The following is a 576,716-nucleotide window of genomic DNA, read 5'->3' on the forward strand; positions in this document are numbered from 1 at the left end:
CTGTGCCGATTCTCCCTCCTCTCACACTCACTCTGCCTATTCTCCCTGCACTCTCACTCACTCTGCCTATTCTCCCTCCTCTCTCGTTCACTCCGCCGATTCACCCTCCTCTCTCACTCACTCTGCCTAATCACCCTCCTCTCTCACTCACTCTGCCGATTTTCCCTCCTCTCTCACTCACTCTGCCTATTCTCCTCTCTCACTCACTCTGCCTATTCTCCCTCTTCTCTCACTCACTCTGCCTATTCACCTTCCTCTCTCACTCACTCTGCCAATTCTTCCTCTTCGCTCCAACTCACTCTGCCGATTCTCCCTCCTCTATCTCACCAACTCTGCCGATTCTCCCTCCTGTCTCACTCACTCTGCCTATTCTCCCTCCTCTGTCACTCACTCACTCCACCTATTCACCCTCCTCTCTCACTCACTCTGCCGATATTACATCCTCTCTCACCACTCTGCCGATTCTCCCTCCTTCCTCTCTCACTCTGCCGATTGTCCCTCTTCTATCTCACTCACTCCGCCTATTCACTCTCCTCTCTCACTCACTCTGCCGATTCTCCCTCCTGTCTCATTCAATCACAAAGCCTATTCACCCTCCTCTCTCACTCACTCTGCCAATTCTCCCTCCTCTCTCACTCACTCTGCCTATTCTCCCTCCTCTATCACTCACTCTGCCGATATTCACTCCTTTCTCACTCACTCTGCCTGTTCTCCCTCCTCCTCACTCACTATGCCTATTCTCTGTCCTCTCTCACTCACTCTGCCGATACTCCCTCCTTTCTCACTCACTCACTCTGCCTGTTGACCCTCCTCTCTCACTCACTGTGCCGATTCTCCCTCCTCTCACACTCACTCTGCCTATTCTCCCTGCACTCTCACTCACTCTGCCTATTCTCCCTCCTCTCTCGTTCACTCCGCCGATTCACCCTGCTTACTCACTCACTCTGCCTAATCACCCTCCTCTCTCACTCACTCTGCCGATTTTCCCTCCTCTCTCACTCACTCTGCCTATTCTCCTCTCTCACTCACTCTGCCTATTCTCCCTCCTCTCTCACTCACTCTGCCATTTCTCCCTCCTCCCTCATTCACTAAGGCTGCCTATTCTCCCTCCTCTCTCACTCACTCTGCCGATTCTCCCTCCTCTCTCTCTCACTCTGCCGATTGTCCCTCTTCTATCTCACTCACTCCGCCTATTCACTCTCCTCTCTCACTCACTCTGCCGATTCTCCCTCCTGTCTCACTCAATCACAAAGCCTATTCACCCTCCTCTCTCACTCACTCTGGCAATTCTCCCTCCTCTCTCACTCACTCTGCCTATTCTCCCTCCTCTATCACTCACTCTGCCGATATTCCCTCCTTTCTCACCAACTCTGCCGATTCTCCCTCCTGTCTCACTCAGTCTGCCTATTCTCCCTCCTCTGTCACTCACTCTGCCAATTCCCCCTCCTCTCTCACTCACTCTGCCTATTCTCCCTCCTCTCTCACTCAGTCTGCATGTTTACCTTCCTCTCTCCCTCACTCTGCCAAATCTCCCTCCTCTCTCACTCACTGTCGATTCTCCCTCCTCTCTCACTCACTCACTCCACCTATTCACCCTCCTCTCTCACTCACTCTGCCGATATTACATCCTCTCTCACCACTCTGCCGATTCTCCCTCCTTTCTCTCTCACTCTGCCGATTGTCCCTCTTCTATCTCACTCACTCCGCCTATTCACTCTCCTCTCTCACTCACTCTGCCGATTCTCCCTCCTGTCTCATTCAATCACAAAGCCTATTCACCCTCCTCTCTCACTCACTCTGCCAATTCTCCCTCCTCTCTCACTCACTCTGCCTATTCTCCCTCCTCTATCACTCACTCTGCCGATATTCCCTCCTTTCTCACTCACTCTGCCTATTCTCCCTCCTCCTCACTCACTATGCCTATTCTCTGTCCTCTCTCACTCACTCTGCCGATACTCCCTCCTTTCTCACTCACTCACTCTGCCTGTTGACCCTCCTCTCTCACTCACTGTGCCGATTCTCCCTCCTCTCACACTCACTCTGCCTATTCTCCCTGCACTCTCACTCACTCTGCCTATTTTCCCTCCTCTCTCACTCACTCTGCCTATTCTCCTCTCTCACTCAGTCTGCCTATTCTCCCTCCTCTCTCACTCACTCAGCCGATTCTCCCTCCTCTCTCTCTCACTCTACCTATTCTCCCTCCTCTCTCACTCAGTCTGCCTATTCTCCCTCCACTCTCGCTCACTCACTCCACCTATTCTCCCTCCTCTCTCTTTCACTCCGCCGATTCACCCTCCTTACTCACTCACTCTGCCTAATCACCCTCCTCTCTCACTCACTCTGCCGATTTTCCCTCCTCTCTCACTCACTCTGCCTATTCTCCTCTCTCACTCACTCTGCCTATTCTCCCTCTTCTCTCACTCACTCTGCCTATTCACCTTCCTCTCTCACTCACTCTGCCAATTCTTCCTCTTCGCTCCAACTCACTCTGCCGATTCTCCCTCCTCTATCTCACCAACTCTGCCGATTCTCCCTCCTGTCTCACTCACTCTGCCTATTCTCCCTCCTCTGTCACTCACTCACTCCACCTATTCACCCTCCTCTCTCACTCACTCTGCCGATATTACATCCTCTCTCACCACTCTGCCGATTCTCCCTCCTTTCTCTCTCACTCTGCCGATTGTCCCTCTTCTATCTCACTCACTCCGCCTATTCACTCTCCTCTCTCACTCACTCTGCCGATTCTCCCTCCTGTCTCATTCAATCACAAAGCCTATTCACCCTCCTCTCTCACTCACTCTGCCAATTCTCCCTCCTCTCTCACTCACTCTGCCTATTCTCCCTCCTCTATCACTCACTCTGCCGATATTCCCTCCTTTGTCACTCACTCTGCCTGTTCTCCCTCCTCCTCACTCACTATGCCTATTCTCTGTCCTCTCTCACTCACTCTGCTGATACTCCCTCCTTTCTCACTCACTCACTCTGCCTGTTGACCCTCCTCTCTCACTCACTGTGCCGATTCTCCCTCCTCTCACACTCACTCTGCCTATTCTCCCTGCACTCTCACTCACTCTGCCTATTCTCCCTCCTCTCTCGTTCACTCCGCCGATTCACCCTCCTTACTCACTCACTCTGCCTAATCACCCTCCTCTCTCACTCACTCTGCCGATTTTCCCTCCTCTCTCACTCACTCTGCCTATTCTCCTCTCTCACTCACTCTGCCTATTCTCCCTCCTCTCTCACTCACTCTGCCATTTCTCCCTCCTCCCTCATTCACTAAGGCTGCCTATTCTCCCTCCTCTCTCACTCACTCTGCCGATTCTCCCTCCTCTCTCTCTCACTCTACCTATTCTACCTCCTCTCTCACTCACTCTGCCGATAGTACATCCTCTCTCACCACTCTGCCTATTCTCCCTCCTTTCTCTCTCACTCTGCCGATTGTCCCTCTTCTATCTCACTCACTCCGCCTATTCACTCTCCTCTCTCACTCACTCTGCCGATTCTCCCTCCTGTCTCACTCAATCACAAAGCCTATTCACCCTCCTCTCTCACTCACTCTGCCAATTCTCCCTCCTCTCTCACTCACTCTGCCTATTCTCCCTCCTCTATCACTCACTCTGCCGATATTCCCTCCTTTCTCACTCACTCTGCCTATTCTCCCTCCGCCTCACTCACTATGCCTATTCTCTGTCCTCTCTCACTCACTCTGCCGATACTCTCTCCTTTCTCACTCACTCACTCTGCCTATTCTCCCTCCACCTCACTCACTATGCCTATTCTCTGTCCTCTCTCACTCACTCTGCCGATACTCTCTCCTTTCTCACTCACTCACTCTGCCTGTTGACCCTCCTCTCTCACTCACTCTGCCGATTCTCCCTGCACTCTCACTCACTCTGCCTATTCTCCCTCCTGTCTCACTCACTCTGCCTGTTCACCTTCCTCTCTCACTGAATCTGCCGATTCTCCCTCCTCTCTCAAGCACTCTGCCTATTCTCCCTCTTCTCTCACTCACTCTGCCTATTCACCTTCCTCTCTCACTCACTCTGCCAATTCTTCCTCTTCGCTCCAACTCACTCTGCCGATTCTCCCTCCTCTATCTCACCAACTCTGCCAATTCCCCCTCCTCTCTCACTCACTCTGCCTATTCTCCCTCCTCTCTCACTCACTGTCGATTCTCCCTCCTCTCTCACTCACTCACTCCACCTATTCACCCTCCTCTCTCACTCACTCTGCCGATATTACATCCTCTCTCACCACTGCCGATTCTCCCTCCTTTCTCTCTCACTCTGCCGATTCTCCCTCTTCTATCTCACTCACTCCGCCTATTCTCTGTCCTCTCTCACTCACTCTGCCGATACTCCCTCCTTTCTCACTCACTCACTCTGCCTGTTGACCCTCCTCTCTCACTCACTGTGCCGATTCTCCCTCCTCTCACACTCACTCTGCCTATTCTCCCTGCACTCTCACTCACTCTGCCTATTCTCCCTCCTCTCTCGTTCACTCCGCCGATTCACCCTCCTTACTCACTCACTCTGCCTAATCACCCTCCTCTCTCACTCACTCTGCCGATTTTCCCTCCTCTCTCACTCACTCTGCCTATTCTCCTCTCTCACTCACTCTGCCTATTCTCCCTCCTCTCTCACTCACTCTGCCATTTCTCCCTCCTCCCTCATTCACTAAGGCTGCCTATTCTCCCTCCTCTGTCACTCACTCTGCCGATTCTCCCTCCTCTCTCTCTCACTCTACCTATTCTCCCTCCTCTCTCACTCACTCTGCCGATAGTACATCCTCTCTCACCACTCTGCCTATTCTCCCTCCTTTCTCTCTCACTCTGCCGATTGTCCCTCTGCTATCTCACTCACTCCGCCTATTCACTCTCCTCTCTCACTCACTCTGCCGATTCTCCCTCCTGTCTCACTCAATCACAAAGCCTATTCACCCTCCTCTCTCACTCACTCTGCCTATTCTCCCTCCTCTATCACTCACTCTGCCGATATTCCCTCCTTTCTCACTCACTCTGCCTATTCTCCCTCCTCCTCACTCACTATGCCTATTCTCTGTCCTCTCTCACTCACTCTGCCGATACTCCCTCCTTTCTCACTCACTCACTCTGCCTGTTGACCCTCCTCTCTCACTCACTGTGCCGATTCTCCCTCCTCTCACACTCACTCTGCCTATTCTCCCTGCACTCTCACTCACTCTGCCTATTCTCCCTCCTCTCTCGTTCACTCCGCCGATTCACCCTCCTCTCTCACTCACTCTGCCTAATCACCCTCCTCTCTCACTCACTCTGCCGATTTTCCCTCCTCTCTCACTCACTCTGCCTATTCTCCTCTCACTCACTCTGCCTATTCTCCCTCTTCTCTCACTCACTCTGCCTATTCACCTTCCTCTCTCACTCACTCTGCCAATTCTTCCTCTTCGCTCCAACTCACTCTGCCGATTCTCCCTCCTCTATCTCACCAACTCTGCCGATTCTCCCTCCTGTCTCACTCACTCTGCCTATTCTCCCTCCTCTGTCACTCACTCACTCCACCTATTCACCCTCCTCTCTCACTCACTCTGCCGATATTACATCCTCTCTCACCACTCTGCCGATTCTCCCTCCTTTCTCTCTCACTCTGCCGATTGTCCCTCTTCTATCTCACTCACTCCGCCTATTCACTCTCCTCTCTCACTCACTCTGCCGATTCTCCCTCCTGTCTCATTCAATCACAAAGCCTATTCACCCTCCTCTCTCACTCACTCTGCCAATTCTCCCTCCTCTCTCACTCACTCTGCCTATTCTCCCTCCTCTATCACTCACTCTGCCGATATTCACTCCTTTCTCACTCACTCTGCCTGTTCTCCCTCCTCCTCACTCACTATGCCTATTCTCTGTCCTCTCTCACTCACTCTGCCGATACTCCCTCCTTTCTCACTCACTCACTCTGCCTGTTGACCCTCCTCTCTCACTCACTGTGCCGATTCTCCCTCCTCTCACACTCACTCTGCCTATTCTCCCTGCACTCTCACTCACTCTGCCTATTCTCCCTCCTCTCTCGTTCACTCCGCCGATTCACCCTCCTTACTCACTCACTCTGCCTAATCACCCTCCTCTCTCACTCACTCTGCCGATTTTCCCTCCTCTCTCACTCACTCTGCCTATTCTCCTCTCTCACTCACTCTGCCTATTCTCCCTCCTCTCTCACTCACTCTGCCATTTCTCCATCCTCCCTCATTCACTAAGGCTGCCTATTCTCCCTCCTCTCTCACTCACTCTGCCGATTCTCACTCCTCTCTCTCTCACTCTGCCGATTGTCCCTCTTCTATCTCACTCACTCCGCCTATTCACTCTCCTCTCTCACTCACTCTGCCGATTCTCCCTCCTGTCTCACTCAATCACAAAGCCTATTCACCCTCCTCTCTCACTCACTCTGGCAATTCTCCCTCCTCTCTCACTCACTCTGCCTATTCTCCCTCCTCTATCACTCACTCTGCCGATATTCCCTCCTTTCTCACTCACTCTGCCTATTCTCCCTCCGCCTCACTCACTATGCCTATTCTCTGTCCTCTCTCACTCACTCTGCCGATACTCTCTCCTTTCTCACTCACTCACTCTGCCTATTCTCCCTCCGCCTCACTCACTATGCCTATTCTCTGTCCTCTCTCACTCACTCTGCCGATACTCTCACCTTTCTCACTCACTCACTCTGCCTGTTGACCCTCCTCTCTCACTCACTCTGCCGATTCTCCCTGCTCTCTCACTCACTCTGCCTATTCTCCCTCCTGTCTCACTCACTCTGCCTGTTCACCTTCCTCTCTCACTGAATCTGCCGATTCTCCCTCCTCTCTCAAACACTCTGCCTATTCTCCCTCTTCTCTCACTCACTCTGCCTATTCACCTTCCTCTCTCACTCACTCTGCCAATTCTTCCTCTTCGCTCCAACTCACTCTGCCGATTCTCCCTCCTCTATCTCACCAACTCTGCCTATTCTCCCTCCTCTGTCACTCACTCTGCCAATTCCCCCTCCTCTCTCACTCACTCTGCCTATTCTCCCTCCTCTCTCACTCACTGTCGATTCTCCCTCCTCTCTCTCACTCACTCCACCTATTCACCCTCCTCTCTCACTCACTCTGCCGATATTACATCCTCTCTCACCACTGCCGATTCTCCCTCCTTTCTCTCTCACTCTGCCGATTCTCCCTCTTCTATCTCACTCACTCCGCCTATTCTCTGTCCTCTCTCACTCACTCTGCCGATACTCCCTCCTTTCTCACTCACTCACTCTGCCTGTTGACCCTCCTCTCTCACTCACTGTGCCGATTCTCCCTCCTCTCACACTCACTCTGCCTATTCTCCCTGCACTCTCACTCACTCTGCCTATTTTCCCTCCTCTCTCACTCACTCTGCCTATTCTCCTCTCTCACTCACTCTGCCTATTCTCCCTCCTCTCTCACTCACTCAGCCGATTCTCCCTCCTCTCTCTCTCACTCTACCTATTCTCCCTCCTCTCTCACTCAGTCTGCCTATTCTCCCTCCACTCTCGCTCACTCACTCCACCTATTCTCCCTCCTCTCTCGTTCACTCCGCCGATTCACCCTCCTTACTCACTCACTCTGCCTAATCACCCTCCTCTCTCACTCACTCTGCCGATTTTCCCTCCTCTCTCACTCACTCTGCCTATTCTCCTCTCTCACTCACTCTGCCTATTCTCCCTCTTCTCTCACTCACTCTGCCTATTCACCTTCCTCTCTCACTCACTCTGCCAATTCTTCCTCTTCGCTCCAACTCACTCTGCCGATTCTCCCTCCTCTATCTCACCAACTCTGCCGATTCTCCCTCCTGTCTCACTCACTCTGCCTATTCTCCCTCCTCTGTCACTCACTCACTCCACCTATTCACCCTCCTCTCTCACTCACTCTGCCGATATTACATCCTCTCTCACCACTCTGCCGATTCTCCCTCCTTTCTCTCTCACTCTGCCGATTGTCCCTCTTCTATCTCACTCACTCCGCCTATTCACTCTCCTCTCTCACTCACTCTGCCGATTCTCCCTCCTGTCTCATTCAATCACAAAGCCTATTCACCCTCCTCTCTCACTCACTCTGCCAATTCTCCCTCCTCTCTCACTCACTCTGCCTATTCTCCCTCCTCTATCACTCACTCTGCCGATATTCCCTCCTTTCTCACTCACTCTGCCTGTTCTCCCTCCTCCTCACTCACTATGCCTATTCTCTGTCCTCTCTCACTCACTCTGCCGATACTCCCTCCTTTCTCACTCACTCACTCTGCCTGTTGACCCTCCTCTCTCACTCACTGTGCCGATTCTCCCTCCTCTCACACTCACTCTGCCTATTCTCCCTGCACTCTCACTCACTCTGCCTATTCTCCCTCCTCTCTCGTTCACTCCGCCGATTCACCCTCCTTACTCACTCACTCTGCCTAATCACCCTCCTCTCTCACTCACTCTGCCGATTTTCCCTCCTCTCTCACTCACTCTGCCTATTCTCCTCTCTCACTCACTCTGCCTATTCTCCCTCCTCTCTCACTCACTCTGCCATTTCTCCCTCCTCCCTCATTCACTAAGGCTGCCTATTCTCCCTCCTCTCTCACTCACTCTGCCGATTCTCCCTCCTCTCTCTCTCACTCTACCTATTCTACCTCCTCTCTCACTCACTCTGCCGATAGTACATCCTCTCTCACCACTCTGCCTATTCTCCCTCCTTTCTCTCTCACTCTGCCGATTGTCCCTCTTCTATCTCACTCACTCCGCCTATTCACTCTCCTCTCTCACTCACTCTGCCGATTCTCCCTCCTGTCTCACTCAGTCACAAAGCCTATTCACCCTCCTCTCTCACTCACTCTGCCAATTCTCCCTCCTCTCACTCACTCTGCCTATTCTCCCTCCTCTATCACTCACTCTGCCGATATTCCCTCCTTTCTCACTCACTCTGCCTATTCTCCCTCCGCCTCACTCACTATGCCTATTCTCTGTCCTCTCTCACTCACTCTGCCGATACTCTCTCCTTTCTCACTCACTCACTCTGCCTGTTGACCCTCCTCTCTCACTCACTCTGCCGATTCTCCCTGCACTCTCACTCACTCTGCCTATTCTCCCTCCTGTCTCACTCACTCTGCCTGTTCACCTTCCTCTCTCACTGAATCTGCCGATTCACCCTCCTCTCTCAAACACTCTGCCTATTCTCCCTCTTCTCTCACTCACTCTGCCTATTCACCTTCCTCTCTCACTCACTCTGCCAATTCTTCCTCTTCGCTCCAACTCACTCTGCCGATTCTCCCTCCTCTATCTCACCAACTCTGCCAATTCCCCCTCCTCTCTCACTCACTCTGCCTATTCTCCCTCCTCTCTCACTCACTGTCGATTCTCCCTCCTCTCTCACTCACTCACTCCACCTATTCACCCTCCTCTCTCACTCACTCTGCCGATATTACATCCTCTCTCACCACTGCTGATTCTCCCTCCTTTCTCTCTCACTCTGCCGATTCTCCCTCTTCTATCTCACTCACTCCGCCTATTCTCTGTCCTCTCTCACTCACTCTGCCGATACTCCCTCCTTTCTCACTCACTCACTCTGCCTGTTGACCCTCCTCTCTCACTCACTGTGCCGATTCTCCCTCCTCTCACACTCACTCTGCCTATTCTCCCTGCACTCTCACTCACTCTGCCTATTCTCCCTCCTCTCTCGTTCACTCCGCCGATTCACCCTCCTTACTCACTCACCTCTGCCTAATCACCCTCCTCTCTCACTCACTCTGCCGATTTTCCCTCCTCTCTCACTCACTCTGCCTATTCTCCTCTCTCACTCACTCTGCCTATTCTCCCTCCTCTCTCACTCACTCTGCCATTTCTCCCTCCTCCTTCATTCACTAAGGCTGCCTATTCTCCCTCCTCTGTCACTCACTCTGCCGATTCTCCCTCCTCTCTCTCTCACTCTACCTATTCTCCCTCCTCTCTCACTCACTCTGCCGATAGTACATCCTCTCTCACCACTCTGCCTATTCTCCCTCCTTTCTCTCTCACTCTGCCGATTGTCCCTCTGCTATCTCACTCACTCCGCCTATTCACTCTCCTCTCTCACTCACTCTGCCGATTCTCCCTCCTGTCTCACTCAATCACAAAGCCTATTCACCCTCCTCTCTCACTCACTCTGCCTATTCTCCCTCCTCTATCACTCACTCTGCCGATATTCCCTCCTTTCTCACTCACTCTGCCTATTCTCCCTCCTCCTCACTCACTATGCCTATTCTCTGTCCTCTCTCACTCACTCTGCCGATACTCCCTCCTTTCTCACTCACTCACTCTGCCTGTTGACCCTCCTCTCTCACTCACTGTGCCGATTCTCCCTCCTCTCACACTCACTCTGCCTATTCTCCCTGCACTCTCACTCACTCTGCATATTCTCCCTCCTCTCTCGTTCACTCCGCCGATTCACCCTCCTTACTCACTCACTCTGCCTAATCACCCTCCTCTCTCACTCACTCTGCCGATTTTCCCTCCTCTCTCACTCACTCTGCCTATTCTCCTCTCTCACTCACTCTGCCTATTCTCCCTCTTCTCTCACTCACTCTGCCTATTCACCTTCCTCTCTCACTCACTCTGCCAATTCTTCCTCTTCGCTCCAACTCACTCTGCCTATTCTCCCTCCTCTGTCAGTCACTCACTCCACCTATTCACCCTCCTCTCTCACTCACTCTGCCGATATTACATCCTCTCTCACCACTCTGCCGATTCTCCCTCCTTTCTCTCTCACTCTGCCGATTGTCCCTCTTCTATCTCACTCACTCCGCCTATTCACTCTCCTCTCTCACTCACTCTGCCGATTCTCCCTCCTGTCTCATTCAATCACAAAGCCTATTCACCCTCCTCTCTCACTCACTCTGCCAATTCTCCCTCCTCTCTCACTCACTCTGCCTATTCTCCCTCCTCTATCACTCACTCTGCCGATATTCCCTCCTTTCTCACTCACTCTGCCTGTTCTCCCTCCTCCTCACTCACTATGCCTATTCTCTGTCCTCTCTCACTCACTCTGCCGATACTCCCTCCTTTCTCACTCACTCACTCTGCCTGTTGACCCTCCTCTCTCACTCACTGTGCCGATTCTCCCTCCTCTCACACTCACTCTGCCCATTCTCCCTGCACTCTCACTCACTCTGCCTATTCTCCCTCCTCTCTCGTTCACTCCGCCGATTCACCCTCCTTACTCACTCACTCTGCCTAATCACCCTCCTCTCTCACTCACTCTGCCGATTTTCCCTCCTCTCTCACTCACTCTGCCTATTCTCCTCTCTCACTCACTCTGCCTATTCTCCCTCCTCTCTCACTCACTCTGCCATTTCTCCCTCCTCCCTCATTCACTAAGGCTGCCTATTCTCCCTCCTCTCTCACTCACTCTGCCGATTCTCCCTCCTCTCTCTCTCACTCTGCCGATTGTCCCTCTTCTATCTCACTCACTCCGCCTATTCACTCTCCTCTCTCACTCACTCTGCCGATTCTCCCTCCTGTCTCACTCAATCACAAAGCCTATTCTCCCTCCTCTCTCACTCACTCTGCCTATTCTCCCTCCTCTATCACTCACTCTGCCGATATTCCCTCCTTTCTCACTCACTCTGCCTATTCTCCCTCCGCCTCACTCACTATGCCTATTCTCTGTCCTCTCTCACTCACTCTGCCGATACTCTCTCCTTTCTCACTCACTCACTCTGCCTATTCTCCCTCCGCCTCACTCACTATGCCTATTCTCTGTCCTCTCTCACTCACTCTGCCGATACTCTCTCCTTTCTCACTCATTCACTCTGCCTGTTGACCCTCCTCTCTCACTCACTCTGCCGATTCTCCCTGCTCTCTCACTCACTCTGCCTATTCTCCCTCCTGTCTCACTCACTCTGCCTGTTCACCTTCCTCTCTCACTGAATCTGCCGATTCTCCCTCCTCTCTCAAACACTCTGCCTATTCTCCCTCTTCTCTCACTCACTCTGCCTATTCACCTTCCTCTCTCACTCACTCTGCCAATTCTTCCTCTTCGCTCCAACTCACTCTGCCGATTCTCCCTCCTCTATCTCACCAACTCTGCCGATTCTCCCTCCTGTCTCACTCACTCTGCCTATTCTCCCTCCTCTGTCACTCACTCTGCCAATTCCCCCTCCTCTCTCACTCACTCTGCCTATTCTCCCTCCTCTCTCACTCACTGTCGATTCTCCCTCCTCTCTCTCACTCACTCCACCTATTCACCCTCCTCTCTCACTCACTCTGCCGATATTACATCCTCTCTCACCACTGCCGATTCTCCCTCCTTTCTCTCTCACTCTGCCGATTCTCCCTCTTCTATCTCACTCACTCCGCCTATTCTCTGTCCTCTCTCACTCACTCTGCCGATACTCCCTCCTTTCTCACTCACTCACTCTGCCTGTTGACCCTCCTCTCTCACTCACTGTGCTGATTCTCCCTCCTCTCACACTCACTCTGCCTATTCTCCCTGCACTCTCACTCACTCTGCCTATTCTCCCTCCTCTCTCGTTCACTCTGCCGATTCACCCTCCTTACTCACTCACTCTGCCTAATCACCCTCCTCTCTCACTCACTCTGCCGATTTTCCCTCCTCTCTCACTCACTCTGCCTATTCTCCTCTCTCACTCACTCTGCCTATTCTCCCTCCTCTCTCACTCACTCTGCCATTTCTCCCTCCTCCCTCATTCACTAAGGCTGCCTATTCTCCCTCCTCTCTCACTCACTCTGCCGATTCTCCCTCCTCTCTCTCTCACTCTACCTATTCTCCCTCCTCTCTCACTCACTCTGCCGATAGTACATCATCTCTCACCACTCTGCCTATTCTCCCTCCTTTCTCTCTCACTCTGCCGATTGTCCCTCATCTATCTCACTCACTCCGCCTATTCACTCTCCTCTCTCACTCACTCTGCCGATTCTCCCTCCTGTCTCACTCACTCTGCCTATTCTTCCTCCTCTATCACTCACTCTGCCGATATTCCCTCCTTTCTCACTCACTCTGCCTATTCTCCCTCCGCCTCACTCACTATGCCTATTCTCTGTCCTCTCTCACTCACTCTGCCGATACTCTCTCCTTTCTCACTCACTCACTCTGCCTATTCTCCCTCCGCCTCACTCACTATGCCTATTCTCTGTCCTCTCTCACTCACTCTGCCGATACTCTCTCCTTTCTCACTCACTCACTCTGCCTGTTGACCCTCCTCTCTCACTCACTGTGCTGATTCTCCCTCCTCTCACACTCACTCTGCCTATTCTCCCTGCACTCTCACTCACTCTGCCTATTCTCCCTCCTCTCTCGTTCACTCTGCCGATTCACCCTCCTTACTCACTCACTCTGCCTAATCACCCTCCTCTCTCACTCACTCTGCCGATTTTCCCTCCTCTCTCACTCACTCTGCCTATTCTCCTCTCTCACTCACTCTGCCTATTCTCCCTCTTCTCTCACTCACTCTGCCTATTCACCTTCCTCTCTCACTCACTCTGCCAATTCTTCCTCTTCGCTCCAACTCACTCTGCCTATTCTCCCTCCTCTGTCAGTCACTCACTCCACCTATTCACCCTCCTCTCTCACTCACTCTGCCGATATTACATCCTCTCTCACCACTCTGCCGATTCTCCCTCCTTTCTCTCTCACTCTGCCGATTGTCCCTCTTCTATCTCACTCACTCCGCCTATTCACTCTCCTCTCTCACTCACTCTGCCGATTCTCCCTCCTGTCTCATTCAATCACAAAGCCTATTCTCCCTCCTCTATCACTCACTCTGCCGATATTCCCTCCTTTCTCACTCACTCTGCCTGTTCTCCCTCCTCCTCACTCACTATGCCTATTCTCTGTCCTCTCTCACTCACTCTGCCGATACTCCCTCCTTTCTCACTCACTCACTCTGCCTGTTGACCCTCCTCTCTCACTCACTGTGCCGATTCTCCCTCCTCTCACACTCACTCTGCCCATTCTCCCTGCACTCTCACTCACTCTGCCTATTCTCCCTCCTCTCTCGTTCACTCCGCCGATTCACCCTCCTTACTCACTCACTCTGCCTAATCACCCTCCTCTCTCACTCACTCTGCCGATTTTCCCTCCTCTCTCACTCACTCTGCCTATTCTCCTCTCTCACTCACTCTGCCTATTCTCCCTCCTCTCTCACTCACTCTGCCATTTCTCCCTCCTCCCTCATTCACTAAGGCTGCCTATTCTCCCTCCTCTCTCACTCACTCTGCCGATTCTCCCTCCTCTCTCTCTCACTCTGCCGATTGTCCCTCTTCTATCTCACTCACTCCGCCTATTCACTCTCCTCTCTCACTCACTCTGCCGATTCTCCCTCCTGTCTCACTCAATCACAAAGCCTATTCTCCCTCCTCTCTCACTCACTCTGCCTATTCTCTGTCCTCTCTCACTCACTCTGCCGATACTCTCTCCTTTCTCACTCACTCACTCTGCCTATTCTCCCTCCGCCTCACTCACTATGCCTATTCTCTGTCCTCTCTCACTCACTCTGCCGATACTCTCTCCTTTCTCACTCATTCACTCTGCCTGTTGACCCTCCTCTCTCACTCACTCTGCCGATTCTCCCTGCTCTCTCACTCACTCTGCCTATTCTCCCTCCTGTCTCACTCACTCTGCCTGTTCACCTTCCTCTCTCACTGAATCTGCCGATTCTCCCTCCTCTCTCAAACACTCTGCCTATTCTCCCTCTTCTCTCACTCACTCTGCCTATTCACCTTCCTCTCTCACTCACTCTGCCAATTCTTCCTCTTCGCTCCAACTCACTCTGCCGATTCTCCCTCCTCTATCTCACCAACTCTGCCGATTCTCCCTCCTGTCTCACTCACTCTGCCTATTCTCCCTCCTCTGTCACTCACTCTGCCAATTCCCCCTCCTCTCTCACTCACTCTGCCTATTCTCCCTCCTCTCTCACTCACTGTCGATTCTCCCTCCTCTCTCTCACTCACTCCACCTATTCACCCTCCTCTCTCACTCACTCTGCCGATATTACATCCTCTCTCACCACTGCCGATTCTCCCTCCTTTCTCTCTCACTCTGCCGATTCTCCCTCTTCTATCTCACTCACTCCGCCTATTCTCTGTCCTCTCTCACTCACTCTGCCGATACTCCCTCCTTTCTCACTCACTCACTCTGCCTGTTGACCCTCCTCTCTCACTCACTGTGCTGATTCTCCCTCCTCTCACACTCACTCTGCCTATTCTCCCTGCACTCTCACTCACTCTGCCTATTCTCCCTCCTCTCTCGTTCACTCTGCCGATTCACCCTCCTTACTCACTCACTCTGCCTAATCACCCTCCTCTCTCACTCACTCTGCCGATTTTCCCTCCTCTCTCACTCACTCTGCCTATTCTCCTCTCTCACTCACTCTGCCTATTCTCCCTCCTCTCTCACTCACTCTGCCATTTCTCCCTCCTCCCTCATTCACTAAGGCTGCCTATTCTCCCTCCTCTCTCACTCACTCTGCCGATTCTCCCTCCTCTCTCTCTCACTCTACCTATTCTCCCTCCTCTCTCACTCACTCTGCCGATAGTACATCATCTCTCACCACTCTGCCTATTCTCCCTCCTTTCTCTCTCACTCTGCCGATTGTCCCTCTTCTATCTCACTCACTCCGCCTATTCACTCTCCTCTCTCACTCACTCTGCCGATTCTCCCTCCTGTCTCACTCACTCTGCCTATTCTTCCTCCTCTATCACTCACTCTGCCGATATTCCCTCCTTTCTCACTCACTCTGCCTATTCTCCCTCCGCCTCACTCACTATGCCTATTCTCTGTCCTCTCTCACTCACTCTGCCGATACTCTCTCCTTTCTCACTCACTCACTCTGCCTATTCTCCCTCCGCCTCACTCACTATGCCTATTCTCTGTCCTCTCTCACTCACTCTGCCGATACTCTCTCCTTTCTCACTCACTCACTCTGCCTGTTGACCCTCCTCTCTCACTCACTCTGCCGATTCTCCCTGCTCTCTCACTCACTCTGCCTATTCTCCCTCCTGTCTCACTCACTCTGCCTGTTCACCTTCCTCTCTCACTGAATCTGCCGATTCTCCCTCCTCTCTCAAACACTCTGCCTATTCTCCCTCTTCTCTCACTCACTCTGCCTATTCACCTTCCTCTCTCACTCACTCTGCCAATTCTTCCTCTTCGCTCCAACTCACTCTGCTGATTCTCCCTCCTCTATCTCACCAACTCTGCCGATTCTCCCTCCTGTCTCACTCACTCTGCCTATTCTCCCTCCTCTGTCACTCACTCTGCCAATTCCCCCTCCTCTCTCACTCACTCTGCCTATTCTCCCTCCTCTCTCACTCAGTCTGCATGTTTACCTTCCTCTCTCCCTCACTCTGCCGAATCTCCCTCCTCTCTCACTCACTGTCGATTCTCCCTCCTCTCTCACTCACTCACTCCACCTATTCACCCTCCTCTCTCACTCACTCTGCCGATATTACATCCTCTCTCACCACTCTGCCGATTCTCCCTCCTTTCTCTCTCACTCTGCCGATTGTCCCTCTTCTATCTCACTCACTCCGCCTATTCACTTTCCTCTCTCACTCACTCTGCCGATTCTCCCTCCTGTCTCATTCAATCACAAAGCCTATTCACCCTCCTCTCTCACTCACTCTGCCAATTCTCCCTCCTCTCTCACTCACTCTGCCTATTCTCCCTCCTCTATCACTCACTCTGCCGATATTCCCTCCTTTCTCACTCACTCTGCCTATTCTCCCTCCTCCTCACTCACTATGCCTATTCTCTGTCCTCTCTCACTCACTCTGCCGATACTCCCTCCTTTCTCACTCACTCACTCTGCCTGTTGACCCTCCTCTCTCACTCACTGTGCCGATTCTCCCTCCTCTCACACTCACTCTGCCTATTCTCCCTGCACTCTCACTCACTCTGCCTATTTTCCCTCCTCTCTCACTCACTCTGCCTATTCTCCTCTCTCACTCACTCTGCCTATTCTCCCTCCTCTCTCACTCACTCAGCCGATTCTCCCTCCTCTCTCTCTCAGTCTACCTATTCTCCCTCCTCTCTCACTCAGTCTGCCTATTCTCCCTCCACTCTCGCTCACTCACTCCACCTATTCACCCTCCTCTCTCACTCACTCTGCCGATAGTACATCCTCTCTCACCACTCTGCCTATTCTCCCTCCTTTCTCTCTCACTCTGCCGATTGTCCGTCTTCTATCTCACTCACTCCGCCTATTCACTCTCCTCTCTCACTCACTCTGCCGATTCTCCCACCTGTCTCACTCAATCACAAAGCCTATTCACCCTCCTCTCTCACTCACTCTGCCGATTCTCCCTCCTCTCTCACTCTGCCTATTCTCCCTCCTCTATCACTCACTCTGCCGATATTCCCTCCGTTCTCACTCACTCTGCCTATTCTCCCTCCGCCTCACTCACTATGCCTATTCTCTGTCCTCTCTCACTCACTCTGCCGATACTCTCTCCTTTCTCACTCACTCACTCTGCCTGTTGACCCTCCTCTCTCACTCACTGTGCCGATTCTCCCTCCTCTCACATTCACTCTGCCTAATCACCCTCCTCTCTCACTCACTCTGCCTATTCTCCCTCCACTCTCTCTCACTCACTCTGCTGATTCCCGCTCCTGTCTCAAACTCACCCTGCCGTTTCTCCCTCCTCGCTCACTCACTCTGCCTGTTCAACTTCCCGTCTCACTCACTCTGCCGATTCTCCCTCCTTTCTCACTCACTCATTCCGCCTGTTCACCCTCCTCTCTCAGTCACTCTGCCTATTCTCCCTCCTCTCACTCACTCTGCCTTCCTCCTCCCTCACTCACTAACTCTGCTTATTCTCCCTCCTCTCTCACTCACTCTGTCGATGCTCCCTCCTCTCTCTCTCACTCTGATGATTCCCTCTCCTCTCTAAAACTCTCTCTGCCGATTCTCCCTCCTCCTCACTTAGTCTGCCTATTCTCCCTTCTCTCTCACCCACTCTGCCGATTCTCCCTCCTCTCTCACTCACTCTGCCGATTCTCCCTGCTCTCTCACTCACTCTGCCTATTCTCCCTCCTGTCTCACTCACTCTGCCTGTTCACCTTCCTCTCTCACTGAATCTGCCGATTCTCCCTCCTCTCTCAAACACTCTGCCTATTCTCCCTCTTCTCTCACTCACTCTGCCTATTCACCTTCCTCTCTCACTCACTCTGCCAATTCTTCCTCTTCGCTCCAACTCACTCTGCCGATTCTCCCTCCTCTATCTCACCAACTCTGCCGATTCTCCCTCCTGTCTCACTCACTCTGCCTATTCTCCCTCCTCTGTCACTCACTCTGCCAATTCCCCCTCCTCTCTCACTCACTCTGCCTATTCTCCCTCCTCTCTCACTCACTGTCGATTCTCCCTCCTCTCTCACTCACTCACTCCACCTATTCACCCTCCTCTCTCACTCACTCTGCCGATATTACATCCTCTCTCACCACTGCCGATTCTCCCTCCTTTCTCTCTCACTCTGCCGATTCTCCCTCTTCTATCTCACTCACTCCGCCTATTCTCTGTCCTCTCTCACTCACCCTGCCGATACTCCCTCCTTTCTCACTCACTCACTCTGCCTGTTGACCCTCCTCTCTCACTCACTGTGCCGATTCTCCCTCCTCTCACACTCACTCTGCCTATTCTCCCTGCACTCTCACTCACTCTGCCTATTCTCCCTCCTCTCACACTCACTCTGCCTATTCTCCCTGCACTCTCACTCACTCTGCTTATTCTCCCTCCTCTCTCGTTCACTCCGCCGATTCGCCCTCCTTACTCACTCACTCTGCCTAATCACCCTCCTCTCTCACTCACTCTGCCTATTCTCCTCTCTCACTCACTCTGCCTATTCTCCCTCCTCTCTCACTCACTCTGCCATTTCTCCCTCCTCCCTCATTCACTAAGGCTGCCTATTCTCCCTCCTCTCTCACTCACTCTGCCGATTCTCCCTCCTCTCTCTCTCACTCTACCTATTCTCCCTCCTCTCTCACTCACTCTGCCGATAGTACATCCTTTCTCACCACTCTGCCTATTCTCCCTCCTTTCTCTCTCACTCTGCCGATTGTCCCTCTTCTATCTCACTCACTCCGCCTATTCACTCTCCTCTCTCACTCACTCTGCCGATTCTCCCTCCTGTCTCACTCACTCTGCCTATTCTCCCTCCTCTATCACTCACTCTGCCGATATTCCCTCCTTTCTCACTCACTCTGCCTATTCTCCCTCCGCCTCACTCACTATGCCTATTCTCTGTCCTCTCTCACTCACTCTGCCGATACTCTCTCCTTTCTCACTCACTCACTCTGCCTATTCTCCCTCCGCCTCACTCACTATGCCTATTCTCTGTCCTCTCTCACTCACTCTGCCGATACTCTCTCCTTTCTCACTCACTCACTCTGCCTGTTGACCCTCCTCTCTCACTCACTCTGCCGATTCTCCCTGCTCTCTCACTCACTCTGCCTATTCTCCCTCCTGTGACACTCACTCTGCCTGTTCACCTTCCTCTCTCACTGAATCTGCCGATTCTCCCTCCTCTCTCAAACACTCTGCCTATTCTCCCTCTTCTCTCACTCACTCTGCCTATTCACCTTCCTCTCTCACTCACTCTGCCAATTCTTCCTCTTCGCTCCAACTCACTCTGCCGATTCTCCCTCCTCTATCTCACCAACTCTGCCGATTCTCCCTCCTGTCTCACTCACTCTGCCTATTCTCCCTCCTCTGTCACTCACTCTGCCAATTCCCCCTCCTCTCTCACTCACTCTGCCTATTCTCCCTCCTCTCTCACTCAGTCTGCATGTTTACCTTCCTCTCTCACTCACTCTGCCGAATCTCCCTCCTCTCTCACTCACTGTCGATTCTCCCTCCTCTCTCACTCACTCACTCCACCTATTCACCCTCCTCTCTCACTCACTCTGCCGATATTACATCCTCTCTCACCACTCTGCCGATTCTCCCTCCTTTCTCTCTCACTCTGCCGATTGTCCCTCTTCTATCTCACTCACTCCGCCTATTCACTCTCCTCTCTCACTCACTCTGCCGATTCTCCCTCCTCTCACACTCACTCTGCCTATTCTCCCTGCACTCTCACTCACTCTGCCTATTTTCCCTCCTCTCTCACTCACTCTGCCTATTCTCCTCTCTCACTCACTCTGCCTATTCTCCCTCCTCTCTCACTCACTCTGCCATTTCTCCCTCCTCCCTCATTCACTAAGGCTGCCTATTCTCCCTCCTCTCTCACTCACTCAGCCGATTCTCCCTCCTCTCTCTCTCACTCTACCTATTCTCCCTCCTCTCTCACTCAGTCTGCCTATTCTCCCTCCACTCTCGCTCACTCACTCCACCTATTCACCCTTCTCTCTCACTCACTCTGCCGATAGTACATCCTCTCTCACCACTCTGCCTATTCTCCCTCCTTTCTCTCTCACTCTGCCGATTGTCCCTCTTCTATCTCACTCACTCCGCCTATTCACTCTCCTCTCTCACTCACTCTGCCGATTCTCCCACCTGTCTCACTCAATCACAAAGCCTATTCACCCTCCTCTCTCACTCACTCTGCCGATTCTCCCTCCTCTCTCACTCTGCCTATTCTCCCTCCTCTATCACTCACTCTGCCGATATTCCCTCCGTTCTCACTCACTCTGCCTATTCTCCCTCCGCCTCTCTCACTATGCCTATTCTCTGTCCTCTCTCACTCACTCTGCCGATACTCTCTCCTTTCTCACTCACTCACTCTGCCTATTGACCCTCCTCTCTCACTCACTGTGCCGATTCTCCCTCCTCTCACATTCACTCTGCCTAATCACCCTCCTCGCTCACTCACTCTGCCTGTTCAACTTCCCGTCTCACTCACTCTGCCGATTCTCCCTCCTTTCTCACTCACTCATTCCGCCTGTTCACCCTCCTCTCTCAGTCACTCTGCCAATTCTCCCTCCTCTCACTCACTCTGCCTTCCTCCTCCCTCACTCACTAACTCTGCTTATTCTCCCTCCTCTCTCACTCACTCTGTCGATTCTCCCTCCTCTCTCTCTCACTCTGATGATTCCCTCTCCTCACTAAAACTCTCTCTGCCGATTCTCCCTCCTCCTCACTTAGTCTGCCTATTCTCCCTTCTCTCTCACCCACTCTGCCGATTCTCCCTCCTCTCTCACTCACTCTGCCGATTCTCTCTCCTTTCTCACTCACTCTGCCGATTCTCTCTCCTTTCTCACTCACTCTGCCTATTCAACCTCCTCCTCACTCACTCTGCCGATTCTCCCTCCTCTCTCACTCACTCTGCCTATTCTCCCTCCACTCTCTCTCACTCACTCTGCCTATTCTCCCTCCTCTCTCACTCACTCTGTCGATTCTCCCTTCTCTCTCACTCACTCTGCCGATTCTCCCTCCTCTCTCACTCACTCTGCCTATTCTCATCTCTCACTCACTCTGCCTATTCTCCCACCTCTCTCTCACTCACTCTGCCATTTCTCCCTCCTCCCTCTCTCACTAACTCTGCTTATTCTCCCTCCTCTCTCACTCACTCTGCTGATTCTCCCTCCTCTCTTACACACTCTGCCTAGTCTCCCTCCTCTCACTCACTCTGCCTGTTCACCTTCCTCTCTCACTCACTCTGTCGATTCTCCCTCCTTTCCAATTCACTCACTCTGCCTTTTAACCCTCCTCTCTCACTGACTCCGCCTATTCTCCCTCCTTTCTCGTTCACTCTGCCGATTCTCCCTGCTTTCTCCCTCACTCACTCCGCCTATTCACCTCTCTCACTCACTCTGCCGATTCTCCCTTCTCTCTCACTCACTCTGCCTACTCTCCCTATTCTCTCACTCACTCTGCCTGTTCACCTTCCTCTCTCTCACTCTGCCGATTCACCCTCCTTACTCACTCATTCTGCCTAATCACCCTCCTCTCTCACTCATTCTGCCGATTCTCCCTCCTCTCTCACTCACTCTGCCTATTCTCCCTCCTCTCTCACTCACTCTGCCTATTCTCCCTCCTCTCTCACTCACTCTGCCTATTCTCCCTCCTCACTCACTCTGCCATTTCTCCCTCCTCCCTCATTCACTAAGGCTGCCTATTCTCCTTCCTCTCTCACTCACCCAGCCGATTCTCCCTCCTCTCTCTCTCACTCTACCTATTCTCCCTCCTTTCTCACTCAGTCTGCCTATTCTTTCTCCACTCTCTCTCACTCACTCTGCCTGTTCAACTTCCCGTCTCACTCACTCTGCCGATTCTCCCTCCTTTCACAGTCACTGACTCCGCTTATTCACCCCACTCTGTCTCATTCTGCCGATTCTCCCTCTCCTCTCTCACTCATTCTGCCGATTCTCCCTCCTTTCTCACTCACTCACTCTGCCGATTCTCCCTCCTCTCTCACTCACTCTGCCGATTCTCCCTCCTCTCTCACTCACTCTGCCGATTCTCCCTCCTCTCTCACTCACTCTGCCGATTCTCCCTCCTCTCTCACTCACTCTGCCGATTCTCCCTCCTCTCTCACTCACTCTGCCGATTCTCCCTCCTCTCTCACTCACTCTGCCGATTCTCCCTCCTCTCTCACTCACTCTGCCGATTCTCCCTCCTCTCTTACTCACTCTGCCTTTTCTCCCTTCTCTCTCACTCACTCTGCCTATTCTCCCTCATCTCTCACTCACTCAGCCGATTCTCCCTCCTCTCTCCCTCACTCTGCCTGTTCACCCTCCTATCTCACTCACTCTGCCGTTTCTCTCTCCATTCTCACTCACTCCGCCTACTCACCCTCTTCTCTCACTCACTCTGTCTATTCTCCTCTCTCACACACTCTGTCTATTCTCCTCTCTCACTCACTGTGCCTATTCTCCCTGCTCACTCACTCAGCTTATTCTCCCTACTCTCTCAATCACTCTGCCTATTCTTCCTCCTCACTCACTCACTCTGCCTATTGTCCCTCTTCTCTATCTCACTCTACCTATTCTCCCTCCTCTATCTCACCATCTCTGCCTATTCTCTCTCCTTTCTCATTCACTCACTCTGACTGTTCACCCTCCTCTCACTCACTCTGCCTATTCTCCCTTGTCTATCTCACTCACTCTGCCTATTCAACCTCCTCTCTCTCTCACTCTGCCTATTCCTCTCTCTCACTCATTCTGCCGATTCTCCCTCCTCTCTCACTCACTCTGCCGATTCTCCCTCCTCTCTCACTCACTCTGCCTATTCTCCCTCCTCTCTCACTCACTCTGCCTATTCTCCCTCCTCTCTTACTCACTCTGCCTATTCTCCCTCCTCTCTTACTCACTCTGCCTTTTCTCCCTTCTCTCTCACTCACTCTGCCTATTCTCCCTCGTCTCTCACTCACTCAGCCGATTCTCCCTCCTCTCTCCCTCACTCTGCCTGTTCACCCTCCTATCTCACTCACTCTGCCGATTCTCCCTCTTCTCTCTCACTCTGCCTGTTCACCTTCCTCTCTCACTCACTCTGCCGTTTCTCTCTCCATTCTCTCACTCCGCCTACTCACCCTCTTCTCTCACTCACTCTGTCTATTCTCCTCTCTCACTCACTGTGCCTATTCTCCCTGCTCACTCACTCAGCTTATTCTCCCTACTCTCTCAATCACTCTGCCTATTCTTCCTCCTCACTCACTCACTCTGCCTATTGTCCCTCTTCTCTATCTCACTCTACCTATTCTCCCTCCTCTATCTCACCATCTCTGCCTATTCTCTCTCCTTTCTCATTCACTCACTCTGACTGTTCACCCTCCTCTCACTCACTCTGCCTATTCTCCCTTGTCTATCTCACTCACTCTGCCTATTCAACCTCCTCTCTCTCTCACTCTGCCTATTCCTCTCTCTCACTCATTCTGCCTATTGTCCCTCCTCTCTCTCTCACTCTGCCTATTCTCCCTCCTCTCACTCACTCTGCCATTTCTTCCTCCTCCCTCACTCACTAACTCTGCTTCTTCTCCCTCCTCTCTCACTCACTCTGCCTATTCTCCCTCCACTCTCTCTCACTCACTCTGCCTGTTCACCTTCCTCTCTCACTCACTCTGCCTATTCTCCCTCCTCTCTCACTCATTCTGCTGATTCTCCCTCCTCTCTCACTCACTCTGCCTATTCTCCCTCCTCTCTCACTCACTCTGCCATTTCTCCCTCCTCCCTCATTCACTAAGGCTGCCTATTCTCCTTCCTCTCTCACTCACTCAGCCGATTCTCCCTTCTCTCTCTCTCACTCTACCTATTCTCCCTCCTTTCTCACTCAGTCTGCCTATTCTCTCTCCACTCTCTCTCACTCACTCTGCCTGTTCAACTTCCCGTCTCACTCACTCTGCCGATTCTCCCTCTTCGCTCTCACTTACTCTGCTGATTCTCCCTCCTCACTCACTCACTCTGCCCATTCTCCCTCCTCTCTCACTCACTCTGCTTATTCTCCCTCCTCTCTCACTCACTATGCCGTTTCTCCCTCCTCTCTCAATCACTCTGCCTATTCTCGCTCCTTTCTCACTCACTCACTCTGCCGATTCTCCCTCCTCACTCACTCACTCTGCCGATTCTCCCTCCTTTCACAGTCACTGACTCCGCCTATTCACCCCACTCTGTCTCACTCTGCCGATTCTCCCTCTTCTCTCTCACTCATTCTGCTGATTCTCCCTCTCCTCTCTCACTCATTCTGCCGATTCTCCCTCTCCTCTCTCACTCATTCTGCCGATTCTCCCTCTCCTCTCTCACTCACTCTGCCGATTCTCCCTCCTCTCTCACTCACTCTGCCGATTCTCCCTCCTCTCTCACTCACTCTGCCGATTCTCCCTCCTCTCTCACTCACTCTGCCGATTCTCCCTCCTCTCTCACTCACTCTGCCGATTCTCCCTCCTCTCTCACTCACTCTGCCTATTCTCCCTCATCTCTCACTCACTCTGCCTATTCTCCTCTCTCACGCACTCTGTCTATTCTCCTCTCTCACTCACTGTGCCTATTCTCCCTGCTCACTCACTCAGCTTATTCTCCCTACTCTCTCAGTCTGCCTATTCTTCCTCCTCACTCACTCACTCTGCCTATTGTCCCTCTTCTCTATCTCACTCTACCTATTCTCCCTCCTCTATCTCACCATCTCTGCCTATTCTCTCTCCTTTCTCATTCACTCACTCTGACTGTTCACCCTCCTCTCACTCACTCTGCCTATTCTCCCTTGTCTATCTCACTCACTCTGCCTATTCACCGTCATCTCTCACTCACTCTGCCGATTCTCCCTCTTCTCACACTCACTCTGCCTATTCTCCCTCCTATCTCACTCACTCTGCTGATTCTCACTCCACTCTCACTCACTCTGCCTATTCTCCCTCCTCTCTCACTCACTCTGCCGATTCTACCTCCTCTCTCACTCACTCTGTCTATTCTCCTCTCTCACTCTCTCTGCCTGTTCTCCCACCTCTCTCAGTCACTCTGCCTATTCTCTCTCACTCACTCTGCCTGTTCACTCCCCTCTCTCACTCATTCACTCTGCCTATTCTCCCTCCTCTCTCACTCACTCTGTCGATTCTCCCTCCTCTCTCTCTCACTCTGCCTATTTTCCCTCCTCTCTCACTCACTCTGCCTGTTCACCCTCTTCTCTCAATGACTCTGCTGATTCTCGCTCCTCTTTCTCACTCTGCCTAATCTCCCTCCTCGCTCACTCACTCTGCCTATTCTCCTTTCACACTCACTCTGCCTATTCTCCTCTCTCACTGACTCTGCCTATTATCCCTCCTCACTCACTCAGTCTGCCTATTCTCCCTCCTCTCTCACTCACTCTGCTGATTCTCCCACCTTTCACTCACTCTGCCTGTTGTCCCTCCTCTCACTCACTCTGCCTATTCTACTCTCTCATTCACTCTGACTATTCTCCTGTCTCACTCACTCTGCCTATTCTCCCTCCTCTCTCACTCACTCTGCCGATTCTCCCTCCTCTCTCTCACTCACTCACTCTGCAATTTGTCCCTGCTCCCTCACTCACTAACTGTGCCTATTCTCCCTCCTCTCTTACTCACTCTGCCTATTCTCCATCCTCTCTCACTCACTCTGCCTATTCTTCCTCCTCTCTCACTTACTGCCTATTCTCCCTCCACTCTCTCTCACTCACTCTGCTGATTCCCACTCCTCTATCACTCACTCTGCCGATACTCCCTCTTTTCTCACTCACTCACTCTGCTTGTTCACCCTCCTCTCTCACTCACTGTGCCGATTCTCCCTCCTCTCTCACTCATTCTGCCTATTCTCCCTGCACTCACACTCACTCTGCCTATTCTCCCTCCTCTCTCACTCACTCTGCCTATTCTCCCTCCTCTCTCACTCACTCTGCCGATTCTCCCTCCTCTCTCACTCACTCTGTCGATTCTCCCTCCTCTCTCACTCACTCTGCCTATTTTCCCTCCTCTCTCACTCACTCTGCCTGTTCACCCTCTTCTCTCAATGACTCTGCCGATTCTCGCTCCTCTTTCTCACTCTGCCTAATCTCCCTCCTCGCTCACTCACTCTGCCTATTCTCCTTTCACACTCACTCTGCCTATTCTCCTCTCTCACTGACTCTGCCTATTATCCCTCCTCACTCACTCAGTCTGCCTATTCTCCCTCCTCTCTCACTCACTCTGCTGATTCTCCCACCTTTCATCACTCTGCCTGTTGTCCCTCCTCTCACTCACTCTGCCTATTCTACTCTCTCATTCACTCTGACTATTCTCCTGTCTCACTCACTCTGCCTATTCTCCCTCCTCTCTCACTCACTCTGCCGATTCTCCCTCCTCTCTCTCACTCACTCACTCTGCAATTTGTCCCTCCTCCCTCACTCACTAACTGTGCCTATTCTCCCTCCTCTCTTACTCACTCTGCCTATTCTCCATCCTCTCTCACTTACTGCCTATTCTCCCTCCACTCTCTCTCACTCACTCTGCTGATTCCCACTCCTCTATCACTCACTCTGCCGATACTCCCTCTTTTCTCACTCACTCACTCTGCTTGTTCACCCTCCTCTCTCACTCACTGTGCCGATTCTCCCTCCTCTCTCACTCACTCTGCGTATTCTCCTCTCTCATTCACTCTGCCTGTTCTCCCTCGTCTCTCATTCACTCTGCCTATACTCCCTCCTCTCTCAGTCACTCTGCCGATTCTCCTCTTTTCTCTAACTCACTCTGCCGATTCTCCCTCTTCTATCTCACTCACTCTGCCGATTCTCCCTCCTGTCTCACTCACTCTGCCTATTCTCCCTCCTGTCTCACTCGCACTGCCTATTCTCCCTCCTGTCTCACTCACTCTGCCGATTCGCCCTCCTCTCTCACTCAACGTATTCTCACTCCTCTCTCACTCAACGTATTCTCACTCCTCTCTCACTCAACGTATTCTCACTCCTCTCTCACTCACTCTGCCTTTTCTCCCTCCTAACTCGCTCTGCCTATTCACCCTTCTCACTCACACACTCTGTCGATTCTCCCTCCTTTATCACTCACTCTGCCTATTCTCCCTCCTTCTCACTCACTCTGCCTATTCTCCCTCCTCTCTCACTCTGCCGATTCTCCCTCCTTTCTCACTCACTCACTCTGCCTGTTCACCTCTCTCTCTCACTCACTCTGCTATTCTCCCTCCTCACTCACTCTGCCTATTCTCCCTCCTCTCTCAGTCACTCTGCCTGTTCTTCTTTCACTCACTCTGCCTATTCTCCCTCCTCTCACTCACTCTGCCTATTCTCTCTCATCTCTCACTCGCTCTGGCTATTCTCCCTTCACTCTCATACCCTCTGCCTGTTCACCCTCCTCTCTCATTCACTCTGCCTATTCTCCTTCCTCTCTCACTTACTCTGTCTATTCTCCCTCCACTCTCTCTGACTCACTCTGCTGATTCCCCCTCCTCTCTCAAACTCACTCTGCTGATTCTCCCTCCTCTCTCACTCACTCTGCCTATTCTCCCTCTTCTCTCACTCACTCTGCCGATACTCCCTCCTCTCTCACTCACTCTGCCTATACTCCCTCCTCTCTCACTCACTCTGCCTATTCTCCCTCCTCTCTCACTCACTGCCTATTCTCCCTCCTCTCTCACTTACTCTGCCTATTCTCCCTCCACTCTGACTCACTCTGCTGATTCCCCCTCCTCTCTCAAACTCACTCTGCCGTTTCTCCCACCTCTCTCACTCCCTCTGCCTGTTCACCTTCCTCTCTCACTCACTCTGCTGATTCTCCCTCCTTTCTCACTCACTCAACATATTCACCCTCCTCTCTTTCACTCTGCCTATTCTCCCTCCTCTCTCACTCATTCTGCCGATTCTCCCTCCTCTCTCACTCACTCTGAAGATTCTCACTCCACTCTCACTCACTCTGCCGATTCTCCCTCTTCTCTCTCGCTGACTCTGCCGATTCTCCCTCCTTTCTCATTCACTCACTCTGCCTGTTCACCCTCCTCTCTCACTCACTCTGCCGATTCTCCCTCCTCTCTTACTTTCACTCTGCCTATTCTCCCTCATCTCTCATTCACTCTGCCTATACTCCTTCCTCTGTCGCTCACTCTGCCGCTTCTCCCTCATCTCTCACTCATTCTGCCTATTCTCCTATCTCACTCACTCTGCTTGTTCTCCCTCCTCTCAGTCACTCTGCCTATTCTTCTCTCTCATTCACTCTGCCTGTTCACCCTCCTCTCTCACTCACTCACACTGCTGATTCCCCCTCCTCTCTCACTCACTGTGCCTATTCTCCCTCCTCTCTGTCACTCTGCCTATTCTCCTTCCACTCTCACTCACTCTGCCTGTTCACCCTCTTCTCTCACTGCCTCTGCCGATTCTCGCTCCTCTCTCTCACTCACTCTGCTTAATCTCCCTCCTCTCTCACTCACTCTGCCTATTCTCCTCCCACACTCACTCTGCCTATTCTCCTCTCTCACTCACTCTGCCTATTCTCCCTCCTCTCTCACTGACTCTGCCTATTCTCCTCTCACTCACTCAGCCTATTCTCCTCTCTCACTCACTCTGCCGATTCTCCTTCCTCTCTCTCACTCACTCTGCCATTTGTCCCTCCTCCCTCACTCACTAACTCTGCCTATTCTCCCTCCTCTCTCACTCACTCTGCCTATTCTCCCTCCTCTCTCACTCACTCTGCCTATTCTCCCTCCACTCTCTCTCTCTCACTCTGCTGATTCCCCCTCCTCTATCACTCACTCTGCCGTTATTCCCTCCTTTCTCACTCACTCTGCCTATTCTCCCTCCTCCTCACTCACTATGCCTATTCTCCATCCCCTCTCACTCACTCTGCCGATACTCCCTCCTTTCTCAGTCACTCACTCTGCCTGTTCACCCTCCTCTCTCACTCACTGTGCCGATTCTCACTCCACTCTCACTCACTCTGCCTATTCTCCCTCCTCTCTCATTCACTCTGCCTATACTCCCTCCTCTCTCACTCACTCTGCTGATTCTCCCTCTTCTCTCACTCACTCTGCCTATTCTCCCTCCTCTCTCACTCACTCTGCCGGTTCTCCCTCTTCTCTCGAACTCACTCTGCCAATTCTCCCTCCTCTATCTCACTCACTCTGCTGATTCTCCCTCCTGTGTCACTCACTCTGCCTATTCTCCCTCCTCTGTCACTCACTCTGCCGATACTCCCTCCTCTCTCACTCACTCTGCCTATTCTCCTTCCTCTCTCACTTACTCTGCCTATTCTCCCTTCACTCTCTCTGACTCACTCTGCTGATTCCCCCTCCTCTCTCAAACTCACTCTGCCGTTTCTCCCTCCTCTCTCACTCCCTCTGCCTGTTCACCTTCCTCTCTCACTCACTCTGCTGATTCCCCCTCCTCTCTCAAACTCACTCTGCCGTTTCTCCCTCCTCTCTCACTCCCTCTGCCTGTTCACCTTCCTCTCTCACTCACTCTGCTGATTCTCCCTCCTTTCTCACTCACTCAGCCTATTCACCCTCCTCTCTTTTTCACTCTGCCTATTCTCCCTCCTCTCTCACTCACTCTGCCGATTCTCCCTCCTCTCTCACTCACTCTGCCGATTCTCCCTCCTCTCTCACTCACTCTGCCTATTCTCCCTCCTCTCTCACTCACTCTGCCAATTCTCCCTCATCTCTCACTCACTCTGCCTATTCTCCTCTCACGCACTCTGTCTATTCTCCTCTCTCACTCACTGTGCCTATTCTCCCTGCTCACTCACTCAGCTTATTCTCCCTACTCTCTCAGTCTGCCTATTCTTCCTCCTCACTCACTCACTCTGCCTATTGTCCCACTTCTCTATCTCACTCTACCTATTCTCCCTCCTCTATCTCACCATCTGTGCCTATTCTCTCTCCTTTCTCATTCACTCACTCTGACTGTTCACCCTCCTCTCACTCACTCTGCCTATTCTCCCTTGTCTATCTCACTCACTCTGCCTATTCACCGTCATCTCTCACTCACTCTGCCGATTCTCCCTCTTCTCACACTCACTCTGCCTATTCTCCCTCCTATCTCACTCACTCTGCTGATTCTCACTCCACTCTCACTCACTCTGCCTATTCTCCCTCCTCTCTCACTCACTCTGCCGATTCTACCTCCTCTCTCACTCACTCTGTCTATTCTCCTCTCTCACTCTCTCTGCCTGTTCTCCCACTCTCTCAGTCACTCTGCCTATTCTCTCTCACTCACTCTGCCTGTTCACTCCCCTCTCTCACTCATTCACTCTGCCTATTCTCCCTCCTCTCTCACTCACTCTGTCGATTCTCCCTCCTCTCTCTCTCACTCTGCCTATTTTCCCTCCTCTCTCACTCACTCTGCCTGTTCACCCTCTTCTCTCAATGACTCTGCCGATTCTCGCTCCTCTTTCTCACTCTGCCTAATCTCCCTCCTCGCTCACTCACTCTGCCTATTCTCCTTTCACACTCACTCTGCCTATTCTCCTCTCTCACTGACTCTGCCTATTATCCCTCCTCACTCACTCAGTCTGCCTATTCTCCCTCCTCTCTCACTCACTCTGCTGATTCTCCCACCTTTCACTCACTCTGCCTGTTGTCCCTCCTCTCACTCACTCTGCCTATTCTACTCTCTCATTCACTCTGACTATTCTCCTGTCTCACTCACTCTGCCTATTCTCCCTCCTCTCTCACTCACTCTGCCGATTCTCCCTCCTCTCTCTCACTCACTCACTCTGCAATTTGTCCCTGCTCCCTCACTCACTAACTGTGCCTATTCTCCCTCCTCTCTTACTCACTCTGCCTATTCTCCATCCTCTCTCACTCACTCTGCCTATTCTTCCTCCTCTCTCACTTACTGCCTATTCTCCCTCCACTCTCTCTCACTCACTCTGCTGATTCCCACTCCTCTATCACTCACTCTGCCGATACTCCCTCTTTTCTCACTCACTCACTCTGCTTGTTCACCCTCCTCTCTCACTCACTGTGCCGATTCTCCCTCCTCTCTCACTCATTCTGCCTATTCTCCCTGCACTCACACTCACTCTGCCTATTCTCCCTCCTCTCTCACTCACTCTGCCTATTCTCCCTCCTCTCTCACTCACTCTGCCGATTCTCCCTCCTCTCTCACTCACTCTGTCGATTCTCCCTCCTCTCTCACTCACTCTGCCTATTTTCCCTCCTCTCTCACTCACTCTGCCTGTTCACCCTCTTCTCTCAATGACTCTGCCGATTCTCGCTCCTCTTTCTCACTCTGCCTAATCTCCCTCCTCGCTCACTCACTCTGCCTATTCTCCTTTCACACTCACTCTGCCTATTTTCCTCTCTCACTGACTTTGCCTATTATCCCTCCTCACTCACTCAGTCTGCCTATTCTCCCTCCTCTCTCACTCATTCTGCTGATTCTCCCACCTTTCACTCACTCTGCCTGTTGTCCCTCCTCTCACTCACTCTGCCTATTCTACTCTCTCATTCACTCTGACTATTCTCCTGTCTCACTCACTCTGCCTATTCTCCCTCCTCTCTCACTCACTCTGCCGATTCTCCCTCCTCTCTCTCACTCACTCACTCTGCAATTTGTCCCTCCTCCCTCACTCACTAACTGTGCCTATTCTCCCTCCTCTCTTACTCACTCTGCCTATTCTCCATCCTCTCTCACTTACTGCCTATTCTCCCTCCACTCTCTCTCACTCACTCTGCTGATTCCCACTCCTCTATCACTCACTCTGCCGATACTCCCTCTTTTCTCACTCACTCACTCTGCTTGTTCACCCTCCTCTCTCACTCACTGTGCCGATTCTCCCTCCTCTCTCACTCACTCTGCGTATTCTCCTCTCTCATTCACTCTGCCTGTTCTCCCTCGTCTCTCATTCACTCTGCCTATACTCCCTCCTCTCTCAGTCACTCTGCCGATTCTCCTCTTTTCTCTAACTCACTCTGCCGATTCTCCCTCTTCTATCTCACTCACTCTGCCGATTCTCCCTCCTGTCTCACTCACTCTGCCGATACTCCCTCCTCTCTCACTCACTCTGCCTATACTCCCTCCTCTCTCACTCACTCTGCCTATTCTCCCTCCTCTCTCACTCACTGCCTATTCTCCCTCCTCTCTCACTTACTCTGCCTATTCTCCCTCCACTCTGACTCACTCTGTTGATTCCCCCTCCTCTCTCAAACTCACTCTGCCGTTTCTCCCACCTCTCTCACTCCCTCTGCCTGTTCACCTTCCTCTCTCACTCACTCTGCTGATTCTCCCTCCTTTCTCACTCACTCAACATATTCACCCTCCTCTCTTTCACTCTGCCTATTCTCCCTCCTCTCTCACTCATTCTGCCGATTCTCCCTCCTCTCTCACTCACTCTGAAGATTCTCACTCCACTCTCACTCACTCTGCCGATTCTCCCTCTTCTCTCTCGCTGACTCTGCCGATTCTCCCTCCTTTCTCATTCACTCACTCTGCCTGTTCACCCTCCTCTCTCACTCACTCTGCCGATTCTCCCTCCTCTCTTACTTTCACTCTGCCTATTCTCCCTCATCTCTCATTCACTCTGCCTATACTCCTTCCTCTGTCGCTCACTCTGCCGCTTCTCCCTCATCTCTCACTCATTCTGCCTATACTCCTATCTCACTCACTCTGCTTGTTCTCCCTCCTCTCAGTCACTCTGCCTATTCTTCTCTCTCACTCACTCTGCCTGTTCACCCTCCTCTCTCACTCACTCACACTGCTGATTACCCCTCCTCTCTCACTCACTGTGCCTATTCTCCCTCCTCTCTGTCACTCTGCCTATTCTCCTTCCACTCTCACTCACTCTGCCTGTTCACCCTCTTCTCTCACTGCCTCTGCCGATTCTCGCTCCTCTCTCTCACTCACTCTGCTTAATCTCCCTCCTCTCTCACTCACTCTGCCTATTCTCCTCCCACACTCACTCTGCCTATTCTCCTCTCTCACTCACTCTGCCTATTCTCCCTCCTCTCTCACTGACTCTGCCTATTCTCCTCTCACTCACTCAGCCTATTCTCCTCTCTCACTCACTCTGCCGATTCTCCCTCCTCTCTCTCACTCACTCTGCCATTTGTCCCTCCTCCCTCACTCACTAATTCTGCCTATTCTCCCTCCTCTCTCACTCACTCTGCCTATTCTCCCTCCACTCTCTCTCTCTCACTCTGCTGATTCCCCCTCCTCTATCACTCACTCTGCTGTTATTCCCTCCTTTCTCACTCACTCTGCCTATTCTCCCTCCTCCTCACTCACTATGCCTATTCTCCATCCCCTCTCACTCACTCTGCCGATACTCCCTCCTTTCTCAGTCACTCACTCTGCCTGTTCACCCTCCTCTCTCACTCACTGTGCCGATTCTCACTCCACTCTCACTCACTCTGCCTATTCTCCCTCCTCTCTCATTCACTCTGCCTATACTCCCTCCTCTCTCACTCACTCTGCTGATTCTCCCTCTTCTCTCACTCACTCTGCCTATTCTCCCTCCTCTCTCACTCACTCTGCCGGTTCTCCCTCTTCTCTCGAACTCACTCTGCCAATTCTCCCTCCTCTATCTCACTCACTCTGCTGATTCTCCCTCCTGTCTCACTCACTCTGCCTATTCTCCCTCCTCTGTCACTCACTCTGCCGATACTCCCTCCTCTCTCACTCACTCTGCCTATTCTCCTTCCTCTCTCACTTACTCTGCCTATTCTCCCTTCACTCTCTCTGACTCACTCTGCTGATTCCCCCTCCTGTCTCAAACTCACTCTGCCGTTTCTCCCTCCTCTCTCACTCCCTCTGCCTGTTCACCTTCCTCTCTCACTCACTCTGCTGATTCCCCCTCCTCTCTCAAACTCACTCTGCCGTTTCTCCCTCCTCTCTCACTCCCTCTGCCTGTTCACTTTCCTCTCTCACTCACTCTGCTGATTCTCCCTCCGTTCTCACTCACTCAGCCTATTCACCCTCCTCTCTTTTTCACTCTGCCTATTCTCCCTCCTCTCTCACTCACTCTGCCGATTCTCTCTCCTCTCTCTCTCACTCACTCTGCATATTCTCCTCTCTGACTCACTCTGCCTGTTCTCCCTCATCTCTCATTCACTCTGCCTATACTCCCTTCTCTCTCTCACTCACTCTGCCTATTCTCCCTCCTCTCTCACTCACTGCCTATTCTCCCTCCTCTCTCACTCACTCTGCCTATTCTCCCTCTTTTCTCACTCACTCCGCCGATTCTCCCTCCTCTCTCACTCACTCTGCCGATTCTCCCTCTTCTTTCACTCACTCACTCTGCCTATTCTTCCTCCTCTCTCACTCACTCTGCCGGTTCTCCCTCCTCTATCTCACTCACTCTGCCGATTCTCCCTCCTGTCTCATTCACTCTGCCTATTCTCCCTCCTCTGTCACTCACTCTGCCGATACTCCCTCCTCTCTCACTCACTCTGCCTATTCTCCCTCCACTCTCTCTGACTCACCCTTCTGATTCCCCCTACTCTCTCAAACTCACTCTGCCGTTTCTCCCTCCTCTCTCACTCCCTCTGCCTATTCTCCTTCCTCTCTCACTTACTCTGCCTATTCTCCCTCCACTCTCTCTGACTCACTCTGCTGATTCCCCCTCCTCTCTCAAACTCACTCTGCCGTTTCTCCCTCCTCTCTCACTCCCTCTGCCTGTTCACCTTCCTCTCTCACTCACTCTGCTGATTCTCCCTCCTTTCTCACTCACTCAACATATTCACCCTCCTCTCTCTTTCACTCTGCCTATTCTCCCTCCTCTCTCTCATTCTGCCGATTCTCCCTCCTCTATCTCACTCACTCTGCCGATTCTCCCTCCTGTCTCATTCACTCTGCCTATTCTCCCTCCTCTGTCACTCACTCTGCCTATTCTCCCTCCTCTCTCACTCACTCTGCCTATTCTCCTTCCTCTCTCACTTACTCTGCCTATTCTCCCTCCACTCTCTCTGACTCACCCTTCTGATTCCCCCTACTCTCTCAAACTCACTCTGCCGTTTCTCCCTCCTCTCTCACTCCCTCTGCCTGTTCACCTTCCTCTCTCACTCACTCTGCTGATTCTCCCTCCTTACTCACTCTCTCAGCCTATTCACCCTCCTCTCTCTTTCACTCTGCTGATTCTCCCTCCTCTCTCACTCACTCTCCTCCCTCATCTCTCATTCACTGTGCCTATACTCTCTCCTCTCTCACTCACTCTGTCTATTCTCCTCTCTGACTCACTCTGCCTGTTCTCCCTCATCTCTCATTCACTCTGCCTATACTCCCTCCTCTCTCACTCACTCTGCCGATTCTCCCTCTTCTCTCACTCTGCCGGTTCTCCCTCTTTTCTCGAACTCACTCTGCCGATTCTCCCTCCTCTATCTCACTCACTCTGCCGATTGTCCCTCCTGTCTCACTCACTCTGCCTATCCTCTCTCACGCATTCTACCTATTCTCACTCCTCTTTCACTCACTCTGCCTATTCTCTCTCCTCTCTCACTCACTCTGCCTATTCTCCCTCCTCACTCACTCTGCCTATTCTTCCTCCTTTCTCACTGACTCACTCTGCCTGTTCACCCTCCTCTCTCACTCACTCTGCCTATTCTCCCTCTTCTCTCACTCACTGCCTATTCTCCCTCCTCTCTCACTCACTCTGCCTATTGTCCTTCCTCTCTCACTTACTCTGCCTATTCTCCCTCCACTCTCTCTGACTGACTCTGCTGATTCCCTCTCCTCTCTCACTCCCTCTGCCTGTTCACCTTCCTCTCTCACTCACTCAGCCTATTCACCCTCCTCTCTCTTTCGCTCTGCCTATTCTCCCTCCTCTCTCACTCACTCTGCCTGTTCTCCCTTATCTCTCATTCACTCTGCCTATACTCCCTCCTCTCTCACTCACTCTGCCGATTCTCCCTCTTCTCTCACTCACTCTGCCTATTCTCCCTCCTCTCTCACTCACTCTGCCGGTTCTCCCTCTTCTCTCTAACTCACTCTGCCGATTCTCCCTCCTCTATCTCACTCACTCTGCCGATTCTCCCTCCTGTCTCACTCACTCTGCCTATTCTCCCTCCTCTGTCACTCACTCTGCCGATACTCCCTCCTCTTTAACGCACTCTACCTATTCTCACTCCTCTCTCACTCTGCCTATTCTCTCTCCTCTCTCACTCACTCTGCCGATTCCCCCTCCTTTCTCACTCACTCTGCCTATTCTCCCTCCTCTCTCAGTTACTCACTCTGGCTGTTCACCCTTCTCTGTATTTCACTCAGTCTGCCTGTTCACCCTCCTCTCTATCTCACTCATTCTGCCTGTTCACCCTCCTCTCTCACTGACTCTGTGTATTCTCGCTCCTCTTTCTCACTCACTCTGTCTATTTTCCCGCCTCTGTCACTCATTCTGCCTATTCTCCCTCCAGTCTCACTCACTCTGACGATACTCCCTCCTCTCTGTCACACACTCTGCCGATTCTCCCTCCTTTCTCACTCACTCTGCCTACTCTCACTCCTCTCTCACTTACTCACTCTGGCTGTTCACCCTTCTCTCTATCTCACTCACTCTGCCTGTTCACCCTGCTCTCTCACTCACTCTGCCTACTCTCGCTTCTCTTTCTCAGTCACTCTGCCTATTCTCCCTCTTCCTTTCGGTTGCCTTGTCTATATTGTGTTGTTCTTCGCTTGCCCGGCGTGACACGACCCATTCCCAGTCTGAACACAAAGATGTTCCGCAGATGCTGGATAATCTTCAGCAATACGCTCAAAATGCTGGAGATACACAGTTGAGTTCAGCAGCATCTCCGGAGGGACAGAAGTCCGGATGGAGGAAGGGTCTCTGCCCGAAATGTCAATTGTTTATTTCTCCCCATAGACGCTGTCTAACTTGCTGTACTCTTCCAGCATTTTGTGCGCGTTGTTCAGTCCCAATAGTTGATGGACATAGTTGACCAAAATCTGACGTGTAATCAGGGCATGGAGAGGGTCATTCACGTGGTGATAAAATATCCTTTCCCTGATATAGTTATTTGTACGCCTTGAGAATACAGTACTAAAATATTATTTGAAAGCAACAAACAATCTGCTGGATGAATTTAGCGGATTGAGCAGAGTCTGTGGGGGAGGGGGAAAGAATGTCGACGTTTCGGGCGAAACCCTGCCATCAGGATTGGCGCAAAATTCCAGCCCCTGCTGTCTCTTGTGACTCTATATTATAGGAAAATTAAAAAAAAATCCCCATTCTCTCTGAACCACTCATTTCAGACAACACATAAAATGTGCACGCACGTTTGTCCGTGTATTAATATGGGCAAAGAGAAAGCTCACTTCTAGGTATTACTTTCACAGAAGCAGCGCAGGTAAAGTGGGCGTAATGTTCTGAACAACTTCTCGGATTTCCAGCCGGGTACAGAAACCCGAGAAGAGGATTTATTCGTCAGATACGACGGGAATGCGTATTCTCAGATTCCTCAGAATTCGTATGTACTTTATTTATTAAGGTATACATGTGTGTGTCGTCTATTAATATAGGCACTCAATTTGGACAATATAGAACAAACGTTTGTCTGCATACTAAGGAAAGTACAGGAGAGGAAACGTAGTCACTAATGGTCTTGCAGAGAAGCAGCACGGGTAGAGTAGGGGGAATAGCCTCCCGTACAGATTCCGCTGCGTGTCTGTATATATGGAAAAAAAAACAGAATTCATATGCATGCTTAAGATGCGTGCATAGTCCACTAGCCACTGACATGTACGAGTTGGCCCGGAACGCTGTGCTACTTGGCAGCGGAACACCGAGCCCAGACGCCGCCCTGCTCCGGCGGGAGGGGCGGTACGGGGCGGGGCGGGGCGCGCATGCGCGGTGGCCATGTTTCATGGCAGTGGGCGAGTGTGATTTGTGAGGTGGGGAGCCTGTGACCGGGCTGGTGGGGCTGTGGGCACTGTCGTCGTTGCCGCTGCTGCCGTTTACCCTGCCCGGGTGGGGTAGGGCCGCCGGGCCTGATCGCCGCCAGCGGGTGGTGCTCCTCTCCGTCGTTACGCGGGCTCCATGTGAGGCAGGCTGGAATGAGCGAGAGGCGCTTCCAGCGGCCGCAGGAAGGCGTCGCCGAAGCCCCGCACTTGTTCTAGTTGTTTCGGGCCCCCGGGCCTCGGGGGGCGCGAACGGGAGGAGGCGGCGGCCGCGGCTCCATGATGACTTCCCATGGCAGCTTCGACCTGTCCCGGAGGAACCCGCAGGAGGACTTCGAGCTGATCCAGAGGATCGGCAGCGGCACCTATGGCGATGTTTACAAGGTCAGTGTGCGCTGGGGACTCGAGCCCCAGGCTGCAGTAGGCCCGGGGAAGGGTGATTCGGGGCTGGCCTTCGTGTCCCCCGAGTGGTGTGGGCCGGACCACAAGCTGGCAAATCGGCACTTCCCCGCCCCTCTTGTTCCGGAGCTTGTCTTGTCTTGTTTATCTCGCCCTCGGTGGGAGAGACGTTTCGACACCGGATTAGTGTCCGAACACCGTGTGCAGTCGCCGCGACTGCGCCGATTGCTGGTATAAAGTACGCAGCAGGCGCTGGCGCATCTCCACAGTAGCCCAAGGAAATCCCTGATCCTCCTCGCTTCCCCACGCAACATTCACAATATACTGGGCAAGTGATCCAGATACTAACAACCCAGGTCTCATCGGGGGGTGTGGGGGGCATTTGAAGGTTAATCCGGCGTTGTTTTCAGTCTGGGAACGAAAGGTTGAAGTTATTGTCTACTTGTGTACTGGTCTCTCTTTAGGAAAATAAGCTTGCAGTCCATATTTGGATCTGCCTTCCCATTCCTGAAGCAGTACTGAATCTTCAGTCTGGATACTGTGTCAAAGTTACTCGGAATAGGCAATGAATTCACTTAAGCCAGTGATGACACTGCTCCTGAGATTTTATATGGGTGAATATAACATTGTGGTGGATGTTTTGTGCTGTGGAAGAATATTTGATTGGATTTGTGTTGCTGCACTAAACCTTTAGAAGAAAAAGAAGTTGAATAGTTGTTTTCCTCAACCTTTTAAAACTTGATAGCTAGGTCAGGTATTTTGAATTAGTAACCTTATGCCAGCTGCTTGCATCTTGCAAAACAGTTGTTAGGAGTTTGAACCAGTCAGGGATTCATTTTAGTGGGTTGCTCAAGGGTAATATTTCTTATTAATTTACCCTAGGGATTTCATGGAATCTTAAACCTCTAGTTAAGTAGCTTGAAATGCTTTGACCATTAGACAGTTTCTTGTTTGCCATATTTTGTATTACTTAGCTTGTTCGAAGGCAGTAAGATTGTAGCTTATGAGTCTGTCATATTTATGCAATGATTTCAGAATGGCTGGCCAGGCATGATCCAGATGCACTTGGTAATGTTCTGCAGCCTGTCCGTGTGGGCCCAGTTTCATTGGATTTGTCATCCTTTGGCTTTGCTGCATTCAATCTTGCACTTTTGTTCTTTGCAACCAGTTTTGTTTTTATTTCCCGCAGCAAATAGAGTTACAGAACACTACAGCACTGAAAAAGACCTTTTGGCCCATCTAGTTCATGCCAAACTGTTAACCTGCCTAATCTCATTGACCTGTAACTGGACCATAGCCCTCCATACTCCTCCCATTTGTGTACTTACCAACTAAATGTTGAAATTGAATCCCAGTCCACCACTTCCACTGGTGCACTCTCACCACCCTCTGAGTGAAGAAGACCTCCCTTGTGTTCCCCTTAAACATTGTACCTTTCAATCTTAACCCATGACCTAGTTCTAGTCTCAGCCAACCTCGATGGAAAAAGCCTGCTTGGATTACCCTATCTATACCCTTCATAATTTTGTATACCTTTATCAAATCTCCCCTCATTCTTCTCCGTTCCAGGGAATGAAAGCATACCTTATTCATCCTTTCCCTGTACTTTTTCGATCTTAATGATACGTACAAAATGTGCACAAAGTTTTCTAAATTTATTCCAAACTTTTGTTGTTATTGCAGCAAATTCAGGACAATCATTGGAGGTAAAATATTAAAATAGGCACAGATTAATTAAAATGGGATCTGAGAAAATCTTTGAAGTTTTCTTAATGTCTATGCTTTGTTTTCTATCAGCTTAAAAACTTGACCCATTACAAGTTTGAACACCTCCCACACTTGCAGTTTGCCGACCTGCTGCGAAGTATTGCCAACTAGCTCAGTCTTCATCAGCAAGGCCTTGTACAATGTAATGCTTGGGTTGAGTATGGTACTGTCGAACAATGCTCACTGTTGAAGCAGTTGAGAAAAACCCGTGGCAAGTCTTCAGCTTAACTGGAAAAAGTCAAAAGTCTTGGATGACTCTGATGACTTAAAAAAAAGTAAACAATTAAAATACCAATTTTTATCAGATTATTTTATAAGCATTTTAATATCATTAGGTAAATTCAGGTATGTGAATTTACATTTTCAATTATTCTCGATTGGGAAAGGTGTGCCTCATCCAACCTGATGCAAAGAGCAGATTTCTTTCCATGAACACTTAAGCCTCAGGTTTGTGCTGTGTTGCCAGCATCAGGAATCCTGTGGTTTAGTATGTGAAAAGACAGTGAATCCTGGGTTTTAGTATTTGCGCAGGATCTCTGAACTTTGTGGCACTTTTGCAGGGAAATGTTGACATTTCCTGGTCAAATCTATCCATTTGGAGAAAAGAAATTATGGTTTGCCTGGTTAGGGTTTTTTTTAAATTGCTGATTTGTTTATGGCCGGGGTATTTATCAAGATATTTCTATGTCCATTATGAAGGGATCTTGCTTTACTGGCCCATGCCATGTTGGTTTTGAATCCATGAAAGGCATTTGAAAAGTTCTTACTTTTTCAGCTGTCTATAATCCTTAGTCCCTCTCTTCTTGCTACTGCCATTGGGTGGGAGATGCAGGAATTTTGGGTCCCATGCCACTAGGTTCAGGAACAGTTGTTGCTCTACAACCTGCAACCATCAGATTCCTGGATTGGTGTGGGTGGTTTCGCTCACCTCAGTGCTGAACTGACTACTCAGTTTGTAGACTCACTTTCAGGGACCTTTGTTATGTATGGTTTTTCATGAATGCTATTGTACTTTATTCACCTGTGGCTGCTTGCAAGAAAATGAATCCCAAGGTTGTATATGGAAGACATAGTTTAATAACAAATTTATCTTAAACTTTGAGAAGTCACTTACTAGGTATAACTAAATGAAAATGATAGACATGTTGCACATGATGTTAAAAGCAGAACAGATTTTGGATTATACTTGTAGATATTGCTTAGAATATTGCATCTTAAAGATGCTTCTTGTTAGTTGTCACCTAGTGTTTCAAATTATATGATCCTGATATTGGGAATTAAATGGGTTTGTGTCTGATTTACCTTTTACAAATTGCTGCATTTAATTGTGTTTTAGACACGATTATTGAATGGAAATTTAAAACCTTACAGCATTTCTTGGATGTTCACAGCATCACTTTTATTCCCATCTGCAAACTTGCTATTATTATCTCCTAAATTCACATCCAGAATTTTTCTGATAAATAAAATGATACGGGTCCCTCCACTAATCATTATAGTACACCTCTGGTCATAGACATCTCATCAGAAAAGCATCCTTCTACCATTACCCCCTGCCTCAATTCAGCAGCCTGTTTTTTGGATCCAAGTAGCCTTTGGCTTCCATGTGCCTTGGCCTTCCGGATCAGCCAAGCATTCAGGATTTGTGAAATGCATTATTATGGTCATTTAAGAAATTTTTAGATAGGCACATGGACGATAGAAAAAAATGGAGGGTTATGTAGGAGTGAAAAATCTAGGACATTGTACCTTTGTAGATCCATAATCTTAATTTTGTTTGTAAGGATATTACTAGAAACAGCAACAGACTGGACAGTTGATTGGGGGAAGTGGCACTGATTCTTGAATGTATTTAATAATCAAGATACATCACAGAACAGGCCCTTTCGGTGTTTTGATCTGTGCTGCCCAGCAACCCCTGATTTAACCCTTGCCTAATCACAGGACAATTTACAGTGACCAATTAACCTAACTGGTATGTCTTTGGACAGCGGTAGGAAATCAGAGCGCCCAAAGGGAACTCATGCGGTCACGGGAGAATATACAAACACCATATAGTCAGCGGTGGGGAATGAACTGGATCACCTGTAATGTAAAGCGTTGTGCTAACCACTATGTTACCATGCAGCTCGGAATGTGGGAGAAAACTGCAGATGGTGGAATTCTGAAATCAAGGGAAATGCTGGAAATACTTAAACAAGTCAGGCAGCAATCTATGAAAACAAAAATGGAATTAACATTTCACATCCCAAAACCCTCCATCAGAACTGGAAAGTAAGAAAACACGGTGTTTTAAGTTGCATGGGGATGGATAAAGAGTGAGCTGAGTTTAATGAAAGAAAAACAGAAGCAATGTGTTTATTAAAAACACAGCTTAAAAATGTTGGTGTAGCAAAGTATATTACACAGTAATTAGTGAAGTCTGATTGGAGAGCGGGGAAATGGAAGCTACTACAATCTGTATGAATAAAATTAGAACAATTTCTGTACAAGAATTCAGTGAGTAGAAGATAAATATTTTTAAATTGTATGTGTGGGTATAATGGTTCCTGACAGATGGTTGCTTGATTGAAAAATGATGGCCAATTGTCTTTATTTAGGTTAGACACAGTTGTAGCGGCATCTCGAGTAAACCAGTGTTGCTGCTGGTGCCCTAACACAGAGTTATCTTGTCTAATGCACTCTCCAATCAACCCAATAATAATGTTCCAAAAAGTCAAAGAAATGTATTCGATCCTTTCTTAGCAGCTAGCAAAACAATCTGGAAGTGATGCAATTAAGGGAAGTTAACAAAAGTAATTACATTGTTGGTCCACAGCTCTAAAACTGACCGGAATAAAGTATGAGAATGTAACTTATTCCCTTCTCTTTGACCGCACCCCCCCACATGACTAGTTACCGCAGTAAACATAATAAACATGCAACACAAAATCACTTCATTTTCCTGCGTTTGTTCTTACTTCAGATTTCCAGCATTCACTATATTTTGCTTTTGCATCATATCTAATTAAACTTGAATTTAGAGGTGGTAGGTGAAATCATAGATAAGTGAGTCTATGGATGTTAATTACCTGGACCTCCACAGATCTACTGAAAAAAATAGCCAACTCTGTTCATGTAACAGTGCGTGGAAATGGAGACTGTGTTTTGGCTTGAAGGAGAATTGGCAGAGGCCGGGAGACAATGTAGACATGGTGAATCATAGATACTGCTCCTTTTGGCATGTCATATCCTGCATTGATTTACTTCAGAAATGTCGTTATTTGCTATTTTAATGAATGATAGGAGACAGCAATCGAGGTGCTGCTGAAGATACTTTTTCTATGCCAGAATGAAAAGTTTCAAGTGAGAGGAAGAGAGATTTTGTAGATTCAGAAACCCTGCTGTTGCCCCCCCCCCCCACTCACAGACCCGCTCTCACCCTGCACTGGTTACTTATCATCTTCTATTGCTGCTGTTTCACATATTTAGACAACTGTTTGTTTTATTATAATAGTGCCGGTAACATTACATAAACATGCACCTCACACTTTGTCAACCTGTCAATCTCCAGGCTACGCCACTCAGGGACGTGCTAATATTATTTTGTGACTGTATGGGTTGGATTGGATTGTAATTATATTTGCTGTGTGTAACTCTGTGTACTGTGTTTTGCATGTTCGTCCCTGAGGAATGATATTTCATTTAGCTGTATCGATGTGCATGTCTGAATGACAGTAAACTTGAAATTGAACTTGAATGCAGTCTTCAGATGGAATCTAACCCAATCTCTGTAAGACAAATGACCTCCACCCCCTTGTAGAAGTAGCTAGTGGACAAGAACAAACAATAATTTAGTGGCATGTTTAATGCCAGTTTGAAAACAATACAGAGAGGTGGATGTCAGTTGTCTTGCAGAGGTTTGGTTTCATCTGAAGAACTGCATTCATTTCTCACCAGTATCTCATGGAAGATGTGTAGGTTATGGAGAAGAAACAAGGATTAAAAAAAAAATTAGCATATCCCTTTCCTCTACCTCCTTATTTTGGCTTCTGCCTCCTTCCTCTCTAGTCCTGATGAAAAGTTTTGGCCTGAATTGTGACTGTTAATTCCTTTCCATAGATGCTGCCTGACCTACTGAATTTTTCCAGCATTTTATGCATGATCTTAAAATCAAAACTAAGGTGGCTCAACGATGATGTCAGAAGTATTTTTCAGTTCTTTATGGACTAAAGTTTAATTTATGAGACTGTCCTCAAAAGTGAGGAATTTAGAAAATTTCTAAATTGAGTGTATCTCAAACAAGGGCATTTCACATTGTCATTTCACGGCAGCAGGTACATGAAATTAAAGTATCATCCATAAGTTGGCGGAATGAATGGAATGTTTTTGTTAAGTACTTGGATTGCCCTACCAATTAGACCGCCAGGATCATAGTTTCACATGATAATGGAGAGGGGTGGGAGGAGCGGTTTTAACCTTTCACTATGTTGTCATTTGGCAGCCAAATGTGTATGAATCCAGCGGGGGTCATTGGACAATCATGAATCCAGTTCTTGGTGTATGTGCCAGTAATTTGACTAGGTTGATTCAAATTAGTTCAGATCAGAATCCAAGTTGGCAGAGATTTTTACCTCTAAGTCAGTGCTTAAGAATGGGTAAGTGGTTGTGGAGTGAAGTGTAATGTACGTTTGATGCAACTCTGGGGTGAGCGGGAAGGTGAACGGGCCTGTATATTGTTTCATCATCCTTGCACGGTGAAATGAAATGGAAAGTATGTTATATTTTGTTCGAAGACAATAAACTCTGAGTACTTTTAGTTATTTACTTTATCAAAGAAAGCTATTTTTATAGGTAGTGTGCCACCAAAGGAATAAAATGTCAGCCCATTAGACTATTCTGTAACGAGGGGCAATCAGAACTGAGACAGTCTCACCCTTATGACTTCCATGCATAAAAAGCTCCATCTGAAAATTTAAAACATTTTTGACTCTGTTAATAGTCCAAACCTGTCCCAGAGTAGGTATGTGGATGTGTTTACATCTGAGAACAGAGCTAATTGAACAGGTTACTTTGCTTCATTTGAATTATTATGTACCATTTAAAATATTTTTGTTCAAAATTCTTTCTTCCCTGAAATTTCATTTTAAGGTATTTTGTTGTTTGGATTTAGCGCTGTTAGGTTCTTTCATTGATAGTCCTTGAGTTCCCTGAAGTGGTGATGAGTCTTCCAGATATACTGATGGTTAAGCCACAGGTAACTTGACTAGGAATTTTCCAGATCCAGGTCTGATAAAGGAATAGTGATATACAGCCATTCTGAAGTGATATACAGCCATTATGAAGTGATATGCAGCGGTCCTGGGAGCTCTGGCATTGCTATTCTTGGCTTTTTCAGTTGGAAAGTGGTGATGTGATATCATGCAGGGATTGTTATTTATTTTTATTTATTGAGACACAGTGTGGAATAGACCCCAGCAACCCCTGATTTAACCATAACCTAATCATGGGACTGTTTACAATGACCAGTTAATCTGCTAACCAGTATGTCTTTGGACTTTGGGAGGAAACCAGAGCACTTGGGAGGAAACCCACTCATTCATGGGGCAAACAGACAAACTCCTTACACGCAGTGGCGGGAATTGAAGCCTGGATGCCTTTTACTGTAAAGAGTTGTGCTAACCATTGCACTATTGTGTTGTAATAATACTTTGCATTGTCAGGATTGTGAACTGTAATCGCAGCAAAATGCTGGAGGAAGGTTGGAATATTAAGTGCGGTAGCAGGGATATCACTCAAGCAAATTGGACTGTCCTGACTTACTGTATGTCAAGTTCCTTGAATATTTTTTGGCAGTGATTTGTGTATTGGAGGATCCTGTTTTACCTGTGCTGTTTTAATCAAGATGTTGAGATGCTCAGGGATTTTTCTGGGGGGAGCTTGGGGATGATATGACTTCTATCTTGGGACAGTCATTGGTTTACATTCATGTAGCCAGGATATTTCCCATCACTAGATATATTAAGCTTGAAAATCAGTCCTGCTGAAGGGTCATGGCCTGAAACATCAACTCTACTTTTTTTCCATAGATGCTGCCAGGCCTGCTGAGTTCCTCAAGCATTTTGTGTGTATTGAAAATCATCCATTTACTTTTGTAGATACCATTATTGGAAAAGGAGTTGAATTCTGAATTATCAGAAGCAGCGATGCTCTGTGATGGAGGGAAGATAGTTATTCAGTATGTCTTTAAAACATTGCAATTATAACTGCTTCTGGCAACTCGTTCCATATGTATGTAAAAGCTTGCCAGCCAGATCTTCTGTATATTTTTCCCCTTTCATCTCAAGTTTGTCTTTTCCTGGGAAGAAAATACAGTGACTATCCAACTTATCTATGCCCCTAATGATTTTATAACATAAAGGTATAGATTATTTTCCATTGACAAAAAAGATCATTGAAGAAATCCCTGTATGAAAATTGATGGTTAATGAAAGAATGAAATACATTTTTTGCAAGAAACAAAATGCTGGAGGAACTCAGCAGGCCAGGCAGCTTCTATGGAAAAGATTAAACAGTCAATGTTTTGGGCCAAGACCCTTCATCAGGACTCTGGTATATATTTTTTCTCAGAGTTGTGATTTGTGAGTTGCACTACCCCTTCTGAAAGTATGGCGGAAACAGATTTGGTAGTGACCTAGAACATAGAACAGCACAGATGGAATAGATCCTTCAGCCCACAATGTCTGTACCAGGCCTAATTCCAAATTAAACTAATCCTTCTGTCTGCATGATTCATATCCCATCACTTCCTGCATATTCTTGCATATCTAAAAGCCTCTTGAACACCCTTTTGGTATCTGCTTCCACTACCACTGCTGGCAGTGTTCCAGGTGTGTGTGCGCCTCTTTAAAAAAAATAAACCTGCCCGCACGCTATCTTTAAACTTTCCCTCTTAAAGGTGTGTGCTCTGGAATTCAGCATTTTTCCCTTGGCGAAGAGATCTGACTGTCTACCCTATCTATGCCTCTCATAAACTTGTATCAGGTTTCCACTCAGCCTCTGATGGTCCAGGGAAAAATATCCAGGTTTATCCAATCTCTCCTTGTAGTTAATACCTTCTCACCTAGGCACCATCCTGATAAATCCCTTCTGTACCCTTTCCAAAGCCTTCACATCTTTTAGTGGGACAACCAGAATCGCACACAATACTCTTTAAGAGCATCCTAGCTACAGTTTTGTACATTGCATCATGACATCTTGACTCTTATATTCTATCCCCTACCACTCATTGATTGAGTGTTGCCATTTTCAGGGAGGTATGGATTTGAAGCCCAAGATCCCTTTGTACAAGAACGCTATTAAAGTTCTGCCATTAACTGTACTAGAACGCTATTGAAGTTCTGCCATTAACTGTATACTTGCCCCTTACTTTCATCCTCCCAGAGTGCAACAGCTTATCCTTGCCTGGATAAAATTTCATCTGCCACTTCTCTGTCCATAGTTGTAACTGAACTCTCTCCCACTGTGTCCTTTGACAGCCTCTTTCACTGTCTGCAGCTCCAATTTTTACATTGTCTGCAAATTTACTAACCAACCCATCTATATTTTCATTGAAGTCATTCACTTATATGTATCTCAAAACAATGAAAGTCCCAGCACAGATCCTTGCGGAACACCGTTGGTCATGGACCTCCAGTCAGAAGAATACACTGCTACCACTATCCTGTCTCCTATGGGCAAGCCAGTTCTGAATCTAGACTATCAAGTCATCATGGATCCCATGCATCTTAATCTTCCCGATCAGCCTACCATGCCTTATTAAGGTTCTTGTAGACAACATCTGTTGCTCTATCCTTAGGTGACCTTGATCACCCCCTCAAGCAACTCAGTTAAGTTTGTAAGTTCAAGGTGCGTTTATCATCAAAGTATGTATACAATATATAACCTTGAGATTCATTTTCTTGCAGGCAGCTACGAAACAAAGAACACTATAGAACCATTTAACGAAAACCCCACACAACAAGACCATCAAACATGTGAAATAAAATTATTGCACAAACAACAAAAAGTGAACAAATAACACACAGAATGTTAAATATCAAACAGCAGAATCCCCAGAAGTGAGTCCACAGCCACCAAATGGCCGTGCCTCTGGCACGTGGTCTGTCCCTGTGGATAATGAAGGGTAGGGAAAGGAAGAGGATGGCAGCAGTGATATGGGACTCTATAGTTAGGGGATCACACAGGCAATTCTGTGGATGCAGGAAAGAAACATGGATGGTATTTTGCCTCCCAATGCCAGGGTCTGGGATGTTTCTAATCGTGTCTACGATATCTTGAAGTGGAAAGGTGAACAGCCAGAGGTTGTGGTACATATTGGTACCAATGACATAGGTAGGAAAAGGGAGGAGGTCCTGAAAACAGACTACAGGGAATTAGGAAGAAAGTTGAGAAGCAGGACCTCAAAGGTAGTAATCTCGGGATTACTGCCTGTGCCACGCGACAGTGAGTATAGGAATAGAATGAGGTGGAGGATAAATGCGTGGCTGGGGGATTGGAGCAGGGGGCAGGGATTCAGATTTCTGGATGATTGGAACCTCTTTTGGGGCAGGTGTGACTGTACAAAAAGGATGGGTTGCACTTGAATCCCAGGGGGACCAATATCCTGGCAGGGATGTTTGCCAAGGCTACTGGGGAGAGCTAAACTAGAATTGCAGAGGGGTGGGAACCGAACAGAAGAGATGGAGGAAAGGGTGCTTGGCTCACAAATCGAGAAAGCTTGTAGGCAGTGTGAACGGGAGGATAGGCAGGTGATAGAGAAGGTATGCACTCAGACTGATGGTTTGAGGTGTGTCTATTTTAACGCAAGGAGTATCATGAGCAAAGCAGATGAGCTTAGAGCATAGATCAGTACTTGAAGTTATGATGTTGTGGCCATTACAGAGACTTGGATGGCTCAGGGGCAGGAATGGCTACTTAGAGTGCCAGGCTTTAGATGTTTCAGAAAGGACAGGGAGAGAGGCAAAAGAGGTGGGGGTGTGGCACTGCTGATCGGAGATAGTGTCACGGCTGCAGAAAAGGAGGAAATCATGGAGGGATTGTCTACTGAGTCTCTGTGGGTGGAAGTTAGAAATAGGAAGGGTCAATAACTCTACTGGGTGTTTTTTTATAGACCACCCGATAATAACGGACAGAGACGGAGACATTCTGGAACGGTGCAATAATAACAGGGTTGTTGTGAGGGGAGATTTTAATTTCCCCAGTATTGATTGGCATCTCCCTAGAGCAAGGGATTTAGATGGGATGGAGTTTGTTAGGTGTGTTCAGGAAGGTTTTCTGACACAATATGTAGATAAGCCTACAAGAGGAGAGGCTGTACTTGATCTGGTATTGGAAAATAAACCTGGTCAAGTCTCTGAGTGGCAGAACATTTTGGAGATAGTGATCACAATTCTATCTTCTTTACCATGATATTGGAGAGGGATAGGAACAGACAAGTTAGGAAAGCATTTAATTGGAGTAAGGGGAAATATGAAGCTTTCAGGCAGGAACTTGGAAGCATAAATTGGGAACAGATGTTCTCAGGGAAATGTATGGCAGAAATGTGGCAAATGTTCAGGGGATGTTTGTGTGGCGTTCTGCATGGGTACGTTCCAATGGGACAGGGAAAGGATAGTAGGGTATAGGAACCATGGTGTACAAAGGCTGTTGAAAATCTCGTCAAGAAGAAAAGAAAGGCTTATGAAAGGTTCAAAAAAACTAGGTAATGAGAGAGATCTAGAAGATTATAAGGCTAGCAGGAAGGAGTTTAAGAATGAAATTGGGAGAGCCAGAAGGGGATATGAGAAGGCCTTGGCGAGAAGGATTAAGGAAAACCCCAAGGCATTCTGCAAGTATGTGAAGAGCAAGAGGATAAGGTGTGAGAGAATAGGACCAATCAAGTGTGAAAGTCAAAGGTGCGTATGGAACCAGAGGAGATAGCGGAGGTACTTGATGGATACTTTGCTTCAGTATTCACTGCGGAAAAGACCTTGGCAATTGTAGGGATGGCTTACAACTGACTGAAAAGTGAGCATATAAACATTAAGAAAGAGGATGCACTGGAGCTTTAGGAAAGTATCAAGTTGGCTAAGTCACCGGGACTGGATGAGATATACCCCTGGCTACTGTGAGAGGCATAATATTAGGAATAGTCAGTATGGCTTTGTCAAAGGCAGGTTGTGCCTTATGAGTATGATTGAATTCTTTTGAGGGTGTAACCAAACACATGGAAGGTAGAGCAATAGATGTAGTGTATATGGATTTCAGCAAGGCATGTGATAAGGTACCGCATTCAAGGCTAATTGAGAAAGTAAGAAGGCATGGGCTGAGAAGTGGCAGATGGCGTTCAACCCAGATAAGTGTGAGGTGGTTCATTTTGGTAGGTTAAATATGACGCCAGAATATAGTATTAATGGTAAGACTCTTGGTAGCATGGAGGAACAGAGGGATCTTGGGGTCCGAGTCCATAGGACGCTTAAAGCTGCTGCGCAGGTTGACTCTGTGGTTAAGAAGGCATATGGTATATTGGCCTTCAACTATGAGATTGAGTTTAAGAGCAGAGAGGTAATGTTATAGCTATATAGGACTCTGGTCAGACCCCACTTGCAGTACTATGCTCAGTTCTGGTCACCTCAGTATAGGAAGGATGTGGAAACTATAGAAAGGGTGCAGAGGAGATTTACAAGGATGTTGCCTGGTTTGGGGAGCATGCCTTCTGAGAGTAGGTTGAGTGAACTTGGCCTTTTCTCCTTGGGGCGACAGAGGATGAGAGGTGACCTGATAGAGGTGTATAAGATGATGAGAGCCATTGATCGTGTGGATAGTCAGAGGCTTTTTCTCAGGGCTGAAATGGCTAACACGAGAGGGCACAGTTTTAAGGTGCTTGGGAGTAGGTACAGAGGAGATGTCGAGAGAAGTTTTTTTACACAGAGTGGTGAGTGCATGGAATGGGCTGCCAGCGATGCAGGTGGAGGCAGATATAATAGGGTCTTTTAAGAGACTCCTGGATAGGTATGTGGAGCTTAGAAAAATAGAGGGCTATGGGTAACCCTAGGTAATTTCTAAAGTAAGTACATGTTCGGCACAGCATTGTGGGCCGAAGGGCCTGTATTGTGCTGTAGGTTTTCCATGTTTCTATGTAAGTCACTTAATTCAGCACTATATTCAGCAAGCTGCAGCCACAGACCCAGTTCTGCACCAAAGCACCTCAATCAAAATGAGGAAATAGTAAAGAGTGTTCATCGCCGTGGGCATTAAACATCAAATCGTAGCCAAAAATGAGTCCACATCCATGCATCAGAGAGGCAATTGAACCTTGCAGCGTGGGACCCAAGTGTTCGTTTTCCGCTCTTGTCCTTGACAATTTTAGTCTTGCTTGAAGCTTCATTCGTTGCAGAGTTATGGTGCTGTTAATGGGTTTGCACTGCGCCATTAGGAATCGATGCAGTCATCCCCAGGGACTCCATGCCGAATCCCCCAGGAGGTCGCAGAAGTGCCAGATCATTCAGTTGGCCAAAACTACATTTTTAAAAGGAAAATTACAGGCTGCAATTGATAACAGTTCAGAAGAAGTAGTAGTGGTAATATATCTAGAAGGCGAGTGTCCAGTAGTTTTGTAAACTGTCTGCAAGATGTCGCCATTAGTCACATGCGCCATATTGCTGGAAGTCCTGCCACCATTCTTTGAAGTGCTTTTACCCTCTCCAATGCTGTTGAAAGAAGCAGAGAAATATTGGGTTAAGAAAACTCCAGGGCGACGGGGCAAGAGCATGAATGGCTCTGCTGAAGGTCTAGTGCAGACCCGATGGACTGGGTGGCCCTCTGTTCTGCATGTTTGTGTACTCTCAGGAAGGAAGCAATGATGGAGTTCAGGTGCTTTGCAGCCAAGTTTTAAGTTGCCCTGCTGTCCACCAGGTATTATGAAAATCATTTCAAGGTTTTTCTTTGACCCTCCATCAACATCAGTGATTAAGTGTTTTTAGTTTTTGCTAGCTGCTATTATCTCCCTAGTATATAGCTGTTGGCGATTCTTTCTGTCACATTATTAATTGTGAAGAATCTGAGAAAGATGATTAGACATTATGGCCTCATCCATACCCATTGGAAGGTTTTGCTGCTTGCAATCATTATCAAGATTTAATTTTTCAACCAAATTGCTTTCCTGAAGGTGAAATAATATGGTCTTGTGACTTTTGTTTGCTAATTTTTTCATACTGTTTCCAGATATATGCAGTGCAGTCTTTTGCATATTAAATGTCAGTTGTATAAGCATTTCAAGACAATTTGACTGAGGGTCTTTGCATCATTCCTGCCCCTTGTGTGATGGTTGGGTGTCAGAACTTGTCTGTCTTCTGCATTTGGTTGCAAACAGCGTCTTACACAGGAAAATTAAGTTTTAGAACAGACAGGTTAGCTTTCATCAAGCTGTTAATTTCCAACTGCAGTTCTTGTTTGTCTTGGTGTGTGTCCCAAGTTCTGTGTCATATGGCTGTTTACATTGAATCTTGTTCTTGGGAAAGAACACTGGCTTTCTTTCCAAAGCTTCCAAACTTGTACATTCTAGAAGGGTATGGGTGTCAATCTTTAACCTGCACTCAATATCTTTAGGGCAGAGTACAGTGGAGCCAAGACTCCAGTTGTGTATGAAAGATCTGACAGGGCATTTCATGCATGCTTAAAATTCCTGATGGTGAGGCATTCTGCCAAATAACTCTAACTCTCTGCTGGGGGAGTCACCATTTCCTTTTACTGCACAGTGTTGATATTTCTAACTGAGCATAAATATTCTTCAGCAAACACACACAAGAAGCTGGAGGAACTCAGCAAGTCAGACAGCATCTGTGGAGGGAAATAGACAGTTGAGGTTTTGGGCAGAGACCTTTGGAGAGGACTTGAAAGGAAGGAGGCAGAAGCTAGATAAGGTGGGGAAGGAGAATGAAGTAAGAGGCTGGAAGGTGATAGGTGGAAGAGACAAAGGGATGAAGGAGGAATCTTGATAGAAGAAGACAGTGGACCATGGAAGAAAGAGGAGGAAGAAGAGGGGGTACCAGAGGGAAGTGATGAGCAGGTGAGAAGAGAAGGGGTGTGGAGTTAACCAAAATAGGAATGGAAAAAGAAAGAGGGAGAAATTTCTGGAAGTTTGAGAAATTGATGTTCCTGCCATCAGATAGGAGGCTACCCAGACCTTAAATAAGATGTTGTTCTTCCCCTTTGTTTGGCCTCGTCAATGCAATAGAGGCAACCATGGACAGACATATTAGTATAGGAATGGGAAGTCAAATTTAACTGTGTGGCCACTAGGAGAGCCTGCCTTTTGTGGTGGACAGAGTGAAGTTTCTTGATGAAGTGATCACCCAGTCCATGTTGGGTCTCACTGATATGAAGGAGGCCACACCTTTAACACCTGTTACAGAGGAGGATCCTGACAGTGAAGTGTCGCCTTGCCTGGAAGTACTGTTTGATGCTCTGATGGCAGTGAAGGTGGAAGTGTAGAGACAGATTTAGCATTTGTCTTGTTTGCAGTAGTAAGTACCAGGTGGGAGATCAGTGTGGAAGGTTGAATGGACGAGGAAGTCGCGTAGATGACGATCCCTACAGAAAGCAGAGCGGGTAAGGAGGAAGGTAAGATGAGCTTTAGTGGTGGGATCCCACTGGAGCTGGTGGGAGTTGTGGCGAATGAAGTGCTAAATATGGAGGTGTAAAGTTTCCATGAGTGATAGGTGGTGTGGCACAGTCTAACAGAAAAAAACATTTTGAGTCAGCATTTTTAGATCTATCCTCTGCAAATCAGGACAAAAGAACTTCAATATATCGTCACACGGGTGTTTGGATGCTTAGTTTTTATGTCTTGATGCAGAGTCTTGACCTGAAATTTGCACCCCTTGACTCTACAGCTGTTTCTTGACCTGAATGCTTCCAGAAGCGTGTTCCTTGTTCTATAACTCCAGCACGTGAGGAACCTTGCCCTTGCAGAAAGCACCCTTGGCTTGCTGTGATGGTGTTTTATTGTGAAGTAAACCCCTAAGGCATTTTAAAAATAAGATTCTATCTTTGTGCCAACACACCCCACCCCCAGTCTTTTTCTGGGTATCTATCCAGTAGTATTCATTGTATTGGTTTGGTCTTTGATGCCCCTGTTCTTGCTAAGTTGCTTGTATCAATGGAATAGCAGTAGTTTTGTTCAAATCTGAGGACTGGAGATTCATGTGTACACAGAAACACTGGTTTAGATTACTGGATGTTTCACCTGATTTAATGTTTGATATGAGTGATAAAAAATGGCTGTGAACTTGGAATACAAGTTCTGCACACTAGGGCCAGCCACTCCTCTAGTTATGTTATTTTGTTTGGCTGTGATTAAAAGATTAGCTTTATTGTCACATGTACATTGAGCCAGTGAAACATGCAGTCAGTTGTGTTCTTTATGTCAGATCAAATTAGCAAGGATTGTGCTGGGTAGCCTTTGAGTATTGCCGTGCTTCTGGCAGCAACAACATGCCCACAACTTTGTTAACTGTAGGTCTTTGCAATGTGGGAGGAAACCGGAGCACCCTGAGCAAACCTATGTGGTCGTGGGAAGACGTACGGATTTCTTACAGACAGTGGCGGCAATTGAACCCCGATCACACAGCTGGTACTACAAAGCGCTGTGCTAACCTCTGCGCTACCATGCCTTTCTTCACCATCGTAACTGGAAATATAAATTTTAACAGGATGGTAATGATGTGAAGTGAGAAAATCTGTCATCCTCATGTGATTTAGAACTGTGACTACATGGTTGATTCCCAGTAACTCTTTGGAACGAGTGTAACAAGCCAAATGATTCAAAGATACTTCAGGATAGTCAATGAAAACTACCTGCTCACACAAACAAACAAATGTTACCTCTTTTTAATCCAGTTGCATCAATCTTACTTAATAAAGTAGGTGAAATGTGTGGGAAGGCTAAAATTGTTAGCTACCAGACTGACCAGGAAGTGACTGGCATAAATGATATAGGAGATTGGAAGGATCTGGCTGTCACTTGTAACTCGTTAAGAGGGTTTAGATACATAAATTGCAGAAACTAGACTTGGCTAAAAAAGTCCTAATAAATAGAGATCTGGAGATTCATGCGAACAAATCACAAAGATATAAGAGCATTGGGGTTAAATAGTGGGAGATTTTAACTTCTGCAATCTTGAGTTGGTGCAAAGGGTTTGGATAGGGTGGACTTGTTAAGTGTGTCCAAGAATTGCCTTTTCTGAGCATCTTGCAGAATCCTAATTGAGGTAGGGCAGTACTTGCCCTTGCCTTGGGAAAAGAAACTGGGCGGGAGGTAGAAGTGTTGGTTGAGGGGCAATTTGAGGGCAGTGACCATAATTTTGAGCAGTTGGGGAAAGGTATGAGTTTTCAAGGTTTTGAATTGGATAAAGATTGACTTCAATAGCATAAGAGGACCTGACAAAAGTAGATGGGGAGCAATTGTTTGCAGATAGGCAATGACTGGCAAGTGGGATTCTTCTCAAAGATAATTAAAGCTAGCACATACTAGTGAAGGTGAAAGGCAAAGATAGCAAGACTTGGATGATAAAGAATATTGAAGGCTTGATCAGAGATGAGAAGCAGATTTGTATGGCAGGTTTAGGCAATAGGGATTGAGAGCCATCCCTATTGTGGCTCTCAAGTGGGTAGGAGGGAACTTAGAAATAAATTACAAAGGCAAAAAGGGGCCATGAAATATTGATGCCAAGTAAGGAAAATCCCAATATACTTTAAAGGAAGATATTAGACAGGGAAAGAATGTTTCCCTTCAAGGTATCCGAATCAGGTTTCTCACTGGCACTCCAGTTCGTGGATTCATGGACCATTCGGAAATCTGATGGCAGAGGGAAAGAAGCTAAAATAATGTTCCTAAAATATTGATCGTTTGTCTTTAGACCCCTGTACCTCCCTGATGGTAGTAATGAGAAGAGGGCATGTCCTGAATGGTGCAGATCCTTCATGGTGGATGCTGCCTTTTTGAGGCATCACCTTTTGAAAATATCCTCAATGCTGGGAAGGCTAGTATCTATGATGGAGCTGGCTGAGTTTAAAAACACTGGATCTTTTTCTGATACTATTTATTGGCCCTTCCATACTGGACAGTGATGCTCAGGATACGCTCCAGTTCGTTCTTTATAAATTTTCCAGAGCACTGGTTCCCAAAATGGTCAATAGGTCAATATATCCCCCTCCCCTTGGAGTTTCTAAGGGGGCAGTAACAACAAAGGGTCTTTGGGGTGTACTCGGTAGCAAGGGGAGCAGCTGAGGGATTACAGGCTTAAAGAAATGAATTGCTTTTAACTTCATTAAGGAATTGAAGCCATTTGATTTTTTTTCTCAGTGCCTCGTAATTGGTCAGAATGATCATATCTTGCTAACCCACTGTCTCTTAGACTTGAAGTGCATTATAGTTGTTGAAAAGCAATGTGACTTCTCTATTTGGCATAGCATGAGAAATCTGGCTGAAGAAATCGTGTTATGTATGGACCTGGCCCAGGCATTATTGCTGTTCACTACTGTAGTATAGTGTTAGCTCGTGTGATTTCTATGCTCTAATCATGCAGTGATGTGATTCCTGTGAATTAGGACATGGCATACATTGGGGTAAAGTACAGAATCTGCCCTTTTGAATGGACTTGACTGCATTTCCCTAGCCCACGGTCCAACCGAAATATTGCTGCTCTACTTTATGTATCTTCAGGCAGAGAGTCAGGTTTTTCCTAAGCTGTGATGATGTCATAACTTTGCCCTTTATTGGTCACAGTGCTTGAGGTTGGACTTGATCAATAAATGATTGACTGTGGTCATTAATCCATAATGAAAATTGCAAAAGAAGATCAAAAGAAAAAGTGTAGACAATACAATATGGAGTATTTGAAATATGATTTATACCAGCACCAAACAGTTAGCAGCAGTCGATATATCTGTTGTGTGAAAGTTTTCAAATGAGGCAATGCTTCTGGCAAGTCCAGGCTCCTTGAACATTTGAAAAGGATACACTCTGATAAAGCAAACAGGAACTTGGCATATCATCAGTCACTTTGTGAAAACTTTGAGAAATGGAAAACATTTTAAAACATATTTGCCAGCATTTCACAGCAAAAGTGGTGGTTGTGTGCTTCATACAATATTTCAGTTGCTCTTTGCTGAATCTGGAAAGCCCCAGACAATTGGAGAAGTACTGACTCTGTCAGCAGTAAGGGAGGTTCTGAGTACAGTTTTGCACAAGTCATCAGACTAAATAATTAAAGTGATAACGCTCAGTGAAACTCTGTTCAAAGACAAAGAGGTGAAATGTCTTGGAATGTGGAAGACACGTTGTGCAACTTACTTAGATGACAAAATTTGCTCTGCAGTTGGATGAGTCAACTTTGCCAGGCAATGAATCTTTAATTCTTGGTTACGTTTGCTTCATAAAAGATGAAGCATAGTTCAAGAGTTGTTATTTGCAAGTGGACTAGAATGGATATGAAGAGGGAGTTAATGTTTTGAGTTGCAGAACAATTTTTCAAAGAGAAGGACATTCCATTCACCAATGTTTTTGCTTGTGCAACAGATGGAGTACCATCAATGACAGGACACCACTGTGGGGTTATTACTTTCTTTAAAAAAACGCTATACCTAACATATTTGCCATTCATTAAGTCACGGGCAACCTGTCGCAAAAACCTAAGTGATTGGCCGTGCAAATTACTAAATAATTTTATTACAGCAATTAATAATATCAAGTTTCATGCTCTCAGTTCTCAACTATTTGGAGAGCCTTATTTTGAAGAACTTGAAACTGCTCACCCTTTCCACTGCAGATCTGAAGATGAAAATGGTATAGTACACTGATTCAACGTATTCCTGTCAGCTCTGCTCCACCTCCCTTGAGCATACCTTCATTCTCCTCACCACTGGTACTGTGGTTGGACTTTCTAAAATGTGGTGGTGTAACAATGGTCAAGTGTGTTGGCTCCTCTGGTTTCACAAGTGATATGTTGGTGATAGTTGGTCATAGACTTCTTCAAACTGGTCTGGTTGGAGTCCCCTGCAATGATTGGGCTGTGACTGGATTTCAGCTGTGATAGTCCTAAACAGGAATATTTGATAATTCATCTTCAGAGATGCACACAAAGAGGTGACACTCTCTCTGGCGCCAAAGGGATAGTCTATGGGTGGTACTACTCAATGTGCGTAACGTTCTAAAATGTCTGCCATCCTTCACCAAGGAGAAGGATCTGTAAAGTATTGAGTTCAGAGAAGGGTACATAAATGATTTGTAGTCAATGTTCCCTTTAATTTTTTTTTACAGCTGCGTGGACCAACCATTTCTCTGAGCGGGAACACTTTACATGGGCTGAAAATTGCACAGCTCTCTGCTTTTTTTTTGTAATATGTATACTATGAATATTTAGAATGAAAATTGAAAAGTCACATACTTTTTTATTTATTAAGGCTATAATGAAATACAGTACAGCAGAGAAAATTTTTGACATTTTGTAAATTTTTTCTCGTCTTTAATGCAAACTATTGTGTATAAACACTGTTTTGCATCCAGATGAAAGATACATTATAATCCTCATTGCATCATCCAAAGGTTCCACTTCTAGTCTGTATCTGGGTTTACATTTGATTGGATTCATAAAACTGAATTCACATTCGCAGTCAGCACTAGAAAAGTGACAGTTCTTCAAATTCTTTGTTTTGAGCATGTAGTTCAACTTGTCAGTGAATGGCTTAAATGGTTTTCAAGAGATATTGAGGCCCTGGTTAAGAGAAAGGTGGAGGTGTATAGCAAGTCTAAATAGCTAGGAACAAATGAAGTGCTTGTGGAGTATATGAAATGCAAGAGAACACATGAGATAAATCAAGAGGGCAAAAAGAAGACTTGAAGTTGTTCTCAGCGACACTGACAAAATGCTGGAGGAACTCAGTAGGCCAGGCAGCATCTATGGAAAAAAAGTACAGTCGACGTTTCGGGCCAAAACCCTTCAGTAGGACTTCGGCAAAATGGATGAAGTTGCTGTAGCAGTCAAGGTTAAGGAGAATCCTAAGAAATTCTACAGATGTGTATGAGCAAAAGGATTGCAAGGGCAAAATTGATCTTCTGGAAGATCAGAATGGTAATCCATGTGTGAAGCCAAAACAGATGGGGGGGGGGGGGCGTGATCTGAAATAAATTTTTTTTTTGCATCTGTATTTTCTCAGGAGACTACACAGAGCCTATAGAAGTGAGGCAAAGTGGCATCAACTTCATGGGCTCTGTACAGGTTACAGAGGAGGAGGTATTTGCAGTCCTGAGGCAAATCAGGGTGGATAAATCCCTTGGACCCTACAGGGGGCAAGTGCAGAAATTGTCAGGGCCCCAGCAAAAAAAAAATCCTCCTTAGCAACAGTAGAGGTACCAGAGGATTGAAGGATAGCCTGTTTAAGAAAAGCTCTAAAAATCAGCCAGGAAAATATAGTTTGGTGAGTCCGACATCAGTTGTGGGAAAGTAATTGGAAGATATTCTAAGGGATTGGATATGTAAGTATTTGGATGGACGTGGACTGATTAAAGATAGCCAGCATGGCTTTGTGCATTTTAGGTCATGTCTAACTGAATTTACAGAGTTTTTCAAGGAATTTTCCAGGAAAGTGGATGAAGGCAAGGTAGTGGAAGTTGTTCTCATGGACTTTAGCAATGTATTTAAGATGAGGTAGTAAATTGGATTGGACATTGGTTTGCGGAGAAGTCAGAGAGTGGTAGTAGATGGTTGCCTCTCTGATTGGAGGCTTGTGACTAGTGGTGTGCCACAGGGATTGGTGCTGGGTCCGTTATTGTTTGTCATCTATATCAATGATTTGGATGATAGTTGGTTAACTGGATCAGCAAATTTGCGGCTGACACCAAGATTGGGGGTGTAGTGAACAGTGAGGAAGACTCCCATGGCTTGCAGAGGGATCTGCATCAGCTGGAAAAGTGACTTGAAAAATGACAGATGGAATTTAATGCAGACAAGTTGCTCTTGAATACAGGAGATCAGGTGTTATGTTGAAGTTGTAAAAGACGTCGGTTAGGCCTAATTTGGAGTATTATGTGCAGTTTTGGTCACCTACCAACAGAAAAGATGTAAACAAGGTCGAAAGGGTACAGAGAAAATTTACAAGGATGTTGCTCTAGAGGACCGGAGTTAAAGAAAGAATGAACAGGTTAGGACTTTATTTCTTAGAATGTAGAAGATTGAGAGGAGATTTGATAGAGGTAAACAAAATTATATGGGGAAGGGAGAGAGAAAATGCGAGCAGTCTTTTTCCACTGAGGTTTGAACAAGCTTATTAACTGACTTCCAGGAGGGTGAGATTGTGAAAAGATTTGTATGTTTCGGTGATGCAACACTGGATTAAAATACACTTTAACTTTTCCTGTTCATTGTTGTATGAATAGTTGTTTGGGACTTTGGTTTTTATATTCCTTTCTACACTTGTACAGAGGTAGTTCATGTGAGCATTTTTTATATGAATCAATCAATAATGTCTGTTCTCAAGTTTCTTCCATGTACTTGCCCTCCAAATGATTGCAATTCATGTAAACCTAATGTTGCCAAAGTGCATGATTGCAATGAGGAGTTTGGAAAGTTTCCAAGATGTAGCCTGCCAACCTTAAAAGCTCTTGTATACACTGGTGTCAGTTGATCGTGGTCATATGCATTAGAGATTGCTTTCTAGTGGTCTCCCATCCTCTTTTGGCTTTTCTAACTATAGCAGTGGTGCACAACATACAGCTGATGGCTGCATCTGATCCACAGGATGCTTTGGCCCAGCCTGCCTCAGTGAGTTTTCTCATGTCTACACTCGCCTGGCAGGAAAGCCCTGTATATCCAATGTCAGGCAAAGGAACTTAGGGCAGCTCAACAAGTGTGTGGCCCCAATGTTGTTTAAAATAATCCTTCTGTGGTTGATGTCACAGATGGTCTGCTGTTTTTCAATTTATGAGCATAGATAAATCTCTGTTGCATTGAGCATCAAGGGCATCTCTCTGCAAGGTGTCGATATTGAACATATAAATTCTGCAACAGTAAGGCTTTGACCGCACGTAAAACCAAGCTCTTAGGCTTAATGTTGTTATAATTGTCAGTTTGAAAGAATTGAGAATGTCTGACTAACTTTAAATGTAAGTAAGTCAAAAATGTTTACAATTTCATAAAGAAATTGAATGCGGTGAACACTTTAAACCCTTAGGAACTAAGTACATTGAAATTCATTAAAGTGAGGTTACCTTATTTACTTTGAAGTCCTAATTCTGAATTCAAATCAGTAGACTCAGTGTTCCTATGCAAGGCCTAATCTAATATAAACTCAACAGGCAGATCCCGCAATGTAACTGGTGAGATAGTTCAGTATCACCGTGAATTTGGAGAATTACTCTTGGAGGTTGGCTAGCAAATTCTAGATTTCAGGGTTTGTAGAGGACTGCTTTATTTAACAGTAGTTTGGCATTGGAACTAATGACATTTTAAAGGAAATTTAGTCTTTTAATTGTTTCAAGTTATTTCCTCTGCTGATAATTTATCACAGAGACCAAAATAAAATTAAAGACTTCAGAGCTATATTGTAGTACCAGAGGGACATCAAGAACTGTTGTGTACTCTGCTTCCCTGAGATTCCAAACACAGTGCTGCAGCCCAAGGGATTGAATGGTGGAATCAGGTAAAGGCAAAGGTGGCATTTGCTGCATGATTAACTCATCGTGGTGCACTGATGTGGCAATTCTGAGTCCTGCTGGAACATCTGGCGTCTAGTGTTATCTTTGTAGGGGAGAAGAAGATGGTGGTGCGATGCAGTGCGCGCGGCGGCTCTGAAATTATATGTGTCACTTGTTAAGTAGGGTACCTTGCACAATCCTGATTTGATGGAGTCAGACATGAGAAGCATGAACATCTGGAGAAACTTCTGAAATGCCCGCTTTGCTGCTGCTGCTACTGTGCGATCGAGAATCTCCGGAGGAGAAGGCCCCAAATCCTCGGCTTTGCCTATTGTTTGGCAGCCGGGGTCGAAGCGCTTGACAGAGATGGTGCTTGGTGTTGGAGGGCTGGTCGGAGGCTCGAAGTATTCGGACAGACTCAAGAGTTGGCTGTGGTCGGGTGCTTCCAGGGTGCTGCATCGGCAAGTTTGCGGCGCTGGAAGTTCGTGGCAGGGAGAGTTTTTCTTCCTTCTACGTCTGCGTGAGATGATGGGACTTTCCAGAGACTTTGAGACTTTTTTTTACTGTGCCCATGGTCTGTTCTGTATCAAATTACGGTATTGCTTTGCACTGTTGTAACTATATGTTATAATTATGTGGTTTTTGTCAGTTTTTCATTCTTGATCTGTCTTCTGTTTCTGTGATACCATGCTGGAGGAACATTGTATCATTTCTTAATGCATGCATTACTAAATGACAATAAAAGAGGACTGAGTGTCCTCATAATCTAATCTAATCTGATCTATCTGTTCTATTTGCTGAGGAGGTTTTCTAGCCTCATCCTGGTGGCAGTGAAGATTACACTCCTGGCTAATGTCAAGCTGGCACGGGAAGAGCTGAGCACCATGATCAGTGGTCATAAGACACAGCACCCTTATGCCTTCTCAATCATTGCAGAGAGACTTCAGCAAGGCCATCTTGAAGTTTCAGGCCAACTGCCATTAACATTTCGCTTCCAAACTAGAGGAAGTCAACACACTTAATCACTGTTGCATTGCAATTAAAAATGTGTTGCACCATCCCATACCCACATTTTGGCAAGCTCGGTCTCCCACTGTACTTTTACTTACAACATATAGGTAGAGACTGAGGATTGCAGTATCAGTGGTGAGAATCACAGGTGTGTGGTCAAAGGAGGTGACTGAGCTTTGAATCGGTTGACTGGACCATATTCAGGAATTCATCTTGCGCGTCTGAATGAATATGCCATGGCCATCACTGACTTCATCAAGATCTGCGTTGAGTGTTTGCCTTCAAAAACAAACCTGAAACCCTGCATGAACTAGCAGATTTGCATCCTGCTGCGGGCTAGATCAGTTCCAGACAAGTGATCCGGAATCCTACAAGACGTTTGGGTATGACCTGTGAAAGGCCACGAGAGCAAAAAGATAATTTCTTGCAAAATTCGAGAGATAGTGGCGGAACATGTATGCCGTCACTTCCTATAAAACAAAAACTAACATGCTTCTCTTCCTGAGGAGTTCAGTGGTTTACTTTAAAAGGGAGAATATGTTACACCAGGGCACATCCCTACAGCATTTGGTGACACTGTGATTTATATTTTGGAGGCCAATGTTAGATCATTCTTCAAGACAGTGAGCTCTTGCAAGGGTCTGGGCTCCAATGATGTACCTAGCAGGATAATGAAAACCCCTGCCGACCGACTGGCTATAGCGTTCAAGGATATCTTCGACCTCTCACTGCTGTGGTAGAGGTTCCCACCTCCCTCAAAAAGGCAGCAATCATACTGGTGCCCAAGAAGAATAAGGTGAGCTGCTCCAATGCCTATCACCCGGTAGCATTCACTTCCACTGTGATGAAGTGCTTTGAAAGGTTGGCTATGACTAGAGTGAACTCCTGCCTGAGCAAGGACTTGGACCCACTGCAATTTGCAAACTGTTGCAATGGGTCTAGAGTAAACGCATTTTCACAGGCTTTGCATTTTGCTTTGGAGCACCTAGACAAGAGCAAAACGTACATTAGACTGCTTTTATTGCTGTTACTGCTCGACATTCAACACTGTCATCTTCCCAGTCTAATCAATATGCTTCTAAACCTAGGCCCGTGTACCTTTCTCTGCAACTGGGTCCTTGAATTGCTTATTGGGATAGTGCAGTCAGCGTGGATTGATAATAACATCTCCTCCTTGCTGATAATCAACATATGCGCACCTCAAGGGTACATGCTTAGTCCATTGCTGCACCATCTCTACATTCATGATTGTGTGGCTGAACACAGCTCAAATGCCATCTCTAAATCTACCACTGACATCACTGTTGGTGGGATTTCATATGTCAACAAGAAGTTTTACAGGAGATTGAGTGGTGCTGCAACAACAACCTCTCGATCGAGGTCAGCAAGACTTCGGAGCTAATTTTGGACTTCAGGAAGGGAAAGTCAGGAGAAGACCCACGGGTCCTCATTGAGGGGTCAGCAGTGGAATGGGTGAGCAGCTTCACGTTCCTGGACAACCACATATGGGAGGATCTATTCTGGGCCCAACATATCAATGCAACTGGGAGGAATGCATGCCAGTGACTCTACTTTATTAAGAGTTTGAGATTGGATATGTCAGCAAAGCATGCAAATTTCTGCAGATGGAGAATATTCTGATGTTGCTTCAAAGTATGTATACATTATACAACCTTGAGATTCGTCTTCTTAAAGGCAACCACAAAGCAAGACACTCAAAAGAACCTATTTTTTAAAAAAAAAGGCCGACAAACACCCAATGTGCAGAGAGAGGAAAAAGAAACAAACCATGCGAGCAATAAAGGTATGCAAATAGCATTTAGAATGAAAGGAAGTCCTGGAACGTGAAGCCTGGAGCAGCAGGAGCAGGCCCTCAGCCTCAGCTCAGTGAAGAGTGGAATAAATGTTATGGAGCAATGAGCAGAACTGGCCTGACTCCCACCTCTGGTCCTGACACTCTGCCTTTTCAATCCGTCTGGCCTAGTGTTTAAATCATCGGGTCATTCCTCTCTCTAAGATCCAGGCCTTGATGCGCTCTGGGCCTGGAGTCTGCTGCCACATTTCGGCCTTTTCCCGGCCCACCACTTAGCTTGATCAAACCTCACTCTCTGTTTGAGTGGATGGGCCTCAAATCTGCCTCTCCTGTGCTCCAACCTGTGTGCTCCTGGTCAGACCCCACTTGGAGTACTGTGCTCAGTTCTAGTCGCCTCATTATAGGAAGGATGTGGAAGCCATAGAAAGGGTGCAGAGGAGATTTACAAGGATGTTGCCTGGATTGGGGAGCATGCCTTATGAAAATAGGTTGAGTGAACTTGGCCTTTTCTCCTTGGAGCGATGGAGGATGAGAGGTGATCTGATAGAGGTGTATAAGATGATGGGAGGCATTGATCGTGTGGATAGTCAGAGGCTTTTTCCCAGGGCTGAAATGGCTAACACGAGAGGATACAGTTTTAAGGTGCTTGGAAGTAGGTACAGAGGAGCTTTCAGGGGTAAGTATTTTTACACAGTGGTGAGTGCGTGGAATGGGCTGCCGTCGATGGTGGTGGAGGTGGATATGATAGGGTCTTTTAAGAGACTCCTGGACAGGTATATGGAGCTCAGAAAAATAGAAGGCTATGGGTATCCTAGGTAATTTCTCAAGTAAGGACATGTTCGGCACAGCTTTGTGGACTGAAGGACCTGTATTGTGCTGTAGGTTTTCTATGTTTCTATGCTTCGGCCTTTTCCGAAAAGGCTGTAATTATAAAGTATTTGGTTGTATTTCTTGTTTTGTTAACTGCCAGTAAGTTGTAGCACTCGCTTCGCAGTGCCATTTTAAACTGGAAGTTCTGAATTATTCTGACAAGGCTCCAAAGCACAGGCTGGAAAAGACTGCAGAGGGTTGTAGATTTAGCCAGCTCCAACACAAGCCAAACTCTCCCCACAATTGAGGACATCTTCTAGAGAGAGTGCCTCAAGAAGATGGGCCCTCTTCATAGAAATATAGAAAATAGGTGCAGGAATAGGCCATTCGGCCCTTCGAGCCTGCACTGCCATTCAGTATGATCACGGCTGATCATCCAACTCAGAACCCTGTACCAGCCTTCCCTCCATACCCCCTGATCCCTTTAGCCACAAGGGCCATATCTAACTCCCTCTTAAATATAGCCAATGAACTGGCCTCAACTGTTTCCTGTGGCAGAGAATTCCACAGATTCACCACTCTCTGTGTGAAGAAGTTTTTCCTCATCTCGGTCCTAAAAGGCTTCCCCTTTATCCTCAAACTGTGACCCCCTCGTTCTGGACTTCCCCAACATCGGGAACAATCTTCCTGCATCTAGCCTGTCCAATCCCTTTAGGATTTTATACGTTTCAATCAGATCCCCCCTCAATCTTCTAAATTCCAACAAGTATAAGCCTAGTTCATCCAGTCTTTCATCATATGAAAGTCGTGCCATCCCAGGAATCAATCTGGTGAATCTATGACAAGCCTGCTTCTCATTACAACCATTGGGGAGAAGGTACTGAAGCCCAAAGACCCACACTCAACAACCTAGGAACAGCTTCTAACCTTGCACCATGAGATTTCTGAACTGTTCATGAGCTCATGAACATTACTTTGTTATCCTTTGTACACTCTTTCTTTATTTTGTAATTTATTATAATTTTTGTATTGCATTATATCCTAGCTGCAAAGCAAAAAATGACAATAAACCTGATTCCAATTCTAACATTGATCATATCATGAAACAGTTAGAAAATCTAAGTAAATTTATTATCAAAGTACCTTTTACTATCTTGAGATCCATTTTCTTGCGGGCTTTTACAGGAAAATAAAAAAAATAGAATTTGTGAAAAAAGCTATAATAATCAAAGATAGAAGCAACAAGTGTGCTGAAGAAGGCAAATAGTGCAAATAAAAAAAATACTGAACTGTAGGGTCCTTGAAAGTGAGTTAAGGTTGTGGAATCATTTCAGTGTTAAGGTGAGTGATCCCTGTTGGTTCAGGAGCCTGATGATTGAAGGGTACTAACTATTCCTGAACTTGATGGTGTGGGACCTAAGGCTCCTGTACCTCCTTCCTGGTGTCAACAACGAGTAGAGAGCATGGTCCCGATGGTAATCTATCAATTTGAATGCTACTTGAGCCATGCTATGTGTGATCTAATCTAGTGGATGTAAATAACATGTACTACTCTCTCTTTAAACATGTAAAGAGAAATTCACAAGAATATGAGGAATTAAAATGCATGTTGGAGGGGAATGTAGTTCAGTAGGAGCTACACACATCGAAATTGCTGGTGAATGCAGCAGGCCAGGCAGCATCTCTAGGAAGAGGTACCGTCGACGTTTCAGGCCGAGACCCTTCGTCAAGACTAACTGAAGGAAGAGTTAGTAAGAGATTTGAAAGTGGGAGGGGGAGGTGGAGATCCAAAATGATAGGAGAAGACAGGAGGGGGAGGGATGGAGCCAAGAGCTGGACAGTTGATTGGCAAAAGGGATATGAGAGGATCATGGCACAGGAGGCCCGGGGAGAAAGAAAAGGAGGTGGGGGGGAACCCCAGAGGATGAGCAAGGGGTATAGTCAGAGGGACCGAGGGAGAAAAAGGAGAGAGAGAGAGCAATAATGTGTGTGTGTATATATAAATAAATAACAGATGGGGTACGAGGGGGAGGTGAGGCACTAGCAGAAGTTTGAGAAGTCAATGTTCATGCCATCAGGTTCTTTCTCCCTGGGCCTCCTGTCCCATGATCCTGTCATATCCCTTTTGCCAATCACCTGTCCAGCTCTTGGCTCCATCCCTCCCCCTCCTGTCTTCTCCTATCATTTCGGATCTCCCCCTCCTCCTCCCACTTTCAAATCTCTTACTAGCTCTTCTTTCAGTTAGTCCTGACAAAGGGTCTCGGCCCGAAGCGTCGACTGTACCTCTTCCTAGAGATGCTGCCTGGTCTGCTGCGTTCACCAGCAACTTTGATGTGCGTTGCTTGAATTTCCAGCATCTGCAGAATTCCTCGTGTTTGCCTCAGTAGGAGCTATGTGGAGCATAGATCTTTTGAGCCAAATTAACTTCATTCCATGTACTAACCCATTCATTTTTGATCTGCTCTTGCAATATATCATGTTAATCGTATTGACAATTTTATGCATAATTTCATTTGCTATAAATCTCATTTTTTATCATGAGAATTTCACCAACTTGTAGGTTATGGCAACAAAATCAACCTATTGAGTTGATTCACGGTGCTTTCTGGTACATGAAAGGTCTTTTATGCTATTCCATTAGTAGAGTCTGGGGAAACCAAATCTGTTTTGGTTCTGACATTGTAGCTTTTAATAATACTTCTATACATTCAGAGGCCACTTTATTAGGTACCTTCTGTAAAGTGGTCACTGAGTCTACGTTCGTGGTCTTCTGCTGCTGTGACTCAAGGTTTGATGTGCAGTGCATTCAGAGATGCTCTTCTGCACACTGCTGTTGTAACTCAGGGTTATTTGAGTTACTCTTGCCTTCATGCCAGCTTCAACCAGTCTGTCAGTTCTCTTCTGACCTCTCTCATTACCAAGGCATCTTTGCCCACCGAACTGCTGCTCACTGGATGTTGTTTGTTTTTTGCACCATTCTCTGTAAAGTCTAGAGACAGTTGTGCATGAAAATGTCAAAGTCAGCAGTTTCTGAGATACTCAAACCAGCCTGTCTGGCACCAGCAATCATTCCATGGTCAGTCACTTAATTCACATTTCTTCCCCATTCTGATGTTTGGTCTGAACAATTGAATCTCTTGACCACGTCTGCATGTTTTTGTGGATTGAGTTGCTGCCACGTGATTGGCTGATTAGATATTTGCATTAATAAACAGAGTACCTAATAAAATGGCCTCTTAGTGTATCATTAATGCTGTTGAAAAGACCTTTGCTTTTGTGGTTTTTATAAATTACTTGGATGAGGAAGTGGAAGGGTGGGTTGGTAATTTTTCAAGATGACACAAAGATTGGTGGTGGTGTGGATAGTGTAGAAGGTTATTGGTGGTTACAACAGATATTGATTGGATGCAGATCTGGGGTGAGAATTGGCAGGTGGAGTTCAACCTGGAAAAATGTGATATAATTCACATTAGACAGTTTAATTTGAAGGCAGAATATAAAATTAATGGCAGGATTCTTAGCATTGTGAAAAAGTAGAGGGATCTAGGCAAGGTAATATTGCAGCTCTATAAAATTCTGGTTAGACCATACTTGAAATATTGTGTTCACTTCTGGTTGCCTCATTATTGGAAGGATATGGAAGCTTTAGAGAGGGGGCAGATGAGATCTATCAGGATGCTCTCTGGGTTGGAGAGCAAGTCAGAGAATAGATTGAGCGAATTAGGGCATTTCTCTTTGGAGTGAAGGAGGATGAGATGTGACTTGATAGGGGTATACAAGATGATAAGAGGCATAGAGTGGATAACCAGAGACTTTTTCCCATGGTGGAATTGGGTAATATGAAGGGATATAATGTTAAAAGTGTTTGGAGGAAGTTATGGGGGGTGGTGTCAGAGTTGAGCTTTTTACACAGAGAGTGGTAGGTGTGTGAAACGTGCTGCCAGGGTGGTGGTAGATGCAGATACACTGGAGCCATTTAAGAAACTTAAGCATCTGGATGACGGAAAGATAGAGGGCTCTGTGGAAGGGAGCGGTTAGATTGATTTTAGAGTAGATTAAAAAGTTGGCACAGCATTGTGGGCCATAGGGCCTGCACTGTGCTGTTCTATGAATTACTGATGTGGAGGATTGCCTTTCTTTCCTAATTGTCTTGTTACTGAGTAATATACTGGGTGGGAAACTTTTAATTTTTAATAGGTGAATACAGATTCAAAAGCAAGAAGGCATTAGTTTGAGGTGAGAGCAAGGAGTTTTAAAGGGAATTTAAAGTAATTGATATTTGGGACTTGCTGCCAGGGGTGATGGTGGAATTGGATAAGATCGCTATATTTAAGAGACATTTAGATTGGCATTTAAATAGACAAAGTGTAGAATAATATGATCCTAATGTGGGCAGAGGTGTAGCTGGCAGAATGGCCAGTATGGGCCCAAGGGTCTGTTTCTGTGCTGTGCAACTCTGGCTTTGTTTCAAAATTCATATATCTACTCAGCAGAGAAAGACAGACTTCCCCGTGTTGTATTGAAATGACAAGTTTGACAAAAGAATGTTGGCAAGCTTAAACTCTACACAGCATTTAAATTTTTTGTATAAGGGAATTTTTCTATCTTATGACAGTTTATTGTCCTCTTGAAGTTGCTATTAGTATGTCATAATACTGACACCAGTGTTTCAGTTTGCAAAGTTCGAAGTAAATTTATTAGACATGTTACCATATACTACATGTTACCTTGAGAGTTATTTTCTTGCAGGCATTTGCAGGTAGCATACAACTGAATCATTGAAGATCTACTCACAAAGACTGACAAACAACCAACCTGCAAAAGATAAACTATGCAAATAAAAATATAAATAAGTAAACAAATAATACTGAGAACATGAGTTGCAGAGTTCTTGAAAGTGAGTCCATAATTTGAGGAATCAGTTCAAAATTGAGTGAAGTTATCCACTCTGGTTCAGGAGCTTGGTGGTTGAAGAGTAATAACTGTTCCTGAACTTGGCATGGGACTGGCTTCTGACTTTCTTCCTGATGGCAGCTATGAGAAGAGAGCATGGCCTGGACGGTGGGGGTCCTTGATGATGGATGCTGTTTTCTTGTGGCAGTACTCCGAAATGTGCTCAGTGGTGGGGAGGGCTTTGCCTGTGATGGACTGGACTATATCCATCACTTTTTGTAGATTTTTCAGTTCTTGGGCATGGATGTTTGCATACCAAGTTGCAGCGGAATCAGTCAGGATACTTTCCATTGTGCATCTGTAGAAGTTTGTCATGGTTTTAGATGATATGCTGTATCTGCAAACTTCAAAAAAGTAGAGGCACCGTCATGCCGCCTTTGTAATGGCATTTATGTGCTGGTCCCAGGACACACCCTCTGATACGATTACACAAGTTACTAACCCTCTCCAGTTCCTATCTCCTAAAGAAGTCTGGTTCATGAACAGTACAACAAAATGCAGGGATCTGACTTTTTTTTAAGTAGTGATAAATGAATGATCAAGGGAGTTGTTTTATGAAAATATGCACACATTCTTTGTAGGTGAAGAATGTTGTAGTGAAAGACACTTTTGTGGTATGCTTCTGTTAATCTGGACCACTCCTTTGCCTCTGTCAAAGGCCTGTGAGGTCAGTGAAATCCTGTGCCAAACACATGAGTGCTTTTATTTTTCAAATTTGATTTTTTTTCTGGGATCTTGCATCATTGGCAAGAATTGAATTAATTACCTGTCCCTACTTGCCCTTGAGGTAGTAATGAGCCATTTTCTTGAACCACGGCAGTCCAGTTGAAAGAACTCTGTGCTGGAGTAAGGATTTTCAGGATTTAAACCTGGCGATAATGAGGGAGTCTGGTGATGGTGATGTTATCCTGACTTGGAAATAATGATTTGTAGGGGATCCTGTAATTGGTGCTGACGCCTTCTCGATGATAGCAATCTGAAGTTTAGGTGTTGCTGTCTGAGTAGCCAAGGCAAATACTTACAGTGCATTGGTAGGCAATGTATACCCCACAGGCTGGGCAGCATCTGTGGTGTAAACAATTAATTTACTTTGCAGGCCTCTTAATTAATTTTGCCATTTTTGCCTTCCCAGCTGGCTAATTTTTTCCTTGCGCGTCAAGTGACTTCATCAATTACAATCTTATTTTCTTCATTCTCTTCTTTATAGCAAATACCCTGTCTCCCCACTCTTCCCCTACCTCTTTGCACCTCAAGTTCATCCAAATTGCCAGTGTTTATCAACTCTGTTGAGCCTAGCCAAGTACTACTCAACCCACTTGCCTTTCTTCTACTGTCGTCAAAGCCACTTTCCTCTTCATCCCAGATGCATTCCTGTTCACCCCACCATAGCTGTGCCTTATTTCCTCTGTCTTCTCATCTATACCTAAACAAATTCCTCGAATTGGTGACAGATGCTTTTGTTGCCTCTGTTGTGATTGTGAGCTCTCTTTATTTTTTCCTTTTTAAAATATGAAACCCACTGGGTTCATATTTGTTACCGAGATATGTTGTCATTGTATTTGTATGCCACCTTGGGCTTTATTTTCTGCAGTAAGGTCAATATACATACGTATATTTGGATTTCTGTGCTGGTGAAATGGTTTTAATTCCTCTTTGTGCCACAGTAAAGTGGCCACTGAGTGCATGTTCATGGTCTTCTGCTGCTGTAGCCCATCCACTTCAATTTTTGACATGTTGTGCATTAAGAGATGCTCTTCTGCACATCACTGTTGTAATGTGTGGTCATCTGAGTTACTGTCACCTTTCTGTAGGTCTGAACCAGTCTGGCCTTTCCCCTCTGAACTCTGTCATTAACAAGCTGTTTTCGCTCACAGAATGGATGTATTTGTTTTTCACATCATTTTCTGTAAACCTAGAGACTTGTGTTTGAAAATTCCAGGAGACCAGCAATTTCTGAGATACTCGAACCACCCCATCTGGCACCAACAGTCCTTTCACAGTCAAAGGCACTTGGATTACATTTCTTTCCTATTCTGATGTTTGGTCTGAATAACTGAATCTCTTGATCATGTCTGCATGCTTTAATGTATTGAATAGCTGCCACATGATTGGCTGATTAGATATTTGCATTAATGAGCAAATGCACTTAAATAAAGTGCACCTCATTAATGCCCTAATAAAGTGGCTGCTGAATATACCTGCCCACTAAATAGTATTGAGGAAATAAATGGATAATTGCGTTATACGCTGTGATAACAAAATAGGTGAACTGAGAAAAGAGAATGATAGTTCTGCAAAATAAAATGTTCAAGTGAAACTATTTAAGAAACTATAGGAACCTGTCAAAACTAAAGATATAAAATTAACAAGGCTCTCGAGTAAATTATTTTGCGGTGCAGTAGGGGACCATGCACAATTCTGATTTGATGGAGATGGACGTGAGAGTATGGAGGAACATCGGGAAAACTTCTGAAATGCCCACTTCGCTGCTGCTGCTACTGTATGGTAACCGGAATCTCTGGAGCAGAAGGCCCCAAAATCCTCAGCTTTGCTTGTTTCAGTGGCCGGGGCGAGGTTGAAGGCGTTGGCAGAGGATGGCGCTCGGGAGGCTGTATCGGAGAGGCTGGTCGGAGGCTCGAAGTTTTCGGACGGACGACTTCTTCTCAGTATGCTGCCTCGTTATTATTTGAGATAAGGCCATTCAATGTAATACTGTCAGCAAACTTAATTAGCAGCTTGGTGCTGTGGGTGGCGACACAGTGAATGGGTACACAGAGAGTAAAGGAGGGGGCTTAGGACACAGCCCTGAGGGGCAGAGTTGAGGGAGCTCACTCTTGCCACCTGCTGGCAATCTGACAGGAAGTCCAGGATCCAGCTGCACAAGGCAGGGTGAAGGCCGAGGTCTGTGAGCTTCTTGTCAAGCCTGGAGGGAATTATGGTGCTGAATGCTGAACTGTAGTTCAAGAATAGCATTCTCACATAAGCATTCCTCTTCCCTAGATGTGAAAGGACAGTGTCATCTGTTGATGGGTTGTGTTGGTAGGTGAAATGTAGGGAGTCCAGTGTGGGTGGTAGCATGCTGCACATGTGCATCCTTGACCAGCCTCTCAAGGCATTTGCTTATTATTGAGGTGTGTGCAACAGGGCGCCAGTTGTTCAAACATGTTACCTTGGTCTTTTTAGTTACAGGGACAATAGTGGATGTTTGAAGCAGGAGGGCACGCTGTGCACCCCTCATACAAACTCTTCTCCCTCCTGCCATCTGGGCTCTCACAACCAGACTATGTAACAGTTTCTTCCCCCTGAGTCATCAGACTCCTCAACACCCAGAGCCTAGATTGACACCAACTTACTGCCCTCTACTGTGCATGTTGTCTTGTTTATTATTTATTGTAATGCCTGCACTGTTTTGTGCACTTTATGCAGTCCTGTGTAGGTCTGTAGTCTAGTGTAGTTTTGTGTTGTTTTACATAGCACCATGGTCCTGAAAAACATTGTCTGGTTTTTACTGTGTACTGTACCAGCAGTTATGGTAGAAATGACAATAAAAAGTGACTTGACTTGACTACACTAAGAGAAAGAGAGATTAAAAATGTCTGTAAACACACTTGCCAGTTGTGCTGTGCACATCCTGAGTACCCATCCTGGGAAGGCGTCCGGTCCTGCAGCCTGACGGTTGTCCACTCGCTGGAAACACCTGCATATTTTGGCCTCAGAGATGACCAAGATGACCAAGACTCACCGAAAAAGTTGACAAGTACCTTTCTCCAATAGAACTTCAGCGGCTCTCCTTGGGGGCTCAGTGTTGGCGACATTGAACCGAGTGTTAAAAAAAATAAATTAGCTCATCTGGGAGAGAGGCGGCGATGTTGGTAGTACCACTGCTTTTAGCTTTGAAGTCTGCAATGGTGTGCAGACCTTGCCATAAGCTGCATGTGTTGTTGGAGAGTTGTGTCTGGACCTTGTCCCTGTATTGTTGTTTCGCTGCCTTGATGACTTTGTGTAGATCGTAGCTGCATTTCTTGAGCTCCTGTTGGTTACCAGTGGTGTAAGCTCTGTCTCATGCGGTAGGTGCAGCGCGCATGGAACTGTTGATCCAGGGTTTCTGGTTTGGATAGACCCTGACTGATTTTGAATCTGATCCCTGTTCTTTAAAGAAATAATTATTCTGGAGCTCAGCTCCTTTTTTTTTTAATGCTACCCTCCTATATATCTTGTGATGCATGTATTTAATAAAAATAAATTGGTTTCCATCTTGAATGTGTTCACAGCATTGAAGGAAAAGAACTGTAGATCAATACCAGAATTAATTGCAAAAGCTTCAATTTGACCTGCAAGATATTCTTGTTCACTTCGCTCTCTGCTGCGTATCATCTTGTGTTGCAGGAAGTTTTCAGGCTCAAAGTAGGTGATTTTCTCACTGTTTTGTAATAACCAATTAAATTCATACATGGTAGAAATGTTTCACCTGTGAGCCAATAGTTCTCTTCAGGCCTGAGCAGCAATAAACAACTGTGTATACATTTTCCTAAAACTTCAGTGGTGTGATCTGTTTTCATTATCTTATCAGAAAAGGTTGGGCATTTATTCATGAAAGCATACAATGTTTTGGGTTCTATATTGAGAAATCTTGTTCCCTGGCCAGTGTTTGCTCCAGATGAGATGATCTAGTAGGGACTCACGCTGCTGTAAATGTAGCTTGCAATTAAGTCTTGCAAATATGAGTAAAGTAAATAACCAGAGTTACATTCACAAACATAGTCATAGTCATACTTTATTGATCCTGAGGGAAATTGGTTTTTGTTACAGTTGCACCATAAATAATTAAATAGTGATAAAACCATAAATAATTAGATAGTAATATGTAAATTATGCCAGGAAATAAGTCCAGAACCAGCCTATTGGCTCAGGCTGTCTGACCCTCCAAGGGAGGAGTTGTAAAGTTTGATGGCCACAGGCAGGAATGGCTTCCTATGACGCTCTATGTTGCATCTCAGTGGAATGAGTCTCTGGCTGAATGTACTCCTGTGCCCAACCAGTCCATTATGTAGTGGATGGGAGACATTGTCCAAGATGGCATGCAACTTGGACAGCATCCTCTTTTCAGACACCACCGTCAGAGAGTCCAGTTCCATCCCTACAACATCACTGGCCATACGAATGAGTTTGTTGATTCTGTTGGTGTCTGCTACCCTCAGCCTGCTGCCCCATCACACAACAGCAAGCATGATAACACTGGCCACCACAGACTTGTAGAACATCCTCAGCATCGTCCGACAGACATTAAAGGACCTCAGTCTCCTCAGGAGATAGAAACGGCTCTGACCCTTCTTGTAGACAGCCTCAGTGTTCCTTGACCAGTCCAGCTTATTGTCAATTCGTATCCCCAGGTATTTGTAATCCTCCACCATGTCCACACTGACCCCCTGGATGGAAACAGGGGTCACCGGTGAACTTAGCCCTCCTCAGGTCTACCACCAGCTCCTTAGTCTTTTTCACATTAAGCTGCAGATAATTCTGCTCACACCGTGTGACAAAGTTTCCTACCGTAGCCCTGTACTCAGCCTCATCTCTCTTGCTGATGCATCCAACTATGGCAGAGTCATCAGAAAACTTCTGAAGATGACAAGACTCTGTGCAGTAGTTGAAGTCCGAGGTGTAAATGGTGAAGAGAAAGGGAGACAAGACAGTCCCCTGTGGAGCCCCAACACTGGAGGAACGCAGCAGGTCAGGCATCATCTATATGAATGGCTAAAGCCCTTCACTAGGACTGGCAAGGAAGGGAGAAGAAAAGTCTTAGACTGAGATGTTGACTCATTATTCCTCTCTGTAAATGGTACGTGACCTGCTAAGCTTCTCCAGCATTTTCTGTGTTACTCTGGATTTCTGTCATTTGCAGAATCTCTTGTATTTATAAAATAAACAAACCAGATTGGATTTTTGTGTCGGCCAGAATACCAGTAGAATCATCATTGGAAATTTCTGTGCAATATTTTATATTGCCTTTTGATAAATTGTCTCAACTAGAATCTGATTTGACTTCCTTGAGGAATTCAGACAATATATATTTACCTCTAGTGAAGATTTCATTTTCCTTGCCCTTCCAAAAAATGTGGGCAAGCCATTCTATTTATTAAGAATTAAAATAAATAAGATTTATTTCTCCTCAAGCTCTTGGAAAATGCATTGATTTCAAAGTACTTGAGCAAGTTATTCCTGTTTATGTTGAGAATTCTCCTTGAGGAATTAGGGCTTAGTGATTCATAAAACATGTGATGCAACCATTAATACTTGTCTGAGTCACTGAGGTGTATTCCTCCATTTATGGATAAAAATTATTAGAGCAACAGTTAGATGCACTGCAGCCTTGATATAAAGTGGGTGTTGGGGGCATCTAGCATACGAACATAAATCTATAACACCCGCACTACATGATAACTCTGTTGTAAGTGAAATTAACAGTTACGTCATTTTGGAGCCGTTTTATTATATAGACACTAAGTACCACTTGAACAGATTTCCACTACTCCTGCCCCAGTCTCTCCAACCAGGCTCACAGCTACAATTTGTCAAAGATGTCTTCCAACTTTTTTCAATGTCTATTGTTCCCTCCTTAGTAAGTCTGTTATCAGAGGGACTTTCAAAATGAAGGTCTTTTACATTCTGCTGGGATTGCAATTGCGTTCCTGTGACCTAGCAATTAAAATTCACATTACCATGGGTTCATAGTGATACCTGTTGCACATTTGCAACTGCAAGGTCATGTGTGATATATGTATTTATTTTATATTTATATATTATATATTTTATATATAGTTGCTAATGACAGAGGGAAGATGATGCATCATTTGCAGTTGGGGAATGTGAAATGTTGTCTGAGAGTAATGTAATGAGGAAAGAAATAGTGAGAATATAAAGGCTTAGTATTCTTGCAAGTAAAGCTTCCAGGCATACTCTACCAAATTTGTGTAGATGTACTGTGTAGATTGTTGTAACTGGTTGCATCACTGTCTGGTATGCAGGGGCCGGTACCCAAGATTGGAAAAGCTGCAGAGGGTGGTAAACTCAGCCAGTTTCATCATGGGCACCAGCATTCCCAGCACTGAGGACATTTTCTAAAGGCGAAGCCTCAAAGAGGTGGCAACCATTATTAAGTTCCCCACTATCCAGGATATGCTGCCTTTCATTACTACCATCAAAGTGGAATTACAGGAGCCTGAAGAGAGATACTCAACGTTTAGAAACAACTTCTTCCCCTCAGCCATCAGATTTCTTAAACACTACCTCACTATTTTTGGTCACCTTTTGCTTACTTAAATACTTAATGTCTTTATATATTTCTTGTTGTAATTTATGATATATTTTATTATTGCACTGTACTGCTGTAAAACAAATTTCACAACTGATTCTGATTCTGAAAAACCTTTATCTGGTCGTTAGGAGAATAAGTAGTGTGGTGCCTTTGGCATATTTCAAAGTGCTTTACAGAGAGTTAGGAACTTCCAAAACTACAGTTATGATGTAGAATATGCAACAGTCAATTTGTGCACAATTTGTCTCTCAGAAATAATATATTATCGATTAAGGGATAAATATGTACCAAAACACTAGGAAGAATGCGCCTGCTCATATTCAAAGTTTCCATAGGATCCTTTGTCTAAATGAGAGAACAGGTAAAGTCCTCATCGAAAAGATACCTTTGCATTCAGAGCTTCCGGAGGCTGCAAGTGTCAGGCCAGATTTTATGCTTAGTTTCTGGAGTATAAAGTTGAACCTTTCAATTTTGAGTTTAGGGCATTTCCAAATGAGCTGCATCTGACTGAATGGAAGAAATGGTGAAGATTTGTTAGCGACTTTTTTAATCCCACAGGTAAGGTACTGGAGAAATACTTAGAAATGAGCCATTATTAAAATATTAGTGAGATTAGTTATAGGCAAGTCAAATGAATTTGTTGCTGATTACATAACTAGTGAAAGGATTCTGAAGGACGGTAGCAAAAAGGCTGATTAATCAAAAATAGTGTATGAATTCAAGTGGAGATTTGCGCCTAACAAACCTGATCTTATTTTTGGAGAGGCAACTTTCAGAGAGATTTCTGTCAAGGTCACAGTAGTTAGTAAAATCACAGGCCAGAAGATCAAAAGGTAAATGGCAAGTTGAATCCAAAGTTAGATTGGTGTCAGGAAATGGAGAATGAAGACTGTGTATTTCATGGAAGGCTGCTTGCAATAGAATTGCTTTATGGCTTTGTGTTTACATAAACACTGGCATTTAAACCTAACTGTAAGGGGCATGATGAAGTAGTTTGCAGATTGTACAATAATTGGCCATGTGGTGAGCAAGACAGAATTGCAGCAATTAGGAAAATAAGAATCTCTTTGGCAAAGTGTGACATAATGCACTTGGAAAGTCAAGGGAATGCATAATAAATTAAACTGAGAAGAACCGAGGGATAGAAGTCCACAGATACTTGAAGATAGGACAAGTGAATATAGTACTTATTATGATAGTCATTTTTGGCTATACATAAAGAGAGCAGGTAGGTTACACATACTATAAAGATTGGTATAACATGTTGATTAAAGCAAGAACATTATCTCCAGTAACGCTTACTGTAGTATGTGAATTGTGAATGAAGTATTGAGCACGAGGAATTGTGAGAATGAACTGGAAAATAAGGCAATGAGGAAAGAATATTCAGTTCCATATTGCTTTGAAATTGAAGAAGCAGAGAGGAGATTTCATTGTGGTTAAAATTGATGGTCCAAGATGAAGAAGTACAGAGTTGAATTGCCATATGGCACCTATTTGGGAAGGAATACAGAAGGCTTGATAATTTATTTTCATATAAATGATTTTGGAGTTGAAATATCTTCCCTCCATGATTTGAATCTGTTGAAGCATGTGTAGCTTTGACACATTTTCCATATGATTTTCCATATAGTCAGCAGATGTTTAAGGGCTAATTTCAAATAATGGAGCTTTTGTATATGTTTGCATTGTTTTAGAGGGTTTGAGAGGGTTTAAAAGCTTCAAGTACCAGAATTGGAGCAAAGTTTGAAAAGAAAATGTAACCTTTACCTGTAGCAACACACACAAAATGCTGGAGGAACTCAGCAGGTCAGGCAGCATCTATGGAAAAGAGTAACCAGTCAACATTTCAAGCTGAGGCCCTTCATAGGACTGGGGAAAAAAAAAAGAGAAGTTAGAGCAAGAAGGTGGGGCGAGGGGAAGAATGGGTACAAGGTGGTAGGTGATAGGTAAAACCCAGAAGGGGGGAAGAGGTGAAGCTGATAGGTGAAAGAGATAAAGGGTTGGAGAAGGGAGAATCTGATAGGAGAAGGTTAAAGACCATGGAAGAAAGGGAACGTGGAGGAGCACCAGAAGGAGGTAATGGGCAGATAAGGAGATAAGGTGAAAGATGGGAATGGTGAAGGTGATGGGCAATTATCAGAAGTTTGAGAAATCGATGTTCATGCCATCAGATTGGAGGCTACCCAAATGGAATATAAGGTGTTACTCTTTCAACCTGAGTGTGGTCTCATTGCAGCAGTAGAAGAAGCCATGGCCTGACATGTTGGAATGGGAAGCAGAATTAAAGTGGGTGATCCAGCATTTTCTGGTGGACAGAGCTTAGGTGCTTGGTGAAGTGGTCTCCCAATCTATGTCAGGTCTCATCGATATGCAGAAGGGCACACCGGGAGCACTAGATACAGTAGATGACCCCAGTAGACTCACAGGTGAAGCGTTACCTCACCTGGAAGGGCATTTTGGAGCCCTGAATGCTTGTGAGGGAAGAGGTGTAGGGATAGGTATAGCACTTGTTTGCTTGCAAGGATAAGTATCAGGATGCAGATCAGTGGGAAGGGATGAACAGACAAGGGAGTCATGTAGGGAATGATCCCTCTGGAAAGTGGGGGGAGGAAAAGATGTTCTTGGTGTGGGATCCTGTGGAGATGGCGGAAGTTACAGAGAATTATGTGCCGGACACGGAGGCTACTGGGGTAGTGGGTATGGACAAGAGGAACCCTATCTTTGGTGGGGTGGCGGGAAAATGGGGTGAGGGCAGATATGCATGAAATGGAAGAAATGTGGGTGAGGGCAGCATTGGTGGTGGTTGAAGGAAAGCCCCTTTCTTTGAAGCAGGAGGACATCTCGTTAGTTTGGAATGAGAAACCTCATCCTGAGAGCAGATGTGATGAAGATGGAGGAACTGAGAGAAGGGGATGGTATTTTTACATTTGATAATGCGGGAAGAGGTATAGTCCAGGTAGTTGTGAGAATCAGTGGGTTTATAAAAGATATCAGTAGATAAATTGTCTCCTGAGATAGAGACAGTGAGATTGAGAAAGGGGAGGGAGGTGTCAGAAATGGACCAGGTAAATTTGAAGGCAGGGTGGAAGTTGGAGGCAAAGTTGATAAAGTCTGTGAGCTCAGCATGGGTGCAGGAAACAATTCCAAAGCGGTCGTAGAAGTAGTATAGGAAAAACTGGGGAGCGATACTGGTGTAGGCTTGGAATTTAGACTGTTCCACGTAGCCAGTGAAAAGGCAGGCATAGCTGGGACTCATGCGAGTGCCCATGGCTACACCTTTGGTTTGGAGGAAGTGGGAGGAGCCGAAGGAGAAGTTATTGAGAGTGAGGACCAGTTCTACCAAATGGAGGAGAGTGGTGATGGAGGGGAGCAGGTTGGGTCTGTTATTTAGAAAGAAGCAGAGAGTTTTAAGGCTGTCCTGTTGCGGGGTGAAGGTGTATAGGGACTGGATGTGCGTGGTGAAAATGAAATCGTTGAAAAGGTCCAGAGCGTGAGAAGTCATGGATGAAGGTAGGAAGGGACTGAACCAGGAGGGATAAAACAAGAGTCAAAGTATGCAGGTATAAGTTCGGTGGGACAGGAGCAAGCAGAAACAAAGGGTCTACCTGAAGAGGCAGGTTTGTGGATCTTGGGTGGGAGGTAGAAATGGGAGGTGCGGGTTAAGGGAACTATAAGGTTGCTGGTTGTGGATGAGTGATCCCCAGAGTTAATAAGGTCAGTGATGATGTGGGTGATGATGGCCTGATGCACCTTAGTGGGGTCTTGTTTGAGGGTAAGTACAAGGAGTTGTCAACTGGCCTCAGCAAGGTAGAGGTCAGTCTGCCAGACTACAGCACCTCCCTTATCTGAAGGTTTGATGGTGAGGTTAGGATTGGCGCACAGAGTGGAGAGCAGTGCATTCAGAAGGAGTTGGAAGGTTAGAATTGGAGAGAGGAGTGGTAAAGTCGAGAAGTTTGATATCTTGTTGGCAGTTAGCAATGCAAAGGTCCAGAGAGGGGTGTCCAGGAAGAGGAGGACGGTTGAAGACAGGAGAAAGGGTCATTGGTGCAGGGTGGAGAGTCCTTGCCAAAAGGGTAGGCACAGAGATGGAGGCAGTGGAAGAAAAGCTCAGCGTCATGGCAGGAGCAAACCTCACTGAGGTGTGGGTGCAGAGTTATGAAGGTGAGGCCCTTACTGAGGACAGCATGTTCTGCCTCGGAGAGGGGAAAGTCAGGGAGAATAGTGAAGACCCAGCATGGATGGGGGTGGGGGAAGGGGGGTTGATAGTGTCTGAGGAGAGGGGAGAGTTGGGGCTTTCAGGGAAGGTGGGGTGCAAGGAAGATGGCGTCTCCGAGGACCCAAGAGCTGACAGTGGGGCCTGAGAGACGGGTTTGCAGAGAGATGGTGGGGGAAGGGAAGACTGGAGTTCCAGCGGCAGTCCCGGTGTAGAACTGCTGTTGATCAAGGTCCATGCTGGAGTCAGAGTTGCAGGTTGTGCAATAGGCCCTTTGAAAGAACCTGCATTGATGGTGGTGGAATCCAGGTTCTGAATCTACTCATTGAAGTCCGCCACAGGGATCTCGTCTGGGGTCATCTGTGCCTGCTAGTAATGGAGATGGCAGATTCTGCAGTCTGTAGACAGACGATCTTCCAGTCCTTGCTGGACGTGACAGAGGATCAAGTATTGGACACGTCCTTTGCAGGTGGTCTGTCTACACTAATCCCATTTACCTGCAGTTAGGCCCATCTTTGGGTTTCCTATCCAAGTACCTGTCAAAATGGCTCTTAAACTACATTTGCTTCCATCATTTCCTCTGGCAGTTAGTTCTTTATAGCCTGTGGTGTGGTGGGGGGGCTTGTCCTTCTGATCTCCTTGAAGTTTGTCACCTCTGACCTTAAACCTAGACCCACTAGTCCCCTGAAGTAGACAAAAGACTGTGACTATCTACGTCCCTCACAATTTTATAAGCCTGTATTTGGTTATCCCTCATCTTCCTGCGCTCCAGTGAGGAAAAAGCTCAGCCTATCCATTCTCACTTGATAACTAAAATCCTCCAGTTCAGGCAACATCCTGGTGAATCTCTTTTCCACTAGTCCTCACTATCCTTTCTGTAGTGTGGTGACCAGAACTGTACACAATATTCCAAGTGTGGCTTGCCCAATGTTTCATACAGCTATAACGTGACATCTGTACTCTTAATATTCAGTGAATCAGTGATGTTGAAATTTCTCATTTCTTTTTGCTGAGCACTTCATGAAGTAAGTTTGGCGATTTGAATTTTTAGTCAGGAGTGATGTTATTGCTATGAACTGGTAGAATATTTTTCTTTTTTGCTTACATCGGCTGAAATAAGTCTTTAGATATAATACTGGAAAGTATCAGATTTCAAAGAGCTTGAAAATTAAGTAATACCAAACTATAAAATGTCAGAACAGATGTGGCTAATTGTAAAGATGAGATTCTACAGATGCTGGACATCCAGACCCACACACAATATACTAGAGAAACTCAGCAGGAGAGGCAGCACCCTGATTGTTGCAGGATCATGGTCCGAAACATAAACTGTTTATTCTTCACCATAGATGCTTCCTGTTGTGTGCCTCCAGCATTTTGTGTGTGGCTCTGAACAGATATGGCTTATGTTTTAAAATCTAACTTTACTGACAGATTGTTATTGTGTATTTACCAACAGTTGGAAAACAGCTGCATGATAGATACATTGCAGGTATTTCAAATCATCTGTGGTATTTTGTCCTCAGTTAAATTTGTATTTGTGACTAAGTTGGCATCTGTCTTTTGGATAGTTTACTCCCTTCTCTTAGCCCTGTATTTTATGCAAGATGGGAGATCAGCCTCTCTCTTAGTAGAAAGATATATTAACCATTTCTTAAGATGCTTTAGTTGAGATTTGAAAATTGAGTTTTCTTTAACCTTCTCTTCATCTGGAATTATTTGTGTTCAGTAGGGATGCTGTCTTCCTGATGTAGAAGGAAGCCATTCTGTCCTTTGAGTCACTGCCAGATATTTAGTCATCCTGTTTCCCTATTTGTTGTCCCTGTCACCTAATTTTTTCATATCCACCCAGGAGTACACCACTGATTCTTATGTCACTCAAGGTGACAATGAACCTAACAGTGGCGTGTTGGGAAGGAAAATCATGCTTCTGTATTTGGCCTCGGTAGTTTTCCAATGTTTATGAATGTTCTGATTTTGAGTTTGATTGTATCCAGGAGTTAATGATGTTACTCATTTGTGTTGTTTGGGGACATGTCTGAGATGGAGTACGAGAGATCCTGGTATCTAATTATGATCTTAAAGTTAAAGGAGATGCAAAGTGGAGAAAGAATGCAGAAAACTTTGTTGTTTTCTATGATATTGCAACTGATTCTTTTAATTTCTTACATCTGTTTACTCTGTTAAGTAATCTATCTTAATAGTTGATTTCCTTTTGTGTTCTTCTCCACTTTCTCCCACTAATCCAAGGAAAATTTGCTGACTTAGATGAATTCATTATTATGAGCAGAATTTTGATCCAGGCTTAAATAATTATTTGCTGGTTAATTATCCAGAATATATTTTTAAATACACATAGTGTGAAAGAAATGTCTGTTGCCTATCTGCAAAATAGTTGATATTTGGGTCCAACTTTATTGATAACAAGCTTGTTTATGAATCTGAATGTAGGCGAATGAAGCAGTTTGGGAACAGAGCTATCATGGCCTTGTTCTCTAGCAAAGTTACACTAAGATGTTAGATCTCCAATAAGTTTTATTGTTTTTATTTGAATGCAGTTTGATTATTTTTGGTTTTTCAGTTGAGATGATATCACTACTTATGAAATCAGTTTATGTGATCAGTTTATGTCATTCCACTCTTCATTAAGTTTAATATAGTTGATACCATGTTCAAGGCACAGGGCACTTTCAATTGATTTATTTGATTATGATTGCACTGCTCCTGAAAAACGCTGTCTCATTCTGCCCTGCAGAACTGATGTACGGTTAGAATGACAATAAAGTTTTTGAATCTTGAGGCAGTATTTAATTTGAAGAGCTGCTAAATGCAGAATGTTTTTGATTTTTTTTGTATTTATCTACTTTTTTCTGATTCCTCCTCTTTGCTTCAATAACAATTATTGTTTACCCTTTGCACATGTGGCTGTCGTAGCATGAAGTGTAATTTTGTAGAGATATAACTTTTTGACACTTCACAAAAATATCACGTTCCTGGAATATGTTTTGTAAGAGAAAATATGTAAAATGAGAAGGCACTCTCATTTGTTTCAGTGTAAAAACTCAGTTGCATTTCCACTGTTAAAGAATTTTCACTTAGGTCCAGTTGATACTTCCCAATCTTTTTATGCTGTGGGCCCTTACCATTAACCGAGATGTTGCTGGACTCCAGCTTGGGAACTCCTGCTTTACAGCAGTATTTGAGTAAGCTTGTGTAAACATAGCTACACTGGTGACATTCCAGGATCATTCTTGCTTATTTGTTCCACTGAACATGCTTAGAAATCTATATTTATTTTGCAGACTTGTTTTTATTTTTAAAAATATTATGCAATTTAAATAGTATAAAAGTAAAATATTGCAGATACTAAAAATCTAGAATAAGAGCAAAGAATGTTCACTAGTTCTGATACCTGTCTGCTTTTGTTTTTCTCCGCCCTGCTAACCCTCTAAACCCATACATACTGTTCGGGTCCAATTTGATCTGTTTTGACATTTGACAGCAGTAAAAACATCCTAAGTGCCATTTTTTAAGCCAAAAATTTTTCATTTTTGCATATTTTGGGTCACTTTTAGGAAAAGTCATCAAATTTCGGCTTAAAAATGGCATTTAGGGTGTTTTTACTGCTGTCAAATGTCAAAGTGGGTCATATTTGACCTGAACAGTATGTAAGGGTTAAATTATGCTCAAACTCAAAGAAAACCACAGGAATAAGCCCTCCAGCCCATAATATTCTTGTACCTGATGTCCTGATGAGGGTCTCGGTCCAAAATGTCATTTGTTTATTCCTTTCTTTAGATGCTGCCTGACCACCTGAGTTCTTTCAACATTTTGTGTGTTACTGTGGATATGCAGTATCTGCAGAATTTTTGTTTATTCTTTTGCCGATGCAGTTTGCCTTGCTGCGTTTTTCCCCATTTGTGTTACTTAGCTACTTAATTGTGTGTGTGTGTGTTTGTGTGAGAGAGAGAGAGACCTGTAAACCAGTGTGATTGCTGTGCATATCATTTTTAATCTTTTGGATAAGGCATGTTCATTGTAATTGATATTCACTGAGTAGAGGTTACTTATTAAACTGCACAATATCTACTGCGGAGTATGTAGAGATTCTGTTTTGAATGTAACATGCACTTATCTGATTATGGAAACTGCTTTTTAGTTGAAGAGCAGACTGATCTTCAAACTGAAACAGAGTATATCTATCAATTTTTAAGTAACTCCTGTTATTTAAGTGATTAATTGGTATTTTAGTTTTTGTTCTACATATATTGGGTAGAAAATATGCCTTTGCTGTAGTATAAATTGGTAATTTAATTTGTATGTCAATTTTTGTCAAAAAAAGCTATAGAAAGTTGAAGACAGGGATACGAGGCTTAGTACTTGGGAATGAGCCTGGTCAAGTAAAGTTTCAGTGGGAACATTTGGGAACAGTTCTAATTTTGTTTTTATTTTTGTATTTATACAATTTATCATTTTTTGCATATTGGTTGTTTGTCAGCTTTTGTAGCTTTCCGTTGTGTTCCTTTGTATTTGCTGTGAGTGCCCACAAGAAAATGAATCCCACATGTGACATATGTTCCTTGATAATACATTTACTTTGAACTTTCAAATCGATCTAGTCAACATTATATGTCCATATTATGGCAGGGATGAAATAACTTGTGTAACAAAGAATGCAAATTAATTATTGAAAACTACAAATGTTGAAAATTTAAAATAAAAACAGTGCTGGATATACTTAATTGACCAGACAGCATTCTGTGAAGCGAGAAAAAAAAAACAACAGTTAGTGTTTTGGGTCACTGACCCTTGACCAGAATGCTGCTTGGCTTGCTGAGTATTTTCAGCACTTTCTGGTTTAATGTAAGTGAGTTATTCCAGCAAGGTTGGCTATTTATAAATCATCCTTGTTTACAATGTACCGTAGAATTAACAGCGCAGAAATTGGCTCCGTAGGCCAGCTGGTCTTTGAATTATGCTCCACATAGTCCTCCTCCAGCTAGGGTATGGGTTTCTTTGATATTAGTCTCAATGACTATGTAGTTTTGCATTGAAAATTGAAAGCAATCAAGTGAAACAAAATTTCTAAATTTATCAAGTACAGATAATTAACTTAGAAATCAAATTACAGGCAGTCTGGATTGTACCAGTTAATTGAAATGAGAAATTCACGCTTCAGTCTTTGGACCTTGGGTAGTTTGGCTGCAATGAAAATTGCCCTGCAGTTAAGTTAGTAAGGGTGCTTTTACAGTTATTTGTAGTCGCTTTGTGTTTCTTTGGTCAGAATTTATGTTGGTTATAAGTCCTTATTTGCAATGTGCTAAAGATATCAACAAAAAGATGAATTACAATAGCTAGTCTGTCATTTTCTGTTTAATTAAAATTGTGGATTCTAGTGGCGCTTGACATTTAGGATTTCCTGGTCTGGGCAATAATGTACATGCAGAGTACTCCTGAAAATTTGGTTTTGTTAGTATTAAATTGAGACTGTCTGGTTCCTGGGTGGTACAGATGTAACTTTAGCATTGTAACCTTCAATCCAAAATCTCTGGCCTAAATTAACTAATATTTCATGTCTCCATTATCTTTGAGGTTTTTTTTTAAGAATTCCCAACTTGTATGTTGACTGTAGTGCCAATGAAGCTAGTCCAGTTTGCCAGTGTGTGGTTCATTATCCCTTATCTTATCTATCTACTTATATAAATGCCTTTTAAATGTTATTATTTTATTCACCTGATCCACTTTCTCTGTCAGCTCATTCTATATATGTACTGACCCCATATGAAGAAATTGCTCCTTGGGTCCCTTTTAAATCGTTGGCCTGTCACCATAAATCTATGCCCTCTGGTCTTTAGTTCCTCTTCTGTGGGAAAAAGACTGTTCACCCTATCTGTACTCTTTTTATACACTCTACAGTATTGTGCAAAGGTCTTAGACGCATATATGTAGCTAGTCTGCCTAAGACTTTTGCAAAGTACTGTTAATGTGGAGTGGAGAGCAAGTTTGTAAATCTGGCGGGAGAGAACGATGTTGGGAATGGCGAGGGTGGAGTCCCTCAAGAGGGGTGTGGGACAGGTGGCAGAGAAAGAGTGCCCAGGGCGAGGGAGGTGGTGTGGCTGCAGATACACCCAGCTCTGAGACACCAGGCAGGTATGTGTCTCTGGTGCCTCCCCTTTCCTCCCCTCCCCTCCCCTCCCCTCCCCTCCCCTCCCCTCCCCTCCCCTCCCCTCCCCTCTCCTATCCCCTTTTCCCTTCTCCCTGCCCTTTCTACTCTCAGTCCACAAAAGAGACCCATATCACAATCAGGTTTATCATCACTCACATACATCATTAAATTTGTTTTTTGTGGCAGCAGTACAGTGCAAAAGTATTGGGCACTGTAGCTATATTTATGTGCCTAAAGACTTTTGCACAGTATTGTATATGAGGCTACCCCTCCGTCTCCCAAGTTCCTGCAGTACAATTAATCTCAGAGCATTGGAATTGTTAGGATGAGCTAGAAAGGCATTTTTTTTTTAAAAAGGAATCTTTCTTTATTAGGAGTTAAAAAGAACAAAAGCAGCTGTGTTAAACAGTAATGCTTACATGATTCCTATTGAAACCATTTATGTTAAGTTTTAGTAAAGGCATCATAAGTTTGAAAGTGTTTTTTAAGAAGAGTTTATGAAAATAGTATTTTTGAAGGAATTTTATTTTTAATAGTGGAGTGGCTGGGGCTATCCTGTTAAGGTAAAGAAGGTTAAGAGATTTGATTTGAATTATTCAAAATCATGCAAGTTTCTGTTTATTCCAGTAAAACCTTTTGTCATTCACTGTAGGAAGACAAATTAATGTAGGTTCAATATTAACTTTCATAAAGGAAATGGATAAATAGGAAGGGAAGGCTTGTATGATTATTGGCAAAGAAGCTGGGAGTAGTCCTACCAGGAAAGCTGTTCTTATTTAAATAAAAGCACGAACACTGTATTTTGCCTCAGAGTTCAAGGGGTGAAAAATTAATGGGAAGCAACTGGTTATGTATCTGTTGGGGAGGGAGAGCAACAGCAGTGTCTGGAGTATGTGTGCATTGTTACATAAGGAAATCCAGAAGTTTCTGCCAGTGATTTCATGCTTTTCCATAGGGTCATTGCAGTTTTCTCTAGAATCAGTTGAAGAGATTGGCGTACATACAATCTAGTCTTAATGTATTTTTAAAATTAAACTTTGTGCTTCAACTGAGTTTTAAAACTTGTAATTGGTCATAATTAATAATAATACTTCTGACCCAAAGATTACTAATTTTGTATGCGTCAGTGTTATCTCAGATAAGCATTTTAATTTTTTTTAAATGTCAAGAATTGAAAAGTATCGCCACATAATCTTGTATTATTCAGGCTGTGCATACTGTCTTAAAATGATATTAGAAAACTACTTCTATTCCTGTGTGACAATCCTTCAGTTTGATAGGCTTCGATGTGGACTATAACATCACAGTGACTGTATGGCACAGAACCCTGACACCTAATGCTTGACTGCAGCTGTGCTTGGCAGATGAAATCTTTGCCTTTGGCCTTTCTGCACAACTCAAGTGCTGCTGGCTGTAAAGTCCATAGCATTGTTTTGTTTTAAGATAAAATCAGTATAACTAGGCATTAAAATAATTACTGTATTAATAATGCTGTTAAAATAGTCATAAAAGATGAGCTACTCTAACTGCCAATTTAAATGTATCACTAACACTTAATAATAATATCAACAGCTTATTAATAGAGTACCTTTCATACAAATGATGTAGTTCAAAGTGCCTTGCAATGGGGGTAAAATTCAAACATGAAAAGACCTGATGAAGATTGAATTAGAATGATAGTGAGCATAGTTTTGTTTACTTTGATTTATAGCTACCATTGTATTGAATACGTTTTGTTAGTTTAATTTCAGCTTTCCTTTGTAAAATTGTTTTGGAAATGATAAATGTATGAATTAAATTGGATTCACATTATTGGGCTTCAGTGGTGAACTCATTTATGGGGTTATTGCACCCAAAATCATTTATCGATCTCCATTTGGCAATAAGTTGTCCCTTCAGCAAAATGGTTACTACAGACAGAGTGTTAAAGATCTGAGATTTGTTCTCGTGGGAGGGTAAGTGCATACTTGAAATAAAAGAAACGTTGTACCTTGGAGCTTAAGACTTGTAGGTGTAAGTGTTCAATGAAAACAATTGTAAAATTAAACTGGGTTGGGATGGCCTGTCCCTCTTTGTGAGAAGTACTGACCTTTATAAAGATGAGGCAGCTGGGAATTTCCTTGTTAGCATATCTAATGTTAAAGTTTGCTTGTATACACATTGGAGTTGATGTTTGGTTTGCTAACTCAAATGGAGGAATGTACTTGTAACCTTTGCTCTTATTATAATTGTCCAACTTGGGTATTGAATTAAATAAATATTAGGTTTGCACATTTATTTTGGTTTGTTGAATGTAGTAAGGAGACTGATTCCCTACTGTAACAACTTGTTGCTACTGATTGTTTGACATGTTTTGACTTGAAGAATGATTAAGGATATAGGATTTTATTTGCAATATTTAAATGCACCAGGAATTTGAGTTGAATTGGCAGGAGTTACACCAAAAACAAGGTTGAGCAATAATACAGAATAAAGTATTACATAAAAATAAAGTTAGAAGTACAGATTTAGAATAAGATGTGCCTGAATACCAACGTGTATTTACAGTGTTATCAGCATATCCTTCTGCAATTGGACCTTGGACTTTCTGACTAACAGACCCCAGTCAGTTAAGTTAGACAACCTCTCCTCCTCCACTCTCACCCTGAACACCGGCGTGCCTCAAGGCTGTGTGCTGAGCCTTCTTCTGTACTCCCTTTTCACCTATGACTGCGTTCCTGTACATGGTTCTAACTCCATAAACAAGTTCGCAGACGACACCACGGTGGTTGGTCTGATCAGAGGGGATGACGAGACAGCCTACAGGGATGAGGTCCAGCACCTGGCTGCGTGGTGTGCCGACAACAATCTGGCCCTTAACACCCAGAGGACCAAGGAGATCATTGTGGACTTCAGGCATGCCAGGAGTCACACTCGCGTCCCCATCTACATCAACGGAACTGTAGTGGAGTGTGTATCAAACTTCAAATTCCTTGGTGTCCACATTTCCGAGGATCTCACCTGGTTCCTGAACTCCTCCATCCTGATCAAAAAGGCGCAATAGCGCCTTTATTTCCTGCGGAGCATGAAGAAAGCTCCCCTCTGTCCCAGGATACTGATGGACTTTTACCGCTGTACCATTGAGAGCATACTCACCAACTGTATCTCAGTGTGGTATGGCAATTGTCCCGTATTGGACCGCAAAGCATGCCAGTGTGTGGTGAAAACTGCCCAGCGGATTATTGGCACCCAATTGCCCACCATTGAGAACATCTACCATAAGCGCTGCCTGGGCAGGGCAAAAAGCATTATCAGGGATGCATCTCACCCTAACCATAGACTTTTTACTCTCCTCCCATCCAGTAGGCACTACAGGAGCCTCTGCTCCCACACCAGCAGGCACAGGAAGAGCTTCTTCCCTGAGGCTGTGACACTGCTGAACCTCTCATCACAGCGCTAAGCAATACTGCATCCATATTGTACTGTCTCAGTACTTTTATATTTGTGTGCTGTAGCACTTCTTTTATTCGCAGTTATTTTGTAAATAACACTATTCTTTGCATTTCTGGTCAGATGTTAAATGCATTTCATTGGCTTTGTATCTGTACTCGGCACAATGACAACAAAGTTGAATCTAATCTAATTATAAAACTGTTTAAAGTGTTTACAGTGCAGTGATGGGAGTAATAGATTGGGGATGGTGGCATCCCAATTGCAGAAATTCCAATGATGTATTATAATTGTAATTTAAAGATTTAGTTAGATTGTTAATAAGAATATTGAAAACTTGTTTCTTGTATTCTGTTTTAGGCTCGGAATGTCAATACTGGAGAGTTAGCAGCTATAAAAGTTATTAAGCTGGAGCCTGGTAAGTAATTTACACTGGAAGTAATAAACTGTACTTTGTAAGTTGGCTCTCACAAGACACGAGATAGAATTCTATTGGCTGTGAATACTGCTCGGCATTCAGCCTTCAGTAAACCTTTTTCTTGAGTCATTTTTTGATAATGATAAGTATTGTATAATTTACCAGCACTGTTAGAAAAACTTATTTTGGGTATATATTCTTTCTCATTTATTTTTCCATCCTTTCAGTGATGCAGTTGTGCAAATGCTTTCATTAATCGTTGCATTTAGTTTGATGTATAAATAACACTGATGTTTTAATCCAGATATCAGTAGTCAAGGACCAGAATTTAGTTATTTAAGGATATGTGTGATGATCAAATCCTCTGTTAAAATTGTGGTTTCAATGCTTCCTGGATCAAAAAAAAATCCAACTGTTACACCAGTCAACATGGTACTGAAGATAAAGATGCCTGCTATTGTAGAGAAATTAAACCTTGCCCTGACAATGGTTTCCCGAATGTTTGGCGGAAGGAATGACTTAAGTAGGCAGGTGGCTTTTTTTCTTATTCCAAGAGAAGATTGTTTTCCCCTTTTGTCAAGTTCCAACATCTATTCACATGAAGGAACAGAAAAATAAGCAATCAACAAGGACCCATAAGATCTGAAAAAAGAAATATGACAGCATGATAGAGGGACACATCAAAAGTTTAAAAAAAAATCCAGTGAACAGGTGAAATACACCCAGTAGCCTAATAAGGTAGCCATTGAATGTATGTTTGTTATCTTCTACTGTTGTAGCCCATCCACTTCAAAGTTCAACATGTTTTCCATTCAGAAATACTCTTTTGCACACCACTGTTGTAACAGCATGCTTATTTGAGTTACTGTTGACTTTTTGTCAGCTTGAGCCAGTCTGACTGTTTTCCTCTGACCTCTCCCATTAACTAGGCATTTTCACTTGTAGAACTGCCAGGTAGTTCGTGTTTTTTTTTTGCATCATTCTCTGTAAACTCTATAAGATGTGCATGAAAATCCCAGGAGATCTACAGTTTCTGTCTGACACCAACAATCATTCCATGGTCAAAGTTACTTGGATCACATTTCTTCCCTATTCTGTTTGGTCTGAACAACAACTGAACTTCATGATCATGTCTGTGTGCTTTTGTGCATTAAGCTGCTGATTAGATACTTGTATTATTGAGCAGGTGTGCTGATGGACTTAATAAAGTGGCCACTGAATGTAGAAAAATAAGCAATCAGCGAGGACCAGTAAGATCTGGATTTAAAAAAAACAATACAGTATGATGGAGGGAGATTTTGAAAGTTAAAAGCTAAAAAAAAATCAAATAAGCTGGTAAAATAGAATAATTTCTGTAGGAGACCATTTGCGCCATCAAGTTCATGTCAGCTCCTTGTGGAGCAATCTAGAAAGTTCCGTTTTGTGACAGCATGCTAATTATTTTCTGCTGTGCCTATCTGATTGATTTTTGAAATCCCTGGCCATTTTAGACCTTAACACCATTAGATATAGGAGCAGAATTAGGCCATTTGGCCCATTGAGTCTGCGTTGCATTTCATCATGGCTGAACCAGTTTTCCTCTCAGCCCCAATCTCCTGCCTTCTCCTGTATCCCTTGATGCCCTGACCGATCAAAAATCTATCAACCTCTGCCTTAAATATACATAAAGGCTTGACCCCCACAGCTGCCTGTGGCAAAGAATTCCATAGATTCACCACTCTCTGGCTAAAGAAATTCCTCCTCATCTCTGTTCTAAAAGGACGCCACTTTATTCCAAGGCTGTGTTCTCTAGCCTTAGACTCTTGTCAGCATAGGAAACATCCTCTCCATATCTACTCTATCAAAGCCTTTCACCGTTCGGTAGATTTCAATGAGGAAACCATTCATTCTTCAGAATGCCAGCGAATACAGGCCCAGAGCCATCCAACACTCCTCATATGACAAGCTATTCAATCCTGGAATCATTTTTATGAACCTCTTTTGAACCTTCTCCAGTGTCAGCACATCCTTTCTTCAATCAGAGACCCAAAACTGCTCTCAATACTCCAAGTGAGGCCTCATCAGTGCTTTATAAAGTCTCAACAGTATATCCTTGCCTTTACATTCTAGTCCTCTTGAAATGAATGTTCACATTGCATTTGCCTTCCTCATCAGTTTTCCCTGTCCATTTGCAATGAGTTCCAAGTTGTAAACATTGCCAGCTTGAAGAACTTATTTCTTACTTTCCCATTCTCATCTTCCCTCCTTAAAACAAGGATCTGTGTACAGATCCAAAACAATGTTCTCTGCCTTCAAGACCCTTTTTGACAATGACAGATCCCCATGGCTGCTTTTCAAAGTTTAAATGATATAATTACCAGTAATTGCACAAGCATGTACATATATCAATATGTAATCAATTATTAGGCCCAAGGCTTCTAGTGCCTGTGGTGCAATCCACAGAAAGGTGTTGTAACCTAAACTTCTAGAGTTGTGATTATTAAAGGATGCACATTGTCATGATGAAGAGGTTGTGTTTCTACGAGTTACAACTAAAATGGAATGAATGGGTGCGGAAGATCAGTGTTTTTTTTAAACCGTACTGATACATCTCGATGCTGAAATTACAAGATTCTGCTTGTGCTGGTTAAGCGAGAATTGCACTCATTCCTTGGGTCACAATCCATTTTCAACCATGTTACTTAAAAACAAAATAGACAAGAATAATTGTATTTTGTGGAAGAGATGCTTTTCTACATCCTGACTGTAGAAAATTGTGAAAGATTTTATTTGATTTTTGGAGGTAGCTTTTAATGAAAATCAAAAGTGTAATTCATGGGTTGTTAAATTACTGGAAGTTCAGTTCTAAAATCTAGATCTGTGTGTTTAAACCTCTTCTCAGCAACCGTGCAATGTAAATTCAAAAAAATTTAATGACCTTAAATTTAATTGTAGGTGCTCTAATGGTGCCCACTAAAGTACTGGATCTTTGTAAAAGTCTGCCATCAAGGGTGGAAGGTTGTTGGTCTGGCCCACCCATATGGAGGAGCATTGATTCCTCAACAGATGGGAAAGGCCTATGGTTGATCTGATGCCAGTACATTTCGCAGGCTCAGTGTGTGGCTCCAGACTTGTGTGTTTAACTGCTCTGTGTGCTGATGTAGCAACCAAATGAGGAGAATGTTGGATGAGCCCAAGCTCTGAATTTGAATCCACTTTTAGTCCAGGTCCTTCTCTTGAACTTCCTGACACTCTTTCCCACTACATGTCTGCATGTGTATAAAATTAAAACTTCAGTGAACCTGCCAAATTGAGCCCAAGGACATTTTTTTAAATACCAGACAGAGTTAAGATCCAAGCCAGCCAGTCCAATGTGATGCAGGCCTGGCAAATTATACTTTATTTGAAACTCAAAACTGATACGGAGTTGGATACCATCAGTTGCAGGTTAGATAGCTAAGTTTTTACATTGTCTTAAAGGCACCTGCCCACACTGAAATGTAATACCTTTCATTTTCCCAGATGAATATAACTCCATCAAAAGTGGAAAAAACTTAACACCATCGAGGACAGATTGACTAAATTGACTGGCTCCTCCTCCTTCACCTCAAACATTCATTCCGCCCGTACTTCCACGCAGTGATTGTGACATGTACTATCTAGAAATGTATTCCAATTACTTGTCAAGGATAGTCCAAATGAGCTTCCTAGACCTCCAACCTCTACCAGTAAGAAGGCCAAAGGCAGCAGGTGCCCATCTGCTTGCTGTTTGCACACTGGTTCTCGGTTGAAAAGAATTGTAATGTTAGGATGAACCCTGAAATTCTCTTACCATCTGCTGCTGCTGCTTAAGAACGTGACTGCCTTCTAGCCTTTCGCGGGCAGTGAAGGGTGGTCAGTAAATGGAAATTGTTAGTGGTAAGAAAGGCAAATGCAATGTTAGCATTCATTTTGAGAGGACCAGAATATAAAAGCAAGTATGTAACACTGAGGCTTCATTGGTCATACTGTACTGGGAATATGATGGCAGTTTGGGCTCCTTATTTAAGAAAGGATGTGCTGGCATTGGAGTGGGTCCAGAGGAGGTTCATGAGAATGAACCTGGGAATGAAAGGGTTAACGTGTGAGGAGTGTTTGATGGCTCTAGGCCTATACTCACTGGAGTTTAGAAGAATTGGGGGGAGGTATCTAATTTAAATCTATTGAATATTTTAAGGCCTAGATAGAGTGAATGTAGAGAGGATGTTAAGTGGGGCAATCCCTCTCACCTTTTCCTTTCAACACACCTGCCCATCACCTCCCTCTGGTGCCCTTCCTCTTTCCCTTTCTTTCATGATTTGCTCTCCTCTCCTCTCAGATTCCTTCTTCAGCTCTTTACCTCTTTCACCTATCACCTCCCAGCTTCTCAATTCACCCCCCCACCCCCAGCTCTGCCAGCTGCCTACCTTCCCCTCACCTGGTCTCGCCTATCACTTCCTAGTTTGCACTCCTTCCTCTCCCCACTACAATTTTATTCTGGCTTCTACCCACTTTCTCTCCAGTCCTGAAGAAGGGTCTGAAACGTTGACTTTGTATTCCTTTTCATAGATGCTCGATTTCCAGCATCTTTAGAATCTCTTGTGTCCAAAGAAAGACATTGGAAAGAGGAATAGAAATCTTGATGAAATAAATTGAATAAAGTCAGAGGCTAAACACAAAACAAAAACTGCAAAATGAAAATTTGAAACTGATTGAATTGATATTGAAATAATTATTTTTACTGCAGTATTAACAATTAATAACTTTTAAGTACATTTATTTGAAAATTGTGTTGTCAAGTATAAGTAAAAATGGAAAAAGACAAAGTTGCTAGTTTGATCTGTCTAAAAATACATTTAGAGCCATAATGTTCTTTCCATTGAATTAGAGCAATGTCACTTTACTAGGGCATAAGTCATTCTCTTCCCTTTGGTTTCCAGTTTGCCATTGTAATACAAAAAATCACTTCTTACCATGATATTGGTCCACCAAAGTTTGGTAATTCATGAAGGGCTTCTGATTTTTAAAATAGTACATGAAATAGAGGTCATTGGATGGACATATGATGAGATGTATTGTTGGTTTTGAAATTCTTTTTTCAAAAATGCAAGAATTATTGTAACAAAAGTTGTAAATCATTGGTGAAGGAAATCAGTTTGATGTTGAATATACTTGCAATATAAACTTTAAACAACTGTCAACTGACCATGATGAATCAAGATGTGTTTAAGTGGAAGGTTATTAAAAAGTGAGTGATTGTTGAGATTGATGGATGGACTCTAAATCTTAGTTTATCTTGGGTTTACTTGGGTTTAATATACTGATCCACTGCCAATACATTGCACTGTTTTCACTGTTTCAAATGCAAGGTCCAGTTAGATGGCAGTATGCTCGGAAGCAGCATTCACCCTCAGTCCAGTCAAAGGAACACAGTGTCTTATGGTTAATTGGGACACATTGGGACCAGTACATTTTAGCCCGATTAAATGGCTGCCCCAAATAGCTGAAGCTTCATGGAAATAGTTAAAAAAGAGACTAACTACTGTTCAACTGCATAACAAATTGTGTAATTAAATAAAATACAGAAAAATTAGAATATTAACAATACCACTGCAATACATAAAACTGTAGTTCCTAATAGTTATTGACGGAGGAATTCATCCAGTGGACGCTGCTCTTATGATTGACAGTGAACATGTCAGCACAGACATCAAGTGCAGATAACAGACTGCCTTCATACAATGCTTTCGATGACTGCATCCTACAAATCTTCAGTTTCATTGTAACATTTAGGATAATTGTTGAAGTAGTGAAATCATTTCATTTTCACTCCTGGCCATTTCTGGCATCTCCAAACCGGAATGCTTGAAACCACAGTGAGCAACAACAGTTCGAAATTGTCTTGCTGCTCATTTCTCACCAAAAAATCACTGCTTTTTGAATTCAAACATAAGCAACTGACGCGATTTAAAAACTATTCACTTTATGCATGGTATAGTGTATGGCGGCCACAGAATTGTACGTGCCTCATGCTACTTAAAAGCTTGGGCAACAGTCTCCTGGCCCACTTAAATGGCATAGTGTCCCAAATAAACAAAGGGTATCCTGGCAATTTTGTCAATTTGCTTTTATTCTTTAAGAATTATATAAAATGAGCGGCTGCCCCAATTAACCATTGGCCTAGCTAACTGGAATCCGCTGTATTTGTTCATCTTGTAGTCCTATTTTACAATTGCAAGTCACTACTGAATACTAAGAACATCAAGTACTGTAGGGTATTGCATCAGCGAGTTGCTTGATAGCAATGGAGCTGGATTGCGTTTCATCGTGTTACCATCTGGACTTGCGGCATTCTGTTGGGCTGAGAAGGTGCATGATCCAACAAAAGGAGTGACTGGTTGTCTTGCATGTTTTTATTGTGATCGCAAGACCCTGTAGAACATTGGTAATGTGGAATACTTCAAGTCCGGTTCATTGGTAAAACCATTGGCAGGGAAACTGTGTTGCCTTGGTTGTGGTGAGGACCACTCACAACACGCTGGAGGAACTCAGCAGGTCGGGCAGCATCCTTGGAAACGATCAGTCAGCGTTTCGGGCTGGAACGTTGACTGATCGTTTCCATGAATGCTGCCCGACCTGCTGAGTTCCTCCAGCGTTTTGTGAGTGTTGCTTTGACCCTAGCATCTGCAGAATATTTTGTGTTTGTGGTGAGGACTATCTCCTCACTGAGATCGCCTGTTGCAGTTGCCCAGGAAAGGAAATGCGGAGGTGTTCTGGGAGAGAGCAGTGATCTCTGACTGTGCTGGAAACCATACTGGATTGGGGGGCTGCTCTCTGGTGTTCACAAGCTAGACCGGGACAACTTGCCATCAATCTATGGCCATGCTACTCAGGGACTTGGGCTATGTCATTTTTTTCCTTTGTGATTGTATTTTTCTTCTGAAATCATAACCACGTGCTCTTTGTGCTATATGCAGTGTGCTTTTGGTAATGTGTTCTGCAGCTTGTCCTTGGAGGAATTCTGTTTCGTTTGGCTATATTCATGTATGGTTGAATGATAATTAATCTTGAACTTGATCAATGGTGTAGATAGAGTTCTTCACTTGCCTGGAGAAAATGTACAGTTATTTAGTAAAGAACAAAAACTTCAGTGAGAACTACTTCATAACTTTTTGTTCCCCCTTTTATTATTGGCTACTGCTCCACACAGTACTGAAAAGATACAAATGACATCTGAATTGTTTGTGATTGTCATGAACTGTTCCAACAATGCATCTATCCTGGTTATAGACTTTACCAGATTTTACTCTGCCATTTCAGAATCAGGTTTAATATCACTGGTGTATGTCGTGAAATTTGCTGTTTTGCAGTAGCAGTCCGTGCAGTACATAAAATCTAAATTTGAATAAGTGTGTGTGTGTGTGTATATATAAGAAGACATGTCCAGGGTGATGGGATCCTTAATAATGGATGCTGCCTTTTTGAGGCATCGTCTCTTGAATGTGTCCTGGATGTTGGGGAGGCTACTGCCCATAATGGAGCTGGGTGAGCTTACAACCCATTGTAGCTTTTTCCCATTCTGTGCCAGTTAGAATGCTGTCCTTGGTACATCTGTAGAAATTTGTGGATGTCTTTGGTGACATACCAATTCTGCTCAAACTCTTAATGGAATATAGCCACTGTCATGCCGCCTTTGTAATTGCACCAATATGTTGGGCCCAGGATAGATCTTGATAGATGGTGATACCCAGGAACTTGAAACTGCTCACCCTTTCTATTTCTGATCCCTCGATGAGATTTGGTGTGTACCTTTGACTTCCCCTTCCTGAAGTCAACAATCAGTTCCTTGGTCTTACTGATGTTGAGTGCAAGGTTGTTATTGTGACACCACTCAAACAGCTGATCTGTTTCACTCCTGTACACCACCTCATCACCATCTGAAATTGTGCCAGCAATACTTGTGTCGTCTGCAAACTTATAGATGAGTTTTGAGCTGTGCCTAGCTGCATAATTGTTGGTATAGAGAGGGTAGAGCAGTGGGTTAAGCATGCATCCTTGAGGTGCACCAGTGTTGATTGTCAGCGAGGAGGAGATGTTATTTCTGATCGGCACAGATTGGTCTGGTGAACAAGTCAAGGATTCAATTGCAGAGGGAAGTATAGAAGTCCAAGTTTTTGGAGCTTTTGACTGGAACTGAGGGTATGATTGATTTGAACACTGGGCTGTAGTCAATAAACAGCAGCCTGACGTGGGTATTGCTGTTGTCCAGGTGATCCAAGGCTGAGTGGTGAGCCTGTGAGATTGCATCCGGTATAGACCTATTGTGACAATAGGCAAATTGCAGTGGGATTAAATCCTTCGGCAATAGTTGATTCAAGCCATGACCAACCTCTCAAAGCACTTCATACGGTAGATCTGAGTGCCACGAAGTGATAGTTTTTGAGACCCTGCTCTTCTTGGGCATTGGTATGATGGTCTGCCTTCTGAAGCACTGAAAGATTGAAGGTGTCCTTGAACACTCCCACTAGTTGGTTGACACAGGTTTTCTGAGCCCTACCAGGTACACCATCAGGGCCTGATGTCTTGCGGGTGTTCACTCTCTTGAAAGCTGTTCTGAGACAGAGTTCACAAGGTCACCTAATGCTGCAGGGATTCACAAACATGCATAAAAGGCATTGAGCTCATCTGGGAGTGAAGCATCACCAACCTTCATGATGTTAGGCTTCGCTTTGTAGACAGTAATGGCCTACAAACCCTACCAGAACTGCGTGTGTTTTATTTCCCTGAAAATAGCCTTCCGTATGTTGTTCCTGTACTCATATAGTTCTGGATCACTGGTCTTGAATGTCACAGACCTAGCCTTTAGCAGGCTATAAATTTCCTGGTTCATCCACAGTTTTTGCTTCAGGTGTGTCTGGTATGCAATACCTCTCAATGCATATATCCTCCAGTGCCTCTTAATTAGACAAAGCAGTATATTTGAAATGGAAGTTGATAGATTCCTGATTGATCGGGGCATCAAGGGATATGGTAAGAGGGCAGATGTATGGGGTTGAATGGGATCTGAGATCAGCCATGATGAAATGGTGGAGTGGACTTGATGGACTAAATGGTCTAATTCTGCTCCTGTGTCTTATGGTCTAGACTATATAAGGCCTAGGAGTAGAATTAGGCCATTTAGCCCATCGAGTCTGCCTCACCATTCCATCATGATTTATTCTTCTCAACCCATTCTCCTGCCTTCTCGCCACAACTTTTGAAGTCCTTACTAGTCAAGAATCTCTCAACCTCCTCTTGAAATATACTCAAGAACTTGGCCTGCACAACATCTGTGGCAACACCTTCTAGTTCTGGACTGGAAATTGTAGAAATTCGGTTTCTCATTTGTCCTGTTTAGTTCAGCCCAACTTCAGTGGGAAGCTTGTTGAAGAGAAGGTGCAGTACTGCATAGTGGAAAATTTTGAGGTACTGATGTGCATTGATAACCACAACATGCATTGGTTTATCAGTGCTCTTAATAGCTTCACAACCCAAATATCCAAAGAACTCTTACAATTGAAAGCTTTGACAGAAAGAGAGCTTCAGCCTCGTAGGGAGCAATTTAACCAATACCACCTCATTAGTCAAGAAGGCATAGCAGAGTTCGCACTTTCTGAGGAGACTGAAGCATGCAAAGCTCACTACTCCATTCTAAGAACTTTCTACTGGAGCACCATTGAGATTGTCCTGTCTGGATGCATCATTGTGTGGCTCGGAAGTTACAAGGCATCGAACTGCAAGACCTTAGGGGATAATTAAAAGCTGTCAAGAGGATCATCAGAATCAGGTTTATTATCACTGGCATATGTTGTGAAATTTATTAACTTAGCAGCAGCAGTTCAATGCAATACATAATATAGAAGAAGAAGAAAAATGAGTAAATCAATTACTGTATACATATATTGAATGGATTAAAAATACTGCAAAAAACAGAAAAATATATTAAAAAAAAGTGAAGTAGTGTTCGTGGGTTCAATGTCTATTTAGGAATCGGATGCCGAGGGGAAAAAGCTGTTCCTGAATCACTGTGTGTGCCTTTAGGCTTCTGTACCTCCTACCTGATGGTAACAATGAGAAGAGGGCATGTCCTAGATGCTGGAGGTCCTTAATATTGGACTTAATAATGGAGGGTGTCCCTCCACCCTACCTGTGATATTTACTGGGAGTATTATATACGAAGAGCAAGAGTATTGGTGACGATTCCTACCACCCGTCCCACAATCTATTTAGCCCACTACCATCAGGTTAGAGGTACAGGAGCATCAGGATTAGGACTGTCAGACTGGGTAACAGTTGCTTCCCTCAGGCTGTGAGACTAATGAATACCCTGCCACCACTGAATTCTCATCACTGGGATAGTGAGCTGTTTACTGTTTAGCTGTGCTGCGCACTTCATGCATTTTGAATTATATTTTATTAACATCTGTGGTAATACAGTGATTCTGGTTAATTGGGCCAGTGGTTTATCAGGGCAGCCACTTATTTGGGATAACTCTTAAAGAACAAAAACTGAGAAAATAGCTGGAATTCCCTTTGATTATTTAGGATATTCTGTTGTTTAATTGGGGCAGGAGATTCTCACAGAACTTTCGAGCTAGCGTCAGACTGTGCTCAGAGCAAAGTTTTTAAATAGGTGCGTTTGTGTCAAAAAGCAGTGATTTTTGTCACTGATGGTTAGCAGGAAATAAGCAGTAAGACAATTTGAAACTGCTTTACTCAGAAACAGCCAGGAGTGAAAAAGAAACTGCTTCGTTTTGAATGTTACGATGAAAGTGGAGATTTAAAGGACGTTGAAAGAATTGTATGAAGGCAGTCCATTTATCAACACTAGGTGTCTATGCTGATTTTGTCAATCAAAAGAAGGTGTACACTGGATAAATTCCTCTGATAATTACTGTAGTAATTTTGATAGTGTTCTAATTTGTTCTGTATTTCATTTAAATGCATAATTTGTTACTTTAAATGGTAGTTTTTAAAAATACTTTTTCAACTATTTCATGAAATATTGGTTAATTGGGGCAGCTGTTTAATTGAGTCAAAATGTTCTGGTCCCAGTGTGTCCTAGTTCACCAGAATTCACTGAGTTTTGTTTTGTGCTATGTGGTATATGTATTGTGGTTGCACTGTTGCTTCATTCAGTTGTATATATGGACAGACAACAGTGAACTTGAAAAACTGTTCAACCACAACTTGACACATGCATCCTAAATTTTACTGCACAGCAAGTAATCTGACCCAGCCTTACTTGCCTGTTTTTTTTCTCAGCTTTTCGTTTATGGAGAGACAATCGCCTGAAATGACTTCCTTTCCATTTCTTCCGCTATCACCTCAAATCCCAACATCTATATCTAGAGTTTAGAAGATTAAGAGGTGAAACTATTGAAACTTCTAAGACTCTCTGAGAAAGGAAAAAAAGAGACTTGGGGCAGTAATTTCAGGAAGTAGGGTTGGTCTCTTTATACTGAGATGAATCAGCATTTTTTTTCCCTCTGTGACTTTGAACTCTTGGGAATTATGTACACCAGTGAACTGTGCTTTTGAGAACTGGGCAAGGACGTGTTGATGTCAAAATAGATCAGTCAGTATCTTCAGATGGCCTTTGGCAAGGTGCCGCACATGATGCTGCTAAACGAGCTAAGAGCCCATGGTATTGCAGGACAGAAGAATGGGAACAAAGGGGGCCTTTTCTAGTTGGCAGCTAGTGATTAGTGGTATTCTGCAGGGGTTGGTGTTGGGTATGTTACTGTTCAGGTTGTATGTTAATGATCTGGATGAATTGATGTCTTTGTGGCCAAGTTTGCAGATGATACAAAGATAGTTTGAGAGGCAGGTAATGTTGAGGCAGCAGGGTGTCTGCAAAATGAGTTGGTGAAGTTAGGAGAATGGGTAAAGAAGTGACAGATGGAATATAGTGCAAGGAAGTGTAATGGTCATGAACTTTGGTAGGAGGAATAAAGCTAAACAGCTAGCAAATTAAAAGAATCAGAGGTGCAAAGGGACCATATGGTCCTAGTCCTGGATTCTTTAAGAGTTATCTCGTTGGTTGAGTCAGTAGTAAGGAAAGTAAATGCAATGCTAGCATTCGTTTCAAGACGACTGGGATATAAAAGCAGGGATGTAATGTTGAGGCTTTATAAAGCAATGATCAGACTGCACTTGGAGTATTGTGAGCAGCGTTGGGCCCTATATATAAGGAAGGATGTGCTAGCATTGGAGAGGGGTTGATTGGAGGTTTACGAGAATGAACCCAGAAATGGAAGGGTTGACCTATGGGGAACATTTGATGCCTCTCGGCCTGTACTTGCTAAAGTTTAGAAGAATGAGAGGGAACCTCCATTTGAAATCAATTGAATATTGAAAGGCCTAGTTAGTGGATGTGGAAAGGATGTTTCCAATTGTGGGAGAGTCTCGGACCAGAGGGCATAGCTTCAGAAGAGAAGGATGTCCCTTTAGAACAGAGATGAAGAATTTCTTTAGCTAGAGGCTTGTGAATTGTGCCACAGACTTCTATGGGAGCCAAGTCATTGTTTATATTTAAAGCAGAGTTTGATAGATTCTTCATTAGTAAGGGCAACAAAGGTTACAGGGAGAAGGCAGAAGAATGGGTTTGAGAGTGATAATACGAGGGGTGATTGATAAGTTCGTGGCCTAAGGTAGAAGGAGTCAATTTTAGAAAACCTAGCACATTTATTTTTCGTATATTTATACCCTTAAGTCCAGCGGTCGTGAAACATAGATCCCTTCTTTGTAGAAGTTGGCATCATGTACCTCCAGAAAATGGTCCACAGCAGGGGTGATTGATAAGTTTGTGGCCTAAGGTAGAAAGAGATGAATTATTAACTTCAAACTTTCTGCATTTTCAGTCAGAGTTGAACTGCATGTGCATGTAACGAGAGCGGTATAACTCATCTCCTTCTACCTTAGGCCATGAACTTATCAATTGCCGCTGCTATGGACCACCTGAAGGTCCAAGACACTCTTGTTACATGCACATGCAGTTCAACTCATTAAGTTCTGTGCTTTCTCCTCAATGGGTATCACAGAGAAGCGAGACTAGATGCTGGCTTCCAGAACAAAAATCAAGCCACTGGAGAGCCTCAGCAGTTCAGATAGCATCTGTGAAGGCAAAGGGATGGTTGACATTTCATAATATTTCTCTCCATAGATGCTGCCTGACTTGCTGAGTTCCTCCAGCATTTTGTGCATGTTGCTCAAGATTTCTCAATTTTCAAAATCTCTTGTGTTTATGGGATCGAATCAGACTCTGCAATGTTGGTGTTTTTAACTGCAGTTGCTTCAGGACCATGCCCCTTATTATCCACAGATCTGCTTGCGAGTACAGCCTCAACCTCATTTCAATTTTTTATGGGGTTTTGTCTATGCAGGGTACATAGTGAATACCAAACATTCTCCTTACAAATATAGTCAGCAGTTTTCAGACCACTTGTGTTGACTGATTCGCAATCTGCATATTGTTCTGTTAAGAGAGTAGTCTTTGTTTACACAGCTGCACCTAATGATTTCAAAACTGATTACTACTTACAAATCAAACTAGTTTGTTAGGTTAAATAATTGTTTATAGGTATTGAAACATTTTGCTATTTGTTAACTATGAGCAAATGAGCAGACGTGCATTTGAGGAGTGTAATGGCTACCACGGATGTTATAGTGATAATGTTTTGTTATTCCCCAGAAAGTTCGTACCCCTATCACACTTCAGTGTCTTCACTCACCTTTTCATAACTAGTGGAGTTATACTTAGCATCTTAGTGAGAACTGTTTTAGATTCTGTGGAATTTGGCAGGATGATAACCAGTATCATCTATCTTCAAATTCATATCGTTGAAAACCTTGGGGAATTGGCCTTAAGCATCACAACTTTCTGTGGAACTTTTAAAGTGCATTAATTAATTCTTTTCATCTTTGTTCTTCCTTCCTTGGCCCTCTGCTATTTTTAGAAGACATTTTGCGTTGTTTTTCATGAAGATGCAGGCAAAATGTTTAAACATTTTCTTCTTAACCCTCCAACCTTGGGTCTATGACCCCTTGGTTAATGGTAGGGGCCTATGGCATAAAAAAGGTTGGAAACTCCTGCTTTAAAGTTGCTCACGTAAGCCAGATTTTGGTATCAAGCAAACGCCACAGAAGGTGTTTATTTTACTATTGTGGTAAAGGTATATGATATTAAGACAACATCATTAAGGTTCATTCACAACGACCTTATGGGCATTTCTAATGTTCTCTCATCAATGCATTTTCTTAACTTTCATGCTGGTGAACATTGTGGAGTTCCAGAGTCAAATGTCTCTTTTTAGATAAACCAATGGCATAACTGTGTGGCTAGGCAGAGCTCAAATACCATCTACAAATTTGCTCAAATACCGTCTGCAAATTTTCATTCTAAAATTGTACAAAATAAAAATAACGTCCTAATCTTAAAATGTTGAAAAGAATGTTTCATCTTTAACTTTATGACTTTTGGAGATCAGTTTATCTTCTACTCAACTATTCACAGTAACAGAAATTTTGACCGGGGTACCCAAACTTCTGCATGCCACTGTATGTACTGTTCACCTTGCCTTATGGTAAGTAGAAAGTTACACACTCTAACTCCTTTGAGGACAGCTATTGCTAATTATAAAATATTTACCAGAAGGCTAAGGTCAAACAGAAAACCTGTGATCCAAAGAACAGATGGTGGGTGGAAAAAGTGTGGAAGTTCTGGCAATTTGCTGATAACCATGACTTGCGCAGATTCTTGAGTGTTGTAAGACAGTCTACATCCTATGCCATCAAGGACTTGTCCTGATCCAAGAATGCAGTTGAACTTGTCAAGAATAGAGAATCAGTCAGTGTCTATTGGAAGGGACATTTTAAAAAAACTTGTGACCCATAACTCAGTATGTGCACTCTGGAATTCATCCTGTAGCAAGCAATGCAGACTACCCTTGTCATCTGCCTCTACAAACACAACATCAAAGCTGTGTGCCACCTGATAAACAAAGGCTCAAGAGCACAACATATTCCTGGCGGAAACACATGTTCACAGCTTGGTCTCCCATGGCTAGGTAGAGAATGAAATGTCAGAGGACTTTGGAGTTTTTAAATCATGACAATTTTCAAATAAGAGGAAAAAAATCTGATGGTGGCTGCTCCAGTTGTGGGGGTGGTGGTGTGGGCAGCATTGGTCTCAATGCTGTCTGTAACATGCATTATCGTTGCCAAGGTATTTATCAACCGTCTCTTTGCAATTGCTGAAGAACTGCTTCTGGAATTCTAGCGGAATTCCTGAAATCTAGCGGCTCAGCAGGCATGATCTTCACTGCTCCTGAACAGGGCTGAAAGACAACTAATGTGCAAAAGACAAAAACTGCAAATACCAAAGAAAGGAAAATTAATAATAACAATCTAATAAATAAGCAATATATATCAAAAGCATGAGTTGAAGTGTCCTTGAAAGTGAATCCGTAGTTTTTGATGGGACAAGTGAAGTTGAATGAAGTAAGGATAACTATTCCTGAACCTGGAGGTGTGAGTGCTGAGGCTCCTGATTCACCTTCCTGATGGCAGCAGCGAGAAGAGAGCATAACCTGGGTGCAGAGGGTCCCTGATGATGAATGCCGGTTTCCTATCACAGTACTCCATGTAGATGTGCTCAGTGGAGGGGAGAGCTTTACCTCTGGTAGTCTGGGCCATACCTACTACTTTAGTAGGATTTTCCATTCAAGGGCAATAGTGTTTCCACACCAGGCTCTGATGCACTCTCCACGACACATCTGTAGAAGATTGTCGAAGTATTAGATGTCATGCAGAATCTTTGCAAACTTCTAAGGAAGTAAAGACATTGCCGTGCTTTCTTCATAATTGGACTTGTGTGCCGGGCCCAGTGTAGATCCTCTGAAATGGTTACAGTGAGGAAGTTAAAGTTGCTGACCTTTGCCACTTTTGATTCCCCAGTGAGAACTGGCTAATAGACCTCTGGTTTCCTCCTCCTAAAGTCAATAATCACTCCTTGGTCTTGCCGATATTGAGTGAGAGGTTGCTGTTGTGGCACCACTCAGCCAGGTTTTCATCTTCCTCTTACATGCTGATTTGTCACCACCTTTGATTTGGCCAACTACAGTGCTGTCATTAGCAAACTTAAATATGGCATTGGAGCTGTGCTAAGCCTTGCATTCATAAATATAAAGTGAGCAGAGCAGGGGGCTAAACATACAGCCTTGTTGTGTACCTGTGCTGATGGATATTGTGGAGATGTTGCCAGTCTGAACTGGTTGGGGTCTGAAAGTGAGGAAATCGAGGATCCATTTGCACAAGAAGATATTGACGCCAAGGTCTTGAAGCTTACTGATTAGTTTTGAGGGGATGATAGTATTGAATTCTGAGCTTTAGTCAGTAAAGAGCATCCTGATGTATGCATCTTTGCTGTCCAGATGTTGCAGAGTTGGGTGAAGAGCCAATGAAATAGCATCTGCTGTGGACCTGCAAATTGGAGCAGATCCAAGTCACTTCTCGGGTAGGAGTTGACGTGCTTTATCACCAATCTCACAAAACACTATCACATTTTACCGGACGATAATCATTGAGGCAGGTTACCATGTTCTTGGGCACTGGAATGATTGAGGCCTGCTTGAAGCAGGTGGGTACCTCAGACTACCAAAGCAAGAGGTTAAAGGTATCGGTGAATGCTCTAGCCAATTAAGCAACTCTGGTCTTTAGTGTTCAGACACATACCTTATCTGGGCTGGATGCTTTTTGTAGGTTCACCATCCTGAAGGATGCTCTCACATTGACCTCAGAGACTGAAATCGTACTGTTATATCAGGGGCTGTGGGAGTTTTTGAAGGTTCCTCCATGTGTTGACAGTTAAAGCAAGCATAGAAAGCATTGAGCCCAACTGGAAGCAAAGCCCTATTGTCTCCAATGTTGCATGATTTCACTTTGTAAGAAGTAATAACATTCAAGCCCTACCACAACCATCGAGCATCCTGCATTGATTTAATTTTAGTCTGGAATTACCACTTCGCTTGCGAAATGGCTTTCAGCAGATTATACCTGGACCTCTTGTAAGTATCTTGTTTGCCAGACTTAAATGTCTCTAATCTGACTCTTGGCAGAATGCAGATCTCCTGGTTTATTCAGGGCTTCTAGTTGGGGAAGACTCCGAATGATTTGTGGGGACATACTCATCTACAACTGTTTTTATAAAGTCCGTGACAACTACTGTATTCATCCACATCCACAGATGAGTCCTTGAACACGGCCCCGTCCATCGACTCAAAGCAATCCTGTACCCACTCCTCTGCCTCCTGTGACCACTTCTTCGTTACCCTTGTCTCTGGAGCCTTGCTTTTTAGCATCTGTCTGTATGCAGGTAGAAGGACAGCCAAGTGATCAGATTTCCTGAAATTTCTCCATTCAAAGTTATGTCATGAATAAAGATTGCCAGCTGGATTAGAGGACGTTCGTGAAGCCTTGAAAATGTGTAATATTTCATGGGAATTACTAACTCGTGACCACTTAACGTGGAGTTGGTGTATTTGAGATGGCATTGAAAAACTTCTTCAGGAAACAGGAGCTCATAGGGTCCTGCGTAATGGTGGAAGGATTGCAGCACCTCCCAAAACACTGCTCTGGCTGCTTGCCCTTTTAAACAAATCTGTGCCACACACAACTTTCCTCCCTGTAGCTGAATCTGTGGGTCCCACATTGGCCTCATCAACCACTTCAAATCTCACAGAACTGGAGTGGATGCAGTCATAATTCATCCTGAGAGATCACTTAAGTTGAGCTCTGAGGTCTTAGAAATTGTTTTGAAGGAAAATGTTGCTGATGCAAGATAAAATTCATTCTTCAGCAGTTAGTCATCTGAAAATCTGGACTTTTAAATAATCTTTGATGCAACTAACCCAGCACACTAGTGCCAAAGTCCACTTTCACCTCGTGTATAACATTACGCATGAATAAATTGTGTTAAGAGTAGCAGAAAGAGGAAAAAGTAGAGAGATTGAATACAGAAAAAGATTTTGGAAATAGAATTCAGATAGAACTGTCTGTTTCCCCTTTCTCCACAAACTACTACTTCCAACTACTGTTGCCTGTGTCGTAGCTTAAACTACTTCTGTTCCATCCATTCATGATAAAATGGACCTTTGTCTTCACAATCTACCTCATTATGATCATTCCACCTTATTGTTTGCTGGCAATGCAGTTTCTCTGTAGCTGTTGCACTTTATTCTGCATTGTTGCAGTTTTATTTTGTTCTAACTCCCTATGTACTGTGCAATCATTTGATCTGTATGAACAGTTTGCAAGATAAGCTTTTACTGTATCTCTGTACATGTGACAGTAATAAAACAATTCTATTTCCAATTTACCCATTATTCCTATACTAGTCTACCCACCATTGGCTACCAGTTGAGCAATGTCCCCTTCAGTTTTAGTCTCATGATTATCCCCATTTTTAATCACCATTGAAAATAAGATATGCAAAATTGAAGGCACTGCCATGGTTTCTTTGCAATGGCAGTTATCTGCTGGACCCATTTCATCCACTGAAATGATAATACAGGTGGCCCCCATTTTCGGAATGTTCGCTTTACGACACCTCGCTGTTACGAAAGACCTATATTAGTTACCTGTTTTCGCTAACAGAAGGTATTTTCACTGTTACGAAAAAAGGCAGCGGGCGCCCGAACAGCCAAGCTCCTCCGGAACTGCATTCTAGCCGGCATTGCTTAAACACGTGCTTTATCTCGATTTATTTTGTGCATCTGTTAGCAAGATGAGCTCTAAGGTATCAGAAAAGCCTAAAAGAGCTCGTAAGTGTGTTACATTTAGCTTAAAACTAGACATAATTAAGCGTTTCAATCGTGGTGAATGAAGTAAGGACATTGTCTGCGCGTTGAACTTGCCTGCGTCCACCATTCGCACTATTTATACACAGAGAGAAAGAATTTTGAAAGCTGCCATTGTGACTGTTGGTTCTGCTCGTAGCAAAGTGGTCTCTCTTAGTCGGCATTCAATAATGGATAAAATGGAAAGTCTATGGCTTGAGTGGATTGATGGGTGTACAAAGCGTGGTGTTCCATTAAGTTTTCTTATACTTAAAGAGAAATCAGTCAGTATTTTTAATAAGCTGAAACAGGAAGCACTGGACGACGGTGATGAAAGCGTTGGGAAAGTGGAATTTAAAGGTAGTCATGGGTGGTTTGATTGGTTTCTGAGGCGACGGCAGCTTCATAGTTTAACGTTTACCGGAGAGAGTGCTTCGGCTGATACTGAAGCTGCCGAAAAGTTCCCAGCAGAACTGAAGAAAATAATTACAGAAGGTGGTTATTCGTATAAGCAAGTGTTTAACTGTGACGAAACTGCAATTTATTGGAGTCTTCCTGATTCCGGTAAGTGAAACTACACTGTACATACATTATTTCTACTTTATATAGGCTGTATATTTTTGTGTTATTTGGTATGATTTGGCAGCTTCATAGCTTAAAGGTTACAGGAGAGAGTGTTTTTGCTGAGAGCGCTTGTGCCGTGTTTCTGCTGAGAGCGCTTCTGCCAAGAGTGCTGCTGTGAGATTTTCACTGCACTAGACAGTGCTGCAATTTGCAGAAAAGTATTTCTACTTTATGTAGGCTGTGTATTTATCATATAATTCCTGCTTTTACTATATGTTACTGTTATTTTAGGTTTTATGTGTTATTTGGCATGATTTTGTAGGTTTTTTTTGGGTCTGGGAACGCTCAAAAATTTTTCCGATATTAATAAATGGTAATTGTTTATTCACTTTACGACATTCTGGCTTACGAACTGTTTCATAGGAACTCTGTACCTTCGGTTAGTGGGGGAAACCTGTATCGAGGAATTTAAATCTGCTGAACCTCTCCACCGCTGATTCCCCAAATGAGGACTGGCTTATGGACCTATGGAGTCCTCCTCCTGAAGTCAATAATCTTCTCTTTGGTCCTACTGACGTTGAGTGAGAGGCTGTTTTTGTGGCACTACTCAGCCAAATTTTTGATCTCCCTCCTGTATGCAGATTCAGCCATTGAATGTGGTGTTGTCGGCAATCTTAAATATGGTGTTGGAGCTGTCAGGGCAGGTTCATGCCAGACAAGGTGGTTTGAGTATCTCAGAAACTGATTTCACACACAGCAGTCCCAAGTTTACAGAGGATGGGTTCAAGAAATAAAAGATATCCAGTGAGTTGCAGTTCTGTGAGTGAAAATGCCTTGTTAATGAGAGAGGTCAGAGGAGAATGGCCAGATTGGTTCAAGCTAATAGGACCGCAACAGTGACTCAAATAACCACGTGTTACGAAAATGGTGCGCAGAAGAGTGCCTACAAATGCACAACATGTCAAACCTTGAAGTGGATTGGTGACGGCAGGAGACGACCACAAACATACACTCAGTGGCCATTTTATTAGGCACAGAGGTCACCTGTGATGTCATGCACCTCCATTGAATGTCAGTTTCAAACCAAGTAACCCCAAGCAATCCAATGTTTTCTTGTAATTAAACACTTCAACCCTAGTAATATCCTTGTACATCTTCGAAACATCAGAAGTGCTTTCACATCCTTACTGTAATGCAGTCGGAAGAAAAGTCCTCCAGCCTTGGCCTCATGTTTATATAGATGTAGGATAACCTCTCTGCGGTTTGCCCTTTGCTTCTGCTAGCGAAGAGACGTATACTTTAAGCCTTTGTGATAACTTTTCTGCTTGCCTGCTTTGTGCTCTTGGCACACACTGCTCTGCTGTTGCTGCTGTGTATCCCTCAGTTATTCTGCATTGTGCAACCCCTTCACAAACAAGAGAAAATCTGCAGATGCTGGAAATCCAAGTAACACACACAAAATGCTGCAGGAACTCAGCAAGCTAGGCAGCATCTATGGAAAAGAGTACAGTCGGTGTTTTGGCCTGAAACCCTTCAGCAGGACTGGAGAGAAAAAGATGTAGAGTAGATTTAAAATGTGGAGGGTGACGGGTGGGAGGGGAGGGAGAAACACAAGGTGGTAGGTGAAACCAGGAGGGGGAGAGGTGAAGTAAAGAGCTGGGAAGTTGATTGAAAGAGATACAGGGCTGGAGAAGGGAGGATCTAATAGGCGAAGAGCCATGGCCATGGAAGAAAGAAAGGGGGGACACCTGTATAAGGTGTAACGGCCATGACGAGGTCCATTGTAATATCCAGAATTTGTCTTTTATTGTACAAGAGGCCTGTTCAAGAAAAGCAGCTGGATAGAAGTTATCCTTGAGCCTGTTGGGGTGAGTCTTCAAGCTTTTGTACTTTCTACCCAAGGAGGGAGATAAGTGGGGAAGTTCGAATAGAGTTCCTTTTGTCCTTATCTACCACCCCATGAGGTGCTGCATCCAGCACATTATTCTTAGCAGCTTCTGTCATCTTCAATAGAATCCTTCCACCAAACATCTTTACCTCATCTCTTCCCCCCCCCCCCCTTGCTTTCCACAGCAATTGTTCTCTGTGATTTGTTCCTCCCCACTAATCTCCTGGCACTTATCCTTGCAAACAGAAGAAGTGCTACCCCTGTCCATTCACCACCTCACTCACTTGCATTCAAGGCCCCAAACAGATCTTCCAGATGAAGCAACGCTTAAAGTCTGTTGGGGTTGTCTGCTGTATCTGGTGCTTCCGATGCAGCCTCCTGTACATCAGTGAGACTCACAACAATGAGGATTTCCTGGTGGCCAATCATTTTAATTCCAATCCCCATTCCCATTCCAACATGTCAGTCCATGGCCTCCTCTACTGCCACAATGAGGCCATTCTCAGTTTGGAGGAACAGTACCTCGCATTCCGTCAGAGTAATGTTCAACTTGGCATGAATATCAATATCTGGTAATCTTCCTCCTCCCTCTTTTCTAGTCTTCCATTCACCACTCTGGTTCCCTTCTCACTTGCCTACCACTACCTCCACCCCTTCACTTTCTTCCATAATCCATTCACCTCTCCTATCAGATTCCTACTTCAGCCCTTTACCTTTTCCACCTATCACCTCCCAGCTTCTCACTATATCCTCCCCTCCCCCACCCAGCTGCCTTTACCTATCATCTTCTAGTTTGTACTCCTTCCTCTCCCCACCTTCTTATTCTGGCTGCTTCTCCCTTCTTTTCTAATCCTGATGAAGGGTCTCGGCCCGAAATGTTGAGTTTATTGCCCTCTAAGCATACTGCCTGACCTGCTAAATTCCTCCAGCATTTTGTAAGTGTTACTGAGGTCCAGTGAAAAGCTTGTCTTACGTACCGTCATTCAGATCAATTCATGACTGCTTTCCCGAGGCAGCAGGAAGTGTGTGGAGGGGAGGCTAGTTTTTGTGATGAGTTGAGCTGTGTTCACACCTCTGCAGTTTCATGCTCTGCTGAGCAGAGGAGTTGTCATGCCAAGCTATGATGCATTCATATAAGATGGTTTCTATGGTGCATCTATAAAAATTGTTGAGGGACATCATGCAGGTAAGCTGTAAACAAGGTTATTTGGCCAGTGAGTGAATGGGAGCAGTGAGAGAGTGAGAACAGAGAGAAATGAATGAGTTGTGAAATGCAGGGGAGGATAAACCTATAAACACGAGGTTCTACAAGAAAATGAGCAACAGACACAGTGCTGGAAGAGCTCAGCAAGTCAGGCAGCATCTGTGGAGGAGAATAAATTTCTGGCTGTGACTCTTCATCAAGACTGGAAGGAAGGGGCAGAAGCCAGAATAAAAACGTGGGGAAAAAGAGAGGAAGTGTAGGTGGGTGGGAGCAGGGGAGGAATAACCCAACAGGCCAGGTCGCTCCACTTCTTAGGAGAAATAAAAGGAAAAAGAAAAAAGATGAAGGATGACTGATGCAAAAATCAAGTTGCCCAATGCTATAGATTTCAGTGGAGTCCAGAAGGCCGCAATGTGTTCAGACAGAAAGTTAGGTGCTTATGTTGGGCCTCACTGTGATAGAAGGCCATAGAGTAATGGGATGTAGTGGAATGGGAATTGAAGTGCCAGGCGACAGTAAGCCTATGATCACCCCTATGGAGTGAAGAGGTGCTTCGTAAAGCAACCTTTCAATCTGTGTTTCATTACTGCAATGTAGAGAAGAGCACATTGTAAACATTGAAATCAGTACACTACATTGGAAAATACTTAAATACTTTGAAAAAACTTAAAATATAAACTAATTGAGATTTTTTATAACTTAGTTTGGAAATCTATTTTTTCATTAAAATCGAAGGGAGAATATTCCTGTCTGAGCAGACCAGGTGTCGAATTACATTTGCACCTTTAATTATAAGAAGGGGCCCCCAAAGATTGGCCAGTGAACCAAATGCAGCCCAGTGAATTGTTTTTGGTTGGTGCCGACAAATGCTTAAAGGATTCGATGAACAGAGCAGTTTTGTAAGTATTAAGGTTCAGCCTATAGAAAGGATAAAAAAAAATTGACATAGCACAGCAGAAAAATAAGAAACCATAATGCATTTGATCAATGCAGAATGTTGCTAGTTTAAAGTGCTCAGGCTAATAATAATGTGTCCCTCATATGAAAGTTAATCCCTTAAGATGCTAGGAAACCATTGCTGTTACAAGGTATATATGATTAGAAGGCATATATACCTTGACGGCAAGCGGGAGAGTCTGGATCAGCCACTGACCCTGGACGAGCTGACAGGCTCCATCCGTTCCTTTGGGTCGGGTAAGACTCCCGGAAGCAACGGCTTACCGGCTGAGTTGTACTCGGCTCTGTGGAACTGGATGGGCCCAGACCTGCTGGAAGTGTACAACGCTATGCTTCTGGCCGGCAGTATGTCTGAGTCCATGAGGAAGGGCATCATCACCCTCATCTACAAGCAGAAGGGGGAAAGGGAGGACATTAGGAATTGGAGACCCATCTCTCTCCTGAATGTGGACTACAAGATCCTGTCCAAGGCTATCGCCAACAGGGTCAAGTCTGCTCTGGGACAGGTGATCCACCCAGACCAAACCTGTGCTGTACCGGGCAGGAAGATCTCAGACAGCCTCGCGTTGCTGAGGGACACCATCGCCTACGTGCAGGACAGGGGGGTGGACGCCTGCCTGGTCAGCTTGGACCAGGAGAAAGCCTTCGACAGGATATCGCACACGTACATGGAGGACGTGCTCTCCAAAATGGGATTTGGGGAGGGAATCCAGAATTGGATCAGACTGCTCTACACAGACATCCGTAGTGCAGTCCAGGTCAACGGGTGGGAAACAGACAGCTTCCCCATCAGGTCTGGAGTCAGGCAGGGCTGCCCCCTCTCCCCTGTCTTGTTTGTCTGCTGCATAGAACCCTTTGTGGAAGCCATCAGGAGGGATGAGGGCATAAGGGGGGTGATGCTGCCAGGCAGTGGAGGGACCCAAGTGAAAACCTCCCTGTACATGGACGACGTCACCGTCTTCTGCTCTGATCCGAGGTCAGTTCGCAGGCTGATTGGCACCTGCGAACAGTTCGAGCTAGCGTCGGGGGCCAGGGTCAACCGCACGAAGAGCGAAGCTATGCTCTTTGGCAACTGGCCCGACCGATCCAGCGTCCCCTTCACCATCAGGTCTGACCACGTGAAGGTGTTGGGGATCTGGTTCGGAGGGGCTGAGGCGTGCAACAAGAACTGGCAGGAGCGGACTGCCAAGGTGAAACAGAAACTGGGACTGTGGGGAGGGCGCTCCCTGTCGATAACGGGCAAGAACCTGGTCATCAGGTGTGAGGTGCTCTCAGGGCTGCTGTACTTGGCGCAGGTCTGGCCCGTCCCCCGCTCCTACAGCTCGGAAATCACCCGGGCTGTCTTCAGATTCGTCTGGGGATCCAAGATGGAGCGGGTGAGACGGACCGCCATGCACAAGTCCCTGGACAACGGGGGCAAGAACGTCCCCAATGTCGCCCTCACCCTGATGGCCAGCTTCGTATGTGGCTGCATCAGGTTGTGTGTAGAGCCCAGGTATGTGGGCACCAAGTACCACTATGTGCCCAGGTTCTACTTGTCGCCCTGGCTACGAAGGATGGGTCTGGCCCCACTCCCGCGCAACGCCCCAGTCAGCTGGTCGTTGCCGGCATACCTATCCCACGTAGCAAAGTTCTTCCAGGAGAACGCCTTTGACCACAAGGCCATCAGGCAGTGATCGGCACAAAGTGTCCTGCAGGCACTGCGGGAGAAGGACGTGATGGACACAGTGGGGTGGTTCCCTGAGCAGACTGTCCAGTTCATCTGGCAAAATGCCTCATCGCCAGATCTCACCAACAGGCACCAAGACCTCGCCTGGCTGGCGGTGAGAGGGGCCCTCCCAGTCAGAGCCCTCCTGTACGCCCGGAATGTCGTCCCCGCACCCCACTGCCCACGGGAGGACTGCAGTGAGGAGGAGTCTGTGACCCACCTCTTTGCACACTGCCAGTTCGCAGAGAGGGTGTGGAGGAGGATGGACGGGCTAGTGTCACGTTTTATCCCCAGCAGCTGCGTAACAGAGGACTCTCTGATCTACGGGCTGTTCCCGGGGACGCACACGGAGACCAACATCCGGTGCTGCTGGCAGATCATCAACTCGGTGAAAGACGCTCTTTGGTCAGCCCGAAACTTGATGATCTACCAGCACATGGAGATGTCCGTGGGAGAATGCTGCCGACTGGCACACTCTCGGCTGCAGGAGTACGTGCTGAGGGACGCACTGAAACTTGGTGCAGCCACCGCAAGGGCCCGGTGGGGAAGGACCACAGTATAGGTTTTCTCCACCCGTGGGAGTGGGAGGGGTCGGTGGGCGAGGAGTATACCCCTCAACAATGAGATGCTAAGCTGAACTACTGGAGTGCCACGTGGGTGGCTATAAACACGGATATTTTACTGAGTATAATGGAAACGTATGTAAAGGATGAAAAGTTATTGAATGGTTTATTGTATATATTTATTTTTGAATAAAGTATATTTTGAAATATATAAAAAAAAATATGATTAGAAGGCATTGTGGGACCAGGACAAGTTCTCTGAATGTATAGGTGAAAACATGAGCAGTTGGTGGGTGGGGGGGGGGTGGGTGGAGTCCATTACAGGACAGCAAAACCTCCAAGAGGAAATTGGAGGAAAGCATTACCCTTAGAGTCAGGACTGTCTCAGCTGACTGAAACCATTTATAGAGGAAGCAGTGTTCCAGCAACCACCTCCCTAAAGTGTCGAGTCTGTCAGCAGGCACAATTACTGGAAGGGTAGAGGACTTGAGTGATGGTACTATTGATACTGTTACCATAAGACATAGGAGCAAAATTAGGACAATCAGCCCACTGAGTCTGCTCTGCCATCCCATCTTGGCTGATTTATTATCCCTCTCTACACCATTCTCGTGCCTTTTCCCTGTAACCTTGCTGATCAAGAACCTATCAACCTCCACTCTAAATATACCCAATGACTTGTCCTCCAGAGCCTTCTGTGGCAATGAATTCCACAGATTCGCCATCCTCTGGCTGAAGAAATTCCTCTTTATCTCTGTTTTAAAGGGATGTCTTTGTATTCTGAGGCTGTCCTCTGCTCCTAAATTCCCCCAGTTAAGGAAACATCCTCTCCATTGTTACATACTTCATGGATATCTTATGATTGTCTTATGAGGATGGTGTAATGGTCTTGTGGAGGTCACATAATGTAATTTTCCTGCTGATCTGAGGTCATGTGATGACCTGTTCTCACCAGGTGTATAAGTGTAGGCCCTTGGTGACGTATTAGTTTTCCCAGTTGAGTTTTAAGTTTAGTTTGTCAGTTACTCCACATTGCTGCATATTTTTTTTATGACGCAGTTTTGTTTTAAAACGGAGTTTTACTTACTATTGTAAGGTACAGAAGTGTTGGGCCGGTAGTTTCACCAATAGCTGCCAGATTTGTTGATGTACCTTTTCAGTAATATTGGGGAGTGAAGACGGGAACCTGAAGGAGTTGTTTGGTGGTTTTGGACAGGATCGACCATTATTGAATTCGTTCAAGTAAGAGTGATCTGCATGAGATAACCTCTACTAAAAGAAGCAGAAAAGCTTATGCTGTATCTAGTCTATTCTACAGAGAAAAAGGTCAGTGCCTTTAAACCGTTTTATTGGCTTGCTTGACTGCTGAGCCTCGCGTATTTTTCTATCACACAGTTCTTTAATAAGGACTCAAATATCCCCTAAACCGATGTACCCTTTCAAAATTAAAGTCGTACTTTATCATTACTCATTCGGTTTCGATTGTTATCCTTTTTTCTTCCAATTGCATCAGCTCTTGGTCATGGGATGCCAAAACCTCTTCAACATCATCTTCGTCAACTTCCACAAGCCAAACTTACTTTGTCCTTACTTCGTTCACCACGATCAAAAGGCTTAATTATGTCTAGTTTTACCGTAAGTGTAACACCCTTATGAGCTCTTTCAGGCTTTTCCGATACCACAGAACTCATCTTGCAAACGGCTGCTCACAGGCTCGTGTTTAAGCAATGCTGGTGAGAATCCGGGGGAGAGCGGCTGCTCGGGACGCGCTGCTTTTTATCGCGCGCTGAATTTTTTTTCGTAACAGTGAAAACACCTTCTGAAAGCGAAAATAGGGTACTAATGTAGGTCTTTCGTAACAGTGAGGTTTCATAAAACGAATGTTCGAAAAGCAGGGGACACCTGTACTCCAATTCGGTCTGACCAATGCCTTTATAAAGCCTCAGCATTACCTCCTTCCTTTTATATTCTAATCCGCTTGAAATGAATGTTAATATTGAATTTGCTTTCCTTACCACCAACTCAACCTGCACGTTAACCTTTAGGATATCCTACACAAGGAATTCCAAGTCCCTCTTCACCTCTGATTTCTGAATTTCCTTTCTGTTTTGAAAGCAGAGTCTGTTTAGAAAAAATATTCTATGTCATTATTCCTTGTACCAAATCAGCACTACTACAAGAGTAGTTTTCAGAGAGATTCCAGTGGTATGACACTGATTACAGCCTTTAGAAAGTACATTTCCTGTCAGTATTGATTTAGCACTAGAATCTGTACAAATAGAACTCCTTAATGTTCAGACAATCGGAGCATTGAATAATAACTTTAGTGAAAGTGATTTGATGGCATACTATAAGCAACCCCAAGTGACAATTTTTCATGTTTGCAAGGAATTGCACGGAGCCTTATTACCATATTCAGCAGCACATGCATTTGTGAACAGTTGTCAAATCAAGGTCAGGTCAAGACTGTCTAATGTACTTCTGCCTGTTGGAATATACACACCGCTGCCTCCAGTATGACTCCAGACTGCTATGTTTTGTAACTCCAAGACACAAAAACTAGTTGAAAGGAAAACAAGGAGCCAGGAGATAAATGTGTTGTTCGTTTTTATTTTAAGCAAGGCACACACATATCAAGTAGCATCATGATGTATGCAATTCACGTAATTTTACATACAGTATAATCTGTAATGAATTATTTAAACAATCAAGAATGCTTCATCAAACAGTATATTTATAATATTACTTATTACTGAATTATTAGATACACAGCACAGACATTGTATAGTCAGTGAGAAAAAAGCAAGTAATCACACTTCTTGCTCCGTTAGACACAGGAGAGCAAGTATGTGCTTGTTAATGGCTGTTGGTTTTCTTAAAAAAAATGTTTGGGGATCCCTGCTTTGCAAGTAATTCATTTAACTGAAATTCCCTTTTCCATGAAAACTCTGGCATCTGTGAGTAATTTGGTATCTTTTAGCACAGTGCTGTTAGTTACACAGAAATACCAAAAAAAGCCAGTGGTCTTTACCTGCAAAATCAGGGTCTGTGACATCTGGTAATAAATTAAATGAAATTCACTGGCAGTAGGTGTAGTACCAGATGATTGGAAGGTGGCAAATGTTATTCCTTTGTTCAAGAAGTGGGGAGGGGGGGATGGATAATCCTGGGAATTATAGAGCAGTGATTCTTCCTTCAGTGGTGGGCAAATTTTTGAGGAAAATTTGAGGATTTACAAGCATTTGGAGAAGCATAGTTTGATTAGGGATGGACAGCATGGCTTTGTGAGGGGTAGGCCATGTCTCAGGAGCCTAATTGAATTCTTTGAGGATGTGACAAAGCACATTGATGATGGTTGAGCAGTGGGTGTGGCGATTGATAAGGTTCTCTATGGTCGGCTCTTTTAGAAAGTCATGGGGCATGAGAGATAGGGAAAATTGGCTGTGTGGATTCAGAATTGGCTTGTCCATTGAAGGCCTCTGGTTGTAGATGGAGCATATTCTGCCTGGAGGTTAGTAACCAGTGGTGTTCCATTTGCAGTGATCTGTTCTGGGACCCCTGCGCTAATTTTTATAAATGACTTGGATGAGGAAGTGGAAGGGTTAGTAAGTTTTCAGGTGATACGAAGGTTGATGTAGTTTTGGATAATGTAGAAAGTTGTCGTAGGGGGCAACGGGACATTGACAGGATACAGAACTGGGCTGAGAGGTGGCAGATGGAGTTCAACCCAGAGAAGTGTGAAGAAATTCACTTTGGAAGTTAGAATTTCAATGCTGAACACAGAATTAATGGCAGGATTCCGAGCAGAGTGGAGGAACTGAGGAATAGGTCAGTGGGACTAGGCAGAAAATGGTTCGGCACAGCCAAGAAGGGCCAAAAGGCCTGTTTCTGTGCTGTAGTTTTTCTGTCGTTTCTATGATATTGGGGTTCACGTCCATAGACCCCTTAAAGTTGCTGCACAAGTTGATAGGGTTGTTAAGAAGGCGTATGGCATGTTGTCCTTCATTAGTCAGATGGTTCAGTTCAAGTGCCGTCAGGTAATGTTACGGCTCTATAAAACCCTGGTTAGACCACACTGGGAATATTGGGTTCATTTCTGGTTGCCTCATTATAGGAAGGATGTAGAAGCTTTAGAGAGTGTGCAGAGGAGATTTACCAGGATGCTGCCTGGATTAGAGAGCTTGTCTTATCAGGATATGTTGAATGATTTGAGCTTTTCTCTTTGGAGTGGAGGAGGATGAGAGTTGACTTAATAGAGGTATACAGAATGATAAGAGGCTTAGATAGAGTGGAAAACAGTCATTTTCTCAGAGCGGAAATGGGTGTATGAGTGGGCAAATTTTAAGATGGTTAGAGGAAAGTAAAGGGGGGATATCAGAGGTAGGTTTTTTTTTAAAACAGAGTGGTGGGTGTGTGGAATGCCCTTTCATGGGTGGGGGTGGAGGCAGATACATTAGGGATGTTTAGTAAACTCTTAGAAACTTGAATGATAGAAAAATGGAAGGCCAAGTAGGAGGGAAGGATTAGATTTATCTTGGGAGTAAGTTAAAAGGTTGGCACAACATCGTGGGCTGAAGTGCCTGTTCTGTGCTCCAGAAATGTGAAGTTGTGTATTTTTGAAATTAGATAGGGCAAAATTTGCACAGTGAATAGCAGCTTTTGTTGAACAGAGAGACCTTGAGGTACAAGTGTCAATTTCAAGAGGCAACACATGTAAGCAGTGTGGTGAGGAAGAGAAATGGCATGCTTGCCTTCGTCAGCTGAGGCACTAAGAGTAAGAATTGTTAGAGATGTACAGAATGTTGGTTATGCTGCATTTGGAATATGGGGTTTATTTCAGGTCACTACGCTGCAGGAAAGAAATGATTAAGCCAGGGTGCAGAAAATAATCATAAGGATGTTGCATGGTTTGGAAAGCTTCATTATATGGAAAGATAAGAAAAGCTGGGCCTGTTTTCCCTAGATTGAAGGAGGCAGGGAAGTGACATAACAAGGGTATGTAAAATAATGAGAAGCATTGATGGGATAGATAGGGATTGTTTGTTTCCCATGGTAGGGGTGTCTAAAGCTAGAGGGACAAGGTTTAAAGGAGATCTGGGGAGTATATATTTTTCCACACAGAATTGTTAGCTGAAGTGAGCTGCCAGAAGAGGTGGGGAGTCAGTAACTTAACACTTAAGAGGCATCTGGACAGGTACTTGAATGAGCACGGGGGCATAGACATTGCATTTGCCTTCCTTACTACCGACTCAACTTGCAAGTTTACCTTTAGGGAATCCTGCACGGGGGACTTGCAAGTCCCTCTGCATCTCTGATTTCTGAATTTGATGCCTGTTTAGAAAACGATGGCTGGTTCTTTGCTTGCAAAGATGAGGAGGGAGGAAGAGTCCTCAGGAGCAACAGCAAGTTCCCTGGTGACTGTAGAGGCCAGTTCTGGATCTACAGACTCTGGAGCAGTGAGGAGGGACACAGGTATGGCTGGGATACGGGCGCTTGGATAGTAGGATCCTTCCTGCATCTCCACTTTTCTTTAGCAGTCGCTCTTCTGGATTCCTCAAAGTTCTTGGCTGCTCCGTGGATCAGCGTTACCCAGTGGTCTCTGTCACAAGCCCGCTGCTGCCACTTGTTAACCTCTATTTGCGTGAGAGAGCTGCTGTTTAAGTTGGTCTTGTACCTCTTGAGCGGGGCACCTTGGTCTCTCTTGCCCTGAGAGAGTTTTCAGTAGAGTACTGTTTTCATTTAGAAATGCTTTACTCTGCTTTATTCCTGGAATATAACTAGAATATTCCTTTCATTTTTCATTTTAAAAATCTTTTTTATTAATTATTATTAAAAATTAAAAATGCATTAAGGTAATCAAGTCAGTATGTACAATGAAGAATTAAATTAGCAAATAACTGATTAACAAAGCTATACAATATATCAATAATAATAAGAAAAAATAAAGTGTTAAGAATATTCTTTTGAAAGAAAAAAAGAGAGAAAAAAAAAACCCCTACTAACTAAGAGGAAAAAGCCCTACCAACTAAAAAAAAAGGAAAAAAACCCCATTGGGAGCACAGCCCTGGAGCTATACGCCATACAAGCTTCCATAAAAGGAAAAACATCAATCCGCCAACTCAAATCCATTTAAACAAAAATTGGAAGGAAAGCATATTAATTAACTCAAATCAGATGACAATAGCGGGCAAATGAATCCCACCTTTTCTCGAAATCAAATCGAGGATCAAAAGTTTGACTTCTGATTTTCTCCAAACTAAGATATAGCATCACCTGAGAGATCCGAATATTCCTAATATAACTGGAATTCTGGTGACATTTTTATCATCGTTGATAATAAGGAAAAATCTCATCTATGCAACATATAATCACAGTATCAGTTGCAATGTTTAGGCTTTACTTCACTTTTTTAATATTTACTTAGCTGTAACATCTCAGATCAGAGAACAAATTTTCTTTTTCCCCATGTAAGACGAATAAAAATTGGAACACACTAAATCAGATAAGAAGTGTTGATGCGTTTCCTCCAGTCGCCTTGTATTAGCAATTTCTGCCCTAGGAAGAGTGTTTGACTATTCGCCCTGTCTGTGTCTCATATCATCTTGTACACCACCATATAATCACCTCTCATTCTCCTTCATCACTCCAAAGAGAATAACCCTAGCTCACAGCCTATCTTCATCAGACATTCACTAGTCCAGGCAGCATCCTGAGTAAATCTTCTTTGCACCCTTTCTAAAGCTTCCTCCAATAATGAGATGACCAGAACTGAGCACAATTCTCCAAGTGTGGTCTAACCAGGGTTTTATAGAGCTGCTACATTACCTCACAGCTCTTGAACTCAATCTCCTGACTAATGAATTTTATTTATGATAGTGGGAATCAGCTGTGGATAATAAATGAACATATTCCCTATTTACAAGCAATTACACTCAGAATACTTAACAGGTTGTATAGAATGTTAGGCCATCTTAGTCAGAATGTTATGCAAAATGTTAATTATTTCATTGGGCAATGGATAACGCTGCCCTCTGTGCATAGATTCTGAAACATTGTACTAGTTTATAACGGTAGAATTACAGGTGTGACCTCACCAATGTCCTCCACAGCTGTAACACTATGTGCCAACATTTGAAATAATTCAGTTGTTGAATTGTGTAGGTTTTGTTGTACCTTTGATTTTACAAGTTTCGGTGGCATGATATTAGATTCTTTGAGTAACTTAGCCTAATTCTGGGCTCTACAGATTAAGAACAGCATTAAGAACTTAAATATTGCAGGGAAGATTTATTAGAATGGTAATTCTATAAAGTGACTAGACTGGAGAGCTAGGATGTGTTTAGAGCAGAGCAGGTTGAGGAGATTTTATGGTGTTCAGATCGTGAAGGGCCTGGTGAAGGTAATTGGGAACAGCTTTTTCTTTTGGTGGAACCAGAGGATTAGATTTAAGGTGGTGGTTTGGAAAAATTATTTGCATGCGGTGGATGCTAATAGTGTGAAATTCACTATTGGAAAGGATGCTAGGAGGCGATTAAGGTTTCAGTAAAGAACTGGACAAGAACTTGAAGGAAAAATACTTGAGGTATCAGAAATAGAAATGGTAGTGGTGACCAACAGGATTGCTGTGGCAAAGGCTAAAGACATTGAATTCATTTTTTAAGTTAACTTTGAATGTAATGACCATGAACATCAAAAGATGTATTGTTTCTTCCTTTTTATATAGCTATATTATAAATAAAGTTGATTTTTGAAATTTAAAAGAAAAGATAGTGTTTTTATCATCTCATAAATGTCAGTTGCTGAGAATAGGCAGTTGCTCTGCTGTCACCCAGTGGTACTACCGTGTTACTGTTCACACATCCTGGTTCAGTTTTAACTGTCGATTTGATAAATGGGACGTTATCATTTTTTGGCCATGACAGTATTTCAAGCTTACTGACAAAAGGACAGGATGCCCTTGTGACAGGAAGGATGTTGTATCGTATTTCCCCAGGGTTCCATGGCAGACCCTTTCAATGATTTGGATAAATGTAAAGATCGTAACTAAGAAATTTAAAGACATTAAAATTGACCTTGTTGATGGTAAAGGCATCAACTAATGGAAGGTATCACTGAGCAAGTGACTGCAGAAGTGGTGAACAAAATTCAGTCCACAGATAAGTGAGAAAATGCTCTGGGGAGTTGGGAGGAGTAAGCAAGACAAATGAATCAATGATTTTAAACGAGCCTGTGGAATTTGAGGCTGTTTATAGTTTCTGCACTTTTAAGGGGTCCCAAATGGCCTCTTTCTGCCAAGACTATCAGGTTCCACATGTAATGGTAAATGAGCTTCTGTATGTTTGTTGATGGTGCCCAGTTTTCCTCTTGATCTCTCTTCATCCTTAAAGATTACATAGGAACATAGAAAACCTACAACACAATACAGGCCCTTCGGCCCACAAAGTTGTGCCGAACATGTCCCTACCTTAGAAATTACTAGGCTTACTGATAGCCCTCTATCTTTCTAAGCTCCATGTACCTATCCAAAAGTCTCTTAAAAGACCCTATCGTATCCACCTCTACCATTGCCAGCAGCCCATTCCACGCACTCACCACTCTTTGCGTTTTTAAAAAAAAAACTTAACCCTGACATCTCCTCTGTACCTACTTCCCAGCACCTTAAACCTGTGTCCTCTTGTGGCAACCATTTCAGCCCTGGGAAAAAGCCTCTGACTATCCACACGATCAATGCCTCTCATCATCTTATACACCCCTGTCAGGTCACCTCTCATCCTCTGTCGCTCCAAGGAGAAAATGCCGAATTCACTCAATCTATTCTCATAAGGCATGCTCCCCAATCCAGGCAACATCCTTGTAAATCTCCTCTGCACCCTTTCTATGGTTTCCATTAATGTGTGAGATGGGAATTAAAGGGAAATCCTGAATGCAAGCAAGAAACTGTGCATTAGAAAATGACTGAGAACAAAGAATTTGTATTGGGTTGGGGAGTCTAACTACCTTGAGTTTTTAAAATTATAGGGTGCATTGGCAATGCCATTTTATTGCATAATCCCAATGCCTCAAATATGTGCTTTTGGCCATTTTTACCTTTTAATTGTTGCATTCTTTTTTTAGTAATTATAAAAAGCAAAATATTACAATGTGAAACAATCTAAATACTGGAACATTGGAAATAGAACAAAAAGTGCTCTACATTATATTGCCACATCTATGAAGAAAGCTAAAGTTTCAAGTAAATGATTTTAAGCTGTTCTTATAGTAGGTCATCAGTTGGAAATGTGAACTTTCCCTATAAAGGCATGTGAGTGGCTTCGTGGTAATTTGGTTTATGCAATTTCTTCACAGGGCCAGTGATCACCAGTGGGGTTCAATTTCAGCTGCAGTCTGTAAGGAGTCTATATGTTCTCCCTGTGACTACATGGGTTTCCTGCAGGTGCTGTGGTTTCTTCCCACATTCCAAACACCTTCTCCTCTCCTCACCTTTTTTTCCAGACATTTTCCCTCTTTTCCAGTCATGAAGAGGGGTCTTGCCCCAAAATGTCAACTATTTGTGCTTTCTCCTGGAATCTGCCTGACCTGGTGCACTTCTCCAGCATTTTGTGTATGTTATCTTGGATTTCCAGCATCTGCAGAATTTTTATTTTTGACACTGTGGGCTGCTCGCCCGCACAATCCTGTGTTGGTCTTTGATGCAAAAACAACGTAATTCATAGTATGTTTTGACGTGCAAGTGACAAATAAATCTAATATATAAAGAGGCCAGGGTCTCGGCCTGAAACGTCGACTGCACCTCTTCCTACAGCTGCTGCTTGGCCTTCTGCGTTCACCAGCAACTTTGATGTGTGTTGTTTGAATTTCCAGCATCTGCAGAATTCCTGTTGTTTAATATATAAAGAGACCTGATTTGCTGAGTAATTCATTCATATTTTGTTATTTTTAGTTCATCTTAACCATTCTGTTTTTCTGTGTGTGCTGGTTCTGATGGAAGACCAAGCAACACAAATCAACATCATAACTTGGCTGTGTCTGTTCTTTCAAGCTCATCAGCTTGGGGTTGGCCTGACTTTGCAATTCCAGCAAAGAAAGTTTGAAACAGTTAGCAATAATAACAGCAACTAAATATTCTGGAAAAACTTCAGTGACGATAAAGGAGGGAAAATAGTTGAAATGCTTTCAGTTTCTGAGCCAAAATAATAAAGAATCAGTTGTACTATCATACTGTTCTCTGCTCGGGGATTCATACTGTCCTGCCCGAAGAACCATGAAGTTGATCTCTAGTTTGGGAGTTTGAGGTTGTGAGGAAGGATGAGAGTCATTTTTTTTCCAGCTTTTAAAAGCATCTAGAAGATTATCTTGGAGACATTTACATGTTCTACTATGAAAAAGCACCAGAAGGTATTACAGTCAACAGTTTTATGATATCAAATGCAAATGTAGGATTTAAGTTTGGATCAAATCCCATATTTAGATTAAATAATTTTAGGTTTAAATCTCACTTTCCCAGATAGTGGAGAAAGTGAAAACTTCAGGATCGTGAATTGTGCAATGGGGACTTTGTATCTGTATGAGCAGGCCAAATGGCTGCTGCTGTTTTCTTGGGAGAAAATGTTAATTTCAGTTGACTGGCATCAGCAATGCATGTCTAGAGAAGTGGGGAGTCTCCCTGTGTGATAGCAATGTTAAAACTATGGTTACCTTTCCAGTATTAATGTGTTTTTTATATATGAATCAAAGCTGAATAATTTGAGTAGGCCAGTTCTTTTGCATTTGATTCAGTTACCTACACCGTGGTATCCCTGCCTTAAACGGAATTCGTTTTTTATCCAAGTTTGTATGTACTTTATGTCAATTAACTTGGGCTGGACCTTACTGCTTTTTTGCATTTACAAATGTATCGCTGTCTTGCTGTGAGATACGTGTTTCTTGTAAACAGTGCTTCTAAGTCCTGATAGTTGTGCAGAAAACACCTGATTGAAACAACATAAATCAGACTATCTTTTGGGTTTGTTTTAATCACAGTGATGACGTACATACAGGACCACCCCAGCATGAGAACACCTGACTGTGTACAGCCCGTATATAGGAGTGAATGGTCGGTAGACTGGCTGGCTGGATTTGTCAGCTGCTAGAATCCTCTGCTATGAAGGAACCTAACCCTGTTATAATCTGGGGTTGATTTGTACTTTGACCAGTCACTTCATGATCTTGCGTCACTTCCAACTAAATCAATTTATCATCTACGTTTAGTGTGGTACTGTGCTGCGCTATTAGTCAAGAGGCCTGAATTAATAATACAGAAAAGTTCAGATTTCACACTGACAATGGGACATCTCTGCACCATCTTCCATAAGTGGGACTTCCCGGTGGGCAAACTTTTTAATTCAGATTCCCATTCCGATGTGTAGGTCCATTGATTTCTCCTGTTCTAAGATGAGACCACCCTTGGTGGAAGTGCAACAGCTTGCATTCTGCCTGGGTAGCCTCCAACCTGATGGCATGAACATTGATTTCTCTTTCTGGTAAACAAATCGGCATTCCCACTCTGACCTTTCACCTCTTTTCACCTGCCTGTTACTTCCCCCTGGGTCCCCCCCTCCTCCTGTTTCTCATTTGGTCCATTCTCCTCTCCTCTCAGTTTCCTTCCTTCACCAACCCTTGACCTTTCCCACCCACCTGCCTTCACCTATCATCTTCTAGCTAGCCTCTTACCTTTTTATTCTGACATTTTCCCCTTTCCTTCTTAGTCCTGAAGAGGGGTTTTGGCACGGAGCATCAACTGTTCGGTCATTTACATAATTGCTGCCTGACCTGCTGAGTTCCTCCAGCCTTCTTGTGTGTGTTGCAATGGGAATTTAAATTGGATTGTTTTGTAAATTTGTAAATAAAAATCTTTCTGTAACAAACCAACTAATTCACCTTAACGCTTAACAAGGCAAGTGCATGGAGAGAAGAGCCACGTTCTCTTCTCACTGCTGCCATTGGGAAGGAGGTACATGAGCCTTGGTTCCCACACCAGGTTCAGGAACAATTATTAACTACAGCCTTCAGACTCCTGAACCAGTGTGGGAAACTTTACCAGACTCCACTCTGAATGGATGCCAGACTCTACAACTCATGTTCTTGGTGTTATTTGTCTGTCTGTCTTATCTTTTTTTATTTGCACAGTTGGTCTTTTACACTTTGGTTGTTTGTCAGTCTGTGTGTAGTTTTTCATTAATTCTATTGTATTTCACTGCTCTGTGAATGCCTGCAAGAAAATGGACTCAAGGTAATATATGGTGATGTGCTGTATATGTACAGTACTTTGATAATAAATTTACTTTGAACTTTAGGAAAAGAAGCTGTACCTATCTTTTCTGATGTTTGTCAGTCTCTCATCAGTGTGGTTTACTCACATGCACTTTTACTTTTTAAAGATTTTTGCATAGTAGGGGAATTAAGGGTTATGGGGAAAAGGCAGGTAGGTGGAGATGAGTCCATGGCCAGCTCAGTTATAATCGTAGTGAATGACGGAGCAGGCTCAACAGGCAAGATGGCCTACTCCTGCTCCTATTTCTTAGTTCTTATAATTGGGCCTGAGCTATAGGCCAGTGAATTATACTAAAATGATATCAAAAAGATATTTCAGATGGTCCTTGAGCATATCTTCTTGGACAATTGTGGAGGGAGAATAAAGACACTCACATTGCAAGAGAAAAATAAAATAAGCATTCTAATAGTTATTATATTTGCCAAACATTGGTGAGAATTGTTTTTCTCTTTATGATTTAGTTATTCAAACTTAATATTTGCAACAAGGTTTAATTTCTACTCTAATGAGACACTTCTGTGGAAAACTTCAGAACTGATTCAAGGCAAGTGAAAAATAATAATCTCCCCAATCTGCATGCAAGTTATGTTCTGCTCTGTGATGTTTTTCAGTTCTTTCTGCCACATTCTTACTGAATCACTAACTAGGCTTTTCTCTGCATCCTCACTGTTCCAACCATGTTGACACCGTGGCCAGGAAAACTCATCCAACACCCCTACTTCTCAGCGTACCTTCTGGTTTGGAGAGATCATATGGGTCCCCTCGTCAGAGAGTGCTGCAGTGAGCCAGTAGCAATGTGGTGATACAATTCAGCTGAATAAATCATGTTATCATTCGGTGAAGGCACATTTGTTAATGAATGTTATTTTATAATTCTTTTTCCCCAAGGGACCAGGATTTAGAAATTTACCAGCCTATGCCTTCATAATTTTACAGCCTGAGACTCCAACTAAAGCCAAACATTTTTCTTGATTGCTGTTTTTTCCCCCTCTGAAGGGTGGGGGTGGGGGAATGAACTCTCCCAATGATGTTCAGGGTGTGGAAATGTGCACCTTTGCATTTTGTTTTCTTGAAGGAATTTGAATGCTGTGTTCAAATTTTTTTGCTACTACAACAAAATTAGATTTAAGTTAAAGCTTTAAGTAGTTTATGTTTAACCCGGTGAGGTTTTGTTTTGTAGTCTCAAATTCTGATTATGCAAGGACCTCTGAGGCAACATTAGAAATAGGTAAAGGTTGTTACTTGGATAGTTGACACAGAATTTCATGTTTTCTGCAATATTAATGTTAATTAGGACTTGCAGCTTTTTAAAGGAACATTGTTATAGTAGACACAATGTAAAGCTCCAATTCTTCCAAAATAGTACGTAATGTAAATTAGTTATTTAATATTGTGATATTGAATGAGCCATGTGGGACTGGATTGTAGATATCAGAACGACACAAAAATCTAGAGCGGTTTCTCAGAAATCAATGTATGTCGAGGTTTTTTTTACTGTTGACACTTCAAATGGCCACTTGTGGGATGTGGGATGGCTACCTAGGTGCTATCTAGGTTTTGTTTCTTTCTGATAGTATTTTTATGGAAAAGTTGCTTCTGCTTGGATCTGAGATCATTTCACAGATTCAAAAGCATCTGCAGCCAGTTTGAGTTGGCATTAGGGGCCAAGGTTAACTGCACAAAAGGTGAGGCCATGCTCTTTGGCAACTGGCCCAAGTGGTCCAGTAACCCCTTCACCATCAGGTCCAATTACGTGAAGATGCCGGAGATCTGGTTTGCAGGGGCCGATGTGTACAACAAGAATTGGCTGGAGCGGAATGGGAAGGTAAAGAGAAATTTGGAATGTGTGGAGGGCACTCCCTTATTGGTAACCGAGAAGAACCTGATCATCAGGTGAGAGGTGCTCTCAGGGCTACTGTACTTGGCACAGATGTGACCAGTCCCCTACTCTTCCAGCTTGGGAGTCACCCAAGATGTCTTCAAGTTCATTTGGGAATCCAAGGTGGAGGAGGTCAGACGAGTCACAATGCACAAGTCCCTGGACAATGGAGGTTGTGTGTGGAACCTAAATATGTGGGCACCAATTACCACTATGTGCTGAGGTTCTATCTGTCTCCGGTATTGCGAAAAATAGGTCTGGCCCTGTTGCTGAGCAGTGTCCCAAACAGATTGACGTTGCTGCACTACCTGTCCTTTTCAGAAAAGTTCTTGTCGACCAATACCTTTAACGACAAGGCCAGCACAGAACATCCTGCAGGCATTGTAGGTGAAGGACTTGATGGACACAGTGGATTGTTTCCTGAGTAGACTGTCCAGACCATCTGACAGAATGCCTCACCAACAAGCACTCAAATGTTGCTTGGCTGGTGGTGAGAGGGGCCTTCCCAGTTGCATCCTTCCTGCATGCCCAGGGCATCACTCGCACAGTGCATAGCCTTTGGGATGGCTGTAGTGGAGAAGAGACAGTCCTGCTGGCCGGTTATCAACTCGGTCTGCCTGAAAGTGGTTGCTCTGCCAGCACGTGGAGATGTCCATGGAGGAATGCTGTCAATTGAGAACGTGCTGAGGGTCACACTGAGCTTGCTGCAGCCACAGCAAGGGCTTAGTGGGGAAGGACCATGATTTAGGGTTCTTCTGCTACTGGAGAAGGATGAGTTGCATTGCAGGAGGGAGTCCCTCAATTATTGTAATAGGATACCACCCCATGGGGCCACTTGAGTGCTGTTGTTTGGTTTGTAGGAATGTAATGAAAGCATTTGACTTTGAAAATGAATGAAAAGGCATGACATGATTTATTCTTGTGACTTTTTTTCATTATGAATAAAGTTTATTCTAATAAAAAAAGAATAACCAGTCAGGACCCCTTTCCCAATTGAAAAGACGTGTACAAAATATTTACCTGTGTTTCCCTGTGTGATTTACAGTAAGGATGTCTCATTTCTCTTATAAAATACTGAATGCTGTATTTGAAATAATCCATTTAATATATACAGTCCTTAGATAATGCATGTATCAGATACTGAATTGGTAAGAACAGATTTTTAATATTTCAAAAATAAACTTTCTTTAAAATATGTACAAGAATACAAAAGAAAATGCATGGCTGTCTATATGTTTATAGTATTTTAGCACATTCTGTGTACTAGGCACCATTGACTCTCATGTGACCTACTTGGATGACTTTTGACTTGGAAGACAAAAACTTCATGTACTTGAGAAGTCTTTGATGTCTGGTTGCAAGTGGATTGTGGTTCTTGCCTACAAAACCAATAGGCTTCAGGCAGGCTAAAAGGTACTGAGTTGATCTTCCAGCAACACTTGACATTCGTCTCAGTATTTGTACTTTTAAAAAGCCAGAGGTGAGAAAGCCCCCATGTTGTGCAGCTGCTCGGGATGAACTTGACAAAGTCCATTGCAACATGACACCTGTGTTTGTATAACTAGTCACAGCTTGATGCAGTCACCCAAGGGAGGCCACCAGGTTGAAAAGTTTGTTTCAAAAATGAACTATTTATTCAAATATGCAAATATTCTCATTAATTCAACAGCTTCCAAGTTTTCTCATATCCTCTATACTCATGTTATTAATTCATGAAATGTGTGGTGAAATCAATCCACCTTTAGGTACTATAAAACTTCTGAGGACTTGAACTGTAACAGTGCCAGGGTACATGAATCACGGTACAAAGACATGAAAACTAAGCAACACTGCTGGAGGAACTCAGTAGGCCAGGCAGCATCTATGGAAAACTTGATGTTTTGGGGCTGAAAGATGGGGCTTGAGAAGAAAGGCCATGAAAAGGGGCTACTGAAAGTTCAAGGAGATTTATGCTATCAAGTTGGAGGGTAATCAGAAGAATATTGTGTTGTGTGTGAGGGGGTGTGGTCTCATCACGGGACGAGGAGGTCACCACAAACTAAATATGCTAATAATGAGCATTCTTTTCTATTTTTTATGTAAAACAATCCCTACCTAAGCAGGGCATCAAAAAATTGTCTGAGACTCTGAGTGTTCCTCTCCACGGAAATCTTTAGTAAAAGGCGAAAGATTTATACGATCTGGAGAGAAACCAGAGTATACTGACTTTGAACGCAAACAACAGGAATTCTGCAGATGCTGGAAATTCAAGCAGCACACATCAAAGTTACTGGTGAACACAGCAGGCCAGGCAGCATCTGTAGGAAGAGGTGCAGTCGACGTTTCAGGCCGAGACCCTTCGTCAGGAATAACTGAAGGAAGAGTGAGGAAGGGATTTGAAAGTTGGAGGGGGAGATCCAAAATGATAGGAGAAGACAGGAGGGGGAGGGATAGAGCCAAGAGCTGGACAGGTGATAGGCAAAAGGGGATACGAGAGGATCATGGGACAGGAGGTCCGGGAAGAAAGATGGGGGGGCGGGGACCCAGAGGATGGGCAAGAGGTATATTCAGAGGGACAGAGGGAGAAAAAGGAGAGTGAGAGAAAGAATGTGTGCATAAAAATAAGTAACGGATGGGGTATGAGGGGGAGGTGGGGCCTTAGCGGGCAACACTTCACCTGTGAGTCGACTGGGGTGATATACTGCGTCCGGTGCTCCCAATGTGGCCTTTTATATATTGGCGAGACCCGACGCAGACTGGGAGACCGCTTTGCTGAACATCTACGCTCTGTCCGCCAGAGAAAGCAGGATCTCCCAGTGGCACACATTTTAATTCCACATCCCATTCCCATTCTGACATGTCTATCCACGGCCTCCTCTACTGTAAGGATGAAGCCACACTCAGGTTGGAGGAACAACACCTTATATTCCGTCTGGGTAGCCTCCAACCTGATGGCATGAACACCGACTTCTCTAACTTCCGCTAAGGCCCCACCTCCCCCTCGTACCCCATCTTGTTACTTATTTTTATGCACACATTCTTTCTCTCACTCTCCTTTTTCTCCCTCTGTCCCTCTGAATATACCTCTTGCCCATCCTCTGGGTTCCCCCCCCTTGTCTTTTTTCCCGGACCTCCTGTCCCATGATCCTCTCATATCCCTTTTGCCAATCACCTGTCCAGCTCTTGGCTCCATCCCTCCCCCTCCTGTCTTCTCCTATCATTTCGGATCTCCCCCTCCCCCTCCAACTTTCAAATCCCTCACTCACTCTTCCTTCAGTTAGTCCTGACGAAGGGTCTCGGCCTGCAACGTCGACTGTACCTCCTCCTAGAGATGCTTTTTTTTTTCCAAAAATACTTTATTCAGAAATATTACAAAATAAAAATAATTACATACAGAAAAAGAAAACCATTCGTTGACTGTGAGTCCTTATTCAATACAGTTACTAACAATAAAATTTTGCGTTGACTCTGTTCATTTACAAATGAAAGATGTTTACAGTAAATCATGCGTTTCCTCTCAACTCTGGGTCAAGTGTTAAGACTTATTAACAATCAAAATTTTCAACAATAAAGGCAGGCAATGGCTCTAATACTTTCCCAAATTGACAATTGCACCCACTCCTTGGGCACCATGTTGATTATCTGTCCATACCGCTGATGAGGGTAGGTCTCCTCCCCACCCAACCTCTCCCCCTCCTACGGGTGATGAACATTAAACTGTGGTCCTTCCCCACCGGGCCTTCGCGGTGGCTGCACCAAGTTTGAGTGCATCCCTCAGAACGTACTCCTGCAGACGAGAGTGTGCCAGTCGGCAGCATTCAGTCACGGACATCTCCGTCAGCTGGCAGGCCATCAAGTTTCGGGCCGACCAAAGAGCGTCTTTCACCGAATTGATGATCTGCCAGCAGCACCGGATGTTGGTCTCCGTGTGCGTCCCCGGGAACAGCCCGTAGATCACGGAGTCCTCGGTTACGCAGCTGCTGGGCATGAATCTTAGTACTGTCCCTTCCATTCTCTTCCACACCTTCTTTGCGAACCCACAGTGTGCAAAGAGGTGAGCCACTGACTCCACCCCATCACAGTCCTCCCGTGGGCAGTGGGGTGTGGAGGAACTGTTCCGGGCGTACAGGAGGGATCTGACTGGGAGGGCCCCTCTCACCGCCAGCCAGGCGAGGTCTTTGTGCCTGTTTGTGAGATCTGGCGATGAGGCATTTTGCCAGATGAACTGGACGGTCTGCTCAGGGAACCACGCCACTGTGTCCATCACGTCCTTCTCCTGCAGTGCCTGCAGGACCCTACGTGCCGACCACTGCCTGATGGCCCTGTGGTCAAATGCGTTGGTCTTGAAGAATTTTTCTACGAAGGACAGGTAAGAGGGCAACGACCAGCTGACGGGGGCGTTGCGCGGGAGTAGGGCCAGACCCATCCTTCGTAGCCAGGGCGACAGGTAGAACCTGGGCACATAGTAGTACTTTGTGCCCACGTATCTGGGATCCACGCACAACCTGATGCAGCCACACACGAAGCTGGCCATCAGGGTGAGGGCGATATTGGGGACGTTCTTGCCCCCATTGTCCAGGGACTTGTGCATGGCGGTCCGTCTCACCCGCTCCATCTTGGATCCCCAGACGAATCTGAAGACAGCCCGGGTGATTTCCGAGCTGTAGGAGCGGGGGACGGGCCAGACCTGCGCCAAGTACAGCAGCCCTGAGAGCACCTCACACCTGATGACCAGGTTCTTGCCCGTTATCGACAGGGAGCGCGCTCCCCACAGTCCCAGTTTCTGTTTCACCTTGGCAGTCCGCTCCCGCCAGTTCTTGTTGCACGCCTCGGCCCCCCCGAACCAGATCCCCAACACCTTCATGTGGTCAGACCTGATGGTGAAGGGGATGCTGGATCGGTCTGGCCAGTTGCCGAAGAGCATGGCTTCGCTCTTCGTGCGGTTGAGCCTGGCCCCCGTCGCTAGCTCGAACTGTTCGCAGATGCTGATCAGCCTGCGAACTGACCTCGGATCAGAGCAGAAGACGGTGACGTCGTCCATGTACAGGGAGGTTTTCACTTGGGTCCCTCCACTGCCTGGCAGCGTCACTCCTCTTATGCCCCCATCCCTCCTGATGGCCTCGGCAAAGGGCTCTATACAGCAGACAAACAAGACAGGGGAGAGGGGACAGCCCTGCCTGACTCCAGACCTGATGGGGAAGCTGTCTGTTTCCCACCCGTTCACCTGGACTGCACTACGGATGTCTGCGTAGAGCAGTCTGATCCAATTCCGGATTCCCTCCCCAAATCCCATTTTGGAGAGCACATCCGCCATGTACGTGTGCGATATCCTGTCGAAGGCTTTCTCCTGGTCCAAGCTGACCAGGCAGGCGTCCACCCCCGTCCTGCACGTAGGCGATGGTGTCCCTCAGCAGCGCGAGGCTGTCTGAGATCTTCCTGCCCGGTACAGCACAGGTTTGGTCCGGGTGGATCACCTGTCCCAGAGCAGACCTGACCCTGTTGGCGATAGCCTTGGACAGGATCTTGTAATCCACATTCAGGAGAGAGATGGGTCTCCAATTCCTAATGTCCTCCCTTTCCCCCTTCTGCTTGTAGATGAGGGTGATGATGCCCTTCCTCATGGACTCAGACATGCTACCCGCCAGAAGCATAGCATTGTACACTTCCAGCAGGTCTGGGCCCATCCAGTTCCACAGAGCCGAGTACAACTCAGCCGGTAAGCCGTCGCTTCCAGGAGTCTTACCCGACCCAAAGGAACGGATGGAGCCTGTCAGCTCGTCCAGGGTCAGTGGCTGATCCAGACTCTCCCGCTTACTGTCGTCTAAGACCTGCGTGATAGACGACAGGAAGTTGCGGGAGGCTGTGGATTCTGTGGCCTTTTCGTCGTACAGACCGGCATAGAAGGACTTGCAGATCCTCAGTATGTCGGTCTGCGAGGTCGCGACTGAGCCGTCCTCTTCCTTAAGGTTGTGGATCACAGAGCTCCCCCTGTGCACCTTTTGGAAGAAGAAGCGTGAGCACGTCTCGTCCTGCTCCACGGTTCGGACCCTTGATCGGAAGATGATCTTGGAGGATTCGGCGGCGAGGTGCTGGGCTTGCCGGCCCTTCACCTCTCGCAGTTCCTCCCTGACATCCACCCCCTTCGACTGCAGAAGGAGAAGTTGCTGCAACTCTGTCTGGAGTTTACGCAGTTCCCTCTGCTCTTGCCTTGCTTTCTGGATACCCTTGCGAATGAAGAACCTCCTAATGTTCTCCTTGGTAGCTTCCCACCAGTGAACCTCCTAGAGATGCTGCCTGGCCTGTTGCGTTCACCAGCAACTTTGATGTGCGTATACTGACTTTGAGCCGTCTCCATTCTCTCCTCACACATCCCCTACCCTTCTAAGGTAAATACGACCAGCTGCAATTGTAATCAAAACCTTGATAGAAGAGCAACCATGATTTAACATAGGTTTTCCAAACACTATAAAAGTTAATTTACAAATCTTAGCATGAAATTAGTTTCAGTTTGCACAAAGCATTCTAGTATGTAAATATGTGGGTGGGGCATCATTGGAAGCACTCACCAACCACCAGGATTTTGGAGGCAATGTTCCTTCTAATTTGTAATGAACAGTGTGTGCAAAAATCTTGTGCTGTCCAATTTTTGTGCCAGTGACAAAATGCGCACACTGTACAATTTCTTCAATAAAAACAGTATAAATAAGCCAGCTCTAAAATCTGCAGACAAATCATTGCAAGCTTCACGTTGTCAATACTGTCTGCTCAGAAACTGGAAAAGGAAATGTGATGGTGTATGATCATGAAATATACCTAACATGCCAAAACATGTGTTTTGTGTGCAGTTTAAATTCCTTTGTGCACTAGTAGCAAAAGATGTGTATGTTTACACACCTCAGAAGGACGTTACCAGAGTGTTTACCAACGTGACCAAGTAGCGACCAAACTTCTCTTCTGTCATGTTAATGGAAAACACAACCAGTTACAGAGGAAAAAGGAAGTGCAGATATTGTAGATCAGAAATAAACACAGAAAATGCCGGTAAATTCAGACCATAAAACAAGGAGCAAGTGGTGGCCATTTGGCCCCTCGCGCCTGGCCCCCTTCAGTAAACTCATGGCTGCTCTGACCTGACTTCAGCTGTCTTTCCTTCTGGCTCGGTATAACCCTTCATTCTCCTGGAGACAAAAAAATCCACCTCCCTCACCCTGAGATGCAATGATTCTGCGTCAGCACGCCTTGGGCAGAAAATTATTATGATTGTTCCTTCAAAAGGTCTCTCGGCCCTTGTCTCATTGTTTGGGCTTTGCTGTACTTGGGAGAATTTGGAGAAAGAAGACTGAGATTCGGAGCGGGAGTGTGGAGGAAGCCTTTTAAAAAATTTTTTAGTGTTTTTCATGGGCGCCGAGAGAGTCAGGACTGCGCAGGCGTGTGATGTGGAGGGAAACGAGGAAGATTTAAAAGGACTCAAGTCCTGATTAGAGTTTAATTGGGAGAAAGAAGACTGAGATTCGGAGCGGGAGTGTGGAGGAAGCCTTTTTAAAATTTTTTGGTTTTTTCCATCGGTGTCGAGAGAGGCAGGACTGCTCAGGCGTGTGACGTCATGGATGGAAATAAGGAAGATTTAAAAGGAACACAGCCTTATATAGCGGCCAGTGTAGTTTGCAGGCTGCGGAGTGAGCCGAGAGCAGAGTGAAGGCTTAAGGGCTTTGGCTAAACAGGCTTAGGTGGAAACAGGTGAGGCGAAGAGGGTTTGGTTATTCATTTTTTAAAAAAATTTATTTGAAGGCGGGTGGGAGTATGAGTGTGAGGGCAGCTTGTTGTTCTCAGTGCCGGATGTGGGAGGTAGTGGAGTCTCCAAGCCTCCCGGACATCCACATCTGTGCCAGGTGCGTCAAGATGCAGCTCCTAGGAGACCGCTTTAGGGAACTGGAGTTGCAGCTTGATGACCTTTGTCTTGTCAGGGAGAGTGAGGAGTTGATAGAGAGAAGTTACAGGCAGGTGGCAGGTGATTTGCGAGGGCTACTGAGGTGACTTTAAACTAGAATGGTTGGGGGGAGGGAATCTAATTAAGGAGACTAGGAGAGGGGAGGTTGATGTAGGGGAAAAAGAAGAAGATAAAGTTGTTTGCTCAATTAAGGATAAACAGAGAGTGGGAGGTGGAGACTTTCTTGAATGCATCTATTTTATGCTAGGAGCATTATAAGAAGGATGGATGAACTTAGAGCATGGATTGATACCTGGAAGTATGATGTTGTAGCTATTAGTGAAATGTGGTTGCAGGAGGGGTGTGATTGGCAACTAAATATTCCAGAATTTCGTTGCTTCAGGTGTGATAGAATAGGAGGGGCAAGAGGGGGAGGTGTTGCATTGCTCGTCAGGGGTTACATAACAGCGGTGCTCTGGCAGGATAGATTAGTGGACTCGTCTGGGGAAGCTATTTGGGTGGAATTGAGGAATAGGAAAGGTGTTGTGACGCTTATAGGTGTGTATTCTAGACCACCTAATGGGGACTGAGAACTGGAGGAGCAAATTTGTAAGGAGATAGCAGATATTTGTAGTAAGCACAAGGTTGTGATTGTGGGAGATTTTAATTTTCCACGCATAGACTGGGAAGCCCATTCTGTAAAAGGGCTGGATGGTTTGGAGTTTAGTTTGTAAAATGTGTGCAGGATAGTTTTTTGAAGCAATACATAGAGGTACCAACTAGAGAAGGGGCAGTGTTGGATCTCCTGTTAGGGAATGAGACAGGGCAGGTGACGGAGGTATTTGTTGGGGAGCACTTCGGGTCCAGTGATCACAATACAATTAGTTTCAGTGTAATTATGGAGAAGGATAGGACTGGAGCTAGGATTGAGATTTTTGATTGGAGAAAGGCTAACTTTGAGGAGATGCGAAAGGATTTAGAAGGAGTGGATTGGGAAAATTTGTTTTGTGGGAAGGATGTAACAGAGAAATGGAGTTGATTTAAAGGTGAAATTTTGAGGGTTCAGAATCTTTATGTTCCTGTTAGGTTGAAAGGAAAGGTTAAAAGTTTGAGAGAGTCATGGTTTTCAAAAGATATTAGAAACTTGGTTCAGAAAAAGAGAGGGATCTTCAATAAATACAGGCAGCTTGGAGTTAATGAGGTACTCAGGGAATATAAAGAATGTAAAAAGAATCTTAAGAAAGAAATTAGAAAAGCTAAAAGAAGATATGAGGCTGCTTTGGCAAGTAAGGTAAAAATAAATCCAAAGGGTTTCTACAGTTATGTTAGTGGCAAAAGGATAGTGAGGGATAAAATTGGTCCCTTACAGAATCAGAGTGGACGGCTATGTGCAGAGCCAAAAGAGATGGGGGAGATTTTGAACAATATCTTTTCTTCGGTATTCACTAAGGAGAAGGATATTGAATTGTGTAAGGTAAAGGAAACAAGTAGCGTAGTTATGGAAAGTATGACAATTAAAGAAGAGGAAGTACTGGCACTTCTACGGAATATAAAAGTGGATAAGTCTCCGGGTCCAGATAAGATATTCCCTAGGACTTTGAGAGAAGCTAGTGTAGAAATATCAGGGGCTCTGACAGAAATATTTCAAATGTCATTAGAAACGGGAATGGTGCCAGAGGATTGGCGTATTGCTCATGTGGTTCTATTGTTTAAAAAGGGTTCTAAGAGTAAACCTGGCAATTATCGGCCTGTGAGTTTGACGTCAGTGGTAGGTAAATTGATGGAAAGTATTCTCGGAGATGGTATATATAATTTTCTGGATAGACAGGGTCTGATTAGGAACAGTCAACATGGATTTGTGCGTGGAAGGTCATGTTTGACAAATCTTATTGAATTTTTTTAAGAGGTTACTAAGAAAGTTGACGAGGGTAAAATGGTGGATGTTGTCTATATGGACTTTAGTAAGGCCTTTGACAAGGTTCCACACGGAAGGTTAGTTAGGAAGGTTCAAGCGTTAGGCATTAATATGGAAGTAGTAAAATGGATTCAGCAGTGGCTAGATGGGAGACACCAGAGAGTAGTGGTGGATAACTGTGTGTCAGATTGGAGGATGGTGTGTAGCGGTGTGCCTCAGGGATCTGTACTGGGTCCAATGTTGTTTGTAATATGATGGGGTGGTAAATTGGATTATTAAGTATGCAAATGATACTAAGATAGGTGGTGTTGGGGATGATGAGGTAGGTTTTCAAGACTTGCAGAAAGATTTAGGACAGTTAGAAGAGTGGGTGGGCTGAAAGATGGCAGATGGAGTTTAATGCTGAAAAATGTGAGGTGCTACATTTTGGTAGAACTAATCAAAATAGGACATACATGGTAAATGGACATTAAAGAATGCTTTAGAACAGAGGGATCTAGGAATAATGGTGCATAGTTCCCTGAAGGTGGAATCTCATGTGGATAGGGTGGTGAAGAAAGCTTTTGGTTTGCTGGCCTTTATTAATCAGAGCATTGAGTATAGGAGTTGGGATGTAATGTTGAATTTGTATAAGGCATTGGTAAGGCCAAATCTGGGTGTACAGTTCTGGTCACCGAATTATAGGAAAGATGTCAAAAAAAATTGAGAGAGTCCAGAGAAGGTTTACTAAAATATTGTCTGGGTTTCATCTCCTAATTTACAGAGAAAGGTTGAACAAGTTAGGTCTTTATTCTTTGGAGCGTAGAAGGTTGAGGGGGGACTTGATAGAGGTGTTTAAAATTATGAGGGGGATTGATAGAGTTGACGTGGTTAGACTTTTTCCATTGAGAGTGGGGAAGATTCAAACGAGGACATGGGTTGAGAAATAGAGGACAAAAGTTTAGGGGTAACATGAGGGGGAACTTCTTTACTCACAGAGTGGTAGCTGTGTGGAATGAGCTTCCAGCAGAAGTGGTTGAGGCAGGTTCTGTGTTGTCGTTTAAAGTTAAATTGGATAGATACATGGACAGGAAAGGAATGGAGGGTTATGGGCTGAGTGCAGGTTGGTGGGACTAGGATAGGGTAAGTTCGGCATGGACTAGAAGGGCCGAGATAGCCTGTTTCTGTGCTGTAATTGCTATATGGTTATATGGTTACTTACAGTTGGGCAGAATTTTCATGTGACTGGCCTCTCCAAGCGGGTTGTAGCATTCAGCCTCTTGGCAGCTGAGGGTTTGGTGACCCTCCTTTTTACAGCCTTACAGCTTCAGCAGATGGTTTAAATTTCAAAGTAAATTTATTATCAAAATACATATAAGGCACCCTATAGCACCCCGAGATTCCTTTTTTGGGTCGGCATTCACTGTAGTTACAAATAATTTTTTTAAATTTCAAAATATACTTTATTCAAAAACAAAATTATATACAATAAACCATTCAATAACTTTCCTACATACATTTCCATTATGGTCTGTACATGTCCATACTTATGGCCACCCACGTGGTACTCCAGTTGTTCACCTTACCACATCATTGTTGAGGGGTATACTCCCTGCTACCCGACCCCTCCCACTCCCACGGGTGGAGAAACCTATACCGTGGTCCTTCCCCACCGGGCCCTTGTGGTGGCTGCACTGAGTTTCAGTGCGTCCCTCAGCACGTACTCCTGCAGCCGAGAGTGTGCCGGTCTGCAGCATTCTCCCACGGACATCTCCATGTGCTGGTAGATCATCAAGTTTCGGGCTGACCAAAGAGCGTCTTTCACCGAGTTGATGATCTGCCAGCAGCTCCGGATGTTGGTCTCCGTGTGCGTCCCCAGGAACAGCCCATAGATCAGAGAGTCCTCTGTTACGCAGCTGCTGGGGATGAAACGTGACACTAGCCCATCCATCCTCCTCCACACCCTCTCTGTGAACTGACAGTGTGCAAAGAGGTGGGTCAGAGACTCCTCACTGCAGTCCTCCCGTGGGCAGTGGGGTGCGGGGATGACATTCCGGGCGTACAGGAGGGATCTGACTGGGAGGGCCCCTCTCACCGCCAGCCAGGCGAGGTCTTGGTGCTTGTTGGTGAGATCTGGCGATGAGGCATTTTGCCAGATGAACTGGACGGTCTGCTCAGGGAACCACCCCACTGTGGCCATCACGTCCTTCTCCTGCAGTGCCTGCAGGACATTACGTGCCGACCACTGCCTGATAGCCCTGTGGTCAAAGGCGTTCTCCTGGAAGAACTTTTATACGAAGGACAGGTATGGCGGCAACGACCAGCTTACTGGGGTGTTGCGCGGGAGTGGGGCCAGACCCATCCTTCGTAGCCAGGGCGACAGGTAGAATCTGGGCACATAGTGGTACTTGGTGCCCACACACCTGGGTTCTACACACAACCTGATGCAGCCACACACGAAGCTGGCCATCAGGGTGAGGGCAACACTGGGGATGTTCTTGCCTCCATTGTCGAGGTACTTGTGCATGATGGTCCGTCTGACCCGCTCCACCTTGGATCCCTAGACGATTCTGAAGACAGCTGGGGTGATTTCCTAGCTGTAGGAGCAGGGGACGGGCCACACCTGTGCCAAGTACAGCAGCCCTGAGAGCACCTCACACCTGATGACCAGGTTCTTGCCCGTTATCGATAGGGAGTGCCCTCCCCACAGTCCCAGTTTCTGTATCACCTTGGCAGTCCGCTCCTGCCAGTTCTTGTTGCACACCTCGGCCCCTCCGAACCAGATCCCCAACACCTTCACGTGGTCAGACCTGATGGTGAAGGGGACACTGGATCGGTCGGGCCAGTTGCCGAAAAGCATGGAGTTGATGAAGAACTGCACATAAACAAAGACGGACAAAAAGCAATATGCAAATGATGACAGACTTCAAATACAAAATAAAAGAATAAATAATAAATGATATTGAGCACATAAGTTGGGGAGACCTTGAGAGTGAGTCTATAGGTTGTGGAATCATTTCAGAGTTGAGGTGAGTGAAGTAATCAACATTGGTTCAGGAGCCTGATGGTTGTAGGGAAATAACTGTGCTTGAACTTGGTGGTGTGGGACCTAAGGCTGCTGTACCTTCACTCTTCTCCGAGAGAATTCTCAATATTCACTGGCCTCTGAATTAAGAAATTCCTCCTCCTAAAGTGATGCAGCCTTCTGGTTTACATAGTGTTACGATTCTTAGCTGTAGATAGATCATCCTACTTTTCAAATCTTTTTATTATTATTATTATTATCCAAAACTTACAAGAGTACATCGAAGTAAACAACACTTACAATGTCTCAAGAAAAAAAAACATTATTATAAAGATTGAAAAAAAATTTTGGTGATGGAAAAAAAAAGCCCTTACTGAGCAAGAAAAAGTGAGGTTGCTTTTTCTTGATCATCCTACTTTTAATCAAACCATTTCTCCAATGGTATCAGGATCTCCCATCTCAATAAAGTACTTTGAGGTTTTATTTCCTCTTTTAAGTACAAAACTAACAAAAAGTGATTAAATGCAGTTTCAAAGTTGCTGTTACATAGTTTACTTCAGTGTTTGAGTATAGATACGTGGTTCGTAGAACTACATATGTACAACAGGAGTGCATTTTAACCGACCAAGCAGCTTTGAATATTGAAATACCTTCGGGATTCCAGACACCCAAAATGTTTGTTCTTTGAACACTGTCTTGAGGTATGGCTCTCTATAGATGTACAAATACCTCAAACGTTCTTTGACAGAACAATTATTTCTACAAATGGCTTCAGTGATCTTTAAGTATTTTAATGTGTGCCATATTTGAAATAGTGACAAAGCTGGTTCTTGTTTTTTAAATTATTTGCTGCTACCTCAATAAATCCTGAAGGATGTCCAATGCTTAACAATTCTTAACAATAGTTACTTGTTTAGTTGGCAGAATATATGAATTATTTATGCTGGATTGTTAGTGTTTTAAATTAGAACTTTTTGTGTCAAGAGTGAAAGTTTGACATTCATTTGTCTATTAATATTTAACTAAAATATTTCCTTCTCAGGTGAAGACTTTGCCATTGTACAGCAGGAGATTATTATGATGAAAGACTGTAAACACTCAAATATTGTCGCGTATTTTGGCAGTTACCTCAGGTATTTGCAGCAGTTTACATATTTCACTACTTATGTAACAACTATCTTTATTGTGCTTTCATACGAACTTGCATTTGAAATTAGTTTAATGATGCAATTGGGACATGTGTTTCTATGTGGTCATGTTTTAATGTTAATCAGCAGATTATATGCATTATAATTGCAAATAATGTTATGATTATTTTCTTAATGAACCTCAGTTTCAAATTTGGGTGTCCAACAGCAAAATACTTATATATGGCAACTTCAGTATAGTAAATACCCAAAGCTCCTCAGTGATAAACAGAATTGAGGAAGTAAATACAAAGCAATAAAGGTACTGCAAGAGTTTTGAGAAAGAGTTTACTTAAAGCTTTGAGGAGAGAAAAGAAATTTGAGGTCAGTGTCTTGATGCAGGGAAGTGTGAGCTTGAAGGAGATTGTAGCAAAAAAAAACCCAAAAGTTGCTGGAGGAACTCTAACAGCATCTGTGGAGGGAAATGTTTCAAGTTAGACATCTTCGTGTCCAGCTGAATGGTCACGGCCCAAATGCTTGCCTGTCCATTCCCTCCACAGATGCTGCTGCACCCATTGAGTTCCTCCAACAGTGTTTCTTGCTCTAGAATGCAGCATCTGTGGTCTCTTGTGTCTCTGAGAATCAGGTGCACTATCACTGAAATGTGTCGTGAGATTTATCTTGCGGCAGTAGTACGGTGCAAAATATAAAAACCCTGATTGAATTTACCAAGAAATGGACTCTGTGGTAAAGGAGCAAAATGTGGTGGGTCGCATTGATTATGACATGGAGGAAGAAAGGTTGAGGCATAGTGTGAAGTGTATAAATTCTCTATTTACATGTGCCTGCATTTAAAATGTGTTCAGGTATTTTGATTGTAGTTTCGAAGGAGGAGAAAGCTTCATTGGACTTAGGAAGTAATGAGCAAAGGGATGCCACTTGTCCTGGAAAACAGTTGAGTCATAGGTTAAAAAAATGATTGTGACCTGGTGGAGCACTGGAAATGGAGAGGTAAGTGACAGCACTCCCTTGTAACAAGCTCCACTTAAACAAGATTTTGATTAGTCCCCTGGCAAACTGGATAAGTAGGACTATGGAGAGGGCTTTTAAACAAAGAAGGTGGGAGGGGAGAGACAAGGATCAGTTACGAGAAGTGTTAATAGATTTAAAGGGAGGAACTTCTTCAGGTAGAGAGTGGAAGCCAATCTTTTGGGTGCTTTTTGGGCAGAAATTAGGTTCTCGCTTGGTGGGGGGGGGGGGCTTAAGAGTTACAGTGAGAAGGTGGGAAAATAGTGTTTGGAAAAAAAATCAGCCATGATTGAATGGTGGAGCCTAATTCACTTCGTAGGTCTTATGGTCTTATTTGCAGAATGATCAAAGCATGAAAAGATTTTGTCTGCAGCTTGAGCGAGAGAGAGAAATTAAGTCTGTTTGCCAGTTTCACTCAATAAATAGTGAACAGCAAATATTAAAAAATATAAAATTCTTAAGGGATCAGAGTTCCACAGATAATTATTTAAAAAAAACTGAATTATCCACCATTAGCTGAAGAAGTTAAGGATGATAGTTAAAAAGCTTATAACATTTCAGTTAAGGGGAGTTTTGGGAAACAAGGTTGATAACACAGAGAAAATGAAATATGGGAGTAATTTAGCACAAATTAGCAAAAGAGAATGGTTTTTTAAAAAGTGAATCAAACATTACTGTAGGTCCTTTGAAGACAAGGGTAGAAAGAATAATGGGAATGAAGTCGCAGAGTAGTGGAAAAAATCTATCTCTGCCTTTATTGCAGTATACATGATAATTGTAACCAAATGGAAAGAAAATAAGGGTTTAATGACAGTAATTAAAAAGAAACTGTGTAGATAAGTTAGGGCGATTAAAATCATACAAATCCTGTAAGTCTGCATTCGGCGCTCTTAGAAGTGAATGCAGAAACAATTGACTGATTAGTGATGAATTTTCAAAGTTGCCTGGATTCTGGAACAATCCAGGAAGACTGTATCACAGAGACCAGAATCTGTAGGCCATATTCATCATCAAAGATGTGCAGCTAGGCACTTGAGAAATCATTATGATTAGACTTGGTTTTATGAAGGGCAAATTGTTTTTGACAGGTCTAATAACCTTGAGGATGAAACCTCTCAAGTGAAAGAAGGGGAACTACTTGATAGAATGTTTCTGAACTTTCAGAATATATCTCTTTTGATCTTGAGCTTTGGCTTGTACATCTGGTCACAACCAACACTGTTGATTTTCACCTGCCTGTTTTTTTTTGTCCTACCTTAGCCAATCTGTTGCTGAAACCCTCAGTCATACTGTGTTACCTTGAGATTTGACACTGGCATCAGAGGCCCCCTTTGTTCAATCTTTAGTTCTACTCGGCTGCCTGTGTCACTTCATTCACTAATCATGCCTGTGCTTGCGGAACTGTATCAACTGGGTTTAAAATTGTTTTTGTTTTCAGAACTGTCAGTATACTTGCCTTCTCCATTTCTGCAATATTCTTCAGCCCTCCGAGATGCGTGTTCTTCCCATTCTGGTCTCTTAAATATCATGTTTGATAATTTTCCTGTGCAGTGCCTTGGGAGCTTTTTCCTGTGCAGTGCCTTGGGAGCTTCTACACCAACCAATTGTGTATCAAGATTGGGAATTGCATACCGATGAATGTTGAGTATTTCTGTGAGGGTGACTCTGCATATTTATGAAAATGGTTTTATTCAAGGTCATGAATCACTAAGCAATGTGTGTATCAGTGGTTAGTTTTCTGTCCACGTATTTAGTCAGCTTGTTAAAATGAATGCTTGAATGCATAAAGGCAAGGATCTGAAGTCTAGAATCACATGATCCTGTAGGGAACTGATGTGCTTTCCCACGTGGAAGTTTTGGAGTCTAATTTTTTTTTTTGAAAAAGGACAGTTACATTTTGAAATTTCCTTTCTGAAAAGGGTGCAGAGCCCAGCTTCCCTGTACCTCCCAAGAACAGGCAGACTGATGACCCACCGTGCCCACCCTGCACTGCCATTTGCCTGAATTTCATGATCTCTGTCAGCATTCCTTTTGTAAACCCAGCTATGAGGTCCTGTGACTACTTAAGAGGACACAAGTGCCCAGTGCATATTTCCATTGCTTCCTAATTCCTCTACTGGCTTTTAATGTCTCCAGACATTGCAATCCCTCCTGCCTGAAACGTTGACTGTACTTTTTTTCCATAGATGTTGCCTGGCCTGGTGAGCTCCTCCAGCATCATCTGTGTGTTGTAGAGGAGAGTCCATACTGGATCTGGTGCTTGGCCATGAACTTGATCAGGCGACATCCCTCTCTGTGGGCAAACATTTTTGAACACAATGCCCGCAATTCCTTGACCTTAAGTGTAATTTAGACAGGGATAGGAGCAAACGATATGGGAAGGTATTTAAGTGGAGAGGAGAAATTATGATGCTATTAGGCAGGAACTTCCAGGTGTAAATTCTGAGCACATGTACTCAGAGAAATGCACGACAGAAATGTGGAGGTTTTTTTCGGGAGTATTTGCAAGGGGTTCTGGATAGGTTTGTCCCATTGAGATAGAAAGGATGATAGGGTGAAGGGACCATGGTTGGTAAGAGAGATGGAACATTTAGTCAAGAGGAAGAAGGAAGAGTGCTTAATGTTGAGGAAGCAAAAGTCAAGCAGAGCTCTTGAGAATTATAAGCCAGGAAGGAGCTTAAGAAAGGGCTTGGGAGAGCTAGAAGGCTTGGGAAGGCCTTGGTGAGTAGGTTTAAAGAAAACCCCAAGTTGTTCTATATATATATATATATATATATATATAGTGTGTGTGTGTGTGTCTATATATATGTAAAGAACAGGTGGATGACAAGAGTGAGGGTAGAACCTCTCAGGGATAAAGGGAGAAATGTACCTGAAATCAGAGGAGATGTGGGAGGTCCTTAACAATACTTCAGTGTTCGCCGGCGAGAGGGATCTTGATGAATTTGAGGTAGATGTAGAACAGCTAATGTACTGGAACATGTTGAGGTTAAGAAAAAGGCATTGTTGTAGCTTCTGAAGAATATTTGATATATAAGTCACCGGGGGCCAGGTGAGGTATTCCCAGGTTACTTCAAGGAGAGGGAGGAGATTGCTGGAGCATTTATGATACACACATTTCCTCTGGCCATAGGAGTGGTACCAGAGGATTGGAAGATGGTAAAGTTTGTTCTGTTGTTCAAGAAAGATAATTGGGATAATCTTGGGAATTATAGACAAGTGAGTCGTATGTCAGTGGTGGGTTAACTTTTGGAGAGGGTTCGGAGGGATAGGATTTATAAGCATTTGATGGAGCATAGTCTTATTAGGGATAGTCAGTATGGCTTTGCGTGAAGGCTACGTCGTACCTCACAAATCAAATTGAGTTTTGTTGAGGAGGTGACAAAACAAATGGAAGTAAAGCAGTGGGTGTGGTGTGTGTATGGATTTTAGTAAGATGTTTGACAAGGTAACCCATGGCCAAGGTAACCCTCCAACCTGATGGCATGAACACCAATTTCTCAAACTCCTTGTTCTCCACACGTCTCCCCCAACCCCTCCACCATTCCCATTCTAGTTTCCCCCTCTCACCTCATCTCCTTACCTGCCCATCACCTCCCTGTGCTGCTCCTCCCCCTTCCCTTTCTTCTCTGGTCTTCTACCCTCTCCTATCAGATATCCCCTTCTCCAGCACTTTATCTCCTTCACCTATGAGCTTCCCAGCCCTTTACTTCACCTTCCCTCTTTCACGGTTTCAGCTATCACATACTACCTTGTACCACTTCTTCCCCTCCTCCCACAGTCTTGATCTAACTTCTCATCTTGTTTTCCAGTCCTGATAAAGGTTCTTGGCCCGAAACATTGACTGTTTACTCTTTTCCATAGATGCTGCCTGGCCTGCTGAGTTCCTCCAGCATTTTGTGTGTGTGGCTTGGATTTCCAGCACCTGCAGATTTTCTCATCTTTGTGTTCCACAGGGATTTGTTCTTGGCTCCTGTTTTTTGTGATTTTTATAAATGACTTGAATGAGGAAGTGGAGGGGTGGTTTAGTAAGTTTGCTGGTGACACAAGTAAATGTTGGAGGTGTGGTAGATGGTTGTCATAGGTTACAATGGGATATAAACAGGATGCAGAGTGGGTGGAGAAGTGGCAGATGGAATTCAATCCAGAGAAGTGTGATTAGATGGTGGATCCAAACTAGATGGTGGAGTATGAGTCAATGGCAGGATTCTTAGCAATGTGGAGGAACAGAGGGATCTTGGGGTCACCCTAGCGCAATTTGCTAGGGTGGTTAAGAAGGCATATGGTGTAGTGGCCTTCATTAGTCAAGGTTGAGTTCAGGAGTGTGAGGTTATGTTGCAGCTCTATAAAACTCTGGTTAGACCACTGTTGGTGTACTGTGTTAAATTTTTATCACCGCATGTTACGAATGTGAAAGCTTTAGAGAGGGTGATGTCTGGATTAGAGGGCATGTCTTATGAGGAGAAGTTCAGGGAGCTATTGCTTTTCTCTTTGAAGTAAAGGAGTAGGAGAGGTGACTTGATAGAAATGTATTAGATTATGACAGGCATAGACAGTGTGAACAGCTAGTACCTTTCTCCCAGGGCAGCACCGGCTGATGCTAGAGGGCATGTGTTTAAGATGAGTGGAAGAAAATCTAGGGGAGATACAGAGGAAGATTTTTTTTCACAGGGTGGTAGGTTCCTGGAATGCATAACTGGAGTGGTGGTAGAGGTGGATACAGTAGAGACATTTAAGAGACTCTTAGACATATGGATGTAAAAGAAATAAAGGGTTAGATTGATCGTTGAATATGTATATACAGGTCGGGTCGGCACAACATTGTAGGCTGAAGGGCCTGTACTCTGCTGTACTTGTGTGTTCCATGTTTTAATGTTACTGCAGCTGAAGGTGTCGTCCCAGACCCTGGAAAATTATTTCAAAGAAATGTTGGATCTTAAGACCTCAATACTAGAAGTGCTCCCTAAAGCCATAGTAAAACTTCTGCTTTTTATGACCGTGTGCAAAGTATTGAGGTGTATGATTATTCAGAATTGAAAAATGGAGTTGTCTTTTTCCTTTAATTCAGACGCGACAAGTTATGGATCTGTATGGAGTTTTGTGGTGGTGGATCATTACAAGATATTTATCATGGTGAGTATACAAATCTATTTTTAAAATGATGCTTGAACAATAAATAGGAATATGTGAAAATTACAGATATTTTTTCCCAAATGAAAACTCCACATCCAAGACATAATTTCTTCACTCATAATGAGCTCTAATATAATTTTTATGAAATATAATTTTCATCAAATGTAACAGTATGTTATGTTTTATATATTCCTTTATACAATCACATTTTGTGCCTGAAAGCCGCCTTTTTAACCTTAGTAAATATTTGTTTTGTAATCCTGCATAATATTTTCAGTAAATTAACAAGTGATTGCTGTTGTTACAAATTTGGTTCTCAACTTTATAAACCTCATTACTTGAAAACTGTTTGAAATTCTATGGTGCTACTATTCTGACACCACAGAGAGTGTGCAGCATGGATTTCAAAGTACAAAGTAAATGTATTATCAAAATAGGTATGTGCCACCATATACTACACTGAGATTCATTTTTAGACTACAAGACCATAAGACAGGAACAGAATTAGGCTAGTCGGCCCATCGAGTCTGCTCCTCCATTCCATCATGGCTGATTTATTAGCTCTCACAACCCTGTTCCCCTACCTTCTCCCAGTAACCTTTGATACCCTGACTAAATACGAACCTGTCAAACTCTGCTTTAAATATATTCAATGATTTGGCCTCCAAAGCCATCCGTAGCAATGATTTCCACAGATTCACCACCCTCTGGATAAACAATTTCCTTCTCATCTCTAAACGGATGTCCCTCTATGCTGAGGCTGCGCCCTCTGGTCCTAGGCTCCCCCATTTAGAATCATCTCTACATCAACTCCATCTAGGCCTTTCAATATTCGATAATGAGGAAACCCCCTCCCCCCCCACCCCCAATTCTTCTAAACTCCAGTGATTATGGGCCCAGAGCCATCAAATGCTTCTCATATGTTAATCCTTTCATTCATGGAATCATTCTTGTGAACCTCCTCTGGACTCTGTTTCTTGTAGGTATTCCCAATAAATGCAAAGAAACACAATAGAATCAATGAAAGACTGTTCACAACAAAGACAGACGATCAACCAGTGTGCAAAAGACAACAAATTGAACCAATGCAAAAAAAACCCCAAAATAATAAATAAATAAACAAACAAACATTGAGAACATAAGTTATAGAATCCTTGAAAGTAAATCCATAGGTTGTGGAATCAGTTCAGTGTTGGGGTGAGTGAAGTTATTCATGCTGGTTCAGGAACTTGGTTGTATGGTAATAACTGTTCTTGACTCTGGTGTGGGACCCAAGAGTCCTATACTTCTTTCCTGATGGCAGCAGTGAGAAGAGAGCAGGGCCTGCATTGTTGGGATCCTTGATGGATGCAGCTTTCCTGCGAGAGCTCTCCTTGTAGATGTGCACAGTGGTGGGGAGGGCTTTACCTGTGCTGGACTGGGACATATCCACTACTTTTTTGGGCTTTTCTGTTCAAGGGCTTTGGTGTTTCCATATTAGTAAGTGTACTCTTGACTGCTTCGAAAGAAGTTTGTCAGAGTTTTAGATGACGTTGCAAATTTCTAAGAAAGTAGACGTGTTGCCATGCTGCCTTTGTATTGGCACTTGCATGCTGACCCAGGGCAGATCCTATTAAGTGATAACGCTGAGGAATTTAAAGTTACTGACCCTTTCCACCTCTGATCCCCTGATGAGGATTGGCTCATGGATTTCCGGTTTCTTCCTCCTGCAGGTTTGTAGGATAATGCAGTACTGTAAATGTTTTCCCCTCATGCATTTGATGAGTTCTCTTGAATCTCTGTTTCGGTACATGTTCAGACAATATGTTCCAGATCACAAGTTGCTGTGATTTTAAGAAAAATCTCTATGAATCCTTTGGTTTTTCCTCCCATCAGATATTGAAGCAGCTTATGGGACTTGTCTCATTTGTATATTTTTGGACATACAAACATTCAAATGAACAATAGAAACATCTCATAATTTGGAGAAATGCTGAGTTCTTGTGCTCATTCTTGGAGCCAATTAGTGTGCCATTGACATTCCAGTGAATAGGTTGCCTTTCTGTCTTCTATTTTGGTGAGCTCTATGTGATTTAGAGATATTGAAGACTTGAAAGCCACACATGACCTTCTGAGTAAGAGTTGGAGGTTGTATGTGTTACGTACCCCGTAACTGGATTGCCAAACCAACAGAAATGGAGTCTGTGATTACTAGGAACTAATAAAGTTTTATTAAAGAAATAAGTAATACAGTACACTAATCGCAAGGGTATAAATGTAATAGGTTAGCAATGATAATACACACACAGACACAGAAATAGGGTAATAGGAATCAACCAAGCTCTGTCGCAGTCTAGGGGTAAAATGATCAGTCTTAAGTGAAGCAGGGTTCAGTTCAGTTTAGTGCAGTTTGAAGTAATCGCTGTTGTTGTACCGTTGGGGAGAGAGTGAGAGATGCAGTTGGTTTCGGGCAGACCTTTTGATGTCTTCTGATCCTGCTGTGGTCACCGACTGTGACCCCTCCGTTCCAGATACCATCGTTCTTCCGTGGTGAACCCGGCACCCAGGCAAGGGCGGACACACACCCTGTGAGCCTCTGACCGATTTCCGCGAACCAGTCCTCCAAACTTCCACCAACTTGTGGGGGCACACTGCTCTTTCTAGGGTCTCGTGGCATGTCGTACCTTAGCAAACCTGCTCTTTTTATCCCCCTGCTGGCGTATCACCTGTCCATCAAACTTCAAACAGTTCAGCAAGCAAATGGTCTGTCAATATCTGAATTGTGTTTCTTTCTCATTAATCTCTCTCTTCTCTCTTATTAGCATTTTGAATGTTTCTCCATTGTCTTCCGTTATCTCTCTCATTAGCATCATCCGTCGGATAGCTCTGCTTGGTGTCACACATGACATATGTAAACAAAGGGAGCCAAAGTTACGGAAGTGGATGTAACAGATCTGCCGATTCATCAAATGTGACCACTGAAAAAGATTTTTTCATTCTGACTTTAAACCACTCAATGGTCATTGTCAAGCATTCAGGAAGGGATGAGACTTTCTAATTCATTTAAAATGGAGGGATAACACGGTGGAAGAAGATGGATGAGCTGACATATCAGATTCTGAAAAGGGACGAGTTTAAACGAAGCAAATACTCTAAATATAGAGCCTTGTCTTCCATGTTATAATTTTTAGAGATGTTTGAATGTAATTGAGCATGCTTTATGGTCTTAAACTAGTATCATACATTGATTATGCTGTTTCTTTTAAACAGTGACAGGGCCTTTATCAGAACTACAGATAGCTTACGTGTGCAGAGAAACACTACAGGTAACTTATTTCAGTCTTTCTGTAATTTTTTTCTGAAGTTCCTGAGTGTTGTGTAGGTAACCTAATTTCACTTGGAATGTTGGTCAAATGTTTAGTTTTGGTCTGGCACGATGGATTCCAGCCTGGAAAGTTCCAAGATTATCTGCTAGTTTATCTCATTTAGGATTAGGATCGTTGCTAGTATAATTGCCTTCATCTAACTAGGGGATATGGTTTATGTATCTAATATCCTGCCTTACAACACTGAAGAAAGAATCGGTCATATTTGATTTCCTGTGTTCCTATAGTTTTCCATAGTATCTAAACTGATAATTACCATAAGTTAAACAAAGTCTTGGTTTTTTGTAATAGGAAAAGATAGTGCAAGGACCTGAGGACCTCAGTTATAGGGAAACGTTTGAATAGGTGAGAACTTTATTCCCAAGAGAGGAGGAGAATAAGGGGTGATTTGATAGAGGTACACAGAGTTATGAAGGGTATAGATGGGATAAATGCAAGCTTTTACCACTGGGGTTGGGTGAAACTAGAACTAGGGGTCAAGACTTAAACAAGGTGAAACATTTAAGGGGGAACATCAGGGGAAACTTCTTCACCCAGAAATTGGTGAGAGTGTGGAATGAGCTGCCAGCAGAAGTGGTGAATGCCAGTTTGATTTCAACATTTAAGAGAAATTTGGATGGATACTTGGATGGAGGGAATCTGGAGGGCTTAGTCTGGGTGCAGGTTGATGGGACTAGGCAGTTTGTCATGGATTAGATGGGCTGAAGGGCCTGTTTCTGTTCTGTCGTGTTCTATGAAACTTTGAAACAAAGAGACTATTTGTTCGCTTTGACCTATTCTGCCACTCAATTAGTTTATTCACACATCTGTGATCTTAATACACTCATTTAACCAAAATGTACCAGTTTTGGTTGTGAAAAGTTGAACAAGCTGAAATAGCTTTCTTTGAGGGGGAATGATGGGTGACTATTCTAGATTTCAACTAGTTGAGGGAAGATATTGGCTAATATCACACCTAAACTGCTGGGTTTATTTCTAAGGATTTGTTCCCAGCCCCCGTGAATTCTTTATTGAAATAAATATCGTTAAGGGCTTTCTTGAATCTGTTAAATAGAACAGATATCCCAGTTAGCATTTCCATTCAGCAAAAACAATATTCAAGTATATCTTGAAATCTGCTTGATTAACTGAAAATGATAACGATACACTCTTCAGTAAATATTCTTTTTTTTGTTAGGGTTTATATTATCTTCATAGCAAAGGAAAAATGCACAGAGACATAAAGGTAAATAAATGAATTGTTAATAACTTATTTTGTTCAATGATTGTCTGGCGATCAATTTTTATTGCGAGGTATGCCAAGTTTTCTTTCATTTCTGTAACTTCTGTATATTACTGACTTGATTAAAGTAAAATGTGCAAGAGTATAAGTTTTAAAATCTCATGTATTGGATTGCTGCTTGTGATTCTCCATAATTCTCTGGAATAATGTTGCCTCTGACTGTCTCCTCCTCTTCTATATCCACCTTGCCAAGCTATTATAAATATTCAATATTGGACCTCAAAAGTTTGCTCAGAATATAGGTGGCTTTCACAAGCTACGACACTTCCAATACTCCCAGGGTTTGCCGTTTACTCTTCGTCCTTGAACTTTCAATTCCAGTCAGAGTTTATCAAATGACTTGAGCTATAGTTGATTAGCAGGGCAAAGCCCAAAATAGTTGGTCCACAATACCCATTAAGTTGCTTGAGTCGTTTCATGCCAAACCTCCAGAAGTGTTTTTCTTTCAGTCAAGTCACTTCTCATATCTTGCAGAATGAAAGGCAAGTTGGAAAGAATAGGAGCTAAAGGTAGCAACCTAAACAGGCAAACGTTGAAATGGTTTTATGCATGGACTTGTATCTGTAACATGGCCATTTTCAATTTACAAAACAACTTGTCTCTGGAATCAGAAGCATAATTTAAAATTGTACTTCGTGTAATCGGTGGCTTAGTTCTAGCTAAAGAAATAAGCAGCAAGATGCAAAATGATTACAAGTAAGCAGTGTTATTATCAAATAAGTTTCAAAATAGACCACGGTCAATGTTACATTAGGATAGGAAGTTTGAAGAGGCCACGTGCTGCTTAGATTATCTGGTAGAAGGAGGTTGACATACAGTTGCATAAATCAGGAAAGTAACAGCAAACATTCTTATAGTATTTTTTCAAGCACAACAAAGAACAAATTCATTTCTCAGATGATCGAACTGAAATGTATCAGTCACTGGTTATGCTGTATTTGGAAAGCTGCACATATCTATGTTCTTTATTCTGTTAAAGTGATATAGAACTTAAGGAATAGAGGAATAGGCCATTTATAAGATCATGGCTACTCTTATCTCATTGTTGTTTTCTCACATTGATCTTTATCCCCTTATTATGTACTTGGTGACTGAATCTCCATGTACTGTAGCTCTGTTGAGTAAGGAATTTCAAAGATTCACCATACTCTGTGTGAAAGAATTTTGTTTTGGCTTATATCCGTCCCTAATTTTGAGATTGTTACACTTGGTTCTATGGAATTCAGCTGGAGAAACCTCATTCTTGCATCTAACTTGTCAAACAGTCAGAATTGTGCACGTTTTGATTAGGTCATTTCTGTTTCTTCTAAACTCCTGGCGTACAGGGTGTGCATTCTTTAGTCTTCCCTCATAGGATAAATAATTTACTCCAGGAAGAAATTTTGTGAACTTTTATTGTTTTCCCTCTATTATGTATATCTTAAGAAGGGAAATGAAACTAGAAGCATTAAATAAATTATTTCAAGAAAAAAAAGAGGGCTTTACTAGGATAATATTATACTTGTATTCAGACTCTTTTTATGTCCTAATAATAATCATCATCATTATTATTAGGGCTCTTTTTCAGCCCTATAACTTTTCCATCTATCACCTCCCAGCTTCTCGCTTCAAACCCACTCCCCCACCCACCTGGGTTTATCTATCTCCTTCTAGCTAGTCCTCCTCCCCCTCACTCCACCTTCTTATACTGGCTTCTTCCCCTTCCTTTCCAATCCTGATGAAGGGTCTCGGCCTGAAATGTTGACTGTTTATTACTCTTCATAGATACTGCCTGACCTGCTGAGTTCCTCCAGCATTTTGTATGTGTCACTTTTTTATGTCGAGATGGGAGAGATGCAGAATGACCCGACTGAATTATTTAAAGCTATGTAATAATCTCCTGGATAGGCTTAAGAATATCTTTCCACCAGTGGGTGTTCCTGATTGTCACTGATAAATACAATGAGGAATTTAGAAGACACTTCTTAAACCAAGAAGAAACAGTAATGTGAAAATTATAACAGCAAAGAATGATTGGGGCAAATAATCTTGCTGTATTTAAAGATAAACTGTATAAGCATGCTAGGGAATAAGAGCATGGAGGGTCTGTGTTTTATGAATAGAGATGATATTTCAAAAGGTTAATACATAATACTTTTCACCTGAGATTTTAAAAAAATAAAATTTCTGCGACATGGGAGTAAATTAGTTACTGAATTTTTGGAAAGAACCTAAATACAAATATGGTATGAAATACAATAATTGCAACTGAATTTTATTTAACATCTAATTGATTGTTATGTGATACTATATACCAAGCTTGACCTGGATGAACTTAAATCATTGTATTAATTATTTCTAACTGCAGCAAATTGTGAACAGTGATGTCTTAGCTAGCCATATATTGTCACGGAAATCTTAAAACTTTGTACAGTACAACTTGATAATAATGCTAATGTTGGTGGACAACTTTAACTCCCCATAGTATATACACAAAGGCTTGAACAGACTTCTCCAATGCCCATCCTTAATTTGTTCACTCAATTTCCTTTTCTGAATCCCAGAGCAACGCTTTGTAGAAGAGTTCTCCAGCACTCGGTCCTTTTCCAAAATTTCTCTCTTAGCTCTGCTGTTGTCAGAGGAATGTTGACTAACAAAGGTCTGTTGCATTATGCTGGGAATCTCATAGCCTCTCTGTGACCCAGAAATAGAAACGCTGTCTGGGGGGCGGTGGGGGTGGGGGAGGAACACATTAATATCTACAGTATATTCAACACAACAATGCAGTGAAACATGTTATATCACAATTGCATTATTTCAGGAATTCTGTTTTATTTCAATAAACACGTGGAAGCTCACTGAGTAAATATATTTTTTAAACCACTGCATTTTATTAATCCCTGTTCACTGTTACTGTCTTGGCTGTCTCTCAAGTAGTTTAATGTCAACAAGCTTTTTAAAACTAAGCATAGACTCTGCCGGAATTACAAAGAAACTGAGGTACATAAAGGTTGTTTCACTATGAGACAGTGGCCAGACAAGTGGATGGAAATGATGAAAGAGGAGTGTGGTTTCAGTGTCTTGGTCTTGATTACTAAACAGAAACTAACAGCTTATGCAAAGTAGGATATTGAACAAACAGGCTGCAAACAATACTGAGAGAGATGGCGGGGCGGTAGGGCTGACTGACATTGGTGTTCATGAGGAATCTGGTGTTTTGTTTTCTGATAGTGCTGCCAAAAGGTTTGTAAGTTTAAAATGGGTGAGTTCAATAATAGATCTTTGACGAAATGGAAGTAGTGGCAGGAGAACTTTATCTATCTCATTGTAGAACATAGAATAGTACAGCACAGTACAGGGCCTTCGGCCCACAATGTTGTGCCGACCCTTAAACCCTGCCTCCCATATATCCCCCTACCTTAAATTCCTCCATATACCTGTCTAGTAGTCTCTTAAATTTCACTAGTGTATCTGCCTCCACCACTGACTCAGGCAGTGCATTCCACGCACCAACCACTCTCTGAGTAAAAAACCTTCCTCTAATATCCCCCTTGAACTTCCCACCCCTTACCTTAAAGCCATGTCTTGTAATGAGCAGTGGTGTCCTGGAGAAGAGGCGTTGGCTGTCCACTCTATCTATTCCTTTTAATATCTTGTATACCTCTATCATGTCTCCCCTCATCCTCCTCCTCTCTAGAGAGTAAAGCCCTAGCTCCCTTAATCTCTGATCATAATGCATACTCTCTAAACCAGGCAACATCCTGGTAAATCTCCTCTGTACCCTTTCCAATGCTTCCACATCCTTCCTATAGTGAGGCGGCCTAACTAGAGTTTTATAGAGCTGCATCATTACCCCGCGACTCTTAAACTCTATCCCTTGACTTATGAAAGCTAACACCCCATAAGCTTTCTTAAATATTCTATCTACCTGTGAGGCAACTTTCAGGGATCTGTGGACATGTACCCCAGATCCCTCTGCTCCTCCACACTACCAAGTATCCTGCCATTTACTTTGTACTCTGCCTTGGAGTTTGTCCTTCCAAAGTGTACCACCTCACACTTGTCTGGGTTGAACTCCATCTGCCACTTCTCAGCCCACTTCTGCATCCTATCAATGTCTCTCTGCAATCTTTGAGAATCCTCTACACTATCTACAACACTACCAACCTTTGTGTCGTCTGAAAACTTGCCAACCCACCCTTCTACCCCCACATCCAGGTCGTTAATAAAAATCACGAAAAGTAGAGGTCCCAGAACAGATCCTTGTGGGACATCACTAGTCACAATCCTCCAATCTGAATGTACTCCCTCCACCACCACCCTCTGCCTTCTGCAGGCAAGCCAATTCTGAATCCACCTGGCCAAACTTCCCTGGATCCCATGCCTTCTAACTTTCTGAATAAGCCTACCGTGTGGAACCTTGTCAAATGCCTTACTAAAATTCATATAGATCACATCCACTGCACTACCCTCATCTATATGCCTGGTCACCTCAAAGAACTCTAGCAGGCTTGTTAGACACGATCTGCCCTTCACAAAGCCATGCTGACTGTCCCTGATCAGACCATGATTCTCTAAATGCCCATTGATCCTATCTCTAAGAATCTTTTCCAACAGTTTTTCCACCACAGACGTAGACAAAATGTAGAACCATGATACGGGAATTTCATTTGGACAGACAGTGGAGGATGATTGTATGTTTCTTCAACTGTGTTAAAGGTTGAAGAGAGCGGAGGCAATTGCAGAGAATGTGGGCACTGATCTGAGAAGATAAAAGTTCAATCGTAGAAGAAAAGCAGGTTGAAAATGAAGTAATGTGTGACACAGATGGAAGCATCAGAAGAGAATGGATAAAGGTGTTACATTTGAGAAGCACTATTAATTTACAAAGTGAACCATTATCTAAATCATACAACGTGGAAGCTCAGGATGGAAGTTGTATGGCCAGTTTAGTTGGGGGATGTGGAATGCGCACAGTGTAGGTCATGCGCATATGAGCTGGGAGAGAGAATGAGATGGGGGTGGGGAAGAATGAGGGAAAAGTGAGAAACTGGGGAAGATGCATGTTTAAGGCAAAGCAACCTTGGGTGACTGGGCAGATGATCTCAATGCAAGCAGACCCATGCTTTTTCTTATGCTGAGAGTGAAAAGGTCACAGGGAAGTGCTTTCAGCAGGTGGTTTGGAGGGAGGAAAAATATTTAAGGATTATCTTTACAGAATGATCTTGGAGTAATGAGCTGTTTTGTCAGAAGTTAGAAACTGTAAGTAATGCTTTATATAATCCAGAAAATCTGGGGTGTATGGCTAGTTCTGAATTAATGCAACAAAGCTGGAGGAACAGTGCGTGCGAGGAAGGAGAATGGACTTAGCTGGTGATGTAGACTTTCAGTTCCCTGGTGAAGAAAAGTTTGGATAGTGGTAGTTTGAAAGTGGCATTATGAGGGATATTTGAAAGATCCATAAGAGTAGGCATGGAAGAATGTAGAACTGGAAGTGGCAGCTGGCTGTTAGAGATTGAGATAATGGAGGTAGAAGTTAGGTGAGATAGCAAAGATTGGCTGATTATGAATTTGGCTTGTATGGAGAGGTAAATTAAAGGCAGACATCAGAACAGTGAGTACAGGGGAACATTTGCAAGGTGAAATATAATGGAGTTTGAAATTCTGGAGGAAGAGAAATATGTGAGCAAAAGACAGAGTACCTGGGGGGGGGAAAGTGTTGCGATTGAGTGGATTTTAAATAATGGAGTAAAACACAAATTCTCACAGAGGGCTCCGAGTGATTTTGGTATGGACCACACGACTAAATGTGGCAGTTTGGATTGGTAGTACAGCCAAGTAGGGAGACTTTAGGGGGAATCCTGTTATTATCAGTCCCACACTAGTGTTAATCATTCATGGTCGTAACATGGATGAGAAGGGCCTTGGCTTTGTAACCAAGTTTGTAAAGTGTCAGACTCTGTTGTGAAATAGAGATAATTTCAATGGTTGATTTAATCAGAATGTTGAAGTTGCATACTTTTTCATCCATATTAATCATAATGTTGTATTTTATCGAGGAGAAATGTTTTGATATTCTCACTTAGACTTTCATTGATATTTTGGTCCAAATTAGAATCTGCTGCTGCCTAACTTGTTTTTAGTACTTTCTTTAGATGCCCAACAATTGTAGTGATTTTGTTTTCCATATATGTTTGTTTTACATTCCTGAGTTGATTAAGAACAAATGATATGATAAGAAAATCAGGGGGAAAAAAGTGATGCTGGAAATCTGAAGCAAAAACAAAGTATTGGGAAAATTCAGCAGGTTAAGGAACACTTGTGGGTAAAGGAAACATCAGTGTTTTGAATGTGATGTGTACATTTGTTGTCCATTAAGTTTGCCACCATGAATCATCGAACTATTAAACAACGCCCAGAAATTTCTGTAAAAATATGTAATCCTATTTATGATAATACGATTACTTGATATCAATTGGAAACTAACAATATAATGTTATTAAATATGTAAGCCAAGTATTCAGTATATTAAATTTTGCATTTTCCCATTTAAGGGGGCAAATATTCTTCTGACAGATAATGGCCATGTGAAATTAGGTAAGAATATATTCTCTTTTCAGAATTATTAAATTATTAATGAGTGATTGTTACTGTCTATTACAAATTTTTAATGTAAATTGAATTGGGGTTTCCGTATTGTGGCTTGTTAATATTCATGAATATTATTCCAAATGCAAGGTTTAAAAACCAGAGTAAAGTCGAAGGATAAAGGAAAATGGGAAAATCAGAATGCTCGCATTTGTAAAGCAGATCAGGAAGAGTGGAGCAGAAATTGCAAACAGGTTTTGAAAAGATCAGAACTGTCAGGGTTGAAAAAAAGATTTAAACTTGTTTATGAATCTACAATATAATGATTTATTTGTAAAACACTTAGTCACAGGAATGTTCACTAAATTGGGCACTGAGTGAAATAGCATGATAACCAAAAGTATTATTCTTAAAGGCAAAAAGAGAAAGGTTAAAGGATGAAATTTCAGATACCTTGGTCTGAATGTCTATTCATTCTGGTTTAGTGGAGCTGTCCCAGTAATTCCCTGTTTAAATTTATAGTGCAAAAGGAGTTTTGTTTTGTTTCACTATAACAATTGCAGCTTTAGTAAAAGACAGATTTTAATGAAGGGCCTTTGTTTGCAAGTCCCTTAAAATATTTGTTGCATACCTACAGTTCAATGTGACTTGGGTTTCTCAGTAAGAAGTGAATGGAGGTGGAAAAACATTGTGCTCTTCTTTTAATTGCACAGTGCTGCATCACAAATTGGTAAATAAAACTGATAGGTACAGTGAAAAATTATTTTGAGTGCCACTGATACATATCATTTCATAATATCAGTACTTTGAGGTAATACAAGGGAAAACAATAATACAATCCAGAATAGTGTGTTACAGAGAAGGTGCAGTACAGACAAACAGTAAGGTGCAAGGCCATGGTAGGTTAGATTGTGAGGTTGAGTCCATTTTATCAAACTAGGCACCATTTAACAGTTTCTTAGCAGTGGGAAAGAAGCTTTCAGCCTTCAGGCTCTTGTATCTTATGCCTGATGGGAGGGGGGAAGAAGAGAGAATTTCTGGGTTGAGAGGGAGCTTTGATTATGTTGGCTGCTTTACTGAAGCCATGGGAAGTGTAGGCAGAGCCCATGGAGGGGTGTGTTGTGCTGAGCTGTGTCCACATCTCTGCAGTTTCTCGGGATCATGGACCGAGCAGTTACCATGCCTTGCTCTGATGCACCCAGAAAGGATGTTTTTTTTATGGTAGATAAAAATTAGTGAGAGTGAACGGGGACATGCCAAATTTCTTTCGCCTCCTGAGGAAATAGAGACACCACAATGACCTGATGTCATATTGGTTGTAGAAAGGAGCTGAGTGAAACAATTAAGATGCAGATTCTTGGCACTGGCACATCAAGGAAGGATAAAAAGACTAGAAACAGGTTAAATACTCCACAAATGGAATATCTTTTAATGTAATTGTTATCCTGCTATTTGCATTACAGCTGACTTTGGAGTTTCTGCGCAGATTACTGCAACTATAGCAAAAAGGAAATCGTTTATTGGTACTCCATATTGGTAATGTCATTTTTCTCTATTTGGGATTTACTTATTTGTGATTATGATATGTTAATGCTGTAGGGATAATTAAGCACAGCAGATATGTTAACATTTACAGCCGAATACAGAAATTAATTTCTCTTTACTTAAATGGATTTTGATATATCCCAGTGTTCGACCTCAAGTTTCATAAATTAAGTTAGTAATTTCAGTACTTGCTCATTCTTCAGCAACCGTGGTATCCTATTTATTCCAAAGTTATTCTTCAGCTAGTTATCAGATATTTTTACATTCTTTTATATGGAAGTAAGAAAGTAGGTTAAGTTGCCTTCTTGAATCCTATTTAATAATATTGAGGCTGATCTACTCAATATCACTTTCTCACTCTCTCCCCGTTTCCCCTGATTCCCTTGCAGGTCAAATGTTTGTTTTTATTTTAAGTTAATTGTTCACATTTGAACCTAAATTATATTAACAAGGCATAGACTCAGATCTTTGATTGGCAGCAGATCAGGGAAGTCTTCATTTTTCTGGCTTACTGACTTTCTGAGCTTTCTTCAAAGTAAATCAGAATGTGTTCATAGAAGGCAATTTATTCAGCGTCCTTCCATCTCCTGAACATCCCAACTACCTTCTGAATCAACTAATTAGGAATTGTTAATTGTTCTAATGAAGACACTGTCCTAGCTGGCCTTGTGAATGGATAAAATGTGCTGCATGGAGATTAGTGGCCAGTTGTCTGTTTCTTGCTTTATACTATACTGGTGGGCTTGATAATTACCTCATCCGGCAGATGTAGTTTCGAAGGATAGTCATCTTTGACATTTTTTACAAAACTTAAAAGTATTCTTTAGCAGTACTTTATTTTTGTTTTATTTGCCATAATGTGGAAAGTCATTTGCCGTCAAACTAGATAGTATGAAACTGGTTAGCCTCTGTAGTCAACTCCTATTTTGTATGTATAATTAATCTTTAGTTCAAGGTATATTATATAAATGGATAAATTAATCACATTCTATGAAGATGAGGTGGCCATTTCTGTACATGGATCATTTTTCATTGTGGTTTTTTTATTGTACTACTCTTTGTGTTTGTTTTTTTAATCTTTTCCCTTGTTAACAAGTTTGTCGGAAAGGGACCCAGGCCCAGATTTCTGCACTCAAAGCCAGAATAGATTCAGCTGACCCCCCCCCCACACACACACACACACCCACCCACCCCACCCAATAATTTAAAGCTGCCTGTGACAACTGCCAATATCAAGTGTGGAATTTTGCTCTGTTCTGTACCACTGTATTAGTTCTCTGTACGTGTGAAAGTTAACAAAATAAAAATTTCTAGAAAATAATGAGCTATAATCTGCAGCAGGATTATTTGATACCATATGCATTTGTTGATGAGCCTTCAGAGATTTGCATGAGTGATTCTTTGGACTAACCCAAGATTTCTCTCCATTAATAATAAAAAAAAAAGAAAAAATATTGAAAACACTCTGCAGAGCAGGAAGCGTCTGTGGATAGAGACACAGCTAATATTTCAGGTCTGAGAAAAGAGAAAGCTAATTGGTTTTCAGTAATAGAGATTGAGTGGTGGTATGTGTACTATAAAGGGAATATTTCTGATAAGATGAGAACAAATGAGAATGTGGCAGTTTTAGCACATGGCACTTCTTTGTGTATGTGTTGTTGACTTATATGGGACATGCCTAGCACCATACCAGTGGAGAATAAAAACAGGTGAATAACTGGTAGCAATGGCCAATTCTGATACTGGTGGAAAGAAAGAAATAAAGCAAGTAACCTGAAGGCAAATGTGCAGTCACTTGAGAACAAAATTGAGGACTTCAAGGATACAGGTGCTTTATCATGGAGAAATGAGGAATTGTTATGTTTTAGAGTACTCAGAGTATGCCAGATACGGTGATCAGACCCGAAGGCTTCTCCATACACAATATGAATCGAACTGTTGATTCGGAAGTGTCAAAAGGCGTATTTCATGTTTAAACTCTAGTGCTCTGATGTGATGGTTTTGTCATACTCGTGTTCCCCTGACCTTGAACAGATAAGAATCAAATGCTGCCTGTTCTATATATCAAGAGAGTTCTCCCGTATGATCCTGACTGCAGCTTAATACCACCAGTAACTGACTATAATCAAGTGCTTGAAATACTGCATGATGCCGTCATCAAACAAGAAACACTTTGCTCGACGCATTTCATTATCATAGTTGGAGGTTTCAATCAAGCTTATTTGAAGAAATATCTGCCCAATTACAATCAGCATGTAACTTGTAGCACCAGAAGTCTGCTAGATCACTGCTATACTGGGACAAGGGATGCCTATCGTTCCATTCACAAGACTGCATTTCAGCAAATCTGATCACTTGGCTGTCCTTCAACTTGCCTACAGGTAGAGGCTAAAGAGCAAGGCTCCAGAGATTAGGACAACAATGACACGGTCGTGGGAGGCAAAGGAGCAGCTCGAGTCGGTGGATGTGTTTAAGGACTCATCTGTGGATCAGAATGAATACACCACGGTTGTCATGGACTTTATAAAAACTGTTATAGTAAAAGGTTCATTTATTATCAAAGTATACAGCTCTGAAATTTTTCTTCTCCAGATAGCTATGAAAACAATGAAGAGAATGGCAGCATAATCATCACCCCTACCCCCCCCCGCCCCCCGCCCCGCGGTACAAAAAGACGAACAGAATCCTGATTAGGCACATCGACCCCAAATCCTCCTCCTCCACACACAAAAACAAGAAAGATCAGGTGAAAAACACAAAATATAAGACTGTAAAAATAGCCATAGTCCAAGTTCATATCCAAAATACACAAAACTTGGGTTTTCTCTGGGCACAGCGGCAGGTCACACAAGCTTCCCTGTCTGGCAGCAGAACGATCCCACCAGCAATCAAAAGGCAGTCTTCCCTATCCAGCAGCAGGGTGATCCCACCAGCGATCAAAAGGCAGTTTTCTCTGTCTGGCAGCAGAACGATCCCACCAGTGATCAAAAGGTAGTCTTCCCTCTCCAGCAGCAGAGTGATCACACCAGCGATCAAAAGGCAGTTTTCTCTGGCAGCAAAGTGATCCCACCAGTGATCAAAAGGCAGTCTTCCCTGTCTGGCAGCAGAACGATCCCACCAGTGATCAAAAGGTAGTCTTCCCTCTCCAGCAGCAGAGTGATCACACCAGCGATCAAAAGGCAGTTTTCTCTGTCTGGCAGCAGAGCGATCCCACCAGCGATCAAAACACAGGTCGCCAACACTCACCTTCTGCTTTGGCCTCTGTTTCAATCTCCCTCACCGGTGAACAGTGGAAGCTTTAATTGGCAAAATGGAGTCGAACATTGGGTCGCACCCTGTCCCACAGTCTTCTTGCCACGAGGTTTGTGCACATTGCCTCTGCCATCTCAATTCCTCTCGGAGACTGCAGAGCACTGAAGCACCCAAACGATCTCCAAACAGCAAATCACAGGCTCCAACAGTTCCAGAATCACATTCAAGATGAAAAACAAACGTAAAGGACATAAAAGAAGTGAAATAGATGGTTTCATGGTCTATCCAGAAGAGTGTTGTATGCAGGTGTCACTGACGAGTGTGCCCCTACAAAGTCATTCAGAGTCTTCCCCAACCAGAAACCTTGGATGAACCATTAGATCTGCCATCTGCTGAGGGCCAGATCAGTGGCATTTCTTGGTGACTAAGAAAGTTAGAAGGTATGATCTTGGGAAGCCATCTCAGGGGCAAAGTGGCAATTCTGGACTAAACTTGAATCAACGAAGTATGTCCTACAGTCGTGGCAGGGTTTGAATGCTATCAGCTCCTATAAAGTTAAATCAAGTGACATAGGTGACAACAGGGCTTCGCTTCCAGATGAGCACGATGTCTTCTTTACTTATTTTAACCATCAAAACATGGAGGAACCATCACAAACTCTCACAACCCTCAGTGACCCTGTGATTTCACCCTCTGAGGCCGATGTGAGAGCATCCATCAGGATATTACCCAGCCAAGTACTAACAAGCTGTGCTGTTCAATTTACTGGAGTGTTCACTGAGATCTTTAACCTTTCACTTTGGCAGTCTGAGGTACCCACCTGCTTCAAGCAGGCTTCGATTATACCGGTGCCTAAGCAGAACATGGTAACTTTCCTCAATGACTATCATCCAGTAGCACTTACATTCACTATGATGAAGTGTTTTGAGAGGCTGGTGATGAAACATATCAACTCCTGCCTGAGAAGTCACTTGAATTTGCTCCAATTTGCCTACCATCTCAACAGGTCCATAGCAGATACCGTTTCATTGGCTCTTCACTCAACCATGGAACACCTGGACAGCAAAGATGCATACATCAGGATACTTGACTAAAGCTTAGCATTCAGTACTATCATCCACTCAAAACTAATCCATAAGCTTCAAGACCTTGGCCTCAATGCCTCCTTGTGCATTTGGATCCTCGATATCCTCACTTGCAGACCTCAGCTATTTTGGCTTGGAAACAACATCTCCTCCACATTCTCCATCAGCACAGGAGTACCACAAGGCTGTGTGGCTAAGTACAGCTCTAATGTCATATTTAAGTTTGCTGATGACACCACTGTCATAGGCCAAATCAGAAGTGATAATGAATCAGCATATAGGAGGAAGATTGAAAATCTGGGTAAATGATGCCATAACAACATCCTCTTACTCAATGTCAGCAAAACCAAGCAGCTGATTATTGACTTCAGGAGGAGAAAACCAAAGTTCCATGAGTCAGTTCCCGTTGGAGGATCAGAGGTGGTGCCTGAAAAGAGGATGCTGTCCAAGTTGCATGCCACCTTGGACAATGTCTCCCATCCACTACTTAATGTACTGGTTGAGTACATTCAGCCAGAGACTCATTCCACCGAGATGCAACACAGAGCGTCATAGGAAGTCATTCCTGCCTGTGGCCATCAAACTTTACAACTCCTCCCATGGAAGGTCAGACACCCTGAGCCAATAGGCTGGTCCTGGATTTACTTCATAATTTACTGGCATAATTTACATATTACTATTTAACTATTTATGGTTTTATTACTATTTAATTATTTATGGTGCAACTGTAACGAAAACCAATTTCCCCCGGGATCAATAAAGTATGACTATGAGATGGAGAGGACCAAAAACTTAGTTCCTGGGTGTTATCATTTCAGAAGAGCTGTTATGGGCCCAGCACACAAGTGCAGCTACAAAGAAAACACAGCAGTGCCTCTACTTCCTTAGAAGTTTGCAAAGATTTGGCATGACATCTTTGACAAACTTCTATAGTTGTGTGGTGGAGGGTATATTAATTGGTTGCGTCACTGCCTGGTATGGAAACACCAATTGTGTTAAACAAGAACCCTACCAAAAAAAAAGTAATGGATATGACTCATTCCATTATGGGTAAAGCCCTCCCCTCCATTGAGCACGTATGCACGGAGCATTGTCTGGGGACAGTAACCTCCATCATCAGGGACCCCCACCACCCAATTCAGGTCATGCTCTCTTCTTGCTGCTGCCATCAGGAAGAAGGCACAGGAGCCTCAGGACCCACACCACCAGGTTCAGGAACAGTTACGTATTACCCCTCAACTCTCAGGTTGAACCAGTGGAAATAACTTCATAACTTCACTGAACTTTATTTGCTCCATCACTGAATTGTTTCCATAACCTATGGATTCACTTTCAAGGACTCTCATGCTCTTAATATTTGTTGCTTACTTGTTCTTATTTTTCTTTTCTCTTTCTTTCTTTTTGTGCTTGCACAGTTTATTGTCTTCTCCGCAGTGGTTGTCTGCCCTGTTGATGTCTGGTCTTTCATTGACTCTATTAAGATTATTAGATTTATTGAGTGTGTGCGCAAGAAAATGAATCTCAGGGTTTTATGTGGTGACGTGTTATGTACTTTGATAATAAATTTACTTTGAACTTCGGATCTATAGTACTGTGCAAAATTCTTAGGCACCCCTAAATTTTTTTATATATGTTTACTTTTTGCCTTCTGTATTTGTGTGTCATAGAACAGAGCAAATTGTATTTTTCCAAACATTCATTTTCCAAAAAGTTGAATGTTAGAGAAATGTTTGTATTTCATTAAAGAAAGTAACATATTAAGTAATGGACCACTTTTCAAAGAAAAACTTGATTACTTTGCAGGTATATAGCCAGTGCATGATTAAACAAATATAACAACAGGATGATGTAATGCTCTATGACATAATGAGCTGAATGAACTAAACTGATTAACAGAAACAGAAATGGGTGTAGAAGGAATCAAACTGGGCGAAGGGCAACCAAGCTAAAAGGTGAGGGTGTGGCAGATGTGACAATTTAACTTTCAAATCATGAATTGTTACACCTTGGCAAGAGTGAGCATAGCAACAAGACACAAGGTTGTCACCCTGCATCAGCAAGATCTCTCCTAAGCAGAAATTTTGCAGCAGACAAGTTTCAATATGCTGTCCAAGCTCTTCTAAAGAAGCACAAAGAAGCTGACAAGGTTGAGGATCAGAAATGTAGTCGGCCACGGAAACTGAGTGCAGCAGACAAGTGATACGTCAAACTGACGTCCATTCTAAATTGGAAGACGTCCAGCACTGCTATCAGGTCTGAATTGACAAAAACCACTGGAACTCAAGTATACCTCTCTATATTCTGGAGAAGTCTTGTCAGAAATGGTCTTCATGGAAGAGTTGCTACCAAAAAAGCCTTTCCTCTGAAGTGGAAACAAAGCCAGGGGATTCACCTACGCATAAAAACACAAAGACTGGGGGGCTGAACAATGGTAGCAAGTGCTTTGGACTGACAAGTCAAAACTTGAATTTTTTGACTTAGACAGGAGGCCATTTATTGGTAGAAGACCTGGAGGGTGCTACATGGACGAGTGTCTAAAGCCAACAGTGAAGCATGGTGGAGATTCTCTGCAGGTTTGGTGTTGCATTTTTACAAATGGAGTCGGTGATGTGGTTAGAATTAATGGAATCCTCAATGCTGAGAAGTACATGCAGATTCTCATTCATCACACAATACCATCCGGGAGGTGTCTGATCAGTCCCAACTTCATTCTGTAGTAGGACAATGATCCCAAATACATGATCAGGCTTATAAAGAACAATCTTCAGCAAAAAAAAAAGAACAAGGGGTTCTGCAACAAATGGTTTAGACTCCAGAAAGCCCAGATCTCAGAGGCTGTCTAGGATTACCCGGAGAGACAGAAGCAAGCAAGACAGCCAAAGTCTGTAGAAGAATTGTGTTATGTTTTCCAAGATGCTTGAAACAAGCTCTCAACTGATTTTCTTATAAAACTGCACGGCAGTGTACCTACGAGAATTGGTGCACTTCTTATGGCAAAGGGTGGTCACGCCAAATATTGATTTGATTTAGGTTTCTACTGTTTACTGCTCTGCAGTACAATTTTTGATGTTTAGAACTTTTCATTATTTTTGAAAGCACCTTCTCTTCACAGTATTTTTTACATGTTCCTAAGACTTTTGCACAGTATTGTAATATTAGAGTCTAAAAGGCTGTAGCTTGCCGTAACAGGATGACATGTTGTTTCTCAAGCTTATGTTGGACCTTGTTATAACAGTGCAGGGGCCACAGATAAATAGGTCCAAGTAATAATGGATGGAGAAATCAAGTGGCAGGTAAGGGAGCTTGGGAGTGACACCTACAGGTTGAGTGTAACTACTCTGCAAAGTTATCACCTGTACTGCAAAGTGAAGGTGATCACATTGTGTTGTATATTAGATTGGAAGATGCATAAGTGAATTGCTGCTTCACCTGGAAAGAGTGTCAGGTGCCTGGATAATAGGAAGGGGAGAGGTGGACAATGTATGCCCTGATTATGCATTGCTTCTTCATTGAGATGAGATTGTTGGTTTTATATGCCATGATAGTGTTGTAGTTATCGCGAAGCTGTTATGGCTTGGTGTTTTGGAATTCAGTTCCAGTGCCATCTGCAAGAAGTTTGTATGTTCTCCCTGTAAGCACAGGAGTTTCCTTTGGGTGCTCCAGTTTCCTCCCACAGTCTAAAGACGCACTGGTTAATATATAAATTGGTCATTGTAAATTGTAAACATGAGAGTTTGCTGCTGCTGGAAATCCAAAGCAACACACACAAAATACTGGAGGAACTCAGTAGGTCAGGCAGCATCTATGGAAATGAATAAACAGTTGATGTTTTGGCCAAAATCCTCCTTCAGGACTGGAAAGGAAGGGGGGAGGACCAGAATAAAAATGCGGAGAGAGGAGAACGAGGATTAGCTAGAACAGGGGTAGGCGAGCAAATATTGAGATACTATGTTTATCTGGCCCGCGAGCGATCTTTCCTTATTCTGAGCCTTTCATGCAATCAAACTGATGAACATGCATGGCGTCTTGTTACACTGGCCCCAGGTTCTGTTTTGTTCCAAACCAAATGCTGGTTTTACGAATGATGGGAAGGCAGACTACCTTATTAATATGTATTAGATACTCTCCGTGCACGTGCAGGTTTTCAGATGGGATCGTTCAAATTTGTAAACAGAAACCGCGTCACTGTGTTTTAATAAGAAATCCACGCTAAATATCCAGATGTTTACATGTGCTATGATACTTGTTGAATAACTCGCGTTTTGAAATAAAATCAAAGAAAAAAATTCCAATGGCAATGAATGCAAAACGCAGGAAGGTAGACGCTGAGTGCTGAAAAAACAGTGAAAATGAAGGAAATACCCGTGCCAGCTACGAAGTCTCAAAGCGTATTGCAGAAAAGATGAAGCCTTTTACAAATGGAGAGCTTGTCAAAGAATTACTGTTTACTGGCAGTGGTGGATATTGTTTGTCCTGAAAAGAAACCTTTATTTGCATCTATCAGCCTGTCAGCAAGAACAATCACACGGCGAGTTGAAGAAATGTCAGCAGATGTTAAAAGTTGTTTAAGGGATGCCTGCAACGAATTGCATTTTTTTTTCCAATTGCGCTTGATGAGAGTACAGACTTGAGAGACACTGCTCAATTTACAGTGTTTGTGTGAGGAGTTTAACTTTTCAAAACCTCAACTTTTCAAATTTTTGAAGAGTTTATTCAATTAATTCCTATGAAGGACACAGTTACTGGAGCAGACACTTTTTGAAGCTTTGCTGAAAATGATGTCAGAAATGAAACTTAATGTGTCGAAGCTAATTGGCATCACAACTGATGGGGCACCAGCAATGGTGGGACAGAAAAACTAAACTGAGTTCTTTAATTACTCGCTAGCATCCTTAGTTAAGCACAAATGATTTTGTAGTATGTGTTATTCATTAATTGGAGGCAAAACACAACTAGATGTATTTAAATGGATAATTCCTGTATTTCAAGTTTTTATGGCATTTATCTGGCCCACTGTCTGCTCATTCATACGCGATCCGGCCCACAGAGGCAAAAAGGTTGCTGACCCCTGAGCTAGAAGATGAAGCCAGGTGAGTGGGAAAGGTAGAGGGCTTGAAAAGAAGGAATCTGATAGGAGAAGAGAGTAGACCTTGGGAGAAAGGGAAGAAGTGAAAGGCAGGTAAAGAGAAGAGGTCAGATGCCAGAGTAGGGAATAGAAGAAGGAGGAGAAAAAATAAATTATTGGAAGGAGAAATCACTATTCATTCCATCAGGTTGGAGGCTACCCAGACAGAATATGAGGTGTTGCTCCTCCACCCTGAGAGTGGCCTCATTGTGGCTGAAGAGGAGGCCATGGACTGACATGTAGGAACTGGAATGGGGATAGGATTTGAATTGGTTGGCTACTGCGAAATTCCACTTTTGGAGGATGGAATGGAGGTGTCTGACAAAGTAGCCTCCAGATTTACATTAGGTCTCACCAGTCTGGAGGTGGCTGCATCGGGAGCACCAGATACAGTAGGCAACCTGAACAGATTTATAGTGTAAATTGTTCTGTGATTATGCTATTCTTAAAAGATGGGTTACTTGGGCAGTGCAGCTCGTTGGGCCGGAAGGACTTGTTCTGCACTGGATTTCAAAGGTTCAAAGGTACAATTTAATGTTGGAGAAATGTATACAATATGCATCCTGATATGCTTTTTCTTCACAACCATCCACAAAAACGGAGGAGTGCCTTAAAGAATGAACGACATTTGAATGTTAAGACCCCAAAGTTCTCCCCCCCCCCAACTCCCCCCTCCCGTGCATAAGCGGCAGCGAGCAACAATACCCCCTCCCCCCACCGGCAAAAAAAAGCATCAGCATCGTCACCGAGCACTCAAGCGTGAGCAAAGCAACAGCAAAGACACAGACTTACAGTTACCCAAAAGACTTCACATTTCACCCGGTATTCGACATACAGTAGGTTCTCTCACTCTCCTTAATAAGGGAGAATGAGGTGTCTGTATTTTCCCAGAGAGCGGCGAGACGTAACACTTGCTGATTTATGGTTTTAGAAGTCCGTTACATCACTTTTTTTGAGCTCTGTGCCTGAAGATTGCAAAGATCCCAGGTCTCCAGGCACACTGCCATAGATATTTCAACTCCCCCAATGACACAGGAGTCTCCTGTCATGACATTGACCCTCAATCCACCCGGCTCCAGAGCCCCAAGATCCTAGGCTTCTGAATCCAAGCCGGACTCTTAGGCCGAGCCTTTGGCGTGCTGAGCAACGGCCAGTTATGGAACCCCAAGAGTGGGTCTCATTCCTGCAAAGAACCATAGTCAGCGTGTAACTCCAGGTCAGGGTCTTCAAAAGAACCCTGAAAGGGAAAAATAGAGATATTAAAGATGGAAATAGAGCTGTTTCCAAAGATGCAAGCAGAGGAGTCGCTGTTAAACGCTATTAACCCTCCTGAGCTCTGCCTTCTGATTTCTAAATAATGATGAAAATGCAAAGTATAGTTTTAAAAATTTGTTCACTACACCCCTGGAGGTTAATGCCTTTCTGGTATTCAGTTTGATGTAGATATTGTGTAACCCAGTGATATATGCTGAAGACTAGTGAGTGTTCTTTGATACTACTTAACTGAGGATTTTGTGAGTTGGCTCTTGTGATGTTTAACATGCTAAAGATTTTTGATAGATATGTGAGCAGCAGTTGGCGTGCTTGAAATAGTGCATCCATCCTTTTAATATATGTTTTATAGTTTCTGTAGTATGGGGTAACCATTGTTTAAATGTTCACACCTATCCTATTTTAGGGAGGGAGGCAAAAGAGGTGGGGCTGTGGCACTGTTGATCAGAGATAATGTCACAGCTGCAGAAAAGGAGGAAGTCATAGAGGGGTTGTCTACGGAGTCTCTGTGGGTGGAAGTTAGGAACAGGAAGGGGTCAATAACTCTATTGGATGTTATTTATAGACCACCCAATAGTAACAGGGACATCAAGGAGCAGATGGGGAGCCAGATTCTGGAAAGGAGTAATAATAACAAGGTTGTTGTGGTGGGAGATTTTAATTTCCCAAATATTGATTGGCATCTCCCTGGAGTGAGGGGTTTAGATGGGGTGGAGTTTGTTAGGTGTGTTCAGGAAGGTTTCTTGACACAATATGTAGATAAGCCTACAAGAGGAGAGGCTGTACTTGATCTGGTATTGGGAAATGAATCCGGTCAGGTGCCAGGTCTCTCAATGGGAGAGCATTTTGGGGATAGTGATCACAGTTCTATCTCCTTTACCATAGCATTGGAGAGGGATAGGAACAGACAAGTTAGGAAAGCGTTTAATTGGAGTAAGGGGAAATATGAGGTTATCAGGCAGGAACTTGGAAGCATAAATTGGAAACAGATGTTCTTAGGGAAGCGTATGGCAGAAATGTGGCAAATGTTCAGGGGATATTTGTATGGGGTTCTGTGTAGATACGTTCCAGTGAGACAGGGAAAGGATGGTAGGGTACAGGAACCATGGTGTACAGAGGCTGTTGTAAATCTCGTCAAAAAGAAAAGAAGAGCTTACAAAAGGTTCAAAAAACTAGGTAATGATAGAGAGCTAGAAGATTATAAGGCTAGCAAGAAGGAGTTTAAGAATGAAATTAGGAGAGCCAGAAGGGGCCATAAGTAGGCCTTGGCGAACAGGATTAAGGAACACCCCAAGGCATTCTACAAGTACGTGAAGAGCAAGAGGATAAGACGTGAGAGAATAGGACCAATCAAGTGTGACTGTGGGAAAAATGTGTATGGAACTGAAGGAGATGGCAGAGGTACTTAATGAATACTTTGCTTCAGTATTCACTATGGAAAAGGATCTTGGCAATTGGAGGGATGACTTGCAGCGGACTGAAAAGCTTGAGCATGTAGATATTAAGGAAGAGGATGTGCTGGAGCTTTTGGAAAGCATCAAGTTGGATAAGTCACCGGGACCGGATGGGATCTACCCCAGGCTACTGTGGAAAGCGAGGTTGGAGATTGCTGAGCCTCTGGCGAAGATCTTTGCATCATCAATGAGGATGGGAGAGGTTCTGGAGGATTGGAGGGTTGTGTATGTTGTTCCCTTATTCAAGAAATGGAGTAGGGATAGCCCAGGAAATTATGGACCAGAGGGTCTTTCTTCATTGGTTAGTAAGTTGATGGAGAAGATCCTGAGAGGCAGGATTTATGAACATTTGGAGAGACATAATATGATTAGGAACAGTCAGCATGGCTTTGTTAAAGGCAGGTCGTGCCCTAGGAGCCTAATTGAATTTTTTGAGGATGTGACTAAGCACATTGATGAAGGTAGAGCAATAGATGTAGTGTATATGGAGTTTAGCAAGGCATTTGATAAGGTACCCCATGCAAGGCTTATTGAGAAAGTAAGGAGGCATGGGATCCAAGGGGACATTGCTTTGTGGATCTGGAACTGGCATGCACACAGAAGGCAAAGAGTGGTTGTAGACAGGTCATATTCTGCATGGAGGCTGGTAACCAGTGGTGTGCCTCAGGGATCTGTTCTGGAACCCCTACTCTTTGTGACTTTTATAAATGACCTGGATGAGAAAGTGGAGGGATAGGTTAGTAAATTTGCTGATCAGACAAAGGTTGGGGGTGTTGTGGATATTGTGGAGGGTTGTCAGAGGTTACAGCAGGACATTGATGGCATGCAGAACTGGGCTGAGAAGTGGCAGATGGAGTTCAACCCAGATAAATGTGAGGTTGTTCATTTTGGTAGGTCAAATATGATGGCAGAATATAGTATTAATGGCAAGACTCTTGGCAGTGTGGAGGATCAGAGGGATCTTGGGGGTCCGAGTCCACAGGACACTCAAAGCTGTTGGGCAGGTTGACTCTGTGGTTAAGGAGGCATACAGTGTATTGGCCTTCATCAATTGTGGGATTGAGTTTGAGCTGAGAGGTAATATTGCGGCTAAATAGGACCCTGGTCAGACCCCACTTGGAGTACTGTGCTCAGTTCTGGTTGCCTCGCTACAGGAAGGACGTGGAAACCATAGAAAGGGTTCAGAGGAGATTTATAGGGATGTTGCTTGGATTAGGGAGCATGCCTTATGAGAATAAGTTGAGTGAACTTAGCCTTTTCTCCTTGGAGTGACGGAGGATGAGAGGTGACTTGATAGAGGTGTACAAGGTAATGAGAGGCATTGATCGTGTGGATAGACTTTTTCCCAGGGCTGGAATGGCTAGCACAAGAGGGCATAATTTTAAGTTGCTTGGAAGTAGGTACAGAGGAAATGTCGGGGTAAGTTTTTTACGCAGAGAGTGGTGAGTGCGTGGAATGGGCTGCCAGCGATGGTGGTGGAGGTGGAAACGATAGGGTCTTTTAAGAGACTCCTGGATGGATACTTAGTTTAGAAAAATAGAGGGCTATGGGTAAGCCTAGGTAGTTCTAAGGTAAGGACATGTTCGGCACAGCTTTGTGGGCTGAAGGGCCTGTATTCTAGGTTTTCTATGTTTCTCTCTTCTCTTTGTCATAGCTCTGTTGGGCCTTGCTCGATGTTTGTAAGGATTAGGGGACTGATTCAGCTTATCAATATAAGTAACCACTTGGGCCTTTATACATTGTGATAAGACCATACAAGGGTGACTTTTATGCTGTACCTTCACACAATCTCAATTTCTCTTGAATCACCTTAAAGTATGGTGCTATATGGGAAGCACTGTGAAAACCTCTCCATGACTAACCATCCTAACTTTATATACTTCATACTTCAGTATGTCTGCCAAATATATATATATACCTAAAATGGAAGGAAATATTGTAGGGTTTGCTTTTATTAGATGTTCACATGGGCTCTATTGTCTGAAGGAGGACTGTTAGTTATCTTTTTGAGGTAATACTTATTGATATTCATCATGTCTACTTTAATTAAAGGCTGATGATGTAGTTGTATATTTTATACTTTATACTGTATACTTGTCGCCAAACAATTGATACTAGAACGTACAATCATCACAGCGATATTTGATTCTGCAATTCCTGCTCCCTGGATTACAAATATTAAATATTTAAAATATTAAAAATAGTAAAAATTAGTAAATATTAAAAATTGAAATTGTAAATCATAAATAGAAAATAGAAAGATGGAAAGTAAAGTAGTCAAAAAAACCGAGACGCAGGTCCGGATATTTGAAGGGTACAGCCCAGATCCGGGTTAGGATCCGTTCAGCAGTTTTATCACAGTTGGAAAGAAGCTGTTCCCAAATCTGGCCATACGAGTCTTCAAGCTCCTGAGCCTTCTCCTGGAGGGAAGAGGGATGGAAAGTGTGTTGGCTGGGTGGGTCGTGTCATTGATTATCCTGGCAGAACTGCTCCGACAGTGTGCGGTGTAAAGTGAGTCCACAGACGGAAGATTGGTTTGTGTGATGTTGCGCGCCATGTTCACGATCTTCTGCAGCTTCTTCCGGTCTTGGACAGGACAACTTCCATACCAGGTTGTGATGCACCCTAGAAGAATGCTTTCTACGGTGCATCTATAAAAATTAGTGAGGATTTTAGGGGACAGGCCAAATTTCTTTAGTTTTCTCAGGAAGTAAAGGCGCTGTTGGGCCTTCTTGGCAGTGAACTCTGCTTGGTTGGACCAAGTCAGGTCATTTGTGATATTGACCCCGAGGAACTTAAAGCTTTTGACCTGTTCCACTTGCGCACCACCAATGTGAACTAGGTCATGCGGTCCGCTACTCCTTCTGAAGTCAACAACCAATTCCTTCGTTTTGCTGACTTTGAGGGATAGGTTATTGTCTTCGCACCATGCCATCAGGTTCTTAATTTCCTCTCTGTACTCAAACTCATCATTCCCCGAGATATGGCCTACAATTGTTGTGTCATCAGCGAACTTATATATTGAGTTTGATGGAAACTTGGCTACACAATCATGGGTGTAAGTGAGTACAGCAGGGGGCTGAGTACACAGCCTTGTGGGGCACCGGTGCTCAGAGTGATTGTAGAGGAGAGCTTGTCCCCTATTTTTACAGCCTGGGTCCTGTCTGTGAGGAAGTTGAAGATCCAGCTGCAGATCTGAGTGCTAAGGTTCAGGTTCCGGAGCTTAGGAATCAGTTTATTTGGAATGATGGTATTAAAGGCAGAGCTGTAGTTGATTAAAAGGAGCCTTTTATGCTTGTCAGTGAACATGTTGTCTGCAGATTTAATGCCTGTTTCTCTGAAATGTATCCAGCAATGCCAGTGACATTTGGTTCTTTCTCAATCTTAGGCAAAGTCTATGCCAGGAAATTGTGTAGCTGTGCAGAAAAAAAATACTGTTCTTTTGCCCAAGGGTCTGATTCATTCTGGGTGAAAATGTCTCTATGGCTTTTCAGAAGGGCAGAATGAGTCATTGTTGATTGGAACTAACATTACGATTACATCTCCATTAATGCTAATTGAAGTGGATTTGTGATACATAAAATAACATTATTGTTCGCTAAGCTATACACCATTACCAAAAAGTGTGGAATTGATCTTGTAACTCACCACTGTAGTATTTGCTTGGAGATAACTTAATGAAACATTTTCTATGGCAAATATCCAATAGAAAGTGAAATTGCATCTGGTTATGAAATATTGATCTTGTTTGCTGCTTAATTTAAATTTTTGTGGAAATGTACTAAACAACTGAGTGTGTGAACTTTGTACTGCAGGATGGCCCCAGAAGTTGCAGCAGTGGAGAGGAAAGGTGGATATAACCAGTTGTGTGATATCTGGGCGGTTGGTATAACTGGGATTGAGCTCGCTGAGCTTCAGCCACCAATGTTTGACCTGCATCCAATGAGGTGAGAACTGTTGCCTTGTGGATTTTCAACCCTATCTTCACACTGGTAAAATATTCTCAGTAACTTTTATTGGTAATTTGGTTTGAGAAGTCATAGATTCTGAAAGCGTAATTTTAACAAACATCTCTGCAGCAAAGCAGGTGCAAGTTTTGTTCTTTGCCTATGATGTGATTGGAACAGAGCTATTATTGACCCTCTTAAATAGATGTTGTGTAGCTACTTAACTAGTAATGCTCAATTTAGGCTATAGTATTCCTGAAAATAAGTGACATTTCATGCATTATTGGTCTTATGTCAAGGTATGTCTAACAGAGATTATTTTCTGATCAAAATGTCTAAAATTTAGTTTATTTATGGAAGGAAAGTGCTTCTTTGCAGAAAACTGACCATTGCATTAACTTGTGTGACAGTATCCTGTGATAAGATTCCAGTGTTCTTTACAGAGAAACAGACAAATGCACCAATTCTGTTTCTGCCAATAATTTTATTAGTCCATTTTCATGTGATTTTGGAAATTTAAAATCCTGTTAAAATGAAGAATGAAACCCTCTGTTCCATCAGCAGAAAGAATATATAATTTGGTGACAATGTTGAATTTAAACATAGGACTCTCAATATTTAGCCGCCTTGTGAATTTTCTTTCTAAATTAATTTTTTTTGGAAATAATAATTTAGTGACTTGTTGACTTGTGATCTTTTTAAAAATATTAATGATGGTATGCTAGAAACGGATCAAGCAGTATTGGTAGACAAACAGTTAATGTCCGAAGTCAGTGGTTTTCTTTAAGAACTGAATGAGTTTAGCTGTGTACATACATCTATTGATGCTTCTGGACACATCTTCAGTGATGTTCCTGGAATCATCGGGTGTTTCGGGTCTTTCAACATCATACAACCTCCTCCAGGTGACCCAGTCGGGGCTGATCAGACCCCAGCTTGTGTCCAGATGGCTAGCTACTTATGACTCCATGGCTCCCCTCTTTTGAGCCACAGCCATCTTGAGGCCCTCTCTGCCGCATTGGTGGTACTGCGGATGGCTCTCCTCTTCCTCTCTCCCTCGATGCCCAAAATGCTGAAGGCTCTAAATAAAGAACGGGCTACGAATCCCCTACAACCAACCTCCACTGGGAGACACCTCGCTCTCCATCCAGCCTGCTGACAGTTGCTGACCAGTCCTGCGTACTTGGAGAGCTTCCTTTCAAAGGCCTCCTCCAAGCTATCTTCCCATGGGACTGTCAGCTCCAGCAGCACCACTTGCTTAGTAGAGTCAGACACTAGGACAATGTCTGGTCGCAGGGTGGTGGCTGCGATATGGTTGGGGAACTTCAGCTGCCCTTCGAGGTCCACCAACAGCTGCCAGTCCGTTGCAGAGGTCAGAATGCCTGCAGATGTTCTTTTGGCAGGTATTGGCTGCTCCCCAGCTCTGACAAAGGCAATGGTCTGCTTGGAGGGTCGGGACCACTTCACCCACTCAACTCCTGCGCTGACGGCTTCAGCGATGGTCTTCAGGATCTGATCATGCCTCCACCTGTACCGTCCCTCACCAAGTGCCCTTGCACAGCCGCTGAGGATGTGCTCCAGGGTTCTTCGCTTGGAGCACAGTGGGCACGCAGATGACTCTGCCTTGCCCCATGTGTGCAGGTTTGATGGGCTTGGAAGCACATCGTACACTACCTGGATGAGAAATTGGATGCGGTGTGGTTCGGCTTTCCAAAGGTCAGCCTAGGTCACTTTCCTCTCAACTGCATTCTCCCATCTTGTCTAAGCTTCCTGTTGCTTCATTCCCACCGCCTTGCAGGCTCTCATCTCCTCCACTACTGCCCTCACCTCCTCCTGAACTAGACAACGCCTTTCCTTCCCTCTGATGTCCATTTGGGGAGTTGGAAAGGATCCTAGCCCAGCTCGGCCTTGTGTGACCACTCCCACCAGCCTCCTGTGACGCAGCCTCGCCTCTGCCTCCTGAACAGCTTCCTCTGCCCTCCACTTCCTGCCAGTACTTACTTGGATCCCTGCTCTAGCCACCTTCAGGTCACTTGAGTTCCTATACTGTAGCACTTCTCTGGATCTTGTTACCTTGAATTCTTCCTCCAAGGATTTGAAGGGCAGTTGCAGTTTGTTGTGGTGTCCATAGAGTGCGATGCTGCTCAGGCTGTTTGGCAGCCCCGGCCATCTCCTGAGGTGGTTGCTAACCCTCCTCTCTAAGGTTTTGACTGCCGAGATCGGAACTGCATAGATGAGGAGGGGCCACAGGATTCTGGGCAGAATGCCATGCTGATATACCCAGGCTTTAAACTTCCCAGGTAGGCCAGACTTGTCCACAGATTTCAACCAGCCATCCAACTCGGTGCAGGTTGCCTGAATGGATGTTGTGTCCCTTAAAGAGCTGTCAAAAACTTTGCCTAAGTTCTTGACTGGCTTTTCTGTGATGGTTGGGATGGCTGTGCCTGCGATTATGAACCGGAACTTGTTCTCCACCTTCCCTTTCCTCAGCACCATCGAGCTTGATTTGGCAGGTTTGAAACGCATCTGGGCCCACTCCACCAGCTTTCCGAGCCCTTGCAGAATTCTCCGGCAGCCTGGGACTGATTCTGTGGTGACTGTGAGGTCATCCATGAATGCCGTGATAGGGGGTTGCCATTGAGCAGAATTCATTCTGGGCCCTCTGGACTCTGGTTCAGCAGACTTAGTGAGCATGTTCATGGCTAGGGAGAACAGTGTCACTGAGATAGTGCACCCTGTGATGATGCCGACCTCCACCTTGTGCCAGGTTGATGTAATTGCTCCTGAAGAGACCCTCATCCTGAAGTTGCTGTAATAATCAGCGATAAGGTCTCTGATTCTGCTGGGGACGTGATATTTGGTCGGTGTGAGCTGCACCAGCTTGTGCGGAATGGAGCCATATGCATTTGCCAGGTTGAGCCACAACACTGACAGGTTGCCCTTGTTCTCTGGCCTCCCTGATGAGCTGTGTCACCACACCGATGTGCTCCAGACAGCCCGGCGTCCCTGAAATGCCACCCTTCTGGACTGATGTATCAATATAGGTGTTCTTTGCTAGGTAGGTGCACAACCGGTTGGAAACTGCACTGAAGAAGATCTTCGCCTCGAAACACAGCAGGGAGATGATGCGAAACTGATCTATCTGGGTGGCATTTTCCTCCTTCGGGATCCACACCCCTTCAGCCACTTTCCACTGTTCTGGGATCTTCCCCCTTCTCCAGAAGATTCTCAGGATCTTCCACAGACCCAGCAGAAGTTTGGGACAGTCTTGTACACTTTGTACGAGCTGTTGCTTGGTCCTGGAGCTGAGCTTGCCCTTGCTTTGCGGACGACCTCTCTGACTTCCTTTAGTTGCAGCTCTGACATGTCGAACTGCACATCCGGTTCAGGTGGGTCTATTAGGATGTCGCACTCTCCCAACTCCTGCTCTCTTTCAGGATCATTATATATCTTCTTCAGATGTTGGTCTATGTCTTCCTGCGAACAGGCCAGTTTCCCACTGCGCTTCTCCCCCAGCAACTCCTTGGTGAACTTGAAGGGGTTGGCGATAAAGGCAGCACGTTTTCGAGCCCTTTCACGACGCTGCCTCCGATGCCACTCTGCCCGGCGGAGTACCCTGTTCTTCTTTCGTAGTATGCACATCAGCTGGGCCAAGCCAATGCGCTCCTCTTCTCCTGCCTCCTTGTATTGGGACTTCAGCGCTTTCATCTCCTGCCTGATGTTGCGGATCCTCAATGCTCTTTGGTTCTTCGAGTAAGATGTTTTGGAGCCTTCCTTCTCCTCTTCTCCAAACTGTTCAGCTGCGATACTGACAATAATTGGTGTCATGGATTGCAGCTTCCTATCAACCCCTCCCTTCATCAAAGTGCTTCCACAGTGAAGTTATGTTAGCTGCAGCCCATTTGATCCGCCTCCTGTTAGACTTCATGTTCGAGGGATTAGTTTGCAACACTTGGAGGTTCCGGGCGCTATGGGGTGACTCCGGGCCTGGCTCCTCCTTCGTCTCAGCAGGTTGGACACCTGCGCGTTGTGCTGCTCCTGCTCCTGCCAAACACTTCATCCTTGCTTGGTGGATCTTCAAGCTGCGATCGTTCTTGCAGATTTTGCCACATGCACACTGCTTCCTCATCGTCGTTTGTTCATTGCCTGGGTCTGATGTCATTGTGTCCATCCGACTGGGGTGCTCATCCTCCTCCCCCCCCCCCCCCCTTGGGCACCCCTGGGGGTATCTTTTCCTTAGATTCTTTGTGGCTTTTGTGGGGGTCCTCCTGTCAGAGGACGCAGATTGGGTTGCCAGCCCGTTCTGCCCTGGTTGCCGTCTCTCCGGGTTGTCACTGACTCTGCAGTCGTCACCACTCTTTTCGTGGTTGTCACCCAGTCTTTCCTGGTTGTCACTGATTAACTCGGTGTAAGCTGTGTACATACATCTATTGATGCTTCTGGACACATCTTCATTGATGTTCCTGGAATCATCGGGTGTTTCGGGTCTTTCAACATCATACAGCCTCCTCCAGGTGACCCAGCCGGGGCTGATCAGACCCCAGCTTGTGTCCAGATGGCTAGCTACTTATGACTCCATGGCTCCCCTCTTTTGAGCCACAGCCATCTTGAGGCCCTCTCTGCCGCATCGGTGGTACTGCGGATGGCTCTCCTTTAGAAGCATTTTAAGAAGCTCAGAGATGGGAGGAGATCAACCTGGACTAGTATTTATGTACAATAAAACTCTGATTATAATTGGGACTCTTGTACCAGTGAGGCAGATTTTCAGGACTTTTATTCTTGTTCTTGGACTTACTCGTGTTGGATGTTATTTCTATTAATGCCACAACACACTTTTTAAATGTTTCTTTTAGATGTTATACAGTATTGTTATAAGTGTACCAGTGAACCAGCTAAGATGAAAGAAAGCCTTCAAACCAGGGTCCAGTGAGTGTTAAAGGAGTGTGCTAATACCACCTGGTGAGATAGATGCTGAACCATTGGGATTTACAAATAGTTGGTTTTCAAATCAGATACTGTAATGGGTTGGAAGGCAGAAGAAATTAAATGACAAAAGAGCTGAGAAAACAAGGGTAAATAAAGGTGTTAACAGGACAGAGAAAGAAACAAATTAAGAGGCCTAATTGATGAAACAGAATCCTCAACTGAAATCACATAAGGAAATCTGAAACAAAACTACCATGTTGAAAGGATTCACTGTGTGAAATTAACTTGATATTGTGGTGGGAAGAAAGCGTTCCTTGAGTTTACATTTTAACTATTTGAGCAAAGTAGCTGGCTGACAGTGCAGGGCAAAAGAACAAAGTTCAAAATAAGTTTATTATCAAAGTACTTGTATGTCACTGTGTACTACCCTGACGTTCATTTTCGTGCTGGCATTTACAGGAAAATAGAGAGATACAATAGAATTAATAAGAAAAACTATAAATAACAAAGGCTTATAAACAACCAATACGTAAAATAAGACGAATCGTGCAAATAATAAACAAGTAAATTAATAATACTGAGTTTTTGTGTCCTTGAAAGTGAGTCTGTTGTTTGTGTAATCAGCTCAGTGTTGAGATGAGTGAAGTTATCCACACTGTTTTCAGCACCTGATAACTGTCCTTGCACCTGCGGGTGTGGGACTTAAGGCTCCTGTACCTCCTGCCCGGTGGTATTAGTGAGAATAAAGCATGGATAGATGTTGGAGGTCCTTAATGATGGATTCTGCATTCCTGTAGCAGCACTTTTTGTAACTGTGCTTTGATGGGGGAGGGATTTGCCTGTGATGGACTGGGCTGCATCCACTACTTTTTGTAGACTTTTCCATTCATGGGCTTTGGTCCTTTCATATCAGGATGTAATGCAATGTAAACAAGGGTAAGAGTGACAGTGGAATGGAAAGGGGAAAAAATAACAGATTGGCATGGCTTGGTCGTGTTTGCAGACTAAATGGAGGTGCCTTACATCGCAGTCACTCAATGTGTGTTTGCTTGTTGAGAAGACCATGTTGTTAGTACTGAATGCAGGGCACTAAGCATGAAGTTTCAAGTACATCAGTATTTGGTACTTTTGAGGTTTTCCTAGGTTGCGGAAAGTTTAAAAGGCAGTTACAGCATATACTTTAGCTTTTAAAGGGCTGTACAGGGAAATGCCTTGGTAAGAGGGTTGGGGAAGCCCTGGTGTGAATAATCTCTTCAGAATGCAGAGAGGTGAAGGATAATGTGTTTGCTGGTGACATTACTGTATGTTGGGAGTGTAGGGAATGCTCATCTGATCCATTGGATCTGGAAGTTGTTGGGATGAAAGGTAGGATCAGGGATCTGAGTTCTAGAGAGGAAGGAGAAAGGGACTAGATCTAGAATGTTGGAAATCCAAAGCAACACACGAAATGCTGGAGGAGCTCAGCAAGTCAGGCAACATCAATGGAAATGAATGGACAGTTGATGTTTCGGGATGAAACCTTTCTTCGGGACAGGAAAGGAAGGATGAAGATGACAGAATGAAAGGATGGAGGGAGGGGAAGGAGGATAGTTAGAAGATGATAGGTGAAGCCAGGTGGGTAGGAAAGGATAAGGGCTGGAGAGGAAGGAACCTGATGGGAGAGGAGAGTGGACCGTAGGAGAAAAGGGAAGGGGGGACCCAGGGCGAGGTAATAGGCAGATGAGAAGAGGTAAGAGGCCAGAGGGGGAATAGAAGAAGTGGGGAGGGGAAGGAGAACTGGAAGGAGAAATTGATATTCATGTCATCAGGTTGGAGGCTACCCTGACAATATAAGGTGTTGCTCCTCCACCCTCATCATGGCGCAAGTGGAGGCCATGGACCAACATGTCCTAATGGGAATGGAATTTGGAATTAAAATGTTTGGCCATTGGAAAGTTCTTCTTTTGGCAGATGGAGTGGAGGTATTGGACAAAGTACAAGGGGTCTAAACAATGTTGAGGAGGCTGTTTTGGGAGCACCGGACACAGTAGATGACCCCAGCAGATTGACAGGTGAAGTGTTGCCTCACCTGGAAGGACTGTTTGGGGTCCTGAATGGAAGTGAGGGAGGAGGTGAATGGGCAGGTATAGCACTTTAGCTGCTTGCAGAGATAAGTGCCAGGAGGGAGATTAGTGGGTAGGGATGAATGGACAGGGGAATCACAGAGAGGGCAATCCTTCTGGAAAGTGGAGAGTGGGGAGAGGTAAAGATACGTTTGGTGGTAGGATCCGTTTGGAGATGGCAGAAACTGTGGAGAATGGTGTGTTGTATGTGGAGCCTGATGGGGTGGTAGGTGAGGACAAGAACTATCACTGTTAAGGCAGTGGGAAGATGGGGTGAGTGCCAACATTTGGAAATGGAGGAGATGCAGATGATGACAGCCTCAGTGGTGGTGGAAGAAACCCCGTTCGTTGAAGGAGATGGAAAGGAAAGCCTTGTCCTGCGAACAGTTGTGGCTGAGGCGAAGGAACTGAGAAAAGGGAATAGCATTACAGGAGGTAGGGTGGGAAGAGATATAGTGAAGATAACTGAAGGATTTGGTAGGTTTATAAAAGATGTCTGTCAACAGTTTGTCTCCAGAGATGAAACAGATCGAGAAAGGGGAGGGAGCCGTCAGAAATGGACCAAATGCATTTAAGGGCAGGGTGGAAGTTGGAGGCAAAAATTGATGAAATTGACAAGCTCAGCATGGGTGAAGGAGTAGCACCAATGCAGTTGTCAATGTAGTGGAAGGAGATTTGGGAGCATTACTGGGGAAGGCTCAGAACATGGACTGTTCTATATAGCCAGCGAAAAGGCAGCCATGGCTGAGGCCCATGCGGGTGCCTGTGGATACCCCTCGAGTCTGGAGAATACCGACACTGATCAGTTTGAGATGTGTGAGCACCAGCTTGGTGTTATATGATCAAGAATTGATTTTTTGGTATTTTGATAAATCTGAATCAAGTACAACATATCTGTTTTGTCTTTGACCCATATTACCTCATTCCTCATGGGTATGAAGTAGCTATCAGGCTATTTACATTTTAATGTTCTGTTGCAAAGGATTTTTTTAAGGAAAAATTCTACAGCTGCTGCAAAGTTGCTCTGTGGCTTTAATTATTCCCACTACCCTTTAAAGATTTGGTAAACATATTTCCTGCTGGTTGCCCACAATAGTTAGTCACCTTTGGGGAGTCAGCTCAGTTTTGCACTGGCTGAAGATAATGATGCTCCTGCATAGTCCTTGCATTTCCATATTTTCATCTCTGGCTATTCAAGCTGTGGTTGTTTTGTGTTGGAATGAAAGCAGAAAATTAAATTGTATCCCTCTGTTGCAGATATTAAGGCAAGTCAAAACCCTTTGGCCAGTTTATTTTGGATTTACCTCACTTAGGTAAATACCTCACATAAGTGCCTTCTGCAGAAATGCTGTGGCATTATTGACATGGAATTAAGTGAACAAATAGCTCCTCCTAAGTTGTGGATTCTTAAACCCTTTTACTCTTCCAGATAATACTTTCTGTTATCCTTTGAAATGAAAGTTTGAAAGTCTATATGACAGCAGTGTTTCCTCAGTACCACATTGAAAATGAGGGTAGCTTGGCTCCTTTATCTCCCCCATTCCCCACCCCAACTCCACCATTTGAAGCAAAAAAATTACATATTTAATCTCTCCTAGTTGAGAAATGATGGGTTTTCATTGTTATAACATATGGCTTTCTGGTTAATTTTTAGGGCTTTGTTTTTGATGACAAAAAGCAACTTCCAGCCCCCAAAGTTGAAGGACAAGATAAAATGGTAGGGAGCATTTAGACATTGTCATTCTTTTTACAAGTCTACTGTTTCCAAGTTGGTTCATTACAGAATGTTGCTGTTTCAGGTCTACTAACTTCCATCAGTTTGTAAAGCTGGCACTTACAAAAAATCCAAAGAAAAGACCAACTGCTGAGAAACTATTGCAGGCAAGTTTATTATGCTTTGTTTTGTTAGTCTGTGTGTACTAACGTTTTAATAATGGCCTTACATTCTGCTTTTTAATTGTGTTTCAGCATCCATTTGTGACACAGTCTTTGAGTCGTACTCTTGCTATTGAATTGCTTGATAAATTGAACAACCCAGATCATTCCAGTTACCATGATTTTGATGATGATGATCCTGAGGTAAAATATATTTTTTATTTTTGGTGAAGCTTATGACATTTTTACTTTTGTAATCTGAATAGCAGACTTTGGTCTAATTTGTGAAGCAGGATTGTTACAGGGCTTAAAGAAAACAGAAATCTGTCTTTGAGTTAAGTCTTTTGTGTAGTAGTTGTTATTTGTTTTGTGTACATTGAAACCAATCTGCTTGTTTAATTAAAGATAGATGTACTTAAATCTGAGTAAAAGTTTACCTATGGTTTTATTTTTAAAAAAGTGAATAGTAATGTCTGATTTAAAAATGTTTGTGAGCTTCCAGTTCTTTCTGATGAAAGTAATATAATTTGCTTGGTATTTGTATTCGTGTACTCAGCTGGTCAAGGAGAGGGAATAGCAAGTGGGAAATACCAGCCAGTGGGAGAGAGTGATCCATCACAGTGGGGAATGGGAATTGAGAGGGAAAGGAATGGTTGGGCAGGGAATTGAGAATGGACCTAAATGGAAGAAGTGGATAGGGAGGCTTATGAAAGAATAAAGATGGGAATGGATGAGGGTGGGGTGAGTGGGGTTTTGAAGGAAGTGCGGCTAAGGAAAAGGGTGTGGGGGGTGGAACTGTATGTCTCTCTATTTGTGTGTGTGGTCACAATATACTTGCATTTGTGGTTGTGTGACATCTGTACAGCAGAACCTGGTGTAAAATGACCTTGGGTCTCATTACCATGAAGTAAAATTTTGCTCTGTTACGACTGTGTGGTAGCTGGAGTGCACTCCCCAGCCTATGTTAAAGAATTTCTGTCTAGGCATCTATCACACCACAGAATTAGAGTGGTGATGTCTTCCCGGTGACATAGGTTTTCTCTGGGTGCTCCTGTTTCCTCCCACATTCCAAAGGCATTCGGCTTATGGTTCATGTTTTGTGGGCATGTGAAGCGTGGCAACACTTACGAGTTGTCGCCAGCATAATCCTTGGACTCTGTTGGCTGTTGACACAAACAACACATTTCACTGTATCTTTCAAAGTATGTGTAACAAATGAAGTTCTTCTTTATCTTTAATCTAATCCTCTGTCCTGAGAGACTGATTAAAGAGCAGCAGCTCAGCCGGGTCTTGTCTCTGCTGATGGAGAGCATAGTAGTGGCGAGACACTCTCGGGTGTATCATCTGGGGCTTGTGTCCATGTCAATAAAAGCTTTTAAGTATCTAGTAATAGCTCCAATATTCCATCTTTTACCACTTAGTTACTTGATTTTTAGATAACCTGTTGGTTCATCATTTCTTCTTAATATGGGAAAATTGTCATTTGCTAAATTACATTGAATAAGCTCATGAGAAATAATATTGAAATAAGGTGCAAAATAAGAAATTTTCGGTCATTTTCTTTCCTTCCCCTCTTTTACCAAAAGGTGAAGTATCTATGGTAAAATACTGTAATTACAGTTCATTTACAGCAATTGTTAAATACCATCAATGAATTTTTTAAAAATCCTACAAATTAATATACAGTAACAAGTTCTATGAGGGACATGCACAGAAACTCAAAACACCATGACAACTCTTGTATACATGCAAAAAGACAGTATATATAATAATAATGTAATATTCTTAAGACCTTAAGACCACAAGATATAGGAGCAGAATTAGGCCATTTGGCCCATCATGTCTGCTCCACTATTTTATCATTGTTGATCCAATTTTCCTCTCAGCCCCAATCTCTTGCCTTCTCCCTGTATCCCTTCATGCCCTGACCAGTCAAGAATCTGTCAAACTCTGCTTTAAATTTACATAAAGGCTTAGCTTTCACAGCTGTCTGTTGCAAAGAATTCCACAGATTTACCACTCCTTGGCTAAAGAAATTCTTCCTCATCTCTGTTCTAAAAGGTCACCCCTCTATTCTGGTCTTAGACTCTCCCTCCATAGGAAACATGCTCTCCACATCCACTTTAGCAAGGCCTTTCACCATTTGATAGGTTTCAGTGAGGTCACCTCTCATTCTTCTGAATTCCAGTGAATACAGGCTCAGAGCCATCAAACACTCTTCATATGACAAGCCATTCAATCCTGGAGTCAGTTTTGTGACCCTTCTTTGAACCCGCTCCAGTTTCAGCACATCCTTTCTAAGATAAGGGGCCCAAACTTGCTCACAATACCCCCAAATGAGGCCTCACCAGTGCTTTTTAAAGTCTCAGCATCCTTGCTTTTATATTCTAGTCCTCTTGCAATGAATGCTAACATTGCATTTGCCTTCCTCACCACTGACTCGATGTGCAAGTTAACCTTTAGGGAATCCTGCACAAGGACTCCCAAGTCCCTTTACACCTCAATTTTTTTTGTATTTTCTCTCCATTTAGGGTAATAAGTTTATGTTAATTACTTATCTATTTGATTAACTAGCATATGAAAGCTCATACTCGGGGGCAACCCGGACCAACACTGGGACAGCGCCAAGAAAGTCCACTGACATCAGTGCAGTGCTCAGCCTCTGCGACTGATTTTAGGGCAGCACTTGACTCCATGGAGAGGTTGCCTATAGAAGCTGAAGATTTGCTGTACACATTGCAAATGGTTATTGAATCAATTGGAAATGAAACTTTTGTTTGATTTATTCCAGTTGGCAAAGTACACTGACAATGGGTAATGTGCTTATAAATTAGCAATTGCATTCTCATCTGCCCTAATTAAATCTGTTGCAGTATTGGAATTGGTACCAATACTTGAATTCATCAAAGTGTCCATTGGCTGGTTTATATAATTATGAACCTTTAAGACCAAAGTGTAATTTCCAGCTGACATTTCCATTAGTAACAAACAGAAGATAGCCTGTCTGCTGTCTGCTCTCTGTGCCTTGGTAGTATGTAATCAGTTAGCATGAAGGAATAACGGAGATGAAACTATAAAGTCAAAAGAACCAAAGCTAGTTTTGTAGCTGCCTGATTATTCAAAGAAAATTATTTTTCATTAATTTATCTTGCAACAGTGACTATTTGGGAAATTTGGAGAAACTTTAGCAGTTAAGGCAGGTTTAAATTGCTATCCAAGACAGTGGCAAGGGTAGTTAAATCTGGAATGACCAAAAAGAATTGAAGAAATGCAGATATTTCTTAAGTGAATGGGCCTGGAGTGATTGGAGAGGTGGGTAACAACAGACTTTAAAATTGAAGCATTGTTTACCTAGGAAGCCCATAAAGGTTGGAGAACAGGTGGTGGAGGAATGGTAAAAGTTAGAATATAGGAAGCTAGAGTTTTGGATAACCCTACCTTCCTGCTGACTATCAACATAAGTGCATCTCAAGGCTGTGTGCTCATCCATTTGCACTACTCTCTCCACACACAAGTGACTGTGTGGCTAAACACAGCTCCAGTGCTATCTTCAGATTCACTGATGACACTACTGTGGTACATAAATCATGCAAAAGCCTTAGGCACCGTAGATATTTTTCTTTTCATAGGTGGCGATGAGTTTGTTTACTGCAGCGAGATGGGTCGCCTGGTTGAGTGGTGTTGCAAAAACAAGTTCTTGCTCAATGTCAGCAAATCTAAAGAGCTGACTGTTGACTTCAGGAAGGAGAAGGAAGGTGTACATGTGCCAGTCTGCATTAGGGGTCAGCAGTGGATAGAGTCAGAAGCTTTAAGTTCCTGAGTGTTAACATATTGATGACCTGACCCTAGCACTGGACATAAGGGGAATGTCGAGGGAAAGCATGCTAGTGCATTTCCTTTCTTAAAAGGTTAAGGAGGTCCAGGTTATCATCGAACACTAACAGATATCTACATGTGTAGTGTTGAATGAATCCTGACTGGTTGCATCATGGATGAGAAAATCTGCAGATGCTGGAAATCCAGGTCCAAATCCAAGCAACGCACACAAAATGCTGAAGGAACTCAGCAGGTCAGGCAGCATCTATGGAAAAGAGTAAACAGTCGACGTTTCAGGCTGAGACTCTTCCCCCTGATGAAGGGTCTTAGCCCAAAAAGTTGACTGTACCCTTTTTCCATAGATGCTGCCTAGCCTGCTGAGTTCCTGCAGCATTTTGTGTGTTTGGTGCATCATGGTCTGGTACAGCAGTTGAAATGCACAGGAATGTTAAGAAGCCACAGAGCAATGGACTCTGCACAACAGATCATTGGCACATCCTACCCTTAGACACTTTTGAATGGTTCCAGAAATTGACAGTGATTCTGCAGTCTTGTTTTAAAGAGGAAGCAACGCCTTCGGTTTTTTGCACTCACCCATCAAACATTAGTGAAAGTAACAATTACAGCATTTAAGAAGTTAGCTGGAAATGTTAAGTTGGTTTAACAAATAATGTTAATATCCCTCCCACTCCCAGTGTATGTTGTTTTCATTAAAATGAAACAATTGCTTCTCTATTTAGCCCGGTCCTACAGTGGGCTGACTTGCTACACACTGGAGTTATGTAGTGTAATCTGCTTCTTGAAAGAAGGCGGCATCCTCTCAGCTGCTTCCTGCCTTGCGGGTAGTGAATCCCCTCATAGTTGGTAGAGAGGCTCTCTGTGAGAGATGGTGTTTGATAGGCTGTGTTGAGTGATGTGGTCACTGGGCGCTGAGATGGGGACTCAGGACTGCACCCTGACTGGTGATTGTGGACTGTGCAGTGTCTTACAACTAGTGTTCATAAACTGCCTGGATCCTATAAGCTATCCGCATTTTGTGAGATGTGTTTTCTCCTCTCACTTGAACTTGCCATAGAAAGGTTTCCAGGCCATGGGAAGTTACATGACCACACAGAGAGACAGCCATCATCTCCAACACATGTAGCTGAGGAACCAGTCAACATGTGGAGCAGGGGCAGGGTTCCTCAGTAGTGGCCTACACTCACCCATCTGGCTAGGGTACAGCCTGAGAGGTGGTACTGTTCTTCTGATCTCATTGAATGCTATCTTTCATTGGCAGCTTCTCTGCACTTGAGCTGTGGAAGAGAATTCCTTGTTGGATTTGCACCAGATTCTCAGTATGGCAGCTTAACAGTGATGCACATTGTGTTGTCAGCAATGTGTACTTCTATTTAGTGCTGACGCCTTCCTAGGAATGAGTTCATGGTGAGATACCAGGGCACAATTTGCTGCACTGTTATTCCCAGGAAACAATTCGAGATCAGATACCTCTGTTGCAATGTCCAAATAAGACTCTTGAGCTGCTTCAAAATATTCCATGCCATCCAACTTAAAAGGGCTCAGAGGTCATTAACGATTTTTCCCTCGAGTGAAAGATAATGTTTCATTTTGGATTTACCCTCGTTCAGGCATTGATGCCTGCAGGTGTTTCCTGTAAAGCCTCATTCCAATCAGCTTAGAGAACAAGTGAAGTTATTTCCAGGTTCTGAAGTTCTGAGGCATTGTCCTAATCTTGCTTCCTTTTCCTGACTTAACTATCTGCCATTTTGAAACCACGTAAATAGGATTCTTGGCTCCATAAACAAGACTCTGTGCTTTGTCCCCTGCTCTACTCGCTTTACAGTTAAGACTGTGAGGCTAAGCACAGCTCCAATGCCATATTTAAGTTTGCTGACGACAGCACTGTTGTTTGACGACTCAGCATATGAGGGAGATTAAAATCTGACCGAGTGGTGCCATAGCAATGACCTCTCACTTAATGTCAGCAAAACCAAGGAGCTGATTTTTTAACTACATGATTAGGAAACCAAAGGTTCATGAGCCAGTCCTCAATAAGGGATCAGAGGTGGAGTGGGTCAGCAACTTTAAATTCCTTGGTGTTCCCATTTGAGACTGTCTGCCCTCTGTCCCTAAGGGATATTACAAAGAAAGCACAGCAGCACCGCTACTTTTTTTTAGAAGTTTGCGAAGGTTGTGCATGTTTAAAGTAAATCTATTGTCAAAGTACAGAAATGTCACGATATGCAACCTTGAGATTCATTTTCTTGTGGCAATCGCAGTAAATACAATAGAATCAATGAAAGACTGCACCCAATAGGACGGACAAACAACAGATTTGCAAAAAAACTGTGTGAGTGTAAGGGGGTTTCGTCTCTGATGTTACTGTGTAGGCTCATTAAAATGGCTTCTTTGTTATGTTATACTTGGGAATGCTTCTTATGTTAAACGCTGAGAAAGTCCTTCCCGCTAGCAGTTTGTTTTGTATTATCTATTGATAGGAGGACAAATGAACCAATTAGGATAGTTGTTATGTTTTTGGTGTATTTGAAGATACTGTGTGCGCGGGGTTTTGGGGGAGAAGGCGGGAGAGAGAGACAGAGAATGGACCAGGTGCTGTGAGTCCACTAATGGGGTCGGACCCCGAGCGGGGTGTTCGGCGAGGAGGGGAGACGGAGACGGACTCGTGTGATGCGTCTGGTCGACCACCGTTGTTGGTCCCAGGCGGCCGGTCGAGGCGGTCCGAGGGGTCGCAGGGTGAAGAAGAAGGGTCCAGAGCTCCAACTGTTTGTGCACGAAGAGATTGAACTTTGATAAGTGTGGCACCTTTTATTTTCCATTTATATTTTATCCTCTATTAGTTATATAGTTCCAGTAATATCTACCCCAGGGGGGCTACATAAATACAAAGAGAAAGAAGCAAAGAAATACTAATAAATGAATAAATAAATAAATATATAACCAATAAATATCAAGAACATGAGATGAAGAGTCCCTGAAAGTAAGTCCATAGGTTGTGGGGAACAGTTCAGTGCCTTTCTGATGGCAGCAGGCTGAATGGTTTGACAAACTTCCGTAGATGTACGGTGGAGGATATATTTACTGGTTGCATCAAGGCCTGGTTGTAAACACCAATGTCCTTGAACAGAAAAGCTTACAGAAAATAGTTGATGCAGCCCAGTCCATCATGGTTAAATCGCTTTCCACTATTGAGTACATCTATATGGAATGTTATTGCAAGAAAGCAGCATCTGTCATCAAGGTCCCCCACCATCTAGGCCATACTTGCTTCTCGCTTCAGCCATCGGGAAGGAGGTACCGGAGCTTCAGGACTCAAATCACCAGGTTCAGGAACAGTTATTATTCCTCAACAAACAGGCTGTTGAACCAGAGGGGATAACTTCACTCACTCCATCATTGATCTGTTCCCATAACCTGTGAACTCACTTTCAAGGAGCCTTCATCTCATGTTCTCAGTATTTATTATTTATTTATTTATTTATTATTATTTTCCCTTCCATTTGTATTTGCACAGTTTGTTGTCTTGTTATGTGAGGTCTTTCATTGATTCTATTGTGTTTCTTTGTATTTACTGTGAATACCTGCAACAATGTGAATTCCAGGGTTGCTTATAGTGACATTTGTACTTTGAAAATAAATTTACTTTGAACTTTGATGTCAACAATTAGTGTGGGAGCTCTTCCAGTGTCACCCAATTCTCCCTTAATGTTCTATGTTCTTTGTATTGCTATGTTGCTATTTATTCTGTGTCTCATCGCCAACTTCAGGCTCCCCCTCTTCTACTTTACTGTCATCCATCATCTTTCTCTTAATGTCACCCAACTTTCTTTCACCTTTCTTGTTCTATTTCTTCAGTTTAACCAACATTCCATGTACTTTTCCCCTTCATTTCTCCACTCCAGCCCTGGCCACTTACACCTAAACCTCTGCTCCTTTTATGAATGTAATGGCTGCTACCTCCCTTTCTTTGCACAGGGATTACGTGTTGTCATAGTTTGTAGATGAGACATCTTATCATGGGTATATCCTGTGCAATTAATAGTTTTGGGGTGCACTTGGGAGAGATGTGTTCCTATCCAGACCGTTGACAGCCGTGCTATGAAAGATGGAGCAATTTAAGTCATTAAATCTAGTCATTGGGCAGTTTTAAATGGAAAAACCATAAAATGTGGATAGGCAGATGAAAAAAAAGTGAGAGAAATGTTAAAGCAAGACAAAAGATCAAGGGGAACGAAAAAGAGTGAAATAGAAATCCAAATTCTATTTGAGCAGCGATATTTAGTTTGTTTTTTTGATACAAGTGATCTCTGTAGGCTCACTGAAATTAATCTAGAACAGAGGCTCAAACTGCCACCAAGCGACTCTTTAGTACTTATTTTAATGGGACATATTCTTTCATCGGTATCTTCATGACCTGTTTGACCCCAGATTAAAATGGGATTCATTTCAAAAAAGTTATTCATTGTACCATCTTCATTTAATAACAATTTGCTAATTATCTTTATTTTCAGAGTGATGTGTTGAGCCTCCTAACTTTGTAACTGACTATTAACTAACAAGATTTTGTTTTAGTTATGAGTGCGGCTGTATTGTTGCTGACGAGGGACTAAATCCAATGTTGGAATCGTACAGCGCAAAATAAGTTAACTGGTCCATGGTGTATGTGTGGCTCTTAGAAAGCTTCCATTTTTAATTTGCTTTATGCACTGTTGCAGAGAACAGTATTAAAAACTTTGATAGCTCTTGGCTGCTGCTTGTAAGGTGCCATTTACAGACATCCCACCCTGCAAAAACTCATTTCGGGGAGGTAGCACCATCAATTTGCGGGAGACTTCCAGGAGAGGTGGGATGTCTGCAATAGGGTAGCTCCTTAGCAGCTGGCCAGCTAGTTTAAATAACGTTAGCTTTGCTAATGAATGAATGACACTTGTTAAACTCACCTCAACACGTCTTTTACAGTCTTAACCCACCATGGGCAATAGAAAAGTCACTGTTGCAAACAGTGCAGCGAGCAACACTGTCGTTATTTTGACCCCTATTAGGCAGGGGTGACGTACGTTTTATATTTTTTTTGGAATACTCTGCCATGGTGCGCTCTTGCTCGCGCTGTCTCTCGTTGCTCGCGCGCTCTCACTTGCTTTCTTGCTCGCTTTCTCGCTCTCTCGCTTGCTTTCGCTCGCTTGCGCTCTCTCGCTTGCTTGCTCTCACTCTCTCTTGCTTTCGCTCGCTCTCAAAAAAATTGATTTCCGTGATATTGTATATAATTTGCGGGCATCAGGGAGCCACTATTAATATGCGGGAGACTCCCGGAACTTCCGGGAGAGGTGGGATGTCTGCATTTAGGCCTGTCTAAAGGTAGTAAGTAATTGTGATATTTCACAGTTGTATTACTGAATTTTTTTTTAAAGAAGAGCATAAGAAATAGAAAAAAGACTCACCCTCCAGGTTCACCCATTGTGGACAATGAATTTCATCCCAATCTTGCGTCCAAAAAATTAAATATCGGATATTAATTGCCCAATAATAAAATCTAAAATTCGGCAATGCTAAACCACCATCCTTTTTTGATTTCTGTAGATATTTCTTACTTAATCTAGGATTTTTATTCTGCCATATATATGAAGAAATTTTAGAATCAATATTATCAAAAAAAGGATTTAGAGATAAAAATTGGTACCATTTGAAATAAATACAGAAATTTAGGTAAAACAGTCATTTTAATAACATTAATTCGACCAATCAATGATGAGGACAGTGGAGACCATTTAATAAACAATTGTTTAACATGGTCAGTTAAAGGTAAATCAACTTTAAATAGATCTTTATTTTTTTTTAGTAATTTTGACACCTAGGTAAGTAAAATAATCACTAATTAGTTCAAATGGTAATTGTCTATAAATTGGAACTTGCATATTTAATAGAAAAAGCTGACATTGGTGAGTCTGTGCAGGGGTTCTCATTAGCTTCTATTTTAGGAGCTTTGCTTCCCTTTGCATTAACCAAACTGAATAAACAAATAATTAATCCAATAATTAAACATACAATATGGTTTCAATTCAAAATGGTTTCAATTTTGCAAATCTTTTGGATTGAATGAATTTGTTTTATCTAGTCCTATTATATCTAATTTTTTCTTTCAACCTTCTAGAACTGATCAAGCTTTTTCCTTGTGGAAAACGAGGGGAATAGCATGCTTTCGTGATCTATCCATGGATAATTGTTTCATGTCGTTTGAACAATTATCTAATAAATATAAGTTGCCTAGTTCACATTTTTTCAGATATCTGCAAATTAGTTTTCTGAATGTTATTTTACCTAATTTTCCAATATTTCATCCAACTAATCTAACAGAAAAAATTTTAGGTTTAAATCCCTGTCAGAAGCGTTTAATAGCAGTTTTGTATGATTTAATTATGAAAATACATCTAGGTACATCTGATAAAATAAAAAATGAATGGGAAAGAGAACTTCAGGTGTTCTTACCTATAGAGAAATGGGAGAAAATTCTTCAACTAGTTAATACTTCCTCAGTGTGTGCTAGACATACACTGATACAATTTAAAATAGTCCATAGGGCTCATATATCTAAGGATAAATTAGCTTGTTTTTACCGACATATAAATCCTGTGTGTGACAGATGTAACTCTGAGGTGGCCTCTCTGACACATGTGTTTTGGTCTTGCCCACTTTTAGATAAATACTGGAAAGATATTTTTGATATTATTTCAACAGTTTTGCGTATTAATTTAAAACCTCACCCTATTACTGCAATTTTTGGATTACCCGTGACAGATGTTGGTAATTTACCCTTTTCAGCTGGCCATTTGATTGCACTTGTTACACTAAAAGCTAAAAGATCCATCTTGCTTAAATGGAAAGATTCTGATCCTCCTCCTACTTTTCAGTGGTTTTCTCAAACTATTATGTTTAAACCTGGAAAAAATTAGGAGTGGTATGGTTGATTCTTCAGTTAAATTCGAAGGAACCTGGGGACCATTTATTCAATATTTTCATATGATGTAAGCTGTCCCTTTATAGAACCCTTTTTTTTTTAAAATAATCTTTTGTTTATCTGTAGAGGAGCGGAGTTGATGACAACTAATGGTTCAGCACGGACTAGAAGGGCTGAGATCCAAGGGAATAGGACATCCCAGTCTTTGCTTTATTTCGTTCTTTTTTAGCTTTGGGGGTTCTTTATAAAACTCTTTTTCATGTCAATTACTTGAATTATGTATGTATATGTTAACCATTATCAATGTTATACCGATCTCTGTATCATTAGTATTGTTATGTATATTAATCTGAAATTTAATAAAAAGATTGAAAAAGAAATAGAAAAAGAGTAGATAAGAAGGCCCTTTCTGTCTGCTTTGCCACCTGACAAGACCCTCAGTTCTGTTTGCCCACTGGATCTCTATGTACCTTGAATTTTCCAGAATTTTCAAATATCTCATGACTTTGGCTGTGAATACACTCTTGAGTGATCACCCATAGATCTCCAAAGACTGACAGATCTCTGAATCTTCAGTCATAGATGTCTGCCACTTATTTGAACATTATGCCACATTTTTCTAGACTCTCCATCCAAGAAAAAACAGTGTGTCAGCAGTTACATTGAGATTGCATTTCATTCTCCTAAACTCTGGTGAGTGTAGCCTGTTCCACTTGGTCATTCCTCTCCGGGCTGGCACCCTTTGCCACGAAATGGTTTCTATTTGTAAGTTGTCTCCAAGGACCACAGCTGCACAGTGCTCCAGGTATGATGTCACTTAGTGAGTGACTCTTGCTGAGTTTTTTTTACTCTAACTTCCATGTGAAGGCCAGCATAATTCCTCTTTTTTTCATTGGACATCTCTGTGCAAATTCTTGGTGATTTGTGTATAAGGATGGCCAAATTTCAGTAATCCCAGCATACAATACTGCATTTGTTGTAAATGTGCAATAAGTCAATATGGTGGAAATACTCAGACTGGCAGTATCTGTGGAGAGAGGAAGAGCTAATGTCTTGGGCTAATTGGAATATGAGGATTAGGAGCACACTATGCTGATTCTTCGGCAGAAGGAAGAGTCGGACCTGATGTGATGGAAGTGGCACAGCCACAGTTGAGGGTCGTGATGACTCTTTACCAGAAACAGGATGGAGTTCCCTTTTCTTACATTCTACCAGTCTACACAATCACTGGATCATCCTCTTCACCGTCTCATCAGCGTCAAGAACAGCTTCTATCCTGCTATAAGACCGTTGTACAATGAATTAGACTCCTGCCCTCACGGTCTACCTCATCATGGTCTTATACCTTACTGTCTCTCCACACTGCACTTGCTCTGTAATTTAATACTTTATTCTGCATTCTTTTATTGTTCTGCCTTATTTAATTTCCAATGCCTCCAATATCATGTTATCAACATACACAGGTTCTTCGACATTTCCCCTAATTGAGGTATTTTTTCTCAGGACTGGTTCCCATCGCAGAAAATAATCTAGCATACAGTTGCATCATTCTTCAGGGATCAAGACTGAATGCTGTTCACAGAAGTGTTTCCCAAACTGGGGTCCATGGACCCCTCGCTTAATGGTGTTAGTCCATAGCATAAGAAATGTTGGGAACCCCTGCTCTATTGTATCACTAAAGCTCTATACAACTTTATACTCTTCTATCTCCAGTGGTGAACACCTTTCCGACAGCACCTTCCTGTGCAAACATGAGGTGTCATGCTTGCCCTTTTATCTTTTCCCTTCCTCTCAACAAAAGTCCCAGCATCCTGTTTTAAGTCACATCCTAAACCCCAAATAAGCTTATAGATGAAGTAATGATTTACTTGTGCTATCTGTTTAATACCTTGCATTTACACTCAGTGGCCATATTATTAGGTACCTTCTCTATCTACTAAAGTGGCCACTGAGCGTATATTTGTCGTCTTCTGCTGCTGTAGCCCATCCATTTCAAGAGTTGATGCATTGTGTGTTCAGAGATGCTCTTCTGTGCACCACTGTTGTAACAGTTGGTTATTTGATTTACTGTCACCTTCCTGTCAGCTTGAACCAGTCAGGCCATTCTCCTCTGTCTTCTCTCATTAACAAGGTTTTTTTGCCCATAGGACTGCAGCTCACTGAATGTTCTTTGGTTTTCGCACCATTCTCTGTAAACTCTAGAGAATGTGTGTGAGCATCGCAGGAGATCAGCAGTTTCTGAGATATTCAAATCACCCCATCTAGCACAAACAATCATTCCACAGTCAAAGTCACTTAGATCCAATTTCTGACCTATTTGGATGTTTGGTCTGAACAACAACTGAACCTCTTGACCATGTCTGCATTGAGTTGCTGCCACACCATTGACTGATTTGATATTTGCATTAACGAGCAGGTGCACAGGTGTACCTGATAAGGTGGCACTGACTGTATGTGACAGAGAGAGGATGCTAATGGAAGGAAAGTAGAGTAGGCCTTGGATGATGGTGAATAAAAGTGACAGGCAACTGAAAACCCATGCTGATTAAGCTGTGGAGTTTTGTAAAGTAGCCATCCAATCTGCCCTCAGAGTAATCAATTTTACTTGAAGATCGGGAGCTAGTGCTGCCTGCCTAAATGGATGCCACACACTTGTGTAAGAAATTGTCGTTTGCCAGCAGCTGAACTTTGCAATATAAAATCCTTGATAGTTTAGGACCCAGCTACTTCGGCTGTACAATCAAAGTACTATCATGGACAGTAAAGTGCCACTATGTTTTCACAATTAATTTATTTTGCTGCAAGTATAGAGCCATAAATTTGTACAGCATAGAGAAAAGGCTTTTCAGTCCAAGCTAATCAAAGTGCCCTTGATCCATTGGCCTGAGTTTGGATCATATCTCTCTAAACCTTAAATGTTGTATTTATACCTGCTTCTACTGGCAGCTCTTTCCATATACACTCCACCCTCTGTGTGGAAAAATTGTCCCACACATACCTTTCAAATATTTCCTCTCACCTTAAATCTACGCCTTTCAATTTTAGAATCCCCTGCCCTGGGGAAAAAAAAACTGTGGCCATTCACCTTATCTATGCCTCTCATGATTTTATGAACTCTTTAAGGACTATAATCCTGTAAACCTGTATAAACCCCTTTTCCCTCTATGCTCCTAGGAAATAAGTCCCAGCTTCCTCTTGTAACCCAAAGATCTCTAGACCCAGTAACATCCTTATCAATCTTCTCTGTATCCTTTCCAGCTTAAAGACAGACAACCTTAAAGTAGTTGTTGGTGTGGTGGCTGAATATTGGTGTAGTGTTGGAGCCGAACTTGAGTGAGTTCTTGTTATATTAAACATTTCATAGAGGATTCTGGTTAATTGGGCCATTGCTAATTGGGCAGCTCTGAAAGAAAAAAACGAATCGAGAAAATTGCTGGCATTCCCTTTGTTTATTTGGGACACCATGCCCGCTTAATTGGGACAGGCGACTGCTGCTGAACATTTTTCTAACTAGTGTCAGACGTGCACTTGTGTGGACGTTAGACGCCACACCATGCTTAGAGCAAACAGTTTTTAAATAGCGCAAGTTGTGTGTGTTTGTGTTTTTTAAAAAAAAACAGTGATTTTTGTCACTGATCGTTGGCAAGAAATAAGCAATTAAACAATTCAAAACTGTTTTGCTCACTGCAGTTTCAAGCATTTGGTCTTGGAGATGTCTGAAACAGCTGGGAGTGAAAATGAAACAATGTTACTACTTCAAGTTAGGAACTGTGATGAATGTTTAGGTAACTACAACCAGCTTGCATATTACAATGAAAATTAAGATTTTGAGGATGAAGCATTGCATGAAGGCAGTCTCCATTATCTGCACTGGGTGTCTGTGTGGATGTTCATTTACAGTCAATCAAAAGAACACACAACATACACTGAATGCATTCCTCCATTGATAACTATTAGGAACTAATACATAGTTTTGTAGTACTGTGGAGGTCTTGGTAGTGTTCTAATTGGTTTTATATTTCATTTAAGTACTTAAATTGTTACTCAGTTAAATGGTAGCTTGTCCTTTTAAACTATTTCCATGAAACAGCTAGTTGGGGCAGCCTCTTAAATGTACTGGTCCCAGTGTGTCCCAGTTAACCAGAATCAACTGTTTTGTCACAGGTGGGAGCAAGGAGGAAGTGGGGGGTCCATACTAATGAAACTATACTCTCAAAGCTGCATCTCCTTTGGGAGATAACAGTACAGAAAAACATTTGGCTTCATTTTGAAAGAGGAGCTTGGTCTATTATGAAGAATAGAACCAAGAGCATTTTAGGTAATGAATTCAGATTACACCTCACTCAATAGCAATTTGTGATCTGCTTAGTGTCTTATAGCTGGTCAGGATCATCAAGCTTGTTCTGCCTGTCCCTGACCCCGCAATTGGTATGTCATTTGCTCTCAGCATCAATTGGTGGAGTATATCAGATGGACCTTGATGTTAAATTGGAACAATTTTAGCTGAATTTATTTGTATGAGGATATTTAACAAATGATCATTGCCTGTGCATTAGCTGACTACTTCACGGTTATCTTTAGTCCCCATAAATACTTGCAAGCTCTGATGTGCTTATAAACTTCAGCCTCTGCACAGACTTTTTGCTGAAAGAGTTGAGTGTGTGACAGATTTGGAGCTCTTTGGAAATGAGAATAACACTCCCAAAATAGCACCTCACCAGAGCCACAGTCTTAAAGGGAATGTTTTCCACGTATTTTCATACTTTCAAAATGTGATATTTTTTAGTATGCTGAAAAGATAGTCATGAGCTAAAGGCTGATTTATACTTGTGCGTACTAGCTTACGCTGTAGCCTACGCAAGTGGGTTACGCCGTTGTGAGCATTTATACTTGTGCGTTGGTGTGTCTGCGTCGCTCTGCAATTCACCGCCAAAATGCTAGTTGGCGGTGGGGTTTCTGTGTCACTGTGTTGAGTTTCTTCGTGTTGAAACTCAATATGAAGAAACTCAAACTTCAAACAATGGCAACTGAAACTGAAAGAGGGTGAATTTTCTGTGCTTGTCCAGCCACTGAGAGACATGGACAAGGAAATGCATTTCAGATATTTTCGGATGTCCGCAGGTAGATTTGACGATTTGGTTCATCGTCTCCAACCATTTATTTCTCATCAGTGTACGCACAGTATACTCAGACGGGCAATCACTATTTGAGTTTTAGCTTCAAGTGGAAGTCAACAGGCTGTAGCAGCTCGCTACAAACTGGCATCCAGCACAGGGTTCTCCATAATTTCGGAGGTCTGTAAAGCTTTATGGAAAGCATTGCAGCCAGAGTTCCTTCCCTGCCCTTCAGTCGCCCAATGGGAAGCTATTGCAGCGTAGGAGGAAATGCGATGCTACCAAGTGGACCAATCACAGTTGTTTCGGTCTGTGTCGCTGCGACGCATAGTTACATTTTGGGAGAGGTGCGTGTTAGGCTACGGTGTAGGGTTCGGCGTAGAGTACAGCGTACAGTACAGGGCTATGCCGTACTTACGGCGTACATTTGATGCACAAGTATAAATCAGCCTTAATTAGGGAACTGGATCCATTTTTGTAAACTGGCTTATAATCAGGACATAGTGAAAAGCTCCTTAGAATATGTGTGTGTGTGTGTGTGTATATATATAAAAATGTGTGTATGTATGTGTGTGTGTGTGTGTGTGTATATATATATATAAAATATGTGTGTGTGTGTGTATATCTATGTATGTATATGTATATATGTGTGTGTATGTGTATATATTAAAAAAAAAAGTTGGGTAAATAAATGATTGACCTGGAAAATGGAGTCTTGAATCAATATTGTCACTGTTCCTTTCCATGTGCTCAAATGGAAGGGCAAATGTAATAGCATTTGGTGCACAATGAGTCCAAGTGGTGGTTTATGAAATAACATATTTAATGTGGTGACATTTGGATGTCTTCAGAATAGGAGAATCTGGGTGTAACCCTGCAACTTCCTGTATGCTGTTGCCCTTCTGTTGACTGTAAAGTGATGAAATAAGACCATAAGACATAGGAGCAGAATTAGGCCATCTGGCCCATCGAGTCTGCTCCACCATTCAATCATGGCTGATCTTTTTTTTAATCTCCTCTTCAACCCCACTTCCCGGCCTTCTCCCTGTAACCATTAATGCCATGTCCAATCAAGAACCTATCAATCTCTGCCTTAAATACACCCAACGACCTGGCCTCCACAGCTGCATGTGGCCACAAATTCACCACAGTTTGGCTAAAGAAATTTCTGTGTATCTTTGTTTTGAAAGGGCACCCCTCAATCCTGAGGCTGTGCCCTCTTGTCCTAGACTCTCCCACCATGAGAAACATCCTTTCCATTATCTACTCTGCCTTTCAACATTCGAAAGGTTTCAATGAAATCCCCCCTCATCCTTCTGAATTCCAGCGAGTACAGACCCAGAGCCATCAAACGTTCCTCATATAATAACCCTTTCATTCCTGGAATCCTCCTTGTGAACCTTCTCTGGACCCTCTCTAATGCCAGCACATCTTTTCTAAGATGAGGGATGCTAAAGTGTAGCAAATCTGAAGAGATCAATTGTTTGTGTCTTAGCTATTACAATGCTCTGAAAAAGTTGTCAGCTTTGTTCATATAAATGAGTATTACATCCAGGGTTCTTGATTAATTTAACTGAGAATTTTTATTTGTGAATGATATGCTCCATTTTCACAGTAGAGCCCTATATATGGAAAAATTATAAAGCATGAAAAAGATAAAAATTCTAAAACAGAACCGTCTGCAGTTCAAAAGTATTCATCGCCTTTACTCAGTACTTGGTTGAACCACCTCTTGCAGCTATTATAGCCAGTAGTCTTTTTGGATAAATCTCTATTAGCTTTGCACAACATGATGGAGCAAGATTTGCCCATTCCTGCTTGCAAAATTGCTCAAGGTGTGCCAGGTTAGTTGGGGAGTGGCGGTAGACAGCAGTCTTGAGATCTTGCCAGAAATGCTTGATCAGGTTAAGGTCAAGACTCTGACTGGGCCACTCATTAATATCAAATTTCTTCATTTGAAGGGATGGTGTTACCTGGCTGATGTGCAGTATTAGATTTAAGCTACACGTACTGCTTAGTATTGAGGCCCAAAAGTTCTGCTTTAGTCTTGTCCAACCACAAGACCTTTTCCCACATTTTTACAGTAAATTCTAAGTGACGTTTTTCTAATACTACATATCAGCCAGGTAACACTATTCCTACTGTAAAGTATGGTGGAGTTAGCATCATGTTCTGGGGATGCTTTTCAGCAGCAAGGGACTAGAAATCTGGATCAGGATCAAAGGAAGATGAATGTTGCTAAATACAGAGAGATCCTGGATAAAAACCTACTGTCTTCTGCCAGAAAGCTTAAACTGGGGAAGAAATTTGCCTTTCAGCAAGACAACGACCCAAAGCACACTGCCAGAGCAACCATGGAGTGGCTTCAAATGAAGAAAATTGATGTAATTGAGTGGCCCAATCAGAGTCCTGACCTTAACGCAATCAAATATCTCTGGCAAGACCACAAGATCGCTGTCCACTGCCATTTCTCAGCTAACCTGGCACAACTTGAGCAAGTTTGCAAGTAGGAATGGGTAAATCTTGCTCCATCATGTTGTGCAAAGCTAATAGAGACTTATCCAAAAAGATTACTGGCTGTGAAAGCTGCGAGAGATGGTTCAACTAAATACTGAGCAAAGGGGGATGAATACTTCTGACATTTCAGTTTTTGAATTTTTTAATTTTTTGTACTTTACAACTTTCCCTGTTTTTTGGGCTCCACTGTGGGAGAAAAAAAGGAGCATGTGTTTTCACAAATACAAATTCTCAGTTAAATTGATCCAAGTCCCTGGTTGTAATATTTGTTTATGTGAACAAAGGGTTGGGGGCTGAATACTTTTTTAAGGCACTGTATGTTTGACCACCATTGAATTATTTGTTTTGTGTATGCACAATGATGAAACTTGATTGTAGATTTGATAAAACTGCTTTAAAAATTATTTTTTTTTTAAATGACTTCCTTTGTGAATGTACATCTATTTTAAACACATCAGAGGCAGGAGTAAAAGTAGGCCCCTTGAACGCCACAAAATCATGACATGACCCTCTACCTTGTCTACTTCCCTTTTCAGTTCCCGTATCATTTGATTATTTTCAATCAAAAATCTTGATCTCTGCCTTGAGAAATCTTAGTGATAGAACGTTCACAGCCTCAAGTAAAAAAAAGTCCGAAGTTTACACACAAAAAGATAAAAAAAAAATAACATTCTCTCCTCATTCCTAGACACCATATCTCTTCTAAACTTGGGTGGCAATTTCAAATTCTTTAGACAAAGGAATTGTAATCTTAGCCTTCCGCTTCTTGTCAGACCCATGTACGTCTCAATGAAATCCTCTTATTCTTCGGTGAGTTCTGATCAATTCTAATTAACCTCTAATCCCAGGACTCAATTCATTGAATCTACACTGTATTGATTTCAAGGTAAGTGTCAGCAGAGTACACCCAAGTTTGCATTTTCTCTTCCTGCTGTGCTCTTAACAATAGCATAATCATTTCCTTACTTGTCTGCTTCAGCCTTTTTGCAGGCAAAGCAAAGGGTACTGTTTACTTTTTGAATATACTATCCTTGCCTGTTAGTTTGTAGTGGTTCATGCACCAGTACACCAAAGTCCCAAATGTACTCGTGTAAAATACTACAAACTTGTCATGAGAATCCTTAATTTTGACCTTGTAGTATAATACAGATAATGAGGCATATCTTGGGAAAAGGGTAGAAAAATTTTGAAGTATGACTCAACAGTTAACACTTATCTCTGAATCAAAGTGTAGGATTAAGTCACAATTCCAGGACTTGTGTGTAACAAGCCTCATTAAAGCTAAACGGAGGATTTCTTTGACTTCCTACATTGTGAAGGTGGCTGAAATTTGAATCAATTTGTTTGTTGAGTTGGATGCAGAAGAGCCCATGACAATTATTTTTAATGATTAGATAGTTCATCTGTGATTCTGGCCCATTGTCTGTCAATGCTGCCAAACGCTTTTCATTTATTGTTCTTGGGGTATCACTGCGTGTCAATTGGCAATTGTGTTTCACAATGAAACCATTCAAAGAGAACAGTGTGCTTTTAGCGGTCTAGGCTGCAGAATGCTGTATAGTTTCGCAAGATCATGAATGCTTCCCTACAACATTATGCATTGTTTTATTTATACAGAGCAACAGCAATGTCAAATGGACAAAACATAAGGAAGACTTGAATTTGTATTGCACCTTTTACGTCCTTTCTGGACACGCAATATCACTTATCAACCAATGAAATAATTTTGCACTGCAGTCAGTACTCCAAGCAAAATGATGTTGCATTGACATGAGAGGGCAGATCGGGCAAGCAGTCACAAGAGGAATTTGTTTAATTTCGCTTCCAAAAGAGCACCTCTGACAGTTATGGTTACGGATCCCACAACCTGCCTGGGTCATAGGGGTGCTGTACAGATGAATGCTGCACCAGTTGCCTCCATCTCTCACGATTGCGGGTGAGTGCCTGGGTTGCGGCAAAGCTCTCTCCAGTCCTCTTTGCAATGTTGTCTGTCCATTTCTTCCTGTCTGCCCCTTTTTCCCCCTGCACTGTTCCTTGAAGAATGGTCTTTGAGAGTCCTCTTGATCTTATGTGGCCATACCATCTCAGTTTCCTCTTCTTTACTGTGGACAGTAGATCTTCGTAGTGCCTCATGTGTTGGGTGATGGTTCTTTGTTCTTCATTGTTTGACACATGGTCTGTATAGGAGATGCTGAGGAGCCTCCTGAAGTATCTCATTTCTATTGCTTGGATCTTCTTTTGCAGTTCTGCTGTCAAAGTCCATGATTCACATGCGGGCAAGAAAGTGGAGAGTGCAAATGCATGTTTCAACTTGGATCTGAGAGTGATGTTATTATCTCTCCAGATTAGTTTTAGTTTAGCCAGCATTGCTGTAATTTGGACTGTCCTTGCAAGGACTTCAGACTTTGATCCTTCTTGGTTGATGATGGCACCAAGATACTTGAGTCGTTTGACATTCTCTAGGTCTTGTCCACTGACTGATTTTTGTCATGATTGGCTCCTCACTGTTTCTCATCAGCTTGGTTTTCTCTGTGCTGATCTCCATGCCATATCTGGTAGATGTATTGTCTAGATGGTTCACAAGGCAGGCCAACTCATCCTCACTTCCTGCAAGCCCATCAATATCATTAGTGAACCTGAGGTTCGTCATGATCTCCCCTCTGATACTGACTGTGCTAATATGGTCTTTGAGGGCATCTGCCATTATTTACTCTAGCAGAATGTTGAACAGCATGGATGAAAGGAGGCAGCCTTGCGGAACTCCAACTGATGTATGAAACCGCTCTCCAACTGTGCCTTGAACAAGTACCGCACTGCTAGCTTTGGTGTAGAGCTGCTTGATGGTTTGGATCAGCTTCTGGCCCAGATTGTATCTCTTCATTGTGGCCCAGAGTGCATCATGCCACACCCTATTGAATGCCTTGAAGTCTGTGAACATATGGAAGATGTCCTGTTGATGTTGGTTGTATTTCTCACACAGTACTCGGAGATTGAATTATCTGTTTTGTTGTACTCTTTCCACTTCTGAATCCAGCCTGCTCTTTGGCAATTGTTTCTTCTGCCTGTGGTTTCTGCCTCTGACTGTGCAGTGTGTTGTAAATGTGCATGGGACGTTGGTCCAGATTTTGGGTTTGAAGTGGGAAGACCCTGGTGCAAATTCTGTCAGTTGGGCTACTGCTGATCCTGAAGTTTTGCTGGGACAGAATACTTCATAAATGGGGAACTTGAAGAATTGTTGCCCATCCTTCCCTGGAGGGAGTGGTGCTGAGTTGTCTTCTTGAATAGCTACAGTTAGTCTTCCTGTAAAGACTCTTGTATTATGCTGTTGGGCAAGGAGCGTCAGGGTTTGGAAGGATTGGTAGGATAGTCGTCCCCAAAGCTGTATATACATTTGCCATAGGTAGATTGGCTGCATTGTTTGTTCACTCAGTACGCAAGGCAGACCCAATATGGTCGTTGGTCCTTGAGGTCTCTTGGCTGGTTCTTTGTTGCTGCTGCTGAAGTCACTCTTGATGATGGACATTCAAGTTTCCCTTTCCAGAGTAAGTTCTATATTCTGGCTTCCTCCTAGAGTACTTCTCAACATGGAGGAATACAATTCATCAGCTGAGGGAAGATGGGAGATGGTAATCTTGAGAAGGAGATGAAGTTTCCTTACCTGAATTTGACCTGATGCCTGAAACCTCATTGAATTGAATTCAATTGAATTGACTTTATTTCTTACATCTTTCACATACATGAGGATTGAAAATCTTTACGTTACATCTCCGTCTAAATGTGTAGTGTGCAATTTATAGTAATTTGTAATAAATAGTATGTACAACAGGACAGTCAATATAGCATAGAAATACACTGATACAATTGTGAGTTAATCAGTCTGATAGCCTGGTGGAAGAAGCTGTCCCGGAGCCTGTTGGTCCTGGCTTTATGCTGTGGTACCGTTTCCCAGATGGTAGCAGGGCAACAGTTTGTGGTTGGGGTGACTCGGGCCCTCAATGATCCTTCAGGCCCTTTTAACACACCTGTCTCTGTAAATGTCCTGAATAGTGGGAAGTTCACATCTACAGATGCACCCTGAACTCCAGGCATGCTGACCGAGAGGCTCTTGTACCTCCTCCTCACAAGTACACACAGAACTGGCTCAGCCCAACATCCATGGGGTCCTTCATCACCTGTCTATGTTGGTGGCCTTTACATGTGGAGCAGAGGCCAGGACTGTAAATGTCCTTCATCACCCCTCCATGTTGCTGGATTTCAAGCTTAGAGCGGGGGCCAGACCTCCAACTTTTCCAACTCCCTGTCGCTAAGTCTTAATCTGAGCTCTGACTCTCCTCTCTTTTCCCAATACTATCCCTACAAACTTTTAAAAAAAAGCAGCCAAGTCTGAGCTGTAATCTTGGAGTTGGAGCTTCAAAGGGAAGAATATTGGGCAAAGATCCTACTCCTTAATGGCCTTTCTCAGATGTGGAATTCAACCATGGAGGGAATGAGTGGATTCAGTTCACTGAACATACTGGTTAAGTGTGTTTGTACACCTTGGGACTTGCCTTCTTTTGTCTGTTGCCAGCCTGGGTTAGTGACGTAAACCAGATTAGGAATGATTGTAGGTCAAATCTGTGGCGTTATGATATCTAAGTATATGTGTGGCTCAGTTACTTAACAAGCACATACCTGAAGGGGCTATGTCAGAAAACCTTTTGGTTTTTTGGTGGCTCCTCTTGTGTTTTCTGCTCATTTGGATAATTTATCTTTCACGCATATGTGCTTGGCAATCAGATTAATTATATATACTGTATAAACCCGTGAATTCACATTCATTTTGTTGATCAGTATATTCATGTCCCCTCTGTAAGTTGAAGATATTGAAACTTTCTAATTCAAGGTTCCTTTTTTCCGCAGTCCTGTACTTTCTGTCAGGATTTACTTCCTGCTCCCCTTCTGTTTACAGAGCAAACATGGGAATTCTAATGGATTTGGAATTTATGCCATGCAGCATTCATGGAGTCAGTGACCTCGGCTATATTTTTCTGTGGCAATATGTTTATTGCTATCTTATGTGCTACATGTGCCTTGTGTTGTGTGTGACTGTGTTTTGCACCTTGGCCCCAAAGAAATGCTCTTTCATTTGGTTGTATTCATGGGTATTCGCGTATGGTTAAATGACAATTAAACTTGAACAATTCAAAATATGCTTTCAAATGTCTGAAATAGTTGGGACACATTTTAAAAGTAGAGATCTTCAATATTTCTCTCCCCCCGCCCCCCAGAATTTGTGAAATAATATGGGTGCTTAAAATGGATAATTTGGTGATATCAATTAGCTTTATTTTGGGGGGTTCCCAACCTTTTTTATGCCATGGACCCCTAACATTAACCAAGGGGTCCATGGACCCCAGGTTGGGAATCCCTGCCCTATATAATTAAGGTGAACATTTTTTTTCAAAGCATGCTCCCTTTCACATGATAGCAAGATGACTGCTTCTTTCTCCCACTTCCCTTTAATATACAATGTGTGAGGGCGTTATATAATTGAGAAATTGATTTACTTGGTATTAAACTGTAAGCTGAATTCAGAATCTTGAAAAATTCTAATTCTACTGTTGGTAAGTCTGTATATCTACAACTCTGGTTAACATGATGTCATACCTAAAAAAGAGTCATTGTGTTCTAGGCCATGTTTGTCCTGCAGGGATTGAAAACTTTGTAATACACTTTTATGTGTGAATGAGAGGTAGGGTGTAAGACCTTTCTTTATCCACAGTTCAAATCTTTTATCTCCTCTGCTGGGAAGAAATTCGGTATCATTCGCACACCATCTGAAAAGTTTTAACATGTTATTGATTCCACATGAATTAGCCACCTTCTGCCATACTCTTAATGTGAGATTTATCAAGCTGTTTTTAATCTTTTCCAATTGGGCCATCAATCCTTTGTCCGCTATTGAGGCCTGTAGAGGAAAACTGTCAATCAATCTAAATTCTATTTCCTTCTATCTGGCCTTATATTCCCTATTGCACCAATATAACAGAGGGGTTATCTGTGAAGCATAAAAATAATTTCTCAAACAAGGAAGTGCCATACCTCCTCCTTCCTTTCCTAACTGTAAGGTGTTAAATCGGATTCTAGGTTTCTTAACTTGCCAGATAAAGCGGGAAATCCATTTGTCCCATTCCCTGATTTGATTATCGTCCACCTCCACAGGTAAAGTCCGGAAAAGGTAAAGTAACCGAGGGAGAATATTCATTTTTATGGTATTTATCCTTGAATTTAAACTTAAAAAGGGGATAAGATTCCACCAATGTATATCTGCTTTTATCTCTGAAATTAATGGCCCATAATTTACCTGTGACAATGTTGAAAGATCTTTTGGCAAAGTTATTCCTAAATATTTTAATGATTTAGCTTCCCACTTAAGATCATACGTATCCTGCAGTTTTTTGGATGCTGTATAATTTAAGGACAAAACCTGCGTTTTCTTTACATTAATTTTATAACCTGATATTTTCCTGAACTCATCCAACAGTGTAAACAATCCTATAAATGATTTTTCTGGTTCACTCAAATAGACTAAAATGTCATCTGCGAATAGCGCCACCTTCTGTTCAATCCCTGCCACCTTGATACCTTTTACAATTTCACTCTGTCTTATTAGTTGGGCAAGAGGTTCAATGTGTAGTGCAAAAAGGAGAAGAGAAATTGGGCATCCCTGTCTAGTTCCTCTCTCTAAAATAAGAGTCAGGGAGGTCCCCATTTATCTTAATTCGAGCTGTAGGGCTGTCATATAAAGTCTGGATTTCTTTAATAAACTTTTCTTGAAAGCCGAATCTTCCTAACACTCTGTATAGGAATACCCAACTAACTGAATCAAAAGCTTTCTCAGCGTCTAATCCCACTACCATTGTCTCTGTCCAATTCTTAATAACCCGTTCTAGTATGTGTAAAATTCTCCTTATGTTGTCCTGAGTTTATCTTTGCTGAGTGAATCCAGTCTCGTCTAAGTGGATGAGGCCAGGTAGAAGCTTTTCCAGTCTGCGCGCTAATATAGATGTAAATAATTTGTAGTCCAAATTAAGAACACTGATTGGCCGGTAATTACCACATTCTAGTTTATCTTTATCCTCTTTAGGAATAACTGAGATAATGGCTTCTCTCCAGGAAGGTGGAATTTCTCCTCTCTGTAAGATCTAATTAAAGGTGTTAAGTATTAATCGAACTAACTGTGACTTCAGCGATTTGTACCACTCTGAGGTAAACCCATCAGAGCCTGGAGACTTTCCGGCCTTTAATCTAGAGATGGCCCTGTTCAGTTCTTTGGCAGTTACTGGTTCTAATAGGCATTCATTCTGTAAATCTGTGAGCTTGGGTAGATCTAAAGAATTCAGGAAAGTGTCTATATAGGGCTCATTGGAGGCCCGGGGTTGAGAGTAAAACTCTCTTGAATTTTCCCTATTGTATTCTCCACAAGCTTTGTTTTTGAGGTACATTTAAATTTTCAGATGGCTTTGAAGAAGATCAGTTTAAGAGGTTGGTCAGCAAGATCAGAGCCGAGTCATAGAACACTATAGCATCAAAACAGCCCCTTTAATCCAACAAGACTGTGCCAACCTGTTTTTCTGCTTAGTCCCGTCTATCTGTATCCAGACCACAGCCCTCCCTCCATACCTTTCTCATTCATGTACCTACCCAGACTTATCTCAATTGTTGCAATTGAACCCTCTTCTACCAGTCCTGCTGGCAGCTTGTTCCACACTTGCACCTCTGAGTGAAGAAGTTCCCCCCCAAGTTCCTTTAATATTTCACTTTCCACCCTTAGCCTATGACCTTTAGTTCTAGTCTCACCCTCAGAGGAAAAAACCTAATTGGATTAACCCTGTCTGCACCCCTCAGAATTTTGTATATCAAATCTCCCCTCATTTTCCTACACTTCAGGGAATAAAGTCTGAACCTAACCTATTCAGTGTGTCCCTATAACTGAAGTCTTGGCAACATCCTTGAGAATTTTCTCGGGACTTGTAAATTTTCCTGTTGGTAGGTGACCAGAACTGCAAAATATGCTCCACATTAGGCTTCTAATTACTATCATCAGGGAGAATGTACAGGAGTCTGAAGATGAATACTCAACGTTAGTTCTGTCATTTGCCCTGTCTCATCCTTCGTGATCCAGTATTACACCCTCTCTGGTTGGGAACTCTAACACATTTGACAAACTCTATCCCATCCAGTCCTTTTATACTCTGAATCCTAGTCAATATGCAACAAGTTACAATCACCTACTATCAGAACCTTATCTTTCTTGCAGTTCTCTGCTATCTCTCTACACATTTTCTCCTCTAAATCCCACAGATTATTGGGAGGTCTATAGTAAAATCCTATTAACATGGTCACCCCTTTCTTATTCCTCAGTTGCATTCATATTACCTCAGTACATGAACCCTCCAGCCTCTTCTCTGAGCACTGCCATGACAGGGAATGGGTAAGCGGGGGAACCAGAAAGAGAAATGGAAAAAGAGTAATGGAAATGGAGATTGAGCTGCCAGTCCTACCCTCCCAATGACCAGGTCTTACTGATGTCTATAACGTTGTAATGCCATGTGCTTATCCATGCTCCAAGTTTATTTGCATTACTTGCAATACTTCTTCATTGAGATGTATGCAGTTCTGAATACTAGTCCTACCATGCTCAGCCTTTCGCGTTCTGTCTTTTCATTTAGAGTTAACACGTGCTATCCCTACAGCCCCTCCACTTGCTGACCTGCCACTCTCGAAGGTCACCCAGTGACCTGCATCGTGCAACTTAGGAGTAACTGCCTGACTGTACTCTTGTCAATGAACTCCTCTGTCTCCTAAATGGTCGAGCTCCAATTCCCTAGCACAGTCAGTAAGGAGTTGCAGCCAGATGCACTTCTTGCAGGTGTAATTATCAGAAAAAGGATGCTGGAGGACTTCCTGTCTTCCCAAATCCCACTAGAGGAGCATTCCACTCATTCCCATTGCTCTAATTGGAGTGCAGAAGAAAGGAAGAGAAACTTACCAGAACCTCACCTTAACCTTTGCCTCTTCTTGCCCAAACCTCTTGAGCCAGTGCCTCAGCTCTGTACTTTAACCCTGTTCACTTAACAATACCGCTCTACTTGAACCTAACTTCCTTTTATTGGCCCTTAGCAATTCAGGGATAATCTATCAACTTTATTCACCATATAGGTATTAGGAATTTGCTCTGTTGTGTTGATCAGGGTGGAACGTGCAACAAGATGCAGCAATGTTCAACAGTTATAAAGAATAAAGAATGATATAAACAAAGTTAGAGGTTAAAGTATGAAAATGGAATAAAATGTGCATAAATACATAAATACTAGCATATATTTACAATATAAACAATATTATAAAAAGTGTTTTAAATTGTTTGCAGTGCAGTGACAAAAGGAAGTTTGGTGATGTCTGTCATAACTTTAGTTTTTGCTTGGAGCCTCCTGAGGTTGAGCAGTTTCCCATCAGTGCAGAATCTGATGCCGATGCCTACGTCACTGTCTCTAAAGGCAGCAGTCAGCATGGTAGAAAACACCAGACTAAATAGCATTGGCACCAAGATTGCAGGCCATCATGGAACTGCAGCACCATGGCGATGAATTTCCTTGGACATTGCTCTTCCACAGATCCTCCCTGCTAACTATGTTGAAAGCCTTAGATCGACATAGCTGGAATAAAGTTCAGTGTTTTGCTCCTGACATTTCTCTTGCAGCAAACACCATGTCGATAGTCCCGTGCTCTTTCTGGAATCCACACTAACTCTCTGGTAGGAGACCATGTCAAGGTGTGATGTGAGACGGTTGAGAAGAACCCTGGCGAAGATCTTGGCTGTGACAGCCAGCAAGAATATTCCTGATAGTTGTTGCAGGAATGTCTGTTTCCCTTTCTTTTACACAGGTGGATGATAGATATGTCTTTAAATTCCTGTGAAATTGTCTCTTACTGCCACGATTTGTAAGAGCTACTGGAGCTTTTCTGTTAGCACTGCACCATCTTTGGTGTAGGCTTCAGCTGGTATTTACTGCTAGAGGTGGTAGACTGCTGCCAGTCACCTTTTCTGCTGACTTGACATTTCACTGTAGTTTACATATTGTAAGAGGATGCTGCACCAAACCGAACAGTAATGGCTGATGTGAGGATACTTCATGATGACAGTGTAGAGTTGGGATTTTACCAACTGCTGCAAAAAGTACATCCTCTCTTGAGCCTTAATTACCCAGTCAATTTACAATTAACAATTCACAGTTGCACCTCTTTTAGGCTGTTACTATTTGAAACTGAAAAGACACAGCTTTTTAAACCCGCCATCTTTCACTCCATGTAACAGCTCCTGGCACCTGAAACTGCATATTGAATTCAGGGTAATGAATTGTGCAGGGCTGAGGAGGGTTTGTCAGACAGAAAGCAAAGTATGAGAATAAATTAGGCTTTCTTGGGTTGACAGATTGTGATTAGTGGGGTATTATAGGGATTGTCCCTGCTATCTATGTTGTATATCACAGTTTGGTTGAAGGCACTATGAAATCATAGCATGGGTAGTCCATTGGGAGGAGGCCATTTGGCATTGGTCTCTACCAGTGGGACTCATTAGTTCCACCCATCCCCCAACCACTAGTCAATTCTGTAGTTTTGCAAATTTTTCCATGTCATAGATATATCTGGTTCTTCCTGAAGACTGCAATGGAATCTGCCTCCACAACCAATGCAGACTGTGTTACAGATTCCAACTGCACTGGATAAAGAGAAAGGAATTTCCTGGTAACTTTTAATTCATCTTACTTTTATCTCATACCTGTGAGGGCTAGTGCTGAATTCCTCTGCCAAAAGGAGCAATCTCTCAATACTCACCCCTTGGCATTTTACATACTTGTGTCTGATTTTCCCCTTTGCTTTCTCTAAAGGAAACTCCAGTCCTTCAAATTTATCTTTGTAACTGCAATCCCATCATAAATCTTCTCTGGACTCCATATTCTTCCTATAATGATGTGACCAGAATTGGGCCTGGTAGTCCATTTGGACCAGTGTTTATAAACTTTCAGCAGTCTCCTTTTGCATTTCCACTGTTGATAAAGCCCAGAATTGTGTGCCTTATTACCTTCTCAACCTGTCTTGCCATTTCCAATACCTTGGGGATTGATACACTTCCTAAAACAACATATACTATGTTGTATTGCTTCACCTCATTTTTCCTACCAAAATACATCACCTCACATTTCCCCACATTATACTCCATGTGCCATACGTATTCTAGCAGCTTGTTGTAATTTATCACTATCAAGTTTGCAGTTTACTGCCGTTATTTCATATTACCTAGCTTGCTTTCTGATACAGTTAGATTGTGATCAGATAGGAAGATATAAGGAGGCTTAAGAGAGGGCAAACACATGGCAGATGGAATATAATGTGGAAAAACTGCACAGAGCAGAAAGTGGAGTAATTTCTAAATGGTTACAAATTGGGAAAAGTTGTTTTTCAGTGGGATATCCTTATACACAATTTGTAAATGAAAGGACAGTCTTTGGTACAATTTTATGCTTTGTTGCAAACGAAGCTGCAAATCACTCCCCTCTGACCTGAGAGCCTCTGTTTCAGATACTTCAAATCTGAGTTTGGCATTTCAAAATCAGACTTTGTTTGAGAAAGATCTTCAAGTCTAATTTAACTTCTTTGTTTAAATGTTTGTGAGCGCTGGTGTTCTTGTATGTGGTTAATACAGTTGGTAATATAAACCTCTTTAAATTGGACACTGCATTACAATGGCTTTTCCACTCATTTTTGATGTAATTAACTTTATTTGTAGAAGAAGTCACATCCTCATTTATTGTGATTGTTCTGATTTTTTTTCCTGTTCTCCCAACTCAGCTAAAATTTTTGGGAATCTTTTCACCTGCTTCTCCTCTTGCACGCCGAGCCGCACGTTTTGCTGCTCGTAATAAGGTACTTTGTTGATATCCCGCAGAGCATTCCATTAACCTCGGCTGTGTATTTGCTTACTTGAAGCTTACTGCTGCCAGCCTATCGCTGCAGATATACAGCTGTTTAAAAAGGATCGGTCTTCTAATCAACTCATTTGATAGTCCTCCCAGACCATACAACAGTTATAAAATTAGAATCATGCTTTTAACTAGCTTGTTTGCAGCAAAACTCAAATCTAAAAACGCTTGCACTGACAACGCTACTGCAAATTTAATACTTTGTTTAGAAAAATGCAAGCATTCCAAACCTTATTACAAACTTAAACTAATTCTAATCCTTATATCAGGGTTTAACCAGGTCTCAAATATAAGTTTGTATTAAAGTTTTTAACCACTATATTCTACTAAATACATTTGAAATATGTTGCATATAGTTAATAGTGTAAAAAAAACTACCAGGCTTTTATGATGCTTAAAAATTTCTGTGTGGTGCATTGGAATGTTTATGCTTTGGTCAAATTATTTGAGTCAATTATGACTTTATATGGATTTGGCTAATGGAATAAAATTCTGGCATATTTTCTTTCCATCTCAAGACTAATGTTTATTTTAAGCAATAGAACAAAATATTTTTCTATCTATGACATCACCTTGTTAAAGATTTCTGATATCGTAACTTGTCACATTTCTTAAAAGGAATACAATGCATGGTAAAGTGTGGACTTTAGGACAATGCTGTGGTGTCCTTGTTCTCCATCTTTCTTTTGTGTTACTTTTTTGTGAAGGTTGTAGAACTTTTTGGAAGAAGTATTGGAGTAATCTTTTGTTATTAAAAATGAAGAGAACTTGTTGGTAAATTATTTTCTCTATCAGTAGAAATAGGCTGTATCAATTATCCTTAACTTTAATAAATCAATTATTGTGTGTGAAATATGGCTACTTGTAATATTGGTATTAAAGTTAAATGTAAGTTTTTTTAAAAAAACTAAATTGATTTAATACCTACAGAGCCATATTGTTTAATTAGACCCAAAATAGAGTAATTGAGTCATAGAATACAGCACAGAAACAGGCCCTTACAACTGGATGATAGCACTACAATACCCCCTCATCTTTGTACCTATCCAAATTTCTCTTAAATGTATGTGCAAAACGTTTTTTTCCCCATCCATCTCAACCTGTTCCAAACACATTGCTATGAACTTAGGAGTCTAAAAAGTTTCTGCATTTATGATCTTGATCAGTTGGATGTTGATATTCCCAGATAGGATCAGCCCTGGAGTATTAGTTTTCTTTTGAGTTTTTTTTTTGTAATTTCTGGGACAAATAACGCTCTTATTTGCTGTATCATTTGGTAGCATTAATGATGTAATTAAAATATCTGAGCAAGTAGTTGTGAGGAATGGAGATTTGGATATAAAACTAATCAGCTCAAGGTTTGGATATTAAACTAATCAGCTGGTCCTCTTGAAATGTCCATTTGTATCACTCGGCTTCATACACTCAAGTGCATCTGCATACACATAACTACAGACAAATGTCCAAGTAACGCAGTTGTTCTGTTTTGTCAATGAAACTTTGCTTGTGATTGAGTTGGAATGACTGTCTTGCTGTAAAATTGCTATGATGAAAACTATATGAATTTTTAATAAGTTAGAATCACAATGAAAATGTAGAGTTATAACAAATGCTTGAAAAGTAAAGTTTGTAGCTTGTTAGTTCTGGCACATTAATTTAGAGATGATTGGAAAAGAGTTCATCCTTGCTTGGATATTCATCCCCAGTTAGTAGCAGCAGATGTGCAATGTAGTTGTGTCAGTATGTTGTTCTCTATAAGACATTAAGACACAGGAGCAGAATTAGGCCATTCAGTCCATCGAATACATTCTGCCATTAGATCATTTCTGATTTATTTGCTCTCTCAACCTCATTCTTCTGCCTTCTCCCTGTAACCTTTGACACCTTTACTAATCAAGAACTTACCAACTTTCACTTTAAATATGCCCAATGACTTGGCCTACACAGTGGTCTGTAGCAATGAAATCTACAGATTTATCACCATCTGGCTAAAGAATTTTTCCTCGTCTCTATTCTAAAGGGATGTTCTTGTTTTCTGAAGCTGCTCTCTCTGGTCCTAGACCGTCCTGCTATTGGAAGCATCCTCTTCATGTCCACTTTATCTAGGCTTTTTAATACTGAGTAGGTTTCAATGAGATCCCTCCCTCATTTTTCTAAACTCCAGCAAGTACAGGCCCAGATCTACCAAATGCTCCTCATATGTTAACCATTTCATTTCTGAGATTCTTGTTAACCTCCTCTGGATCCTCTCCAATGCCAGTGCATCCTTTCTTAGATATGGGGTCCAAAACTGCTCACACGCTCCAAATGTGACCTGACAAAAACATTATAAAGCCTCAGAACTACATCTTTGCCTTTATATTTTAGTCCTTTTGAAATGCATGCTAACATTACATTTGCTTTACTTACTACTGACTCAACCTGCAAGATAACCCTTAGGGAATCCTGCACTACAACTCCTAAGTCCCTTTGCAGTTTCAATTTCTGGGTTTGTTCTCCGTTTGGTAAGTAGTCCAGACACCCTTATTCCTTCTACCAAAGTGCATGAATAAAGAATTCCCTACACTGTATTCCATCTGCCACTTCTTTTGCCCGTTCTCCTAATCTGCCGAAGTCTTTCTGCAGACCCCCTGCCTCCTCAACACTACTTGCCCTTCGACCTATCTTTGTATTGTCTGCAGACTTGGCCACAAAGCCATCAATTCCATCATCCAGATCATTTAAAGTTTAATGTGAAGGTAGTGTAACCAATACCAACCTCTGTGGAACATGGCTAGTCACCTACAGTCAAGCAGAATAAACCCCTTTATCTCTCATATTCCCTAGTATGGTCAGTGGAGTAAATTAGGAAGATATTTACTGTGCTTAATGCTCTTAGAAGCAGGTAATTTTTCTTTATATGGGTTACAGGGGATGAGTTCCCAGGCGTTTATCTACTAAAATATATGGTCCATAAGATCGCAAACAACAGGAATTCTGCAGATGCAAGTCCATAAGATTTTATTTTTTAAAAAATTGTACTATATTTTGAACGCAGCCATTTCTTGAATGGGCTCCCCCTGAAGAATAATGGAGATGTGAGCTTGAATCAATTGTATGTTTAACAAAATAAACAAAGTTAACGTGTCATATCAACTTTCCTGCAGTTAATTGTGATGAATGCACATCAGTTGGCAAACTCAAAACACTTGGGCAATGAAGTGAAACTTAATCTATTTTTTTTGCTTTGAGAGTTTGTGCCAAATGTTAGTTTGTATTGAATTTGACTCTACTTCTTCCTGCATTTTATATTGAATGTTAACATTTTTTTGCATTGCATAATAATTTCCTTGAGAAAATGTGGCATCCACTATTTGCTAAAACACAGTTTAAAGTATATTGCTTTGGTGCATGAATTGTATACAAATATGTTAATGTCCTTGTATCACTATACTGCTTGCATATTTAACATTCCTTCCTCCATTCTGGAAACATTGGATTGATCTAAATCTATTTGTGCAGTCATATCTAGTTTTAACTTGGTGAAAATTTGTGGTACGTTAAGCCAGCGTAAAGTACCAGATTGAACTGTTTTTTTTAATCCCAGTGTGACCGATTTGTAAAGAAACATGAACATTTGCTGCCTGTATTTTGAGAGCGTTCTTAATTGCTTTTATTTGTTTGATTTCTGTTCTTTTGATGAAAAGCTGTTCAAACAGGGTTGATTAAAAATGCTGAAAATTTGAAAACTGCAGATGCTTCAAACCTGAAAGAGATTGTTGATGTAATTAACATTTAAAGTGATTGCACTATTATGTAAACAACAGGAAATCTGCAGATGCTGGAAATTCAAGCAACACACATAAAAGTTGCTGGTGAACGCGGCAGGCCAGGCAGCATCTGTAGGAAGAGGTGCAGTCGACGTTTCAGGCCGAGACCCTTCGTCAGGACTAACTGAAGGATTCAGTTAGTTCTGACGAAGGGTCTCGGCCTGAAACGTCGACTGCACCTCTTCCTAGAGATGTTGCCTGGCCTGCTGCGTTCACCAGCTACTTTTATGTGTGTTGCACTATTATGTAGTGAGTCATTATGAATTGAAGTCAATAGCAGATTGTTTGTGATGTGTATGGTGTAGTCCCAAATACACTTTGATTCAATTGCAGATCTACTTAGGATACTGGGTGTACTAAAATATTAAAATGGGCCAATTTCTTCCTTTCATTAAAAATAGCATTTTGATAGTTGAAATGTAATGGAAGGGAAGGCAGCACTTTTGATCGTTCTCCCCTTACTGTTTATGCTGGTCTTTTGTCTCTTTTACTTCTAGCCAATTTTATGCGCTCCACCTCGTGATGTTTTACGAGGAGTGATCAGATCAACCAAATGTATATTCACTGGAGTTTAGGCAACAGGATCTCATTGAAGTGTTCAAAAAATTCAGGCATAACTGCTGCAGGAATACTGGCTGGGGGTCGAGAATGAGAGCTCACATACTTGGGGAAATTGGGTAACGCATTTAGGAGAACCAGTGGGAAACACTTCCACTTGCAGAGTGATGAGCGTGGAATTCTCTACCTCTGAAGGAAGTGAAGGCCAAAACACTGAATATTCTTAAGGAGCTAGATAGCTTTCTCAACACAGCATCACGGGATACTGGGATGGAGTGGGAATAAGGCCAAAAAGCTATTACTGCTGTTTTTTGTTCCAGTCTTTTTTTTTTCTTTATGAAAACTTGATTACTTATGACTAAGTTGTGATTAAATTACATCAGTCATCTTCTAATATCTCATTGAAGTTACCATTGTTTGCTGTAAATATCATGATTATCAGTAGTTTAAATGGCTATGTTCAATTCAGTCCTATTACTCCACACTAACCGGTTTCTCCTTTCCTAATCATCACTCATCATTGATGTCACTAACTAAACAGCACAAAGTAGATAGCAAACCTTAAGCTTAGCTGTTTCTCTTTCTTAACCAATTGGACAACAACACTTCATGTGTACCCTATACATTTTTTAAATTAAATTTTATTTTAATTAGGGAGATGTTCTCAGAATCTATTGGTTATTGTTCACATTTGTTGTGCTTGATATGAATTCAGTCAAGAGACAACGCAAGTTGTTAAATTATGCTGAAAGTTAAACTTCAGTATTTTATTATTGGTTGACAATTCTAATACAGCATGTTAGAGCATAGATTTAAATTTCAAACATTTGCTGTGGCGTAATCAAGTGAAATGTTGAGGTCTGACAATGTGCCCTTTTCTATTTTTATTTAAGAATTTAAGTACATTTCTGATTAAAGGCACTCAGTTTAACTGTAAAGGAAGTATTGATATGGAAACATACTAGTTTTTCATAAACCTTTTTCATTTAAGAAGTGCCCCCAGATAAACAATTTAAATCAAAAGTGGAGCGATTAATGAGATAGCAGAGTAAACTTTTATCAATTCTTTACTAAATATACAAAGAATATGTGGTTGATATTAAATGTGCATTGTGAACATGATCCAATGTTGGGAATCTGCATTCCATGCATGCCTCTTTTCTGAAATAACTAACTGCATGTAACTTACAGTAAAACAGATTCTAGGTTAGGCCTGGTAATCCTGTTTTGTATATGTACTATATGTAACATGGAGTAAAAATGTAGTTATTTTTCAGTGGAAACAATTTATAGTGGAAAATTTAGTAATACCTATAAAAAGAGCCCTAACTTTGTGTTCTTTTTCTCTTCAGCCTCCAATTTCTGTTCCTCACCGAATTCAGTCAACTAGCAGAAATGTGAGGGAAGAGAGAACACGGTCAGAGATTAACTGTAAGTTCTAAATCTCCTAATGGATGTTTCAGGAGAAAAGATGCATCTCTACAATTTATTTTGGAAATTTTAAAATTTCAATTTTTAAAGTACTTTTTGTCTCTATCTATACCCCGCCCCCCATTTTGTTTGTGTTACTAGCCTCCTCTTCCCAACTCTCTTGTGCTTTGGCTGCAGTTTTAATTCTTTGGTATTTGCACTGACTGCACTTTTGTGTTTTTGCAATGTATGATGTCTTACTGTCAACTTCTTTGCAGTTGGACAAATAAAATTTGATCCACCAATGCGAAAGGAGACCGAGCCTCATCATGAACTTGTAAGTAAGGTACTTGGGTTTGGACGCTGTTTAAGCAATTAATTTGATGTTTTGGAAATTGTACATACCTGTATTTACAGATGTGATGTGATTAAGAGGTTTTTAATTTGCGGTCTTAACTGATGAAAACAGCTCCACCTTCTCTGAAGTTAAAGGATTCATAGCAAGTTGTGTTTAAAACGGTGATAGAAATAAGAGATAATATTTTTTATGCACAAAAAATAGAAGACAGTCTGATTTTAAATTAAATCAAGTTTGTACACAGATTTATTTTTAAGATTCAATCCAATGAAGAACTGCATTATGCATAACCTTCTGACATGGTCCTTATAGTCATGTTCAAAATATCTTGTATACTACACTATAACTAAATATATATCTCAAACATAATGCAGAGCTTAGTTCTAATAGAGTCATATAGCAAAGAAAGAAAGCTTTTGACCCAACTGGTCCTTGCCAACCAAAATTCCCTCTAATCTAATCCCATCTTCCAGTGTTTGGCCCATATCCTTCTAAACCTTTCCTATTCATGTACCTTTCCGCTTAATGTAAGTGTTACTGAGGTTAGATGGTTAAGTTTAAGGGAAATTTAATAGTAAGTGATTTCCTTTTGGTTGTTTCTTGGGCTTAATATAAGTAACAGATTTTTTTGGTCTTTGTCTGCTGAACAGCCCAACTGTGATGATTTTTTCGACATTTCAGAAGAGATCTACTACACAGCAAGATCTAATCTGGTATTTTTCACATTCCTGTCTGTCATTTTTAGGTGTCTGCTTCCTGTCAATCATTCTCTCTTAAACCTCATCTTTTGTGATTCTTTCATAGGTTATGCTAGGGAACATAAAACCTACTCAACAGCTATCCTGTAATTAATTTTTAATGTAAAGCTGTTTGAACTTTAATACATTGATGTTTAGAATTGCATTTGGGAGCATCCATATACTTGCATTACCATGCTTATTTATGATTTAATTTTACCATAGTCCCTAACATGAATCTCTTTATTGTGTAGTATTGATGTTTTATTCAGTAGGAATAATCTATACAATTATATTTAAAATGGTGGATAAATTATGTCTGCTGGAAAAAAATCCTTCAAAATTTTAATTTTAATGTCTTTAAAAATACTTTCTATTTATATTCAAAGGAAGAGTCGTCATTTGTCTAGTACCTTTAACTTGGTGAAACCCATCCTTTGCCTGCCTGTTAAAATAAGTAATGCAAGAAAAACACAAATAAAAAAGTAGTGAGGTATAGAAATTGGAGTCTTCACCTTTTGGTATCTGATGCACTCTCTGGAGTGATCTCTGTAATCATAAATTAACATAATGCAAGTTCTGTACTTTTAAGTTCATTGGAGTGCTTGTACTGATTTGAATAGTGACTTTGTCAATAATTGAATGCTTTAAAATCAGTTGTTTTGTTTGCTAATCTTGAGTTTAGTGAGAATATAGTGCCAGACAGTACTGGACATGTTGGACTTGATGAACATTGGAGTGGGAATAGGGAAGAACACTAATAATTATTTAATGAAGAGTGAGCAGTTTAGACTCAACTTGCTCATTAAGTTTCATATATCCTCATTCCATGTTGTATGAAATGTATGGCCTATTGCGATTATATCAGCTTGCAGAGCAGTATCATCAATTAAATTCATCTACTTATTTTCCTCAATGCATCCTCTCTCTAATGCCATTAACTCCAGCCTGTTTCTTCCGTCATCCACTGGCACACAGTAACCATATACAGCAGCCAACTGATCTACCAAGCAGCGTATATTGTCTTATGGGGGAGGAACAGCTGGAGGAAGCCAGTGTAGTTATAACGAGCACATACCAACCCCACAAAGCTCAAGATTGAACCCAGGCCAGTGGAGCTGTGAGGCAGCAGCAGTTCTTGGGACTGAAGCTAGCAAAAGCTGTTTCTTTCTGATTTTCCTTCAATCACCATGCAATACCAATAATTGTATTCATGTTGAAGCCCATTTATTTCAGGCATCCCTCAGGAATGTACATCTGATGTGAAATTGTCATGCTGGTCTTCTTACAGAGTGGAAGTACAGGTTTCCCCCGCTATCCGAAAGCAGTACGTTCTTATGAAACCTTCCGTAAGCTGAAATGGCGTAAGGCAAAGAAACAATTACCATTAATTTACATGGGAAAATTTTTTGACTGTGCCCAGACCCAAAAAATAACCTACCAGATCATGCCAAATAACACATAAAACCTAAAATAACACTAACATATAGTAAAAGCAGGAATGATATAAAGTAGAAATAATGTATGTACAGTGTTGCAGGCAAGTTCAATGCATGCGCAGTGTCTTTATTTCATTCACCACGATCGAAACGCTTAATTACATCCAGTTTTACACTAAGCGTAACACCCTTATGAGCTCTCTTAGGCTTTTCTGATACCTTAGGACACATCTTGCTAACGGATGCACAAAATAAATCGAGATAAAGCACAGATGCTCACAGACACAGCTCAAAGCTATGGCGGCTTGATGCTGAGATGCTGAGTGTAGTTCCCGGGGAAGCAGCTTGGCGGCGCCACTCTTGCTGCTCGGGGTGCGCGCTGCCTCTATAACGGCTCGCTGCAAAACAAACGCTGAACGCTATTTTCACTTTTTGCCTTTTTTCGTAAAAGCGAAAATCCTCTTCGGATTTCCTTTGGTTAGCGAAAACAGGTACTAATGTAGGTCTTTCGTAAAAAAAAAAGTGAAATGGCGTAAAGCGAACTTTCGAAAAGCGGGGGATACCTGTACTTGGGGTTTTAAAACAAATATTGCTCTTCCCTTGTTATTAGGTTAATAAATAATTTGTGCAAAATGCCTTTAACAGTGTTTTGGAAAAGAAATGACTGAAGCTTCAATTGTGATAATTCATTTGTTTTTCAAAAGAAAAGAATGTAAAAATTTCAAACATTTAATCTTCTCTGTTAACCACCTAAATACTAAATAAGCATGGTATAAGGCAAAACAAAATGTAAGTATTGCAGAGCTAAGTGGTATTGAAATGATGTATTGTCCTACCAACATATTCAAGAGAAGATGCAGGTCTCATTGTTCTTATTCTTTCTGTGATGTAATGTCATGATTCAGTAATGCTTTATTTAAAGGGGAAGACAGCAGACATCACCATGGGTTTATAGCTATGAAATGTTTAATTATTGTTAATCACTATTAATCTAAAGACTGATGGCAGGTTCAGGAAAGAATCTTTTCTCTGAGCTCACTGACTTTGATGGTGAAATGAATCCTAATTTTTAGTGAGCCTTCCCTACGCAGGTTGACGATTTGATGGTCTTGATTTGTGATATTATGAAGGGTTGCGCTGAGTTTGAATGTGTCACCTTTCACTTTTGAGTGGCTTGCTGTCATTGCCGACTGAGCTTTTAAACTGAGACTGAGACATAAAGAAGCTGTTCTCCATTAATCCACACCCGTACTGTGTAAGGGTGGAGTAGCAATTGGAGCTGTGGAATAGGGAACATGGAGATAAAGAGATAGAAATTTTGGAATAAAAATGACAAAAATTTAAAATGCAACATAATTTAAAAAAAAGATTAACAGTTTGGGCATCACTGCTTTCATTGAATCTTCCTTTCTGAGAACTTAAATTTTAAAATCTTTTACAATTCTAAGGACTAAAGTACTACTGACTCTTGTGAAAAGATGCATACAGAATTGAGACAGATAGGTCTAAAGCTTCCAAGCAGTTTCCTTCTGATTTTCCTTGGATTACAATACAATACCAAGAATTGTCTTCATGTTGATGTCCCCTTAAAATAAAGTATTGCTTAAGTTGCAGATTTATGTGCTCACTTTTCAAATGCTTAGGTATGAATTCTGTGAAAATCTGTGATTTGGCTCATGGCTAGGGCAAATGATGTATTATGATGTGACTGATGGGTTGGGTTATTGGAATTGTTTTTTATATCCTCCCTCAGTTTTTGTTCTGTCCTGTAACTAACTCAGCAGGATGTGTTAATGTGCCAGCTTTATGGATTTGTCAGCCCACTGGGGTAGAAATGAGACCCAAACTGATTGCTGTGATTCACAGCATGAAAAAATCTATTGTCAGTCAAGTGGCACTGAAAAGAGAGAACAAAAGATATAATTATAATGTCCGACCAAGGCAACATCTTGTATCTTGTCCGTAGTTAGGTCCTGCAAAAAACCTGATCTGATTTAGATGATAGAGCAAAATAATGAGCAGGTTACTTGTGAGAACTGATTCTGATTCTGCCCTACTGTCCTACAAATAGTGCCATGGGATATTCGAAGTCCACCTGTATTGCAGACCTCATCTGACACAGTATGCATGTGTCACTGCTACCCTGGATTGGTAGGCTCAATTGAATGCTTTGGAATTCGTGTGGATCCTACACCTTCTGAACTTGGCAGGTGTGTTACCTAGCCAACCATCACTGTAAGCTGCAGCAACTGTCCTTAATTCTTGAATGAGTTGACTGAGGTAGAGTGAAGGCACTCATATTCTGCTGGCTTAAGTTGAAGTGCTGTTGAGCAAATGATCTTACTGGGGAAAGTTACTCTCACCTATGGAAATTGGGCATTTTTTATTGGACAATGTGAATCAGTTGCCCTATTCATAGCTAAACTTGTCTTTCATGGTTAATTTCTTCTTGAGGTTCACTAGAGCAATGTTGTACATAGATTGTGAACAAATCAAATTTACATACTTGCCAGTGAATTGTGCTAATAGCTGCAATGCTTCGAGTTCAGTTTCTTTGCTTCAATCTTTTTGCAACTCTATCCTGTCTAACACAGAATCATTCTTCCATTAATTTTTGTCTTAGTTAGAGGTGCGCAAGGCTGTTCTGTGTTTTACATTATAGTGGACGTAAATCATATTTATTTGATTTTTGTTTTCTTTTAACTGCAGGATCTACAGCTGGAATATGGCCAAGGACCCCAAAGCAGTTATTTTTTTAGTGGAAATAAGTAAGCCTTATACAGTTGATTCTGCTTTGTATTTTACTGTATGTGTTATGCCTGGCTAAATAATTTTTAAAAAAGATACTGTACATTTTTAAACGCCTTGGAAGAATGTACAAGTGTACCCTTTTTATCCTTTCTGTGCATTGCAAAGATCAGCAATAATGACCATGTTTTAGACCAGGGGTTCCCAACCTTTTTTATGTCTTGGACCAATATCATTAAGCAATAGGTCTGTAGAGCCCAGGCTGAGAATCCCTGTTTTAGACTTGAGGATATGTACTGTCTGCTTTCCTAAATCACTGGCAGGAAACATCTATAGTTAACTTGGAGAGATGAACTTTTATTTGTGTACCAACCCAGAGCGCTTGAATGGATCCTATTTGAGTTAGTATCTTTTATTATGTAGGCCAAGTCCTCACATGCAGCAACAACTGATTATTTTAACTGCTTTGAAAGCATTGCTTGAGTGAGCACTTGTCAGGGCATTGGGCAAAATCCTTCGCTGTTTAAATATTGCTGTGGGATTTTCCATATCCATTGGAGAGGAGAGGTGGGTATGGTTTCACATCTGATCTGAAATGTGCAATGTTCCCACTATGCTACAGACAGGTGTTATAGTGTGTCCAAATTCTAGAGTTTAGCTTGAGATCCTTGGGCTTGTGACTCAGATGAAATTCCCACCACCAAATAAAACTGATGTGAATTGTAATGCTGTAGCACTGATGATTTGATAAAGTGGATCACATATTTGACAGATTAATTGAGCAACAGACATATTTGACAGATTAATTGAGCAACAGACATAAAATACTGGAGGAACTCAGCAAGTCAGGTAGCATCTATGGAGGGGAATAAACATTTGATGTTTTGGGTGGAGACCCTTCATCAGGACAGGAAAGGAAAGGGGGAAGTACACAATTTTAAATTGCAGAATGTTCTGTGAGACAGTGAAGTATCTTTCTTAGCTGCTGAGTTTAGTTCAAGATGTAAGATTGTTTGTTCTCATTCTTCAGTACATGACTGTAAAGGAGCAAGAAAGATCTGATGCAGCAAAACACTGCATAATAAGCATAATAAAACAATAAATATAAAAACAATTCTATAAAAAATGTGCAAACAACTGTTGAATGTGGGTGTATATACATAAGATTAGCTTCTATACACAGACTGTACATAAAGTGACGCTAGGTGCAGGAGTATCTGAGCATAAGGTGACTCTGACAGGAAATGTTGAAGTAAAGTGACTCTTGACAAGAGGAACTCTTCCAGGTAGCAACAGTGCGTATGAAAACACAGTCGGACAGTGACTGTGTCAGTGTGGGTATGAGGTGTGGAGTGTAAGCATAAAGTGGCGGTCATGGGTGGGGGTGGGGGTGCTGAGAGGCTGTGGAGGGGAATGGCTATGTGGATTTGGAGATGGATGGAGTGGTTAACGTGTGGAGGTGGTGATCAGTCTGACGGTTTGGTGGAAGTAACTGTTTTTGAGCCTACTGGTCTGAGCAGGGATGGGAGTAGGATAAATGTCCATAAGGAGTGTGGATGGGATCCCTCATGATATTGCTGGCCTCCTTCTGGCACTTTTCTGTACACATAAGACATTGCAGCAAAATTAGGCCAGTCAACCCATCAAGTCTTCTCCGCCATACAATCATGGTTGATTCATTATCCCTCTCAATCCTATTATCCTGCCTTCTCCCTGTAACCTTTGAAGCCAAGACTGATCATGAACCTATCAACATCTACTTTAAATATGTCCAATGAATTGGCCTCCACAGCTATTTGTGGTGATAAATTTCACAGATTCACCACCCCTGACTAAAGAAATTAGTCCTCATCTCTGTTCTAAAGGGGTGTCCTTGTATTCTGAGGCTGTGCCCTCTGGTCTTAAATTCCCCCACTACTGGAAACATCCTCTTCACATACACTGTATCTTGCCCTTTCAATATTCGATAAGTTTCAGTGAGATTCTCCTCATTCTTTTAGACTTCAGAGAATACAGGCCCAGAGCCATCAGACACTCCTCATACACTGACCTTTTCATTCCTGGGATCATTCTTGCGAACCTCCTCTCCAATGCCAGCACAACCTTTCTTTGATAAGAGGCCCAAAACTGCTTGCAATGCTCCAAATGCAGTCTGGCCAACGCCTTATAAAGTTTCAGCATTATATTCTTGCTTTTATATTCCAGTCCCCTCGAAATGAAGACGTAGCATTGCATTCGCCTTCCTTTAGGGAATCCTGCGCGAGGACTCCCAGGTCCCTTTGCACCTCCGATTTTGGAATTTGCTTCTGTGTCATTGATGGTGGGTAGGCTGGTGCTGGTGATGCATACCTTTAAATAAGGTTTTATTTGCAGATCAAGGGTCTGATCTACATATCTTCAACATTTATTCAGCAAAATCTGGTTCTTTTTGACATTACTCAGATTGTTGGGATGTGATGGTATTGTTAATGGATCACTAACTGAACTATTTTAAGGAAGCCTGTTCCTAATCGGGGTATCAGCCTTCACAACAGATGATGCATTTAGCGTGTTCTTAAGTTTCCGATTGAAAATACCATAGCCAGTGGACTGGAAGCGCTAGCTGCTGATTATGCATCTGTGAATAGACATTCTGACAGAGTGTTCCTTTGGGTACATCTGGAACTTTTAAGTTTGATATCACGCCCCACTCCACTCTTTAATCAAAAATTGTTCCGTTAATGTGAAGGTAAAACAAATGCAGATTCTACAAACCCCATTTCCAGAAAAGTTGGGATATTTTCCAAAATGCAATAAAAACAAAAATCTGTGATATGTTAATTCACATGAACCTTTATTTAACTGACAAAAGTACAAAGAAAAGATTTTCAGTAGTTTTACCCACCAACTTAATTGTATTTTGTAAATATACACAAATTTAGAATTTGATGGCTGCAACACACTCAACAAAAGTTGGGACAGAGTTAAAATAGGATTGAAAAGTGCACAGAATATTCAAGTAACACCGGTTTGGAAGACTCCACATTAAGCAGGTTAATTGGTAGCGGGTGAGGTATCATGACTGGGTATAAAAGTAGCCTCCATCAAAGGCTCCGTCTTTGCAAGCAAGGATGGGTCGTGGCTCACCCCTTTGTGCCAAAATTTGTGAGAGAATTGTTAGTCAGTTTAAAAGGAACATTTCTCAACGCAAGATTGCAGAGAATTTAGGTCTTTCAACTTCTACAGTACATAATATTGTGAAAAGATTCAGAGAATTCAGAGACATCTCAGTGCATAAAGGGCAAGGTCGGAAACCACTGTTGAATGCGCATGATCTTCGAGCCCTCAGGCGGCACTGCCTAAGAAACCATCATGCTACTGTGACAATTATAGCCACCTGGGCTCAGGAGTACTTCGGAAAACCATTGTCACTCAACACAGTCCGTCGCTGCATCGAGAAATGCAACTTGAAACTGTATTATGCAAGGAGGAAGCCATACATCAACTCTATGCAGAAACGCTGGCGAGTTCTCTGGGCCCGAGCTCATCTCAGATGGACCGAAAGACTGGAACCGTGTGCTGTGGTCAGATGAGTCCACATTTCAGCTAGTTTTTGGAAAAAACGGGCATTGAGTTCTCCGTGCCAAAGATGAAAATGACCATCCAGATTGTTAGCAACGAAAGGTGCAAAAGCCAGCATTTGTGATGGTATGGGGGTGCATCAGTGCCCACGGCATGGGTGCGTTGCATGTATGTGAAGGTACCATTGACTCTGAGGTGTATATTAGGATTTTAGAGAGACATATGTTGCCATCAAGGCGACGTCTCTTCCTGGGACATCCATGCTTATTTCAGCAGGACCATGCCAGACCACATTCTGCACGGGCTACAACAGCGTGGCTTTGTAGACACAGGGTGTGTGTGCTTGACTGGCCTGCTGCCAGTCCAGTTCTATCTCCTATTGAAAATGTATGGCGCATCATGGAGAGGAGAATCAGACAACGGAGACCACGGACTGTTGAGCAGCTGAAGTCTTGTATCAAGCAAGAATGGACAAAATTTCCAATTGCAAATCTACTACAATTAGTATCCTTAGTTCCAAAACGATTAAGGAGTGTTATTAAAAGGAAAGGTTCGCGTGAATTAATATATCACAGATTTTTGTTTTTATTGCATTTTGGAAAATATCCCAACTTTTCTGGAAATGGGGTTTGTACATATCAAAAATGCTGGAAATACTCAGTAGGTCATCATTTGATTGAAATGTTAACTTTGTTTCCCTCCCCACAGAGTTGCCTGATCTGTGGAGTTTTTCTATTAATTTCTGTTCTTATGGTTCTGTGCAAAGTCACAAATGGCCCTTTATTCCCAATGCATTGGTGCTTGAGTTCAAGAACAGTACTCTGTGCAAAATAATCTATAAAATTCTTATCTCTTATAACTAGAAAGGGTATGAAGTGCTGAAAATTTCAACTTTATTTATACAGTGATTTGTTGCAAGGGAAATTGATTGATTATCGGACATAGGATATGCTTAGCTTGCTCCATTAGAGTGTCCTGCTACTGATTTATTGAGTATCAAAAACTGGTCTGCACCAACAAATTGTATTTCTTGATTGACTAGGTAAAATAGTTACTGTAATCGCTGTTATATTTTTTAATGGAAGATGAATTGTTTTGAACAAGTCAACAAAAAGTAGCCTTAAGCATTATTTGTTGCCAAAATATTTTACACTATTGACATTCTGTACCATTTTTGCATTTATATAGTTCATTTTTAATTTTAAAGCTGCATATGTTTATGTTGTCTACTCCATGATGTTTACAAGAAAACCTTTTTGTTTTAAAATTTAAAGGAGTCTTCTAAAGTCAGTGGAAGAGGAACTGCATCAGCGGTAATTTTTCTCTTATTGCCTTTTTAAAATAGAAAGTCCTGTTAAAAATATCATATTTTGATTTTTAGTAATGATTTGCTTGAATGCTTGTCAAATTGATTTTGTAGAAGTCTAACTTTCTCAGCCCTTCAGATAAATAAAAACATAAAAAAACAATGATGTCTCCAATCCCTAAAGGTAGTGCATGCCACAGTTCTTCTACTTAAGCTGAAATAATTCCACTGAAATCTACTGAGCCATAAGTACCTTGTTCCTCTCCTTAGGGGACACGTGGCACATTTAGATGATGATGGTGATGATGATGAATCTGCACAGTAAGTCTTTTCTTGTTCTAGTTTAGCTGAATTAGGTTTTATTTTGAATGGAAATAAGAGGCTAAATTGGAATGATCTCTTGAGTTCTGTGTGGCATTCAATAAATTAACCTTTAAACTAGCTAAATTTTTGGTATAGTTAATTTCCATCCTGCTTGGCTATATTTTTCTTTTGATGATGTGGTGGCTTTGCAGTACTACCTGTCAAAATACATTCATTACTTTGTTTGCTGTTTTGCTTTATCGTGTTGTGTAACATTTGTTAGCCTTCTGAAAACTGAATTAGTTGACAGATTGAGTGTCGACGTAAATTCCATTTTCAAAACTTCCAGAATGCTTGTGTAGTGAGAGGAAAATCAAACAAACCGAGAATAACATGATAAAGCATGCCAGTATCAGTGGAACAGGAATTTCTCCAGTTCATTTTCCTTTAATAACCTGACAATAAAATACTTGAATGAAGAAAATAATATTAGTCACTGATGGGAAAGTTATTTCCATCGCAAATGGGTTTTGTGTTAGATAGATCGCTCTGGTTGCAATGATGTGAACAAACCTGACAATAGAATTAATGAGCTTGATATAGATGTAACCTTCAGTTTTGAAGGCTTTTGGTTTCCATTGAGATTTAACTGCTTTGTTTCCTTCCTGTGATATAATTGGAGAGTTGAGTGAGTAATAATCTGGATTGAAGATTGCAATCTAAATTCATTTTAAATTTGATTAAATCCAAAACTGGTCTTTAATTCTCACAATTTAGATTCAGGATCGTTGATACCAGCTTCCCTGCTAACCATTGTCCAGAATCATTCAGTACAATTTAAATCTCTTTCTCTTTTGTCCTATGACTTCTGCATTTGGCAATTTATAGACAATCTTTGTTTGTTTTACAGCAGAGAAAGAAACTAGTTTCTTTATGCCATTGTAGCTGGGCTGCATGGTGTGTGCCAGAATATCTAGGGCTTGCGAGTAGCAGGAATAGAAATGTTTAATTCTCCCTTCATAATAAGTGCTACTTAGAAGTAATTATTCGACAAAAGGGATTTGTAGATATATACCACACAAACTCGGCTTTACTGAAGAACAACTTAAACAACTAGTTTCTTTTCTAAGCAGGGATGAAAGTTTTTTTCTGAAATTAATTATCAACAAAATAAATGTTGTTGCCTTGCATTTGGTTAAGAGAGGGAAAGCTACCAGAAAATGATGGTGGTTTTATTTTACAACTGATTTTGAAGTCAGTTGTTTTTACACAAAAGCTTATTTAAAAAAAAATCTTAGCTATTTAGTCTTGCATGGCAGGAAGTGTAATTGTTAGTGAACAATGATTCAGAAATTTTCCAGATTCTGCAGAGGAGATGGAGGGGGGTAGGTGTTTCATTTGAGGTGAGCATGTGCAGTTCAAAATCTCATATGGAGGTGAGGCCTTAATATGCTGTGAGAATGTTTTATTATCTGTTGTAATGTGGATTTCACTATCTAGTGGAACCAGACTTGAGTTTATGTTGATCTTCATTTTCACAGAAGCCTTTAGATGGTTTTAGCTAACTGGCATGCAAAAATCTATGAACTGTTGAATGCAATACTTCTCACTTGCTTAAACACTGGTTTTATTTTGAATTTCTAGTTCAACAATGAAACCCAGAGTGCCACCACCTCTTCCTCCCAAGGTAAGTTAGTGACATTCCTGTGTGCTATGTCCTACAGTATGTCATAATCCAAATTTAGAACTTGTGGTAGTCCTAGAATAGTTAAAAATCGTACTAGTGGCCACTTTATCAATATTATGGTCAGAAAAGAAAACCAGACACTACTCTAGTAGTGGCACTTATAAATTATTTGATTTTCTTTGAATATAATTTTCCTAGATGCAAGGTAGTTCTAATATTCATTCTATGCTCATAAAAGATTTAATCTTCTAAAGCCTGTAAAAGCTGCAAGATGTGTTGGCTGAGCCATTCTGGGTGAACAAACTTGACACTATATTTAGCTTGATGTTGACGTATGACTCAGGAATGTCAAGGAAACTGTGAAGCTGAAAAGTATACATAGGAGTTCAACAGATCTTGTTAAAAGGGGCAGGAATTTATTTTCTGCTTTCTGCTTGTAGTTGCCTAAATGTACTGGGTCCAGTAGAGTGGGCCCCACATTTTAGCATGAAGTATCCCTGAACTGAGTGACAGCAGGGCATTTAATGATGCAGAAAAGAATCACCCTTTCTCTCACAATTCCCCTAAATCCCACCCCCCAGGTTTTGCAAGCTGCCAGAACTGTCAGACTTGTTGAATGTTTCCAATTGTTATTTAATGACTAAAGAAATTAAATCACCTGAAAATAATTATAAGCTTATATTCTGGAAAACCAGCCATAAGCATTTAGAAGTAATTTTAAGAAATTAAAAAATAACCCCAACCGAACTTGTTTAACATAGAGGAACATCATCTTGTCTTTCTACCTTGTGGCCCTACATTCGTTCTGAAATGTCCGGACTGACAGATCCCATGCCAAATATGACCAAGCTTAGGATTTGAGAACAATTTTCCTTTTAAATGAATGCTGAGGAATGAAGAGTACAGTGGAAGAGATAAACTGTAGACGAGCACTAAGGTCAGGACCCCTGGATTGCACTACATGTATGCAGAGGTTCCCAACGTCCAGGAAATTGCTCTGTGAGGATCTTGAATGGGATGAATATACATTTGGAAATATGTTCAGGTATTCCTGGAAGTGGTCTTATTTTATGTCGAGGAGAAATAAATCCTGATATCAAACGGGCTTTAAACTAAGGAGAGTTCTACAACCAGAAGTTTAATAACCCGAAAAGAGATTGAGCATTGCTACAGGACAGTGAATGCAAAAAAAGAAAAGTAAAGGATGACAGGAAGAGACAGACAGTATAGGCACAGGTATGCAGAAGAAAATAACATCAGGTTTAGCATCACTGACATATGTTGTGAAATTTATTGTTTTGCGGAGGAAGTACAGTGCAAAACATAAAAACACTATAAATTACAATAGGAAATGTAGATTAAAAACATTAAGTAAGTAATGCAAAAAAAAAGGGAGCAAAAATAGTGATTTAGTGTGTGTGGGTTGCTTCGTTGTTCATTCAGAAATCTGATGGTGAAGGGGAAGAAACTGTTCCTAAAATGTTAAGTCTGTGTCTTCGGACTCCTGTACCCCCTCCCTGATAGTAACAATGAGAAGAGGACATCTCCTGGATGATGGGGGTCCTTAATGATCAATGCCGCCTTGTTGAGGCATTGCTTTTTGAAGATGCCTTCTGTGCTGGGCAGGCTAAATCCCTGGCATTGAGGAAGTAAAGATTGTCAGGATTTTCAGTCCTTAATCTGAGTGCACATAGTATTTGGAATAAAGTAGATGAATTGATGATCAGAAATAACAGCACATGAGTTTGATTAAATAGCACTAACAGATGTTACAAGATAAACAGGACTGTGAACCCAATATTGAAGGTTATTCAAGAATTCAAAGCAATAGGCAAAAAGGGGTGAAATATGTCAAATGAGGGAGGCGTTGGCACAGTGACATCAGTACAGTGGATAGTGGTGTTCAGGTTCCAATTCCTTATCATGTGTATATTGAATCATACAGTGACGTGCATCATATGTGTTAACCAACACAGCCTAAGGATGTACAGGGGACAGCCTGCAAGTGTTGCCACACCTCCAGTGGTCACCACATTCACAGAACAGCAACAAAATGACAACAGCCTGTATGAGTGCAGGGAAAGAAGACAAGGGTATGGGTTTCCTATAGATCCTCGGTATTGTTTCTCAATGGGTCAAAGCACAAGTAGGAACATATCAAAACATGTCAGAAGGGAGGTGTAGTAACTGGGCAAATTGAAGCTGCGTACTGATTGAACTATTTAAACTGGCAAAGGTACGATGGAAGAGAAACTTGTGGATTGTGTCAGGGATTGTTTCCTGCCTCTGTACAGTACAGGACCACCTGGAAATGGACTACTTTAGATTCATGTGAAATGAACTGGCATTAATGGAAGTTGTTAGATCCCTTAGGGAGTAGAGGGCAGAATATGTTGGGAATTGTGATAGAATTTGAAGGGAAAACCCAGGGTCCATAAGCATTGTCCTCAATTTAAATAAGGGCAGTTGCAGTAGTATGAAGGTAGAGTCTGAAGTGGATTGGTTAAATAGGCTGAGGGATAAGCCAATGGATGGGTAATTGTACGAAGATTATAAGAGGCACAGAAAGATGGATGGCCAGACACTTTTTCCCAGGATTGAAATCGCTTCTGCAAAAGGGCATAACTTTAAGGTGCTTGGAGGAAAGTGTAGGGGGATGTCAGAGGTAGATTTTTTTCTACATAGGGAGTGATAGGTATGTGGAATGTGCTGCTTGGGGAGGTGGTAGTGGCAGAGACATTAGGGACTCTTTAAATAGGTATGTGGGTGATAGAAAAATGGAGAGCTATGTGGGAGGGAAGCATTAGCTTGATCTTGGAATAGGTTAAAGGATGGGCACAACATTGTGGGCTGAAGGGGCTGTACTGTTCTCAGTGTGGAACCCCTTAATACCTAGTATCAAAGAAATGTGGCTGTTAAATTGATATTTTACATGGTGGACACCAATGCAAATATCCTAAAGATATCTGACTGACCAGTTTCAGATAGTTTGGGAGAATACGTAACAATCTCTGCCACAAGAGCCAGAGTATTGAGAAATCTAATAGGTCTAATTGCAGACAAATTCCTGGGGCCAGTGACCTGCACCTGTGGAGCCATTGACAGAAGTTTTTTAAAAATTCGCTTAGTTCTTTGAAGGTACGAGCTTATTCAAAACCTACAAAGGTGACTCCTTTGTTTAAGAAGGGAGGAGGGACAAAAAACCAGTCTGTGAAAGGCCCGTTAGCTTGACATCTGAAAATTGGCAAAGTGCCGCAGTCTGTAATTGAGGAAAAATAGCAAGTTATTTAAAGAAGCTTAATGTAATCAAGTCATCAATGGGGTTTTATGATGAGTAAATTATGTCTTAAGAAATTTGCAAAAGTTTTTCAAGGATGTAGCAAGCCAAGTCAGTGGAGAATAGTCCAGTAGATATGTTGTATTTGTATTGCTAGAGGCATTTGACAAGCTGTCAGTATGCCATTTGCCTTCCCAACAGCTTGCTGCAACTGCTTGGTAACTTCTTGTGCTTCATGCATAAGGTAAAGATCCCCATGGTGCACAAGTCAAGAACTAGTGGTATTGGAGGAAGTGTGATAGTTGTGAGCTGGAACAAACAGGTCTTTTTCAGGCTGGAGGTTGTGACTAGTGAAACATCAGTTTTGGTTCTTATCAATCCTGGTCCGTATCCCTGCAAGCAGGACAAGTGCTGCACCTGTCCCCTCGCCATCTTTCTCCAATTAGTCCTTGCAGGTGAGGCGACACTTCAGCTGTGAGTCTGTTGGGGTCATCTACTGTAGCCAGTGCTTGCAGTGCCACAAAAGGCAGGTTTTCCTGCTGGCCACCCATTCCCATTCCAACATGTTGATCTCTGGCCTCCTCTACAGTCACGATGAGGGCACCCTTAGGTTGGAGGAGCAATGCCTCATATTCCATCTGGGTAGCTTCCAACCAGATGGCATGAACATCAATTTCTCTAACTTCTGGTAATGACCTAGAGCAGCGGTCCCCAACCACCGGGCCGCGGACCAGTACCGGGCGGCAAAGCATGCGCTACCGGGCCGCAAGGAAACGATATGATTTGGCGATATGAGTCAGCTGCACCTTTCCTCATTCCCTGTCATGCCCTCTGTTGAGTCATTACGCATGCGAGGTTATTACCCACGCGTCATCCATGTCAGCATGGGAAGGAGATCAACTCCTCGAGCTTGCAGATGACAGTGGGCTGAAAAGTATGTTTGACATAACATCTCTGCCGGCATTCTGGATCAAGGTCAAGGCTAAATATCCTGAGGTAGCCATGAAAGCACTGAAAACATTGCTTCCATTTCCAACATTTTTCTGCGAAGTGGAGTTTTCTGCAATGAATGCAACAAAAACTAAACTGCAGAATAGACTGGACATAAGGAACCCCCTTCGAGTATCGCTGTCTCCCATCACCCCTCGATGGCACCATCTTGTTGCAGGGAAACAAATCCAGGGCTCCCACTGATTCAGCGATATTGGTGTGTTGCAATGATTTTATATGTTCATATGGGGAAAATATGTGCTGTGTGTTTAATATCCAAACGTTACTTAAAATGTTATGATGCTATTGACTTATATAACCATATAACAATTACAACACGGAAACAGGCCATCTCTGCCCTTCTAGTCCGTGCCGAATGCTACTCTCACGTAGTCCTACGGACCTGCACTCAGCCCATAACCCTCCATTCCTTTCCTGTCCATATACCTATCCAATTTTTCTTTAAATGATAATATCGAACCTGCTTCTACCACTTCTACTGGAAATTCGTTCAGCACTTACTTCAAGCTCCCCTGTCCTCGCCTGATAATTGACTTATCACTATATTCATGCAAGGAAAAATATGCGCTGTGTGTTTAATATTAAATTTGTTAGATAAACCCTTTTAGAAACGAAATTGAGTGTATTAACCACATCACCTATACTCTGTTTGTGATTAACACCCCCCCGAACAGAATTGCCAAAAAGAATTTGTAGGAAAAAATGGGCGTGTACATGCATCTGCAAAGCTTCATGGTCATTGTAGTCTTTCTAGGGGTAAACCCAACGTATATGACCCTACCACCTACCCCCCCCCCCACCCCCCAGTTGGCCGGACCGCAAGAATATTGTCAATAATAAACTGGTCTGCAGTGCAAAAAAGGTTGGGGACCCCTGAAGTAGAGGATGGGAAAGAGCGTTAGGTATCCAGGTTTACCAGTAACATGAAAACAGGCTGAAGAGCATGTTGTGATGGTGATTTTAGGACTGCAAGGGGATATAGGTAGTTAAATAAGTGCACAAAAATTTGTCAATTGAAGTTTAATGTAGGAGAGTGTAAGGTCATGCACTTTGGCAAGAGGAATCTGAATGCAGAGTATTATGTAAAAGGAGAAAGATTGCATACGAGGAAAGGAGAGGGATATTGGTCTTGTCACTGATCACAAAAAATTAGCAACCAAGTGTAGCAAGAGGTAAAGAAGACAAATAGCATATTAACCTTTATTTCACGAGAGTTGGAGGTTTGGGTAACAATAAAAATGGTACAGGGTACTAATGAAGTCACACCTGGAGTCTTGTGTACAAATTTTGTTTCTGTATTTAAGAAAGAAATTGCTGTCATTGGAGGCAGAAAAGAAATTCACTAGTCTAATTTCTGGAAAGAGTGGCGAAAGATATTCAATCAATGTTCTTTGGTTGGGGTAGGGAGGATCATATTGGTGGTCTTACTGAAACGTGTATATGTAATATCACAGGGGAGCATGATAGGATTGATATAGAGATTTTTTCTTCTAAAGGGAGAACCTTGAACAAGAACATGGTTACAATGTGTAGGGTCACTGATTTAAATTGAGTCATGTAGGAACTCCTCACAGAAGGTGGTGAATCTCTGGGATTCTCTGCCTCGGAGTTGTAGAGGCTAAATCATGAGAGATGGTTGAAGAGGAGGGAGATGCATTATTATAAGATTGTGGGTTTGAGGGCTATAAGTGATGAGGCATGGCAGTGATCAACTGTGATGACATTTAATGATGGTCTACACTGCTCCTATTTTAGAGACAAGGCACTACAGCACAGAAACAGGTCCTTTGCCCATCTAGTCTGTGCTGAACTATTATCCTCCCTAGTCCCATTGCCCTACACCTGGATTATAGATAGCCCTTCCTACCTCTCCCATCCATATACTTACCTAAATTTCTCAAATCCACATTCACCGCTTCCTCTGGCAGTTCGCTCCACATTTACACCACCCTTTGAGTGAAGAAATTCCCCCTCATCTTCCTCTTAAATATTTCACCTTTCACCCTTAACTCATGACCTCTAGTTCTCATCTCATACAACCTCAGTGAAAAAGCCTGCTTACATTTATTTTATCTGCACCCCTCTTAATTTTATATACCTCTATCAAATCTCCTGTCATTCTCCTACGCTCCAGGAAATGAAGTCCAAACCCAAACAGCCTTTCACTATAACTGATGTCCTCAAGGCCCCAGCAATATCCTTGTAAATTTTTCTACACACTCTTTCAATCTAATTGATATCTTCCCTGTAGATAGGTGATCAAAGCTGCACACAGTACTCCTAATTAGGTCTCACCGACATCTTAAACAATTCTTGTACTTACTGCTTTGATTTATGAAGGCCAATGTGCCAGAAACTCTCTTTATGATCCCATCTACCTGTGACGCCACTTTCAAGGAATTAGGAATCTGTATTCCTCTTCTACACACGTCAGTGCCTACCATTCACTGTGTAAGTCTTACCCTGGTTTGTCCTCCCAAATGCAACACCTCACACGTGTCTGCATTAAGTTCCATCCACCATTTTTAGCCCATTTTTCCACCTGGTCCAGATCCCCTGCAAGCCTTCCTTGCTGTCCAGAACACCCCCAATCTTGGTGTCGTACACCAGGGGTCCCCAACCTTTTTTGCACTGTGGACCAGTTTAATATTGACAATATTCTTGTGGACTGGCCGACCTGGGGGTGGGGTGGGGTAGGGTTGCCAATGGACAAGAGTAGCAGTCAAATATGTTGTGTTTACCCAGAGAAAGACTACAATTACCATGAAGCCTTGCGCGGGCACCAGTGCGCATGCGTGTACCTGCCGATTTTTTTTTCCTCTGCAAATCGGTTTTGTCCATTCTGTTCCGGGGGGAGTGTCAGTCACGACTGGAATATAGGTGATAGGTGGCTAATACACTCAATTTCGTTTCTAAAAGGGTTTATCTATGGAATTTAATATTAAACACACAGCGCATATTTTCCTCACATGAATATAGTGATAAGTCAATTATCGGGGAGGACAGGGGAGCTTGAAGTAAGTGTTGAACAAACTTCCAGTAGAAGTGGTTGAGGCAGGTTCGATGTTGTCATTTAAAGTTAAATTGGATAGATATAGGGACAGGAAAGGAATGGAGGGTTATGGGCTGAGTGCAGGTCGGTGGGACTAGGTGAGAGTAGCGTTCGGCACGGACTAGAAGGGCCGAGATGGCCTTTTTCCGTGCTGTAATTGTTATATGGTTATATAAATAAGTCAATAGCATCATAACATTTTAAGTAACATTTGAATATTAAACACACAGCACATATTTTCCCTGTATGAAGGTATAAAATCATTGCAACGCACCAATATCGCTGAATCAGTAGGAGCCCTGGGCTTGTTTCCCGGCAACAAGACGGTCCTGTCGAGGGGTGATGGGAGACAGCGATACTTGAACGGGGTTCCTTATGTCCAGTCTATTCCGCAATTTAGTTTTCGTTGCATTCATTGCAGAGATATGTTGGAAATGCAAGCAACATTTTCAGTGCTTTCGTGGCCATCTTGATCCGGAATGCTGGCAGAAATGTTATGTCAAACATACTTTTCAGCCCGCCGTCATTTGCAAGCTCGAGGAGTTGATCTCCTTCCCGCGCTGATACAGATGACATGGGGGTAATGACCTCGCGTGCGTTCGAGCTCAACAGTACGCGTGACGGAATGAGGAAAGGTGCAGCTGACTCATATCGCCAAATCATATCATTTCCTCGCGGCCCGGTAGTGTATGCTCTGCGGCCCAGTATCGGTCCGCGGCCCAGTGGTTGGGGACCACTGTCGTACACAAATCTGCTAATACAGTTCACCACATAATCATCTAGGTCATTGATATAGATGACAAACAACAAACTCAGCACTGATCCCTGTGGCACACTACTAGTTTCAGGCCTCCAGTCAGAGAAGTAACTCTCTACTACCAATCTCCTGCAAAGCTAATATTGAATCCAGTTTATTATCTCATCCTGAATGCCTAGTGACTGAAACTTCTTGACCAATCTCCCATGCGGGACCTTGTCAAAGGACTTGCTAAAGTTCATGCAGACAAAATCTCCTGCCTTTCCTTCAACAGCTTTCCTGACAACCTTTGCAAAAATCTCTCTGAGATTGGTTAGACATGATGTGCTACATACAAAACCATGTTGACTATCCCTGACGAAGGGTCTCAGCCTGAAGTGTCGACTGCACCTCTTCCTAGAGATGCTGCCTGGCCTGCTGCATTCACCAGCAACTTTGATATGTGTTGCTTGACTATCCCTAATCAGTCCCTGTCTATCCAAATACTTATGCACCTGTTCCCTTAGAATACCTTCCAATAACTTACCCATTACTGATGTCAGGCTCACCAGCCTATATAATTTCCCTAATTATTCTTAGAGGCATTCTTAAACCATGGAAGAACATTAGCTATCCTTAGGTCCTCTGGCACCCCACCCATGGCTAAGGTCGCTTTAAGTACCTCTGCTGTACCCCTGAAATTTCTGCATTAACCCCCCACAAGGTCTGAGGAGACACATTATCTGGCATTGGAGATTTATCCACCATAATTTGTGTTAAAACAGGAAGTACCCTCTTCTCTGTGATCTACATATGGTCCTTGATCTGGCTGCTGTTTTCCCTCTATTCTATAGATTCTGTCCATCTGTTGAGTAAATACAGATGCAAGATATCCATTTAAGATCTCCCCATCTATTTCTGCTCCATGCATAGATAACCACACTGATCTTCAAGAGGGCCAAGTTTGGCCATTTTTTTCCTTTGGCTCATAATATATTTGTAGAAGCCCTTGGGATTGCCCTTCACCTCATCTACTAGAGCAACCTCATGCCTTCTTTTTGCCTTCCTGAATTCTCTCAAGTTCAAGTTCAATGGTCATTCAATCATACGCATGTATACGGTTAATTGAGTCATTCCTCCAGGGCCAAAGTGCAAAACATAGTACATAGAGTCACACATAGCACATGTAGTTGCTGTAGCACATACAGTCATAAAAAAGTCTAGCCCAAATCCCTGAGTGACATGGCTTGAAGATTGATGGTGCATGGAATGTTGTCCTGGAGCCACGTTCCTGCCAGGACAATTAGGCAGCTGTTCCTCATCCTGTGCTGTGTCAGCCGCAGATGAATGCAATCTGCCTTGTCATTCCACAGTGCGAACACTGGAGAGCAGCACCAATGGGAGAGCCAGCCCCCAACTCAGATCGGATTCCACCGCGCTTGCTGTGCCCCTTTTCTCTCCCACACTTCCACTGGTGCCTCCTCCCTATGTTCTCTTGCCATTTCTTGTACTCCTCAAGTATCTCGTTTGCTCCTTGATGCCTATACCTGCTATGCGCCTCCTTTATAACGAGGGCCTCAGTATCCCTCGAAAACCAAAGTTCCTTAAACCTGTCCTTGCCTTTTATTCTGACAGGGGACGTATGAACTTTGTCCCCTGGAGGCCTCCCATTTACCAAGCTCACCTGAGCCAGAAAACAACCTGTCCCATAAAACACTTGCCAGATTCTTTCTGATATCATCAAAAGGAGGGAGGAGAAGATGGCGGCGCGACGCAGCGCGCACGGCCATTCCGAATGAATATCGATATGTGTAACTAGGGGTGCCGTGCACAATCCGGATTTGATGGGGACAGCTGTGAGAAAGCGCAGAGGAACGTCTGGATTAACTTCTGAAATGCCTGCTTTGCTGTCGCTGCTACTGTTCGATCGAGAATCTCCGGAGACGAAGGCCCCAAATCCTCGGCTTTGTGTATCACCTGTTGCCGGGGCCGGGGTCGGAACGCTCACAGAGATGGTGCTTGGTGTCGAATAGGTGGCCGGAGGCTCGGAGTTTTTCCAGATGGACTCAGAGTGGGACTGTGATTGGATGCTTCCGGGATGCTGCATCGGCAAGTTGGCGGCGCTGGAGGTTTACCGTCTGCGTGAGATGATGGGACTTTGGAGAGACTCTTGAGATTTTTACTGTGCCATGGTCTGTTCTTATCAAATTACTGTATTGCTTTGCACTGTTGTAACTATATGTTATAATTATGTGGTTTTTGTTAGTTTTTAAGTTGGTTTGTCATGTGTTTTCGTGATATCATTCTGGAAAAACATTTTTATCATTTCTTAATGCATGCATTACTAAATGAGAATAAAAGTGGACTGCGTGTCCTCATAATCATAAAATTGGCCTTTCTCCAATTTGGAAACTTTTCTTGTCTCACCGTGGTTTTATTTTTTGAAATCTGAGTTTAAATAGCCCAAAGTAATGTGTCAAATTTGATTATGTTTGGTGGAAAGCAGAGCTTGCAACAGTTATCTGTTACTAATGCAACTGTAATCATTGATTGGACTTCGATAAGTTTAATTTAGTTTTCATAAAATGTAATAATTTGAGTTATAATTATTTGAGTGTATTTATGGAGGAATTGAGAGCATCAGTAAGTCATATGATTTTAGGGAAGGGATGCTGGTTGTAAAAGTAACCAAAAACAGTTTTTCTAGCAGTAGGACAGAAAAAGAGAGCAAACATAGCAGGGTTCCAAAAGCAGAAAGTTGTATTTGTTGGCTAACTGGCTTTTGAATTGGGTGAAAAGGAAAACTGAGATCAGATATGATGCTGAGTTAAAGCAGGGGTGGTTGAAGCAAGATCCTGAACCATGAAGATCGAGAAGTTGTCTGGATCATGCACAAAGGTCTAATTCAAGTTGGAAAAGCAGAAATAGTTTGTAAAAATCACAGAGGGGGAGACAGGGAACACTTTAAAACCAAAACATCTAAATAACTTGCTGATTAATGTCCAATGATGTCATTTTATTTTATGCAAGTTTTCACTGATGTTGCACAGTATGTTACACTGTGGAGTGTTGAGATGTAAAAATATCTTAATTGTCAGAATTGCAACTTCTTTTGTTACCTTTATTTAATGGAAATTTAGTCACTAAATGAGCAATGCTGCCCCCTAGTGGTATTTTTCAGCACACCAAAATAATTATTTCCACTTAGCGATAAACAAGTGAATTATAAGTTCTTGTTTTTATTAAATTTGTCAAACATTCTTACATTGCTTTCTGCTTATCTCTGTCAGACAGTTATGAGAGATATAAATCCATAGGTAAATAATCTATTAGCGCCTTGAATGAATGAAAATCTTATCACATTTGAAATTGGACTCTTATGTCAGCCTTATCCTATTTCTTATTGATAATGTTACATTAATAATTTTTAATGTTGGCTCAAATGTACAAACGTACCAGTTGTATTTTCTGCATGCACTTCGATACGTCTGTGTATTGTTGTGTACCCGCACATTTTCTATCTGTTAGTTCTTGTTTTTAGTTGCAAAGATCTTCCTTTAATCAAATGGTTTTGTTTCATTCTATTCAGCCAAAGTCCATATACGTACCACAGGAAAGCAGTTATACTGAAGAAGAGAATCAAGGAACAATCAAAAGATGTCCTCTCGACAGTCCTGCGCGGCCGAGCACTCAAGTGCCCCCAAGACCTCCCCCTCCCCGGTTACCTCCCAACAGCAATTATACCAGGAACACTGCCCTAGGTAATGACAACAAGGATAACGAGAACTCGAGTGATGCGGAGGAGTATACAGGAGCCTTTAAGCTATTCAAGAGGTGGCTGGAAGACTTACATGATAGGGCTGGTGAGAGTAAGGCATTTCCAATTACCACCTCTCTGCAAAGTAATGAGAATTAAGCCAGCTCTTCATCTTCATGTAACATAACTAGATACAGCTGAAATGTGCACCTTTGAGCCTAGTTTCAGTCATCCTTTCCATCTTATCAAGTTCCTTTTCCTTTTGCATGAGTAAAGGATGCATAATTTGGTAATGTTGAAATAACTGTCAACATGCTTCTCCATTCAATATTAATTATGCAAAATCATATCTTCTATTAACTTTATATTGAGAACCATTTAAATATTCGGATATTTGTTAGCAAAACAGTGGCCCAAATTTTGTTGCATGTTCTCTCCTCCCTTGGGGCTACAGACTTTTGTAGGTATATGCTTGGCAGGTGCTCAGGGCTCCCCTTTATCTGATGACAGTGGTCTTTGATTCCGTTTGATCCAAGACTATAGTAGTACATCTAGGTCGGGATATTTTGACCTCTAATATTTATTAGTGTTTAGAATTGAGACTTGCAGGTTATGGCTGTATTCACATGAACTCAGATAATGTCTTCCATTAGAGCAGGGGTTCCCAACCATTTTTATGCCATGGACCAATACAGGGGTCCATGGGCCCAGGTTGGGAACCCCTGTATTAGAGGAACATCAGGGAGGTGTAGCCAGATAAATCCAAATACAATTTGAGCTGAACTTCCTGGAGCTGTTGGAGGAGAGTAGAGCAGGCAGATTGATGGAGGGGATTTCATGACGCAACTTTGAAAGTGCATTCAGTGTTGAGGTGGATTGCAAATTAATAGTTATTTGGAGGATTATACCCTTCTAGGAGTGCTGTAGACTCAATGGGTCTACAGGAAAAATGGAAGGTTGGGGCAATGAAGGAATTTGAATATGACGGATTAGAGAACCAAAACTAAAGGCTGAATGGAGCCTGATGATATTAGACGATGACTTGTGCATAACCAGCCTTATGCTGGCAAAAAGTCCGTGCCTTTAGGAGTGGAGGACTGCATGATCAGAAAATCAAAATGAACTTAGAGTTCCAAGCCACAGAAAAAAATGATTTTGAAAATTGTCCTGACAATCTTTTAAGATTCTATGACATGTTCCATAAATATAAATCCATGCAGATGCATTTTTTAACATTTAAAACCAAAACATGTTTAAAGTGGTGGTTTCCACTTCCCCCTGTCCTTCAGATTTTATTAGAGTCTCTTGAAGTTTTGGATTTTCTTATCCTTACAACTATGATTATCATATTTTGTTGAGCACAAGTTTATATCAGCTTGTTTTGGAGACATTACTGAAATGAAGATATTGACCACACAAAAGATGCTGGCATCTGGAGGTTGTTAGCAGGTCAGGCTGGATCTATGGAGAAAGTATGGGCTGCCCTTATCTCTCCATAGATGCTGCCTGGCCTGCTGAGTTCCTTATCACTTTGTGCATTTCTGAAGATACTGACATTGGGAACAGGCCACTGCCACTTCTGCTTCCAGTCATTGCACTTTGCTTTTTAATCAGTTTACATTATGCAGAAGCTTTTGGCAAATCTTACCTGAGTATTGCTTTGTAGTTTCTGCACGCTTACTTTGTGTACCATGCAATGAGAATGTTTAGCTGTATGTTCTACTGAACTGATGCCCAGTAGCTGACTGCCTGCTCACTCTGGGCCATGAAACTTTGATGATGGGAAAATGTGCTATAACAATAGGAAGGCACAGATCTCGTTACCCCAGTTGCAGCATCCTTGGGTTTGACGTCTGCACATGAATGTAAGTGTGGCTGTTGAGACATAATCTCAACAAGTGTTTTTCCCCAAGGTTCTTTCAACAGCTGTATACCTTCCTTACGGTAAATTGCAAACCTGTCAGAAATTGTTTTTCAGCTGGATGATAAATATCTGTACAGTCCAAAAATGTGCCTTTGCTACTTTGGCCACAAGTCTATCATCGAAGATTTTTTGGATGTTTGTGTTTCAATCATCAGGACACTATTTCTGATATGATGTCGATGCTTATTGAAAGTATGTATTTCTCTGTTCAGCAAATGGGGTAAATTCCACGCAGGTGAATGGGGAGAAAGACAGCAGCCCTCAACAGCATTATGAAAACCGAAGTAGTTATCCACCAGGGCTTCCTCCGAGGAAGGATAAGAAGGATCTTCCTGTGAGTATTTTACTACTTTGTAAAGTTTGTCGCATGCAGTAATGGGAGGGCTTGCCCTTTTCGGTGGTTGCAATAATACTATGACATCTGCAATACACCCTTACATTTCCTTATTAGAGAGAGAATGAAGTGCATAATCCAAAGGTCATCATTACATAGTGATCAGTGTTATGATATTTCCTTGAAAGCAACATATCAATTTTCCCTCCTCCACTCCTCTTTTCAACTTTTATTTCCACCTTTAGAATTTGCATTTGATTTCCCTCACGCTCAGGAAGAGTGGTGCACGACTTCCAATGTGGTAAAGAATCTATGGTTTCCCACACCAAGTTATTGCAAAATGTTCCCATTGTGAAATGCGACGGAAATCAACTTGCTCAGTAATGATTGGTTAAGGCTGAGATTCACACCCATGACCTTTGGCTCTCATGAACCTCAATTTGTGAAGATAATAGGAGCCTAGTTTAGAAGAACAATGAAAAAATACAAACAAGTACCTGTGACAAATAGTGCTTGGAATAAATAGTATTGAGAGGTTATGAGATCTGACTTTTACTACATGAAGCTTTTTAAAGGCTCAACTTGACTCATGACAAGTTGGCATTATCCTGGCTAAAAGTTTAATATTATGGATTATTGGGGAAGAATCCGCAATGCTGGCTGGAAGGTAAGGTACAGGGTTTGACTCTGTATCGGACTGTTGCTTGTCTAATCTACAAGATGGAACAGCTCTCCCAATTTAGAAGTTGGTCATCGGATATGAACACCTTCGTCATGTATGAATCAATGTTGAGTAGTTCTTTGGTTTTAGTTTTTTATTATTTCTCTCATCTTTTGTTGAACTGTTCCAAAGACTCTCAAATAAATCTCAGTTGTGACATTTGATCCGCATTTAGGGACTTCCCAAAATATGCATTATTTATCTAGTCTTTAATACCATTATACAGAGTTCTGAAGTACATTGATTGAAGGTCAGATGCAGCTGCCTTCAAACATCAGTAATGTGTTGCCCATCCATCTGCACAGGGCAATAAAAAGCAATATATGAAGATTCTTGCCCTTTTGTAATATAGATTAGTATGATCATACTGTCAGAAAGTAGCTCATTGTTCTGATTTGTACTTATTTTTTTTCTTTACAGAAACCTATTAGTAATGGTCTTCCTCCAACGCCAAAAGTGCATGTGAGTATCCACCGGTAGAAGCATGATAGAAAGAATAAGTTCTGGATGCTTGAAAGGCTTGTTAAATTGATCTAGATTTGATCTGTATCTCATTACAAGTTGAAACTGCTGAAAGAGCACCAGAATTGAGTTTGTTTAATTTGACCAAGAAAACATTTATCATTTAACTTGCCAGAGATTTTCCTCTGCCCATTGCAAAATTATCAAATGCTTTAATTAGGATTCTTGAGGCTGAAAGGGGCATAATTTTATGCAGCAGGGGACTTAATGATGTTTGCCTTAGGTTGCACATTTTTATGGGGTTATCCAGTCCTCAGGAACAGACAAAACAACTGTCTATTTCTTGTCACATTGAAGAACTAAAGTTAATGCAAACATCGTAAAGCAAATGTAAATTACAGTGGGTGAATGTCAATCAGGTGTAGAAAGAGTGAGAACAAAATATTGAGAGCAATACACACAAAATGCTGGAGGAACTCAGCAGGTCAGGCAGCATCTATGAAATAGAGTAAACAGTTGACTTTTCGGGCTGAGACCCTCATCAGCACTGGAAAAGAAAGGGAAGAAGCCAGAATAAGAAGGTGAGTGGTGGAGTGGAAAGGAGTACAAGCTAGAAAGTTATTGGAGAAGTCAGGTGAAGGGGAAGGTAGATAGGTGGGGGTGGAGGGAGTGAAGTGAGAAGCTGGGAGATGATTGGTGGAAGTGCTGAAGAAAAGGAGTCTGGAAGGAGAGGAGAGTGGACCATGTGAGAAAGGGAAGGGGGGGAACAAAATATCGGTGATCTTTTAAAAATTTAAACATTAAATTTTTATATTTCTAATCACTAACAATAACTAAAACCTGATAAAAGCAGATTCTGCATTTATAATCATTTTCAGCACTAACGAGAATTGCTGGATGTATTTAACACAGTAAGGTAGTTTGTAGCATTGACCTAATTCTTTTAGAGGTTTGCTTGTATGCAGTGTGGAAATCCTTTGACCACACATCCCATTCAATGTATCTCAATGGTGAAGCAAACACTTATGCGAATGGAGTGGCACAACTGGGGAAACGGGCTCCCAACCTGGCGTCCATGGACGTATTGGTCCATGGCATAAAGAAGGTTGGGACGCCTGATTTAATGTAACCATGTATTTGTCTCATTTGCCTAAATACTATGCGAGTTATTAACCTGGCTGTTATTTTGATAACGTTGGTAGAAATAGTTCCCCAAATATAGTTTTAAAATTATCTCTTAATTAATTTTCTATATCTGTTAAACATTAGAGAGATATAAATTAAATTTTATGAACGTAAAGGAAACAGAGAAAGAAAGCTGTTTATTTCCTGTTGGTCTTTATGATGCTAGGGTGGTGCCAGTGATTTCTGAGTTGTTGCCAATCTGAGAAACAGTGATTAACGTAAATTAACCCACAGGATGTGTTCATTTACTGTAAAGGAGTAGTCCATTTTACTGTTAGAAACAAAACAATAAATAATGCCCATCTATCAAACTACTTTCTTCTCCTGCTGTCAGAAATTAGGCTACAGTTCAGATAAAGAATGGTTAGCAATCCAGAGAGCAAGAACTCAAATGCTTTCTCTCTCCCCCCCCGCCCCCCAATCACCACCACCACCATGGGAACTGATGGAATTTAAATTCAGTCCCGATGTGGAATTCAGAATTCTGCTGCAATGTGCTCTCAGACAAAAAGCACTTGTTGGTTAACCGCATACCACCGCTGCTTTAAAGTGCTTTTCCAGATATTGAAGAACTATTGAATTGAATTGGTTTATAATTGTCGCATGTACTGAAGGACAGTGAAAAACTTGTTTTGCATGCCATCTATATGGAGTCATTTCATCACAACAGTGCACTGATGTAGTTCAAGAGAAAAAGAATGCAGAATAAAGTGTTACTGTTCCAGGGAAAGTGCAGCACAGGCAGACAATAAGGTGCAAGGCCATAACAAGGTAGATGGTGAGATCAAGAATTCATTTTTATCATACTAGGGGACCATAAAATAGTCTAATAACAGCAGGATAGAAACAGAGTTTGAGCCTTTTGGTGCATGCCTTTAGGCTTCTGTGTCTTTTGCCTGATGGCGGGGTGGGGGGAGAGAAGAGGCAATATTTAGGGTGGATGTGGTTTTTATGTTGGCTCCCTTACCAAGGCATCAAATTATAGACAGAGGCCATGAAAGAGAGGCTGGTTTCAGTGATGTGCTAAGCTGTGTCCTGAACTCTGTACTTTCTGAATCATTGTGTTGCTGGGCCCTTTCCACAGGACTGCATTTCACTATTGCCTAATGTAACTTCAGATGAAATACTTAGCTGTAGCCTTTTATTTTTGCCAGTGTGTTTCAGCGTCTATCATTTTAATAAATTCATGTTTTAAGTCACTATATGTGATCCACATTAAGTTTTTCTTCTTCTTCCTCACTCATACCCACTCATTGTTTTTAATGTTTTTCCATAGCTAGTAACTTACATCCCAATCATAAATTTTTCCCTGGCTACAATGCTCATGGGGTAAAATCAGAAACAGAATCTCATACCAGAACAACACACACAGAATACTGGAGGAACTCAGCAAGTCAGGCAGCAACTGTAGAAATCAGTAAATATTTGCCCTTTTGGACCAAGACCCTTCATTGGGACCAGAAAGGAAGAGGGAAGATGCCAGAGTAAGAAGATGGGGCGGAGGGGAAGGACAAGCTAGAAAGTGATAGGTGAAGCCAGATGGGTGGGGAGGAGGGGAATAAAGTAAGAAGCTGGGAGGCGATATGGGTGGAAAAGGAAAGGGGCTGGAGAAAGGAGTCTGTTAGGAGAAGAGGGAGGGCCATGGGAGAAATGGAAGGAGGAGGAGTACCAGGAAGAGATGAAAGCCAGAAAGAGGAGGAAAGAGGCCAGAGTGAGGAATTGAAAAGGAGGAGGGAAAAATTATCACATTGAAGATATCGACGTTCATGCCATCAGGTTGGAGGCTACATAGATTGGATATGAGGTGTTGATCTTTCAACCTGAGAGCTTCCTCATTGTGGCTGAAGAGGAGGCAATGGACCGACATGTTGAAATGGGAATAGGGATAGGAATTAAAAAGGAAATTCTGTTTTTGAGGATTGAGCAGAGATGCTCATCAAAGAAGTTGGCCACATTGGGAGCACTGGATACAGTAGATGACCCCAACAGGTGAAGTGTTGGCCCACTTGGAAGGACTGTTTGGAGCCCTGAATGAAGGAGAAGGAATGGTGAATAGACAATGAAAAGGCAGCCATAGTTGGGAGCCATGTGGATGCCCATGGCTATATCTTGAGTTTGGAGAAAGTGAGAGGAGATGAAAGGAAAGTTGTTGAGGTGAGGACCAATTTTGCCAGATGGAGGTGGGTGGTGGTGGAAGGGAACTACTGGGTTTGCTGTCAAGAAAGAAGCGGGGAGCTTTAGGACTTTCTTCACGGGGGGGGTAGAAGTGTATAATAACTGTATATCCAAGGTGAAAGTGAGGCAATGAGGGCCAGAGAGTTGAAAGTTGTTGAGGAGATGGAGAGCGTGTGAAGTGTTGCGGATGTAGGTGGGAAGGAACTGAACCAAGGGGGATAAAATGGTGTCGTGGTATATGGACTCGAATTCAGTGGGGCAGGAGCAGGCAGAAACAAGGACCTACCTGGAGGGTCAGGTTTGTAGATCTTGGATAGTAGGCAGTGTGGGGTAAGGGAACTATGAGGTTTGTGAATGGGAGATTCCAGAGTTGATGAGGTTGGTGATGGTGTTGGAGACAAAGTCCTGATGGTCCTGAAAGGGGTCTGTTTTAAAAGGTAAGTAAATGATGCCGCCTGGCCTCAGCAAGATAGAGGCAATCAGCCACACTACAGCAACACCCCCTTTTCTCTGCACGTTTGATGGTGAGGTTGGGATTCGTGCAGAGGGCAGTGCATTTGGGGGAGAGGGGTAAGGTTAGAAGAGGAGAAAGGATGGAAGAAATCAGTAGTCAATAAGCTCCAAGAATTAGGCCCCAATGCCACCTTGTGCAATTGCATCCTTGATTTTCTCACTTGCAGACCCCAGTCTGTTCGAATTGGCAACAACATCTACTCCACATTCTACATTCTATATCAATGCAGGTGCACCACAAGTGTGTGTGCTTAGTCCCGTGCTCTACTCACTTTATACTTATGACTGTGAGGCTAAGCACTGCTCCAAAGCAATATTTAAGTTTGCTGATGACACCACTGTCATTGGTCGAATCAAAGGTGGTGACAAATCAGTAGGTAGCAGGAAGACTGAAAATCTGGCTGATTTGTGTCACAACAAAAACCTCTCACTCAATGTCAGCAAGACCAAGGAGCTGATAATTGACTTTAGGAGGAAGAAACTGGAGCTTCGTGAGCCAGTCATTATCAGGGATCAGAGGTGGAGAGGGTCATCAACTTTAAAATCCTTGGTGTTATTATTTCAGATGGGCCCAGCGTGTAAGTACTGTTACAAAGAAAACACAGCAGTGCTTCTACTTCCTTAAAGTTTGCAAAGATTTAGCATGATATCTAAAACTTTGACAAACTTCTATTGGTGTGTGGTGGAGAGTATATTGACTGGCTGTATCATAGCCTGTATGAAAACACCAATACCCTTGTACAGAAAACACTGCAAAAAGTAGTAGATAATGGCTCAGTCTATCACGAGTAAATCCCTCCCCACCATTGAGCACATTTACACAGAGTGTTGACGCAGGAAAGCAACATCCATCATCAAGGACCTCCACAATCCAAGCCACGCTCTCTTCTTGCTTCTGCCATCAGGAAGAAGGTACAGGAGCCTCAGGTCCCACACCACCATGTTAGGAACAGTTAGTGTGCCTCAACCATAAGGCTCTTGAACCAAAGGAAATAACTTCACTCAATTTCAATTGCCCCATTGCTGAACTGTTCCCACAAACTATGGACTCACCTTCAAGCACTCAATCTCATGTTTTTGATAATTATTGCTTATTTATTTATTTTCCTTTTGTATTTGCACATTGTTTGAGTTTGGTCTTTCATTGATTTTGTTGTGTTTCTTGGATTTACTGTGAATGCCCACAAGAAAATGAATCTCAGGGTTGTATATGGTGATATATATGTACTTTGATAATAAATTTACTTTGAAAGGTTGTCTAACTGGCATGTCCCACTATGGTGAAACCTGAGACCAAAGAACTCAGTGGATTCATCCTGTGTCCCTGTCAATCAACATAATTTACTGTCATGACCAGCTCAGATAGATTCCCCTACAAGGAGCCAGCATGAACTTGATGTGGCCTGGAACACAATGTTCTGAAAATGCTTTTCCTGAGATTTAACACTTCCCCGACTTACCTGCTATTCATTGGAAGCCCACTTTAACAAATTTTCTTGCAGTGATTTAATCTAGTAGCTTTCATTGACAGGGACCCCGCCCCCCCCACCCCACCACCCATGCCATACACTTTTCTCGCTGCTGTCATCAGGAAGAGGGGACAGGCAGTGTGAAACTCACACCACCAGGTTTGGGAATAGTTATTACCCCTCAGCCATCAAGCTCTTGAACCAGAGAGGATAACTTCACTCGCCCCATCACTGAAACGTTCTCACAACTTATGGACTCACTTTCAAGGTGTCTTCATCTCATGTTCTCGATATTTATTGCTTATTTATTTACTATTATTATTTCTGTCTTTCTTGTATTTGCACAGCTTGTGGTTTGCACGCTGCTTGAATGCCCAAGTTGGTGCAGTCTTTCATTGATTCTAATATGGCTATTATTCTATTATAGATTTATCTAGTATGCCCACAAGAAAATAAAACTCAGGGTTGTATACAGTAACATATACGTACTTTGATAAATTTACTTTGGCTAGTACAGATTTCATTGTAGGAGGGGGCAGTCCGATCAGAGGCTGTGGGGAAAAGCAGGTTGAGTTGAATTCCTGGAGCATTGAACTCATTCAAGTATGATGCTGATTATACTTCTCCTCAGCCATGCTCTACCACGATTGGCACTGCAGCTCTCGAGTTAAAGCAAAACTCTTTCACAGGCACATGAGTCATTTGCAAATTGACATATTTGTTTCACTGCTCAGATTTGTACAGCTTCAACACATTGCGCATTATTTTTTACTTCAATTATCTTGAGCTTTTACTTATAAAATTAATTCTTTTAAAGTCAATGAGATGTCATGAAATTGTTCAAAATATTACAAATGGGAAACAGCTTCTTTAGGCTCCATGTCTAATTTAAAAATAAAAGTCTACAGAAGATGCGGCTTAGACCTGAAGTGAGAAGGTAATAGTTGTAATTTTTTTCTGAATCAGATTAAAATGAGTTCCATCCATTCTTAGAGCCCAAGGGAGATATTAAGCAGTTATTTTGCTTTGAGGGCATTGGAATTCGCTTGCAACAAGGACTGTGAATTCATTTCAGTACTGAATTTAGTAATGCCATTTATGTACATAAGAAATATGTGTTTCTATAGCACAAATAAAATAATTAGAATGGAAACTAGAAGTCCTTGAAAATTTCCTTGGTAGATATTAGAAGAAGAGACATACTCAATGACTTAGAAGCAGCTTCTTCCGCTCTGTCATTAAATTTCTGAATGGTCCATGAGCACTATCTCATTGTACCCTCTTATTGCATTATTTGTTTAATTTTTAAGAATTTTTGCTCCATAATGGGCAGCACTGAGGACATCCATCATTAAGGATGCCCACCACACAGAACATGCCCTCTCCTCATTACTACCACCAAGGAGGAGGTACAGTAGTCTGAAGAGTCACCTTCAATGTTTTAGGAACAGCTTCTTCCCTTCCATTGTCAGATTTCTGAATGGACAATGAACCCATGAATACCTCCTCAGTGATTTTGCCTTTTCTTGCTCTAATTTAGTTTACGGTATACAGGTGTGTGTGTGTATACACACACGCACACGTACACATACACATATACATACGTATACACAGTACTGTGAAAAGGTTTTAGGCACATGTAAAAAAAAATTCTGTAAATTGAAGATTTTTTCAAAAATAATGAGAAGAGAAGTTTCTAAATATCAAAAAAATCAGCTGGTAGGTTGTTCCAAGCACCTTGGAAAACTTGCCACAGTTCTTCTGCAGACTTTGGCTTCCTCGCTTGCTGCTTCTGTGTCTCCAGGTAATCCCAAACAGCCTCAGTGATGTTGAGATCGGTGGGGGACATACCATCTGTTGCAGAACTCCTTGTTTTTTCCACTAAAGATAGTTCTTTATGACCTTGTCCATGTGTTTAGAGTCATTGTCCTGCTGCAGAATGAAGTTGAAACCGATCAGACTCCTCCCTGATGGTATTGCATGATGGATGAGAATCTGCATGGCATTGAGGATTCCACTAATCTTGACTAGATCACCAACTCAATTTGCAGAAATGCAGCACCAACCTGCAGGGGACCTCTGCCATGCTTCTTTGTTGGCTACAGACTCTCATCCATGTAGTGCTCTCCAGGTCTTCTGTCAACAACTGGCCTCCTACTTGAGCCAGAAATTTCAAAATTTGACTTGTCAGTCCAAAGTACTGGCTACCATTGTTCAGCCCCCCAGACTTTGTGTTTTTGTGCGTAGGTGAATCTCTAGGCTTTATTTCCACTTCGGATGAAAGGATTTTTATCAGCAATTCTTCCATGAAAACCAGTTCTGACAAGAATTCCCCAGACTGTAGAGAGGTGTACATGGCTTCCAGTGGTTTCTGTTAGTTCAGAGCTTAGAGCAGTGTTGGACTATTTTTGATTTAGAACAGATGTGAGTTTGACGTCCCTCTCGATTGCTGCACTCAGTTTCTGTGGCTGATCACTGCATTTCTGGTTCTCAACCTTGCCAGTTTCTTTGTGTTTCTTCAGAAGAACTTGTATAGCACATCTTGAAACTCCTGTCTGCCACGAAATTTCTGCTTGGGAGAGACCTTGTTGAAGCAGGATGACCACCTGGTGTCTTGTTCCTATGCTCACTCTTGCCAAGGTGTAAGAATTGATGATTTGAAGGTTAAACTGTCACATCTTCCACACCCTCACCTTCAGTTTGGTTGTCTTTCACCCAGTTTGATTTATAAGACCATAAGATATAGGAGCAGAATTAGGCCATTTGGCCCATCAAGTCTGCTCTGTCATTTCATCATGCCTGATACAATTTTTCTCTCAGCCCCAATCTCCTGCCTTCTCCCCGTATCTCTTCATGCCCTGACCAATCAAGAATCTATCAACCTCTACCTTAAAATTACATAAAGACCTGGTCCCCACAGATCCCTGTGGCAAAGAATTCAACAGAGTTACTCTCTGGCTAAAGAAATTCCTGTTCATTTCTATCCTAAAGGGACATTCCTCTTCTGAGATTGTGTCCTCTGGTTTTAGACTATCCCACCATAGGAAACATCCTCTCCACATCCATTCTATCAAAGGTCTTTCACGATTCGATAGGTTTCAATGAGGTCGCCCCTCATTCTACACCCATTTCTGTTTCAGTTAATCTGTTTAGTTCATTCAACTCACTATGTCATTGATCATTAGCATCCTTTTTGTATCTTTGTTTAATCATGCACTGGGCTATAAAACTACAAAGTAATCAAGTTTTTATTTGAAAAGTGGTGCATTACTTAATATGTTACTTTAATGAAATACAAAAAAATTTCTGTATGATTTAATTTTTTGGAAAATAAGTATTTGGAAATCTAGAATTTGCAGTTTTCTATTGACACACTAATACTGAAGACAAAAAAAAACATCTAAAATAAAATTTATATTAAAAAATCTAGGGTGCCCAAGACTTTTCCACAGCACTGTACATATATATAAAATGCATTACACTGTGCTGCTACAAAACAACAAATTTTATGTCACATGTCATAAGTGATAACTAATTGGATTCTGATTATATGAGATGATAATGGAGTGGCATATGGTGGCAGCCTCACTCCAAGACCACACTCATTTGAAGAGTACTGGCATTATCAAAATGCATGGCATTTATAAATAAAATAAATTGTAATTGAAATTCACTCTACAAGCCTGGAATATAGTTCATATTATTTTGTTCTGATTTTTTTAGGTAGTAATACCACATAAAGAAATAAGTTTGCAGAACAAGGTAAAAGTTGGAATTAGGTGCTAGAGGAATCGAAATACAGAATTGGTTTATTTAACAAATAACATGACATAATACATGGACGTAGCATGGTGGATGAGAATTAAATACTAATAGTGATGGAATTTTGCTGTGGCTGCAGTTTAAACATTTTTTTCCTGTACCTTTTCCAGGGCTTACTAATTGCGAAATTAAAACATTGTGATTGCTGTTTCAGGAAGTTATGCATTACCTATCTTTTTGTTTACTTGTGGAATGCTTAGAATGATAATGGCAGGGGAAGAGAGCAAATACTGTGAAGTATTCCTTGGAGAAGTGAATTAATTACCAAGTTGTGTAGGAGCCAAACAATCACAATACAGTTATGAAAGAAAATGTCTGGTGTAGTATCCTAATGTATTTGCAAATAAAACATTACTGTAAATGGATTTTGTAAGACATTTTAAATAAAATGAGAATAATCTTTTTCAGATGGGTGCATGTTTCTCCAAGGTTTTTAATGGCTGCCCTCTGAAAATCCACTGTGCAACATCATGGATTAATCCAGATACAAGAGGTACTTACCATTTTCAGAAATAAAGAGTGCAATTCTTTCTTTTGTTTTCTACATCTATGCATTTATTTTTTTCTATTTGCAGATCAGTATCTAATATTTGGTGCTGAAGAAGGCATTTACACTTTAAACCTCAATGAATTGCATGAGACATCAATGGAACAGGTAAACAATTTGTCTTCAAATTAAATTACTTAGGCATTCAATTTGTTTACTACAATAAAGTTGAGAAAGGAATTGGTGTTTTTTTTTTACTGTGTGAAGTGGTGGCGGAATGAAGTATCTTCTTCTTAAACCCATCACCTCTACTGGGGCATAACCTGCTGACATGCAGATCCTTTCTCTCCCAGGGAGTTTCTGTAGCTCTAGGCTTTTACGGGATAGAGTTGCTAGCCTCCTCCTTGGGATTATGCATGGTGGAGTTATAAGGAAGCATATTTTACTCATTTTAATCTCTAAGTTATGTAATCTGTTATTTCAAAGAGCTTGTATTTTCATTCTAGCTTGTACAGAGAAGGTGCACATGGTTGTACGTGATGAACAATTCATTATTATCGATATCTGGTAAGTTGAACTTTTTCAAATGGAATGTTTTAATCTTTTTAAACTGTTCTTAGGGACTTTTTCAAATAGTTTTTGCAAATGCTATTTTCAAATAGTTTTTGCAAATGCTATTTTCAATTTCTGGAAGTTCCTTTTTTACTTCAAAATGTAAAAGGAACACTTACTGAGTAGATGCTGCCTGAGCTACTACTTGACTGAAACGTTTTCTGTCATTATGTCAGATTTTCAGCATTTCATATCTGCAGATGGCTTGTTTGTACCAGTTTGGTTGAGGTACTCTTGCTTTAAGGCTACTTGCAGAGGTTTACAGTGGTGCTAGAAAGTTTGTGAGCCCTGTAGAATTTTCTCTATTTCTGCATAAATATGTGATCGGATCTTCATGCAGGTCCTAAATAAGAGAACCTAATTAAATAAATAAATTAATTAAATAAATAACACAAAAAGCATTATACTTTTTCTTTTATTTATTGAGAAAAATTATCCAATATTACATGTATTTGTTGGAAAAAGTATATGAACCTCTGGGGTAATACCTTCTACAAAAGCTATTTGGAGTCAGGTGTTCCAATCAATGAGATGAGATTGGAGGTATGGGTTGAAGAAATGCCTTGCTGTATTTAAAAAAAAAAGACACACCAAGTCAGGTTACTGACAGAGCCTGCTCTTCTCAAGAAGGACCTGTTTATGTGCACCATGCCTTGATCAAAATGATTTTCAGAGAACCTTAGTAGAAAAATTGTTGAGATTCATGAAGCTGGAAAAGGCTACAAAAGCATTTTCTAAGACCTGGGTGTCCATCAGCCCACAGTAAGAGGGATTGTCTACAAATGGAGGAAACTCAGTACTGTTGCTACTCTCCCTAGGAGTGGGCATCCTGCAAAGATCACACCAAGAGCACAACATGCAATGCTGAAGGAGGTGAAAAGGAACCCAAGGGTAGCAGCAAAAGAACTGTAGAAATGTCTATTCATTTGTCCATTATAAGAAGAAAAATGAACAAAAGTGGTGTTCATGGAAGGACACCATGGTGGATACCACTGCTCTCCAAAAAAAAATGTTGCTGCATGTCTCAAGTTTGCAAAAGACCGCCTGGGTGTCCTATAACGCTTTTGGGACAGTGTTCTGTGGACAGGTGGCACAAAAGTTCAACTTTTTGGCAGAAATGCTTAGAGAAAAAAGAGCTCTGCACACCAACACCAAAACCTCATCCCGACTGTGAATTATGGTGAAAGGAGCATCATGGTTTGGGCCTGCTTTGCTGCCTCAGGGCCTGGACAGCTTGTAATCATTGAGGGAACAATGAATTCAAAATTGTGTTAAGACATTTTACAATAGAGTGTCAGTGTAGCTCTCTGTCACCTGAAGCTTAATAGAAGTTGGATAATGCAACAAAACAATGATCTGGAAGACAAGAGTAAATCAACAGCAGAATGGTTTAAAAAAGAAGAAAATTTGTGTTTTGGAATGGCTGAGTCAAAGTCCTGACCTTAACCATATAGAAATGTTGTGGAAGGACCTGAAGCAAGCAGCTCATGCAAGGAAGCCCATCAACCTCCCAGAGTTGAAGCAGTTTTATAAGGAGGAATGGCCTCAAATTAATCCAAGCTGATGTGCAGGATACCAGAAATGTTTGGTTGAAGTTATTGCTGTACAAGAGGGGCACACCAGTCACTGAAAGCAAAGGTTCAGATGCTTTTTCCAAATATATGTAATATTAGATAATTTTTCTCAATAAGTTAATGAACAAGTATAATGTTTTGCTTGTGTTTTGTTTTGTGTCTTTATTTAGTTTTAGGACTTGCCTGAAGATCTGATCACATTTCAGGTTTATATATTTATATATGCAGAAAGAGAGAAAATTCTACAGGGTTCACAAGCTTTCTACACCACTGTATGTTGCCAATAGAACTCTCTTGGTGACCTCCAATATGTTTGTCATGATAAAGAGTTGATGGGGCTCGTCTAGTTTGATCCTCCTTTGTTTCAGTTTCCAACAAAATACATTCCCTTAAATTATCTGCCCTTAGGTTATCTACTGGAGGACTGGAAAATTGCAAATATTACTCCACTCTTCAAATAGGGAGAGAGACAGAAGAAAGGAAATTACAGGCCAGTTAGTCTGACCTCAGTGGTTGGGAAGATGTTGGAGGCACATGATAAAATAGGACAAAATCAGCATGATTTCCTTAAGGGAAAACCTTGCCTGACAAACCTGTTGGAATCCTTTGAAGAAATAACAAGCAGGATAGACAAAGCAGAATCGGTGGATGTTGTGTACTTGGATTTTCAGAAGACCTTTGATAAGGTGTCACACATGAAGCTGCTTAATAAGTTAAGAGTCTATGGTATTATAGGGAAGATACTAGCATGGATAGAGTATTGGTTGTTTGGAAGGAGGCAGAGTGGGAGTAAAGGGAGTCTTTTCTGGTTAGCTGCCAGTGACTAGTGGTGTTCCACAAGGTTCTGTGTTGGTACCGCTTTTTATATTATATGTCAATGATTTGGATGACAGAATTGATGGCCTTGTGGCCAAGTTTGTGGGCGATATGAAGGTGGGTGGAGGGGCAGGTAGTTGAGGAGGCAGTGAGGCTACAGAAGGACTTAGACAGATTAGGAGAATGGGCAAAGAAGTGGTGGGTGAAATACAGTGTCAGGAAGTGCACAGTCATGCACTTTGGTAGAAGGAATAAAAACGTAGACTATTTTGTAAATGGAGAGAGAATTCGAAAATGTGAGCTGCAAAGGGATTTGGGGGCCCTCATGCAGGATTACCTAAAAGTTAATTTGCAGCTTTGAGTTGATGGTGAGGAAGGCAATTGCAATGTTAGCATTCATTTTGAAAAGTCTAGAATATAAAAGCAAGGATGTAATGTTGAGGCTTTATAAGACACTAGTGATGCCTCACATGGAGTGTTGTGAGCAATTTTGGGCCCTTATCTAAGAAAGGACATACTGACATTGGAGAGAGTTCAAAGGAAGTTCACAAGAATGATTCATGAAAGGCGAGTTTGAGGAGCATTTGATGGCTCTTGGCCTGTACTCGATGGAATTGAGAACAATGGGGGAAGGGGGAATCGCATTGAAACCTATCAAATGTTGAAAGGCCTCGACAGAGTGATTGTGAAGAGGCTGTTTCCTGTGGTGTAGGCGTCTCAGCCTCAGAATAGAGGGCCACCCATTTAACCAGAGAGTAGTGATTTAGTGGAATCCTTCGCTACAGGCAGCTGTGGAGGCTGAGTCATTGGGTATATTTAAGCTAGAGGTTGATAGATTCCTGATTACTCAGGGCATGATGGGATACGAGCTGAAGGCAGGAGATTGGGGCTGAGAGGGAAATGTGTCAGCCATGATGAAATGTCAGAGCAGACTCGGTTATCTCATTGTGCACTCTTGCTGAATGAACCATGGAAGTACGCCTGTGCTTTCCTTTACTATTGAGACTGTCCCCACCATCAAGGACATCTTCAAAAGATGATGTTTCAAAAAGGCAGCATCCATCATTAAAGTCCCTCACTACCCAGGACATGCCCTCTTCTCATCCGGGAGGAAGTACAGGAGTCTGAAGGCACACACTCAACATTTTAGGAACAACTTCTTCCCCTCCACCATCGGATTTATGATCGGACAATGACCAAACCCGTGAACACTATCTCACTATCTTTGCACTGCTTATGTAATTTTTAAAATGTACATATTTCTTATTTATTGTATAATTTATATATTGCACTGTACTGCTGCCACAAAACAACAAATTTGACAACGTATGTCAGTGATAATAAACCTGATTCTGATTTTGCCTTTTAAAGGTAGACAGTAAAGTCGTTGCTTTCCCGATGACACCCACACTCTGAGCACAGTATTACTCAGCAAGCTTCACCTGTCCTCTCTGTGGCAGTGCTAATTGTTAAAAACACTGTAGTCCTATATGTATGGATAATTTATTTTGGTGATGGGGAAAGGCTGTGATATACTAGGGACAAAGACATGAACTGTCACATTTTACCACTTAGACTTGCTCTCCTGGCTTTAACACTTCCATTAGTACTAGAGGCATGTTCCTTGATGGAGAAAGCCAGTCTACTTGTCTGTCTATTATCTATTCATATACAAAAAAAAGAGCTTTTATTGTATTAACAGAATTCTTGTTCTGCCTCCCTTTGCCATGCCTTATTAACATATTCTTCTACTGCCTTGTCAATCTAATTAACCCAAAGTGCCTCGCCACCATGTAGGGACAGGTACAGTACTTGTTTCTTTGTTGTGTGGGAGCAGCTGCAATTAATGGCACACACTAGGGGGCGCATAATTCCAACAAGTTAGGATCAGAAGTCTACTTGAAATTAAACCTAATCAGCTGCAGCCAATATGAATCTAACATCAATTGACATTTTTTCCTCCTGATGGACCTGCTGTGACACGCAGAGAGAAAGGTGATACTTGTACATCTTTACAATCTTTATACATCTTGAAATCGAGAATGCTAGAAATACTCATTAAGCCAGGCAGCACCCATGAAGAGTCTCTCCCAGGATGCTGCCTGATTCAGCACTGTCCATCCTGACCCAGTATTTCATCAGAATGTACACCTAGTTTGAAGCAGGTAGACAGGTTCAAGTTCTTGCATGCTTTGTAATATTCATTGGGAGAGGAAATCAGCATTTCAAAGATCCAAAGATTCAAACTTTTTTTTTTATCAAACCTTGATTAGTTTGCTTACAGGCAGTCACAAATGACCCAATTTTTTTAAAAACCCTAATGCGTAGAGGAAGAGGGAAAAAACATAAAACAAATCATGCCAACAGTAGGAGCAAGCACAACAACAGCATTCTGAATCAGATTGAGTCCTTAGATCCTAATTCCCACAGCTGCCCAGAGTAGGTCCAAAGCCTCAGAATTCAAGTCATCTTATTAGTGGGACAAATGGTCGCAAAGTTTGTAAACATGAAGCAGAGCAGCTGGGGAGCAGTCTCACAGCCTTGGCATAGCGGAGAGAGGAGTTCCCAGACTATCTGGGCCAGCGCTTAAATCGTCTGAACAGTGGATTGTACCTCGCATTAGGACCCAGGCTCCACTACGGCGAATCGCATCGGGCCTAGATTTTGCTGCTGAAGAAGGTGTTCTCGACCTCTCCAAATTGGCTTGGCATCCAGAGCGATCAAACCTCGCCTGAATCTAGGCACCCTGCCTTCCCAGTCTATCTGGGCTGGCATTTAAATTGTCCAAATAGCGCATCGTGCTTCGCATTAGAACTCGGGGCCCCGCTGCGGTTAATCACTCTGGGCCTAGAACATGTCACCCAGTGATTGGCTTTGGGCCTAGATTTCGCTACCAAAGAAACCATTCTCGACCTCTCAAAACCGGCTCGGCACTTAGAGTGATACACCCTGGCACCCAGGTTAGTTGGACGGGCCTTGGAACTCCTCTGCCTCGATGTCTATGTACCAGGGGCCATATTGACTCAAGTCCTGTCAACATTTGCCACAGTAACTGCTGCAACAGTCCCATAAACTTAGTTGTCTTGCAGTAACTGCTGGCACTCACTTTGGTGAATGGGTCCCTGCTACCAGCCTTCTTTTCCTTTTCCAATCTTTTTATTAATATCAAAATGTTAAACATAACATAGTATTAAAGAAAAGAAAAAGACATGGGCTGTTGTGTTACTTCAAATAGGACCATTAGTGTCATTAATTCCGCTCCTCTCTCCATATATTTGAAAGTAATAGAATAGATTTGGAAAAGGTCAAATTACATCGTATGGAAGTGTTGAATAAATGGCCTCCAAGTCTCTTCAAATTTAATAGAAGGATCTTAAATGACACTTACAATTTTTTCTAAATTTAAACACGACATAGTTTGAGATAACCAATGAAATGCAGTGGGAGGATTAATCTTAAAGATGGAGCCTTTCTGGCTGATTGATCCCATTTCCTCATTCTTTTGTTTATGATGGAGCTAACTTGGAATAGCTTGAACACGCTTGGAGGTCACAGGTTACCGTTGTTTTTTGGTGGATATATTAGTATTTGCAAAAAGCCTAAAGTAACAAATAATGCAACAAAGACGTACTAATGCCTTGATTGGAATGCATTCATAGACTTGGGACCAAGGTGAGTCATGCACATCGGGTTTGGTGCTTTGCTGAGAGCGTAGCAGTGATGAGTACCTGGTATGACCTCTGCCCCCAACCCCCCGACCTTCATTTCTGTCTCTGGGGAGTTTGCATGTTCTGCCTTTGACTGTGTGGGTTTCATCCAGGTGCTTCAATTTCCTTCTACGAGTGGTAGTTTAATTGGCTGTTGTCAATTGCCCGTAGCATGTTGGTCCATGATAGAATCTGGAGGGTTGATTGGATAATAAGGAGAATGAGATGAATGTAAATGGGCTGTAAGGTCTCAGTGTTGGTCTGTTTCTGTGCTCTATCCTTTTATGACTTTATGATGTTGACTGAGGTGACTTTGTGAAGTTAGGGGTAGTTGTGTAAATTTTTGAAATGTTTATTTACATTGTTTTACTCTTGTACTCTTTTCTGATGCTTTTGTATCGCATGTGGTTCCAGTCCATCTGAGATGGTACACAAACCAATTGTGTTTTTACTATATCTATATGTCAAAATAAGAGCATATTGACATGAAAAGGCATTAGGAGTTAAGGGAAGCTGGGCATACAGTCATAGATGATTAACAGGCATTTGATTAAACAAATGACAGAGGAGATTTTATGTTAAATCGTCCTAAGGTACTGGTGGCCTACCTGATAGGGGGTAAGTTTATTCTGTGGTCCACAAAGTCACCACATTCTGTGTGGTCAGAGCAAGGAAGGCACCTGATTCTGAGAACTTAGCACTCTTTTGCCACTAATTTCAAATACGTCATTTCAGTTTTAAATTGAATATATGTGTTTTTAAAGCACTTTCATGCTTTGTGCATGAGAACTTGTTGGAGCCAGAAGCCATGTTTAATTGCGTAGTGTAAGCAAGTAGTTGCTTGTCGGTGGTGGTAGAACATACAGCTCAAGTTCAATTTCAAGTTTAAGTTTAAGTTTAATTGTCATTCAACCATACACGTAAATACAGCCAAAAAGTGTTCCCCCGGGGCCAAGGCACAAGACACAGTTGCATACGAGTACAAGGCATATTTAGCACATATAAGATAGCAGTAAACATACAGTGACACAAAAATACACACACACCTGAGTGTCATGGCCTGTAGAAGGTTGTTGTTCTGGAGCCACTCTTGTGCAAGAACAAGTACGCAGCAAGTTCTTCATGCAGGAGTGTCGCTGCAGATGAATGCAATCCAGCTTGTCTTCCACCAAGCAAACACTGGAGGCAGCACCAATGGAAGGGACCAGCCGCGCCACATCACCACTGGCGTTTCCTCCCCTGGGTGGCTGCAACAGAGGGCTCAGCAGCATGAGGGCCAAGTCCATGCAACAACTGAGGCTACATAGCTCCCCCGCCATCGGTCTCACCAGTGAACCAGGCTTGCAATATTCTACATTACCAATGCCCAACAGGGTCTTGTGATTGCAAGAAAAACATCCAAGAAAATCACTTGCACCATTTGTTGGACTGCACACCGCCTCTGATGCCGTCCTCGGGTGGCTGTACCACCGGCAACATGGTACGAAACAGTACGGTAGTAGAACACAGAACAGTATAACACAGGAACAGGCCTTTCGGCCCACAGTGTTGTGCTGAACCAATTGAATTAGTAATCAAATGACCAACTAAACTAATCCCTTCTGCCTACACAGTGTCCATATTCTTCCATTTCCCTCACATTCATGTGCCTATCTAAACGTCTCTTAGATAGAAACTAAGATTTGATCTTAATAGTAATATCCAAATTATCAACTGAGATTTATATCTCACCACCCACACACCCTCCATGGCAGCCAGGGAACTTAAATCCTGTTAATTGGAATTTTAATTATTTAGTATTTGTGACTTGGAAACTACTAGATTAAAAAAAAATCTACTTTGCTCCCAGTGCAGCAGCCTGTACATCAGTGAGACACAACATAGATTTGTTGAGCACCTTCACTCCATCATTACAGGCAGGATTTCCCAGTGACCAACCATTTTAATTCTATTCCCCATTCCCATTCTGACATGTCAGTCCATGGCCTCCTCTGCTGCCATGATGAGGCTGTTCTCAGGTTGGAGGAGCAACACCTCATATTCTGCCTGAGTAGCCTCCAACCTGACAGCATGAACATGATTTCTCTAACTTCTGGTAATTTCTCCTCCCTTCCCCTCACGTTTTTTTCCATTCCTTATTCTAGCTCCCCTCTTCTCCCCTTCTCTTCACCTCCCTCTGGTGCCCCTCCTCCTTCCCTTTCTCCCTTGGTCCACTCTCCTCTGCTGTCTGATTCCTTTTGCTCTTTACCTTTCCACCCATCATCTTTCACCTTCTCATTTCATCTCCCATCTCCCACCCACCTACCCACCTTTCCCCTCACCTGACTTCAGTTATCACCTTCTAGCTTGTACTCCTTTTCTTCCACCCACCCAATGTTGGCTTCTTTCCCCTTCCCTTTCCAGGCTTGATGAAGGGTCTTGGCCCAAAACGTCATCTGTTTATTCCTCTCCACAAAAGATGCCTAACCTGCTAAGTTTCTCCAGCAGTTTGTGCACATTGCTCTGGATTTCTAGCATCTGCAGAATCTCTTGTGTGTTTATGGTTTGCTAATCTACTTCAGGGCTGATAATGTGCCATATATAGAGAGTCTGGCTATATGTGACTCCAGTCTTGCAATGCTGTGACCCTTAACTGTTTCTGGAATGGCTGAGCAATCCATTCATTTGGACCAATCATTAAAGCTGGATGTAATGGTTATAGAGTGAAGTTATTCCCAGCCTAGTTGATCCTGCGGAGTCCTCCTCGCTAACACCTGGAGCTAGTCTGTATGTTAGATGAGTTGTCCTACAGCAGCAGCTTCACGTTATCCTCAATGGCTTGGTATGGTCTTATTCCAGGTAGTAGGGAGGCCTATTGCTATTGGGAAGGGGGTCAGCTAATGTGGCAAGAGGATGGAAATCCATGCGACAAGACAAGAGGGAAGCAGTGCAAAGACCAAAGCAAAAGTTGGAAAGGAGAGGAGTAAGGGTGGATCACAGCAAAGGATATGAAGGTTTCTAGATTCTAACAGGACATTGAGTGCAAGTGACTTTATCTGAATGCCCATGGCATTTGAAACAAGGTCGGTGAACTCGTGGCACAAATCAGTAAAAGGAGTAAAAGAATGTCTCTGAGGGATTAAGGTGAGGTTTTGAACGAAGTGTGCAGCCTGGAGATGGGACATGAGTCTATGATTGACTCCATTTCTCAATGATTAAAGCATTGAGGAAGATTGAAATCATTGAGGACAGAGCGGAAGACAAGTGGGTGTTCAGCTCCATCTGGCTGCTTTTAACTGGTCTCACTCTTGCTTGCTGCTCCCGGAGGAAGGTCTCTCTCTCCCTCCCTTTTGCTCGATGGTGCCGGAATCTTGAGCCTTGGGCAAGGTTTAATTGACATGGTTTGTGGATTGAACTCTGTAGTTCATATTATGTGTTTGTGGTTGCTCCTTTCTTTGTGTTGCTACTTTGTGCAATTTTGATCGGAGTAGACTGGCTGTGCGGCCTGCACTCAATGAACGACACAACACTAGATTGAACTGAGGTGAACTGAACATCTCTGAATTGTTGCGATTACTTTTGTGGTTTGATTTTTATATTCTGTGTTGTTCACTCTCTTTTGGCCATTTGCGTGATTTGTTCTTTTTTTGCACATTGGGGTTTCGGTGTTTTCTCTTTGAATGGGCTCCATGATTTCTTTGTTTTGTGGCTAGCTGTGGGAAGACGAATCTCAGGGTTGTATTCTCCATACAGACTTCGATAATAAAAAGTACTTTAAATCTTGAATCAAAAAGTTGCTTGATGTAGAAATTCTCATCACATTTAAATTATGGTTGAGCACTTGAAATCACAAGCTGTGTTGGTGTCGATCAAGAGCTAGGAAATAAATCCAGACAGGATGGTCTGAATAACCTCCAGTGTTGTACGATTCTGTGTTTTAATGAGGTCAGGTAAGAATAAGTTTCTGGATAGACGGGGAAATGGAAGCACAGTATAGTGATCTCTTGTACTAATTGGTCTCTTTTTTTTCAAAGAAAAAAATCTCATATTAGCAATGCCCTTTCCATTATAATTCTGCAACCTTGTTAAGAACCTCCTTATAGCTCTCCTCCATACCTTCTCCCTTTTTGGTAACCAAACTGTGCAAACCAAATGTTGACCACATTCTTAGCGTGACCTCCCCACCATGTGTTCAATGTTTCTGCTAAAAGCAAGTATCTGTATGGTGCCTTGACCACTTCGTCTGCCCATCCTTCATCAAGTTCTTTTGCTTCTTTTATGCCCTTTAGCTAGTTCATTGATATTTTCCTGTAGCCTCAAACTTTCTTCTTCAACCACGTTGCTGATTTTAATATTGTCAACAAACTTGGTGGCTTCAGTATTTAATTGTTTACAAAAGCAAGGCACAAAGAGCCCAATGCCACACAATCCTTGATTCACGAAGATTCCTTTTAGTTATTACTATTTGTTTTCTCCTTTTGAGATTTGTTTTCTATCCACCTTGCCATTTTCCCTGGGATCCTGCATTACTTCACAGTTGGACTGCTCTCGTGATCTCCAATTGAACCCAAATCTTCCCCTTAATCCCTTGCTGCACATAATTATTGTGTTTTTCAATGACTTTATGTATTAATATTTTTGGATGCAGCTTCTTTCCCTATTTAATATTACCCTTGCAGGCTCTATGCTACTCTTTTTGTCTATGTTGAGCTCCAAGTACCTTTTTGAAACTTCCACCCAGGATTTTCTTGCTCTTTGTATTTTTCTTGCCATCTTCTGGACTTGGCAGCTCCTTTTTTTATATATACAGGCACACAATTGTTCTGAACCCTGCATGTCTCCAAGTGTTTTGACCCTGATTTGTCTTCAGGGGGTCATTTCCAGTCTAAGTTATATGAAATTGATCTTGCCCCAGTTTGGAATTTTTACTTCTTGTTTATTTTTGTCTCTAACTGTAACAGTGCTAAATCTAACTATATTGTGACTGCTGTCTTACTGCCCAGTTAAGCTAAATATTGTCCTCTCCCTTAATAGGTTTGAATAAGAAAGCTCTCATATACATTTCGGTACTTCTGCTCCCACTACACGTGCTCCTGTGCTATTGGTGTTAGAAATCCCCAACTATCACTAGCTTGTTATTTTTGCATCTTAACTATCTGTCTGCCTATATAATCTTCCTCTGACTCTTAGGGGACCTATCACCAATGTAATCACCAATGTTTCTTTGTTTCTTCATTGTACTTATCATTTTGAGTCTTATAGCAGAGGAAATATACTGCCACCACCATCTTAGTCCTTTTGTCTATATCATCTGAAAACCTTGTAACCGGGAGTGCTCAGCTCCTCACCTTTAAGCCATGTTCTCCTGTTGGATCTTGGCGACTTCTCGATCCCAGGTTCTTTTAGGTGTCCAAGAATGAGTGGAAACTTATTCTTCAACGATTGTTTATTGTTAAAGTTTAAACAAAGGAACAGATACTAAGCAGACAAAAGAACAAGGATACAAAGCAGATGAAAAGAATACAAAAAGAAGATGAATACAGCACCTTTGAAAACTCTAGCCCCTTTATAATTCAGTTAAGTTATAATCCTTTAATAAGAAAAAACAATCAAGATTACAGTGTCACAGCCCGTGTATAATATGTTAACACTTGGCCAATGAAAAATGAAGAGTGACATACCATTATGTAACTACTATACCACATTTTTGCCAGTAAGTCTGGACAAAACACCATATTTTGTAAAGAAAAAACACGAGCTTTGTTAGAAATACAAATTGTGCCAGTAAAAACAAAACTATGATTTTTGTCTTGTATTAATTCAACTACTATCTTATATTAAAAAAAACATTAACAATGACCGATTCCAACATCCACATGTGTAGCTGTGGTTTAACTGTATCGTCTTTATTCCCACACTCCATTTGTTATACTACAAGTCATTTAAGCCAACAAAACACTTTTTCTCCCTCACTCTTTGTTCCCACTGCCTTCTTTTAACCCTTATCTCCTTTGCACCTCTCTTCAAAAACTCTTGATAGCAGTTTTCAAAATTCTGAATCTCAAGCAAATTATCTTGTTTGTTTCATGATACTGGAACAGACCTACACAACTGCAGCTTTTTAGCTCACGATTTCATGTGCCTTTAAAGTATCTTGGCCACAACATTGTGTTGAATGTCTGTTTAGACTGGAATAAGGAATGGGATATACAATATAATGTTAACATATGCAAAAGATATAAAATGTAGAATTTTAGTAACAAAGTGAACCTTAATGGACCACAAGAAACCAGGGTATCAGAAAGGGTGGATATATGAGATGGACTTTAATACAGCAGAGTGTGAAGTATGATATTTTCATGGGAAGTATGAGGAGAGGAAGTGTAAGAACGTAAAGACCAAGCTGTGTGTACATCTTCACTCAGAGGCCAGTTTATTAGGTACACCTGTAAACCTTGGTGATTAGCCAATCACGTGGCAGCAACTCAATACATAAAAGCATGTAGGCATGGTCAAGAGGTTCAGTCTTGTTCAGAGTAAATATCAGAATGGGGAAGAAATGTAATCTAAGTAACTGAGGGAATGATGGTGCCAGACTGGTTGGTTTGAGTAGTTCGGACACTGCTGATCATCTGGGATTTAGAACGGAGTTGAGGAAAAACTTTTTCACCTAGAGAGTGGTGGATACGTGGAATGCTCTGCCCCAGAAGGCTGTGGAGGCCAAGTCTCTGAATGCTTTCAAGAAAGAGATGGATAGAGCTCTTAAAGATAGCGGAATCAAAGGTTATGGGGATAAGGCAGGAACTGGATACTGATTGTGGGTGATCAGCCACGGTGCTGGCTTGAAGGGCCGAATGGCCTACTCCTGCACCTATTGTCTATTGTCCATTTCATGCACAACAGTCTCTAGAGTTTATAGAGAATGGTGCGAGAAACAAAAAATATCCAATGAGCGGCAGTTTTGTGGGCAAAAATGTCCCGTTAATGAGGGAGGTCAGAAAAGAATAGCCTCAAGTTGACTGGAAGGCAAGAGTAACTCAAATAACCATACATTACAACAGTGGTGTGCGCAAGAGCATGCCACTGTTGAATGCACAACATGTTGAACCTTGAAGTGGCTGGGCTACAGTAGCAGGAGACCACGAAGATGTACTCTGTGGCCACTTCGTTAGATACAGGAGATACCTAATGAAATGGCCACTGAGTGTATATTTACAGATGACAAGGCAGGATAAACAATTTAAGAGACAGTAGAGACTGCAGGTTCTGGAATAGAACAGAAAATCTACAGCACATTACAGGTCCTTCGGCCCACAATGTTGTGCCGACCATGTAACCTACTCTAGAAGCTGCCTAGAATTGCCCTATTGTATAGCCCTCTATTTTTCTAAGCTCCACGTACCTATCTAAGAGTCTCTTAAAAGACCCTATTGTATTTGTCTCTACCACCTTTGTTGGCAGTGCATTCCACGCACCCACCACTCACTGTGTGAAAAACTTCCCTGTGACATCCTGCCCCTGCGCCCCCCCCCCCCCCCCGGTACCTACTTCCAAACACCTTAAAACTATGCCCCCTTGTGTTAGCCATTTCAGCCCTGGGAAAAAGCCTGTGACTTCCCACACGATCAGTGCCTCTCGTCATCTTGCACACCTCTATGAGGTCACCTCTCACCCTCCGTTGCTCCAAGGAGAAAAGGCCAAGTTTACCCAACCAAATCTGAGGAAGAATCAATAGTCTTCTGGAGGAACTCAGCAGGTCAAGGAGAACCTGTGGGTATGGTGGTAGAAGCAGGAGTGTTGTCAAGCAGGGTTTCAGCCCAAAGCATTTACAATTGCTTCACCACCACTACAGCAGGTGGTGTTTGATCCACTGAGTTCCTCCAGCATCTTTTTGCCTCAAATTCCAGCATCTGTGTGCTCTTATGTTTTTGCAGGTCCGTTATGTACACATGTGACATCCTGTCAATGGCCTTCTGGTTCATCCTGACTAGACGTGTCCACTCCCAACCTGTTCTCAGGTTATGGAGTTTCATCAGTAGATTAACGTTGCTACGTAATGGATGTGCTCTCCAAAATGGGTATTGGAGAGGGAATCAGGAATTGGATGTAATTAATTGTCCTACGCAAACATCTGTAGCACAGTCCAAATAAATGGGTGAAAAATAAAGACCTCCTCCAACAATTTTGGAGTTGGGCAAGGTTGCTTGCTGTCCCTTGTCTTGTTTTTTGATGCACAGAACCTTCTGCCAAATTCATCAAGAAGGAAACGGGTATAAGAGGGCTGACGATACCAGATTCGATTCTTGCTGCTCTAGGAAATGTGGGTTTCCTCCAGTACTCTAGTTTCCTTCCAAAGACAACATAGGGTTAAGGTTAATTAATTGTGGGCATGCTGTTTTGGCGCAGGAAATGTGGTGACACTTGCAGGCTGCTCCCAGCACAGTCCTCAGACTATATGGTCTTTGAGGCAAGTGACACATTTTACTGACTGTTTCGATGTACAAGTGACAGATAAAGTTAATCTTTAATCATCTTAATCAGTGGGGCCATCAGATCAAAGAGTCCCTCTACCTGGATGACTTCAGCATCTTCTGCTGTTCAGATCCATGATCTAACTGCAGATTGGTTAGTGTCTGAACCATGTGAAACTATAGTGTCTGAGCTATAGTCAACCATAGGAAGAGCAAAGCCATGCTCTTTGGCATCTGGCCAAATCAGTCTCTGTTCCCTTCATTTCATCATTTTCTGTTTTATTATAAATTCTGGTCTGATATAGGCTTCCTACATAGAGTCAGCAAAGTAAGTCTCCCTCAAAAATAAACTCAGTCTAAATAAAAGTTTAATCAGCAACCAATTTACTACTTTAAGCATTAAGTTTCTCTATCCCTAGCACACCTGTGAGTGGTATGCTACCATTTACAAATGCATTGGTGAACTGTACTAAGGTTCAAAATTTCAAAGTAAATTTATCATCAAATTATGTGCATGCCACCATCTGCTACCCTAAGTGCATGTTTGTTGCAGGCATTCACAGTAGAACATATAAATGTAGTAGAATCAATGAAAAGCTACACACAAAGACTGACAAACAACCATGTGCAAAAGAAGGCAATCTACAAAAACAAACAAAAATGTAAATAAATAATACTGAGAGCATGAGTTGTATAGTCCTTTGAAAGTGAGTCCATAGCTTTTGGAATCAGTTCAGTGTTGACGTGAGTGAAGTTATCCACCTTGCTCGGGAGTCTGATGGTTGAAGGCATTAGAACTGTTCCTGAACCTGGTGCTGTGTGACCTAAGGCCTCCTTCCAGCTGGCAACAGCAAGAAGAGAGCATGGCCTGGATGGTGGGGGTTCCTGATGATGGATGCTGCTTTCTTGTGGCATTGCTGCTTGAGGATGTGCTCAGTGGTGTGGAGGGCTTTACCTGTGAGGTACCTGGGTGATATTGTGTTCTTGGGCATTAGTGCTTTCATACCAGGACATGATGCAACTAGACAGGATACTGTCCACTGTGCAGCTATAGAAGTTTGTGAAACATGTTGAATCTGTGAAAATGACCAAGAAAGTAGAGGTATATCCCCAATCCACCAAGGAGGATGGGAAAACCACTTCCTGCAAGATTCTCCCTGTTGCATTGGGAGCATGACTGATTTCAACATATAAGAGCCATTTGGTCAGACACGTGTAAAGGCAGGGATCAGGGGGATACAGGCCACGTACAGGCAGATGGGATTAGTTATGTAGTTGGTGAAGACGAGCTGAAGGGATAGTTCCTGCATTCTATTGTTCTTTCTTCTATCCCAGCCAGCAAAAGTAATGACATTGCTTCATTGTTACTGGGTTAAAATCCTGGAATTCCTAAAGGCAATTTGGGTATCTCTTTATCACACAATTTGCAGTAGCTCAAGAAAACAGCTCTCAACCTTCTTGAGGGTAATTCGGGTTTGGAATTAAATGCTAGTCCTGGAATTACTTTCCACATCATGTAATTAAATTTGTGGAATTGAATTTGAATATTCTTCAGTGTGAAATTAAAAAAGAAATATACAACTTTAAAGAGTTTCCTCCTTGTTATCTGATTAAATATGTAAATGACATTCAATAATTCTTCAAGTACTTTTTTTTTTCTCTTTTCAGGAAAAGCTTCACAACTTTATTCTCACAACTTGTTGGGTCTTTTTGAATATGCCAGACAAATGCAAAAATTGCCAGTATCCATTCCCGCCTACAGGCTTCCAGACAGGATACTTCCAAGGTAAGAGGGGACTCTTACTGTAGTTAATTGTTTTTTTTTGCATTGGGAAGTATAAGTCAAGTACCCATTATCCAAAATTCCAAACTCCAAAAACCTCCAAAATTCAATTTTTTGGGGGGGGGGGGGGGCACTGATATGACATCACAAATGGAAAATTCCACAAGACGCTGGGAAGGTTCCCAGGCAATGCACAGGTCTCTACGCAGCAGACAGCTCTGAGAAATGACTTCACCTACTGTGGCTTGCAGAAGTTTGGGCACCCTGGTCAAAATTTCTGTTACTGTGAATAGCTAAGCGAGTAAAAGATGACCTGATTTCCAAAAGGCATAAAGTTAAAGATGACACATTTCTTTAATATTTTAAGCAAGATTACTGTTTTACTTCAGTCTTTTATAGTTTCAAAATAACAAAAAAGGAAAAGGGCCCGAAGCAAAAGTTTGGGCATCCTACATGGCCATTACTTAGTAACACCCCCTTTGGCAAGTATCACAGCTTGTAAATGCTTTCTGTAGCCAGCTAAGAGTCTTTCAATTCTTGTTTGGGGGATTTTTGCCCATTCTTCCTTGGAAAAGGCTTCTAGTTCAGTGAGATTCTTGGGCCGTCTTGCATGCACTGCTCTTTTGAGGTCTATCCACAGATTCTCGATGATGTTTAGGTCAGGGGACTGTGAGGGCCATGGCAAAACCTTCACCTTGCACCTCTTGAGGTAGTCCATTGTGGATTTTGAGGTGTGTTTGGGATCATTATCCTGTTGTAGAAGCCATCCTCTTTTCATCTTCAGCTTTTTTTACAGATGGTGTGATGTTTGCTTCCAGAATTTACTGGTATTTAATTGAATTCATTCTTCCCTCTACCAGTGAAATGTTCCCCGTGCCACTGGCTGCAACACAAGCCCAAAGCATGATCGATCCACCTCCGTGCTTAACAGTTGGAGAGGGGTTCTCTTCATGAAATTCTGCACCCTTTCTTCTCCAAACATACCTTTGCTCATTGCGGCCAAAAAGTTCCATTTTACGTTCATCAGTCCACAGGATTTGTTTCCAAAATGCAACAGGCTTGTTTAGATGTTCCTTTGCAAACTTCTGACGCTGAATTTTGTGGTGAGGACGCAGGAAAGGTTTTCTTCTGATGACTCTTCCATGAAGGTCATATTTGTGCAGGTGTCGCTGCACAGTAGAACAGTGCACCACCACTCCAGAGTCTGCTAAATCTTCCTAAAGGTCTTTTGCAGTCAAACGGGGGGTTCTGATTTGCCTTTCTAGCAATCTTATAAGCAGTTCTCTCAAAAGTTTTCTTGGTCTTCCAGACCTCAACTTGACCTCCACCGTTCCTGTTAACTGCCATTTCTTAATTACATTACGATCTGAGGAAACAGTTACCTGAAAACGCTTTGCTGTCTTCTTATAGCCTTCTCCTACTTTGTGGGCATCACTTATTTTAATTTTCAGAGTGCTAGGCAGCTGCTTAGAGGAGCCAATGGCTGCTGATTGTTGGGACAAGGTTTGAGGAATTAGGGTATTTATAAAGCTTTGAAATTTGCATCACCTGGCTTTTCCTAATGATGACTGTGAACAAGCCATAGTCCTAACAAGCTAATTAAGGTCTGAGGCCTTGGTAAAAGTTATCTGAGAGCTCAAGTCTCTTGGGGTGCCCAAACTTTTGCATGGTGCTCCTTTCCTTTTTTTCCACTCTAAAATTGTACAAAACAAAAATAATACACTAATCTTACTTAAAATGTTGAAAAGAATGTTTCACCTTTAACTTATGACTTTTAGAGATCAGTTCATCTTCTACTCACTTAACTATTCACAGTAACAGAAATTTTGACCGGGGTGCCCAAACTTTTGTATGCCACTGTATGTAAGGAACAGAAATTAATGACAGAATAGAAAAATGCTGCATAAATAAATGAAAATTTTAGATCTTGACCATTTATCATCAGCATTGGAGTGAACATATGCTGCTTAATAGTATGCTGATGATGAAACAAGCAAAGATCTATCACAACAAACTGAAAATTGAGGGTAATTGTGAGTATTCAGTAGACTGGTTGCAGAAGTTTAGGAAAGGGCACAAATTTTTCAAGTCGCAGACACAAGGAAATCTGCAGATGCTGGAAATTGAAGCAACACACACAAAAAATGCTGGTGGATGCAGCAATCCAGGCAGCATCTATAAATTTTTCAAGTGTCTGCCGATAATGAAAATGTAACACCAGAGCAAGTCAATGATGCTGATTGTTTTTTATACCTTATGTAAAACTTTAAAAAAAACAAACTGTAACCTTTTAATCGAAACATGGCATAGTAGGTGGAGACTGAAAGCCTACTGTTGTTTGTTGTTGTCGAACAACTGATTCAGGTATTCTCCCGCGGGTGCTGTGCTGTTTTTGTTACCCTGCACATATTGAATTAATTAATAGTACATAATAATTTTTACAGTGAGTGCATGTAATGAACAAGTGTAAGACAAAGACTTGACTTACAAGAAATTCTGCAGATGCTGGAAATCCAAAGCAACATACTTTAAACTTTATTGTCGCCAAACAATTGATACTGGAATGTACAGTCATCACAGTGATATTTGATTCTGCGCTTCCCACTCCCTGGATTATAAATATTAAAAATATTAAGAATAGTAAAAATTAGTAAATGTTAAAAATTTAAATTATAAATCATAAATAGAAAAATGGAAAGTAAGGTAGTGCAAAAAAACCGAGAGGCAGGTCTGGATACTTGGAGGGTACGGCCCAGATCTGGGTCAGGATCCGTTCAGCAGTCTTATCACAGTTGGAAAGAAGCTGTTCCCAAATCTGGCTGTACGAGTCTTCAAGCTCCTGAGCCTTCTCCCGGAGGGAAGAGGGACGAAAACTGTGTTGGCTGGGTGGGTCATGTCCTTGATTATCCTGGCAGCACTGTTCCGACAGCGTGCGGTGTAAAGTGAGTCCAAGGACGGAAGATTGGTTTGTGTGATGTGCTGCGCCGTGTTCACAATCTTCTGCAGCTTTTTCCAGTCTTGGACAGAACAACTTCCATACCAGGTTGTGATGCACCCTAGAAGAATGCTTTCTACGGTGCATCTATAAAAATTAGTGAGGGTTTTAGGGGGGCCAAATTTCTTTAGTTTTCTCAGGAAGTAAAGACACTGGTGGGCCTTCTTGGCAGTGGACTCTGCTTGGTTGGACCAAGTCAGGTCATTTGTGATATTGACCCCAAGGAACTTAAAGCTTTTGACCTGTTCCACTTGCGCGCCACCAATGTAACTGGGTCGTGCGTTCCCCTACTCCTTCTGAAGTCAACAACCAATTCCTTCATCTTGCTGACGTTGAGGGATAGGTTATTGTCTTCGCGCCATGCCACCTGGTTCTTAATTTCCTCTCTGTACTCAAACTCATCATACACAAAATGCTGGAGGAACTCGGCAAGTCAGGCAGCACCATGAAGTCCTGACGAAGGGTCTTGGTCTGAAGCAATGACTGTTCCTTTCCATGGATGCTGCCTGACCTGCTAAGACAAATACTGCTCACCGGTAGTATATAAATTTAGAACCGGAAATTATGCCAATCTTAATGCTATCTCATTGTATATTCAAAATTCCAGAAAAAAATCCAAAATACTTGTGGCCCGAAACATTTTGGATAAGGGATACTCAATCTGTATTGGTTTGTTGCAGTAACCTTTCAGGCTGGTTTGGAGATAAGACTGGATTAAGGTGTACCTTTATAAAACAAGCAAACCTACACTTAAATAATGATCAAATAGAGAGAATCAGAAAGAGAAGTGGCTGATTTTAAAACTGAATTAACTGCTAAATAGTGATGAAATAAAGTTAAGCTTGATTTGTATTCAAACAGCACCAGTGAAGGAAACACTAAGAATAATGGAGAATTCCATAATTATCAACCGTATTTTCTTAAACACACTGAAACTGTAATAGTGGATGATGGAAGAGATGCTGAAGGTGCACCTAGTGCTTTACATCCGCACTTTCCTGCAAGGAGGAGTGATAGTCGTGTGATAGAATTTGACATTTTTCAAGTTGATAGTAACATTTATGTATAAATGCTTACATTTATTTTGTAGGAAATTTGCCGTATCTACAAAAATTCCAGATACAAAAGGCTGCCAAAAATGTTGTGTGGGTAAGGATGTTTCTAAGTTAACTTTCTCCAATTACTGTGCTGTTTTTAGCCAAGTAGAGAAAAGGAACATAAGAAATGTTCCATCTTGTGCCTGCTCCATAGTTTAGTAAGTTAATGTCTAACTTTTAGTTGTTCTTTACTCATGTCCATTGATTCGCTTGATGCTCATATGTGGCCAAACATGCTGAATGACTGAGCAATTACAGATTTTAAAAAATTCCAACAAAAGTTCTGAACAAAACTTTCCATGTTAGCCTTAAATGACCAATCTTGTCCTAAGGCTGTAAGCTGGGGAAAATGGAATCTCAGCAGAAACCCTGTTCCTAAATTTGTTCTTTTCATTGTGACCTAGTTTGATTCTTCTCAGTTGGTCATCATAAATTGTCCTGTGATTAGTTTAGGGTTAAATTGGGGTTTGCTGGGCGGTGTGGCTTGAAGAGCCGGAAAGGGGCAGTTCCATGTGTATCTCTGAATAAATAAATACATAGAAACATAGAAAATAGATGCAGGAGTAGGCCATTCGGCCCTTCGAGCCTGCACCGCCATTCAGTATGATCATGGCTGATCATCCAACTCAGAACCCTGTACCTGCCTTCTCTCCATACCCGCTGATCCCTTTAGCCACAAGGGCCATATCTAACTCTCTCTTAAATATAGCCAATGAACTGGCCTCAATTGTTTCTTGTGGCAGAAAATTCCACAGATTCACCACTCCCTGTGTGAAGAAGTTTTTCCTCATCTCGGTCCTAAAAGGCTTCCTCTTTATCCTCAAACTGTGACCCCTCGTTCTGGACTTCCTCAACATCAGGATCAATCTTCCTACATCTAGCCTGTCCAATCCCTTTAGAATTTTATACGTTTCAATAAGATCCACCCCTCAATCTTCTAAATTCCAGAGAGTATAAGCCTAATCCATCCAGTCTTTCATCATATGAAAGTCCTGCCATCCCAGGAATCAATCTGGTGAACCTTCTTTGTACACCCTCTATGGCAAGAATGTCTTTCCTCAGATTAGGGGACCAAAACTGCACACAATACTCCAGGTGTGGTCTCACCAAGGCCTTGTACAACTGCAGTAGTACCTCCCTGCTCCTGTATTCGAATCCTCTTGCTATGAATGCCAGCATACCATTTGCCTTTTTCACCACCTGCTGTACCTGCATGTCCACTTTCAATGACTGGTGTACATTGACACCCAGGTCACGTTGCACCTCCCCTTTTCCTAATTGGCCACCATTCAGATAATAATCTGTTTTTCTGTTCTTGCCACCAAAGTGGATAACCTCACATTTATCCGCATTAAATTGCATCTGCCATGAATTTGCCCACTCGCCTAACCTATCCAAGCCACCCTGCATCCTCTTAGCATTCTCCTCACAGCTAACACTGCCGCCCAGCTTCGTGTCATCTGCAAACTTGGAGGTGCTGCATTTAATTCCCTCTTCTAAGTCATTAATATATATTGTAAACAACTGGGGTCCCAGCTCTGAGCCTTGCAGTACCCCACTAGTCACTGCCTGCCATTCTGAAAAAGTCCTGTTTATTCCCACTCTTTGCTTCTTGTCTGCCAACCAATTCTCTATCCACATCAATACCATACCCCCAATACCGTGTGCTTTAAGTTTGCACACTAATCTCCTGTGTGGGACCTTGTCAAAAGCCTCTTGAAAATCCAAATATACCACATCCACTGGTTCTCCCCTATCCACTCTACTAGCTAAATCCTCAAAAAATTCTATGAGATTCGTCAGACATGATTTTCCTTTCACAAATCCATGCTGACTTTGTCCGATGATTTCACCAGTTTCCAAATGTGCTGTTATCACATCTTTGATAACTGACTCCAGCATTTTCCCCACCACTGATGTCAGGCTTACCGGTCTATAATTCCCCGGTTTCTCTCTTGCTCCTTTTTTAAAAAGCGGGGTTACATCAGCCACTCTCCCAATCCTTAGGAACTAGTCCAGAATCTAAAGAGTTTTGAAAAATTATCACTAATGCATCCACTATTTCTTGGGCTACTTCCTTAAGCACTCTGGGATGCAGACCATCTGGCCCTGGGGATTTATCTGCCTTTAATCCCTTCAATTTACCTAACACCACTTCCCTACTAACATGTATTTCCCTCAGTTCCTCCATCTCACTGGACCCTCGGTCCCCGCCTATTTCCGGAAGATTATTTATGTCCTCCTTAGTGAAGACAGAACCAAAGTAGTTATTCAATTCTCAAATAAAAGAGAATATAGGTGTGGTTTATTCAATCTATTCTCAACTGTTTTCTTACCTCATGAATAAATCTTGATACTCCCGGTGTCTCGGAAAACATTTTACCTGAGGAGATTTCATTAAAGGTGCACACAGCCTCAATGAAATCTCATCTTTTATGATACATTTCATTCCATTCCTTTTGTGGAAAAGGCCACCTTACTATTTGTTATCCTTTGCTAAACCTACTTGTCCCTGAACTTCAGTGGTTTGTGTATGAGAACACCAAGACAGCTACTAATCATTTGACATTTAAAAGTAGAGTTGTTACAAGAAAATAAAACATGTCAAGGAGTTGTGCTTAAGTCATGGAAGTGGAAGTCCAGTGATTTTCAAGTTCTCTCAAATTATTTTAGATCAATATGTATTCTATGTATTTCATTAATTTGCATAATTTTATTTCTATATTGACAGTGCTATGGTGATTAATTAATCAAATGATTAACACAAAGGAGTTGAAAAGACAAATCTGGGGTTTCTGAACCCCAGATTGAAAGACTATTTTAAACAAAATTCCATACTGTGTAACAGACCAAATTTCCTTTTTGCAGAAAAAACTGAAAAAAATTGCAGATATGAGAAACTGAAATTAAAACAAAATGCTGGACAAAATTAAAAAAACATCTGTGGAGAGACTGAGAGTTAATTATCCAAGTCAATAACTTGAGAAGTTTATTATTGCAGAGAAGGGGGAGGAGTAGAAACGGCCAAGGAAATATCTGCAATGGGATGGAGGTCAAAGGAGCACCACCATAGCATAGTGTTTAGCACGATGCTGTTACAACTCGGGGTGTCCGAGTTCAGTTCCAATGCTGTATGTAAGAAGTTTATACATCCTTCCTTAAGTGCCTGGGTTTCCTCTGGGTGCTCTGGTTTCCTCCCATAGTCAAGTCCCAATATATATCAGTAAATAGGTTCATTGGTCATTGTAAATTACCCTGTGATTAGGCAAGGGTTAATTAGTTAGGTTGCTAGGCAGTGCGGCTTGTTGGGATGGAAGGGCCTGGTCCGTGTTGTACCTCTAAATAAAACTATGAAAGAGAACTGAACGACCCAAGTGATGGTGTCAGCTGAGCGAGGATGGTTGAAGGTTTGGTAATTACAACTGGTCTGTCTAGCGGAAGTATGAGTGGGAAATAAATGAAAACGTGGGGTTAAAAAGATAATGACTGATGGAATTGTAAGGTAAAACATAACTGAAAATACAGGTGATTTACATTCACAGTTATAACCATATAACAATTACAGCACAGAAACAGGCCATCTCGGCCCTTTTAGTCCATGCCGAACTCTTACTCTCACCTAGTCCCACCAACCTGCACTCAACCCATAACCCTCCATTCCTTTCCTGTCCATATAGCTATCCAACTGAACTTTAAACGACAACATCGAACCTGCCTCAACCACTTCTGCTGGAAGCTCGTTCCACACAGCTACCAGCCAGGCCTGGGCACCAAGGGCAGTGGAGGGGGGGGGGGGGGGCAAGCAGGCCTGGGCATCAGGGACAGTGGGGGGGGGGGAGGGGTGGCCAGGCCTGGACACCAAGGGCCCCACCTGCCCTTTGTTCCCTGGTTTATCCCCACCTACCCTTGGTTTCCTGGTTTAGCCCCGCCTTCCCTTGTTTTCTGGCTTAGCCCGGCCTTCCCTTGGTTTCCGGGTTTAGCCCGGCCTTCCCTTGGTTTCCGGATTTAGCCCGGCCTTCCCTTGGTTTCCGGGTTTAGCCCTGCCAGCCATCTTGAGTCATCTAATAAAGTAGCAGAATCTCTTTCCTATAGCATTTTACTCCAAGAGCCAAATGGAGGTCTTCTGGATCTTAGTGGACAAATATGTCTGAGTACTGATTCCAGAGACGGGGCCCTCAAGACAGTCTTGCTCATTGTTGATATGTGAGAATGTGGAGGAGTTCCTCTATGTGGCTCCGTGAAGTGTGGGTACATACAATGACGGGTGGCGCTTGGTGCTTTTGCGGGACGTGCGCATGAGATACTGAGTACGTCAGTTTTCTGATTCCTAAATTCATTTATACACCTTCTAACGTTTCACTTAGATGAAATCATTTATATTGTTTAAATTGTAAAGATTGCATGTTAGACTGATGGTCACTTGACTAAAGCATCATGGTTTAATCATGTGCTGAGTCACTAAACTTGCTTTCAGGTGTAAACACTTCAGTTGATGCTGTGTTTATCACGGATGATATTTAGTACAGGGAAAATTGCGTTCACTGAATAGTACAGCTCAAATTCCATTTAAACAGGTTCACTTTAAATTTAAAATAACAGATGATGTGACTACTTGTCTGAGGTCATTTTTCTTTTCTGCTAGTTTTCTCCACTTTTTATTTAAAGATACTGATTATTCCAAATAGCTGACTGCCAGTTAGTTATTGCATATAACTGGTAATTAAATGTCAATAGTTTGGGAACAGAGCCAAATCCCATTATATTTTAACCTGCCAATCACATACTGGCATTTTTAAGAATTAATCATCCCCTCCATTGTCCATGGTTTGGAGACTATTTTAACAGAAGTTAACATTTCCCTTTGGAGGGAACAAAAATGGGGAATCAGCTGTGGAGATGCACCGTGGTAACAGGCCTTTGTGGCCCAACGAGACTGCACTGCCCAATTACACCCATATGACCAATTAACCTACTAACCGGTGTGTCTTAGCAATGTGGAGGGAAACTGGAGCACCCAGAGGAAACCCACCAATTTATAGGGAGAATGCACAAAGTCCTTACAGGCAGCAGCAGGAATTGAACCTGGCTTGCTTGTGCTGTAGTAGTGCACTACCATGCTGCCTCACCTTGGTCTCTGCTTCAGCTGCTATTAGGAACATTTACTGAACCATCAGGGAAAATTGGGATGTTGTTCTTGGTCGGTTATCTACATCTATCCCAATCACTTCCACCAAAGGGAACAATTAGAATTATCCACAGGATGAATCTCTAAACAATTCCAGAATTTCCTGAAGTAATATTTATCATTGCACTTCAAGGTTCAAGCACATACAGTAACTTGAAAATGTATTCAGCCCTTACAACTATTTTCACGTTTTACTGTCACGTTTTCTAAATTTAAAATATATTGAAGTGGATTTTTGAGCATTGACATTGTGCATCATGCCAAATCAAAAGAAAAATTCTAAAACCTCTCAACAATTTACTAAAAATTAGAAACCAAAATTGTGAGGCTGAAAAAGTACTCATCTTCTTTGTAATAACTATGCTGACTTTCCTCAGGTGCAATACTGCAATCACTTTACCACTCACCCAGTTTGTTGATGTAGAAAATTGGAGGATCATCTGTTTTCAATGAATTCATAAGAATAAATATCCCCTCTCTAAGGTCTGACAGTATGGTAGATTTTCATCAGACCAAATATTCAAGGCAAGTGAGGGAAATGATAACAGAGAAGCACAAATCTAGGGAAGAGTACAAGACCACCTCAATGGCACTAAACAGACTTCGGAGCTCAGTGCAGTCCATCGTAAAAAAAAATATGAAACCTTAGCCACACTTCCTCAGTCAGGCCATCCCCCCCTAAAATTAGTCATAGGCACTTGTAAGAGAGGCCTCTATGAGGCCAACCATCACTGGGTGAGCTGCAGAAGTCAGCGGCTGCAACTGGAGATGAAGTTCAAGGCTTCACAAACTCTAAGGCCTTGCAGAAAAAGGATATTTATGGAACAATGGCAAGGAAGAAGCCCTGGCTTAAAAAAATGGTATATCCTTGCCAGTAAAGATTCTGCAAAGCATCACTTAGAAGATACTGTAAAGATGTGGAAGAAGGTCTTGTGGTCGGATGAAACTAAGGTGGAACTTTTTGGCTTCAACACTAAGTGGTATGTGTGGTGTAAGTCTAATACTGCACATCAACCAGGTAACGCCATCCCTGCTGTAAAGTATTGCAGAGGTCGCATCATGCTAAGGAGTGCTTTTCAGCATCAGGGATTGGAAATCTGGTCAGGATTGATGGGAAGACGAATGCTCCTAAATACAAAGAGATTCTGGATAGCTTCTGCCAGAAAGCTGGGGAGGAAGGTCGTCTTTCAATAGGACAGTGAAAGCTTGCTAACAGAGCAACCGTGGAGTAACTTCTGATGAAAAAAATTAGTATCTTTGAGTTGCCCAGTCAGAGTCCTGACCTTAACCCAATCAAGCATGTCTGGCAGATTGCTGTCCACCGCCACTCCCCAAGTAACCTAGCATAACCTAGCACAGCTTGAGCAATTATGCAAGGAGGAAGGGGCAAATATTGCTCTATCACATTGTGCAAAGCTAATAGAGACCTATCCAAAACACCCAAGTGTTCTTCCGGTGACCACTTGGGTTTGCTGTGGGTGTGCCAGTTTCTTCCCACAGTCCAAAACATAGCAGTTGGTAGGTTAATTAGTCATTGTAAATTGTCTCATGATGACGCTAGGGTTGCTGGTGGCAGGGCTCAAAGGGTCTATTCCATGCTGTATCTCAATAAATAAGTAAAGACTACTGGCTGTACTAGCTGTGAGAGGTGGTTCAACTAAGTTCTGAGAAAAGGGGTATGAATAGCTTTGAACTGCTGACATTTCAGTTTTTTCCATTTTTAGTTTTTCATGTTTTACAATTTTCCCTGTTTTTTGGGCTCCACTGAAAAAAAGACCATGTGATTCACAAATAAAAATTCTCAGTTAAATTGCTCAAAATCCTTGGTTGTAATACTCATTTATGTGGACAAAGGCTGAATACTTTTCCAAAGCACTGTATCAATGAAGATTTTACAAGAATTTTGCATGTTCATTATTATGCTTTACTGAAATCTTAACTAGTTTCTTCATGAAGGGTATCTGTATATTCTTTTATTGAAATCTTTATAGAAGTAGTGTTTGATGCCTTAACCAAGGTGATAATAAAATAATGCTTTTATAATGTTAATTGCTTAATGCAGTAAATTGTGTACAGGAATTGAAAAATGCAGTTTCATATTGTTTGTTACAGTGAGGAATCCTTACACAGGACACAAGTATCTCTGCGGTGCGTTGCAATCCAGCATCGTTTTATTGGAATGGGTTGAGCAAATGCAGAAGTTCATGTTGATCAAAGTAAGTGGCACAGATCACAAGTTCTGCAGCTCACATTGCTCTTCTAGTCTAAGCTCGGTTTCCTGTCAGATGCAATTGAAACTTGCCTGGGGACTGCAATATAAGAGATCTCATTATTGAATGGGTTATTGCTTTGATGGGTGTTATGGGATCATAAGACATTGGAGCAGAATGGGGCCATTTGGCTTGTCAAGTCTGCTATGCTATTCTATCATGGCTGATTTTATTACCCCTCTCAACTCCATTCTTCTGTCTTCTCCCCATAACCTTACCAATCAAGAACCTATTGAATCTGTACTGTGAAACTTTTTTTTGCATAAACCAAATTATTCTGAACTTGAAGCTGTCTCCAGGGAGTCTGTTTTTCACTGTTTAATAATTTTGCATGCAATAGAAATAGTTCATTAAAGATTATTGTTGCTGAGAAAACTATCCTCCTTTTTTTCCCTTTGGCGTGGTACTGTGCCACAGCTAATAGTACTGTCGCCTCTCTGCACCAGTGAGCTAGGTTCATTCCTGACTGACCACTGTTCCCTCTAAGCTGAAATGTTCCCACATGCATAGCCTTTGATGCCACACAGCTGGAATTTTCTTTTATATAATGGTAATATAATTTTGAAATCTGTTAATACAACTGTGAAATACCCTGTAATTAATTATGTTAATGAATATCATCCATAAATGTTCTAAATAATTAACGTACCACAACCTTTGAAGCATTTTAGAGCTTCGGTGTATTTACATTGTCAATGTTTCAAGTTACAACACTATTACAACTTGTAACAAACATAGAATGGAAGTCAGTAGCTCATTGTTAATAAACTGCTGGCCCACTGAACATCAACTCCATATAGTCAAAACATTTCACTTTTGCCATTTTGCCTGTCAATTGTTTTGACTGCCTGACAACATTCACTTGTGTTGTGAGTTGTGGTTTGTGTTTGATATGAAAAGCTCTATATTCTGACTTTTTTGGTAAGTAATCTTTCAAGTAAGTCATAATCCAAATTAAATCAAAGGTATGTAATTTTTCAGTTTTCATTCTAAATATTCATAGTATGTATATTACAAGAAACTTTAAAGTGCCATGCAGTTTTCATGCCGTGTAAAAAAATTTTGTGCTGAGAGCAATGGTTGGTCTGCAAAGCTATGTAAAACAAAGTTATAGGGAACGTCGATCCTGACCTTGGGTGCCGACTGTCTGGAGTTTGCACATTCTCCCTGTGTCTGTACGAGTTTCACCCCCTCTCCCCAAATTCGCAGAGGCTGCCTGTAAATTGCCCTGTGTTTATGGGGAGGAGAGTTGATGAGCCCTGTGAGAAAGAACAGGTTACAGAGAAAGGTAGTAGGGAATGGAATTGCTCTGTGAGTCAGAATAGATTTGATAGGCCGAAGAAATATGGAAATATAGTGGATTCTGGTTAATTAGGATACGTCGGGATAAGTACATTTTGGTTCAATTAAGTGGCTGCCCCAATTAGCCAAAGTTTCATGGAAATTGTTTTTTAAAAAAGGTATAAGGAAGACAAACTGAATAGTAAATTATCTATTTAAATGAAATATGGAGCAAATTAGAAAACTACTAAATATATTACAGTATAGAATTGTGTATTAATTCCTAATAATTATCGCCGGAGAAATTCACCCAGTGTACGCAATGAACAAAATCAGTGCAGGTGCCTAGAGTAGATAACAGACTACCTTCATACAATGCTATTGACTATTCCACACTCTAAATCTTTTTCATTGTAACATTCAAGATGATTGTTGATACCTTAATTCTTCATATTTTGTATCTTATTGCTTATTTCTCAACAACAGTAAGTGATAAAAATCACTGCTTTTTGAACACAAACACGTGCACCTGACACTATTTTAAAACTCTGCTTTAAGCACAGTGTGGCATCTAATGACCACACAAGTGAATGAGACGAATGCGAGTTAGAACCTTTTTGGCTACATTTGCCTGCCCCAGTTAAGTGGGATAGTGTCCCAAATAACAGAAGGAATCCTGGATATTTTCTCAATTTGTTTTCGTTCTTTCAAAGTGGTCCCAAAAAAAGAGGCTGTCCCGATTAACCGATGGCCCAATTAACCCGAAACCACAATAGATAACTCCATGATGTAAAAGAACCCTCTTAGTTCTCTACCTGGTTGTGAGAAAAGCAGACAAAATGGCAAATTATCATCAAAGACTAAGTCTTGTGTACCAAGTAGAGCTGTTATGTTGTTCATACTACTTTTTTAACAACTTGATCTCCATTATCGGTTGGCACACGATACATGAAAACCACATACTTGTTCATGAATGTTGTTCTTCAGCTATGAAATGTTAAAGGAGGGAAGTTAATGACAGACGTGGATGGTCAGAATCTTATGGAACAGTGATGGGTAATCTCTGGGCGGGGGCCGGGTGGATGTGTGTGCTAAAGATTGAGAGTGGCTATGATTCCTGGGTCATGCTGGAAGAAAAGGCTACTGCTGGGTCTTTCTGTAATGGGGTGAACCTACCTTTTCTCGTCTGTAGTTAGTTTATATACAGAGGAATATCTGTAAACATGAAAACTGAGAAAGCTAACCCAAGCACTGGAAGCACTCAGTAGACCCAATTGCAACCATGTTGAGTGGAATGGAACCAGTGTTTTAGGCTAGCTATTTCATCACAAAATTGAAAATCTGGAAATAGTAAAAAAAAAGTTTGGTAAAACGCTTCAACAGTTAACCAGCGTATTTTGCATTTTCCTCAGATCCCATTTTTAAGTCTGCTTTGGTTGAACTTTTACTTTCATGCCTCAATTATACTTATCAGAAGTGGACAGTCTCTAAAGGCTATACTCAAATATAAGCAGGTTTTTTTATTATCTTGAACTGATCTTGTTTGATTAGCTTAAAAGGGATATAAATAAGTCATTATTAATGTAAATCAACCGGTATTAATCAAAGGAGTTTAAGTTAATGCTATAAAATGAGATCTAGCACATCATTGCAAAAGTAGAGTGCATTGTGTATTGTAATGCCTGGGTCAAAAGATTTTCTGCATGAAAACTCCTTTCACCAAAATTTCAATTTATTGTAGTTTTAGTACCCTCAATTGTAAGGCAATATATATTGTACAAAGCCTTGAACTTTGGGGGAAAAATATATTTTCTCTGTTTTTACCCTAGAATGTTGACTTTCCTCTTCCAAATCCTTTGAAAGTCTTTGAACTGCTGGTGGTTCCAGAACAAGAATACCCATTATTATGTGTTGCTGTCAGTAAAGGAACAGAACTTAATCAAGTTGTGCGATTTGAAACTGTCAATCCAAACTCGACTTCATCCTGGTTTACAGAAACAGGTATGTCAGCTCTGGAAATTACCAGCCAAAGTTCAGATAATACTCAAGGTTTAAAAGACATTGGAAAGATTTTCTTCGTCATTTTTGGCAGAGCATTGGACCAGATTGCCTACCATTACATTTGTTTTGAGTTGCGCATGGCTTATTTTCTTCAGGTTATGTTCATTTTGATTTTGTAAAGAAAGGTGTAATTTTCTAAATCACTGTGTCCTTTCCAGTGCAGAATAAAAACTAGGTAAGACAACTATGCTCGGAAGCCGTTGGAATGAGGAAAACTTGTGAACTTAGTTCTACATGGGCCCACCAAGTTTTTATTTATAGAAAAAAATGGATGGAATTGAAGTATTAAATTTAAGGATTAAATAAATTATTAGCTGCTTCATTTTTCATCTTTCTTTAGAGGAGTTAAGAAATTTCACTTAGATATACTGTATTTTTTCTATTAAAGATTTAAAATTGACATTTGGAAGTTTATTTTTGTGGCTTGTCTTATTTAAACTGTAACTTAATGTAGTATCACACACAATGTAGTATATACTGTTTGTTTACTGCTTAATGTAGTATGTGCTTGTTTAATTCAATTATTAGTACAATCAAAATGGTAATTATTTAGAAAAATAACATTGCTCATGAAAGGAAATAAAAACTTTAAAGGTCAGAGACATCCAGTAATGCTGGGTGATGCCATCATTAGTCTGTTTCAGGGAAAATAAATGCTTAAAGAACCTCTTTAAGTAAAATGACTATGTATAATTCTTTGATAATATTTTTCACAGATACGCCACAGGCAAATGTCATCCATGTCACTCAGCTTGAAAGAGATACAATAATAGTCTGCATGGACCGTAAGTTTCCAAAGCAAAATAATTTTAAATTTATTTCTTAACTTTGTTCTGAATCCATTTACCGTATTGAAAACAACGTAAGTATTAAAACTGTCAAAATTTTTGAGTGAATTGGTACCGCAGGTCTAAAAGCTTGAATGGTCTGTGTGATTCTGTGATGAGGTGTTATGTTAGCAACCATTCCCCAACAAGTAACTTTTAACTATCCTCAGTGTCCCATGCTATGCCAATAATGTTAATTTAATTCTTTTTCTAAGCAAGGCTTCAGTACCACCTTGTTCTGAGTTATAACCAGATTGTTCCATTAATGCTGCTTCGTCTTCGTATCAGCTAAGATGCAAACCCTTAACTAGAAATCTTTCACCCAATTAGCCTGAGATATGGAGGCACAGATTCAGGTAGCATGGAAGTGCTCTCCCCCAGCCCATCAAGTCTGTGCTGATCCATCAAGAACCCATTTGTATATTCAACTAACACGAATCTCAGTTTATTCTAATCAACACCACCCAGGTTTTATCACTCACCGAGATACCAGAGACAATTCACAGTAACCATTTAATCTGCCAGCCCACACATTTTTGGGAAGTTGGAGGGAACTCATGTGGTCACAGAAAATGAGAAGTCTCCAGACGGGCAGTACCTGAGATCAGAATTGAATTGAGTCATTGGAGTTCAGAGCCAACAGCTCTAGTAGCCACACCATTGTGCTGCCTAATGTTGGATCCAAGAGGGGTTGAAAAGCTCTGCAATGTAAACTTTGCTTTTCACTTTTTAACCTTAAAGATATTGAATTTTCTTTTAAACCTCTTTAAATCCTCAACTGTCCCATGGATGTTCCTCGGTTTGAGTTCAAAGCAGGCAAGTATTTTGCGACGTAAATGTGCAAGAAACATTCATTTTGAGCTTCTTCCAAGGATAGTTGTGTATATTAGATGCAAAAATGTAGCATTTAAATAAATTTATTAATATGACATTTTCAAAGATACTGATTCTTGAAAGGACTTAAAATGTAGTGCTTTGTTAAGATTGGAAATTATCTACTAAGGTATTTTTGTTGAACCCATTGTAATGGCCAAAAAAAATATTCAAGTTTCCCATACCTTTTGACAGACTAGACATTGTGAAAGACAACCACATCTGATATTTGACTACAGGCACCAGTATGTATGACAGAATTAATTTTACTATACTTAACAGAGGAACCAGAGATAATCATCAACATTTCTTTTCCTAAAATGAAGTACACTTAACTTTCATTCACCAGAGACCATAGTATTAAAAAGTAGATGGAATATTGATATATTACTGATTTGAACAATAGCCACATAATCTTAGTTTTGATTATAAAATGTAGTGGAGATCAGACAAATCCTGACTTCAGCCTGTGATGCTTTGAACATAAACTTAATTTTAAAAGGGATTTTAATTTTATGGGTGAACTGTCAACCTTTGTAAATATCTCCTCTGAGTTAATTGGCAGAAATAAGATTTTACAGGTACTCAGAATACTTAAAGGACTTGTTTTTAATAGTAGTTACCTTGGGAAATCAAAATTACATTATTCAGATGCTTATGCTATTCTATTATTTCAATATTACAGGATGTTTAAAGATTGTAAATCTTCGAGGTAGATTGAAATCCAGCAGAAAACTGTCTTCAGAGCTAACATTTACTTTTCAAATTGAGTCGATAGGTAAGAAATTTTGGTTAATCCTTTGTGAGAATAATGATTACAGTGAAACAATGTGGATAAGTACATGTGTGATTTTTGTTTTATTTATTGCTAATTAAGCACACTTATCATGCTGGGTTGATGAACTAGTTTAACCAAAAGGCATTAATTGGAGCTATTTACCTATTTTGTTCAATCATTTTTGATATAAATGTTTTCAGTAATGAGCACCAAACAGACTAAATGTGAAATACAATTTTCACGTCCTCCAAAAACATGCCCTTAAAATCAGTCTTCTGCACAGGGAAAATTAAGAACTCATTCCAGATTCCCTTTATTCCTATTCATTATGATTTCTGAAATCCACCTGCCATCCATCTGCTGAAATTATGTTGATCAGTCTGCATTCAACAGTTTGGTTATTCTGTTACTGATGGAACAATTAGAACAAAATCTGAATGATGTACTGTATGTCCAGTAGCTACAGTTTTTCATTGTGTTTGGCAATTCCTCCTTTTGAAAACTTCTGTTCAGCGTAAAAGCAGATGAAAATGAGGGTGAAGGCCCAGCAAGAGTTTTAGTTTCGTAGTCATCCCAGAGCAAGCCCCTTTTAATTATGATTTGAAAGTGCTATATATATGAAGAGAATATGAGAATACAGGTATCCCACGCTTTACGAAAGTTTGCTGTACGCCACTTTGCTTTTACAAAAGACCTACGTTAGTACCTGTTTTCGCTAACCGAAAGAAACCTGAAGAGGATTTTCACTTTTACGAGAAAAGGCAAAAGGCGAAAATAGCGTTCAGCGTTTGTTTTGCAGCGAGCCGTTATAGAGGCAGCGCGCACCCCGAGCAGCAAGAGTGGTGCCGCCAAGCTGCTTCCCTGGGAACTACACTCAGCATCTCAGCATCAAGCCGCCATAGCTTTGAACTGCATGAGATTTTCACTATGATTGACAGTGCTGCAATGATTGCAGAAAAGTATGACTTTAACGTTGTACAGGGCAGGTTTTGAGTGCTTACAAAGAACTGCATGATAGAAAAATGCGTGAACCTTCCAGTGTGCTCGCAGTCTTCCCGATACTGTTCAGTGAAACTACACTGTACATACATTATTTCTACTTTATATAGGCTGTGTATTTATCATATCATTCCTGCTTTTACTATATGTTAGTGTTATTTTAGGTTTTATGTGTTATTTGGTGTGATTTGGTAGGTTATCTTTTGGGTCTGGGAACGCTTAAGAATTTTTCCCATATAAATTAATGGTAATTGCTTCTTCGCTTTACACCATTTTGGCTTATGAAAGGTTTAACAGGAACGCTTTACTTTCGGATAGCGGGGGAAACCTGTATTCTTTATGATATGTATTTCATGCCTTCTTTGATATTAAATCTTGCAAGACACTGAGCCTCGCGATACACACGGGCCGCCATCAGGGATCGGGGTCTGCATATTGATTGGGTTAGCTTATCTGCTCCCACTGCTGATTGGTCGAGATGGTCCATGATATGGTATACGGATTACTGGTCATGCAGTGAGGAAAAGGAGTGAATCCGTCATTTAGTCAAAATTTTTCTGAATTTGAAATGGGTTGAATTATTTTTTCAGACTGCATTTCTCTTTAACTTAACATCGCAGATCAGCCTTTCCAATCCTTAAGTAAGAATGTATTTTTGTTGAATTCTATTATTTACGCTTTACATTTAGACTGGTTTTGACAAGCTAGAATTCAGCAAAGAAATAATTTGTCATTTCTCCCTTGGTTAGTTTGTTTACAGGATAGTGTGCTTGCTTTCTGGAAACACGGCATGCAGGGAAGAAGTTTTAAGTCAAATGAGGTAATGAAAAAGCATTCTGACTATTGTACTTTACCCTGCTCTTGGAAAAAAATTGGCAAAATGTAAGTGGAATCTAGAACATCATTAAATTTTATGGACTCTTCTGTAACTACCACTGATTCCCATTCAGCTTTGAGTAATGCTTTTATTGGATATGTTTATGTCCTAGTATATTTCAACCAGATGGGGCAATGAAATAATATATCACATGTTTACATTTGTTATCTCACCCAATATTTTGTTATATTAGATCATTACTCAGTACATTCTCAGATCAATACTTTGTACCTAAAGAATGATGGATTAATTGGACATTAACTAGAGTTTCTTAACTACTATTAATAGGCAGTAAAATGTGTTTTGTGTAGACAGAGATCAAGTTAATATGTTGCAAGTGTTAATGTTGGATTTTCTTTTTCCATAGATAACACAAGAAATCTGTGATAATACAAGAATCTTCAAACTTTTAGGCTCTGACAGGTGAGCGGTGTGCTAACAATGTTTGATAATGCAACAAAAACATTTTTTGCTCTGTATTTCAAAATAATGCAGCTGTACATTACATTGAATCCTCTCAGCAGATAAATAGTTTAATTTTGGGCAAAGTATTAAAGAAACACAACATTTTAAATAAAATGTGGGTTTCTGTGCACTGTCAGATGGCAAGGAAAGTCTCAAATGAAAGTTAAACTGAGTTATAGTTAATACATTTTATATTTAGAAATAGTATAGAGCAGTTGTGATGTAGGAATATGCATATTCAGATGTGTAGATAAGCAGAATTAAAATAAAATAATGCAGCAGACAGGAATCTGAGGTGGATTCCTGTTGTGTGTGTGTGTGTCTGTCTGTCTCTCTGTCACTCTCACGGCCACTCTGTGTCACCTCCCCCTTCTCTGTCGGATTCTAACACCCGTCCCCGCTGCTGTCCACCCGCCGTGCTCTCGCCCCTGCCGCGCTCAACCCCTCTCTCTCTTGCCTCTCACCTCATTTTCGCTCCCTTACCCTCTCCCTCGCTTCCTCTTGCTCTCGCGCCCTCCCCTTCGCTCGCTCTCGGGCCCTCCCCTTCGCTCGCTCTCGCGCCCTCCCCCCTCGCTCACTCTCGCGCCATCTCCCCCTCGCACCCTCCCTCCTCTCTCTGTCACTTTTTCTCACTTTCTCTGTGTCGCTCTCTCTCACTCTGTCGCTCTCTCCCACTCTCTCTGTTTCTCACTGTCTGTCACTCTCCCTCTCTCTCTGTCACCATCTCCCCCTCTCCATTGCTCTCTCTCTGTTCCTGTCTCTCCATTACACACACTCACTCTGTCAATCTTTCTCACTCTTTCTCTGTCACTCTCACTCTCTCTCTCTCTGTCACTTCCTCTCTCTGTCACTTCCTCTCTCTGTCACTCCCTCTTTCTCTGTCACTCCCTCTTTCTCTGTCACTCCCTCTTTCTCTGTCACCCTCTCTCTCTCTGTCTCTCCCCCTCCCTCTCTCTGTCACTCCCCCTCTCTGTCACTCTCTCTCTCTCTCACTCTCTCTGTCACTCTCTCTCTCTCTGTCACACTCTCTCTCTCTGTCACTCACTCTCTCTCTCTGTCACTCTCTCTCACTCTGTCACTCCCCCTCTCTCTCTCTCTCTCCCCCTCTGTCACCATCTCACCTCCCCCCTCTCCATTGCTCTCTCTCTTTCCCTCTCTCCCTGTCACTCTTTCTCACTCTCTGTCATTTTCTCTCTCTCTCTCTCTCTCTCTCTCTGTCTCCCTCTGTCTCTCGCTCTCTCTCGCTCACTCTCACTCTCTGTCTCACTGTCTCTCTGTCACCCTCTCTCCCCCTTCCCCCCTCCCCTCTCGCCCCCTCTCTGTTGCGCTGTCTCTCTCTCACACTCTCTCTCTCACTTTTTCTCACTCTCTGTCACTCTTCCTCTCTCTCTGTCACCCTCTCTCCCCCTTCCCCCTCCCCTCTTGCCCCCTCTCTGTTGCTCTCCCTCTCTCCCTGTCACTCTTTCTTTCTCTCTCTCTCTCTCTCTCTCTCCCTGTGCCACTCTCTCTCTGTCACCCTTTCGCCCTCTCCCCTCCCATCCCCCTCCCCTTCCCCCCCTCTTCCCCCCTCCGTTTCTCCTCCTCTCTCCGTCGCTCTCTGTCCCCCCTCCATCGCTCTCTGTCACTCTCTCTCTCTCTTGTCACACTATCTCTCTGTCACTGTCTCTCTCTCTCTCTCACCCACTCCCTCTGTCACCTTCTCCCCCTCCCCCTCCACTAATTAATGCTAATTAAATTGATTAGCATTTTTCAACCTGTACTGTAAAGATCGTCCAACAGCCAAGGCTGATGTCTGATTAAAGCTGGAGCGATACAGATAGTTGTGTCTTCACTCCTTACATGGCTTTTCATGAGTTGCTTGATAGCAAATATTAAGAATATTTCAATTTCCCATTTTGTCTTCTGGGCCCTGCATGGTGAGTTTTCAGATATCCTGATTATAACTGTTGCACTATGTGAACTCGGTATCGCAGGAGGAACATGTCTGTTAAACCTGGGAGCCAAGGGCAAGCCACTAGGAAGTTGTACTTTTTTTTCTAAATAAAGTTTGACTTGGACGTTGATTCAATGACAAAATAAGTTTAATAAACTATGCTCTGTATTTCCTTTATAGAGTTGTGGTGCTGGAAAGTAGACCGACAGACAACCCGACTGCCAATAGTAACTTGTACATCTTGGCTGGCCATGAAAACAGCTATTAATTAGTGTCAGATTTTTGCATGAGAGTGCACAAAAGAAATTTCAGGACTGGTTTCTTTCGCATTGAAGAATGTTTGAGAGTGATCAGAAGTCACAATACTGTCTATGTCATAGACAATAAAGAAATCAATGGTGTATTTATTGTGGCATCAAATGTGGGGGACATTAAGTGCCACAGCCACCTTAATTTCAAAATGCTACACAAGTGCTTGGTTTACCATATGTAATCTATGTACATAAATGTGTAGTTTTCCAGTGCGTTCTTCATCTTGTTGAAGCTGCACAGATTAATGTAGATAGTAGTGCATATGATGTACAGTTAAGTATCTTTACTGTACAGATGTGGAAAGGTTTGCATGATGCAAAACTTAATTTGGGTACTGCTTTTAAGGAATTATTTGGGTTTTCCTTTATTCTGTTGAGATTTAGTAAATATTTTGCAGCAAGAAATAAGCAGTATACCCATGTAATCATCTGACTAACACTGTTGTATTTTAAAGTGTAATTTAGATATGAATTGGAATAATCTTGAAAGTTGTAATCCAAACTTTTCATTTGTTTGCTTGTTGATTTTAACAGATTTCTTGCAAGTACACTGGTATTAAGTTTGCACAGTAATGCTGAGAAAATGTGATGTATTTTATTCATGTAGTTACCTAGTGATATGTGGAGCATCCATTTGGACTTAATTGTCCTATTTTCAAGTGTAGCAGGAAAGTGCCACTGTTTAATGACTGTTGATGTCTTTTATATTATCATATTTTAAACATACAAAGAAATTTGGATTGAATTAGCAAACATTTACTATCCCGGTAATATCTGTATTTTACAGAGCAACAATTAAATACAGAAATTTTCTTTCTGCTCTGCTCTGAAGTCATGTGGCCTATTTTAGCATGACTTTGAAAGCAAATACAACTTATCTTTTGTATATGGGAAAATTAAAACACTGTTTAAAAAAAAGCTTAAACTTAACCATGGTACCAACATGCAAAATCTTCAGAAAGTCTTGTTCATAAAATTATCCAAACTTTTAATGTAACACTATACCATTGCATTAATATCATCCAGCTGCCAATAATTCTTGTAATTAAACAAAGACTTCACTTTTCTAAATGGTAGGGGTTTGAAACATCCAATTTCAGTTTGTTAATTGAAACTGTTCCTTGTGTAAGCCTCATTTTGCCAAACCAACATGCATTCATCAGCATTTTTCCCCAAACTCTTTTATGCTCCTTTACACACAACAAAAATTAGTTAAGTGTTTCTACCTCATGTAGATACTATTTTTGTGGGAAACACTCAGCACTAAAGCATTATTGGTATTAGAGATTTTCTTCCAACTCAGTCAGTTTGAAGTGTCTAATATTTGTATAAATTATCAACGTAATTGCACAGTTAGTCATGTTACGTTTTTATACATTTCCATGTTTTCATTTGATCATGGTCATTGGGAACAAAAGTTATGATTTGTATTGATTAGCCAAATTACTGATAAGATTCTATTGTTTCTGGTTATGTATATATTGTAAAATAAATTTGAAGGGTTTACATTGAAAGGTTACACCTAATTTTTTTTTGAAAGTACTGTGTGCGTTGGCTAAAATAGTTTATCTATTTGTTACCTTTTGCTTTGCTCGTGACCAAATTGCAGCCTTGAATTGGGTCAAAAGACATTTCCGTGCTGATTGCCATGCAATATATTAAGAATTAATCAACACTGACAACCAAGATTATTTTTATAATACGTGTCTTTGTGCACTTACAGTACCTGCCTATTTAACACAACGTCAAATCACCAGAGTGGTGATAATCAGAGGGCAGTGAAAACATAAAGAACAATAGTTCTATAGTTTAGATTTTAACACTGAATTACGCAATCTACGTTTTTTTGAATGAACGGCATCTCTGCATTAAGCTGTAACCAGAAGGAATGCAAACAGGGCAATGGATATTTGCAAGTTCCAACTACAACGAACATGCTATTTTGCTATGTTGGATTGTGCATGGAAAATATGATCATGAACTGCTTTGTTATTTTGAAGACTGCACATACTCCCTGGGTCACAGAATTATCGATATTCCTTGGGCCACCTGTGGCTCCACATTGGGCTTCTCCACTGGCTGCTGCCTGTCCCCAGAGACTGCAAATTAAACCAGTTCAGTAACTGGAGGCAGAGTTTAAACTATAAATATTGACTAGTGTGAAGAGGGGCAATAAAGCTTTTTTATTTCTTAGAGACCAGCAAATGTTTATGGGCAAATTTCACTAGAAAGTGGTGTATCTGAGGAATTGATTGCCATAGACAGTTATGGAGGCCAAGACATTGCGTATATTTAAAGCAGAGGTAGATAAGTTCTTGATTAGTAAAGGTGTCAAAGGCTACAGGGATAAGGCAGGAGAAATGGGGTTGAGAGGGATAATAAATCAGCGGTAAGGTCTTGGCAGAGCAGACTCGATGGACTGAATGGCCTAATTCTGCTCCTCTATCTTGTGGTTTAGTGCATGATGCAGAATCGAGGTTTTATTTTAAGGGGGCTGGAGTATGAAGGTATGGAAGCCCTGCTGAGGTCTTTGAGAGCTTTTGTGATTCTTCCTTTTGAAATGTAAAGTTTTGGTCCTTATGTAATCAGAATCAGGCATAATATCACGTCATATGCTGTGAAATTTGTTAAGTTTCTGGCAGCTGTACAACAAAATGCATAATATAGAAAAAAACTGAATTACAGTAAGTATATATATGTCTGCTGAGTAATTAAAATAAGTAGTGCAGAAAAGACACATAAAAAGTAGTGAGATGCTGTTCAATGTCCATTTAAAAATCAGGTGGCAGAGGTGAAGAAGTTGTTCCTGAATCGCTGAGTGTGTGCCTTCAGGCTTCTAACCTCCTTCCAGATCGTAACAATGAGAAGGAGGCATGTCCTGGGCGGTGTGGATCCTAAATGATGGATGTCGCCTTCCTAAGCCACCACTCCTTGAAGGTGTCTTGGGTACTGTGGAGGCTGGTACCCATGATGGAGCTGACTCATTTTACGAGTTTCTGCAACTTACTTTGACTTTGTGCAGTAGTTTCCTCTCCCCCATACCAGACGGCAATGCAGCCTGACAGAATGCTCTGCACCGTACATTTGTAGAAGTTTCTGAGTGTTTTAGTTGACAGACCAAAACTCCTCAAACTCCTAATGAAATATAGCTGCTGGCTTGCATCTAGGTTAGGACTTCAGAGATCATGGCACCTAAAAACTTGAAATTGCTCACTCTCTCCATTTCTGACCCCTCTATGAGGATTGGTTTGTGTTCTCTCGTCTTATCCTTCCTGAAGTCCACAATCAGCTTTTTGGTCTTACTGACGTTGAGCGTAAGGTTGTTATTGCAACACTACTCAACTAACTGGTATATCTTATTCCTGTATGCCCTTTCATCACCATCTGAAATTCTGCCAACAATGGTTGCATCATCAGCAAATTTATAGATTGCATTTGAGCAATGCCTAGCCACACAGTCATGGGTGTAGAGTGAGTAAAGTAGAGGGCCAAGCACACATCTCTGTAGTGTGTCAGTGTTGATTGTCAGCGAGATGGAGGTGTTATTTCCAAACTCACAGATTGCGGTCTTCTGGTTAGGAAATCAAGGATCCAGTTGCAGAGGGAGGTACAGAGGTCCAGGTTCTGTAACTTATGAATCAGGACTATAGGAATGTGTGTTAAATGCTGAGGTATAGTCAATAAACAGCATCTTCTTAATACAGAATCATAAATATTTGAAATTCTTTACTTCAGTAATAGAATATTCGAAGCTGGGCTTGATAGGTTTTGAAGACGAATGGTAATGAGAGGAAATGGAGCACAAAAGTTGAAGTGCAGGACTACCTTAGTATTACTGAATGACAAAACGGAGGACTGTTTTGTCAAGCATCTTCACTCTGTCCACTGTAAACAGCAGGGTCTCCCGGTGGCCACCCATTCCAACTTGACTTCCCTTTCCTATTTGGAGATGTCAGTCCATGGCTGCCTCCATTGCCATGTGGAGGCCACACTCCGGCTGGAGGAGCGACACCTCACATTCTGTCTAGGTAATCTCCTACCTGACGGCATCGACACCTATTTCTCAAACATCTGATCATTTCTCCCCCCTTTTTTCCTTTCCCTATTCTCCTTTCACCTCTTCTCTTCACCTGCCAACCACCTCTCTCTGGCACCCCTTCTTCTTCCCTTTCTCCTGTGGTCCATTCTCCTATTCTGTCAGATTCCTCCTCCTTCAGCCCTTTATCTCTTCCACCACCTCCTTCAATCCTCCTCCTCCCACCTCACCTATCACCTGCCAGCTCGTACTCCTTTTCCTCCCCCTTCCTTTCCAATCCTAATAAAGGGTCTTGGCTGGAAACATTCCCCTCCATAGATCCTGTCTGATTTACTGAGTTACTCCAGCATTTTGTGTGTTACTCAACATTTCCTGCATCTGCAGAATCTCTTGTATTTATAACAATATGTATTTTTTAATGTACTGTGCTGTGTCTTCTACATCTGATTACTGCATACAGGCAGACTACTTAAGAACTCATTGAATCTGAGTAGATAGTTAATATAAACACTGTTTGAAACATTTTTTATTAGTTTTATTTCATTCAAATTTGTATCATGCTCCTTTTTATCTGGTTTTCAAGTGCTAGCCATCTATTCTCTCTTCACTTTCTGCCTCTCCCCTGGGCATTATAGAAAGGACTGGATAGAGTGGAAGGCTCAGAGTTATGAGAAGTCCTGTTAGGACTGAGAGGGGGATCTTTAGCCAGGGTGTGATGAATTTGTTGCTGCAGAGACCAAGACATTGGGAAGAGATTCGGGACTGAAAAGGCATTAAGGGGGATGAGATTGAAAACAAATACCAGCCATGACTGAATGGAAGAGGAGACTCAGTGGGCAGAATGAGGTAATTCTCCTATATCTTATGGTATTATGAACACAGCTTTGATAGATGACTATGGGAAAATGTTTTCACAGTGGAAGGACGAATGAGAAGGAAATTATTTAATAGAGTGAGACTGCAAAATGTTGTGGTACAAAGGAATCTAAGAGCCTCAGCACATGAAACACACAAAGTTGGCATAAGGATACAGCAGGTACTTCGGTGGATGGACTGCTGGTATATTGCAGAGGGCATGGAATAGACCAACACTCCATTCACCTAAATAGAGAAGTGTGGGTTGAACTTTACACAGGGTGTAGGTACTTGGAATTCTGCCAACAGTTTTGGCCTTTGTAAGGAAGGATTTATTTACAATTTACAGAGCAAATTCATGAAGTTGATTCCTGGGAATGGAAGTGTTGATGTATGAAGAAATTGGCTGACATTAGAGTACAGCAGAGAGGTGGCATAGATGAAAAGCTCTCCTAAGTGAGAGGAATATTTGTAATTCATTCCCCCAGAGAACCATTGGAGACCGGACGATTGGTTAAATTGCAAGGGAGTCGAGGGCAAATGGGACAGAGCTGAGGTGTTGAAAGAAAGACTGGATGGACCATGACCATGCTATTATTGGATGGCAGGGCTGGTTTGACCGGCTGCATGTCCCTCTCTCCATTTGCTCACTGGAACACTGCAAAATCTCAAATGCTGCAAGAAGTGGGCCAGTCAACCAGGGTCTGTAGGAAGCGCAGCAGTTAGACGGGTGCAGCTCCTCCTGCATGTTCCGTACTCGTACTTGCATTGCAGTAGGTTAGTTGTGAACTCCCTCCCTCTCCCTCTCACACCATCTCCCCTGCCTGCATCCCCACACACCTCCCTCTCGAGCATCCGCCGTCTCCCGGGAAACGCCTCACGGAGGGATGGCAGCCGCTCAGAATGCAGTCGGCGCGGCTGAAAGCGCGAGTGACGCCCTGGCGGGCCGTTCCTTTCGGTACGCGTTACGCTCCCGCCTCCCGCCTCCCGCCACGGGGAAGATGGCCGTTGGCGATGGCGGCCGGCGGTGGTTACGGTGACTGCTGTTTCGGGCGGGCCTACGGACGCGGGTAACGCTGCAAATTCCCACACTCAACACCTTCCACCTAGTTATTTCACATCGGTACACTGCAGTGGAATTACCCGAAACATGGCAGCTGCTGGAAATCACAAATAAATGCCAAAATACTCGGGAAGTCGGGCAGTATCTGTGGAGAGGCATAATAGGCAACCGTGCATCAGAACGGCCAACTTTTGACCCAGGCATGAAGGACCGGTTATTTGAAATACGTTTGCAGTTCTTTGAGCTCATTTTTGCCTTTGTTCCCACGATACTGAAGTGACATGCATGTGAAAGTTCAGGGTCGCCATTGTAAGCTGGAAGTACTTCAGCAAAGCCGTCCCAATCCGTGTGTAGAGGAGACCGTACTGCTAGCAGCTACACCCTGAATTAGAAGTGTGCCTGAATGGCGGCTTCACTTTGGAAGGAATATCTGTGTCTCTGGATGGTGTAAAGCAGCCTTTCTCAACCTTTTTGCCCTGGAGGAACCTTTGAAATAATTTTCAGATCTCAGGGACCCCCTGCATAAAAATTATTGTATCTACAGTTGTAGATATAATAATTCAAGAATAATTGTCAAAGCTCTTTTGAGGAGAGAATGAATTTTTAGCTTACCCTTCTTTCCCTTTCATAAATTTTAAAAACTCATAAGGCAAACATAATGAATTTCTCAATTCTGGGCCAAACTTCAGATAAGCACACACGGATTTCACCTTCAACTTTCAGTGAAACAAGGAAAAGCTTGCTCACATGTGTAAGAGGTAACACAGCAGCAAAGTGTTCATTGTTTTCATATGAATGGCAGGATACTCTTTTTCACAGCAATCCGGAACTTACCCAGGGGCAGGTCAGTAAATCGCATCTTGAATGCATGGTCAGACTGCAGCTCATAAAGTTTTTCCTCTTCTCTCAAAGTCAAGTTCTCAGGCTGAGCAGAAGATTCAGAGAAAGGAGCCCTCACCTAGTCATACTCTTGTGTTGAAAGGAAGGAACAATACTGTTCAACTTTGTTCTGCAGTTCTTCCAGGTGGCTTTCAATAGGACTTGAGACTTTCCAATATCCTTCCTCACTCTCAAGCCCAAGCAGCAGTGGAAACGTTTCAAGATTTCCTTTGGCAAAATTATGTTTCCAAGGATCAGTTTCCTTTTAAATCCAATAATCTTGTCACTTGAAATCAGAACATTTTCTCCAGGGCCTTGCAGAGACTTGTTCAACTGGTTCATATGAAAAATGTCTGCTATGTAGGCTAGTTTCTGCAGCCATTCTTCATCTTCAAAGCACTCAGCAAAATCTGGCCTACTATTTTCTTGAAAGTACTGTTGCAATTCACCTTTCAGCTCAAATACCTTGACGAGAACTCTTCCTCTGCTAAGCCACCGGACTTCTGTATGTAGCAGGAGATTGGTTTGCTCTTTGTCCAGGTTTTCACAGTGTTTGAAACATTCTCTAGTGAACTTGCCTTAAAGCTACTAAATAACTTGCTCCCTGAATCCTTTTACTGACTGTGACTTTATTTTCAAAAGCTTTCATCTGTTTGTATTGAGATTCCAACAGTTGTTTAAAATAATCAACACTTTTACATGTCATATGACTGTAATTTGTAGATAAGAGTCTTTTCAATTTTGCTGGAGCCATTGCTACATTTGTAAGTTGTTTGCCACAGACTACGCACAATGGAGTAGGATAACTTGGATCACCAGTCCATGTACGATCCATTGATAAGTAGCATTCATTGTAAAGACAAACTTTTTTGTGTCCGTTGATGCACTAGTGTAGTGAAGTGACTCCGAAAATTGTAATTCTTCATCATTAACCTTATCAGAATTGTTAGTAGGTCTAGGCCTAGAATCCCCCTCTTCAATTTCACACCTCCTCTTCAATAATTGCCACAGTGGACCGTCTTTGAATGAAAATTTCCCAACAATTTTCTGGGGGAGGTAATTTGGGAGGGAGAGACTAACGTCACAACCTAAGTTGGGTGAGTCCATTCAATGTTCAGAAAACGCACTGTACTCTCCTCAACAGCCTACTGTCCTCCCCTCCTTGCAATACAGCACTCACATCAGCCCTCCCCTCCTTGCAATACAGTGCTTACTGAAATGGACTCAACCAAATAAACACGGTCCTACTGCACACTGCCATACTGGGCTGAGAGACCTCTTTTGAGATTGCGAATGAGGCTGCTCGGTCACTTCCCACCACTGTGAGCGCTGGGTTTGTGCAAAGTTCAAAAAGTGATGTTTAGTTTCTTTAGTTACGATCTCTTGCAGAATCCCTAGCAACCTTTCACAGAACCCTGGTGTAAAGGGAAGTGTTGAAAGGACAGGTGTTGCATCTCCTGTGTTTACATGGGAAGCTGTGGCAAGAAGTCGGTGGGTAGTTCTTCACCTCCACATCTTTCCTAACTAGAGTTTTATAAAGCTGTAACGTAACTTCCTGACTCCTGAAGTCATTTTCTTGACTAAAGAGGAACGCACGACAGATGATTTATTTATCACCCTATCAATCTGTGTAGCCACTATCGGGGAGCTATGAGCTTGGACCCGGCTCATCAGCACTTTAAGGGTCTCACTACTAGCAGTGTACTACAGTATCTCTTTACATTTGATCTGCCTAAGTGCAACAATGCTCTTTGGTAGCTGGTCCAATCAATTGGCTTTCAGCTTCAGGTGTGAACACCTGCAGATTATACCTTCATTCAGATTCATTTATTTATCACATGTACATCAAAACATACAGTGAAATGTGTTGTTTGTGTTAACAACCGGCAAAACCTAAAGATGAGCCGGGGGCAGCACGCAAACGTTGCCACACCCTCTGACACCAACGTAGCGTACGCACAATGCTTGGCAGAACAACACAGAATCCAACAAGAAACAAAACAGCAACAGCAAAACAAGACCTTGTCCTCCTCCACATCCATACACACACCCAGACATTCGGTCCATCTTCTTAACTATAGGCCTCTAGTGGACTCCAAATTCATAAACTGAGGGCTTCGGCCATCAGACTTAGACTTCTGGACTTTGGTCTTTAACCTTTGCCATCGACCCTAGGACCAGCTGATGACGGGACCCTCAGGCTTCAAACGCTGGACTGGCTGACTCATGTACCTAGGGGCTCACTGATCCCCAGGCCTCCTGCTCACACAGACTTCAATCCTGAGGCCTGGAGGATTTGGTGGCTCGGTGGGCCACCAGCCCTTTTTCTCTCTGATCTTTATCCACAGCATTGCCAGCCTGACGCACACAGATGTCCTTCATCATATGACCATGTCACTGGCCTTCAAGCGCAGTGCGGAGGGCTGCAGTCTGGATGTCCCATGTCCACGGAGCTGCCCTTCAGGAATAAAGGGTTAGGCTCTGGCTCTGGCAAAGGGATGCTGTATTTCAGCCAGAGTATTCTACAAGAACAGAGAGGCTCCACCAAGGAGCATATTGCTGCTCCTTAAGAATAGAGAAATGCTATCTATGACCTTGTCTCTCCTCTCCATGAGCAGAGAGATGTCCTGGACTTTAAACACCTCTCCATCTTGAGCAAGTAATTGCTTGGATACATTCCTGAGAGAATACTAAAGAAAGCAGTAATCAGACATCTGTATACTGGGGCAAGAAAACAGCAGTTGCTGGAAATCAGGTACAGAACCATAAAATGCTGGACAGAACCATGGAGCGTCGACCTTCCAAATCAGTGATCTTTCATTAGAAAGGAGGATGCCTGGAGAGAACAAATGGAATGATAGTGATAGGTGCAGACCAAAGTTGACAAGAAAATTTACTTTAAGTACCAGCAGTGGTTCATATTTCTTTCCAATATTGAAGGAGCTATTGGGATATATGCCTCTCTCAGTAGAATCCCATCAGTGCCATTCCCTTATTCATTCATCTGTAAGCTGTTCACTCTCACATGCCAATTAATTAAACTCTGATTCTTCACCACCTGTCTGCAACATAGGGCGGGGGTGGTGGGGGGGGGGAGGTAACACGATCAGCATGTGAGCAAACCCATGTAGACACCTGGAGAAGCTGTAAGCTCCTCACGGACAGCACCATTGGTGGGCTGCCGAAGCTGTGAGAAAGCATCACTCTACTGGCCCAGAAATAGGAAAGAAACCAAGGAACAATTGGAAACTTCTATTGTCTAATGCTAATAGTTACTATGACCTCCATCATATTCTGTTTTGATCAACAACAGAACCTCCTGACCATCTCTGCATGATTTTATGCATTGAGTTGCTACCACGTGATTAGCTGATTAGATACTTGCATTACTGAGCAGATGTACAGGTATACCTAATACAGTGGCCTCTGAGTGAGCGTACGTACTCTTCCAACAGTGGATGAATTGAAGCCCACAGTGATTTTATATACAAAAAAAAAACTGGAGGAATTTAGCGGGTCAGAAAGCTTCTGTAGAGTCCACTTCCCTCTTTGGATCCTGCCTGACCTGATGAGTTCCTCTGATAGTTTCCTTTTCGTTCCAAATTCCAGCATCTGCAGATTCTGGTTTCTCCAGTGATTTCACATGTTTTCTTTCTATTTGCAGGTAACTGACTCATCTTTGGAAACAATCTGACATGCTTCTGTAGAAAGTATCAGATTTGTTTTTGTGCTGTGCTTTACTTTGCAAGATATGGGTCAATTTAATTTGAATTGCATGTAAAGTTACAGTAACAACAATAATCAAATAACATACCCGAATATTCATTGGAAACAAATGGAAAGGTATGAGAAACTGGTAAAAATTGGTGAAGGATCTTATGGTGCTATATTCAAAAGCAGAAACAAGGATACAGGTCAGACTGTAGCCATCAAGATATCTGTGGAATCAGAAGATGATCCCTTCATAAAGAAGATAGCTGTGAGGGAAATCCGCATATTAAAGGTATGGTTTCAAGTAATGTTTATGGACTTATTCGTTATCATCAAAATATACTTTATCAGTGCAGTTTTTTTCAACAGTTTGTTCAAATAACTGGTGTTGGTTTTGATAAAGAAACTAAAATGCCAAATTGTTACATTCATTTGTATCTTAGATCACTTTACAATACATTTCTACATAATAGAAACATAGAAACATAGAAAATAGGTGCAGGAGTAGGCCATTCGGCCCTTCGAGCCTGCACCGCCATTTATTATGATCATGGCTGATCATCTAACTCAGAACCCCGCCCCAGCCTTCCCTCCATACCCCCTGACCCCCGTAGCCACAAGGGTCACAATGTTTAGTAATCCTATCTTTATCTGCTTCTGTTTCTTATATTTGAACTGTTTAGGGTTGTTGACTAATTTTGCAATTAAAGTAAATAATCTTGTGAATTGTGGTTTGATTGCATTGTGTGAGTCATCCATGGAGTAGTACAGGAGGACATCTAGTAGAGTCACTAACTCAGTGCCAGAGACTTGACTTCAGTCCTGATCTTGTTGCTGTGTTTATGGAGTTTGTATGTTCTCCTTGTGACCAATGGGTTTCCTTTGGAGCACCTACAAACTAAAATGTCAAATTGCTACTGAGGGGAAGAGCACTGTTTCACTGGAAAAGTTAAACCAAGCTTGGGTTAGTGTGACACAAGGAACTGAACAACCTGGGCTGTAAACAAAGCCCTAACCTAAGTAGACAAAGCAACACACACAAAATGCTGGAGGAACTCTGCAGGCTAGGCAGCATTAATGGAAAAGAGTAAACAGTCGATGTTTTGGGCCGAGACCTTTCATCAGGACCTTACGAGCTGAGACCTAAATAGACTAAGTGGGATGAGTGACTTCAAATGTAGAGAAATCAGAAGAAGTTAAAAAGAAGGAGACATGGATGATGATAACCTGACACCATCAGGAATGAATGGTACACTGAAATATAATCACATGCTTCTGTGCACATGGTGGTGTAGCAGTTAAATTATTGGATGCACAATCCAGAGACCCATAAGATATAGGAGCAGAATTAGGCCATTCAGCCCATCGAGTCCGCTTTGCCATTCATCATGGCTGATCCCAGATCCCATTCAACCCCGCACACCTGCCCTCTGACCAGATGTCTTGATGCCCTGACCAATCAAGGAATCTGTCAACTTCCACTTTAACTATACCCATGGACTTGGCCTCCACCGCAGTCTGTGGCAGAGTATTCCCTAGATTCACCATTCTCTAGCTAAAAAAAGCCTCCTTACTTCTGTTCGAAAAGTTTGCCCCTCAATTTTGAGGCTGTGCCCTCTAGTTCTGGATACCCCTACCAGAGGGAACATCCTCTCCACATTCACCTTATCTAGTCCTTTCAACAATTGGAAGATTTCAATGAGATTCCCATGTATTCCCATCAATTCCAGATTAGAGGCCCAAAGCTGCCAGACACTCCTCATATGTTAACACCTTCATTCCCAGAATCATCCTGGTGAACCTCCTCTGGACTCTCTTCAATGACAATACATCCTTTCTGAGATAAAGGGCCAAACCTGTTGACAATACTCCAAGTGCGGCCTGACTAGAGTCTTATAAATCTTTAGCATTATCTCCTTGTTTTTATGCTCTATTCTCCTTGAAATAAGTGCCAACATTTCATTTGCCTTCTTTACCACAAACTGAACCTGTGAATTAACCTTCTGGGAGTCTTGTAAGAGGACTCCTAAGTCCCTTCTGATATTTGAATTTTCTCCCCATTTAGATAATAATCTGCACTATGGTTTGTTTTAGTAAAATGTATTATCATACATTTCCCAACACTCTATTCCATCTGCCACTTTTTGCCCATTCTTCCAATTTGTCTTAGTTCTGCTGCAATCGCATTGCATCCCCATCACTACCTCCCCTTCCACCTGTCTTCGTATCACAAAGCCATCAGTTCCACTGTCTAAATAATTGACAAACAATGTGAAAAGTAGTGGTCCCAATACTGACCCCTGAGGAAAACCACTAGTCATTGGCAGCCAACCAGAAAAGGCCCCCTTTATTCCCACTCGCTGTCTCCTGCCTGTCAGCCATTCTGCTATCCATGCCAGTGTATTTCCTGTAATGCCATAGGATTTTATCTTGTTAAGCAGCATCATGCGTGGCATCTTATCAAATGCCTTCTGAAAATCCAAGTAAATGACATCCACTGCCTCTCCTTTGTCCACCCTGCTTGTTACTTCCTCAAAGAATTGTAACAGATTTGTCAGGCAAGGTTTCCCTTTACAGAAACCATGCTGATTTGACTTATTTTATCATTAGTCTCCAAGTACCCTGAAGTCTCGTCGTTAATAATGGACTCCAATACTTTCTCAACCACTGAGGGTAGGCTAACTCTCCTATAATTTCCTCTCTTTTGTCATCTTCCCTTCTTAAAGAGTGGTGTGACATTTGAAATTTTGCAGTCCTTCAGGACCATGACAGGATCAAGTGATTCTTGAAAGATCATGACCAGTGTATCCATTATCTCTTCAGTAATCCTTATCAGGACACTGGGATGTAGTCCATCTGGTCCAGGTGACTTATCCGCCTTAAGATCTTTCAGTTTGCCTAGCACTTTTTCCTTTGTAATAGCAATGACACTCACTCCTGCTCCCTGACACTCACGGACCACTGGCACACTGCTGGTGTCTTCCACAGTGAAGACTGAAGCAAAGTACTTAAATTCATCTGCCATTTCTTTGTCCCCCATTACTATCTCACCAGCATCATTTTCCAGTGGTCCAATATCAACTCTCACCTCCCTTCTATTCTTTATATAACTGAAAAAACTTTCAGTATTGTGCTTTATATTATCAGCTAGTTTGCCCACATATTTCATGTTTTCCCTGCTTTTAGCTTTTTTAGTTGCCTTTTGTTGGATTTTAAAAGCTTCCCAATCATCCAACTTCCCACTCACTTTGCTACCTTATATGCTCTTTCCTTGGCTTTTATGCAGTCCTTAACTTCCCTAGTCAGCCACGGTTGCCTAGTCCTGCTGTTTGAGAACTTCTTTTTCTGTGGGACATACCTATCCTGCACCTTGTGAACTATTCCCAGAAACTTCAGCCACCTGTTCTGCTGTCATCCCCACCAGTATTTCCCTCCAATCCACCTGGGCAAGCTCCTCTCTCAAGCCTCTGTAATTCCCTTTATTCCATTGTGATGCCGATACATGTGACTTTGGCTTCTCCCTCTCAAACTGCAGTATGAATTCAATCATATGATCACTGCCTCCTAAAGGTTCATTTACATTAAGTTGACTAATAAGATCTGGGTTATTACACAACACCCAATCTAAGATAGCCTTTATGCTAAGTTTGAGCTCAAGCTGCTCTAAAAATCCATCTCGTAGGCATTCAACAAATTCCGTCTCTTGCATTCCAACACCAACCTAATTTTCCCAATCCCCTTGCATATTGAAGTCCCCCATTACAATTGTGTCACTACCCCTATTACATGCCCTTTCCAGCTCCCTTTGCAATCTCTTTTCTTTTTAAATCTTTTTATTAGTTTTCAAAATTATAAACAAAAAAACAATGTTGATACAAAGAGATTGGAATAACCTTATTATTAATAAGCATATACAAAAAAGATTTCAAATAACATAGGTATAATAGACTTCCAAACTCATGATGAAATTAATCATAAAGAAGATAAAGAAATATAAAGAAAAAAAATGTATACAAAGAAACCGCCCCCCCCCAAAAAAAAGAAAAAAAAAGAACTAAATACTAAACCCAAAAAAAAGCAAACTGAACAAAACAGGGCTAGACCAATATCTTGAATCGAACATGTTCAGTAATGTCGTCAACTCCGCTCCTCTGTTCATATATTTTAAATTAATAAAGAAGATTCGGAAAGGTCAAATTATATCATACGAAAATGTTGCATAAAAGGTTTCCAAGTTTCTTCAAATTTGACCGAAGGATCAAAAATATTCTAAATTAAAACTTAATATAGTTTGGGAAAACTATTGGAATGTTGTAGGAGGATTGGTCTCCTTCCAGTTCAATAAAATAGATCTTCTGGCCATTAAAGTAACAAAAGCTATCATCCGACAGGCTGAAGAAGACAAAGATCTATGTTCTACCATTGGCAATCCAAAAGTTGCCATAATAGGATGGGGTATACGAGTTAAAGAAGCTACCTCAGAGCTACCTTACCCTATCTGTCACAAGTAGGGGTTATATGGGAATAAAAACAGGCTAATTTATCTTCAGACATATGAGCTCTGTGCACAACTTTAAATTGTATTAATGTATGTTTAGCACATATAGAGGAAGTACTGACTAATTGAAAAATTTTATCCCATTTTTCTATAGGTAGACAAAGTTGAGGTTCCCTTTCCCATTTATTTTTAATTTTATCAGATATGCCTGGCTGTAATAATGCCCCCATGAACTCCAGGGTCATTAACCAATCATCGTTTTTTAGTTATCCAGAAAACGATGATTGGTTAATGACCCTGGAGTTTATGGGGGCATTGCCTGGGCACCCAACGTGTCGAGTTGCTTCTGAGGACGTGTGTGGCAGCCTTGAGCCAGTACCGAATTTAAGCGAGACCCCGCGCTAGTACGGCCTGGGGAAAGTAGCTGAGGGTGAGACCCTTTTAGTAGACGCTCCGAACTACCACGAGGGAGGGGAGTTGACCCCTGAAGATACCTCAGTGAGAGAGAGGTCGCGACAACTGGACCCTGGCACCGTGGAAGATGTAGACAGCGTGTGTGTGGATTATGCGACGTGGTTTAATGTGCTGGATCTGAGGTGTGGATGCTGCTAGATCCCGAGGAGTGCGGCTGTTGAGCCGAAGACAGCCGTTACTAGTTCTCTAGGATTCTTCCGATCTGAAAAGATGCCCAAGGGCATATCCGGAGCCCCTGCATCCTTCCCGCAGGGCATGAGGAAGACCATGGGGGAAGTGAAGGTGTGTGGAGTTTTGACGTATGTGGATGACCGCCTGGAGCTTGGATTCGCCTGGGGGGGACTATGAGGCGAGGCGAGTGGCTGAGCCCGGGCGACAGAAGCGAAGTGTCAAATGTGGAGGAGTTTTTGGCTGGAGGAGGTTGGTGCAGTGGGAGAAAAATGACCCAACATACCAGTTGAACTTCCTGGTGTTGGAACAGACGGTGGTGGACCTGGGGATGGAAACCCAGGTCGTCAATCTGAATGAGACACCGGGGAGAGAGGGGATTTGCATCTCTGAACTGAGTGCTCAGAAAGGTGAGTGCCGCACTTGTGGGACGACCATTGCAGACTTGGAATTCGCGCTCGTCAACATGGAGAAGGAGCAACAGAATTCCGAGCTGACACTGTGGTAATGTACTGATGAATTAATTCAGCGAGAAGAAACAATGACCCACCTTCGAAGGGATCAGCAGAAACTCAAGACGTCGATCCAGAAAAGATTGGAAGATCTACAAGTTGGGGAAGATCAAGGAAGTGTTCTGACTCAGGCCAACAGAAAACCGAGAGCCCAGGGAGGGGAGTTTGACTACACTCCCGAGGAGGTGAAGAAATGGAGGACAGATCTCGGAAAAGGGAGGCGGACGCTTGTGAGGAACCTGAAGACGACTGTCGACAGTTTAAATGAAGTGAAAAAACTGAAAGTTGACCTGGAAGACGTCATCAGGAAGAAAAAACTGGAGGCTCGTCATCAGGAAGAAAAAACCGGAGGCTGAACATTCTTTAACTGCTGCTTTTCAGGTCTGGGTGGGAGAAGCTGGTGGGGTAACTGCGTCCCAGATGGAGATGGCCAAGAACCCTGAGTCAGAACTGCTGAGGCTGTGGTGAGAGTTGAAGGAGTCCCCGAAGAAGCTGACGTCTCGACTGCAGGAGGCTGAAGGGGTAGCCCCGGCTAAGTGTTTCAGTCTGGAGAAACTTAAACAGCAGCTACTGATCGAGGGAATGAGGAAGAATACAGATTTGAAGGATGATGTGTTGGACATGTGGTACATGCTGCCTTTTGCTAACTTCCCCGTAATTGAGGAAGAGATCTTTGGCCCTTCCCCCACTGAGTCAGGTGTAGTGGGGAGGGCTAGCTGTTGGCAGTCTGAGTTACGGCAGGACGGAGATTAGGAAAAACTTCTTCACTCAGAGAGTGGTGAATCTGTGGAATTCTCTGCCACAGGAAACAGTTGAGGCCAGTTCATTGGCTATATTTAAGAGGGAGTTGAATATGGCCCTTGTGGCCAAAGGGATCAGGGGGTATGGAGGGAAGGCTGGTACAGTGTTCTGAGTTGGATGATCAGCCATGATCATACTGAATGGCGGTGTAGGCTCGAAGGGCCGAATGGCCTACTCCTGCACCTATTTTCTATATTTCTATGTTTCTATGTAATTTCATAATTATATCATAGATAAATGCTATTAATCACTTCTGGAGAGGACTTAAACCTAAAATTTTATCAGTAATATCAGTAGGGTATGAAGTCGGAAAGGTAGGCAACGTAGTATTTAAAACATTTCTTATTTGTAAATATCTAAAAAAATGGGATCTAGGCAAATCAAATTTCTTAGATAACTGTTCAAAAACATGAAACAATTATCCAGAAATAAATCACGAAAACATGTTATACCTTTCGTTTTCCATATCAAAAAGGCTTGGTCCATAATCGAGGGTTGAAAAAAGAAATTAGATATGATAGGACTTGATAACATAAATTTGTTCAAACCAAAAAATTTACGAAATTGAAACCATATTCGCAATGTATGTTTAACTATTGGATTAACCATTTGTTTATTCAATTTAGATAGTACAAAAGGAAGTGAAGTTCCTAAAATGGAAGCTAAAGAGAACCCCTGTACAGAATGGCCTTCAAAGTTTACCCAATGTGGGCCTGGAGTTGTATTCCAATCTTGTGTCCAAAATATTAAATATTGAATATTAATTGCCCAATAATAAATTCTTAGATTAGGCAGTGCTAAACCACCATCTTTCTTAGACTTCTGTAAATATTTTTTACTTAGTCTGGGATTTTTGTTTTGCCATATATAAGAGGAAATTTTAGAATCAATAGTAAGGATTTAGGAATAAAAATTGGTATTGTTTGAAATAAATATAAAAATTTAGGTAAAATAATCATTTTAATAGCATTAATATGGCCAATCAGTGATAGAGACAATGGGGACCACTTAGTAATCAGTTGTTTAACCTGATTAATTAACGGTAAAAGATTGAAATTGAATAGATCCTTATGTCTCTTAGTAATTTTAACTCTCAAATAAATAAAATAGTCAGTAGTCACTCTGAATGGAGAATATCTATAAATGGGAACCTGCATATTTAATGGGAAAAGTTCACTCTTACCTAGGTTCAGTTTATAACCAGAAAAACTAAACTGAGCAAGCAAAGTTAATACTGCTGGAATGGATTTTCCTGGGTTAGAAATATATAATAGTAAATCATCTGCATTACAGTGATAATTTATGAATCTCATTTCTACGGGTGATGCCAAATATATTAGGGGAGTCCCGAATAGCAATAGCTAATGGTTCCAAGGCAATATCGAATAGTAGTGGACTAAGAGGACAACCCTGCCTGGTACCACGGAATAGATGAAGAAGAGGAGATCTTTGATTATTAGTAAATACCGAAGCGAAAGGAGTGAAATATATCAGTTTAATCCAAGACATAAATATCGGGTTAAAATTAAATTTCTCAAGGGTGTTAAATAAATATGTCCATTCAACTCATCAAAAGCTTTCTCAGCGTCCAATGAAATAACACATTCTGGAATTCTGGGTGAAGGAGTATAAACAATATTCATTAATCTCCTAATATTAAAAGAAGAGTAACAATTTTTAAAAAAATTTGAGGTAATACATTCTCCAATCTCCTTGCCAATATTTTAGAAAAATCTTAGAATCCACATTCAGCAAAGATATAGCCCTGTAAGATGCACATTCAGTAGGATCCTTATCTTTTTTGAGAATTGGGGAAATAGAAACTCAATAAAAAGATTGTGGTAATTTACCAATAGATACAGCATCCCTAAAAACTCTACATAGCCAAGGAGTCAGTGTAGTAGAGAAAAATTTAAAAAATTCTACTGTATATCCATCTGGGCCAGGTGCTTTACCTGAGTTCATTGAAAGAATAGCATTTTTTATTTCGTCTATAATAGATACGGCTAGTTTTAAGCATTCATTAGATGAATTAGGTTTATTGAGGAACAAATTAATTTTTTCTTCACAACGAATTCTACAGAAGATATTTCCAGTGGGACATTATGGGATGCTTTTAAAGCATATATTCGTGGACAAATTATTTCATATACTGCTGGATTAAAAAAGCGAACCAATAATGAAATACTTAAACTGGTTGACAAGATTAAAGAAATTGACAAGAAATATTCTATAGCCCCTAATCAGGAGCTTTATAAACAGAGAGTTGAACTTCAAATGGAACATAATCTCTTACTATCATCTTCGATTGAAAGTCAATTAATCAAAACTAAGAGTCAATTCTATACACATGGTGATAAAACTGGGAAACTATTGGCTGATCAATTGAAATCGGCCTTGGTTAAACGACAGATTGTTAAGATTTGTAAACAAGATGACACTTTGGCGGTTGACCATGATGAGATAAATAAATCCTTTCAAGAATTCTATACCTCCCTATATCAATCAGAATTTCCTGATGACTACACTATAATGCATGAATTTTTAAAGAAATTGAATATTCCCTTTGCAATCTCAACCCCACATCTTGGCTATTGTTTGGAGGCCTATATATGATTCTCAAAATGTCTTTTTTACCCTTGCAGTTTCTGAACTCCACCCACAAAGATCTGACATTCTCTGACCCTATGTCACCTCTTTCTAAAAATATGATTCCATCTCTTACCAAAAGAGCCACACCACCACCTATGCTTTCCTGTCTGTCCTTTCGGTACGAAGTATATCCTTTGATATTAAACTCCCAACTGTGACTTTCTTCCAACCATGACTCAGTGTCACTCACAACGTCATACTGACCAATCTCTAATTGCGCCATGAGTTCTTACATCTTTTTCCGAATGCTACATGCATGTAAGTACAGCACCTTCAGTCCTGCATTCTTTGCCTTATGAATTTTGCCACTGTGGTACAACTTAACACTTTACTCTGTCTGCAGTTGTACCCAGTCATTGGCTTGTCCCTCCTTACATTCATAGTACATATTACATCATCTACTTGTAAACTTGCTGGCTCTATCACACTGGTTCCCAACCCCCTGCCATATTCGTTTAAACCACTGCCAACAACTCTAGCAAACCTGCCTACAAGGATATTAGTGCCCCTTAGATTCAAGTGCAACCTGTCCCTTTTGTACAGGTCACACCTGCCCCAGAAGAAGTCTCAAATGATCCAGAAATCTGAAACCCTGCCGCCGCTCCAATTTTTTAGCCATGCATTCATCTGCCACCTCATTCTATTCCTATCCTCATTGTTGCATGGCACAGGCAGCAATCCTGAGATTACTACCCTTGAGGTCCTGCTTCTCAGATTCCTTCCTAACTCTCTGTATTCTGTTTTCAGGACCTCCTTCATTTTTCTCCCTATGTTGTTGGTACCAGTATGTACCACAACTTCTGGCTGGTTATCCTCCTTTTTCAGGATGTTGTGGATGCATTCAGAAACATCATGGCCCCTGATACCTGGGAGGCAAACCACCATCCGTGTTTCCTTTTCGCATCCACAGAACCACCTATCTGTCCCCTAACTATAGAGTTCCCTATTACGGCTGCCATCCTCTTCAGTTTCTTGCCCTTCTGAGCCACAGGGTCAGACTCAGTGCCAGAGGCATAGCTACTGTTGCTTCCTTCAGGTAGGTTGTCTTCCCCAACAGTATTCAAAATAGAGTACTTATTGTTAAGGGGGTGGCCACTGGGGTGACACTCTCCCTTCCCTCTCCTGACAGTTACCCATTTATCTGTCTCCTGTAGCCTTGAGGTGACTGCCACCCTGAAACTCCTGTCTATCTCCTCTCACTTTCCCTAACAAGCCGAAGGTCATCAAGCTGCAGTCCAGTTCTATAACACGGTCTCTAAGTCTGTATCTCGATGCACCTGGTGCAGATGTGGCCATAGGGGAGGCTAGAAGTCTCCTGGAAAACCCACATCTGATACGCTGAACAGAACACTGGCTCTGTAGACATATCCCCTATTCTCTCAAGAGTTAATTCAGAAAAAAGAAATAAGAAATGAATGAATTTACCTTGCCTCTGCCTGTTCTTGCTGAAGCCCTGCTGAGCCAAAGCCTTACTACTCTAACTCAGACCACTCCGACGATGGCCGGTCCCACGATAACTGCTTCGCTAGAATGTACCCCTCTTTTAAGAGACTGGGTTTTTAAAGCTCTTCATTAGACTTGCACAGGAATGCTTCTGTTGCATCTGTACAGTTCTCCAATCAATGACTCTCGTTGAAAAAACTTCCTGCTTTTTAAAGCTCTCCACTGGACCTGCGCGAGAATGCTTCTGTTGCATCTGCGCAGTGCTCAAGTCAACGACCCATATTGAAAAGCACGTGAATTGATAGTTAATTGACCATTGTACCATCCCCTCTAGTTCACAGGTGAGTTGGACACTTGGGAAGAAGAAAAAATGAAGCTAATTGTTTCATAGGGCTGTTATGATTGGAAATTAAAAATCAGTAACATTCAGGAATGGTAAAAGTATGAAAACAAAGCTAAATCCTGGAAGGAGACTGCATTTTAGCCATCCTGTGAAACAAGTTCTGTATTGGGCAAATTATTCTACAGGTACTGATTAGCAGAGGCAATTCAGTTCAGCGAATCTAAAAATGTTATTTAGTAACACACATCAAAGTTGCTGGTGAACGCAGCAGGCCAAGCAGCATCTGTAGGAAGAGGTGCAGTCGACGTTTCAGGCCGAGACCCTTCGTCAGGACTAACTGAAGGAAGAGTGAGTAAGGGATTTGAAAGTTGGAGGGGGAGGGGGAGATCCAAAATGATAGGAGAAGACAGGAGGGGGAGGAATAGAGCCAAGAGCTGGACAGGTGATTCCAGCGTAGGGAATGTAACTACCAATTTGCCCTCAGTAATGTTCCTTTTATTGAAGATTGAAGATGCATTTGAAAGGTAAATGTTGGGGTGGGGATAATTCCCTTAATATAGCATCATAGAACTGTTTTATGTTCTAGAGGGCTTTCCTTACTATTATCCAGTGTGCATCTAGCTGTACTTTAGACAGTTCAGGGGAACGTTGCTGACAAGCACACTCAGAATCTAGGAGTACATACTTGAGTACATGAAGCATGCAAGCAAAGTGCAACTGCACAAAGGAAGCCTTCAGTATAATGACACCCCTTACAAAATATGTTAAGCATATTTTATGAAAGGACATTATTTATGTGGAGTGTTTTAACAAAAATGGGATTACACTTTATGTATCTTGGAATATTTACATGATCAGTATTTATGTACAAAGTTTCTATTACTGTATATATTTTAAAATAAGGATAATGTTCATCGGGAAGATAAAATGTGAAAGTGTTTTGATAAAGAGATTGAGCAGCAGAGAGAGCATACAGATAGGATTCAGGTCTGCATTTAGAAGAGTGAAAGGTGACATAAAGATAGACAAGTCCCCTGGTCCTGATGGAGTGCATCCCAGCATACTGAAAGAATGGCAGACGTCATATTAGAGGCTTTGGTGATAATTTACCAAAATTCTCTGGACCCTGGGCAGGTCTTGGCGGATTGGAAGAAGCCGAACGTCACGTCACTGTTCCAAAATGGATGTAGGCAAAAGCAGGTTAGTTTAATATCTGTAGTTGGGAAAATGCTTGAAGCTATCATTAAAGAAGAAACAGCAGAGCATCTGGAAAGAAATGGATCCATCAGGCAGAAGCAGCATGGATTCGGCAAAGTCAAGTCCTGTTTGACAAACTTACTGGAGTTCTTTGAGGATATGATGAGTGCAGTGGGTAGAGGGGAACAGATGGACGTTATTGACTTGGATTTCCAGAAGGCATTCGATAAGGTGCCACATGGATGACCATGTGATAAGGCTGCATAGAGTTGGGGGTGATGTATTAGTATGGATAGAGGATTGGTTAACCAATAGAAAGCAGAGTAGGAATACACGAGTGTTTCTCTGGTTGGCAGTCTGGCACTCAGTGGTGAGCGGTGTGCCGCAAGGGTTGGTGCTGGGCCCACAACTGTTCACGCTATACGTTAACGATCTGGAAGAGAAAACAGAGGGCAGTGTAATTAAGTTTGCTGATGACACTAAATTGAGTGGAAAGGCAAATTGTGCAGAGGATACGTAGACAGGTTCAGTAAGTGGACAAGAGTCTGGCAGATGGAGTACAATGTTGGTAAAATGGAAGATCAGATTTTTATTTAAATGGTAAGAGATTGTGCAGAGGGACTTGTGAATGCTTGTGCATGAATCACAAAAGGTTGGTTTGCAAGTGCATCAGGCAAATGAGATGTTGGCCTTTGTTGCTAGAGGGACTGAATTTAAGAGCAGGGAGATTATGCTGCAACTGCACAGGGTACTGGTGAGGCCGCATCTGGTGCAGTTCTGGTCTCCTTACTTGAGGAAAGATATACTGGCTTTGGAGGCGGTGCAGAGGAGATTCATCAGGTTAATTCCAGAGATGAGGGGGTTAGATTATTAGGAGAGATTGAGGAGCCTGGGACTGTACTTGCTGCAATTCAGAAGAATGAGAGGAGATCTTATAGAAACATACAAAATTATCAAAGGGATAGATAAGATAGAGGCAGGAAAATTGTTTCCTCTGGTAGGTGAGACTAGAACTAGGGGACATAGCCTCAAGATTCAGGAGAGTAAATTTAGGATGGAGATGAGGAGGAACTGCTTTTCCCAGAGGATGGTGAATCTGTGGAATTCTCTGCCCAAGGAAGCAGTGGAGGCTACCTCAGTAAATATATTTCAGACAAGGTTGGATCGATTTTTGCATAGTAGGGGAATTAAGGGTTATGGGGGAAAGGCAGGTAGGTGGAGATGAGTCCATGGCCAGATCAGCCATGATCTTAATGAATGACAGAGCAGGCTTGATGGGCCAGATGGCCTACTCCTGCCCCTATTTCTTATGTTCTAATGTTCTTAATTGAAACATATAAAATATGAATAAGATCTTTCCTCTTAGGGGAGATTCCAAAATTAAGGATCATGGTTTAGAGATAAGGTGTCACTCACTTAAGGTAAAAACAAAGTGAAATTTTCTCTCAAAGTTTTGGAGTTCTTTCAAAAGAGCAGCGGAAGCAGTTGTTTGAATATGTTTCTGGCAGGTTTAGCTTGATACTTCACAAGCAAGGGGTGATAGATTACCATGCATTATTAGAAATACTGTATACCATGATCTTATTAAATAATTTGAAGAGCCATGTGGCCTACTGCTACTGCATGGTTGTTTGGAAACATCCTGGATCAATAAGGCAGATATCAATAATGGAAAATAAAGAAAAACAAAGCATAGATTAGATATTCAGTAATGGATGGTAAAAATGAACATGAAGATGTTGTAAGTAAAATGAAATAAGCAAAGAAAATAAAAGGACCTATCCAACTCTATTTATCAGTCTGTCAATTGAAAATCACCTCATTCATTGTTAATATATCACAGTTGCTGAATGTGAAATTGATGAATTTAATTTAATTTTATTTACATCTTTGTTACAGCAATTAAAACATAATAACTTAGTGAATCTTCTTGAAGTATTCAGAAAAAAACGTAAATTGCATCTCGTGCTAGAGTACTATGATCACACTGTATTACATGAGCTGGAGAGGTATCCCAGAGGGTAAGAGCACTTGAACTAAGCTGTCATTTTGACTGTAAAGATTTTACTCAGTTGAGCAAGATCTGAATATAGAAGGAGAAATTTTATGAAACTGATTGAATCCTCGATATAATTAAAATACATTTTCCATTTGCAGTCTTTCAATAGAAATCTATTAAGATATTCGTTAGTGTATGCTTCTGTCTTCATACAGATAGTATCAGGTGTTAAGCTTTCCTGCTACGTGCTTTAAAGCGTTTATTACATTGGTGCTAACATCTTAACTGGCTGTCTATTGATCTGGATCTTCAAGTGGTCTTGATGTTCTTTTTAAAGGTGGTGATAATTTCTGTCTGCATTATCTCATCAGGCAGTGAGTTCAAGATGCCCCATTAATTGTTAATCAGTGAAAATATTTTTCCTTAATCACCCTGTATCTGTTCTACCAATTAGCTTAAATCCTAATGCCCTAATAATGATCTTCTCTGCTAAAGGAAACAGACCATTCCAATTTTCCCTATCTAAGCCTCTCATAGTTTTCTACACATAAGTTAAACATCTCCTCTCTTCCACAGAAAACAGCCTTTCCTAAGCATTTTCTACTCATAATTCATAATGCTGAAAATGGAGAAACCAGTCAAGAGGACCATCACAGTATGGCCTAATGAGGCAGTTTCTGTGCTTCAGGACCTTTGAACAGAATAACTAGCAAAATGTTCAAAGGGGACACCACACATGGAGAAGACACAGACCTTGAAGAATATGCCTCATCTGTCACTGGCTACATCAGACAGTGTGTAGCCAAAGTTGGTACCTCAAGAACAGTCATCTCACGGCCCAGCTAGAAGCACTGGCTGAATAGAGAGGTGCACTCCCTTCTAAAAGCCTGGTATGCTGCCTTCAAGTCTGGAGACAGAACAGCTCTCACAGCAGCCAGGAGAAGCCTCATCTTCGGTATCAAGAGGGCAAAGACCTACACACAAAAACATCCCCGAACACCTGCCTGAGTACAAACCCCAGGGCGTGTGACTGGGCATCAAAAGCATTACTGACTATGCAAGGAAAAACAGCATCGACTATACCAATGACGCCTCTCTCTCTTCACTTTTATGCTTGCCTGTAGACATGCAACACGACACTGGTCACGAAAGCTACCCATCTCCCAGGTGAGCATCCAGTATTTGTAACAGTAGCAGACGTGAGAAGGACTGCAGAGAGTGAACCCCGTCAGACAGGTGGGCCAGACAACATCCCAGGCCGAGTACTCAGGGTGTGCACATCAGCTCACTGATGTTTTCACAGATGTCTTCAACACCTCTCTCATCCAGGCTACTGTGCCCACATGCTTGAAATCAGCCACAGTCATCCCTTTACCAAAGATCTCTGCAGCTGCAGATGAAAACGACTACTGCTCGGTGGCACTAACTCCAATCATCACGAAGTGCTTTGAGTGACTGACAATAGCATATATCAAAAACTCCATCCCTGCTCCATGCTGCTTCTGGATTTCAGTTCACCATTTAACACTACTGTCCCACAGACCCTGGTCAGCAAACACCATTGTGCAACTGGGAGTTGGACTTCCTAACTAACATAGTCAGAATGCAGAACTGCTCCTCCCTCCCCATCATCCTCAACATGGGTGCCCCCCAGGGCTGTACACCCTGCTCACACGCGACTGCATAGCTAAACATTTGAGTAATCGCATTGTCAAATTCACTGAAGACTAGCCAGTGGTGGGGTTCATCACCAACAATGATGAGACGGCCTACAGAGAGGAGGTGGAAGAGCTCGAGGCCTGGTTCCAAGCAAATAACCTCTTCCTCAATGCCAACAAGTCAAGGGAGCTGTTTGTTGACTTCACACCCCTATTTGCATTGGCATCATAGCAGCAGAAACTGAGCAGTTTCATATTTCTGAGATTGCATATCTTGCACTATCTCTCATGGTTCCAGAACACATCCTTACCCAATCAGGAAAGCTCACCAATGCCTCTACTTTCTGAGGAGGCTGAAGAGAGCTGGACTATGCACATCCATACTCATAACCTTCTACAGGTATGCAGTAGAGAGCATCCTAAGATGCTGCATCATTGCCTGGGATGGGAATTGTGCTGTGGCAGACAAGAAGGCTCCACAACAGATAGTCGAAACTGCCCAATGAATTACTGGCACCAGCCCACCTGCCATCAAGGACATATATGCAGAAAGGTGCCAGTAACATCATGAGGGATCCCACCCACCCTGCTCATGGACTTTTGTCCAAATCCTGTCAGGGAGGAGGCTACATAGCATACACACCAGGACTTCCAGACTCAAAAACAGTTACTTTCCCCAAGCAGTATGGCAGATCAACACCTCCACCCGTTAATCCACTCCTCTGCACCCCCAACCACCACTACTTTATCATTTTTTGTCATTCACCTTATGTACAGGCACTCCTATGCCTTGTATTATGGACATACAATCAATCTATGCATATATACTATCTTATGTATTTATATTTATTGTGTTTTTTTATTATCGTTTTCTTTATCTTATTGTGTATTTTTTGTGCTGCATCACATCTAGAGTAGCAATTATTTTGTTCTCCTTTACACTTGTGTACTGGGAATGATATTAAACAATCTTGAATCTTGGAGAATCTTAATCATAAACAAAGGCCACCTTAGCTACCTGCCCTTTACATTCAGGGATCTGTGGGCTTGGTAACATTCTGTATCTCTCCATAGGAGCTCTTTGTAGTCATCATTTTATCCTCTTTTGCTTCTTCATAACAGTTAAGCAAGAAATTTATCTCACCTATCTCATTAGTCACAATTTATGCAATAGATAACGTAGAAAGTGAAAGTAAAGATGACATTGAAGGTGAAAAGTGTTCCCTATTCATTACCACTTTAGGATGACTGGCAGACACGTTATATTCTGGACCTTATATTCTCTGGTACTTTATAAAGATTTCTGTAGAGTTTGGCTTTGGCATGGTACTATGCACTGCATTTAATCTAGGACATGCATCTTCCTTTTACCAGGTTACCAGGCAAAAACAAATTAGTTATCTTCTTATTCCAAAACAATGTCCTTGTAAAATATAGTGAACCCTTTTGTTATGGCAGTTTGGGGAATGGAAATTCACCCTTAGGGAGTTCACAAGCCACCACCATAAAATTTGAGACAGAGAATAAAAATTTACTCTTACAGAATTTGCGAAAAGAAAGTAAATAAACACAATATGAAGGAACAATGAATTTTGTCATTTTTTTCAAAGGTTTGTAAAATATCATGATACAGGTGGTTTTCTAGGCATTTAACCCCTTCATAATGTGGGGTGTATTGTGTGTTAAATTCTAGTGGCCTTTTGCCAAGTACTAAATACAGTACCATATCTCAAAATTTTCAGTAGTGTTTTGAATTGTGTTAAGGGCAAATTTCCATTACTCAAATTGGCATAATCTGAGATACACTTTATGGTTTGAAAATCACCTTCAGGTTGGACCAATTAGTACAACTTCAGGCTTGTTGTAGGCTTGTGTTTAAGCTGGGGTCTATAAAAAACCTTGAGATGATTTATGTTGTCTACTAGTTATGTCAATCACCAGGACTAAAATGAGCAAAATACCTAAACCAGGATTGAGAATACTTAAAAATCAAGCAAAATGAAGGAGAAAACTTGGTTTAATTTCCATTGATATTCATGAAGATGAAAGATACTTTTGCAATGTAATTCTAATTAACAAAGATTCAAAATTCTACCAGAATTCTTCCTACAGTGCTGGAGGAATTCAAAAGGTCAGGTACACCTTTGGAGGAAAAGGGATATTGAGACCCTGCAACATCCTGCACTATTCATTGTTTCTCTCCTGTTTTTCCTTCTCTGTCTCCTGTTCAGAAACTTCCAGTTCCTTCTTTATCACTTGCTTCTTTGCGCTCCCTTTCACACCAACCATTTTCCTTTTCCTGTCCTCGAGAACTATTAGTTTGTTCATATTGCACAATGCTGTTGAGCAAAATATAGATGAATATTTTTGTGTATAAATTATGAAAATGCAGTGAAGCTGCATGATTTATGCAGCCTGGTATATTCTCTGCATTATGTACTAGCACGTGAAGTGTAGTGCCTTGTATAGACCATCAATTTATCAATATTTACTTATCTGGTCAATCTCAACACTCTCTTTGTGACAATATCCACAGATTTGGAACAGTCTAAATACAACACTGGTATCATTACTTTCGTACATCAATATTGAGTCTTTACACAAAAACACACTACAGCAAAGGTTTTGAGTTGATCAATAACAAAACAAAAGAGATAAAGACAGCACCTGGTCTCATGAAAGCTCTTCTTAATTTACAAAGGTTGGTTAAGTTAAACGATCCATTAGAATTTCTTGAGCCAAAAAAAAATGATAACACTGCAACTCCTGGTAGAGGACTATTTGGTTGTCTTGCAGGAAGACCTGGAAAGTGACAATAAATTCAATAGTTGCTGCAACAGACTACTTATTATTTTATAGTAGTTCATCAGTGACTCATGGAGATATTATGGATTAAGCAGCAGATTATGACACAGTCTGTCAGTCCTCAGTCCTGGCAAACAGGTCCTTACCCCTGCTCCATTGAAACATGTTGAATCTAGCCACAATAATATGGTGAAGGTCACAGCAGACAACTGTCCATGTTATGGGGCTCTTGGAGATAGCAAACCAATGGATTTTCTTACATCTTTTTTTAAAAAATAAAGTTTGAAGACATGTCTGTGAACCTCTTATGATTTGTTGGGAAATTTGAGTATAGTGCCTCTAAGAATCCTAGACTATGATTTTTGAGATGTTTTAAAATGACCTAGTATTAAAAGGGAGCTGCTGTTCATCAGCCTATGGCTCCCCCCTCCCCCCCCCCCATTGACTGGTAACAGGCAACTCCTTTTCAGTTTCCACAAAAGCAGATGGCCCTGGGGAATTGCATGTTATATTACAGTAAAACCTTTCATGGCCCTCGATGTGATATGCTATCTTCCCCTGCCCTCTGATTCTCAGTTTATTTAAAAAAAATATTCAGTTGTTAGAACATGGTCCTTGCTGGCAAACCTGGCCTTTATTGCTCACCCCAGTTTCCCTTGAGAGGTAACAGTGAAGCATCTTTTTAAACTGCTCCAGGAGGGGCAAGTTTTTACTCAGAAAGTAACATATCCCAATATAGTGGTAGAGGCTTTTAAGAGATGTTTAGATGAAAGAAAGATGGAGGAATATGGACATGGTGTAGGTGGGAGGGATTAGTGTTTGGGTGTTTTTGATTTGCTTTTTAACTGGTTCAGCACAACATTGTGGGCTGAATGGCCTGTTCCTGTGCTGTACTCTTCTATGTTCTATGTTCTTGTGAAGGTTCTCCCACAATTCAGTTACGGTAGGGCCTTTCAAAGTTTACGCCTAGCAGTGATGAAGGAATACATATTTCTGTGTCAGGATGGTGTGTGACGGTGATGTTCCCTTGCACTTGCTGCCTTCTTGATGGTAGAAGTGCCGTCAGAATAGTCTAGGTGAATAATTTCATGGATTGAGTACACTACAACCGCATTGTACCTGTAGTGAAGGCAATGAAAGTTTAGAATAGTAGATATGGCGACAATGGTGACAATCAAGTGGGTTGCTTTGTTCTTGATGTTAGTGATCTCTTTGGGTGGTATTCAGGCTGCATTCTTTTTTTCAAGTGGAAAATATTTCATTATGATTCAGATATGTGTCTTATAGATGATGAAAAGCTCCAGCCTTTGATGTGTTCTTACAGTCACACTGTTTATATGGACAATGGTGACCCCCAGCATCTGCTAGGAGAGAATCTTGCTGATGAAGGTTTACCATTGAAAATCAAGTCAGTGGCTAGGCTCTGTCTTGTTAAGAAAGTCATTGACTGGTAGTTGCATGGCATAACTCTTGCTTGCCACTTATCAGTTCATGCCTAAATATTGTCTAAGTTTTACTGCATGCAGGCAAAGACATTTTCATTTGCTGAGGAATTATGAATGAAATTAAACACTGTAATAATACTGAACATTCCTATTTCTCTTGCTAGGACAGAAGGGAGGTCATTGATGAGGTAGCTGAAGATGGTTGAGCTGAAGACACTACAAGTTATTAAGTTCAAGTTTATTGTCATGGGCATACATAGCCAGGTATAAAGTACTTTTGCAGGAGCAGCACAGTAATAAATTATGTTGAGGTGCCCTGATGAATTTCTGCAGTAACCTACCGTGGCTGGGATGATTGATATCCAGCTATCACAGCCATACTCCTTTATACAAGAGGAACTGGAATTGATTTATTATTGTCACATGTACCGAGAAACTGTGAAAACCTTTTATTTGCACCATCCAGACAGATCATAGAACATAGAACACTGCAGCACAATACAGGCCCTTTGGCCCACGATAGTGTGATGACCTTTTAACCTAATTGAAGATCAATATCCCCTACCTCCACATAGCCCTCCATTTCTCTATCATCTATGTGTATCTAAGAGTCTCTTAATTGGTAATCCCCAAGGCCTGACCTAGTCTATCGTTGGACCTCATGGGAAGCTAGAGAAGAAATTGTGGAGGTCCTTGCAGAGATTTTTGCTTCATCTCTGCCACAAGTGAGATCCTGGAGGACCAGAGAGTGGCTAATGTGGTCTATTGTTTAAAAAGGGTAGCAAACACAAGCCATGAAACTAGAGACTAGTGAGTCTGACATTGGTGGTGGGTAAATTGCTAGAGGGGATTCTGAGGGGTAGGATCTACCAACGTTTGGAGAAACAAGGTCTGATTTGGGATAGTTAGCATGGCTTTGAGCATGGCAAGTTATGTCTGAAAAATTTCTTGGTGTTTTCCAAGGAGGGAACCAAGAGGCTAGATGAGGGTAGATCAGTGGATATTGTTTACATGGACTAAGGCAAGGCCTTTGACAAGGTCCCTTATGGCAGACACTATAGTCAAAATCCCACCCAACCTGAGCATTCTCTCTTCTACTCTTCCCATGGGGCAGAAGATACGAAAGCATGAAAGGATGCACCATCAAGCTCAAGGACAGCTTCTAGCCTACTGTTGTAAGACTATTGAACAGACTCCTTGCATATGATTGTCTGCCTGCACTAGACTTTCTGTAAGTGTAACACTATTATGCATTCTGTTAATTGTTTATCCTTACACTACTTTGATGCACTGTTGTAATGAAATGATCTATATGGAATGCATGTAAAACAAAGATTTTTTCTGTACCTTGGTATGTGTGACAATAATAAAGTTCAAATTCAAAGTTCAAAGTACACGTATGTCACCATTTACTACCATGAGATTCATTTTCTTGCAGGTATTCACAGTAAATATAAAGAAACACAATAGAATCGATGAAAAACTACGCACTAAGACAGACAAGCAAGCAAAGTGGAAAAGGCCGCAAATTGTGCAAATACAAAAAGAAAAGTAAAATAATAATAATAATAATAGATAAATAATTAATAAATAATATTATGAATAATAAGCCAATTCAAATTCTCATGAACTAAAATAATTTTTGTTTGAGACTAAAAAACTCATGAGTTACTGGGACGCCTGGGTAACAAAACTTGCAATTTTCAATGGTAACTTGCCTTGCTGAGTTCCTCTCTCTGTGACCAAGTCTTTGATTATATATGTAAATATGGGGGTTCCAATGGAATTCAGTGTCACATTTTATTTAATCATACACATGTGAAAAACTTAATACATTTTATTACATTCAGGGCATAAACATTTTGCAGATATATTGAAGATACAATTGCTGATCCTAAAGATGTCAAATATCTCTCTGGTTTAGGTTACCAGAAGTCATGGTTAAAAACATTATGTGGCAAATCCTTCAAGCTGTTAGCTTTTGTCATAAACACAATGTAAGTCGCGATTATATTGACAATATTATTGTCTGATAATCATTTTATTTCTTGCAGTATACTGGATGGGCTTGTGTTACACGTAAATCTTAGAGGAGTGAGCTTAAGAGCCGAGAGGTAAACTTGCAGCTATATAGGACCCTGGTCAGACCCCACTTGGAGTACTGTGCTCAATTCTGGTCGCCTCACTACAGGAAGGATGTGGAAACCATAGAAAGGGTGCAGCAGAGATTTACAAGGATGTTGCCTGAATTGGGGAACATGCCTTATGAGAAAAGGTTGAGCCTTTTCTCCTTGGAGCGATGGAGGATGAGCGGTGACCTGATAGAGGTGTACAAGATAGTGAGAGGCATTGATGGTGTGGATAGTCAGAGACTTTTTCCCAGGGTTGAAATGGCTAGCACGAGAGGGCATAGTTTTAAGGTGCTTGGAAGCAGGTACAGAGGAGATGTCAGGGGTAATTTTTTACGCAGAGAGTGGTGAGTGTGTGGAATGGGCTGTCGGCGGTGGCGGCGGAGGTGGAAACGATAGGGTCTTTTAAGAGACTCCTGGATGGATACATGGAGCTTAGAAAAATAGAGAGCTATGGGTAAGCCTAGGTAGTTCTAAGGTAAGGACATGTTCAGCACAGCTTTGTAGGCCGAAGGGCTTGTATTGTGCTGTAAGTTTTCTATGTTTCTAAACCTATTGGTCCTACAAAGTGTCAGCTGTTTTATTTCCAGGCAGAGCTGTATGTTGACTAAGACAAATGTTGTGAAAATCATTAAGTGAAAATTTATTTTATAGATTATAATTGTGCTATTTTCCAATAATTTTAATATTAGAGGAATTTATTCAGTGCAGTAAACTATTTTCATTTTTGAGTTAAAGTTTAATATTTCTTCCAGTTTGTTTGTCGAGATGTCAAGCTGGAAAACATTCTGATTACTAAACAAGGGATTATCAAGCTATGTGTCTTTGGATTTGCCAGAATGCTTAGTAAGTTGTATTTCATATTCAGTGTTTTGATTAAATGGATACAATATTATATGGAAAACCATTTAACTTTCCCCCTAATTTTCTATCCCTTATTACCTCTTCATATGTGAATATTTTTTTTCCTATTCTAAGGTAAATCTTCATCTTGTACGATTATAATATGAGTTTGATAGGTATAGGCATTTCAGCCAATTAAATCCTTGCCTAATGTTTAAATATTTGCCTTCTACCAAACACCTTAGGAAATTAACACATAAAATTAGACTTTCTAATCTCCAAGTCATGGATTGGGTTGTACAAAGGAGCAATTCATCGATCTGTAGCTTCCATTACTTTGGATCAAAGCAGTAGTATGAAACAAGGTACTTACAAAAAAAAAACAAGAATAAAGTTACCAACAATAAATCCAACATTTTTATGAACTGAACAAGAATTTAGTGGTTACCTGCAAACAAACTATAGTCAAATATTTCCAAATACTGTATATTCACATATAAATATATTATGTGTGATTTAAAAAAAAATCTCCTTGTCTTCATGTCATATCACATATGGAGCCATTGACAATAAATTGTCCAATGTGTAAACATATGAAGGATGTGGAAGCATTGGAAAGGGTGCAGAGGAGATTTACCAGGGTGCTGCCTGGTTTCGAGAGTACGCATTATGATCAGAGATTAAGGGAGCTGGAGCTTTACTCTTTGGAGAGAAGGAGGATGAGAGGAGACATGATAGAGGTGTACAAGATAATAAGAGGAATAGATAGAGTGGACAGCCAATGCCTCTTCCCCAGGGCACCACTGCTCAGTACAAGAGGATATGGCTTTAAGGTAAGGGGTGGGAAGTTCAAGGGGGATATTAGAGGAAGGTTTTTTATTCAGAGACTGGTTGGTGCGTGGAATGCACTGCCTGAGTCAGTGGTGGAGGCAGATACACTAGTGAAGTTTAAGAGACTACTAGACAGGTATATGGAGGAATTTAAGGTGGGGGCTTATATGGGAGGCAGGGTTTGTGGGTCGGCACAACATTGTGGGCCGAAGGGCCTGTACTGTGCTGTACTGTTCTATGTTCTATGTTCTATGTATCGAATCATTCTGCATCAATCCCCATTAGTTTTAACCAAGGCCCGGTGAGTGATGTTTCTTCCCTCAAAATACTTTACTCATAAAACTATCAAGCTTACAGTACAATATCTTCATATGTTGCCAATAAAAGTAAAAGATAGATCACTCTACCTGCAAACTTCAAACTATCTGAAATATATCTCTGTATATGATTCACATTATAAGTAATGCATCAGTGTTTCCTCTCCATAAATTTCACAGTCAAACAGTCCAAGAGTTTTGTACATGAATGCCATCCTCTTCCTGTGCAATAGTTGAAGATCTTAAACTATATACCTTCTCCATAGTATCTTTGAGAAGTATGAATTTTTTACACATCCCTTTGCGTGTGGTCCTCAATCTTGGAATATGCCAGTCCACTGTATTCAACAATACAACAGATTTCACAACGTATTTCAGTGTTAATAAACCGATTCTGATTCTGACTTTGAGCTGCATTAGGTTACACAGAGAGGATCTCATGTCTAATGACTTCTTCATAATTGAGAGGGAGCAAATTTCATCCCTCAATGTGCAGGATAAAGTGTTACAGTTACAGAGAAAATGCAGTGCAGACAATCAATATGGTACAAGGCCACAACAAGATAAATTGTGAGGTCAAGGATCTATCTTACTGTATTAGAAGACTGTTCAATAGTTTATAACAGCAGGACAGAAGCTGTCCTTAATTCTGTTGGTACATGCTTCCAAACTTCTGTATCTTCTGCCTGATGGGAGGGGAGAAAAGGAGAGAACATCCGGGGTGGGTGGAGTCTTTGATTATTTTGGTGAGATGTGTAGACAGAGTCCATGGAGGGGAGACTGGTTTCTGTGCTGTGCCGAGCTACGTCCTCAACTCTGCAGTCTCTTGTACTCTTGAGCAGAATAAGACTGCACACAGGGAGGCTTTAGCCTGAGTGCCTGTGCTGTCTGGAATAGTCAACTCTCTTATAATCTTTATCCTAGTTGAAGGACTCATTGAAAAGCTTTGTACAATATGTAACCAAGTCAGAGAAAAGAGGGCAATCTTGGCTGACTTTGAACAGTAGGGTCATAAACAGGAAGTCTGCTGTAGAACAGCTGTGACTGTTATGCTTTATGACTTCAAAGCATTAAACTAATTCAAAGGAAGGCATGGGAATCTGAAATGTGAGTCTAACTTTGAGTTTACTTGAAGTGAGGCATGCACATATGTATACATACAACCCAAAATGAATTACTTAAATGAACATGAATGCTTAATCAACCAATATATATGCACAAGATTGTTCAAATATTACTGAAATATTAAATACACATGACCCATCTACTCTCACAAGGCTGCTGTGACAGCCAGTTTACTGATGCGTCTTCTGACTTTTTCAGCCACATGGATAATGCAGATGAAGTCAGCATGCAGAACCACCCCCTGCCTTAGTGCTAAAAGAGCACTAGCTGTTTCCTCTTCAGAGCAGGCACATAGAATGCATAAAGGACACAATATGTAAAAGATGATTGGATTAAATTTGACAGTTCGGGGTCTTTTATGGAAATCCCATGATTGTCCCAGTTTAATGTATGGAATATGACTGCCTTTGTGAGCTCTTGCCATGCATCTGGGGGCTGGGAGTGGAGGGAGGAAATTGTTGTGATCTGCTGCCTTTAATAACCCCCAGGTTAAACAAAGAGGAAACTACTTTTAAGTCAGAAAGTCCCGAGAGCATCCTAGAGGAATAATGTGGAATCTTCATTGTTAGACTCCATGACGCTGGCCTAGGTAGAATCAGATCCCTTAGCAACAAGTATTAAATAGGAGTAAGAGTATTACAGTGTATTCCTTGAGCCTGCTTCACCATTCAATAAAACCACGGCAACACCACTTCCCTATTCTCTCCCCATACCTTTCACTCCTTTATAGTTTGACTACTGTTTTGAATGTAATTAAAGACCCTGCCTCCAAAGTTCTGTGAGGTAGAGAATTCTGAAGATTCAAGATCCATTTGGAGAAGAAATTACTCATCTCCATCTGAAATGGGTGACTCTTTATTCTGAAACAATGTCCTCTATTTCTGGATATCCCTGTTCGGAGAAAAAGCCCATCAGCACCAGCCCTGTCAGTCCCCTCAGAATCTTGTATGTTTCAATAAGATTACTTATTTTTACTCCCAAAACGAACTGTCCCAACCTGTGTAACCTTCATTTTGTACATTGATCCCTTCATCCCATGAATCAACCTAGTGAACATTTTCTGCAGTGCCCCAATCCCAACACATCAAATTTTAAAATATGGAGTACTTGAGCTGTGGTTTCAGTGGAGTTCTGTAAATTCCATATTCATTGCAAAAGGGCTAACATGAGGAAGTGGAATGGCAGGTTAGTAAGTTTGCAAGTGATATGAAGGTAGGTGATGTTGTGAATAGTGTAGAAGATTACAAAGGTTACCAGGGAGATTGATAGATTGCAAAACTAATGAAGTGTGTTGTATGCTTCCAAAGTTACATTCATGGACTGAGTTCCATCAGAAAATGCATTAAAACATTTTGCTATGTTAAATAATTTTTAGACCTTTTTTATTAGTGAATATATTCATTTTATCCTTCCCTGCAGCAACTCCAAGAGATGCTCACACAGACAATGTAGCGACCCGGTGGTATCGAGCACCCGAGCTACTTGTGGGAGAAACACAATCTGAGGCTGCAGTGGATATCTGGGCGCTAGGTACTATCTTTGCAGAGCTCGTATCTGGACAGGTATTGTGGCCTGGGAAATCAGACATAGACCAAATCTGCCTGATAATAAAGACTCTGGGTAAACTAATGATCAATCAAGTAATTACTTTCTGTTAACATGTCAGCATTTTATATATACTGTACATATTACATAATTTACATTTTTTTGCTAGGTAAACTTATCCCAAGACATGAGCTTGTATTCCAGAGTAACCAACTTTTCTTGGGAGTTTGTATACCTGAGCCAGATCCTGAAGATATGGTAGGTTTGTAGCATAGAAATTATTTTGGTCTGAACACTCTGCAGCACCTTACCTTGATGCAGATTTTAAAGTTGTCAAGGTGGATTTTTTTTTAAAAGACATTGCTTTATTGCAAAGTGCTGTGCACCATCAAAATACCCGAAGGATCTTTGTACAGCTAATATTGTTTAGCCAGCGACCTGTCAGCTGTCAAAGGACGCCACACCTCTTGCTGCCAACAGGCTCCCAAGCGTTGAAGAGAGAAGCAGGAGAGGGGAGGGTGCAAGCTGCCTTCTTTACATAGAGAAATATTGAAAGGAATATTACTGGCAAATGTGACCTTACAGAAATTGAGATGGTAAGATATGTACACTTGCTGAAACATTACACAGTAATGTGTGAACATGCTCTATGGTGACAGATGAATGCATTGTGCAGCAAGTCCTTATTTTAATCCAGAGTACCGACTACAATGTGAAGAAAGATGACAAATCATTGAAAGATACTGTAGCTGTTAAGTCAATTGCTGTCATCATAACTAAAGGTAAGGCCATTTCTCAGCTTTGGAAAAAGCACTGTTGCCATTGATTGGGGAGGCACAATCGTCAACTATTACGTCAGGGCTCTTTTTTTATTCATTCATTCCTGAGATGTGGACATTCACTAGCAAGGTCAGCATTTACTGTTCAGCTATTGCCTGTGAGATGAGGGGACACTTAAAAATCAAATCACTTTGGCGGCTAGAGTGGGAAGGAAGGAGGTGTCCTTTCCTGAAGGGTTTTAACGAATCGTTAAAATTTCACTAGAAAAGGGTCTTTGGCCAGTATCTCTGATGGATACTGATGATTCAGTTAGGAAAGGTCATGTATAACTTGTGAAATAATAGCCCAAGACTTTAATATTGAAGTAACCTCAAGCTCTGTTACTATAATAACAAGAATTACTTGGATTGAATTTGTGATTTTTGTTCAAAGGGAAATATTCTATGCCCTCAAATATTATTTACAGAGTGCATTACCATTCAGAATAATACATTCAAGAACATTGATCCCTTGGAATCAATGGTTTGTGAGTTACTGAAGTGCAGTTCTGCAATTTTAAGACAATCCTTACTTGCTTTTGCTTGCTTTGTCACCAGTGGAGAATGGAAAAATACCAAGGTCTCTTGAAGATTAAATTCTTATCAGAAATTAAAAGATAATCCAAAAAGAACATTATTTATGTAATGCTCTGATTCATATTTTTACTGTTATGCTGTATGCATTTCACTTAGCAGTTCTGTAAGAGCGGTCTGTTCTGATTTCAGCCTGTTTGGGTTATTGTTGAAGATAAGGGGTGAGGAGAAATGTGTGCCATCCAATTAGGATGGTTGAATTAGCGTGAGGTTTTCTTGGTGAGGGATAATAAGGTTGGTCTTGGGCTTGTGCTTGGCGGGAGATGGAGAGAGAAGATGCTGGGGAGAACCGGTAGGAGATCTGTTTTTTTAAGATGGATTGCGAGCGACGTTCGGAAGGCGGTATGGGAATTCACGTTGACTGAGGGCCCAGCGTGTGAGTGACAGAAAAGTTCAAGATGAGCTTCGACTTGTGCACATTTGACTGTTTATTAAAATGGGCCCTTTTCTTTCTTGTTATTCTTTATTAACCCTTTAGTTAAGTTAAGATTCATAAATATAAGTCCTTTAATCGTATGCAGTGTAGTGTCTGAGATTTCATGGTACTAATTTGTAACAGGATAGCAAATTACACAGCATTCACACAAACCAGGGTTCGGGGTGGGACGAGCTATCTTAATCTCACGAGTTTGGTGGGACGTGAGAGTGTCTTCCTTAGACTTACACAGCCAAGGACACCAGGGTGCTTCATTTGATTGGGATAGAAACTGTTGTTCTGTGCACAATGTATATTACATGTTCTCAAACCTGTGACCTCTACCACCAAGAAGGGCAAGGACAGCTGGCACCTGGCAATATCACCATTTGCAAAGGAACAGCAAAGATTCAAGAAGGCAGTTTGCCATGACTTTTGTATGCTGGTCTTGCCATTGACACCTGGATTCTAAAAAAACAAGTTTAAAAATACAAGAAAACATTCTGACCTAACTTACACATTAAAAGAAAAGTAGAAACTAGTCATAGACCATAAATGATCTCTATAATGTAGTCTAAAGAGACACTTCTCCCTAGAGCAGTTGAGGTAGGAGCATGAAGCTCTGTTGATCCTGTCACAGTCCGGTCCGTTGACTCCTCATTTTCTTTTAATTCCCTTTTCCCCGTGTTCTACCGGGCTCCTTGATGAAGGCACCTGATTCTCATCAAAATGGGCAGCATAAAAACTCTGGCTTACATCTATTCAGGGGAATACTGTCACTTCAGCCAGCGTGGCGATGCATGTTCAGGGCCGCCGAGAATGGTGGATTCTAAGTTGCTTCGGTGGCTGACGTTGCTTCGGGAATTCTGTCTCTTTGTGTCCAGCTAAGTGATTGTCGGACGTTTGCCGCTTCATGTGCTGCTCCGTGTCAAGATACGAATTGTCTGCTGTTGTTTGGTATTGTCGTCTCGTGTCCAGCTGAGTTTTGCCAGCCGTTTGCCACTTCAGGTGCTACTCCGAGTCAAGATACGAATTGCCTGCTGTTTGTCTGCGCTAATCTGTGTCGAGATAAGGATTGCCAGCCATCTGCCTTTCTAGTTAATGGTCCATGGCAAGAGGAGTGTTGCCTGCTGCCTGTCTCCAGTTAGGAGTTCAGCTCCACCAATGTCTGGGGTCAAGGAGAGTTTGGCCTGCCTACTGCTCCTCTGTCCACCAGTGCTGTTTGTCTGTGTTTACGCTGTCTCTCGACCGCTGAGTGTTCTATATTCTAAGCTTTGTTCCTGTGCCGGTTGCCTGTGTTAATTTCCCCCCGTGTTAATAGGAGCAGGGCATTCCGCCCTCTGTTCTTTCCCGGCCACGCTCATTCCCTGGTCCACATCCCTGCTCTGCCTAAGTCCCGCCATTAAACACCAGAGTCTTGCTGTAGTGACCCAGGTTCGATCCCCGGTCCAGCTTCGCTCACTCCTTGGCTCCCCTCGGCCTTCCTTGCAACGATTAATAAACACACTTCTGTTAATGCTACCTACGTGTCGGTGTCCTGCACTTGGGTTAGCTTCCACCGTCCCTGTAACAGATCCTGGAAGGATATGATCTGTGAGAGTCAGCTCTTCTTTGCCTCCTTCATCAGGTTCTCTGTCCATGACCATAGTCAGTGCCAATAACTAATTTCCTCATCTTCCTGGGAGATAACAAGGGCAACCTGAAAAGTTTATTCAATCAATGTAAGGAGTTTCCAAGTGGTGAAATGGCAATGGAGGTTATTAAAAGTTCCACAAGTGATTGAGATAAAATTTTAAAATGACTAAGCATCTATGAGATGCAGTGTAGCAGAGCAGAGACGTTGTGTGAATTTAAGTTGCCCTTGTCATTAAACTTCGGAAAAGCATCACTAAATTTTAGTCAACAGTGTTGATAATTGATGATATTAAGGATATTAAGGATCGATGATATTAAGTGCAGTAATTTCACAGTTAGATTGTCTTATTAGTATGTTCATAATTTTATAGAATATTTCCATTTTTGTAGGAGCCCCTGGAAGAGAAGTTTCCAAACTTAAATCCTCATGCTCTGGCTTTCATGAAGGTGAGAAACATGTACAATCTATGTTTTTGTTTTACTGTTTTATTTACTTTTAGATATTTAAGCCTACAAATTGGTTGCCAACCTAAACTGGCCCTATGTATAGAAGCAATACCCAGTGGTTATCTCTGTAGAAATCAAGAATTTAGCTAAAACGGAATTAGAGCAGTTTTAGGAGACACAAAAGAGTGCAGATGCTGATGCATAAAAACAAATGTCTCTCCACAGATGCTGCTTGAGATCTTCCAGTTTTTGTGTGTGTGTGTGTTAGACTAGTTTTAAGGTGCTTTATGCCAAGAATAAAGTGCAAAAGGAAATTATGCAGCTTCCACCCAATGCAGGAACCTCACCCAATTTAATACAGCATCCAATAATTTGCTACATAGTTGTTTAGGAAGATATCAGCCTTGAAAGGCACGCTCCCCATTCCTTCCTAGCGTGTCGCACCAGACAGTCAGCCATTCTTGTCTGCAACGTAGTGTCAGGATCGGTCTCCTTTCGGATTAACCAGGTCACGGTATGGACGTTCCTGACTCGACCCTTGTTTTTTACGAGGCCGAGTAGCTAGCTTGATGCTCACCCGGCACGGATGGAAAGTGTGCTCCCCGTGACAGCCAGAGACACATAATATCCACCAATGGAGAGGAAAAGTCAGAGAAATAGAGATACAGAGATCCTATATTTTTGTATAAATATCAGGAAGTGGGTGCTTTGTGCTGGGGGTCATAGGGACCCACCAGAACCACCACAGGAAGAGCCTGGTATGTTAAGAGACAATTTGTCCTTGTTCCAAGATTCTGTATTTGTAATTGGTAATTAATTTATTATTGTTGCATGTACCGAGATAGAGGGAAACATTTTTGCTCAAAGCCATCCTGACAGATAATTCCATCTGATAGGTACATTGATGTAGTTAAAAAATTCACAGAATGCAGATTACAATGTCACAGTTACAGAAAAAGTTCTGTGAAGGTAGACAAGTGCAAGGGCCAGGGAGAGATTGAATAGGCTGGATTTATTCATTGGCATGTAAGAGGTAGAGAGGTGATCTTTTAGAGATTTATAAGAATTTGAGGTGCATAGACAAGATAGATAATCTGTCTATTTCCTGGGTGGGGAAATCTAGAAATAAAGGTCACATGTTTAAATTGAAGGGGAGAAATTTAAAGGAGATCAAAGTGGTAGGATTTTCACACAGAGACTGGTGGTTATATAGAATGTGCTGCCAAAGGGGTGATTGATTTAGATACAATTATAATATTTGCAAAGTATTTAGACAGGTGCTTCAATGGAAAGTCATAGAGAGGTATGTACCTAATGCAGGAAAATAGGATTGGGATAGATGGGCAAAAAATAGTTTGGCACGCATGGAGTGAACCAAGAGGGCCTGCTTTTGTATGGCTTTCCTAGGTGATTACTTGTGAAATATATCGGTGTTAAGGTTTGAAGAGTGGAATGGATTGCTTTCGATGGCAGACTATAATGTTGCAGCTTCTTAATGGAAAGAATTTCTCTGTTTGGATTCCATTCTTGTCTCTCCAGTTAATGTCACCCCCCCCCCCCCCAACACACACACCGCTGTTAGGGTATAGGGAATGTAGCTGGTGGTGCTCTTTTGGCTCTTCTCACTCTTGCTGGTTTCCAGACTGCACCTCACACCTTCCAGCATTATAAGGGAGTGGAAACTTCTCCTGTTGTTGCAAAGTTCAGGTTACCTACAGTCAGCTGAGTGTGGTCATCAGGCTGTTTGCAGTCTTGGAAATCACAGTGCCAGCTCCACATAAGTATGGGTCTGAGTGACCTCTCTGATCCTGCAGTGACTGTCAAATTTTAAATGTATGGGAGATCTGTCTTGCTTGGTTGGATGGATCTTGTGGTGAGGAAACCGAGAGTGGATGCACTCTTTATTCTTAAAGAAGCAGTGTAATTAACAGAACATGGGGAAACCTTCCTGAAGCATTTCACACAGCTCAGGGATGGCAGCCTGGGAAAACCTGGAAAAGTGTTTGTTCATCACAGGTCTGTACGGGAACAGATTATCTGTGGGTGGGAATATCTTTGCCTCCTGCCTCTTGCTCCATGGTCCTCTATTTAGTCTGCATGACCAGTCATTATCATAATGACATCACAGGAATGAATGAACCCATAAACACTACCTCGGTACTTTTCCCCATCTTTTTGCACTACTCTTTAATTAAAAAAATATACATACACACACGCACACATTGATGATATTAAACCTTTTCAAGTCTTTTTATTATTATTATCCAAAATTAACACAACTACGCCGAAGAAAGCAACACTTACAATGTCCCAAGAAAAAAAACATTTTAAAGATTGAAAAAATTCTGGTGATAAAAAAAAACCCTTCTAAGCAAGAAAAAGTGAGAGAAAAGAACCCCATTAGGGGTTCAACTCCAGACCATGCATCATACAGAAAGCTTCTAAAGATAAACATCAAACCGCCAGCAAAAAAGAAGTACCAAGTATTTACATTTAGATTGTGGAGGAAATCTATCAATTTACTCAAATGATAATAATGAGCAAATGAACCCTATCTTTTCTCAAAATCAAACATAGGTTCAAAGGTTCGACTTATAATTTTCTCCAAACTAAGGCATAGCATCACTTGAAAGAACCATTGTGACAAAGCGGGAGCCCATGTATCCTTCCACTTCAACAAAATGGCCCTCCTAGCTTTCAATGTAACAACTGCTATAACATGTTGGTCAGACAAGGAGATATCACGGATATGTTGAGGAATTATTCCAAAAAGCACAGTTAATTTGCTAGGTTGTAAATTAATTTTAAGTGCTTTGGAAATTGTCGAAAAAACTGACTTCCAGAGCTGTTCCAGTATAGAACAGGACTAAAACATGTGTGTCAGTGTAGCTGTCTCAGTTTTACATCTATCACAACATCTAACAACATTAGGGAATATTTTAGACAATCTCTCCTTCGTCAAATGGTAACGATGTACAATTTTAAATTGAATCAGTGAATGACTAGCACAGATTGGAGAAGAGTTAACCAGATACAGAATCCGCGTCCAATCCTCCGTCATAAAAGTCAAATTGATTTCCGTTTCCCAATCTTGTTTAATCTTAAATAAAGGATGCTTATCCCATTGTAATATTAAATTATAAATTCTTCCAATGGAACCCTTCATCGAAGGGTTCATACTCATAATAGTATCTAACAGGTCAGCAAACTTTATACTTTATTGTCGCCAAACAATTGATACTAGAATGTACAATCATCACAGCGATATTTGATTCTGTGCTTTGCGCTTCCTGGAGTACAAATCGATAGTAAATATTAAAAATTTAAATTATAAATCATAAATAGAAAATAGAAAAGGGGAAGTAAGATAGTGCAAAAAAAAACTGACAGGCATGTCCGGATATGTGGAGGGTACGGCCCAGATCCGGGTCAGGATCCATTCAGCAGTCTTATCACAGTTGGAAAGAAGCTGTTCCCAAATCTGGCCGTACAAGTCTTCAAGCTCCTGAGCCTTCTCTTGGAGGGAAGAGGGACGAAAAGTGAGTTGGCTGGGTGGGTCGTGTCCTTGATTATCCTGGCAGCACTGCTCCGACAGCGTGCGGTGTAAAGTGAGTCCAAGGCTGGAAGGTTGGTTTGTGTGATGTGCTGGGCTGTGTTCACGATCTTCTGCAGCTTCTTCCGGTCTTGGACAGGACAACTTCCATACCAGGTTGTGATGCACCCCAGAGGGATGCTTTCTGCGGTGCATCTATAAAAATTAGTGAGGGTTTTAGGGAACAGGCCAAATTTCTTTAGCATCCAATATGTAAGGAAAATTACTTAAATATTTTTGTAAATGTCTAACTTGAAGGTATTGTAAGAAGTGTGAGTATGAAAGAGAATATTTATCAACTAATTGTTCAAAAGACATCAGTCTATCTTCTTTAAATAAATCCAAAAAGGAATAAATAACCTTATTTTTCAAAGTAAAAAAACTGGATCACTCAAAGAAGGCTTAAAAAAGTAATTTTGATAAATTAAACTACAAAGTTTAAATTTTTTAAGATTAAAAAAATTGCGAAACTGGAGCCAAGTTTGTAAAGAATGCTTAATCACAGGGTATAAGTTTAAATTAGCAACTTTAGCTAATTGTATAGGTAAAGCAGCTCCTAATAATGAGGTTAAAGAAAACTGTTTCACAGCTTTCAATTCCAAGTCTACCCAAATTGGCCGATCATTCTTATCAACCCAATGTAACCAAAAGGACAAATATCGCACATTAACAGCCCAGTAATACATTCTTAAGTTAGGCAAAGCAAGACCTCCATCCTTTTTCAACTTTTGTAAGTGACATTTACTAATTATTGGTCTTTTATTATTCCAAATAAAAGATAAAATAATAGAATCAATCTGATCAAAAAACTTCTTAGTCAAAAACGGGATATTCTGAAATAAATATAAACATTTTGGTAAAATCATCATCTTGACTATGTGGATGGGATCAATAAGTGAAAATGTAAGTGGACTCCATCTACTAAATAAATACTTCATAGAATCTACCAAGGGAACAAAATTGGCTTTATAAAGATCCTTATATTTTTTAATGGTTATAACACCTAAATATCTGAAAGAATCCGTGACTTTGAAAGGAGTACTATCATATATAGAAACAGATTCATTTAAAGGAAACAATTCACTTTTACTAAAATTTATTTTATATCCTGAAAAATCTCCAAATTCATTAAATAATTTTAGCAAGGCAGGAATAGATTCCTCGGGATTACATATATAAACCAATAAATTGTCAGTGCAAAGAGAAATCTTATGAATGGTCTCATTCACAAAAATATCCCATAAATATCTTTAGCTTCACGAAGAGCAATAGCAAGGGGTTCTAATATTAAATTAAATAACAAAGGACTTAATGGACAACCCTGTCTTGTCCCCTGCGAAAGCTGAAAAAAGGAGACCTACAGTTATTAGTAATAACAGTAGCAATAGGAGTTTTATATATCATTCTAATCCAATTATTAAAATTAACACCAAAGCCAAACTTCTCTAAAGCATTAAATAAATATTTCCATTCGACTCGATCAAACGCTTTTTCAGCATCCAAAGAGACAATGCATTGTGGAGTTTTAAAAGAGGACGAATATATAATGTTAAATAATCTCCGAACATTTGAAAAAGAATAATGACTGTTTATAATCCCTGTTTGATCTTTAAAAATAATTTTACCCAAAATATTCTCCAACCGATTGCCCATTATCTTTGACAGAATCTTAGCATCGACATTCAATAAGGAAATAGGTCTATATGAGGCACAATCAGCAGGATCTTTATCCTTTTTAAGAATTAAAGAAATAGAAGCCTCATAGAAAGTAAAGGGTAAATCACCTTTCACAAAAGAATCCTTAAGCATTTCCAACATATACTTAGAAAGCAATTTTCCAAATTTTTAAATAAAATTCTACAGGATAGCCATCAAGTCCAGGGGCCTTACCAAATTGCATTGAAAAAATAGCTTTATGAATTTCGGCTTCAGTAACTTGGGCATCAAGATTTTTTTGATCCTCAACAGAAATTTTAGGAAAAGCAATCTTTTGTAAGAAAGCATTTATTTTAGAGGAATCTACTGGACATTGAAATTTATAAAGTTCAGTATAAAAATCTTGAAAAATCTTATTAATTTCTTCATATTCCCAAGCTAGGGTACCATCTTTCCTACGGATTTTAAAAATTTGCATTTTGGCTCTAGCCGTTTTTAATTGAGATGCAAGCAGTTTATTATTTTTATCTCCAAACATATAAAATTGGCTCTTTAACTTAAGCAAATAGCCTTCAATAGGATGAGTTAATAATAGGTTATATTGTGATTGAAGTTCCACCCTTTGTTTGAATAAATCAATATTAGGGGAAATTGCATAAATATTATCTAAGTCTTTAATTTGTTTTGAAATCTTTTCTAATTCTACTTTAACACGAGGAATTCTGCAGATGCTGGAAATTCAAGCAAGACACATCAAAGTTGCTGGTGAATGCAGCAGGCCAGGCAGCATCTCTAGGAAGAGGTACAGTTGACGTTTCAGGCCGAGACTCTTCGTCAGGACTAGCAGGACTAATTCTACTTTAGTCTGTTTTTTAAGCTTAGCTGAATAAGAAATGATCTGACAACGTAAAAATGCTTCAAATGTATCACATATGATTAAATTAGGCGTACCCCGTATATCAGTAAAAAGAAAAAATTCTTTTATCTGGGTTTCAATAAAACTGACAAAGTCAGAGTTTTACAATATTGCCTGAGACATGAGCCATGGTGAACTGGCAAGAATGACATAATCAAATTCAAAAGACAAACTCAGAGGCGCATGATCAGATATAGCAATAGTGTCATATTCACAATTTTTAACACTAGGCAAGAAGCGAGGATCGATTATAATATAATCGATCCTCAAATATTTTTTATAAACATGTGAAAAGAAAGAATATTCTCTGTTATCAGGGTGTAGATATCTCTATAATTCAATCAATCCAAAATCGGTCAAAAAGGAGTTAATAAGTGACGCGGAGCTATTTGGAAGTCGCTGATTGGTTGAGCTCTTGTCAATCATAATAATAATAAAATTCCGCAGGGATTGCTCCCTACACGACTCCCTTGTCCATTCATCCCCCCCATCTCTTCCCACCGATCTCCCTCCCGGCACTTATCCTTGTAAGCGGAACAAGTGCTACACATGCCCTTACACTTCCTCCCTCACCACTATTCAGGGCCCTAGACAGTCCTTCCAGGTGAGTTGGCTGGGGCGATATACTGCGTCCGGTGCTCCCGATGCGGCCTCCTATATATTGGTGAGACTGTTTCGCTGAACACCTACGCTCTGTCTGCCAGAGAAAGCAGGATCTCCCAGTGGCCACACATTTTAATTCCATGTCCCATTCCCATTCTGATATGTCTATCCACGGCCTCCTCTACTGTCAAGGTGAGGCCACACTCAGGTTGGAGGAACAACACCTTATATTCCGTCTGGGTAGCCTCCAACCTGATGGCATGAACATTGACTTCTCTAACTTCCATTAATGCCCCATCTCCCCTTCGTACCCCATCTGTTATTATTATTATTAATTTCTTTTCTCTCTCTCCTTTTTCTCCCTCTGTCCCTCTCACTATACTCCTTGCCCATCCTCTGGGCTTCCCCCCTCCCCCTTTCTTTCTCCCTAGGCCTCCCGTCCCATGATTCTCTCATATCCCCTTTGCCAATCAACTTTCCAGCTCTTAGCTCCGTCCCTCCCCCTCCTGTCTTCTCCTATCATTTTGGATCTCCTCCTCCCCCTCCCACTTTCAAATCTCTTATTATCTCTTCTTTCAGTTAGTCCTGACGAAGGGTCTCAGCCCGAAACGTCGACTGTACCTCTTCCTATAGATGCTGCCTGGCCTGCTGCGTTCACCAGCAATTTTTATGTGTGTTGCTTGAAATTCCAGCATCTGCAGATTTCCTCATGTTTGCGGAGTTAAAATCCCCACCCATTATCAACATGTATTCATTTAAATCAGGCAGTAAAGCAAATATCTTTTTTTAAAAAAAAGGATTATCTAAGTTAGAACCATACAAATTGACCAAAACAACTTTCCTGTTTACAGATTACTCCTTTAACAATTAAAAATCTACCATTAAAATCTGACTGAATGTCCTCTTGAGTAAATATATTGGATTTGATAAAGATGGACATGCCCTTACTTTTACTCTGAGAAGTGGAGTGAAACTGCAAACCCCTCCACCATCCAAAAACTCTATTTTGATCTCCCGCCCTGATATGTGTCTCTTGGGTAAAAATTATATCAGGTTGGAATTGGTTAATGATTTTAAAAGTCTTTTTTTGTTTGATAGGGTGATTCCAACCACGTACATTCCAATTTATTACATTAATCCGTTTAAATACCATACTATAATTTTATTCTACTTTACACATGCGCAGAGCACGTACCAATACGGGATGATCAAAAATGGCGGAGATGAAGAATACAACCACATAGAAAACACGCATGCTCCGGAATCACCCAATGGGAAAAAACACCTAACTCTAACCCCACCCTCCTCCCCCCAAAGCCCGAATAAAAGCATGCACCCTATGATAGGGTACGAAGTCAGGGACTGCTCTGTCTGTGCAAAAGACGTTTAAAAAGATTCTCTCTCCCTCCCCCTAGTTAAAAAAAATGAAACCCACTGACCTTGTAAGAGAAATGATAAAGTGTCAGCAAAGGAAAGTGTTTACATTCCAACATCTACAAACTATCCCGTGTTTATATTTAATCTTTTTTTTAAACAAGAAAGAACCAAAATAATGTTCTCTCTTAAAAAGAAAAACCAGCACCATTTTTAAATTTAACATTAAATCCCTAAAAAAAGCTTTAAATTCAGTTATAAGACACTATAATAAAGCAGAAAAAAAGTTAATAGCATATTTAACCCAAGTAAATTTTTAAAAATACCAGTTAATAGTATTATATGTAATTGAACCGTCCCCTAAATATATATATAAAAAGAAGCCCCATTAGTAAGAAAAACTACCAATTAATTAATTAATTAAGAAAGAAACAAAAAACCCCCCATCAAACCAGATATTAGGTTAAAGGAACAAGTCTCTTTATCTTTTTTTCTCAGTCGAATGTCCGAGTAACCATTTAAACAGTCATACTTGAACCATAGATCTTCTTTCCAAAAAAAACCCAGTAATATGCAATAATGAACAAATCTCCTTATCTTCTTTTAATAGTCTCTCAGTGAAATATCCAAGTAACCTTCATAAATCTTCTTTCCAAAATGTCAATAATATACAGATAACCAACTAACCTTCCAGACAGTTCATTCGGTAGTGGCGGCAGGTATAGTTTGAACGAACACCGGTGCAGCTTTTGGATCAAAAAATGTACGAGGAGGAGAGTTAGGAGGAAAAACTTGAATTCTTGTCTGGTAGCGTAAGGAAGGGAACCGTTTCTTATTATATGCCTGTTTCATTACCAGAGCAAACCTTGATCTTTGTTCCATTACCTCCTTCGGATAATCCTCATAAAAACGGAGCTCAGATTCCTTAAATCTAAAAGCTCTGTTTTCTTTCCTGTTGCATTATTTGATCCTTAATTTTAAAGTGATGAAAGCAAACCAAAACAGACCTTGGTTTATTTGGATCTTTAGATTTCGATGTAAAAGCTCTGTGTGCTCTTTCTATAGTAGGTGGCAGTGATAATATGGTAGGAAATAAGGTATGAAAAAGCTTACCAAAGTAAGCAGTTAAATCTCCATCTTCAGCTCCTTCTTGCAGCTCAACAATTGGTATATTCCTTCGGCGAGACCTAGTTTCCAGGTCTATAATCTTATTTTGATATCTTTCCAAACGAGTTGTAGCTTCAAACAATTTTTGCTTAGTTATCTTCAATTCCTCTTCGTGTGTAATAACTTGAGTTTCTAGGTCTTTAAGTTTTCCCAGAAATGACTTCATTTCATTACTATTCTTTTCCAGTTGGTCTTCAATTGACCCATTCTGACCTTTAACTGAATTCAGTGTCCAAACCATATCTTCAGCCCATGGTGGCATTTCATCAGCTCTTTCCTTTTGCATCTTTCCTTTCCCATTACCTTTATCACTAGGTTCAGACAAGTTCTTCCCACTCCTCGTAGACATAGACATATTGTTCCCCCTCAAGAATCAGCAAGTAAAAATTTTAAATTCGAAGTTTAAACTAGGGGGAAAGGAACAAAACTAAGAGCAGCACAAAACTGCTGCTATCTCCATTTACAGACAGGTGCAGTCTCTCGATGATATTAAACCTGATTCTGATTCACTATTCAAGTACCCTTGCATATGTCAGAATAACATTTCCCACTCTTCATTTACACACCATCTGTGATGCTTAGGTAGCCTGCAATAAGTTCTGAAGCTGTCTGGCTTAGTCTCCTGATGTCAGTAGAGTGGCTGCCAAATTGACACAAATGCAATCATTTAGGGCAATGTAATCTTGAAGTTAGTGTGAATGTTTAACAAAGCACCTGTATTGGGGAAAGAAATTGTTGATGTTTCCGGTGGAAACACGGCAGTTTCTTTTCTGCTGAAATTACTCCCTTGAGACTCACCACCCCCACACTGAGAAGCTGGGCTTTATGCCAGTAATGAAGGTAAAGTTAGTGTGCTATATGTGGCATTATTAGTTGCCATTGGAACATTTCAGAATCAGAATCAGGTTTTTTTTAATCACTAACGTACATCATGAAATTCATTGTTTTGCAGCAGCAGTACAGCGCAAGACATAAAGATACTATAAATTATAATAAAAAATACCCTGCATATTATTAAAAAGATAAATAAGTAGTCCAAAAAGGGAACAAAAATAGTGAGGTCGTGTTCATTGTCCGTTCAGAAATCTGATGGCGGAGAGGAAGAAGCTGTTCCTAAAATGTTGAGTGTGTGACTTTAGGCCCCTATACCTCCTCTCTGATGGTAGTAATGAGAATGGGGTATGGTCTGGGTGGTGGGGATCCTTAATGATGGATGCCATCTTTTTGAGGTATCAGCTTTTGAAGATGTCCTGCATGGTGGGGAGGCTAGTGTCTGTTATGGACTTGGCTGAGTTTACAACCCTTTGTAGCTTTTTCTGATCCTGTCCAGTGGCCCCTTCATACCAGGCAGTTAAAATGCTCCCCACGGTTCAGCTGTAGAAATTTGCTAGAGTGACAAACCAAATCTCCTTAAACACCCAATGAAACATAGCCGCTGGTATACCCTCTTTATAATTGCATCAATATGTTGGGCCCAGGATAGATGCCAGAGATGTTGACACCTGGGAACTTGAAACTGCTCTCCTTTCCACAGCTGACCCCTCAATAATGATAGGTGTGTGTTCCCTCAACTTCCCCTTCATCAAGTTCGCAATAAATTCTTTGTCTTACTGATATTGAGTGCAAGATTGTTGTTGTGAAACCACTCAACTAGCTGATCTATTTCACACCTGTATACCTCCTTGTCACCATCTGAGATTCTGTCGACGACAGTCGTGTCGCTGGAAAATTTATAGATGGCATTTGAACTGTGTCTAGCCCCACAGTCATGGGTGAGAGACAGTAGAAAAGCAGGCTAAGCACACATCCTGGAGATGTGCTGGTGTTGATTGTCAGTAAGGAGTGTTATTTCCAATCTGCCCTGACTGTGGTTTCCTGATGAGGAAGTCAAGGATCCAGTTGAAGAAGCCCAGGTTTTGAAGCTTATTGATTAGTACTGAGAGGATGATGGAGTTGAACACTGAGCTGTAATCAATAAACAGCAGACTGATGAGCGTATTGCTGTTGTCCAAGTGGTCCAAGGCCAAGTGGAAAGCTAATGAGAATGCATTAGCTGTAGGCCTATTGTGGTGGTATGCAAACTGCAGCTGGCCCAGGTCCTTGCTTAGAAAAATGCTAATTCTAGCCATGATCAACCTCTATAGCACTTCATCACGAAAGATATGAGTACAACCAGTTAATAATCATTGAAATAGTTCACCTACTCTTCTTGGGCACAGGTATGTTTGATGCCTTTTTGAAGCAGGTGGGAATCTCCAACTGCAGCAGTGAAAGACTGAAGATGTCCTTGAACACTCCAGCCAGTTGGTTGGCACAGGTTTTCAGTACTCTGCCAGGTACAACGTCATACCCGATAGACATACCAGGTAGACATTCTAAGATGAATAACACTCCGAAATAAAAGTTGCTGGTGAACGCAGCAGGCCAGGCAGCATCTCTAGGAAGAGGTACTGTCGACATTTCGGGCCGAGACCCTTCATCAGGACTAACTGAAAGAAGAGCTAGTAAAAAATTTGAAAGTGTGAGGGGGAGGGGGAGATCTGAAATGATAGGAGAAGACAGCGGGGGGGGGATGGAGCCAAGAGCTGGACAGTTGATTGGCAAATGGGATATGAGAGGATCATGGGACAGGAGGCCTAGGGAGAAAGAAAAGGGGGAGGGGGAAGCCCAGAGGATGGGCAAGGGGTATAGTGAGAGGGACAGAGGGAGAAAAAGGAGGGAGACAAAAAGAATGTGTGTATATAAATAAATAAATAGCGGATGGGGTACAAGTGGGAGGTGGTGTATATAAATAAAATAATGGATGGGGTATGAGGGGGAGGTGGGGTTTATAAATAAATAAATAATGGAGGGGGTACGAGGGGGAGGTGGGGTATATAGATAAATAAATAACGGATGGGGTATGAGGGGGAGGCCTCCCCCTTTTCTTTCTTCCTAGGCCTCCCGTCCCATGATCCTCTCATATCCCTTTTGCCAATCACCTGTCCAGCTCTTGGCTCCATCCCTCCCCCTCCTGTCTTCTCCTATCATTTCGGATCTTCTCCTCCCCCTCCCACTTTCAAATCTCTTATTAGCTCTTCTTTCAGTTAGTCCTGACAAAGGGTCTGGGCTCGAAACGTCGACTGTACCTCTTCCTAGAGATGCTGCCTGGCCTGCTGCATTCACCAGCAACTTTGATATGTGTTGCTTGAATTTCCAGCATCTGCAGATTTCCTCGTGTAACATTCAGAAATAACTGGTTTGATGCCCTATTTCCCGGTAGGCTCATTTTTACCTACAAATGATTACTGGAACAATCTAATCAAGGAAAAATCACTATTGAATAAAAGAAACTCTAATGGATCCAATTTCTCGGCATTACATCAATGAAATTGTTTATTGTGGTAGTGGTGACTTGTGTCCATTTTAATTTAGAGTTGTTTGAAAATGGATCCAGTGGACAGATGTAACTGTGAAGAGTTGATTGACAGCCCCTATTTTGATAAATATAGAGATGGAAATGAGAAATCCAAGCAGTGGCTTGATGGCCGGAATCAAAAAAGACAGCAGGTATATATTGCTGAGTTTACCATATAAGTTATACATCGACTATTTTAAAAATAAATGAAATGTGAATAAACTGAATTAAATTTAAATAACATGAAATAACTTTAAAGTCTTAAAATCAAATTTGAGTTAAAATTTTACTTTATGTTCCAAGGTCAGATAAGCCCATAATTTTGCTGAATGGCTGACCCCTAGGATGGGGTTGCATGGTCTATTCCTGCCTTTATTCCTTTTTCTTTTATATCTCATATTCTTATGTTACCAGATGGATATTGTAAACGAGTCCAGCTTCCATGTTCTCCACCAGCAAAACTATTAACTGGCAATCAGCAATAGCTTTGGCTAACGTTTGCTATAACCTTTCCTTAGCTAGCCAATAGTACTTCCAAGTTATAACACTACCACACCTGACTACCTCAATTGAGACCTAGTTCTTTGATTTGAGTAGCACAGTTAGACATGTAGCACTGATGCTAGCACTAAACATGGCTTTTTACTAAAGGTGTTATGATTTTTTTATACACAGCATATTGTGGCTAGCCTATTTATCACTTTACAAACAGTGCCTCTAATATATATTTAAGAAAAAGCATTTCTGTGGGCTTCTGTGAAATGTATTTGAAAAAAAATTAGAGATTGGCCCTAAGGAGATATTTGCCTAGAAATTGGGTCACATGACATGGGTTATTTTCAACGCTATGCAATTTTGCCTAGAATAGGTTATATTTGTAGAAAACTTTTGGGTCAAATCATATGAATGGTGACTTTTGACCAGAACCTACCTGTTGTGAGTCACCCATGTTATCATGGCATGATGATGTTATTTCTTTTTTTGGGCATTTCCAGCAAAATGTGATTTTATTCCCACAGAGCCAAATTGTAAATAATTAAAATATTTAAGGCCATCGGAAACAGAAACACGAAATAGGCCATTAGGCCCAGGTCAAAGAAGTCTGTCCATTTAGCAGACATTATTTCCCACTCATTAATCTATTAACTTGCCCAATTTTCTGTATGTCCTGTTACTATTTTTAAGAATATATTCTAGCATTTCCCTAGTGTTAATATGAAAATTGTCGCCCATTTCCTCATCACCTCTCTAATCACCAAATGCTGTGAACTCTCTCCTGAGCAAAAACATGAAGAGCTGCCTTGAAACCCTCCCACCCTTGACTTTAAATGCCTGCTTCTCAGTCATTTCTACTTAACACCTCTGAAATGTTGGCCTTCTGTGACAGCCCAAACTACAGATCAATCACGTTTATGTCCAAAATACTCCTTCCACCACTGGCCACTGATGCAACTGAGCTTGTGGCTGACTTTCCAAGTCTATCCTCAGGAGAACAGTACAAAATATGTTAAAAAAAAGTAACGCTCATTCAGTTGCATCCATGTCTTTGAAGTTTTTTTTAACCAGACAGTAGATGTGAAGAAGTTTTATTAAAGTTTGTGCTCTAAGGAGGATTCGTTAATCCAGCAATTTGAGGCTTTGGCAGTGCCAAACTGGTAGAATATTATTCATACTAGTACCCAATCCAGTTTTAATTCATTTATTTTTGTGAAGTAAAGGTGTAATGGGATATTAGAATTGCACAGTGCAGGTCGACCTTCATTAATCCGACCACCTGTAATCCAGTTCCTTCGATAATCCGGCACTGATTATGCTTAATGTGATCCTTCTGTAATTCGGCATTTTCACTAATCCGGCACTCCTCAGGTCCCAATGGTGCCGGATTAGAGAAGGTCGACCTGCATTAACAATTTTTCTAGTGAAAATATGCTGCTTTAAACTTAGTCTCCTCATTGGTTTTAAAATGACTTTTGTTGCTGTGCATTATTGTCTCAAAAAGTTAGACTAAATGCAAATGAACAATCCAGCAGATTAATTATAAAACTTGAATTTTTACTATACTCCATGGAATCAATCAAATTGTAAGCTTTATTCTTCCAGTCGTGCTCTTATCTGTAATTTATGCTGTATCAGGCAAAAATTCAAATTCAAAATTAACAATCTGCTTAAACTGTAGCAAATACTGATTCAAGTTGAAAGTAGTACTAACTAAATAACACACTGGTTCCATAAGGGCTTGGAAAGGATATGGGGGTATGGGGAGACCATTAATGAGACCATGTGGAATGGTGTTGCTCTGTAGGTCCTAAACACAGTGGCTTATTTTAGTTTAATTTCCAGAATTCTTCTTGACATCTCCAGATTTACCATCTGACAAAATTGGAAATTTGTTCCCACATGGCTGCTATCAGGAATTCTCGAGAACAATCCCCAGAATGCAATGGGAGAAAGAGATTTCAATCAAGGGATGACAGGTCTTAGCATTTCCTTTGAAATTTGAGGGAAATTTCTCCAATTGATTGGGCTGGGGCATCTCTCCACAAAGAAAAGAAAATTTGTTAAGACTTACCTCATCATCTTCTGGTCAGTTTTTTCTCTCCATGTCGTTATACAACAGGGCACTATCAAGACGAGTCAAACTGAGTTTGTTGGCATGAATAAGTACAGTGAGGTACAGGTACAATGAAAACCTTGCTTGCAGCAGCATCACAGGAAAATAGATTCAGACAACACATAGAACAGAAGTTATACATGAATTATACTCCCCATAACAATAGCAATACTAGCTCTGGCTATTGCAGGTGACTTAGGGCCTTGTCTGCTTTTAGATGAAACTCTCTATAGTCTGACCTTCAGTATTGCTCTGGCTGAGAACCTGGAAACATTTCCATTTTTATGATTTTAATCAGTTTAGACTTCCTGCCCTTTAGGGGTTGGGTGGGGAATTACGGGATTAAAATCAAGGACCAAGTCTCACAAGATATACACTTCCGGTATGCTTATTTGCTTGTTGTGTCATTTTCTTTTACATTAGCTTCTGCCTCAGCTCTCTGGTAATAACGGGTCCCCTGCAGCAGACCCCAGAAAGCAGGTTCGTCAGCAGCAATACGATCATCTTCCAACCATCTAATAACCCCATCAAATTTCAGTGTGATTCTGAAATGAAGGAAATGCATAAATGAAATGTTTTCAGGAAAGATTTATATATGACTGAAGTGCTCCTGTGTGTTATGTTACATTCTGTAAATTTTATTCTTATGTTTAACAACATCCTGAACAGATCTCATGTTTGTGTTTCTTAACTCAAAATATGGTTATTTTAAATATGGAATTAAAAGTTCGATTTCATTTCTTTGACAGAGGTGTGATATGCTTTTGTTTGTCTATGGGCTTGCTACTTGAGAATTGCCAGAATTTTTCAATGATGCTGCCTGACACCTTTTGGCAGTACAGTGTCCCCCGCTTTTCGAACGTTCGCTTTGCGAAATCTCACTGTTACGAAAGATCTACATTAGTACCCTGTTTTTGCTTTCAGAAGGTGTTTTCACTGTTACGAAGAAAGGCAGCGCGTGATAAAAAATCAGTGCGCGAAAAAATCAGCGCGTGATAAAAGGCAGCGCGTGCCCCGAGCGGGCGCTCTGCCCCGGATTCGGAACGGCATTGTTGAAACACGTTGCATTGAGCAGCCATTAACAAGATGAGTTCTAAGGGTGTCGGAAAAGCATGAAAGAGCTCGTAAGGGTGTTACACTTAGCGTAAAACTAGACATAATTAGGCGTTTCAATCGTGGTGAACGAAGCAAGGACAAAGTGAGTTTGGCTTGTGGAAGTTGATGAAGATGATGTTGAAGAGATTTTGGCATCCCATGACCAAGAACTGATAGGTGAAGAGCTGATACAATTGGAAGAGAAAAAGATAACAATCGAAACTGAATGCAGAAGGTGAAGCAACTGCGTGAGACTTTCGCTGCATTGATAAAGTATGACTTTAATCTTGAAAGGGCACGTAGGTTTAGGGGATATTTGCAGGATGGTTTGAGTGCTTACAAACAACTGTATGATAGAAAAATGTGTGAGGCTCAGCAGTCAAGCAAGCCTTCCACATCAGCCACAGCAGACGACGAACCTCGACCTTCGACATCGAGGCGGGCAGTCATAGGAGAAGATAAGCTGCCTGCCCTGATCGACGATGAGATGACACCCCCGTGTCCCACCATCCCAACACCCAGGCCCCGGACAGATACTGTACCGATTCGCGAAGAACGCAGTGGTAGCCGGGAGGCACACAGCACGTCTTTAAGAAAAAAGCCAAAATAAACATGCTAATTAATTAGATGCCGCCGACACATAATTAATTAGCACGTTTATTTCGGCTTTTTTCTTAATGATGTGCTGTGTGCCTCCCGGCTGCTGCTGTGTTCTTTGCGGCAATGTATCGGGTCGGCGGCTCCGAGGGTGGGGGCCACTGCACCACCCAGCCTGCGACGACTTAGTCTAACACACCATCATCAGTGTGCTTGGCACTGTTTTCCCAATTCCAGTAAGTGATACTACACTGTACATACATTATTTCTACTTTATATAGGCTGTGTATTTTTACGTGTTCTTTGGTAGATTTGGCAGCTTCATAGTTTAAAGGTTACTGGAGAGCGTGTTTATGCCAACAGCGCTTGCGTGAGATTTTCTCTACGGAGATCTGTGCAGACAATCGTTGTAGAGAAGTATTTCTACTTTATATAGGCTGTGTATTTATCACATCATTCCTGCTTTTACTATATATTACTGTTATTTTAGGTTTTATGTGTTATTTGGCATGATTTGGTAGGTTATTTTTGGGTCGGCGAAAGCTCACAAATTTTTCCCATATAAATAAATGGTAATTGCTTCTTTGCTTTACGACATTTCGGCTTACGAACCGTTTCATAGGAACGCTCTACCTTCAGATGGCGGGGGAAACCTTAAATATTTTTAATCAAATCAGCTAATTTTCCCAAAGATCGTGGAAGTCCGTTTTCAACCTGGAAGGTTTTTAAGGTAAAGGTAGGAACATGTATGTCAACCTGAAAACATGTTTAAAGCTTCAGGTAAATGTGACACTGGTTATCAAAAAATGCAGGAATTTGTTATAATATGTGGTAACAAGTTGTAAGCTGAAATTGAACAATATTTGATTCCTCCTTAGTGTGTGCATAAGGTTGTTACAACAAAATAGAGGTCGTAAGACATAATGTGTCTGTTTGGAATGTGGGAATGTTGTGAGAACACAGTACAGAGGCACTGATACTCAGCCTTGACAGTAGATGATAGTCTTTCTGCAGACGTGCTGTCTCTGTCTTTGGGATATGTACCTAGATCGAAGGTGACAAAGAGATAAGGGGATATAAACTGGTACCATGACTAAATGTAAAAATATTGGGTGGGAATTATGCTAAGTATTGAAAGGTATGAGAAGGGGTAACTTTGTACAAGTTGGAATCTTGTCTTAGGCAGGGTTGTGACTGGAACTAAGAGACAGAGAAATATTGCAGACTCCCAAGGTTTCCTCTTGCATTATAAGATCCATTCATTGATTGGTTGACAAGTATTGTTTTGTTTCCTTCTTTATTTTTTAATAAATATACTACTTTCTTTCTGTATTATTTATATCACTTTAATAAAGTAGTTTTCTACAACCTTTAGCGAGTATGTATATAGTGCCTCTGGACTGCGAATAGCTTTTGCTGCTGAATCAGAAAAGAAAAGGGTATAATAATTTTGTTATACAAGTCTATTTAAAATACCCTAATATTATTAGGCTGATTTATATATAGCTCCATGAAAGGGAAATTATGTTTTACAAATTCAATTCTTACTTTTCAGGCTGTAACTTTCAGGATGGATAAAGGAAAAGTGAATGTATGAATTTCAAATTTTGCTACACAAAGTACAATCTTATAAAGTTAAGAGTAACATTTTAGCATGGAAGGAGACTTGATTAAAGGTCACAAATGGGTGTCTAGAAACTAGTACAGCAATGCGGATTTACTAGAATGGTGCAGTCTAGGTACCTATGACACAAAAAAAAAGATCGTTTGGGCCTCAGAAACAGATCAGGAGATACACATTACTCCAGGATCAAAGATCACTTGTCATATGCCTGGACTGGATGGGGGGGGTGTTGATTTGAGTGGGTCATTTGGGTTGATAAGAATGGTTTGGTTGTAGAAAGATGGGTGATGTACTCATAAAGGGAGCAGTTGTGGTGATCTCTTGGGAAAAGATCAGAAACAGGAAAGTGGCAGTGTATTTGAGGAAAGGATTAGGAATGGAATGATTCACTGTATATTTGGGGGAAAGAATTGGAGTGAAATGGCTAACAATATGGAGAGGGACTGAGAGCAGGAGAATAATAGCTTTTTAGCAGGCAAGTTGGTAAGGGAGAAGGGCAGGGAGGAAATGTATCAGAAATGACAAAACATTGGCCCTCAGATAGGATTGCTTGGACCAAGCTGAGATTGCTTCCATGAATAATTTCAGTCCTGGGCTGAGAGAAAGATACGGATAAATAATTGTAGGCCTATGGTAAAAAAAATTAAATTTATTTCTTGTTCTTTTCTGATACCACAGCAAGAGATATTTGCAAACAAAGGAAAATATGCATGTTAGAGATGATAAGAAATTACCTTAGAAACCTAGAAACATAGAAAAATAGAAAACCTACAGCACAATACAGGCTCTTCCGGCACACAAAGCTGTGCCGAACATGTCCATACCTTAGAACTACCTAGGCTTTACCCATAGCCCTCTATTCTTCTAAGCTCCATGTAGCTATCCAGGAATCTCTTAAAAGACCCTATCATTTCCACCTCCACCACCGCTGCCGGCAGCCCATTCCATGCACTCACCACTCTCTGCGTAAAAAACTTACCCCTGCCATCTCCTCTGTACCTCCTTCCAAGCACCTTAAAACTATGCCCTCTCGTGCTAACCATTTCAGCCCTGGGGAAAAGCCTCTGACTATCCACACGATCAATGCCTCTCCTTATCTCGTACACCTCTATCAAGTCACCTCTCATCCTCAATCGCACCAAGGAGAAAAGGCTGAGTTCACTCATCCTATTCTCTTAAGGCATGTTCCCCAATCCAGGCAACATCCTTGTAAATCTCCTCGGCACCCTTTCTATGGTTTCCACGTCCTTCCTATAGTGAGGCAACCAGAACTGAGCACAGTACTCCAAGTGGGGTCTGACCAGGGTCCTATATAGCTGCAACATTACCTCTCTGCTCTTAAACTCAATCCTACGGTTGATGAAGGCCAATGCCCCGTATGCCTTCTTAGCCACAGAGTCAACCTGCATAGCAGCTTTGAGCGTCCTATGGACTCAGACCCCAAGATCCCTCTGATCCTCCACACTGCCAAGAGTCTTACCATTAATACTATATTCTGCCATCATACTTGACCTACCAAATGAACCACCTCACACTTATCTGGGTTGAAGTCTATCTGCCACTTCTCAGCCCAGTTTTGCATCCTATCAATGTTCCATTGTAACCTCTGACAGCTCTCCACACTATCCACAACACACCCAACCTTTGTGTCATCAGCAAAATTACTAACCCATCCCCCCACTTCCTCATGCAGGTCATTTATAAAAATCACAATGAGTAGGGGTCCCAGGACAGATCCCTGAGGCACTCCACTGGTCACCGACCTCCATGTAGAATATGACCTATCTACAACCACTCTTTGGCTTCTGTGGGCAAGCCAGTTCTGGATCCACAAAGCAATTCCCCCTTGGATCCCATGCCTCCTTACTTTCTCAATAAGCCTTGCATGGGGTACCTTATCAAATGCCTTGCTGAAATCCATATACACTACATCTACTGCTCTACCTCCATCAACATGTTTAGTCACATCCTCAAAAACTTCAATCAGGCTCATAAGGCACAACCTGCCTTTGAGAAAGCCATGCTGACTATTCCTAATCGTATTATGCCTCTCCAAATGTTCATAAATCTTGCCTCTCAGGATCTTCTCCATCAACTTACCAACCACTGAAGTAAGACTCACTGGCTTGTAATTTCCTGGGCTATCTCTACTCCCTTTCTTGAATAAGGGAACAACATCCGCAACCCTCCAATCCTCCAATCCTCCGGAACCTCTCCCATCCTCATCGATGATGCAAAGATCATTGCCCTAGGCTCAACAATCTCCTCCCTCGCTTCCCAGAGTAATCTGGGGTACATCCCGTCCGGTCCCGGTGACTTATCCAACTTGATGCTTTCCAAAAGCTCCAGCACATCCTCTTTCTTAATATCTACATTCTCAAGCTTTTCAGTCCACTGCAAGTCATCCCTACAATCACCAAGATCCTTTCCTGTAGTGAATACTGAAGCAAAGTATTCATTAAGTACCTCCACTATTTCCTCCGGTTCCATACACACTTTTCCATTGTCACACTTGATTGGTCCTATTCTCTCACGTCTTATCCTCTTTCTCTTCACATACTTGAAGAATGCCTTGGGGTTTTCCTTAATCCTGTCTGCCAAGGCCTTCTCATGGCCCCTTCTGGCTCTCCTAATTTTATTCTTAAGCTCCTTCCTGCTAGCCTTATAACCTTCTAGATTCATATCATTACCTAGGTTTTTGAGCCTTTCATACGCTCTTCTTTTCTTCTTGACTAGATTTAAAACAGTCTTTGTGCACCACGGATCTTTTACCCTACCATCCTTTCCATGTCTCATTGGAATGTACCTACTCAGAACCTCATGCAAATATCCCCTGAAAATTTGCCATATTTCTCCTGTACATTTCCCTGAGAACATCTGTTTCCAATTTGTGCTTCCAAGTTCCTGCCTGATAGCCTCATAGTTCCCCTTATTCCAATTAAACATTTCCCGAACTTGTCTGTTCCTATCCCTCTCCAATGCTATGGTAAAGGAGATAGAATTGTGATCACTATCTCCAAAATGCTCTCCCACTGAGAGACCTGACACCTGACCAGGTTCGTTCTTTATTATAACCTTATTAGAGTTATATAAAAAACAAAATACAGAATGAAAGAAAATTGGTTAATAAAGTAGTAAGAGAGAGAAAAAATACTTATCAGCCAATCACTGAGCCATGCCAGAGGTAACTGCAAGTATATGACTACTTTTCCAGCCTCTCTCCCCAACTCGATAATCTCCAGCTCTTAGCACTAGCCGCGATCCAGCCTAAGAGAAAATCCCCCTCGCGCAAAGAAATCGCCCCTTTTTGTAACTTTCAAGATTCTTTATTTCAATACTTTCTCAGACAAACGTATTTTTCACCATTATCTACTCTCAAGGTTATAGACTGGTAATCACACTAAGTTCTCAAAACATTCCCACATCCTATGTGAACTCTTTCCTTACAAGGTCTTCTAGTTCAACATTATGCAAGTAAAACTAAGCTGTCCAAAGTGTATCTAACTTTGCCTCTGTCAGGACATCATAGCCAAGTCTCCCTAGAGCTCATCAGAAGGAATGACGCTGATTAGGTTTGGACTTTATTCCTTGAAGCACAGGAGACTGAGGGGTGATCATGATGTGTGTAAAATGATGGATATAAATAGAGTGAATGCTCACAATCTTTTTTCTTCCAGAGCTGGTGAATCAAGGTCTAGAGAGGATAGGTTTAAGATGAGGAAGAAAAGATCTAATTGGAATTTAAGGGGAAATTTATTCCATTGAGTGATGTGTATATAGAACAAACTGCCGGAGAAAGTAGTACAACTACAACATTTATTAGAAATTTGGACAGATACCTGGGCCAAATGCAGGCATTGGGACTAGCTTAGATGGGCATCTTGGTCAGTGTGGATGAGTTGGGCCTGTTCCTGAGCTATGACTCACACTTTCTAGAATAAAAAGACTAAAAAGTGATCCTATTGAGAAGAGATTTTAAGTGGGTTTGACAGGTATGATGTTGAGAAGCCATTTACACTGGCTGGAGTGTCCTGAACTTAGTGGGTATAATCTAAGGAAAAAGGGCAGTCCATTTAGGAAAGGTAGAAAGGTATTTATTTATTTAGTCATTTCCTTGTGAATCTTTGGAATTCTCTATCCCAGAATACTATGTACACTGCATATTCAAATATATTCACTCGGACTGGTAAATTTTTGGAAACTAATATTTGGATTTTACATGTGGCAAACATATTTGAGAAAGTAATTTCTTGAGATTTTGGTTTCAAACTATTATTTTTTCCTTTGTGAAAATTAAAACTTAAAGCCTAGGATGGCAATGTTTCTCCTTGCCTACACAGGTCAAAGACTATTACCATGAAGGCATAACTAAAATATTTCAAAATTTTGTTCCTTGTTCTTTTCTGATGCAGCAGCAAGAATTATCCGTAAACAAAGGATCACTGTACACGTATGAAAGGTTATAAGAAATTACTTTATCAGAGTTATATAAAGAATAAAATACCAGAAAGAATGAATATAATTAATAAAATAGTAAAAAAGGCAAAATAATACTTGGCAACCAATCATTAAGCCACTCCACACAATATACTGCCGGAGGGAACTACAGACGCCCAACAGCTTTTCCAGTCTCTCTCTCTCTTTCTCTCTCTCCCTCTCGATGTCCTTGTCTCTATCTCCAGTTGTTAGTGCTAATCGTAACCCAGCCTAACAGAAGGTTCCCTACTTGCACAAAGAAATTATCTTTCAAGTTCTCTTCAGAAATCAAATATAATATTTACCCCAGTATTCTCGCAAACATTTTTTTCACCATTATCTGCACACAAGTCTGTAGACTGGTACTCGCAATAAGGCTTCAAAGTAATGTTGTGGACCTGTTCCTTGTACTTTCTTAAAACATTCCCACATCCAGACTAATCCAATTTTGTCTTACAAGCTTCCATTTTGTGTCATACATCTTAGCATATACAAAGGAGGAATTTTTCCCCCTTATATGCAACAGAGTAGGGAAGCAGAGAGCGCAATGTTTTACGGAGCTAGCAATCACTGACTGGGGTTCAATTCCCATCGCTGCCTGTAAGGAGTCAAGGTCTCCTCATGAACATAGAAAATTGCAGCACAGTACAGGCCTTTCAGCCCACAATGTTGTGCCGATCTTTTAACCTGCTCTGAGATCAATCTAACCCTTCCCTCCTTCATAACTCTCAATGTAACTATATGTTATGGTTATGTGGTTCTGTCAGTGTTAGTCTTTGGTTTGTCCTGTTTTTCTGTGATATCACTCCAGAGAAACATTGTATCATTTCTTAATGCATGCATGCATTTCTAAATGACAATAAACGAGGACTGAGTGTCCTCATAATCTAATTTTCTGTTCCCTGTAGTCTGGTATGAGAAGACAACATTACTGTTTAGTTCTCTCCCTTTGTGTCTTGTGCTTCTGTAACCTTGTTACACTTAATGAAATGATCGTAAGCAACAAGTTTATGTTTCATTCTTGCGTTCTGAAGAACCTTTGGATCACAAAAACATCAGGATCCAACAGAAGGAAATGTCACTTTGGTAGGGCTTCATTATAGACATCCACCTCCCCCCCCCCCCGCCCCCAGTAGCCAACAGGGATGTGAGGAGCAGAAGTGTCGAGAAATTGCACATTGTCGTGAGAACAGAAGGCTGGTGCGAGAAGGCTGGCGATTTCAATTGACTGGGCTATCTAGAATGCAAAGGGCCAGATGGAATCTGCTCAGGAAGAAGCAATACTGGACTTCCTCTAAGGAAACAGGCTAATGAAGTGAAGCAATTTGGGGCCAATGACCTCAATTCTACTAGTTTTTGAATCGTTATGGAAAAAGATAGGATATGTCCACAGGTTGAAGTCCTGAACTGGGGCAGCACTAACTTTGAAGGCCTTGGGCATGATCTAGCTGGGGTCAACTGGGTGACTATCAAAATGTAAAGGAACAGTTAGCAAATGAGAGGCTTTTGAAGGGTCATACCAGGAGTCCAGGAGCAGCATGTTCCTGTCAGGGTGAAGGGTAGACATGTTGAGTTCAGCGAGCCCTGGATGAGATGAGATAGCAAGGCTTTAGCCAGGTAAAAGAAGGAAGCACACATCACTTTTTAGCAGCTAGGTACAAATACTCATAGTCATAGTCATAGAGAAAATACTTTATTGATCCTGGGGGAAATTGGTTTTTGTTACAGTTGCACCATAAATAATAAATAGTAATAGAACCATAAATTGTTAAATAGCAATATGTAAATTATGCCAGTAAATTACAAAATAAGTCCAGGACCAGCCTATTGGCTCAGGGTGTCTGACCCTCCAAGGGAGGAGTTGTAAAGTTTGATGGCCACAGGCAGGAATGACTTCCTATGACACTCTGTGCTGCATCTTGGTGGAATGAGTCTCTGGCTGAATGTACTCCTGTGCCCACCCAGTACATTACGCAGTGGGTGGGAGACATTGACCAAGATGGCATGCAACTTAGACAGCATCCTCTTTTCAGACACCACCGTCAGAGAGTCCAGTTCCATCCCCACAACATCACTGGCCTTACGAATGAGTTTGTTGATTCTGTTGGTGTCTGCTACCCTCACCCTGCTGCCACAGCACACAACAGCAAACATGATAGCACTGGCCACCACAGACTCATAGAGCATCCTCAACATCGTCCAGCAGATGTTAAAGGACCTCAGTCTCCTCAGGAAATAGAGACGGCTCTGACCCTTCTTGTAGACAGCCTCAGTGTTCTTAGACCAGTCCAGTTTATTGCCAATTCATATCCCCAGGTATTTGTAATCGTCCACCATGTCCACACTGACCCCCTGGATGGAAACAGGGGTCACCGGTACCTTAGCTCTCCTCAGGTCTACCACCAGCTCCTTAGTCTTTTTCACATTAAGCTGCAGATAATTCTTTGCAGTATATCCTTTCTAAAATAAGGAGCCCAAAACTGCACACAATACTCCCAAGTGTGGTCTCGCGAGTGCCTTATAGAGCCTCCACGTCACATCCCTGCTCTTGTATTCTATACCTCTAGAAATGAATGCCAACATTGCATTCACCTTCTTCACCACAGACTCAACCTGGAGGTTAACCTTTAGGGTATCCTGCACAAGGACTCCCAAGTCCCTTTGCATCTCTGAGTTTTGAATTCTCTCCCCATCTAAATAATAGTCTGCCCGTATATTTCTTCCACCAAAGTGCATGACTCTACACTTTACAACATTGTATTTCATTTGCCACTTCTTTGCCCATTGCCCTAAACTATCTAAGTCTCTCTGCAGGCTCTCTGTTTCCTCAACGCTACCTGTTCCTCCACCTATCTTTGTATCATTGGCAAATTTAGCCACAAATCCATTAAGTCCAAATCATTGACATACATTGTAAAAAGCAGCAGTCCCAACACTGACCCCTGTGGAACTCAACTGGTAACCGGCAGCCAGCCAGAATAGGATCCCTTTATTCCCACTCTCTGTTTTCTGCCAATCAGCCAATGCTCCACCCATGCTAGTAACTTCCCTGTAATTCCATGGGCTCTTATCTTGTTAAGCAACCTTATGTGCGGCACTTTGTCAAAGGCCTTCTGAAAATCCAAGTACACCACATCTACCATATCTCCTTTGTCTACCTTGCATGTAATTTCCTTAAAAAATTGCAGTAGGCTAGTCAGGCAGGATTTTCCTTTCAGGAAACCATGCTGGTTTTGGCCTAACTTGTCATCCCTAACAATCAATTCCAACAACTTCCCAACCACTGATGCCAGGCTAACAGGTCTATAGTTTCCTTTCTGTTGCCTCTCACCCTTCTTAAATAACAGAGTAACGTTTGAGATTTTCCAGTCAACTGGTACAATGCCAGAATCTATCGATTCTTGAAAGATCATTGTAATGCCTCCACAATCTCTCCAGCTACTTCCTTCAGAACCTGAGGGTGCATTCTATCAGGTCCAGGAAATTTATCCACCCTCAGACTATTAAGCTTCCTGAGCATCTTCTCAGTCATAATATTCACTGCACAAACTTCACTTCCCTGACACTCTTGAATGTCCAGTATACTGCAGATGTCTTCCACTTAAAGACTGATGCAAAATACACACTCAGTTCCTCTGCCATCTCTGCATCTCTCATTACAATATCTCCAGTGCCATTTTCTTTTGGTTCTATATCTACCCTCAACTCTCTTTATATTTACCCTTTATATACCTAAAAAAGCTTTTATTATCTTCGTTGATATTAGTCGCCAGCTTCCTTTCATAATTCATCTTTTCCTTCTGCAAGTTTTTAAAAGCTTCCTGATCCTCTATCTTCTCACTAGCTTTGGTTTCCTTGTATGCCCTCTCTTTGGCTTTTACTTTGGCTCTGACTTCATTTGTCAGCCACAGTAGTGTCCTTTTTCCATTCAAAAATTTCTTCTTATTTGAAATATATCTGTCTTGCACTTCCCTCATTTTACACAGAAACTCCAGCCATTGCTGCTCTGCTGTCCTTCCTGCTAGCATCTTTTTCCAGTCAACCTTGGCCAGTTCCCCTCTCATGCCATTGTAATTTCCTTTATTCCACTGAAATACCGACACATTGGAATTTAATTTCACCTTCTCAAATTTCAAAGTGAATTCAATCATATTGTGATCACTGTTCCCTGAGGGTTCCTTAGCCTTAAGCTCTCTTATCACCTCCGGATCATTGCACAACACCCAATCCAGCACAGCCGATCCCCTAGTGGGCTCAACAACAAGCTGTCCTAAAAAGCCATCCCTCAGACATTCTACAAATTCTCTCTCTTGAGGTTCAGCACTGACCTGGATTTTCCAATCCACTTTCATGTTAAAGTCCCCAATGATTATCATGACATTGCCCTCCTGACAGACCTTTTCTATGGCCTGCTGTAATTTGTAATCCACATCCCGGCTGCTGTTTGGAGGCCTGTATACAACTGCCATTAGGGTCCTTTTACCCTTGCCATTTCTTAACTCAACCCATAGAGACTCTATATCTTCTGATCCTATGTCATCCCTTTCTAATGATTTAATATTATTTCTTCTCACTTTGGCACGTGAGCCAGCCAGAGTCCGCAGTTCTTCTGTCTCACTTGCTTCTGTCTCTTTAGAAAATTCCAGACAGCTTCGATGATGTTGAGATCGGGGCTTACCATCTGCTGCAGAACCCCTCCTTTTTGCTGAAGATAGTTCTTTATGACCTTGGCTGCATGTTTGGGGTCAGTGTCCTGTGCAGAATGAAGTGGGGACTGACTAGATGCAGTCCCTCCCCATATGGTACTATGTGATGGATGAGAATCTGTTTGTACCTCTCTGCACTGAGGATTCCACTAACTCTGATCAGATCATCAGCTCCATTTGCAGCCCCAAGCCCACGGGGAGCCCCCTCTGTGCTTCACTGTTGACTGAAGACACTCACCTATGTAGCGCTCTCCAGCTCCTCTACAAACTGCCTCCTGCTTGAGGCAAAAGTTTCAAACTTTGACTTGTCAGTCCAGAGCACTTGCTACCATTGTTCAGCCCCCCAGTCCTTGTCTTTTTGTGAGCAGGTGAATCTCTCGGCTTTGTTCCCACTTTGGATGAGTGGCCTTTTTTGGCAGCAGCTCTTCCACTAAGACCCCCTTCTGACAAGATTTCTCCAGGCTGTAGAGGGACGGACTGGAGTGGTTTTTCTGAGTTCCGAACTAGTACTAGTGTTCGACTTCTTCCAGCTTAGAAGGAACATCAGTTTGACGTATCTCTTGTCTGCTGCACTCTGTTTCCGTGGCCGACCACTGCCTTTCCGGTCCTCAGCCTTGTCAGTTTCTTTGTGCTTCTTCAGAAGAGCTTTGACAGCACATTGAAATTTCTGTCTGCCGCAAAATTTCTGCTTGGGAGAGGTCATGCTGATGCAAAATGACCACCTGGTGTCTTGTTGCTATGCTCACTCTTGCCAAGGTGTAACAATTCATGATTTGAAAGTTAAATTGTCACATCTGCCACATCCTCACCTTTTAGCTTGGTTGCCCTTCGCCCGGTTTGATTCCTTCTACACCCATTTCTGTTTCTGTTAATCAGTTTAGTTCATTCAGCTCATTATGTCATAGAGCATTACATCATCCTGTTGTTATATTTGTTTAATCATGCACTGGCTATATACCTGCAAAGTAATCAAGTTTTTCTTTGAAAAGCTATCTACTACATAATATGTTAATTTCTTTAATGAAATACCAAAAAAAGTCTCTAACATTTAATTCTTTGGAAGTAATATGTTTGGAAATCTAATATTTGCTCTTTTCTACTGACTTTAATAGTGAAGACAAAAAGTAAACACCTAAAACAAAAGTTATATAAAAATTCTAAGGTGCCTAAGAGTTTTGCACAGTATTGTGTGAGTGTGTGTGTGTGTGTGTGTGTGTGTGCGCGCGCGCACGCATGCATATGTATATGTGTGTATGTGTATAAATGTACAGTAAGTGTATGTGTGTGTGTGTGTGTGTGTGTGTGTGTGTGTGTGTGTGTGTGTGTGTGTGTGTGTGTGTGTTTGTATATATTGTTATGGTTTTTGTAACTCCAAAACATAAAACTAATTGAAAGAAAGGCAGGGAGCCAGGGATAAATGCATCTATCATTTTACTTTAGTGAGGATTGCACTTATGACACACTTTTGCTTTTCACATACTTCTTACATATAATCTGTAATGAATTATGCAAACAAGCAAAGGATGCTTAATCAAACAATATATTTACAATACACTGAAATATTAAATATACATCATGTATCTGCATGTGCATGTATGTGTATGTGTATATATACTGAATCTGTGTCTACGTATATATAAGACTATTAGAACGAGGAGTGTAATTTAGGCCATTTGGCCCATCGAGTCTAGTCTGCCATTCTCTCATGGCTGACTTATTATCCCTCTCAACCCCACTCTCATGCCTTCTCCTCGTAACCTTTGATGTCCTCCTACACAGCTGTCCATGGCAAAGAATTCCAGATTCAGCACCCTCTGACGAAAGAGATTTTTCCTTATCTCCGTTCTAAATGGATATCCTTCAGTTCTGTGCCCTCTGAACCTAGGTCCCCTAGGAAACTGTAGGAAACATCCTCTCCACATCCACTCTGTCCAGACCTTGCAATATTGGATAGGTTTATTCTTCTAAACTACAGTGAGTACAGGCCCAGAGCCATCAAATGCTCCTCATTCATTAACCCTTTCCTGCCTGCAATCATTCTCGTGAACCTCTTCTGGGTCTTCTCCAATATCAACAATCCTTTCTGAGATAAGGAGACTAAAACTATTCCTAAAGCTCCAAGTGTGGTCTGGCCAATGCCTTATAAAGCCTCAGCATTAAACATTGCTTTTGTACTTCAGTCCTCTGGAAATGAATGCTAACATTGCATTTATCTTCCTTACCACTGACTCAACCTACAAGCTGACCTTTAGGGGACACTGCACAAGGACTCCCAAGTCCCTTTGAACCTGTGATATTTGAACTTCCTCCCCATTTACAAAATAGTCTATGCCTTTATTCCTTCTAACAAACTGCATGACCAGGCACTTCCCTACGCTGTATTCCATCTGTCACTTCTTTGCCCATTCTGCTAATCTGTCCAAGTCCTTATGCAGACACCCTGCTTTCTCAACACTATCTGTCCTTCCACCTATCCTCATATTGTTCATAAACTTGGCCACAAAGCCACCAATTCCATCATCCAAATCACTTACATGCATCATGGAAAGAAATAGTCCCAGTACTGACCCCTGCGGAGCACCACAAGTCACCAACGGCCAACTGGAGAAAGCTCCCTGCATTCTCACTCTTTGCCTCCTGTCAGTCAGCCAATCTTCTATCCATGTTAGTACCTTTCTGATAATAACATGGGCTCTTATTTTGTTAAGCAGCCTTATGTACAGCACCTTGTCAAAGGCCTTCTGAAAATCCAAATGAACAACATCCATGGACTCTCCTTTGTCTATCCTGCCTGTTATATCAACAGATTTGTCAGGTAAGATTTTCCTTTAGAAAACCATGCTGACTTTGGCCTATTTTACCAATTGCCTCCAAGTACTCTGAAACCTCACCCTTCATAATAGACTCCAACACCTTTCCAACCACTGAGCTCAGGCTATCTGGCTTATAATTTCCTTTCTTCTGCCTCCCTTCCTTCTTAAAGAGCGAAGTGACATTTGCAATTTTCCAGTGCTCAGGAACCATTCCAGAATCTAGTGATACTTGAAATATTATTACTGATACATCTACAATCTTTTCAGCTGCCCCTTTCAGAACCCTGGGCGTAGTTCATCTGGTCCAGGTGATTTAAATACCTTCAGGCTTTTCAGCTTCTTAAGCACCTTCTCTTTAGTAATAGCAACTATACTCATTTCTGCACGCTGATAATCTTGCATTTCTGGCACACTGCCAGTGTCTTCCACAATACTTCTTAAGTTCCTCTGTCATTTCTTTGTCCACACAATACTACCTCTACAGCATTGTTTTCCAGCAGTTTGATATCCATTCTCAACTCTCTTTTACTCTTTATATATCTGAAAAAAACCTTTTATATTCTATTTTGTATTATTGGCTAGGACTGTATGTAGACCCCAAATGCCTTACAGACTTTGAAGTATATTTTATGATGTAGGAAATGTAGGTAACCAGTCTGTGAGTCCCAGAAACAGCGATGCGACTGGATACTCCCTATTACTGATGTTACAGGGTGATGCCAGCCTCTTGGAGCACATACCCACACCAACTATCTGCACTATTCACCCACATTCCATCAGTGTCCTTCTTAATTACCCATCTAAATGCCTCTGAGGTGTAGTAATCATATCTGATTCTATCACCTCCTTCTGATTGAGCAAGATGTGTATTGTCTCAGGGCATCAAAGATCTGCTCTGTTGATCTTTTACATCCACAGGAGAGAACAGACCAACTCTTGATTAACATCAATAGCCCAGGACATTGGATTGGTTAGCAACTGTTCACCTGAGTGTCTATTACACAATAATGATTTGACTGGCGTAAATTGTACCATGTAATCATTTCTGGATTAAATCACACTCACTGCAAAATTGGACTATTTATTTCTGTTTGCTGTTCATGTGAAAAAGACCTGACATTGAGTGGGTGTAGGGGAAGCCTCTCAGATTGCCAGAGCGTGACTGGTGAGGTACCGCAGGGATCAGTGTGTGTGTGTGTGTGTGTGTGTGTGTGTGTGTGTGTGTCTGTGCGTGTCTCTCTGTGTGTTATTTAGGTGTATTTCTGTTGGTTGAGAGCTCACCTTGACATGCATAGTAAAGTCATGAATTTTTTCCCAGCCTCTCGCTCCCCCCGGGCCCAGACTGCGGTGCTGGTACCTGGTCCCATGTGGAATATGCCTTAAGGGCTGTTTATCACTGGGATTGGTCAGGGTCAGTGGGTGCACTAAGGTTCCTATGGCCCTGTCAGAAACCCAACGGGTCCCGTTATAGCACGTGGCTGTAAGCATGGGCCAACTCTACGATGCTCCGGACCTCTTTCCGGCCATCCATTCATTTATTTTTGCAGCTGGCACAGTTGGACCCATACTACAAGAGCAGGCCTTAGTGCATCAGGTCAAGGGGAAAGCTAACTTCCAGGGTGGCATCTCTGAGAGTGGGACTCACCTTCAGCACCACGTGGGAGCAACAGCTCATGTTTCTCGGGGGGGGGGGGAGGGTGCTTGAACCCTGGACTTGCTGCCTCGCGGGCTCAAGCGAGCTAAGCTGCCATCAGTAGTGTGGGCACTCCTGGTAGAACGGGGACAGCAAATCATGTTTATGCTGAGCCCAACATCCTGCCCAGGGCTCCAGGCACCAGTTGTTGTGGCAGTGTGGCCGTTTAAACTGAAATGCTTCCCTTCACACATACAGATGCGCTCCGTCCTGAGAGGAGAAGTAACCATCTGTATGTTAGTTAAACGTTTTAGCTCGGCAGTAACGTTGCTTGGTTTGCTGGACTGGCTGTATGAGTCTCATTTTGTCCCACCATACCCATAGCAACCTAGGGCGATAGAGCACCAGTCCTGCTTTCCCTAAGTGCGAGGAACCCGTGTGGCTCAGGCAGCAGATTCCCTCGGTTTTGGGAGGGGAGGTGACCACAGCTGGCTCTGGGAGTTAGGGCAGGGTTTGTTGGTCTTACTTTGAAAGCAAACAACTGAGTTAGCAAGCAACCTCCAGCTTCCGAATGCAGATGGAGCTGTGGTTCCCTTGGTTCTGGCCTTCTTACGACATACCCTGTTCCCTTGTCCCACTATTGACAGCCACACCCGTGACCTTATGTTCTGAACTTCCCTCCGCTGAAACCCCTTCTCTTCCTCTTCCTCCCCACCCCACCCCACCCACCCTTTTGTCCTCCTAGGCAGCCATGCTCCAAACTGAAGTCCTTGAAACAAGGAATGAAAATTTTTTAAGAAGTATTGGGAATCTGAAATGACTGAAAACATGAAATGCCGGAAGTGCCCAGCAGGTCAGGCAGCATCTGTGAAGGCAGGAGCAGAGTTAGTGTCTCAGAGTTCATGGCCATTTGACTCAATGTTACTGCCACAGATGAGTGCCTTCTTTTGCCTCCTTTGAAGTGTTACTACATTGATGGATCCACACTATTCCAAGGAGCAACTCATTACGACCTGCTCATAGGGAGGAATTATTTTAATGTGCCTGAGATATGGACTGTTGTCTCTTTCACCTGATGTTGAGGATTGGATGCCAATTACAAAACCCTCTGATTTTCCAAAATCGGATTGAGACCTCCTTCAGCCAGAACTTGCTCCTGTGATGGTTTCACTGAAATATCTTTAATATCCACTACACAGCTGCCACGCATGTATGTTCAACCCTGCTGAGGGCAATCTCCTTCCATTGTCCTCAACCTGTGTTGGCGGGTGGGCAAGTGGTTAAGGTGTCGGTCTAGTGATCTGAAGGTTGCTAGTTCGAGCCTCAGCTGAGGCAGCGTGTTGTATCCTTTAGCAAGGCACTTAACCACAGATTGCTCTGTGACAACACCGGTGCCAAGCTGTATTGGCCCTAGTGCCCTTCCCTTGGAAAACATCGGTGGCGTGGAGAGGGGAGACTTGCTGCGTGGGCAACTGCCGGTCTTCCATACAACTTTGCCCAGGCCTGTGCCCTGGAAACCTTCCAAGGTGCAAATCCGTGGTTTCACAAGACTAACGGATGTCTATAAAACCTGTTATCAGCTCCCGAGAGAAAGACGAATTGTCCTCTGTTACAAGAGTGCAAACAGTTCCACACAAAAAAAATCCCTAATGGCAATTTGTGTTCTCAGTGGCAGCAAATGTTAGTGAAACATATCAGCGTGTGGTTGGAGAGGCGGGTTGGCAGCTGAGCTGAACGTGTACTGCTCTGATCCCCCTGTTATTAGGCAGACGTCCTCCTCAGGTGTCCTAAGTAAGGCTGAACTCCCCGCATGTCAGGACCAGGAGCTACATGCATGTCCAGTTATGAGTTGTGGGCTTGCCATTGATTTGATGTGTTCAGTGCTGTCCACCAGAGTGGGGATTGTTTCTTCATGAGAACTGCTGTATATGGGAGATTGAAACAGGCAATTTTGACAGGCTCACTAGAATGGGATGTATGTAAACCAGGGAATAAAATCAGATTTATTATCATTGGCATGAAATGTGTGGCAGCAGTACAGTGCAAACTTCCCATAAATATTACAACATTAAACAAACAGTGCAGACAGAAAGGAGTAATGAGGAGGTGTTCAGAATCAGATCAGTTATCAATGACTTACAGCATGAAATGTGTTGTTTTGTGGCAGCAGTACAGTGCAAATACATGAAAATCTAGAAAATACAAAAGTAAGTAACTAATGCCAAAAAAACCAAGGATGCTGTCCCGAAATCTGCCGATGTGGAGGGAAAGAAGCTGTTTCTGAATTGTTGAGTCAGGGTCTCAGGCTCCTGTGCCCCTTCCCGATGGCACTAATGGAAAGAGGGCATGTGCCAGCTGGTGAGGGATGCCCTGTTGAAGCAGTACCCCTCGATGGAGCGGAGGGCTGTGCCCGCGATGGAGTCTGCAACCTGTGTGGCCTCTTTCGACCCCGTGCACCGGAGCCTCCACACCAGGCTCCGACGCAACCCAGTCAGGGAGGACCGTCCCCGGCATTCTCTGTTTCCGGCAGCTTCACCGCTTTGCTTGTCAGTAGCTTTGTGGTGGACACTTGCACCTGTACCTCCATGGCCGCGGATGACTCCGGATCATCAAGTGGTAGCGACTGAGGTCAGTCCTTCCCAGGCATCCCACCCTGCAAAAACTCATTTCAGGGAGGTAGCACCCCCGCCCCCCGCCCCCCGCAACCCCATATCCCCCCCTCCCCACGTCAACCTCCAAGGGTGTATGTAATACTTTGTTTAGTGATTTTGTCTAATCTGTAAACCAAGTTGAGTATATGCAGAAAATGTGACATTAAAATATGTGCTTATATTATATTATATTATCATGTTTATTCTGTTACAACTTTAAGCAAGTCTACAGGGAGTTTGGCCTCATCACGTAGGACATCAATAGCGTAGCTCCTTAGCAGTTAGCCAGCTAGTTTAAATAACGTTAGCTATGCTAATGAACGAATGACACCTGTTAAACTCACCTCAACATGTCTTTTACATTTTAACCCACCATGGGCAATAGAAAAGTCGCTGTTGCAAACAGTGCAGCGAGCAACACTGTCGTTATTTTTGAGATCGACTGTAAAGCCCGCCCACAGAGAAAACTGATAGGTCTACTTAGCACGAAGAGAGACCAATCAGGACACTCGCTCTCCCTCTCCCTGTCCCTCTCAAAAAAAAATCGATTTCTGGGATATTGTATATAATTTCCAGGCATCAGGGAGCTGCTATCAATATGCAGGAGACTCCCGGAACTTCTGGGAGAGGTGGGATGTCTGCCTTCCTCATGCTATTTCCCTCCTCTCCTGAGTCCGTGTTCGGCGTTCTTTAGCTTTTGACCAGAGCATCTTCTGTGTCCCTTTTTGCTGCTGTCATGAGCGGTGCAACTTGGAAAGGCGTCCAGCTCTCTGGGGTGGCTGGGGGCAAAGGTCGTGTGTAGGTAGCTGAAATGCCCAAGAAATCTAGTTTGACCTGATGTACGAGATGCTATAGATGTCACCAGGTTTGGACATGGCCCAAGTGCGGAGCGAGAGACACTGAAGCAGATCGATAGTTCATAGACTTCAATGTGTGCAATCAGTATTCAGAACTGAACTTCACATTGCTACAGCCGATCCGGAAGTCCACTAGTTGCAGGCCACTGCCTCTGTCCAGCAGTGGACAGACTTACTCCTGACTTCCATTGTTTGCATGTTCTTCCTGTGTCCGCGTGGAGTTCCCTCTTAGGTGCTCCAGTTTCTTCCTACGTTCTCCAAATGCACACTCGGTGACCACTCAACAAGGTACTTCCTGTACCTAATAAAGTGACCATCCACAGAGTGGCCTTCTGCTGCCCTAGACCATTCACTTCAACTTTTGCCTGTTGTGCATTCGGAGCTGCTCCTCTGCACACCACTGTGATGACTTGAGTTTCTGTCGGCTTGAAGTAGTCTGGCTATTCTCCTCAGACATCTCTCATCAAAAAGGTGTTTTCCACCACAGAATAGTCGCTCACTGGGAATATTTTCTGTTTTATGCACCATTCTCTGTTAACTCTAGAGATGGTTGTGTGTGATCAGAGATGCTCAAACCACCCCGTCTGGCACCGACAATCATTGCAAGGTCAAAGTCACTTGGATCACATTTCCTCCCTGTTCTGATGTTTGGTCTGAACAACAACTGAACCTCTTGACCATGTCTGCGGGCTTTTATGCATTCAGTTGCTGCCATGTGATTGGATAGAACACAGAACATAGAACATAGAAATCTACGGCACAACGTTGTGCTGACCATGTAATCTACTCTACAGACTGCCTAGAATTTCCCTAACCCATAGCCCTCTGTTTTTCTAAGCTCCATCTACCTATCCAAAAGGCTCTTAAAAGACCCTATCGTATCCGCTTCCACCACTGCCGCCGGTAGTGCATTCCAAGCGCTCACCACTCTCTGCGTAAAAAACTTATCCCTGACATCTCCTCTGTACCTGCTTCCAAGCACCTTAAAACTACGCCCCCTCCTGATAGCCATTTTAGCCCTGGGAAAAAGCCTCTGGTTATCCATACGATCAATTCCCCTCACCATCTTATACCCCTCTATCAGGCCACCTCTCATCCTCCGTCGATCCAAGGAGAAAAGGCCAAGCTCAGTCAACCTATTCTCATAAGGTACTCCCTCCAGTCCTGGCAACATCCTGGTTAATCTCCTCTGCACTCTCTCTATAGCATCCACATCCTTCCTATAGTGAGGTGACCAGAACTGAACACAGTACTCCAAGTGGGGTGTGACCAAGAGTAATTAGACATTTGCATTAAGCAGCAGGTGAACCTAATAAAGTGGCCCCCAAGTGCACGTTAGTGTATTGGCCAGGGTAAAAGACCTCTGGTGTGTGGGTGAACGGTTGGATCTACAGAGAGTTTCTGTTCTCTGTCTCTCTACGCATCTATAAAGTGAGAATACTGTGTGAATGCTTATTGGTGAAGGGCTGTAATTGAACACATTGCTGGGTCACTCCACAGGAGACACCAAGTGTGGGGCTGAGCTCCATGCAAACTGGGTAACATCAGAACGAAGGATTCCTGATAAGCTACGTGGGAGGTTCTTTTTCCCCTCTGGCACTGAGACTGCTAGCCTTGGATCACAGAATTAGTAAACATAATTTTCCAACATATTGGAATCATAGAAACATAGAAAATAGGTGCAGGAGTAGGCCATTCGGCCCTTCGAGCCTGCACCGCCATTTATTATGATCATGGCTGATCATCCAACTCAGAACCCCGTCCCAGCCTTCCCTCCATACCCCCTGACCCCTGTAGCCACAAGGGCCATATCTAACTCCCTCTTAAATATAGCCAATGAACTGGCCTCAACTGTTTCCTGTGGCAGAGAATTCCACAGATTCACCACTCTCTGTGTGAAGAAGTTTTTCCTAATCTCGGTCCTAAAAGGCTTCCCCTCTATCCTCAAACTGTGGCCCCTCGTTCTGGACTTCCCCAACATCGGGAACAATCTTCCTGCATCTAGCCTGTCCAATCACTTTAGGATCTTATACGTTTCAATCAGATCCCCCTCAATCTTCTAAATTCCAACGAGTACAAGCCCAGTTCATCCAGCCTTTCTTCATATGAAAGTCCTGCCATCCCAGGAATCAATCTGGTGAACCTTCTTTGTACTCCCTCTATGGCAAGGATGTCTTTCCTCAGATTAGGGCACCAAAACTGCACACAATACTCCAGGTGTGGTCTCACCAAGGCCTTGTACAACTGCAGTAGTACCTCCCTGCTCCTGTACTCGAATCCTCTTGCTATGAATGCCAGCATACCATTTGCCTTTTTCACCACCTGCTGTACCTGCATGCCCACTTTCAATGACTGGTGTACATTGACACCCAGGTCTCGTTGCACCTCCCCTTTTCCTAATCGGCCACCATTCAGATAATAATCTGTTTTCCTGTTCTTGCCACCAAAGGGCATAACCTCACATTTATCCGCATTAAATTGCATCTGGCATAAATTTGCCCACTCGCCTAACCTATCCAAGCCACCCTGCATCCTCTTAGCATTCTCCTCACAGCTAACACTGCCGCCCAGCTTCGTGTCATCTGCAAACTTGGAGATGCTGCATTTAATTCCCTTTTCTAAGTCATTAATATATATTGTAAACAACTGGGGTCCCAGCACTGAGCCTTGCGGTACCCCACTAGTCACTGCCTGCCATTCTGAAAAGGTCCTGTTTATTCCCACTCTTTGCTTCTTGTCTGCCAACCAATTCTCTATCCACATCAATACCATACCCCCAATACCGTGTGCTTTAAGTTTGCACACTAATCTCCTGTGTGGGACCTTGTCAGAAGCCTTTTGAAAATCCAAATATACCACATCCACTGGTTCTCCCCTATCCACTCTACTAGCTAAATCCTCAAAAAATTCTATGAGATTCGTCAGACATGATTTTCCTTTCACAAATCCATGCTTTGTCCGATGATTTCACCAATTTCCAAATGTGCTGTTATCACATCTTTGATAACTGACTCTAGCATTTTCCCCACCACCGATGTCAGGCTTACCGGCCTATGATTCCCCGGTTTCTCTCTCCCTCCTTTTTTAAAAAGCGGGGTTACATCAGCCACTCTCCCAATCCTTAGGAACTAGTCCAGAATCTAAAGAGTTTTGAAAAATTATCACTAATGCATCCACTATTTCTTGGGCTACTTCCTTAAGCACTCTGGGATGCAGACCATCTGGCCCTGGGGATTTATCTGCCTTTAATCCCTTCAATTTACCTAACACCACTTCCCTACTAACATGTATTTCCCTCAGTTCCTCCATCTCACTAGACACTCGGTCCCCGCCTATTTCCGGAAGATTATTTATGTCCTCCTTAGTGAAGACAGAACCAAAGTAGTTATTCAATTCTCAAATAAAAGAGAATATAGGTGTGGTTTATTCAATCTATTCTCAACTGTTTTCTTACCTCATGAATAAATCTTGATACTCTCGGTGTCTCGGAAAACATTTTACCTGAGGAGATTTCATTAAAGGTGCACCCAACCTCAATGAAATCTCATCTTTTATGATACATTTCATTCCATTCCTTTTGTGGAAAAGGCCACCTTACGATTTGCTATCCTTTGCTAAACCTACTTGTCCCTGAACTTCAGTGGTTTGTGTATGAGAACACCAAGACAGCTACTAATCATTTGACATTTAAAAGTAGAGTTGTTACAAGAAAATAAAACATGTCAAGGAGTTGTGCTTAAGTCATGGAAGTGGAAGTCCAGTGATTTTCAAGTTTTCTCAAATTATTTTAGATAAATATGTATTCTATGTATTTCATTAATTTGCATAATTTTATTTCTATATTGACAGTGCTATGGTGATTAATTAATCAAATGATTAACACAAAGGAGTTGAAAAGACAAATCTGGGGTTTCTGAACCCCAGATTGAAAGACTATTTTAAACAAAATTCCATACTGTGTAACAGACCAAATTTCCTTTTTGCAGAAAAAACTGAAAAAAATTGCAGATATGAGAAACTGAAATTAAAACAAAATGCTGGACAAAATTAAAAAAAACATCTGTGGAGAGACTGAGAGTTAATTATCCAAGTCAATAACTTGAGAAGTTTATTATTGCAGAGAAGGGGGAGGAGTAGAAACGGCCAAGGAAATATCTGCAATGGGATGGAGGTCAAAGGAGCACCACCATAGCATAGTGTTTAGCACGATGCTGTTACAACTCGGGGTGTCCGAGTTCAGTTCCAATGCTGTTTGTAAGAAGTTTATACATCCTTCCTTAAGTGCCTGGGTTTCCTCTGGGTGCTCTGGTTTCCTCCCATAGTCAAGTCCCAATATATATCAGTAAATAGGTTCATTGGTCATTGTAAATTACCCTGTGATTAGGCAAGGGTTAATTAGTTAGGTTGCTAGGCAGTGCAGCTTGTTGGGATGGAAGGGCCTGGTCCGTGTTGTACCTCTAAATAAAACTATGAAAGAGAACTGAACGACCCAAGTGATGGTGTCAGCTGAGCGAGGATGGTTGAAGGTTTAGTAATTACAACTGGTCTGTCTAGCGGAAGTATGAGTGGGAAATAAATGGAAACATGGGGTTAAAAAGATAATGACTGATGGAATTGTAAGGTAAAACATAACTGAAAATACAGGTGATTTCCATTCACAGATATAACCATATAACAATTACAGCACAGAAACAGGCCATCTCGGCCCTTTTAGTCCGTGCCGAACTCTTACTCTCACCTAGTCCCACCAACCTGCACTCAACCCATAACCCTCCATTCCTTTCCTGTCCATATAGCTATCCAATTGAACTTTAAACGACAACATCGAACCTGCCTCAACCACTTCTGCTGGAAGCTCGTTCCACACAGCTACCAGCCAGGCCTGGGCACCAAGGGCAGTGGGGGGGGGGGGGGGCGGTGGCCAGGCCTGGTTTATCCCTGCCAGCCATCTTGAGTCATCTAATAAAGTAGCAGAATCTCTTTCCTATAGCATTTTACTCCAAGAGCCAAATGGAGGTCTTCTGGATCTTAGTGGACAAATATGTCTGAGTACTGATTCCAGAGACGGGGCCCTCAAGACAGTTTTGCTCATTGTTGATATGTGAGAATGTGGAGGAGTTCCTCTATGTGGCTCCGTGAAGTGTGGGTACATACAATGACGGGTGGCGCTTGGTGCTTTTGCGGGACGTGCGCATGAGATACTGAGTACGTCAGTTTTCCGATTCCTAAATTCATTTATACACCTTCTAACGTTTCACTTAGATGAAATCATTTATATTGTTTAAATTGTAAAGATTGCATGTTAGACTGATGGTCACTTGACTAAAGCATCATGGTTTAATCATGTGCTGAGTCATTAAACTTGCTTTCAGGTGTAAACACTTCAGTTGATGCTGTGTTTATCACGGATGATATTTAGTACAGGGAAAATTGCGTTCACTGAATAGTACAGCTCAAATTCCATTTAATCAGGTTCACTTTAAATTTAAAATAACAGATGCTGTGACTACTTGTCTGAGGTCATTTTTCTTTTCTGCTAGTTTTCTCTACTTTTTATTTAAAGATACTGATTATTCCAAATAGCTGACTGCTAGTTAGTTATTGCATATAACTGGTAATTAAATGTCAATAGTTTGGGAACAGAGCCAAATCCCATTATATTTTAACCTGCCAATCACACACTGGCATTTTTAAGAATTAATCATCCCCTCCATTGTCCATGGTTTGGAGACTATTTTAACAGAAGTTAACATTTCCCTTTGGAGGGAACAAAAATGGGGAATCAGCTGTGGAGATGCACCGTGGTAACAGGCCTTTGTGGCCCAACGAGACTGCACTGCCCAATTACACCCATATGACCAATTAACCTACTAACCGGTGTGTCTTAGCAATGTGGAGGGAAACTGGAGCACCCAGAGGAAACCCACCAATTTATAGGGAGAATGCACAAAGTCCTTACAGGCAGCAGCAGGAATTGAACCTGGCTTGCTTGTGCTGTAGTAGTGCACTACCATGCTGCCTCACCTTGGTCTCTGCTTCAGCTGCTATTAGGAACATTTACTGAACCATCAGGGAAAATTGGGATGTTGTTCTTGGTCGGTTATCTACATCTATCCCAATCACTTCCACCAAAGGGAACAATTAAAATTATCCACAGGATGAATCTCTAAACAATTCCAGAATTTCCTGAAGTAATATTTATCACTGCACTTCAAGGTTCAAGCACATACAGTAACTTGAAAATGTATTCAGCCCTTACAACTATTTTCATGTTTTACTGTCACGTTTTCTAAATTTAAAATATATTGAAGTGGATTTTTGAGCATTGACATTGTGCATCATGCCAAATCAAAAGAAAAATTCTAAAACCTCTCAACAATTTACTAAAAATTAGAAACCAAAATTGTGAGGCTGAAAAAGTACTCATCTTCTTTGTAATAACTATGCTGACTTTCCTCAGGTGCAATACTGCAATCACTTTACCACTCACCCAGTTTGTTGATGTAGAAAATTGGAGGATCATCTGCTTTCAATGAATTCATAAGAATAAATATCCCCTCTCTAAGGTCTGACAGTATGGTAGATTTTCATCAGACCAAATATTCAAGGCAAGTGAGGGAAATGATAACAGAGAAGCACAAATCTAGGGAAGAGTACAAGACCACCTCAATGGCACTAAACAGACTTCGGAGCTCAGTGCAGTCCATCGTAAAAAAAATATGAAACCTTAGCCACACTTCCTCGGTCAGGCCATCCCCCCCTAAAATTAGTCATAGGCACTTGTAAGAGAGGCCTCTATGAGGCCAACCATCACTGGGTGAGCTGCAGAAGTCAGCGGCTGCAACTGGAGATGAAGTTCAAGGCTCCACAAACTCTAAGGCCTTGCAGAAAAAGGATATTTATGGAATAATGGCAAGGAAGAAGCCCTGGCTTAAAAAAATGGTATATCCTTGCCAGTAAAGATTCTGCAAAGCATCACTTAGAAGATACTGTAAAGATGTGGAAGAAGGTCTTGTGGTCGGATGAAACTAAGGTGGAACTTTTTGGCTTCAACACTAAGTGGTATGTGTGGTGTAAGTCTAATACTGCACATCAACCAGGTAACGCCATCCCTGCTGTAAAGTATGGCAGAGGTCGCATCATGCTAAGGAGTGCTTTTCAGCATCAGGGATTGGAAATCTGGTCAGGATTGATGGGAAGAAGAATGCTCCTAAATACAAAGAGATTCTGGATAGCTTCTGCCAGAAAGCTGGGGAGGAAGGTCGTCTTTCAATAGGACAGTGAAAGCATGCTAACAGAGCAACCGTGGAGTAACTTCTGATGAAAAAAATTAGTATCTTTGAGTTGCCCAGTCAGAGTCCTGACCTTAACCCAATCAAGCATGTCTGGCAGATTGCTGTCCACCGCCACTCCCCAAGTAACCTAGCATAACCTAGCACAGCTTGAGCAATTATGCAAGGAGGAAGGGGCAAATATTGCTCTATCACATTGTGCAAAGCTAATAGAGACCTATCCAAAACACCCAAGTGTTCTTCCGGTGACCACTTGGGTTTGCTGTGGGTGTGCCAGTTTCTTCCCACAGTCCAAAACATAGCAGTTGGTAGGTTAATTAGTCATTGTAAATTGTCTCATGATGACGCTAGGGTTGCTGGTGGCAGGGCTCAAAGGGTCTATTCCATGCTGTATCTCAATAAATAAGTAAAGACTACTGGCTGTACTAGCTGTGAGAGGTGGTTCAACTAAGTACTGATAAAAGGGGTATGAATAGCTTTGAACTGCTGACATTTCAGTTTTTTCCATTTTTAGTTTTTCATGTTTTACAATTTTCCCTGTTTTTTGGGCTCCACTGAAAAAAAGACCATGTGATTCACAAATAAAAATTCTCAGTTAAATTGCTCAAAATCCTTGGTTGTAATACTCATTTATGTGGACAAAGGCTGAATACTTTTCCAAAGCACTGTATCAGTGAAGATTTTACAAGAATTTTGCATGTTCATTATTATGCTTTACTGAAATCTTAACTAGTTTCTTCATGAAGGGTATCTGTATATTCTTTTATTGAAATCTTTATAGAAGTAGTGTTTGATGCCTTAACCAAGGTGATAATAAAATAATGCTTTTATAATGTTAATTGCTTAATGCAGTAAATTGTGTACAGGAATTGAAAAATGCAGTTTCATATTGTTTGTTACAGTGAGGAATCCTTACACAGGACACAAGTATCTCTGCGGTGCGTTGCAATCCAGCATCGTTTTATTGGAATGGGTTGAGCAAATGCAGAAGTTCATGTTGATCAAAGTAAGTGGCACAGATCACAAGTTCTGCAGCTCACATTGCTCTTCTAGTCTAAGCTCGGTTTCCTGTCAGATGCAATTGAAACTTGCCTGGGGACTGCAATATAAGAGATCTCATTATTGAATGGGTTATTGCTTTGATGGGTGTTATGGGATCATAAGACATTGGAGCAGAATGGGGCCATTTGGCTTGTCAAGTCTGCTATGCTATTCTATCATGGCTGATTTTATTACCCCTCTCAACTCCATTCTTCTGTCTTCTCCCCATAACCTTACCAATCAAGAACCTATTGAATCTGTACTGTGAAACTTTTTTTTGCATAAACCAAATTATTCTGAACTTGAAGCTGTCTCCAGGGAGTCTGTTTTTCACTGTTTAATAATTTTGCATGCAATAGAAATAGTTCATTAAAGATTATTGTTGCTGAGAAAACTATCCTCCTTTTTTTCCCTTTGGCGTGGTACTGTGCCACAGCTAATAGTACTGTCGCCTCTCTGCACCAGTGATCTAGGTTCATTCCTGACTGACCACTGTTCCCTCTAAGCTGAAATGTTCCCACATGCATAGCCTTTGATGCCACACAGCTGGAATTTTCTTTTATATAATGGTAATATAATTTTGAAATCTGTTAATACAACTGTGAAATACCCTGTAATTAATTATGTTAATGAATATCATCCATTAATGTTCTAAATAATTAACGTACCACAACCTTTGAAGCATTTTAGAGCTTCGGTGTATTTACATTGTCAATGTTTCAAGTTACAACACTATTACAACTTGTAACAAACATAGAATGGAAGTCAGTAGCTCATTGTTAATAAACTGCTGGCCCACTGAACATCAACTCCATATAGTCAAAACATTTCACTTTTGCCATTTTGCCTGTCAATTGTTTTGACTGCCTGACAACATTCACTTGTGTTGTGAGTTGTGGTTTGTGTTTGATATGAAAAGCTCTATATTCTGACTTTTTTGGTAAGTAATCTTTCAAGTAAGTCATAATCCAAATTAAATCAAAGGTATGTAATTTTTCAGTTTTCATTCTAAATATTCATAGTATGTATATTACAAGAAACTTTAAAGTGCCATGCAGTTTTCATGCCGTGTAAAAAAAATTTCGTGCTGAGAGCAATGGTTGGTCTGCAAAGCTATGTAAAACAAAATTATAGGGAACGTCGATCCTGACCTTGGGTGCCGACTGTATGGAGTTTGCACATTCTCCCTGTGTCTGTATGAGTTTCCCCCCCTCTCCCCAAATTCGCAGAGGCTGCCTGTAAATTGCCCTGTGTTTATGGGGAGGAGAGTTGATGAGCCCTGTGAGAAAGAACAGGTTACAGAGAAAGGTAGTAGGGAATGGAATTGCTCTGTGAGCCAGAATAGATTTGATAGGCCGAAGAAATATGGAAATATAGTGGATTCTGGTTAATTGGGATACGTCGGGATAAGTACATTTTGGTTCAATTAAGTGGCTGCCCCAATTAGCCAAAGTTTCATGGAAATTGTTTTTTAAAAAAGGTATAAGGAAGACAAACTGAATAGTAAATTATATATTTAAATGAAATATGGAGCAAATTAGAAAACTACTAAATATATTACAGTATAGAACTGTGTATTAATTCCTAATAATTATCGCCGGGGAAATTCACCCAGTGTATGCAATGAACAAAATCAGTGCAGGTGCCTAGAGTAGATAACAGACTACCTTCATACAATGCTATTGACTATTCCACACTCTAAATCTTTTTCATTGTAACATTCAAGATGATTGTTGATACCTTAATTCTTCATATTTTGTATCTTATTGCTTATTTCTCAACAACAGTAAGTGATAAAAATCACTGCTTTTTGAACACAAACACGTGCACCTGACACTATTTTAAAACTCTGCTTTAAGCACAGTGTAGCATCTAATGACCACACAAGTGAATGAGACGAATGCGAGTTAGAACCTTTTTGGCTACATTTACCTGCCCCAGTTAAGTGGGATAGTGTCCCAAATAACAGAAGGAATCCTGGATATTTTCTCAATTTGTTTTCGTTCTTTCAAAGTGGTCCCAAAAAAAGAGGCTGTCCCGATTAACCGATGGCCCAATTAACCCGAAACCACAATAGATAACTCCATGATGTAAAAGAACCCTCTTAGTTCTCTACCTGGTTGTGAGAAAAGCAGACAAAATGGCAAATTATCATCAAAGACTAAGTCTTGTGTACCAAGTAGAGCTGTTATGTTGTTCATACTACTTTTTTAACAACTTGATCTCCATTATCGGTTGGCACACGATACATGAAAACCACATACTTGTTCATGAATGTTGTTCTTCAGCTATGAAATGTTAAAGGAGGGAAGTTAATGACAGACGTGGATGGTCAGAATCTTATGGAACAGTGATGGGTAATCTCTGGGCGGGGGCCGGGTGGATGTGTGTGCTAAAGATTGAGAGTGGCTATGATTCCTGGGTCATGCTGGAAGAAAAGGCTACTGCTGGGTCTTTCTGTAATGGGGTGAACCTACCTTTTCTCGTCTGTAGTTAGTTTATATACAGAGGAATATCTGTAAACATGAAAACTGAGAAAGCTAACCCAAGCACTGGAAGCACTCAGTAGACCCAATTGCAACCATGTTGAGTGGAATGGAACCAGTGTTTTAGGCTAGCTATTTCATCACAAAATTGAAAATCTGGAAATAGTAAAAAAAAAAGTTTGGTAAAACGCTTCAACAGTTAACCAGCGTATTTTGCATTTTCCTCAGATCCCATTTTTAAGTCTGCTTTGGTTGAACTTTTACTTTCATGCCTCAATTATACTTATCAGAAGTGGACAGTCTCTAAAGGCTATACTCAAATATAAGCAGGTTTTTTTATTATCTTGAACTGATCTTGTTTGATTAGCTTAAAAGGGATATAAATAAGTCATTATTAATGTAAATCAACCGGTATTAATCAAAGGAGTTTAAGTTAATGCTATAAAATGAGATCTAGCACATCATTGCAAAAGTAGAGTGCATTGTGTATTGTAATGCCTGGGTCAAAAGATTTTCTGCATGAAAACTCCTTTCACCAAAATTTCAATTTATTGTAGTTTTAGTACCCTCAATTGTAAGGCAATATATATTGTACAAAGCCTTGAACTTTGGGGGGAAAAATATATTTTCTCTGTTTTTACCCTAGAATGTTGACTTTCCTCTTCCAAATCCTTTGAAAGTCTTTGAACTGCTGGTGGTTCCAGAACAAGAATACCCATTATTATGTGTTGCTGTCAGTAAAGGAACAGAACTTAATCAAGTTGTGCGATTTGAAACTGTCAATCCAAACTCGACTTCATCCTGGTTTACAGAAACAGGTATGTCAGCTCTGGAAATTACCAGCCAAAGTTCAGATAATACTCAAGGTTTAAAAGACATTGGAAAGATTTTCTTCGTCATTTTTGGCAGAGCATTGGACCAGATTGCCTACCATTACATTTGTTTTGAGTTGCGCATGGCTTATTTTCTTCAGGTTATGTTCATTTTGATTTTGTAAAGAAAGGTGTAATTTTCTAAATCACTGTGTCCTTTCCAGTGCAGAATAAAAACTAGGTAAGACAACTATGCTCGGAAGCCGTTGGAATGAGGAAAACTTGTGAACTTAGTTCTACATGGGCCCACCAAGTTTTTATTTATAGAAAAAAATGGATGGAATTGAAGTATTAAATTTAAGGATTAAATAAATTATTAGCTGCTTCATTTTTCATCTTTCTTTAGAGGAGTTAAGAAATTTCACTTAGATATACTGTATTTTTTCTATTAAAGATTTAAAATTGACATTTGGAAGTTTATTTTTGTGGCTTGTCTTATTTAAACTGTAACTTAATGTAGTATCACACACAATGTAGTATATACTGTTTGTTTACTGCTTAATGTAGTATGTGCTTGTTTAATTCAATTATTAGTACAATCAAAATGGTAATTATTTAGAAAAATAACATTGCTCATGAAAGGAAATAAAAACTTTAAAGGTCAGAGACATCCAGTAATGCTGGGTGATGCCATCATTAGTCTGTTTCAGGGAAAATAAATGCTTAAAGAACCTCTTTAAGTAAAATGACTATGTATAATTCTTTGATAATATTTTTCACAGATACGCCACAGGCAAATGTCATCCATGTCACTCAGCTTGAAAGAGATACAATAATAGTCTGCATGGACCGTAAGTTTCCAAAGCAAAATAATTTTAAATTTATTTCTTAACTTTGTTCTGAATCCATTTACCGTATTGAAAACAACGTAAGTATTAAAACTGTCAAAATTTTTGAGTGAATTGGTACCGCAGGTCTAAAAGCTTGAATGGTCTGTGTGATTCTGTGATGAGGTGTTATGTTAGCAACCATTCCCCAACAAGTAACTTTTAACTATCCTCAGTGTCCCATGCTATGCCAATAATGTTAATTTAATTCTTTTTCTAAGCAAGGCTTCAGTACCACCTTGTTCTGAGTTATAACCAGATTGTTCCATTAATGCTGCTTCGTCTTCGTATCAGCTAAGATGCAAACCCTTAACTAGAAATCTTTCACCCAATTAGCCTGAGATATGGAGGCACAGATTCAGGTAGCATGGAAGTGCTCACCCCAGCCCATTAAGTCTGTGCTGATCCATCAAGAACCCATTTGTATATTCAACTAACACGAATCTCAGTTTATTCTAATCAACACCACCCAGGTTTTATCACTCACCGAGATACCAGAGACAATTCACAGTAACCATTTAATCTGCCAGCCCACACATTTTTGGGAAGTTGGAGGGAACTCATGTGGTCACAGAAAATGAGAAGTCTCCAGACGGGCAGTACCTGAGATCAGAATTGAATTGAGTCATTGGAGTTCAGAGCCAACAGCTCTAGTAGCCACACCATTGTGCTGCCTAATGTTGGATCCAAGAGGGGTTGAAAAGCTCTGCAATGTAAACTTTGCTTTTCACTTTTTAACCTTAAAGATATTGAATTTTCTTTTAAACCTCTTTAAATCCTCAACTGTCCCATGGATGTTCCTTGGTTTGAGTTCAAAGCAGGCAAGTATTTTGCGACGTAAATGTGCAAGAAACATTCATTTTGAGCTTCTTCCAAGGATAGTTGTGTATATTAGATGCAAAAATGTAGCATTTAAATAAATTTATTAATATGACATTTTCAAAGATACTGATTCTTGAAAGGACTTAAAATGTAGTGCTTTGTTAAGATTGGAAATTATCTACTAAGGTATTTTTGTTGAACCCATTGTAATGGCCAAAAAAAATATTCAAGTTTCCCATACCTTTTGACAGACTAGACATTGTGAAAGACAACCACATCTGATATTTGACTACAGGCACCAGTATGTATGACAGAATTAATTTTACTATACTTAACAGAGGAACCAGAGATAATCATCAACATTTCTTTTCCTAAAATGAAGTACACTTAACTTTCATTCACCAGAGACCATAGTATTAAAAAGTAGATGGAATATTGATATATTACTGATTTGAACAATAGCCACATAATCTTAGTTTTGATTATAAAATATAGTGGAGATCAGACAAATCCTGACTTCAGCCTGTGATGCTTTGAACATAAACTTAATTTTAAAAGGGATTTTAATTTTATGGGTGAACTGTCAACCTTTGTAAATATCTCCTCTGAGTTAATTGGCAGAAATAAGATTTTACAGGTATTCAGAATACTTAAAGGACTTGTTTTTAATAGTAGTTACCTTGGGAAATCAAAATTACATTATTCAGATGCTTATGCTATTCTATTATTTCAATATTACAGGATGTTTAAAGATTGTAAATCTTCGAGGTAGATTGAAATCCAGTAGAAAACTGTCTTCAGAGCTAACATTTACTTTTCAAATTGAGTCGATAGGTAAGAAATTTTGGTTAATCCTTTGTGAGAATAATGATTACAGTGAAACAATGTGGATAAGTACATGTGTGATTTTTGTTTTATTTATTGCTAATTAAGCACACTTATCATGCTGGGTTGATGAACTAGTTTAACCAAAAGGCATTAATTGGAGCTATTTACCTATTTTGTTCAATCATTTTTGATATAAATGTTTTCAGTAATGAGCACCAAACAGACTAAATGTGAAATACAATTTTCACGTCCTCCAAAAACATGCCCTTAAAATCAGTCTTCTGCACAGGGAAAATTAAGAACTCATTCCAGATTCCCTTTATTCCTATTCATTATGATTTCTGAAATCCACCTGCCATCCATCTGCTGAAATTATGTTGATCAGTCTGCATTCAACAGTTTGGTTATTCTGTTACTGATGGAACAATTAGAACAAAATCTGAATGATGTACTGTATATCCAGTAGCTACAGTTTTTCATTGTGTTTGGCAATTCCTCCTTTTGAAAACTTCTGTTCAGTGTAAAAGCAGATGAAAATGAGGGTGAAGTGAAGGCCCAGCAAGAGTTTTAGTTTCGTAGTCATCCCAGAGCAAGCCCCTTTTAATTATGATTTGAAAGTGCTATATATATGAAGAGAATATGAGAATACAGGTATCCCATGCTTTACGAAAGTTTGCTGTACGCCACTTTGCTTTTACAAAAGACCTACGTTAGTACCTGTTTTCGCTAACCGAAAGAAACCTGAAGAGGATTTTCACTTTTACGAGAAAAGGCAAAAGGCGAAAATAGCGTTCAGCGTTTGTTTTGCAGCGAGCCGTTATAGAGGCAGCGCGCACCCCGAGCAGCAAGAGTGGTGCCGCCAAGCTGCTTCCCTGGGAACTACACTCAGCATCTCAGCATCAAGCCGCCATAGCTTTGAACTGCATGAGATTTTCACTATGATTGACAGTGCTGCAATGATTGCAGAAAAGTATGACTTTAACGTTGTACAGGGCAGGTTTTGAGTGCTTACAAAGAACTGCATGATAGAAAAATGCGTGAACCTTCCAGTGTGCTCGCAGTCTTCCCGATACTGTTCAGTGAAACTACACTGTACATACATTATTTCTACTTTATATAGGCTGTGTATTTATCATATCATTCCTGCTTTTACTATATGTTAGTGTTATTTTAGGTTTTATGTGTTATTTGGTGTGATTTGGTAGGTTATCTTTTGGGTCTGGGAACGCTTAAGAATTTTTCCCATATAAATTAATGGTAATTGCTTCTTCGCTTTACACCATTTTGGCTTATGAAAGGTTTAACAGGAACGCTTTACTTTCGGATAGCGGGGGAAACCTGTATTCTTTATGATATGTATTTCATGCCTTCTTTGATATTAAATCTTGCAAGACACTGAGCCTCGCGATACACACGGGCCGCCATCAGGGATCGGGGTCTGCATATTGATTGGGTTAGCTTATCTGCTCCCACTGCTGATTGGTCGAGATGGTCCATGATATGGTATACGGATTACTGGTCATGCAGTGAGGAAAAGGAGTGAATCCGTCATTTAGTCAAAATTTTTCTGAATTTGAAATGGGTTGAATTATTTTTTCAAACTGCATTTCTCTTTAACTTAACATCGCAGATCAGCCTTTCCAATCCTTAAGTAAGAATGTATTTTTGTTGAATTCTATTATTTACGCTTTACATTTAGACTGGTTTTGACAAGCTAGAATTCAGCAAAGAAATAATTTGTCATTTCTCCCTTGGTTAGTTTGTTTACAGGATAGTGTGCTTGCTTTCTGGAAACACGGCATGCAGGGAAGAAGTTTTAAGTCAAATGAGGTAATGAAAAAGCATTCTGACTATTGTACTTTACCCTGCTCTTGGAAAAAAATTGGCAAAATGTAAGTGGAATCTAGAACATCATTAAATTTTATGGACTCTTCTGTAACTACCACTGATTCCCATTCAGCTTTGAGTAATGCTTTTATTGGATATGTTTATGTCCTAGTATATTTTAACCAGATGGGGCAATGAAATAATATATCACATGTTTACATTTGTTATCTCACCCAATATTTTGTTATATTAGATCATTACTCAGTACATTCTCAGATCAATACTTTGTACCTAAAGAATGATGGATTAATTGGACATTAACTAGAGTTTCTTAACTACTATTAATAGGCAGTAAAATGTGTTTTGTGTAGACAGAGATCAAGTTAATATGTTGCAAGTGTTAATGTTGGATTTTCTTTTTCCATAGATAACACAAGAAATCTGTGATAATACAAGAATCTTCAAACTTTTAGGCTCTGACAGGTGAGCGGTGTGCTAACAATGTTTGATAATGCAACAAAAACATTTTTTGCTCTGTATTTCAAAATAATGCAGCTGTACATTACATTGAATCCTCTCAGCAGATAAATAGTTTAATTTTGGGCAAAGTATTAAAGAAACACAACATTTTAAATAAAATGTGGGTTTCTGTGCACTGTCAGATGGCAAGGAAAGTCTCAAATGAAAGTTAAACTGAGTTATAGTTAATACATTTTATATTTAGAAATAGTATAGAGCAGTTGTGATGTAGGAATATGCATATTCAGATGTGTAGATAAGCAGAATTAAAATAAAATAATGCAGCAGACAGGAATCTGAGGTGGATTCCTGTTGTGTGTGTGTGTGTGTGTGTGTGTGTGTCTGTCTGTCTCTCTGTCACTCTCACGGCCACTCTGTGTCACCTCCCCCTTCTCTGTCGGATTCTAACACCCGTCCCCGCCGCTGTCCACCCGCTGTGCTCTCGCCCCTGCCGCGCTCAACCCCTCTCTCTCTTGCCTCTCACCTCATTTTCGCTCCCTTACCCTCTCCCTCGCTTCCTCTCGCTCTCGCGCCCTCCCCTTCGCTCGCTCTCGCGCCCTCCCCCCTCGCTCACTCTCGCGCCATCTCCCCCTCGCACCCTCTCGCTCCCTCCCTCCTCTCTCTGTCACTTTTTCTCACCTTCTCTGTGTCGCTCTCTCTCTGTCGCTCTCTCCCACTCTCTCTGTTTCTCACTGTCTGTCACTCTCCCTCTCTCTCTGTCACCATCTCCCCCTCTCCATTGCTCTCTCTCTGTTCCTGTCTCTCCATTACACACACTCACTCTGTCAATCTTTCTCACTCTTTCTCTGTCACTCTCACTCTCTCTCTTTCTCTGTCACTTCCTCTCTCTGTCACTCCCTCTTTCTCTGTCACCCTCTCTCTCTCTGTCTCTCCCCCTCCCTCTCTCTGTCACTCCCCCTGTCTGTCTCTCTCTCTCTCTCTCTCTGTCACTCTCTCTCTCTCTCTCTCTCTGTCACTCTCTCTCTCTCTGTCACTCCCCCTCTCTGTCACTCCCCCTCTCTGTCACTCCCTCTCTCTCTGTCACTCACTCTCTCTCTCTGTCGCTCTCTCTCACTCTGTCACTCCCCCTCTCTCTCTCCCCCTCTGTCACCATCTCACCTCCCCCCTCTCCATTGCTCTCTCTCTTTCCCTCTCTCCCTGTCACTCTTTCTCACTCTCTGTCATTTTCTCTCTCTCACTCTCTCTCTCTGTCTCCCTCTGTCTCTCGCTCTCTCTCGCTCACTCTCACTCTCTGTCTCACTGTCTCTCTGTCACCCTCTCTCCCCCTTCCCCCCTCCCCTCGCCCCCTCTCTGTTGCGCTCTCTCTCTCTCACACTCTCTCTCTCTCACTTTTTCTCACTCTCTGTCACTCTTCCTCTCTCTCTGTCACCCTCTCTCCCCCTTCCCCCTCCCCTCTTGCCCCCTCTCTGTTGCTCTCCCTCTCTCCCTGTCACTCTTTCTTTCTCTGTCTCTCTCTCTCTCTCCCTGTGCCACTCTCTCTCTGTCACCCTTTCGCCCTCTCCCCTCCCATCCCCCTCCGTTTCTCCTCCTCTCTCCGTCGCTCTCTGTCCCCCCTCCATCACTCTCTGTCACTCTCTCTCTCTCTTGTCACACTATCTCTCTGTCACTGTCTCTCTCTCTCTGTCACCCACTCCCTCTGTCACCTTCTCCCCCTCCCCCTCCACTAATTAATGCTAATTAAATTGATTAGCATTTTTCAACCTGCACTGTAAGGATCGTCTAACAGCCAAGGCTGATGTCTGATTAAAGCTGGAGCGATACAGGTAGTTGTGTCTTCACTCCTTACATGGCTTTTCATGAGTTGCTTGATAGCAAATATTAAGAATATTTCAATTTCCCATTTTGTCTTCTGGGCCCTGCATGGTGAGTTTTCAGATATCATGATTATTACTGTTGCACTATGTGAACTCGGTATCGCAGGAGGAACATGTCTGTTAAACCTGGGAGCCAAGGGCAAGCCACTAGGAAGTTGTACTTTTTTTTCTAAATAAAGTTTGACTTGGATGTTGATTCAATGACAAAATAAGTTTAATAAACTATGCTCTGTATTTCCTTTATAGAGTTGTGGTGCTGGAAAGTAGACCGACAGACAACCCGACTGCCAATAGTAACTTGTACATCTTGGCTGGCCATGAAAACAGCTATTAATTAGTGTCAGATTTTTGCATGACAGTGCACAAAAGAAATTTCAGGACTGGTTTCTTTCGCATTGAAGAATGTTTGAGAGTGATCAGAAGTCACAATACTGTCTATGTCATAGACAATAAAGAAATCAATGGTGTATTTATTGTGGCATCAAATGTGGGGGACATTAAGTGCCACAGCCACCTTAATTTCAAAATGCTACACAAGTGCTTGGTTTACCATATGTAATCTATGTACATAAATGTGTAGTTTTCCAGTGCGTTCTTCATCTTGTTGAAGCTGCACAGATTAATGTAGATAGTAGTGCATATGATGTACAGTTAAGTATCTTTACTGTACAGATGTGGAAAGGTTTGCATGATGCAAAACTTAATTTGGGTACTGCTTTTAAGGAATTATTTGGGTTTTCCTTTATTCTGTTGAGATTTAGTAAATATTTTGCAGCAAGAAATAAGCAGTATACCCATGTAATCATCTGACTAACACTGTTGTATTTTAAAGTGTAATTTAGATATGAATTGGAATAATCTTGAAAGTTGTAATCCAAACTTTTCATTTGTTTGCTTGTTGATTTTAACAGATTTCTTGCAAGTACACTGGTATTAAGTTTGCACAGTAATGCTGAGAAAATGTGATGTATTTTATTCATGTAGTTACCTAGTGATATGTGGAGCATCCATTTGGACTTAATTGTCCTATTTTCAAGTGTAGCAGGAAAGTGCCACTGTTTAATGACTGTTGATGTCTTTTATATTATCATATTTTAAACATACAAAGAAATTTGGATTGAATTAGCAAACATTTACTATCCCGGTAATATCTGTATTTTACAGAGCAACAATTAAATACAGAAATTTTCTTTCTGCTCTGCTCTGAAGTCATGTGGCCTATTTTAGCATGACTTTGAAAGCAAATACAACTTATCTTTTGTATATGGGAAAATTAAAACACTGTTTAAAAAAAAGCTTAAACTTAACCATGGTACCAACATGCAAAATCTTCAGAAAGTCTTGTTCATAAAATTATCCAAACTTTTAATGTAACACTATACCATTGCATTAATATCATCCAGCTGCCAATAATTTTTGTAATTAAACAAAGACTTCACTTTTCTAAATGGTAGGGGTTTGAAACATCCAATTTCAGTTTGTTAATTGAAACTGTTCTTTGTGTAAGCCTCATTTTGCCAAACCAACATGCATTCATCAGCATTTTTCCCCAAACTCTTTTATGCTCCTTTACACACAACAAAAATTAGTTAAGTGTTTCTACCTCATGTAGATACTATTTTTGTGGGAAACACTCAGCACTAAAGCATTATTGGTATTAGAGATTTTCTTCCAACTCAGTCAGTTTGAAGTGTCTAATATTTGTATAAATTATCAACGTAATTGCACAGTTAGTCATATTACGTTTTTATACATTTCCATGTTTTCATTTGATCATGGTCATTGGGAACAAAAGTTATGATTTGTATTGATTAGCCAAATTACTGATAAGATTCTATTGTTTCTGGTTATGTATATATTGTAAAATAAATTTGAAGGGTTTACATTGAAAGGTTACACCTAATTTTTTTTTGAAAGTATTGTGTGCGTTGGCTAAAATAGTTTATCTATTTGTTACCTTTTGCTTTGCTCGTGACCAAATTGCAGCCTTGAATTGGGTCAAAAGACATTTCCGTGCTGATTGCCATGCAATATATTAAGAATTAATCAACACTGACAACCAAGATTATTTTTATAATACGTGTCTTTGTGCACTTACAGTACCTGCCTATTTAACACAACGTCAAATCACCAGAGTGGTGATAATCAGAGGGCAGTGAAAACATAAAGAACAATAGTTCTATAGTTTAGATTTTAACACTGAATTACGCAATCTACGTTTTTTTGAATGAACGGCATCTCTGCATTAAGCTGTAACCAGAAGGAATGCAAACAGGGCAATGGATATTTGCAAGTTCCAACTACAACGAACATGCTATTTTGCTATGTTGGATTGTGCATGGAAAATATGATCATGAACTGCTTTGTTATTTTGAAGACTGCACATACTCCCTGGGTCACAGAATTATCGATATTCCTTGGGCCACCTGTGGCTCCACATTGGGCTTCTCCACTGGCTGCTGCCTGTCCCCAGAGACTGCAAATTAAACCAGTTCAGTAACTGGAGGCAGAGTTTAAACTATAAATATTGACTAGTGTGAAGAGGGGCAATAAAGCTTTTTTATTTCTGAGAGACCAGCAAATGTTTATGGGCGAATTTCACTGGAAAGTGGTGTATCTGAGGAATTGATTGCCATAGACAGTTATGGAGGCCAAGACATTGCGTATATTTAAAGCAGAGGTAGATAAGTTCTTGATTAGTAAAGGTGTCAAAGGCTACAGGGATAAGGCAGGAGAAATGGGGTTGAGAGGGATAATAAATCAGCGGTAAGGTCTTGGCAGAGCAGACTCGATGGACTGAATGGCCTAATTCTGCTCCTCTATCTTGTGGTTTAGTGCATGATGCAGAATCGAGGTTTTATTTTAAGGGGGCTGGAGTATGAAGGTATGGAAGCCCTGCTGAGGTCTTTGAGAGCTTTTGTGATTCTTCCTTTTGAAATGTAAAGTTTTGGTCCTTATGTAATCAGAATCAGGCATAATATCACGTCATATGCTGTGAAATTTGTTAAGTTTCTGGCAGCTGTACAACAAAATGCATAATATAGAAAAAAACTGAATTACAGTAAGTATATATATGTCTGCTGAGTAATTAAAATAAGTAGTGCAGAAAAGACACATAAAAAGTAGTGAGATGCTGTTCAATGTCCATTTAAAAATCAGGTGGCAGAGGTGAAGAAGTTGTTCCTGAATCGCTGAGTGTGTGCCTTCAGGCTTCTAACCTCCTTCCAGATCGTAACAATGAGAAGGAGGCATGTCCTGGGCGGTGTGGATCCTAAATGATGGATGTCGCCTTCCTAAGCCACCACTCCTTGAAGGTGTCTTGGGTACTGTGGAGGCTGGTACCCATGATGGAGCTGACTCATTTTACGAGTTTCTGCAACTTACTTTGACTTTGTGCAGTAGTTTCCTCTCCCCCATACCAGACGGCAATGCAGCCTGACAGAATGCTCTGCACCGTACATTTGTAGAAGTTTCTGAGTGTTTTAGTTGACAGACCAAAACTCCTCAAACTCCTAATGAAATATAGCTGCTGGCTTGCATCTAGGTTAGGACTTCAGAGATCATGGCACCTAAAAACTTGAAATTGCTCACTCTCTCCATTTCTGACCCCTCTATGAGGATTGGTTTGTGTTCTCTCGTCTTATCCTTCCTGAAGTCCACAATCAGCTTTTTGGTCTTACTGACGTTGAGCGTAAGGTTGTTATTGCAACACTACTCAACTAACTGGTATATCTTATTCCTGTATGCCCTTTCATCACCATCTGAAATTCTGCCAACAATGGTTGCATCATCAGCAAATTTATAGATTGCATTTGAGCAATGCCTAGCCACACAGTCATGGGTGTAGAGTGAGTAAAGTAGAGGGCCAAGCACACATCTCTGTAGTGTGTCAGTGTTGATTGTCAGCGAGATGGAGGTGTTATTTCCAAACTCACAGATTGCGGTCTTCTGGTTAGGAAATCAAGGATCCAGTTGCAGAGGGAGGTACAGAGGTCCAGGTTCTGTAACTTATGAATCAGGACTATAGGAATGTGTGTTAAATGCTGAGGTATAGTCAATAAACAGCATCTTCTTAATACAGAATCATAAATATTTGAAATTCTTTACTTCAGTAATAGAATATTCGAAGCTGGGCTTGATAGGTTTTGAAGACGAATGGTAATGAGAGGAAATGGAGCACAAAAGTTGAAGTGCAGGACTACCTTAGTATTACTGAATGACAAAACGGAGGACTGTTTTGTCAAGCATCTTCACTCTGTCCACTGTAAACAGCAGGGTCTCCCGGTGGCCACCCATTCCAACTTGACTTCCCTTTCCTATTTGGAGATGTCAGTCCATGGCTGCCTCCATTGCCATGTGGAGGCCACACTCCGGCTGGAGGAGCGACACCTCACATTCTGTCTAGGTAATCTCCTACCTGACGGCATCGACACCTATTTCTCAAACATCTGATCATTTCTCCCCCCTTTTTTCCTTTCCCTATTCTCCTTTCACCTCTTCTCTTCACCTGCCAACCACCTCTCTCTGGCACCCCTTCTTCTTCCCTTTCTCCTGTGGTCCATTCTCCTATTCTGTCAGATTCCTCCTCCTTCAGCCCTTTATCTCTTCCACCACCTCCTTCAATCCTCCTCCTCCCACCTCACCTATCACCTGCCAGCTCGTACTCCTTTTCCTCCCCCTTCCTTTCCAATCCTAATAAAGGGTCTTGGCTGGAAACATTCCCCTCCATAGATCCTGTCTGATTTACTGAGTTACTCCAGCATTTTGTGTGTTACTCAACATTTCCTGCATCTGCAGAATCTCTTGTATTTATAACAATATGTATTTTTTAATGTACTGTGCTGTGTCTACTACATCTGATTACTGCATACAGGCAGACTACTTAAGAACTCATTGAATCTGAGTAGATAGTTAATATAAACACTGTTTGAAACATTTTTTATTAGTTTTATTTCATTCAAATTTGTATCATGCTCCTTTTTATCTGGTTTTCAAGTGCTAGCCATCTATTCTCTCTTCACTTTCTGCCTCTCCCCTGGGCATTATAGAAAGGACTGGATAGAGTGGAAGGCTCAGAGTTATGAGAAGTCCTGTTAGGACTGAGAGGGGGATCTTTAGCCAGGGTGTGATGAATTTGTTGCTGCAGAGACCAAGACATTGGGAAGAGATTCGGGACTGAAAAGGCATTAAGGGGGATGAGATTGAAAACAAATACCAGCCATGACTGAATGGAAGAGGAGACTCAGTGGGCAGAATGAGGTAATTCTCCTATATCTTATGGTATTATGAACACAGCTTTGATAGATGACTATGGGAAAATGTTTTCACAGTGGAAGGACGAATGAGAAGGAAATTATTTAATAGAGTGAGACTGCAAAATGTTGTGGTACAAAGGAATCTAAGAGCCTCAGCACATGAAACACACAAAGTTGGCATAAGGATACAGCAGGTACTTCGGTGGATGGACTGCTGGTATATTGCAGAGGGCATGGAATAGACCAACACTCCATTCACCTAAATAGAGAAGTGTGGGTTGAACTTTACACAGGGTGTAGGTACTTGGAATTCTGCCAACAGTTTTGGCCTTTGTAAGGAAGGATTTATTTACAATTTACAGAGCAAATTCATGAAGTTGATTCCTGGGAATGGAAGTGTTGATGTATGAAGAAATTGGCTGACATTAGAGTACAGCAGAGAGGTGGCATAGATGAAAAGCTCTCCTAAGTGAGAGGAATATTTGTAATTCATTCCCCCAGAGAACCATTGGAGACCGGACGATTGGTTAAATTGCAAGGGAGTCGAGGGCAAATGGGACAGAGCTGAGGTGTTGAAAGAAAGACTGGATGGACCATGACCATGCTATTATTGGATGGCAGGGCTGGTTTGACCGGCTGCATGTCCCTCTCTCCATTTGCTCACTGGAACACTGCAAAATCTCAAATGCTGCAAGAAGTGGGCCAGTCAACCAGGGTCTGTAGGAAGCGCAGCAGTTAGACGGGTGCAGCTCCTCCTGCATGTTCCGTACTCGTACTTGCATTGCAGTAGGTTAGTTGTGAACTCCCTCCCTCTCCCTCTCACACCATCTCCCCTGCCTGCATCCCCACACACCTCCCTCTCGAGCATCCGCCGTCTCCCGGGAAACGCCTCACGGAGGGATGGCAGCCGCTCAGAATGCAGTCGGCGCGGCTGAAAGCGCGAGTGACGCCCTGGCGGGCCGTTCCTTTCGGTACGCGTTACGCTCCCGCCTCCCGCCTCCCGCCACGGGGAAGATGGCCGTTGGCGATGGCGGCCGGCGGTGGTTACGGTGACTGCTGTTTCGGGCGGGCCTACGGACGCGGGTAACGCTGCAAATTCCCACACTCAACACCTTCCACCTAGTTATTTCACATCGGTACACTGCAGTGGAATTACCCGAAACATGGCAGCTGCTGGAAATCACAAATAAATGCCAAAATACTCGGGAAGTCGGGCAGTATCTGTGGAGAGGCATAATAGGCAACCGTGCATCAGAACGGCCAACTTTTGACCCAGGCATGAAGGACCGGTTATTTGAAATACGTTTGCAGTTCTTTGAGCTCATTTTTGCCTTTGTTCCCACGATACTGAAGTGACATGCATGTGAAAGTTCAGGGTCGCCATTGTAAGCTGGAAGTACTTCAGCAAATCCGTCCCAATCCGTGTGTAGAGGAGACCGTACTGCTAGCAGCTACACCCTGAATTAGAAGTGTGCCTGAATGGCGGCTTCACTTTGGAAGGAATATCTGTGTCTCTGGATGGTGTAAAGCAGCCTTTCTCAACCTTTTTGCCCTGGAGGAACCTTTGAAATAATTTTCAGATCTCAGGGACCCCCTGCATAAAAATTATTGTATCTACAGTTGTAGATATAATAATTCAAGAATAATTGTCAAAGCTCTTTTGAGGAGAGAATGAATTTTTAGCTTACCCTTCTTTCCCTTTCATAAATTTTAAAAACTCATAAGGCAAACATAATGAATTTCTCAATTCTGGGCCAAACTTCAGATAAGCACACACGGATTTCACCTTCAACTTTCAGTGAAACAAGGAAAAGCTTGCTCACATGTGTAAGAGGTAACACAGCAGCAAAGTGTTCATTGTTTTCATATGAATGGCAGGATACTCTTTTTCACAGCAATCCGGAACTTACCCAGGGGCAGGTCAGTAAATCGCATCTTGAATGCATGGTCAGACTGCAGCTCATAAAGTTTTTCCTCTTCTCTCAAAGTCAAGTTCTCAGGCTGAGCAGAAGATTCAGAGAAAGGAGCCCTCACCTAGTCATACTCTTGTGTTGAAAGGAAGGAACAATACTGTTCAACTTTGTTCTGCAGTTCTTCCAGGTGGCTTTCAATAGGACTTGAGACTTTCCAATATCCTTCCTCACTCTCAAGCCCAAGCAGCAGTGGAAACGTTTCAAGATTTCCTTTGGCAAAATTATGTTTCCAAGGATCAGTTTCCTTTTAAATCCAATAATCTTGTCACTTGAAATCAGAACATTTTCTCCAGGGCCTTGCAGAGACTTGTTCAACTGGTTCATATGAAAAATGTCTGCTATGTAGGCTAGTTTCTGCAGCCATTCTTCATCTTCAAAGCACTCAGCAAAATCTGGCCTACTATTTTCTTGAAAGTACTGTTGCAATTCACCTTTCAGCTCAAATACCTTGACGAGAACTCTTCCTCTGCTAAGCCACCGGACTTCTGTATGTAGCAGGAGATTGGTTTGCTCTTTGTCCAGGTTTTCACAGTGTTTGAAACATTCTCTAGTGAACTTGCCTTAAAGCTACTAAATAACTTGCTCCCTGAATCCTTTTACTGACTGTGACTTTATTTTCAAAAGCTTTCATCTGTTTGTATTGAGATTCCAACAGTTGTTTAAAATAATCAACACTTTTACATGTCATATGACTGTAATTTGTAGATAAGAGTCTTTTCAATTTTGCTGGAGCCATTGCTACATTTGTAAGTTGTTTGCCACAGACTACGCACAATGGAGTAGGATAACTTGGATCACCAGTCCATGTACGATCCATTGATAAGTAGCATTCATTGTAAAGACAAACTTTTTTGTGTCCGTTGATGCACTAGTGTAGTGAAGTGACTCCGAAAATTGTAATTCTTCATCATTAACCTTATCAGAATTGTTAGTAGGTCTAGGCCTAGAATCCCCCTCTTCAATTTCACACCTCCTCTTCAATAATTGCCACAGTGGACCGTCTTTGAATGAAAATTTCCCAACAATTTTCTGGGGGAGGTAATTTGGGAGGGAGAGACTAACGTCACAACCTAAGTTGGGTGAGTCCATTCAATGTTCAGAAAACGCACTGTACTCTCCTCAACAGCCTACTGTCCTCCCCTCCTTGCAATACAGCACTCACATCAGCCCTCCCCTCCTTGCAATACAGTGCTTACTGAAATGGACTCAACCAAATAAACACGGTCCTACTGCACACTGCCATACTGGGCTGAGAGACCTCTTTTGAGATTGCGAATGAGGCTGCTCGGTCACTTCCCACCACTGTGAGCGCTGGGTTTGTGCAAAGTTCAAAAAGTGATGTTTAGTTTCTTTAGTTACGATCTCTTGCAGAATCCCTAGCAACCTTTCACAGAACCCTGGTGTAAAGGGAAGTGTTGAAAGGACAGGTGTTGCATCTCCTGTGTTTACATGGGAAGCTGTGGCAAGAAGTCGGTGGGTAGTTCTTCACCTCCACATCTTTCCTAACTAGAGTTTTATAAAGCTGTAACGTAACTTCCTGACTCCTGAAGTCATTTTCTTGACTAAAGAGGAACGCACGACAGATGATTTATTTATCACCCTATCAATCTGTGTAGCCACTATCGGGGAGCTATGAGCTTGGACCCGGCTCATCAGCACTTTAAGGGTCTCACTACTAGCAGTGTACTACAGTATCTCTTTACATTTGATCTGCCTAAGTGCAACAATGCTCTTTGGTAGCTGGTCCAATCAATTGGCTTTCAGCTTCAGGTGTGAACACCTGCAGATTATACCTTCATTCAGATTCATTTATTTATCACATGTACATCAAAACATACAGTGAAATGTGTTGTTTGTGTTAACAACCGGCAAAACCTAAAGATGAGCCGGGGGCAGCACGCAAACGTTGCCACACCCTCTGACACCAACGTAGCGTACGCACAATGCTTGGCAGAACAACACAGAATCCAACAAGAAACAAAACAGCAACAGCAAAACAAGACCTTGTCCTCCTCCACATCCATACACACACCCAGACATTCGGTCCATCTTCTTAACTATAGGCCTCTAGTGGACTCCAAATTCATAAACTGAGGGCTTCGGCCATCAGACTTAGACTTCTGGACTTTGGTCTTTAACCTTTGCCATCGACCCTAGGACCAGCTGATGACGGGACCCTCAGGCTTCAAACGCTGGACTGGCTGACTCATGTACCTAGGGGCTCACTGATCCCCAGGCCTCCTGCTCACACAGACTTCAATCCTGAGGCCTGGAGGATTTGGTGGCTCGGTGGGCCACCAGCCCTTTTTCTCTCTGATCTTTATCCACAGCATTGCCAGCCTGACGCACACAGATGTCCTTCATCATATGACCATGTCACTGGCCTTCAAGCGCAGTGCGGAGGGCTGCAGTCTGGATGTCCCATGTCCACGGAGCTGCCCTTCAGGAATAAAGGGTTAGGCTCTGGCTCTGGCAAAGGGATGCTGTATTTCAGCCAGAGTATTCTACAAGAACAGAGAGGCTCCACCAAGGAGCATATTGCTGCTCCTTAAGAATAGAGAAATGCTATCTATGACCTTGTCTCTCCTCTCCATGAGCAGAGAGATGTCCTGGACTTTAAACACCTCTCCATCTTGAGCAAGTAATTGCTTGGATACATTCCTGAGAGAATACTAAAGAAAGCAGTAATCAGACATCTGTATACTGGGGCAAGAAAACAGCAGTTGCTGGAAATCAGGTACAGAACCATAAAATGCTGGACAGAACCATGGAGCGTCGACCTTCCAAATCAGTGATCTTTCATTAGAAAGGAGGATGCCTGGAGAGAACAAATGGAATGATAGTGATAGGTGCAGACCAAAGTTGACAAGAAAATTTACTTTAAGTACCAGCAGTGGTTCATATTTCTTTCCAATATTGAAGGAGCTATTGGGATATATGCCTCTCTCAGTAGAATCCCATCAGTGCCATTCCCTTATTCATTCATCTGTAAGCTGTTCACTCTCACATGCCAATTAATTAAACTCTGATTCTTCACCACCTGTCTGCAACATAGGGCGGGGGTGGTGGGGGGGGGGGAGGTAACACGATCAGCATGTGAGCAAACCCATGTAGACACCTGGAGAAGCTGTAAGCTCCTCACGGACAGCACCATTGGTGGGCTGCCGAAGCTGTGAGAAAGCATCACTCTACTGGCCCAGAAATAGGAAAGAAACCAAGGAACAATTGGAAACTTCTATTGTCTAATGCTAATAGTTACTATGACCTCCATCATATTCTGTTTTGATCAACAACAGAACCTCCTGACCATCTCTGCATGATTTTATGCATTGAGTTGCTACCACGTGATTAGCTGATTAGATACTTGCATTACTGAGCAGATGTACAGGTATACCTAATACAGTGGCCTCTGAGTGAGCGTACGTACTCTTCCAACAGTGGATGAATTGAAGCCCACAGTGATTTTATATACAAAAAAAAAACTGGAGGAATTTAGCGGGTCAGAAAGCTTCTGTAGAGTCCACTTCCCTCTTTGGATCCTGCCTGACCTGATGAGTTCCTCTGATAGTTTCCTTTTCGTTCCAAATTCCAGCATCTGCAGATTCTGGTTTCTCCAGTGATTTCACATGTTTTCTTTCTATTTGCAGGTAACTGACTCATCTTTGGAAACAATCTGACATGCTTCTGTAGAAAGTATCAGATTTGTTTTTGTGCTGTGCTTTACTTTGCAAGATATGGGTCAATTTAATTTGAATTGCATGTAAAGTTACAGTAACAACAATAATCAAATAACATACCCGAATATTCATTGGAAACAAATGGAAAGGTATGAGAAACTGGTAAAAATTGGTGAAGGATCTTATGGTGCTATATTCAAAAGCAGAAACAAGGATACAGGTCAGACTGTAGCCATCAAGATATCTGTGGAATCAGAAGATGATCCCTTCATAAAGAAGATAGCTGTGAGGGAAATCCGCATATTAAAGGTATGGTTTCAAGTAATGTTTATGGACTTATTCGTTATCATCAAAATATACTTTATCAGTGCAGTTTTTTTCAACAGTTTGTTCAAATAACTGGTGTTGGTTTTGATAAAGAAACTAAAATGCCAAATTGTTACATTCATTTGTATCTTAGATCACTTTACAATACATTTCTACATAATAGAAACATAGAAACATAGAAAATAGGTGCAGGAGTAGGCCATTCGGCCCTTCGAGCCTGCACCGCCATTTATTATGATCATGGCTGATCATCTAACTCAGAACCCCGCCCCAGCCTTCCCTCCATACCCCCTGACCCCCGTAGCCACAAGGGTCACAATGTTTAGTAATCCTATCTTTATCTGCTTCTGTTTCTTATATTTGAACTGTTTAGGGTTGTTGACTAATTTTGCAATTAAAGTAAATAATCTTGTGAATTGTGGTTTGATTGCATTGTGTGAGTCATCCATGGAGTAGTACAGGAGGACATCTAGTAGAGTCACTAACTCAGTGCCAGAGACTTGACTTCAGTCCTGATCTTGTTGCTGTGTTTATGGAGTTTGTATGTTCTCCTTGTGACCAATGGGTTTCCTTTGGAGCACCTACAAACTAAAATGTCAAATTGCTACTGAGGGGAAGAGCACTGTTTCACTGGAAAAGTTAAACCAAGCTTGGGTTAGTGTGACACAAGGAACTGAACAACCTGGGCTGTAAACAAAGCCCTAACCTAAGTAGACAAAGCAACACACACAAAATGCTGGAGGAACTCTGCAGGCTAGGCAGCATTAATGGAAAAGAGTAAACAGTCGATGTTTTGGGCCGAGACCTTTCATCAGGACCTTACGAGCTGAGACCTAAATAGACTAAGTGGGATGAGTGACTTCAAATGTAGAGAAATCAGAAGAAGTTAAAAAGAAGGAGACATGGATGATGATAACCTGACACCATCAGGAATGAATGGTACACTGAAATATAATCACATGCTTCTGTGCACATGGTGGTGTAGCAGTTAAATTATTGGATGCACAATCCAGAGACCCATAAGATATAGGAGCAGAATTAGGCCATTCAGCCCATCGAGTCCGCTTTGCCATTCATCATGGCTGATCCCAGATCCCATTCAACCCCGCACACCTGCCCTCTGACCAGATGTCTTGATGCCCTGACCAATCAAGGAATCTGTCAACTTCCACTTTAACTATACCCATGGACTTGGCCTCCACCGCAGTCTGTGGCAGAGTATTCCCTAGATTCACCATTCTCTAGCTAAAAAAAGCCTCCTTACTTCTGTTCGAAAAGTTTGCCCCTCAATTTTGAGGCTGTGCCCTCTAGTTCTGGATACCCCTACCAGAGGGAACATCCTCTCCACATTCACCTTATCTAGTCCTTTCAACAATTGGAAGATTTCAATGAGATTCCCATGTATTCCCATCAATTCCAGATTAGAGGCCCAAAGCTGCCAGACACTCCTCATATGTTAACACCTTCATTCCCAGAATCATCCTGGTGAACCTCCTCTGGACTCTCTTCAATGACAATACATCCTTTCTGAGATAAAGGGCCAAACCTGTTGACAATACTCCAAGTGCGGCCTGACTAGAGTCTTATAAATCTTTAGCATTATCTCCTTGTTTTTATGCTCTATTCTCCTTGAAATAAGTGCCAACATTTCATTTGCCTTCTTTACCACAAACTGAACCTGTGAATTAACCTTCTGGGAGTCTTGTAAGAGGACTCCTAAGTCCCTTCTGATATTTGAATTTTCTCCCCATTTAGATAATAATCTGCACTATGGTTTGTTTTAGTAAAATGTATTATCATACATTTCCCAACACTCTATTCCATCTGCCACTTTTTGCCCATTCTTCCAATTTGTCTTAGTTCTGCTGCAATCGCATTGCATCCCCATCACTACCTCCCCTTCCACCTGTCTTCGTATCACAAAGCCATCAGTTCCACTGTCTAAATAATTGACAAACAATGTGAAAAGTAGTGGTCCCAATACTGACCCCTGAGGAAAACCACTAGTCATTGGCAGCCAACCAGAAAAGGCCCCCTTTATTCCCACTCGCTGTCTCCTGCCTGTCAGCCATTCTGCTATCCATGCCAGTGTATTTCCTGTAATGCCATAGGATTTTATCTTGTTAAGCAGCATCATGCGTGGCATCTTATCAAATGCCTTCTGAAAATCCAAGTAAATGACATCCACTGCCTCTCCTTTGTCCACCCTGCTTGTTACTTCCTCAAAGAATTGTAACAGATTTGTCAGGCAAGGTTTCCCTTTACAGAAACCATGCTGATTTGACTTATTTTATCATTAGTCTCCAAGTACCCTGAAGTCTCGTCGTTAATAATGGACTCCAATACTTTCTCAACCACTGAGGGTAGGCTAACTCTCCTATAATTTCCTCTCTTTTGTCATCTTCCCTTCTTAAAGAGTGGTGTGACATTTGAAATTTTGCAGTCCTTCAGGACCATGACAGGATCAAGTGATTCTTGAAAGATCATGACCAGTGTATCCATTATCTCTTCAGTAATCCTTATCAGGACACTGGGATGTAGTCCATCTGGTCCAGGTGACTTATCCGCCTTAAGATCTTTCAGTTTGCCTAGCACTTTTTCCTTTGTAATAGCAATGACACTCACTCCTGCTCCCTGACACTCACGGACCACTGGCACACTGCTGGTGTCTTCCACAGTGAAGACTGAAGCAAAGTACTTAAATTCATCTGCCATTTCTTTGTCCCCCATTACTATCTCACCAGCATCATTTTCCAGTGGTCCAATATCAACTCTCACCTCCCTTCTATTCTTTATATAACTGAAAAAACTTTCAGTATTGTGCTTTATATTATCAGCTAGTTTGCCCACATATTTCATGTTTTCCCTGCTTTTAGCTTTTTTAGTTGCCTTTTGTTGGATTTTAAAAGCTTCCCAATCATCCAACTTCCCACTCACTTTGCTACCTTATATGCTCTTTCCTTGGCTTTTATGCAGTCCTTAACTTCCCTAGTCAGCCACGGTTGCCTAGTCCTGCTGTTTGAGAACTTCTTTTTCTGTGGGACATACCTATCCTGCACCTTGTGAACTATTCCCAGAAACTTCAGCCACCTGTTCTGCTGTCATCCCCACCAGTATTTCCCTCCAATCCACCTGGGCAAGCTCCTCTCTCAAGCCTCTGTAATTCCCTTTATTCCATTGTGATGCCGATACATGTGACTTTGGCTTCTCCCTCTCAAACTGCAGTATGAATTCAATCATATGATCACTGCCTCCTAAAGGTTCATTTACATTAAGTTGACTAATAAGATCTGGGTTATTACACAACACCCAATCTAAGATAGCCTTTATGCTAAGTTTGAGCTCAAGCTGCTCTAAAAATCCATCTCGTAGGCATTCAACAAATTCCGTCTCTTGCATTCCAACACCAACCTAATTTTCCCAATCCCCTTGCATATTGAAGTCCCCCATTACAATTGTGTCACTACCCCTATTACATGCCCTTTCCAGCTCCCTTTGCAATCTCTTTTCTTTTTAAATCTTTTTATTAGTTTTCAAAATTATAAACAAAAAAACAATGTTGATACAAAGAGATTGGAATAACCTTATTATTAATAAGCATATACAAAAAAGATTTCAAATAACATAGGTATAATAGACTTCCAAACTCATGATGAAATTAATCATAAAGAAGATAAAGAAATATAAAGAAAAAAAATGTATACAAAGAAACCGCCCCCCCCCAAAAAAAAGAAAAAAAAAGAACTAAATACTAAACCCAAAAAAAAGCAAACTGAACAAAACAGGGCTAGACCAATATCTTGAATCGAACATGTTCAGTAATGTCGTCAACTCCGCTCCTCTGTTCATATATTTTAAATTAATAAAGAAGATTCGGAAAGGTCAAATTATATCATACGAAAATGTTGCATAAAAGGTTTCCAAGTTTCTTCAAATTTGACCGAAGGATCAAAAATATTCTAAATTAAAACTTAATATAGTTTGGGAAAACTATTGGAATGTTGTAGGAGGATTGGTCTCCTTCCAGTTCAATAAAATAGATCTTCTGGCCATTAAAGTAACAAAAGCTATCATCCGACAGGCTGAAGAAGACAAAGATCTATGTTCTACCATTGGCAATCCAAAAGTTGCCATAATAGGATGGGGTATACGAGTTAAAGAAGCTACCTCAGAGCTACCTTACCCTATCTGTCACAAGTAGGGGTTATATGGGAATAAAAACAGGCTAATTTATCTTCAGACATATGAGCTCTGTGCACAACTTTAAATTGTATTAATGTATGTTTAGCACATATAGAGGAAGTACTGACTAATTGAAAAATTTTATCCCATTTTTCTATAGGTAGACAAAGTTGAGGTTCCCTTTCCCATTTATTTTTAATTTTATCAGATATGCCTGGCTGTAATAATGCCCCCATGAACTCCAGGGTCATTAACCAATCATCGTTTTTTAGTTATCCAGAAAACGATGATTGGTTAATGACCCTGGAGTTTATGGGGGCATTGCCTGGGCACCCAACGTGTCGAGTTGCTTCTGAGGACGTGTGTGGCAGCCTTGAGCCAGTACCGAATTTAAGCGAGACCCCGCGCTAGTACGGCCTGGGGAAAGTAGCTGAGGGTGAGACCCTTTTAGTAGACGCTCCGAACTACCACGAGGGAGGGGAGTTGACCCCTGAAGATACCTCAGTGAGAGAGAGGTCGCGACAACTGGACCCTGGCACCGTGGAAGATGTAGACAGCGTGTGTGTGGATTATGCGACGTGGTTTAATGTGCTGGATCTGAGGTGTGGATGCTGCTAGATCCCGAGGAGTGCGGCTGTTGAGCCGAAGACAGCCGTTACTAGTTCTCTAGGATTCTTCCGATCTGAAAAGATGCCCAAGGGCATATCCGGAGCCCCTGCATCCTTCCCGCAGGGCATGAGGAAGACCATGGGGGAAGTGAAGGTGTGTGGAGTTTTGACGTATGTGGATGACCGCCTGGAGCTTGGATTCGCCTGGGGGGGACTATGAGGCGAGGCGAGTGGCTGAGCCCGGGCGACAGAAGCGAAGTGTCAAATGTGGAGGAGTTTTTGGCTGGAGGAGGTTGGTGCAGTGGGAGAAAAATGACCCAACATACCAGTTGAACTTCCTGGTGTTGGAACAGACGGTGGTGGACCTGGGGATGGAAACCCAGGTCGTCAATCTGAATGAGACACCGGGGAGAGAGGGGATTTGCATCTCTGAACTGAGTGCTCAGAAAGGTGAGTGCCGCACTTGTGGGACGACCATTGCAGACTTGGAATTCGCGCTCGTCAACATGGAGAAGGAGCAACAGAATTCCGAGCTGACACTGTGGTAATGTACTGATGAATTAATTCAGCGAGAAGAAACAATGACCCACCTTCGAAGGGATCAGCAGAAACTCAAGACGTCGATCCAGAAAAGATTGGAAGATCTACAAGTTGGGGAAGATCAAGGAAGTGTTCTGACTCAGGCCAACAGAAAACCGAGAGCCCAGGGAGGGGAGTTTGACTACACTCCCGAGGAGGTGAAGAAATGGAGGACAGATCTCGGAAAAGGGAGGCGGACGCTTGTGAGGAACCTGAAGACGACTGTCGACAGTTTAAATGAAGTGAAAAAACTGAAAGTTGACCTGGAAGACGTCATCAGGAAGAAAAAACTGGAGGCTCGTCATCAGGAAGAAAAAACCGGAGGCTGAACATTCTTTAACTGCTGCTTTTCAGGTCTGGGTGGGAGAAGCTGGTGGGGTAACTGCGTCCCAGATGGAGATGGCCAAGAACCCTGAGTCAGAACTGCTGAGGCTGTGGTGAGAGTTGAAGGAGTCCCCGAAGAAGCTGACGTCTCGACTGCAGGAGGCTGAAGGGGTAGCCCCGGCTAAGTGTTTCAGTCTGGAGAAACTTAAACAGCAGCTACTGATCGAGGGAATGAGGAAGAATACAGATTTGAAGGATGATGTGTTGGACATGTGGTACATGCTGCCTTTTGCTAACTTCCCCGTAATTGAGGAAGAGATCTTTGGCCCTTCCCCCACTGAGTCAGGTGTAGTGGGGAGGGCTAGCTGTTGGCAGTCTGAGTTACGGCAGGACGGAGATTAGGAAAAACTTCTTCACTCAGAGAGTGGTGAATCTGTGGAATTCTCTGCCACAGGAAACAGTTGAGGCCAGTTCATTGGCTATATTTAAGAGGGAGTTGAATATGGCCCTTGTGGCCAAAGGGATCAGGGGGTATGGAGGGAAGGCTGGTACAGTGTTCTGAGTTGGATGATCAGCCATGATCATACTGAATGGCGGTGTAGGCTCGAAGGGCCGAATGGCCTACTCCTGCACCTATTTTCTATATTTCTATGTTTCTATGTAATTTCATAATTATATCATAGATAAATGCTATTAATCACTTCTGGAGAGGACTTAAACCTAAAATTTTATCAGTAATATCAGTAGGGTATGAAGTCGGAAAGGTAGGCAACGTAGTATTTAAAACATTTCTTATTTGTAAATATCTAAAAAAATGGGATCTAGGCAAATCAAATTTCTTAGATAACTGTTCAAAAACATGAAACAATTATCCAGAAATAAATCACGAAAACATGTTATACCTTTCGTTTTCCATATCAAAAAGGCTTGGTCCATAATCGAGGGTTGAAAAAAGAAATTAGATATGATAGGACTTGATAACATAAATTTGTTCAAACCAAAAAATTTACGAAATTGAAACCATATTCGCAATGTATGTTTAACTATTGGATTAACCATTTGTTTATTCAATTTAGATAGTACAAAAGGAAGTGAAGTTCCTAAAATGGAAGCTAAAGAGAACCCCTGTACAGAATGGCCTTCAAAGTTTACCCAATGTGGGCCTGGAGTTGTATTCCAATCTTGTGTCCAAAATATTAAATATTGAATATTAATTGCCCAATAATAAATTCTTAGATTAGGCAGTGCTAAACCACCATCTTTCTTAGACTTCTGTAAATATTTTTTACTTAGTCTGGGATTTTTGTTTTGCCATATATAAGAGGAAATTTTAGAATCAATAGTAAGGATTTAGGAATAAAAATTGGTATTGTTTGAAATAAATATAAAAATTTAGGTAAAATAATCATTTTAATAGCATTAATATGGCCAATCAGTGATAGAGACAATGGGGACCACTTAGTAATCAGTTGTTTAACCTGATTAATTAACGGTAAAAGATTGAAATTGAATAGATCCTTATGTCTCTTAGTAATTTTAACTCTCAAATAAATAAAATAGTCAGTAGTCACTCTGAATGGAGAATATCTATAAATGGGAACCTGCATATTTAATGGGAAAAGTTCACTCTTACCTAGGTTCAGTTTATAACCAGAAAAACTAAACTGAGCAAGCAAAGTTAATACTGCTGGAATGGATTTTCCTGGGTTAGAAATATATAATAGTAAATCATCTGCATTACAGTGATAATTTATGAATCTCATTTCTACGGGTGATGCCAAATATATTAGGGGAGTCCCGAATAGCAATAGCTAATGGTTCCAAGGCAATATCGAATAGTAGTGGACTAAGAGGACAACCCTGCCTGGTACCACGGAATAGATGAAGAAGAGGAGATCTTTGATTATTAGTAAATACCGAAGCGAAAGGAGTGAAATATATCAGTTTAATCCAAGACATAAATATCGGGTTAAAATTAAATTTCTCAAGGGTGTTAAATAAATATGTCCATTCAACTCATCAAAAGCTTTCTCAGCGTCCAATGAAATAACACATTCTGGAATTCTGGGTGAAGGAGTATAAACAATATTCATTAATCTCCTAATATTAAAAGAAGAGTAACAATTTTTAAAAAAATTTGAGGTAATACATTCTCCAATCTCCTTGCCAATATTTTAGAAAAATCTTAGAATCCACATTCAGCAAAGATATAGCCCTGTAAGATGCACATTCAGTAGGATCCTTATCTTTTTTGAGAATTGGGGAAATAGAAACTCAATAAAAAGATTGTGGTAATTTACCAATAGATACAGCATCCCTAAAAACTCTACATAGCCAAGGAGTCAGTGTAGTAGAGAAAAATTTAAAAAATTCTACTGTATATCCATCTGGGCCAGGTGCTTTACCTGAGTTCATTGAAAGAATAGCATTTTTTATTTCGTCTATAATAGATACGGCTAGTTTTAAGCATTCATTAGATGAATTAGGTTTATTGAGGAACAAATTAATTTTTTCTTCACAACGAATTCTACAGAAGATATTTCCAGTGGGACATTATGGGATGCTTTTAAAGCATATATTCGTGGACAAATTATTTCATATACTGCTGGATTAAAAAAGCGAACCAATAATGAAATACTTAAACTGGTTGACAAGATTAAAGAAATTGACAAGAAATATTCTATAGCCCCTAATCAGGAGCTTTATAAACAGAGAGTTGAACTTCAAATGGAACATAATCTCTTACTATCATCTTCGATTGAAAGTCAATTAATCAAAACTAAGAGTCAATTCTATACACATGGTGATAAAACTGGGAAACTATTGGCTGATCAATTGAAATCGGCCTTGGTTAAACGACAGATTGTTAAGATTTGTAAACAAGATGACACTTTGGCGGTTGACCATGATGAGATAAATAAATCCTTTCAAGAATTCTATACCTCCCTATATCAATCAGAATTTCCTGATGACTACACTATAATGCATGAATTTTTAAAGAAATTGAATATTCCCTTTGCAATCTCAACCCCACATCTTGGCTATTGTTTGGAGGCCTATATATGATTCTCAAAATGTCTTTTTTACCCTTGCAGTTTCTGAACTCCACCCACAAAGATCTGACATTCTCTGACCCTATGTCACCTCTTTCTAAAAATATGATTCCATCTCTTACCAAAAGAGCCACACCACCACCTATGCTTTCCTGTCTGTCCTTTCGGTACGAAGTATATCCTTTGATATTAAACTCCCAACTGTGACTTTCTTCCAACCATGACTCAGTGTCACTCACAACGTCATACTGACCAATCTCTAATTGCGCCATGAGTTCTTACATCTTTTTCCGAATGCTACATGCATGTAAGTACAGCACCTTCAGTCCTGCATTCTTTGCCTTATGAATTTTGCCACTGTGGTACAACTTAACACTTTACTCTGTCTGCAGTTGTACCCAGTCATTGGCTTGTCCCTCCTTACATTCATAGTACATATTACATCATCTACTTGTAAACTTGCTGGCTCTATCACACTGGTTCCCAACCCCCTGCCATATTCGTTTAAACCACTGCCAACAACTCTAGCAAACCTGCCTACAAGGATATTAGTGCCCCTTAGATTCAAGTGCAACCTGTCCCTTTTGTACAGGTCACACCTGCCCCAGAAGAAGTCTCAAATGATCCAGAAATCTGAAACCCTGCCGCCGCTCCAATTTTTTAGCCATGCATTCATCTGCCACCTCATTCTATTCCTATCCTCATTGTTGCATGGCACAGGCAGCAATCCTGAGATTACTACCCTTGAGGTCCTGCTTCTCAGATTCCTTCCTAACTCTCTGTATTCTGTTTTCAGGACCTCCTTCATTTTTCTCCCTATGTTGTTGGTACCAGTATGTACCACAACTTCTGGCTGGTTATCCTCCTTTTTCAGGATGTTGTGGATGCATTCAGAAACATCATGGCCCCTGATACCTGGGAGGCAAACCACCATCCGTGTTTCCTTTTCGCATCCACAGAACCACCTATCTGTCCCCTAACTATAGAGTTCCCTATTACGGCTGCCATCCTCTTCAGTTTCTTGCCCTTCTGAGCCACAGGGTCAGACTCAGTGCCAGAGGCATAGCTACTGTTGCTTCCTTCAGGTAGGTTGTCTTCCCCAACAGTATTCAAAATAGAGTACTTATTGTTAAGGGGGTGGCCACTGGGGTGACACTCTCCCTTCCCTCTCCTGACAGTTACCCATTTATCTGTCTCCTGTAGCCTTGAGGTGACTGCCACCCTGAAACTCCTGTCTATCTCCTCTCACTTTCCCTAACAAGCCGAAGGTCATCAAGCTGCAGTCCAGTTCTATAACACGGTCTCTAAGTCTGTATCTCGATGCACCTGGTGCAGATGTGGCCATAGGGGAGGCTAGAAGTCTCCTGGAAAACCCACATCTGATACGCTGAACAGAACACTGGCTCTGTAGACATATCCCCTATTCTCTCAAGAGTTAATTCAGAAAAAAGAAATAAGAAATGAATGAATTTACCTTGCCTCTGCCTGTTCTTGCTGAAGCCCTGCTGAGCCAAAGCCTTACTACTCTAACTCAGACCACTCCGACGATGGCCGGTCCCACGATAACTGCTTCGCTAGAATGTACCCCTCTTTTAAGAGACTGGGTTTTTAAAGCTCTTCATTAGACTTGCACAGGAATGCTTCTGTTGCATCTGTACAGTTCTCCAATCAATGACTCTCGTTGAAAAAACTTCCTGCTTTTTAAAGCTCTCCACTGGACCTGCGCGAGAATGCTTCTGTTGCATCTGCGCAGTGCTCAAGTCAACGACCCATATTGAAAAGCACGTGAATTGATAGTTAATTGACCATTGTACCATCCCCTCTAGTTCACAGGTGAGTTGGACACTTGGGAAGAAGAAAAAATGAAGCTAATTGTTTCATAGGGCTGTTATGATTGGAAATTAAAAATCAGTAACATTCAGGAATGGTAAAAGTATGAAAACAAAGCTAAATCCTGGAAGGAGACTGCATTTTAGCCATCCTGTGAAACAAGTTCTGTATTGGGCAAATTATTCTACAGGTACTGATTAGCAGAGGCAATTCAGTTCAGCGAATCTAAAAATGTTATTTAGTAACACACATCAAAGTTGCTGGTGAACGCAGCAGGCCAAGCAGCATCTGTAGGAAGAGGTGCAGTCGACGTTTCAGGCCGAGACCCTTCGTCAGGACTAACTGAAGGAAGAGTGAGTAAGGGATTTGAAAGTTGGAGGGGGAGGGGGAGATCCAAAATGATAGGAGAAGACAGGAGGGGGAGGAATAGAGCCAAGAGCTGGACAGGTGATTCCAGCGTAGGGAATGTAACTACCAATTTGCCCTCAGTAATGTTCCTTTTATTGAAGATTGAAGATGCATTTGAAAGGTAAATGTTGGGGTGGGGATAATTCCCTTAATATAGCATCATAGAACTGTTTTATGTTCTAGAGGGCTTTCCTTACTATTATCCAGTGTGCATCTAGCTGTACTTTAGACAGTTCAGGGGAACGTTGCTGACAAGCACACTCAGAATCTAGGAGTACATACTTGAGTACATGAAGCATGCAAGCAAAGTGCAACTGCACAAAGGAAGCCTTCAGTATAATGACACCCCTTACAAAATATGTTAAGCATATTTTATGAAAGGACATTATTTATGTGGAGTGTTTTAACAAAAATGGGATTACACTTTATGTATCTTGGAATATTTACATGATCAGTATTTATGTACAAAGTTTCTATTACTGTATATATTTTAAAATAAGGATAATGTTCATCGGGAAGATAAAATGTGAAAGTGTTTTGATAAAGAGATTGAGCAGCAGAGAGAGCATACAGATAGGATTCAGGTCTGCATTTAGAAGAGTGAAAGGTGACATAAAGATAGACAAGTCCCCTGGTCCTGATGGAGTGCATCCCAGCATACTGAAAGAATGGCAGACGTCATATTAGAGGCTTTGGTGATAATTTACCAAAATTCTCTGGACCCTGGGCAGGTCTTGGCGGATTGGAAGAAGCCGAACGTCACGTCACTGTTCCAAAATGGATGTAGGCAAAAGCAGGTTAGTTTAATATCTGTAGTTGGGAAAATGCTTGAAGCTATCATTAAAGAAGAAACAGCAGAGCATCTGGAAAGAAATGGATCCATCAGGCAGAAGCAGCATGGATTCGGCAAAGTCAAGTCCTGTTTGACAAACTTACTGGAGTTCTTTGAGGATATGATGAGTGCAGTGGGTAGAGGGGAACAGATGGACGTTATTGACTTGGATTTCCAGAAGGCATTCGATAAGGTGCCACATGGATGACCATGTGATAAGGCTGCATAGAGTTGGGGGTGATGTATTAGTATGGATAGAGGATTGGTTAACCAATAGAAAGCAGAGTAGGAATACACGAGTGTTTCTCTGGTTGGCAGTCTGGCACTCAGTGGTGAGCGGTGTGCCGCAAGGGTTGGTGCTGGGCCCACAACTGTTCACGCTATACGTTAACGATCTGGAAGAGAAAACAGAGGGCAGTGTAATTAAGTTTGCTGATGACACTAAATTGAGTGGAAAGGCAAATTGTGCAGAGGATACGTAGACAGGTTCAGTAAGTGGACAAGAGTCTGGCAGATGGAGTACAATGTTGGTAAAATGGAAGATCAGATTTTTATTTAAATGGTAAGAGATTGTGCAGAGGGACTTGTGAATGCTTGTGCATGAATCACAAAAGGTTGGTTTGCAAGTGCATCAGGCAAATGAGATGTTGGCCTTTGTTGCTAGAGGGACTGAATTTAAGAGCAGGGAGATTATGCTGCAACTGCACAGGGTACTGGTGAGGCCGCATCTGGTGCAGTTCTGGTCTCCTTACTTGAGGAAAGATATACTGGCTTTGGAGGCGGTGCAGAGGAGATTCATCAGGTTAATTCCAGAGATGAGGGGGTTAGATTATTAGGAGAGATTGAGGAGCCTGGGACTGTACTTGCTGCAATTCAGAAGAATGAGAGGAGATCTTATAGAAACATACAAAATTATCAAAGGGATAGATAAGATAGAGGCAGGAAAATTGTTTCCTCTGGTAGGTGAGACTAGAACTAGGGGACATAGCCTCAAGATTCAGGAGAGTAAATTTAGGATGGAGATGAGGAGGAACTGCTTTTCCCAGAGGATGGTGAATCTGTGGAATTCTCTGCCCAAGGAAGCAGTGGAGGCTACCTCAGTAAATATATTTCAGACAAGGTTGGATCGATTTTTGCATAGTAGGGGAATTAAGGGTTATGGGGGAAAGGCAGGTAGGTGGAGATGAGTCCATGGCCAGATCAGCCATGATCTTAATGAATGACAGAGCAGGCTTGATGGGCCAGATGGCCTACTCCTGCCCCTATTTCTTATGTTCTAATGTTCTTAATTGAAACATATAAAATATGAATAAGATCTTTCCTCTTAGGGGAGATTCCAAAATTAAGGATCATGGTTTAGAGATAAGGTGTCACTCACTTAAGGTAAAAACAAAGTGAAATTTTCTCTCAAAGTTTTGGAGTTCTTTCAAAAGAGCAGCGGAAGCAGTTGTTTGAATATGTTTCTGGCAGGTTTAGCTTGATACTTCACAAGCAAGGGGTGATAGATTACCATGCATTATTAGAAATACTGTATACCATGATCTTATTAAATAATTTGAAGAGCCATGTGGCCTACTGCTACTGCATGGTTGTTTGGAAACATCCTGGATCAATAAGGCAGATATCAATAATGGAAAATAAAGAAAAACAAAGCATAGATTAGATATTCAGTAATGGATGGTAAAAATGAACATGAAGATGTTGTAAGTAAAATGAAATAAGCAAAGAAAATAAAAGGACCTATCCAACTCTATTTATCAGTCTGTCAATTGAAAATCACCTCATTCATTGTTAATATATCACAGTTGCTGAATGTGAAATTGATGAATTTAATTTAATTTTATTTACATCTTTGTTACAGCAATTAAAACATAATAACTTAGTGAATCTTCTTGAAGTATTCAGAAAAAAACGTAAATTGCATCTCGTGCTAGAGTACTATGATCACACTGTATTACATGAGCTGGAGAGGTATCCCAGAGGGTAAGAGCACTTGAACTAAGCTGTCATTTTGACTGTAAAGATTTTACTCAGTTGAGCAAGATCTGAATATAGAAGGAGAAATTTTATGAAACTGATTGAATCCTCGATATAATTAAAATACATTTTCCATTTGCAGTCTTTCAATAGAAATCTATTAAGATATTCGTTAGTGTATGCTTCTGTCTTCATACAGATAGTATCAGGTGTTAAGCTTTCCTGCTACGTGCTTTAAAGCGTTTATTACATTGGTGCTAACATCTTAACTGGCTGTCTATTGATCTGGATCTTCAAGTGGTCTTGATGTTCTTTTTAAAGGTGGTGATAATTTCTGTCTGCATTATCTCATCAGGCAGTGAGTTCAAGATGCCCCATTAATTGTTAATCAGTGAAAATATTTTTCCTTAATCACCCTGTATCTGTTCTACCAATTAGCTTAAATCCTAATGCCCTAATAATGATCTTCTCTGCTAAAGGAAACAGACCATTCCAATTTTCCCTATCTAAGCCTCTCATAGTTTTCTACACATAAGTTAAACATCTCCTCTCTTCCACAGAAAACAGCCTTTCCTAAGCATTTTCTACTCATAATTCATAATGCTGAAAATGGAGAAACCAGTCAAGAGGACCATCACAGTATGGCCTAATGAGGCAGTTTCTGTGCTTCAGGACCTTTGAACAGAATAACTAGCAAAATGTTCAAAGGGGACACCACACATGGAGAAGACACAGACCTTGAAGAATATGCCTCATCTGTCACTGGCTACATCAGACAGTGTGTAGCCAAAGTTGGTACCTCAAGAACAGTCATCTCACGGCCCAGCTAGAAGCACTGGCTGAATAGAGAGGTGCACTCCCTTCTAAAAGCCTGGTATGCTGCCTTCAAGTCTGGAGACAGAACAGCTCTCACAGCAGCCAGGAGAAGCCTCATCTTCGGTATCAAGAGGGCAAAGACCTACACACAAAAACATCCCCGAACACCTGCCTGAGTACAAACCCCAGGGCGTGTGACTGGGCATCAAAAGCATTACTGACTATGCAAGGAAAAACAGCATCGACTACACCAATGACGCCTCTCTCTCTTCACTTTTATGCTTGCCTGTAGACATGCAACACGACACTGGTCACGAAAGCTACCCATCTCCCAGGTGAGCATCCAGTATTTGTAACAGTAGCAGACGTGAGAAGGACTGCAGAGAGTGAACCCCGTCAGACAGGTGGGCCAGACAACATCCCAGGCCGAGTACTCAGGGTGTGCACATCAGCTCACTGATGTTTTCACAGATGTCTTCAACACCTCTCTCATCCAGGCTACTGTGCCCACATGCTTGAAATCAGCCACAGTCATCCCTTTACCAAAGATCTCTGCAGCTGCAGATGAAAACGACTACTGCTCGGTGGCACTAACTCCAATCATCACGAAGTGCTTTGAGTGACTGACAATAGCATATATCAAAAACTCCATCCCTGCTCCATGCTGCTTCTGGATTTCAGTTCACCATTTAACACTACTGTCCCACAGACCCTGGTCAGCAAACACCATTGTGCAACTGGGAGTTGGACTTCCTAACTAACATAGTCAGAATGCAGAACTGCTCCTCCCTCCCCATCATCCTCAACATGGGTGCCCCCCAGGGCTGTACACCCTGCTCACACGCGACTGCATAGCTAAACATTTGAGTAATCGCATTGTCAAATTCACTGAAGACTAGCCAGTGGTGGGGTTCATCACCAACAATGATGAGACGGCCTACAGAGAGGAGGTGGAAGAGCTCGAGGCCTGGTTCCAAGCAAATAACCTCTTCCTCAATGCCAACAAGTCAAGGGAGCTGTTTGTTGACTTCACACCCCTATTTGCATTGGCATCATAGCAGCAGAAACTGAGCAGTTTCATATTTCTGAGATTGCATATCTTGCACTATCTCTCATGGTTCCAGAACACATCCTTACCCAATCAGGAAAGCTCACCAATGCCTCTACTTTCTGAGGAGGCTGAAGAGAGCTGGACTATGCACATCCATACTCATAACCTTCTACAGGTATGCAGTAGAGAGCATCCTAAGATGCTGCATCATTGCCTGGGATGGGAATTGTGCTGTGGCAGACAAGAAGGCTCCACAACAGATAGTCGAAACTGCCCAATGAATTACTGGCACCAGCCCACCTGCCATCAAGGACATATATGCAGAAAGGTGCCAGTAACATCATGAGGGATCCCACCCACCCTGCTCATGGACTTTTGTCCAAATCCTGTCAGGGAGGAGGCTACATAGCATACACACCAGGACTTCCAGACTCAAAAACAGTTACTTTCCCCAAGCAGTATGGCAGATCAACACCTCCACCCGTTAATCCACTCCTCTGCACCCCCAACCACCACTACTTTATCATTTTTTGTCATTCACCTTATGTACAGGCACTCCTATGCCTTGTATTATGGACATACAATCAATCTATGCATATATACTATCTTATGTATTTATATTTATTGTGTTTTTTTATTATCGTTTTCTTTATCCTATTGTGTATTTTTTGTGCTGCATCACATCTAGAGTAGCAATTATTTTGTTCTCCTTTACACTTGTGTACTGGGAATGATATTAAACAATCTTGAATCTTGGAGAATCTTAATCATAAACAAAGGCCACCTTAGCTACCTGCCCTTTACATTCAGGGATCTGTGGGCTTGGTAACATTCTGTATCTCTCCATAGGAGCTCTTTGTAGTCATCATTTTATCCTCTTTTGCTTCTTCATAACAGTTAAGCAAGGAATTTATCTCACCTATCTCATTAGTCACAATTTATGCAATAGATAACGTAGAAAGTGAAAGTAAAGATGACATTGAAGGTGAAAAGTGTTCCCTATTCATTACCACTTTAGGATGACTGGCAGACACGTTATATTCTGGACCTTATATTCTCTGGTACTTTATAAAGATTTCTGTAGAGTTTGGCTTTGGCATGGTACTATGCACTGCATTTAATCTAGGACATGCATCTTCCTTTTACCAGGTTACCAGGCAAAAACAAATTAGTTATCTTCTTATTCCAAAACAATGTCCTTGTAAAATATAGTGAACCCTTTTGTTATGGCAGTTTGGGGAATGGAAATTCACCCTTAGGGAGTTCACAAGCCACCACCATAAAATTTGAGACAGAGAATAAAAATTTACTCTTACAGAATTTGCGAAAAGAAAGTAAATAAACACAATATGAAGGAACAATGAATTTTGTCATTTTTTTCAAAGGTTTGTAAAATATCATGATACAGGTGGTTTTCTAGGCATTTAACCCCTTCATAATGTGGGGTGTATTGTGTGTTAAATTCTAGTGGCCTTTTGCCAAGTACTAAATACAGTACCATATCTCAAAATTTTCAGTAGTGTTTTGAATTGTGTTAAGGGCAAATTTCCATTACTCAAATTGGCATAATCTGAGATACACTTTATGGTTTGAAAATCACCTTCAGGTTGGACCAATTAGTACAACTTCAGGCTTGTTGTAGGCTTGTGTTTAAGCTGGGGTCTATAAAAAACCTTGAGATGATTTATGTTGTCTACTAGTTATGTCAATCACCAGGACTAAAATGAGCAAAATACCTAAACCAGGATTGAGAATACTTAAAAATCAAGCAAAATGAAGGAGAAAACTTGGTTTAATTTCCATTGATATTCATGAAGATGAAAGATACTTTTGCAATGTAATTCTAATTAACAAAGATTCAAAATTCTACCAGAATTCTTCCTACAGTGCTGGAGGAATTCAAAAGGTCAGGTACACCTTTGGAGGAAAAGGGATATTGAGACCCTGCAACATCCTGCACTATTCATTGTTTCTCTCCTGTTTTTCCTTCTCTGTCTCCTGTTCAGAAACTTCCAGTTCCTTCTTTATCACTTGCTTCTTTGCGCTCCCTTTCACACCAACCATTTTCCTTTTCCTGTCCTCGAGAACTATTAGTTTGTTCATATTGCACAATGCTGTTGAGCAAAATATAGATGAATATTTTTGTGTATAAATTATGAAAATGCAGTGAAGCTGCATGATTTATGCAGCCTGGTATATTCTCTGCATTATGTACTAGCACGTGAAGTGTAGTGCCTTGTATAGACCATCAATTTATCAATATTTACTTATCTGGTCAATCTCAACACTCTCTTTGTGACAATATCCACCGATTTGGAACAGTCTAAATACAACACTGGTATCATTACTTTCGTACATCAATATTGAGTCTTTACACAAAAACACACTACAGCAAAGGTTTTGAGTTGATCAATAACAAAACAAAAGAGATAAAGACAGCACCTGGTCTCATGAAAGCTCTTCTTAATTTACAAAGGTCGGTTAAGTTAAACGATCCATTAGAATTTCTTGAGCCAAAAAAAAATGATAACACTGCAACTCCTGGTAGAGGACTATTTGGTTGTCTTGCAGGAAGACCTGGAAAGTGACAATAAGTTCAATAGTTGCTGCAACAGACTACTTACTATTTTATAGTAGTTCATCAGTGACTCATGGAGATATTATGGATTAAGCAGCAGATTATGACACAGTCTGTCAGTCCTCAGTCCTGGCAAACAGGTCCTTACCCCTGCTCCATTGAAACATGTTGAATCTAGCCACAATAATATGGTGAAGGTCACAGCAGACAACTGTCCATGTTATGGGGCTCTTGGAGATAGCAAACCAATGGATTTTCTTACATCTTTTTTTAAAAAATAAAGTTTGAAGACATGTCTGTGAACCTCTTATGATTTGTTGGGAAATTTGAGTATAGTGCCTCTAAGAATCCTAGACTATGATTTTTGAGATGTTTTAAAATGACCTAGTATTAAAAGGGAGCTGCTGTTCATCAGCCTATGGCTCCCCCCTCCCCCCCCATTGACTGGTAACAGGCAACTCCTTTTCAGTTTCCACAAAAGCAGATGGCCCTGGGGAATTGCATGTTATATTACAGTAAAACCTTTCATGGCCCTCGATGTGATATGCTATCTTCCCCTGCCCTCTGATTCTCAGTTTATTTAAAAAAAATATTCAGTTGTTAGGACATGGTCCTTGCTGGCAAACCTGGCCTTTATTGCTCACCCCAGTTTCCCTTGAGAGGTAACAGTGAAGCATCTTTTTAAACTGCTCCAGGAGGTGCAAGTTTTTACTCAGAAAGTAACATATCCCAGTATAGTGGTAGAGGCTTTTAAGAGATGTTTAGATGAAAGAAAGATGGAGGAATATGGACATGGTGTAGGTGGGAGGGATTAGTGTTTGGGTGTTTTTGATTTGCTTTTTAACTGGTTCAGCACAACATTGTGGGCTGAATGGCCTGTTCCTGTGCTGTACTCTTCTATGTTCTATGTTCTTGTGAAGGTTCTCCCACAATTCAGTTACGGTAGGGCCTTTCAAAGTTTACGCCTAGCAGTGATGAAGGAATACATATTTCTGTGTCAGGATGGTGTGTGACGGTGATGTTCCCTTGCACTTGCTGCCTTCTTGATGGTAGAAGTGCCGTCAGAATAGTCTAGGTGAATAATTTCATGGATTGAGTACACTACAACCGCATTGTACCTGTAGTGAAGGCAATGAAAGTTTAGAATAGTAGATATGGCGACAATGGTGACAATCAAGTGGGTTGCTTTGTTCTTGATGTTAGTGATCTCTTTGGGTGGTATTCAGGCTGCATTCTTTTTTTCAAGTGGAAAATATTTCATTATGATTCAGATATGTGTCTTATAGATGATGAAAAGCTCCAGCCTTTGATGTGTTCTTACAGTCACACTGTTTATATGGACAATGGTGACCCCCAGCATCTGCTAGGAGAGAATCTTGCTGATGAAGGTTTACCATTGAAAATCAAGTCAGTGGCTAGACTCTGTCTTGTTAAGAAAGTCATTGACTGGTAGTTGCATGGCATAACTCTTGCTTGCCACTTATCAGTTCATGCCTAAATATTGTCTAAGTTTTACTGCATGCAGGCAAAGACATTTTCATTTGCTGAGGAATTATGAATGAAATTAAACACTGTAATAATACTGAACATTCCTATTTCTCTTGCTAGGACAGAAGGGAGGTCATCGATGAGGTAGCTGAAGATGGTTGAGCTGAAGACACTGCAAGTTATTAAGTTCAAGTTTATTGTCATGGGCATACATAGCCAGGGTATAAAGTACTTTTGCAGGAGCAGCACAGTAATAAATTATGTTTAGGTGCCCTGATGAATTTCTGCAGTAACCTACCGTGGCTGGGATGATTGATATCCAGCTATCACAGCCATACTCCTTTATACAAGAGGAACTGGAATTGATTTATTATTGTCACATGTACCGAGAAACTGTGAAAACCTTTTATTTGCACCATCCAGACAGATCATAGAACATAGAACACTGCAGCACAATACAGGCCCTTTGGCCCACGATAGTGTGATGACCTTTTAACCTAATTGAAGATCAATATCCCCTACCTCCACATAGCCCTCCATTTCTCTATCATCTATGTGTATCTAAGAGTCTCTTAATTGGTAATCCCCAAGGCCTGACCTAGTCTATCGTTGGACCTCATGGGAAGCTAGAGAAGAAATTGTGGAGGTCCTTGCAGAGATTTTTGCTTCATCTCTGCCACAAGTGAGATCCTGGAGGACCAGAGAGTGGCTAATGTGGTCTATTGTTTAAAAAGGGTAGCAAACACAAGCCATGAAACTAGAGACTAGTGAGTCTGACATTGGTGGTGGGTAAATTGCTAGAGGGGATTCTGAGGGGTAGGATCTACCAACGTTTGGAGAAACAAGGTCTGATTTGGGATAGTTAGCATGGCTTTGAGCATGGCAAGTTATGTCTGAAAAATTTCTTGGTGTTTTCCAAGGAGGGAACCAAGAGGCTAGATGAGGGTAGATCAGTGGATATTGTTTACATGGACTAAGGCAAGGCCTTTGACAAGGTCCCTTATGGCAGACACTATAGTCAAAATCCCACCCAACCTGAGCATTCTCTCTTCTACTCTTCCCATGGGGCAGAAGATACGAAAGCATGAAAGGATGCACCATCAAGCTCAAGGACAGCTTCTAGCCTACTGTTGTAAGACTATTGAACAGACTCCTTGCATATGATTGTCTGCCTGCACTAGACTTTCTGTAAGTGTAACACTATTATGCATTCTGTTAATTGTTTATCCTTACACTACTTTGATGCACTGTTGTAATGAAATGATCTATATGGAATGCATGTAAAACAAAGATTTTTTCTGTACCTTGGTATGTGTGACAATAATAAAGTTCAAATTCAAAGTTCAAAGTACACGTATGTCACCATTTACTACCATGAGATTCATTTTCTTGCAGGTATTCACAGTAAATATAAAGAAACACAATAGAATCGATGAAAAACTACGCACTAAGACAGACAAGCAAGCAAAGTGGAAAAGGCCGCAAATTGTGCAAATACAAAAAGAAAAGTAAAATAATAATAATAATAATAGATAAATAATTAATAAATAATATTATGAATAATAAGCCAATTCAAATTCTCATGAACTAAAATAATTTTTGTTTGAGACTAAAAAACTCATGAGTTACTGGGACGCCTGGGTAACAAAACTTGCAATTTTCAATGGTAACTTGCCTTGCTGAGTTCCTCTCTCTGTGACCAAGTCTTTGATTATATATGTAAATATGGGGGTTCCAATGGAATTCAGTGTCACATTTTATTTAATCATACACATGTGAAAAACTTAATACATTTTATTACATTCAGGGCATAAACATTTTGCAGATATATTGAAGATACAATTGCTGATCCTAAAGATGTCAAATATCTCTCTGGTTTAGGTTACCAGAAGTCATGGTTAAAAACATTATGTGGCAAATCCTTCAAGCTGTTAGCTTTTGTCATAAACACAATGTAAGTCGCGATTATATTGACAATATTATTGTCTGATAATCATTTTATTTCTTGCAGTATACTGGATGGGCTTGTGTTACACGTAAATCTTAGAGGAGTGAGCTTAAGAGCCGAGAGGTAAACTTGCAGCTATATAGGACCCTGGTCAGACCCCACTTGGAGTACTGTGCTCAATTCTGGTCGCCTCACTACAGGAAGGATGTGGAAACCATAGAAAGGGTGCAGCAGAGATTTACAAGGATGTTGCCTGAATTGGGGAACATGCCTCATGAGAAAAGGTTGAGCCTTTTCTCCTTGGAGCGATGGAGGATGAGCGGTGACCTGATAGAGGTGTACAAGATAGTGAGAGGCATTGATGGTGTGGATAGTCAGAGACTTTTTCCCAGGGTTGAAATGGCTAGCACGAGAGGGCATAGTTTTAAGGTGCTTGGAAGCAGGTACAGAGGAGATGTCAGGGGTAATATTTTACGCAGAGAGTGGTGAGTGTGTGGAATGGGCTGTCGGCAGTGGCGGCGGAGGTGGAAACGATAGGGTCTTTTAAGAGACTCCTGGATGGATACATGGAGCTTAGAAAAATAGAGAGCTATGGGTAAGCCTAGGTAGTTCTAAGGTAAGGACATGTTCAGCACAGCTTTGTAGGCCGAAGGGCTTGTATTGTGCTGTAAGTTTTCTATGTTTCTAAACCTATTGGTCCTACAAAGTGTCAGCTGTTTTATTTCCAGGCAGAGCTGTATGTTGACTAAGACAAATGTTGTGAAAATCATTAAGTGAAAATTTATTTTACAGATTATAATTGTGCTATTTTCCAATAATTTTAATATTAGAGGAATTTATTCAGTGCAGTAAACTATTTTCATTTTTGAGTTAAAGTTTAATATTTCTTCCAGTTTGTTTGTCGAGATGTCAAGCTGGAAAACATTCTGATTACTAAACAAGGGATTATCAAGCTATGTGTCTTTGGATTTGCCAGAATGCTTAGTAAGTTGTATTTCATATTCAGTGTTTTGATTAAATGGATACAATATTATATGGAAAACCATTTAACTTTCCCCCTAATTTTCTATCCCTTATTACCTCTTCATATGTGAATATTTTTTTTCCTATTCTAAGGTAAATCTTCATCTTGTACGATTATAATATGAGTTTGATAGGTATAGGCATTTCAGCCAATTAAATCCTTGCCTAATGTTTAAATATTTGCCTTCTACCAAACACCTTAGGAAATTAACACATAAAATTAGACTTTCTAATCTCCAAGTCATGGATTGGGTTGTACAAAGGAGCAATTCATCGATCTGTAGCTTCCATTACTTTGGATCAAAGCAGTAGTATGAAACAAGGTACTTACAAAAAAAAAACAAGAATAAAGTTACCAACAATAAATCCAACATTTTTATGAACTGAACAAGAATTTAGTGGTTACCTGCAAACAAACTATAGTCAAATATTTCCAAATACTGTATATTCACATATAAATATATTATGTGTGATTTAAAAAAAAATCTCCTTGTCTTCATGTCATATCACATATGGAGCCATTGACAATAAATTGTCCAATGTGTAAACATATGAAGGATGTGGAAGCATTGGAAAGGGTACAGAGGAGATTTACCAGGATGCTGCCTGGTTTCGAGAGTACGCATTATGATCAGAGATTAAGGGAGCTGGGGCTTTACTCTTTGGAGAGAAGGAGGATGAGAGGAGACATGATAGAGGTGTACAAGATAATAAGAGGAATAGATAGAGTGGACAGCCAATGCCTCTTCCCCAGGGCACCACTGCTCAGTACAAGAGGATATGGCTTTAAGGTAAGGGGTGGGAAGTTCAAGGGGGATATTAGAGGAAGGTTTTTTATTCAGAGACTGGTTGGTGCGTGGAATGCACTGCCTGAGTCAGTGGTGGAGGCAGATACACTAGTGAAGTTTAAGAGACTACTAGACAGGTATATGGAGGAATTTAAGGTGGGGGCTTATATGGGAGGCAGGGTTTGTGGGTCGGCACAACATTGTGGGCCGAAGGGCCTGTACTGTGCTGTACTGTTCTATGTTCTATGTTCTATGTATCGAATCATTCTGCATCAATCCCCATTAGTTTTAACCAAGGCCCGGTGAGTGATGTTTCTTCCCTCAAAATACTTTACTCATAAAACTATCAAGCTTACAGTACAATATCTTCATATGTTGCCAATAAAAGTAAAAGATAGATCACTCTACCTGCAAACTTCAAACTATCTGAAATATATCTCTGTATATGATTCACATTATAAGTAATGCATCAGTGTTTCCTCTCCATAAATTTCACAGTCAAACAGTCCAAGAGTTTTGTACATGAATGCCATCCTCTTCCCGTGCAATAGTTGAAGATCTTAAACTATATACCTTCTCCATAGTATCTTTGAGAAGTATGAATTTTTTACACATCCCTTTGCGTGTGGTCCTCAATCTTGGAATATGCCAGTCCACTGTATTCAACAATACAACAGATTTCACAACGTATTTCAGTGTTAATAAACCGATTCTGATTCTGACTTTGAGCTGCATTAGGTTACACAGAGAGGATCTCATGTCTAATGACTTCTTCATAATTGAGAGGGAGCAAATTTCATCCCTCAATGTGCAGGATAAAGTGTTACAGTTACAGAGAAAATGCAGTGCAGACAATCAATATGGTACAAGGCCACAACAAGATAAATTGTGAGGTCAAGGATCTATCTTACTGTATTAGAGGACTGTTCAATAGTTTATAACAGCAGGACAGAAGCTGTCCTTAATTCTGTTGGTACATGCTTCTAAACTTCTGTATCTTCTGCCTGATGGCAGGGGAGAAAAGGAGAGAACATCCGGGGTGGGTGGAGTCTTTGATTATTTTGGTGAGATGTGTAGACAGAGTCCATGGAGGGGAGACTGGTTTCTGTGCTGTGCCGAGCTACGTCCTCAACTCTGCAGTCTCTTGTACTCTTGAGCAGAATAAGACTGCACACAGGGAGGCTTTAGCCTGAGTGCCTGTGCTGTCTGGAATAGTCAACTCTCTTATAATCTTTATCCTAGTTGAAGGACTCATTGAAAAGCTTTGTACAATATGTAACCAAGTCAGAGAAAAGAGGGCAATCTTGGCTGACTTTGAACAGTAGGGTCATAAACAGGAAGTCTGCTGTAGAACAGCTGTGACTGTTATGCTTTATGACTTCAAAGCATTAAACTAATTCAAAGGAAGGCATGGGAATCTGAAATGTGAGTCTAACTTTGAGTTTACTTGAAGTGAGGCATGCACATATGTATACATACAACCCAAAATGAATTACTTAAATGAACATGAATGCTTAATCAACCAATATATATGCACAAGATTGTTCAAATATTACTGAAATATTAAATACACATGACCCATCTACTCTCACAAGGCTGCTGTGACAGCCAGTTTACTGATGCGTCTTCTGACTTTTTCAGCCACATGGATAATGCAGATGAAGTCAGCATGCAGAACCACCCCCTGCCTTAGTGCTAAAAGAGCACTAGCTGTTTCCTCTTCAGAGCAGGCACATAGAATGCATAAAGGACACAATATGTAAAAGATGATTGGATTAAATTTGACAGTTCGGGGTCTTTTATGGAAATCCCATGATTGTCCCAGTTTAATGTATGGAATATGACTGCCTTTGTGAGCTCTTGCCATGCATCTGGGGGCTGGGAGTGGAGGGAGGAAATTGTTGTGATCTGCTGCCTTTAATAACCCCCAGGTTAAACAAAGAGGAAACTACTTTTAAGTCAGAAAGTCCCGAGAGCATCCTAGAGGAATAATGTGGAATCTTCATTGTTAGACTCCATGACGCTGGCCTAGGTAGAATCAGATCCCTTAGCAACAAGTATTAAATAGGAGTAAGAGTATTACAGTGTATTCCTTGAGCCTGCTTCACCATTCAATAAAACCACGGCAACACCACTTCCCTATTCTCTCCCCATACCTTTCACTCCTTTATAGTTTGACTACTGTTTTGAATGTAATTAAAGACCCTGCCTCCAAAGTTCTGTGAGGTAGAGAATTCTGAAGATTCAAGATCCATTTGGAGAAGAAATTACTCATCTCCATCTGAAATGGGTGACTCTTTATTCTGAAACAATGTCCTCTATTTCTGGATATCCCTGTTCGGAGAAAAAGCCCATCAGCACCAGCCCTGTCAGTCCCCTCAGAATCTTGTATGTTTCAATAAGATTACTTATTTTTACTCCCAAAACGAACTGTCCCAACCTGTGTAACCTTCATTTTGTACATTGATCCCTTCATCCCATGAATCAACCTAGTGAACATTTTCTGCAGTGCCCCAATCCCAACACATCAAATTTTAAAATATGGAGTACTTGAGCTGTGGTTTCAGTGGAGCTCTGTAAATTCCATATCCATATACATGAGGAAGTGGAATGGCAGGTTAGTAAGTTTGCAAGTGATATGAAGGTAGGTGATGTTGTGAATAGTGTAGAAGATTACAAAGGTTACCAGGGAGATTGATAGATTGCAAAACTAGCTGAGAAGTGGCAGATGAAGTTCAGTCTGTAAGAGTGTGAAGTGATTCACTTTGGAAGATCAGACTTGAAGGTAGAATGCAGGGTTAATGGCAGGATTCTTAACAGTGTGGTGGAGCAAAGGAATCTTGGGTTCACATCCATAGATTCCTCAAGGCTGCAGTGCAATTTAATTGGGTAGTTATGGAAGCATATGGTGGGTGGGTCCTCAACAGTCAGGAGATTGAGTTCAAGACCGTGAGCTAATATTACTTTAAGATATTTGTAGGAAAGTTTAGGGGTGTGTCAGAGGTAGTTTTTGTTTTGCACAGAGAGTGGTGGGTGTGTGGAATGTTATGTCAGGGGTGATTGGAGATTTGGAACATTTATGAGACTTTTAGATAGGCTTATGGATGAAAGTAAAATGGAGGTCTATGTGGGTGGGATGGGTTAGATTTATCTTGGATTAAGATAGTATTAAGCCATCAGCATGCTAACTTGTTGTATTTTATGCACTAGGACTCTCTGAACCTTTTGTTCTGCAATATTTTGGAGTTTAATTGCATTTAAATAATAATCCATTTTAAAATTCTCCCAACATGGATAATCTCACATTTTCATATGTCAGCTTCTTATCTAAGATCTAAGATCTTTGCAGGATTTTCAACAAATGCAAACCCTGCCTTACTTTCCAGGTAAGAACTACTCATCTAGTCAAGGTCCATGCCCTTCTTGAAAAGCATTTCATGTCTAGTTTGTGAGAGAATCATCAATAATGCATAATGTTCTAACAGATGTCCACCTCTAAATGTAACCATGTGATACACATGCAGATTCAAAAATCAATCTGCTGAAGTGTGTTGTATGCTTCCAAAGTTACATTCATGGACTGAGTTCCATCAGAAAATGCATTAAAACATTTTGCTATGTTAAATAATTTTTAGACCTTTTTTATTAGTGAATATATTCATTTTATCCTTCCCTGCAGCAACTCCAAGAGATGCTCACACAGACAATGTAGCGACCCGGTGGTATCGAGCACCCGAGCTACTTGTGGGAGAAACACAATCTGAGGCTGCAGTGGATATCTGGGCGCTAGGTACTATCTTTGCAGAGCTCGTATCTGGACAGGTATTGTGGCCTGGGAAATCAGACATAGACCAAATCTGCCTGATAATAAAGACTCTGGGTAAACTAATGATCAATCAAGTAATTACTTTCTGTTAACATGTCAGCATTTTATATATACTGTACATATTACATAATTTACATTTTTTTGCTAGGTAAACTTATCCCAAGACATGAGCTTGTATTCCAGAGTAACCAACTTTTCTTGGGAGTTTGTATACCTGAGCCAGATCCTGAAGATATGGTAGGTTTGTAGCATAGAAATTATTTTGGTCTGAACACTCTGCAGCACCTTACCTTGATGCAGATTTTAAAGTTGTCAAGGTGGATTTTTTTTTAAAAGACATTGCTTTATTGCAAAGTGCTGTGCACCATCAAAATACCCGAAGGATCTTTGTACAGCTAATATTGTTTAGCCAGCGACCTGTCAGCTGTCAAAGGACGCCACACCTCTTGCTGCCAACAGGCTCCCAAGCGTTGAAGAGAGAAGCAGGAGAGGGGAGGGTGCAAGCTGCCTTCTTTACATAGAGAAATATTGAAAGGAATATTACTGGCAAATGTGACCTTACAGAAATTGAGATGGTAAGATATGTACACTTGCTGAAACATTACACAGTAATGTGTGAACATGCTCTATGGTGACAGATGAATGCATTGTGCAGCAAGTCCTTATTTTAATCCAGAGTACCGACTACAATGTGAAGAAAGATGACAAATCATTGAAAGATACTGTAGCTGTTAAGTCAATTGCTGTCATCATAACTAAAGGTAAGGCCATTTCTCAGCTTTGGAAAAAGCACTGTTGCCATTGATTGGGGAGGCACAATCGTCAACTATTACGTCAGGGCTCTTTTTTTATTCATTCATTCCTGAGATGTGGACATTCACTAGCAAGGTCAGCATTTACTGTTCAGCTATTGCCTGTGAGATGAGGGGACACTTAAAAATCAAATCACTTTGGCGGCTAGAGTGGGAAGGAAGGAGGTGTCCTTTCCTGAAGGGTTTTAACGAATCGTTAAAATTTCACTAGAAAAGGGTCTTTGGCCAGTATCTCTGATGGATACTGATGATTCAGTTAGGAAAGGTCATGTATAACTTGTGAAATAATAGCCCAAGACTTTAATATTGAAGTAACCTCAAGCTCTGTTACTATAATAACAAGAATTACTTGGATTGAATTTGTGATTTTTGTTCAAAGGGAAATATTCTATGCCCTCAAATATTATTTACAGAGTGCATTACCATTCAGAATAATACATTCAAGAACATTGATCCCTTGGAATCAATGGTTTGTGAGTTACTGAAGTGCAGTTCTGCAATTTTAAGACAATCCTTACTTGCTTTTGCTTGCTTTGTCACCAGTGGAGAATGGAAAAATACCAAGGTCTCTTGAAGATTAAATTCTTATCAGAAATTAAAAGATAATCCAAAAAGAACATTATTTATGTAATGCTCTGATTCATATTTTTACTGTTATGCTGTATGCATTTCACTTAGCAGTTCTGTAAGAGCGGTCTGTTCTGATTTCAGCCTGTTTGGGTTATTGTTGAAGATAAGGGGTGAGGAGAAATGTGTGCCATCCAATTAGGATGGTTGAATTAGCGTGAGGTTTTCTTGGTGAGGGATAATAAGGTTGGTCTTGGGCTTGTGCTTGGCGGGAGACGGAGAGAGAAGATGCTGGGGAGAACCGGTAGGAGATCTGTTTTTTTAAGATGGATTGCGAGCGACGTTCGGAAGGCGGTATGGGAATTCACGTTGACTGAGGGCCCAGCGTGTGAGTGACAGAAAAGTTCAAGATGAGCTTCGACTTGTGCACATTTGACTGTTTATTAAAATGGGCCCTTTTCTTTCTTGTTATTCTTTATTAACCCTTTAGTTAAGTTAAGATTCATAAATATAAGTCCTTTAATCGTATGCAGTGTAGTGTCTGAGATTTCATGGTACTAATTTGTAACAGGATAGCAAATTACACAGCATTCACACAAACCAGGGTTCGGGGTGGGACGAGCTATCTTAATCTCACGAGTTTGGTGGGACGTGAGAGTGTCTTCCTTAGACTTACACAGCCAAGGACACCAGGGTGCTTCATTTGATTGGGATAGAAACTGTTGTTCTGTGCACAATGTATATTACATGTTCTCAAACCTGTGACCTCTACCACCAAGAAGGGCAAGGACAGCTGGCACCTGGCAATATCACCATCTGCAAAGGAACAGCAAAGATTCAAGAAGGCAGTTTGCCATGACTTTTGTATGCTGGTCTTCCCATTGACACCTGGATTCTAAAAAAACAAGTTTAAAAATGCAAGAAAACATTCTGACCTAACTTCCGCATTAAAAGAAAAGTAGAAACTAGTCATAGACCATAAATGATCTCTATAATGTAGTCTAAAGAGACACTTCTCCCTAGAGCAGTTGAGGTAGGAGCATGAAGCTCTGTTGATCCTGTCACAGTCCGGTCCGTTGACTCCTCATTTTCTTTTAATTCCCTTTTCCCCGTGTTCTACCGGGCTCCTTGATGAAGGCACCTGATTCTCATCAAAATGGGCAGCATAAAAACTCTGGCTTACATCTATTCAGGGCAATACTGTCACTTCAGCCAGCGTGGCGATGCATGTTCAGGGCCGCCGAGAATGGTGGATTCTAAGTTGCTTCGGTGGCTGACGTTGCTTCGGGAATTCTGTCTCTTTGTGTCCAGCTAAGTGATTGTCGGACGTTTGCCGCTTCATGTGCTGCTCCGTGTCAAGATACGAATTGTCTGCTGTTGTTTGGTATTGTCGTCTCGTGTCTAGCTGAGTTTTGCCAGCCGTTTGCCACTTCAGGTGCTACTCCGAGTCAAGATACGAATTGCCTGCTGTTTGTCTGCGCTATTCTGTGTCGAGATAAGGATTGCCAGCCATCTGCCTTTCTAGTTAATGGTCCATGGCAAGAGGAGTGTTGCCTGCTGCCTGTCTCCAGTTAGGAGTTCAGCTCCACCAATGTCTGGGGTCAAGGAGAGTTTGGCCTGCCTACTGCTCCTCTGTCCACCAGTGCTGTTTGTCTGTGTTTACGCTGTCTCTCGACCGCTGTGTGTTCTATATTCTAAGTTTTGTTCCTGTGCCGGTTGCCTGTGTTAATTTCCCCCCGTGTTAATAGGAGCAGGGCATTCCGCCCTCTGTTCTTTCCCGGCCACGCTCATCCCCTGGTCCACATCCCTGTTCTGCCTAAGTCCCGCCATTAAACACCAGAGTCTTGCTGTAGTGACCCAGGTTCGATCCCCGGTCCAGCTTCGCTCACTCCTTGGCTCCCCTCGGCCTTCCTTGCAACGATTAATAAACACACTTCTGTTAATGCTACCTACGTGTCGGTGTCCTGCACTTGGGTTAGCTTCCACCGTCCCTGTAACAGATCCTGGAAGGATATGATCTGTGAGAGTCAGCTCTTCTTTGCCTCCTTCATCAGGTTCTCTGTCCATGACCATAGTCAGTGCCAATAACTAATTTCCTCATCTTCCTGGGAGATAACAAGGGCAACCTGAAAAGTTTATTCAATCAATGTAAGGAGTTTCCAAGTGGTGAAATGGCAATGGAGGTTATTAAAAGTTCCACAAGTGATTGAGATAAAATTTTAAAATGACTAAGCATCTATGAGATGCAGTGTAGCAGAGCATAGACATTGTGTGAATTTAAGTTGCCCTTGTCATTAAACTTCGGAAAAGCTTCACTAAATTTTAGTCAACAGTGTTGATAATTGATGATATTAAGGATATTAAGGATCGATGATATTAAGTGCAGTAATTTCACAGTTAGATTGTCTTATTAGTATGTTCATAATTTTATAGAATATTTCCATTTTTGTAGGAGCCCCTGGAAGAGAAGTTTCCAAACTTAAATCCTCGTGCTCTGGCTTTCATGAAGGTGAGAAACATGTACAATCTATGTTTTTGTTTTACTGTTTTATTTACTTTTAGATATTTAAGCCTACAAATTGGTTGCCAACCTAAACTGGCCCTATGTATAGAAGCAATACCCAGTGGTTATCTCTGTAGAAATCAAGAATTTAGCTAAAACGGAATTAGAGCAGTTTTAGGAGACACAAAAGAGTGCAGATGCTGATGCATAAAAACAAATGTCTCTCCACAGATGCTGCTTGAGATCTTCCAGTTTTTGTGTGTGTGTGTGTTAGACTAGTTTTAAGGTGCTTTATGCCAAGAATAAAGTGCAAAAGGAAATTATGCAGCTTCCACCCAATGCAGGAACCTCACCCAATTTAATACAGCATCCAATAATTTGCTACATAGTTGTTTAGGAAGATATCAGCCTTGAAAGGCACGCTCCCCATTCCTTCCTAGCGTGTCGCACCAGACAGTCAGCCATTCTTGTCTGCAACGTAGTGTCAGGATCGGTCTCCTTTCGGATTAACCAGGTCACGGTATGGACGTTCCTGACTCGACCCTTGTTTTTTACGAGGCCGAGTAGCTAGCTTGATGCTCAACCCGGCACGGATGGAAAGTGTGCTCCCCGTGACAGCCAGAGACACATAATATCCACCAATGGAGAGGAAAAGTCAGAGAAATAGAGATACAGAGATCCTATATTTTTGTATAAATATCAGGAAGTGGGTGCTTTGTGCTGGGGGTCATAGGGACCCACCAGAACCACCACAGGAAGAGCCTGGTATGTTAAGAGACAATTTGTCCTTGTTCCAAGATTCTGTATTTGTAATTGGTAATTAATTTATTATTGTTGCATGTACCGAGATAGAGGGAAACATTTTTGCTCAAAGCCATCCTGACAGATAATTCCATCTGATAGGTACATTGATGTAGTTAAAAAATTCACAGAATGCAGATTACAATGTCACAGTTACAGAAAAAGTTCTGTGAAGGTAGACAAGTGCAAGGGCCAGGGAGAGATTGAATAGGCTGGATTTATTCATTGGCATGTAAGAGGTAGAGAGGTGATCTTTTAGAGATTTATAAGAATTTGAGGTGCATAGACAAGATAGATAATCTGTCTATTTCCTGGGTGGGGAAATCTAGAAATAAAGGTCACATGTTTAAATTGAAGGGGAGAAATTTAAAGGAGATCAAAGTGGTAGGATTTTCACACAGAGACTGGTGGTTATATAGAATGTGCTGCCAAAGGGGTGATTGATTTAGATACAATTATAATATTTGCAAAGTATTTAGACAGGTGCTTCAATGGAAAGTCATAGAGAGGTATGTACCTAATGCAGGAAAATAGGATTGGGATAGATGGGCAAAAAATAGTTTGGCACGCATGGAGTGAACCAAGAGGGCCTGCTTTTGTATGGCTTTCCTAGGTGATTACTTGTGAAATATATATTGGTGTTAAGGTTTGAAGAGTGGAATGGATTGCTTTCGATGGCAGACTATAATGTTGCAGCTTCTTAATGGAAAGAATTTCTCTGTTTGGATTCCATTCTTGTCTCTCCAGTTAATGTCACCCCCCCCCCCCAACACACACACCGCTGTTAGGGTATAGGGAATGTAGCTGGTGGTGCTCTTTTGGCTCTTCTCACTCTTGCTGGTTTCCAGACTGCACCTCACACCTTCCAGCATTATAAGGGAGTGGAAACTTCTCCTGTTGTTGCAAAGTTCAGGTTACCTACAGTCAGCTGAGTGTGGTCATCAGGCTGTTTGCAGTCTTGGAAATCACAGTGCCAGCTCCACATAAGTATGGGTCTGAGTGACCTCTCTGATCCTGCAGTGACTGTCAAATTTTAAATGTATGGGAGATCTGTCTTGCTTGGTTGGATGGATCTTGTGGTGAGGAAACCGAGAGTGGATGCACTCTTTATTCTTAAAGAAGCAGTGTAATTAACAGAACATGGGGAAACCTTCCTGAAGCATTTCACACAGCTCAGGGATGGCAGCCTGGGAAAACCTGGAAAAGTGTTTGTTCATCACAGGTCTGTACGGGAACAGATTATCTGTGGGTGGGAATATCTTTGCCTCCTGCCTCTTGCTCCATGGTCCTCTATTTAGTCTGCATGACCAGTCATTATCATAATGACATCACAGGAATGAATGAACCCATAAACACTACCTCGGTACTTTTCCCCATCTTTTTGCACTACTCTTTAATTAAAAAAATATACATACACACACGCACACATTGATGATATTAAACCTTTTCAAGTCTTTTTATTATTATTATCCAAAATTAACACAACTACGCCGAAGAAAGCAACACTTACAATGTCCCAAGAAAAAAAACATTTTAAAGATTGAAAAAATTCTGGTGATAAAAAAAAACCCTTCTAAGCAAGAAAAAGTGAGAGAAAAGAACCCCATTAGGGGTTCAACTCCAGACCATGCATCATACAGAAAGCTTCTAAAGATAAACATCAAACCGCCAGCAAAAAAGAAGTACCAAGTATTTACATTTAGATTGTGGAGGAAATCTATCAATTTACTCAAATGATAATAATGAGCAAATGAACCCTATCTTTTCTCAAAATCAAACATAGGTTCAAAGGTTCGACTTATAATTTTCTCCAAACTAAGGCATAGCATCACTTGAAAGAACCATTGTGACAAAGCGGGAGCCCATGTATCCTTCCACTTCAACAAAATGGCCCTCCTAGCTTTCAATGTAACAACTGCTATAACATGTTGGTCAGACAAGGAGATATCACGGATATGTTGAGGAATTATTCCAAAAAGCACAGTTAATTTGCTAGGTTGTAAATTAATTTTAAGTGCTTTGGAAATTGTCGAAAAAACTGACTTCCAGAGCTGTTCCAGTATAGAACAGGACTAAAACATGTGTGTTAGTGTAGCTGTCTCAGTTTTACATCTATCACAACATCTAACAACATTAGGGAATATTTTAGACAATCTCTCCTTCGTCAAATGGTAACGATGTACAATTTTAAATTGAATCAGTGAATGACTAGCACAGATTGGAGAAGAGTTAACCAGATACAGAATCCGCGTCCAATCCTCCGTCATAAAAGTCAAATTGATTTCCGTTTCCCAATCTTGTTTAATCTTAAATAAAGGATGCTTATCCCATTGTAATATTAAATTATAAATTCTTCCAATGGAACCCTTCATCGAAGGGTTCATACTCATAATAGTATCTAACAGGTCAGCAAACTTTATACTTTATTGTCGCCAAACAATTGATACTAGAATGTACAATCATCACAGCGATATTTGATTCTGTGCTTTGCGCTTCCTGGAGTACAAATCGATAGTAAATATTAAAAATTTAAATTATAAATCATAAATAGAAAATAGAAAAGGGGAAGTAAGGTAGTGCAAAAAAAAACTGACAGGCATGTCCGGATATGTGGAGGGTACGGCCCAGATCCGGGTCAGGATCCATTCAGCAGTCTTATCACAGTTGGAAAGAAGCTGTTCCCAAATCTGGCCGTACAAGTCTTCAAGCTCCTGAGCCTTCTCTTGGAGGGAAGAGGGACGAAAAGTGAGTTGGCTGGGTGGGTCGTGTCCTTGATTATCCTGGCAGCACTGTTCCGACAGCGTGCGGTGTAAAGTGAGTCCAAGGCTGGAAGGTTGGTTTGTGTGATGTGCTGGGCTGTGTTCACGATCTTCTGCAGCTTCTTCCGGTCTTGGACAGGACAACTTCCATACCAGGTTGTGATGCACCCCAGAGGGGTGCTTTCTACGGTGCATCTATAAAAATTAGTGAGGGTTTTAGGGAACAGGCCAAATTTCTTTAGCATCCAATATGTAAGGAAAATTACTTAAATATTTTTGTAAATGTCTAACTTGAAGGTATTGTAAGAAGTGTGAGTATGAAAGAGAATATTTATCAACTAATTGTTCAAAAGACATCAGTCTATCTTCTTTAAATAAATCCAAAAAGGAATAAATAACTTTATTTTTCAAAGTAAAAAAACTGGATCACTCAAAGAAGGCTTAAAAAAGTAATTTTGATAAATTAAACTACAAAGTTTAAATTTTTTAAGATTAAAAAAATTGCGAAACTGGAGTCAAGTTTGTAAAGAATGCTTAATCACAGGGTATAAGTTTAAATTAGCAACTTTAGCTAATTGTATAGGTAAAGCAGCTCCTAATAATGAGGTTAAATAAAACTGTTTCACAGCTTTCAATTCCAAGTCTACCCAAATTGGCCGATCATTCTTATCAACCCAATGTAACCAAAAGGACAAGTATCGCACATTAACAGCCCAGTAATACATTCTTAAGTTAGGCAAAGCAAGACCTCCATCCTTTTTCAACTTTTGTAAGTGACATTTACTAATTATTGGTCTTTTATTATTCCAAATAAAAGATAAAATAATAGAATCAATCTGATCAAAAAACTTCTTAGTCAAAAACGGGATATTCTGAAATAAATATAAACATTTTGGTAAAATCATCATCTTGACTATGTGGATGGGATCAATAAGTGAAAATGTAAGTGGACTCCATCTACTAAATAAATACTTCATAGAATCTACCAAGGGAACAAAATTGGCTTTATAAAGATCCTTATATTTTTTAATGGTTATAACACCTAAATATCTGAAAGAATCCGTGACTTTGAAAGGAGTACTATCATATATAGAAACAGATTCATTTAAAGGAAACAATTCACTTTTACTAAAATTTATTTTATATCCTGAAAAATCTCCAAATTCATTAAATAATTTTAGCAAGGCAGGAATAGATTCCTCGGGATTACATATATAAACCAATAAATTGTCAGTGCAAAGAGAAATCTTATGAATGGTCTCATTCACAAAAATATCCCATAAATATCTTTAGCTTCACGAAGAGCAATAGCAAGGGGTTCTAATATTAAATTAAATAACAAAGGACTTAATGGACAACCCTGTCTTGTCCCCCGCGAAAGCTGAAAAAAGGAGACCTACAGTTATTAGTAATAACAGTAGCAATAGGAGTTTTATATATCATTCTAATCCAATTATTAAAATTAACACCAAAGCCAAACTTCTCTAAAACATTAAATAAATATTTCCATTCGACTCGATCAAACGCTTTTTCAGCATCCAAAGATACAATGCATTGTGGAGTTTTAAAAGAGGACGAATATATAATGTTAAATAATCTCCGAACATTTGAAAAAGAATAATGACTGTTTATAATCCCTGTTTGATCTTTAAAAATAATTTTACCCAAAATATTCTCCAACCGATTGCCCATTATCTTTGACAGAATCTTAGCATCGACATTCAATAAGGAAATAGGTCTATATGAGGCACAATCAGCAGGATCTTTATCCTTTTTAAGAATTAAAGAAATAGAAGCCTCATAGAAAGTAAAGGGTAAATCACCTTTCACAAAAGAATCCTTAAGCATTTCCAACATATACTTAGAAAGCAATTTTCCAAATTTTTAAATAAAATTCTACAGGATAGCCATCAAGTCCAGGGGCCTTACCAAATTGCATTGAAAAAATAGCTTTATGAATTTCGGCTTCAGTAATTTGGGCATCAAGAATTTTTTGATCCTCAACAGAAATTTTAGGAAAAGCAATCTTTCGTAAGAAAGCATTTATTTTAGAGGAATCTACTGGACATTGAGATTTATAAAGTTCAGTATAAAAATCTTGAAAAATCTTATTAATTTCTTCATATTCCCAAGCTAGGGTACCATCTTTCCTACGGATTTTAAAAATTTGCATTTTGGCTCTAGCCGTTTTTAATTGAGATGCAAGCAGTTTATTATTTTTATCTCCAAACATATAAAATTGGCTCTTTAACTTAAGCAAATAGCCTTCAATAGGATGAGTTAATAATAGGTTATATTGTGATTGAAGTTCCACCCTTTGTTTGAATAAATCAATATTAGGGGAAATTGCATAAATATTATCTAAGTCTTTAATTTGTTTTGAAATCTTTTCTAATTCTACTTTAACACGAGGAATTCTGCAGATGCTGGAAATTCAAGCAAGACACATCAAAGTTGCTGGTGAATGCAGCAGGCCAGGCAGCATCTCTAGGAAGAGGTACAGTTGACGTTTCAGGCCGAGACTCTTCGTCAGGACTAGCAGGACTAATTCTACTTTAGTCTGTTTTTTAAGCTTAGCTGAATAAGAAATGATCTGACAACGTAAAAATGCTTCAAATGTATCACATATGATTAAATTAGGCGTAGCCCGTATATCAGTAAAAAGAAAAAATTCTTTTATCTGGGTTTCAATAAAACTGACAAAGTCAGAGTTTTGCAATATTGCCTGAGACATGAGCCATGGTGAACTGGCAAGAATGACATAATCAAATTCAAAAGACAAACTCAGAGGCGCATGATCAGATATAGCAATAGTGTCATATTCACAATTTTTAACACTAGGCAAGAAGCGAGGATCGATTATAATATAATCGATCCTCAAATATTTTTTATAAACATGTGAAAAGAAAGAATATTCTCTGTTATCAGGGTGTAGATATCTCTATAATTCAATCAATCCAAAATCGGTCAAAAAGGAGTTAATAAGTGACGCGGAGCTATTTGGAAGTCGCTGATTGGTTGAGCTCTTGTCAATCATAATAATAATAAAATTCCGCAGGGATCGCTCCCTACACGACTCCCTTGTCCATTCATCCCCCCCATCTCTTCCCACCGATCTCCCTCCCGGCACTTATCCTTGTAAGCGGAACAAGTGCTACACATGCCCTTACACTTCCTCCCTCACCACTATTCAGGGCCCTAGACAGTCCTTCCAGGTGAGTTGGCTGGGGCGATATACTGCGTCCGGTGCTCCCGATGCGGCCTCCTATATATTGGTGAGACTGTTTCGCTGAACACCTACGCTCTGTCTGCCAGAGAAAGCAGGATCTCCCAGTGGCCACACATTTTAATTCCATGTCCCATTCCCATTCTGATATGTCTATCCACGGCCTCCTCTACTGTCAAGGTGAGGCCACACTCAGGTTGGAGGAACAACACCTTATATTCCGTCTGGGTAGCCTCCAACCTGATGGCATGAACATTGACTTTTCTAACTTCCATTAATGCCCCATCTCCCCTTCGTACCCCATCTGTTATTATTATTATTAATTTCTTTTCTCTCTCTCCTTTTTCTCCCTCTGTCCCTCTCACTATACTCCTTGCCCATCCTCTGGGCTTCCCCCCTCCCCCTTTCTTTCTCCCTAGGCCTCCCGTCCCATGATTCTCTCATATCCCCTTTGCCAATCAACTTTCCAGCTCTTAGCTCCGTCCCTCCCCCTCCTGTCTTCTCCTATCATTTTGGATCTCCTCCTCCCCCTCCCACTTTCAAATCTCTTATTATCTCTTCTTTCAGCTAGTCCTGACGAAGAGTCTCAGCCCGAAACGTCGACTGTACCTCTTCCTATAGATGCTGCCTGGCCTGCTGCGTTCACCAGCAATTTTTATGTGTGTTGCTTGAAATTCCAGCATCTGCAGATTTCCTCATGTTTGCGGAGTTAAAATCCCCACCCATTATCAACATGTATTCATTTAAATCAGGCAGTAAAGCAAATATCTTTTTTTAAAAAAAAGGATTATCTAAGTTAGAACCATACAAATTGACCAAAACAACTTTCCTGTTTACAGATTACTCCTTTAACAATTAAAAATCTACCATTAAAATCTGACTGAATGTCCTCTTGAGTAAATATATTGGATTTGATAAAGATGGACATGCCCTTACTTTTACTCTGAGAAGTGGAGTGAAACTGCAAACCCCTCCACCATCCAAAAACTCTATTTTGATCTCCTGCCCTGATATGTGTCTCTTGGGTAAAAATTATATCAGGTTGGAATTGGTTAATGATTTTAAAAGTCTTTTTTTGTTTGATAGGGTGATTCCAACCACGTACATTCCAATTTATTACATTAATCCGTTTAAATACCATACTATAATTTTATTCTACTTTACACATGCGCAGAGCACGTACCAATACGGGATGATCAAAAATGGCGGAGATGAAGAATACAACCACATAGAAAACACGCATGCTCCGGAATCACCCAATGGGAAAAAACTCCTAACTCTAACCCCACCCTCCTCCCCCCAAAAGCCCGAATAAAAGCATGCACCCTATGATAGGGTACGAAGTCAGGGACTGCTCTGTCTGTGCAAAAAACATTTAAAAAGATTCTCTCTCCCTCCCCCTAGTTAAAAAAAATGAAACCCACTGACCTTGTAAGAGAAATGATAAAGTGTCAGCAAAGGAAAGTGTTTACATTCCAACATCTACAAACTATCCCGTGTTTATATTTAATCTTTTTTTTAAACAAGAAAGAACCAAAATAATGTTCTCTCTTAAAAAGAAAAACCAGCACCATTTTTAAATTTAACATTAAATCCCTAAAAAAAGCTTTTTCAGTTATAAGACACTATAATAAAGCAGAAAAAAAGTTAATAGCATATTTAACCCAAGTAAATTTTTAAAAATACCAGTTAATAGTATTATATGTAATTGAACCGTCCCCTAAATATATATATAAAAAGAAGCCCCATTAGTAAGAAAAACTACCAATTAATTAATTAATTAAGAAAGAAACAAAAAACCCCCCATCAAACCAGATATTAGGTTAAAGGAACAAGTCTCTTTATCTTTTTTTCTCAGTCGAATGTCCGAGTAACCATTTAAACAGTCATACTTGAACCATAGATCTTCTTTCCAAAAAAAACCCAGTAATATGCAATAATGAACAAATCTCCTTATCTTCTTTTAATAGTCTCTCAGTGAAATATCCAAGTAACCTTCATAAATCTTCTTTCCAAAATGTCAATAATATACAGATAACCAACTAACCTTCCAGACAGTTCATTCGGTAGTGGCGGCAGGTATAGTTTGAACGAACACCGGTGCAGCTTTTGGATCAAAAAATGTACGAGGAGGAGAGTTAGGAGGAAAAACTTGAATTCTTGTCTGGTAGCGTAAGGAAGGGAACCGTTTCTTATTATATGCCTGTTTCATTACCAGAGCAAACCTTGATCTTTGTTCCATTACCTCCTTCGGATAATCCTCATAAAAACGGAGCTCAGATTCCTTAAATCTAAAAGCTCTGTTTTCTTTCCTGTCGCATTATTTGATCTTTAATTTTAAAGTGATGAAAGCAAACCAAAACAGACCTTGGTTTATTTGGATCTTTAGATTTCGAAGTAAAAGCTCTGTGTGCTCTTTCTATAGTAGGTGGCAGTGATAATATGGTAGGAAATAAGGTATGAAAAAGCTTACCAAAGTAAGCAGTTAAATCTCCATCTTCAGCTCCTTCTTGCAGCTCAACAATTCATATGTTCCTTCGGCGAGACCTAGTTTCCAGGTCTATAATCTTATTTTGATATCTTTCCAAACGAGTTGTAGCTTCAAACAATTTTTGCTTAGTTATCTTCAATTCCTCTTAGTGTGTAATAACTTGAGTTTCTAGGTCTTTAAGCTTTCCCAGAAATGACTTCATTTCATTACTATTCTTTTCCAGTTGGTCTTCAATTGACCCATTCTGACCTTTAACTGAATTCAGTGTCCAAACCATATCTTCAGCCCATGGTGGCATTTCATCAGCTCTTTCCTTTTGCATCTTTCCTTTCCCATTACCTTTATCACTAGGTTCAGACAAGTTCTTCCCACTCCTCGTAGACATAGACATATTGTTCCCCCTCAAGAATCAGCGAGTAAAAATTTTAAATTCGAAGTTTAAACTAGGGGGAAAGGAACAAAACTAAGAGCAGCACAAAACTGCTGCTATCTCCATTTACAGACAGGTGCAGTCTGTCGATGATATTAAACCTGATTCTGATTCACTATTCAAGTACCCTTGCATATGTCAGAATAACATTTCCCACTCTTCATTTACACACCATCTGTGATGCTTAGGTAGCCTGCAATAAGTTCTGAAGCTGTCTGGCTTAGTCTCCTGATGTCAGTAGAGTGGCTGCCAAATTGACACAAATGCAATCATTTAGGGCAATGTAATCTTGAAGTTAGTGTGAATGTTTAACAAAGCACCTGTATTGGGGAAAGAAATTGTTGATGTTTCCGGTGGAAACACGGCAGTTTCTTTTCTGCTGAAATTACTCCCTTGAGACTCACCACCCCCACACTGAGAAGCTGGGCTTTATGCCAGTAATGAAGGTAAAGTTAGTGTGCTATATGTGGCATTATTAGTTGCCATTGGAACATTTCAGAATCAGAATCAGGTTTTTTTTAATCACTAACATACATCATGAAATTCATTGTTTTGCAGCAGCAGTACAGCGCAAGACATAAAGATACTATAAATTATAATAAAAAATACCCTGCATATTATTAAAAAGATAAATAAGTAGTCCAAAAAGGGAACAAAAATAGTGAGGTCGTGTTCATTGTCCGTTCAGAAATCTGATGGCGGAGAGGAAGAAGCTGTTCCTAAAATGTTGAGTGTGTGACTTTAGGCCCCTATACCTCCTCTCTGATGGTAGTAATGAGAATGGGGTATGGTCTGGGTGGTGGGGATCCTTAATGATGGATGCCATCTTTTTGAGGTATCAGCTTTTGAAGATGTCCTGCATGGTGGGGAGGCTAGTGTCTGTTATGGACTTGGCTGAGTTTACAACCCTTTGTAGCTTTTTCTGATCCTGTCCAGTGGCCCCTTCATACCAGGCAGTTAAAATGCTCCCCACGGTTCAGCTGTAGAAATTTGCTAGAGTGACAAACCAAATCTCCTTAAACACCCAATGAAACATAGCCGCTGGTATACCCTCTTTATAATTGCATCAATATGTTGGGCCCAGGATAGATGCCAGAGATGTTGACACCTGGGAACTTGAAACTGCTCTCCTTTCCACAGCTGACCCCTCAATAATGATAGGTGTGTGTTCCCTCAACTTCCCCTTCATCAAGTTCGCAATAAATTCTTTGTCTTACTGATATTGAGTGCAAGATTGTTGTTGTGAAACCACTCAACTAGCTGATCTATTTCACACCTGTATACCTCCTTGTCACCATCTGAGATTCTGTCGACGACAGTCGTGTCGCTGGAAAATTTATAGATGGCATTTGAACTGTGTCTAGCCCCACAGTCATGGGTGAGAGACAGTAGAAAAGCAGGCTAAGCACACATCCTGGAGATGTGCTGGTGTTGATTGTCAGTAAGGAGTGTTATTTCCAATCTGCCCTGACTGTGGTTTCCTGATGAGGAAGTCAAGGATCCAGTTGAAGAAGCCCAGGTTTTGAAGCTTATTGATTAGTACTGAGAGGATGATGGAGTTGAACACTGAGCTGTAATCAATAAACAGCAGACTGATGAGCGTATTGCTGTTGTCCAAGTGGTCCAAGGCCAAGTGGAAAGCTAATGAGAATGCATTAGCTGTAGGCCTATTGTGGTGGTATGCAAACTGCAGCTGGCCCAGGTCCTTGCTTAGAAAAATGCTAATTCTAGCCATGATCAACCTCTATAGCACTTCATCACGAAAGATATGAGTACAACCAGTTAATAATCATTGAAATAGTTCACCTACTCTTCTTGGGCACAGGTATGTTTGATGCCTTTTTGAAGCAGGTGGGAATCTCCAACTGCAGCAGTGAAAGACTGAAGATGTCCTTGAACACTCCAGCCAGTTGGTTGGCACAGGTTTTCAGTACTCTGCCAGGTACAACGTCATACCCGATAGACATACCAGGTAGACATTCTAAGATGAATAACACTCCGAAATAAAAGTTGCTGGTGAACGCAGCAGGCCAGGCAGCATCTCTAGGAAGAGGTACTGTCGACATTTCGGGCCGAGACCCTTCATCAGGACTAACTGAAAGAAGAGCTAGTAAAAAATTTGAAAGTGTGAGGGGGAGGGGGAGATCTGAAATGATAGGAGAAGACAGCGGGGGGGGGATGGAGCCAAGAGCTGGACAGTTGATTGGCAAATGGGATATGAGAGGATCATGGGACAGGAGGCCTAGGGAGAAAGAAAAGGGGGAGGGGGAAGCCCAGAGGATGGGCAAGGGGTATAGTGAGAGGGACAGAGGGAGAAAAAGGAGGGAGAGAAAAAGAATGTGTGTATATAAATAAATAAATAGCGGATGGGGTACGAGTGGGAGGTGGTGTATATAAGTAAAATAATGGATGGGGTATGAGGGGGAGGTGGGGTTTATAAATAAATAAATAATGGAGGGGGTACGAGGGGGAGGTGGGGTATATAGATAAATAAATAACGGATGGGGTACGAGGGGGAGGCCTCCCCCTTTTCTTTCTCCCTAGGCCTCCCGTCCCATGATCCTCTCATATCCCTTTTGCCAATCACCTGTCCAGCTCTTGGCTCCATCCCTCCCCCTCCTGTCTTCTCCTATCATTTCGGATCTTCTCCTCCCCCTCCCACTTTCAAATCTCTTATTAGCTCTTCTTTCAGTTAGTCCTGACAAAGGGTCTGGGCTCGAAACGTCGACTGTACCTCTTCCTAGAGATGCTGCCTGGCCTGCTGCATTCACCAGCAACTTTGATATGTGCTGCTTGAATTTCCAGCATCTGCAGATTTCCTCGTGTAACATTCAGAAATAACTGGTTTGATGCCCTATTTCCCGGTAGGCTCATTTTTACCTACAAATGATTACTGAAACAATCTAATCAAGGAAAAATCACTATTGAATAAAAGAAACTCTAATGGATCCAATTTCTCGGCATTACATTAATGAAATTGTTTATTGTGGTAGTGGTGACTTGTGTCCATTTTAATTTAGAGTTGTTTGAAAATGGATCCAGTGGACAGATGTAACTGTGAAGAGTTGATTGACAGCCCCTATTTTGATAAATATAGAGATGGAAATGAGAAATCCAAGCAGTGGCTTGATGGCCGGAATCAAAAAAGACAGCAGGTATATATTGCTGAGTTTACCATATAAGTTATACATCGACTATTTTAAAAATAAATGAAATGTGAATAAACTGAATTAAATTTAAATAACATGAAATAACTTTAAAGTCTTAAAATCAAATTTGAGTTAAAATTTTACTTTATGTTCCAAGGTCAGATAAGCCCATAATTTTGCTGAATGGCTGACCCCTAGGATGGGGTTGCATGGTCTATTCCTGCCTTTATTCCTTTTTCTTTTATATCTCATATTCTTATGTTACCAGATGGATATTGTAAACGAGTCCAGCTTCCATGTTCTCCACCAGCAAAACTATTAACTGGCAATCAGCAATAGCTTTGGCTAACGTTTGCTATAACCTTTCCTTAGCTAGCCAATAGTACTTCCAAGTTATAACACTACCACACCTGACTACCTCAATTGAGACCTAGTTCTTTGATTTGAGTAGCACAGTTAGACATGTAGCACTGATGCTAGCACTAAACATGGCTTTTTACTAAAGGTGTTATGATTTTTTTATACACAGCATATTGTGGCTAGCCTATTTATCACTTTACAAACAGTGCCTCTAATATATATTTAAGAAAAAGCATTTCTGTGGGCTTCTGTGAAATGTATTTGAAAAAAAATTAGAGATTGGCCCTAAGGAGATATTTGCCTAGAAATTGGGTCACATGACATGGGTTATTTTCAACGCTATGCAATTTTGCCTAGAATAGGTTATATTTGTAGAAAACTTTTGGGTCAAATCATATGAATGGTGACTTTTGACCAGAACCTACCTGTTGTGAGTCACCCATGTTATCATGGCATGATGATGTTATTTCTTTTTTTGGGCATTTCCAGCAAAATGTGATTTTATTCCCACAGAGCCAAATTGTAAATAATTAAAATATTTAAGGCCATCGGAAACAGAAACACGAAATAGGCCATTAGGCCCAGGTCAAAGAAGTCTGTCCATTTAGCAGACATTATTTCCCACTCATTAATCTATTAACTTGCCCAATTTTCTGTATGTCCTGTTACTATTTTTAAGAATATATTCTAGCATTTCCCTAGTGTTAATATGAAAACTGTCGCCCATTTCCTCATCACCTCTCTAATCACCAAATGCTGTGAACTCTCTCCTGAGCAAAAACATGAAGAGCTGCCTTGAAACCCTCCCACCCTTGACTTTAAATGCCTGCTTCTCAGTCATTTCTACTTAACACCTCTGAAATGTTGGCCTTCTGTGACAGCCCAAACTACAGATCAATCACGTTTATGTCCAAAATACTCCTTCCACCACTGGCCACTGATGCAACTGAGCTTGTGGCTGACTTTCCAAGTCTATCCTCAGGAGAACGTACAAAATATGTTAAAAAAAGTAACGCTCATTCAGTTGCATCCATGTCTTTGAAGTTTTTTTTAACCAGACAGTAGATGTGAAGAAGTTTTATTAAAGTTTGTGCTCTAAGGAGGATTCGTTAATCCAGCAATTTGGGGCTTTGGCAGTGCCAAACTGGTAGAATATTATTCATACTAGTACCCAATCCAGTTTTAATTCATTTATTTTTGTGAAGTAAAGGTGTAATGGGATATTAGAATTGCACAGTGCAGGTCGACCTTCATTAATCCGACCACCTGTAATCCGGTTCCTTCAATAATCCGGCACTGATTATGCTTAATGTGATCCTTCTGTAATTCGGCATTTTCACTAATCCGGCACTCCTCAGGTCCCAATGGTGCCGGATTAGAGAAGGTCGACCTGCATTAACAATTTTTCTAGTGAAAATATGTGCTTTAAACTTAGTCTCCTCATTGGTTTTAAAATGACTTTTGTTGCTGTGCATTATTGTCTCAAAAAGTTAGACTAAATGCAAATGAACAATCCAGCAGATTAATTATAAAACTTGAATTTTTACTATACTCCATGGAATCAATCAAATTGTAAGCTTTATTCTTCCAGTCGTGCTCTTATCTGTAATTTATGCTGTATCAGGCAAAAATTCAAATTCAAAATTAACAATCTGCTTAAACTGTAGCAAATACTGATTCAAGTTGAAAGTAGTACTAACTAAATAACACACTGGTTCCATAAGGGCTTGGAAAGGATATGGGGGTATGGGGAGACCATTAATGAGACCATGTGGAATGGTGTTGCTCTGTAGGTCCTAAACACAGTGGCTTATTTTAGTTTAATTTCCAGAATTCTTCTTGACATCTCCAGATTTACCATCTGACAAAATTGGAAATTTGTTCCCACATGGCTGCTATCAGGAATTCTCGAGAACAATCCCCAGAATGCAATGGGAGAAAGAGATTTCAATCAAGGGATGACAGGTCTTAGCATTTCCTTTGAAATTTGAGGGAAATTTCTCCAATTGATTGGGCTGGGGCATCTCTCCACAAAGAGAAGAAAATTTGTTAAGATTTACCTCATCATCTTCTGGTCAGTTTTTTCTCTCCATGTCGTTATACAACAGGGCACTATCAAGACGAGTCAAACTGAGTTTGTTGGCATGAATAAGTACAGTGAGGTACAGGTACAATGAAAACCTTGCTTGCAGCAGCATCACAGGAAAATAGATTCAGACAACACATAGAACAGAAGTTATACATGAATTATACTCCCCATAACAATAGCAATACTAGCTCTGGCTATTGCAGGTGACTTAGGGCCTTGTCTGCTTTTAGATGAAACTCTCTATAGTCTGACCTTCAGTATTGCTCTGGCTGAGAACCTGGAAACATTTCCATTTTTATGATTTTAATCAGTTTAGACTTCCTGCCCTTTAGGGGTTGGGTGGGGAATTACGGGATTAAAATCAAGGACCAAGTCTCACAAGATATACACTTCCGGTATGCTTATTTGCTTGTTGTGTCATTTTCTTTTACATTAGCTTCTGCCTCAGCTCTCTGGTAATAACGGGTCCCCTGCAGCAGACCCCAGAAAGCAGGTTCGTCAGCAGCAATACGATCATCTTCCAACCATCTAATAACCCCATCAAATTTCAGTGTGATTCTGAAATGAAGGAAATGCATAAATGAAATGTTTTCAGGAAAGATTTATATATGACTGAAGTGCTCCTGTGTGTTATGTTACATTCTGTAAATTTTATTCTTATGTTTAACAACATCCTGAACAGATCTCATGTTTGTGTTTCTTAACTCAAAATATGGTTATTTTAAATATGGAATTAAAAGTTCGATTTCATTTCTTTGACAGAGGTGTGATATGCTTTTGTTTGTCTATGGGTTTGCTACTTGAGAATTGCCAGAATTTTTCAAAGATGCTGCCTGACACCTTTTGGCAGTACAGTGTCCCCCGCTTTTCGAACGTTCGCTTTGCGAAATCTCACTGTTACGAAAGATCTACATTAGTACCCTGTTTTTGCTTTCAGAAGGTGTTTTCACTGTTACGAAGAAAGGCAGCGCGTGATAAAAAATCAGTGCGCGAAAAAATCAGCGCGTGATAAAAGGCAGCGCGTGCCCCGAGCGGGCGCTCTGCCCCGGATTCGGAACGGCATTGTTGAAACACGTTGCATTGAGCAGCCATTAACAAGATGAGTTCTAAGGGTGTCGGAAAAGCATGAAAGAGCTCGTAAGGGTGTTACACTTAGCGTAAAACTAGACATAATTAGGCGTTTCAATCGTGGTGAACGAAGCAAGGACAAAGTGAGTTTGGCTTGTGGAAGTTGATGAAGATGATGTTGAAGAGATTTTGGCATCCCATGACCAAGAACTGATAGGTGAAGAGCTGATACAATTGGAAGAGAAAAAGATAACAATCGAAACTGAATGCAGAAGGTGAAGCAACTGCGTGAGACTTTCGCTGCATTGATAAAGTATGACTTTAATCTTGAAAGGGCACGTAGGTTTAGGGGATATTTGCAGGATGGTTTGAGTGCTTACAAACAACTGTATGATAGAAAAATGTGTGAGGCTCAGCAGTCAAGCAAGCCTTCCACATCAGCCACAGCAGACGACGAACCTCGACCTTCGACATCGAGGCGGGCAGTCATAGGAGAAGATAAGCTGCCTGCCCTGATCGACAATGAGATGACACCCCCGTGTCCCACCATCCCAACACCCAGGCCCCGGACAGATACTGTACCGATTCGCGAAGAACGCAGTGGTAGCCGGGAGGCACACAGCACGTCTTTAAGAAAAAAGCCAAAATAAACATGCTAATTAATTAGATGCCGCCGACACATAATTAATTAGCACATTTATTTCGGCTTTTTTCTTAATGATGTGCTGTGTGCCTCCCGGCTGCTGCTGTGTTCTTTGCGGCAATGTATTGGGTCGGCGGCTCCGAGGGTGGGGGCCACTGCACCACCCAGCCTGCGACGACTTAGTCTAACACACCATCATCAGTGTGCTCGGCACTGTTTTCCCAATTCCAGTAAGTGATACTACACTGTACATACATTATTTCTACTTTATATAGGCTGTGTATTTTTACGTGTTCTTTGGTAGATTTGGCAGCTTCATAGTTTAAAGGTTACTGGAGAGCGCGTTTATGCCAACAGCGCTTGCGTGAGATTTTCTCTATGGAGATCTGTGCAGACAATCGTTGTAGAGAAGTATTTCTACTTTATATAGGCTGTGTATTTATCATATCATTCCTGCTTTTACTATATATTACTGTTATTTTAGGTTTTATGTGTTATTTGGCATGATTTGGTAGGTTATTTTTGGGTCGGCGAAAGCTCACAAATTTTTCCCATATAAATAAATGGTAATTGCTTCTTTGCTTTACGACATTTCGGCTTACGAACCGTTTCATAGGAACGCTCTACCTTCGGATGGCGGGGGAAACCTTAAATATTTTTAATCAAATCAGCTAATTTTCCCAAAGATCGTGGAAGTCCGTTTTCAACCTGGAAGGTTTTTAAGGTAAAGGTAGGAACATGTATGTCAACCTGAATACATGTTTAAAGCTTCAGGTAAATGTGACACTGGTTATCAAAAAATGCAGGAATTTGTTATAATATGTGGTAACAAGTTGTAAGCTGAAATTGAACAATATTTGATTCCTCCTTAGTGTGTGCATAAGGATGTTACAACAAAATAGAGGTCGTAAGACATAATGTGTCTGTTTGGAATGTGGGAATGTTGTGAGAACACAGTACAGAGGCACTGATACTCAGCCTTGACAGTAGATGATAGTCTTTCTGCAGACGTGCTGTCTCTGTCTTTGGGATATGTACCTAGATCGAAAGTGACAAAGAGATAAGGGGATATAAACTGGTACCATGACTAAATGTAAAAATATTGGGTGGGAATTATGCTAAGTATTGAAAGGTATGAGAAGGGGTAACTTTGTACAAGTTGGAATCTTGTCTTAGGCAGGGTTGTGACTGGAACTAAGAGACAGAGAAATATTGCAGACTCCCAAGGTTTCCTCTTGCATTATAAGATCCATTCATTGATTGGTTGACAAGTATTGTTTTGTTTCCTTCTTTATTTTTTATTAAATATACTACTTTCTTTCTGTATTATTTATATAACCTTAATAAAGTAGTTTTCTACAACCTTTAGCAAGTATGTATATAGTGCCTCTGGACTGCGAATAGCTTTTGCTGCTGAATCAGAAAAGAAAAGGGTATAATAATTTTGTTGTACAAGTCTATTTAAAATACCCTAATATTATTAGGCTGATTTATATATAGCTCCATGAAAGGGAAATTATGTTTTACAAATTCAATTCTTACTTTTCAGGCTGTAACTTTCAGGATGGATAAAGGAAAAGTGAATGTATGAATTTCAAATTTTGCTACACAAAGTACAATCTTATAAAGTTAAGAGTGACATTTTAGCATGGAAGGAGGCTTGATTAAAGGTCACAAATGGGTGTCTAGAAACTAGTACAGCAATGCGGATTTACTAGAATGGTGCAGTCTAGGTACCTATGACACAAAAAAAAAGATCGTTTGGGCCTCAGAAACAGATCAGGAGGTACACATTACTCCAGGATCAAAGATCACTTGTCATATGCCTGGACTGGATGGGGGGGGGGTGTTGATTTGAGTGGGTCATTTGGGTTGATAAGAATGGATTGGTTGTAGAAAGATGGGTGATGTACTCATAAAGGGAGCAGTTGTGGTGATCTCTTGGGAAAAGATCAGAAACAGGAAAGTGGCAGTGTATTTGAGGAAAGGATTAGGAATGGAATGATTCACTGTATATTTGGGGGAAAGAATTGGAGTGAAATGGCTAACAATATGGAGAGGGACTGAGAGCAGGAGAATAATAGCTTTTTAGCAGGCAAGTTGGTAAGGGAGAAGGGCAGGGAGGAAATGTATCAGAAATGACAAAACATTGGCCCTCAGATAGGATTGCTTGGACCAAGCTGAGATTGCTTCCATGAATAATTTCAGTCCTGGGCTGAGAGAAAGATACGGATAAATAATTGTAGGCCTATGGTAAAAAAAAATTAAATTTATTCCTTGTTCTTTTCTGATACCACAGCAAGAGATATTTGCAAACAAAGGAAAATATGCATGTTAGAGATGATAAGAAATTACCTTAGAAACCTAGAAACATAGAAAAATAGAAAACCTACAGCACAATACAGGCTCTCCCGGCACACAAAGCTGTGCCGAACATGTCCATATCTTAGAACTACCTAGGCTTTACCCATAGCCCTCTATTCTTCTAAGCTCCATGTAGCTATCCAGGAATCTCTTAAAAGACCCTATCATTTCCACCTCCACCACCGCTGCCGGCAGCCCATTCCATGCACTCACCACTCTCTGCGTAAAAAACTTACCCCTGCCATCTCCTCTGTACCTCCTTCCAAGCACCTTAAAACTATGCCCTCTCGTGCTAACCATTTCAGCCCTGGGGAAAAGCCTCTGACTATCCACACGATCAATGCCTCTCCTTATCTCGTACACCTCCATCAAGTCACCTCTCATCCTCCATCGCACCAAGGAGAAAAGGCTGAGTTCACTCATCCTATTCTCTTAAGGCATGTTCCCCAATCCAGGCAACATCCTTGTAAATCTCCTCGGCACCCTTTCTATGGTTTCCACGTCCTTCCTATAGTGAGGCAACCAGAACTGAGCACAGTACTCCAAGTGGTGTCTGACCAGGGTCCTATATAGCTGCAACATTACCTCTCTGCTCTTAAACTCAATCCTACGGTTGATGAAGGCCAATGCCCCGTATGCCTTCTTAGCCACAGAGTCAACCTGCATAGCAGCTTTGAGTGTTCTATGGACTCAGACCCCAAGATCCCTCTGATCCTCCACACTGCCAAGAGTCTTACCATTAATACTATATTCTGCCATCATACTTGACCTACCAAATGAACCACCTCACACTTATCCGGGTTGAAGTCTATCTGCCACTTCTCAGCCCAGTTTTGCATCCTATCAATGTTCCATTGTAACCTCTGACAGCTCTCCACACTATCCACAACACACCCAACCTTTGTGTCATCAGCAAAATTACTAACCCATCCCCCCACTTCCTCATGCAGGTCATTTATAAAAATCACAATGAGTAGGGGTCCCAGGACAGATCCCTGAGGCACTCCACTGGTCACCGACCTCCATGTAGAATATGACCTATCTACAACCACTCTTTGGCTTCTGTGGGCAAGCCAGTTCTGGATCCACAAAGCAATTCCCCCTTGGATCCACAAAGCAATTCCCCCTTGGATCCCATGCCTCCTTACTTTCTCAATAAGCCTTGAATGGGGTACCTTATCAAATGCCTTGCTGAAATCCATATACACTATATCTACTGCTCTACCTCCATCAACATGTTTAGTCACATCCTCAAAAACTTCAATCAGGCTCATAAGGCACAACCTGCCTTTGAGAAAGCCATGCTGACTATTCCTAATCGTATTATGCCTCTCCAAATGTTCATAAATCTTGCCTCTCAGGATCTTCTCCATCAACTTACCAACCACTGAAGTAAGACTCACTGGCTTGTAATTTCCTGGGCTATCTCTACTCCCTTTCTTGAATAAGGGAACAACATCCGCAACCCTCCAATCCTCCAATCCTCCGGAACCTCTCCCATCCTCATCAATGATGCACAGATCATTGCCCTAGGCTCAACAATCTCCTCCCTCGCTTCCCAGAGTAATCTGGGGTACATCCCGTCCGGTCCCGGTGACTTATCCAACTTGATGCTTTCCAAAAGCTCCAGCACATCCTCTTTCTTAATATCTACATTCTCAAGCTTTTCAGTCCACTGCAAGTCATCCCTACAATCACCAAGATCCTTTTCCATAGTGAATACTGAAGCAAAGTATTCATTAAGTACCTCCACTATTTCCTCCGGTTCCATACACACTTTTCCATTGTCACACTTGATTGGTCCTATTCTCTCACATCTTATCCTCTTTCTCTTCACATACTTGAAGAATGCCTTGCGGTTTTCCTTAATCCTGTCTGCCAAGGCCTTCTCATGGCCCCTTCTGGCTCTCCTAATTTCATTCTTAAGCTCCTTCCTGCTAGCCTTATAACCTTCTAGATTCATATCATTACCTAGGTTTTTGAGCCTTTCATACGCTCTTCTTCTTGACTAGATTTAAAACAGTCTTTGTGCACTACGGATCTTTTACCCTACCATCCTTTCCATGTCTCATTGGAATGTACCTACTCAGAACCTCATGCAAATATCCCCTGAAAATTTGCCATATTTCTCCTGTACATTTCCCTGAGAACATCTGTTTCCAATTTGTGCTTTCAAGTTCCTGCCTGATAGCCTCATAGTTCCCCTTATTCCAATTAAACATTTCCCGAACTTGTCTGTTCCTATCCCTCTCCAATGCTATGGTAAAGGAGATAGAATTGTGATCACTATCTCCAAAATGCTCTCCCACTGAGAGACCTGACACCTGACCAGGCTCGTTCTTTATTATAACCTTATTAGAGTTATATAAAAAACAAAATACAGAATGAAAGAAAATTGGTTAATAAAGTAGTAAGAGAGAGAAAAAATACTTATCAGCCAATCACTGAGCCATGCCAGAGGTAACTGCAAGTATATGACTACTTTTCCAGCCTCTCTCCCCAACTCGATAATCTCCAGCTCTTAGCACTAGCCGCGATCCAGCCTAAGAGAAAATCCCCCTCGCGCAAAGAAATCGCCCCTTTTTGTAACTTTCAAGATTCTTTATTTCAATACTTTCTCAGACAAACGTATTTTTCACCATTATCTACTCTCAAGGTTATAGACTGGTAATCACACTAAGTTCTCAAAACATTCCCACATCCTATGTGAACTCTTTCCTTACAAGGTCTTCTAGTTCAACATTATGCAAGTAAAACTAAGCTGTCCAAAGTGTATCTAACTTTGCCTCTGTCAGGACATCATAGCCAAGTCTCCCTAGAGCTCATCAGAAGGAATGACGCTGATTAGGTTTGGACTTTATTCCTTGAAGCACAGGAGACTGAGGGGTGATCATGATGTGTGTAAAATGATGGATATAAATAGAGTGAATGCTCACAATCTTTTTTCTTCCAGAGCTGGTGAATCAAGGTCTAGAGAGGATAGGTTTAAGATGAGGAAGAAAAGATCTAATTGGAATTTAAGGGGAAATTTATTCCATTGAGTGATGTGTATATAGAACAAACTGCCAGAGAAAGTAGTACAACTACAACATTTAATAGAAATTTGGACAGATACCTGGGCCAAACGCAGGCATTGGGACTAGCTTAGATGGGCATCTTGGTCAGTGTGGATGAGTTGGGCCTGTTCTTGAGCTATGACTCACACTTTCTAGAATAAGAAGACTAAAAAGTGATCCTATTGAGAAGAGATTTTAAGTGGGTTTGACAGGTATGATGTTGAGAAGCCATTTACACTGGCTGGAGTGTCCTGAACTTAGTGGGTATAATCTAAGGAAAAAGGGCAGTCCATTTAGGAAAGGTAGAAAGGTATTTATTTATTTAGTCATTTCCTTGTGAATCTTTGGAATTCTCTATCCCAGAATACTATGTACACTGCATATTCAAATATATTCACTCGGACTGGTAAATTTTTGGAAACTAATATTTGGATTTTACATGTGGCAAACATATTTGAGAAAGTAATTTCTTGAGATTTTGGTTTCAAACTATTATTTTTTCCTTTGTGAAAATTAAAACTTAAAGCCTAGGATGGCAATGTTTCTCCTTGCCTACACAGGTCAAAGACTATTACCATGAAGGCATAACTAAAATATTTCAAAATTTTGTTCCTTGTTCTTTTCTGATGCAGCAGCAAGAATTATCCGTAAACAAAGGATCACTGTACACATGTGAAAGGTTATAAGAAATTACTTTATCAGAGTTATATAAAGAATAAAATACCAGAAAGAATGAAAATAATTAATAAAATAGTAAAAAAGGCAAAATAATACTTGGCAACCAATCACTAAGCCACTCCACACAATATACTGCCGGAGGGAACTACAGATGCCCAACAGCTTTTCCAGTCTCTCTCTCTCTCTCTCTCTCTCTCCCTCTCGATGTCCTTGTCTCTATCTCCAGTTGTTAGTGCTAATTGTAACCCAGCCTAAAAGAAGGTTCCCTACTTGCACAAAGAAATTATCTTTCAAGTTCTCTTCAGAAATCAAATATAATATTTACCCCAGTATTCTCGCAAACATTTTTTTCACCATTATCTGCACACAAGTCTGTAGACTGGTACTCGCAATAAGGCTTCAAAGTAATGTTGTGGACCTGTTCCTTGTACTTTCTTAAAACATTCCCACATCCAGACTAATCCAATTTTGTCTTACAAGCTTCCATTTTGTGTCATACATCTTAGCATATACAAAGGAGGAATTTTTCCCCCTTATATGCAACAGAGTAGGGAAGCAGAGAGCGCAATGTTTTACGGAGCTAGCAATCACTGATTGGGGTTCAATTCCCATCGCTGCCTGTAAGGAGTCAAGGTCTCCTCATGAACATAGAAAATTGCAGCACAGTACAGGCCTTTCAGCCCACAATGTTGTGCCGATCTTTTAACCTGCTCTGAGATCAATCTAACCCTTCCCTCCTTCATAACTCTCAATGTAACTATATGTTATGGTTATGTGGTTCTGTCAGTGTTAGTCTTTGGTTTGTCCTGTTTTTCTGTGATATCACTCCAGAGAAACATTGTATCATTTCTTAATGCATGCATGCATTTCTAAATGACAATAAACGAGGACTGAGTGTCCTCATAATCTAATTTTCTGTTCCCTGTAGTCTGGTATGAGAAGACAACATTACTGTTTAGTTCTCTCCCTTTGTGTCTTGTGCTTCTGTAACCTTGTTACACTTAATGAAATGATCGTAAGCAACAAGTTTATGTCTCATTCTTGCGTTCTGAAGAACCTTTGGATCACAAAAACATCAGGATCCAACAGAAGGAAATGTCACTTTGGTAGGGCTTCATTATAGACATCCCGCCCCCCCCCCGGCCCCCAGTAGCCAACAGGGACGTGAGGAGCAGAAGTGTCGAGAAATTGCACATCGTCGTGAGAACAGAAGGCTGGTGTGAGAAGGCTGGCGATTTCAATTGACTGGGCTATCTAGAATGCAAAGGGCCCAGATGGAATCTGCTCAGGAAGAAGCAATACTGGACTTCCTCTAAGGAAACAGGCTAATGAAGTGAAGCAATTTGGGGCCAATGACCTCAATTCTACTAGTTTTTGAATCGTTATGGAAAAAGATAGGATATGTCCACAGGTTGAAGTCCTGAACTGGGGCAGCACTAACTTTGAAGGCCTTGGGCATGATCTAGCTGGGGTCAACTGGGTGACTATCAAAATGTAAAGGAACATTTAGCAAATGAGAGGCTTTTGAAGGGTCATACCAGGAGTCCAGGAGCAGCATGTTCCTGTCGGGGTGAAGGGTAGACGTGTTGAGTTCAGCTAGCCCTGGATGAGATGAGATAGCAAGGCTTTAGCCAGGTAAAAGAAGGAAGCACACATCACTTTTTAGCAGCTAGGTACAAATACTCATAGTCATAGTCATAGAGAAAATACTTTATTGATCCTGGGGGAAATTGGTTTTTGTTACAGTTGCACCATAAATAATAAATAGTAATAGAACCATAAATTGTTAAATAGCAATATGTAAATTATGCCAGTAAATTACAAAATAAGTCCAGGACCAACCTATTGGCTCAGGGTGTCTGACCCTCCAAGGGAGGAGTTGTAAAGTTTGATGGCCACAGGCAGGAATGACTTCCTATGACACTCTGTGCTGCATCTCGGTGGAATGAGTCTCTGGCTGAATGTACTCCTGTGCCCACCCAGTACATTACGCAGTGGATGGGAGACATTGACCAAGATGGCATGCAACTTAGACAGCATCCTCTTTTCAGACACCACCGTCAGAGAGTCCAGTTCCATCCCCACAACATCACTGGCCTTATGAATGAGTTTGTTGATTCTGTTGGTGTCTGCTACCCTCACCCTGCTGCCACAGCACACAACAGCAAACATGATAGCACTGGCCACCACAGACTCATAGAGCATCCTCAGCATCGTCCGGCAGATGTTAAAGGACCTCAGTCTCCTCAGGAAATAGAGACGGCTCTGACCCTTCTTGTAGACAGCCTCAGTGTTCTTAGACCAGTCCAGTTTATTGTCAATTCATATCCCCAGGTATTTGTAATCGTCCACCATGTCCACACTGACCCCCTGGATGGAAACAGGGGTCACCGGTACCTTAGCTCTCCTCAGGTCTACCACCAGCTCCTTAGTCTTTTTCACATTAAGCTGCAGATAATTCTTTGCAGTATATCCTTTCTAAAATAAGGAGCCCAAAACTGCACACAATACTCCAAGTGTGGTCTCGCGAGTGCCTTATAGAGCCTCCACGTCACATCCCTGCTCTTGTATTCTATACCTCTAGAAATGAATGCCAACATTGCATTCACCTTCTTCACCACAGACTCAACCTGGAGGTTAACCTTTAGGGTATCCTGCACAAGGACTCCCAAGTCCCTTTGCATCTCTGAGTTTTGAATTCTCTCCCCATCGAAATAATAGTCTGCCTGTATATTTCTTCCACCAACGTGCATGACTCTACACTTTACAACATTGTATTTCATTTGCCACTTCTTTGCCCATTGCCCTAAACTATCTAAGTCTCTCTGCAGGCTCTCTGTTTCCTCAACGCTACCTGTTCCTCCACCTATCTTTGTATCATTGGCAAATTTAGCCACAAATCCATTAAGTCCAAATCATTGACATACATTGTAAAAAGCAGCAGTCCCAACACTGACCCCTGTGGAACTCAACTGGTAACCGGCAGCCAGCCAGAATAGGATCCCTTTATTCCCACTCTCTGTTTTCTGCCAATCAGCCAATGCTCCACCCATGCTAGTAACTTCCCTGTAATTCCATGGGCTCTTATCTTGTTATGCAACCTTATGTGCGGCACTTTGTCAAAGGCCTTCTGAAAATCCAAGTACACCACATCTACCATATCTCCTTTGTCTACCTTGCATGTAATTTCCTTAAAAAATTGCAGTAGGCTAGTCAGGCAGGATTTTCCTTTCAGGAAACCATGCTGGTTTTGGCCTATCTTGTCATCCCTAACAATCAATTCCAACAACTTCCCAACCACTGATGCCAGGCTAACAGGTCTATAGTTTCCTTTCTGTTGCCTCTCACCCTTCTTAAATAGCAGAGTAACGTTTGAGATTTTCCAGTCAACTGGTACAATGCCAGAATCTATCGATTCTTGAAAGATCATTGTAATGCCTCCACAATCTCTCCAGCTACTTCCTTCAGAACCTGAGGGTGCATTCTATCAGGTCCAGGAAATTTATCCACCCTCAGACTATTAAGCTTCCTGAGCATCTTCTCAGTCATAATATTCACTGCACAAACTTCACTTCCCTGACACTCTTGAATGTCCAGTATACTGCAGATGTCTTCCACTTAAAGACTGATGCAAAATACACACTCAGTTCCTCTGCCATCTCTGCATCTCTTATTACAATATCTCCAGCGCCATTTTCTTTTGGTTCTATATCTACCCTCAACTCTCTTTATATTTACCCTTTATATACTTAAAAAAGCTTTTATTATCTTCTTTGATATTAGTCGCCAGCTTCCTTTCATAATTCATCATTTCCTTCTGCAAGTTTTTAAAAGCTTCCTGATCCTCTATCTTCTCACTAGCTTTGGTTTCCTTGTATGCCCTCTCTTTGGCTTTTACTTTGGCTCTGACTTCATTTGTCAGCCACGGTAGTGTCCTTTTTCCATGCAAAAATTTCTTCTTATTTGGAATATATCTGTCTTGCACTTCCCTCATTTTACACAGAAACTCCAGCCATTGCTGCTCTGCTGTCCTTCCTGCTAGCATCTTTTTCCAGTCAACCTTGGCCAGTTCCCCTCTCATGCCATTGTAATTTCCTTTATTCCACTGAAATACCGACACATTGGAATTTAATTTCACCTTCTCAAATTTCAAAGTGAATTCAATCATATTGTGATCACTGTTCCCTGAGGGTTCCTTAGCCTTAAGCTCTCTTATCACCTCCGGATCATTGCACAACACCCAATCCAGCACAGCCGATCCCCTAGTGGGCTCAACAACAAGCTGTCCTAAAAAGCCATCCCTCAGACATTCTACAAATTCTCTCTCTTGAGGTTCAGCACTGACCTGGATTTTCCAATCCACTTTCATGTTAAAGTCCCCAATGATTATCATGACATTGCCCTCCTGACAGACCTTTTCTATCTCCTGCTGTAATTTGTAATCCACATCCCGGCTGCTGTTTGGAGGCCTGTATACAACTGCCATTAGGGTCCTTTTACCCTTGCCATTTCTTAACTCAACCCATAGAGACTCTATATCTTCTGATCCTATATCATCCCTTTCTAATGATTTAATATTATTTCTTCTCACTTTGGCACGTGAGCCAGCCAGAGTCCGCAGTTCTTCTGTCTCACTTGCTTCTGTCTCTTTAGAAAATTCCAGACAGCTTCGATGATGTTGAGATCGGGGCTTACCATCTGCTGCAGAACCCCTCCTTTTTGCTGAAGATAGTTCTTTATGACCTTGGCTGCATGTTTGGGGTCAGTGTCCTGTGCAGAATGAAGTGGGGACTGATTAGATGCAGTCCCTCCCCATATGGTACTATGTGATGGATGAGAATCTGTTTGTACCTCTCTGCACTGAGGATTTCACTAACTCTGATCAGATCATCAGCTCCATTTGCAGCCCCAAGCCCACAGGGAGCCCCCTCTGTGCTTCACTGTTGACTGAAGACACTCACCTATGTAGCACTCTCCAGCTCCTCTACAAACTGCCTCCTGCTTGAGGCAAAAGTTTCAAACTTTGACTTGTCAGTCCAGAGCACTTGCTACCATTGTTCAGCCCCCCAGTCCTTGTCTTTTTGTGAGCAGGTGAATCTCTCGGCTTTGTTCCCACTTTGGATGAGTGGCCTTTTTTGGCAGCAGCTCTTCCACTAAGACCCCTTCTGACAAGATTTCTCCAGGCTGTAGAGGGACGGACTGGAGTGGTTTTTCTGAGTTCCGAACTAGTACTAGTGTTCGACTTCTTCCAGCTTAGAAGGAACATCAGTTTGACGTATCTCTTGTCTGCTGCACTCTGTTTCCGTGGCCGACCACTGCCTTTCCGGTCCTCAGCCTTGTCAGTTTCTTTGTGCTTCTTCAGAAGAGCTTTGACAGCACATTGAAATTTCTGTCTGCTGCAAAATTTCTGCTTGGGAGAGGTCATGCTGATGCAAAATGACCACCTGGTGTCTTGTTGCTATGCTCACTCTTGCCAAGGTGTAACAATTCATGATTTGAAAGTTAAATTGTCACATCTGCCACATCCTCACCTTTTAGCTTGGTTGCCCTTCGCCCGGTTTGATTCCTTCTACACCCATTTCTGTTTCTGTTAATCAGTTTAGTTCATTCAGCTCATTATGTCATAGAGCATTACATCATCCTGTTGTTATATTTGTTTAATCATGCACTGGCTATATACCTGCAAAGTAATCAAGTTTTTCTTTGAAAAGCTATCTACTACATAATATGTTAATTTCTTTAATGAAATACCAAAAAAAGTCTCTAACATTTAATTCTTTGGAAGTAATATGTTTGGAAATCTAATATTTGCTCTTTTCTACTGACTTTAATAGTGAAGACAAAAAGTAAACACCTAAAACAAAAGTTATATAAAAATTCTAAGGTGCCTAAGAGTTTTGCACAGTATTGTGTGAGTGTGTGTGTGTGTGTGTGTGTGTGCGCGCGCGCACGCATGCATATGTATATGTGTGTATGTGTATAAATGTACAGTAAGTGTGTGTGTGTGTGTGTGTGTGTGTGTGTGTGTGTGTGTGTGTGTGTGTGTGTGTGTGTGTGTGTGTGTTTGTATATATTGTTATGGTTTTTGTAACTCCAAAACATAAAACTAATTGAAAGAAAGGCAGGGAGCCAGGGATAAATGCATCTATCATTTTACTTTAGTGAGGATTGCACTTATGACACACTTTTGCTTTTCACATACTTCTTACATATAATCTGTAATGAATTATGCAAACAAGCAAAGGATGCTTAATCAAACAATATATTTACAATACACTGAAATATTAAATATACATCATGTATCTGCATGTGCATGTATGTGTATGTGTATATATACTGAATCTGTGTCTACGTATATATAAGACTATTAGAACGAGGAGTGTAATTTAGGCCATTTGGCCCATCGAGTCTAGTCTGCCATTCTCTCATGGCTGACTTATTATCCCTCTCAACCCCACTCTCATGCCTTCTCCTCGTAACCTTTGATGTCCTCCTACACAGCTGTCCATGGCAAAGAATTCCAGATTCAGCACCCTCTGACGAAAGAGATTTTTCCTTATCTCCGTTCTAAATGGATATCCTTCAGTTCTGTGCCCTCTGAACCTAGGTCCCCTAGGAAACTGTAGGAAACATCCTCTCCACATCCACTCTATCCAGACCTTGCAATATTGGATAGGTTTGTTCTTCTAAACTACAGTGAGTACAGGCCCAGAGCCATCAAATGCTCCTCATTCATTAACCCTTTCATGCCTGCAATCATTCTCGTGAACCTCTTCTGGGTCTTCTCCAATATCAACAATCCTTTCTGAGATAAGGAGACTAAAACTATTCCTAAAGCTCCAAGTGTGGTCTGGCCAATGCCTTATAAAGCCTCAGCATTAAACATTGCTTTTGTACTTCAGTCCTCTGGAAATGAATGCTAACATTGCATTTATCTTCCTTACCACTGACTCAACCTACAAGCTGACCTTTAGGGGACACTGCACAAGGACTCCCAAGTCCCTTTGAACCTGTGATATTTGAACTTCCTCCCCATTTACAAAATAGTCTATGCCTTTATTCCTTCTAACAAACTGCATGACCAGGCACTTCCCTACGCTGTATTCCATCTGTCACTTCTTTGCCCATTCTGCTAATCTGTCCAAGTCCTTATGCAGACACCCTGCTTTCTCAACACTATCTGTCCTTCCACCTATCCTCATATTGTTCATAAACTTGGCCACAAAGCCACCAATTCCATCATCCAAATCACTTACATGCATCATGGAAAGAAATAGTCCCAGTACTGACCCCTGCGGAGCACCACAAGTCACCAACGGCCAACTGGAGAAAGCTCCCTGCATTCTCACTCTTTGCCTCCTGCCAGTCAGCCAATCTTCTATCCATGTTAGTACCTTTCTGATAATAACATGGGCTCTTATTTTGTTAAGCAGCCTTATGTACAGCACCTTGTCAAAGGCCTTCTGAAAATCCAAATGAACAACATCCATGGACTCTCCTTTGTCTATCCTGCCTGTTATATCAACAGATTTGTCAGGTAAGATTTTCCTTTAGAAAACCATGCTGACTTTGGCCTATTTTACCAATTGCCTCCAAGTACTCTGAAACCTCACCCTTCATAATAGACTCCAACACCTTTCCAACCACTGAGCTCAGGCTATCTGGCTTATAATTTCCTTTCTTCTGCCTCCCTTCCTTCTTAAAGAGTGAAGTGACATTTGCAATTTTCCAGTGCTCAGGAACCATTCCAGAATCTAGTGATTCTTGAAATATTATTACTGATACATCTACAATCTTTTCAGCTGCCCCTTTCAGAACCCTGGGCGTAGTTCATCTGGTCCAGGTGATTTAAATACCTTCAGGCTTTTCAGCTTCTCAAGCACCTTCTCTTTAGTAATAGCAACTATACTCATTTCTGCACGCTGATAATCTTGCATTTCTGGCACACTGCCAGTGTCTTCCACAATACTTCTTAAGTTCCTCTGTCATTTCTTTGTCCACACAATACTACCTCTACAGCATTGTCTTCCAGCAGTTTGATATCCATTCTCAACTCTCTTTTACTCTTTATATATCTGAAAAAAACCTTTTATATTCTATTTTGTATTATTGGCTAGGACTGTATGTAGACCCCAAATGCCTTACAGACTTTGAAGTATATTTTATGATGTAGGAAATGTAGGTAACCAGTCTGTGAGTCCCAGAAACAGCGATGCGACTGGATACTCCCTATTACTGATGTTACAGGGTGATGCCAGCCTCTTGGAGCACATACCCACACCAACTATCTGCACTATTCACCCACATTCCATCAGTGTCCTTCTTAATTACCCATCTAAATGCCTCTGAGGTGTAGTAATCATATCTGATTCTATCACCTCCTTCTGATTGAGCAAGATGTGTATTGTCTCAGGGCATCAAAGATCTGCTCTGTTGATCTTTTACATCCACAGGAGAGAACAGACCAACTCTTGATTAACATCAATAGCCCAGGACATTGGATTGGTTAGCAACTGTTCACCTGAGTGTCTATTACACAATAATGATTTGACTGGCGTAAATTGTACCATGTAATCATTTCTGGATTAAATCACACTCACTGCAAAATTGGACTATTTATTTCTGTTTGCTGTTCATGTGAAAAAGACCTGACATTGAGTGGGTGTAGGGGAAGCCTCTCAGATTGCCAGAGCGTGACTGGTGAGGTACCGCAGGGATCAGTGTGTGTGTGTGTGTGTGTGTGTGTGTGTGTGTGTGTGTGTGTGTGTGTGTGTGTGTGTGTGTGTGTCTGTGCGTGTCTCTCTGTGTGTTATTTAGGTGTATTTCTGTTGGTTGAGAGCTCACCTTGACATGCATAGTAAAGTCATGAATTTTTTCCCAGCCTCTCGCTCCCCCCGGGCCCAGACTGCAGTGCTGGTACCTGGTCCCATGTGGAATATGCCTTAAGGGCTGTTTATCACTGGGATTGGTCAGGGTCAGTGGGTGCACTAAGGTTCCTATGGCCCTGTCAGAAACCCAACGGGTCCCGTTATAGCACGTGGCTGTAAGCATGGGCCAACTCTACGATGCTCCGGACCTCTTTCCGGCCATCCATTCATTTATTTTTGCAGCTGGCACAGTTGGACCCATACTACAAGAGCAGGCCTTAGTGCATCAGGTCAAGGGGAAAGCTAACTTCCAGGGTGGCATCTCTGAGAGTGGGACTCACCTTCAGCACCACGTGGGAGCAACAGCTCATGTTTCTCGGGGGGGGGGAGGGTGCTTGAACCCTGGACTTGCTGCCTCGTGGGCTTAAGCGAGCCAAGCTGCCATCAGTAGTGTGGGCACTCTTGGTAGAACGGGGACAGCAAATCATGTTTATGCTGAGCCCAACATCCTGCTCAGGGCTCCAGGCACCAGTTGTTGTGGCAGTGTGGCCGTTTAAACTGAAATGCTTCCCTTCACACATACAGATGCGCTCCGTCCTGAGAGGAGAAGTAACCATCTGTAAAACGTTAAACGTTTTAGCTCGGCAGTAACGTTGCTTGGTTTGCTGGACTGGCTGTATGAGTCTCATTTTGTCCCACCATACCCATAGCAACCTAGGGCGATAGAGCACCAGTCCTGCTTTCCCTAAGTGCGAGGAACCCGTGTGGCTCAGGCAGCAGATTCCCTCGGTTTTGGGAGGGGAGGTGACCACAGCTGGCTCTGGGAGTTAGGGCAGGGTTTGTTGGTCTTACTTTGAAAGCAAACAACTGAGTTAGCAAGCAACCTCCAGCTTCCGAATGCAGGTGGAGCTGTGGTTCCCTTGGTTCTAGCCTTCTTACGACATACCCTGTTCCCTTGTTCCACTATTGACAGCCACACCCATGACCTTATGTTCTGAACTTCCCTCCGCTGAAACCCCTTCTCTTCCTCTTCCTCCCCACACCACCCACCCTTTTGTCCTCCTAGGCAGCCATGCTCCAAACTGAAGTCCTTGAAACAAGGAATGAAAACTTTTTAAGAAGTATTGGGAATCTGAAATGACTAAAAACATGAAATGCCGGAAGTGCCCAGCAGGTCAGGCAGCATCTGTGAAGGCAGGAGCAGAGTTAGTGTCTCAGAGTTCATGGCCATTTGACTCAATGTTACTGCCACAGATGAGTGCCATCTTTTGCCTCCTTTGAAGTGTTACTACATTGATGGATCCACACTATTCCAAGGAGCAACTCATTACGACCTGCTCATAGGGAGGAATTATTTTAATGTGCCTGAGATATGGACTGTTGTCTCTTTCACCTGATGTTGAGGATTGGATGCCAATTACAAAACCCTCTGATTTTCCAAAATTGGATTGAGACCTCCTTCAGCCAGAACTTGCTCCTGTGATGGTTTCACTGAAATATCTTTAATATCCACTACACAGCTGCCACGCGTGTATGTTCAACCCTGCTGAGGGCAATCTCCTTCCATTGTCCTCAACCTGTGTTGGCGGGTGGGCAAGTGGTTAAGGTGTCGGTCTAGTGATCTGAAGGTTGCTAGTTCGAGCCTCAGCTGAGGCAGCGTGTTGTATCCTTTAGCAAGGCACTTAACCACAGATTGCTCTGTGACGACACCGGTGCCAAGCTGTATTGGCCCTAGTGCCCTTCCCTTGGAAAACATCGGTGGCGTGGAGAGGGGAGACTTGCTGCGTGGGCAACTGCCGGTCTTCCATACAACTTTGCCCAGGCCTGTGCCCTGGAAACCTTCCAAGGTGCAAATCCGTGGTTTCACAAGACTAACGGATGTCTATAAAACCTGTTATCAGCTCCCGAGAGAAAGACGAATTGTCCTCTGTTACAAGAGTGCAAACAGTTCCACACAAAAAAAATCCCTAATGGCAATTTGTATTCTCAGTGGCAGCAAATGTTAGTGAAATGTATCAGCGTGTGGTTGGGGAGGCGGGTTGGCAGCTGAGCTGAACGTGTACTGCTCTGATCCCCCTGTTATTAGGCAGACGTCCTCCTCAGGTGTCCTAAGTAAGGCTGAACTCCCCGCATGTCAGGACCAGGAGCTACATGCATGTCCAGTTATGAGTTGTGGGCTTGCCATTGATTTGATGTGTTCAGTGCTGTCCACCAGAGTGGGGATTGTTTCTTCATGAGAACTGCTGTATATGGGAGATTGAAACAGGCAATTTTGACAGGCTCACTAGAATGGGATGTATGTAAACCAGGGAATAAAATCAGATTTATTATCATTGGCATGAAATGTGTGGCAGCAGTACAGTGCAAACTTCCCATAAATATTACAACATTAAACAAACAGTGCAGACAGAAAGGAGTAATGAGGAGGTGTTCAGAATCAGATCAGTTATCAATGACTTACAGCATGAAATGTGTTGTTTTGTGGCAGCAGTACAGTGCAAATACATGAAAATCTAGAAAATACAAAAGTAAGTAACTAATGCCAAAAAAACCAAGGATGCTGTCCCGAAATCTGCCGATGTGGAGGGAAAGAAGCTGTTTCTAAATTGTTGAGTCAGGGTCTCAGGCTCCTGTGCCCCTTCCCGATGGCACTAATGGAAAGAGGGCATGTGCCAGCTGGTGAGGGATGCCCTGTTGAAGCAGTACCCCTCGATGGAGCGGAGGGCTGTGCCCGCGATGGAGTCTGCAACCTGTGTGGCCTCTTTCGACCCCGTGCACCGGAGCCTCCACACCAGGCTCCGACGCAACCCAGTCAGGGAGGACCGTCCCCGGCATTCTCTGTTTCCGGCAGCTTCACCGCTTTGCTTGTCAGTAGCTTTGTGGCGGACACTTGCACCTGTACCTCCATGGCCGCGGATGACTCCGGATCATCAAGTGGTAGCGACTGAGGTCAGTCCTTCCCAGGCATCCCACCCTGCAAAAACTCATTTCAGGGAGGTAGCACCCCCGCCCCCCGCCTCCCGCAACCCCATATCCCCCCCTCCCCACGTCAACCTCCAAGGGTGTATGTAATACTTTGTTTAGTGATTTTGTCTAATCTGTAAACCAAGTTGAGTATATGCAGAAAATGTGACATTAAAATATGTGCTTATATTATATTATATTATCATGTTTATTCTGTTACAACTTTAAGCAAGTCTACAGGGAGTTTGGCCTCATCACGTAGGACATCAATAGCGTAGCTCCTTAGCAGTTAGCCAGCTAGTTTAAATAACGTTAGCTATGCTAATGAACGAATGACACCTGTTAAACTCACCTCAATATGTCTTTTACATTTTAACCCACCATGGGCAATAGAAAAGTCGCTGTTGCAAACAGTGCAGCGAGCAACACTGTCGTTATTTTTGAGATCGACTGTAAAGCCCGCCCACAGAGAAAACTGATAGGTCTACTTAGCACGAAGAGAGACCAATCAGGACACTCGCTCTCCCTCTCCCTGTCCCTCTCAAAAAAAAATCGATTTCTGGGATATTGTATATAATTTCCAGGCATCAGGGAGCTGCTATCAATATGCAGGAGACTCCCGGAACTTCCGGGAGAGGTGGGATGTCTGCCTTCCTCATGCTATTTCCCTCCTCTCCTGAGTCCGTGTTCGGCATTCTTTAGCTTTTGACCAGAGCATCTTCTGTGTCCCTTTTTGCTGCTGTCATGAGCGGTGCAACTTGGAAAGGCGTCCAGCTCTCTGGGGTGGCTGGGGGCAAAGGTCGTGTGTAGGTAGCTGAAATGCCCAAGAAATCTAGTTTGACCTGATGTACGAGATGCTATAGATGTCACCAGGTTTGGACATGGCCCAAGTGCGGAGCGAGAGACACTGAAGCAGATCGATAGTTCATAGACTTCAATGTGTGCAGAGTTAGAGGGAAAAGAAAACAATAAATTCCAGGCCAAACAGGGCCGTTAACTGAAACTCTCAAATGGAGAGTGATGCCTACACTGCAGCTGAAAGGAATCACTAAATATAAAACGAATACTGCTGGTCTTCAGAGTCAGTTGACTCAACAGTCCAATTTCTCAGGCAAGGCCGAAAGCAAACAGGCAGCAAAGCATTGCTGAGCTGTGTCCAAGTCTCGTCAAGCATGGAGTTGAACACTATCACAATGAAATAATAACTAGCTGACGAGTGCATATTAATGAACGCAATGGCCGAATCTGCCGCGCTGCTGAACCCGTGGTTGTGAGAGTGGAGCCCAGAATCAAAGGTGACAACTAGCTAGTGTAGCCCGAGCAGTGGCCCTTCATCTGTTGTGTTCATTCTGCACAGGAGCAGGACCTGTTACTGGTGACTAGTTTTTAAAGTTCAAAGTACTTTTATTATCAAAGTATGTATACTTCATACAACCTTGGAATTCATCTCCTTTCATGGAACACAGAGACCCATTAAAAACAAAAGAAGACTATAACCACCCAGTGTGCACAAAGGGGGGGGGGGTGGAGAAAACCAAATTGTCCGAACATTAAAAGCAAGCAATCAGTATTCAGAACTGAACTTCACATTGCTACAGCCGATCCGGAAGTCCACTAGTTGCAGGCCACTGCCTCTGTCCAGCACAGAGACAAGCAAACCTCGCAGGAAGTGAGCTGAACCCGACTGTCCCTCGCCTCCAACCGGGAAGAAAGTTTTCGTTCCGTTGCTCGGAGACTGGCTTGAGTTACTTCTCACTACACAGTGTCACAGCAGTGAGGTTCACTGCTTCACCCTACTGGTGACTTGGCCTTACTCCTGACTTCCATTGTTTGCATGTTCTTCCTGTGTCCGCGTGGAGTTCCCTCTTAGGTGCTCCAGTTTCTTCCTACGTTCTCCAAATGCACACTCGGTGACCACTCAACAAGGTACTTCCTGTACCTAATAAAGTGACCATCCACAGAGTGGCCTTCTGCTGCCCTAGACCATTCACTTCAACTTTTGCCTGTTGTGCGTTCGGAGCTGCTCCTCTGTACACCACTGTGATGACTTGAGTTTCTGTCGGCTTGAACTAGTCTGGCTATTCTCCTCAGACATCTCTCATCAAAAAGGTGTTTTCCACCACAGAATTGTCGCTCACTGGGAATATTTTCTGTTTTATGAACCATTCTCTGTTAACTTTAGAGATGGTTGTGTGTGATCAGAGATGCTCAAACCACCCCATCTGGCACCGACAATCATTGCAAGGTCAAAGTCACTTGGATCACATTTCCTCCCTGTTCTGATGTTTGGTCTGAACAACAACTGAACCTCTTGACCATGTCTGCGGGCTTTTATGCATTCAGTTGCTGCCATGTGATTGGATAGAACACAGAACATAGAACATAGAAATCTACGGCACAACGTTGTGCTGACCATGTAATCTACTCTACAGACTGCCTAGAATTTCCCTAACCCATAGCCCTCTGTTTTTCTAAGCTCCATCTACCTATCCAAAAGGCTCTTAAAAGACCCTATCGTATCCGCTTCCACCACTGCCGCCGGTAGTGCATTCCAAGCGCTCACCACTCTCTGCGTAAAAAACTTATCCCTGACATCTCCTCTGTACCTGCTTCCAAGCACCTTAAAACTACGCCCCCTCCTGATAGCCATTTTAGCCCTGGGAAAAAGCCTCTGGTTATCCATACGATCAATTCCCCTCACCATCTTATACTCCTCTATCAGGCCACCTCTCATCCTCCGTCGATCCAAGGAGAAAAGGCCAAGCTCAGTCAACCTATTCTCATAAGGCCAAGCTCAGTCAACCTATTCCCTCCAATCCTGGCAACATCCTGGTTAATCTCCTCTGCACTCTCTCTGTAGCATCCACATCCTTCCTATAGTGAGGTGACCAGAACTGAACACAGTACTCCAAGTGGGGTCTGACCAAGAGTAATTAGACATTTGCATTAAGCAGCAGGTGAACCTAATAAAGTGGCCTCCAAGTGCACGTTAGTGTATTGGCCAGGGTAAAAGACCTCTGGTGTGTGGGTGAACGGTTGGATCTACAGAGAGTTTCTGTTCTCTGTCTCTCTACGCATCTATAAAGTGAGAATACTGTGTGAATGCTTATTGATGAAGGGCTGTAATTGAACACATTGCTGGGTCACTCCACAGGAGACACCAAGTGTGGGGCTGAGCTCCATGCAAACTGGGTAACATCAGAACGAAGGATTCCTGATAAGCTACGTGGGAGGTTCTTTTTCCCCTCTGGCACTGAGGCTGCTAGCCTTGGATCGCAGAATTAGTAAACATAATTTTCCAACATATTGGAATCATATCTGATTAGAGATGTCAGTAACTTGATCGAAAGTAAAACACAGACACAAACCACTCCTATTTACCATAAAAAATCATTTAATGATCTCTTATCTTGAAAATGCCCCAAATATCACCTGCGTAATGTTTAATCAAATAGAGAATCATCGTCACACCCCTGATTTGAGATGGTATATGAACAGGGGAGCCAGTAGCTCCTCTGTCTGTTCATTGATCGAGACAAAGAGATCATGGCTGCCTGGCAGCTGGCATTCGCTCTCTTCTCTGTCACTCTTCTGTCTGTCTGTGCTGAGACCAAGCACCAAGTTCAAGAGATACAGCAACTTGTTCAAACTCAGCATGCCAAGCCATTGCTTCTGGAGGTTGATACAAGCGACGGTAATTTCCGGAACATTGCAAATTTGGCTGTGGAAAAGTTCAGCTCCGAGCAAGGCTTTCTGTACAAGATCTTGCAGTATGTGAATGCCAAGGCACAGGTAATGTCTACAGAACTTACTTTATCCACAAACTCAATCAAAGCTGTTTGACTCAAAAGGCACTATATCCTGCTGAGGGAGGCACAGTTGAGTATTGGTTCGTGCGACGTTATTACAGTGCTAGGGACTTGGGCTGAGTTCTGCCGCTGTCTGCAAGGTTCTCCCCGTGACCACGTGGGTTTCCGCCCTGTGACCTGGCTCCTCCCACAGAACAAAGACGTACTGGGTCAGGAGGCGAATTGGTCACATGGGTAAGTCAAACCTAGAGGATGTAGATTACAGGTAAGAGGTAAGAGATTTAGGAGGGAGTTCAGGGGGGACCTCCTTCACACAGAAAATGGTGAGTACCTGGAATATACTGCTTGAAAGAGAGTGATGCATGCAGTCTGTTGCCTGCTCTGGAACAGGGAATGGACAAGCACTTGCATAAAAGTGCATGACGTTACTGTGGATGGGCCGAACAGCCTGTTTCCATTCATTATGAGCCGATCAGGGATGCATTAATTCTGGGTGTAGTCACGGCAAGGGATGTGGGGAAGAGCCACATTTCAGACACTGGAATCACTTTGTAATAAATGGTTAGGATCTGTGATAAACCCCATGAACTATTTGCTCTACGGTTGTACAGAAGTAATAGTTGATATGCTGCCATTAAATGATTGGAATAATTAAATAATTATCTAGCTGCTGCCCAAACCCGTGGAGTCCCCCCTGCATTCTGTGTGTGTTGCTCTGGATTTCCAGCATCTGCAGAATCTCTTGTGACTTGTGATAGAAATGCTGAGGACTGTGTGCTGTGTTACACAGCTCTGAAGTTTGGATGAACGGAGAACATGTTTTGAAATGTAAGTAGGAACTGGAGTGTGGAGTTGCTATGACAGGTGATCCAGCCAAAGGTGCGAACTCTGGCAGAAGCAAGGAAAATGTAAAAAGCACAGCCTTTGCACTGTGGGCTTTACCTGGGTCAGAGCTCCTAGCAGATGAGAGGAAAATGTTACCTTTATTTCAGGATGAAGGGAGTACTTGACACTTGACACAGAAGCATAAATTTGTTTTGTTCTTGCTCTAGGTGTTTGAGGGAGTTCTCTACATTATGGATGTCTTCATTGGGAAGACTGATTGTCCAGCTGTTAGAGCTGGGGCAAAAGCAGAAGACTGCAAAGTCATTCTAGACACTGCCGCATCCAAGGTAAAACTAAGTCTTCTCTGCAGATTATAATATTTTAGGTAAATGAATGATTGTCATACTTAAGTGCTTTATTTACTTCCTAGTTCTTCCTGTGCCACTATGTGCTATGGTCCGTTCCTCCTTTTAAAGAGCAAAGGATTCTGAAACAAGACTGTGTGGAAGTTAAGCTGTAACGCTTCCGGCCCGCAAGACCACCGCCTGGAATGAAAGGAAAAGTCTGAGTCCATGTCTAATGATTTTTTTCTGTAGTTGTATCAATAGTAATGCAATTACTTTTTACCTGATTGTACAATGAATCACTGGATTAAATAAACCAAGTGTCCTGATGCTTTGGCAATCATAGTAAAATTGAATGCTTTAAGGAGTCAATTCATTGTGTGGGTGTAGTTTAAAAGCCTTGCCCCACCTCACAAACAGCTCCTACATTTTTCTGATGCATGCGATTCCCGGCTGTTGCACTATAATGTACCATATTATTCCATCACTCCATTCACTCAGGCATGCATCCAGTTGTAGATTAATTTTAATAAAATTATTGTTTACTCACTCAATAACTTTCATAGATGTCTTGAACACAGTCTTGCATTTGTCCAGCGTTTGGTACATTCTAGCTTTGATTCGTCATCTAGCCTGTGCCTGCTTCACTCAAGGTACAGGACATCACTAGGTAATAAAGGGGGTTGTTTTAACAGATATCCATAAGCCAGAAAAGAAAGATTCAAATGTTCAAACGTTAATTTATTGTCAAAGTATACAACTCTGAAATTCTTCTTCTGCGAGTAGCCATGAAACCATAAAGAAAAGAACGGCAGCACGATCATCGACCCCCAAATTCCCCCTCCTCGCACAGAAAACGAACAAAGACGGAGCAGGCACATCGACCCCCAAATCCCCCCCCCCCGTACAAAAGAACAAATGTAACCCCTGGGAAGGGTCTCACTGCTAACGTACTGGTCTTTCTGGAGAAGCAGTGTTTGGGTTTTGGTTTGAGATAACGGGTGCTTTGGAATGTGAGCTGGGTCTCTGTCCAGCGGGTGATGAAGAGTGAGGATGCCGGAGAGAACCGGTGGTATGATTCGACCCGGTGGGGGACCGAGATTTGACGGAAAAGGTGCCAAAGTCGATTGAGGATCAGTGAATATTACTTTTTAAAGGAGTTGAGCTCCAACTTGGGCACATTTAACAGTTTAATTATAATGGGACCCTTTTGTTTTTGTTTTTTTTCCTTTTCTTTACTATCCCTTTAGTTAAAATTTATAAATATAATTCCTTTAATCCTGTGCAGTGTGCTGTCTGTTATTTCTTGGCACTGAGTTGTGACAGGGTAGCAAATTACACAGCATCCACACAATCCGAGGTTTGAGGTGGGAGAGCCGTCTCAATCTCACGGGTTTGGTAGGACCGGGGAGCATTCCCCAGATTTACACAGCCAAGGAAACGAGTGGGATTTCATTTGCGGCCGTATAGCGTCGGATGGATTTGATTGGATGCTGTGTGATTGCCCTGAGCATTGATCCAGTGGGTTGTGTGTAAAACTATTGTCCGGTAAAGTGATTATGATGCCTGGTTATGGTGCCGCAGGGTTGAGCAGTCGTGCGAATCCACGGGGTTACTGGTAATGAATGCATGTGTGTTGAGTGGGGTAGACACTTGTAGTCCCAGTGAATTGTTAATTCGGACTTTACGTACCATCAAAGTATTATGAACAGTTACGATTGTGGAATGGGGGGTTGATAAAACGGCAGGCAAAAACTTTGCTTTAGTTCAGACTAGCGCTGATGTAACGGCAGTGGGACTATTGGGACCCCGGAAGAGGTGGGGGGGGGTATGAGCTGTCCATACTTTCCAGGAGGAGGGGTGTGTCGACGAGCGTGCTGAATCAGAAGCTGATTTTCCCGTAGCCGGGGGCGGAAACTTTAAACACAAGTTGCTCTTGCTTATGCGGAGCGGGGGGAAGGAGTGGTCTGATGTGGAGGAACTAATGAGTCCTCCAGCGAGGGGTGAGCATTCTGAGTAGGTATCGGCCCTTACCTCCCTGGCGAATAAATGGCAAAGTGGCCAGCTTCAAAGTGCCAGTTATTATAGGCTCAGCATGTTCGAAGCAGAGGGCTGCAAGTGAACGGGTTCCCGCGAGAAGGGGAGCGACCAGTCTTGTCTGTTCTAACTGTGGTGAAGTGGGACATGTCGGCAGGAGTGTGAAGGATGGGAGCTCCGTGTACATAAGCGAAGACACCCAGTGAGGGGAACGCCTGGCGTCTCGGCGGGGAGCACATTCCCAGCAATATATCAAGGAACACCCTAAAGCAAAATACCCTTTTCCTGAAGGCTTAGCGGGGCCAAGCTCCAGCGTGTCGCTACGGATTGAGGGAATTCATGCTGGAGCCATACTCGACACCGGCTCTCAGGTTACTCCCATTTAACAAGCCAGTATTTGATATATTTACCCTTGATGCCACTCAGTGCGTTAGAGATCAGGAGTCTTAGTACGGATGACGATCCATATGATGGCTACTTGTCATTGAAGCTGGAATTTTCGGAGTAGCTGAGGTCCTTGATAAATTAGTGCTGGTTTGTCCGGACCCCGTTGAGAAGGGCAAAGCTGCAATTCATATGGGGCAAATACTCCTATTGTGAGGAGGCTATTGGGAGCCTGCAAGAAGAAAGCTGGAGAGAGCTTTCTGAAAATACTGTCCATTCACCCTGTGTTCCGAGCTGCTTTTGAGGAAGTCCATGGCCCGAACTGGAGAAGCCCTCGGTTGTACAGGTGAACAGGACGGCAGTGAGTGTCAGGAACTCTTCAGATCGGGAGGTCACCCTCAGGCAGGGGGTGCCAATGGCGCACCTCTTCCCGGTGACGGTAATGTCTAGTGTCCCTGTGAGGCAAGCCGCGGAGAAACGCTCTCCGAAAAGGGGAAAGTTGACTGCCGAGTCATTCAACTCTGGAGACTCCCCGGTACCTGGGGGTTGGAAGAGGAGGTTGATAGAGAAGATGTTGAAGCTGGAAGATGTCTTTTCTACTGATGAGCTTGATGTGTGTTGTTCCAAGTGCACTCACCGCACCATCCGGGTGACAGAGGACACCCCGTTCAGAGAAAGGTCATGGGGACTGTACCCCCAGAGGTGGAGGATGCTCGACAGCATCTGAGGAAGCTGGGATCATCACTGAGTCCACTCAGAGTTCAGCTCCACCTTGGAGGAACGTGAAGCGATGCTACCGAAAATGCGGGGCCTCCTGAAATCTGAAGGGTTAAAACTTTCCCTGGACAAGTGCCAGTTCTGCAAGACATCAGTCAATTCTGTTGGGCACATAGTCTCACAGTGGAGTAGCTATGAATCCGGCTAAGATAGAGGTGGTGATCACCTGGCCAAGGCCCCAGACTGTGAGCGCTTGCGTTCATTCCTTGGGTTCTATCAGAGGTTTGCAAAGGGCTATGCGAAAGTGAGTCACCCTTTAAATCAGCTTCCGTGCAGTTACCCTCCCTTGGGGAAGAAAGGGAGGAGGAGGAGGAAAGGAAAGGATGGTAAAGATTATCTTAGCCCTTTGGAGCCTTTTGGACTGAGGTGCGATGTGAAATGTGAAGAGGTCTTTCAGTTACTGAAGGAGCTGCTGATGAAAGCACCTGTGCTGGCTTTTGCAATCCCCTGATTGCTGTATGTATAGCATTCAGATACCAGCAGAGAGGGCTCGGGGGCGTCCTGTATCAGGATCAGGACACCAGGTTGAGACCCGTCGCATTTGTCAGCAGGAGTGTGTCACTCTCTGAGCGAAACTACCCCATGCACAAACTGGAGTTGCTGGCATTGAAATGGGCTGTGGTGGGTAAGTTACGTGACTACCTCTATGGTGCCAAGTTCGAGGTGAGGACGGACAACACATTGACTTATGTTCTGACCTCAGTGAAACTGGATGCCACAGGCCATTGGTGGATGGTGGCGTTGCCTGCCTATGGTTTCAGCCTGAAGTACCGGCCGGGGAGTCGGACTATTGACACCGATGTATTGTCTCGATCTGCGCATGAAGGGCTGGACAGGGACAGAGAGTGGGAGGGTGTTCCTGCCTCAGGAGTCAAAGCCATGAGCCAGTTTTCCATCACGGTGAAGGCAGAGGAAAGGCAAGGGCGGAATCGAGCGGGAGATCAATTTGGAGCTTCTGATGGGGCCATGCCAGAACCTTACGACAACCTGACTGCGCTGACGACAAACCAGTTGCTAGAAGAGTCCTGGGGAAGAGCCAGCTGCTCAGAGAAATGACCCATTGTATTGGTCTGTTGGTCAGCGGTTGCGAAGGGGGACATGACCCAAGCAGACAAGATTAAACACTCTGCAGTGTCTCTACTACTGAGAGAATGGCCCAAACTGCAGTTGTGGAACCGGATCCTATACCGGGTCGCGTCACCTCTGGACTGATCTCGGTGTTCCCAGCTGGTTCTGCCTGAGATATATCAGAGGATTGTGTTGACGTTACTTCATCTTGATTCTAGCCATTTGGGGGTTGACAAGACTTATGAATTGCTCAGAGATCGGTTCTACTGGACCCAAATGAAGCTGGAGGCCGACGAGTACTGCACCTGTCGAGACCTGGACAGAGCGCAGCAATTCTTCGCTTTTGTTTGCATCGGCCTTGCCGGAGAAATTGGACTGTGGCGTCAACTGACTCTGTAGACTAGCGGTATTCGTTTAATAATTGGATGTTTTTCCAGCCACAATATAGGCTTCGTTTCCTGTTTGAGAGTTTTATTCAACGTCCCTGTTTGGCCTAGTGTTTATTGTTTTATTTCCCCTTTAACACTGTTCGCATTAAAGTTTTGAGAACTATCGACCCGCCTCAGTGTCTCTCACTTAACAACTTGGGCCATATTCGAACCTGGTGACAAAGGGCTCAGGAATTACCTGAGGTCTCGGCTACCAAGCAGAATCAAGGAAATATGAAGAGGTATGATCAAAAGGTTAGGATCTCCCAACTAATGTCTGGTGACCGAGTCCTCATGAAAAACTTGGGACTACCTGGGAAGCAGAAGTTGGCTGACCACTGGGCGGCTATGCCCTATGTGGCGGAGAGTCAGATGCCAAACCTACCAGTTTACCTGGGGAAACAAGAGGAGGGGAATGGGCCTGTCTGGATTCTCCATCGGAACCACCTGCCTCTGGGTCAAGAGGTGCAGGTTGACCCAGAACCCGACCTGGAGCCTACACCTAGTAAAATGCCTCTGTGGCAATGTGGGGGTATCAAAGGACCAGCAATGGGAAGGATTAGACTGGACCCCACTCCTGAATGTGATACAGACTTGGAGGATGAGGAAATGGTGGTGTGGTATATGCTGCCCTTCACAAACTCCCCAGTAATTGATGAAGAGATTCCCAACCCATCTCACACTGAGGCGGGTGAATTGAGGGGACTAGCAGCGGACAGGCAGTTCTGCGGTTAGAACATAACGGGAGGTTAGACTCTAAAGTAAATGGGCATCAGGGTGAGCTCTCAGCTCAGCCAAGTGACGAGGGGGCCTGAGTTATCAGAAATCACGAGTAATGGACAGGCAGGAGCCACCCCAGGTAGACAGGAAAGAGCCCAGGAAATGCCTGAAGCTGAAGAGGTAGATGATGGGATTAGGAGGTCCCAAAGAGTCAGGAAACCCCCAGACAGACTGGCCTATGTCACACCCGGGGAACAGAGTGTGGCAGCTATCCCCTTGCTGAGCTATGTCACATCTGGTTTGGACTTTGTGCTTTGTATGAAGGGGTGGCAAATTATCTCAACATCATGGGAGAGGCGTGACTGCTAATGTAATGGTCTTTCTGTAGAAGCAGTGTTTGGGTTTTGGTTTGAGATAACAGGTGCTTTGGAATGTGAGCTGGGTCTTTGTCAAGCGGGTGATGAAGAGTGAAGATGCTGGAGAGAACCGGTGGTATGATTCGACCCGGTGGGGGACCGAGATTCGATGGAAAAGGTGCCGAAGTCGATTGAGGATTGGTAAATATATTACTTTTGGAAGAGTTGAACTCGAACTTGTGCTCATTTGACTGTTTAATTATAATGAGCCCTCTTTGCTTTTTTCTTTCTTTTCTTTACTAACCCTTTAGTTAAGATTCATAAATATAATTCCTTTAATCGTACGCAGTGTGCTGTCTGTTATTTCTTGGCACTGAGATGTAACAGGGTAGCAAATTACACAGCATCCACACAAACCGGGGTTCGGGAAGCAGGGAGAGCTGTCTCAATCTCATGGGTTTGGCGGGACCGGAGCGCATGTTTCCAAGACTTACGCAGCCAAGGAAACCAGTGCGGTTTCACAAAGAAAATGGAACAGGCATGTCGACCCCTAAATCCCCCCTGCCCGCACAAAAACTATGAACAAAAATGGAGCAGGCACATCAATCCCCAAAACCCCACTCCGCACAAAAACCAAACAAAACAGAAAACGCCCATCAACCCATAAACCCCTCCTCCCACACTAAAAAACAAACAAAACGGAACAGGCATGTTGACCCCCAAATCCCCCTCCCCGCACAAAAAACTGAAAAAAAATGGATCAGGGACATCTACTCCCAAATCCCCTCCCTGCACAAAAACCAAACAAAACGGAACAGGCATGTCGACTTCTAAATCCCCCTCCCCGGACAAAAAAACCTATCAATATCCCTCTGCAGACTCTCCACATCCTCTGTACAATTTGCTTTTCCACTCAGTTTAGTGTCATCAGTAAATTTTGCTATGCTACACTCAGTCCCCTCTTCCAAATCATCAATGTAAATGGTAAACAGCTGCGGGCCCAGCACCGACCCCTGCAACACCCCACTCACCACCGACTGCCAACTGGAGAAACACCCATTTATACCAACTCTCTGCCTTCTATTGGTTAACCAATCCATTATTCATGCCAATACACTTCCTCTGACTCCATGCATCTGTATCTTATTTATAAGTCTCTTGTGTGACACCTTATCGAGCGCCTTCTGGAAATCCAAGTGTATGACATCCACCTGTTCCCCTCTATCCACTGCATTCATTATGTCCTCAAAGAACTCCAGTAAGTTTGTCAAACAGGACCTGCCGTTTCTGAATCCATGCTGTGTCTGTCTAATAGACCCACTCCTTCCTAAATGTTTCACTATTTCTTCCTTAATGACAGCTTCAAGCATTTTCCTGACTACAGATTACGAAAAGTTACAAAACCTTTCTTACATGACATTAAGAAATTAAAACGTTAAGAAAAAATTCAATGAGGCTCGTAAGGCACGATCTGCCTTTGACAAAGCCATGCTGACTATTCCTAATCATATTGTGCCTCTCCAAATGTTCATAAATCCTGCCTCTCAGGATCTTCTCCATCAACTTACCAACCACTGAAGTAAGACTCACTGGTCTATAATTTCCTGGGCTATCTCTCCTCCCTTTCTTGAAAAGGAAGCAGCGTCTGCAACCCTCCAATCCTCCGGAACCTCTCCCATCCCCATTGATGGTGCAAAGTTCATTGTCAGAGGCTCAGCAATCTCCTCCCTCACCTCCCACAGTTGCCTTGTGTACATCTCGTCCGGTCCCAGAGACTTATCCAACTTGATGCTTTCCAAAAGCTCCAGCACATCCTCTTTCTTAATGTCTATATACTCAAGCTTTTCAAACTGCTATAAGTCATCCCTACAATTGCCAAGGTCCTTTTCCATAGTGAATACTGAAGCAAAGTATTCATTAAGTACGTCTGCTATCTCCTCCGGTTGCATACACACTTTTCCACTGTCACACTTGATTGGTCCTATTCTGTTACGTCTTATCCTCTTGCTCTTCACATACTTGTAGAATGCCTTGGAGTTTTCTTTAATCCTGCTTGCCAAGGCCTTCGCATGGCCCCTTCTGGCTCTCCTAATTTCATTCTTAAGCTCCTTTCTGCTAGCCTCATAATCTTCTAGATCTCTATCATCACCTAGCTTCTTGAACCTTTCGTAAGCTTTTCTTTTCTTCTTGACTAGATTTTCAATGGCCTTTGTACACCACAGTTCCTGTACCCTACCATCCTTTCCCTGTCTCATTGGAACATACTTATGCAGAACACCATGCAAATATCCTCTGAACATTTGCCATATTTCTTCCGTATGTTTTCCTGAGAACATCTGTTTCCAATTTATGCTTCCAAGTTCCTGCCTGATAGTCTTATATTTCCTCTTACTCCAATTAAACACTTTCCTAACTTGACTGTTCCTATCCCACTCCAATGCTATGGTAAGGAAAATAGATAGATTTATGATCACTATCTCCAAAATGCTCTCGCACTGAGAGACCTGACACCTGACCAGGTTCATTTCCCAATACCAGATCAAATACAGCCTCTGCTCTTGTAGGCTTAACTACATATTGTATCAGGAAACTCCACCCCATCTAAACCACATCCTAATATGATTAGGAATAGTCAGCATGGCTTTGTCAAAGACAAGTTGTGCCTTATGAGCCTGATTGAATTTTTTGAGGATGTGACTAAACACATTGATGGAGGTAGAACAGTAGATGTAGTGTATATGGATTTCAGCAAAGTATTTGACAAAGTACTCCATGCAAAGCTTATTGAGAAAGTAAGGAGGCACGGGATCCAAGGGGACATTGCTTTGTGGATCCAGAACTGGCTTGCCCAGAGAAAGCAAAGAGTGGTTGTAGACGGGTCATATTCTGCATGGAGGTCAGTGACCAGTGGTGTGCCTCAGGGATCTGTTCTGGAACCCCTACTCTTTGTGATTTTTATAAATGACCTGGATGAAGAAGTGGAGGGGTGGGTTAATACATTTGCTGATGACACAAAGGTTGGAGGTGTTGTGGATAGTGTGGAGGGCTGTCAGAGGTTACAGCAGGACATCGATAGGATGCAAAACTGGGCTGAGAAGTGGTAGATGGAGTTCAACCCAGATCAGTGTGAGGTGGTTCATTTTGGTAGGTCAAATATGATGACAGAATATATTATTAATGGTAAGACTCTTGGCAGTGTGGAGGATGAGAGGGATCTTGGGGTCCGAGTCCATAGGACACTCAAAGCAGCTGCGCAGGTTGACTCTGTGGTTAAGAAAGCATATGATAGAGATGTATAAGATGATGAGAGGCATTGATTGTGTGGATAGTCAGAGGCTTTTTCCCAGATCTGAAATGGCTAGCACGAGGGGGCACAGTTTTAAGGTGCTTGGAAGTAGGTACAGAGGAGATGTCAGAGGTAAGTTTTTTACACAGTGAGTGGTGAGTGTGTGGAGTGGGGCTGCCGGCAATGGTGGTGGAGGCGGATATGATATGCTCCTTATCTAAGAAAAGGTGTGCTGGCATTGGAGAAGGTCCAGAGGAAGAATAGGAGAATGATCCTGGGGATGAAGGGGTTAACATATGAGGAGTGTTTGATGGCTCTGGGCCTGTACTCACTGGAGCTTAGAAGAATGAGGGGGGATCTCATTGAAAGCTATCGAATGATGAAAGGCCTAGATAGAGTGGATGTGGAGAGGATGTTTCCAGCAGTGGGGGAGTCGAGGACCAGAGGGAACAGCCTCAGAATACAAGGATTCTCCTTTAGAACAGAGGTAAGGAGGAACTTCTTTAGCCAGAAGGTGGTGAATCTGTGCAATTCATTGTCACAGACGGCTGTGAAGGCCACGTCATTGGGTCTATTTAGAGTGGAGATTGATAGGCTCTTGATTAGTCAGGGCATCAAAGGATACGAGGAGAAGGCAGGAGAACGGGGTTGAGAGGGATAGTAAATTGGCTGTGATGGAATGGTAGAGCAGACTGGTTGGGCCAAATGGCCTAAATCTGCTCCTATGCCATGACCTTAAATTATTCAGCATGGTAACCATATCTCCACGTTATGTTAACCAATAACATCAAAGCACATATGATTGATGCGTAGGAACAGTTGCTGAAAGTGTGGGGAGAGAGAGGTAGTTTGTTCTGCTATCGGTAGGAATGAATGTATCTGCATACGCTGGACTTTCGAATGTGTTAATATTATGAGAGCTCTTCTGTATGAAGATGGGCACACGAAAGCCACGTTGGGCACACGAAAACCATGTTGGGCACACGAAAACAATGTTGGGCACACAAAGACCATGATAGGCACACAAAGACCATGTTGGGCACACAAAGACCATGATAGGCACACAAAGACCATGTTGGGCACACGGAAACCATGATGGGCACACGGAAACCATGTTGGGCACATGAAGACCATGATGGGCACACAAAGACCATGTTGGGCACACGGAAGCCATGATGGGCACACGAAAACCATGTTGGGCACACAAAGACCATGATAGGCACACGAAAACCATGATGGGCACACGGAAACCATGTTGGGCACATGAAGACCATGATGGGCACACAAAGACCATGATAGGCACACAAAGACCATGATGGGCACATGGAAACCATGATGGGCACACGGAAACCATGTTGGGCACATGAAGACCATGATGGGCACACAAAGACCATGTTGGGCACACAAAGACCATGATGGGCACACGAAGACCATGATGGGCACTCGGAAACCATGATGGGCACACGGAAACCATGTTGGGCACATGAAGACCATGATGGGCACACAAAGACCATGTTGGGCACAAGGAAACCATGATGGGCACACGGAAACCATGATGGGCACATAGAAACCATGTTGGGCACACAAAGACCACGATAGGCACACGAAGACCATGATGGGCACTCGGAAACCATGATGGGCACATGAAGACCACGATGGGCACACGGAAACCATGATGGGCACACGAAAACCATGATGGGCACACGAAGACCATGATGGGCACACGGAAACCATGATGGGCACACGGAAACCATGTTGGGCACACGAAGACCATGATGGGCACACGGAAACCATGATGGGCACATGAAGACCATGATGGGCACACGGAAACCATGATGGGCACACGGAAACCATGATGAGCACACGAAAACCATGATGGGCACACAAAGACCATGATAGGCACACGGAAACCATGATGGGCACACGGAAACCGTGATGGGCACACAGAAACCACGCTGGGCACATGGAAACCATGATGGGCACACAAAGACCATGATAGGCACACGAAAACCATGTTGGGCACACAAAGACCATGATGGGCACACGGAAACCATGATGGGCACACGGAAACCATGCTGGGCACATGGAAAACATGATGGGCACACAAAGACCATGATAGGCACATGAAAACCATGATGGGCACACAAAGACCATGTTGGGCACACGGAAACCATGTTGGGCACACAAAGACCCTGATGGGCACACAAAGACCATGATAGGCACACAGAAACCATGATGGGCACATGAAGACCATGATGGGCACACGGAAACCATGATGGGAACACGGAAACCATGATGAGCACACGAAAACCATGATGGGCACATGAAGAACATGATGGGCACACGGAAACCATGATGGGCACACGGAAACCATGTTGGGCACACGAAGACCATGATAGGCACACGAAGACCATGTTAGGCACAAAAAAACCATGATAGGCACACGGAAACCATGATGGGCACATGGAAACCATGTTGGGCACATGAAGACCATGATGGGCACACAAAGACCATGTTGGGCACACGGGAACCATGATGGGCACACGGAAACCATGTTGGGCACACAAAGACCATGATAGGCACAGGAAGACCATGATGGGCACACGGAAACCATGATGGGCACATGAAGACCATGATGGGCACACGGAAACCACGATGGGTACATGGAAACCATGATGGGCACACAAAGACCATGATGGGGACACGAAGACCATGATGGGCACACGAAGACCATGATGGACACAGAAAACCATGATGGGCACATGGAAACCATGATGGGCACATGGAAACCACGATGGGCACACGGAAACCATGTTGGGCACACGAAGACCATGTTGGGTACAGGGTAAACCATGTTGGGTACAGGGAAACCATGTTGGGTACAGGAAAAACCATGTTGGGTACAGGGAAACCATGTTGGGTACACAAAGACCATGATAGGCACACGAAAACCATGATAGGCACACGGAAACCATGATAGGCACATGGAAACCATGTTGGGCACATGAAAACCATGTTGGGCACACAAAAACCATGATGGGCACACAGAAACCATGATGGGCACATGGAAACCATGTTGGGCACATGAAGACCATGATGGGCACACAAAGACAATGTTGGGCACACGGAAACCATGATGGGCACATGGAAACCATGTTGGGCACACAAAGACCATGATAGGCACACGAAGACCATGATGGGCACACGGAAACCATGATGGGCTCATGAAGACCATGATGGGCACATGGAAACCATGATGGGCACACGGAAACCATAATGGGCACACGGAAACCATGTCGGGCACACAAAGACCATGATAGGCACACGAAGACCATGATGGGTACACGGAAACCATGATGGGCACACGGAAACCATGATGGGCACACGGAAACCATGATGGGCACACGGAAACCATGTTGGGCACACGAAGACCATGATGGGCACACGGAAACCATGATGGGCACACGGAAACCATGATGAGCACACGAAAACCATGATGGGCACACAAAGACCATGATAGGCACACGGAAACCATGATGGGCACACGGAAACCGTGATGGGCACACAGAAAACACGCTGGGCACATGGAAACCATGATGGGCACACAAAGACCATGATAGGCACACGAAAACCATGTTGGGCACACAAAGACCATGATGGGCACACGGAAACCATGATGGGCACACGGAAACCATGCTGGGCACATGGAAACCATGATGGGCACACAAAGACCATGATAGGCACATGAAAACCATGATGGGCACACAAAGACCATGTTGGGCACACGGAAACCATGTTGGGCACACAAAGACCCTGATGGGCACACAAAGACCATGATGGGCACACGGAAACCATGATGGGCACATGAAGACCATGATGGGCACACGGAAACCATGATGGGAACACGGAAACCATGATGAGCACACGAAAACCATGATGGGCACATGAAGAACATGATGGGCACACGGAAACCATGATGGGCACACGGAAACCATGTTGGGCACACGAAGACCATGATAGGCACACGAAGACCATGTTAGGCACACAAAAACCATGATAGGCACACGGAAACCATGATGGGCACATGGAAACCATGTTGGGCACATGAAGACCATGATGGGCACACAAAGACCATGTTGGGCACACGGGAACCATGATGGGCACACGGAAACCATGTTGGGCGCACAAAGACCATGATAGGCACAGGAAGACCATGATGGGCACACGGAAACCATGATGGGCACATGAAGACCATGATGGGCACACGGAAACCATGATGGGTACATGGAAACCATGATGGGCACACAAAGACCATGATGGGGACACGAAGACCATGATGGGCACATGAAGACCATGATGGGGACAGAAAACCATGATGGGCACAGGGAAACCATGATGGGCACATGGAAACCATGATGGGCACACGGAAACCATGTTGGGCACACGAAGACCATGTTGGGTACAGGGTAAACCATGTTGGGTACAGGGAAACCATGTTGGGTACAGGGAAACCATGTTGGGTACAGGGAAACCATGTTGGGTACACAAAGACCATGATAGGCACACGAAAACCATGATAGGCACACGGAAACCATGATAGGCACACGGAAACCATGATAGGCACATGGAAACCATGTTGGGCACATGAAAACCATGTTGGGCACACAAAAACCATGATAGGCACACGGAAACCATGATGGGCACATGGAAACCATGTTGGGCACATGAAGACCATGATGGGCACACAAAGACAATGTTGGGCACACGGAAACTATGATGGGCACACGGAAACCATGTTGGGCACACGAAGACCATGTTGGGTACAGGGTAAACCATGTTGGGTACAGGGAAACCATGTTGGGTACAGGGAAACCATGTTGGGTACAGGGAAACCATGTTGGGTACACAAAGACCATGATAGGCACACGAAAACCATGATAGGCACACGGAAACCATGATAGGCACACGGAAACCATGATGGGCACACAAAGACCATGTTGGGCACACGGAAACCATGTTGGGCACACAAAGACCCTGATGGGCACACAAAGACCATGATAGGCACACGGAAACCATGATGGGCACATGAAGACCATGATGGGCACACGGAAACCATGATGGGAACACGGAAACCATGATGAGCACACGAAAACCATGATGGGCACATGAAGAACATGATGGGCACACGGAAACCATGATGGGCACACGGAAACCATGTTGGGCACACGAAGACCATGATAGGCACACGAAGACCATGTTAGGCACAAAAAAACCATGATAGGCACACGGAAACCATGATGGGCACATGGAAACCATGTTGGGCACATGAAGACCATGATGGGCACACAAAGACCATGTTGGGCACACGGGAACCATGATGGGCACACGGAAACCATGTTGGGCACACAAAGACCATGATAGGCACAGGAAGACCATGATGGGCACACGGAAACCATGATGGGCACATGAAGACCATGATGGGCACACGGAAACCACGATGGGTACATGGAAACCATGATGGGCACACAAAGACCATGATGGGGACACGAAGACCATGATGGGCACACGAAGACCATGATGGACACAGAAAACCATGATGGGCACATGGAAACCATGATGGGCACATGGAAACCACGATGGGCACACGGAAACCATGTTGGGCACACGAAGACCATGTTGGGTACAGGGTAAACCATGTTGGGTACAGGGAAACCATGTTGGGTACAGGAAAAACCATGTTGGGTACAGGGAAACCATGTTGGGTACACAAAGACCATGATAGGCACACGAAAACCATGATAGGCACACGGAAACCATGATAGGCACATGGAAACCATGTTGGGCACATGAAAACCATGTTGGGCACACAAAAACCATGATGGGCACACAGAAACCATGATGGGCACATGGAAACCATGTTGGGCACATGAAGACCATGATGGGCACACAAAGACAATGTTGGGCACACGGAAACCATGATGGGCACATGGAAACCATGTTGGGCACACAAAGACCATGATAGGCACACGAAGACCATGATGGGCACACGGAAACCATGATGGGCTCATGAAGACCATGATGGGCACATGGAAACCATGATGGGCACACGGAAACCATAATGGGCACACGGAAACCATGTCGGGCACACAAAGACCATGATAGGCACACGAAGACCATGATGGGTACACGGAAACCATGATGGGCACACGGAAACCATGATGGGCACACGGAAACCATGATGGGCACACGGAAACCATGTTGGGCACACGAAGACCATGATGGGCACACGGAAACCATGATGGGCACACGGAAACCATGATGAGCACACGAAAACCATGATGGGCACACAAAGACCATGATAGGCACACGGAAACCATGATGGGCACACGGAAACCGTGATGGGCACACAGAAAACACGCTGGGCACATGGAAACCATGATGGGCACACAAAGACCATGATAGGCACACGAAAACCATGTTGGGCACACAAAGACCATGATGGGCACACGGAAACCATGATGGGCACACGGAAACCATGCTGGGCACATGGAAACCATGATGGGCACACAAAGACCATGATAGGCACATGAAAACCATGATGGGCACACAAAGACCATGTTGGGCACACGGAAACCATGTTGGGCACACAAAGACCCTGATGGGCACACAAAGACCATGATGGGCACACGGAAACCATGATGGGCACATGAAGACCATGATGGGCACACGGAAACCATGATGGGAACACGGAAACCATGATGAGCACACGAAAACCATGATGGGCACATGAAGAACATGATGGGCACACGGAAACCATGATGGGCACACGGAAACCATGTTGGGCACACGAAGACCATGATAGGCACACGAAGACCATGTTAGGCACACAAAAACCATGATAGGCACACGGAAACCATGATGGGCACATGGAAACCATGTTGGGCACATGAAGACCATGATGGGCACACAAAGACCATGTTGGGCACACGGGAACCATGATGGGCACACGGAAACCATGTTGGGCACACAAAGACCATGATAGGCACAGGAAGACCATGATGGGCACACGGAAACCATGATGGGCACATGAAGACCATGATGGGCACACGGAAACCATGATGGGTACATGGAAACCATGATGGGCACACAAAGACCATGATGGGGACACGAAGACCATGATGGGCACATGAAGACCATGATGGGGACAGAAAACCATGATGGGCACAGGGAAACCATGATGGGCACATGGAAACCATGATGGGCACACGGAAACCATGTTGGGCACACGAAGACCATGTTGGGTACAGGGTAAACCATGTTGGGTACAGGGAAACCATGTTGGGTACAGGGAAACCATGTTGGGTACAGGGAAACCATGTTGGGTACACAAAGACCATGATAGGCACACGAAAACCATGATAGGCACACGGAAACCATGATAGGCACACGGAAACCATGATAGGCACATGGAAACCATGTTGGGCACATGAAAACCATGTTGGGCACACAAAAACCATGATAGGCACACGGAAACCATGATGGGCACATGGAAACCATGTTGGGCACATGAAGACCATGATGGGCACACAAAGACAATGTTGGGCACACGGAAACTATGATGGGCACACGGAAACCATGTTGGGCACACGAAGACCATGTTGGGTACAGGGTAAACCATGTTGGGTACAGGGAAACCATGTTGGGTACAGGGAAACCATGTTGGGTACAGGGAAACCATGTTGGGTACACAAAGACCATGATAGGCACACGAAAACCATGATAGGCACACGGAAACCATGATAGGCACACGGAAACCATGATAGGCACATGGAAACCATGTTGGGCACATGAAAACCATGTTGGGCACACAAAAACCATGATGGGCACACGGAAACCATGATGGGCACATGGAAACCATGTTGGGCACATGAAGACCATGATGGGCACACAAAGACAATGTTGGGCACACGGAAACTATGATGGGCACACGGAAACCATGTTGGGCACACAAAGACCATGATAGGCACACGAAGACCAAGATGGGTACACGGAAACCATGATGGGCACACGGAAACCATGATGGGCACACGGAAACCATGATGGGCACATGAAGACCATGATGGGCACACGGAAACCATGATGGGCACACGGAAACCATGATGAGCACACGAAAACCATGATGGGCACACAAAGACCATGATAGGCACACGGAAACCATGATGGGCACACGGAAACCGTGATGGGTACACAGAAACCACGCTGGGCACATGGAAACCATGATGGGCACACAAAGACCATGATAGGCACACGAAAACCATGTTGGGCACACAAAGACCATGATGGGCACACGGAAACCATGCTGGGCACATGGAAACCATGATGGGCACACAAAGACCATGATAGGCACATGAAAACCATGATGATCACAAAGCCCATGTTGGGCACACGGAAACCATGTTGGGCACACAAAGACCCTGATGGGCACACAAAGACCATGATAGGCACACGGAAACCATGATGGGCACATGAAGACCATGATGGGCACACGGAAACCATGATGGGAACACGGAAACCATGATGAGCACACGAAAACCATGATGGGCACATGAAGAACATGATGGGCACACGGAAACCATGATGGGCACACAGAAACCATGTTAGGCACACGAAGACCATGATAGGCACACGAAGACCATGTGAGGCACACAAAAACCATGATAGGCACACGGAAACCGTGATGGGCACATGGAAACCATGTTGGGCACATGAAGACCATGATGGGCACACAAAGACAATGTTGGGAACACGGGAACCATGATGGGCACACGGAAACCATGTTGGGCACACAAAGACCATGATAGGCACAGGAAGACCATGATGGGCACACGGAAACCATGATGGGCACATGAAGACCATGATGGGGACACGAAGACCATGATGGGCACAGAAAACCATGATGGGCACATGGAAACCATGATGGGCACATGGAAACCATGATGGGCACACGGAAACCATGTTGGGCACACGAAGACCATGTTGGGTACAGGGTAAACCATGTTGGGTACAGGGAAACCATGTTGGGTACAGGAAAAACCATGTTGGGTACAGGGAAACCATGTTGGGTACACAAAGACCATGATAGGCACACGAAAACCATGATAGGCACACGGAAACCATGATAGGCACATGGAAACCATGTTGGGCACATGAAAACCATGTTGGACACACAAAAACCATGATGGGCACACAGAAACCATGATGGGCACATGGAAACCATGTTGGGCACATGAAGACCATGATGGGCACACAAAGACAATGTTGGGCACACGGAAACCATGATGGGCACACGGAAACCATGTTGGGCACACAAAGACCATGATAGGCACACGAAGACCATGATGGGCACACGGAAACCATGATGGGCACATGAAGACCATGATGGGCACATGCAAACCATGATGGGCACACGGAAACCATAATGGGCACACGGAAACTATGATGGGCACACAAAGACCATGATAGGCACACGAAGACCATGATGGGCACACGGAAACCATGATGGGCACATGAAGACCATGATGGGCACACAAAGACCATGATGGGCACACAAAGACCATGATAGGCACACGAAAACCATGTTGGGCACACAAAGAGCATGATGGGCACACGGAAACCATGATGGGCACACGGAAACCATGCTGGGCACATGGAAACCATGATGGGCACACAAAGACCATGATAGGCACACGAAAACCATGATGGGCACACAAAGACCATGTTGGGCACACGGAAACCATGTTGGGCACACAAAGACCATGATGGACACACAACGACCATGTTGGGCACACGGAAACCATGATGGGCACACGGAAACCATGATGGGCACATGAAGACCATGATGGGCACACAAAGACCATGATGGGCACACAAAGACCATGATAGGCACACGAAAACCATGTTGGGCACACAAAGACCATGATGGGCACACAGAAAAAATGATGGGCACACGGAAACCATGCTGGGCACATGGAAATCATGATGGGCACACAAAGACCATGATAGGCACACGAAAACCATGATGGGCACACAAAGACCATGTCGGGCACACGGAAACCATGTTGGGCACACAAAGACCATGATGGGCACACAACGACCATGTTGGGCACACGGAAACCATGATGGGCACACGGAAACCATGTTGGGCACACAAAGACCATGATAGGCACACGAAGACCATGATGGGTACACGGAAACCATGATGGGCACACGGAAACCATGATGGGCACACGGAAACCATGTTGGGCACACAAAAACCATGTTGGGTACAGGGTAAACCATGTTGGGTACAGGGAAACCATGTTGGGTACAGGGAAAAACATGTTGGGTACACAAAGACCATGATAGGCACACAAAAACCATGATAGGCACACGGAAACCATGATGGGCACATGGAAACCATGTTGGGCACATGAAGACCATGATGGGCACACAAAGACCATGTTGGGCAAACGGAAACCATGATGGGTACATGGAAACCATGATGGGCACACAACGACCATGTTGGGCACACGGAAACCATGATGGGCACACGGAAACCATGTTGGGCACACAAAGACCATGATAGGCACACGAAGACCATGATGGGTACACGGAAACCATGATGGGCACACGGAAACCATGATGGGCACACGGAAACCATGTTGGGCACACAAAAACCATGTTGGGTACAGGGTAAACCATGTTGGGTACAGGGAAACCATGTTGGGTACAGGGAAAAACATGTTGGGTACACAAAGACCATGATAGGCACACAAAAACCATGATAGGCACACGGAAACCATGATGGGCACATGGAAACCATGTTGGGCACATGAAGACCATGATGGGCACACAAAGACCATGTTGGGCACACAAAGACCATGTTGGGCACACGGAAACCATGATGGGTACATGGAAACCATGATGGGCACACAACGACCATGTTGGGCACACGGAAACCATGATGGGCACACGGAAACCATGATGGGCACATGGAAACCATGTTGGGCACATGAAGACCATGATGGGCACACAAAGACCATGTTGGGCACACGGAAACCATGATGGGCACACGGAAACCATGATGGGCACACAAAGACCATGATGGGGACACGAAGACCATGATGGGCACATGAAGACCATGATGGACACAGAAAACCATGATGGGCACATGGAAACCATGATGGGCACATGGAAACCACGATGGGCACACGGAAACCATGTTGGGCACACGAAGACCATGTTGGGTACAGGGTAAACCATGTTGGGTACAGGGAAACCATGTTGGGTACAGGAAAAACCATGTTGGGTACAGGGAAACCATGTTGGGTACACAAAGACCATGATAGGCACACGAAAACCATGATAGGCACACGGAAACCATGATGGGCACACGGAAACCATTTTGGGCACACAAAAACCATGATGGGCACACAGAAACCATGATGGGCACATGGAAACCATGTTGGGCACATGAAGACCATGATGGGCACACAAAGACAATGTTGGGCACACGGAAACCATGATGGGCACACGGAAACCATGTTGGGCACACAAAGACCATGATAGGCACATGAAGACCATGATGGGCACATGGAAACCATGATGGGCACACGGAAACCATAATGGGCACACGGAAACCATGTTGGGCACACAAAGACCATGATAGGCACACGAAGACCATGATGGGTACACGGAAACCATGATGGGCACACGGAAACCATGATGGGCACACGGAAACCATGATGAGCACACGAAAACCATGATGGGCACACAAAGACCATGATAGGCACACGGAAACCATGATGGGCACACGGAAACCGTGATGGGCACACAGAAAACACGCTGGGCACACGGAAACCATGCTGGGCACATGGAAACCATGATGGGCACACAAAGACCATGATAGGCACATGAAAACCATGATGGGCACACAAAGACCATGTTGGGCACACGGAAACCATGTTGGGCACACAAAGACCCTGATGGGCACACAAAGACCATGATAGGCACACGGAAACCATGATGGGCACATGAAGACCATGATGGGCACACGGAAACCATGATGGGAACACGGAAACCATGATGAGCACACGAAAACCATGATGGGCACATGAAGAACATGATGGGCACACGGAAACCATGATGGGCACACGGAAACCATGTTGGGCACACGAAGACCATGATAGGCACACGAAGACCATGTTAGGCACAAAAAAACCATGATAGGCACACGGAAACCATGATGGGCACATGGAAACCATGTTGGGCACATGAAGACCATGATGGGCACACAAAGACCATGTTGGGCACACGGGAACCATGATGGGCACACGGAAACCATGTTGGGCACACAAAGATCATGATAGGCACAGGAAGACCATGATGGGCACACGGAAACCATGATGGGCACATGAAGACCATGATGGGCACACGGAAACCATGATGGGTACATGGAAACCATGATGGGCACACAAAGACCATGATGGGGACACGAAGACCATGATGGGCACAGAAAACCATGATGGGCACATGGAAACCATGATGGGCACATGGAAACCATGATGGGCACATGGAAACCATGATGGGCACACGGAAACCATGTTGGGCACACGAAGACCATGTTGGGTACAGGGTAAACCATGTTGGGTACAGGGAAACCATGTTGGGTACAGGAAAAACCATGTTGGGTACAGGGAAACCATGTTGGGTACACAAAGACCATGATAGGCACACGAAAACCATGATAGGCACACGGAAACCATGATAGGCACATGGAAACCATGTTGGGCACATGAAAACCATGTTGGGCACACAAAAGCCATGATGGGCACACGGAAACCATGATGGGCACATGGAAACCATGTTGGGCACATGAAGACCATGATGGGCACACAAAGACAATGTTGGGCACACGGAAACCATGCTGGGCACATGGAAACCATGATGGGCACACAAAGACCATGATAGGCACACGAAAACCATGATGGGCACACAAAGACCATGTTGGGCACACGGAAACCATGTTGGGCACACAAAGACCATGATGGGCACACAACGACCATGTTGGGCACACGGAAACCATGATGGGCACACGGAAACCATGATGGGCACATGAAGACCATGATGGGCACACAAAGACCATGATGGGCACACAAAGACCATGATAGGCACACGAAAACCATGTTGGGCACACAAAGACCATGATGGGCACACGGAAACCATGATGGGCACACGGAAACCATGCTGGGCACATGGAAATCATGATGGGCACACAAAGACCATGATAGGCACACGAAAACCATGATGGGCACACAAAGACCATGTTGGGCACACGGAAACCATGTTGGGCACACAAAGACCATGATGGGCACACAAAGACCATGATGGACACACGGAAATCATGATGGGCACACGGAAACCATGTTGGGCACACGGAAACCATGATGGGCACACGGAAACCATGATGGGCACACGGAAACCATGATGGGCACACAACGACCATGTTGGGTACACAAAGACCATGATGGACACACGGAAACCATGATGGGCACACGGAAACCATGCTGGGCACATGGAGACCATGATGGGCACACAAAGATCATGATGGGCACATGGAAACCATGATGGGCACACAAAGACCATGTTGGGCACACGGAAACCATGTTGGGCACACAATGACCATAATGGGCACACAAAGACCATGATAGGCACACGGAAACCATGATGGGCACACGGAAACCATGTTGGCCCACAAAGACCATGATGGGCACACGAAGACCATGATGGGCACACAAAGATCATGATGGGCACATGCAAACCATGATGGGCACACAAAGACCATGATAGGCACACGGAAACCATGATGGGCACACGGAAACCATGTCGGGCACACAAAGTCCATGATGGGCACACGAAGACCATGATGGACACACAAAGATCATGATAGGCACACGGAAACCATGATGGGCACATGAAGACCATGATGGGCACACGGAAACCATGATGGGCACATGAAGACCATGATGGGCACACGGAAACCATGATGGGTACACGGAAAGCATGAAGGGCACATGAAGACCATGATGGACACACGGAAACCATGATGGGCACATGAAGACCATGTTGGGCACACAGAAACCATGATGGGCACACGAAAACCATGTTGGGTACAGGGAAAACCATGTTGGGCACACGGAAACCATGATGGGCACACGGAAACCATGATGGGCACACTGAAATCATGATGGGCACACGAAGACCATGACGGGCACTCGGAAACCATGATGGGCACACAGAAATCATGATGGGCACACGGAATCCACGATGGGCACACGGAAACCATGATGGGCACACGGAATCCACGATGGGCACACAGAATCCACGATGGGCACACGGAAACCATGATGGACACATGAAGACCATGACATGAACACGGAAACCATGATGGGCACACGGAAACAATTTTGGGCACACAAAGACCATGATAGGCACACGGAAACCATGAAGGGCACATGAAGACCATGATGGGCACACGGAAACCATGATGGGCACATGAAGACCATGATGGGCACACGGAAACCATGATGGGCACACAAAGATCATGATAGGCACACGGAAACCATGATGGGCTCACGGAAACCATGCTGGGCACATGGAAACCATGATGGGCACACAAAGACCATGTTGGGCACACGGAAACCATGTTGGGCACATGAAGACCATGATGGGCACACAAAGACCATGTTGGGCACACGGAAACCATGATGGGCACACGGAAACCATGTTGGGCACACAAAGACCATGATAGGCACACGAAGACCATGTTGGGCACACGGAAAGCATGATGGGCACATGAAGACCATGATGGGCACACTGAAACCATGATGGGCACATGAAGACCATGATGGGCACACGGAAACCATGATGGGCACATGAAGACCATGATGGGCACACGGAAACCATGATGGGCACACAAAGACCATGATGGGCACATGAAGACCATGATGGGCACACGGAAACCATGATGGGCACATGAAGACCATGATGGGCACACGGAAACCATGATGGGCACACAAAGACCATGATGGGCACACAAAGACCATGATGGGGATACGAAGACCATGATGGGCACATGAAGACCATGATGGGCACATGGAAACCATGATGGGCACACGGAAACCATGATGGGCACACGAAAACCATGTTGGGCACACAAAAACCATGTTGGGTACAGGGTAAACCATGTTGGGTACAGGGAAACCATGTTGGGTACAGGGAAAACCATGTTGGGTACACAAAGACCATGATAGGCACACAAAAACCATGATAGGCACACGGAAACCATGATGGGCACACGGAAACCATGATGGGCACACGGAGTCCATGATGGGCACACGGAAACCATGATAGGCACACGAAAACCATGATAGGCCCACGGAAACCATGATGGGCACATGGAAACCATGTTGGGCACATGAAGACCATGATGGGCACACAAAGACCATGTTGGGCACATAAAGACCATGATGGGCACACAAAGACCATGATAGGCACACGGAAACCATGATGGGCACACAAAGACCATGATGGACACACGGAAACCATGATGGGCACACGGAAACCATGCTGGGCACATGGAAATCATGATGGGCACACAAAGACCATGATAGGCACACGAAAACCATGATGGGCACACAAAGACCATGTTGGGCACATGAAGACCATGATAGGCCCACGGAAACCATGATGGGCACACAAAGACCATGATGGGCACACAAAGACCATGATAGGCACACGGAAACCATGCTGGGCACACGGAAACCATGATGGGCACACGAAGACCATGATAGGCCCACGGAAACCATGATGGGCACACGGAAACCATGATGGGCACACAAAGACCATGTTGGGCACACAAAGACCATGATGGGCACACAAAGACCATGATGGGCACACAAAGACCATGATGGGCACACAAAGACCATGATGGGCACATGGAAACAATGTTGGGCACACATAAACCATGATAGGCACACGGAAACCATGATGGGCACACGGAAACCATGTTGGGCACATGAAGACCATGATGGGCACACAAAGACCATGTTGGGCACACGGAAACCACGATGGGCACATGGAAACCATGTTGGGCACACAAAGACCATGATAGGCACACGAAGACCATGATGGGCACATGAAGGCCATGATGGGCACACGAAAACCATGTTGGGTACAGGGAAAACCATGTTGGGCACACGGAAACCATGATGGGCATACGAAGACCATGATGGGCACACAAAAACCCGAGGACAGCCTACGTAACACTTGCAACAGTTCTGCCTTCCGCTATGAAGGATTGCAGCCGAATATCTCTGACCCCTCCCACGTCCCAGCAACCAAGTATCCAACCCATCGAATTCTGCCACAATTGATTGAGATTAGTGTTCTTAGCATCATATGTCACTCAATGGTTTCTCAAGTCTGAGTACAAAAGTGTAAACAGAAAAAGCATATCAGATATATTTGTATACAGCTTAAGAGTTTCGATCCCAAAACTGGGTTCCGAACTCAAAGCGTCGGTCACTGCAAATTGACCTCACATTGGCAAATCATCAAAGACATGACTCACTTCAAAAATAATACATCCTCTCAGTGGCCACTTTATTAGGTACTCCAACTCGTTAATGTAAATATCTAATCAGCCAGTCACGTGGCAGCAGCTCAATGCATAAAAGCATGCCGACATGGTCAAGAGGTTCAGTTATAACCATATAACATATAACCATATAACCTTTACAGCACGGAAACAGGCCATGTCGGCCCTTCTTGTCTGTGCCGAACTCTTACTCTCACCTAGTCCCATAACCTGCACTCAGCCCATAACCCTCCATTCCTTTCCTGTCCATATACCTATCCAATCTTTTTTAATGACAAAATCGAACCTGCCTCTACCACTTCTGCTGGAAGCTCATTCCACACAGCTACCACTCTCTGAGTAAAGAAGTTACCCCTCATGTTACCCCTAAACTTTTGCCCTTTAGCTCTCAAGTCATGTCCTCTTGTTTGAATCTCCCCTTCTCTCAATGGAAAACATCAACTCTATCTATCCCCCTCATAATTTTAAATACCTCTATCAAGTCCCCCCTCAACCTTCTACGCTCCAAAGAATAAAGACCTAACTTGTTCAACCTTTCTCTGTAACTTAGGTGCTGAAACCCAGGTAACGTTCTAGTAAATCTCCTCTGTACTCTCTCTATCTTGTTGACATCTTTCCTATAATCCGGTGACCAGAACTGTACACAATACTCCAAATTTGGCCTCACTAATGCCTTGTACAATTTCAACATTACATCCCAACTCCTATACTCAATGCTCTGATTTATAAAGGGCAGCATACCAAAAGCTTTCTTCACCACCCTATCCACATGAGATTCCACCTTCAGGGAACTATGCACCATTATTCCTAGATCCCTCTGTTTTACTGCATTCCACAATGCCCTACCATTTACCATGTATGTCCTATTTTGATTAGTCCAACCAAAATATAGCACCTCACATTTATCAGCATTAAACTCCATCTGCCATCTTTCAGCCCACTCTTCTAATTGGCTCAAATCTCTCTGCAAGCTGTGAAAACTTACTTGATTATCCACAACGCCACCTATCTTAGTATCATCTGCATACTTACTAATCCAATTTACCAACCCATCATCTAGATCATTAATGTATATGACAAACAGTTGTTGTTCAGACCAAACATCCAAATAGGTAAGAAATTGGACCTAAGTGACTTTGACCGTGGAATGATTGTTGGTGCCAGACGGGGTGGTTTGAGTATCTCAGAAACTGCTGCTGTCCTGAGATTTTCATGCATAACAGACTCTAGAGTTTACAGAGAATGGTGTGAGAAACAAAACATCCAGTGAGCGGCCATTCTGTGGGTGAAAACACCTTATTAATGAGAGAGGTCAGAGGAGGATGGCAAGACTGGTTCAAGCTGACAGGAAGGTGACAGTAACTTAAATAACCAGACGTTCCAACAGAAGAGTTTATTAATTATACCATATTAACTATAACTAACTCAAATCAGATGACAATAGCCGGCAAAAGAACCCCACCTTTTCTCGAGATCAAATCGAGGATCAAAAGTTCAACTTCTGATTTTCTCCAAACTAAGACATAGCATCATCTGAGAGAACCATTGCATCAAAGTGGGAGCAGAGGCATCTTTCCATTTCAATAAAATAGCCCCTCTGGCCAATAATGTAACAAATGAAATTACATGTTAGTCTGATATAGAAAAACCCAGAATATATTGAGGGATTATACCAAACAAAACTGTCAATTTATTAGGTTGTAAATTAATTTTTAAAGCTTTAGAAATTGTAGAGAAAATAGATTTCCAAAACTGTTTCAATACAGAACACGACCAAAGCATATGTGTCAATGTAGCCGTCTCAGTTTTACATCTATCACACTGACTATCAACATTAGGAGACATTTTAGACAGTCTCTCCTTTGTCAAATAGTAACGATGTACAATTTTAAATTGAATTAAATAGTGACTGGCACAAATCAAAGACGAGTTAACCAACTTCAAAATTCGCAACCAATCCTCTGTTATCAAGGTCATTGGGGGAGGTGGGGCATTAGCGGAAGTTAGAGAAGTCGATGCTTTGCTGAACACCTACGCTCTGTCCGCCAGAGAAAGCAGGATCTCCCAGTGGCCACACATTTTAATTCCACATCCCATTCCCATTCTGACATGTCTATCCACAGCCTCCTCTACTGTAAAGATGAAGCCACACTCAGGTTGGAGGAACAACACCTTATATTCCGTCTGGGTAGCCTCCAACCTGATGGCATGAACATCGACTTCTCTAACTTTCGCTAATGCCCCACCTCCCCCTCGTACCCCATCCGTTATTTATTTTTATACACACATTCTTTCTCTCACTCTCCTTTTTCTCCCTCTGTCCCTCTGACTATACCCCTTGCCCATCCTCTGGGTTCCCCCCGCCCCCTTGTCTTTCTCCCCGGACCTCCTGTCCCATGATCCTCTCATATCCCCTTTGCCAATCACCTGTCCAGCTCTTGGCTCCATCCCTCCCCCTCCTGTCTTCTCCTATCATTTTGGATCTCCCCCTCCCCCTCCCACTTTCAAATCTCTTACTCACTCTACCTTCAGTTAGTCCTGACGAAGGGTCCCGGCCTGAAACGTCGACTGTACCTCCTCCTAGAGATGCTGCCTGGCCTGCTGCGTTCACCAGCAACTTTTATGTGTGTGACCAAATTTGTAATGACTGCTTAATCATAGGATATAAATTTAGATTAGAAATCTTGGCCAGTTGTACAGGTAAAGAAGCTCCTAATAACGAGGTTATGTAAAATTGTTTCACAGCTTTCATTTCCAAACCAGCCCAAGGTTGTCATTCATTTTTATAAGTCCAATAGAACCAGGAACACATATAACATATATTAACAGCCCAATAGTACATTCTTAAATTAGACAGGGCAAGACCCCCATCCTTTTTTAATTTTTGTAAACAATATTTTCTAATTCTTGGCCTTTTATTATTCCAAACAAAAGATAAAATAATAGAATCAACCTGATCAAAAACATCTTAGTTAAAAAAATAGGAATATTTTGAAATACATATAAAATTTTTGGTAAAGTCATCATTTTAACTGCATGAATTCGGCCAGCTATTGAAAGTGTAAGTGGATTCCATCTACAAAATAATTGCTTCATAAAATCCACTAAAGGAACCAAATTAGCTTTATAAATGTCTCTGTGATTTTTAGTGATAATAATACCTAAATATTTAAAAGAGTGCGTAACTTTAAAAGGAATGTCATCATATATAGAAGCAGAATCATTTAGAGGAAATAATTCACTTTTATGAAGGTTTAGTTTATATCCTGAAAACTTTCCAAATTCATTTAATAATTTCAATAAGCTAGGAATGGATTCTTCAGGATTCGAAGCATAAGCTAAGAGATCATCAGCATAAAGGGAGATCTTATGAATAGGCCCATTTATGGAAATTCCATGGATGTCTTTAGTTTCACCAAGTGGAATGGCCAAGGGTTCCAACACCAAATTAAATAACAGGCAACTTAACGGACATCCTTGTCTTATACCCCGCGAAAGTCGTAGAAAAGGAGATCTGCAATTATTAGTAATAATAGTAGCAATAGGGCTTTTATATATCATTCTAATCCATTTATTAAAATTAGTACCAAAGTTGAATTTCTCTATAACGTTAAATAAGTATTTCCATTCAACTCTATCAAATGCCTTTTCAGCATCAAGAGAAACAACACATTGGGGAGTCTTAGAAAAGGATGAGTATATAACATTTAACAGTCTCTGAGTATTAGAGAAGGAATAACAGCCCTTTACAAAACCTGTTTGGTCCTGAGTGATAATCTTAGCTGGAATATTCTCCAGTCGATTAGCCATTATTTTTGAAAGAATTTTAGCATCCACATTTAATAATGAAATAGGTCTATATGAAGCACAGTCAGTAAGGTCTTTATCTTTCTTAAGATCAAAGAAATAGAAGCTTCATAAAATGTGGGATGTAACTCTCCTAACAAAAAAGAATCTTTAAGTGTTTCCAACATATATGGAGAAAGCACTTTTTCAAATTTTTTATAAAATTCTACAGAATAACCATCCAATCCAGGAACTTTACCAGATTGCATTGAAAGAATAGCTTTCTGAATTTCTTTTTCAGTAATAGGAGTATCAAGAGTTTGTTGATCTTCAACAGATATTCTAGGAAAATCAATCTTTTGTAAAAAGGCATTCATTTCAGAAGGATTAGCTGGAAACTGAGATTTATAAAGTTCAATGTAAAAGTCTTGAAAAATTTTATTAATGTCTTCATAATTACAAGCTAAACTACCGTCTCCTTTACGAATTTTTAAAATTTGTCTTTTAGCTCTAGCTGCCTTTAATTGGGATGCTAGTAGCTTATTATTTTTTATCTCCAAACATATAAAATTGACTTTTCAATTTCAGCAAATTTCTTTCAATAGAATAAGTTAATAGTAAATTATATTGTGATTGAAGTTCAACCCTTTGTTTAAATAAATCAATGTTAGGAGAGATTGCATAAATATTATCCAAGTCTTTACTTTCTTTTGAAACCTTATCTAACTCTATTTGCCTCTGTTTCTTAAGCTTAGCTAAATAGGAGATTATCTGACCTCACAAATATGCTTTAAATGTATCCCATATATCCTTTTATGATACACTTGCACTCGAAGGAGTGTAACAAAGGTTCACTGGGCTGGTTCCAGGCATGACGGATTACCACATGAGGGATGAAGAGATTTGGCCTGGGCTCTCTGCACTGAGAAGAAAACATAGAAACATGGAAAACCTACAGCACAATACAGGCCCTTCGGCCCACAATGCTGTGCCGAACATGTACTTACTTTAGAAATTACCTGGGGTTACCCATATCGTTCTATTTTTCTAAGCTCCATGTACCTATCCAAGAGTTTTTTAAAAGACCCTATCGTGTCGACCTCCACCACCATTCCCGGCAGCCCATTCCACGTATTCACCACTCTCTGCGTAAAAAACTTACCCCTGACATCTCCTTGGCACCTGCTTCCAAGCACCTTAAAACTACGCCCCCTCTTGTTAGCCATTTTAGCCCTGGAAAAAGCCTCTGGCAATCCACATGATCAATTCCCCTCACCGTCTTATACACCTCTATCAGGTCGCCGCTCATCCTCCGTCACTCCAAGGAGAAAAGGCCAAGTTCACTCAACCGATTCTCATAAGGTACTCCCTCCAATTCAGGCAACATCCTTGTAAATCTTCTCTGCACTCTCTCTATAGCATCCACATTCTTCTGTAGTGAGGTGACCAGAACTGAACACAGTACTCCAAGTGGGGTCTGACCAAGAATAATTAGACATTTGCATTAAGCAGCAGGTGAACCTAATAAAGTGGCCCCCAAGTGCACATTAGTGTATTGGCCAGGGTAAAAGACCTCTGGTGTGTGGGTGAACGGTTGGATCTACAGAGAGTTTCTGTTCTCTGTCTCTCTACGCATCTATAAAGTGAGAATACTGTGTGAATGCTTATTGGTGAAGGGCTGTAATTGAACACATTGCTGGGTCACTCCACAGGAGACACCAAGTGTGGGGCTGAGCTCCATGCAAACTGGGTAACATCAGAACGAAGGATTCCTGATAAGCTACGTGGGAGGTTCTTTTTCCCCTCTGGCACTGAGACTGCTAGCCTTGGATTGCAGAATTAGTAAGCATGATAGGAGAAGATAGGAGGGGGAGGGATGAAGGTAAGAGCTGGGAAGTTGATTGGCAAAAGGGATACAAAGCTGGAGAAGGGGGAGTATCATAAGACAGAAGCCCTCGGAAGAAAGAAAGGGGGAGGAGAGCACCGGGGGAAGATGGAGAATAGGCAAGAAGTTATTGTGAGACGGAAAGAGAGAAGAAAAAAAAATTTAAATGAGGGATGGGGTAAGAAGGGGCGGAAGGGCATTAACGGAAGTTAGAGAAATTGATCGAATCATATCTGATTAGAGATGTGAGTAACTTGATTCAAAGTAAAACACACACACAAACCACTCCTATTTGCTGTAAGAAACCATTTAATTATCTCTTATCTTAAAAATGCCCCAAATATCACCTGCGTAATGTTTAATCAAATAGAGAATCATCGTCACACCCCTGATTTGAGATGGTATAAGAACAGGGGAGCCAGTAGCTCCTCTGTCTGTTCATTGATCTAGACAAAGAGATCATGGCTGCCTGGCAGCTGGCATTCGCTCTCTTCTCTGTCACTCTTCTGTCTGTCTGTGCTGAGACCAAGCACCAAGTTCAAGAGATACAGCAACTTGTTCAAACTCAGCATGCCAAGCCATCGCTTCTGGAGGTTGATACAAGCGACGGTAATTTCCGGAACATTGCAAATTTGGCCGTGGAGATGTTCAGCTCCGAGCAAGGCTTTCTGTACAAGATCTTGCAGTATGTGAATGCCAAGGCACAGGTAATGTCTACAGAACTTACTTTATCCACAAACTCAATCAAAGCTGTTTGACTCAAAAGGCACTATTTCCTGCTGAGGGAGGCACAGTTGAGTATTGGTTCGTGCGACATTATTACAGTGCTAGGGACTTGGGCTGAGTTCTGCCGCTGTCTGTAAGGTTCTCCCCATGACCACGTGGGTTTCCGCCCTGTGACCCAGTTTCCTCCCACAGAACAAAGACGTACTGGGTCAGGAGGCGAATTGGTCACATGGGTAAGTCAAACCAGAGGATGTAGATTACAGGTAAGAGGTAAGAGATTTAGGAGGGAGTTCAGGGGGGACCTCCTTCACCCAGAAAATGGTGAGTACCTGGAATATACTGCTTGAAAGAGAGTGATGCATGCAGTCCGTTGCCTGCTCTGGAACGGGGAATGGACAAGCACTTGCATAAAAGTGCATGAGGTTACTGTGGATGGGTCGAACAGCCTGTTTCCATTCATTATGAGCCGATCAGGGATGCATTAATTCTGGGTGTAGTCACGGCAAGGGATGTGGGGAAGAGCCACAGTTCAGACCCTGGAATCACTTTGTAATAAATGGTTAGGATCTGTGATAAACCCCATAAACTATTTGCTCTACGGTTGTACAGAAGTAATAGTTGATATGCTGCCATTAAATGATTGGAATAATTAAATAATTATCTAGCTGCTGCCCAAACCTGTGGAGTCCCTCCAGCATTCTGTGTGTGTTGCTCTGGATTTCCAGCATACATAGAAACATACATAGAAAATAGGTGCAGGAGTAGGCCATTCGGCCCTTCGAGCCTGCACCGCCATTTATTATGATCATGGCTGATCATCCAACTCAGAACCCCGCCCCAGCCTTCCCTCCATACCCCCTGACCCCCGTAGCCACAAGGGCCATATCTAACTCCCTCTTAAATATAGCCAATGAACTGGCCTCAACTGTTTCCTGTGGCAGAGAATTCCACAGATTCACCACTCTCTGTGTGAAGAAGTTTTTCCTAATCTCGGTCCTAAAAGGCTTCCCCTCTATCCTCAAACTGTGGCCCCTCATTCTGGACTTTCCCAACATCGGGAACAATCTTCCTGCATCTAGCCTGTCCAATCCCTTTAGGATCTTATACGTTTCAATCAGATCCCCCCTGCAGATCATCTGCAGAATCTCTTGTGACTTGTGCTGCAGACTGTGTGCTGTGTTACACAGCTCTGAAGTTTGGATGAACGGAGAACATGTTTTGAAATGTAAGTAGGAACTGGAGTGTGGAGTTGCTATGACAGGTGATCCAGCCAAAGGTGCGAACTCTGACAGAATCAAGGAAAACGTAAAAAGCACAGCCTTTGCACTGTGGGCTTTACCTGGGTCAGAGCTCCTAGCAGATGAGAGGAAAATGTTACCTTTATTTCAGGATGAAGGGAGTACTTGACACTTGACACAGAAGCATTTGTTTTGTTCTTGCTCTAGGTGTTTGAGGGAGTTCTCTACGTTATGGATGTCTTCATTGGGAAGACTGATTGTCCAGCTGTTAGAGCTGGGGCAAAAGCAGAAGACTGCAAAGTCATCCTAGACATAGCCGCATCCAAGGTAAAACTATGTCTTCTCTGCAGATTATAATATTTTAGGTAAATGAATGATTGTCATACTTAAGTGCTTTATTTACTTTCTAGTTCTTCCTGTGCCACTATGTGCTATGGTTCATTCCTCCTTTTAAAGAGCAAAGGATTCTGAAACAAGACTGTGTGGAAGTTAAGCTGTAACGCTTCCGGCCCGCAAGACCACCGCCTGGAATGAAAGGAAAAGTCTGAGTCCATGTCTAATGATTTTTTTCTGTAGTTGTATCAATAGTAATGCAATTACTTTTTACCTGATTGTACAATGAATCACTGGATTAAATAAACCAAGTGTCCTGATGCTTTGGCAATCATAGTAAAATTGAATGCTTTAAGGAGTCAATTCATTGTGTGGGTGTAGTTTAAAAGCCTTGCCCCACCTCACAAACAGCTCCTACATTTTTCTGATGCATGCGATTCCCGGCTGTTGCACTATAATGTACCATATTATTCCATCACTCCATTCACTCAGGCATGCATCCAGTTGTAGATTAATTTTAATAAAATTATTGTTTACTCACTCAATAACTTTCATAGATGTCTTGAACACAGTCTTGCATTTCTCCAGCGTTTGGTACATTCTAGCTTTGATTCGTCATCTAGCCTGTGCCTGCTTCACTCAAGGTACAGGACATCACTAGGTAATAAAGGGGGTTGTTTTAACAGATATCCATAAGCCAGAAAAGAAAGATTCAAATGTTCAAACGTTAATTTATTATCAAAGTATACAACTCTGAAATTCTTCTTCTGCGAGTAACCATGAAACCATAAAGAAAAGAACGGCAGCACGATCATCGACCCCCAAATTCCCCCTCCTCGCACAGAAAACGAACAAAGACGGAGCAGGCACATCGACCCCCAAATCCCCCCCCCGTACAAAAGAACAAATGTAACCCCTGGGAAGGGTCTCACTGCTAACGTACTGGTCTTTCTGGAGAAGCAGTGTTTGGGTTTTGGTTTGAGATAACGGGTGCTTTGGAATGTGAGCTGGGTCTCTGTCCAGCGGGTGATGAAGAGTGAGGATGCCGGAGAGAACCGGTGGTATGATTCGACCCGGTGGGGGACCGAGATTTGACGGAAAAGGTGCCAAAGTCGATTGAGGATCAGTGAATATTACTTTTTAAAGGAGTTGAGCTCCAACTTGGGCACATTTAACAGTTTAATTATAATGGGACCCTTTTGTTTTTGTTTTTTTTTCCTTTTCTTTACTATCCCTTTAGTTAAAATTTATAAATATAATTCCTTTAATCCTGTGCAGTGTGCTGTCTGTTATTTCTTGGCACTGAGTTGTGACAGGGTAGCAAATTACACAGCATCCACACAATCCGAGGTTTGAGGTGGGAGAGCCGTCTCAATCTCACGGGTTTGGTAGGACCGGGGAGCATTCCCCAGATTTACACAGCCAAGGAAACGAGTGGGATTTCATTTGCGGCCGTATAGCGTCGGATGGATTTGATTGGATGCTGTGTGATTGCCCTGAGCATTGATCCAGTGGGTTGTGTCTAAAACTATTGTCCGGTAAAGTGATTATGATGCCTGGTTATGGTGCCGCAGGGTTGAGCAGTCGTGCCAATCCACGGGGTTAATGGTAATGAATGCATGTGTGTTGAGTGGGGTAGACACTTGTAGTCCCAGTGAAATGTTAATTCGGACTTTACGTACCATCAAAGTATTAGGAACAGTTACGATTGTGGAATGGAGGGTTGATAAAACGGCAGGCAAAAACTTTGCTTTAGTTCAGACTAGCGCTGATGTAACGGCAGTGGGACTATTGGGCCCCCGGAAGAGGGGGGGGGGCATGAGCTGTCCATACTTTCCAGGAGGAGGGGTGTGTCGACGAGCGTGCTGAATCAGAAGCTGATTTTCCCGTAGCCGGGGGCGGAAACTTTAAACACAAGTTGCTCTTGCTTATGCGGAGCGGGGGGAAGGAGTGGTCTGATGTGGAGGAACTAATGAGTCCTCCAGCGAGGGGTGAGCATTCTGAGTAGGTATCGGCCCTTACCTCCCTGGCGAATAAATGGCAAAGTGGCCGGCTTCAAAGTGCCAGTTATTATAGGCTCAGCATGTTCGAAGCAGAGGGCTGCAAGTGAACGGGTTCCCGCGAGAAGGGGAGCGACCAGTCTTGTCTGTTCTAACTGTGGTGAAGCGGGACATGTCGGCAGGAGTGTGAAGGATGGGAGCTCCGTGTACATAAGCGAAGACACCCAGTGAGGGGAACGCCTGGCGTCTCGGCGGGGAGCACATTCCCAGCAATATATCAAGGAACACCCTAAAGCAAAATACCCTTTTCCTGAAGGCTTAGCGGGGCCAAGCTCCAGCGTGTCGCTACGGATTGAGGGAATTCATGCTAGAGCCATACTCGACACCGGCTCTCAGGTTACTCCCATTTAACAAGCCAGTATTTGATATATTTACCCTTGATGCCACTCAGTGCGTTAGAGATCAGGAGTCTTAGTACGGATGACGATCCATATGATGGCTACTTGTCATTGAAGCTGGAATTTTCGGAGTAGCTGAGGTCCTTGATAAATTAGTGCTGGTTTGTCCGGACCCCGTTGAGAAGGGCAAAGCTGCAATTCATATGGGGCAAATGCTCCTATTGTGAGGAGGCTATTGGGAGCCTGCAAGAAGAAAGCTGGAGAGAGCTTTCTGAAAATACTGTCCATTCACCCTGTGTTCCGAGCTGCTTTTGAGGAAGTGCGTGGCCCGAACTGGAGAAGCCCTCGGTTGTACAGGTGAACAGGATGGCAGTGAGTGTCAGGAACTCTTCAGATCGGGAGGTCACCCTCAGGCAGGGGGTGCCAATGGCGCACCTCTTCCCGGTGACGGTAATGTCTAGTGTCCCTGTGAGGCAGGCCGCGGAGAAACGCTCTCCGAAAAGGGGAAAGTTGACTGCCGAGTCATTCAACTCTGGAGACTCCCCGGTACCTGGGGTTGGAAGAGGAGGTTGATAGAGAAGATGTTGAAGCTGGAAGATGTCTTTTCTACTGATGAGCTTGATGTGTGTTGTTCCAAGTGCACTCACCGCACCATCCGGGTGACAGAGGACACCCCGTTCAGAGAAAGGTCATGGGGACTGTACCCCCAGAGGTGGAGGATGCTCGACAGCACCTGAGGAAGCTGGGATCATCACTGAGTCCACTCAGAGTTCAGCTCCACCTTGGAGGAACGTGAAGCGATGCTACCGAAAATGCGGGGCCTCCTGAAATCTGAAGGGTTAAAACTTTCCCTGGACAAGTGCCAGTTCTGCAAGACATCAGTCAATTCTGTTGGGCACATAGTCTCACAGTGGAGTAGCTATGAATCCGGCTAATATAGAGGTGGTGATCACCTGGCCAAGGCCCCAGACTGTGAGCGCTTGCGTTCATTCCTTGGGTTCTATCAGAGGTTTGCAAAGGGCTATGCGAAAGTGAGTCACCCTTTAAATCAGCTTCCGTGCAGTTACCCTCCCTTGGGGAAGAAAGGGAGGAGGAGGAGGAAAGGAAAGGATGGTAAAGATTATCTTAGCCCTTTGGAGCCTTTTGGACTGAGGTGGGATGTGAAATGTGAAGAGGTCTTTCAGTTACTGAAGGAGCTGCTGATGAAAGCACCTGTGCTGGCTTTTGCAATCCCCTGATTGCTGTATGTATAGCATTCAGATACCAGCAGAGAGGGCTCGGGGGCGTCCTGTATCAGGATCAGGACACCAGGTTGAGACCCGTCGCATTTGTCAGCCGGAGTGTGTCACTCTCTGAGCGAAACTACCCCATGCACAAACTGGAGTTGCTGGCATTGAAATGGGCTGTGGTGGGTAAGTTACGTGACTACCTCTATGGTGCCAAGTTCGAGGTGAGGACGGACAACACATTGACTTATGTTCTGACCTCAGTGAAACTGGATGCCACAGGCCATTGGTGGATGGTGGCGTTGCCTGCCTATGGTTTCAGCCTGAAGTACCGGCCGGGGAGTCGGACTATTGACACCGATGTATTGTCTCGATCTGCGCATGAAGGGCTGGACAGGGACAGAGAGTGGGAGGGTGTTCCTGCCTCAGGAGTCAAAGCCATGAGCCAGTTTTCCATCACGGTGAATGCAGAGGAAAGGCAAGGGCGGAATCGAGCGGGAGATCAATTTGGAGCTTCTGATGGGGCCATGCCAGAACCTTACGACAACCTGACTGCGCTGACGACAAACCAGTTGCTAGAAGAGTCCTGGGGAAGAGCCAGCTGCTCAGAGAAATGACCCATTGTATTGGTCTGTTGGTCAGCGGTTGCGAAGGGGGACATGACCCAAGCAGACAAGATTAAACACTCTGCAGTGTCTCTACTACTGAGAGAATGGCCCAAACTGCAGTTGTGGAACCGGATCCTATACCGGGTCGCGTCATCTCTGGACTGATCTCGGTGTTCCCAGCTGGTTCTGCCTGAGATATATCAGAGGATTGTGTTGACGTTACTTCATCTTGATTCTAGCCATTTGGGGGTTGACAAGACTTATGAATTGCTCAGAGATCGGTTCTACTGGACCCAAATGAAGCTGGAGGCCGACGAGTACTGCACCTGTCGAGACCTGGACAGAGCGCAGCAATTCTTCGCTTTTGTTTGCATCGGCCTTGCCGGAGAAATTGGACTGTGGCGTCAACTGACTCTGTAGACTAGCGGTATTCGTTTAATAATTGGATGTTTTTCCAGCCACAATATAGGCTTCGTTTCCTGTTTGAGAGTTTTATTCAACGTCCCTGTTTGGCCTAGTGTTTATTGTTTTATTTCCCCTTTAACACTGTTCGCATTAAAGTTTTGAGAACTATCGACCCGCCTCAGTGTCTCTCACTTAACAACTTGGGCCATATCCGAACCTGGTGACAAAGGGCTCAGGAATTACCTGAGGTCTCGGCTACCAAGCAGAATCAAGGAAATATGAAGAGGTATGATCAAAAGGTTAGGATCTCCCAACTAATGTCTGGTGACCGAGTCCTCATGAAAAACTTGGGACTACCTGGGAAGCAGAAGTTGGCTGACCACTGGGCGGCTATGCCCTATGTGGCGGAGAGTCAGATGCCAAACCTACCAGTTTACCTGGGGAAACAAGAGGAGGGGAATGGGCCTGTCTGGATTCTCCATCGGAACCACCTGCCTCTGGGTCAAGAGGTGCAGGTTGACCCAGAACCCGACCTGGAGCCTACACCTAGTAAAATGCCTCTGTGGCAATGTGGGGGTATCAAAGGACCAGCAATGGGAAGGATTAGACTGGACCCCACTCCTGAATGTGATACAGACTTGGAGGATGAGGAAATGGTGGTGTGGTATATGCTGCCCTTCACAAACTCCCCAGTAATTGATGAAGAGATTCCCAACCCATCTCACACTGAGGCGGGTGAATTGAGGGGACTAGCAGCGGACAGGCAGTTCTGCGGTTAGAACATAACGGGAGGTTAGACTCTAAAGTAAATGGGCATCAGGGTGAGCTCTCAGCTCAGCCAAGTGACGAGGGGGCCTGAGTTATCAGAAATCACGAGTAATGGACAGGCAGGAGCCACCCCAGGTAGACAGGAAAGAGCCCAGGAAATGCCTGAAGCTGAAGAGGTAGATGATGGGATTAGGAGGTCCCAAAGAGTCAGGAAACCCCCAGACAGACTGGCCTATGTCACACCCGGGGAACAGAGTGTGGCAGCTATCCCCTTGCTGAGCTATGTCACATCTGGTTTGGACTTTGTGCTTTGTATGAAGGGGTGGCAAATTATCTCAACATCATGGGAGAGGCGTGACTGCTAATGTAATGGTCTTTCTGTAGAAGCAGTGTTTGGGTTTTGGTTTGAGATAACGGGTGCTTTGGAATGTGAGCTGGGTCTTTGTCCAGCGGGTGATGAAGAGTGAAGATGCTGGAGAGAACCGGTGGTATGATTCGACCCGGTGGGGGACCGAGATTCGATGGAAAAGGTGCCGAAGTCGATTGAGGATTGGTAAATATATTACTTTTGGAAGAGTTGAACTCGAACTTGTGCTCATTTGACTGTTTAATTATAATGGGCCCTCTTTGCTTTTTTCTTTCTTTTCTTTACTAACCCTTTAGTTAAGATTCATAAATATAATTCCTTTAATCGTACGCAGTGTGCTGTCTGTTATTTCTTGGCACTGAGATGTAACAGGGTAGCAAATTACACAGCATCCACACAAACCGGGGTTCGGGAAGCAGGGAGAGCTGTCTCAATCTCATGGGTTTGGCGGGACCGGAGCGCATGTTTCCAAGACTTACGCAGCCAAGGAAACCAGTGCGGTTTCACAAAGAAAATGGAACAGGCATGTCGACCCCTAAATCCCCCCTGCCCGCACAAAAACTATGAACAAAAATGGAGCAGGCACATCAATCCCCAAAACCCCACTCCGCACAAAAACCAAACAAAACAGAAAACGCCCATCAACCCATAAACCCCTCCTCCCACACTAAAAAACAAACAAAACGGAACAGGCATGTTGACCCCCAAATCCCCCTCCCCGCACAAAAAAATGAAATAAAACGACACATCGACTTTCAAATTCTCCCCGCCCCGCACAACAAAAAAAATGAGAAATATCAGGTGAAAAACAGAATACGATAAAAGAATAAGAAAAAAGAAACCTATAGTCCAAGTGCACATACAAAACGCAGAAAACCTGGGTAACAGTCTCCGGGCACAGCGGCAGGCTCCTCCCTCTCTGGTGATGCAGCAGAGTGATCCTCAGCAATCAAAGGGCAGGCAACTGGTGCTCACCCTCTGCACTCCTCAAAAATGTGAGCATTGCGAGCAGTTTTGAGCTCCTTATCTAAGAAAAGGTGTGCTGGCATTGGAGAAGGTCCAGAGGAAGAATAGGAGAATGATCCTGGGGATGAAGGGGTTAACATATGAGGAGTGTTTGATGGCTCTGGGCCTGTACTCACTGGAGCTTAGAAGAATGAGGGGGGATCTCATTGAAAGCTATCGAATGATGAAAGGCCTAGATAGAGTGGATGTGGAGAGGATGTTTCCAGCAGTGGGGGAGTCGAGGACCAGAGGGAACAGCCTCAGAATACAAGGATTCTCCTTTAGAACAGAGGTAAGGAGGAACTTCTTTAGCCAGAAGGTGGTGAATCTGTGCAATTCATTGTCACAGACGGCTGTGAAGGCCACGTCATTGGGTCTATTTAGAGTGGAGATTGATAGGCTCTTGATTAGTCAGGGCATCAAAGGATACGAGGAGAAGGCAGGAGAACGGGGTTGAGAGGGATAGTAAATTGGCTGTGATGGAATGGTAGAGCAGACTGGTTGGGCCAAATGGCCTAAATCTGCTCCTATGCCATGACCTTAAATTATTCAGCATGGTAACCATATCTCCACGTTATGTTAACCAATAACATCAAAGCACATATGATTGATGCGTAGGAACAGTTGCTGAAAGTGTGGGGAGAGAGAGGTAGTTTGTTCTGCTATCGGTAGGAATGAATGTATCTGCATACGCTGGACTTTCGAATGTGTTAATATTATGAGAGCTCTTCTGTATGAAGATGGGCACACGAAAGCCACGTTGGGCACACGAAAACCATGTTGGGCACACGAAAACAATGTTGGGCACACAAAGACCATGATAGGCACACAAAGACAATGTTGGGCACACAAAGACCATGATAGGCACACAAAGACCATGTTGGGCACACGGAAACCATGATGGGCACATAGAAACCATGTTGGGCGCACAAAGACCACGATAAGCACACGAAGACCATGATGGGCACACGGAAACCATGTTGGGCACATGAAGACCATGATGGGCACACAAAGACCATGATAGGCACACGGAAACCATGATGGGCACATAGAAACCATGTTGGGCACACAAAGACCACGATAGGCACACGAAGACCATGATGGGCACTCGGAAACCATGATGGGCACATGAAGACCACGATGGGCACACGGAAACCATGATGGGCACACAAAGACCATGATAGGCACACGAAGACCATGATGGGCACACGGAAACCATGATGGGCACATGAAGACCATGATGGGCACATGCAAACCATGATGGGCACACGGAAACCATAATGGGCACACGGAAACTATGATGGGCACACAAAGACCATGATAGGCACACGAAGACCATGATGGGCACACGGAAACCATGATGGGCACATGAAGACCATGATGGGCACACAAAGACCATGATGGGCACACAAAGACCATGATAGGCACACGAAAACCATGTTGGGCACACAAAGACCATGATGGGCACACGGAAACCATGATGGGCACACGGAAACCATGCTGGGCACATGGAAACCATGATGGGCACACAAAGACCATGATAGGCACACGAAAACCATGATGGGCACACAAAGACCATGTTGGGCACACGGAAACCATGTTGGGCACACAAAGACCATGATGGACACACAACGACCATGTTGGGCACACGGAAACCATGATGGGCACACGGAAACCATGATGGGCACATGAAGACCATGATGGGCACACAAAGACCATGATGGGCACACAAAGACCATGATAGGCACACGAAAACCATGTTGGGCACACAAAGACCATGATGGGCACACAGAAACCATGATGGGCACACGGAAACCATGCTGGGCACATGGAAATCATGATGGGCACACAAAGACCATGATAGGCACACGAAAACCATGATGGGCACACAAAGACCATGTCGGGCACACGGAAACCATGTTGGGCACACAAAGACCATGATGGGCACACAACGACCATGTTGGGCACACGGAAACCATGATGGGCACACGGAAACCATGTTGGGCACACAAAGACCATGATAGGCACACGAAGACCATGATGGGTACACGGAAACCATGATGGGCACACGGAAACCATGATGGGCACACGGAAACCATGTTGGGCACACAAAAACCATGTTGGGTACAGGGTAAACCATGTTGGGTACAGGGAAACCATGTTGGGTACAGGGAAAAACATGTTGGGTACACAAAGACCATGATAGGCACACAAAAACCATGATAGGCACACGGAAACCATGATGGGCACATGGAAACCATGTTGGGCACATGAAGACCATGATGGGCACACAAAGACCATGTTGGGCACACGGAAACCATGATGGGTACATGGAAACCATGATGGGCACACAACGACCATGTTGGGCACACGGAAACCATGATGGGCACACGGAAACCATGTTGGGCACACAAAGACCATGATAGGCACACGAAGACCATGATGGGTACATGGAAACCATGATGGGCACACGGAAACCATGATGGGCACACGGAAACCATGTTGGGCACACAAAAACCATGATAGGCACACGAAGACCATGATGGGCACACGGAAACCATGATGGGCACACGGAAACCATGATGGGCACACGGAAACCATGTTGGGCACACAAAAACCATGTTGGGTACAGGGTAAACCATGTTGGGTACAGGGAAACCATGTTGGGTACAGGGAAACCATGTTGGGTACAGGAAAAACCATGTTGGGTACAGGGAAACCATGTTGGGTACACAAAGACCATGACAGGCACACGAAAACCATGATAGGCACACGGAAACCATGATAGGCACATGGAAACCATGTTGGGCACATGAAAACCATGTTGGGCACACAAAAACCATGATGGGCACACAGAAACCATGATGGGCACATGGAAACCATGTTGGGCACATGAAGACCATGATGGGCACACAAAGAGAATGTTGAGCACACGGAAACCATGATGGGCACACGGAAACCATGTTGGGCACACAAAGACCATGATAGGCACATGAAGACCATGATGGGCACATGGAAACCATGATGGGCACACGGAAACCATAATGGGCACACGGAAACCATGTTGGGCACACAAAGACCATGATAGGCACACGAAGACCATGATGGGTACACGGAAACCATGATGGGCACACGGAAACCATGATGGGCACACGGAAACCATGTTGGGCACACGAAGACCATGATGGGCACACGGAAACCATGATGGGCACACGGAAACCATGATGAGCACACGAAAACCATGATGGGCACACAAAGACCATGATAGGCACACGGAAACCATGATGGGCACACGGAAACCGTGATGGGCACACAGAAAACACGCTGGGCACACGGAAACCATGCTGGGCACATGGAAACCATGATGGGCACACAAAGACCATGATAGGCACACAAAGACCATGATAGGCACACGGAAACCATGATGGGCACATGAAGACCATGATGGGCACACGGAAACCATGATGGGAACACGGAAACCATGATGAGCACACGAAAACCATGATGGGCACATGAAGAACATGATGGGCACACGGAAACCATGATGGGCACACGGAAACCATGTTAGGCACACGAAGACCATGATAGGCACACGAAGACCATGTTAGGCACACAAAAACCATGATAGGCACACGGAAACCGTGATGGGCACATGGAAACCATGTTGGGCACATGAAGACCAGGATGGGCACACAAAGATCATGTTGGGCACACGGGAACCATGATGGGCACACGGAAACTATGTTGGGCACACAAAGACCATGATAGGCACAGGAAGACCATGATGGGCACACGGAAACCATGATGGGCACATGAAGACCATGATGGGGACACGAAGACCATGATGGGCACAGAAAACCATGATGGGCACATGGAAACCATGATGGGCACATGGAAACCATGATGGGCACATGGAAACCATGTTGGGCACACGAAGACCATGTTGGGTACAGGGTAAACCATGTTGGGTACAGGGAAACCATGTTGGGTACAGGAAAAACCATGTTGGGTACAGGGAAACCATGTTGGGTACACAAAGACCATGATAGGCACACGAAAACAATGATAGGCACACGGAAACCATGATAGGCACATGGAAACCATGTTGGGCACACGAAAACCATGATAGGCACACGGAAACCATGATAGGCACATGGAAACCATGTTGGGAACATGAAAACCATGTTGGGCACACAAAAACCATGATGGGCACACGGAAACCATGATGGGCACATGGAAACCATGTTGGGCACATGAAGACCATGATGGGCACACAAAGACAATGTTGGGCACACGGAAACCATGATGGGCACACGGAAACCATGTTGGGCACACAAAGACCATGATAGGCACACGAAGACCATGATGGGCACACGGAAACCATGATGGGCACATGAAGACCATGATGGGCACATGCAAACCATGATGGGCACACGGAAACCATAATGGGCACACGGAAACTATGATGGGCACACAAAGACCATGATAGGCACACGAAGACCATGATGGGCACACGGAAACCATGATGGGCACATGAAGACCATGATGGGCACACAAAGACCATGATGGGCACACAAAGACCATGATAGGCACACGAAAACCATGTTGGGCACACAAAGACCATGATGGGCACACGGAAACCATGATGGGCACACGGAAACCATGCTGGGCACATGGAAACCATGATGGGCACACAAAGACCATGATAGGCACACGAAAACCATGATGGGCACACAAAGACCATGTTGGGCACACGGAAACCATGCTGGGCACACAAAGACCATGATGGACACACAACGACCATGTTGGGCACACGGAAACCATGATGGGCACACGGAAACCATGATGGGCACATGAAGACCATGATGGGCACACAAAGACCATGATGGGCACACAAAGACCATGATAGGCACACGAAAACCATGTTGGGCACACAAAGACCATGATGGGCACACAGAAACCATGATGGGCACACGGAAACCATGCTGGGCACATGGAAATCATGATGGGCACACAAAGACCATGAAAGGCACACGAAAACCATGATGGGCACACAAAGACCATGTCGGGCACACGGAAACCATGTTGGGCACACAAAGACCATGATGGGCACACAACGACCATGTTGGGCACACGGAAACCATGATGGGCACACGGAAACCATGTTGGGCACACAAAGACCATGATAGGCACACGAAGACCATGATGGGTACACGGAAACCATGATGGGCACACGGAAACCATGATGGGCACACGGAAACCATGTTGGGCACACAAAAACCATGTTGGGTACAGGGTAAACCATGTTGGGTACAGGGAAACCATGTTGGGTACAGGGAAAAACATGTTGGGTACACAAAGACCATGATAGGCACACAAAAACCATGATAGGCACACGGAAACCATGATGGGCACATGGAAACCATGTTGGGCACATGAAGACCATGATGGGCACACAAAGACCATGTTGGGCACACGGAAACCATGATGGGTACATGGAAACCATGATGGGCACACAACGACCATGTTGGGCACACGGAAACCATGATGGGCACACGGAAACCATGTTGGGCACACAAAGACCATGATAGGCACACGAAGACCATGATGGGTACATGGAAACCATGATGGGCACACGGAAACCATGATGGGCACACGGAAAGCATGTTGGGCACACAAAAACCATGATAGGCACACGAAGACCATGATGGGCACACGGAAACCATGATGGGCACACGGAAACCATGATGGGCACACGGAAACCATGTTGGGCACACAAAAACCATGTTGGGTACAGGGTAAACCATGTTGGGTACAGGGAAACCATGTTGGGTACAGGGAAACCATGTTGGGTACAGGAAAAACCATGTTGGGTACAGGGAAACCATGTTGGGTACACAAAGACCATGATAGGCACACGAAAACCATGATAGGCACACGGAAACCATGATAGGCACATGGAAACCATGTTGGGCACATGAAAACCATGTTGGGCACACAAAAACCATGATGGGCACACAGAAACCATGATGGGCACATGGAAACCATGTTGGGCACATGAAGACCATGATGGGCACACAAAGAGAATGTTGGGCACACGGAAACCATGATGGGCACACGGAAACCATGTTGGGCACACAAAGACCATGATAGGCACATGAAGACCATGATGGGCACATGGAAACCATGATGGGCACACGGAAACCATAATGGGCACACGGAAACCATGTTGGGCACACAAAGACCATGATAGGCACACGAAGACCATGATGGGTACACGGAAACCATGATGGGCACACGGAAACCATGATGGGCACACGGAAACCATGTTGGGCACACGAAGACCATGATGGGCACACGGAAACCATGATGGGCACACGGAAACCATGATGAGCACACGAAAACCATGATGGGCACACAAAGACCATGATAGGCACACGGAAACCATGATGGGCACACGGAAACCGTGATGGGCACACAGAAAACACGCTGGGCACACGGAAACCATGCTGGGCACATGGAAACCATGATGGGCACACAAAGACCATGATAGGCACATGAAAACCATGATGGGCACACAAAGACCATGTTGGGCACACGGAAACCATGATGGGCACACAAAGACCATGATAGGCACACGGAAACCATGATGGGCACATGAAGACCATGATGGGCACACGGAAACCATGATGGGAACACGGAAACCATGATGAGCACACGAAAACCATGATGGGCACATGAAGAACATGATGGGCACACGGAAACCATGATGGGCACACGGAAACCATGTTGGGCACACGAAGACCATGATAGGCACACGAAGACCATGTTAGGCACACAAAAACCATGATAGGCACACGGAAACCATGATGGGCACATGGAAACCATGTTGGGCACATGAAGACCATGATGGGCACACAAAGACCATGTTGGGCACACGGGAACCATGATGGGCACACGGAAACCATGTTGGGCACACAAAGACCATGATAGGCACAGGAAGACCATGATGGGCACATGAAGACCATGATAGGCACAGGAAGACCATGATGGGCACACGGAAACCATGATGGGCACATGAAGACCATGATGGGCACACGGAAACCATGATGGGTACATGGAAACCATGATGGGCACACAAAGACCATGATGGGGACACGAAGACCATGATGGGCACAGAAAACCATGATGGGCACATGAAAACCATGATGGGCACATGGAAACCATGATGGGCACACGGAAACCATGTTGGGCACACGAAGACCATGTTGGGTACAGGGTAAACCATGTTGGGTACAGGGAAACCATGTTGGGTACAGGAAAAACCATGTTGGGTACAGGGAAACCATGTTGGGTACACAAAGACCATGATAGGCACACGAAAACCATGATAGGCACACGGAAACCATGATAGGCACATGGAAACCATGTTGGGCACATGAAAACCATGTTGGGCACACAAAAACCATGATGGGCACACGGAAACCATGATGGGCACATGGAAACCATGTTGGGCACATGAAGACCATGATGGGCACACAAAGACAATGTTGGGCACACGGAAACCATGATGGGCACACGGAAACCATGATAGGCACATGGAAACCATGTTGGGCACATGAAAACCATGTTGGGCACACAAAAACCATGATGGGCACACGGAAACCATGATGGGCACATGGAAACCATGTTGGGCACATGAAGACCATGATGGGCACACAAAGACAATGTTGGGCACACGGAAACCATGATGGGCACACGGAAACCATGATAGGCACATGGAAACCATGTTGGGCACATGAAAACCATGTTGGGCACACAAAAACCATGATGGGCACACGGAAACCATGATGGGCACATGGAAACCATGTTGGGCACATGAAGACCATGATGGGCACACAAAGACAATGTTGGGCACACGGAAACCATGATGGGCACACGGAAACCATGTTGGGCACACAAAGACCATGATAGGCACACGAAGACCATGATGGGCACACGGAAACCATGATGGGCACATGAAGACCATGATGGGCACATGCAAACCATGATGGGCACACGGAAACCATAATGGGCACACGGAAACTATGATGGGCACACAAAGACCATGATAGGCACACGAAGACCATGATGGGCACACGGAAACCATGTTGGGCACACAAAGACCATGATAGGCACACGAAGACCATGATGGGTACACGGAAACCATGATGGGCACACGGAAACCATGATGGGCACACGGAAACCATGTTGGGCACACAAAAACCATGTTGGGTACAGGGTAAACCATGTTGGGTACAGGGAAACCATGTTGGGTACAGGGAAAAACATGTTGGGTACACAAAGACCATGATAGGCACACAAAAACCATGATGGGCACACGGAAACCATGATGGGCACATGGAAACCATGTTGGGCACATGAAGACCATGATGGGCACACAAAGACAATGTTGGGCACACGGAAACCATGATGGGCACACGGAAACCATGTTGGGCACACAAAGACCATGATAGGCACACGAAGACCATGATGGGCACACGGAAACCATGATGGGCACATGAAGACCATGATGGGCACATGCAAACCATGATGGGCACACGGAAACCATAATGGGCACACGGAAACTATGATGGGCACACAAAGACCATGATAGGCACACGAAGACCATGATGGGCACACGGAAACCATGATGGGCACATGAAGACCATGATGGGCACACAAAGACCATGATGGGCACACAAAGACCATGATAGGCACACGAAAACCATGTTGGGCACACAAAGAGCATGATGGGCACACGGAAACCATGATGGGCACACGGAAACCATGCTGGGCACATGGAAACCATGATGGGCACACAACGACCATGATAGGCACACGAAAACCATGATGGGCACACAAAGACCATGTTGGGCACACGGAAACCATGTTGGGCACACAAAGACCATGATGGACACACAACGACCATGTTGGGCACACGGAAACCATGATGGGCACACGGAAACCATGATGGGCACATGAAGACCATGATGGGCACACAAAGACCATGATGGGCACACAAAGACCATGATAGGCACACGAAAACCATGTTGGGCACACAAAGACCATGATGGGCACACAGAAACCATGATGGGCACACGGAAACCATGCTGGGCACATGGAAATCATGATGGGCACACAAAGACCATGATAGGCACACGAAAACCATGATGGGCACACAAAGACCATGTCGGGCACACGGAAACCATGTTGGGCACACAAAGACCATGATGGGCAAACAACGACCATGTTGGGCACACGGAAACCATGATGGGCACACGGAAACCATGTTGGGCACACAAAGACCATGATAGGCACACGAAGACCATGATGGGTACACGGAAACCATGATGGGCACACGGAAACCATGATGGGCACACGGAAACCATGTTGGGCACACAAAAACCATGTTGGGTACAGGGTAAACCATGTTGGGTACAGGGAAACCATGTTGGGTACAGGGAAAAACATGTTGGGTACACAAAGACCATGATAGGCACACAAAAACCATGATAGGCACACGGAAACCATGATGGGCACATGGAAACCATGTTGGGCACATGAAGACCATGATGGGCACACAAAGACCATGTTGGGCACACGGAAACCATGATGGGTACATGGAAACCATGATGGGCACACAACGACCATGTTGGGCACACGGAAACCATGATGGGCACACGGAAACCATGTTGGGCACATAAAGACCATGATAGGCACACGAAGACCATGATGGGTACACGGAAACCATGATGGGCACACGGAAACCATGATGGGCACACGGAAACCATGTTGGGCACACAAAAACCATGTTGGGTACAGGGTAAACCATCTTGGGTACAGGGAAACCATGCTGGGTACAGGGAAACCATGTTGGGTACAGGAAAAACCATGTTGGGTACAGGGAAACCATGTTGGGTACACAAAGACCATGATAGGCACACGAAAACCATGATAGGCACACGGAAACCATGATAGGCACATGCAAACCATGTTGGGCACATGAAAACAATGTTGGGCACACAAAAACCATGATGGGCACACAGAAACCATGATGGGCACATGGAAACCATGTTGGGCACATGAAGACCATGATGGGCACACAAAGAGAATGTTGGGCACACGGAAACCATGATGGGCACACGGAAACCATGTTGGGCACACAAAGACCATGATAGGCACATGAAGACCATGATGGGCACATGGAAACCATGATGGGCACACGGAAACCATAATGGGCACACGGAAACCATGTTGGGCACACAAAGACCATGATAGGCACACAAAGACTATGATGGGTACACGGAAACCATGATGGGCACACGGAAACCATGATGGGCACACGGAAACCATGTTGGGCACACGAAGACCATGATGGGCACACGGAAACCATGAATGGCACACGGAAACCATGATGAGCACACGAAAACCATGATGGGCACACAAAGACCATGATAGGCACACGGAAACCATGATGGGCACACGGAAACCGTGATGAGCACACGAAAACCATGATGGGCACATGAAGAACATGATGGGCACACGGAAACCATGATGGGCACACGGAAACCATGTTGGGCACACGAAGACCATGATAGGCACACGAAGACCATGTTAGGCACAAAAAAACCATGATAGGCACACGGAAACCATGATGGGCACATGGAAACCATGTTGGGCACATGAAGACCATGATGGGCACACAAAGACCATGTTGGGCACACGGGAACCATGATGGGCACACGGAAACCATGTTGGGCACACAAAGACCATGATAGGCACAGGAAGACCATGATGGGCACACGGAAACCATGATGGGCACATGAAGACCATGATGGGCACACGGAAACCATGATGGGTACATGGAAACCATGATGGGCACACAAAGACCATGATGGGGACACGAAGACCATGATGGGCACACGAAAACCATGATAGGCACACGGAAACCATGATAGGCACATGGAAACCATGTTGGGCACATGAAAACCATGTTGGGCACACAAAAGCCATGATGGGCACACGGAAACCATGATGGGCACATGGAAACCATGTTGGGCACATGAAGACCATGATGGGCACACAAAGACAATGTTGGGCACACGGAAACCATGCTGGGCACATGGAAACCATGATGGGCACACAAAGACCATGATAGGCACACGAAAACCATGATGGGCACACAAAGACCATGTTGGGCACACGGAAACCATGTTGGGCACACAAAGACCATGATGGGCACACAACGACCATGTTGGGCACACGGAAACCATGATGGGCACACGGAAACCATGATGGGCACATGAAGACCATGATGGGCACACAAAGACCATGATGGGCACACAAAGACCATGATAGGCACACGAAAACCATGTTGGGCACACAAAGACCATGATGGGCACACGGAAACCATGATGGGCACACGGAAACCATGCTGGGCACATGGAAATCATGATGGGCACACAAAGACCATGATAGGCACACGAAAACCATGATGGGCACACAAAGACCATGTTGGGCACACGGAAACCATGTTGGGCACACAAAGACCATGATGGGCACACAAAGACCATGATAGGCACACGGAAACCATGATGGGCACACGGAAACCATGATGGGCACACGGAAACCATGATGGGCACACAACGACCATGTTGGGTACACAAAGACCATGATGGACACACGGAAACCATGATGGGCACACGGAAACCATGCTGGGCACATGGAAACCATGATGGGCACACAAAGATCATGATGGGCACATGGAAACCATGATGGGCACTCAAAGACCATGTTGGGCACACGGAAACCATGTTGGGCACACAATGACCATAATGGGCACACAAAGACCATGATAGGCACACGGAAACCATGATGGGCACACGGAAACCATGTTGGCCCACAAAGACCATGATGGGCACACGAAGACCATGATGGACACACAAAGACAATGATAGGCACATGGAAACCATGATGGGCACACAAAGATCATGATGGGCACATGCAAACCATGATGGGCACACAAAGACCATGATAGGCACACGGAAACCATGATGGGCACACGGAAACCATGTCGGGCACACAAAGTCCATGATGGGCACACGAAGACCATGATGGACACACAAAGATCATGATAGGCACACGGAAACCATGATGGGCACATGAAGACCATGATGGGCACACGGAAACCATGATGGGCACATGAAGACCATGATGGGCACACGGAAACCATGATGGGTACACGGAAAGCATGAAGGGCACATGAAGACCATGATGGACACACGGAAACCATGATGGGCACATGAAGACCATGTTGGGCACACAGAAACCATGATGGGCACACGAAAACCATGTTGGGTACAGGGAAAACCATGTTGGGCACACGGAAACCATGATGGGCACACGGAAACCATGATGGGCACACTGAAATCATGATGGGCACACGAAGACCATGACGGGCACTCGGAAACCATGATGGGCACACAGAAATCATGATGGGCACACGGAATCCACGATGGGCACACGGAAACCATGATGGGCACACGGAATCCACGATGGGCACACAGAATCCACGATGGGCACACGGAAACCATGATGGACACATGAAGACCATGACATGAACACGGAAACCATGATGGGCACACGGAAACAATTTTGGGCACACAAAGACCATGATAGGCACACGGAAACCATGAAGGGCACATGAAGACCATGATGGGCACACGGAAACCATGATGGGCACATGAAGACCATGATGGGCACACGGAAACCATGATGGGCACACAAAGATCATGATAGGCACACGGAAACCATGATGGGCTCACGGAAACCATGCTGGGCACATGGAAACCATGATGGGCACACAAAGACCATGTTGGGCACACGGAAACCATGTTGGGCACATGAAGACCATGATGGGCACACAAAGACCATGTTGGGCACACGGAAACCATGATGGGCACACGGAAACCATGTTGGGCACACAAAGACCATGATAGGCACACGAAGACCATGTTGGGCACACGGAAAGCATGATGGGCACATGAAGACCATGATGGGCACACTGAAACCATGATGGGCACATGAAGACCATGATGGGCACACGGAAACCATGATGGGCACATGAAGACCATGATGGGCACACGGAAACCATGATGGGCACACAAAGACCATGATGGGCACATGAAGACCATGATGGGCACACGGAAACCATGATGGGCACATGAAGACCATGATGGGCACACGGAAACCATGATGGGCACACAAAGACCATGATGGGCACACAAAGACCATGATGGGGATACGAAGACCATGATGGGCACATGAAGACCATGATGGGCACATGGAAACCATGATGGGCACACGGAAACCATGATGGGCACACGAAAACCATGTTGGGCACACAAAAACCATGTTGGGTACAGGGTAAACCATGTTGGGTACAGGGAAACCATGTTGGGTACAGGGAAAACCATGTTGGGTACACAAAGACCATGATAGGCACACAAAAACCATGATAGGCACACGGAAACCATGATGGGCACACGGAAACCATGATGGGCACACGGAGTCCATGATGGGCACACGGAAACCATGATAGGCACACGAAAACCATGATAGGCCCACGGAAACCATGATGGGCACATGGAAACCATGTTGGGCACATGAAGACCATGATGGGCACACAAAGACCATGTTGGGCACATAAAGACCATGATGGGCACACAAAGACCATGATAGGCACACGGAAACCATGATGGGCACACAAAGACCATGATGGACACACGGAAACCATGATGGGCACACGGAAACCATGCTGGGCACATGGAAATCATGATGGGCACACAAAGACCATGATAGGCACACGAAAACCATGATGGGCACACAAAGACCATGTTGGGCACATGAAGACCATGATAGGCCCACGGAAACCATGATGGGCACACAAAGACCATGATGGGCACACAAAGACCATGATAGGCACACGGAAACCATGCTGGGCACACGGAAACCATGATGGGCACACGAAGACCATGATAGGCCCACGGAAACCATGATGGGCACACGGAAACCATGATGGGCACACAAAGACCATGTTGGGCACACAAAGACCATGATGGGCACACAAAGACCATGATGGGCACACAAAGACCATGATGGGCACACAAAGACCATGATGGGCACATGGAAACAATGTTGGGCACACATAAACCATGATAGGCACACGGAAACCATGATGGGCATACGGAAACCATGTTGGGCACATGAAGACCATGATGGGCACACAAAGACCATGTTGGGCACACGGAAACCACGATGGGCACATGGAAACCATGTTGGGCACACAAAGACCATGATAGGCACACGAAGACCATGATGGGCACATGAAGGCCATGATGGGCACACGAAAACCATGTTGGGTACAGGGAAAACCATGTTGGGCACACGGAAACCATGATGGGCATACGAAGACCATGATGGGCACACAAAAACCCGAGGACAGCCTACGTAACACTTGCAACAGTTCTGCCTTCCGCTATGAAGGATTGCAGCCGAATATCTCTGACCCCTCCCACGTCCCAGCAACCAAGTATCCAACCCATCGAATTCTGCCACAATTGATTGAGATTAGTGTTCTTAGCATCATATGTCACTCAATGGTTTCTCAAGTCTGAGTACAAAAGTGTAAACAGAAAAAGCATATCAGATATATTTGTATACAGCTTAAGAGTTTCGATCCCAAAACTGGGTTCCGAACTCAAAGCGTCGGTCACTGCAAATTGACCTCACATTGGCAAATCATCAAAGACATGACTCACTTCAAAAATAATACATCCTCTCAGTGGCCACTTTATTAGGTACTCCAACTCGTTAATGTAAATATCTAATCAGCCAGTCACGTGGCAGCAGCTCAATGCATAAAAGCATGCCGACATGGTCAAGAGGTTCAGTTATAACCATATAACATATAACCATATAACCTTTACAGCACGGAAACAGGCCATGTCGGCCCTTCTTGTCTGTGCCGAACTCTTACTCTCACCTAGTCCCATAACCTGCACTCAGCCCATAACCCTCCATTCCTTTCCTGTCCATATACCTATCCAATCTTTTTTAATGACAAAATCGAACCTGCCTCTACCACTTCTGCTGGAAGCTCATTCCACACAGCTACCACTCTCTGAGTAAAGAAGTTACCCCTCATGTTACCCCTAAACTTTTGCCCTTTAGCTCTCAAGTCATGTCCTCTTGTTTGAATCTCCCCTTCTCTCAATGGAAAACATCAACTCTATCTATCCCCCTCATAATTTTAAATACCTCTATCAAGTCCCCCCTCAACCTTCTACGCTCCAAAGAATAAAGACCTAACTTGTTCAACCTTTCTCTGTAACTTAGGTGCTGAAACCCAGGTAACGTTCTAGTAAATCTCCTCTGTACTCTCTCTATCTTGTTGACATCTTTCCTATAATTCGGTGACCAGAACTGTACACAATACTCCAAATTTGGCCTCACTAATGCCTTGTACAATTTCAACATTACATCCCAACTCCTATACTCAATGCTCTGATTTATAAAGGGCAGCATACCAAAAGCTTTCTTCACCACCCTATCCACATGAGATTCCACCTTCAGGGAACTATGCACCATTATTCCTAGATCCCTCTGTTTTACTGCATTCCACAATGCCCTACCATTTACCATGTATGTCCTATTTTGATTAGTCCAACCAAAATATAGCACCTCACATTTATCAGCATTAAACTCCATCTGCCATCTTTCAGCCCACTCTTCTAATTGGCTCAAATCTCTCTGCAAGCTGTGAAAACTTACTTGATTATCCACAACGCCACCTATCTTAGTATCATCTGCATACTTACTAATCCAATTTACCAACCCATCATCTAGATCATTAATGTATATGACAAACAGTTGTTGTTCAGACCAAACATCCAAATAGGTAAGAAATTGGATCTAAGTGACTTTGACCGTGGAATGATTGTTGGTGCCAGACGGGGTGGTTTGAGTATCTCAGAAACTGCTGCTGTCCTGAGATTTTCATGCATAACAGACTCTAGAGTTTACAGAGAATGGTGTGAGAAACAAAACATCCAGTGAGCGGCCATTCTGTGGGTGAAAACACCTTATTAATGAGAGAGGTCAGAGGAGGATGGCAAGACTGGTTCAAGCTGACAGGAAGGTGACAGTAACTTAAATAACCAGACGTTACAACAGAAGAGTTTATTAATTATACCATATTAACTATAACTAACTCAAATCAGATGACAATAGCCGGCAAAAGAACCCCACCTTTTCTCGAGATCAAATCGAGGATCAAAAGTTCAACTTCTGATTTTCTCCAAACTAAGACATAGCATCATCTGAGAGAACCATTGCATCAAAGTGGGAGCAGAGGCATCTTTCCATTTCAATAAAATAGCCCCTCTGGCCAATAATGTAACAAATGAAATTACATGTTAGTCTGATATAGAAAAACCCAGAATATATTGAGGGATTATACCAAACAAAACTGTCAATTTATTAGGTTGTAAATTAATTTTTAAAGCTTTAGAAATTGTAGAGAAAATAGATTTTCAAAACTGTTTCAATACAGAACACGACCAAAGCATATGTGTCAATGTAGCCGTCTCAGTTTTACATCTATCACACTGACTATCAACATTAGGAGACATTTTAGACAGTCTCTCCTTTGTCAAATAGTAACGATGTACAATTTTAAATTGAATTAAATAGTGACTGGCACAAATCAAAGACGAGTTAACCAACTTCAAAATTCGCAACCAATCCTCTGTTATCAAGGTCATTGGGGGAGGTGGGGCATTAGCGGAAGTTAGAGAAGTCGATGCTTTGCTGAACACCTACGCTCTGTCCGCCAGAGAAAGCAGGATCTCCCAGTGGCCACACATTTTAATTCCACATCCCATTCCCATTCTGACATGTCTATCCACAGCCTCCTCTACTGTAAAGATGAAGCCACACTCAGGTTGGAGGAACAACACCATATATTCCGTCTGGGTAGCCTCCAACCTGATGGCATGAACATCGACTTCTCTAACTTTCGCTAATGCCCCACCTCCCCCTCGTACCCCATCCGTTATTTATTTTTATACACACATTCTTTCTCTCACTCTCCTTTTTCTCCCTCTGTCCCTCTGACTATACCCCTTGCCCATCCTCTGGGTTCCCCCCGCCCCCTTGTCTTTCTCCCCGGACCTCCTGTCCCATGATCCTCTCATATCCCCTTTGCCAATCACCTGTCCAGCTCTTGGCTCCATCCCTCCCCCTCCTGTCTTCTCCTATCATTTTGGATCTCCCCCTCCCCCTCCCACTTTCAAATCTCTTACTCACTCTACCTTCAGTTAGTCCTGACGAAGGGTCCCGGCCTGAAACGTCGACTGTACCTCCTCCTAGAGATGCTGCCTGGCCTGCTGCGTTCACCAGCAACTTTTATGTGTGTGACCAAATTTGTAATGACTGCTTAATCATAGGATATAAATTTAGATTAGAAATCTTGGCCAGTTGTACAGGTAAAGAAGCTCCTAATAACGAGGTTATGTAAAATTGTTTCACAGCTTTCATTTCCAAACCAGCCCAAGGTTGTCATTCATTTTTATAAGTCCAATAGAACCAGGAACACATATAACATATATTAACAGCCCAATAGTACATTCTTAAATTAGACAGGGCAAGACCCCCATCCTTTTTTAATTTTTGTAAACAATATTTTCTAATTCTTGGCCTTTTATTATTCCAAACAAAAGATAAAATAATAGAATCAACCTGATCAAAAACATCTTAGTTAAAAAAATAGGAATATTTTGAAATACATATAAAATTTTTGGTAAAGTCATCATTTTAACTGCATGAATTCGGCCAGCTATTGAAAGTGTAAGTGGATTCCATCTACAAAATAATTGCTTCATAAAATCCACTAAAGGAACCAAATTAGCTTTATAAATGTCTCTGTGATTTTTAGTGATAATAATACCTAAATATTTAAAAGAGTGCGTAACTTTAAAAGGAATGTCATCATATATAGAAGCAGAATCATTTAGAGGAAATAATTCACTTTTATGAAGGTTTAGTTTATATCCTGAAAACTTTCCAAATTCATTTAATAATTTCAATAAGCTAGGAATGGATTCTTCAGGATTCGAAGCATAAACTAAGAGATCATCAGCATAAAGGGAGATCTTATGAATAGGCCCATTTATGGAAATTCCATGGATGTCTTTAGTTTCACCAAGTGGAATGGCCAAGGGTTCCAACACCAAATTAAATAACAGGCAACTTAACGGACATCCTTGTCTTATACCCCGCGAAAGTCGTAGAAAAGGAGATCTGCAATTATTAGTAATAATAGTAGCAATAGGGCTTTTATATATCATTCTAATCCATTTATTAAAATTAGTACCAAAGTTGAATTTCTCTATAACGTTAAATAAGTATTTCCATTCAACTCTATCAAATGCCTTTTCAGCATCAAGAGAAACAACACATTGGGGAGTCTTAGAAAAGGATGAGTATATAACATTTAACAGTCTCTGAGTATTAGAGAAGGAATAACAGCCCTTTACAAAACCTGTTTGGTCCTGAGTGATAATCTTAGCTGGAATATTCTCCAGTCGATTAGCCATTATTTTTGAAAGAATTTTAGCATCCACATTTAATAATGAAATAGGTCTATATGAAGCACAGTCAGTAAGGTCTTTATCTTTCTTAAGATCAAAGAAATAGAAGCTTCATAAAATGTGGGATGTAACTCTCCTAACAAAAAAGAATCTTTAAGTGTTTCCAACATATATGGAGAAAGCACTTTTTCAAATTTTTTATAAAATTCTACAGAATAACCATCCAATCCAGGAACTTTACCAGATTGCATTGAAAGAATAGCTTTCTGAATTTCTTTTTCAGTAATAGGAGTATCAAGAGTTTGTTGATCTTCAACAGATATTCTAGGAAAATCAATCTTTTGTAAAAAGGCATTCATTTCAGAAGGATTAGCTGGAAACTGAGATTTATAAAGTTCAATGTAAAAGTCTTGAAAAATTTTATTAATGTCTTCATAATTACAAGCTAAACTACCGTCTCCTTTACGAATTTTTAAAATTTGTCTTTTAGCTCTAGCTGCCTTTAATTGGGATGCTAGTAGCTTATTATTTTTTATCTCCAAACATATAAAATTGACTTTTCAATTTCAGCAAATTTCTTTCAATAGAATAAGTTAATAGTAAATTATATTGTGATTGAAGTTCAACCCTTTGTTTAAATAAATCAATGTTAGGAGAGATTGCATAAATATTATCCAAGTCTTTACTTTCTTTTGAAACCTTATCTAACTCTATTTGCCTCTGTTTCTTAAGCTTAGCTAAATAGGAGATTATCTGACCTCACAAATATGCTTTAAATGTATCCCATATATCCTTTTATGATACACTTGCACTCGAAGGAGTGTAACAAAGGTTCACTGGGCTGGTTCCAGGCATGACGGATTACCACATGAGGGATGAAGAGATTTGGCCTGGGCTCTCTGCACTGAGAAGAAAACATAGAAACATGGAAAACCTACAGCACAATACAGGCCCTTCGGCCCACAATGCTGTGCCGAACATGTACTTACTTTAGAAATTACCTGGGGTTACCCATATCGTTCTATTTTTCTAAGCTCCATGTACCTATCCAAGAGTTTTTTAAAAGACCCTATCGTGTCGACCTCCACCACCATTCCCGGCAGCCCATTCCACGTATTCACCACTCTCTGCGTAAAAAACTTACCCCTGACATCTCCTTGGCACCTGCTTCCAAGCACCTTAAAACTACGCCCCCTCATGTTAGCCATTTTAGCCCTGGAAAAAGCCTCTGGCAATCCACATGATCAATTCCCCTCACCATCTTATACACCTCTATCAGGTCGCCGCTCATCCTCCGTCACTCCAAGGAGAAAAGGCCAAGTTCACTCAACCGATTCTCATAAGGTACTCCCTCCAATTCAGGCAACATCCTTGTAAATCTTCTCTGCACTCTCTCTATAGCATCCACATTCTTCTGTAGTGAGGTGACCAGAACTGAACACAGTACTCCAAGTGGGGTCTGACCAAGAATAATTAGACATTTGCATTAAGCAGCAGGTGAACCTAATAAAGTGGCCCCCAAGTGCACATTAGTGTATTGGCCAGGGTAAAAGACCTCTGGTGTGTGGGTGAACGGTTGGATCTACAGAGAGTTTCTGTTCTCTGTCTCTCTACGCATCTATAAAGTGAGAATACTGTGTGAATGCTTATTGGTGAAGGGCTGTAATTGAACACATTGCTGGGTCACTCCACAGGAGACACCAAGTGTGGGGCTGAGCTCCATGCAAACTGGGTAACATCAGAACGAAGGATTCCTGATAAGCTACGTGGGAGGTTCTTTTTCCCCTCTGGTACTGAGACTGCTAGCCTTGGATTGCAGAATTAGTAAGCATGATAGGAGAAGATAGGAGGGGGAGGGATGAAGGTAAGAGCTGGGAAGTTGATTGGCAAAAGGGATACAAAGCTGGAGAAGGGGGAGTATCATAAGACAGAAGCCCTCGGAAGAAAGAAAGGGGGAGGAGAGCACCGGGGGAAGATGGAGAATAGGCAAGAAGTTATTGTGAGACGGAAAGAGAGAAGAAAAAAAAATTTAAATGAGGGATGGGGTAAGAAGGGGCGGAAGGGCATTAACGGAAGTTAGAGAAATTGATCGAATCATATCTGATTAGAGATGTGAGTAACTTGATTCAAAGTAAAACACACACACAAACCACTCCTATTTGCTGTAAGAAACCATTTAATTATCTCTTATCTTAAAAATGCCCCAAATATCACCTGCGTAATGTTTAATCAAATAGAGAATCATCGTCACACCCCTGATTTGAGATGGTATAAGAACAGGGGAGCCAGTAGCTCCTCTGTCTGTTCATTGATCTAGACAAAGAGATCATGGCTGCCTGGCAGCTGGCATTCGCTCTCTTCTCTGTCACTCTTCTGTCTGTCTGTGCTGAGACCAAGCACCAAGTTCAAGAGATACAGCAACTTGTTCAAACTCAGCATGCCAAGCCATCGCTTCTGGAGGTTGATACAAGCGACGGTAATTTCCGGAACATTGCAAATTTGGCCGTGGAGATGTTCAGCTCCGAGCAAGGCTTTCTGTACAAGATCTTGCAGTATGTGAATGCCAAGGCACAGGTAATGTCTACAGAACTTACTTTATCCACAAACTCAATCAAAGCTGTTTGACTCAAAAGGCACTATTTCCTGCTGAGGGAGGCACAGTTGAGTATTGGTTCGTGCGACATTATTACAGTGCTAGGGACTTGGGCTGAGTTCTGCCGCTGTCTGTAAGGTTCTCCCCATGACCACGTGGGTTTCCGCCCTGTGACCCAGTTTCCTCCCACAGAACAAAGACGTACTGGGTCAGGAGGCGAATTGGTCACATGGGTAAGTCAAACCAGAGGATGTAGATTACAGGTAAGAGGTAAGAGATTTAGGAGGGAGTTCAGGGGGGACCTCCTTCACCCAGAAAATGGTGAGTACCTGGAATATACTGCTTGAAAGAGAGTGATGCATGCAGTCCGTTGCCTGCTCTGGAACGGGGAATGGACAAGCACTTGCATAAAAGTGCATGAGGTTACTGTGGATGGGTCGAACAGCCTGTTTCCATTCATTATGAGCCGATCAGGGATGCATTAATTCTGGGTGTAGTCACAGCAAGGGATGTGGGGAAGAGCCACAGTTCAGACCCTGGAATCACTTTGTAATAAATGGTTAGGATCTGTGATAAACCCCATAAACTATTTGCTCTACGGTTGTACAGAAGTAATAGTTGATATGCTGCCATTAAATGATTGGAATAATTAAATAATTATCTAGCTGCTGCCCAAACCTGTGGAGTCCCTCCAGCATTCTGTGTGTGTTGCTCTGGATTTCCAGCATACATAGAAACATACATAGAAAATAGGTGCAGGAGTAGGCCATTCGGCCCTTCGAGCCTGCACCGCCATTTATTATGATCATGGCTGATCATCCAACTCAGAACCCCGCCCCAGCCTTCCCTCCATACCCCCTGACCCCCGTAGCCACAAGGGCCATATCTAACTCCCTCTTAAATATAGCCAATGAACTGGCCTCAACTGTTTCCTGTGGCAGAGAATTCCACAGATTCACCACTCTCTGTGTGAAGAAGTTTTTCCTAATCTCGGTCCTAAAAGGCTTCCCCTCTATCCTCAAACTGTGGCCCCTCATTCTGGACTTTCCCAACATCGGGAACAATCTTCCTGCATCTAGCCTGTCCAATCCCTTTAGGATCTTATACGTTTCAATCAGATCCCCCCTGCAGATCATCTGCAGAATCTCTTGTGACTTGTGCTGCAGACTGTGTGCTGTGTTACACAGCTCTGAAGTTTGGATGAACGGAGAACATGTTTTGAAATGTAAGTAGGAACTGGAGTGTGGAGTTGCTATGACAGGTGATCCAGCCAAAGGTGCGAACTCTGACAGAATCAAGGAAAACGTAAAAAGCACAGCCTTTGCACTGTGGGCTTTACCTGGGTCAGAGCTCCTAGCAGATGAGAGGAAAATGTTACCTTTATTTCAGGATGAAGGGAGTACTTGACACTTGACACAGAAGCATTTGTTTTGTTCTTGCTCTAGGTGTTTGAGGGAGTTCTCTACGTTATGGATGTCTTCATTGGGAAGACTGATTGTCCAGCTGTTAGAGCTGGGGCAAAAGCAGAAGACTGCAAAGTCATCCTAGACATAGCCGCATCCAAGGTAAAACTATGTCTTCTCTGCAGATTATAATATTTTAGGTAAATGAATGATTGTCATACTTAAGTGCTTTATTTACTTTCTAGTTCTTCCTGTGCCACTATGTGCTATGGTTCATTCCTCCTTTTAAAGAGCAAAGGATTCTGAAACAAGACTGTGTGGAAGTTAAGCTGTAACGCTTCCGGCCCGCAAGACCACCGCCTGGAATGAAAGGAAAAGTCTGAGTCCATGTCTAATGATTTTTTTCTGTAGTTGTATCAATAGTAATGCAATTACTTTTTACCTGATTGTACAATGAATCACTGGATTAAATAAACCAAGTGTCCTGATGCTTTGGCAATCATAGTAAAATTGAATGCTTTAAGGAGTCAATTCATTGTGTGGGTGTAGTTTAAAAGCCTTGCCCCACCTCACAAACAGCTCCTACATTTTTCTGATGCATGCGATTCCCGGCTGTTGCACTATAATGTACCATATTATTCCATCACTCCATTCACTCAGGCATGCATCCAGTTGTAGATTAATTTTAATAAAATTATTGTTTACTCACTCAATAACTTTCATAGATGTCTTGAACACAGTCTTGCATTTCTCCAGCGTTTGGTACATTCTAGCTTTGATTCGTCATCTAGCCTGTGCCTGCTTCACTCAAGGTACAGGACATCACTAGGTAATAAAGGGGGTTGTTTTAACAGATATCCATAAGCCAGAAAAGAAAGATTCAAATGTTCAAACGTTAATTTATTATCAAAGTATACAACTCTGAAATTCTTCTTCTGCGAGTAACCATGAAACCATAAAGAAAAGAACGGCAGCACGATCATCGACCCCCAAATTCCCCCTCCTCGCACAGAAAACGAACAAAGACGGAGCAGGCACATCGACCCCCAAATCCCCCCCCCGTACAAAAGAACAAATGTAACCCCTGGGAAGGGTCTCACTGCTAACGTACTGGTCTTTCTGGAGAAGCAGTGTTTGGGTTTTGGTTTGAGATAACGGGTGCTTTGGAATGTGAGCTGGGTCTCTGTCCAGCGGGTGATGAAGAGTGAGGATGCCGGAGAGAACCGGTGGTATGATTCGACCCGGTGGGGGACCGAGATTTGACGGAAAAGGTGCCAAAGTCGATTGAGGATCAGTGAATATTACTTTTTAAAGGAGTTGAGCTCCAACTTGGGCACATTTAACAGTTTAATTATAATGGGACCCTTTTGTTTTTGTTTTTTTTCCTTTTCTTTACTATCCCTTTAGTTAAAATTTATAAATATAATTCCTTTAATCCTGTGCAGTGTGCTGTCTGTTATTTCTTGGCACTGAGTTGTGACAGGGTAGCAAATTACACAGCATCCACACAATCCGAGGTTTGAGGTGGGAGAGCCGTCTCAATCTCACGGGTTTGGTAGGACCGGGGAGCATTCCCCAGATTTACACAGCCAAGGAAACGAGTGGGATTTCATTTGCGGCCGTATAGCGTCGGATGGATTTGATTGGATGCTGTGTGATTGCCCTGAGCATTGATCCAGTGGGTTGTGTGTAAAACTATTGTCCGGTAAAGTGATTATGATGCCTGGTTATGGTGCCGCAGGGTTGAGCAGTCGTGCCAATCCACGGGGTTACTGGTAATGAATGCATGTGTGTTGAGTGGGGTAGACACTTGTAGTCCCAGTGAAATGTTAATTCGGACTTTACGTACCATCAAAGTATTAGGAACAGTTACGATTGTGGAATGGAGGGTTGATAAAACGGCAGGCAAAAACTTTGCTTTAGTTCAGACTAGCGCTGATGTAACGGCAGTGGGACTATTGGGACCCCGGAAGAGGTGGGGGGGGGCATGAGCTGTCCATACTTTCCAGGAGGAGGGGTGTGTCGACGAGCGTGCTGAATCAGAAGCTGATTTTCCCGTAGCCGGGGGCGGAAACTTTAAACACAAGTTGCTCTTGCTTATGCGGAGCGGGGGGAAGGAGTGGTCTGATGTGGAGGAACTAATGAGTCCTCCAGCGAGGGGTGAGCATTCTGAGTAGGTATCGGCCCTTACCTCCCTGGCGAATAAATGGCAAAGTGGCCGGCTTCAAAGTGCCAGTTATTATAGGCTCAGCATGTTCGAAGCAGAGGGCTGCAAGTGAACGGGTTCCCGCGAGAAGGGGAGCGACCAGTCTTGTCTGTTCTAACTGTGGTGAAGCGGGACATGTCGGCAGGAGTGTGAAGGATGGGAGCTCCGTGTACATAAGCGAAGACACCCAGTGAGGGGAACGCCTGGCGTCTCGGCGGGGAGCACATTCCCAGCAATATATCAAGGAACACCCTAAAGCAAAATACCCTTTTCCTGAAGGCTTAGCGGGGCCAAGCTCCAGCATGTCGCTACGGATTGAGGGAATTCATGCTAGAGCCATACTCGACACCGGCTCTCAGGTTACTCCCATTTAACAAGCCAGTATTTGATATATTTACCCTTGATGCCACTCAGTGCGTTAGAGATCAGGAGTCTTAGTACGGATGACGATCCATATGATGGCTACTTGTCATTGAAGCTGGAATTTTCGGAGTAGCTGAGGTCCTTGATAAATTAGTGCTGGTTTGTCCGGACCCCGTTGAGAAGGGCAAAGCTGCAATTCATATGGGGCAAATGCTCCTATTGTGAGGAGGCTATTGGGAGCCTGCAAGAAGAAAGCTGGAGAGAGCTTTCTGAAAATACTGTCCATTCACCCTGTGTTCCGAGCTGCTTTTGAGGAAGTGCGTGGCCCGAACTGGAGAAGCCCTCGGTTGTACAGGTGAACAGGATGGCAGTGAGTGTCAGGAACTCTTCAGATCGGGAGGTCACCCTCAGGCAGGGGGTGCCAATGGCGCACCTCTTCCCGGTGACGGTAATGTCTAGTGTCCCTGTGAGGCAGGCCGCGGAGAAACGCTCTCCGAAAAGGGGAAAGTTGACTGCCGAGTCATTCAACTCTGGAGACTCCCCGGTACCTGGGGTTGGAAGAGGAGGTTGATAGAGAAGATGTTGAAGCTGGAAGATGTCTTTTCTACTGATGAGCTTGATGTGTGTTGTTCCAAGTGCACTCACCGCACCATCCGGGTGACAGAGGACACCCCGTTCAGAGAAAGGTCATGGGGACTGTACCCCCAGAGGTGGAGGATGCTCGACAGCACCTGAGGAAGCTGGGATCATCACTGAGTCCACTCAGAGTTCAGCTCCACCTTGGAGGAACGTGAAGCGATGCTACCGAAAATGCGGGGCCTCCTGAAATCTGAAGGGTTAAAACTTTCCCTGGACAAGTGCCAGTTCTGCAAGACATCAGTCAATTCTGTTGGGCACATAGTCTCACAGTGGAGTAGCTATGAATCCGGCTAAGATAGAGGTGGTGATCACCTGGCCAAGGCCCCAGACTGTGAGCGCTTGCGTTCATTCCTTGGGTTCTATCAGAGGTTTGCAAAGGGCTATGCGAAAGTGAGTCACCCTTTAAATCAGCTTCCGTGCAGTTACCCTCCCTTGGGGAAGAAAGGGAGGAGGAGGAGGAAAGGAAAGGATGGTAAAGATTATCTTAGCCCTTTGGAGCCTTTTGGACTGAGGTGGGATGTGAAATGTGAAGAGGTCTTTCAGTTACTGAAGGAGCTGCTGATGAAAGCACCTGTGCTGGCTTTTGCAATCCCCTGATTGCTGTATGTATAGCATTCAGATACCAGCAGAGAGGGCTCGGGGGCGTCCTGTATCAGGATCAGGACACCAGGTTGAGACCCGTCGCATTTGTCAGCCGGAGTGTGTCACTCTCTGAGCGAAACTACCCCATGCACAAACTGGAGTTGCTGGCATTGAAATGGGCTGTGGTGGGTAAGTTACGTGACTACCTCTATGGTGCCAAGTTCGAGGTGAGGACGGACAACACATTGACTTATGTTCTGACCTCAGTGAAACTGGATGCCACAGGCCATTGGTGGATGGTGGCGTTGCCTGCCTATGGTTTCAGCCTGAAGTACCGGCCGGGGACTCGGACTATTGACACCGATGTATTGTCTCGATCTGCGCATGAAGGGCTGGACAGGGACAGAGAGTGGGAGGGTGTTCCTGCCTCAGGAGTCAAAGCCATGAGCCAGTTTTCCATCACGGTGAAGGCAGAGGAAAGGCAAGGGCGGAATCGAGCGGGAGATCAATTTGGAGCTTCTGATGGGGCCATGCCAGAACCTTACGACAACCTGACTGCGCTGACGACAAACCAGTTGCTAGAAGAGTCCTGGGGAAGAGCCAGCTGCTCAGAGAAATGACCCATTGTATTGGTCTGTTGGTCAGCGGTTGCGAAGGGGGACATGACCCAAGCAGACAAGATTAAACACTCTGCAGTGTCTCTACTACTGAGAGAATGGCCCAAACTGCAGTTGTGGAACCGGATCCTATACCGGGTCGCGTCATCTCTGGACTGATCTCGGTGTTCCCAGCTGGTTCTGCCTGAGATATATCAGAGGATTGTGTTGACGTTACTTCATCTTGATTCTAGCCATTTGGGGGTTGACAAGACTTATGAATTGCTCAGAGATCGGTTCTACTGGACCCAAATGAAGCTGGAGGCCGACGAGTACTGCACCTGTCGAGACCTGGACAGAGCGCAGCAATTCTTCGCTTTTGTTTGCATCGGCCTTGCCGGAGAAATTGGACTGTGGCGTCAACTGACTCTGTAGACTAGCGGTATTCGTTTAATAATTGGATGTTTTTCCAGCCACAATATAGGCTTCGTTTCCTGTTTGAGAGTTTTATTCAACGTCCCTGTTTGGCCTAGTGTTTATTGTTTTATTTCCCCTTTAACACTGTTCGCATTAAAGTTTTGAGAACTATCGACCCGCCTCAGTGTCTCTCACTTAACAACTTGGGCCATATCCGAACCTGGTGACAAAGGGCTCAGGAATTACCTGAGGTCTCGGCTACCAAGCAGAATCAAGGAAATATGAAGAGGTATGATCAAAAGGTTAGGATCTCCCAACTAATGTCTGGTGACCGGGTCCTCATGAAAAACTTGGGACTACCTGGGAAGCAGAAGTTGGCTGACCACTGGGCGGCTATGCCCTATGTGGCGGAGAGTCAGATGCCAAACCTACCAGTTTACCTGGGGAAACAAGAGGAGGGGAATGGGCCTGTCTGGATTCTCCATCGGAACCACCTGCCTCTGGGTCAAGAGGTGCAGGTTGACCCAGAACCCGACCTGGAGCCTACACCTAGTAAAATGCCTCTGTGGCAATGTGGGGGTATCAAAGGACCAGCAATGGGAAGGATTAGACTGGACCCCACTCCTGAATGTGATACAGACTTGGAGGATGAGGAAATGGTGGTGTGGTATATGCTGCCCTTCACAAACTCCCCAGTAATTGATGAAGAGATTCCCAACCCATCTCACACTGAGGCGGGTGAATTGAGGGGACTAGCAGCGGACAGGCAGTTCTGCGGTTAGAACATAACGGGAGGTTAGACTCTAAAGTAAATGGGCATCAGGGTGAGCTCTCAGCTCAGCCAAGTGACGAGGGGGCCTGAGTTATCAGAAATCACGAGTAATGGACAGGCAGGAGCCACCCCAGGTAGACAGGAAAGAGCCCAGGAAATGCCTGAAGCTGAAGAGGTAGATGATGGGATTAGGAGGTCCCAAAGAGTCAGGAAACCCCCAGACAGACTGGCCTATGTCACACCCGGGGAACAGAGTGTGGCAGCTATCCCCTTGCTGAGCTATGTCACATCTGGTTTGGACTTTGTGCTTTGTATGAAGGGGTGGCAAATTATCTCAACATCATGGGAGAGGCGTGACTGCTAATGTAATGGTCTTTCTGTAGAAGCAGTGTTTGGGTTTTGGTTTGAGATAACGGGTGCTTTGGAATGTGAGCTGGGTCTTTGTCCAGCGGGTGATGAAGAGTGAAGATGCTGGAGAGAACCGGTGGTATGATTCGACCCGGTGGGGGACCGAGATTCGATGGAAAAGGTGCCGAAGTCGATTGAGGATTGGTAAATATATTACTTTTGGAAGAGTTGAACTCGAACTTGTGCTCATTTGACTGTTTAATTATAATGGGCCCTCTTTGCTTTTTTCTTTCTTTTCTTTACTAACCCTTTAGTTAAGATTCATAAATATAATTCCTTTAATCGTACGCAGTGTGCTGTCTGTTATTTCTTGGCACTGAGATGTAACAGGGTAGCAAATTACACAGCATCCACACAAACCGGGGTTCGGGAAGCAGGGAGAGCTGTCTCAATCTCATGGGTTTGGCGGGACCGGAGCGCATGTTTCCAAGACTTACGCAGCCAAGGAAACCAGTGCGGTTTCACAAAGAAAATGGAACAGGCATGTCGACCCCTAAATCCCCCCTGCCCGCACAAAAACTATGAACAAAAATGGAGCAGGCACATCAATCCCCAAAACCCCACTCCGCACAAAAACCAAACAAAACAGAAAACGCCCATCAACCCATAAACCCCTCCTCCCACACTAAAAAACAAACAAAACGGAACAGGCATGTTGACCCCCAAATCCCCCTCCCCGCACAAAAAAATGAAATAAAACGACACATCGACTTTCAAATTCTCCCCGCCCCGCACAACAAAAAAAATGAGAAATATCAGGTGAAAAACAGAATACGATAAAAGAATAAGAAAAAAGAAACCTATAGTCCAAGTGCACATACAAAACGCAGAAAACCTGGGTAACAGTCTCCGGGCACAGCGGCAGGCTCCTCCCTCTCTGGTGATGCAGCAGAGTGATCCTCAGCAATCAAAGGGCAGGCAACTGGTGCTCACCCTCTGCACTCCTCAAAAATGTGAGCATTGCGAGCAGTTTTGAGCTCCTTATCTAAGAAAAGGTGTGCTGGCATTGGAGAAGGTCCAGAGGAAGAATAGGAGAATGATCCTGGGGATGAAGGGGTTAACATATGAGGAGTGTTTGATGGCTCTGGGCCTGTACTCACTGGAGCTTAGAAGAATGAGGGGGGATCTCATTGAAAGCTATCGAATGATGAAAGGCCTAGATAGAGTGGATGTGGAGAGGATGTTTCCAGCAGTGGGGGAGTCGAGGACCAGAGGGAACAGCCTCAGAATACAAGGATTCTCCTTTAGAACAGAGGTAAGGAGGAACTTCTTTAGCCAGAAGGTGGTGAATCTGTGCAATTCATTGTCACAGACGGCTGTGAAGGCCACGTCATTGGGTCTATTTAGAGTGGAGATTGATAGGCTCTTGATTAGTCAGGGCATCAAAGGATACGAGGAGAAGGCAGGAGAACGGGGTTGAGAGGGATAGTAAATTGGCTGTGATGGAATGGTAGAGCAGACTGGTTGGGCCAAATGGCCTAAATCTGCTCCTATGCCATGACCTTAAATTATTCAGCATGGTAACCATATCTCCACGTTATGTTAACCAATAACATCAAAGCACATATGATTGATGCGTAGGAACAGTTGCTGAAAGTGTGGGGAGAGAGAGGTAGTTTGTTCTGCTATCGGTAGGAATGAATGTATCTGCATACGCTGGACTTGCGAATGTGTTAATATTATGAGAGCTCTTCTGTATGAAGATGGGCACACGAAAGCCACGTTGGGCACACGAAAACCATGTTGGGCACACGAAAGCAATGTTGGGCACACAAAGACCATGATAGGCACACAAAGACCATGTTGGGCACACAAAGACCATGATGGGCACACAAAGACCATGATAGGCACACGAAAACCATGATGGGCACACGGAAACCATGTTGGGCACATGAAGACCATGATGGGCACACAAAGACCATGTTGGGCACACGGAAACCATGATGGGCACATAGAAACCATGTTGGGCACACAAAGACCACGATAGGCACACGAAGACCATGATGGGCACTCGGAAACCATGATGGGCACATGAAGACCACGATGGGCACACGGAAACCATGATGGGCACACGAAAACCATGATGGGCACACGAAGACCATGATGGGCACACGGAAACCATGATGGGCACACGGAAACCATGTTGGGCACACGAAGACCATGATGGGCACATGGAAACCATGATGGGCACATGAAGACCATGATGGGCACACGGAAACCATGATGGGCACACGGAAACCATGATGAGCACACGAAAACCATGATGGGCACACAAAGACCATGATAGGCACACGGAAACCATGATGGGCACACGGAAACCGTGATGGGCACACAGAAACCACGCTGGGCACATGGAAACCATGATGGGCACACAAAGACCATGATAGGCACACGAAAACCATGTTGGGCACACAAAGACCATGATGGGCACACGGAAACCATGATGGGCACACGGAAACCATGCTGGGCACATGGAAACCATGACGGGCACACAAAGACCATGATAGGCACATGAAAACCATGATGGGCACACAAAGACCATGTTGGGCACACGAAAACCATGTTGGGCACACAAAGACCCTGATGGGCACACAAAGACCATGATAGGCACACGGAAACCATGATGGGCACATGAAGACCATGATGGGCACACGGAAACCATGATGGGAACACGGAAACCATGTTGGGCACACGAAGACCATGATAGGCACACGAAGACCATGTTAGGCACAAAAAAACCATGATAGGCACACGGAAACCATGATGGGCACATGGAAACCATGTTGGGCACATGAAGACCATGATGGGCACACAAAGACCATGTTGGGCACACGGGAACCATGATGGGCACACGGAAACCATGTTGGGCACACAAAGACCATGATAGGCACAGGAAGACCATGATGGGCACACGGAAACCATGATGGGCACATGAAGACCATGATGGGCACACGGATACCATGATGGGCACATGAAGACCATGATGGGCACACGGAAACCATGATGGGTACATGGAAACCATGATGGGCACACAAAGACCATGATGGGGACACGAAGACCATGATGGGCACATGAAGACCATGATGGGCACAGAAAACCATGATGGGCACATGGAAACCACGATGGGCACACGGAAACCATGTTGGGCACACGAAGACCATGTTGGGTACAGGGTAAACCATGTTGGGTACAGGGAAACCATGTTGGGTACAGGAAAAACCATGTTGGGTACAGGGAAACCATGTTGGGTACACAAAGACCATGATAGGCACACGAAAACCATGATAGGCACACGAAAACCATGATAGGCACATGGAAACCATGTTGGGCACATGAAAACCATGTTGGGCACACAAAAACTATGATGGGCACACGGAAACCATGATGGGCACATGGAAACCATGTTGGGCACATGAAGACCATGATGGGCACACAAAGACAATGTTGGGCACACGGAAACCATGATGGGCACACGGAAACCATGTTGGGCACACAAAGACCATGATAGGCACACGAAGACCATGATGGGCACACGGAAAACATGATGGCCACATGAAGACCATGATGGGCACATGGAAACCATGATGGACACACGGAAACCATAATGGGCACACGGAAACTATGATGGGCACACAAAGACCATGATAGGCACACGAAGACCATGATGGGCACACGGAAACCATGTTGGGCACATGAAGACCATGATGGGCACACGGAAACCATGATGGGCACACAAAGACCATGATAGGCACACGAAAAACATGATGGGCACACAAAGACCATGTTGGGCACACGGAAACCATGTTGGGCACACAAAGACCATGATGGGCACACGAAGACCATGATAGGCACACGAAGACCATGATGGGTACACGGAAACCATGATGGGCACACGAAGACCATGATGGGCACACGGAAACCATGATGGGCACACGGAAACCATGTTGGGCACACGAAGACCATGATGGGCACACGGAAACCATGATGGGCACATGAAGACCATGATGGGCACACGGAAACCATGATGGGCACACGGAAACCATGATGAGCACACGAAAACCATGATGGGCACACAAAGACCATGATAGGCACACGGAAACCATGATGGGCACACGGAAACCGTGATGGGCACACAGAAACCACGCTGGGCACATGGAAACCATGATGGGCACACAAAGACCATGATAGGCACACGGAAACCATGATGGGCACACGGAAACCATGCTGGGCACATGGAAACCATGATGGGCACACAAAGACCATGATAGGCACATGAAAACCATGATGGGCACACAAAGACCATGTTGGGCACACGAAAACCATGTTGGGCACACAAAGACCCTGATGGGCACACAAAGACCATGATAGGCACACGGAAACCATGATGGGCACATGAAGACCATGATGGGCACACGGAAACCATGATGGGAACACGGAAACCATGATGAGCACACGAAAACCATGATGGGCACATGAAGAACATGATGGGCACACGGAAACCATGATGGGCACACGGAAACCATGTTGGGCACACGAAGACCATGATAGGCACACGAAGACCATGTTAGGCACAAAAAAACCATGATAGGCACACGGAAACCATGATGGGCACATGGAAACCATGTTGGGCACATGAAGACCATGATGGGCACACAAAGACCATGTTGGGCACACGGGAACCATGATGGGCACACGGAAACCATGTTGGGCACACAAAGACCATGATAGGCACAGGAAGACCATGATGGGCACACGGAAACCATGATGGGCACATGAAGACCATGATGGGCACACGGATACCATGATGGGCACATGAAGACCATGATGGGCACACGGAAACCATGATGGGTACATGGAAACCATGATGGGCACACAAAGACCATGATGGGGACACGAAGACCATGATGGGCACATGAAGACCATGATGGGCACAGAAAACCATGATGGGCACATGGAAACCACGATGGGCACACGGAAACCATGTTGGGCACACGAAGACCATGTTGGGTACAGGGTAAACCATGTTGGGTACAGGGAAACCATGTTGGGTACAGAAAAAACCATGTTGGGTACAGGGAAACCATGTTGGGTACACAAAGACCATGATAGGCACACGAAAACCATGATAGGCACACGAAAACAATGATAGGCACATGGAAACCATGTTGGGCACATGAAAACCATGTTGGGCACACAAAAACCATGATGGGCACACGGAAACCATGATGGGCACATGGAAACCATGTTGGGCACATGAAGACCATGATGGGCACACAAAGACAATGTTGGGCACACGGAAACCATGATGGGCACACGGAAACCATGTTGGGCACACAAAGACCATGATAGGCACACGAAGACCATGATGGGCACACGGAAACCATGATGGGCACATGAAGACCATGATGGGCACATGGAAACCATGATGGACACACGGAAACCATAATGGGCACACGGAAACTATGATGGGCACACAAAGACCATGATAGGCACACGAAGACCATGATGGGCACACGGAAACCATGATGGGCACATGAAGACCATGATGGGCACACGGAAACCATGATGGGCACACAAAGACCATGATAGGCACACGAAAAACATGATGGGCACACAAAGACCATGTTGGGCACACAGAAACCATGTTGGGCACACAAAGACCATGATGGGCACACGAAGACCATGATAGGCACACGAAGACCATGATGGGTACACGGAAACCATGATGGGCACACGAAGACCATGATGGGCACACGGAAACCATGATGGGCACACGGAAACCATGTTGGGCACACGAAGACCATGATGGGCACACGGAAACCATGATGGGCACATGAAGACCATGATGGGCACACGGAAACCATGATGGGCACACGGAAACCATGATGAGCACACGAAAACCATGATGGGCACACAAAGACCATGATAGGCACACGGAAACCATGATGGGCACACGGAAACCGTGATGGGCACACAGAAACCACGCTGGGCACATGGAAACCATGATGGGCACACAAAGACCATGATAGGCACACGAAAACCATGTTGGGCACACAAAGACCATGATGGGCACACGGAAACCATGATGGGCACACGGAAACCATGCTGGGCACATGGAAACCATGATGGGCACACAAAGACCATGATAGGCACATGAAAACCATGATGGGCACACAAAGACCATGTTGGGCACACGGAAACCATGTTGGGCACACAAAGACCCTGATGGGCACACGGAAACCATGATGGGAACACGGAAACCATGATGAGCACACGAAAACCATGATGGGCACATGAAGAACATGATGGGCACACGGAAACCATGATGGGCACACGGAAACCATGTTGGGCACACAAAGACCATGATAGGCACACGAAGACCATGTTAGGCACACAAAAACCATGATGGGCACACGGAAACCATGATGGGCACATGGAAACCATGTTGGGCACATGAAGACCATGATGGGCACACAAAGACCATGTTGGGCACACGGGAACCATGATGGGCATACGGAAACCATGTTGGGCACACAAAGACCATGATAGGCACAGGAAGACCATGATGGGCACACGAAGACCATGATGGGCACATGAAGACCATGATGGGCACAGAAAACCATGATGGGCACATGGAAACCATGATGGGCACATGGAAACCATGATGGGCACACGGAAACCATGTTGGGCACACGAAGACCATGTTGGGTACAGGGTAAACCATGTTGGGTACAGGGAAACCATGTTGGGTACAGGAAAAACCATGTTGGGTACAGGGAAACCATGTTGGGTACACAAAGACCATGATAGGCACACGGAAACCATGATAGGCACATGGAAACCATGTTGGGCACATGAAAACCATGTTGGGCACACAAAAACCATGATGGGCACACGGAAACCATGATGGGCACATGGAAACCATGTTGGGCACATGAAGACCATGATGGGCACACAAAGACAATGTTGGGCACACGGAAACTATGATGGGCACACGGAAACCATGTTGGGCACACAAACACCATGATAGACACACGAAGACCATGATGGGCACACGGAAACCATGATGGGCACACGGAAACCATGATGGGCACACGGAAACCATGTTGGGCACACGAAGACCATGATGGGCACACGGAAACCATGATGGGCACATGAAAACCATGATGGGCACACGGAAACCATGATGGGCACACGGAAACCATGATGAGCACACGAAAACCATGATGGGCACACAAAGACCATGATAGGCACACAGAAACCATGATGGGCACACGGAAACCGTGATGGGCACACAGAAACCACGCTGGGCACATGGAAACCATGATGGGCACACAAAGACCATGATAGGCACACGAAAACCATGTTGGGCACACAAAGACCATGATGGGCACACGGAAACCATGATGGGCACATGGAAACCATGATGGGCACACAAAGACCATGATAGGCACATGAAAACCATGATAGGCACACGGAAACCATGATGGGCACATGAAGACCATGATGGGCACACGGAAACCATGATGGGAACACGGAAACCATGATGGGCACACAAAGACCATGATGGGGACACGAAGACCATGATGGGCACATGAAGACCATGATGGGCACAGAAAACCATGATGGGCACATGGAAACCATGATGGGCACATGGAAACCATGATGGGCACACGGAAACCATGTTGGGCACACGAAGACCATGTTGGGTACAGGAAAAACCATGTTGGGTACAGGGAAACCATGTTGGGTACAGGAAAAACCATGTTGGGTACAGGGAAACCATGTTGGGTACACAAAGACCATGATAGGCACACGAAAACCATGATAGGCACACGGAAACCATGATAGGCACATGGAAACCATGTTGGGCACATGAAAACCATGTTGGGCACACAAAAACCATGATGGGCACACGGAAACCATGATGGGCACATGGAAACCATGTTGGGCACATGAAGACCATGATGGGCACACAAAGACAATGTTGGGCACACGGAAACCATGATGGGCACACGGAAACCATGTTGGGCACACAAAGACCATGATAGGCACACGAAGACCATGATGGGCACACAAAGACCATGATAGGCACACGAAGACCATGATGGGCACACGGAAACCATGATGGGCACATGAAGACCATGATGGGCACACGGAAACCATGATGGGCACACAAAGACCATGATAGGCACACGAAAAACATGATGGGCACACAAAGACCATGTTGGGCACACAGAAACCATGTTGGGCACACAAAGACCATGATGGGCACACGAAGACCATGATAGGCACACGAAGACCATGATGGGTACACGGAAACCATGATGGGCACACGAAGACCATGATGGGCACACGGAAACCATGATGGGCACACGGAAACCATGTTGGGCACACGAAGACCATGATGGGCACACGGAAACCATGATGGGCACATGAAGACCATGATGGGCACACGGAAACCATGATGGGCACACGGAAACCATGATGAGCACACGAAAACCATGATGGGCACACAAAGACCATGATAGGCACATGGAAACCATGATGGGCACACGGAAACCGTGATGGGCACACAGAAACCACGCTGGGCACATGGAAACCATGATGGGCACACAAAGACCATGATAGGCACACGAAAACCATGTTGGGCACACAAAGACCATGATGGGCACACGGAAACCATGATGGGCACACGGAAACCATGCTGGGCACATGGAAACCATGATGGGCACACAAAGACCATGATAGGCACATGAAAACCATGATGGGCACACAAAGACCATGTTGGGCACACGGAAACCATGTTGGGCACACAAAGACCCTGATGGGCACACGGAAACCATGATGGGAACACGGAAACCATGATGAGCACACGAAAACCATGATGGGCACATGAAGAACATGATGGGCACACGGAAACCATGATGGGCACACGGAAACCATGTTGGGCACACAAAGACCATGATAGGCACACGAAGACCATGTTAGGCACACAAAAACCATGATGGGCACACGGAAACCATGATGGGCACATGGAAACCATGTTGGGCACATGAAGACCATGATGGGCACACAAAGACCATGTTGGGCACACGGGAACCATGATGGGCATACGGAAACCATGTTGGGCACACAAAGACCATGATAGGCACAGGAAGACCATGATGGGCACACGAAGACCATGATGGGCACATGAAGACCATGATGGGCACAGAAAACCATGATGGGCACATGGAAACCATGATGGGCACATGGAAACCATGATGGGCACACGGAAACCATGTTGGGCACACAAAGACCATGTTGGGTACAGGGTAAACCATGTTGGGTACAGGGAAACCATGTTGGGTACAGGAAAAACCATGTTGGGTACAGGGAAACCATGTTGGGTACACAAAGACCATGATAGGCACATGGAAACCATGATAGGCACATGGAAACCATGTTGGGCACATGAAAACCATGTTGGGCACACAAAAACCATGATGGGCACACGGAAACCATGATGGGCACATGGAAACCATGTTGGGCACATGAAGACCATGATGGGCACACAAAGACAATGTTGGGCACACGGAAACTATGATGGGCACACGGAAACCATGTTGGGCACACAAACACCATGATAGGCACACGAAGACCATGATGGGCACACGGAAACCATGATGGGCACACGGAAACCATGATGGGCACACGGAAACCATGTTGGGCACACGAAGACCATGATGGGCACACGGAAACCATGATGGGCACATGAAGACCATGATGGGCACACGGAAACCATGATGGGCACACGGAAACCATGATGAGCACACGAAAACCATGATGGGCACACAAAGACCATGATAGGCACACAGAAACCATGATGGGCACACGGAAACCGTGATGGGCACACAGAAACCACGCTGGGCACATGGAAACCATGATGGGCACACAAAGACCATGATAGGCACACGAAAACCATGTTGGGCACACAAAGACCATGATGGGCACACGGAAACCATGATGGGCACATGGAAACCATGATGGGCACACAAAGACCATGATAGGCACATGAAAACCATGATAGGCACACGGAAACCATGATGGGCACATGAAGACCATGATGGGCACACGGAAACCATGATGGGAACACGGAAACCATGATGGGCACATGAAGACCATGATGGGCACAGAAAACCATGATGGGCACATGGAAACCATGATGGGCACATGGAAACCATGATGGGCACACGGAAACCATGTTGGGCACACGAAGACCATGTTGGGTACAGGAAAAACCATGTTGGGTACAGGGAAACCATGTTGGGTACAGGAAAAACCATGTTGGGTACAGGGAAACCATGTTGGGTACACAAAGACCATGATAGGCACACGAAAACCATGATAGGCACACGGAAACCATGATAGGCACATGGAAACCATGTTGGGCACATGAAAACCATGTTGGGCACACAAAAACCATGATGGGCACACGGAAACCATGATGGGCACATGGAAACCATGTTGGGCACATGAAGACCATGATGGGCACACAAAGACAATGTTGGGCACACGGAAACCATGATGGGCACACGGAAACCATGTTGGGCACACAAAGACCATGATAGGCACACGAAGACCATGATGGGCACACGGAAACCATGATGGGCACATGAAGACCATGATGGGCACATGGAAACCATGATGGGCACACGGAAACCATAATGGGCACACGGAAACTATGATGGGCACACAAAGACCATGATAGCCACACGAAGACCATGATGGGCACAGGGAAACCATGATGGGCACACGGAGTCCATGATGGGCACACGGAAACCATGATAGGCACACGAAAACCATGATAGGCACACGGAAACCATGATGGGCACATGGAAACCATGTTGGGCACATGAAGACCATGATGGGCACACAAAGACCATGTTGGGCACATGAAGACCATGATGCACACACAAAGACCATGATAGGCCCACGGAAACCATGATGGGCACACAAAGACCATGTTGGGCACACGGAAACCATGTTGGGCACACAAAGACCATGATGGACACACAACGACCATGATAGGCACACGGAAACCATGCTGGGCACACGGAAACCATGATGGGCACACGAAGACCATGATAGGCCCACGGAAACCATGATGGGCACACAAAGACCATGTTGGGCACACAAAGACCATGATGGGCACGCAAAGACCATGATAGGCACACAAAGACCATGATGGGCACATGGAAACAATGTTGGGCACACGGAAACCATGATGGGCACACGGAAACCATGTTGGGCACATGAAGACCATGATGGGCACACAAAGACCATGTTGGGCACACGGAAACCATGATGGGCACATGGAAACCATGTTGGGCACACAAAGACCATGATAGGCACACGAAGACCATGATGGGCACATGAAGGCCATGATGGGCACACAAAGACCATGATAGGCACACGAAAACCATGATGGGCACACAAAGACCATGTTGGGTACACGGAAACCATGTTGGGCACACAAAGACCATGATAGGCACACGAAGACCATGATAGGCACACGGAAACCATGATGGGCACACGGAAACCATGTTGGGCACATGAAGACCATGATAGGCACACGAAAACCATGATGGGCACACGGAAACCATGCTGGGCACATGGAAACCATGATGGGCACACAAAGATCATGATGGGCACACAAAGACCATGATAGGCACACGAAAACCATGTTGGGCACACAAAGACCATGATGGACACACGGAAACCATGATGGGCACACGGAAACCATGCTGGGCACATGGAAACCATGATGGGCACACAAAGATCATGATGGGCACACGGAAACCATGAAGGGCACATGAAGACCATGATGGGCACACGGAAACCATGATGGGCACATGAAGACCATGATGGGCACACGGAAACCATGATGGGCACACAAAGATCATGATAGGCACACGGAAACCATGATGGGCTCACGGAAACCATGCTGGGCACATGGAAACCATGATGGGCACACAAAGACCATGTTGGGCACACGGAAACCATGTTGGGCACATGAAGACCATGATGGGCACACAAAGACCATGTTGGGCACACGGAAACCATGATGGGCACACGGAAACCATGTTGGGCACACAAAGACCATGATAGGCACACGAAGACCATGTTGGGCACACGGAAAGCATGATGGGCACATGAAGACCATGATGGGCACACTGAAACCATGATGGGCACATGAAGACCATGATGGGCACACGGAAACCATGATGGGCACATGAAGACCATGATGGGCACACGGAAACCATGATGGGCACACAAACACCATGATGGGCACATGAAGACCATGATGGACACACGGAAACCATGATGGGCACATGAAGACCATGATGGGCACACGGAAACCATGATGGGCACACGGAAACCATGATGGGCACACGAAAACCATGTTGGGCACACAAAAACCATGTTGGGTACAGGGTAAACCATGTTGGGTACAGGGAAACCATGTTGGGTACAGGGAAAACCATGTTGGGTACAGGGAAACCATGTTGGGTACACAAAGACCATGATAGGCACACGAAAACCATGATAGGCACACGGAAACCATGATGGGCACACGGATTCCATGATGGGCACACGGAGTCCATGATGGGCACACGGAAACCATGATAGGCACACGAAAACCATGATGGGCACATGGAAACCATGTTGGGCACACAAAGACCATGATAGGCACACAAAGACCATGATAGGCACACGGAAACCATGATGGGCACATGGAAACCATGTTGGGCACATGAAGACCATGATGGGCACACAAAAACCATGATGGGCACACGGAAACCATGATGGGCACACAAAGACCATGATGGGCACACGAAAACCATGATGGGCACACAAAGACCATGTTGGGCACACGGAAACCATGTTGGGCACACAAAGACCATGATGGGCACACAAAGACCATGATGGGCACACGGAAACCATGCTGGGCACACGGAACCCATGATGGGCACACGAAGACCATGATAGGCCCACGGAAACCATGATGGGCACACAAAGACCATGTTGGGCACACAAAGACCATGATGGGCACACAAAGACCATGATGGGCACATGGAAACAATGTTGGGCACACGGAAACCATGATGGGCACACAAAGACCATGATGGGCACACGGAAACCACGATGGGCACACGGAAACCACGATGGGCACACGGAAACCATGTTGGGCACACAAAGACCATGATAGGCACACGGAAACCATGATGGGCACACAAAGACCATGATGGGCACACGAAAACCATGATGGGCACACAAAGACCATGTTGGGCACACGGAAACCATGTTGGGCACACAAAGACCATGATGGGCACACAAAGACCATGATGGACACACGGAAACCATGCTGGGCACACGGAACCCATGATGGGCACACGAAGACCATGATAGGCCCACGGAAACCATGTTGGGCACATGAAGACCATGATGGGCACACAAAGACCATGTTGGGCACACGGAAACCACGATGGGCACATGGAAACCATGTTGGGCACACAAAGACCATGATAGGCACACGAAGACCATGATGGGCACATGAAGGCCATGATGGGCACACGAAAACCATGTTGGGTACAGGGAAAACCATGTTGGGCACACGGAAACCATGATGGGCATACGAAGACCATGATGGGCACACAAAAACCCGAGGACAGCCTACGTAACACTTGCAACAGTTCTGCCTTCCGCTATGAAGGATTGCAGCCGAATATCTCTGACCCCTCCCACGTCCCAGCAACCAAGTATCCAACCCATCGAATTCTGCCACAATTGATTGAGATTAGTGTTCTTAGCATCATATGTCACTCAATGGTTTCTCAAGTCTGAGTACAAAAGTGTAAACAGAAAAAGCATATCAGATATATTTGTATACAGCTCAAGAGTTTCGATCCCAAAACTGGGTTCCGAACTCAAAGCGTCGGTCACTGCAAATTGACCTCACATTGGCTTATCATCAAAGACATGACTCACTTCAAAAATAATACATCCTCTCAGTGGCCACTTTATTAGGTACTCCAACTCGTTAATGTAAATATCTAATCAGCCAGTCACGTGGCAGCAGCTCAATGCATAAAAGCATGCCGACATGGTCAAGAGGTTCAGTTATAACCATATAACATATAACCATATAACCTTTACAGCACGGAAACAGGCCATGTCGGCCCTTCTTGTCTGTGCCGAACTCTTACTCTCACCTAGTCCCATAACCTGCACTCAGCCCATAACCCTCCATTCCTTTCCTGTCCATATACCTATCCAATCTTTTTTAATGACAAAATCGAACCTGCCTCTACCACTTCTGCTGGAAGCTCATTCCACACAGCTACCACTCTCTGAGTAAAGAAGTTACCCCTCATGTTACCCCTAAACTTTTGCCCTTTAGCTCTCAAGTCATGTCCTCTTGTTTGAATCTCCCCTTCTCTCAATGGAAAACATCAACTCTATCTATCCCCCTCATAATTTTAAATACCTCTATCAAGTCCCCCCTCAACCTTCTACGCTCCAAAGAATAAAGACCTAACTTGTTCAACCTTTCTCTGTAACTTAGGTGCTGAAACCCAGGTAACGTTCTAGTAAATCTCCTCTGTACTCTCTCTATCTTGTTGACATCTTTCCTATAATTCGGTGACCAGAACTGTACACAATACTCCAAATTTGGCCTCACTAATGCCTTGTACAATTTCAACATTACATCCCAACTCCTATACTCAATGCTCTGATTTATAAAGGGCAGCATACCAAAAGCTTTCTTCACCACCCTATCCACATGAGATTCCACCTTCAGGGAACTATGCACCATTATTCCTAGATCCCTCTGTTTTACTGCATTCCACAATGCCCTACCATTTACCATGTATGTCCTATTTTGATTAGTCCAACCAAAATATAGCACCTCACATTTATCAGCATTAAACTCCATCTGCCATCTTTCAGCCCACTCTTCTAATTGGCTCAAATCTCTCTGCAAGCTGTGAAAACTTACTTGATTATCCACAACGCCACCTATCTTAGTATCATCTGCATACTTACTAATCCAATTTACCAACCCATCATCTAGATCATTAATGTATATGACAAACAGTTGTTGTTCAGACCAAACATCCAAATAGGTAAGAAATTGGATCTAAGTGACTTTGACCGTGGAATGATTGTTGGTGCCAGACGGGGTGGTTTGAGTATCTCAGAAACTGCTGCTGTCCTGAGATTTTCATGCATAACAGACTCTAGAGTTTACAGAGAATGGTGTGAGAAACAAAACATCCAGTGAGCGGCCATTCTGTGGGTGAAAACACCTTATTAATGAGAGAGGTCAGAGGAGGATGGCAAGACTGGTTCAAGCTGACAGGAAGGTGACAGTAACTTAAATAACCAGACGTTACAACAGAAGAGTTTATTAATTATACCATATTAACTATAACTAACTCAAATCAGATGACAATAGCCGGCAAAAGAACCCCACCTTTTCTCGAGATCAAATCGAGGATCAAAAGTTCAACTTCTGATTTTCTCCAAACTAAGACATAGCATCATCTGAGAGAACCATTGCATCAAAGTGGGAGCAGAGGCATCTTTCCATTTCAATAAAATAGCCCCTCTGGCCAATAATGTAACAAATGAAATTACATGTTAGTCTGATATAGAAAAACCCAGAATATATTGAGGGATTATACCAAACAAAACTGTCAATTTATTAGGTTGTAAATTAATTTTTAAAGCTTTAGAAATTGTAGAGAAAATAGATTTCCAAAACTGTTTCAATACAGAACACGACCAAAGCATATGTGTCAATGTAGCCGTCTCAGTTTTACATCTATCACACTGACTATCAACATTAGGAGACATTTTAGACAGTCTCTCCTTTGTCAAATAGTAACGATGTACAATTTTAAATTGAATTAAATAGTGACTGGCACAAATCAAAGACGAGTTAACCAACTTCAAAATTCGCAACCAATCCTCTGTTATCAAGGTCATTGGGGGAGGTGGGGCATTAGCGGAAGTTAGAGAAGTCGATGCTTTGCTGAACACCTACGCTCTGTCCGCCAGAGAAAGCAGGATCTCCCAGTGGCCACACATTTTAATTCCACATCCCATTCCCATTCTGACATGTCTATCCACAGCCTCCTCTACTGTAAAGATGAAGCCACACTCAGGTTGGAGGAACAACACCTTATATTCCGTCTGGGTAGCCTCCAACCTGATGGCATGAACATCGACTTCTCTAACTTTCGCTAATGCCCCACCTCCCCCTCGTACCCCATCCGTTATTTATTTTTATACACACATTCTTTCTCTCACTCTCCTTTTTCTCCCTCTGTCCCTCTGACTATACCCCTTGCCCATCCTCTGGGTTCCCCCCGCCCCCTTGTCTTTCTCCCCGGACCTCCTGTCCCATGATCCTCTCATATCCCCTTTGCCAATCACCTGTCCAGCTCTTGGCTCCATCCCTCCCCCTCCTGTCTTCTCCTATCATTTTGGATCTCCCCCTCCCCCTCCCACTTTCAAATCTCTTACTCACTCTACCTTCAGTTAGTCCTGACGAAGGGTCCCGGCCTGAAACGTCGACTGTACCTCCTCCTAGAGATGCTGCCTGGCCTGCTGCGTTCACCAGCAACTTTTATGTGTGTGACCAAATTTGTAATGACTGCTTAATCATAGGATATAAATTTAGATTAGAAATCTTGGCCAGTTGTACAGGTAAAGAAGCTCCTAATAACGAGGTTATGTAAAATTGTTTCACAGCTTTCATTTCCAAACCAGCCCAAGGTTGTCATTCATTTTTATAAGTCCAATAGAACCAGGAACACATATAACATATATTAACAGCCCAATAGTACATTCTTAAATTAGACAGGGCAAGACCCCCATCCTTTTTTAATTTTTGTAAACAATATTTTCTAATTCTTGGCCTTTTATTATTCCAAACAAAAGATAAAATAATAGAATCAACCTGATCAAAAACATCTTAGTTAAAAAAATAGGAATATTTTGAAATACATATAAAATTTTTGGTAAAGTCATCATTTTAACTGCATGAATTCGGCCAGCTATTGAAAGTGTAAGTGGATTCCATCTACAAAATAATTGCTTCATAAAATCCACTAAAGGAACCAAATTAGCTTTATAAATGTCTCTGTGATTTTTAGTGATAATAATACCTAAATATTTAAAAGAGTGCGTAACTTTAAAAGGAATGTCATCATATATAGAAGCAGAATCATTTAGAGGAAATAATTCACTTTTATGAAGGTTTAGTTTATATCCTGAAAACTTTCCAAATTCATTTAATAATTTCAATAAGCTAGGAATGGATTCTTCAGGATTCGAAGCATAAACTAAGAGATCATCAGCATAAAGGGAGATCTTATGAATAGGCCCATTTATGGAAATTCCATGGATGTCTTTAGTTTCACCAAGTGGAATGGCCAAGGGTTCCAACACCAAATTAAATAACAGGCAACTTAACGGACATCCTTGTCTTATACCCCGCGAAAGTCGTAGAAAAGGAGATCTGCAATTATTAGTAATAATAGTAGCAATAGGGCTTTTATATATCATTCTAATCCATTTATTAAAATTAGTACCAAAGTTGAATTTCTCTATAACGTTAAATAAGTATTTCCATTCAACTCTATCAAATGCCTTTTCAGCATCAAGAGAAACAACACATTGGGGAGTCTTAGAAAAGGATGAGTATATAACATTTAACAGTCTCTGAGTATTAGAGAAGGAATAACAGCCCTTTACAAAACCTGTTTGGTCCTGAGTGATAATCTTAGCTGGAATATTCTCCAGTCGATTAGCCATTATTTTTGAAAGAATTTTAGCATCCACATTTAATAATGAAATAGGTCTATATGAAGCACAGTCAGTAAGGTCTTTATCTTTCTTAAGATCAAAGAAATAGAAGCTTCATAAAATGTGGGATGTAACTCTCCTAACAAAAAAGAATCTTTAAGTGTTTCCAACATATATGGAGAAAGCACTTTTTCAAATTTTTTATAAAATTCTACAGAATAACCATCCAATCCAGGAACTTTACCAGATTGCATTGAAAGAATAGCTTTCTGAATTTCTTTTTCAGTAATAGGAGTATCAAGAGTTTGTTGATCTTCAACAGATATTCTAGGAAAATCAATCTTTTGTAAAAAGGCATTCATTTCAGAAGGATTAGCTGGAAACTGAGATTTATAAAGTTCAATGTAAAAGTCTTGAAAAATTTTATTAATGTCTTCATAATTACAAGCTAAACTACCGTCTCCTTTACGAATTTTTAAAATTTGTCTTTTAGCTCTAGCTGCCTTTAATTGGGATGCTAGTAGCTTATTATTTTTTATCTCCAAACATATAAAATTGACTTTTCAATTTCAGCAAATTTCTTTCAATAGAATAAGTTAATAGTAAATTATATTGTGATTGAAGTTCAACCCTTTGTTTAAATAAATCAATGTTAGGAGAGATTGCATAAATATTATCCAAGTCTTTACTTTCTTTTGAAACCTTATCTAACTCTATTTGCCTCTGTTTCTTAAGCTTAGCTAAATAGGAGATTATCTGACCTCACAAATATGCTTTAAATGTATCCCATATATCCTTTTATGATACACTTGCACTCGAAGGAGTGTAACAAAGGTTCACTGGGCTGGTTCCAGGCATGACGGATTACCACATGAGGGATGAAGAGATTTGGCCTGGGCTCTCTGCACTGAGAAGAAAACATAGAAACATGGAAAACCTACAGCACAATACAGGCCCTTCGGCCCACAATGCTGTGCTGAACATGTACTTACTTTAGAAATTACCTGGGGTTACCCATATCGTTCTATTTTTCTAAGCTCCATGTACCTATCCAAGAGTTTTTTAAAAGACCCTATCGTGTCGACCTCCACCACCATTCCCGGCAGCCCATTCCACGTATTCACCACTCTCTGCGTAAAAAACTTACCCCTGACATCTCCTTGGCACCTGCTTCCAAGCACCTTAAAACTACGCCCCCTCTTGTTAGCCATTTTAGCCCTGGAAAAAGCCTCTGGCAATCCACATGATCAATTCCCCTCACCGTCTTATACACCTCTATCAGGTCGCCGCTCATCCTCCGTCACTCCAAGGAGAAAAGGCCAAGTTCACTCAACCTATTCTCATAAGGTACTCCCTCCAATTCAGGCAACATCCTTGTAAATCTTCTCTGCACTCTCTCTATAGCATCCACATTCTTCTGTAGTGAGGTGACCAGAACTGAACACAGTACTCCAAGTGGGGTCTGACCAAGAATAATTAGACATTTGCATTAAGCAGCAGGTGAACCTAATAAAGTGGCCCCCAAGTGCACATTAGTGTATTGGCCAGGGTAAAAGACCTCTGGTGTGTGGGTGAACGGTTGGATCTACAGAGAGTTTCTGTTCTCTGTCTCTCTACGCATCTATAAAGTGAGAATACTGTGTGAATGCTTATTGGTGAAGGGCTGTAATTGAACACATTGCTGGGTCACTCCACAGGAGACACCAAGTGTGGGGCTGAGCTCCATGCAAACTGGGTAACATCAGAACGAAGGATTCCTGATAAGCTACGTGGGAGGTTCTTTTTCCCCTCTGGCACTGAGACTGCTAGCCTTGGATTGCAGAATTAGTAAGCATGATAGGAGAAGATAGGAGGGGGAGGGATGAAGGTAAGAGCTGGGAAGTTGATTGGCAAAAGGGATACAAAGCTGGAGAAGGGGGAGTATCATAAGACAGAAGCCCTCGGAAGAAAGAAAGGGGGAGGAGAGCACCGGGGGAAGATGGAGAATAGGCAAGAAGTTATTGTGAGACGGAAAGAGAGAAGAAAAAAAAATTTAAATGAGGGATGGGGTAAGAAGGGGCGGAAGGGCATTAACGGAAGTTAGAGAAATTGATCGAATCATATCTGATTAGAGATGTGAGTAACTTGATTCAAAGTAAAACACACACACAAACCACTCCTATTTGCTGTAAGAAACCATTTAATTATCTCTTATCTTAAAAATGCCCCAAATATCACCTGCGTAATGTTTAATCAAATAGAGAAGCATCGTCACACCCCTGATTTGAGATGGTATAAGAACAGGGGAGCCAGTAGCTCCTCTGTCTGTTCATTGATCTAGACAAAGAGATCATGGCTGCCTGGCAGCTGGCATTCGCTCTCTTCTCTGTCACTCTTCTGTCTGTCTGTGCTGAGACCAAGCACCAAGTTCAAGAGATACAGCAACTTGTTCAAACTCAGCATGCCAAGCCATTGCTTCTGGAGGTTGATACAAGCGACGGTAATTTCCGGAACATTGCAAATTTGGCCGTGGAGATGTTCAGCTCCGAGCAAGGCTTTCTGTACAAGATCTTGCAGTATGTGAATGCCAAGGCACAGGTAATGTCTACAGAACTTACTTTATCCACAAACTCAATCAAAGCTGTTTGACTCAAAAGGCACTATTTCCTGCTGAGGGAGGCACAGTTGAGTATTGGTTCGTGCGACATTATTACAGTGCTAGGGACTTGGGCTGAGTTCTGCCGCTGTCTGTAAGGTTCTCCCCATGACCACGTGGGTTTCCGCCCTGTGACCCAGTTTCCTCCCACAGAACAAAGACGTACTGGGTCAGGAGGCGAATTGGTCACATGGGTAAGTCAAACCAGAGGATGTAGATTACAGGTAAGAGGTAAGAGATTTAGGAGGGAGTTCAGGGGGGACCTCCTTCACCCAGAAAATGGTGAGTACCTGGAATATACTGCTTGAAAGAGAGTGATGCATGCAGTCCGTTGCCTGCTCTGGAACGGGGAATGGACAAGCACTTGCATAAAAGTGCATGAGGTTACTGTGGATGGGTCGAACAGCCTGTTTCCATTCATTATGAGCCGATCAGGGATGCATTAATTCTGGGTGTAGTCACAGCAAGGGATGTGGGGAAGAGCCACAGTTCAGACCCTGGAATCACTTTGTAATAAATGGTTAGGATCTGTGATAAACCCCATAAACTATTTGCTCTACGGTTGTACAGAAGTAATAGTTGATATGCTGCCATTAAATGATTGGAATAATTAAATAATTATCTAGCTGCTGCCCAAACCTGTGGAGTCCCTCCAGCATTCTGTGTGTGTTGCTCTGGATTTCCAGCATACATAGAAACATACATAGAAAATAGGTGCAGGAGTAGGCCATTCGGCCCTTCGAGCCTGCACCGCCATTTATTATGATCATGGCTGATCATCCAACTCAGAACCCCGCCCCAGCCTTCCCTCCATACCCCCTGACCCCCGTAGCCACAAGGGCCATATCTAACTCCCTCTTAAATATAGCCAATGAACTGGCCTCAACTGTTTCCTGTGGCAGAGAATTCCACAGATTCACCACTCTCTGTGTGAAGAAGTTTTTCCTAATCTCGGTCCTAAAAGGCTTCCCCTCTATCCTCAAACTGTGGCCCCTCATTCTGGACTTTCCCAACATCGGGAACAATCTTCCTGCATCTAGCCTGTCCAATCCCTTTAGGATCTTATACGTTTCAATCAGATCCCCCCTGCAGATCATCTGCAGAATCTCTTGTGACTTGTGCTGCAGACTGTGTGCTGTGTTACACAGCTCTGAAGTTTGGATGAACGGAGAACATGTTTTGAAATGTAAGTAGGAACTGGAGTGTGGAGTTGCTATGACAGGTGATCCAGCCAAAGGTGCGAACTCTGACAGAATCAAGGAAAACGTAAAAAGCACAGCCTTTGCACTGTGGGCTTTACCTGGGTCAGAGCTCCTAGCAGATGAGAGGAAAATGTTACCTTTATTTCAGGATGAAGGGAGTACTTGACACTTGACACAGAAGCATTTGTTTTGTTCTTGCTCTAGGTGTTTGAGGGAGTTCTCTACGTTATGGATGTCTTCATTGGGAAGACTGATTGTCCAGCTGTTAGAGCTGGGGCAAAAGCAGAAGACTGCAAAGTCATCCTAGACATAGCCGCATCCAAGGTAAAACTATGTCTTCTCTGCAGATTATAATATTTTAGGTAAATGAATGATTGTCATACTTAAGTGCTTTATTTACTTCCTAGTTCTTCCTGTGCCACTATGTGCTATGGTCCGTTCCTCCTTTTAAAGAGCAAAGGATTCTGAAACAAGACTGTGTGGAAGTTAAGCTGTAACGCTTCCGGCCCGCAAGACCACCGCCTGGAATGAAAGGAAAAGTCTGAGTCCATGTCTAATGATTTTTTCTGTAGTTGTATCAATAGTAATGCAATTACTTTTTACCTGATTGTACAATGAATCACTGGATTAAATAAACCAAGTGTCCTGATGCTTTGGCAATCATAGTAAAATTGAATGCTTTAAGGAGTCAATTCATTGTGTGGGTGTAGTTTAAAAGCCTTGCCCCACCTCACAAACAGCTCCTACATTTTTCTGATGCATGCGATTCCCGGCTGTTGCACTATAATGTACCATATTATTCCATCACTCCATTCACTCAGGCATGCATCCAGTTGTAGATTAATTTTAATAAAATTATTGTTTACTCACTCAATAACTTTCATAGATGTCTTGAACACAGTCTTGCATTTCTCCAGCGTTTGGTACATTCTAGCTTTGATTCGTCATCTAGCCTGTGCCTGCTTCACTCAAGGTACAGGACATCACTAGGTAATAAAGGGGGTTGTTTTAACAGATATCCATAAGCCAGAAAAGAAAGATTCAAATGTTCAAACGTTAATTTATTATCAAAGTATACAACTCTGAAATTCTTCTTCTGCGAGTAACCATGAAACCATAAAGAAAAGAACGGCAGCACGATCATCGACCCCCAAATTCCCCCTCCTCGCACAGAAAACGAACAAAGACGGAGCAGGCACATCGACCCCCAAATCCCCCCCCCGTACAAAAGAACAAATGTAACCCCTGGGAAGGGTCTCACTGCTAACGTACTGGTCTTTCTGGAGAAGCAGTGTTTGGGTTTTGGTTTGAGATAACGGGTGCTTTGGAATGTGAGCTGGGTCTCTGTCCAGCGGGTGATGAAGAGTGAGGATGCCGGAGAGAACCGGTGGTATGATTCGACCCGGTGGGGGACCGAGATTTGACGGAAAAGGTGCCAAAGTCGTTTGAGGATCAGTGAATATTACTTTTTAAAGGAGTTGAGCTCCAACTTGGGCACATTTAACAGTTTAATTATAATGGGACCCTTTTGTTTTTGTTTTTTTTCCTTTTCTTTACTATCCCTTTAGTTAAAATTTATAAATATAATTCCTTTAATCCTGTGCAGTGTGCTGTCTGTTATTTCTTGGCACTGAGTTGTGACAGGGTAGCAAATTACACAGCATCCACACAATCCGAGGTTTGAGGTGGGAGAGCCGTCTCAATCTCACGGGTTTGGTAGGACCGGGGAGCATTCCCCAGATTTACACAGCCAAGGAAACGAGTGGGATTTCATTTGCGGCCGTATAGCGTCGGATGGATTTGATTGGATGCTGTGTGATTGCCCTGAGCATTGATCCAGTGGGTTGTGTCTAAAACTATTGTCCGGTAAAGTGATTATGATGCCTGGTTATGGTGCCGCAGGGTTGAGCAGTCGTGCCAATCCACGGGGTTACTGGTAATGAATGCATGTGTGTTGAGTGGGGTAGACACTTGTAGTCCCAGTGAATTGTTAATTCGGACTTTACGTACCGTCAAAGTATTAGGAACAGTTACGATTGTGGAATGGAGGGTTGATAAAACGGCAGGCAAAAACTTTGCTTTAGTTCAGACTAGCGCTGATGTAACGGCAGTGGGACTATTAGGACCCCGGAAGAGGGGGGGGGGTGCATGAGCTGTCCATACTTTCCAGGAGGAGGGGTGTGTCGACGAGCGTGCTGAATCAGAAGCTGATTTTCCCGTAGCCGGGGGCGGAAACTTTAAACACAAGTTGCTCTTGCTTATGCGGAGCGGGGGGAAGGAGTGGTCTGATGTGGAGGAACTAATGAGTCCTCCAGCGAGGGGTGAGCATTCTGAGTAGGTATCGGCCCTTACCTCCCTGGCGAATAAATGGCAAAGTGGCCGGCTTCAAAGTGCCAGTTATTATAGGCTCAGCATGTTCGAAGCAGAGGGCTGCAAGTGAACGGGTTCCCGCGAGAAGGGGAGCGACCAGTCTTGTCTGTTCTAACTGTGGTGAAGCGGGACATGTCGGCAGGAGTGTGAAGGATGGGAGCTCCGTGTACATAAGCGAAGACACCCAGTGAGGGGAACGCCTGGCGTCTCGGCGGGGAGCACATTCCCAGCAATATATCAAGGAACACCCTAAAGCAAAATACCCTTTTCCTGAAGGCTTAGCGGGGCCAAGCTCCAGCGTGTCGCTACGGATTGAGGGAATTCATGCTAGAGCCATACTCGACACCGGCTCTCAGGTTACTCCCATTTAACAAGCCAGTATTTGATATATTTACCCTTGATGCCACTCAGTGCGTTAGAGATCAGGAGTCTTAGTACGGATGACGATCCATATGATGGCTACTTGTCATTGAAGCTGGAATTTTCGGAGTAGCTGAGGTCCTTGATAAATTAGTGCTGGTTTGTCCGGACCCCGTTGAGAAGGGCAAAGCTGCAATTCATATGGGGCAAATACTCCTATTGTGAGGAGGCTATTGGGAGCCTGCAAGAAGAAAGCTGGAGAGAGCTTTCTGAAAATACTGTCCATTCACCCTGTGTTCCGAGCTGCTTTTGAGGAAGTGCGTGGCCCGAACTGGAGAAGCCCTCGGTTGTACAGGTGAACAGGATGGCAGTGAGTGTCAGGAACTCTTCAGATCGGGAGGTCACCCTCAGGCAGGGGGTGCCAATGGCGCACCTCTTCCCGGTGACGGTAATGTCTAGTGTCCCTGTGAGGCAGGCCGCGGAGAAACGCTCTCCGAAAAGGGGAAAGTTGACTGCCGAGTCATTCAACTCTGGAGACTCCCCGGTACCTGGGGTTGGAAGAGGAGGTTGATAGAGAAGATGTTGAAGCTGGAAGATGTCTTTTCTACTGATGAGCTTGATGTGTGTTGTTCCAAGTGCACTCACCGCACCATCCGGGTGACAGAGGACACCCCGTTCAGAGAAAGGTCATGGGGACTGTACCCCCAGAGGTGGAGGATGCTCGACAGCACCTGAGGAAGCTGGGATCATCACTGAGTCCACTCAGAGTTCAGCTCCACCTTGGAGGAACGTGAAGCGATGCTACCGAAAATGCGGGGCCTCCTGAAATCTGAAGGGTTAAAACTTTCCCTGGACAAGTGCCAGTTCTGCAAGACATCAGTCAATTCTGTTGGGCACATAGTCTCACAGTGGAGTAGCTATGAATCCGGCTAAGATAGAGGTGGTGATCACCTGGCCAAGGCCCCAGACTGTGAGCGCTTGCGTTCATTCCTTGGGTTCTATCAGAGGTTTGCAAAGGGCTATGCGAAAGTGAGTCACCCTTTAAATCAGCTTCCGTGCAGTTACCCTCCCTTGGGGAAGAAAGGGAGGAGGAGGAGGAAAGGAAAGGATGGTAAAGATTATCTTAGCCCTTTGGAGCCTTTTGGACTGAGGTGGGATGTGAAATGTGAAGAGGTCTTTCAGTTACTGAAGGAGCTGCTGATGAAAGCACCTGTGCTGGCTTTTGCAATCCCCTGATTGCTGTATGTATAGCATTCAGATACCAGCAGAGAGGGCTCGGGGGCGTCCTGTATCAGGATCAGGACACCAGGTTGAGACCCGTCGCATTTGTCAGCCGGAGTGTGTCACTCTCTGAGCGAAACTACCCCATGCACAAACTGGAGTTGCTGGCATTGAAATGGGCTGTGGTGGGTAAGTTACGTGACTACCTCTATGGTGCCAAGTTCGAGGTGAGGACGGACAACACATTGACTTATGTTCTGACCTCAGTGAAACTGGATGCCACAGGCCATTGGTGGATAGTGGCGTTGCCTGCCTATGGTTTCAGCCTGAAGTACCGGCCGGGGACTCGGACTATTGACACCGATGTATTGTCTCGATCTGCGCATGAAGGGCTGGACAGGGACAGAGAGTGGGAGGGTGTTCCTGCCTCAGGAGTCAAAGCCATGAACCAGTTTTCCATCACGGTGAAGGCAGAGGAAAGGCAAGGGCGGAATCGAGCGGGAGATCAATTTGGAGCTTCTGTTGGGGCCATGCCAGAACCTTACGACAACCTGACTGCGCTGACGACAAACCAGTTGCTAGAAGAGTCCTGGGGAAGAGCCAGCTGCTCAGAGAAATGACCCATTGTATTGGTCTGTTGGTCAGCGGTTGCGAAGGGGGACATGACCCAAGCAGACAAGATTAAACACTCTGCAGTGTCTCTACTACTGAGAGAATGGCCCAAACTGCAGTTGTGGAACCGGATCCTATACCGGGTCGCGTCACCTCTGGACTGATCTCGGTGTTCCCAGCTGGTTCTGCCTGAGATATATCAGAGGATTGTGTTGACGTTACTTCATCTTGATTCTAGCCATTTGGGGGTTGACAAGACTTATGAATTGCTCAGAGATCGGTTCTACTGGACCCAAATGAAGCTGGAGGCCGACGAGTACTGCACCTGTCGAGACCTGGACAGAGCGCAGCAATTCTTCGCTTTTGTTTGCATCGGCCTTGCCGGAGAAATTGGACTGTGGCGTCAACTGACTCTGTAGACTAGTGGTATTCGTTTAATAATTGGATGTTTTTCCAGCCACAATATAGGCTTCGTTTCCTGTTTGAGAGTTTTATTCAACGTCCCTGTTTGGCCTAGTGTTTATTGTTTTATTTCCCCTTTAACACTGTTCGCATTAAAGTTTTGAGAACTATCGACCCGCCTCAGTGTCTCTCACTTAACAACTTGGGCCATATCCGAACCTGGTGACAAAGGGCTCAGGAATTACCTGAGGTCTCGGCTACCAAGCAGAATCAAGGAAATATGAAGAGGTATGATCAAAAGGTTAGGATCTCCCAACTAATGTCTGGTGACCGGGTCCTCATGAAAAACTTGGGACTACCTGGGAAGCAGAAGTTGGCTGACCACTGGGCGGCTATGCCCTATGTGGCGGAGAGTCAGATGCCAAACCTACCAGTTTACCTGGGGAAACAAGAGGAGGGGAATGGGCCTGTCTGGATTCTCCATCGGAACCACCTGCCTCTGGGTCAAGAGGTGCAGGTTGACCCAGAACCCGACCTGGAGCCTACACCTAGTAAAATGCCTCTGTGGCAATGTGGGGGTATCAAAGGACCAGCAATGGGAAGGATTAGACTGGACCCCACTCCTGAATGTGATACAGACTTGGAGGATGAGGAAATGGTGGTGTGGTATATGCTGCCCTTCACAAACTCCCCAGTAATTGATGAAGAGATTCCCAACCCATCTCACACTGAGGCGGGTGAATTGAGGGGACTAGCAGCGGACAGGCAGTTCTGCGGTTAGAACATAACGGGAGGTTAGACTCTAAAGTAAATGGGCATCAGGGTGAGCTCTCAGCTCAGCCAAGTGACGAGGGGGCCTGAGTTATCAGAAATCACGAGTAATGGACAGGCAGGAGCCACCCCAGGTAGACAGGAAAGAGCCCAGGAAATGCCTGAAGCTGAAGAGGTAGAT

The 576,716-nt window shown here is 42.8% G+C and overlaps 8 protein-coding genes and 1 non-coding gene across 15 annotated transcripts; 8 read left to right on the plus strand and 1 right to left on the minus strand.

The window, feature by feature from the left end:
* Nucleotides 1-38,158: 38,158 nt before the first annotated feature.
* map4k3a (mitogen-activated protein kinase kinase kinase kinase 3a) lies at nucleotides 38,159-303,743 on the plus strand. 5 transcript variants are annotated; one of them, XM_072265706.1, is made up of 35 exons: nucleotides 38,159-38,579; nucleotides 92,144-92,201; nucleotides 146,014-146,104; nucleotides 152,196-152,260; nucleotides 155,510-155,565; nucleotides 156,803-156,850; nucleotides 163,441-163,483; nucleotides 164,938-165,010; nucleotides 181,023-181,154; nucleotides 189,837-189,899; nucleotides 189,982-190,063; nucleotides 190,151-190,261; nucleotides 220,364-220,438; nucleotides 226,214-226,292; nucleotides 226,550-226,608; nucleotides 227,280-227,342; nucleotides 231,515-231,573; nucleotides 236,389-236,427; nucleotides 236,691-236,741; nucleotides 238,368-238,410; nucleotides 250,076-250,247; nucleotides 252,380-252,501; nucleotides 253,643-253,684; nucleotides 263,257-263,341; nucleotides 263,424-263,503; nucleotides 263,842-263,902; nucleotides 280,163-280,280; nucleotides 284,363-284,421; nucleotides 291,667-291,770; nucleotides 294,935-295,106; nucleotides 295,883-295,951; nucleotides 297,552-297,644; nucleotides 299,393-299,463; nucleotides 299,888-299,943; nucleotides 302,099-303,743. In XM_072265706.1, exons 1-35 carry the CDS (start codon nucleotides 38,475-38,477, stop codon nucleotides 302,184-302,186), a joined length of 2,787 nt encoding a protein of 928 aa, XP_072121807.1. In that variant the 5' UTR covers nucleotides 38,159-38,474; the 3' UTR covers nucleotides 302,187-303,743. The 5 variants fall into 5 exon arrangements, with proteins under 5 accessions (XP_072121807.1, XP_072121808.1, XP_072121809.1 ...); XM_072265707.1 differs by lacking the exon at nucleotides 236,691-236,741; XM_072265708.1 differs by lacking the exon at nucleotides 227,280-227,342.
* On the minus strand, nucleotides 134,234-134,346 carry LOC140202379 (U5 spliceosomal RNA). The gene has a single exon (XR_011887094.1). It is a non-coding gene; the product is annotated as a U5 spliceosomal RNA (small nuclear RNA).
* Nucleotides 303,744-312,897: 9,154 nt separating the features above from the next.
* Nucleotides 312,898-359,333, plus strand: LOC140202245 (cyclin-dependent kinase-like 4). Of its 2 annotated transcripts, XM_072267120.1 has the most exons (10): nucleotides 312,898-313,065; nucleotides 326,761-326,882; nucleotides 334,693-334,765; nucleotides 335,653-335,743; nucleotides 339,433-339,633; nucleotides 339,728-339,816; nucleotides 343,411-343,467; nucleotides 356,190-356,324; nucleotides 359,137-359,142; nucleotides 359,207-359,333. In XM_072267120.1, the coding sequence occupies exons 1-10, from the start codon at nucleotides 312,898-312,900 to the stop codon at nucleotides 359,300-359,302; spliced, it is 1,038 nt and encodes a 345-aa protein (XP_072123221.1). In that variant the 3' UTR covers nucleotides 359,303-359,333. The 2 variants fall into 2 exon arrangements, with proteins under 2 accessions (XP_072123221.1, XP_072123220.1); XM_072267119.1 differs by lacking the exon at nucleotides 359,137-359,142.
* Nucleotides 359,334-387,434: 28,101 nt separating this feature from the next.
* On the plus strand, nucleotides 387,435-399,456 carry LOC140202246 (mitogen-activated protein kinase kinase kinase kinase 3-like). Its single transcript, XM_072267121.1, has 7 exons — nucleotides 387,435-387,533; nucleotides 390,701-390,872; nucleotides 391,649-391,717; nucleotides 393,317-393,409; nucleotides 395,163-395,233; nucleotides 395,658-395,713; nucleotides 397,831-399,456. The coding sequence occupies exons 1-7, from the start codon at nucleotides 387,510-387,512 to the stop codon at nucleotides 397,916-397,918; spliced, it is 573 nt and encodes a 190-aa protein (XP_072123222.1). The 5' UTR covers nucleotides 387,435-387,509; the 3' UTR covers nucleotides 397,919-399,456.
* Nucleotides 399,457-408,630: 9,174 nt separating this feature from the next.
* On the plus strand, nucleotides 408,631-455,877 carry LOC140202247 (cyclin-dependent kinase-like 4). Of its 2 annotated transcripts, XM_072267124.1 has the most exons (10): nucleotides 408,631-408,798; nucleotides 422,494-422,615; nucleotides 430,424-430,496; nucleotides 431,384-431,474; nucleotides 435,981-436,181; nucleotides 436,276-436,364; nucleotides 439,959-440,015; nucleotides 452,737-452,871; nucleotides 455,681-455,686; nucleotides 455,751-455,877. In XM_072267124.1, exons 1-10 carry the CDS (start codon nucleotides 408,631-408,633, stop codon nucleotides 455,844-455,846), a joined length of 1,038 nt encoding a protein of 345 aa, XP_072123225.1. In that variant the 3' UTR covers nucleotides 455,847-455,877. The 2 variants fall into 2 exon arrangements, with proteins under 2 accessions (XP_072123225.1, XP_072123223.1); XM_072267122.1 differs by lacking the exon at nucleotides 455,681-455,686.
* A 22,619-nt stretch (nucleotides 455,878-478,496) lies between these two features.
* Nucleotides 478,497-480,440, plus strand: LOC140202248 (cystatin-like). The gene is made up of 3 exons (XM_072267125.1): nucleotides 478,497-478,746; nucleotides 479,816-479,935; nucleotides 480,019-480,440. The coding sequence occupies exons 1-3, from the start codon at nucleotides 478,501-478,503 to the stop codon at nucleotides 480,106-480,108; spliced, it is 456 nt and encodes a 151-aa protein (XP_072123226.1). The 5' UTR covers nucleotides 478,497-478,500; the 3' UTR covers nucleotides 480,109-480,440.
* A 31,362-nt stretch (nucleotides 480,441-511,802) lies between these two features.
* On the plus strand, nucleotides 511,803-514,151 carry LOC140202249 (cystatin-like). Its single transcript, XM_072267126.1, has 3 exons — nucleotides 511,803-512,062; nucleotides 513,527-513,646; nucleotides 513,730-514,151. The coding sequence occupies exons 1-3, from the start codon at nucleotides 511,817-511,819 to the stop codon at nucleotides 513,817-513,819; spliced, it is 456 nt and encodes a 151-aa protein (XP_072123227.1). The 5' UTR covers nucleotides 511,803-511,816; the 3' UTR covers nucleotides 513,820-514,151.
* Nucleotides 514,152-541,435: 27,284 nt separating this feature from the next.
* Nucleotides 541,436-543,784, plus strand: LOC140202250 (cystatin-like). The gene is made up of 3 exons (XM_072267127.1): nucleotides 541,436-541,695; nucleotides 543,160-543,279; nucleotides 543,363-543,784. The coding sequence occupies exons 1-3, from the start codon at nucleotides 541,450-541,452 to the stop codon at nucleotides 543,450-543,452; spliced, it is 456 nt and encodes a 151-aa protein (XP_072123228.1). The 5' UTR covers nucleotides 541,436-541,449; the 3' UTR covers nucleotides 543,453-543,784.
* Nucleotides 543,785-569,281: 25,497 nt separating this feature from the next.
* LOC140202251 (cystatin-like) lies at nucleotides 569,282-571,627 on the plus strand. Its single transcript, XM_072267128.1, has 3 exons — nucleotides 569,282-569,539; nucleotides 571,004-571,123; nucleotides 571,207-571,627. Exons 1-3 carry the CDS (start codon nucleotides 569,294-569,296, stop codon nucleotides 571,294-571,296), a joined length of 456 nt encoding a protein of 151 aa, XP_072123229.1. The 5' UTR covers nucleotides 569,282-569,293; the 3' UTR covers nucleotides 571,297-571,627.
* The last annotated feature ends 5,089 nt before the right edge of the window (nucleotides 571,628-576,716 follow it).

The sequence above is a fragment of the Mobula birostris genome, chromosome 8, assembly GCF_030028105.1.
Source record: "Mobula birostris isolate sMobBir1 chromosome 8, sMobBir1.hap1, whole genome shotgun sequence".
NCBI lineage: Eukaryota > Metazoa > Chordata > Chondrichthyes > Myliobatiformes > Myliobatidae > Mobula > Mobula birostris.

Excerpts from the sequence above, each read along its gene's own strand:
- map4k3a (XM_072265706.1), top strand. The coding sequence starts at position 38,475 with ATGATGACTTCCCATGGCAGCTTCGACCTGTCCCGGAGGAACCCGCAG. Across the intron at positions 165,011-181,022 it reads TTTATTGGTACTCCATATTG|GATGGCCCCAGAAGTTGCAG; the intron begins GTAATGTCATTT and ends TTTGTACTGCAG. Across the intron at positions 236,742-238,367 it reads GATGATGATGAATCTGCACA|TTCAACAATGAAACCCAGAG; the intron begins GTAAGTCTTTTC and ends TTGAATTTCTAG.
- LOC140202245 (XM_072267120.1), top strand. The coding sequence starts at position 312,898 with ATGGAAAGGTATGAGAAACTGGTAAAAATTGGTGAAGGATCTTATGGT. Across the intron at positions 334,766-335,652 it reads GCTTTTGTCATAAACACAAT|TTTGTTTGTCGAGATGTCAA; the intron begins GTAAGTCGCGAT and ends TATTTCTTCCAG. Across the intron at positions 339,634-339,727 it reads CCTGATAATAAAGACTCTGG|GTAAACTTATCCCAAGACAT; the intron begins GTAAACTAATGA and ends TTTTTTTGCTAG.
- LOC140202246 (XM_072267121.1), top strand. The coding sequence starts at position 387,510 with ATGCAGAAGTTCATGTTGATCAAA. Across the intron at positions 390,873-391,648 it reads ATCCTGGTTTACAGAAACAG|ATACGCCACAGGCAAATGTC; the intron begins GTATGTCAGCTC and ends TATTTTTCACAG. Across the intron at positions 393,410-395,162 it reads TTTTCAAATTGAGTCGATAG|TTTGTTTACAGGATAGTGTG; the intron begins GTAAGAAATTTT and ends TCCCTTGGTTAG.
- LOC140202247 (XM_072267124.1), top strand. The coding sequence starts at position 408,631 with ATGGAAAGGTATGAGAAACTGGTAAAAATTGGTGAAGGATCTTATGGT. Across the intron at positions 430,497-431,383 it reads GCTTTTGTCATAAACACAAT|TTTGTTTGTCGAGATGTCAA; the intron begins GTAAGTCGCGAT and ends TATTTCTTCCAG. Across the intron at positions 436,365-439,958 it reads AGCCAGATCCTGAAGATATG|GAGCCCCTGGAAGAGAAGTT; the intron begins GTAGGTTTGTAG and ends CCATTTTTGTAG.
- LOC140202248 (XM_072267125.1), top strand. The coding sequence starts at position 478,501 with ATGGCTGCCTGGCAGCTGGCATTCGCTCTCTTCTCTGTCACTCTTCTG. Across the intron at positions 478,747-479,815 it reads ATGTGAATGCCAAGGCACAG|GTGTTTGAGGGAGTTCTCTA; the intron begins GTAATGTCTACA and ends TTCTTGCTCTAG. Across the intron at positions 479,936-480,018 it reads TAGACACTGCCGCATCCAAG|TTCTTCCTGTGCCACTATGT; the intron begins GTAAAACTAAGT and ends TTTACTTCCTAG.
- LOC140202249 (XM_072267126.1), top strand. The coding sequence starts at position 511,817 with ATGGCTGCCTGGCAGCTGGCATTCGCTCTCTTCTCTGTCACTCTTCTG. Across the intron at positions 512,063-513,526 it reads ATGTGAATGCCAAGGCACAG|GTGTTTGAGGGAGTTCTCTA; the intron begins GTAATGTCTACA and ends TTCTTGCTCTAG. Across the intron at positions 513,647-513,729 it reads TAGACATAGCCGCATCCAAG|TTCTTCCTGTGCCACTATGT; the intron begins GTAAAACTATGT and ends TTTACTTTCTAG.
- LOC140202250 (XM_072267127.1), top strand. The coding sequence starts at position 541,450 with ATGGCTGCCTGGCAGCTGGCATTCGCTCTCTTCTCTGTCACTCTTCTG. Across the intron at positions 541,696-543,159 it reads ATGTGAATGCCAAGGCACAG|GTGTTTGAGGGAGTTCTCTA; the intron begins GTAATGTCTACA and ends TTCTTGCTCTAG. Across the intron at positions 543,280-543,362 it reads TAGACATAGCCGCATCCAAG|TTCTTCCTGTGCCACTATGT; the intron begins GTAAAACTATGT and ends TTTACTTTCTAG.
- LOC140202251 (XM_072267128.1), top strand. The coding sequence starts at position 569,294 with ATGGCTGCCTGGCAGCTGGCATTCGCTCTCTTCTCTGTCACTCTTCTG. Across the intron at positions 569,540-571,003 it reads ATGTGAATGCCAAGGCACAG|GTGTTTGAGGGAGTTCTCTA; the intron begins GTAATGTCTACA and ends TTCTTGCTCTAG. Across the intron at positions 571,124-571,206 it reads TAGACATAGCCGCATCCAAG|TTCTTCCTGTGCCACTATGT; the intron begins GTAAAACTATGT and ends TTTACTTCCTAG.